Below are 467,399 nucleotides of genomic sequence, written 5' to 3'. Positions count from 1 at the left end.
TATGTGCTGAAGATACCAGCTATTGCAGCCCTGTTCTCGGAAAACCCTTTTTTCCTTGGTGCTTTCATAACCAATATATTTTTTAAAAATATTTTGATTTTGAATTGTCACTGAGGTGAAATTACAAGGTCTGTGCTCAGCAAGCATGAGAATCTTGTCTCCTAAAACTCTAACCTTAATGATAGACTTGTTCTCGGAATTGCAGAGTTTGTTGAATTTTTATCTTTTTAGGGATTGCTTTCAACATCAGGCATTTGGGGGTCCATTGTCATTAAAGTGCACATTTAATAGTTTAACAGTTCTCCTTTAAATACTGGTGGAAATTTCTAGTCAAAAATCCATTTGTTTCTGCCATTCCAGGGTTGGTTTTGTTTCGTTTGTGGTCAGTAAGTCATGTCACCTGGCCACAGCCACCGGCAAGAACAAGGATGGGGAGAGGAGTATGAGTGATGAGCATCTCAACTCTAATTTGTTGCCAAATTAAGCAGCTGGAACTGCTCTTTCTTGAGTGATGTCTTGCCTTTCTTAGCCTTGCCCTGGGAATTGGAGCCAAGGTTAATGGTGTGTGCGTGTGGTGGGGGGCTTTCTGGCGATGGGAAGTACTGTAAGTCACAGTTTCTCTAGAGTGGGACAGGGCACCTGTGCAAGTGTCTAGACCTCATCCCCCCATCTGGGAGGGGTTGGGGGCTGGGCTGGTAACTGAGAGGTGGGCATGCTTGGTGGCACTTAGAGTTTTTTCCTGGATGGTTGACATTTTGGAAGACAGAAAGTCCAGAAAGAGCAAGGCAGTCTTGCTGGTGAAAATGCAGGCCTCTCAGAGTGGCGGTGATTTGGGGCCCCTCAGCCAGAAGCCCAGTGATGTGAAGTACAGCCTTAGACGCGAGAAGCTCTCTGCTTTCTTAGTTCGCCTCCCTTTGCCCTTGTAGGCTGTCTGCCCTGGGCTGGTTCAACATCTCTCTATAATGTAGTTTAAAAGTGATCCAGGAGATGAAGGAGATTCCCAGCGCCCTGCACTGTGATCCTGGAGGCTGGACAGACCTGCTCTTGCCCAGCAATGAATGAAGAGGAGTTTTTTTGGGGGCTTGCTGGCAATTCATTTGGATGGGAAGGGGGAGGAAAAATTTGCTACACATCTTTCCAGCACTCTTGAGGCCATCCATCACCTTCTGATTACCTTGGACTCACTGTGGCTTGAGTTGTGGCAACCTCCCCAAGAGGTCTTGCATGAGGGCCCTGGCCAAGCAGGCGTGACTCTTTTGGTTCCCCAAAGGCCTCAGGAAAGGGAGAGCCCTTCTGGCGATACCAGTGTGGCATGGGTACTGGTGAACGCCACCTGGATGGGGCAGGTGCTCAGCCAAGACCTGAGGGATTGGTGCTAGACAGGAGGGAGATCTTCCCCTTGCTTCCTCTTGGCGTCCCAACTCAGGCAGATCCTGCGGGTCCCTGGCAGCCACGTGGTGCTCCAGCGCGGGGATCAGCCCGCTGCCCTTGAATGTGTCTGGCTGGAGGCAGTGAGGTGAGGGTACCCTCCCTTTATTGGCCATTCTAGGTTATTCTAGGTTAGTGCGCTGGCTATCCTGCCGGCCGCTGAAACTTTTGCGTTCTAAGAGTAGCTTTAAGACGTGCTGCAGCCGAGACTGGAGGCGCTCATTTAAAATTCCAGGCTCGCTCCCGAGGGCTCTGGGCTCCATCTTCACCTTTAACAACGGAGGGCTGGCGGCGGCTCCTCCCCGCTCCGCGACAGGTGTCGCTTCTGAGCGGGAGTTTTGGGCACAGAGAACGCAGATCTGCACCACCCCCAGGGGTCTGGATGTGTTTAAACTGGACCCAGCCTGGAGGGGCGTTTTGGAAGAGGGCACGTGGGCGGTGGGAGCCGGGTGCGAAGGGGTGAGGGAGGAGCCAGTCTGCACGGACTTTTCTGGGGGAATCAGACCCGCTGTCTCCAGAGCAGCCCTTCCTCAAGCGCGGAACACATTTTTCTTATAATCCTCTTTCGAAAGGTGATTAGAAGCGTGTTCAGACCGGAGCCGGGTGCGGGGAGGCGAGGGTCCCGGTGCGTGTGAGCGGAGTGTGGGGAGCTAGCTGCTCGCCGCCCCGAGGACCCCGCCTCCGCGCCCTTGGGGACCCCTGGGCCGAGCGCCTTCCGGGCGGGGGCGGCGGCAGGCTCTGCGTTTCCCCGCCTCCTTCTGGGCCCGGCTCGCCCGAGTCCCTGCTGCCTGCTCGGCCGTCGGGTCCCGGGGTGCGCCGGCGCCTCGACGGCTCCGCCGGCCGGAGCGCCCTGTCCCCCACCCTCCACCCGGCGGCTCAGGACTAGTCCCCCAACTTGTTCTCTGCTGTTAACTAGTCGCACTGCCGGAACGATGGGATGGGGTTGCCACAGCAACCAGACTGGACGTCACAATCCGGGCATGTGTGCCGCCCCCCCCGCCGTGCCGCCGGCGCTGCCGCCGCCACCCCCGGCCGGCTGCGGGACTCGGGCTGCGGGGCGCGGTGGGCGGAGCAGCCCGGGCGTTGCGGGGAGCAGGGCAAAGGCGGCCGAGAGGAAGGGGGTCGAGACGGAGGGGTGGAGGTTTGGGGGGGTGGGGGGGCAGGCGGCCGCCATCTTCTCGCCGAGGCCGCCTCGCCCGCCGCGCGCGCCCGTCAGGCAGCGCACGGGTTAAGGCTGGCACCGCGCCCGGCGGGAGGGGGGGCGCCCACCTCCCCTCCCCCCCGCGCCGGCTATGCGGGGCCCGCTGGGCACCGAGGAGGAGCTGCCGCGGCTGTTTGCGGACGAGATGGAGAACGAGGACGAGATGTCAGGTGAGCGGGGCGCCGGCTGCGTGCCGGGCCGGGGCGGCGGGGGGCGCGGGGACCGGCGGGACCCCGGGGCCGGACCGCGCGAGCGGCACTGGCAGCGTTCGGGAGGGGGCGCCCGGGCTGCGCTGCCGCCCTCCTGGCGCCGCGCAGCCAAGGGCGCGGGGTAGGCGAGCGCCAGGGCGCGGCACGCCGGCGGCCAAAGGCGGGGTGCGATCGGGGCCACCCTGGCCGCGGCGCGGGCCAGGCGCGGGCGGAGGACCGCGGGGGGGCCTGCGCTGGGCGCCCCGGGCGGGGAGGGGGCGCGGCGCCGCCGGGGTCAGCCCTCGTGCCCTTGAAGGGGGCGGGAATCGCGCTCGGCTTCTGGCGCCGCGCACCCCGCGCTGTGGCCCTACCGCCGGGCGCCTTTGGCCTTCCGGGGGCAGGCGGGACCCGGCCCCCGGTCCCTGGCCCATCTCGGCTCCAGGGCGTGCTGGGTGGGGCCCGGAGCAGGGCGAGGACGGGCCGTGCTTGGGGACCCGGCGAGGGCCCTGGCTGGGGCGGTTTCTCTTGGGCCCACGAGGGCTACAGGCCGGGGTGCGCGGGCTCGGACTCCCGCTCCCCTTCCCCGGCCGCTGAGTGCTGTGACCGCCGCTCCCAAGCACTTTGCCTGGGCCGCCGGCGTCGTGCTGGCACACCCTAGCGCCCGCCGCCGTCTCCAGCCTGAGACGGACCAAGGTAGTGGCGTTCCCAGCCTACTCCGCTTTGGCTATCGGTCTGAGCCCAGGGCCACCGCCCTTGCCCTTGCCATCCCTCTCAGAATTCAGCGTAAACAGGGCTTGTGTGTCAGGGGTAACCTTGCAGGATCATCCTTTAGTTAATTGCTCACCATTTGTTTGGGACGTTTCCCTTCCTGGCACAGCTGGGCAGGGCCTCACCCTGTCAACCAGCCTCCCTCCCTCCTTCTGGGGGACTGTGTTACTTCTCAGCTTCCCTGCACCAAATCTGTGGGCCCTCCTGGGCTCCTTAGAGACTTGTGGGAGATCCAGGGGCCCTCCCTGGCCCAGAAGTGTGCTGTCTGGTCTCAGGAGTGCCTTCCACAGGGGGGAGAATATTCCACAAATTGGCATCCCAACTCTTGTGTGCAGGAGGTGAGAAGGAGAGGACCCAGTGGGCAGCAGCTCCCCAGGCTGCTGGGTCTTCCCAGCTAGGGGATTCCCTCCAGGAGGCCAGGCCCAGGAGGGCCTCCTCCCCGCCACCCTTCAACTTGGTTGCTTGCTTTAAGGCTGTGATGGCCGCCCTGCAGGAGCCTGGCCTCACCCCATTTTTCAGACACCCTGCTTTTCAACTTTGCAAAGCTCCTGCTGGGGTGAGGGGAGTGGGGCTGAGGCGGCCCCACGTGGGTGGGGTTGCTTGGACAATAGTTGACTCTTACATATCCAGATCCAGGGAATCAGGCCCATTTCCCTGGAAGGGAACACAGAGGCCCAGCACAGGCATGGAAACCCGTGGCTATTTTCCACCCAGGAGGCTGGCTCCTCCCTAAGCCGTTCACTGCTTCCTCAGCAGGTGGTTTCCAGTGGTACTCTGGGCACGGCCCCTTTGTGGCACGATAGGGGCACTGGACATGCCTTCACAGGCTTATTCCAGAACTTCACCGGCCCCCTGATGGGGTCTCCTGTCCCTCTTTCCCACATACTCTGGCTCTCCCTAGTGGTGTCAGGGTGTGGAGCGTGGGGAGGGGAGGAGGCCAGGGAAAGTACCCCCAGGCTGATGGGCCCCCAACTCACCCTGTTTGGGCCAGAGGGCTTGGGTCTTGGTCAAAGTCACCTGCTCACCACCCATTCTCCCTCTCCCTCCTGCTTGTGCCCATTGCTCCGGGGCAGGGCAGGGTAGGGGTGAGGTTGTCCCCAGGGCCTCTAGGAATGCCCCCAAAGCCCTGCAGAGGAGGGCCATGCTCCGGCCACTCTGGCCTAGGGATTGCAGCCCCATCCTCAGCAAGACCAGATGCTCCACCTCCAGAGTGTGATCTGAGCCTTCTCAAGCTCCCAGCTCCTCTCCATGTGCCTGGTCCAAGCCACCGTCCCCTTCTGCTGGTCCACTCCAGAGGCTCCCAGCCAGTCCTCAATGACCAGCCTCCACTCAGCAGCCAGGTCACCTTTGTAAATCAGACCCAGACCCCCATGGCTTTGATTGACTGCAGAGCTCCTGCTCTGTCCCGCCCTCATCATCCCCACTCCCCCTTGTTCACCTACTGCAGCCACACTGGCCTCCTTGCTGCTTCTAGAACCCCCCAAAGCATCCTGCCGTTGAGCACTGGCTGTGACCTCTGCTGACCTGCTCTTTCCTCCGCTCACAGCTGCCTCCTTCCTGTGGTTTAGGTCCCAGCTCAAATGTCACCAAGGGGAGGCCCTCCTTGACCTCCTGGCTCAAGGGTGGCCCCACCCCTGTCGCCCTCAGACCCATCTTAATGCTGTATTTTCCTGGCAGCCTTTCCTATTACCTGGAATATTACCATCAGCCTACTTCTGTGTCGATGGGCTCCCCCTCGAGTGTACTCCCTTGGTCACCTGCCGTGCCTGGCACATGGTACCGTGGGTGCTCAGGAGATGGTTGTGGTCTCAGTGTCTGAGGGCTAGGAGTCTCTAGGTCACCACTGGCCCCCAGACACGATGACAGCCTCAGCCCAGGCCTTGTGTCTCTCCTGAAGTGCTAGCCAGCTGGCCCCCTAGCTCTCCATTGCAGCCGCTCTGCAGCCCTCGGCCTGTGTTCGAGGCTGTGACCCGACTGGACCTAGAGCCAGCAGGTTCCAAACCATCACAGTTTGCGGGCGGAGGAGCTAGTGTTTGGGAACTGTCGTGCTCATTTTTAAATCTGCAGCAGATTGCACTCGTTACTTGTCAAATCGACTTTCTTTTCACTCTGCCCCGTCTCCCACCTCCTCCTCAGCAATATTCTTGTTTCTCACACGGGGGCTTTGCTGGACCAGCTTTCTGGCATTGAGGCAGGTGGGCGAGCCTGCTTCAAGGAGGAGGGCAGAGTGGGGGCCTGCCTCTCCAGCTCAGGGGCTGGCAGCTGCCAAATTCTCTCAGCGGTTTGGAGGGCCAGGCAAAGTGAGCGCTCAAGGGTCAGATGGATCCAGCTCTGCTGCCTGTTACTACCTGACCTTGGGCAAGCTACCCAGCCCCTATGCCTCAATGTCCCCACTTGTGGAATGGGGCTCTAGCACTAGCTACCTCATAGAGGGTTATTATGAGGACAGGTGAGACGGTGCATGTGGAACTTGTAGGTCACAGTGCCCAGCACATAATAGGTGCCCAATAAACTGTGACTGTTACAATTAGCACCACCCAAGGCGGGCAGTTGATCTGCCTTCCCCAAGGAAATGCTTCTGAGACTTGCACCTTCATCCAGTAAGCTGGAGGGCGTGGGGGCTTGGGCCAGAGGAGGGCTGGGAGTGTGAAACCCACGGAGGGAGGGAGGGAGGGGCTCGGCACCCTGGGCCTTTTTCTCAGAAGTTCCTCAGTCACATGCATCCAGAGGGGTGGGTTTCCCGGAGCTGGTGAGCCCCGCTTCTCTCCTGGCCAGGTAGTGTGACCACTCTGGCCCCAGAGACACTTGATTGGCCCATGCTCCCCAAGCCCGCAGGCCTGCCCCCAGCCGTGTGAGCATCTTAGGCTTCCTTGGGCCCAGGGGCCAGGAGGGAGTGATAGCCATGATTCCTAAAGGTCCATGCCTTCTTAGCTTGCCCCCCACCTTGGGGAAATGTGGGTTTTGGGGGGGGTCCCAAGAAGCCTGATCATATTTAATACTCTTTGCTAGGAGGAGAGAGGCAAAGGGATCAGCACAATTTGCCCAGTGGCTTGACCTGTGGGATATTCACCTCACTCCAAATTGGTCAGAGACTAAGATTCATCTATCATTTCATCAGTTCACTCAATCACCCACCCACCTCTTAATCTACCCACCTGTGTATCCACCCTCCCATCCAAACATCTACCCATCCAGCCATAAAACCAACCAACTAAACATCCACTCACCACCCACTATCCATCCATCCAACCCACTCACCATCCATCCATCCATCCATCCATCCATCCATCCATCCTATCTACTCTCCATCCATCTCCCCGTCCTTCATCCATCCATCTATCCATCCATCCTACCCACTCTCCATTCTCCATCCATCCGTCTATCTGTCTGTCCATCCATCCGACTCACTCTCTATCCATTCACCCATCTTTCGTCCATCCATCTATCCATCCATGCTACTCACTCTCCGTCCATCCACCCATCTTTCATCCATCCATCTATCCATCCATCCTACACTCTCCATTCTCCATCCATCCATCTATCCATCCTACTCACTCTCCATCCATCCGCCCATCCTTCATCCATCCGTCCTACCCAATGTCCATTCACCATCCATCCATCCTACCCACTCTCCATTCTCCATCCATCCATCCATCCATTCATCTATCCATCTATCCATTCTACTCACTCTCCATCCATCCACACATCCCTCATCCATCCATCTATCCATCCTACCCACTCTCCATCCATCCATCTACCCATCCTTCATCCATCCATCCATCCTACCCCTTCTCCATTCTCCATCCATCCGTCTATCTATCCATCCATCCATCCATCCATTCATTCCTCTATCCATCCTACTCACTCTCCATCCATCCACGCATCCCTCATCCATCCATCCATCCTGCCCACTCTCCATCCATCCATCCACCCATCCTTCATCCATCCATCCGTCCTACCCACTCTCCATTCACCATCCATTCATCCTTCTCACTCTCCATCCTCCATCCATCCATCCATCCATCCATCTAACCCACTCTCCATTCATCCATCCATCCCATTCTCCATCCATCCATTCATCCATCCCTCCCACTCTCCAGCCAGCTATCCATCCATCCATCCATCCATCCATCCATCCGCCCACCCATCCATGCACACACTTAACATTGATTTCTTGAGTATCTTCTCTGAGTCAGGTACTGAACACAGTACATGCTGTCTAACTTTCTAGGGCTTTTGCAGGTAAAACTTTTGAGACTTTCTACTTTATTTCTTTGGCTCTGTCCTTATTTCCCTCTCCCTATCTCTTTCTCGCACTCTATCCCCTTGTCTGTCCCTCTGTTTGTCTGTCTCTGAGTCTGTCAGTCTGTCTTCCCTGAGTCCTTGCCTCTGCTTCTCTCTCTGTCTGGCTGACCCTCTTTTGTCCTATCTCTCCCTGGCCCTTTGGGTGTGTCTCCCCATCCCCTCCCTCCTTTGCCTCTCTGCCCTCCTCCTCCTTGCAGTGCTCTGTGCCTGCATGAGGGCCTCCCCCTGCCTGCGCTGGGCCCCCATCCTCCCGCCTCCTCTCTCCTCCTCCCTTTCCTCGGCCCCAGTCCCTTAAGGGAAAAGCCTCACCTGTCCGCCCTCCCGCCCACCCAGAGTGCTCAGGACTGACTCTTTCTTTGATGAGACGCCAGTGAGATGATGTCTGGATTTTGTTAAATGTCCTAAATAAATTATTAATCCTCTCTTGCGCGGGAGTACTGCAGCAGAAGGCCTGTGGCGTGGGGGGTGCTCCAAGGACTGATGGGAACCTTAGGCTTGGCGCCCCCTCTTTGGCCAGCCCTAGGGTGGCCCTGAGAACCCCTGGCCCAGCAGTGCCTAAACCAGAGACCCCCTCACCCTCTCCTTTACTACCCACTGTCCTAACCCTCATGGGGTCTCCCTGGGCGCCACCTGCTGTCGCCGAGCACCTCTTGGGCATCATGTCAGCACTTTTCACTCCTACTTTCAAATTCTCCATCACCCTGTGAGAAAGGAAGGATTAGGCCTGTTTTAAGGATAACGAAGTGGGCTCAGTGGGGTGACCCCGCCGGGAAGGGGTGGTGGTTTGAAGCATGCGCTCTTCTGTTCCTCCCTCCTCCTGCTTCCAGGTGGTCTTGTTCCCTGCTTGGTGCTGGGTTGGGGTGGGGAACAGAAGGAGCCCCCCTCCCCAGGCCTAGCCTGCCACCGAGCTGGCAGATTTGCAGACCCTAAGGATGGAGCACTTGTCTCGGCTCCTGGCTTGGTCCCCCCAATCCTTGGCCCCCCCAAATCAGATGAGCTAACTTTTCTTTCCACAATCATATGCTCGTCTGATCACCTTGTGTTTGCAGGGCTCCTGGGTGGGCTGCTTACTTGCCCAGGCCCCTCTGAGCTAGGCTCCCTAGCTGCCCTTCCCCAGAGGAGGGGGCAGGAGCTGGGCAGAGCATTACCTGTGGGGTGAGCATGGGGGCTTGTGGTGGACTGGCCCTGACCCCCCTGAGGGATCCCATGTGACCTTCTAGACCAGGGCCCGGCCTGAGTCACCTTGGTGTCCCCAGGCCACTCCCCGAGCTTGGCTCACAGGCTATGTTGTTTAAATGCTTGATAATATGGGGTAAGTCCGAATCTGGGAGGGTCGGATGCCTGGAGGGAGGTGCTGGGCGGGGACCACACATGGTGGTGGGAGCGGCCTGTCTGGTTTCTGTCCTGGCTCTACTACCTGCCAGCTGTGAACTGAGATGTGGGCAAATGATGAGATCCTCCGAGCCTCAGTTTCCTCATCTGCAAATGGGGTAATAATAGTAGGTCTCCCAGGGTTGCTGTGTAGAGTAGATGAATTAATATAAACATATGCTACCTACTTTGAGCCCGGCACAGGTGGTATATAGGAACTTGCGCTATTATAACATGTTACCCTGAGAAGGGCCCACCCAGCTTGTCTGGGTTGCAGTCTGCAGTGCAGCCTGGGGGTCCACAGGGCAGAGCTGGAGCGTTTGCAGGGGGCTGGTGAGGGGCTGGGCATGAGCTTAGGGAGGAGCAGCAGAAAGTACCTCTCTCTGCCCCTCCGTCCATACCCGTCTGCCTTCTGTCTCCATCTCTGACGCAGCCTCCCTAGGCCTGCTCGGACCTGGGAGCTCAGAAGGTAGGAGAGATAACAAGGCTAATGGGTCCTAATTATAGCCTGGCTTGGATCGATGGAGCCTCGGCCCTGGAGGGGCAGGGCTGGTGCAGGAGGGTACTGCTAGGCAGGCCAGAGGGCTGTGGAGCAGCCAGGAGGGGCTGGGAGCTGGCAGGACGAGGAGTCCTGAGGCCACTCCTCCCAGGGACCTTCACCCCAGGGTGGGCCTGATCCCACCTTACCACTGGCTGTGCCCTGAGGAGTGGGCCAGTAGGGGCACAGGACACAGGGCTGGGGGCTGCAGGAGGGGCTGATGGGCACCAGGAAGGGTTACTTGGATGTGACTCCCTAGGTCTGGTTTCAGAAAGCTCAGGGCCTGTTGCAGAAGAAGGAGGAGGGGGCTGGGGCTAGGGTGGGAAGCATGGGGGCTTTGGGGGGCAGGGTCACAGAACAGCAGCCCTGGAGTGTCCTCAGGGCCACCAGAAGCCGTGAGGGGAGAGGAAGGGCCTGTCAAGAGATGGGGTGGGTAGTGCGGGGTCCCCTTCCTCGGGTACCAGCCCCGGAACCTTCCTGGAGGAGGGATTTAATCAGGCAGATGGTCCTGGGCTGTGAGGTCTTCCGGGAATGGAGGAGGGGGTCTGTCCATGGGCAGAGGGTCTGGGGCTTTATCCTCCAAGGCTCGTTCTGGGCATAGATTAGGGCCAGAGTGTGGCCGCCCCCCCGCCCTCCTCCTGGCTCCCCAGACAGGGCGGGGCGCAGCCCATGGCAGATCACAGGCTTCCTTCCAGAACCTCCCACAGCCACCTGTGCATCCCCTTGTCTGTTCTGCTGGTCTGTCGGTCAGTCAGTGACCTTGTGCTGGTCTGGCCTTCCCAGGCTGGGGGACCACCCTGCTGAGGGGACAGGGGATGCGGGGGAAGTTGTAGGAGGCAGGAGGGAGAGGCCCCCTCATGATTGCGTCAGCCCGAGCCCGTTACATAACTGGTGCCGGGCATTGCCAGGGTGTGGGGGTGGCTCTGCCCAGGCGGTCTCCCTGCGGCACTGGGGGAGGCGGAGGTGGGTGGGGGAGTGGGCAGGCGTGGATGGGTGTCTGATCCCCAGCCCTGCTCCCTGCCAGCCCCATCACTGCCCCCCAGACCCCTTCACTCCAGGACGACTCTGGGGGTCCCCGTGCATGCAACTGGCCTGAAAAATCCCTGCCCCTCCCACGTCAGGGCTCGGAGGGACAGGACGGGGTCAGCTTGAACAGCCTCAGCCTGGTTCCACTTGAGGCCTGCCCACATTAAACCCAAATTTGGGCCCACCCCTCACAGCCTGCCCCCTGTGTGCTGTAGCCCTGGCTAAGGCCACTGCTGTGCCCTCCATGTGGTCTTGTCCTCAGCAGTGCCCCTCTCTGCCAGTCCGGACCACGGAGCTCACTCCCCGGGGACGGCCAGCGCTCAGGCCACTTCTGCTATGACAACTCCCCATCCTGCCTGGAGGCAGCCTTTCTCCATGTCTGGGCTTGCCTGGCAGGATGGAGAGGGGGCTGGGAGTTGGGCAGGCCCTGCCTCCTGCCCCCGTGTACTCCTGGGGGGCTTTACAAGTCAGGGTGGGCACTTGCTCCCTGGGTGGGGAGGCCACAGGCCTCTGGCCTCTCTGGAGGGGGACCCCGGTGCCCTGACCGTGGTACAGCCCCCACCTTCCCCTGGTAGGGCGTGATACGCGTAGGAACTAGCTGTGGGCTGTGGGGTGGAAGGGGCATCCACTGGGCCTCCAGAGTCACCAGCTCCTTTGAGCTGCACCTAGAGTGTGGCGATGGGAGTCACGAGACCCGGGGGGGGTCCTGCCCCCTTCCGCCTGGGAACTCGAGGAGGCAGGGGTCCCAGGCCAAGGGTGGACCCATGTGGAGGACAGGGGGCCAGATGTTGGTGTGTCCTGGGTGTGCACACACATGTCTGAGCATCTGTGGTGTGTGGGTCTGACACGTTCAACAACCACGATGTTTTAGGGTAAAAGACGTCCTGGTTGGGGGTGGAGGGCCCTGTTTCTTTAAACTTGATGCAGCGGGGACGCTCTGCCCCTTTCCTGCGTGGCCCTGGGACTTCTTGCCCTCCCCAGGGTCTCCCCGGGGGGTACCCTGCAGTGGGTCTCACTCGAGGCAGTGGTCAGGCTGAGTGAGACCCTGGTGATGTGTCCCTTCCCGCCCCGATGGCTCTTCTCTTTGCCCCACCTGGTGCACGTGGGGTGGTGATGGGGATGGGGTAGGATAAGCTGGCTATGGGCATCGGGGCCCTCGGCTGGTGTGGGCCCCTTTTGTAGACTCTTTGGAGGTTTGGCTGGTTCCTTCTGGAAGCTTCCTTTGCCCTGGGCGGACAGATGTATCTCTACTCTGGGTGGTTTGTTCTTTTTTTTTTTTTTTTTTAAACATTTTATTTATTCATTTTTTTCCCCCCAAAGCCCCAGTAGATAGCCGTATGTCATAGGTTCACATCCTTCCAGTTGCTGTACGTGGGACTCGGCCTCTGGTTGGACGGAGAAGTGGTGCCTTGGGGCGTGCCCGGGATCCGAACCCGGGCCGCCAGCATCAGAGCGCACGCACTTAACCGCTAAGCCACGGAGCCGGCCCCTGGGTGGTTTGTTCTTGCAGCGTCTTCTTGCTGCCATTTGCCCCCCAGAGGACCCTCCCCACTCTCCCCTCCGTGGCCCACGTCTGGTCCCCAGGAACTTGGAGCTCACTGCCCTTTTTCACCCCCGATTTCCCAGTGGCGTTAGACACCATGTCCCCAAGGCCTGGGCCACGTGTCGAGCCCTCTCCTCCTTGGGAGGTGGCATGAAGCTCGCAGCCAGCTGCTGCTTCAGCGATATTCCACCTCACACACCCACCCTGCCTGCTGCCCTCTCAGCCTTTTAAATTCGTGAAGGAGCGAGGGAGTTCAGGAATGGTGGGCAGCTTCTTGAAAACCCACGTGTGGTGGATGCAGTGTCTCTGTAGAATTTCACATCTTCTTGGTGCCCAGCTGGAGTGTGTTTGGCATCCTGCTGTGCGTGTGTGTCTGGGTGACTCGGGGAGCGTACCTGTGTGGGTGCGTGTGCAAGATCAGGGCGGGAGAGGTGGTGTGGTCTTCAATTTCCCATTAAGGGGGGTCCTGGCATCCTCCGTGTTGGTCTGTCTTCCAAATCCACGGGTCCTTGCTGAGAGGCTCCACGTGGTCCTGGGGTGATGTGACTTGCGTGTCCCCGTCATCCTGCATTCACGAGCCATCTCCTGGCCACACCGTGGGCCTCCAGAGGACAGAGATGGGCCCTGACCCCTCCCTGGGGCCAGCTGGAGATGGCTTTGTGATCCCATGGGGCTGCTTTCTCCCTGGGAAGCCATGTCAACAAGGCCTCTTAGCTAGTCGCTCACTTTTGCTCAGCACGTTCAGTTTCCCGAGCACTGTCATGTCAGGGTCGGTGGTTACTGTCCCATTTTACAGGTGAGGGAAGGAAAGGTCCAGAGAAGTGAGGTGACAGGACACAGCCTACCAGAGCTGGGATTCCAGTCCTGTGTTTTTCCACTCACTGGGTTTGGGTGGGAGGTGGCTTTGAGGGGTTGGGAAAAGGCTGGGGCAGGGGAGCTGGATGGAGGGAGAAGGAGTTGGGGGTGGGAGGGTGGGACTGGGGAGGGTGGGGTAGGCATGAGTTGGCACCCTTGGGTGGCAGAGGAGCTGGCTGTCCCTACGGGCCCCACCTCCCACTCTATGTCCCTGGGGTCTCCCCGAGGGAAGCGGCAGAGTAACCCCCTCCCCCTTCTGATTCCTCCAGAAGAAGAAGATGGTGGCCTTGAAGCCTTTGACGACTTTTTCCCTGAGGAGCCTGTGAGCCTTCCCAAGAAGAAGAAATCCAGGAAGCTCAAGGAGAACAGGTCCAAAGGGAAGAGGAAGAAGAAAGAGGTGCGTGTGGGAGGGTGGGGCCACGAGGAGGTCTTGGCTGCCCCCTGGGCCTCCGGAGAAGGACCTCGGCTCCCGGACCTGCGAGGGTGGGTGTCCTGAGAGCTGGGTTTGAGTGAGAAACACCAAAACCAGTGCTCAGTGCTGAGCAGTGTGCATAGACCTTTCCAAGATGGATCTGAAACGTCCTGTGAGTGTCCGAGGATCGTTTATCCTTTCTCCTGTCGTGGCCATCCTGGCCATGACAACTTGGGGTCCCCAGTGCTCGAGTCCCTTCACTGAAGGGCCCATGGTCCCGCCTGCCCTGGGTGCCCACTGCCTCTGTTGCTCTGGCGGTGCCGTCTGCTGCTCGCCCTGTCCACTTCAGGGCAGGCCTCTGTCCTGGTTTGCTGCTTCCAGTCTGTTGAAGTGGAATCCTGATGAAGACGATAAAAGTGGGAGAGGAGTAGGGAGGTCCCGGTGAGGGCCAGGGTCACCTATCAGTCACTGTGAGCTCTGTGACCTCATTTCCAGAATGCTTCCACGGGGACTCACTTGATCCTCAAGGTCAACCTTGGGAATAGGTGGGATAGGGATGATGATCACCTTCGGCAGACGGGGAAACTGAGGCTGACTTGCAGCTTAAAGCCCTTTCCCCCTGGAAGGGGGAGGGACGATAACAGGATGGTGTGGCAGCTCCCATCTGCTCACCATGTCGCTGCCCACCTCTTTTTGGGCATCATCCCCGATCCTCCAGGTGGCCCCGTGGGGAAGGAGGTGGTGTGCGCCCTGCTTTACAGGCAAGGGAGTGGAGGCTCAGAGATGAACTTGCCCAGGGTCACAGTGACAGCTAAGGTCTGGACCCGGGGCTGCTGCTCCATCCAGCAACCCCCCTGGCCTGGTCGCCCCAGCCCACCTGCCCTGAGGGGAAGTGATGTCAGCTCTCCCGCCTTCTTGCCTCCCCTGCCCAGAGGGGGACCCGCCGGGCTTAACCTTGCAGGGGAGCTGGTGGGGGATGTTTTAGCACCCTTGGTGGCCCTGGGGCAGAGCTGGGCCCAAGATCCAGACTCAGAGTGAGGTGGGGAGGGGAGAGCACATCCCAGGCTGAGGGTACAAGTATTGGCCAGAGTGTTTTGGGTGCGGCCAGTGAGTAATTCAAGGCTAGGGGGGCCTCAGAGGCCCCTGTGGGCCTCTGGCTTGTCCTGGAGTGAGAAGGGGTTGTTGGAAGGCTTTGCGCAGGAGGTCTGTGGTGTGCCAGCTCTGGCAGGCTCCCTGAGGGTGCTGCAGCGGCAGGATCGAGGAGACCTCTGAGGATGGAGGGCCTGTGATGGCGGGCGGGTGAGAAGGGGCGATTCCTTCCTGAGAATCTGCCTCCGAAGCCACTGCCTGACCCCTCTGAGACTCACTTCTGTGTCTGCAGTAAGGGGGCGCCATCACCTGTCCACGTCCCTGCTTGTTTTGGGGGCGAATCAGATGTGGACCAACAGGGCACTTTTCTGTGAGAGGTGCCACGGGGAAGGCCAGAGGCACTTGGGGGCATCCACGGTGCCATTCTGGATGTGTCTGGAGGGCAGGGCCTGCCCTGGACTGTGTCCCAGGTCACTGTGGTGGTCTGTCTGGGTTCTGGCCTGTTGGGAGCTCAGGGAGGCAGGGAGGTGGCAGCCCCGGCTCCTTCTGGCTGGAACCGTCCCAGGTGCATCCTGCCTCTGTGTCTTTGGTGAGGTTGGGGTCAGCTTTTCTCACCTGAACTCTCCCCTGTGCTGCTGTCCTGGCTCCTGCCCTGCCTCTCCCCTGTAGTTCTCCCTTTCCTGGGAAGGGCTTCCGGAGGGACACGTCTGACCACGCTCCACAGCTGCCCTGTCCAGGCTCCAAGGCCTCAAAGCCCCCTCCCGTGGTTTGGCCAAAGCCGCCTCCCAAGCCCTGTCGCTGCCTACTTTGCGCTGCACCAGGCCCTTCCTCTCCCCCAGTGTGTGGGGCTGCCCTTTCTTCTCCTGGAGGGACCCTGAGCCTCCAAGCTCAGTGCTGCCCCTGCCCGGCACCACCTTCCATCCCTACTGCCCCTCAGCTCTGTCCTCACTGTCTGGGCTCCTGGCATCGTTATCTGTTCCCTCCCAGGATGCCCCACCCCTTACCACGGGGCGGCGTGTGGGCATACGGGCTCTGAGACTCTTCCGAGGGGTTGGGAAGGGATGAAGCTCCTTGTCCCCATTATCCAGATGGCCAAGTGGAGGCAGGAGACAGGAAGGGAGCAGCTCAGGGGGGCGATGCTGTGGACCAGCTCCTCCATGGGGAGGGGTCTCTGAATTTCCTGCTGCGCCCCCCCCCCCACTGATAACCTCACCATCCTTGTTCCTTGTGTGTGGCAGAGGATAGATGGTTCTGAAGCTGGCAGGACCTTAGGGTGCAGGGGCCAACTTCCTGGTTGAGGCTGTGAAGTGTCATTTTGCTGCGGCCACAGCCCTCCCCCCAGACGAGAGGCTCTGTGGGCGTGGGGTGGAGGTGGATTTTAGGGTCCTGAGGCCTAGTAGCCAAGGCGGTAGCTCCCTGCACATGCCCACCCGGCTCCTCAGTGTTTTTCTCTCTTGGGAACTGGGCAGGAGGCCCAGTGCCATCAGGTCCTTGGTCTCAGGCCTTTAGGCTGGGTCTGCCCAGTTCCCAGATGCAGATGAAGGACCACCAGGGGTGCCATAGGGGTCTGTGGGTACCCCTCTTCCTCTCCTTCCTGCCCCAGGCAGGGCTGGCTTTTCTCTCACCCTCCTGGGCACAGGGTACAGCAGGACCCTGCCCCTGCCCAGGCCAGGAAGGAGGCTGGAGATGGGCAGTGTGTGGACAGTGGTGAGGTGGGGGCTGGGGTAGGGGAGTTGAGCAGTAGGGAGGTAGGCCAGGTGGCCTCCAAGGCCTGAGGGCTGGTGCTTGCCTCCCCCAGGCCCAGCGCCGGGGTCACTCAGGTCTCCTCCCTCCCTCCATCCTCTGGACCTACCTGGACACATGTTCTTCTTGTCTGTGCCTCTCTCTCTGGCTCCTGTTGGCCTGTCTGCCTCTCACTGTTTTGGCCTGAGATTGGCCTTTCTCCCTTACCTGTCTCTTGCTCTCTCCTCTTCTGTCTCCCTTGCCCCCTCTCTAGCTTCTCTCCATTTCTTCTTTCCCCCTCCAGCCTCATTTCCCTCCCTCCCTCCATCTCTCTCTCTCTCTCTTCCTTCTCTTCCATTCTCTCCACTCTCCCTCCCCTCACTTCCTTACCCTCTATCCTTCCTTTCTCTACCAAGGTGCAGTTCAGGTTCTCGAAAAGGGTGGAGGGCCGGGTGGACTCCAGGCCTGCAGATGACCGGGCAGTGCCAGACAGGCCCCCAAGGTGACCCTTGGGCCCTTGCTGTCCCCTCCCCTGAATTCCTGAGAGCTTGGCTTGGCCAGTTGTCAGATCTCAGAGGGTCTGGAGCATGCTGCAGCCAGAGAGCAGGATCCCGGCTCCCATGTGCCTCCCGCCCGCCTACAAGCTGGGGGCCTCAAGACGCAAGGCGGGGAATTTCACCCCTTTGCTCCTCTCCATCTCCAACCAGGTGGCCCCACGATCAGGTGGTGGGCGGAGGCAGCGGAAGCGCGGGCGGTGGAATACATGCAGCAGTTTTTTTGGTGGGGGGGACAGGCAGCAAGTCGTGGATTCTGATTTACATAAAATAACCGGGCTGCGGCCAGAACCTGAGCATATGTAGATGAAGCTCCTTGTCAGACCCAGCGCAGGAGGCAGAAATGATTTCAACCTGTACTGCAGCGGTTACCATAGCAACCAATTATTCAGTGCTAAATTATAACTGTTTATAACACTCGTGAATGAGAAGGCTCATATTTCATTCTTTCTTTTTCCCTCTCAATCTTGAAGGACCCCAAATTGAGAATGACCAACTCTCCAAGTCCTTCTTTTCGAGTGTAAATGCCTCCTTTTTTGTGCTGAGTGCTGGTCGTAGAGAGAAGGGAGAGGGAGATGGGAGGCCTTGATGGAGAGACGTCTGCAGAGCTGGGGAGGAGGAAGAGTGGGCAGGGACTGCCCACTTGGGGTCCCCAGGGCGTGCACTGGGCGCATGCCTGGGGCTCAGGGCAGAGACCCCTCCTACCTCCCCCCACTGCTTGCACACACAACCTGGGCGTGGCGTTTAGGGCAGCTTTGCAGCTGGATGCTGTTGGGGACTCCAAGTCCACTAAGAGTCTTATTAACAGCAGGCGCATCTCCTATAGCCACGCCCGGGGCTGCCACAGCCCAGAGGACAGCGTCAAGGTCAAAGCCCCGACTGGCTGTCGTCCCAACTGGCTGTCGTCCCCACGGTGTGGCTCAGGGCTGAGGTTGGTTCAGGGCTCCATTAGGGCATTCTTGCTCCGTGCCTGTGTCTCCTCTCGTGAACGTGGCTTGGCCCAACCCCGCTCCATAAGTTTCAAGATACTGAGCGGCTGGTCTACTCCTGGTTCCCAGGTTATTCCCTCTCTCCTTGCCACTGGCTGACAATGCGTCCCTCCAGGTCCTGCTGATGGGTCACTTCTCTTCGAGTTGTTTTCAGAACTATCGCTGCTCTTCCCCTCTCTCCCTTCTCTGCAAGGAAAGATTTTTTTTTTGGAAAAATAAAAGGAGACCCGGGTCTAGAAGTGTGCAAACAGCCAGATGCAGAGATATTCTGTAGGTACAGACTCCAGCTCCCTCTGGGCCCTGCATTCGCAGCTGTGCTGGCCACTCCTGGCCTCTCCTGCGCTTGGGAAGTGGCTGTGCCTGCTTCCCATCAGATGCTCAGGTCAACTCTCCCTCAGATGTGGCCACAACAGCCCCTTCTGCCTGCATCACATTGCCGTTCTGTACTGTAATTGTCGCCCAGCTATAGCACCTTCTCTGCAGTTGGCTGTAGCCCAGTCCTGAATTGCAGAAACCAGGAGGATGAGGCTGATGTGTCTTCAGTTTGTTGTCTTGCCTGCATCTTTGGCTTCCAGGCAGAGTTGGGGTCGTCATGGGTATTGGGTCTCTCCTATTTCAAAATGTTTAAGGCTGTCTCTGACACGATCTCCTTTGTTCCTCTTACCACTCTTTGTGGCATCTCCATTTCACAGATGAGGAAGTTGAGGTCAGGGTGCCACAGTGACTTGCCCAGTTCCCAGGCTAGCAAGGGGCAGAGCTCCGAGGCATTCTCTGTCCTGTGGCCTCCCCGGGGAGCCCTGGGACCCACCGCCAGACCACTCGGGTATCAGCTGGGTATCAGCTGTGGGTCCTCCTGCCTCATCTCAGGTCTGGTTTGTGGGGTCCGCCCCAGGGCAGCTGAGGGCCAGCCCCTCACCCCTCCCTTGGGCGGTGCCACAGCCTCTGTCCGTGGTGCTGAAGTCCATGGCAGCCTCCTTCTCCCATCCTTACCTTTACTGGGGTGAGGGCTGGGGTAGAGCTTGTCTCTCAGGTCTTTTGAAGGGTGGTCTCTCGAAGCTGGCAGAACTCTACACCCTCGGGAGGAAATGGACGTCCCTGGCTGACCTCCATTTCCCCAAAGGACTGAGGCAGAGCTGTGAGCTGTGGCCCCAGGGCCCCACCTCACCACCAGCCCTGGGAGCGTGAGCACCCACAAGGCTGTCCTGCCCCAGGCAGGCTCTGGCAGGAGCCAAGACTGGCTCTGCCCCTGGGGCCAGCATGGCGGAGTCAGTATTCCGGAAAACCCGGTTCCGGAAAGGTGCAGAGGCCCTGCTGTCTGCCAACCACCAGCCAGCACACTGACTCAGCGGCTTAATGAGCATAAAAGGTTTGGGAGCTGGCGGGAGAGAGAGAGCTGAGCTTCCAGGAGAGTCAGGTAGTGCAGGGAGCCTGTGGGGGGGTCCTTTCCCAGCTGTATCTCAGGGAGATCCTCCCTCCTGGGAAAAGACCCTCAACTACTGCATGGCCGGAAAGGGCAGAGATCAGGCTTGGCCCTCCCAAGATTCTCCAGACAGACCCGCTGCCCTTGCTGACCCCCCTCCCTTCTCCTGCCAGCTCTCTTCCCTTCCCCCTCCCTCGTCTCTGCCTTCCCCCTCCCTCCCCACCTCCTCTTATGCCTCTCTCCCCCATTGCTGTTTCCTGAGCTCATTTTCCATCTTTCCAGTTCTCTCTTCATCTCTTCCATGCCTCTCTTTGCTCACCTTGAAAACAGTAAATAGCCAGCACGAAGATGACAAGCCTGTACTGTAATTGGAGCATCAGTACCCAGCCTCTCCTCGAAGACCCAGGCCCGGAGGAGGCTGGGAAGGGCTTTGCCAGTCCACTTGCATCTGAGAGGCTGAGAGTAAACAGCTTTCTCTGAGGGGCAGTGCCTTTCTGGTGGGGATGCTCTGGCTGTAAACGCCCTTATCTCCATATAAATGGGCCATTTTCTGCCTGTACAGACGGAAACTAAATCAAGGAAGCCAAGCTTAAGAGCTGCCTAAATTACCTTGTCTCATGTTGAGACGCAGTGGCCAGGGTGGGGGTGGTGGGGAAGGTGGGCTTGTGCCATAGTAGCTTCTGGAGAGCCCATAGGCAGATACAACTGGGATGTGCGTTCTATGTTAATTATAGGTTTCACTCTACAAGCACAATTCCAGAGGATGCACACGTGAGCAGAGAGGTTAGGTACCGGGAGGGGAGTGCTTGCTCCCACCCCGCCTGGGACTTTTCCCAGGCACTTTGTTTTCTGGCTTTCTGGGCATCTCCTCTGCTACGAGCTCTTGGGTCTGAGCACCATCATGCAACACTCCTTAAAATCCCGAAGTCCATAGAAACCTGATTCTGATTGAAGCAGGGCCTGAGCCTCACCCCGGGGCAGTCCAAGCAGGCTGCGGGAGCTTGTCTGGGGGGGAAGCCTGACTTCATGAGAGGCCTTGCCTTACCTGCACACTCTGCCATCTGCCCGTCATTGGGGATGAGACCTTTGACCCCTGGCGGTTTGGAGCAGCCTTTCTGGCTGGGCTTCGGTGCTGAGCTGTGAGCAATGGGACACTGAATGATCCAGAAAGCGTGGGCCCACTGACTTTGCCCGGAGGCTGCTCTCAGGGCAGGGCTGCTGCCCAGGACTCTGGACTTGCTTGGGGCCTCTGTTGCCCTCACTATTTCCCTTTCTCTTCCAGGGGAGCAATGATGAACTGTCGGAAAATGAAGAGGATCTGGAAGAGAAATCAGAGAGTGAGGGCAGTGATTACTCCCCTAATAAAAAGAAGAAGAAAAAACTCAAGGACAAGAAGGAGAAAAAAGCCAAGCGGAAAAAGAAGGATGATGAGGAGGATGATAATGATGACGGAGGCCTGAAGGTAACCGCTGGGGGCCGGCTGGAGGGCCTGGGCTCTGAGAGGCCACACCTGCCGGGACTGGCTGGGCCTCGTGCCGTCAGATCTCTGCCTTCCGGACTGGGAGCCCGAGTGAAAAGCCTGAGCATCCTTTCCCCCTGGGGGCTGTCGGGAGCAGATGGGTCTGTGGGTTTGAGCGTGTGCAAGTGGAGAAATACTGTAGCCACAGGTCTCGAAGGCGTATCTGAAATAATGAGGGGTGATGTTCAGGAGTTTGGGGAGGAAGTCGCGGAGCCTCTTGCTGACGTGTTGTTCACTCTTCTGCCCGTTGGAGTGCGCAGCTATTTCTGAGGAGAGTGACGGTCTGAGCTTAAGTTTTGTGTCAGGAGCCTCTTGCCTGGAGCACTTTGGGAAAATAAACCCAATGGAGCCTTTGCCAAAAAGAAGCGGCTGGACAGCTCTGCTTATGGTGGAGAGGGAACTTTGTCACTCAGCGTGCATTCTGAAATCCTGCCCCTGTGGGCGAGTGTCCCCATGGGCAGGAATCTGGGGAGCTGTAGCGACAGGCCTGCAGCACCCCCCGGGGAAAAGCGTCTTCCCCGTGAATGTGGAGAATGATGTGAACTGAGCCCAGGCCCCTGAGTCTCAGGGGCCGCACTGTGGGGGCTCCTTGGGGAGGGGACGGGGCCGAGGGTAGGCCGGCGGGCGGACTCCGGGCCCAGGTCTAGGGCAGCGGGCAGAGGACAACGAGTCATCAGGAGCGCCTGCTTCCTTTGTTCTTTCACCCCAGCGCCCAGGCTCAGTTTGGGCCCACTGGGGATTTAAAGATAAGTGCTCTGCAAATATTAGTACAGTGGCTGTTGGGTGAGGCAGAAATGGTGACTGTCAGCAACTGAAGTTAGGAAGCGCTGGGGGTGTCCCGACACCCAGAGGGATTTCATTAGTCGGCAGGTGTGTTGTGAGTCATCTGTGACTGATAATAGCTGAGGGGCTGACAGCTTTGAAAGATGAACTTACGGGAGCGACTCAGACTTATCCTGTAACAGTGTCATCTGCTCACTCACATACCGCCCTGCTTCCCAAGGGGCCGGGGGGGCGGGGGTGAAGCCCTGATGTGTCTCCAGGAATGGCTGTGTGTCATGGGGGCAGGTCGGCCACGGGAGGGGGTCCAACATGGAAGCACCTCTGAACTGTCACAGAGAACAGGAGGAGGCTGGGAAGAGGGTTCCAGAGCTGCTCCGTTGTGTTGAGCAGGCAGGCCTGGTTCTCAGCCCCCGGGGCCCTTGGGGCCGAGGAAGGCTGTTTGTACGACCTGGTGGCCTTCCACTGCAGGAGCGGACAGCCCAGCTCTGAGGGGCTTAGGCAGTAAAGGGGTTTGTTGGATCAGGGCCCCCAGAGTTGACAGGCAAGGAGGCTTCCAGCTTGTGGGACCCAGTGGTGTCATCTAGGGCCCTGTTTCTTTGCATCTCTCACCCTGCCTCTGCGGGGTCTGCTCCAGCCTCAGGCCAGGCACCCTCATGGCTGAGAATGGGTGTAGCGGCAGCTCAGGGCTTCCTGGCCACCCGGTGCCCCATCCAGCAGGAGGGAGAGCAGGCCTGTGTCCCAGCTGTCCACGCAGGAGACCCAGTGGTCCCCCTGACGGGACTGGCTTAACTCACATGCCCACCGGGACCAATGACTGTGGCCTGGGAGTGCCATGTGCTGATTGGCTGAGTGGATCAGTGGGTGGGGCTGGGGCAGCTCAAGGCTGTCTGGAACAGGTGGGAGATCAGGGTGAGGGCCCTGTTCCAAGCACCTGTGCTAATTCGTTCCCTCCCATGAGGCAGGTGCTATAACCCTGTTTTGCAGATGGGGAAACCAAGGCACAGAGAAATGAAGTAGCTTGTCCACCTCTCACCGCCAGTATATGGCAGAGCCAGGATTAGAATTGGCATCTGTCTGGCTCCAGAGCCCAAACTCATAGCCAGCACCGCCCCCCCATCCCAGCCAGCCCCAGTCTGCCCGTGATCTAACACTGGGCTGGCTGTCTTGGGAAGTCACACTCCTCCTCAGTGCCCCATCTGGAAAGTGCCGCAGTAGCCGAGGGACCCTCTCAAGGCTCTGCCCCCAGCTGGGCAATTGTCCTGTCCCCTGCCCTTGCCAGGGCTCACCTTCCTGGCCCCAGAACCCAGCAGTGGCCAGTCCTTTCATGAGGTCCATGTGTGACTGTACTGGTGGGCATCCTTGGGTGGCCCCATTTCTTCCCAACATGGCTTAGGCAGCCCCTTGGCCCTGCTGCCTCCCCTGGGACGTCTGCCCTTCTAGAGCCCATCTTCAGGCTGCTCTTTTGTCCCGCTGCCCAGATTCCTGGAACAGATTCCTCCCAGGGACTGAGTCCTGTTATTATTCCTGCCCTGGGCATGCACATGGCCTCCCCTCCAACCCCCTACATTAAACCCCCAGCCACTTGGTCCTGCACCCCCTCATGAACTGGCATCTGAGCCACTCCCACTGACCAAGGGGCCTGCGGGCTGGGCCGCCTTAGGATGTTTTCCGTGGTGGGTGAGAACTGCTCTTTTAAGTTGCAGACACAACCTATTCCCCCCTCCACCACCCCATTCTGAGGCCTCCTGGATGGGGGCCCCGGGGTGAGGGGGCAGGTTAGAAGGACCCCCACCTCTGATTCCTTCTCTGTCCTGTGTGTCCGTAGGAGCCTAAGTCCTCTGGGCAGCTCATGGCCGAGTGGGGCCTGGACGACGTGGACTACCTGTTCTCGGAGGCCGACTACCACACGCTGACCAACTACAAGGCCTTCAGCCAATTTCTCAGGTGGGTGTGGGGCCGGCTGCATGACTGGGCGTCCATAGGGACTGCCTTTGAGGCCTGCACTCCCCCAGGTGGCATCAGGTCGGGGGGGTCAGAGGGACAGATCCCCGGGCTTGTGGGGTGGGGTGGGGCTGTCAGGCTAACAGTGACCCTGGACAGAGCTGGCAGGAGGGGGCAGGACCCCCTTCATTATAACAGATGAACACAGATTTAATTGATGGTGATCCCAGTCAATCCAAGGGGCCTTAAGCCCCCATGGCCTCTCTCAGCTCTGGAAGAAATGAGACCAGACCCCCAGTGGCCCGCTGCAGGCCCCTCTCTCTGGCCCCTCAAGTCTTGCAGGGTCGGGAAACCCAATTAGAAGATCACTAGTCCCGTAAACGGGAAAGCAGGAGCGTTTGGGGGTGGACTGCTGTCTCAAGCTTTGTCCTCTCCCCTGCTCCCCCTTTCTGCCCAGTTTTCTCAACCTGGAACATGGGGCTGGTGCCACATATCCCAGGTGTGGGAGAAGAAGAGTGGGTCCTGCTGGGGGTCACGTGGGAGGGGGTCTTATCCCCTCCGAGCGCTGCCCTCACCCTCCCACCTTACCCCCTGATGCAGGCCGCTCATCGCCAAGAAGAACCCAAAGATCCCCATGTCCAAAATGATGACTGTCCTGGGCGCCAAGTGGCGGGAGTTCAGCGCCAACAACCCCTTCAAGGGCAGCTCGGCAGCGGCAGCCGCGGCGGCAGTGGCTGCAGCCGTGGAGACAGTCACCATTGCCCCTCCGCTGGCCATCAGCCCCCAGCAGGCACCCCAGCCTGTGCCCATCCGCAAGGCCAAGACCAAGGAGGGCAAGGGTAAGGCTGCGGGTGGGCAGGCCCCAGCCCTGGAGCCTGGGGCAGCTGGGGCAGCTGGAGTGGTCTTTATCAAGGACCCAGTGCCTCATTTGACCTTGGACCCACTCGCCCTTTCTCAGCTGTAATGCAGCATCTTCGTAGCTTCTGTCCTGTCTCCCTTTCGGGGCTGGTGGAGAAGCAGAGACAGTGTGCTCAGAGCTTTGGGACTTTTGTGCCTGGCCCCCTCTGACTTGGGCATGGAAAGAGGGAAAGCAGAGGCCCAGGCTCCTGGGAACCCGGGGGCTCTTGAGTTTGAGGCTGTGCCATTCCCAGGGAGAAGGGGTCCCAAGGTTAGCTCATTGATCCCTCGTGTCTGAGCACCCACTGTGTGCGGGGCCCTTCCCCAGGTGCTTGGGGTAACAGATGTGCGTGGGCGTGGTCCTGGCTGGCTTCCTGGGGAGGCCTGGAAGGAGGTCCAGATACTAAATCAAACTCAGTGGTGGCGTGTCTGGGTGTCTGGGTGGGGAGAACAGGGACGGTAGAGGCTCTCTGGGACTTGAAGTCCTGGGGGAGGGAGCTCCCCTGGGTAGAGGGTTTCTGGCCCCTTAGGGGTAGGGACGTTGGTCTCCCAGGGCTCTCAATGGTGTGTTTGCTCACAGCTCAGCCTTCCTGGGTGCCCTCATTTGGCTTTGATGGGGGGGCCGAGGGGGCTCTGGGGACTCCTTTTTTCAGCCCCAAGGAGCTTTGGTTTCTGGGATGATATGCTCCTTTGCCAGGTCCCTGCGGGGCCTGGTGGGCAGAGTGACGTGGTATTTAGAGCTGACTCCTGCTTTCCTGCCTCGCTGTCCTCCACCCTGGGCCCTGCCCAGCCTGCCTCGCTTTCTCATTTCCTCCTGGGCTCCAGCCGCTGAGCTAATCGATTCCCTGGGCTGCCTATTCAGAGCCTGAAAAATTGAAATAGATTTTCCGTGGTGCTGCCGAGGGTACAGCTGGGCTCGCAGCTCATCTCCCTGCACGTGGTACAGCTGGAGGAGGGCCTGGGGCAAGGCCACCTGCCTCCAGGCCCCCATCTTCCTTGCTGGGCCCAGTGGGAGAGGCTGCTGGGGAGTCATTACTCTCCAGGTGGTTAATTGTCCTGTGGCCAGCTCCACAAAAATGGCCTCAACCCTGCTGGCCAGCCAGAAGACAGCATTTCCAGGGGGTGAGTGGTATAGGTCAGGCGGCCTTGTGGTGCCAGCAATGCCTGGGTCAGGGATATAGGGATAATCCGGAGGCTGGCAGCCAGGGAAAGGGCTTCCTGCCCTAGCACGTCCCTCCGGGGCCTAGGTAGGGGCCACAGGTGGGTGGGTGTGCCCTCAGTGGCCCTGCTGGCTGTGGGGGCCCATTGCCCATTGGGGACAGCTCCTTTCTGGGGAGAGGGGACAGGACGGGGTTGTTCCAAGGTGGCCGGCGTTTGCACTGTTGGTGGAAGACAGGCAGTGTGGTGGCCAGAGCAGAGCCTGGGTCAGGGAGGTTCTCTGGCTCCCCCTTCACCTGCTGTGTAACTTTAAGCAAGAACTCAACCTCCCTGAGCCTCAGTCTTCTCATCTGAAAAGGGCAATGATGGTGGAAATGGTCCTTTCCTTGTCGAGTTACTGTGAGGGCAGAGGGAACTCCTGGCTGAACGGGAGCGAGCTGGGGCTGGGTTGGTTATCCCACGTTCCTTTTCAGGGCCGGGAGTGAGGAAGAAGATCAAAGGCTCCAAGGAGACGAAGAAGAAGGGCAAAGGGAAAAAGGTGGCTGGGCTCAAGTTCCGCTTTGGAGGGGTTGGCCCCAAGAGGAAGAGAGCAGGCTCCTCGGTGAGTGTGAGTGTGCGTGTGTAAGTGTGTGTGAGCGTGAGCATGTGTATGAGTGTGAGCATGAGTGTGTGAGTGTGTGTGAGAGAGGTGGACTAGAAAGTGTGTGTGTGAGGGTAGACTGGAGTGTTTGTGAGTGTGAATGTGTGTGTAAGAGACAGCGGGACAGCACATACTTGTGAGTGTGTGTGGACATGTGAGCAGCCTTGGGATGCATTTGCAGGTGTGTGCGTGTGTGTTGAGTGTGCATGCCATGCAAAGGTTGGGGTAACTGTGGAAAGCAGGGCCGTCAGTTCTTTCTCCTGAGTGGGTTGGGGGCAGGTCCTGTACCCCCTCCCCCACTCTCTCTTCCCATTCTACAGGCAGGCCTGCTGGGCCTCAGTGTCCCTACCTGACTGGGGAGGGGTTCAGACTGGATCCTTCCAAGGGCCCCTGTAGCTTGGACTCTGGTGAGAGCTCTCTCGCCCCACTCTGCTAGGCTGGGGGCTCAGTCCGGGCTCCTATCGCCCTTAGCAGCCGCTTCATCTGGGCAGCCCACGGGAGAGTCAGCTGGCCCTACGAGTTCTGGTGGGGCCTGGCTGCCCAGGTCTGCTGGGAGGTGGCCCCCAGGAAGGTGGCATGCAGGCAGGATCAGGCTGGGCTGGAGCCCTGCCCCTCTCTTGCCCTTCCTGAGCCAGCTCTGGCACCAGGTTCAGACTGACCCTAAGTCCGTGTCTGGGCCTTTGGTCCTTGCCTTCTCCATGGAGTGGGGGTGGCATTCACACATACCCCCACCCCCACAGAGCAACTGTTTCCCTCACCTTGCCCCAGCCCTGCAGAGGGGCACAGATGGAAGCCATTTCTCTGTCTCTTGGTAGAAGCAAGTGACAGGGCTCAAGTTTAGCTGCTCTGGAGGGGAGCATGGAGCAGCAGGTGTGGCCCGGCCTGGAGCTGGTGGTCTGGCTTAGCTCAGCAAATATTTCTTGAGCGCATACTAATGTGCTAGGCCCTCTGCTCAGCCATGGTGGGCCCTGCTCCAGAGGCGCTCATGGTCTGGAAGGGGGCTGGGCAGGTACACTGGGAGAGAGCCAATGACAGGCAGATGGGACAGACCTGACACACAGGCTGTGCAACAGGTCCAGTTAAGGAGAGATCTGGGACGCCTCCTTGGGGGAGGTGTCCTTAGGGCTGCTCCTTGAGGGATGTGTAGGAGTTTTTGGCAGGGTGGAGGGCAGGGCTCGGGGAAAGGTATGGAGGTGGAAAATGTGGGAAGCGTCTGAGGGCAGGGAGAGCAGGGCTTGGGGAGGGTGGTAGGACATCAGGCTGGACCAGTGTGCTGGGCCTTTGGGATTTCTAGCTGGGTGAGGAGATAAGATGAGACAGAGAGCAGAGTGCCTCCATGCCTCTGGATCCTCGGAGGTGCCCTGCCCCATCCCACCATCTACCCAGGCCAATGAAGCTCTCAGGACAAACCCCCAGGGCAGGCCCTGGGCTCACAGAGCTCTCCCCAACCCCTGCAGAGCGAGGAGGATGAGCGGGAGGAATCGGACTTCGACAGCGCCAGCATCCACAGCTCCTCTGTGCGCTCAGAGTGTTCCGCAGCCCTGGGGAAGAAGAGCAAGAGGAGGCGCAAGAGGAAGAGGAGTAGGACCTCCTGTCCAGGGTTCCCATGGCCGCCGCGCCATGGTGGACGTGGGGGGTGGTGCAGAGCCCCCCTTGGGAAGTGGGGGAGGGCATCCTCATGCCTCAGCCTCTCCTGGCCTCAGCCAGGCAGTTCCCCTGTTTTTCCTCAACCACCCTGGTCTCTGTGGTCAGGAGAGGGGGTCTTGTCCCAGTGAGGCTAAATTAGGGAGCTATGGTGTGAGCGATCCCAGGGCATTTGCACTGGCAGAGGGGGGTACCAGGGAAGGAAGTGCTTCTTGACCTCATCCACCATCCACCATTCAGCCATCCACCCCTCTACCCATCCTCCCTCTCTCCCTCCCTCCTTCTCTTTCTCCCTCCCTTCCCTTTATGCACACATCCGTTCATCTTTCTATCTGGCCCCCCACCTCCTACCCTCCCTCCCTCCCTTCCTCCCTTTTATCCATCATCTATCCATCTTTTCACCCTTTTAGTCCTTCAGCCATCCCCCCAACATTGCTTCACCCCATCTGTCCATACACCATCCATTCATCCAGCATCTGTTAAGCACCTCCTATGTGCCAGTCCTGCTTGGGGTGGAGATTGGTTGGGCATTGGGAGTGGGGACGAGGCCCTCCATGACCCCTCTGCCCCCTTCCCAGTTGACGATGGTGATGGCTATGAGACCGACCACCAGGACTACTGTGAGGTGTGCCAGCAGGGTGGCGAGATCATCCTGTGCGACACTTGCCCACGGGCCTACCACCTCGTCTGCCTCGACCCAGAGCTAGAGAAGGCTCCCGAGGGCAAGTGGAGCTGTCCCCACTGTGTAAGCCCTTGGCAGAGGCCCTGGGGTGGGGTGCCGCCTGTGCCTGGCGCCTGGGACCCCTGTGCTGGTCATCTCGGGGCAGAACGTGGGGAGGTGACGAGTGGGAGGGAGTCGCACTTGGTGGAGGGGGTCCCCGCCCTGGGTGCCTCCACTTGGACTCCCCCCTCCAGGAGAAGGAGGGGATCCAGTGGGAGCCGAAGGACGACGACGACGAGGAGGAGGAGGGCGGCTGTGAGGAGGAGGAGGACGACCACATGGAGTTCTGCCGCGTGTGCAAGGACGGCGGCGAGCTGCTCTGCTGCGACGCCTGCCCCTCCTCCTACCACCTGCACTGCCTCAACCCGCCGCTGCCCGAGATCCCAAACGGTGAATGGCTCTGCCCGCGCTGTACTGTGAGTGTTACGCCTGACCGCGCCGAACGCCCCGCCCCGCCGGCCAGGCCCCGCCCACCGCGGCCAGGCCCCTCCCTCCTTGGCGAGGCCCTGTCCATGAAGGCCCCGCCTCTGCCCTCCAGTCCCCACTCGTTACCCCGCCCTACCCACCAAGGCCCCACCCCCAGCAGGTCCTGCTCACTAACGCCCCGCCTCCGCCAGCCCAGGCCACGCCTTACCACGAAGTCCCGCCCCTGCCGCACCAGGTCCCACCCACTAAGGCCCCGCCTACCAAGGCCCCCCCCCCCCACTCCCGTGGCCGGGTACAGGCCCCGCCTCGCTGACCACTGGCTCAGCCCCCCAGCCCCCGCCCACGGCCTCACCCTGGCACACTCTGCTTCTCAGTCTCCCTAAAACTCAGGTGCAGTTTTCTTACCGAAAATCTGAGTGGCTTTGAAAAGAGAGATCACCCTCCACAGCCACTGTTACTGGGCGTCTCTTTAATACCCACTGAGTTTCCAAGTGCCAAGTGTTCTGTTGGTCCCATGTTTAGATGAGAAAACTGAGGGAGGTAGAGGGACTTGCCTGAGGCCACACAAGGGCAGAACTGACAACTCAGACCCACCCTGGCCCTGACTCCTGTCCCTGGGCTGGGGGTGGTGAGAGGATAGGAGGCCCCTGGGGCTGAAGCCTCAGGTTCCGCAGGGAGAGGAGAGCACCCCCCACCTGCGCCCCCAGTCACCATAGGCATTTGAAGGCTCGCATGCTCTGAGTTGTCCCCCAGGCCCGCCCCCAGTGCTGGATACCCCTGTGGCCAGCCCTGGGTTACCCCGTGTGCATCTGGGCTTCTGGTGTGTGTGCGCATGTGGGTAATGTGTGCAGACCCATACTGCCCGTCCCCTGCGTGCACAGCATCACTGGCTTCCGAGAATAGGGTGGCTGTTGTGGAGTCACTGTGATGCCGTCTGACTTGGGGAGCAGTGCAACCTGTTGGAGGGAGCCTGGTGACAGCCTGCTGTCACTGGAGCCTCAGGGTCGGGCCCTGACCTTGGGGATCCTCCTCTGTCTACAGTGTCCCCCACTGAAGGGCAAAGTCCAGCGGATCCTACATTGGAGGTGGACAGAGCCCCCAGCCCCCTTCATGGTGGGGCTACCAGGGCCTGACGTGGAACCTGGCGTCCCCCCACCCAAGCCCCTGGAGGGCATCCCAGAGAGAGAGTTCTTTGTCAAGTGGGCTGGGCTGTCCTACTGGCACTGCTCCTGGGTGAAGGAGCTGCAGGTGAGGCTCCTGGCAGGTGTGGCCGTGCTAAGGCTCAGGGCCTGAACACGCCGGCCAGCTCCCTGAGCGAGGGCCAATTTTGGGGGTTGGAGGCAGGGAGGCTGAAGGTGAGGGTGTCCTGCCCGGGACCCAGGCTGGGGCGGGGAGCCCAGGGGGGTCCCCGTCCAGCTCCCTCCCGTAACCTCTGACGTCTCCGCGAGCAGCTGGAGCTGTACCACACAGTGATGTACCGCAACTACCAGAGGAAGAACGACATGGACGAGCCGCCACCCTTTGACTATGGCTCTGGCGACGAGGACAGCAAGAGTGAGAAGAGGAAGAACAAGGACCCCCTCTATGCCAAGATGGAGGAGCGCTTCTACCGCTACGGCATCAAGCCGGAGTGGATGATGGTCCACCGCATCCTGAACCACAGGTGTTTGCCTTGGGCGCACCCTGAACCTCGCTGGAGGTGGGCGCCCGCAGGTCTGGGACACGATGGCTCCTCCTGGGGCAGGAGAAGGAGGCCGAGGGCCCTCATTGTCCAGCTGGAGAGGTTGTCATATGAGCACGGGCACACGCAGGCACACATGTTCGCACTCACATGTGCACACATGTCATACTCATGGTGGGAGAACAGTTCCAAAGTCATACACATAAAGGGGCAACTTGACGAACAGCCTGTGAAACTTGCACGGGGTGGGACCCTCAGTGGATGGTGACCCTGTACTCCTGAGTTTCTGCCGAAGTTAGTGCTTGATAACCTGTAGGAGGGTCCCGGGGACCAAGGTGGGCCTGAGGTGTGGGGGTGTGTACACACTTGCTCCTCCTTTATAATAACAGCTAACACCACTGAGCACTGTCTATCCCAAGATGTGGGCATTTTATTTCCACCTCCGTTCTATGGATGCAAGAGCAGGCACAGCAAAGTCAAGTCACTTGCCCAAAGTCACACAGCCAAGAGGCAGTGAAGCTGGGATTTGAACCCAGTGCTTTCTGATGGTAGGACTTGCTCTCTTGGCTACTATTCCAAACCCCAGTGCCCCTGAGACAACTCTGTTGAGCAATCCGGAAATTCCCCAGGTGGCAGTGATCAGGGGCTGCAGAAGGCCAGACGAAGAGCCAATGCAGGAGGCCCGTGGGCGCCGCGAGTTTGGCTTTTGTTTGGTGGGCGGTGGGAGCTCTTGCTGGTTCTTGAGGTCAGGTGCTTGAGAACTGGCAGTGGCCGACAGGTGGTGCAGGGTGGGGCTCTAGGTGCCTGCCGCATGGTGGCAGGCGCGGAGCCTCACAATTGCCACCCTGTCTCGTCTCACGGGCTCTGCCCTCGAGGGACTCAGGATCCAGCAGACCACAGGTGTCCTGAGAGGCAGCAGTTGGGCAGAGCAGTGCCCAGATTCCACTCCTGGCTTCCCACTTCTGGGCTCTGTGCCACTGTGTTTCTTGTGTAAAACGGGATGATGCAAGTAGCCCGCAGGGCAGTTGTGAGGGCTAGAGGTGCCAGTGCCTGCTGGTGCAGCCTGAATAGGAGAGGGTCTGGAGAAGTTGAAAAAACTGCCCCCCTTGACTATTAAACACCCCCTCTTCCCATCCCCAGCTCTCACTGAGAACAACCATGAAAAAGAGGGTCACTTTCTACGGGGACCCCAAACCCCCATTTTTGACCCACAATTTTTTTTACCTTTATTAAATTGCATGTTAAAAACATAAATGGCAATTTTTCTCCCTGCCTCCAAAAGTGGGGCAGGTGAATCTCCCCCCAATTTATTATCTGAAATCTGAGTAACAACCAATTATTTATTGAAAAAAATTCCATCAATTTCCATGGGGACTGGGAATTGGCCTTTCTCTTACTGGTCCCCAGGCAAGCTGCAGCCACAGCCATTCTGGGAGCCACAGCTGGCCGGCCCTGCAGCGCTCCCTGGGCTTGGCTGCTGAGGCATCTCGGGTTGGGTGGGAGACCCCAAGGACCCTCCCAGGGGCCGGATTCAAGCTGAAGGGCCAGGTGCTTCTCTGGAGCACCCCCTCTGTACTGCCAGGCCTGGTCGTCAGGGCCCTGTATCCCGGGGAGTCTTCAGAAGAGGCCATCCTGCCTGCAGCAACCGTGTCCTTGTCTACTTTGTGGAGATGGGCCCCAGACCGGGATGGGCCCCCCTCTCATTCTTTGGAGTTTTTAAGTTAGAAAACAAACTTCACTCCTACGGTCAGGGGAGAGAACTGCCCAACTCAGAAATTCAGAATTCCGGTGTCCAGACCCCACGCCCAGATGGGATTCATTGCTGCAACGGAGGATGATGGAAAGGACTCTAGCTCTGTGCTCCTCTGTTGACATGGCCTCTCTGCCTCTCCCTCCTTCCCTCTCACGAGCTGTGTGGCCTTGGGCAAGCCACCTCACCTCTCTGGAGTCGTGCCCTGGTGCCGCCCTCCTGGCCAGGATCCCGGGGGACCATGGGAGGGAGGGGTTCTGCATCCTGCGAGGTGCCCTTCACGGACTCTCGCTGCGGCCACTGCCCGAGTGACCCACCCTCCCCCCCACACTCTTACCATGTTGCAGCTTCGACAAAAAGGGGGACGTGCACTACCTGATCAAGTGGAAAGACCTGCCCTATGACCAGTGCACCTGGGAGATCGATGACATCGACATCCCCTACTATGACAACCTGAAGCAGGCCTACTGGGGCCACAGGTGGGCCACGGCAATCGGACGCTGGGCTGGGCCCCTCCCTGGGCTCTCGCCTCCTGCCGGCCTGAGCTGCGTTCACCCGCACCCCATGCTCTTTCCCAGGGAGCTGATGCTGGGAGAGGACGCCAGGCTGCCCAAGAGGCTGGTCAAGAAGGGCAAGAAGCTGAAGGACGATAAACAGGAGAGGCCGCCGGACACACCCATCGTGGACGTGAGTGGGGAAGGGGCTGCCGGGGCCGCCACCCCAGGCTTGGCCACGCCTGAAGAGGGCACGTTCTCCAGAGGTCTCTACCTTAGGCCCTCCCGGTCTGTGCACACAGAGCCATGCCCGTGCAGGAGGGGGCACACCAGGGACCCTGTGGTTCAGTCCACTCATGCCAGGTCCCCGATGGGACAAGGGTGACAAGACACAACCCCTCCCTGCAGGGAGAGCTCACACCCTGGGGTCTAGGTCCCCCAGCCTCATACAGAGTGGCGGTTCCTGCAGACCGAGGCCTTGGCTTCCTGGGCAATTTGAAATGTGGGTGCACAAACTGGGGGGCAAATAGTCTCTACCAGACTCATGAATCTACATTACTTTCCATGAGCTAATTCTAAGCATTTAAATCAAAAAGCATCTCTAATTTCAGAATCACAATAGCTGACGTGCTAATTACACACCATTCTGATCTATTCAGGGGGAGGAGACCCACAAGTTGCCCTGGGGAGCTCTGAGCTCTTGGGGAATGGAAAATTGACTGTTACTCATTTAGCAACCCTGTCTGGGGAGTCTGCCAGCACCTGACCCTGGGCTGGCCCTGAGGGGACAAGCGCCCTGGTCCCCTGTTTCAAGAAGTGACCATCTCCCAGGGGCCCATGGCGAGTACATACAGAACATAGGGTTCGCCCTGGGACTGTGGGATACCAGGGAAGGCAACTGGGTCTGCCTTCGGGAGGACTTCATGGGGGAGGTGGCCTTGAGCTGCAGGATAAGAGAGGCAAGGAGGGCGATATTCTGGATCAAGCAGATGAAGCATCCCAGGCACGCATGGAACAAATGTTGACTAGGTGGCCACCATGTCTCAGGCACTGTTGGGGACTTGGAGGAAGCAGTGGTGAACAGGACCAGTGTGGTGACCACAACCTGGGCTCAAAGTCAGAGAAGGCAACAATGAGGAAACTGCCCTGATAGGAGAAGTACAGGGCTGTCACAGGAGAACATGGTGGGGACACCTAAGCCAGGCTGGGAGTCAGGGAGGGCTTCCTGGAGGAAGAGGCATTCCAGCCAAGATCAGAAGGATGATTGAGTTAGTAGGGATGAGAGGAGTGGAAAGAGTATTCCAGGCAGAAGGAATTGTGTGTGCAAAGGCCTGGGGGGTGGGCTCTGGTGGCCTAGGATTCAGGGTATGTCTGAACCTCTGCCTCCTCTGCAGCCCACAGTCAAGTTTGACAAGCAGCCGTGGTACATCGACTCCACGGGTGGCACGCTGCACCCATACCAGCTGGAGGGCCTCAACTGGCTGCGCTTCTCCTGGGCCCAGGGCACAGACACCATCCTGGCTGACGAGATGGGTCTGGGCAAGACAGTGCAGACCATCGTCTTCCTCTACTCCCTGTACAAGGAGGTGCGTGGGCCGGGGCGGGCGGCCGGGGAGGGGTGGCTGGTGCCGGCCATGGGCAGGCGGCCTCACCGCATCCGTCTCCCTCCCCAGGGGCATTCCAAGGGGCCCTACCTGGTCAGCGCGCCCCTGTCCACCATCATCAACTGGGAGCGTGAGTTCGAGATGTGGGCGCCCGACTTCTACGTGGTCACCTACACGGGGGACAAGGAGAGCCGCTCCGTGATCCGGGAGAACGAGTTTTCCTTTGAGGACAACGCCATTCGGAGTGGGAAGAAGGTGTTCCGCATGAAAGTGAGCACCCCTCACCCCCAGGGAGGACTCTGGAGAGGCAGCTCGTCTGTCCTGGGGGCCACAAGGGCCCTGCAGTCTGTCCGGGGTCCCCCTGCTCTGGCTCCCAGGGGGGCCAGTGGCTGGCAAAGAGCTTTTCCTGAGGCAGAGTTACCAGCTGTATTGGTGTCCTGGGGCTGCCATAACAAAGTACCACAAACTGGGGGACTTAAGACAACAGAAACTTACTCCGTCGCCATTCTAGGGGCCAGAAGTCTGAAATCAAGTTTCGGCAGGGTCATGCGCCCTCTGAAGGCTCTAGGGGAGGATCCTTCCTTTCCTCTTCCAGGTTCTGGTGGCTGCACGCAATCCTGGGCATCCTGTGGCTTACAGCTGCATCACCCCAGTCTCTGCCTCTGTCATCACATGACCATCTCCCCTTTGTGTCTGTGTCATCTTATAAAGACACCACTCATTGGATCTGGGGCCCACCGTACTCCACTATGACCTCATCTTAACTAATTACACCTGCAAAGACTATCTCCAAAAAAGGTCACATTCTGAAGTTCAGGGTGGACATGAATTCTGGGGGGACACCATTCAATCCTGTACACCAGCTGTGTGACCTCTGGCAAGTCACTTAGCTTCTCTGTGCCTCAGATTCTGCAAAATGGAGATAACAGACCCACCCCCCAGAGCTGTGGAGGCCTGAAGGAGTGAGTGAGCACTAGGCAAGGCCTCTCCGACTCCCTTGTGCCTGTGGGGCAGCAGCGGTCTTGCTGAAGGGCAGGCTGTGATCCGGCAGCTCTGGGGTGGGGCCTGAGACTGCATTTATGACAAAGTCACGGGTGACGCAGACACCTCTGGTCCCTGGACCGCGCTTTGAGAAGCACTCAGGACGGCCTGGCACGTGGGAGGCCTCAGTAAATCATAGCGCTCATATTAGCTGCAGGACTAGGGGCTGGTGGCTGGCGGCTGGCAGATCATCGCCAGGCTCTCCAGAGTTTCTGACCTGGGCTTTCTCCATCGTCGGAACAGTCGTGGGCCCAGGAGACGCTCTGTAACTGTTGAATGAGGGAATGATTCAGTGATCCCAGAGGTGACTCTGCAGACCAATGAGTCACACAGAGAACTTCACCTGAGCCCACGTTGGGATCCTGTGAGGGCTGGGCGCTCTGCAGACTCAGCTCTTCTATTTTATTTTTTAAAACTGTGGTAAAATACACATAAACATAAGATTTACCATCTTACCCATCCCTAAGTGTACAGTTCAGGGGCATTGAGTACATTCACATTGTTGTGCGACCATCACCACCATCCATCTTCATCTTGCAGAACTGGAACTCTGTCCCCATTAAACACTAACTCCCCATTCTCCTCCCCCCACAGCCCCTCGCAACCTCCGTTCTACTCTCAGTCTCTATGAATTTGACCCCTCTCAGTACCTCGTAGAAGTGGGATCAGACAGCATTTGTCCTTTTGTGTCTGGCTTATTTCACTCAGCATAACGTCCTATCCGTGTTGTAGCTTGTATTAGGATTTCCTTCCTTCTTAAGGCTGAATAATATTCCATTGTATGAATAGACCACGTTTCGTTTATCCATTCATCTGTCCATGGACACTTGGGTTGTTTCCACCTTTCGGCTATTGTGAATAATGCTACTGTGAACGTGGGTGTGCAAATATTCGTTCAGGTCCTTTCTTTCCTTTCTTTTGGGTCTATACCTAGAAGTGGAATTGCTGGATCATATGGTAATTCTATGTGTAATTTCTTGAAGAACAGACTTAGCTCTTGTAATTCTCACAGTAAGACAGTATTTACACCTTTTTACAGGTGAGGAGGCTGAGGCTGGGGGAGGTTAATTAACTTGACCCAAGTCTAGCTCAAAAGGGCAGGGCCAGGTGCAAACCCAGGTGCCACCTGTAGGCAAAGCCTGTGCCACAAGGCTCCCCTCTGTCCCTGTCTGATCCCTCCCTACAGGGACTTGGGTGTCTGGGAGAGCCAGGCTTGGTTTGGCCAGGAGGGGCTACAGTATTTGTGAGGCTCAGTGCAGAATGAACATGCAGGACGCAGCTTTTTCCTTTCTTCTCTTGACCTGCCATGGTGTTTTTTATTTGCTATTTAAGGGGCCGGCCCCGTGGCTTAGCGGTTGGGTGCGCGCGCTCCGCTGCTGGCGGCCCGGGTTCGGATCCCGGGCGCGCACCAACGCACCGCTTCTCCGGCCATGCTGAGGCCGCGTCCCACATACAGCAACTGGAAGGATGTGCAGCTATGACATACAACTGTCTGCTGGGGCTCTGGGGGAAAAAAAATAAATAAATAAAATCTATTTGCTATTTAATGTTGTGTTCTCTCAGCACAGGGACACTCACGGAGTGACTGACCCAGCCCCATGTCCATGTCCAGGCTGCTGCTGGGGGTGGAAGGCAGCAGTGTTCCCTGGGTAGGAGCAGGGGAGCAGGGGCTGAGAACCTGCCCTGAGGGTGCCAAGGCTCCAAGCCCCCGGCACACACTCCATTGCTCTATAGGCCTCTTGCAAAGCACAAATTCAACAATGAAGTTACTCAGAATTTCAAGTCGGCGACTGCAGAGCATTAAACCCCAAGCCCAGGTCACCCTTCTCTGTTCGAATTCTGGCTCTGCCATTTGTGGGCCACAGGGACCTGGGGACAGTTATCCAGCCTGAGACCCCATGAGCTGTCACTGGGGACAATGACAATGTAGCTTGAATGGTTTGTGAGGGTAAGAGGAGAGTACAAGTGAGGAACTAGGCCCAGGGCTTCCCCATGCAGCCCCGTCCACAGATGGCAGCTCCTGCTGTCACGAGCAATACTGACCGCAGCAGTTTTGTTCTCAGCACCACCTCTCCTGGGGGACTGTGCTCTGGGCCTCAGCTGCCCCCCTGTGCTCGGTGGCCAGTGTCTTCCCTTCCAACCCAGGGGCTCCCTGGAGCCTCTGGGGGTTCCTGTCCACGCCCCCTTGTCTCTGGACACCTCGACTCCCTTGCCTCCCAGCTCTCCTCCCAAACGCTCCTCTTTCCTTCCAGAAAGAAGTGCAGATCAAATTCCACGTGCTGCTCACCTCCTACGAGCTCATCACCATCGACCAGGCCATCCTGGGCTCCATCGAGTGGGCCTGCCTCGTGGTGGACGAGGCCCACCGGCTCAAGAACAACCAGTCCAAGGTAGACGGCGTCAGCCACTGGCTCCTGGGACCACCCTGGGTAGGCCAGCCCCTTATGCCCTCTGACGGGCCCCCTGTCCTCCCTGAAGTTCTTTAGGGTCTTGAACAGCTACAAGATCGATTATAAGCTGCTGCTGACGGGGACCCCCCTTCAGAACAACCTGGAGGAACTGTTCCATCTCCTCAACTTCCTGACTCCAGAGAGGTTCAAGTGAGTCAGCAGGTCTGGCCGGGGAGGCAGGCAGTACGGCAGCCAGGGAAGTGTCAGTGTCCAGTGCTGGCTCCGGGTCGGCTCTCGGTGTCCTCGTCAGAAAGATGGGAGCATTAGCAGTGTCCGCCTCAAATGACCTGCACTGGAGGGGGCCTGGTGCCCTCTACATGCCGAGCGCTTGTAAATATCAGCTGCTGCTAATATTGTGATTTTCCCCCGGCTCTGCCCCTCGGGGGTCCTCCTGTGCTCCTGCTCCTGCCCCCATGTCCCCGGCTCGGTCCTTTCCCTCCTCAAAGACCTAAGTGACCATGTGGGCAACGGTGATGGGAGGTGGAAGGCCAGGGATGGTGGTGGTGGAGATGGGGGTGAGGCTGGAGCCCTGGCCAATGAAAGGCCTGGGGTCTCCTTCCCCAGCCTCCTTGTCTTCCCCTACCCCCATTTTCCTGCTAAGAATGGGGGGTTCACGGTGGAGAGTGCTGATTTTGGAATCAGGAGATGTAGGTTGGAGGACAGGCTGGGTCGTATACCTTGGGCACCCATCAGCCTCAGTTTCCTTATCTGTAAAATGGGTAAGAGTTCTAGAGAGTTCATGTCTAGGATGGCTTTGAGGATAAGAAGGTATCCTGTGTGGCTGAGAGAGCTGTGATGTGTGGGGTGACACAGGCTTAGACGGAGACTGAAAGGACACCCAGGGTGGGACCGGGGCTCCCTGGCCCGCCAGCCTGCCCTGTGATCCTCTGGCAAGTGGCAGGGGGCTGGCTGGCTTGCTCCCCCACCGCAATCCTGACTCCGTCTGCAGAGGGCTGTGGCCTGCTCTGGCCCCCTGCTCTTGGGTCTCATCCCAGCTCTTTCTTGCAGCAACCTAGAGGGCTTCCTGGAGGAGTTTGCCGACATCTCCAAAGAGGACCAGATCAAGAAGCTGCATGACCTGCTGGGGCCGCACATGCTGAGGCGGCTCAAGGCTGACGTCTTCAAGAACATGCCAGCCAAGACCGAGCTGATCGTCCGCGTGGAGCTGAGCCAGATGCAGAAGTGAGTGGAGGCTCAGCCCCCCAGAGCAGCCTGCCCCATCTCTCCTGGGCTTGTCTCCTCAGCCAGCCCTCCCTAAAGGGCCCCAGCCTAGCCTTCCTGGGCCACATCCCGGGCTGGGCGGGAAAGCTCTCCAGCCTCGCCGAGGCCTTGACTCACCTTTTGCACACGCTTCCTTCTTGGGGCCTCTTCTCTGATTTCAGTGCCCAGGGTCTGGGGCTGCCTTAATTCTCACAATGCCCCCCAGGAACTTGCTGGGCAACTCCAGGCCTGCAGCGTCACCGCTTGGGCTCCCCTTGTCTCTCTGTAAATGGGTGCTTGGCTACCAGCCCCCAGCCTCCCTGCAGAGCAGAGAGCGCCCTCTCGGAGGCTGGTGTGGCCCACGTGTATCCAGCCCACCTTTCCTCGGCGCCCCGTTGCAGGAAGTACTACAAGTTCATCCTCACGCGGAACTTCGAGGCGCTGAACTCCAAGGGGGGCGGGAACCAGGTGTCGCTGCTCAACATCATGATGGACCTGAAGAAGTGTTGCAACCACCCTTACCTCTTCCCTGTGGCTGCTGTGGTAGGTACCTGTGCCTTCTGTGGGAGGCACCCTGTGGCTGCTGTGGAAGGTTCCCCGTGGCACTGTGGTGGGTGCCTGTGTTTGCCATCCTAAGTGCCTGAAATCACCTAGGTAGGTGCTGATGGCTGCCATGAAAGGTTCCCCGTGGAGCATCATGCTAAGTGTCCATGGCTGCCGTGGTGGCCCTGGCTGCTGTGGTGGGTGCTTAGGCCCTCAGCCCCGAGTCCTCCCTGGGTAGGAGGACCTGGTGGAGGTGACGTGGGTCCCCATCATGACAGAAGTTTCTGAAAACCTGCCTCCATCCATTGCTTGGACAGGCCATCTCCTTCCCTTGGCTCTTTCTTGTGACCCATAAAGTAATGGGGGGCATCGGGTCACCCCCAAGGGTCCCCCCAGGCCAGGATTCCAAGGGCTGACCTGGCTGCACTGTCACCAAGGCAGTCCAGAAGGCCGGGTTGGGGTGCCCAGGTGATTCTGATGTGCGGCCCTGGGTGAGAGACTGGATCCTGGGTCAGACACCAGCTCCAGCCCTGTGGTCTCAGGAGAGTTAATGGTCCCCTCTGAGCCTCAGTTTTTTCCTCTGTAAAATGGGGATAATATAGCATCTACCTAGAAGGGTGAGAACTAGACGAGAAAGTGCACATACAGTGCCCTCACAGAGAGCCTGGCACGTCAGTTCTCAGGAAACGTTAGCCATCGTCATTGCCGTCGCTGCTGTTCTGGTCCTAAAGTAAACCCTCCACAGTTTACCACACCACCCCCAAACAAAAAGACCAGTGCAGAGTTAGGCGTGGGAGGCCGTGCTGTGGGTGATCCAGACTCGAGGCAGACCCAGATCGCTCTCACGGCTGGCGTGGCAGAGGCCTGCTGATTGACGTTCTGCCCAGCCGGGGTTCAGGGCTGGCCTCGCCTGGGTGTGCCCCATGGTGACTACAGAGACCAGGCCAAACTCCTGCTGGGAAGGCTGGCTTAGCTTAAGACTCTCTGTTGTCTGTGTGTTCATTGATGTATCTGGTCTTGGCAGAGTGCCAGCAGCAGGAGCGGAAGGGCAGGGCTGCCAGGTCTGAGCCCTGCCTGGGAGCATGGTGCTGAGAGTGGGCACACGTGACCCGCAGGCCGGCCAGCCCTGCTGAGCCTCGCCTGACCTGGGCTGGGGTTTGGTGCTCAGCCCTTGTTGGCGCTTGTCCATCCCTGGGGGCCTCTTTGGTGCAGAGCCAGAGAGCAGAGGGCAGCCCCCAATGCCTCACCTTCTGCTGTGTCCCCAGGAGGCCCCTGTCTTGCCCAACGGCTCCTATGATGGTAGCTCTCTGGTCAGGTCTTCAGGGAAGCTGATGCTGCTGCAGAAGATGCTCAGGAAACTGCGGGACGAGGGCCACCGTGTGCTCATCTTCTCCCAGGTGAGCTGCCCCCGGTGGCTGGCCGGCTGGCCTCCCTGCCTACCCCGGCCTCAGCACCACACCCCGCAGAGGGTGTCTGCCCCTGCCACCGGAGGGCACAGCCTGCTGACACTCCCTCAGGGCCTGATGCTGTTCCCATGGGTTGCGTGTCAAGGGTCATGCCTCTGTGCCCTGGCATGATGCAGCCAAGGAAAGCGGGCTGGGTGTCAAGTGCAGGGCATGTTGGCTGTCAAGACTAGCATCTCCCCCCGACCTGCCCCTCGGCCTGCTCCTTCTGAAGCAGGGTAGAGCCTGCCCTAGCATCCAGGCTGGTACGTTAGCCGCCCCCCTCACCCCTGCAGCCTGGCTTCTCATGAAGGTGGGCCTGGGCTTGGTTCAGGAGGACCCCATTGAGGGGACAGCTCTAAGAAGCTCCCTCTCTAGCTTGATCCTGAAGTCGCACTTGCAGCATTGCTTTTCGGGTGGTCAGAGGTAGGGCTGTCCAGCCTGGGAGGTTCGTCCATCTGAGCACTCGCCACTCCTTCATCCTTTTGTTTGCATCTCATGTGTCAGGCTCTGTACTAGGCACGGGGGGCCAGTCCCTGTCCTCAAGACACTCATAGTCTAGTGTGGGAGACAAGTAAAGAGACAGTTATCTGAGCATGGGGTCAGCTCTGTGGCAGCGGTCATAGTGATGGCCTTGTAGGGTCCTGGTGCTAAAAATGCTCCCTTATGGTGGAACGAAGCCAGGCCCATTCTCAAAGCCAGAGACTAGGATGTGGCTCCTCTGTGTACAAAGGTCAACTGGAAGGAAACAGCTGCTGCCACCTGCGGCCCCTGATCCCACCCTGGGCCTGCAGCAGGCCGAGGGATGTGGGGGAAGCTGACAAGCCTGTGGCTGTGGGCTGGCCTGAGACTGGATCCACAGTCCCTTCAATACCCCTGCCAACACAACACATGACTCTGGGCTGTAGCCTCGAGGGACCAAGTAGAGGGAGCTGCACAGCTCCTAGGAATGTGCACAGAGGAAAGTGACAGAGCCAGACCCCTCCCATCCCAGGTGAGCCCACAAACCCGAATCCCAGAACTCAGGACAAAACAGAATAAGATATTCCACAAAACAGTGCGTGAAATCCAAATGAAAAGAATAATAGAAGAGCCTAGGAAAGAGATGAAATAAACGTGTTTAGGATCCTCAAAAATAATGGAGTAGTAGTACCTATAAATCAAGAAGAAAACAAACACAAGCAGGAAGAAATGAAACAAGAATAATTGGATAGGAAAACGATCTGCACGGAACTGAAATAAAACATTTCAACAGATTGGATAAACTCTTGACACTGGTGAAGAAAACACTGAGGAATGGGAACCTGGCGCTGAGGAATTCCCCCAGAGCGCAGCCTAGAGAGACAAAAATAGAAATGAGAAAGGGCGTGGAGGACACCTCAAGAGGCTCCAGCTGTCATCTAACAGGACTTGCAGAAGAAGACACAGAGAAACTGGTGAAGCAGCTGGATTCAGCGAGAGTTTGCAGACCTGGGAAAGACGTGACGTCTCAGATCTGAAGTGCACTCTGAGTACCAAGTAAGAGGAATATAAGCAGAAATAAACGAAGCCCTTGGTAGACACATCAGAGGGAAACCGCAGCACCTCAGACCTGGTAGCGACAAAGAAATGACAATCAGACAGACTGTTCTCAGACGTCTCATCAGCAACAACAGGTGGCAGGAGATGATCACAAAGTCTTCAATACACGGCGGGGAAAACGCTACTGATAGTTTTATATCCAGCTAAATTCTCTCTCAAGAATGAAGGGAAATGCAGGGTTAGGGATGCTCAGGACGACTGCCTTTTTCTTCTCGCAGGGAGGAATGAGATCAGGGAAGACATCACAGAGGAGGTGCTGAGTTCCCTGGGCAGTAATGGGGTGGGCATTCCAGGAATTTGGGATGGCTGGGGGCATGAAGGGAGCACTGGGAAGTGAAGCCCCGATGGACTGGGCACCAAGGCCTGTGAGCCTGAAGTGCCGGGGTGAGGAGCTGGGCCTTTATTCTGCGAGGGGACAGCGGGGAGGCTTGTGCTCAGAGTTGTGTCTTAGGCGGATGGCTGGAGGGCTAGTGTGGGGGATGGAGTGACTCCGGGAGTTGAGGTTGGAGGCTGTGTTCTTCTCCAGGAAGCCCGCGTCAGGTCTGCCTGGGGCCCAGCTGTCTCCCCACTCAGCAGGCTGCTCAGTCCTCCCCCAGTTGTTGTGGGGCCCCCTGCTCTACAGCAGCCCCTCAGGCATCCCATGTCCTCTGCAGATGACCAAGATGCTGGACCTTCTGGAGGATTTCCTGGAGTATGAGGGCTACAAGTATGAGCGGATTGACGGCGGCATCACCGGGGGCCTCCGGCAAGAGGCGATCGACAGATTCAACGGTACCCCCACCTCACCCAGGGGTTCTTGATGGGGACCCCATGAAAGCAGACAAGTCTGTAGGTCGTAACGGCTGCCCCTTACTTTTATTTATTTATTATTTTTTTTTAAATTTTATTTATTTATTTTTTCCCCCAAAGCCCCAGTAGATAGTTGTATGTCATAGTTGCACATCCTTCTAGTTGCTGTACGTGGGACGCGGCCTTAGCATGGCCGGAGAAGCGGTGCGTCGGTGTGCGCCCGGGATCCGAACCCGGGCCGCCAGCAGTGGAGTGCGCGCACTTAACCGCTAAGCCACAGGGCCGGCCCCTGCCCCTTACTTTTAAATGCTAAGAGGAATTCATTCCATGGAACCTCTGGGGGCCTGCTGGTGTGCTAAGGGGCCCAGCAGATAACACCTGTTTGGAACTGAGAAACAGACAAGGAGAAAGGCAGGGGGAGGAGAATATCACCTTTGTTACTATGTGAAGCTGGTGCTGAGGGTCTGGCTGGCACCTGTGGGTACTGACAGCAGACAAACTGCCAGTTAGTTACAAGCCGTGCTGGACAGAGCCCACCACGTGCTCCCTGTGGGCGGCTTCCTAGAGGACAGAGAGACGAAGGGCAGGGCCACACACGCCCAAAGTCGCCCAGACTCACCCGTCTGCTCTCTTCCTGGCCTGGGAAGGAGAGGTGAGCAGGGAGAGGCAGGAGCTCTCTCCCCTTGGCAGTGAAGGAAGCATCTGGAGCAGAGAAGTGGTTGGCTGAGCCAGTGCCCCTTCAGTGGCAGGGTTGCAGCAAGTAGCCACGAGCTCTGCTTCTCTGGGCTCGTGGCTGTTTCCCAGCTTCCACCCTCGGAGCAAGGCTGGGGGCCCGCTGCCCAAACACCCAGAACAGCAATTCCTGTCACCCACTCATGTCAGACGTGAAGCGAATGCAGAGTTTCAGGGTCGGAGAGGGCCCCAGCCACACACAGAAGCGGGAGTGGCTGAAGCATCAGGCAGATTGGGGACCTGTTTGTAGCTCTAGTGGGGGCTGGGTCAGTCCCGGGTCACTTACCGAAGGGCCCCACGGGCGTGAGAACCAGTTGGGATTATGTGGGGCGGGGCAGCCTGGGCCCTGGAGCTGTGACCCTGAGCGTTCCCTGGCCTCCGTGACAGCATCATGGGCTGGGGGAAGCCGGGAGGGCATGAAGGACCGAGCTCTCCAGGGGGCTGACCCTCATTAGGGGCTCTGCCCACATTTGCTGGCTGTTTGCAGTGTGGTCTTTGCCCCTCTGGGCTTTGAAAATGGCCGCCTTTCTCATTCTGGCTCCCTCCTGTTGGGTCAGGGTTCAGAGCACAGCTGGCGGCTAAGTGGGGCTCATGTGGGCTGCTCTGTTCCAACCCTGGGCCCCAGGCCTCCTCCGGCTTCCCTGAGGACAGGTGTGGCTGTGGTTGTCTGCGATGGAGCCACACTTCCCGCCCCCCTTCCCTCTGGTCTCCCCTCCTGCCTTCCTGTCTGCCTTCCACCTGGCCCCACCCGTACCTCTCTGGGTGTGCCCCTCACTCATCCGGCCTGGTACTCTCTTCCTCAGCCCCTGGGGCCCAGCAGTTCTGCTTCCTCCTCTCCACCCGGGCGGGTGGCCTGGGCATCAATCTGGCCACGGCAGACACGGTCATCATCTACGACTCGGACTGGAATCCACACAATGACATCCAGGTCTGTGGTCCTGACACTGGAACTCTCTCAGCAGACCCCTTACTGCCCCTGGTTCTGTGGCCTTTCCCTCCCCCTATCCTCCAGGCTGTGTGTCTCAGGGCTTCATCTCCCCCTGGGCCAGCCCCATGGGGTCTCAGCCACAAGAGGGGCCTGGGAGGTGAGTGGAGGCTCTGCCCCGCTCCTCCAGCTCCCCACTGTACAAAGGAGGAAACAGGCCCAGAGAGGGCAGGGGACTGCGGTCCGTCCCATCACCCTCAGGACCAAGGCCATGGAGGGAGGCAGGACGAAGGAGTCCTGGAACCCAGAGAGGCCAGGGAGAGAGAGGACGAGAATAGAGTGGGTGGAGAAGGCCTGTCGCAGGCTGGGGAGAGGAAGAGACAGAGGAGGGTGAGGAACGGGTGGGAGGGTTGGGGGCGCTAGGGGCTCTGGGAGCAGAGACACACTCCAAAGTCCCCTGGCCACTCCACCTGGGGCAGGGACACACACACACGTTGAACACTTACACTCTTAGGGGCACACAGACAAACTCATGTCTCATGCACAGGTGTGTACACCTGTGCACAGTCACCTGCACAGATATAATCACATCAGGGTCACGTTACGCAGGGACCTGATGCACAGAGCCTCAGACACGTCCTCATATCACACTGGGCAGCTTCTCGGCCTTGCCGCCTTCGCAAGGTGGCTGTGTGTCGCCACACGTGGTCTTGCAGTCCCATTAGCAGCTCACTCCCAGCGAGGTGCAGCCCCCGCCGCCCCATGACCACCATCTGAGCCCCTGTGCAGTTTCATTACATCCAGCACACTGGCAGCCTGCCCCTTGCACACACCCCTGCACACCTGCAGTCATGCCTAGTTCTACCTGCACAGGCACCCAGGCCCACATGAGACTACACAGTCAGGAAGCGATCCCAGCTACCCCGGTACACACACAGCTACCCCGGTACATACAATACCCGGTGCACACACATCTCCACACACAGTCACGTAGCTAGTTCCATGCAGAACATGCTCATGAGCACATGTGCACCGCCCTATGGTGCCCGGCACTGCCCCAACCCTCAGTTGAGCCCCGGGTGCTGAGCTGCAGGTTGCCCCCAGGCCTTCAGCCGCGCCCACCGCATCGGGCAGAACAAGAAGGTGATGATCTACCGCTTTGTGACGCGGGCCTCGGTGGAGGAGCGCATCACGCAGGTGGCCAAGCGCAAGATGATGCTCACCCACCTGGTGGTGCGGCCTGGCCTCGGCTCCAAGTCGGGCTCCATGACCAAGCAGGAGCTGGACGACATCCTCAAGTTTGGCACAGAGGAGCTCTTTAAGGACGACGTGGAGGGTGAGCATCAGGGCTGCCGGAGCACGGGGTGGGGGCTGCTCAAGACACACTCATCCCAGGGCCCGAGCTGCACAGGCACAGCCTGTCTCTCTGCCCCCACACCCTGTCTCCTGGCCAGGGTGGGGAGGACCCCAGGGAGTGTCTCTGGCTGCAGCCCTGCAGCCCCTCCACCTCTGCCCTACAGGCATGATGTCTCAGGGCCAGAGGCCTGTCACACCCATCCCTGACGTCCAGTCCTCCAAAGGGGGAGCCCTGGCTGCCAGCGCGAAGAAAAAGCATGGCAGCACCCCGCCAGGTAGGGGCCAACCCAGCCCAGCCCCCAGCCCCTCGTGTGCCTCCGGCGGTGCTCCTGGAGGGGAGGGGGTTCCCCACCCTGCTATACCCGGTGTGTGTTTTGTCGGGTTCCCTTGGCCACCCCTCCGGCCTCTCACTTGGGTGCCCGCGGACGACCGGGGGCGGGCAGTGGGGCTGATACAGTGCAGGTTCCACTCTCTGGTCACCACGCTCCTCCGCTGTAGCCTCTGGCGGGGATGAGGACAGATCAATGTCGGGTGTCTGTCCCAGTGGGGGCCTCTCAGCCGGACCTGGGCACCCCGTCTGTCCCCCTACTCTGCACCCTGTCTGCCTCCAGGTGACAACAAGGACGTGGAAGACAGCAGTGTGATCCACTATGACGATGCGGCCATCTCCAAGCTGCTGGACCGGAACCAGGACGCCACGGACGACACGGAGCTGCAGAACATGAACGAGTACCTGAGCTCCTTCAAGGTGGCGCAGTACGTGGTGCGCGAGGAGGACGGCGTGGTAAGCCCGCGGCCCCGCCCCGATAGGCAGGCGGGAGACCGTGCAGTGCGCAACAGCTGCGTGGCCCGGCCGCTGCCCTCGCGCACATCCTGAGCCGCGGCCTCCTTGGTGTCCCTGGCTCCAGCCCAGCTTCCCCACAGCTGCCCAGCGGACCTGCAGACGGCCTTGCCATCCCCCTGCGTAGACCCCTGTCTGGGGTCTGGCGTTCAGGCCCCTCCCAGCCCTGCCCAGTGCCCCTCCCACTCCGTGCCTACAACAGGCCCCCCAGGATCACTCCCTCTTCTGGAACACGCCTGCGCTCCCACCGGCTGCACCTTTTCTCTTCTCCACCCAGCAAACTCCATTATCCTTGAAGGGCCAGCTCCTGGGTCTCTCCCAGGTGGTCTCTTCCACTTCCTCCTTAGCTCCCACTGCCCTTCACGCAGGCCATGGTGCTAGTTATCCTTCCACGTGCCAGTTTTCCTTTTGAAACCCGGAGCCTCCTGAGGGCAGAGGTGGAGCTTATTCAGCTCTGTGCCGCAGTGCCTGGTGTAGTGCCAGGAAGTACTTGCAGAGTGAATGAATGAGTGAGTGCGTGACTCCGACAGGGATAGGAAGAGGAAGACCAGCTGGGGCTGGGGTGATCAGGGAAGACTTCCTGGAGTAGGCAGGCTTTCCAGTTCATCCTTGAGCCCCTAGAAGCTGAGGTGTGGTGGAGGCAGCATGAGGCCGCCCAGGGGGCAGAGATCCCACCTGCTGGCCCTGCCCCACCGAGCCCCCTGGTGCCTGTGTCTGCTGGTCACCTGCCCGCTGACCCTGCCCTCACTGGGCCCCTGGCGCCTGCGTCCCCAGGAGGAGGTAGAGCGAGAGATCATCAAGCAGGAGGAGAATGTGGACCCCGACTACTGGGAGAAGCTGCTCCGGCACCACTACGAGCAGCAGCAGGAGGACTTGGCGCGCAACCTGGGCAAGGGCAAGCGCGTACGCAAGCAGGTCAACTACAACGATGCCTCCCAGGAGGACCAGGGTGCGTGTCCGGGCGTGGGAGGTGCGCAGGCCCCGAGGCGGAGGGCCTGGGTGGGCAGGATTCTGGCAGGTCGCAGAGGGCGTCCCTGTGGCAGGAAGCCCCCGGGGGTGGGAGAGGAGGAGCTGTGTCTGAGTGGCCTGAGCTGGGGCGCGGTAGGAAGGGCTTCTTGGAGAAAGGGGGTTTGGGGGCAGGTTTGGGGTGTTGGGTGTTTGGGGGAACAAGATGGGCAGAGGTCTAGTGACTTCACTGCTGGTGGTGTGACTTGGGCAAGCCTCAGTTTCCCCATTTGTAAAATGTGGATGATAATGGTGTGACACCTTAGGAAATCACCTAAGGTTGTTGGGATTATTAAGTGAGCCCACAGGAAGGACACAGTGGCCATTTTCATTGTCACTGTTATTGTTGGGCTGGGATATGGGGGCTTGGTGTGGCCCTGGGTGTGGGGGCCTCGGGGTGGGCTTCTGGTTGCACAGCTCACCCTGCGCCGCTCTGCTGGGTCCCCAGAATGGCAGGACGAGCTCTCGGACAACCAGTCTGAGTATTCCATCGGCTCCGAGGATGAGGACGAGGACTTTGAGGAGAGGCCCGAAGGACAGAGTGAGTCTCGGCACTGGTGACCCTGGGCTGGGGCCAAGGCTGTGTGTCCTGCAGCTGATGGCCAGCCTGGGGTTCCCCCCAGGGGTGTCAGGACAGGCTCAAGGGCGGCTTCAGAGGTCATCCTGAAGTGTCCTACTGTCCTGGGGTGAGTTGGTGGGTGAGGTGGGGGAGTCAGGACGCCCCAGGCCCCTCTGAGAGGTTGTGGTGGGGTTGCCCCCCAGGTGGACGGCGACAATCCAGGAGGCAGCTGAAGAGTGACAGGGACAAGCCACTGCCACCTCTTCTCGCCCGTGTCGGCGGCAACATTGAGGTGGGGCCCGCCTGCACCCCTACTTTCCCAGCTCCCCTTCTCCTGATTTATCTCCTCCCCTCTCAGAATAAAGAGCTCACTCTGCTGCCCCCCCCCCGGGGTATGGAGGAGGGGCGGGAGGCAAGGGCTGGGGGCTTGCCCAGGGTCAAACGCCAAGTAGGGGTGAGGCTGGGGCTCCCCTGGGTCTGGGCTCCGCCCTCTGGTCCTGCCCCAGCTGGCGGCCCTGTCTTCTCCCAGTCCCCTCCCTGCCTCCTCCCCTCCCCTTTCCCTTCTCCCCTCCCTGAGCTCTCTGCTCCCCGACCCTGCCCCCTGCCCCATCCAGGTGCTGGGGTTCAACGCCCGACAGCGGAAGGCCTTTCTCAATGCCATCATGCGCTGGGGCATGCCCCCCCAGGATGCCTTCAACTCCCACTGGCTGGTGCGGGACCTTCGAGGGAAGAGCGAGAAGGAATTTAGGTAAAGGGGCTGAGGTGGTGGCCCAGGGTATGGCCGCCCACCCTGGAGTGGACAGACTTCGGCTGGGCGAGCCGGTATAACTGGCAGCATTTCTGCTCCCACCAGGCCAAGGGTGTCTAGAGAATCCACTACCGTCTGGTCTTTGGGTGGCTGGGCTCCAGGCCTGGGCAGGGCTGATTTGTGGGAATGCTGACCAGCCATCTCTGCCAGACCAGCTGGTGTTAAGGGCAGTGAGAAGCATCTGGGTTATCCAGGGCGAGGGCTGTCCTAAGCGGTCCTCTGCCAGGGGAGGCCCCCTCTGTCCTTCCCCAGGAGCCTGACCCAGCAGGCTTGGTTGGGAGGCAGGTGATGGATGATGATTCCAGCCAGGAGGTCCCCTGGGGTCCTGCCAACCCTCACAGAGGGTTTTTGCTGGCCCCCCATTCCCTGAGCCCCAGTTCCCCCCACCCCAGAGCCTATGTGTCCCTCTTCATGCGGCACCTGTGTGAGCCGGGGGCTGACGGCGCGGAGACCTTCGCGGACGGCGTGCCCCGCGAGGGCCTCTCGAGGCAGCATGTGCTCACGCGCATCGGGGTCATGTCACTAGTTAGGAAGAAGGTGGGTGAGTAAGCCTTTACTAGGCCCTTCCTGGAGGCCGCCTGCAGCCCTGGCATGCCTCTGGGGTGTCACTGGTCAGAAGGCAAGTGCCTGGCTCAGTCACACAGCTACCCAGGGTCTGAGCCAGGCCAGAGGGACTGCCTCTCTGGGTGGGGGTAGGGGGGCTGGAGGCCAGGATGGCAGGTCACAGGGCAGAGGACACACAGGGAGACTGGGGTGTGGGTGGGGCCAGGCATGGGGGTTTGCCGTCAGAAGTGCGTCTGGCTTGGCCAGCCTCAGGTGGAGGTGGCACCCGCCCCCAGCTGGACACCCCCAGTCCTCAGGCTGCCCTGAGGTCCATAGACCTGAGCTGCAACCACCTCCCTCCTTCCCCCATACTTGCCCCAGGTCCAGGAGTTTGAACATGTCAACGGGAAGTACAGCACCCCGGACTTGATCCCTGAGGGGCCCGATGGCAAGAAGCCAGGCGAGGTCATCTCCTCGGATCCTACCACGCCGGTGCCCGCCAGCCCTGCCCACCTCCCACCCGCCCCGCTGGGTCTGCCAGGTCTGGGCTCCAACAAGTGGGGGAGGGCACCTGGGTCCTGGGAGATGGCAAGGCCCCAGGAGACCCCGAGTCCTCTGCACACCCCACAAAGGACGGCCTCCCTTCCCCCTGAAGCTTCTGCTTGCGGAAGTGTCGCTCTCCTGAGGGTTTTTCTTTTTAATGACAGCTTTGAGATGTGATTCCCGTACCACAACATTCAGTCTTTAAAAGCATACTCTTCAGTGGTTTCTAATATATTCACGGGGTTGTGCAACCATCACCTCTGTCTAATTCCAGAACATTTTCATCACCCGAAAAAGAAACACATAGCAGTGTGTTTCTCCCCATTCCTTCTCCCCCACCCCGCCCCCAGCCCCTGCCAACCACTAATCTACTTTCTGTCTCTATGGATCTGCCTGTTCTGGACATTTCATGTAAATGAAATCATACAATATGTGTCCTTTTGTGTTTGGCTTCTTTCACTCAGTGTAATGTTTTCAGGGTTCGTCCATGTTGTAGTGTGTGTCAGTGCTTCATTCCTTTTTATGGCTGGATAATATTCCATTGTATGGATCCACCACATTTTGTTTATCTGTTCATCAGCTGATGGATTTTGGGTTGTTTCTTCTTCCTGGCTATTGTGAATAATGCTGCTTTGAACATTTGTGTTCAAGTTTTTATGTGGACATATGTTTTCGTTTCTGTTGGGTATGAGCTAGGAATGGAATTGCTGGTTCGGATGGTGTAATATTTTGAGGAGCTGCCCAACTCTTTTTTACAGGGACTACACCATTTTACATCCTCCCTAGCAGTGAATGAGGGGTCCAGTTTTCCCACATCCTCGCCAACGCTTGCTATCTGACTCTTTAGTTAAAGCCATCCTAGTGGGTGTGAAGTGGTGTCTCATTGTGGTTTTTATTTGCATTTCCCTGCTGGCTGACCACGTTGAGAATCTTTTCATGTGCTTCTGGGCCATTTGTGTATCTTCTTTGGAACAATTTCTTTTCAGATCCTTTGCCCATCTTTCATTGAGTTGTTTGTCTCCCATTGTCTTTGATCCATGTGTTTATTTGGACAAAGCATCTTCTCTCAGTTGACCCTCTCAGGTCTGGGGCAGACCTACCTCTTCCCAGGTGACAGGTGAGGCCCTGAGAGGCTCGGTGCCTCCGAGGACGTCCTGCTTCCAGGCATGAGTGTGCCCTCTGGAGGTGGACACGCCTGGGTTTCTTTCCTGGCCCTGAGTGACCTTGGGCAAGTCATTTACCCCCGTGAGCCCTGTTTTCTTGTCCACAAGGTGGGATGGAATAGTGCCCACCTCCTGGGGCTACTCAGAGCACATGAGTCACCAGCACTTTGCAGTGTGTCAGGAACTGACTTAGCATGGAGGAAGCACACAGCCAGTTGGTCATCCTAAGAGCCAGGACCACACCCAGACGTCCTGGCTCCCAGTCCGGGCCTCCCCGCACCTCATGTTTCTGCTTCCAGATGGGAGGCTGCGCTCTGGGCAGCCCCCCTGTCCTGTCAGCCCCTGGCCTGGGCTCTCTGGCTCATGTGGGGTCCTGTCCTTCTGGAGGTTCCTGACCCAGATGGAGCCTCCTGAAGGCCAGACCCTACCTCTCCTCTCTGGCACGCCACTGCCTGCCTTTTCCCCCTCCTCGCCCAAGCCCGCCAGTCTCACCTCCTTTCCTTGATCTTTCAGACAAAATGGAAGGCCAGCTGGGCTACATGGATGAAAAGGAGCCAGGGGTGCAGAAGCCAAAGAAGCCTCCAGAAATCCCGGTATGGAAGATGCTGGTGTCTGGGCCCCTGCTGGGTGTGGGGTGGAGGTTGGGTCTGGGGGCCTTCTCAGGCCTTGCCCAGGCAGCTGGAACCCAGGCCTCCTGGCTCCAAGTTGAAGCCTCTGGGTCTGGGGGAGCAGGTTGGGAGCAAGCGATGGGAGCCAGGAGAGTGCGTTCCCAACCCAGTGCCCGTTCTCCGCCCTCCATGCTGTTGAGGACCCAGGCCCTGCAGCTCCCCTAATCTGCCCTCCCTAGACCCTGGCAACTGCCCTGGACAGAGTGGAGGGTGAGGACAAGCACGAGAGCTCAGATGGCAAGGAGAGAGCCCGAGAGGAGCGACTGGAGGAGACAGAGAAGGATCAGCCCTCCCCAGAGCAGCTGCCCAAAGGTGTGGCTTCCCTCCATCACCCACCCCAACGTGGTCTCTGGTCTCAGCAGCCCTGGGTCAGAGAAGGGCAGGCAGACTGTACTCTGCTGTTGCTCCCTGACTGAGTGGTGGCCTGTGCCTTGCTCTGTCCTAGTGTGATAGGCCCCAGGGTGAGGGGAGAGCTAGGGGCTCAGGTCTCTACACATGGGCTCTAACTTTCCCTACCACACGCAGTCTGGAGGTTATTAGGCTGTTTTTCTTATTAGTGATTTCTAACTCAATTGCATTGTGGTCTGAGTACATGCATCTGTATGGTATTGTTTCTATATCATGTCCTTGAAACCCGTTGTCTGGATTAATATGGTCTGATTTTGTAACTGCCCATGTATGCTTGAAAAGAAGATCTTTTCTCTAATCACTGGGTGTAAGGTTCTAAATATACGCATTAGATTGTTAGTTGATTCTTGTTAATTGTTGTTAAAATTTTTTACATCATTACTCATTTTTGGTTTGCTTTGATCAATCAAGTCTGAGATTGTGTTTAAATCTCTCACTATGACTGTGGATTTGTCTCTTTCTCCTTATAAGGCCAGATTTTGCTTCATATTGTTTGAGGCTGGGTTGTTAGGTGCATATTGGTTCAAGTTTTTTATGATTTTCTAGTAAGTTTTATATAATGACCCACTTATCCCTCCTGATACTTTTTGCTTTAAAGTTTATTTAGGCTGATTAGAATCAATCTTACTTTTGTTTAGTATATTTTCACTATATATTCAGTATATCTTTTTCTATCCCTTTAAAAAATGTATATATTTAAAACAACTTTATTGTGATATAATTCACCTATCATACATTTAATGTGTATCATTCAATGGTTTTTAGTATATTTAGTATATTTAGTATATTTAGTATATATAGAGTTGTACAACCTTAATTTTAGAACATTTCATCATTCCAAAAAGAAACTGTGTACTGATTAGCAGTTACTCTCCATTCCCTCCTCCCCTTAACCCCCAGCAATCACTAACCCACTGTCTGTTCCTATGGATTTGCCTGTTCTGGACATTTCATGTAAATGGAATCATAAAGTATATGCCCTTTTGTGTCTGGCTTCTTTCCTTTAGCATAATGTTTCCAAGGTTTATCCATGTTGTATCGTGTGTTGGAACTCTGTTCCTTTTTATGGCTGAGGAACATTCTGTGGTGTGGATAGAACACATTTTGTTTATCCGTTCATCAGTTGATGGATATTTGGATTGTTTCTAGTTCTGGGCTATTGTGAATAATGCTGCTATGAACATTTGTGTTCAAGTTTTTGTGTGGACATAGGTTTCAGTTCTCTTCGGGGATATACCCAGGAGTGGAATTGTTGGATCGTATGGTAACTCTATGTTTAATAGTTTGAGGAACTACCAGATTGTTTTCTACAGCAGCTGCACCATTTTACATTCTCAACAGGAATGTGTGAGGGTTCCAATTTCTCCACATCCTTGTCAACACTTGTTATTATCTGTCCTTTGGTTGTGCCATCCTAGTGGGTGAGAAGTGGTATCTCAAGTGGTTTTATTTATTTATTTATTTTTTGTGAGGAAGATCAGCCCTGAGCTAACATCCATGCCAATCCTCCTCTTTTTGCTGAGGAAGACCGGCTCTGAGCTAACATCTATTGCTAATCCTCCTCCTTTTTTTTTCCCTTTTTCTCCCCAAAGCCCCAGTAGATAGTTGTATGTCATAGTTGCACATCCTTCTAGTTGCTGTATGTGGGACACCGCCTCAGCATGGCCGGAGAAGTGGTGCGTCTTTGCGCGCCCGGGATCTGAACCTGGGCCGCCAGTAGCGGAGCGTGAACACTTAACCGCTAAGCCACAGGGCCAGCCCTCAAGTGGTTTTAGTTTGTATTTCTCTTCTGCATAAAGATGTTGAGAATCTTTTCCTGTGCTTATTGGCCTTTTGTATATCTTTGCTGGAGAAATATCTATTCAAATCCTTTATGCATTTTTTATTTGGGTTATTTGTCTTTTTACTCTTCGGTTGTATGATTCCGTTATAGATACATATGCCTTATCAGATATGTGATTTAGCAAGTATTTTCTTTCATTCCTTTACTTTTAATCTATCTGTGTAATGATGTTTCAGGTATATCTCTTGTAAACAGTGTATAGTAGGAATTTGTTGTTTTAAATCTAATCATAGAATCTCTATGCTTTAGCTGGCAAGTTTACTCTCTTTACATTTATTGTAGTAGCTAGGTATTTGGATGAATTTCTACTCTCTTATTTTGTGCTTTAGAGTACCCTTGCTTTTTCTTCTTTTTTCTCCTTTCCTGCCATCTTTTGGATTGATCAAATTTTCTTTATATTTCGCTTTTCCCCCTCAACTCCTCTGAAAAGTTTATAGTCAATGCTATTGTGTACTTTTAAATTTGTAACATGTATCCCTCCTGAATACTGTAAGGGCTGTAGACAACTTTAGCTCTAACCCACTCCCCTTCTGTCTTCCATGTGCTGTTGCCCAGTGTTTTAATTCTCCAAATTTGTTATTGTGCTTATTTCTAGATCTTTAATCTTTATTTAGATCTTCCCACATTCTTAGCAGTTTTGTGTTTGCTTATTTGTTGGTCATTGCTCTGTTCAATGTCCTTCTTCCTAAAGTACACCCTGTAATGGTGCTTTCAGGAAATTTCTGTGGATGGCAAACTCTCTCATTGTGTTACTTTTCCTTTACTCTTGAATAATAGTTAGCAAAATTCGAGGTGGGATAGGAGTTTTCACTCAGCACTTGGAAGATGTTATTCCTTTTGTATTCTCGCTTCCATTGTGCTGCTGAGAAAGATTGCTCTCAGGGTGATTGTTGCTTCTTTGTAGGAAATCTGCCTTTTCTATCTTTTCTAACATTGAAAGACCACTTTTAAGATATTCTGTTTGTTTTTAGTCATGTGCAGTTTCACTACAATGACATTTTTATTTATCCTGCTTGCAACCGACTGTGATTCTTAAAGCTGAGTATTATGTCTTACATCGATTATGGGCAAATTCTCAGTCATTCCCTCTTTGAATATTGTCTTTGCCCCCATTATATTTATTTTCTACTGGTATTCCTATTACTCATCGATTCATTCATTCATCCAACAAATATATGTTGAAGGCCTGCTGTGTGTTAGGTGCTGTCCTAGGCATTGGGGACACAAGCAGTGAACCAAAAGAGCAAAGTCTTCCATAGAATTTGTACTCTAGTGGGGGAAACAGGCGATCAGCAATAAACAGAAGTACGTCTTGTTCAACAACAGACACCAAATGCGATGAAGTAAGGAAAGCAGGGTGCAAGGTTAGCAAAAGACGGGGGCTGACGTGTCTTTCACCTCTTAATTCTTGCTCGTTTCCAGGCTTTTTTAATTGTCCTCAGCTCTAGCTTCAGTCTCTGCTTTCTTTCTATAGCTGTTTTTAACCTACCCATTTGCATTATTTTGTATGTCTGCAAAACAAATTATTATAAATTTAGCTGCATAAAACAGAACCCGTTGATTAGCTCACAGTTCTGTGGGTCAGAGTCTGGTGTGGTGTGGCTGGGTTCTCTGCTGAGGATCTTGCAAGACTGAAATCAAGGCATTGGCTGGGCCAAGTTCTCGTCTGGAGGCTCGGGGGAAGAATCTGCTTCCAAGCTCATTCTTGATGGCTGACTTCAGCTCCTTGGGGTTGGGGGAGTGAGATTCCTTTTACTTGTTGGCTGTCAACCGGGAGCCGTTCTCAGCAGCTAGAAGCCACCCAGGTTCCTTGCCACAGGGCCCACTCCGTCTTCAAGCCAGCAATGGTGCACCGGATCCCCCCTGTGCCTCACATCTCTGACGTCCTCTTCTGTGACCAGTCCGAGAAAACTCTGCTTTTAAAGGATGTGATGAGGTCAGGCCCACCCTGATAATCCCCCTCATTTAAGGTCACCTGTGTCTCTTCACGTGACCTGCTCACGGGAGTAGAATCCGTCACATCGACAGTCCCGACGAGGACTATACAAGGCTTGTACTCCAGGGCCAAGAAGTCTTGGAGACATCTTAAAAATATGCAGTGAAAATGTTTAAAATGTTAATGATTGTCTATTTCATTTCTAGAAGTTTTATCTGGCTCTTTCTAAATTTTTCTTTTTTTGGACTCATCTTTTCCTGTGGGTTCTCTTCCTTCTTTTCTCTCTCTCTGGCAGATGAATAGTTGTTTCTAAGTTTTGTTTGGGGGCATCTTCATCAGGGATTGTTTGATCCCTAGGAATCCCATGTCACCTGGGTAGCAGGAATGTCACCCCTCTATTTCCAGAAGCGCAGAGCCCAGTGGCTGAGACTGCGCCTTGAGGAGTTTGCGGGGAGGGCTGCTGCTGGGATGGGGGTGAGAGGGAAGGGGTAAGCTGATGAGTGGGTTGGGGGAGGTCTCTGCCCCCCGCCTGCCTCCCCAGAGGAGCTGTCCTCAGTGGCACCTGTTGGACTCCTAAAATGATAGAATTCTGTGTGTGGCTGAAACACAGTTGGAAAGCCACCAGCCCAGAGTCCCCTCTGTCCTTCCTGGGCTCCTCCCAACTCCTGAACACCCTTTGTCTTGCAGAAGAAGTGCTTCCTGAGAAGGAGAAAATTCTGGACAAGCTGGAGCTAAGCTTGATTCATAGCAGAGGGGACGGCAGCGATTTCAGGCCAGGTTTGGGGCTCTTGTGTGTGCTCTGTCCTGTGTCCCTTGGTCTCTTGCAGGTGCCACCTGGACCCTGTTGGGTCTCCTGCAGCCTCCTAGGCACCATCCCCTGGGCCCTAGGCCCCGACTGGACCTGGTGGGTGGGAGCCTGGACTCCCAGCCCCTCACAGCACTGTGGCTTTCCCCACTCCCCACCTCACCCCCTGACCTCTCCTGTGGCCCCAGCCAATGCCAGGAGGAAGGAGAGCTGGTCATAGAGCTTGGCCTGGAGCACTTGGGGCTCAGCTGGAAGCTTTGTGTACCTCCAGGTGCTGGAATGTTCTGGAACAGTCATTCTCAGATCAGACCCCTAAGACAGTACTGCTGTCCTTGAACATAAGCTGCACTTTTTGTAGTACTCTCCCGCTGTCCCCAGGTGGTCCTGACTGGGTAGGGGAGGGGCACTTGGGCTTGGAGCCAGCCCTCCCTGCTCAGGATGGAGAGAGGGGGCTGCTGGTTCGTGTGTCTAAGATCCCTCTCGGCAGGGAGCCCCCGAGGACTGGGGGATGTGTTTCCTGCTTGCCTTGGGGTCCCCAGCACTAGGCAGAGAGAGGCCCCTGGGCAGTAGGTTTTGGATGGATGAATGAATGTGGGTCTGTCCTGCCACAGATGACACCAAAGCTGAGGAGAAGGAGCCCATCGAAACACAGCAAAATGGTGACAAAGAAGATGATGAGGAGGGGAAGAAGGAGGAGAAGAATGGGAAGTTCAAGTTCATGTTCAACATTGCAGATGGGGGCTTCACAGGTATTGAGGTGGGGCGGGGGCAGAGGGCTGTGGCAGTTTGTGTCACAGGCTTCCTGACTGTATAGGTCCCAGGAATCTGGGCTGATGGTTATTTTATACTGAAGTGTGAATGGTTGATATAAGTCCGTTGTATAACCTGTATTAGAACACTAGAACACTGAACCTCCAGGGGTGGGGAGATGGTAGGTAGTGAGGGAGAGGCTTTCCTAGGCCTACCTCTGTGTGAGGGACTAGGGGGGCACCTCTCATTCTGCTCCCCTTGGCTGGCTTCTCAGAGCTGCACACACTGTGGCAGAATGAGGAACGTGCCGCTGTGTCCTCGGGGAAAATCTACGACATCTGGCACCGGCGCCATGACTACTGGCTGCTGGCGGGCATCGTGACGTATCCTTGGCTAGGCCAAGCTGGGCAGGACTCAGGCCTGTTCCTCTGTGGACCTCAGGGAGGGACGTGGGGTGTGCGGGGTGAAGAGTCAGGAGCCAGCACTCCTGACCAGGCACCGAGGACCCTCCCCTGGTTATGATGACAATGATGATGACAACGATGAGGACCATAGCGGTAGCTTGTCCCTTTACACTCAATGCTCGCATCCTCCTCACAGCAACCTTCCAAAAGGGGCACTAATATGATCCCCATTATACAAAGGAGGAAACGGGTGCTCAGAGAGGCCAAGTGACTTGCCCAGGGACACACAGCTAATAAATCACAGCCCGTCCATCTGACTCCACAACAAATGCTCCTAACTCCTACACAATACGGAGCTCCGCTCCTCCCAGTAATGACACCTGAAAGGTGCTTCACCGTTTACAGAGGGCTTTCATTCATTCATTCTTTATTGATCACCTCCCATGTGCCAGGCATGGAGGATGCAGCCGTGAACAAAACGGCCCCAAATTCCTGTCCACCTGGAGCTGACATCCTACTGGGGGTAGACGGTGAGCGCCATGAGTTAGCGAAGCCTGAGGTTCAACGGAACATGATAAAGCAGGCAAGGGGCGTTGGGGGCTTTGGGGTGGGGGTTACATTTTCCAGTGAGATGGTCAGAGAGGGTCGCATTTGAGCACAGACCTCCCAGAGGCAAGGAGAGGGCCACACAGCTGCCTGGGGAGAGCCCCCAGCAAACCAGCCTTCATGACAGCCTTGAGTGGGGCTGGTTATTATAACAGGTGGAGTGCTGTAGACTGGAGTTGGCAGACCTTTCCTGTAAGGGACCAGAGAGTGAATATTTCAGGCTTTGCAGAGTGACTGCCCCACGCTGCCACTCCAGCAAAAATAGCCACAGGCAATGTGTAAACCAATGAGCATGGCCGTGTCCCAGTAAAACTTTCTTTACAGAAATAGGCCGTGGGCTGGATTTGGCCTGCGGGCCATAGTTTACTGACACCTGTGGTGAAGGTTAAGGTGTTTGGCCCTGGCCTGCCTGGGTTCAGATCCTGACTCTGCCCCTCACTAACTGTGGGTCCTCGGGCGAGGCGACTTTATTGTGAGTCCTTGTTCCCTCTGGAGACTCGGGGGGAGGATCCTTCCACGCTCCTTCCAGCCTCTGGTGGTGGCCGTCAGTTCTTGGCATTCCTGGCTTGCAGCCGCTGCATCCCTCCAGTCTCTGCCTCCTTTGTCACGTCACCTTCTTCCCTGGGTGTCTGTGTTCAAATTTCCTCTTCTTACAAGTCATTGGAATAGTGCCCACCCTAACCCAGCATGACCGCTTCTTAACTCAGCTATATCTGAAAAGACCCTATTTCCAAACAAGGTCACAGTCACAGGTACCGGGTTAGGACTTGAATGTTTCTCCTGCCACGGTTGTTGGGATGAAGGAGTTAACATGGTGAAGGCTCAGTGTCATGTCTGGGTCCCTGAGGGCACCTGTCAGTATCTGCTGATTGTCACGTCATGGTCAACGTGCTTATCTTGCAGCCAAGGTTAATGACTTGCCCAAGAGCACACAGCCAGGACTCTGAACCCCGGGCTGGTCCCCCCACCCCCTGCCCATGGCCAGGTTTGCCCTTAACAGTGCCCCACCCAGGCACGGCTATGCCCGCTGGCAGGACATCCAGAACGACCCCAGATACATGATCCTCAACGAGCCCTTCAAGTCTGAGATCCACAAGGGCAACTACCTGGAGATGAAGAACAAGTTCCTGGCGCGCAGGTTCAAGGTCAGTCCTCGGCAGGGCCAGAGGCAGTGGGGGAGGGGGCTGCAAGAGAGGCAGGTTACACAAGGGCCTGGGGTAAAGGAATTAGTGAGCAGCGACCCCCTCCTCATGTATCTGGACTTGAGCCCGGCTGTCCATGAAGGGGAGTCCTTTAGTCAGTCAAATAACAGGGTGCTGGGTCCTTGCTCTGGGCCAGGCCCCATTGGGTGAGTGTCCCTGCCCTGGGTGATGGGTGCAGAGAACCCAGCTGGGTGAAGGCCCCAGGGGTTGCCGAGATCAGGTGAGGTTGGCCTGCTGGGTGGGAATGTGTCCTCCCTCCCTCCTTTCTGCCAAAGCCCTGGCCTGGGGGGTTGCTGATGGAGGAGGGGGCCGGCCAACACTCAGTCCCCCCGCCCCCCAGCTGCTGGAGCAGGCACTGGTCATCGAGGAGCAGCTCCGGAGGGCTGCATACCTCAACATGACCCAGGACCCTAACCACCCAGCCATGGCCCTCAACGCCCGCCTGGCCGAGGTGGAGTGCCTTGCTGAGAGCCACCAGCACCTGTCCAAGGAGTCCCTGGCCGGGAACAAGCCTGCCAATGCCGTCCTGCACAAGGGTGAGCCAGCCCCTCCCGGCAGGCCGGCCCACCTCTTTCCTCCTGCCCCGTGGGTCCTTGGCCGTTGATGAGGACGCTGAGGGGGGCAGGGGCTGGGGACAGAATGTCAGCCCAGAGGGCATACCTCCTGGCCAGGATGGGACAGTCCGTTGTCCAGTCCTTCAAGCCCTGACAATATGCTTTAAATACGTGATGTCTTTAATTCTCATAATATCTATCAGTGGTGAGGTTTATTATCCCATTTTAAAGATGGGGACATCGAAGCTCAGGGAGGTGAAGTAATTGCCCAAGAGCTCCTAGATTCAGACTTTTGACCCTTGTGCTCCAAATCAGGAAGCTTCCAGGCCGGTTGGGGGGACTGGGATGTGCCAAGCCCAAGCTCACGTGAGAGTGCCTGGACTCGCTGGCCCCTGCTCTGTCGGGGAGATGTTTCCTGAGGCAGCTCTGCCTGTGAGCCCTCACCCTGTCCCCAGCGGTGGCCCAAGGCTGCAGGCCTCTCTGGGAGCCAGGAGGCTGGCTGAGGGCCTGGAGGGCTGCCCCATGTTGGGTCAGTTTCTGGCTCTCATCTCTGCAGCCCTCGGGCCCCGGGGACAAGCTCTTTGGAAAACCCGGCTCTTCTCCCAGTTGGCATCTCTCGGCTTTGCGGGCCTTGGTGGGGGCGGGGGCGGGGGGGGGAGCGCCCCGGGGAGGGGAGCGCCCCCTGGAGTCCACTGTCCTGGGAGTGTGGTAACACACCCTTACAAACAAGCACCAGCCTGGGCTGCCTGCAGCTCAGCCTCTCCCCTCCCCTACCTCCTTCCCGCAGTCCTCAACCAGCTGGAGGAGCTGCTGAGTGACATGAAGGCGGATGTGACGCGCCTGCCCTCCATGCTGTCCCGCATACCCCCGGTGGCCGCCCGCCTCCAGATGTCGGAGCGCAGCATCCTGAGCCGCCTGACCAACCGAGCCGGTGACCCCACCATCCAGCAGGTCAGGTTCGGCCACGCCCTGGGCCCAAGTCCCCCTCATGCACGTCCTGGGCGCCCCGGGTTGGGGCTTGGGTTGGGGGTGCGGGACTGCGAGCTTTAAACCTGAGTCCTTGCCTCCAGGGCGCTTTCGGCTCCTCCCAGATGTACAACAACAACTTTGGGCCCAACTTCCGGGGCCCTGGACCGGGAGGGATTGTCAACTACAACCAGATGCCCCTGGGGCCCTATGTGACCGGTAGGTGCCCGTCTGCTTCCGGGCAGCATGCGCAGGGTGCCTGCGGGCCCCGCCTGCCCACCGCCACCCCAGGCAAGCCGAGGTTGTCTCTCTCTTGGACAGATATCTAGCCGTCCCCGCGACTATTCTCCGTTGCAGCGCTCATTTCCACCTGAGGTAAGGCCGCTCCTGGGTGCTCTGCTGTGTCCCCCTCGGCCTGGCAAGTGAGGCCTGGCCAGAACCAGGCCTGGTCCATGCGCTGGATTCACACTCCTGAGCCTTGGGCCCTTCACTGCCTCCTGGCCCTCCCAGGGTCTCACCCACTTGCCTGGAGACCCTCTGGCCTGCCCGCCTCTGCCCTGGGAACGTCTCGGTCTGGTGTGTCTGCCCAGGCTTCCAAACACTTCCCTGGGAGGCTGGGAAGGTGGAACACAAAGGGCGTGCTCCTGTGTGTAATGTGTGTGTCTGTGTGCACACATGTGACAATGTGCACCCGTGTCCATGGCAGTGAGTCAGGGACCATTGCCCCCAGTCTCCACCGTTCTGCCTCCACTCCCTGCTGGATGGTGGGCGCCCCAGGGCATCACCTCCCCTCTCACCACCCCCACCCTGCCAGGACCAGGAGGGCGGCTTGGGGTTGAGGGGGGCCTGTCACTGGCTGGAGAGGGGAGCTTATTCCTGGGAAACCACCAGTTCATCCTGGCCTCCTCCACCCTGGTGTCAGCCCCCACCAAGCCAGCACTCTGGGTGTGCCGCACCCTGGCCCGCCGCCTGAGGCTGGGTGGTCTCAGCTGGGGAGCCCCCGCGGACTGTCATTGGCTGTGACAGGTGGCGGGTGCTCCTCCCCCGGTAGAGACCTGGCTGCCCAACCTCGTGACCTGTGTGTGATCTGCCTCTTGCAGCCACGCCTGCCGGGCCACCTGCTCGACTCCCACAGGAGAGAAAAGCTACCGCATTTTTAGGAGCCATGCCACCTCGGGACAGAAAGGGAAACTGAGTAATGCTGTCACATGGGGGACAAGGCCCTGCTCGGCTGGGCCAGAGCCCAGATGTGCCACCGCATCATAACACAAGTGTTCCACACAGCATCACACCCACACTACACCGGGACGTGTCCCTTGGTCACCTTTGCCAGAACGACTTCTTAGAAGAGATTCCATTTATTTGTACATCTTTTGCACTTTCCTACTGAAGACTTGAACGCGTTTGTCTTGATAAAAATTGAGTGACGTATGGAGGAGTCTGACCTGCAGCACTTATATCTCTGTCGACGGGCTCTAGACCGAAGGGAAGCTGTTGGAGGCCCTGCTGCTGCCCCGCGGACTTGGCCCAGCTGGGGAGGAACAGTGTCTGCCTTCAGTGTGCCCCTGCCCACTCTGTCCTGTCTGCACTGCCCTTGCTCCAGGGTCCCCCAGTGTCAGGGGGACTGGGGAGTGGCTACCTGGCCCGAGGGTAGAGACCCAGCTGATGCCCAGGTCAGGGGAGGGCGTTTATTCCACTCCCTTCCTGCCAGGGTGGGAGACAGCCAGGTGTGTGCTATCTCCATGGGCGAGGGGGCTCTGTCAGCAGGTGTCTATCCCTGACCCAGCATGTCTCCCAGGCCCTGGACTCTGTCATCACCACTAGAGGGCCTGTGCCCCCGCCCTGCATGGCAGGCCACAGCGTGTGCTCCCGCGACGGAGGGGAAGGGCCTGCGTGTGTTGCTGTAGGGGCTGTCGGAGCCTTTGTCTTGGGCCACTGTGGGGAGGGGCTTGCCGTCTGCCAGAGTGAGGTTGGCATCCCCGTAGGGAGGTCCTGGTGGCACTGAGGGTGGCCCAGGAGCCCCTGCCCTGCCCTGTGCCATGGGAGGCCCTCACACCCACCTGCAGATATTCACTCCCTGTGTGGTCTCGTGGCTGCATATGTGGAGAAACCAGGCCACTCCCTGGGGCCTGGACTCATCCCTGTCCGCCTGTCCCCGGAGAAGCCTCGATCCAGGCACTGGCTACATGAGCTGGCCTTGCTGTGTTCTCAGATGGCTTGGGGAAAGCCCCACTTGGAGGCAGGGGACTGGACCGGATGGCGTCTCCAGCCCTCCTGGCCAGAGCTTCCCGGGCTTCCTGCCTTGTTTCCTGCCAGGGACGCCCGTCACGATCCCGACACCCCCACTCAGCTGGTGGTACCTGTGATGGCCCCATTTGGGTGGGGAGGGGGAGTGGGCCAGGCCTGGGCCTGTCTGTCTCATGCTCTCTCTGGCCTGAGCTCAGGCTGGAAGGGATATCTAAGCCTTGAGCAGGGGGCATCCTGGGGAGGCGCCCTGGGTACGAAATCCTGTCTGAGGGAGAGACGAGCTGGGCTGGGGCAGGGGGTGGGGGTACCAGGAGGGCTCAGCGCAGCTCCCTGGCCAGGGCTGGGGCCGGGATTTGGGGGCATGTCTTGGGGACACTTGGCGATTGACCAGTCCTTACAAAGCCTTGATGTCCTCATCTGTAAATGGCTCTCTGAACCCTGGAGGGCTGGACCCCCAAGGCCCTTCCATCTTGGCGTCTGCACGCTCCAGTCTTGATCAAAATCTCCGAGGCCGACCCCATCCTGGTGTTGCGGGTGGGCAGAGTGGGGAGCATCCTGGGATGGCGCACAGGTTTCCAGGACATGCGTGCAGCAGCGGCAGACCCCGCCTTCCAGGGAGGGCGTGGTCATTGCAGTCCACTGTGGTTCGTCCAGTGCCACTTGCACATGCGTGTTGTGTTCTCCGGTCAGTGCCTCCGTGCAAAGTCTCCTGGCTCAGGCCATGAGCGAGGTGACCACCACGAGCTCCCCCTGCTGCCCAGGGCCCTGTGATGCTCCCCTCCCAGACAGGCTGCCAGCCCTGTGGCTGGCCTCATTGGAACAGTGGTGGCTTTCCCTGGCCACAGAGGACAGGTCCTGAGTGTCAGGCTGGGAGGTACATGGTGGCAGGGCAGGGGTCTGCATCACCACTGCCCTGCTCCAAGGGCTGGTGGTCCCTCCCTCTGTCCTTCTGTCTCTGCCTCCCTTCCAGGCCTCACCAGTCTCTCCTTCCTCCTCAGGCCAGAGCTGGGCACCCCTGGGTGACCTGGGCCTGGCACTGCCTGGTCCAGGAAGGGCCCAGCTCTCCACGATCAGCACCCGGGAGGCCCGGGAGGGAGGCTGCAGACAGTTGGCGAGTGGATTTCTGGCTGACTGGTTTTGGAGAGGAAAAAGAATCTTAATGTTTTCTTTTGGTTTATCAGTTTTCTCCTACCAAAAGTGGTGGTGAGGGAGTGGGGCGTCCACCGTCTCTGGCATCTTCAGGCTGGGTTTGGTTTCTGCTGCTGGCTGAACGAGGGTGGCGTGTGCAAGCGGAATCCCCAGGTGCCAGCCAGCGTTTTTGTTTCCAGCCACCTTGTTATTTAAACCAGTGCCATGTAGCTTTCTGTTGAACCACCGTTGGGCCACGGTCTCACAAAGCATTGCCTGCTGGGCTCCCAGATGACAAGGGGAGTTTGGGTTGGACTCACTGTGTCTGGAGGGCCCCCCTTGCACATGCCTGCCACGGAAACATGTCCTGAGACCCCGTGTGAGGAAACCCACCCTGCAAGCCACCTGCAGAAGCTCCTTTGTTTTCTGCAAATTGTGACCAAGGCCCTGCTGATGCCCACAGCTGGTGCAGGCGCCTGCCCTCCTGCCTGTCGGGGGTCCCTTCCAGGGTCCTCTGGGAGTTCCCCAGCCCAGGTCGGGGGCTGGCTGAGTCTTGCTCCCGTGTCACCTGTAGCCCTTGCTCCCAAGTGTCCTGTTCCAGGGCTCTTGAGCACCTGAGGGGCCCTGTAGAGGGTGGGCTGGGGGACAGGGACACCTCCACAGTGTGCCAGGAGCACAGTGGCCACGGAAGGGCCTGGCTCGGGAGGCGGGGGCTGAGCTCTTGGCCTGGCCACGGCCTAGGGTCCCCCACCGACACACACACCTGTGGCTCTCCTGTGCCCACCACAGTCTCCATTGAGGAAGCTGGCTCCCGCTCCATTTTATATTTCTGGAAGTTTACAGGTTGTGGTGCATCAGCCCAAAGTCATTGGCGTTGTGTTTTTGGATTTTTTTCTTAGTTTTCAGATTTTTTTTTAAACAAAGTATTTTTTTAGGTGCGATAACCCAGAAAGGGCCTGTTGGGTGTGTGTGTGTCCTGAACCCGACATCGAGATGGGAGCTTGAGCCTCCCCCGCCACAGCTCCTCTGTGCTCACGCCTGGAGATGAAGGGAGGGTCCCGCTCCCCATGCGCCAGAGTGCGGGAGTGTCGGGGAGTGAACCCCCGCCACCAAAGCTGGTATCTGGCCCAGCCAAGAGGGGGCCAGGCCCTTGCCCCGGCTACAGCCCCAGGCCAGCCAGGGGGTGGGGGTTGCTTTGGGCAAGTTGGAGGGTCCTGGCCCAGGGCTGGAACTTGGAAAGCTGAGCCCCCCCTGTAAGTGGTGACCTGTCCGTCCTCAGGAGGACGTGTGGGAGGCTCACTCGACAGACTTAGCGGGCACAATTCCCTTTACTTTGTACTGTGTGTATGTCTTGGTTTTCTGTGTTTTAATAAATCCTTTGGGAAAGGATTGAATCACTGTTTTCCTGAGATTCTCATTGGTGTAGGAAGCGGGTGAGGGCTGGGGGCAGGGGAGGGATGTAGGAGTGATGGAGTGTCACCCGAAGCTGTCTCTCACCTGAGAAGACACGGCCCCATGAGGCTGCAGGGCTCGCTGTGGAGGGGCACCCCAAGAAACGGTGTGCAGGGGTGGTGCCTGCCCATCCCACTTGCACCCCTAAACACACACCCCATTGCATCAGAGAAACGCCAGGCTCCCAGTGACAGCCTGCAGGCCTCCTCGGACCCCGATGTCTCTGTCCCGAGAGGGCATAACAGCCTCCCAACAGCCAGAGAATGGGTGTGTTGGGCGGGGGGGGGGGGGGGGGGGCACCTCCATTGCTGAATCACTTGGGAGAAAGGGGGGGGTCTCAGTTCCCAATCTCTGCTTATCCCCAGGGCCCACGTCTCCCAGCCTACCCTTGGCCCCAGGCTCAGTGTTTGGGGGCCCATCTCCCCTCCCCACTGTCCCTGGACCAGCCCTGACCCGGAGCGCCGTATATCCTGGAAATGAAAGGAGCAGGAGGCCTCAGACCCCGATGGGCTTGGGTTTTATTATGTCATTCCATAAATATGGTGGCTGTGTCTCGGCTGAGTGTCGTTTGGAAGCACGAGGCATGTGGCATCTCTGCCTACGTAGGGAAGCAGTTAGCTGAGGAACCACGGTCATTAAAAAAAAAGGGAAGGAAAAAAAGCACATTATTTACATGACTGGAAGAGAACAGGAGATGGAGCAAGCCCCTCTGTCATTCCTCCAGACCTCGGAATTGACCACAGATTTGGGGTGAGAAATGGTGGGGGCTCTACGTGTCACTAACAAGGAAGATTGAGCCGCCCCTGCCTCCAGACGGGGCCTGCTTCCTGTGTGGGCATTCCTGGAGGGGCCCTCACAGGGCAAATTCTGCTTCAAGGAGAGGGCGAGAGGCTGACTGGCAGGCGGCAGGGGCTTCCCTCAACCAGGTAGGGTGAGGGCTGGCCCGGTCCCAAACCCGTGCCAAGGTCTAGGACCCCCTCAGTGCCTGGCCCTGCCGGGCTCTTCCGTTTCCAGGCTCTGACTGCCCTTGGGCTTCCAGCCAAGCCCCCCTCCCCTACTCCAGGCCCTTCCTAAGTCGGGGGACCCTCCCCCAGGAAACAGAGCCCTGTCCTCCCTGCAAGTGAGTGTGAAAAAATAGGACACCTCAGAACCAGGCTGTGGACAGTGCCCCAGAGCCGGGCAGCTGCTTGGGTCCTGGCTCTGGGCATTTTGGCCTTGGCCAAGCTCAACCCTGGGGGCCCTTGTTTCTCCCTGTTTGGCAAATGTCTGGCCACCAGGGGCTTGGCTTTCCCAGGTGTGGCTCATGCCCCGCTGGAGGCCCTGGTCCCTCTTCCAACAGTAGGTGGGCTGGGGGGCAGCAGTATGGAGGGGCCCAGCCACTGTTCCCAGTGAGATGTGGGTGATCTGGCCCCTCAGCACAGCCAGCCACTGGGACTGGCTGAGGGGGCCATGAAACCCCCAGCGCAGGGCTATGTCCTTGGAGCAGAACACGGCTCTCTGTGACAGTGGGGAGTGGCTGCAGGCCAGGGACCTCTGCTGGCACAGGTGTTGACCCCTCCCCACACCTACAGGGCGAAGCTTGTAGGAGACTTGGTGAAGACTCCCAAGGGCCTGGTCTACGAGGAAGGGGAATGTTCTAGACTCCAGGGTCAGCACAAAGGTCGGGAGTGGAGGAAGTCTCTCCCTCTCCACCTCCGCCCTGGCCTCTGTGGCTGTCTTTAGATCCCATTTCCCAGGCCTCAGCCCAGCCGGACTGGACGCAGGCCCTTTGAGAATGAGCAAGGCAGGGGGGCAGGGAGGGGCCTCTCGGAACAGCAGCTTCCATGAAGGGCAAAGCAGGATGGGGGAGCGTGAGGGTGGGGGGTGTGCCCAGGTGGGGGCAGGAGGCACACAGCGTCCCCTACCGAGTGAGCTGGCACATCTGTAGAGCCTGGCTCCTGCCCCCATGTAGCCAGCAAAGGCTGGGGTACCCACCAGGACCACCGAGGCTGGGGATCCCCCCCCAGCCCCAGGCTGGGGCTGCAAAAGGGCCAACAGTTGTGCCTGTCATGCCCTTTCTCCCTGTCCCCAATCTGCTCCAGGCTGGGGTGGCGCATGGAAAGGAATGACCAACCCCAGCATCCTCACCTCTCACAGGCTGTGTGGAAGGGGATCCCCGGGTGGCACTGCAGCCTGTCTGTCCGGGTCACAAGCTCTGAGCACCTAGACACTTAGCACCCCAAGACGAACACCTCGCTTCCAACGGATCCGGGGCCTCGAAGGGGCACCTCTCCAGGGAGAGGCTCCCAGGGTCTTTTCCTATATTGAGGGGGCTGCTGCTGGGTGTTCAGGCCCCCAGCCCCTGGGCACGCAGCATGGAAATCCCCAGGGACCCGACCCTCCTTCAGTGAAAGGGTCTCAGCATGTTCCCTCTGCAGACCCCAAGGCCACCACCCTGGGGCAGAGCAGAGGCAGGCCGCCCCATGTGTGGTCAGCAGCCACAGTCCAGCTAAGCATGCACGACCTCAGGGCCTTCTGGGGCAAGGACAGGGGTAATAGACTGGGAACCCAGCAGGGAGGGCAGGCAAGGCCCTGGAGGGACCTGGGCTGGAGCCTGCTCCCCCAGGCCCCCTCCCAAGTGCTCCGGGCCTCCCTGCGATGGGGCTCATCAATTGTGTGCAGGGAGGAAGAGGGCGATGAGCTGGAAATCAGACCTCCAAACTTTTTGTGTGTCCCAAACTGCAGAGCCAATCCCCCTGGATCCCTGCCCCTGCCAGCAAGGGAGGAGGTAGGTGTCAAGGGACAGAACGGAAGGCCCCTCAGAGACCCACTGGGGTGGGTGGTGGTGGAGAAGGGGGTTGGGGAAGAATCTGAGGTCAGCCCCAGTGGAAGGAACCCAGAGCCCTTGGCAAGAGGGAAACCCCCAGTGGGGAGAGCCAGGGCCCTGGCAGAGGGGGACACAGGAAGAGCCAGATCCGGTGTCCTCTTTCCCTCCCCCAACACCAGGTGGGGGTTCTTGGCAGAGGAGAGGCCAGCCCTGCCTGCCCACAGGACCCAACCGGGTCTTGGCCTGGCCTGGACTTGAGGAGTCTCTGAGAAGGGCCATGGCTGGGAGAACACGTGGTGGTTTCTTCTTGGAGGATGAGCAGAGGCGGTGGGCTTGGGTGGGACTGACCGAATGTCCTTCCTAATCAATGCCGTCTCCCTGGCACGATCTGACATCGGTCTTGCGAAGCAGCAGACGGAGTCTTGCAGCGACTTAAGAGATCTTTTCCCGATGACGTCTTGGTGCGTTGTTTTCTTTTTGATGCGAACCACACTCTTGACTTGGATTCAGAACAGCTTAAGCGAGCGAACAGAGACTAGGAGGGAAACGGAAACTGTCCGGGCAAGTGGCCGGGGCTTCTTAGGATCTGTAGTCCTTTTTGCTGTAGGGTTTATTGCCCAAAATACTATCGATCTCGTGGATAATGGAAGACGACAGTTTTGGAAGGACCTGTGTGCGAAGACAAGAGGTAATCAGATTTCCACCAAGACTGGCCTGGCCTGGCCCGCAGAAGAGGTGGGGTGACATTAGTCCAGTCATCTGCTGGCCCAGACCCATCCTGCCCTCATCACAACAGGCTCCAACTGAAGCAGATGGGGGCCATGCTGCTTTTGTATTCCAGAGGTTTGGGGCAGAGAGGAAGCCTGCCCTGGTCTATATGCTCCCTCTCAAACTCCAGAGTGTTCTAGAACCTTCTGGAAGGACGACAACGGCATAAAATGCAGATTTCAGGGCTAGAACGCCTGATTTCCAGACCCCAAACTGCTCCTCCCAGCCCCAACAGCAACGCCACCTTCCGGGTTACAAAAACCCAGGGCTGTCTTTGACTCTGCTCTCCCTCACCTTCATCCAGTTTGTCAGCCAGTCATGGTCCCCACTTTTCAAAATCCAGGATCTACCCACTTCTCTCATCTCTGAACCACCGCCACCCCTCCCACTCAGGACTGTTGTCCCCTCTCAGCAGATCCCTGCTTCCCTTTCTGCTCCCCAAAGTCTGCTCCCTACAAAGTCTTCCCTCCACTCAGCAGTGGGAGCGAGAAGGATCCTTCTAAAACCTAAGTGGGATCATGGGTCTCCTCTGCTCCGCATCTCGAGACCGCTCCCATCTCACTCACAATAATCACCCAAGTCCTTAGAGCAGGGTGGGATCTGCCCCCTCCTGCCCCCACCCCCTCCGTTCTGGGCCCACCGGCCTCACTGCTCTTCTGGGCTCGAGCCCACCTTGTCCCCCAAGTGTGTGCACAGCCCATGCCTCACCCTTCAAGCCTGTGCTCACTCTCTCAACAAGCTCCCCTGACAACCCCTTCAACCTGGGTCCACAACCCGCCTCCCTCTGCCCTCACACCCCTGACCTTGCTCTAGTTTTTCCCATAGTGCTTATCACCCTCCAACACATATTCTAATTCCCTTATTTCTCAGGTTTAGTGTTCACTATCTGTTCCGGCTAGAAAGCAAGCTCGTCAAGAGCAGGGCTCTCTGGCGGCTCCCTGACTTAGCCTGGCGCCTGGAACAGCGCCCGCACACAGGCGGTGCTCCACAAATACACACGGCACTAATGACTGATGGGGACCCGAGCTTGGCCCCAGGCCCCCACTCACCTGTATAGCTCCAATGTTCTCCATCAGCTGGTCCACGCTGGAAGCGCCCAGGAGCACGGAGCTGACCCCCTCATTCCTCAGGCACCAGGCTGGGGCAGCAAAACCACAGATGAGGGAGACCAGCCACTGCAGGGGCCCCTTCCGGTTCTGCCCTGCCCTTGACTGGGCCAGGCAGACCCAGCCTCCTGGTCATGGGGCCTGGCAAGCCCAGCACTCAGCAGTGCTGGGTGGGGGCTTTGCCCAAGGGGGGCCGGAGGGGTGCTGGGGGAGGCCTGGCACTGACTGTCCTCGGGGGAGAGGAGGCCCAAGGGCTCAGGGGCCCCCATCCTCTCCCCATGAATGTGGGAGCCCCATTAGCCACAGCTGGCTGATGGAGGGGGTGGCTCAGGCACTCAAGGACACCTCCCCAGGGACACGGGTCCCAACCCTGCCCCCCATGTTACCTATGGCCAGCTGGGGGAGGGTGCAGCCCAGGCGCTCGGCGATGGCCTGCAACTCCTTCAGCTTGGCCTGCTGGCGCCGGCCCTCCTCACTCAGGATCTTGTCCTTCAGCCACTGGTAGCCCTGGTTGTGGGGGAGAACACAGCCCACAGGTGAGGAGGGTCACCCGGGCCTCTGTAGGCAGATGGCTGATGGTTTGTACCAGGGCAGCATCCCCTCCACCCTCCGACTAACCACATCCCGCTGAGGGCCAGATCTGGGCAGTTGGAAGCATGGGCCCTGTCGCATCTAAAGCCCCCAGCCTGTGGGGGAGCTGAGACTGGTCCTCTGAGCCCGGACAGGGAGGTGGACATACTGACCTTCCTTTCTCCCAGGAGGCCAGTGGCCTGGGGAGTTGTGCTGCCTGCCACCTTTGGCCCAGAGGACCCCTCCCCCCAGCTCTGGGGGGGTGCCGGCTCACCTGCCCCGATCCCCATGGCAGGGAATGCAGTGCCTCCCGGGGTGCTCCCTGACCTTGCTGTGGGTTGGGGAGGTATGGGTGGGGCAGGCCGTCCTACTCTTGAACCCGGGGCTGGGGTTCCAGTGCTGGATCTGCCCTGGCCTGGGCAGGCCTTTCTCTGCCTGCTGCTCATCCTCCAAACCCTGCAGTCTGGAGCCCCTCCTGAGTCCCCACTTCAGAGGGGTGTGTGCATGAGGGGGACTTGTCCCAGAGGGTCACCTCTGAGTGACAAGTGAAGAAGCTCTACAGCCCCCAGCCCAGCCCAGAGGTCTCAGTGATGGCCAGAGAGAACGGAGGTGTCTATGGGGGGGGACATCCCAAATGCCGCATGTGGACCCAGCCTAGGTTGTGAATGTTGAACTGAGGTGGGCGGCAGAAGCGGGGAGGGGAGTGAAGGGGCCTCTTCACCTACGACAGTCCCTGGGATGGGTAGCCCTTCCAGACATGGGGGCAGGCCAGCAGGGGCTCCAAGTTCCCATGCTCCGGAACTGAGTTCCCCCACCCCCATCCCGGCCGACACTGGCCCAGGGAAGCCCTGCCCAGCACCAAGGTGGTCTGCCCCACGGCCCCACCTCTCCAAAATGCTTGCCCCTGCCCGTCCCCTCCCCCAGCCCAGCTGCTCCTTCACCTTCAAGGAGGCTCTCGAGTAGGGTGGGATGCCACCATCATACTTTCCGGAAACGATGCCACAGGCCAAAGGGGACCAGGTCATGGCGCCCACTCCTGGGAGAGGAAAGCCAGGTGAGGTCAAGCCCAGGGCCCCGAGGGGAGTAGGGGGTGCCGCAGGGGAGAGGTGGTGGAGCAAAGGAGAGGCAGGGAGGATGGGGCAGGGAGACGAGGGAAAGGGCAGGGCCAGGGAGGGTGGGGCAGGGCAGAGGGCGGGTCCTGGGAGAGGGGGCGGGTCCTGGGAGAGGGGCGGGGCAGCCCACCTATCTTGTGGAAGAGCTCGGGCAGCTGCACCTCCACCTTCTCGCGCTGGAACATGTGGTACTCGGCCTGCTCGCAGATGGGCGGGATCAGGTTGAACTGCCGGGCCACAGAGTAGGCCTCCTGTGGATGCAAAAAGGGCCACGGATGGTCCCTGCCGGTCAGCGGGTCTGGGGGGCGGCCTGGGCAGCAGGGAGAAGACACCCAGGCACCCCCTGGGAAATGGCTGGCCCCCCCACCCCCCCCCTTCCGACCCAGCTTTCCTTGGGAGCCTGTTAGACCCCGGTGGGCCAGGAAAAGGGGGGGCTCATTGGACCCCAAGGCTGAAGGGATCTGGGGAAAGCCCAACACAGTAGTGAGACTTGGCTTCTGGCACTTTCTGGCCGGATGGCCTTGGGCAAAGGGCTCACCCCCTGTGCCTCAGTTTCCCCATCTGCTGTGAGGGTCAAATGACCAACAGAGTTTGCAGCCCTCACGACAGTGCCCAGCACATGGGGGCACTCAGTGCCTGCCCGCGGTGCTGTTATTGTTTTTATCATGATCATCACTCCAGGGCCCTGGACCCGGGATTACAGCAGCGGAAGAAAACGCCAGGTCAGGAGGGAGAGTGGCCGGCATCAGCCCATTCCTGGACTGGGAGCTCAAGGCCTCGACTCCTCCGCAGACTCTCCCTCCACTCCCACACATGGGCATGAGCCAGGGCTGATGTCTCCAGACAGACTCCCGGGGAAGTCTGTCTGCCGGCTGAGAGGCCCTTTCCCCCTTAGCTTGAGCCTCAGCTCTCGCATCTGTGAAATGGGGGTAAGACACTGACACCTCAGTGAGCACACGGCTGGCTCTAGGCAGCTTCAGAAAAACGCCAGATGCTTATTAATGCCACAAATGCTGATTAATACCAGGGGCTGTAAAGCTATGTTTAACTTGAAATGAAAATCCTGCTCAATTTCTTTGATGAAGCAGAAATCTGAGACTCACTAGAGGAGAAACCCCCTCCCAGGGATACTGGGATGCAGAGAATTCTGGGAGGCAGCACACGGGAAGGCTGAGGCTGTGACAGGGCCTGGAGGCAGGGGTGGTGGGTCCCCCTGAGAGCCAGTCCTGGGAAGACGCAGCCCCAGGCCTCTGCCCTCCAACCCCCTGCCCCTGAGGAGCACAGGGCCACCCTGCTGACCCTTCTGGGATACCCCAGAAATATCAGGAAACATCTTCTACCCTCAGCCTCTGATGGCTCCCACGGAGGGAAGTGACAATGAAGGGGATGCTTTCCTGAAAGTGCAGGTGAAGGGGAAACATGGATTATGAGACGGAAGCCCGGGGTCCCAACAGCCGGCCCACATTCTGAGGCAGCCCCAGCACTGAGCTGCACAGCCTGGGCACTGATCTCCGCACAAGCTGTGTGACGTTGGGGCTGTTACTTAACCTCTCTGTGCCTCAGTTTCCACGTCTGAAAACCAGGATGACAGCAGCACTTCCCTCATAGAGCATTGTGAGGATTAAATGAGAGTGAGTCCACATGAAGCCTCCAAATCTAACGGTGCCTGGAACATCACGAGAGCTCAGCACGAGTGGTGGGGACTGTTAGCGCTGCTGACGCGGGCTGAGCTCCAGGACCTGTTCTCTCATATGATCCTCAGAACAGCCTTGAGACGAAGCTCATACCAGCAGTCTTGTCCTTCAGGTGGGGAAACTGAGGCTCAGAGGGGTTAAGCCATTGGTCTTAACACAGATGAATCCCACACAGGGCTGGGATTCAAGCCAAAGACCCCTGTCTGCAAGACAACCACCGCACCTCACCATCCTGTCCCTCCTCAGTCCCCAGTTATCTGTGCGATGGGACCAATGGCAGTGAACCTGCCAGAGGCCGGGGATCTTCAGGCACAGAGTGGGCAGGGAACCCAGGCCTGGGGACGCGCATACACCGAGAGGTCACCGTACCATGATCTCCATGGAGCTCCAGCGCGATGTGCCCCAGTACATGGCCATCCCTTGGTTGATGACGTGGGTCATGGCGCGCACGGTCTCTGTCACGAGAGAAGGGGAAACCGCAGGTGGGAGGGCGGCTGGGGACACGGGGCCCAGCCTGGGGACACTCTGCAAAGACAGGCAGGGCGCTGGGAGGAGGGGAGGGTGCTGCAAAGACATCTTGCAAGCAGTGTACTTCCTGGCTCTGACGTGGGGTGGAAGGGGTTTTCTGGGATGACAGAAAACAGTGAACCGCAATCCGAGAGGCTGGTCTTGAAAACAGTTTCCCCAAAGAGTGACAGGTCTTATAGAATCTTGAAAAATGGATTATGGATGGACTATGACTTTTTATGGCAGATTAGCGGAATGAGGGAAAGGTGAGATCAAAGAATGTGATGCTAGACTCTAGAATGGCGGGATTCTCTAGTCTGCGGAAGAATCGGGGACCCTGAGTCCTCAGGAAGCACCAGATAACAGGTTAAGGTTATAGTCAGATCGGCAGAAGGCAACAGGAAGTAAACACAATTTTTGTCTGTTTCTTGTCTCCTCAGTGGAGCTACTCCAGATTCTCCTCGGGATCTAGAGAACTGAATGGGGAGGTAATGATGGCATCTGTCGGGACAAAGGGCAGGGCGGGGGCTGCAGGAGGAGCTCCCCTCAGGTCCAGGAGAGCCAGAAGTAGACACAGAAAGCCCCGCTTGGATGCCCGGCTTCTCAAACCAGCCCAGCATCAGACAAGGGACTGTCCCCCACCTCCACGGTAGATTCTTCCTAGTGTTCAGAAAAGCTTTTGAGAAATAAAAATCTGCCCGTTATAGTTCCCCCTAGGCTGTTTCAGCCCCATGGGGATGTTGTGGTTTTTCAAAAACAGAACTTGGCCTCAAATGTTCTGATTTCAAATGTCTCTTAGCTTCAGGGGGTGAAGGGCTACTGCAGCTGATTTCTCACAGGTCCCATACAGTGCTTGCAAGTTCGGCTGCCAGAGGCCGTGTAGGAAGCAGAGTGAAAGAACAAGTGTTTCTAAAAACACAGCATCACATTGACCCTTGAAAGTCCCCATCTCTCCCGGAGCGGCTTGCTCCTCGTTTGCCGCCGAGATGGGGAGCTGAGGTCCTTGAAGATGCCCGGGGTGGGGAATGGGGGCCAGGCAGGAAGGAAGGAGAATGCTGGGTTTGTTCTGAAAGCTCCACTTTGGAATGGCACAGGCCCAGGGCACCTTCTCTCGCAGAGAGTGGCACCTCTATTTTAGGGTGTCACTTCCCACTCGGCCTGGATCCCAGGGTGTCCCTTTGGCTGAGGTCTCTTCTTTCAGTAGAAAGCTAAGGTAGCTGGGGCTTCTGGGTGGTCTCAGCAGGTTTGCCCAGCATCCCTGAAAAACCACCCCTCAGCTGCCACGCCTGCAGGCCAAGCCCTGCCCTCTCCTTCCTTCCAAGGTCAGGGCCTGGGCCTCTCTCTGCCCATCCAAGGGAGGAGGGCTGGGAGGGAAGCCTGAACCCCCCTGGGACCACCAACGGGCTGCCAGCTTTAACTGCCAACACGGTCCATGTGAAGGAGAACGGCGCCTGGATGGAAGGCTCGAGGGTCCCAGGAAGATATCTGCCCACATCCAAACCCCTAACCCAGGCTCCCGGCCTGGCTGTCCTTGTCAGGTGTTTTAGAAACACTCTTGGGGGCACCCGTGACCATGCAGCATAACTGCCCGATTCTTTTCAGCCAAGGCTTAGGGCCGCATGCCGGAGAGAGGGAAGCAGAGAACACCCCCGTTCGTTCTCCAGCCCGGCTCCCTCACACTCCCTCGCACACGGCTCTCTCCTGACGAGGGCAACTGCACAGTGCACCGCGAGGCCCCTTCCATGCAGAGAGGGGAGTCCACCAGGTGCCTGGGGGACAAGGCCGACGGGGCAGGGGCTGAGAGCCTGCGGCAGGCCTGAGAGGGAAGGGGTCCTGCGCAAAGGCTCCGGGGTTCCCCGAGGGTCCCAGGCAGTGGCAGGCTGGGCGTGGAGCCCACATGCAGGAGCACAGCACTCTGCGCTTCTGCCCAAGCCTGAGGTCCGTGGTCCCAGAAACAGGGATAATTAGGGACAACTGTCCTTCATTTCAATATTTAATGTGGCTGAACAGAGGCAGGGGGACCGAATCCTTCCAACTGCTGCCAAAACCCACGGCATCTCCTGCCGCATCACAAATAATGCATGGGAGGGGTCAGGTGGCAGTGCCAGTTGGCAGGCAGGAGCCCTTCCATGGTGGAACCCGCCCAGTTCCCAGGGAGACCAAGGCCTGCCCTCACTGTGGGGTCCTGGGGGCCCTTAGCTTAGGGGTGGGCTGAGACCAAGCAGGGCCAGAGGCTGCCCCGGGCCTTGGAGTTCCCCCTGCTCGTGTGGTTTTCCATAAGGAGGAATGATTCCATTTGGATGGAGAGGTAGGGCCGCACGGCAAGGGGTGAGAGTGGCAGGTGGCCCAGCCCGCCCAGGGGACATGAGCACCACACACAGCCAGGGTGCTCACAGAGGAGCCAGGCGCTGCGAGGGGACCGCTTGCCGCTGGGGTTTTTTGCTTCTGGTTGAGGCAGGAGTTTAATAAATGTGAACTATGGAGAAAATGAGACTTGCTGGGGCCACATGTCCTGGGGTCCCTGATGTGTTCACTCCTGCGGGAACTCCATCTCCCCAGCCCTCTCCCAGACCACCCAGGGTCAGGGTTTCAGGCGCTGATCACAGCACCCCCACATCAAGACGGGGTCCCGGCAGACAGACGGCCGGCCACCGGGGTCGCAGCAATGCAAGGCGGGCGGGGGGCATGCGCAGAAGGATGGGAGGAATGAAATGACAGCGTGGACTGGGTGGCGGGGCACACAGCTTTGCTTCTCCTTCCCTGGCAAGATGTTTTCATAGGGCACTTATTTTTCCTTTACGCATTTTATGGAGAAGTTTGTCATCGAGGGGAAAGAATTGTGTAAATAAAAACACTGTCTCATAAAATGCAGCGTGGACACAGAAGTCAATAGTCGGGCCCAGGGTACTGTGTACCTTCTATGATGAATGTCCTTGACTTGGAGGAACTAAATGGGTCCCCTGGTGATAAAAGAAAGATTTAAAGAGACCAGAGTTTATAGCTGCGGGAACACTGAGAGGCGTGGTATGACAAAGGGCACGAGGAGGGAGGCAGAGAGCACTTCTCACAGAATACACATTTTGTTGAAAAAAAACCACCACACACACACACACACACACACACACACACACACACACACACACATGTGTGTGCACGGTACATATATAAACAAATGAAGAAAAAATAACTTGAACACAACTTAATTTTCCAAGTCCCTGAAGCAGCAAAGCACAAATGAGAAGATGCCTGAGCAGGAAGTCAGGGGAGATGGGAGGGGCCGAGGTCGCAGGAGTCAAAAGAATAAGTAAGCACCAAAGACACCAAAACCGCTTTTCAAAGCACGGCCCGGTTTCTCTCCCCTAAGTAACAGCTTGTCCCCCAGAGCAAAAGACCTCAAACCTCCGGGCAGAACCTGACCGAGAAGAACACAGCAGTTGCAAAGAGTCGTCACACTGTGACTTCATTTAGCTACAAAATGTTAGCAGCTGAGAGGAGAGAACATTCCACACAGTTCTAAGCCCAGGATGGGACCTGGAAGTGGGTGCGCATCAGGCGTGGACCCAGAGCAAGGACCGGCCTCAGCCTGGAGGTGCCAGGGCACACCTGGCGGGGGGGCGCGGATAACAATCAGGCTGAGCTCCGGCCGCCCCTGCCTGGGGAGTCTTGGCCCTCCCCTCCCACTGGCCTGGCCTCCTCTGACTGCTGGCCTGGGTGCCCAGCAGGGCCCTGTGGTGCGGCCATTACAGCCACAGGTTCAGAACCTTCCACGTTCCTCAGGAAGCACGCCACGCCCACCGGTCGGTGCTTCTGGAGAGAACCTACCTTCCATGGGCGTGTTGGGGTCCGGGCGGTTGGCAAACACCACGTCCACGTAGTCCAACTGCAGCCGCTCCAGGGAGGCCTTCAGACCTGGGGGGGAATTGGGAGGGTCGGTCATCATCTTCACAGAGCCTCACCCGTGTGCGGCTCAGGGAGCAAGGGACGAAAGAGACGAGGCCCCCGGCACCGGGAGCTGCTGGATGGCGGGGGGACACGTATGGGCAAGTACCACCCGAGACGAGAAACGCCACAACAGAAGTGGGGGCACACCACAAAAGGGGTGGGGGTGGGGTCCACAGGCCAAATGTCCGGAGAGTGAATGAAGGGGGGACCTTCCTGGACTTCCGGTGGCTGTGTGGTGACCAGGAGCGTAGGTTAGCAGACTCAGAGGGAGAGTGGCACCTGTGTCTATCGCACCAAAGGCCAACGGCCCCTGATATGTGCAGATGGTGACCTGGTACTTAGCAACAGGTCAGAACAGGGCTGCGGGGTGGACGTGCTGGGGCTGCGGAGGCCAGGGGCGGGCAGCAAGGCCTCCTAATCAACTGATGTTTAATGGAGCGAGTGTATTCTCTTGATGAAAATGAACAGGGATAGAAAAGCATGAAGACAGAAAAATACAGGGTAATCGAGGCATCCTGGCCGACCCCTCTCTGCGCTCCCGTGTGCTGAGCCCCAGGGAGGCTGTGCCCCACATGCACCCTCGCCTGGGTCCTTCCCAGTTCCCAGTACCCCTGAGGGGGGGGGGTGCTCTCACTGCGCCCATTTTACAGATGCTGCCACAGAGGCTCGGGGAAGTGACGTCCTTTGCTCAAGGTCACCAGTCAGCACGAGGCTCAGCCTGGATTGAAAGCCAGGCCTGTCCGTGTCCTCCCTGGAGACAACACTGCCCATCCGAGGGTGACATGGCCCCACCTGCCCGTACCACTGCCCCCTCTCTTGAGCATGAAGGGAACACCCTGTGTGAGCCTGGGTGGAAGGAGAGGGTCAGACCAGAGCACCGGTGTCCCCAGGACTTGTGTCCTGTGCAGGATCACTGGTGGGGTGGGGACACTGCACTTTCTTCAATTCTGCATCCAGGGGAGGATCTGGGGGTTTAGGGGAGCCGTGTGGAGCCAGAGCCCCCTCACCTTCTATTATGTGCTTCCTGGAAAGGCCCCTCTCGGTCTCCGCTCTGAAAAACAGGCCGACAGCATGCATGATGTGGCAAGCAGTTTTGGGGAAAATGTTTATGATGCAATGTTAGGCGAAAAAGTAGGTCAGCTCCTGCCCTGTGCGTCTGATTCCACTTTGGGGATAAAACCACGAGGCTACAAGCATCCGCTCATGTAGGCCGGGGGAAGGCCTGGGCTGCTTCCCTGGCTGTCCTGGGGGAAGTGTGGCGGCAGTGGGGGATGGAGGCTTCGGTTTTTCAATCTGCCCTTCTGTTCGGCCTTTTTGGGTTTGTTTTTAATTAAGAATGAGTCATATTTATAATTCTTATGGAGCCGATTTCGTCCAGCCCCAGAGAGAATGTGGGGCCAGACCCCTGGAGACTGGCAGGGTGGTCTGTGGCCTAGGGAAGGTGGAACGGTTAGGACAGTTCACAAATATTCTGTGTTTTCCAGAATTTTTAGGATGTTACTTTTGTAATCAGAAAATATAACAAACCCATGAAAGTGAAAATAAAATTTAAACAAGGTTTGAGTACAAAACAAACTCAGCCGAAGCCGCTTCTCTGGAACTTGACGTCCCTCAGTAGGGAGGGTCACCATCCAGGGCAGCTGGGGAAAGGATGCTTTGGGCACCAGGAGAGAGGACACTGCACTGGTCTGGGCTCCTGACTGCTGGGAGGCCCCGGGCCAAGGCTGGCCTGTCCAGGACAGACCCCGTGTACCCTCTGTTTCTCTAGGATGACTGCCTGCCTCCCTGCCCTCAGGAGCCTCCCAAATTGGGGGTCTCCACAGAACATGGGGCTGCAGTCACCTGACCTGAACCCCCCGCGCCGGGAGCAGCGCCCGTGGCACCTACTTTCCTCCCCAGAAGATCTTGGTGGTGATGACGAGGCTGGACCGTCTGCGAAAAGAAGAGAAGGAGGGGTTGTTGCTGGGAGTGGCCCCTGGGGGTCCCCCCATGTTCAGCTCTCACACAGGGGTCTTAACACCCTTCTTATCTGGGAGTGGGGGGCGAGAAATGGGGCGCTTCTGTATCGTCTGATGTTTGCAGTGGGCTGAGCCCGGGGTCCTGCAGCTCCTCATGGAGCCAGAAGACAATCCAAGGAGGCAAGTAACCAACTAACTAACCACATGGATGCATCTAACTAACAGTGTGACTATAAGTTGGGCCGTGGGGGCCAGAGATGGAGTCCAGTGTGACCAGAGCCCAGAGGAGGAGGTGCATTTGCGAGATGGGGTACATGGGAGAGGGGCACGTGGGAGGGGTGATGCGGCTCAGGGGACAGGAAGGCCACCCGCCCCAGTGGATTTTGTCCGGGGCGGAAGTGGGTGGAGGAAGCTGTGAGAGCAGACTCTGAGGAGGTCAAATTTCGGGGCTCTGGTGAGGATGGAAGGACGCAAGGGCGCCTAGCAGTCTGGCTCTTCCCCTGCAGGCCCTGTTTCAGAAAAGCTGTGTGTGGGATGGCCTTCGGGGGGAGGCTAGGGGGCCCACCGAGGGAGGGAAGGTTGGGGCGGGGCAGGACCCTGGCTGTGAGGGGCCCAGAGGGGCAGGTACAGTGATGCTGACGGGAGTTTGGGCTTGGGCGGCTGAGAGCCCCAGGGAAGGGGAATGGATTCCAGTCTCCTGCTTTAAATCCACACCAGGCAAATGCTGACCCCCGTGACTTTGTCATGGAGGGACGAGCAGGGATAATGATGGCCCCTCCTGGCCACATTTGACCTTGACCCTTCCCAAGGGAGGGGGTGACAATGTCCCCCATGGCTGTGCATTCCTCCTCAGCCCCGGAGGTGGGGGTGGGGGAGGGCTGCTCCTCAAAGCCAGAAGCGGGAAGGGTGACCTAATGCGTACCTCTCTCCCCTGGTATTCACCAAAGACGTAATCGGGGGACTCGCTAATACATGCCATTTCCTTGAATTACGGAGCGAGGAGGAATTTACTTTGGGATGAATTAGAGCCAAGAAGAAGCACCTTTGGTGGGGCCAGAGGAGGGGTGTCAGTCATCACGGGGGGGTTGGGGTGGGAGATTCTGAGTGCACTCGCTGGGGGAAGGGAGGGGGGTGCCCAGCTTTATAACTGCTTCTGACCTTCCTGAAAATGAAGGCCCTCGGGCCACAAGGGGCACAGAGAGCAGGCAGGCACTCAGCCCAGCCTGCCCCAAGGAGGGAGGGAGCTCTGCCTGACAAGGGACATCAGGCTCCTGACCTGCCTCCTGGGGGGCTGGCCCAGAGGGACATGGAGGGGTGTGGGGAAGATCACAGTAAGAGCTGCCACTTCCCAGGTGCGTGGACGTCCAGCCGGGATGGGCAGGTGTGTTACAGACTTGGGGCTGTCTGACCCTCAGCACAGCCCTGCCAAGGAGGTTGGACAGCGATCCCCTTCCAGGCGGGGACACTGAGCTCCAGAGAGGGGAGACACCGGGCGAGTCCTATGCACGGGGCAAAGCAGGTGCAATTCCAGCTCCCCTCCTGCAGCAGCATCCGTGGCCGCACCCGCGCCATCCGGGAAGTTCTCACGTCCACCTCTTTTTGTCCAAACCCAAGTCAGCTTTGCAACCCAGGCCCCTGGCCCTCTGAATCCCGCCATCAGTGGACAGACAAGCTGGGTCAGAGGCGGAGGGGGCAGAGTTAGGGAGGCCAGGGCCTCCGCTAGACTTCCCTCTCAAGCAGAGTCGCCTCCTGTCTTTGAGAACTGAATGTGGCACCCACTTGGCAACTCTGTGGAAGCGTCCCCACCTCACCACAGCCCAGTGCCCGGCTCCTCAGGGGCGGCTACCCACAGTGTGAGCGCTCGCTCCCCTGGAGGAAGCACGGGCTGCCTCCATTCTGAGACACTCTCCCCACTGAGAAGAATTCTGGGACTTCCAGGCCCTAGAAAGTCTGGCTGGCTGTGCAAGGGCCGATGAAGCCAACCTTGGGTCCTCCATTGGTAAACAGGAGGGAACGGCGATGGGACCCGAGCCAACGCTCGCCCCCGGTGGCCTGCCCACCCCACTCAGGACCCCAGAGCACATCTGCCTCTCACAGAGCCCTCTTCCCTAAGTGTGCCCAGGGAACGGACCACAGAGAGAGCAGAGTAATTACCTCCAGCCCTTCTTCTTGATGATGTTTCCTAACACGACTTCAGCCCTGCAAGAGACCGAGACATGGGGATTTCACTACAGCATAACAGAAACATCAACCCTGCCCCACCGTGACAGTCGGCCACCGGGTCCCTCTGTGAAAATGCCACTGGGGCCAGAGAGCCAGGCTATTGACGCCCACCTTGGCTCGGACAGCTCACTCCAGAGAGAAGAGAGCCTGGGAGTGGCTGTGCTATTTCCCTGTGAAGGTGGCCCTTGTCCCCTGCAGGCGCTTGTCCGAGCAGCAGTGGCTCCAGTGCTCGCAGAGGAGGAAGGAGCCAACGTCTTTCTTGGCAAGGCCCGCAGTGTCCCGTTTCCCTGGTCTGCTGGAAATTCACCAGGGAAAATGCTTGGCAACGTACGTGGGCGAAGTTTCCAGAAAAGTATGTTTTTTAAAAGGTAAATTATTCATCAACTACGTCCTCTGTTTTCAGAGACAATCAATATGTATTCAGGGCCAGGGGCTAAATTTCCAGCAGAGTATGTATGTGCGTGCGTGTGTACATGCGTGTGGGTGTGTGTGACCCTCTTGTTTCTTGCTTTTGAACAATAGAGAGACAGATGCCATGCTGACCGCTGTCTGTTCTGTTTGGCGTCACTGTGGGCCCTGCACCAAACTCGGGCCAGCTGGGGTCACAGGCGGGGCTGCTCCTGCCTTGCTTGGCACTACAGTGCTGGATTAACTTTTAAGAACTTTCTGCTTGTAGCAAAATGTTTCTGAGCAAAAACAACAGACGGAGAACGATCCATACCCAGCGCTACATTCCAATTATAAAAGCGCCTGAGTAATCCACTCAGAAATAATGGGCACTAATTTGCAAGCTGTTTAGCATACATTCTGAATGCTCTTCATTTATGGTCAAGATGCACAGAAATTCACTCAGCCCTGGGCCCCTTCCTTTCATTTCTTGGTCCCTCATTTGTGGGAGAAAGGGTCAGGAAAGGAGGAAGAGAGAAAAGCAAGCATTGGTGCTGGGGTTGTAGGAGCTGTAGACGGTTAACCAAAGCCTGTTGCTTGTGGTTGTGAATTCTCGAGGCTGTGAATTTGGTAAGGCTGGCATCTGTCCAGAGGGACAGAGAAATCCTGCGGCTGACAAATTAGTGTCAGCATGAGAGGCAGGGGGACTTAGCGAGCTACGTGCTTGGCACTCTGAGCAGCGAGAGGGACAGCGCCCGGCTACCACCCGCTGGAGCTGCTTCACAGCCCTTGCCCAGAGCCACTTCTCCTTGCCTGTCCCTTGGCACACAGTGTCCATCTTCCCAATGAGGGCGGCTGCTGGCACTGAGGCATTGCTAGGGAGTGAGTAGACAGGTTCAGCTCTGGACTGGACAGGGAAGGAGCCACAGAGGCCAGCGGAGGAGTGGAGGGCAGGATGAGGGCAGCGGGCTCCAGGGACAACAGCCACAACCCCTGGGGAGCCGCTACCTGAGTTCTTGGCTTTCGGCAAGTGGCTTCTGAGAGGCCGCGAGGCAGGACCCAGTGTTCTTGCCCTACATGCCAGCCCTGGGTGTCCAGTTAATAAGGGGGAAGGGACAACAGTGACACAGAGTGTGGCTGCTGTGAAACACAGTGTGCCAGGCCCGCACACAGGGACTGGGCCATCTGAAGCTGGAGGAAGGTGCACGGAGCTGCCTCCTGCACGCCCTTGTGGGCCGCAAAACCAAGGCAGGCGCAGGGCCAGGGAACAGGCTGGGTGCTCCGGACGGGGGACGTCTGTGGGCTTGGCATCTGCCTCGGGCTTTTCCACCTCCGACCCTTCGGCTTAGCTCATCTGTCTGGAAAGAATTTCATTTTGATGGGAAGGTGCTGCCAGTTTGGAGAGGTTGGGAGGGGGCTGCGGCATTGTGGCGGCAGAGGGCTGCTGGAGGAGATCTGGGGGTCCTAGTGGAGGCCCCTGGGGCTGTCAGCTCCTCAGACCCTGGGTCGGGCCTTGAGCAAAGGTCCAGCTAGGTTCCTTGACTCTCTGGGCCCCATCCCAGGCTGCAGGTAATGACCCAGAGCCGTGTGAGACAGGTGCTGGCCCCGCAGCCACGGTGCTCAGCAGGCCAGGCTGAAGCCGGTCCAGCTGATGGGAACTTGGCTTGCCCCAGGCCGGAGGGGGCCAGAGGGAGGACGAACAGAGAGCCAACAGATGACTTCACAAACAAAAGCTGACTTTTGGAAACCCGATGCAGGAGAGTGGATGATTTGATTACAGCCAGTCTTTAAAATTGAAGCCAGCAGCCTTGGCTGAAGAGGGCTTTTACATAATTGAGTAGGAAAGTTCACTGCCAAGATGGGAAGTGCTTCCTACAGCGCTGGCTCGGCTGCCAGGCTCTGCTCTCCCCAGCTCCAAGAGGCCCTGTCTTCCCTGCAGCCCTAATTGCACATTAAGATGCAAAAATGTCAGGTGTGTAGGGCTGGCCACAGGTCATAGGCACGTCAGAAGAGCCCCGGACGACAGCTTAATCACAGCTCTCGCCCAGCACAGCATCTTTGGCACCTCAGGGACTGAGGTCACCTTGGTGCTTGGACACACAGGGAGTTTAGCAAGTGACCAGTGTCCAAGTGGTCTGTGATTCTGGCCCCATGAAAGCAATGCCTTCTAAAGCCACTTGGAGTTTAGAAAAGTGGGCAGAGTGGGAGGCACCTTTGAGAACCCTCTTGGGAACAAGAGCCCAGGAGGACCAGGAGCTCCGGCTCTTCCCAGGGACGCCGTGGCCTGCACCACTTTTCCCATGAGAAAAGACACGTACTTGCCAGCTGCGTAGACTTCTGCAGTATCGAAGAGGTTGATGCCATTGTCGTAGGCCAAGGTCATTAGCTGCTCTGCCATCTGAAACGAGAAAACCGGGCCTGCTCGTAAGTGGCACTGTCGCAGGACAGACATGGAGGCAGTTCTCGGTAACGGACCCATAGAGAAGAAAGAGGACAAAATGAATGAAGAAACAGCCTATGGACCGTGAATTTCTTGCGAGCAGGGATCCCACCTGTTGGGTCATCACGGGGCTTAGCACCTGTACTGGGTTTCACAGTGTCCCCCCAAATTCATGTCCACCCAGAACCTCAGAATGTGACTTTATTTGGAAATGGGGTCTTTGCAGATGTAATTACTTAAGATGAGGTCAGACTACACTAGGGTGGGCCCCAAATCCAATACGAGTGGTGTCCTTATAACACTGGACACAGACACACACAGGGAAGAGCCATGCAAAGCTGGAGGCAGAGATTGGGGTGATGTGTCTACAATCCAAGGAATGCCGAGGATTGCCCGCAAGCAGCAGAGCTGGGAAAGAGGGATGGAACGGACACTCCGAGAGCCTTGGAGGGAGCGTGGCCCTGCCGACACCTTGATTTTGGATTTCTGGCCTCCAGAACTGTGAGAGAATAAACTTCTGTTGTTTTAAGTCACTCAGTTTGGGGGACTTCGTTATGGCAGCCCCGGGAAACGAACACAGCCGGCACCAGGAGCGCGATGGATCTTGGCAGAATAAATATTGTTTTAAAGCTATGGGTAGACCACGTCCTGTGACACCGTGTCCCGCGGGATCCGAACCCTTCCCAGCAGTGGCAGGAGGATGGTTTTATTATTGTCTGCAGATGGAGAAAGCGCATCTTCAACCAGCACTCCGGCCTTGGCCGTTTGGACCAGGCCTTGCAGGCAGGGGTTGATGAATGGTGCCCAACTGGTAGCGGGGGTGAGGATCAGGAGCAGGGGAAGCCTGCCTGCCATCGACAGTCCCTGCCAAGATGCAGTAGAGAAGAAGTCCCCGAACTCTGCTGGCCTCTGGACAGTGCAGGTGTCCCTCTGAGCGTCACAGATGCAAACTCCCCCACCCCTACTTCTCGAAACTCAGAGCACCAAGCCTCCCTCCCCAGCTAGCCCAGGGTAGGTGATTAATACTTGACAACCCTCAAAAACTGTAGGACGGAAAGCCATCCAGGTGCGGCTTCTCGGAGCTTCTCCTCATACCAAACTCAGAAACCTCACCGGCCAGGCAGGTATGGAGAGTGAGGCTGGTGGCCAGGAGGGATCAGTGGGGTGGAGGGAGCTTGGTCGTTGTCTGTGGGAAGGTGGCTGGGTGCGACCAGAGCCCTTGATTTTTCAAGAGAAGCCAGAAACCCAGGATATTTGGCAGGGGGTAAAATCTGATTTTCAAGTGTTGGCAATGAACCCCAAAGATTTCAGATACTGAGCAGGCGAAAGCTAACCCCATTAGTCAGCTGCTGTCCTCTGAGTCAGAAAGCCCAGGTAAGGTAAGGCCATTGGTGGAGTTTTCTGGATCCATCTGCAGGGCTGATTGGCTCCTTTCCTCCCTCCTGTAGCTCAAGTGTAACAATGTATCAGGTGCCTCCATGCGCCCCTCTCTGAGCCGCCTCCTCCTCTCATGCCTCTCTCCCCACCTCAGGGCTCTTCTTCCTCTCCGGTGCTCCAGGCACACAAGGCTCCTCCCCAGGTTCACCCTAGTCTGCAGCCTGACTTCTCTTGGATGTGTCCACCATGCCGCCTGTGCTCTGCCTAGGAGTGCGCCGTGTGCAGGGCCCCCGCGAGGTAAGACAGATGATTTCAGGGTGCATGCTGCCTCCTGAGGAGGGTCCTGAGCTGAGGCGACTCAGGACCACGGCTTTTATCTTCACATTTCAGACACGCATATTTCTTATACCCCATCTTTCCTACATGCAGGGTAGTGCACCTTCTGCACTGTGCCTTTCACTCACAGTACATCCTGGAAATCAATCCACATCAGTTCATGGAGATCTCCTTCATTTTTTCGCCTTTTTTTTTTAATTTACTTTAAAAAAATTAAAAATTGTGGTAAAATATACATAACATAAAATTTACCATTTTAACCATTTTTAAGCGTGCAGTTCAGTGGCATCAAGTACATTCACTTTGTTGTGCAACCATCACCACTATCTATCTCCAGAATTTTTTCATGTCCCCAAACTCAAACTCTGTCCCCATTAAACACTATCTCCCCTCCCCAACCCCTGGCACCCAGCATTCTACTTTCTCTCTCTATGAATGTGACTCCTCTAAGTACCTCACCTGAGTGGAATCATACAGTATTTGTCCTTCTGTAATAGGCTTACTTATTTCTCTTAGCACGATGCTCTCAAGGTGCATCCATGCTGTAGCATGCGACAGGATTTACAGGGCTGTGCTTTGAAGGTGGTTAGGAGTTTGTCAGGCCGGCAGTGGGAGACTGGGTGGAGGAGGGGGCATTGCAGGCAGAGGGGCTGGTGTGTGCCGAGAAGGGCAGCCTGCGTACCCGCTGCACCTGTGGTCTTGCCCATCCTGCGCTTAGGTCAAACACCTGGGCGTCCTCCTTCACTCATCTGTCTCTCACTCCAGCATCCAAACCGTCAGCCGAGGCTGTCAGCTCCCCCTTGCAAACTAATCCAGAATCTGACAGCTCCTGCCCATCTCCACCGTGCCCACCTGGTTGAAGCCGGAGCATCCCTCAGCTGGGTTTTTACAGTAGCCCCCTAACTCCGCCTCTGTCCATGCCCCTGACACCCTGGCTAGCAAAGTGTGGTCCATGGACCAGCAGCATCAGCATCAGAAATGCAGAATCCCAGGCTCCACTCCAGACTGGCCACATTAGAATCTGCATTTTAAGCAGATCCCCAAGAGGGATTCATGCACACATCACAATTTGAGAAGCACCCCACAGACTGGCATCCTCGGTGCAGTAGCCAGTTAAGTCAGATCAAATTTCCTCTTTGCTAAAATCCTCCAGTGGCTTCTATGCCACAGATGGCCAAAGCCAAAGTCCCCATCAGACCCGCGGCCTCACCTCTGACCCCATCTCTTAACATCCCCCACCTCCGCCGTGGCCTTATGCAGGCCAGGCACACACTCCTGCCCCTGTGGGCTGGAATGCTCTTTCTTCGGATCCCCATGTGGCTCACTCTCTCACTTCCACCTTCCCAGTCGTCTTGCATAAACCGGGAGCCTGCACCCCAGTCCTCCTTTCTCTGTGGTTGATAAATAATGGCTCCCCAAAGATATCAGGTCCCCGGAACCTGTGAATATTACTTTAGGCAGAGAAAGGGTCTTTGCAGATGTGATTAAATTAAGGGTCTCGAGATGGGGAGATTATCCTGGATGATCTAGGTGGGCCCTAAATGCCATCACAGGTGTCCTTGTAAGAGGGAGGCAGAGGGAAATGTGACCCAGAGAAGGGAATGTGACCAGAGAGGCAGAGGCTGGAGTGAGGGTACCACAGGCTGAGGACTGCAGCAGCCACCCGAAGCAGAGGAGGCGAGGAAGAACCCTGCCCTAGAGCCCCCACTGGGACTGTGGCCCTGCTGACACCTGGATTTCGGCCCAGTGATACTGATTTTGGACTTCTCACTCCAGAACTGTGAGAGAAGAAAGAAATTTCTGTTGTTCTGAAACCACGCAGTTGGTGAAAGTTCGTCACAGAGGCCCCAGGAAACCAACACACCCTCTGCCATCCCATGTTTACCCCTCAGGGATGAACTGTCTGTCTGTCTCCCTCCCAGGAGGAGCGCAGCCCCGGGGCAGGGACTTGGCATTCGCAGGTGCTCAGCAGGCATGAGTTGGACGGAGACCGTCCTCCAGGGGCTCCGTGGCCCCCAGACCGGCCCCTCCTCCACCTCCTCACTACCCCGGCTACTCCTCACTCTGTTCTGCCCACCCCAGGGAGAACTCCTCCTCCCGTTCGCTGATGAAGATCAAAGGCCTCATGGTCTGGACTATAGAGCGTGACCGCCACGAGCAGGCAGCTCTACAGCCTGGCCGACCCGCGAGGCTCACCAAGCAGGGAGGCCAGCCGGCTCTGACACGAAGACACCCATCCTCATTTCCCCTGCCCCTTAGCGGAAGGAAAGACATAAACTTGATCCTACTTACACCCAGGACAGCCCGTGGATGACCAGAGACAGAAAGAGGATGAGGGAATCTGGGAATTTCCAGGATTGTGCTTTCTTATTTTTCAACTGCTATGATTTTGGTGTAATTCTTCTTCCAGGTTTTTCTATGTGAATATATGCTTTTTCCCCACAAAACTGCAACTCGGACGTACAGACCCTCTATCTGCTGTGTTTTCCATGTGCTCTCTCATGGGCCTGTCGCCATGTCATGCTTCAGAATGTGACTTCTAAAGACTTCTGCTCTGTGGGCGCATCCTACTTTATGGAACAGAGCCTCTATTTGGTGACTCCGGTTATTTCCAATGTCCTAGTCCCAGAAAGTGGAGGCAGAAGGAACCTCAGGAGACACGTGGGTCACCTCCCTGTCACCCCCATCTGGGGATGGGGAATCCCTCCTGCCCCAGCATGTTTCCCCAGAGCTGAGAGGCGGCCGCAGGCTCTGAGGTGAGACCTCAGGTGGGCTCCCCCTTCCCCACTCTCCAGGTGTGACCTCCAGCAGCTGCTCAGTCTCTGGGGCTCCACTTCCTTGAAATGGAGATGACGACACCTCCCTCCCTGGGTTGATGGAGAAGCAAGTGCCATAATAAATGTAAAGTTCTTAGCCACTATTCTTATTAAATTTTATTGCCGAGGCTGCTTTGAACACAGGCTCTGAGGGGCAGTTTTCTACAGCAGCCGTGGGAGGTCAGAGAAAGGGCACCGAACTAGAACTTGGAAACCTGACTCTGACCAGGGCAGCTCCGAAACTTGGCCACGGGATCCGAGGTTTACTAACACTGTCCATCAGCTGGCCACACTCTGACGGCCCGTGAAGGCCTCCCTCCCTGAGACGACAGCCCTGAAGATACCTGCAGACAGCTGATGCGACCCCATAGCATGGGGGCGGCAGACCTTCCCTGTAAAGGGCTGGAGAGTAAATAGTTTAGGCTTTGCGGGCCAGATGGTCTCTGTGGCAACTACTCAACCCTGCCCTTGTCATGTGAAAGCAGCCACAGACAACAGGCAAATGAATGGGCCTGGCTGCCTGCCAATAAAACTTTATTTACAAAAACAGGATTCATAAAGACAGAGAGTAGATTAGAGGTCACCCGGGGCTGAGGAATTATTGCTTAATGGGTACAGAGTCTCTGTTCGGGGTGATGAAAAATTCTGGAAATAGACAATGGTGATAGTCGCACAGCAAAATGAATATACTTAATGCCACTGAACTGTACACTTAAAAATGGTTCACATGGTAAATTTTTTATGCATATTTTAACCACAATAAAAAGAGATGGAAATGGCAAATTTTATGTTTCATATACTTAACAAAAAAGAAAAGAAAATAGTCCAGGGGCCAGATTTGGCCTGTGGGCCATCATTTGCTGACATGTTTGGAGTCCTGCCCTGGAACGCCCCTTTGCCAAAGTCATCCACCAGTTTGTCGATTCCGTATCTCCTGGCTTCTGGGCCTGGTGTCTCGCACACAAGAGGTAACTCTAAAAACAGGACTGTTTCTGGATTCCTGGGCAAGCAAAGTGCCTTCCTTCACAGGGGCTTAGCAAGGAACATGGTGTTCCAGACGGGCACCCATCTGGAATGCCCAGTGGGCCCGTGGCCGCCCTGGGTTTGTGCAGAACACGCGGTCCTGTTGGAGCACAGGATGGTCCTCGATTCCTTGTGGCTGTCTAGCCCTCTGGCTCAGACCGAGCAGGCAGCCAGCTAAAGAATAAAACCCAGGCATTCTTCATCTGAACCGTGGCAAGGTGGGCCCCTCATACTTGACGTATTGATTTTTTTGGACACTAACTGTAGGATTTAATACGAAAATTCTGCTTGCTCCTCTGCTCAATCATTTTTGCCTGCCAGGATCTTTTGGAACCCTGAATCTGTCATCTATTGTATCCGATATCCTCCCAGCTTTGTGTCATCTGGAAACGACTTCCAATATCTTCATACATGTCACTACGTCCCTGATGGAGACACAGCAGAGGCTGGAGCCAGCTGGGGCTGCACCACATCATTAATCAATACTCTTTGGGTGTGATTAACCTGTTGGTGAAAAAGTCACCTAATTGGATGGTTACCATCCGGTCACTTCTCTATATCTTTCCCACAAGGATATCACACGCATATAGCTGATGCTGTTTGGAAGTGAAGTCACACCCTTCCAGAGAATTCTTTCATCTACTAAGTTAGTAACCACCTCGAAAGGGAAATAAGGTGAGTCAGACACAACTTATTCAGGGTGAACCACGTGGGCCCCGGGGCTCTATTTTAAGTTCTCAGCATCAACCTGGTGGCCACAGGTCAAACCATCTCCTGCGCCTTATAAACTCCTGACTTCACCCTGAGATAGCCCAGACTCAGAACCTCAAAGCGAGGGCTAAGAGTTCTAGTACTTGCTACTGTCATAAAAGAAAAAGGAACAAAAACACAAATGAAATGCATTTGGATTTTGATGGCAGCAAAGCTTTTCCTATGAAAACTAACTGAGCAATCACAGCTAGCAAGGTTTCAAATGAACTCATTAATTTTTAAACGCAACCTTCGCAACAGTAAGTAGGGCGGCTGTGAAGACAGCTTCTCGTGCTGATGTCCAGGGCTCTCTGTGCAAATGCCACTATTCTCATTTCCAAGATATCCACTCACTGCCCAGAAGTGCACACCAGCCTGGGAACGCATCCACCCCTCCAGGACAGATCCGGAGACGCTGGCCGTGCTGCGTCCCAGTTGTGAAGAGAGAAGCCGGAGCAAGTCCATTGGATAACACAGTTAACGGCAAGGTGCAGTGAGGGGCTGGAAAATGCAAATCTAGTCAGTCTTGAGCCTGCAGCAGAATTCGCAAAATCTGCATTCTGAATGACCTCAACAGATATTTCCTGAAGTTTTAAGTTCAGGTGGGAATACTCTGTAGGAGCGGCTGAGATTTGTATCAGGCTGTATAATTTGGAAAATGCAAGGAGCCTGAATTTTCCTGGCTAACTGCAGATGAGGAACCTGAGTTTCTGGGACTTTAGGGGACTTGCTGAAGCCCCAAGGTGCCCAGCTGCCAAGTGCCTTCCCTCCTTCCCACAGGCTGGGAGAAACAGAAAGACGGGAGCCGCAGCGGCTGCCTGAGCACAGGCTCACTCCTGCATTTAGTAGACTTTACTGCGAGGGCAGCCCTGGTTGGGGCCTCGGGGGGCCGAGGGAGCCCTGTCTTACCTCATCGGTGATCTGGCCTCCGAAGGTCACCCATGTTCCTGAAAGGAGACACATAGGCTCAAGTCGGAGAAACTCCCCAACTCTCCCCCTGGGGTGCTGGGACCTCCGGCTACCATGCCACTCTGCTCTGCAGTGAGCATGTCCTCAGCATGTGTGGACACCTGGCCTTCAGGGCAAGTCTCCCTCTCCTGGGGCCACCAAACCGAGGGGACAGTAAGTGCCCAGAGCAGGCAGCTGGCTGCAGGCCTTCGAAATGCTCGTTGGTGCTGGAGGTGATGCAGCTCGTCTTCCAAGGACACACCGCAGGGAGAGGGATGAGGGACGGCTCCCTGAAGATGGACGAGGTCTGACAGCCACGTGCTCACTCTTGCTGGGCAGTGTGTGTGTGTGTGTCTGTGTGTGTGTGTGTGTGTCGGGGGGAGGTATCGTGTGCACCGTGGAGGCGGAGGGACACCATGATTTGGGAACGGAGCTCACATTTTGGGAAAGAGGAAAAAGGACAAAATGTGACTGCCTTTCAGGAGGGATTCTGCCACGTAACAAAAGAGGCTGTCTGCCCGGCTCACCCAGGGTCAGGGTGCTTCTCCGATTTTTTGGTGTGGGGCAGGGGGCTATGTGCGCAAAGGGCCCCTGGTTCTTGCCCCGCCTCCCCTGCTAAGTCTGTATCTCTGTCCTCCTCCTTCTCTTAGAACCCCACTCCTTGTGGTTGCCATGGCAACCAAGCCCTGCCTGCCCACCATCCTGGCTCAGGGTGCAGCCCCCTCTGAGAAGTAGTTCCCTTCAGCCCTCGCCCAGCCCTCCTACAGCCCCTGCTTCCTTGGGTGGCGCTGGACCAAGGGACCCCCACACTCACCGAGCCCCAGGCAGGAGACCCGCAGGCCCGACTTGCCCAGGTTCCTGAAAAACAAGCATGGTGTGAGTTCTCAGTGGCCAGGGCAGGACCCGTCAGCCAGGCTCAGGCCCCCCACTGTTACCCATGCCAGCCCCTGAACCCCCCACCCCAGCCAATGCATCTTTTGAGGCTCTGAAGGCAAAGGGGACCTTTGGAGAGAGGCCTGCTGCTCCCCCGACCGGTGATAAAGGGCCATCTGCCCGCCTCCACCCCCCCACCCCCGCCGCCCACACACACACACAGCAGGGCACGGCCACGTTGCTGGGACAGGCCATACTGGGGACCACGCAGGCCTGGAGAGCCACTCCAGAGAGAGAATGATGGAATGGACGCCACCGTGTTTCATGGGCTGGAGCAAGATTCGCTGAGGCCTTGCTTGGGGTACCGGCCACGGGGCATCCTCTCATAAGAAGCTTCTCTTTCCATTTCTTCAGAGTGTCATGTTTGCAGTTTTGGGTATCTTTACTCCCTCTCTCTGAGGAGCAGAGCAGGAGAAGCTATTTCCACATCACCTGGGCCTCATGGCCCTCAGATCTGTCTCTCTGTGGTAGGAATGTGGGGGAGACGAGAGCTCCATTGTGGGGTGCCGGTTCCTGCACCAGGACGAGCCCCAGCCTCTGTTGTGAGCCGCAGCCAGGGCCACTCGGGAGGGCGAGATCCAGACACCCTGGCAGCGCACGCCCTGATCAGGCTCAGCAGCCACAGCTGCACGGGCTGCCCAGGGCTCCATCACGGGCCCATGAAGGTGCCTGCCGGATGCGGCGCATCCCAGGGTCCACGTGGATGGGCCGAGGGCTGTCATTAACACTCTTTGGAGGACATGGAGGGTGGCAGTGCCTTACTGGCACGCCCATCTGTCCTGGCACAGGCCGGCTGGGAGTCTGCGGGGCAGCAGCAGGTCAGGTAGTCCTCAAGCATCCTGTCACCGAGCCCCCGACAGCTCTGTGGGGCAGGCGCCTTCCTTTTCCTGATATTCCCATTTTACCGAAGAGCACACTGGGTCTGCCCAGGCGCCAAGGAGCTGGGATCCACCCAGGCAGGTGGCTCCGAGAGCACGCTCCCCACCACCCCCCACCCCATTTACGGGTGACACAGGATGTGATCTGCCCAGATGGTGAAGCTGACAAGTGCAGGGTGGGTGTCCTGGCCGAAGTTGGGGCCCTGACTCATCTGGGGTCGGACTCCACTTCCCTTATGGGATCCTGGTTGATGGGCTGCTCCTCTGGGGACCAGCCCGGGGTGCGACACACTTCTCTGCTGTGGGAAGTCAGAGAGCTTCGAGAGAGACAGTGCGTAAACCCCAGCCTCCTTCCCCAAGGACCCCCCTGCATTTCCCTGGGGCTGCCCCTCTTCTAACTTCAGTGGACGCTGTGTCCTTAGTTTCTCTACCCACCTGGCCCCCTGGGAAGGTAGCGTGGGGCCTGAGCCTGACCCACTCCCCTCTGACGCAGGCCCACTCTGACCCTCTGCAGCCTTGGTTTCCCTGGTTATAAGACCCCTGGATGCTGCCCGCGTCACAGGCGGTCTTTGGCAGGGGAAGTGGATATAATAGACTTGTAAGCAGTTTGAAAACAGTTTAATGTGTCTAATTTAAGGTAGTTCTAACCTGCCCGGCTTTCTTTTCAAATTTCCAATTAAAACCAGTCCAGCTGCTGGCCCACTGCTCCCACAGGGAGTGTTGGGATAGCTCCCTGAGTGAGGACACGACAGCAGCTGGCTTCTCTGCTGGGGAGGGGAGCGGATCGGGCAGAGGGTCTGAAGCCAGAGCTCAAATCCTGCTTTGACCTTCCTGGCTGTACGCCCCGGGCATGTCACGGAACGGTCTGCTTGATGCCTCAGTGTGCCCACCTGTAGAAGGGGCTCGCGATGCTGCCTCTCTCACGGGGGTCACCATGGTGATGAAATAAGATAACACATGTGCCCGGGGCACAGGGTCACAGGACACTGATTCTGCTTGTGCCTCGTTTCTGAGACAGCACAGAATACGGACAGTGGCCTTTCTCCTCATCCGAAAAACAACAGTGGACAAATCCAGTAGGCTTTAATATGACTGTGCTAGAAAGGGAACAGAGGAAGGTTCCGCTTGTTTTTCCCCTACAAATCAGTGAAATAATCTGATAACGCCCTCAGCATTGCTTGCATGTTCCAACCCAGAGAAACCTGGGTTTGTGCCTGCTGGAAAGAAAGGCACAACCAGGTCACCTCCGGACTCTGCGTCAGGCCAGGGCTATCTAGTGGTCAGGTCATTTTTCCCACGCTGGCTAGAAAGTACCTGCGATAAGAAATCAAACACTACTTAGAACCAGTCTGGTAATGCCGCAAAAAGGACCAAAGGTTCTCATCAGTGGTTCTTAACTGTTTTGGGGTCACAGACCCCTTTGAGAAATTGACTAAGGCCACGGAGCCCTTCCTTGGAAATGTGCATGGACGCAAAAACGCTTGGAACCTCGTCTTCAATGTTTGGGCGTTTGCAGAGCCTCAGGCCCCCTGGGTGCCTGGTCTGGATGAATCCAGGTGCCAGGAGGGGGGCTGAGCCTCTGCCTCTGCACAACCACCCCACTGAGTGTCCGTAGGGAGCAATTTCCTGGCCAGGCTCTGTCGAAGGCCCGGTTTTAGGTGGGTCTCCTGAAACTTCCCTTTTATTAGCATGGAGCCAAATGCCGGACGTGCTGTGTGTTCAGGGGGACAAACGGCTTTAGCAACAGACAGAGGACACGGAACACCAGGCTGAGCCCACCCCTGTCTGCAGCTGAAGAGGGGCCACCCCCTGCCCACCAGAAGGGGCTCCGAGTCTCCTCCCTTGCCAGGGCAGGGACCCGGGGCGTCTGTCTCTCCAGCTGCTTCTCCACCCACCGCCCACAGGAATACTTTAACAAAACTAGGACACCGTGCGATGCTGCAATCATCCCGCTCAAGTTGTTTCTGTGTTAAAATGATGGTATTAGTTCTGCCATCCGCTGCCAGCCTGGGGAGAAGGAACAAGAAGGGACAGGGTATCTCCAGGCTAAAAGCTTTATAAATACGGCTGCTCCGTGGGGGTGGAGACAACAACAAATTATAGCCTCGTCTGGACAGGGGCTGGCAACACGCTCAAAACTTTTAAGATGTGAAAATTGTTTCCTACAGACTTTTCTCCCCTAATTAAAACTTGACATAATGATAAAAGAGTTGGCTAAATCTCTAAAGCCAAATAACGTTTGTCTTCATTAATTTGCCTCATATCTCTCCTGTGGTCTGGAAACACGCTAACAAGGACTCACGGACTTAACCCTTGCCAGAGGAAAGCACGGATGCCCTTCACGCAGCCACTGGAGGCTCTGCCCCTTTAAACACTGCACCTCACACTCTGGGCAATTACAGATCCTTTGAAAAATAGCAGTTCAGAGCCTTTGACTTCAGCCATCTGGGCAGAGGACAAACATTTGATCAGGCGATGGAAAGCAACACGGCCTTGATGAGCTGCTTTGACGAATAAGAGGGCCAGGCCATTTTCCCGTCAGCTGTCGCTCTGTAGGGGGTTCTCTGTTCACAGGGCTGCCCCGCTCCCAGCCTCCCTAAGGTCAGGCCTGGGCTTCCCGGTCTTCATCTTACCACTGCAGACGGCAGCGCAGGGCCCCAGGGGTGCTTGTTGGTGTAACTCAGGGGTAAGAAGTCCAGGCCCTGGGGCCAGATCCCCGGGACTGAATGCTGGCTCCTGCCCTTACTCATGGGACTTGGTGTCGCCCCTCCCCCGCACCGAGCACCAGTTAGGCTCTCTGGCAAGAATGTGGCACGTTGGTGCGGCTCACACACCTTTGGTTCCCTTAACACCAACGATGATGGGTGTGGCTGGAGGCCTCCTCCTGGCCCTGGGGCACGCCACAGTGGACGGCCAGCTTTCTAAGGAGGTGGTCGGAGTGGGGTGCGGATCTGGATCAGGCCCTCTGCAGCCCACCTGCACCCCGGCTGTGGCCCTGGGACAGTCATTGTGGAGCAACCCCATGAGGCAGGTACCCCGTGGGGCAGGTGCCCCCTGAGGCTGGAACCCATGGGGCAGGTACCCATAGGGCAGGATGGTAGAGGTGCTCAGCAAGGGTGCCCAATGGTTTGGATTCTGGCTTCCATTTCAGCCGCTATGAAACCACACATCCTACTGGGGTATGACCCCACCTTCCTCCCCCAACACCGCCAAGAGAAGCTGGCCAGGCTCTGCCGCGTGGAAGGATAGACGGTCCCAGTTAGGAAGAGCTGGAGCTGGGATCTGAACCCAGGCCCTCAGACTGCAAACCCCCAGCCCATGGAGCACCTCCCTCTACTGCCCGTCTCGCCCCCTCTGCCTCCAGCATGTGCCACACAGGGGCCCACACATGTACACGCACAGATGCACACATGCACACACACAGATGCAAACACACATATGCACACACAGTGATCTTGAGCACTCAGGCTCTTGGAGACCTACTCCATGGATCTTAGGGTCCTGGGAGGGAAATCACGTTAGCAGCCACACTTTCCATTTACATAGGGCTTTATATTTTTAGAAATGGTCTCACTTGAATTAACTCCTTTGATGATCCTAGGATTGACTTAAAAGTTGCAGAGGGTAACAGGTATCTAAACTAAAAAATACACATTCTGTTTACTCCTAGCTTTTGATCCCCACTTAACAAAAGATACAAACCACCAGAACTTCTAGAATAGAGAATTCCATTCTGGATTGTCCTCACTGAGTTTAGAACAAAAACCTTTTACCGCAGAGGTTCATTACAGGATATCGAATGTCCCCCAAGGACCCAGGGAAGGAAGGGACACAGGTGCAGATGCAGAAGGACTCAGAGTTAGTCCAGAATTCCGCTCAAGGAGGCACGGGACTTATGACATGGTTATTTCCCATGAGGTCCAACTTTCGGGCATGGTTCTGGGGAGGTTAAGCTATATGTCTCAGTTGTTAGGATCCATTCTCTCAATACTTCTTGAGTTGGCAGCAACACCCGCTAGAAACCCAGACATTCTGCTCAAATATGACTAGAATCGGCCATGGCTTTTTCTAAGGCTGGTGGCTCATGTGACTCTTTGAGTCATTGAAAGCAGAGTTGTACCTGGCTCCTGTTTTGGACACACTTTCCTGTGAAACCTGGGAACCAGAGATGAACTCAGCTTTTGCAGTTTATGCAGATCATTTGTTGTAAGGACTCCCCTTTCCCCAAGCACACCGTTCTCAAAGCGCTAAGGGCTCAGGGTGCAGAGAGACTCACAGGGAGTAAGAAAGGCCAGACCCCCAGCAGGGTGCCCCCAGGGGGCCCTTTGCACAAAGCCAGGGCCCTCCTTCTCCTCCTGGGCGTATCCACCAAGCAGCCAGGCAAGGCCCTGGGTGGGGCAAGGGAGGGATGCAAGGAACAGCAGGAGGGGCCCTGCCCCCGGACACTGGCGCTTTGCACCCTCTCCATGTACAAGTCATGGCGAGGGAACCCGGAGCCAGGTAGGGGACTGACCCCAAGCAGAGGGACACACGACAGCCTGGGCTGAGCCATCAGCAGCAAACGCCAGATGCTGCTCTGTGCCCTGCAGAGCGTTAATTCTGCCCGTAGAGGAAGCCAGGCCTGGGGTCTGGCTCAGGTCAGAGAGGGAAGAAGAATTCCATCACAAGGTTCATCTGATAGTTCCTGACTATCAGACCAACGTTTGTCATGATGGCCTCACTGCAAAGACATGAGACCACCCGGGACATCTTCCGGAGTCCCGTGTGCCCAGGGGCAGGGCGGCGGGCCTGTGGCCAGTGCCCGGGGGTCCCCAGGAAGAGGAAGCATCACACACAGTGCAACATGGGGGGCTTGGCTATTGTATCCCACCCCCCATCCCTATAAAGGAAAGAAACAAGCAGAAGGAAGGGAAAGGGGTCCTCATGCACCATCTCCCCCTGCAACCGTGAAGAAAAGTGGGGTTGATCCCGAGCTTCAATTTTATTTCTCCCCCAGTCTACCCACTGAGCACTAGAAAGAGCCCCGCCTGGCCTCTCAGCATGCTGGCTGCCCAAGGCTGACAAGGGATTTGCGGATTTTATCGGCTATCCCAGATGGGGGTGGCGGGGAGGGCAGCCCCCCGCCCTGCACCGCGTACCTATATTTCATCCCTGGCTGCTTCATGCTGGCGTTGCCGGCGCTCGGGAGGCTCTGCACCGACAGCTGTCCCAGGCTCCGGGCCACCATGGCCACGGCGCGGAAGCGGCTGCGGGTGCCCAGGCTGGGGCTGCTGGCCGCCGGCCGGCCCAGCCGCTCATCGGGGCCCCGGCCCTTGAGGCCATGCTCTGAGCACACGAAGGACACCTGCATGCTGAGGCCAGGTACTCAGCTCCCGGCTGCGGGCCCCGTCCTTGCGGGCTCCGAAGTCATCTGTCCCCTAGAAGCCCTCCTCTGCCTGGGACAAGACTTTAACCAGAAGGCGGAGGAGATTTGAAGCATTCCTTCAGGAGGGAGGACTTCTGAAGGCAAGGACGTAGAGAAAGCCTGTGCAGCCTCCGAGGGCAGAGACTCAAAGTTCCAGAAACGTGTTAGAAAAGACCTTATCAGAGAGAACTTGGATGTCGAGTAGGGGGGTTGCCATCGTCTCTCCCTGCTCACATTTTTCTCGTCTCTTTGGGTCCTTCTTCTGCCACCACCCTGGTCTGGCTCTGGCTGCCTGAGTCTCCAGCCCCGCAGTGTCCGGTAGGGCTGGGCTGCGAGTTACTCCTGACAGATGAGTGACATCGCCGTCCTCTGACGGGAGACGGGAGAAGGGAGGGCGCCTTCCAGGGCGGCAGCCTGCGGGCTGAGCAGGCTGCTGTGACTGCTCTCCTGGGGCAGCGGCCTGGGGTCTCGGGGAGCAGCTGCTTCTCCAGGCTTCCCCGGGTCTCTCGGAGGGAGCCTGGCATCCAGCTCCTGGCTCTGCACACCAGGGACTGTTGGGGCTCCCAGCAAGTCAATTAGGTGACTGGTGAGAGGCACAGGAGGCATCTGGGGATTAATTATTAACGAAGCAGGATGCACAAGCCGCCTGCCCTGGCCGAGCCCTGGGAGGTTGGCACTGGCTGCTCCAGGCTGACAGCCGCCGGGCCAGGACGGGGACGAGGCTGGCCGGGTGGATGGCTGAGCTGTGGGCAGCTGGCTCCGAGAGGGGCAATGCCGGCTCTAGCCCGCTTTATCTGCTCGTGGTTCTTGCCCTGGAAAGGGGCTTCCCCCGGGACGTGGCACAAGGAGAAGCCAAATCACCAGAAATGTGGAGGAGAAAAGACCACTCTGTCTAGGTGATAACGACACAGGCAACCCAAGGAAAGAAACCAGGGGGTCAAGGGACCAGAGACCAGGGAAGTTCTAGCACTCCAGCACTCTGCACAGTATGTAGCTCAGCTGACGCTTTTAAATACTTCTGGAATAAATGAGTGAATGAACGAATGAATGAGTAAAGTCCCCCACCCTGCCCCAACCCCATCCTCCTTTCCCATACTCATGGGCTCAGGATGAACTGGGAACAAGGCTCTCCTGGAACAAAGCTCATGGGGTTTCCTGAAACCCAGAGAGATGCCCCCGTGGGCAGGGGGGCTGGCTTTACCCTCTGACCCTGAGCATTCCACTCTCGCCCTGCAGGATGGGCCGTGGCCAAGGCTGCCTTTTGGATCCTTTCTTCCCTGTGGGAGGGGCTGAGAAAGAGCACTGAATGGGAGGCAGGTGGGTCTAGCTCTGACTCTGCTGCAAATTCACTCTGTGATCACAGGTGGGTGTCCTGCCCTCTCTGGGCCTCCACTGACAAAATGAGGTGCATGGCCTGAGAAGCCACTTTGTTCCTCCCAGCTCAGCCCCAAAGGAACCTTCCACACCTGCTGGCTGTCCACCCTGTGCTCTCACAGGACCCAGAGAAGAATCCACCCAGAGATGTTCACGACAGATGGTGGCTGAACTTGCTCTCAGCCCTGGCCCTGGCTTTTTGACACAGAAGTCAAGAATAAAACCTTGTCTTGGTCCTGGTTGCCCTGCTCCTGAGTGTTCTCAGTCTCCACAAATGCACAGTAAGATCGTGTCTGCAAAACATTCATGCCCGGAAAACGCTCACGCCAGGGTCGGGTCCTCGGTACGTGCTCACAACTGGTACCTACTCCCATAAAATCTCTTTCAGCATAAAATAATGGCTTTCTGGTGGTGGGAGTCAGATAGGCCTATGTGTGAGATTCTCCTCCCACCCCCTGCTGGGAAGTGGACCCCTTTCATCCTCCCCAAGGGTACAGGCCTGATATGGCAGCAGGAGCCACCCCCTGAGGGTAGGACCCGGACCTGGGGACAGAGGGTTTGGGAGGGCCGAGCTGGTGCCTTTGCCAAGGGGGCCCTGGAAGGTCACAGATGCCACCTACAGAGGCCAGCGGGGGCCCCTCAGGACCCACAGGCCAGCTCTGCCTTCCTCTTCTACCTGCCCACAGAGGCCATAGGGCCTGGCTGGCCTGAGTCCCTGCACTCAGGGAAGGCTGGGGCACTCCCTGAGTCCCTCGGGTAAGGGGTGATGGGAAGGTGAAGGGCAGCCTGCAGTGCTGACCCCATGTGCCAGCTGAGCCCCTCCACGAGCTGGACCCTGGCACTAGAAGACGACAAGCCATGGCCTTCTGGAAGCCCATGGGCCTGCCACAGAGGCCACAGATGGCAGAGACTCTGCCTCTGGCCTCCCAGGGCTCATAGAGCTCATAGTCTGGGGCAGGGTTGCTCAACACCTGACCAAGATGCCAGGGGAGCTTGCTACAAATGCAGATTCCCGGGCCCCACCCAGACCTACTAAATCAGCAGCTCTGGGGCTGGGCCTGGGAAGCTGTGTTTTTATCAGGAGCTTCGAGTGGTGCTATGTACCTGGCCTAGGGGATATAGAAATCCCCTACCCCAATCTTCCTTATGCATTTCTCTGTGCTCTGGCAAACTGCCAGATCCCACAAGGGCTGGCATCTTACTATTCCTCAGGGTTGGCTCTTAACCGGATAGTGTGCTTTAAGCAGCACCGAGTTAACTGAGATCCACAAAGACTTAGTCACCACAGTGACTTAGTCACTAAGTCACCACCCAACCCAGCAATTCCACTCCTAGGTATGTGCCCAGAGAGCTGAAAACAAACGCCCGCACAAAAACTTGAGCACAAATCTCCACAGCAGCATTATTCATGATAGCCAAAAAGTGGAAACAACCCAAGTGTCCATCAAGTGAAGAACGGATAAACAAAATGTGGTGGATCCATAAAATAGAATGTTCTTCAGCCATACAAAGGAATGAAGCACTGACACATGGTACAACATGGATGAACCTTGAAAACACTATGCTGAGTGAGAGAAACCAGTCACAAAATTATGAAGGAAACCAGTCACATAGTGTATGATTCCATTTATAAGAAATGTCCAGGATAGGCAAAACCATAGAGCCAGAACGTAGATTAGCGTTTGCCAGGGGCTAGGGGGAGTGGGGATTGGAACGTGATAGCTGATGTGGGTATGGGGTTTCTTTTTGGGGTGATGAAAATTCTAAAATTCATTGAGGGGATTTTTGCACAACTCTATGAATATACTAAAACCATTGAATTGTATACTTTACAGGGGTGTATGGTATATGAATTGTATCTCAATAAAGCTATTACCAAAAAAAAAAAAGTCACCTGCCTCAAAAGCCTCCGGGCCTTCACTCTTGCTGTTCCCTATGGGAGTGCCCTTCCCGTTCTCTGCCTGTGAACTCCTTGTCACCCTCTGGTGTCAGCTCAGATAGTACACACGGTGTGAAGCCAGCCTCCAAGCACCAGTAACCTCTCCCCCCACCAAGGGCCCCCAACCACTCTCCCCAGAGATACCAGGGGGCTGGCCCCAACTGCTGGTTCCCCTCGCAGAAGCACCCCTCCCAGACAACAGCAGGAGTCAAGCCCTCTCTCCCTCAGGACTCCAGCGCAAGGCCCTGATAGAATCCCAGCCCTCGCTCCATCCCACAGTAACGTGTGTGGGCACGATGGGAATGGACATGTGACCTCAGAGCTCTCCAAAAGAGAATCCAGGACAAACATGTGCTGTACCAGCCGAGAACGGCCAAGCGGAGAAGGTAGGCAGTGGGTTTTTAAAGGCTGGCCAGAGGCTGTAACTTTCCATTTGCCCAAAAGAGGGGTCACGACCCATAATATTCTCAGAAAGTCTCAAGAATTAGACAAGAGTGGGGAGCTAGCTGAAAGCTTAGAACCTTGATCTGAACTTGCCACAGTTAAATGTCACCGCAAAAGGGTCTCTCCTCTCAAGCGTCTTTAGGCGGAGAAGACGGTGAATCCCGGACCGCGTTGGTCGACTTGAAATGGGCTTCAGGCAGAAACATCGAGCGTGGATGGTTGATTTTGATCCACGGAAATTTTTGGGTTCTTTTTCTGCCTCTCTAGTACTTGCTGTTGTTAAAATGAAGCAGCCAGTTCCTGCCTCAGCCACCGCAATTAAGTGCTCTGCTCTGTGTCCACGGAATGCCACTAAAGAGAGCCTCCTGGAACAGAAACTTCCGGTGCAGCCGCCCGGGATCTACCCCAAACCACACCTGCCCCAGAAGGGCTTGAGGAGATGGGAAAGCTGGGACCCAGCCAGATCCTTCCCCCAAGATGGCGATAGGCTCACAGTGGGAGGGGACGGACACCCTCCCTGCACAGAAGGAGGCCTGTGGAGGCCTCGAGGCCTGAAGTAGAAGTCTTAAAGGTGGCTTTTAAAAGCACAGACTGCAGCAGCAACTCAAGAGTGAGGATGGACAGCTGTGTGCCTCCCCTGTAGTTGTAAGGCCGCCCCCACTGTACTGAACAGAGCCTGGTTTGCACCCAAACGTGACTCCCTGCCCAAGGTGGGGGCGGCTACAGGAGATTTGGGGGCCGCCTCAGTGGAGCAGTGGGATGCGAGGAAGTTTCTAAGAGCAAAGGGTAGCAGAGGGGTGGCCTTCCTTGAGGAGGTGTCATCTGGTAGGTAAGAGCGGAAGACCCCCTGGGGGCCGAGTGCTGTGGCTGTAGCTTCCTCCAGGAGCTCATACCCCAGTTATGTCCAGTGCACACACCCTAAAAGGGGAAAATGTCGAATCCGCTTCGAATAGGCCCCTTTAACTTCTTAGTTGCTGCCATGGACCACGAGATTGTGGCCAGCCCCAAGTAGGCGCTTCTCCGGCCTTTTCTCTCTTCATCCTCAGAAGCACCTCTGAGGTGTAATAATACCAACAACAACGGCCACAGGGCTAACACATGGTGCTCGCCAAGCAAGCCTCTGCACCGAGCGCTTTGTGAGCAGCTCACTGAACTCCCACAACCATCCAGGTGGGCCCTGTGATGGCCCCGTCCACACTCGGGGAAACTGAGGCACAGAGAGGCCAGTAAGGAAGGCTAACGCTGGGTCCACCCTCACGGTACAGAGGCGGTGTGGGGGTGGGAGGTGAGCAACAGCTGGGCTGCCCCTCCCGCTGCAGAGCTCCTGTTCCCAGACCCTCAGATTAAGGGACGAGGGCAGGGGGCAGTCGCCGGGCACTGCTTGGTGCTGTCTGCAGATCTGATTGAGGTGGGCGAACCCCTGCCTTTCCAGGGGGACAATGGAGAACCAATCTTCCAGGGTCCCCATCCCTGCCCAATCAGAAGAGCCTCTTGGGGCGGATTCCCCCACATCGCCAGGCAGGGGCGTGGGGATCCGTACCACTGACAGGTATGCCCCCTGGTTGCCGTGGCCAGGCCAACATGGGAAACGCTGAGCTGCATCGTGAATAGGTTACAGAGCTCTCCACCAGCGGACGTCAGGACGGCTGCAGCTCCCCCTGTTCCCCTCAGAGCGGCCTGCCAGGGGAGGTGGGGGCTGCTATGTCCCTTTAAGGCAGGGCAGCAGGGCTGGAGAGGTCCGGGACCTGCAGAGGGATGGCTGTCTCCAGGCCTGGGACCACCGCCGGGCCCCAGCATGGCAGCCGCCGCCAGCAGAAGCAGTCTGGCATGAACAGAGGCCACGGGCAGCTGACACTGTGGTCCTGGTCAGGCCCTCCACGGAGACCCACGAGAGACCCACGTCTGCTGGCTGGCTTCCTCCCAGCCCCTGCTTGTGGCCTGGCAGCTCTTCCAGAATGACTGGCTGGTCTCACCAGCTCCCTGCTTTAATCCCTTCCCTTTCTCCACATCTGCTTGTGGTCCACATGGGCGTGAGCTGCATCTCCAAGAGCAACTGTGCACACTTGTGAGATTCCCAGCCTGGTGTTTCTCTCCCACCAGGAGCAAGTCTGGAGTTTAGAATTATGTCATGATCTTATTTAGTCCTCAGGACAATTTTGTGAGGAATGACTATAGTCGCCACTTTCCAGATGGGGACACTGAGACATGGAGAGAGCAGGTGACTTGTCCAAGGTCACACAGGTACCGGCGGGGAGCCAGGATTCCTCACAAAACACTCATTGAAGTCCCCGCAGGCTCAAGGAGCTGAGTCAGCCCTTGGGACCTGTTGTGGGTTGAAATGTGCCCCCCAAATATCTGCTGAAGTCCTAACTCCTGGTGTCCTTATTTGGAAATAGGGTCTTTGTAGAAGTAATCAAGTTAAGATGAGGTGGTGATGGATTAGGGTGGGCCCTAAATCCAACGACTGTTGTCCTTATCAGGAGAGACAGATTTGGAGACAGACAGACACACACAGAGGGAAAACAGCCCTGTGATGACAGAGGCAGAGACTGGAGTGGTGCAGCCTCAAGCCAAGGAACACCACAGATGGCCTGCAGCCACCAGAAGCTAGAAGAGGCAAAGAGGGACCCTCCCCTAGAGCTCTCAGAGGGAGAACGTCCTTGCCGACACTTCGATTTTGGACTCCAGAACTGTGAGAGAATAAATTTCTGTTGTTTTAAGCCACCGTTTGTGATACTTTGTTATGGCAGCCCCAGGAAATGATACAGGAACTTTCTCAAGGTGCACCTGTCCCCACTTAGCCTCCTAGACTGTCCACCCACCGTCCCTCTCCAGCCTCCGCTCCTGCCCACAGTGTCCTCCTTCCCATCTGTCCTTTAAGACATACCTGGATTCTCAGCTCTTCCAGGAAGCCTTCCCTGACTGGCCTAGCTGGAAATGATCTCCTGTAGATAACCAAGCAACTAGGTAGAGTCTGTTCAATGAACTTCACTACACATCAAATACCGTCTGGTGATCTTCCTGGCTCATGGTGAGAAATCGCAAGCAGGCAGGACTCCTGGCCCTGCCAGGGGCTCACGACCGAGGCTCCCCACCCAGGGCTCCCTGCCCTCCTCGTCTGTGCTGCATTAGGGGCTCAGCTGCAGCTCTCAGGCCTGTTGTCACGAAAGCAGCAGGAAGGAAACACATTTTACAGGGGAATATTCTGGAAAGTGGGTTAAGACCAAGACCACTCAACACGATCCAGCTAATACTTCAGAGGCTTGGAATGTTCTAGTGCTGGGAACACACAAAGGCCCTGCTCTCAGTGGGGTGCAGATGGGCAAAGACAAGGTAAGAGAGATAGTGGGAGGTATGAGGACGACCAGAGGACAGGACAGTGGGCTTGAGAGTGACTCATTAAGCATTTCTTTACACTAGGTGGTGGGAAAGTCTCTTTGGGGACTAAGATGTGAATGACAGGAGGGAGCCAGCCATGTCAAAATCTGGAGGATGTGCCTTCTAGGCAGAGGGAAGAGAATGTGCAAGGATGGAATGAACTCGTATGTTCGAGATACAGAAGGGAGGAGCATTCTGAGTGGGAGGGAGACAGGTCCAAGCTGAAATCAGGGGCAGGTATGGGCCATGCAGGGCCTTGTGGGGAGTTTGGGTTCCTTCCTGGTGCCATGGGGGAGCAGAGGAGGAACACAGCTGAGCCAAGGCCCGGTGTCCAGCTGGCACGGTGCGGGCCCAGGCCACAGCTGCTGCCCTGTCTCAGGCCATGTCTCTGGACCCTCCATCACTACAGCCAGGTGGACACGGGAAGGAGGAGCTTACATGGGGATCGTGCAGATTTAAAAATTCAGTGCATTTGTTTTAAACAGCAAGAGTTGAGGACAGTTAAAAACAAATGGGAGAAGCTGAAAAGAAAGCTTTTTCCCCAGCTGCAGGCTCAGTTCAGCCGATAACACGTCCGGCCAGTGGCGTGGGTGTCTTTGCTCCACCGAGCATCACCTATCTGGAGGCATCACCTTTTTCATATTACTATTTAAGACCAAGTTTAACTGAGTCCTGGCCCAGATGCTGATGGGGATGTTAACTGCGGAACAGCATTTATCTGGAATCTTTAATAACTGGTGGCGTTAGTTAGGGAGGCCCTGTTTCCAGACAACCAACCCCCCCTGGATGCAGCAAGATGAAATCCACCAGATAAAGAAAGGCCCGCAGGTGTGACAACCTCTGGCCCATCAAATGCGAAAGGTGCCACCAGTGGTTTTCTTGTTTCTCCCACCCAGTTTTCCCAGGGTATTTCGGCCCCAGTTAGTTCTGCATGTTTCAGATGCCACACAGACCTTTTCCTGGGGTGTCAGGCACATAAGAGATTCGTCCCCATCCCCTCCACCCACCCCCTGCCAGCTGTGCTAGTGTCTTGGGGCTGCCATAACAAAGTACCACAAACGGAGGGGCTTCAAACAACAGAAATCGATTCTCTCACAGTCTGGAGGCCAGAAGTCTGAAAGCTGAGTGACAGCAGGGCCACACTCTCTCCGAAGGCTCTAGGGGGGATCTTTCCTGCCTCTTCCAGCTTCTGGTGACTGTAGGCAGTCCTTGGCTTGTGGCCATATCCATCCAATCTCTGCCTGCACTGTCACATGGCCTCTCCCTGAGTGTCTTCACATGGCCTTCTTATAAGGACACCAGTCACTGGGTTTACGGCCCACCCCATTCCAGTAGGACCTCATCTTAACTAATGACATCTGTAATGACCCCATTTCTAAATAAAGTTTCGGGTGGAGATGAAATTTTGGGGCACACGATTCACCCTGGTGCACCCTCTATCACAAATCATATTCAACGGAGGGAGCTGGGGTCTTCCTAGGGGGAGGACAAACTCTGGCCACCCCGCCTCATCCCTACAGCTCTCCGCCGTCCTCACTTAGGCCAGGCCACTCAGGCCTTCTCTCTCCAAAAGTACGCCTGTCTCCCTGGCCCAGAAGGGTCTGCCGCATATCTTCAAATGTCCCCTTTCAGATGGCTGGGGTCTCTGGCCCAAGTCGTCCCCGGCTCCCCTTACTCCCTTAGGTGTCCACTTGCTTTCTCTCTGCCTCCCCCGTTGAGGAAGCGATATCCAGGATGGGGACGCTGTCTGTCTTGTCCATGTGGCATCTGGCACACCTGTTCCCTGGAGCCAGGTAGATCCTCAATAAACACTTGTTGAATTAATCAAAAGTATCAATGACTTGCCAAAAAAAAGAAAAAATGCAGAGTCTCATCTCCCTTTTGAGAAATTTCCATCAGAATTAGGAGCTCGTTGGGGCCAAACTAGCTTCCCTTACAGCTGGAGTTAGAATACAAAGCCTTAAGGATTCTGCCATCTAATGGACTCACAGCAGAAGTGTTTTGTTGCTTTAAATGACAACCACATGTTCAAACAATCAGCCGAAGGCCCAAACACATTGTCCATAGGAGAAATGTTAAAGCCACAGGCTGGTCACTCTACTCTCCAGAGAACAGCCGATAACCCCAGGGGCCTGTTAGATGGAAGCTAAAGATTTCAAGTCGCCAGATGAAATACAGGACATCCAATTAAATCTGAACTTCAGACAAACAACGAAAAATGTTTTAGTATATGTGGGACATACTTATACTAAAAAAATAAACTCACTGTTCATTTGAAATTCAGATTTAACTGGGCATCCTGTATTTTATTTGCGGAGAGGGTGTTCTCTGGCCAACTGGCTCTGGCAAGGGCTTGTCCCTGGGAGGCGCAGGAATAAAGCTGCATATATGCAATTTATAACGGAAAATGCAAGCTCCAGGGCTCTCTGGCTGCTTTCTGAGGCTCCCAGAGGAGAAAGTAGGCAGGCCGGAGTACTGTCCCAGACGTTGATTTCAACAATGAGCAAGCTAAAGAGAATGTCCTTCTGAGGTTCCCAGGAAATTAAGCCCCACATGCCTGTCCCCTGGAGAACACAGGGTCATTTAATCCACAGCCTTCACCATCACAGTTACAGGCGGAGCTGCAGCAAGCAATTCAGAGGCCACCTGTTGAAACCACTTCCCACGAGGACAGCTCAATTTAAGGATGGAAAGGAGGGGACCATGTCTTTGCCCCCACAACCCAACCCGGGTTTCTGGCGCCAGGTAGGGTTTGTCATTAGAGATGACGAATTGAGGTATTTTCCCTAATTCATGTTTAGTTAACTCCTAACAATTAATTTGTCTCAGCAACGTTGCAAGAAGACAAATGAAATAGCACGTTTACCCCTGCTGCAAAGTTTTTTCAAGAAACCACATTCTTTTCCCACGGAGAATATACCAAACTTAACGGTGCTTTTCTTTGGAGGATAGGACTGTGCAAACTTTCATTTTCTTCCTTTATACATTTCTATATGCTTGGCATTTTTAAACACAAAATATTGACCCTGACATACGGTAAAGTTGTTTTCATGTTTCCTGGGCTTCTCTCTCTTGCAGCACCTGCCTCGGGCCTCCTGCCACGTCCAGCGTACTTCCCGCCCCAGCCCCAGCCCAGCCCTTACCGGTACTTCATGCCCGTGCGCCGGGCGGTGCAGCCATCCAGGGAGAGGCCGTGCATGCGGAGGAAGCTCTCCATGTTCCTGGCCTGGGCGGCCGCCCGCACCTCCCGCAGCCGCTGCAGCTCTAGTGTGTCGGTCTGGCGGACGGGGTGCAGGGCCCAATCAGAGTGACACCTGCTGCTCACGCTCCTCAGGCTCTCGCTGTACGTCATGGACAACATGGTACCGCCTGGCCTGGGAGCCACCACTGTCCAGACGGGAAACGCCGGGTGGCGACGGGTTAGAGAGCGTGCTGCTGCCCCCAGGGCCCGGGCTGGATGCTGGCCCCAGGGCAGCGGTGGCTGCAGAGACACATCCTCCAACTAGAGCAGCCACCAAGGGGTCTTGATGCCCAGGGACGAGGCCAGGCCCCTGGATGTAAATACTTCTTGGCATGAGATTCTCAGTCCTCAAAGCTGGCCGGGAGCTCTGGCTAAGCCGCCCTCTCCCCCCGACACCCGTGAGTCAAGCACAGGCGAAGCCACATTCCAGGCGGGAGAGCTCAAAAGTGCTCCAAATGAACACAGGGGCACAGGGAGCATGCAGAGAGCAGAGCCCCCACAGCCGAAGACCCGACATCACGGTGCTCTCTGGAGGCGTTCCCAGAGTAAAACCCGTGAAGGGCTGTCCCCGGGAAGCAGCACACCTGTCACTGAAGCAGACTCCAGTGTGATTAGGCCGGGGGTGCCTCAGCCCACATGCCAGGGGGCCCTGCCCCAGGAAGACCCTGCTCATTTGTTCCAAGCCTTGTAAAGGGAAGTGCTATCCATACACATTCTCTGCTTGTAGAAAGCGCCATTGCACAGCAGAGTTCTCAGGGCGCCACGCTCCGTGATAACTATGTCACAATCCACGAAGTTTTGCAATAGAAACACTGAGCAGGATGCATTTAAGGAGAGGGGTAAAGAAGGGGGAATAGGCTTAGTATGGATGAGGAAATTTCAAAGCTTAAATGTTAAGCACCATTGCTAAATAGTCATCCTAAACAATGTCTGCACGCTCTTGGAAACTAAAGACAACATACATGTCCATTGATGGGGAAACTGGTTACGTAAATGACAGTCCAGCCACATCATGGAAATCTGTGCTGCCATCGAGAGAGGTGTCTCTACACAGACTGATATTCAATGAGTCCTAAAAGACAGTGGGAAAAAGGCCAGGGGAAGAAGTGTGTGCATGGGACGCTACCATTTACTGTGTGTGAATTCATGTGCATAAATGAGTGCATCAACGAAGGGTGGCATCATGACTGGCATCTACATCCTGCAGCATCTTTGACCGGGCAACAAAGACACGGCCCCAAGGGGCAGAGGTGGCCTACAATCCAGGGACTCCTCCTGCACCTGACCACAGCCCTCCACCCTGGCGCAGCTGCCTGCACGGTAGCCCCAGCATAGTCACTGACGACAGAGGTGAGATGGAGTTACCCTTCCCGCAGGGTCAGCTGCAGAGCGGGGTCCCGGAGCCCAGCCCTGGGAGTTGGAGGAACCAGCACTGTCCCGACCTCTGCTCCGAGGGAGAACAAATCCGATTATCCCTGGGAAGGGCTGGAGGGGCTGTCCCGGGAGCAGAGGCAGCTGCAGAGGCTGTGGCTCGGTCCCTGAGTGTGGAGGTGGTGGAGCCGCCTGGGCTAGCCACACTCCATATCCCCTTTCCTGCTGCGGTTTTTGTCCACGGCACGTGTCATCATCTAACGTGCTGGAGTCTCCTCTAATCATCTTGTTTGTTGCATCTGATCCCCCTGAAGGTCAGGTCCAGGCAGGGGGCACTCTTCTGTCTGCTTTTGTTGCCGCCTGCTCAGTGCCCGCAACACTAACTGGGCATTTCCCTGCCAGTGCCCGGCAGCACCTGGGGGGGCTGGGTTGGCTCCCTGACTCAGGCACAGCTCTCCGCAAGCTGCCTTCTCCTGGGGGGTGGGGGGCCCCTCGGCCAGGACTCGCATTCACTGTGGCTCAGGTCCAAGGGAAGGGGCCTGCAGGGCCCAGGACTTCTGGCGTCCCCCAGAGGTTTGGACTAAGGTCTCTGATGGACACTAAAGCAGGCAGGGATGTCCCTGGTGTAAAAATCCCCCCTTTCTGGGAGAATCACTCTGGGGGCAGTAGAAGGGCACGGGGCTCCAGGGTGGGGGTTTGTCTCAGGAAATGGTGCCACGGAAGCCCACAGACAGCAGCTCCCTCCCTCCCACCCCCTCTCCAAGTGCACACAGGGCAGCATCAGGCAGCTGCTTCAGAGGCCGCTGGCCGTGTGGTGGGGTGAAAGCAGACCAATCCTGGCTTCCGGGGGGTCCATGTTCAGAGAGAAGACCAGCTATGCAGCCTGCAGCTGCAGGAGCTCACCCAAAAAGCAGGACCCACCTCAGATGAGCATTCCTAGCCAGGCCCAGCCAGGCCGAGATCAATAACCATTAGCTTTCAAGTCATCACCCACCAAAAGCAACCCTGGTCTGGTCTGGCTCTGGAAATCTAGCCAAGGCCCTGGGGCTGGGATGACAGTGTGGCTAAGCAGCCAGGTTTCGGGCAGGGGCACCCACTCAGGGCTACCTAGTCAGACATCTCGACCACTCCAAGCCTCAGTCTCCACGTCTGTGAAGTGGGACAAGCGGAGGCCTATTGCATAGGCTGCCTCGGGCTGCAGAGGACCAGCTGGACATCTGGGCAGGGGATGGTGTTGCAGCGGGAGCTTGCTGCACGCGGGGAGGTGGCCACCAACAACAAGGCGTGGCATGTGACACCAGTAATGATAGCTGGTGTCGGGACAAAAATACACAAGACAGGGTGGCAGGGGGGATGGGGCCTCCCGAGAGGGTACACATGAGCATGGGCCTGAGTGCTACGAGGAAGCTGTGCGGATACCAAATATCACTAGAAAATGTTGAATAGGATGAAACGTCTCACGGAGAGCACACGTTCCTAATGAGACGGGTGCAGGACAGGTGCGGCCAGGATCTGGAGGGCCCCTCTCTGTGGGGCTGGGCCTCCTCTGCTGTGACCCTTCCTCGGGAGGGCCTGCGGGTGGGGCGGGGCCACCTGCAGCATGGAGGGAGCCCAGAGCCTCCTGCTGCGAGGGTCCTGTGGAGCCAGGGCAGGTTCCAGCCAGGAGATCTGTGGGAGAAGTGGGGCGTGGGCACAGCAAAAGAGGGGCTGGGAGATGTTCCTCCTGCTAAGGTCCTCAAGGGAGGCAAGACCCCCCAGAGCAGGAAGGACACAGAAGGCACAGTGGGACTTGACGGTCACCAGTGCCACCGGTGGGAGAGGACAGAAGCCAGCTCCCCGGACTTCCTCACACTGGGGCCTATTCCCGCTGCCTCTCAAGGCAACTCGAGCAGGGCTGGGTCCTTGGATGAAGGGTCCCCAGGAGGACACTGCCGGCAGAAGGGAGGGCAAGCCCACGCTTGGGGCTTCTGCCTCGGCCCTCTGGCTTCTCAGAGCTTAAAGCACAGTGACACTGACCTCTCGCTGCTCCTCCTCACCATCCTGCCGCCCATCCCCAGCTCAAGGAAAATCAGCCCCCTCCTCAATAGCCATTGCTAATTACGCGGCGCCTACTGCTTCTGTAGCCTGCCTTTTGCAAATCTATTCTTGCAGACTGGTGGGCTCGGGGGAATTCACGTGAATGAACACCATGACATGGAAACACGAAACAAAGACATTAACCTCATTAAGTCAGTGGAAATCACGACCTCTCTGAAGAGCCTTCCACCTGGCGCTGCTGAACTGTGGTCTGTTTACTGACAGCCACCAAAGCATGAGACGCGAGGTGTGGAAGGAATCCTGAACATCTCTTTTAAACGGCGACATCTGCCTCAATGTCAGAGAAACCAGCCAGAGTTCCTGAAAGCGGGAATGCGAGGGGAAGCGGCATCATTCCAAGCGAGGCTCTACAATGCACGGCATCGCGTCAGGGCAGAAACGAAACGATTTTTGCTGGAGAGCAATCAGCAAACCAAGGCCTGAACAAGCAGCCCCGCTCTCCCAGGCCGTGTTTCCAGACAGACCTTTCAGACAGCCACAAACCTCCCTGCTGTCACTCCCGGGAAACTCGAAAATGCTGAATCCTAACGGTGAGCCCAACAAGGTAGGAGCGGTTTGCCCAGGTCTCCCCCAGACGGGGACAGCCAGTCGGCGCTCGCTCGGTGGGGCTGGGGGGCAAGCATGCTCAAGCGGCAGACACCCACCCTCCTGCCTCCAGCGGTCATCTCACGGGGACCTGGGGCTGGCTTTGTTTGAGGTTTTCCCCTTTGAAAAAATAGAGGGGGTCTAATTTCAGATCAGCCTAACGCATCCCCAAATACCGGCCCTCTGTTATTCCGTTCCTAGGACACTTGTCCCCAAGCAGCATCCCCTGAAGAAGGTGGCTGCCACTTGCACTCCTGGAGCTGACGGGGCCACTCACCTGCCTTCTGGGCGTCTGCTCGTTAAAAAGGACACCGTCTGGTTTATTAGGGTCCACCACACGCTCTGAGGACCTGGCGCAGCAGCTGTTTCATTAGGGAGTGTCACTGCAGAACGTCAGAGGCAATTGGTGAGTGAGGAGAGTCCCACAAGGGTCGAGTTTGGAGGCAGCGAGTCCATTAGTCCTATTAGGGTGTTTTCATCTCAGTGAAAGAGGCTGAATTATTCACGAGTGTCTCTTCCCCTAAAAGCCCGGGAACTGCAGTTCCGTGGTGCAGCCTGGCAAGGCCACTCCCGGCATGCGGGGCTGGGAGGGGGCCACTGGCTGGGGTCCTGCGATTCCCCAGGGCACACCCGCCCTGCTTCCACTGCTCTGAGTGCCGGAGACACGGACCACAGGTGGAGAGAGGCAGGCTGCGCTTTTTGTTGCTTGAGGACGGGACCTGGCTTGCAGCTTCCGCCGCACCACATTCCTAACTGTGTCTGCAGGGGGGAGCCGGGTCCCCACGGCATGTGACCACCACCCACAGTGAACGGGCTGGGGTCTGGCGAGACCTCCCCTTAGTACACGTGGATGGACACCCCCCCCTTCCACCGGGACGTGCCCTAGATCGGTATACCCTATACTGCCAGTACCATAAATGGCCGGAAGTTTCTAGAAGTCTGCTATTTGGACCCTAGGCTGCCACTTCCTCCAGGCAGGGGCACAGTGACCTTTCTTCACAGCACACGTCCTGACTTGGGGTTTGGGAAATGCTTTGAGGCTGCGCTCTAGGGTGAGGCTATGCTGAGCCCCTGTTCCAGGGTCACGACCCTGGTGGCACTTTGGGTCACCCCAGGATGCCAAACAAGTCTCACCCTGACATTATCTTCTGGCTAAAAGAGAGCGCCAGTGCACGTGGGATTCTGGAAGGAGGCTGAACTGTTTACCCCATGATAAACCTGCAAACAGGGTGGCTGCCACCCTGGGGGGAATCACTGCCTCAGACCCGCAGCAGAAGGTCAATGAACTGGGAGGGCAGGAGGGGACACAGAATTGGAGGCAGCGGCAGTGGGTGATTATCCCGTCGCTCCCCTCTGTCAAAGCAACGTCCCTCTCAGTGCCTGCCCATCAGTCACCAAGCCCCGTGGATGTGGCCTCGGACACCCTGACTCTCCTTCACTCTCTTCCTGTGGTTCCTGTGGTTCCGTCCCTCTCCATCTTTCCTGGTCTCCCACATCCAGCCTCTCCACCCTGCATCTTACTCCCTGCTACCCAGCTTCCTTCCTACAGCAGAGCTCTGATCCCTGCCCTGCTCCAACACCATCGATGGCTCCCCAGTGCCCATGAATGCAGTCCAAGCTCTTCTGCTTGACATTCAAAGCCTTTCCCCATCACACCGCCCTCTTCCTCTACAGTTTGACCTCTCGTCACATTCCATCCCATCCGTGACGGCCCAGTCGGAACTGCCAATTCCTGTTCTCTGTGCACCCCTCCAAGGTGTGGCTCAGGCTGTTGCATCTACTGGAGTGTTCTTCCCGGTCTCTGTGCTGAATCCTGCTGAGCTTTCAAGGTCTGGCTCAAAGCCCCATGCTGGCTTCTCCACAAAGCCTTCCCCGACTCCCAGCTGGCTGTGACCACTCCCTCCTTCAAACCCCAACAGCTCAATGGATTCCTCCCACAACAGGTTTTGCCTTCTAGATTTTATCAGAGTTATTCGGGTTCTGGGGTAGATTGCATCACTGTTGCTGATCCTTTATCCCGCTCTGTATCACATGACTGTGGTTCCCCTCACGGTGGGAGGAGGATATGTTCCTGCCCTTGACACTGCGCTTGGTCACGAGAATTGCTTAGGCCTGAAGAATAAGCAGAAGTGACAGTGTGCTGGTTCACCACTGTGGGTGGTGCCTTCAGAGACATTACGTGTTTTTGCTTTTCCTCTGGCACTTCTGCCTTGAAAAGAATGTGTCTGGGAAGGCCCCGGGATAAGAAGGACAGGGAGACGGTCAACACCTGGACCCAACCTGCAGCTCAGAGACAAACTCAGCTGAGCCCAGCCTAGATGAACTCACTCTAGTCAACCCACAGACATAGAAGAAATGAATGCTCATTGTTGTATGCCACTGTGTTTTGGGGTTGTTTGTTATGCAGCATTCTGTGTGAGAGCTGACAGATACAGGGTCTTACCTCCCTTCCCAGTCTGTGAGCTGCTTGAGGGCAGGGTGCACGCTGTGAACATTTACCGTGTTAGAGGAGGGGGTGCCACACTGTTGACTGACTTAAACAACCATCCAATAGCCATGTCAGTGCCTTGGTGATGAGGCTGTCCCATGCACAGTGGCACCGAGTTCGCTGAACAAAGATCCCACCCCCTTAGAGGTCATCATCACAGGCCTCACAAGAGACACTCAAGTGTCTGTGTGAAGAAGCCACACTAGAGATGCAAAGGGCAGGACGGCCAGAGCTGGTGGCATCAAAAGTGGAGCTGAGAGGCTGAGAGGGAAGTCTGCAGATCTGGGATTCAGTTCTCCAACAGAGCGCGCCCTGGGGCAAGCAGGCCTCATGCAACAAGACGCTCATCTAGAGGGTGCCCAGAGGGGCGGATACCAGGTTGGATCCATGGGTTCCAACGGCCAGCGAGGGGTGTGGAACACTGTTTCATTTCAACTTGGCCATATCCAACAAATTCCTTGGCACCTTCTGCGGGCGAGGCCCTTTCCACCGGCCTGTCAGTGCCTGGGATTTTCCCTCCTGCTTGTCTCCACTCACTCCTTTCCGTCCGGAAGTGAGGCAGGCCCGGGATCTCTGAGGACACAGGTCAAGTGCACGTGTGGTCAAATCCTTCTGGGACGAATGTCACACATTCATTCTGACATATTAGGCCATACACCCATACATGATGATAAACATTTCATCCAATAACAGCACTTGCAAGCCTAGGTTCAGACCTAACTATTTCAGGCAAAATCTTTTCTAGCAAAAATTTCAGTAGAATCAAAGATTTGGGTATCTCTTTAGAGCTCACTAGAAGGAGCGACACCTCACAGGAGGCACTGAAGCAGTGACAAAATTAGCCTGAGGACCCAGGCCCACAGTCACATTCAGAGATGCCGAGGAAGGAAATACCGGATGGAAACTGAGTGCCCCCCCAACCCCCACTGCCCGAGATTCCCAGTGCATCGGCAATTACTGCCCACGGCTGTCACCAGTGGGTGTGCATGACCCTGGGGAGCAGGTTCTGGACAGAGACCTCCCAGGCCTGAACACCAAGACACACAAGACACACCAGGGCCCTGCCCCCCAGAGCCACACTGAGTCCCCCACACAGTCCTGAGGCTGGCAGAGCTGGCCCACGGGTTCTAGAACCCTGACATTTTCCCGACAGGAGGAAAATGTCAATTAAAGTAAATTCCTAGAGTTAGAGACTTTCCAAGAAGCATGTGTCTTTGTGGTGCATCCCCAACTTTACAGGTCGGGAAGCGGTCGCTCAGACGAAGGAATGGACTGGCCCAGAGGATTTTGCCGCAAGCCCGGGTCTCTTGACGCCACGTCCCTCTGGGGCACAGCCTCCTGCCTGTGAACACTGGTGTGCCGATTCGCCAACAGGGAAACGCATCAGAAAGATGTCAGAGAGTCTGCCCTGATCCAGGTCACATTGCAGCTGCGCACCCCCGCAAAGGCGCTGGCCTCTGATTACTCCGAGAGCTCTGCAGGCTACAAATCAGCCCAAATCCAAGGAAAGGAGGAGAAGGGTTAGGCTCGTCACACCGACTTTTACACTGATAACCTAAGAAGCACAAACCGGCAACAACAGGCAAGCACCTCGTTGCTGCCTGAGAGTGAGGTTTTAAGGCAGATCTGGTGAGAGCTAAGCAGGTATAAGAAGTCCATTTCTCAAAGGAAAGCAAATTCTCGAAGATTAGCACACACACTGAACCGACTTCACATCTTCATCGGGACAGTATGGAATGCCGTGTGGGTGGGCACCAATCTTACTGGGGGACTTTTACATCCGAGAAGTCACCAGCACACCCGACCTGGATGGGCATGGCCCTCCCACCCACTCCCCTGCCTTCAGCTTGCGGGTTTTAGGGAAAACAGAGGGCTTGTTACCTGTAAAACTGCAGCTGTCTTTTGGGACTCCCGTACCGAGTACTGCGGACAGCAGTGGAGGAGAGAGAAACAGGAGAGGGAGAGAAGAGAGAGAGGCCACAACTGACATTAACCACAGGCAGGTGCCAGCCAGGGAAGCATCAGCAACACCTGCAGCCCCGGCCCCACCCCTCTGTTCCGTGCTGTTGGCAGGATGCGCGTTGGGTACCAAGCGCTCGGCGGCAGCGCCACCCAGTGGCACTCGGAGGCAGAGGCCCGCTGTATTCAGACACTTGGGGTTCCTTCTGTGCCTGGCCTCATTCCCTCACGGAGCCGGGATATGAAGACAAGAGGTAACGGGGTGGGGTGGTGGGGTGGGATGGACAGTCTGTTTGGGTTTTAATGAAATACGCTTTAGAACAACAGTTGAAAACCCTCAAACCTTCTTGGTGCCCGTCACCCCACATGCTGGCAACTCTGCATGTGACCATGGGGTTCTTTTTAGGACTTTGGTGAAGGAGGGACACCCCATTGCCCTGTGGGTTCCATGGACACTCGCTCTGACTCAGGCGCTAACAATTATCTAGGAAGGTCCGATTAATCACGGACTGACGGGCCCCGGGGTTCTGCCTGGGCCCTCATCTTTTGTGACAGTGACTGCCATCTGGGTTCTATGCTCTGTCCATGGAGCCAGCAGCTCACACCCAGCGCCTTTCCGCCTGCCCTCCCTGTGGTTCAACCTGTACTATTTTCCAAACAGGAAGATCCAGAGCTGGATTTGGAAGTGGCTGTCAGAAGTAGGAGGTCAGGGCCGGCCCCGTGGCTTAGCAGTTAAGTGCGCGCGCTCCGCTACTGGCAGCCCGGGTTCGGATCCCGGGCACACACCGACGCACCGCTTCTCTGGCCGTACTGAGGCCGCGTCCCACATACAGCAACTAGAAGGATGTGCAACTATGACATACAGCTATCTACTGGGGCTTTGGGGAGAAAAAGAAAAAGGAGGAGGATTGGCAATAGATGTGAGCTCAGGGCTGACGTTCCTCACAAAAAAATAAATAAATAAATAAAAAAAGAAGTAGGAGGTCAAGGGTGCCCCTGAGCACCTGGCCGCCCCCACCCTCCCTGGGCATTTGAAAATGGGCAGACATGGTTCCCACAGGCTTGCAAGGCTTTGAGACTCACTCAGGGCGTTGGGGGAGCTGGTGAGACACAGGGGGCCACACGAGCCTTGATGTGTAAGACGAGAGAAAGGGAAGCCGGGAAGGGCCCCCAGCTCACTCTCGGGCCTCTGTCACCTCCAGTGGAATATTTCAGAGGAGTCAGGAACAAGGCGGAGTCTTGTCCTGGCTCCATCCCACCCGGAAAATCTTGGGCTTTTCTTTCCCACTTTGGTTTTGAAAGCTTCGGTTCCTTTCCTTAGAGAAAACGCTCGCCCATGTGCACCTCAGAGCCCTGTGGGCCTCGCTCGGTCCTTCCCTCTGGGTCAAGGGGAGGAGACTGACCTGGGCTGACCCTGGGAGGGGCCTGGGGGGTGGGGCGGGGGGGTCACCTGTAGATCATGCCGGGGGAGCCGGTCTGCCGCAGGGAGAGCCGAGCTGGGGAGCCCGTAGTCGATTCCGGATACATGGAGCCGGCCTCACTGGTCCCGACCTGTTCTCTTCACGGAGGGAAGATTCTGGAGGAAAAGCCAAGTGGGAGGGGAGGTGGTTAAAAAAGACCAACCGGGTCTCGATCATGAAGGCCCAGTTCATCGGGCATCTGTATGTCCCCCATCAGACAGACAGACCCCGGAGGCTCAGATGAGGCCGACGATCGGGTCCAATGACTCTGCAAAGGATTTCTACTGCATCTCTCCACTTCCCACCCCAAGGCTTTGTGGGGGTCCTTCCGCCCCGTGACTGTTTTTCTGAGGCTCTGGGAGCACTTTCCTATTGCCCAAACTATGCATAAACAGTGGTCCCAGAGGGAATCTGTGGACTTGGAACTCTGGACTGTCTTCCCCACCCCAGGAAGTGGCACCACTGCCACCCAGGGTCACCCTCGATGCCTCACCTTCCCTGACCCTTGACTCCAGCCCACTGCAGCTTGCTAGTACCACTGCTCAGCTTTAAGGAAGGCAGCTTGTCAGATGCCTCAATGAGCCCCAGCACCTGGGACTCATGCCCTTGTGTACCCCCTCCCCTTGAGTGTGCGCTGGACCTAGGGACTTGCTCCTAAGCAACAGAACATGGCACAAGTGACACAACGTCACTTCCGTGATTAGGCAACACAAATCATGCCTTCAGTCTTGCTAGCAGGCTCTCTCCCTCGCTGGCTCTGATGAAGCAAGCTACCATGCTGGAGAGGCCCATGTGGCAAGGAACTGAGGCCCTCAGTCCAACAGCCCACAAAGAATGAATCCTTCAAATCATGGGAGCTTAGAAGAGGATCCTTCCCCAGTCAAGCCTTCAAATGAGACCCCAGCCCTGGCCAAGACCTTGACTGCAGGCTTGTGAGGCTCTGAAGCAGAGGACCCAGGTAAGCCGTGCCTGCACTCCTGACCCACAGAAACTGAGATAAGAGAAGTTGTTTTAAGCCTCTTAGTTTGTGGTAATATTTTATGCAGCAACAGATAATGACTGTGATAGCCAACATCCCTCCATTCACTTCTCCCGCTGCTACCCGTGGGCTGAGCTGCTGTCACCTTTCACCTGAACCACGGGATCAGCCTCCTAACTGCTCCCCCTGCTTCCACCCTCAGGCCTGCACCCCGTGCTCCACCAGCAGCCAGAGGCATCTATGTCGAAAGCAAATTAGGTCGTCACCCCTCTCTTCCCCTTCCCCAGCCATGGCTCCCAGGCCCTGGTGCTCTGCCTCCTGACTCTCTCTCCACCTGCAGCCTCTTACCCTCCCCCCTTTACTCACGGACCCCAGCCACCTAGGCCTTCTCAACAGGCCAAGTGCATGCCCTCTGCAGGGCCTCTGCACTGACCATTCCTTCTGCCTGGAACGCCCTTACCACAGGCCTTCTCATTGTTGGGCCTCTCCATCAAGCCTGTCCCTGACCCTCATGCTCAGGGCTTCCCTCCCAGCTCCCAGCCTGCTGTCCTGTGTAGAGAGGCTGTGTAGGCGACACCAGCCGACCTTCCTGCCGTCTGTCCCTGGGTTCTGCTCCCTCTCTAGAGTACCAGCTCCCCCAGGGCAGGGATTTTGTCGGTCTCACTCACTGCTACATCCTCTGTGCCTAGAGCAGGGCCTGGCACTCGGCAAGGGTTAACACACGGCTTCTGAAAGAGTGACGGTCCCCTGATCCAAAATCATGTGGTCCTGCACCGACGGGCAAAGGGAGGGTCTGGGCTCAAAATACAGCCCTACCTGAGACGGGGCCCTGAAACTGGAGGGTAAGCATGCTCCTCAGCCGAGTGCCCACCTGGAGGGCTTGGTTCATGTGACTTGCAGTGACCTCCCGTCACCGTCACTGGGACGTGGGCTTCCTCTGGACATTCCCCACCCCCTGGCACTGGCACCTTCGTGGTGCAGGATTAGGTGCCGCTCATAACTGAGGTCTCTGAGCGAGCGGTGTGAGCATGTGTGTGTGAACACACTGGAAGAATGGGGAGAGAAAACACAGGTCAGAGTCACCACCGTGACAACCTCAGAGATGATGGAGATGGTGGGGTCAGTGATGGTCCCCAGAGTTCTATCCTAAAAGAACCTCATTCAGAGTGGAATGACGAAAAAAATAAAGATGCACTTAAATCCTTAAAAGAAACACAGCGGATGCTGGGCTGATGCTGAATCCATGTCTTTTGGCCCATAGGTGACTCCTCGTGAGCTGTGAAGACGTAATCTGGGCAAACCTCTCCAGGGGCCCCTCTGTGCTCCTTTCACCCCAGACCTTGGCCACCCGGCCCTGTCCACCCACGGCCCGGCAGGCCAGCTCTGAGCGGCCACTGAAGGCCTCTGGATCACCTTTTCCTTTACTCTGGGTTCCATCAGTGTCCCTGTCACCAGACGTACCAGCCTGATTCCCACCTGCCCAGATCTACACAATAACTTCTTAGAGCCCCGAGCCGCTGAGGGACGCTGCACTTTTGGGCCACCACACGCCCAGATCTAACCTGTCGGGAAAGCAGTTGGTTATGCGGCTCTGGGGGAATCGAGTCCCTGCAGCTTTGGGGCTGAGGGAGCCTCAACGGTGGCCTCTCCTTTCAGCCCATTAGCTGCTCTTGGCGTTTGCCTCAGGGCATGAAATCCCATTGGCTCACTAAGTTGTTAACCTTCAGTAAGAGTGTAGTAGATTCACCAGCCCATGGAACGTTTGACGAGGCCCTACTGTGCGCAGGTGCTGGAGGCCACCTGTAAGACACCAGAGAGCCCCTGCCTTGAGGCACGCTGGGGTGAGTGAGGGACACGAACAAGAAACCACAGCCACAGAGCTGAGGGTGCACCGAGCGCCAGGCACTGCGTGCTGGGAGCAGAGCTGTCCCCAGGGCCTGTCTAAATGGTCCAGCGGCCTTGGGGGAGGCGGGGTCCAGGATGTCCTCACACAGGTTAAGGGGATGGGGGCCAGGCAGCCAAGAGCAGGCTGGGATGCCCATGCCCTTCCCTGGAGGGTGTGGCCCACCCGACACCTTGCCATCTCCTCTCTGGCTCTCCCTGGATCCAGCTGCCTAGAGGTGGTGCCTAGCCCCCAGCTCAGGCACTGGGGGTGTTTAACTTCCAGAATTCCAGAATCACAGACTCAATCTGCATTTGAAATGGTGTGGGGACCAAGAGTCTCTGATTCCATAGATGTGGGGTGGGCCCAAGAATCTGCATTTCTTACTAGTCCCCAGGTGACCCCATGTTGCTAGTCCAGGGACCACACTTTGAGGACCGCTGGCCTAGGGCATAGGGCCTGGACTAGGAGTTGGCAAACTATGGCCAGTGGGCCGAATCTGGCCTGCCATCTATTTTTGTAAGCAAGGCTTTATTGAAACACCTCCACACGTTTGTGCTACAAGGGCAGGGTGAGCAGTTGCAATAGAGACCTCCTGGCCTGAGAGGCCTAAAATATTTACCACCTGGCCCTTTACAGAAGAAGTCTGCTGACCCCTGTTCTGGGCCATTCTTTCCCTTCCTCTCCAAGATGACAAATTCCTGCCCCTTTCTCCTGAAGTCCCCACACCTCCTCTCCCACGTCTCGCTCAGCTCTTGATTTCGCTGCTTCCTGTTTCAGGCTGCTCCTTCTCAGTCTCCTCGGCTGTGTCCTGCTCATCTCTGATCTCTCACTTCCGTAGCTGCTCACACTCGGGCCTTGAATCTCCTTTCTTTTCCATCCACACAAAGTTTCTCAGATTTCTGCCAGTCTTCCAGCTCTGAACTCTGTCACTACACTGCAGACCCCCACAATTATATCTCCAGCCCCCATCCTTCCCCCGAACCCCAGACTCATTTCTTCAACTGCCCATTCGGCATCTCTGAGGATGTGGAACAAGCACCTTGGATTCACTGATCCTCCCACTCCCCCAGCCTTGTTCTTCCCACAGCCATTCCCATCACTGGACCATCTTCAGAAACATCCAGAATCCCAAATTTCTCACAGTGATCTCCACCACCTCCTCCCTGGTCTGGGCCACCACCTTCTCTCTTGTAGGTCCCCACAACAGCTTTCTGACAGGTCTCCCAGCTTCCACCTTTACCCCTTATGGTCTACTTTACAGGGGCCAGAGTGAACCTTCTAGAACATAGATCATGTCGTTACTTTACTGGAACCTCCCAATTTTCCCATTCAATCCAGAGCAAAGCCTGAATCTCAGCAACAACCTCGGGGCCCCGCCTTGCCTGCCCCATGATCTCTCTGACCACATCTCCTGCCATCCCCCTCGCTCACTCCGCCCCAGCCGCACTGGCTCCTTGGGATCCCATGACCCCAGCAGACACTCAACCTCAGGGCTTTGGTCCCTGCCCTTCCTTCCACCTGAAGCTCTCTGAATCCAGAGATCCATCTGAGGGCCCCCTCTCCGACCTTTGCCTCTTTATACAAAGGTCACCGTCTCTCTGAGCCTTCTCTGGACACTTTATCTTAAATTGCAACCCTGTCTCCTCCACACTCCCCTAGTCCCTTCCACGCATCATTTTTCTCCCTGGCACTTGTCACCTCTAACATACCTCCTGCTTCACCCACTGCCCCATTTAGGATCCATGTCTCCCTCCCCACCAAGACACCAGCTCCATGAATGCAGGCAGTTTTGTCTGTTGTGTTCACAGCTGTGCCTGACACACAGCAGGCACTCAAATATTTGTTGAATGAATGAATGAATGAATGAATGAATGACTTTGTGACTTAGCCTGCTGGAGGCCCACCGAGAGAAAGCACAAAGGGAGCGGCTGGGTGGTCTGCGTTAACTCCAAGTAGAATACCCGCGGTGACGGGAGGGCCTGGGGATGCTGCCTGCAGGTGGGACAAGGGCAGTCTACTCTGGAGGGTGCAGTGCCTGCTCTGTCCAGCGGGGATGCTCAGGGCAGCTACAGGTGCAGGGACAACCAGTGCCACTGGCTACACTTACGGAGGTGTCCCTGGGGAGGCTACCTGTCCCACTCTGCACCCCTACCTAGCCTGGACTCCGGAAGGTCAGGTTCCCTCTGAGCCAGCGGCCAGCTCTCCAGCCCACAGCCACAGAAGGGCACTGGTTACACTCTGATGCCCACTTCACAAGGAATTGTAGGCCTCACTCCTCCTGGAGGGGCCGGCACCTTTGCTACCCCACAGGGGAGGGAGGGGATCTGTAAGGTTTCCCCACGATCCCTGCTTTGCATTCAGGACACAGTCACAGGGGCAGAGCCGACCTGCCCAGAGCCCACCTCCTCACTCTGCAGCTGCCACCGTCCAATCAGGAGCCACTGCATCCACCCAGCGGCCAATCCCTGAGGAGCCGACATCCTAGTGAAGATGCGGTGAATCCCAGGCCTTGCTGGGCTCTGCATCAGGGAGGGAGGCAGGCAGAGCTCGGGAGAAAGGCTTCAGAAACCATCTGGCAACACACCAGGCTCAGGAGGGGAGGGGGCGCCTGGCAGCTGAGAGGGCGCTGGCTCGGGATGCAGGCTGGGAATCCGCAGTCTGGATGCCTCCATCTCCCACACGTCCACCTGGTCTGTGTGTGACCTTGAGCAAACCACCCCAATTTATACTTGGAGAAACTGAAGCATGAAGCCCTCACAGAGGTCTGACCACACTTTCTCACAGGAGCAAAGAGAAGTAAGACATGAAAATGCTTTGAGCCCAGGAGGAAAGATGCTGAGCAAATCCTAGCTCTCACCCTTCACAGGTGTGCTGACAGCGACGACAGGGGGCCTAAAAGGTCAGGAGGCTCCACGTATGGGCGCTTTCTTCTCCCCAACTTATTTGGAAAACTTTCACACATCAGAAAAGTTGTAAAAAATCAGAATAGCAACAAACTCCTATATACCCTTCATCCTCTTCACCAGTTGTCTGCATTTTACCTCATTTGCCCGCATTCCCTTTCCTCTCTCTCCTTCTCCTCTCCCCCACTACATAAAAACACAGACATTTTTCTGAACCATTTGGTAGTTGTGATCTCGTGTGCTTCACTCCTGAAGACGGCAGTAAACATCCTCTGAGAATAAGAACTTTGTCTTACGTGACCACAATACCTGATCATACCCAAGGTCATCAATTCAATACCACCTGACACAGAGCCCATATTAAAATGTTCCCAATTATTCCAAAAATATCTTACAGCTTTTTAAAAGACCCAGGATCCACTCAACGTCCACAAATGGCCTTGGGTATTTCCCTCTGTCTCTCCTAATCTAGCACCCACAAGACCTCCCTATTTTTTCACGTTTGTCTTTCATGACACTGATTCTTTTCTTAAAAGCTCAGGCCATTTGTCTTGCAGACTGTCCCACATTTTGGATTTGTCTGATTGCTGCCTCACCGTTAGCCTGGACTAAACCTTTTTAAGAGGTGGGTCTTTCTCACGCATCCAACCAGGGGGCACATGTGTTTGCCCAGTGAAGCGAGGTTTGGTCACTTGGCTAAGGCGGCTTCTGCCTGGCCCGGCGCATTCTCTCCTTCCTAATTAACCAGTAATTGTGGGGCGGGTTCTCTGAGGCTGTGCGAGTATCCAGTTCCCCCGCGACACCTCACCGTGAATATTTTCTCAACTTCAGTTTTTCCAGAAGGGTCCATGTGCTGCCAGTCAGGGCTCTGAGTGCAGAGGAGGTGAGAGGGCAGGACGCCGAATTTAACCAGGAAGAAAACAGAAAAACGGATTCCTGGAGGTCCTAAGCTGTCCTCAAAGCCGCAGCCCCAGCGAGGCCTCGCTGTGTCGACTCTCTCAGGGATTGACTGAAGGCCCCGTGGGCCCCTCCAGGTAACCCTGGGGCCTGGGATTGGCCGTGAGACTCTGAGTTGGCAGTCTTCTGGAAAAGTGGACCCATGACATGATTTTAAACACGGACAAGTATGTTTATACACACAGAGGGAAAGCACCAGAATAAACCAGGTATACTGCAAAAAGTCCTGGGTCACAGTGGACCAAGGTGAGGCACCCGTGACCAGACACATGAGCACTCTCTCTCTTTGAGCTTCAGTTTCCTCATCTGCAAAATGGGGGCCTGGACTACATGATCCTCAAGTTCTCTGTTGGAGCTAAGGATAAATGACTGTACTATGCCTGGGGCAAATGTGTCCGGGGTGTGCGAGTTGGAGCTGCGAGGGGCTCTCCCTCTCTCACCCTCTCTTCCTCCCTCCTTCTCTTTCTGATCCCTTCAGATTCAGCATTCAAGACGGAATCCATAGCCTCTCAGAGTTGACCAGAGCTCCTTGCATGAGATGGGAAGAATTCAGTGCACCCAGGAGAGAGAAGAAAATGAACATGCAGCTTAAACTGAGAAACTACAAAGAAAGGTCAGACTCAAGCCCATGAGTGCAGGACAGGGACACAAAATAATAGAAGACACTTTCTGATTGAGCCTGGTTGGGAACCACCTGTGCTGGTTACCCAGATGTTCTGGTTGACTGAGCTGGCATCTGATTTGCATAGAGGAAGGGTAAGAGAGTACAGGAGATCGAACCATCAGGCCCCATTCCTCACTTCTCCCAGTATACATGTCCTCTGCTGGGTGACTTTGCCACCTCCCCCCAACACACACACATATGCGCACACATACACACATGCACATGCACAGACACTTTGGCCAACGGAGAGTGAGCAGGATGACGATGCACCAGCTCCAGCCTTGGCCATAGAAGACTTTCCCTGGAGCCTCTGCCATTGTCATGGAAGAACCTGCCCCAGACCACCCCTCTGGTCTAAAGAGGCTGGGCTGCACATGCCAGAGCCACCAGGTCTAGACCAGGCATTGCCAGTGGCCCTGCAGCGTGGAGCCAGCTGACCATGAATGTGTCATAAATGGCCTGCCACTGGGACTATTTTACAGAAGATGGGTGGAGTTTTAACTTTAGCAGTCCTGGGAGAACATTCTGCTGTGCTTCCATCGTCAGGGCCATCCTAATTAAATTCTAACTCTGGTGGGTGGCCGGGAGCTACCTCCAGCTACTGGAAAGAAGGCCATGTTTGTCTCCCCACTGTAGATTCTGGAGCACAAGAAAACCTGGGCAGTGGAAACCTTTATTCAGTGAGATTTCTTCATCTGAACTTAGTATTTTTTTTTTTGTGAGGAGGACTAGCCCTGAGCTAACATCTGATGCCAATCCTCCCCTTTTTTCTTGAGGAAGACTAGCCTTGGGCTAACATCCGTGCCCATCTTCCTCTACTTTATATGGGACGCCGCCACAGCATGGCTTGACAAGCGGTGCGTTGGTGCGCGCTCGGGATCCGAACCTGTGAACCTCGGGCCGCAGCAGTGGAGCGCGCGCACTTAACCGCTGCGCCACTGGGCGGCCCCTGAAGTTAGTATTTTGAGCACTGAAGAGGGTAACTGTTTCTAAATTGAAATCTTGCCAGAGCCTGTCGCACATTTCTATCTTCTTCTAGGGCTGGGTTGATGACATAACTCCACCCTCCTTGGGTGACCCCAGGAGACCACTCCAGGTGTTGGAGAGGAGGCGAGGCCCAGTCGAGGTGCAGACCTGGCCCTCGGTTTGAGTCCTAACTCCCCCATTTCTTGGCGGATGACCTTGGGCAAATCTCTCAACCTTCCCAAGTGTCAGTTTCTTCATTGTGAAACAGGATGATAACAGGAGTCGGGGGAGGATCTGAGGTGCTAACAGGTGAGGGTGCGCAGTGACGGCCACAGGAGCTGGGATCTGCCTGTGCCTGGCCCTGGCGGAGGGGAGGTGCTGGCCCAAGGCCTGGGGGTGCTTCTGGGAAAGCTGCTGATCACAGCTCCTTCCTGGACATTTGCACCACGTGCAAAAGGCAAATGAAGTCGCTCTGGCACAGATGCGTCCTCAGGCTTCCTATAGCATCTCTGCTTTCCCCTTGCTGCTTCTCTCTTTTGCTCTCAGAAGGCTTCTCATCTTTTCCATTTTTCCAGAAAAAAGGCTAATCTCTTACGGATGTGACTAGCCATGCACAGACATGATTCAGTGTCATGGGGGGACCTGTGCTTCTTAGGCCTTCTGTGGCTGCATCCCAATTCTGGATCATCTAGAAGCTCAAAGGTTCCAGAAGGCTTGTTCCTAGATAGCTGAGGTCTTAAGAATAATAACATCAGATGAGTTATCTTTTGCCACATGACAAGGGGTAGCAGCTTAAGACAATAAACATGTCTCACTTGGTTTTGGAGAGTCAGGAATCTGGGATTGACTTGGCTGGGTGGTTCTGGCTCAGGGTCTCTCCTGAGGGTGAGTCAGGATATTGGTTGGGGCTGCAGTCTCATCTGAAGGCTCAACCGCAGACAGAGGTCCTTAGATGTCTTGTGCACATGGCTGTGGGCAGGGGCCTCAGTTTCTCACCACCTGGATGTCTCACACCAAGGCAGCTGGCTTCCCCGGAGTGAGGCATCGAGAGAGAGAAGCTGTGATGTCTTTTGTGACAGAGGCTCAGAGGTTTTGTTCTATTGGTTGCAAAGACCAACCCTAATACTACGAGGGAGGGCGTGAGGACCAGGGACAGGGCCATTGCAGGCCATCGTGGGGGTCACTACTGCAGCACTGCTGATGGACTATTCCCCACATTTACTCTGTCCCTGTATCCCCCTGAGACCATGAAATGTCGGCTCTGCCAGGACAGGGAGCTTTGTCTCTTCTGTTGACCGACATGTCCCAAAGCAGCGCCAGGCACACAGTAGATGCTCATTGAACATGGACTGAGGGGGAGCAGAGGAGCGACTCCTGATGCCTGGGTGTGACAACGTTGGGGCACTCTTCCTGGAAGCCTCAGGGCTCAGGGCTGAGACTCAAACTCCTGCTTCCTAAATTGATGTTACTTTGTATGCTGCTTCTTGAACCCTGGAAATCCCTCCTGCCACAGCCCTGAAGTGCTGCTATGACTACACGGCCCCAAACCACCACCTTTTATGGGGCCACAGACTATAGGGGCCACGGCGGCGACCGCGCGTCTCACGAAGAGACAGGAAGAGGTGTAACTGCTCGAAACCACACAGATCCGGAAGGGCCCTTGCGTAACACACCCTTCCTCTCCCTCCCAGAAGCCAGGCGCCCCGAGATGGGAGCCCACTCCTCTCCTACAAGCAGGACTGGTGGTGAAGAGCAAGTGCTACTGACCACGGCGGCTGCTGACTGAGTGCTCTTGGGGTATCCCCTCTGCCTATGGGGTCGTCTTGGGGAGCAAGCAGAGAGGTCCAGTGCTGGAAGGGGTCTGGAGTTCAATAACCCAGTTCCCAAACAGCCCCATCCAGATCTTGCTCAGATTCAGATGGGGTGGGAAGAGAACGGTGCATACGTTACTAGGGGTTGGGGGTCAGGGCCAGGGCCCCCTGCACTTTGCCACAGAGAAACCTGTTCTCCTCCAAGCTCCCGAGGCTTAAGCGGGGGGAGCTGGGTGGCATGGTGACCCGCCAACCCGACACTAAGCAGTGTGGACTTCACGTGGTTAGACAACAGCACAAGCATCTGGACCAAGCCACGGAGCCCAAGGGCCAGACTACTGGACAGAGTGTCTGTTCATACATCTAATTAGTGCCCCAGTAAGAATTTCTTGAAAAGATCACAGGCTAAAAATTTCAATCTTTTCAAAGCAACATTCAAATTTCTGTTCCCTGATTACAAACAACAAGTCAACCCAGCACAGAGCCCAGGTCTAGACTGTTGCAGGGACAGTCCCCATTCATATCTAATTAATGCCACAATTAAAAAAAAAAAATAGCCAAAAAATTCCAACTTTCCCAAAGCAACGTTGAAATGCCTTTCCACTTACACAGCCCACCCATACCCACACCCATTCCCCATGCACCTGTGGGCTGGGTGCCTTCCAAGTGAAGTAGAAGCATCGCTGTGGCTCCCGGCTACGTCAGTCTGTGCACAGTGATGGCAGGAGGTCTGCTGGGTGAGTGGCCACAGGCCTCCAGTCTTGGGAACAGCTGCCCTCCCTCCCTGAGAGGGAACGGAGGCTCGGACCATGGGGGTGAGGGACCTTATCTCCCCGTGGCTCCTGCAGCTCCATCCCGATCCCAGCAACCACAGGGGGAAGCGTGTAGGGCCCTCACCTAGTGCTGGGTGGAGGTGGCCTCCGTGCTTTACAGACCGCGTGAGCTGCAGCGAGTCAGGGCAAGACGCAGGGAACGGAAGTCCAGGGGTGCTCCAGAATCTCCACAGCCATTCCTGAGTGCTCAGGCCACAGGCCTCCCTTCAGTCATTCATTCAGCAAATGCGGGGGAGCCCTCCTGTCCCAGCCGGGAAGCTCACAGCCTCCTCCCCGTCTAGCCACCCTAGCCTCCCACCGTGACCACACCCTGCCCCAATATCCTGCTTGGGCGCAGAAGTGGAGAGGAGAGCAAGGGGGGTAGGGAGAAGACGCTCACCAAGAAGTGCTGACGGCTTTTCCTGGCAGGGAGGAAGCCCCTTAGGCACCAGGAGCTCCCTGCCCACCCCTGCCCTCCTGCCCCTCATGGTGACCACAGGCCGCCCTTCCAGGAAACAACTGCAGGGTGGGGAAGGGCTTCAAGAGGTCCTCCAGCCACCGGCCCCCTTGCCCTGCACTCAGCCCTGCAGGAGAGAGGAGGGGTGGGGACCCATTCGCTTTGTTTTTAAGGCAAGGACCCTCACTTCTTCTGCCTGCGAAACTACTCTCCACTCACACGTGGGAAATCCCAGGCCAGGGTCTCCCGGAGTCAGCAGAAGGGCAGGAATCTCCCCAGGAGCCTGCAGGCACCCCCCACCCCACAGAGGCAGCCCCACGGCACTCTTGATCTCCAGGCGCCTCCAGTCTCACTGCCCCAGGGATGAAAGCACTAGCCAGCAGCCCCGGCTGGCAGAGCTGTGTTGCTGTCAGTCACCTCCTCTGGGTGCCAGGCCACTACGCTCCCCCCGCCTCGCCCGAGCAGTCACTGGGCACGCAGGGAAGACGCTATAGCCGCTCTGCTGGGCCACTGTGACAGGCGGCCACGCGGGCTCTGCCTGGGTCTGGCAGGGCGTCTGCAGGGGCAGCTCCCACCCCGGCTGCAGCCAGTCCTGTGGGGGCATGGGGCCCAGGCCCAATCAACCCTGGACGTCAGGGAACACCCAGGCCCTTGTGCCTGCCACTCAAGCACAAAACCCGTCCTGGGAAACAGGGTCTCTGAAACACCCCAGTACCTGCTCCTGGATCAGAACGGCCGGAAACAAAACCATTTTCATGTGCATGAGGTGGAAGGCGAAGTCACCCGACTGCTCACAGCAAGCACTGAGGACCAGGGCCGACCAGGAAGTTGGTGGCAGCAAGTGCGACGCAGAGTGGAGGATGCCTGGCGAGCCAGGGCCCCTGCGGGTGCTGGGTGTGGCCTCCAGGCTCAGAAGCGCCCCGGGGCGCAGACACCTCCAACCTTCCTGGAAGTGCATCAGCTGTGCAGGGCAGGGGCAGACCCCCCCAGGCAGGCTGCGAGCCCTTCTCAGGGACGGAGGGGGACAGATGTGCAGCCACAGCTAGTCCCGGTGATGCTGAAGACTTCCTGCCTATTGGCGCCAGCTCTGTGCCAGGGCTGGGCTACATGCCTTTCACCCGTGTCCCCTCATCTGGTCGTCCCCACAGCCCTGGGAGGGGTACTGCTGCCCTCTCCACTCGACAGATGATGACCACTGAGGGTCAGAGAGGTCAGGTCCATGGCTAGGATTCACACCCAGGGCTGGCTGACTCCAAAGCTGTGCTCTGCTAAGATCTCCCCACCCAGACAGTGAACCTGGGGCAGGGCTCTGCCTCACTCATGTCCCACCCCCAGTCCCAGGGGATGTGCACTGTGTCAGGACACAGCAGATGCAAGAAGACGACGTGGAGGGTGGGGTGGCCCCAGAGGACAGGGGAGGAGGGATCCCCCTCCATGGGAGGTTTTCTCCGCCCTCCCCCCCATAGCCTCTCCCTGCTCCGCCCTTCCTTCCTGGGGAGGTCTCCCACCTGGGAGAGTGAGGCAAAGGGAGGACTTAGAGAGAACATTCCGTCTCTGTCTGTGCCGGCCATGTGTGCTGGACTGAGTCTCCAGCCTGGTTCCGGGGAGTGGAGTGGGCCCGGGGCTCTGAAGCCTCGGGCGGGGAGTCAGCCAGCCCAGCTCCTGTGCATCAGATGGGAAGTGCCACTGGGTCCCAGCGAGATTGAGATGCAGGAAAGAAAAGGGAGAAGTAACAGTTTGGGTGCTCAGTAAGTATCTCATGACTGAGTGACGAAAGCAGAGGCGTCAGAGGTGAGCGGGATGGAGAAGAGAGGAGGAGGAGGAAGGAGAGCAAATGGGAAAATGGAAAACAAAGAGAAACCAGGAGGGAGATTGGGGGCGGATCCCATGGCTGAGCCCCTCTGGGTCTCAACCCAGCCCTCCCACCCTTAACCCCCACAGGCAAGAGCACTTTTACAGACGAGGACACCGAGGCCCACAGATCCTAAACACTACCCAAGGCCACTTGGCCCATCCATGGCAGAGCTGGGACAGGACCCAGGTGTGTCTGGCTCCAGACTGGGGCTCTTTCCTCCATCCACACAGCGACCTCCCCCTGCCCTGGGGCCCCCTCAGGCCTGACTCAGGAGAGCACCCTCCACCACCCACCAGGACAGACTCTGGGTCCATGGAACGCAGACTTCATTCACTGCTATCCCAGATCTCTGAGCAGCAAGTAAAAGTCGAACATTTCAAATGAATTCGTGCAACCTCACCAGCTGCTCTGCAGTGTGTTAGCCACAGCGAACCAGACTTCAGATCTCAGACCGCAGCTCCACTCCTGGCCCCTAAAAGTAAATCGTATTTCTTCAAGTATTTGCCAACTCCTTTTTAAAAAGTTACTTTGGATCAGGAAGGTAGAGGACTATTAAATGCTCGGTGGTGAGGTTAGAAATACTTCATCTAGTCAATGAGCAGCCCCCCTCTGCATCGACGCGTCTGGGCCACAGAATGAAGCTGGATCAATAAACACGGCAGAGCGAGTTGCTGACTGATCATGCCACCCATGAGCCCCAATCTTGAGTTATCCTCCAGCAAGCGTGGCCCGGGATGTGGTCTATCAGCAGAGTCCTGGTAGGGGGGGCTTCCAGGAAAGTTTTTTTTTTCCTGAGGGAAAGGGACAGACTCCCTGGTCTGTTCTTCCTCATGGAGGAGGCTGCCTCCCAAGTTCTGCTGCCATTCTCAGCAGAAGTGATGCTGGGGGATGGGGGTGCATCTAAGGCCAGATCAGGGGGGCAGGAGGTGGCAACACTAAGGCCTGTGTGGGGTGACCTGTGCAGCAAGTAGTCTTGTACTGGCCCCCAACTCAACCACAGAACAAGGTGGTGTCCAGGCTGGTCTTGGGACCACCAAAAATATCTTCCTGCTAAGTGCGTACCTCACAGTGGTTCTAGGTATTTCCACAACTTAAGGAGCAAGTAATAATAAATCTGCCTCAGTCTAACTCACATTCCTCTGGGCCAGGACTCGGGGTCGGGGGCGGCACATCTTCCAAGTGTAGCAAGAGAACTGGGTTCATGCGTCCTCAACTCTCCCAGTGTGAGGAGCACTGAGGCGGGGTCCAGGGCTCTGCAGACACATGATTCCCCGTGAGTGGGTCTCGCACGTCTCCACCCAGAGGAAACTCTGAGCAGACCATTCCCCTGGGGACAACTGAAATGATGACCAAGGTCCTTTTTATGTTGATTTGAAATCGCCTTCTTTGTAACTTCTACCCGCTGGCCTACTTCCGCTCTCTGGAGACAGATGCATCTGGCCTCTCTGTCGTGCGGCGTTCCTTCGAGCAGTTGAGGATATCTGGCATCGCTCACCCGCCCCATCGAGAGTAGACGATGTCGCTTCTTTCAATGATTCCACATGAGGTTCCCGACTTAATTAATAAATATCTTTTAGGCCAATGTCACGCAACATGCTTCACACGGCCATCTCACGGAACCCTACAAAACCTTAAAGGCCAGCCGGGTGACTGCGTCCATTGTGCTGACCAGGACGCTGAGGCCGAGGTCAGCCGGCTGGTAAGTGGCAGAGCAGGGATTTGCTGCTCGAGGGTCTGACTCCAAGGTCTGGGCCCTTAGTGAGCAACCCCTCGGTACAGCCTCTCTCTGAACATCAACTCCCGGTTACCTCCTTTACAGGTGCTGCAATTTGCTGAAATCTTTGGGAAAACGACAGAGGCACCCAGAACCGAGAGCAGTATCTCAGGTCGTGGGCAGCAGCGAGTGAAGCGGGGTGGCCTCCCTCCTTGCTCTGGGACAGGGGTCAGCAAACGGCTGCAGCCCGCAGGCCCAATCTGCCCTGTGCCTGTGTTTGCGTGGCCCAGAGCAAAGAGTGGTTTTCATGTTTTTAAGTGGTTGGAAGAAAAACAAAAGAATATTTCATGGTACATGAAAGTTATATAAAATTCAAATTTGAGTGTCTGTAAATAAAGTTTTATTGGCACAGAGCCACATTCACTTGTTGTCTTGGTCTGCTCGGGCCACAGATGGGGGCTTCAACCAGAGACATGTATTTCTCACAATTCTGGAGGCTGCAAGTCCAAGATCGAGGTCCAGCAGATTTGGTGTCTGGTGAGAGCCCTCTTCCTGACTTGCAGACGGCCGCCTTCTCGCTGTGTGCTCACATGGTGGACAGGTTTCTTCCTCTTCTTACAAGGGCACCAATCTCATCCTGGGGGCCCCACCCTCATGACCTCATCTAAGCCTAATCACCTCCCAAAGGTCCCCCCTCCCAAATACCATCCCACTGGGGGGTAGGGCTTCAGCATGTGAATTTTGGGGACACAAATATTCAGTCTGTAACACTTATTTATGAATCGTCCACGACCACTGTCATGCGACACAGCAGAGCTGAGGAGCTGTGATGGAGACTGCACCGCAACCCTCACACATTGACTCTCTGGTCCTCTGTGGAAAAGGCTTGCCGAGCTCTGCTCAAGGACAGCGCTCCCTCCACTCCCATGCCCCACAGAAGGCCACCCTCACTCCTGGAGCAACATGGGCCTCAGACACCGAGCCGCCCCTGATCTGCTTCTGCTGTGCACACACCCTTCAGAGCCACATCCTCCGCTCCTGGACCCCGTCTCTGCCCCCGGTCCCCCTTGTGCCCACACGTGTTTTCTGCGTCTTTACCTCTCTCCGTGTGGTGCTCCACTAAGTGTGCTCACCTGCACGAAGGGCTCAGCGCTGGCCTCCGAGCACGCTCTTGGTCTCTGTTACTTTGTTGTCTCTTGAGTTTGGGCGTATCTTAGGTGGTTTGCTGACTTTCAAGCCAACCCCGGGATTCTGCTGAGAGTTTTCATCTTCTGAGATCACAGCCTCCTCTCTGGGGACTGGACACACTAATCCACTTTAATATCTGATACCCAGAAGGCAGACCCACTCGGTGGCGGTGTGATTTGTAGCAAGGTGCCCACCCCAGTGGGAAGCATCACTATGGGGGTAGGAAACGCGGGAGGTGCACTTGCAGGGGCCACGTGTCATAGTCAGGCGGGATTTACCGTTAGTGTGTGCTGAGCAACTCCACTGCGCCTACAGTCCCTGCCCCAGCCACGTCATGTGGGAGGTCTCCCAGAGCCTTCATAGAAATGAAAACCTTCACGGTTGAAAAGCTCCCTGCGTTTTGTTTCTGGGAGACACGTCCCCAGTGACATGTTATGCAAATTTTCCAAGTGTTCAAGATAGGCCACGTATAAACACCTCATTGAACTCAGGACTAGGCTCTGTGGTCTACTGAAAGGATCCCCTCCCTGCAAGGTGCTGTGGCCCCAGGGGGGCAGACGTGTTGCCACTGCCTGAGGTTTGAAATGGCTCCACCCTGACTCATGGAAGGTGGGGGTAATGGGGGGGATGATGTTGACGGGGACGTCACGGAGAAAGAAACTCCCACGAGGGAGGTCCCTCCCTGCCCTGTGCGGTCCCACCTGCTCCTCTCCCTCAGACGTCTGGGGAGCAGAGCAGGGAGGGTGGCCAGAAGGTGGGCGCAGGGGACCCCAGCTGGCCCCCGGGAGTCTGTGGAAGGCCCCCTGGCTCCAAGAGCTGCAGTTCTCCACAGGTGGCAGGTGGTGCCAGGGGCCTGTATCTCCCTTTCATGGAGAGTCTGAGGCTTGTCATGTCACTGAAATGTCGCTTCTCAAAAGATGTTCCCTGCATAAGAGAAACCTAATTACTGCAGAATCTCTTTTTTTAAAAAAACATTTCTAAATCCCCAAATCAGCATCAGCACACTAAACACCCCACCAAAGAAAAAGCCCATCATGAGTGTTGTCTTTAGGTGGAGAGGATACTTCCCTAGGATGCTTGAGCATACGATGAAAAACATCGATGGCAGTGGACGGCAAACATGCAGGAAAAGGCCAGTGAGTCAACATTTTAGGCTTTGTGGGCCAGTGGGTCTCTGTCACAACTCTGCATCTCTGCCATGTGAAAGCAGCCAGAGACAGTATGTGAATGAAAGGGTGTGGCTGTGTTGCAATAAAACTTTATTTACAAAAACAGGTGGTGGGCCGGATTTGGCCCTTGGGCCATAGTTTGCAGACTTCTGATCTACGACATTAAAAAAAACATGACATCCACCGTAATGAAATTGAGACAGAAGTGCAAATCCTTGTGAAGTCCACAGCACTCGAAGCTCCGCTCTGTAGGGAGCTGGGACTATGTCCTTTTGTGGGGACATTCTGTGTCAGGAGGGGCCCTCAAGGTCAAAGATGACCCCCACGCTGCCTGCTGGCCGAGCCCCTGACCCCATTGTGTCCCCCGAGTCATCATCCTGCTTTTGCTTTGCCAGTAATTCTGGTGTCTCGTCTGATCGCAGGCCTGATTAATCTATTCCGGAGTAAACATGTAAAGCCATCCTCCCAGCCGCTCCCCGCGATGCTGCTCGCCGGGGACAGCTGGCCGCGGGACGCAGGCTACTGCCTCTGATGCCGTACTATTTTTGGTTTCTCTTTTTGCCTCATTTATTTTTGATTTGAGTTTCTCATACAGACTGTATGTTCTTTCTTGCTCCTGCACTGAAATGAGATAAGCGTAATATTTTTAAACCCTGCTTGCGTTGCCTCGTGATTATGGCAGGTGAGCCAACACACCTGGAGAGCGCCGTCCAGGGTGGGGTCACTGCCCTCTTGCTCCCACCGTCACGCTTCGTGAACACAGCAAGACATGGATGCCACGCCTCACTCTCCTGGAAGCAGGTGACTGGTCCCGTCCTGGGAAAACGGCTGGCCTTCAGGGTCCTGCACTGAGGCTGGACTTTGAATGGCTGGGGGTCCAGGGATATTGAGTGCCCTCCGAGTGGAGTGGGTGGAAGAGGCGCCAGACGCACACCTGAGCAGCAGCCCTGGTCTGCATCACTGCGAGCGGACTAGTCAAAGCTGCTGAAGACTGAGTGCCGTGTGTGTGAGGCACTGGGGTAAGGGCTTTCACGTGCATTCATTCACTTAATCCTCCCCCAAGCCCTGGGAGGTTGGTACTATTTATAATTGACCACAGATGGCAGCGGAGGAAACGGAGGTCCAGAGTGGTTAAGCTGGCCTGCCCACGGTCACCTGGTAAGCGGTAGTCCTGGAGTCCATCCTCCAAACTACAGCCCTGTGCTGCCACCAGCAGAGAAGGGGCAACAAAGCCCTCCTCCTAGGAGGAGTGAGCTCGTCTCTGATCCTTTCAAGGATCTCTCAGTGGCGGGGTGAGAACGACTCGGGGGAGGGTGTAGGCAGGAGCAGGGGGTCTCATTAGGAGACCATGCAACGATCCAGGTGCGAGCTGGGAAGGCCTGGGCCAGGGTGGAGGAGGAGGTGACAGTGGCTGGTGGGAGTTGAGTCGGGAGGTTGAGACCAAACGGTTGGTTGGCGGTAGATGTTGGTGTTAGAGGAAGACGGGGTGCACGGTAACCCCCAGGTTTCTGGAGAAGAGTTGCCAGTTCCCGAGATGGGGAATCGGTGGGTACAGCAGGTTGGGGGAGTCCTGGAGCTGGGTGGTGGCTACGTCTGGCCCGAGGTGCTTGTTGGACATCCAGGTGGGAGGCTGGTGGCGTCCTCTCCCAGGCTCCTTGTCAGGCCCTGGCTGGAGCCATTTCCTCTTTCCTGCTGCAGGGTCTTTGTAGGTGCGGTCCCTCTGTTCTTCCTTTGTGTCTCTGTTCAAATGTCACCTCTCCAGAAAAGCAGTCCTGGAGAGCTCTACCCAAAGTGTCCCATCATATCACGTCAGCACATGCGTTTCCTGCGAAGCGCCCACCTCCACCTGTAGCTACTGTTCATATGGCTGTCCCCTAACCAGACGGTGAGCCCCAGAAGGTGCAGCTGGGTCTGTTGTGTTCCCTGTGGAACTGCTTGTGCCCGGGACAGGGCCTTTGCTGAATGCATGAAGGTATGTCTCGCCTGCTCTGGACAGGTCGTGCTTTCCTTCTAGTTACCACACTCCAGCAGAGCCAAGCAGAGCAGTGGAAGGCGGAGTGAGGTTGTTCCAGTTGCCCTTCTGAGGGAGAGAAAGCTCGTTCTGCAGCCTCAGCAGCCTCCTCCAAGGGGTGTGATGGTGGGAGAATGCAGCCCGCGTAGGCCCAGGTCAAGATCTCAGGCTAGGGCCAGCCCCGTATCTCAGGGGTTAAGTGCACACACTCCACTACTGGCGGCCCGGGTTCGGATCCCGGGCTCGCACCGACGCACTGCTTCTCCGGCCATGCTGAGGCCGCGTCCCACATACAGCAATTAGAAGGATGTGCAACTATGACATACAACTATCTACTGGGGCTTTGGGGGAAAAAAAGGAGGAGGATTGGCAATAGATGTTAGCTCAGAGCCGGTCTTCCTCAGCAAAAAGAGGAGGGTTAGCATGGATGTTAGCTCAGGGCTGATCTTCCTCACAAAAAAAAAAAAAAAGATCTCAGGCTATGGCTCGACTCGACAGTCTCCGCAGTGTCCAGTGTCCCCCACCAGGAAGATTCCCTGTTCGTGAAGCATGCACAGAGCCAGGCATCTCACGGGCACACGTGCACGGGTGTATAGACATATGCATACGCACACACAGACACACACACATACCACCTCCACCAGCCCCACCTCTAACACCACCTCTACCTGCACCACCTCCACCCCCATCATGTCATCTCCACAACCTCTACCTCTATCACATCTACCCCCATCACCTCTACCTCTACCACCTCCTCTATCACCTCTACCACCTCCACCTCTACCGTCTCTACCCCCATCACCTCTACCTCTACCACCTCCACCTCCTCCACCACCTCCACCTCTATCACCTCTACTCCATCACCTCTACCTCCACCTCCTCTATCACCTCCACCTCTATTACCTCCACCACCTCCACCTCCTCTATCACCTCCACCTCCTCTACCACCTGCACCAGCTCCACTTCTACCACCTCTACCTCCATTACCTCCACTTCTTCCTCCTCTATCACCTCCACCACCTCCACTCCAGGCTGGCTCCTCTTTCTGCCAAGCACTCCTGCTTTGTAATCTTCCCCCTCTGAGCGACCCTCCAGGGCAATTCTTCTGCCCCTCTCTGAGCTTCAGTTCTCATTTCCATACCCATGAGCCCCACAGCTCCACCTTCAGCCCACCCCCCTGGCCTGAGCTCCACGTTCAGACTCTTGGCTGTCTGTTGGCTCTGTCCACATGGGTATCCCTGGAACATTCCCTCTGTTGCCCATCTCCACTGCTCACCTCGGGTCATCCACCTGTCACCAGAGTCCCATTCCTATTTCTCAGCTGCATATCTATCAGGTCATGCCGTTCTCTAAAGCCCTCGGTGGCCTCCCAGGGCCTTCAGCATCAGGTCTAAGCACCTCGGCTTGGCATGCTGGACCATTCACAGCCAGCCCTGTCTACCTTTCCAGCTTTCTCTCTCCTCTCTGGCCCTCCTGCACAGCTGGCCTCGGCCACAGCTGCCTGCCTCTTTTCCCTCACGCTCCGGTGCCCATGGCAGCCCCCACTCTTGCTCCTGCTGTTCCCTCGGGGGGCTGCGGCATCTTCCCATCTGCTGGGGATTTCACCAGCCTTAGGGTTCAATGCAGAGGCCACTTCCCAGGCCTGGACGGGTCACCCCACACTGTTTTCAGTAGTTACCCTGGGGGTGGGCAACAGCGGGGAGGGAATGGCACTTCCCATTTCTAACACTTCTACCACGTGCACCTTCCATACCACCTGCCAAGTCACACAACTCTAAGAAGCAAAGAGCTGGGGCAGGCCTGCCCAACTACAAAGCCAACACTTAATGCAACCTCATGCCATTTGTCCTGGACTCCCATGATGATCTCTGGAGAAGAATGCTCCCTCCAGCTTTCTGGGTTAAATCTTCAACATTTGAACGCCAGCCCAGCCCCTGGGCACCCTCATCTCCAATAAGCCCCCAGCTTAAATCCAACTAGGGGCTATATGGGGTGATGCCTGACCCAGGCTTCCCCATCTCTTATATTCACCTGAGCAGGGGCAGGAGGGACTCCTCAACTCACCCTTGATAACATGAATAACCCTCCACCGGGCATTCCACCTGTGACCCAGGGCATGGGGATGACTGAGGGGAGGGGCAGGCAGCACACTCCCAAATGCCCAGGAAACAAGCCAGGGCTCATCCCGGATCTGCTAAGGCAGGGAATTTCAAAGTCTGTGCACCCGTGTCACAGTCGAGATGATTTGTGAATCTAATATCTATCTACTTATTTTTCCAGTTACCTTTAAATTATGACAAGTAATGATGAAAAAAGTTTAACTGACTAGAAGAAAAATGCAAACTCAGAAACAGGACTGGCAGTGTGCACATACGACCCAAATCCTAGGAGGAAAGGCCAATGGCTGAAGTGCAGGAATACCTGTCAGAGACAGAGACAGAGACAGAGAGATGGAGAGACAGAGACAGAGAGGTGGAGAGACAGAAAGAAAGAGAACTGAGCGCGAGAGCGCTCCCTAGTCACCCGCGGGCCTCATAACCTCATCCCCAGAAATCTCAGGAGCAGGTGTGCAGATTCCACAGCAGAGGCCCAGGGCAAAAGTGAATTCCAGGTCATCACGAATTCTTCCTTTAAAACTAATTTTACATCCCCTTTTATGAAAGTGTCCGAGTTCCCCCTCTTACAGGAAGTTTATCAACAGAATCTAGGGAGAGATTAGACGTGCAGGACAGCTCGTTCCAGGCCAGCCCCGGCGAGAAGCTCATGGTGGGGTCTAGAAAGGGGACACATCTGAAGGTGTGTGTGTATGCACACACACACACCCATACATACACATGCACGCACACACAAGGGCTCACAGTGTGCCACCCACTCATGCACCCAGATTGACGCTGGGGAAAGGCCTTTCCTCGCACAGGCTGGCCACCCCATCCCAGACCAGGCAGGCGGGCGGTGCGGAGCTTCCCCATGAGTGGACAGAATCACAAACCTCATGGCTGGCCAGCCATCCTAGGCAGTTCCAGGCCGCCCCCTGGGCAGCCTCCTGGTGCTCTGAGAAGCAGATGCTCCACAGGGCAGGTGGAGACCAAGGGCCCAGGATCCCCACAGGGAGTGTGGGGGGACCAGAAGGACCTGAGAACTGCACAATGCCATCTGGGTGACCGTGGGACTTGTGTCGACGAGAAGTGACTATCCAGCCAAAGCACATTTCAAACACAGACACAGAGAGCATGTCCCACACCTCTGGGGGAAGGCAGAGGGGGCTGGGCCTGTGTCCACCCTCCCTAGGATGAAATGCACCTCCGTGTGGGGTCCAGTCATGCCGATTTCCTGCCTCGACAGCTCTCACTGCATCCACTCCCAGAGCAACGGGCAGGGCTGCTCAGTACTTCCCTCTGGGGACCCACGATCAAGGCCACAGGCATCTCCCCACCGGGCAGCCCAGGACCTGAGCTCCCCCCATAAACCAGCCCCTCTGAGGTGGCTTGGGGGGAGATGAGGGTCACACATAGCAAGAGATCATGGGACGGAGGGGTGGGACAGGGCTCTCAGGGCAGCTGTGCGTGGGGCCTCACCCACTCCCCGCCCCAGCTTTTTTTTCACCATCCATTGCTGGGCTTTTCACACCAAGAGCATCTCTCTCCCACTCTGGTGTCAGACCAGCAGACCTTGTCCTTCAGAGAGGAGAGGTTCTTAAAGATAATGAACAGCGGAACAAGGGTGGTCTGTCCCTGGTGCTGGCCGTCCATGGGAGCACACAGGCCACCCGCAGGGGGACAGGGGCTTCCTGCTGTGGGGCACCCAGCTCAGTGGACGGAACTAAGCTCACTGTCTGCCTGGAGGGCATCTCCCTTGTGAAACCTAAGCCCTGCCTTTCACATCAAGTACAAAACAACCTGAGGGCCTTAATGGCCTACCTCCAGGATCCCCTCCTCACCAGTACCAGTGAGGAGGGGATCCTGGGTGAGGCAGTGGCTCCGGGACCCCCCCCACTCACCAGCTCCCTCGGGGGCGCCCATGCAATCCCAGAAGACTCCAGGCAGCACCTGCAGGCCACACTGAGCCGAGGACACCCTGCGGCCACCACAGCTGCAGCATCTCCAGCCCCGCCTGGCTGGAGCATCAGAGACGGAACCTCCGCATCCACCTCTGAGCGGGATAATCAATGAGCCGAGGGACTGCGGGAGGGGGGAGGGCTGAGGACACGCTGCGTGCCCCACCCTTGCAATGGTTAAGAGTGACAGCGATAGACACAGTGTCTGTGGCAAGGGCCCGGTTTCCCCTGCTCCTTTACGGACATCCACAATAAGAGGGGAAAGAAATACTGTGTCTCCTCTCATAGCCAGACTGAAATCTTCTAAACTGAGCCACGGTTGGAAAAAACCACAGGGTTCGGGGGATGGGGAGAAGACAAGGAACCCTGGATGGTGATTACCGTGATGGTTACTGTGTTCAAAGCCTGACTCAGCAGTCGGCATGGCTGACACAGGAGGGAGCAGAGGTGGCCCCAGCTCTCAGTGGATGGATGGAGCCCCAGCTCTCAGAGGATGGATGCAGCCCCTCCAAGCTGCTTCCCTCGCTTCCCTTCCCAGGCAGAGGGGTGGGTTTTAACCGCTTGTATCCCAGGACGGGAGAAGGAGGGAGGCCAGCATCCTGTTTCCCAGATGCGCAATCTCAGAGACACTCTCTCCACACGAGGTGGCCACGTTCACGTCCTCTTGTGCCACCTAGCAGTCCCTGGACACTCAGCCCTCCCCAGGTGTGGTCAGGGTCTCTTCCTCTATGGAGCCCTGGATGAACCCACACCCTGGGGGGACTCCTCCTACAGTGACTTGGGGATCGGTGGGTGCTTCCATCTTGCCCACTGATAACGCGTTTCTGTGGCAACATTGGAGGGACCGGTCGTGGGCTGTGGGGATGGGAGCTGCCTATTCCTGGCCAGCCCCGTGCAGGGACACTCTGGCCATCGTGTCCAGCCAGGCGCCCTGCCCTGTGCTCAGCACAGTGCCTGGCACAGCATAAGGCTGGCCGTCCACGGCTGATCCCCAGAACCCCACACTGGTTTCACACACGGTGGGTGCTAGAGCCCTGGACAGAAGCTCTTACCCTTGGACTTGAGGTCCCGGGTTTCAGTAGCGACCCTGGGAAGAAGTTGGGGGGACAGACCCTGGTTCCATCTGCAGAGGGGAACTGGAAGCCTGAGAAGGATGCTTGCCAGGCAGCAGGTCCGATGGATCTGCCTCTTGGACCTGACGACTCCCCAATTTTCTAGGGAGGCACCCAGAATGGAGCCCCTGAGATGCCCATCCCTGGGGCCCCCTAAAGTCGGTAGCACAAATCCACCTCTCCCAAGGGGAAGCACAGGCTGGCATCCTGAAAACGGGGTTTACCTGAGTGGCCCCCATCTGCCCTCAGGGGGACACGCTGTCCTGTCTCACCTGCTTGCCTTGTCACCCTCGGGTAAGCTCCAGTAAGAGGTGGACCCGGGCTTCCTGTGGCCTCCCCAGGACGCAGAGCCCACCACTGAACCAGGAGCGGGGCTCTGCCGTCCGAGTACGTAGCAGGTGTGGCCAGGGGAGACCCCACACTCCATCCCTCTCCTTCTCACGGGGTAAGCCCAAAGCCTGCTCCGGGTGTGACCGCTGGCTTTCTGATGAGGTGATCCCACCCACCCCAGCTCCACGGCACATCTGGTGCTCCACATGCCCGCACTCTCACCCCTTGGCCAGTAACACCTGATGTGTAATCCCGCCGAGGGAAAGAGAATCAGCAGACTACAAAGAAAGCCACAGAACCTTCTGGAGAAGGCCCTGGGGTTGGGGGTGGGAATCAGTGGCAGAAACCCACTGTAGTGGGTTGAATTGTGTCCTCCCTAAAAGATACATCAAAGTTCTAATCCCTGGTACCTGGAATATGACCTTATGTGGCAAACGGGTCTCTGCAGATGTAATTAAGGTAAGGATCCTGCGGTGAGGTCATCCTGATTAGGGTGGGCCCTAATCCAATGACAGGTATCCTTATCAGAAGAGCAGAGGACACACACAGACACAGAAAAGAAGGTGATGTGACCATGGAAGCAGAGAGAAGAACAATGCTACTACACGTCCAGGAGCACCAAGGACTGCTGGCAGCCACCAGGAGCTGGAGAGAGGCCTGGAACAGACTCACCCTCAGAGCCTCCAAAGGGAACCAGCCCTGCGGACACTTTGATCTTGGACTTCTAGCCTCCAGAACGGTGAGAATAAATATGGCGATTCTGAGCCACCCCAATTGTGCTAATTTGTTTCAGCAGCCCTAGGAAACTAACATACCCACCCAACCTTTTAAACCCTCTAACCTTAGCCTTAGGGTTGTATGGCAAGCAGTGAAACGGCCTTCTCTTTGCTGGGGCCTGGACCCCTGCAGCCCCAGCCCTGGCTGAAGGGGGAGGGGGAGTTTGCACTGAAATTTCTGAGCTCTCCCTGCACCAGCATCTGTGAATAGGCTCCCGGGGCTCTCCCTGCTCTTCCGGGGATGGTAAGAATAAATAACAAATGGTTTCAAAGAGGATTACGGTCCTTGCACCACGTGACAGAGGCATGGGAAGATTAATATCTTGCCCCTGCAGCACTACACCAGCAATTTGAAAGCCAGCTTTACTCCACCTCACTCATTAAAGGCTCTGCTGAATTAAAAGATATGCAAAAGAAAGCCATCAGGCCCTGTGCCTTTGCAACCGTATAATTAACAGAAAAAATAAGTTTTTAAATGAAAACACTCATTGCTGGTAAGGTTGGGATGAAGCTACTCCACTGAGATGCTGCTGATTCTGGGGCATTAAGTACGGTCTGCTGGGAAGGTAACTGGGTAATACAGGTCCATAGACTGGGATCCAGAAATCCTGCTTATATAAATGTATTCAACCATTCAAGAGAGTAAATAAACGCAGACGCACAATAAGACTACAGTATTATGGTGAACAGTGAAAAGACGCTAAATCCCTAAGGAAATAATATTTAATTTTAACTCATGGAAAAACAATAGGATATAATGTGGTCACTCATGGTGACCGCCCCTCTGGGAAAGCGCTCGTGCTGTAATGTCGAGTAGGGACAGCAGAGAGCACCCACGTCTCTGCTGGCAGAAGGGGAGGCGTACAGGTGAGTGGGGAGGGGTCTCTCCTCCCGACCACACTGCCCCTGCCTCAGACTCAATGACCTCCTTCTGGTGGGGAGGGCCTGTGTGTGTGAGGCAGGGAAAGAGAAACTCCAGGGGTAGCACGAGGAATCCCACCGGAGGCTCTGTCAGCTCTGTTTGTAGCAAAAGGAGCTGGAGCAGGACGGCCAGCTGGGAGCTGGGCTGTGCCTTCATGGGGTTCCCTTTCCTAGGCATCTTGGTAGCCCTGGCCCAGAAGCAAGGCCAAGGGTGAGCGTCCCCCATTAATGAGGTGGTCTGGGGCGTAGGGTCATATCCTAGCTCTGTCCTCTGGTAGCAGTCTGACCCAAGGTAAGGCATGGCACCTGTTCTCACCCGTGAAGCACAGATTATCATAGTACCTACTCCTGGGGTGGCTGGAGGATTAAGAGAAAATGCACACAAAGCTTACGCAGGGGCCTGACAAAAAGCACATCCACAACAAATGGCAGCTGCTGATACAAATAATGACAGTGACAGAGATCATCATCATCATCACCATCACCATCATCACTGTCGTCATCATCACCACAATCATCATCATCACCACCACCTCTGTCATCATCGTCACCTTCATCACCATCATGACCATCGTCATCACCATCATTATCACCATGGTCGTCACCATCATGACCACGACCACGACCACGATCATCATCTTCCAGCATCAAGTGAAGTGCCCACTCCTTCCTGCAGTGGGGCAAAGGCTTTCAGCTGTCCAGCCTTACCCCTGGGACCACTCAATCTGGATGCCCCGGGCCGGTTTCTGCAGTCAGAAGGAATTATCTCCCAATAATTAAGTGGCTCTGTCGTAAAAACATGAGCAGCATCCTGGCTGCTGGGCACTAGACGTGCAGCCTGTCTGGAGAGGCTGAGGGGCTGCAGGATGGAGCCCATCCTTCCAGATGCCAGGGAGCTGGGAGCCTGTGGCCATCAGCCCACAATGCCAGCCCCGGGACCACAGCTGCCTCGGCACCTGGCTTCGTCTCAGCTGCGGGCTGCGTCCCCTGCTGCCATTTGTGGCCAGGCGCCAGGCCCCAGAGGCCAGGGCTGCTCTGCCCTCCCTGGGGCATTGTCTGTTGGTCAGGGTGTGGCAGGATTGTGCCCCGGGTGGGTAAGACACTTTGGAGAGGGTTTGCCAGTGGGGTGGCCAGCTTGAGGGAGATGAAATCATGGAGCCTGTGGTGGGGATGGCCTTTCCTTGCCCCGGTGAGCCCACAGCTTCAGCTTTAGGACCCAAAGCTCATGAGGGACGGGTGCACTACACCTCAGCTCCTCCAGCGGGGCCTCCAGAGGTTCTGAGGGGAGATGAGTGGGAACTCAGGAGGGGAGGGAGATAGCAGTGCTGGCCGAGGGCAGCGCCAGGGCCAGTGGTATGACTTCATTCCCTGAGTCAAGCCCCATGAGAACTCATGGACTCATTGGCATTGTGGCATTTACCTCTCTCCATAGCGTTGAGCCCTGGACATCAATGCCCCGAGGGAGCTGGGGGCGAGGTCAGCCGTCGGACACTTGCAGTGGGCTGGCCTCAAAGGACTGTGGGCACTCTGGAGTCTGTGAAGTCAGCCTGGGTCAGGCAAGCACACTTCTGTCCTGATGGGGGGGTGACACCCTTTGCTTTTCATGGGGGTCCTGCCCCTTGCACGGACAAAATTCACCAAAATGTATGGAGAAATGAGGGCCTCCCCAAAGGACCCCCCACAGGTTGTCTGGCTAGGAAAGGGGGAGGCCTAGGTTGGGGGATGCAGGAGCACCCCCACAAGAGGGTGGACCCCTCGGAAGGTGGGTCTGGTGCACAGAACAGGGAGGATTTGGCACCAGCTCTGGTTTCTGCCCAGGGGGTTCAGTTTTCTGATCATCCCGAATCAGGCGGCAGCCACCCAGTGTGGGTTCCAGGGTCCCACACCCCTTCCCAGCTCTGCAGAAGGCGGCTCCCACTGGGTAGATGGCCCTACATGTGCCATTTCCTACCCGGATCTGCCGTCCAGAAAAGCCCATCGTTTCTGACGGTTGCTGAGAACATGCTCCTGCCATGTGCCTGCCTGATGGCTGAACCAGGGGTACACTGTGATGGGACAGACACGCCCTGCACTCACGAGGCACAACGTCTAAAAAGGGCTGGATGTTGGTAGCAATGACCACTGTGCAGTGAGGACTGATCTTCAGGGTGCTGCTAGGGGGCTCGGGGGGCGAATACAGGCAAACAGTGAGAGCCGCACGGTGACCCCGCCCTGCCAACATGTATGATTCCTCCCTGAGCCTCAGTTTCCCTCTCCCTAAAAAGAGGAGGCTGGACTACATAGCGTCAAACAGTGATGAGGCTGAAGAGGCCTTCCTGAGGCCTCCTGGCTGGAGGAGGACCCAGCCCCACAATGCTGAATGAAAGAAAGCCCCACAGTGGTTCAAGTGCCCACCTGCTCCAGGGCTGCTTTAGAGACCAGGGATTCAGCGTGAGCCTGAGACAGGTGCCCTCTTGTCCCCTCGAGGGGCTGGAGGAAGGGTCTCCTGGTGCATGACCCCTTTGCTTGCAGAGTGCTGGGTGAGTGCCCAGGCTGCACCTGCCGTCCCTGCTCCTGCCGCTCACACAGGCTGCTACCCAGTGACCCACATGGGTGCACCGTGGGGCCCAGCCAGGCCCTTGGCACCCATACAGCCCAGCAGGTGGCGGGGCACCTCCAGCAGTTCCCCATGGTTGCCACAGATACCGGGCTGTGGGAGAGTGGGAGAAATCCTCTCCTCCGCATTCCTCCCCATGGCACCCTGGTGGGCTTTGCCAGAACCTTCCAGCCATGGATGACTCAGGGAGCCAGGGCCCAGCTGGGCATACAGGCTCCATGTGTGTGTGTTTGGGGGGCGGCTGGTGGCAATCATGGCCACTGCAGCAACTCAGGGCTCCCTGAGGGAACCATGGGCTCAAGACAGGGCTGGGGGCCCCCTGGGACCTGGTCAGCTTCCCTCCCTCCATGCTGGATGGACGACCCAGCTCAGTCCCCCAGAGGAGGCAGGAGGCATCTTCTAAAGATGAGGAGCCCCCCAGATCCTTCCTTGCCCAGCCTAGTGCCCCTCTCCTTGCAGTCCCCCTAACACCCCACGCTGCCTCTGGACCTTTCGTATGTGGCTCTCCCAGCCCAGAAGGTCGCCCTGTCCTTTCTCCCTCTGACGTCCAATGCAGCCCCACCTGGTTTCAGGCCGGGCTCCAGCTTCGCCTCCTCCTTTCCTGACCACATAGGATGGAGGCTGCCCAGTCGTGCCCACTGGGCTTGCAGACACTTCTGCTGTGGCCTGAGTGGCACCTCTGTGTGCTGGACACTACATCTCCTCCCCTGGGCCCTGAGGTCAGCATCCTTGTCTGCACCCCTACTTCTTGGGTCAGTGAAGGAATGAGTGACATCCGAGCACAGGGCTCACTTGCACAAAGCCAGGGTCGGGAGCGCGGTGTCCCCTGCCTGCATCTGCAGTCCTTCGACTCGCAACACTGGGCCCAGGACGGCCAACGTGTCTCATGTGACCAGGTCCTTTTGTTAGGACGGTAGGTCCACATCTCACAGGAGGAGGAGCTGCCCCTTGTGCCCTCAGGGGCTTCCCCAAACCCGTCTTTCAGGATGAAGAGAAAGCACGGGGAGGCAGTGGCCCCGGTGCCTCTGTGGTGTCCTGGCCAGGGCAGCTGGTGTCCCCAGACACCCCAGCTCCCTTTTCAGCGGGCAGGTGCAAACCGGGAGGTGTCCGCTGCTCCTGGGAAGTCAAAGTGCACCTATGTCCCTGCGGAAAGGTGGTGATTTTTGTTGGGATTTGCAATTCCTGTTCTGGGCATTGTGTGTCCTTTGCAGGAGCAAAGAGACAGAGATGGCTCCGGGCCTCCTGTCCCTGACACCTGAACTCCTCCTGGCCTGCCTGACTAAAAATACCTTCTCCTCATTGAGGGGGAAAGGCAATACCCCCGGGGGGTGTTGGGAGGGGCACTGGGGGGAGCAGGGAGGAAGCTGCTGAGACGGGGGAGGAGACACCACAGGATGAATCCCAAGTGACAGGGCCACTCCTCTGCAGAGCTCTGCTTCCTCCACACCACACCGGACAGTCAGCATCCCCACCAACTCGCACTCCAAGGGGCTGGGACACTGCACACAACAGCACCTCACCACACACGTCAGGAACAAAGCATGACTTGAGATTCAAAGCTGGCAAAAGCGTAGCAGGTCATTCTGGTAGAACGTGGGCTTCATATAGTCCAGATAATTGAAGAAAGCCCAGTGAAGCCCTTCCCATAAGAGCTTCCAACCATCAAAGCATGTTTCCTTGTGTGCCGCTTTATGAAGTAGAAGTGGGAAGTTCACCCATAAACTGAAAGAGTTGGGAAGTGTTTCTCAAAGTACAGCCTCGGAATCCCGGGACCAGTGGCTTGAAAAGTAGGGCTTCCTGAGCTGCACCAGGACTCCTGGGGGCTGTTTTCAGGTACCACTCCCTGCAGTCCTGGTGTGTGCCCCATGGCTCAGGACTGCTCGGCACATCTGGGGCTGGTGAAGCCCCCCATTCTTACACTCTCTGCAGCCACACTATATGCAGAGCCATAGCAAAGCTGGAAGGATGAGCCCTGACCCTGTAGTACACAGGTATCCCCAGAAATGCCCCCATTAGGGCAGGAAACAGAATCACGAACCAAGGAAACCGTCTACAGAAGGACAGACACACACGGATGCTGCCCATGGACTCAGTTAACCAGAAAAGTGACTTTCTTCCCTCCAACCTGCTGACCCCCTGAGCGCACAGCTCCTCTCTCGCCTTCCTTTCTCTCACCATCAGACTGCTCCAGAACCATTTAGACAGAAGAGTGCAGAGGTGAAGAGAGCAGGCTTTGGCACCAAACAGCCCGGGTTCAGATCCTGGCTCCTCCTTAGACTCTGTGACCTGAGGACAGTCACCTTACCTTCCAGCGCCTGTTTCTGCACCAGTAAATGGGGACAATGGCAGCTACTTGCCTGTGGACAGTGAGGAGCTGACACAGAACAGGGCAAAGACACGGCCCATGCACCTGTTACTGGGAGGGTGGCTCCACTGCCTCGCCACTCCTGGGAGCCCGGCTTTGCCTCCCCTCTCAGCAGAGACTGGCCCCCGCAGAGGGGGCCCACCTGATGCAGTAGACACCAGTCCCCCATCCTCTATTTCCCTCTCCTCCCGGGCTCTGGGATGATCCAGGGTTTCTCCTGTCTGTCTTGACCTTCATCTTCCCTCTCGAATCCTGCACTCATGGCTGTTCCCTGGTTCTGTCTTCTGTCCCTTTCATTCTTGGTAGTAGCGCCTGGGTGACCCTAGTCTGCTGTCAGGGCTGTGACTTGGGGGCGGCTGGGAATCACCTCTCATTTGAACCCAGGCCTATCCTCTCAACGCCTATAGGCACAACACGGACCTTGGACCCAACGAAGCAGGCTCAGCATGGTGCTTCCCAGCTCAGCCCGTGTGGACCCAGCCAGAAAGGCGGGGGTCCTGAACTCTCCTCTTACCTCCCACAATCTGTCGCTGTCCAGCTCCCCAGCAGATTGGCCTTGATGCCCTCCTTTCTATTTGTTCTATTCACTGCTCAAGACACATTTATGGCGTCCCACTCTGTGCGAGATGCTGGGGCTACAGCAAACAAAACAGACAACGGTCTCTGCTCTCAGGACACGCATGCTGTGTCCCCTGCTATCGCCCGCCAGGCCTCGCCCTGTGCCATGGACATGTTCCGCTTCCTCCATCTCTGTGCAGACACATCACTGCCCTGCTCCAAAGCCCCCAAGGGTCTGAAGTCTGGTCCCCCAGACACCTGTTCCTGCCCACCCTCACCAACTCCCATATCTACATTCCGCCTGTCCTCCTCCTGGGTCTCAGCAACTGTCTGGTCCTCCCTCTAGGGCCTTGCCCGTGCAGGTCCCTCTCCCAGATGGTCCTTTCCCAGCTTTGCTATCACAACCTGGCCTTCTTTCAAGGTCTGGGTCAAATGTCACGCCCATCTCTCCTCCATCAGCAGAGACTTCTCTGCCCATTCCTGGCGTGTGGTTACTGCATCCCTTGTCTGGCTCCCGGCCCCTAGAGGTAGAGGTGGGTGGGTCTTGCTCACTGTTGGCCCTTCAGATGTCTGCTGCAAAGGCCTTTACTCACCATCGGTATTTGTAGGCTTTAAACAATGTTTAAATTCTAATTTATTTTTTAATGCATGGATTCATCAGAATCTCCTTGTCCACACATTCTAGTTATTTCTGACCCTTCTCTATCTAGAAGGGGTGGGAAGGGCATAGTTTCCAGAGAGGCCCTGCCACCACAGAGGGTTCAGGATGGCAAGGCTCCCAGGCAGAATTCTAGATCCTTCTGTCATGGGTGGCAGTTGACAGCTTGTGGACATCAGAGTCGCAGTTCACTCTGAAAGATCATAAAGCTGCTGAGGGGTGGAACGTGAAAACATGTCGTGGTGAAGGGGGGTAGGTGGGTGTGCTCAGAGTGTGACTCTGCAGCCCCTCAGTGCCCACGGGCCACTAGACAGGCGGGCAGGTGAGCAGATGGGCGCCTGGCAGGCTCCGCTGGCCCTGCAGGAGGCTGAGGTAAGGGAGGACAGAGCAAGGTGTGTCCCCCCATCACAGGGAGGCTCTTCTTTGCAGACTGATGGCAATAGGTCCTCCTCCCCCACCACCCAAAAGCAGTTGGCTGGGCTCTCGCAGGCTGTTCCCTAGGAGCAGACGGCCCCTTCTAAGAAGCCCCAACCGGGCTCATGAAGTGACTCAGAAGAGCACCTGAGTCACTCTGCTCGAGCTGTCCTGAGAGCCACCTGGGCTCTAGGCGAGGGTTTGGGCTCAGTCTGTGACTGGAAGTAGAGGAGGGTAGCTGACATCACCGAGTGCCCGCGGTGTACTAAGCACTCCTCACATCGCCTTATTTCACCAATCCAGAAAAAAGGAGACCCAAGAATGGAGCCAAGTGGCTGAGAGCGCGAGAACGGGCCAGGACTGGTGACTGAGGGTCCTGTGGACAAGAACCGCCTGTCTATGGGACCCAAGAAGTCACTCACTTACTGGGGAAAGCAGCCCAATGAGGAACGGGACCTGGTGCAGGTATGAGAAGGAGAAACATATGCTGGGCTTTCAGCTGTTGAGTCAGACGAGGGATCTCAACCATTCAGCAGCCAGGGCTCAAGAGCAAGATCGAGTTAGTGGGGAAAACCCCTAACGGGGCTCAAGATCACGGTGGGGAAAACTCTCTTAGCTGGGTCTGCGCTACGGCGTGAAGCCGAGGGAGCTGGTCCCTGTCCCCTCTCGCTCTTTCCCTTTCCCAGTCCTATTTTATGTGTACCCTGCATGGCATTCAGACAGTCAGTTCTGCAAGTGTCTGTGCGCTGGAGTGAGAGAGAAGACAGCTCTCTGCAAGGAGGAAGTTCAAGGAAGGCGGGTGCCAGGGATGCAGGCAAGACAGGAGTTGGAGGGGGTTGGCTCTGCGAGGAGGGACACACAACCCTGCATGCAGGCACGGCACACACTCCAGGGGTTAACCATGTGGTCATTCGGTGGAGCAGAGAGTGGGCTCTGAGACCCCATCCTGCAGGGATGGGTTAGAAAGCTGGGTGTGAGGGCACAGGGCACCTTAAGCTGGGGGGCGGTTGGGCCCACAATAGCCAAATCCACAGTATACAGGGCAGGGAAGGCTGGCCCTCAGCTGAGCCCCATGGGATGTGGCAAAGGATAAGACCCAGCAGGGAGACTCTTGTCTTGCCAAGGCCAGGCCTAAGGGAAAGCCTCGAGCCACGCCCACAGTGACAGGATGAGCAGGTGGGTGACATTCCCACCCCGCCCAGGGCTTGCTCTCTCCCTGGAGGCCTGATTCCCTTTTTCTCCTCAGCATTGGCTGAGCCAAGGACCACATCTCTTCACAGAGTCGCCCCAAAGAAAGGGGGGCACGCAGTGAAAGGAGGACTCAGCATGCCAGGCTTCCCATTCATGAAAAGGGCAGGTTTCCATGTCCCTCGGGAGCTGGGATTGAACCTTGACCCTCCTGTGAGTCTCAGGAGACCCACCCGTGGGGGGTAAGGCATTTGCTGGAGGTTGGTGGGACCAGGAGGGGGCACTGGCCTCAGGGTCCTGGCAGAGCAGGAACAGAATCAAAGTTTCCTCACGAGATGGGAGGCCAGGTCAGTCTCACCACCACTTCGTGCCTCAGTTTCCCCATCCAGGCTAACCAGCCGACCTCAAAGGGTTATTTACATGGACCCAGAGCGTAGCCAGGTCGAAAGTGCAGCTCCAATGTGGGCAGAGCCTCTTCTCTCCTTTCATCTCACCCAGCCGCTGGGCCCCGGCCTCCCCTCTAACTACTTGCCATCCCTTTGACGACATCTTTGGAACCACAGCAGCCTCGCTCTGGGGGCCTGCCAGGCTGGGCAGGACGGCATCACCGAGAATTCTCTGTGGTTGGTGGCACCTCCTACTCCCAACACTCCCCAGTGACTCAGACACACCCCAGGGCATGGTTTCCTCCAAGCAGGTCACCAATAGCACCAAAGCGGCCTTCCCAAAGGGTGACCAAAGCTGGTGGTCGGGCACATCTATGGGGTGTTGGCTTCCTCCAACTGGGAGAGCCAAAAAAGTGACCTGCGCTCAAATTGGTGGGAAGTGAGGGGTCTACCCTGGCTCTGCCCCTGCCTCTGAGTGACCTTGAAGTCTCCACCTCTGGGCTTCCATTTACTCCTCTGAGGTGAAAGGTGGCCATGACCCTCGCAGCTCTAGGGTGCTTTGCCTCTATGAGGCAGAACCTCCTAGGTGCTGAGAGAGGGGACGGAGGCAGGCGTGGGGTCTTGGGCCCTGGACGCCTTCACAGACGGTCCCTCCTGAATGCTACCGACAGCTGCCACTGTTCTGTTCCATTATTCAGGGCCTCCTGGGAACTGCTCTGGCTTTGGGACCTTTGGTGACATGAAGGTCACTGAGAATTTAGTCAAGGACTAGACACACGCTACTTCCAGCTGGAGTCCCTGGAAACGAAACATGTTCCCCAGGGTTCTAACAGCAGAGGAGGCCTTCCTTCACCACACGCTGTGCTGCCCAGTTGCCAGGGGCCCGGCACTGACATAGGAAAGTCTAGAGGAGGTCCCTCCCTCCAGCCCCTACAGGAAACTGGCAAATCGAGACTCTGTGCCACGCACTTCCTCCTGAATCACTTGGGGTTTAGAAGATGAATCATTTGGGGGTTTAGAAGATCACTGACAAAGGAAAGGAAAGAAAGCAGCCCTGCGATGTGAAGCCTCTCCAGCTGCCCCACCCACAGGGCTCGCTGCCCCTCTGACCCCAGTGCCCATGGCCAGAGACCCTCATTAGGCAAGAAGTGTTGTGCTGTCTTGGCACACCTCCTGTGTGCAATCACTTTTGTACCCACTTCTTTCCCATCCAGGCTCCACATCCACACCCAAAAGGATTTGGAGCACAAGACCCAGGTTTCACACTTTTCATGACCCTCCTTCCCCGCCATGGCCTGGCTCAGTCCCTGGGCGCTGACCAGTGCCCACAGTGTCTGTCGACTGGCAGAGCAGAGACACAAGGAACAGGACCTCGTTTTTTTTTGTTTGTTTGTTTTTGTTTTTTGGTGAGGAAGATTTGACCTGAGCTAACATCTGCTGCCAATCCTCCTCTTTTTGCTGAGGAAGATTGGCCCTGGGATAACATCCATGCCCATCTTCCTCTACTTTATATGTGGGATGCCTATCACAGCACGGCTTGAGAAGCAGTGCGTAGGTCCGCGCCCCGGATCCGAACCAGCAAACCCCAGGCCATGGAAGCAGAGTGCACAAACCGAACCACTACGCCCCTGGGCCGGCCCCCTGGACCTCGGTTTTGTACAGGAAGCCTCCAGCAGGCTGCTCTGGAGGGAGGAATACGCTGCAGCCCAAACACTGTCAGTGCCATCGAGGCAGGGTGTGGACTTGGTGAGAGTTCCCGACGGATGGGAGCTGGGGAGCCAGTGCCCTCTTGGGCCCCACACTGCGGGAGCACAGGGGCAGGAGCCCAGGAACTGCACATGAGCCTGGGGTTTGCAGGTGGACGCGTTTGCCAAGCAAGAACCAGGAGGGTAGTTGAGACTCTCCATGCACACGTCCCCAAACCCTGCAACACTGAATGCGGCTACATTAGCAGAGTGGGAGCTTGCTCTTGGCACTGGAAGGGAGCTGGTGTTTTTGAGGGGGAGGATAAATTGCAGAGAAAGAAAAAATCCTGAAACAACAGACAGTGGGACAGCTGTGGCCTGAACTTGGTGTTCTTGCTCCTCAGATGTGGACGTATTAATTTCCATAAATGCTAATAGCTCATTTCCCCAAGAGCTATTACTTATGTCATCTCCCCTTGGATGTGGTTCAATACAGGACAGACGAATGAGAGGGAGGAAAAGGTAGCCCCCACTGGCGGGTCCCCTGATCCCCACCCCTGTGCCCACCGGGCAGCTCAGGTCTGTTTCCTAAGGTGGCCTCGCTAACCACAGGGTCAAGACCCCCTGCCTTCAGCCCCACAGCCAGGTCCCTATCACGCCAGGAAGAAAAGAAAGTTACCAACCCCAAAAATGCTGAATCACAAAGTGAGGCTGAGCAGGAAAGTGGGGGTGGGGTGGGGAGGGAGATGGTGGCCAGGGAGGAAGGTAGGAAAGGGTGCCAAGGGGCTTCCCACCTGGAAACTCTAGGCAAAGCACAGCCCCCAGAGGAGTCCCCAGGACAAATGCCAGGAGGAGCAGAGCCAGGGTGTGCCTGGGTGGGAGGGTGGGAAGGTGGGCAGGTACACTGGCTGCTGCTACTGCAGCAAGGAGCGGTGCAGCTGCTGGGTCTCTGCGTCCTGCGGGAGCAGCAGCAGGTAGGGAAGTGGGGAGCGAAGAGAAGCTGAAGATGGGGTATGGGCAGGTAGGGGTGTAGGTAGCCAGAGGAACTGGTGCAGGAAGGGAGTAGTACCAAGGTCCTGCGGAGCAGGGCAAGGTGGAGAGAGTGCCCACGGGGAGAGAGCGGAGGGACTAGGAGCAGAACGGGTGGGAGGGTGGGGACAGGGACCAAGAAAGAGAGGCAGGATGAGCCTGCAGGAGGAAAGATGGGGAGGACCACCACCCGGAGCGCTCCATGGGGCTGCGCAGAGGTCGGGACAGGGGATGGGGAGCGGGATGGGGGCAGGGGGAGGCGAGGCTGCACCGGGAGGGGGCAGAGATGGGGAAGCGACGCATACGGGACCAGGGGAGGGATGAAGTTTGGGGCAGGGATGGGAGCTGAAAGGTCGGGCGGGATGGCAGATAGGGCAGGTTAGGGAGGGCGAGATGGGGGAAGGGAGACGATGGAGAAGGAGGTGAGCCGGCTGGAGAGAAGGTGAGGACGGAGGCGGGCGCGGGGACGCGCTGGGGAAGAGGAGATGGAGAATCAGCGCGGGCCTCGCGGGTGCCCGCCGCCGCTCTTCTGGCGCACCGCCGCAGACAGCGCAGCCCGCGGGGGTCTCCCGCTGCACTCACCTGGGGGCTCCAGCTCCGGATCCCGTGTCCCGCTCCGGATCTTCCTTCCCGCCCGGCCCCTGCGACTTTAGCGCCCCCGAATCGCGCTCGCTCGGCCAGGTTCCGCCCGCTGCATCTTCACCTCGTGGGACGCCCGGGGCCACGCCTCTTGCAGGTTCTCATTGGTTGGTATTCACGCCAGTCACATTCCTCTTGGGTGAGGGATCGCCGGCCATGCAAATCAGGACGGGCCCGCCGCCACGCCGATTGGCTGGAGCTGCCGGAGCGGAGCCCCTCGACTTGGGCTCTGATTGGTCCCCGGCCCTGCCGACGACAATGACGCGGGGCGGGTTCTCGGCCCGAGCGCGCGGCGCGCAGCCTGCCGAGGCTCCTCCCGTGGGTGGCAGCGGACGGGCGCCTCTTGGCCGGTCCTCGGATCGAGAGGCCTGCGGCTCCCGCGGGCCCTGGCCAGTCGCCGGGGCTCTGGGTCCGTCGTGGGGGCACTTCCTCGAAAGCGTGGGCTTCGTCGCCCGGGCGCGTCTCCTAGGTAACGCTGCCCGCGGCGGGCGATACCATGTTGGCGGCGCCGCGGGGGAGGCTGGCCGCCGCCTCGAGGAGCGGGGGGCCGCGGAGCCGGCCGGGGCCTCGGCCCGGGGTAGTCATGCTCCGTGCCTCTCTCCGCGGGGACCCGGTGCCGGCGTGGCGCGGCGGCCGGGCGGGGCGCGGGCCTGTGCCCGCCTGAGTCGCACCCGCACCCCCGTCCTGGCAGTTGGTGTGGCCCGGGCCGCCGGGTTCCGTTGGGCGTCGGGGACTCCTGGGGGCCCAACCTCCGCCCTCTGCCCCTTGACCCTGCGCCCCTCTGCAGCCCGCCAGCTTAAGGAGAACGCGGTGCGGACGGCTTGGGCTTTGCCGAAACCCTGGCGTTGGCTTTCCCTGACGCGGCGTCCCCGCTATCCTTGCAGGGGACCCCTGCTGGGTGTCTGTCCCCGGCTGTGTGTCTGTCCGCTGCTCGCTCATCCCAGCGCTGCTGCCCAGTGGAGATCTTGAGACTCCCCGACCCTCACAGGAGGCTCTGCCCCGCTGCTTGGAGCGGGGCTCAGGCCGCCCCTGGAGCGGCTCCTGCCTTCACTCTCTGCTGCCCAGCCTGCTGACTGGCTCCAAGCTCGCCACCTGGGCCCTTCCTGCGGCCTGAATGCTTGCTCTCCTGCCCGCGCCTTCACAGACTCAGAGGTCCCACCTTTGCACATCTCTTCAGTGCCTATGGCGGTGTGTCGTTTTTGCTGAAGTCACCAAGAAGTCTAACTTCACACTTGTGTAGTTGGAAAAGGAGTATTTTAGATGACTGCAGATAGTGGGCCGGGTTCTAACCCAGGTCTCCATCACAGCTCACCGCACCCTCCACTCCTCTCTGTCGTTTTGTTTTTGTGGGTCACAACCGTGTATTTTTGTGTGCTAATTTGTATCCGGTCATTCTGCCTCCCTCCAGATACATTCCATGAGGGCAAGGAGCCTGTCCGCTGTATTCAAAGGTTTTCCAGGGCCTGGCACGTGGTAGGTATGCAGAATATTCCTTGAATAAGGGAATTCCAGGTAGAGCTTAATTAGACTTCCACTTACTCCTGAAACAGCTCCCCAGAGCCTTTGGGTCTCAGGCATTCCAGATCTTGTTCACTTCTGGGGGAAGCTTCCCTGTGCCTGACAGTCCTCTGGGCTCCTGCCCCTCCCTTCCCCTGGCCAACCCTTGTTTGTGAGGCTTCAGCCCAGCTCACCTCTTCAGCCCCCTGGTCCCCACTCTTCCCAGCTCTGCCCTGTTTCGCCCGAGGAATAACATGGATTCGGCTTGTTGCCTCCGTGCTGCTCACCGTCGCCCCCTTGTCTTTCTCCCCACTGGATTCTTAGATTCTTGAAGACAGCGTTTGGCAGTCTTCTTCACCATTGTGCATTGGGGCACAGAGCAGGTGCTTGGTGAATGTTTGTTGACTGGGTCTGCAGCAGCAAAGACCTCAAGGAGACTTCACTGCCCTCTCATTTTGTAGATGGGAAACAGGCACAGGGAGGGCAAGAGACTTTCCGCAAGGCAGAGAGGAGAGCGAGGATTAGCCGGGTCCTTGGCCAGGGCTCTCACTTGACCCTCTGGGGCCTCCTCTCCCTTGGCTTCTCCTGGCCTTGGTGGGACACGGGGGCAGGTGTGGTTGTAGTGGCTTTGAGGGAGTCGCGACTGGCTGTGTGACTTTGGACTGGCCGCTTACCCTCTCTGAGTCTCACTTCCCTCATCTTAAGATGAGGATAATAATGGTACTTACCTTACAGAGTAGTTGGAATAATAAATATGAAAATGCGAGTGCCTGGTTCACAACAGGGGCTCAATAAAAGCCGGTAGATTTTCTTCGTGTTTTTCCCCCTGGAGAGTCAGTCCATTGTACTCTTTTCTTGGGCTCAAAGCATGGAACCCTCCCAATTTTCTCTTTTGTTCATCTAGCCCCAATCTGCCCTTCCTCCACAGCATTCTTAATTCCTGCACAGCATAATTTACTGATTTACTTAATCATTGAAAAGATTTCCATTGAGGACTTAGTCCTGACCTCATGGAGCTCACAGTCTCGCAGGAGGACAGTAACCGCAACCGCGTGCCCGATGGGGTGTGGTGACTCTTCTGTGACAGGATCCCACATGGGGAGCAACTGGTGGGGGATGGGGTTGCTTACCCTGAGGAGGTGGCATTTGATCTGACTCCTGAAGGACAGAGGAGTAGGAATTATCCAGGAGTGTGTGCCTGTGCCCAGAGAGGAAGAGAGGCTGTGGTGTCTGGGAGGCACTGAGGCAAGGGCAGAGTGGAGGTGGAGAGGAGGGAGGGCCGGGGGGAAGGGAAGAGCTCTGTGTCACAGCGCCTGGGGGCTCCCACCCCTGGAGCCCGTCTCAGGTGTCACCTCTTCCTCCATTGCCGACTTGGACCTTTGCTGCCTTCACCCGCCCAGATCAGTGCTTTGATTTTGGATGGCGGTACGTTTCAGAATAGATCCTTTCTTCCCAGTGTGTGTCCTACTGGGGCAGCAGGGGCTCCCCCCGTTGATGTGTTACCCTGGTGGGGTGGACTGGAACGTGAATGTCCTTCAGCACCCTCTACTGGCCAAGTGTGGTATTGAGTCCTGCAGTCAGCCAGGGAAGGAGAAGGAGGTACTGGGGCAGGAATCGGGCAAGTGAGCCAAGTCTGGAGCGACCCACAAAGGAGGCGCAGTCCTGGGGCTGGGGAAATGCCGCCCGGGGCAGAATGCATGGTGGGCACGGCTCCTTCCAGGGGACATCTCGGCGCAGGCGTTGCCACTGCTCCCGAGGCAGGGAGGACTTCCTCTGTAGAGATGCCATCTCAGTCTGTTATGGCACTCGCTTTGTATGAATAAATGTCCCAATTTTATAATGAAAATCAATAGGAAAACAACATTTCCCTGAAAAAAATGCTTGGGAGTCAACTTACTGAAACTTCCATTTGATTTTGTGAATATTTATTGAGTTCTGATGGTGAGCCACAGGTAGTAAGGACATGGGGAAATAGACTCCCCTCTGTGAGCAACTGGCCAGTGAGTAGATCAGTATGGGACAGGTGGCAAGTGCCATGACCAAGGGAAGCACAGGGGCCACCTGGGCCCAGGGGCTGGACCCCTGGGAGGCGCCCAGAAGCTCTCCTGGGCCGGTAGCTCTCCGGCTGGGTGTTGGTCAGGCCTCTTCTGCTTACAGGTTGTGGACATCTGTATGAGTTCCTGTGGCTTCTGTAACAAATTACCACAAACTGGGTGACTTAAAACAACACAAGTTTATTGACTTCTGGTTCTGGTAGCCAGAAGTCTGAAGTCAGTCTCAGCAGGCTGGCTTCAAGGTGTGGGTGGGGCTGGTTCCTCTGGAGGCTCCAGGGGAGAACCCGTTCCCTTGCCTTTTCCAGCTTCTAGAGGCCACCTGCTTCCTTGGCTCATGTCCCCTTCTTCCATCTTCACATCTCTGCGTCCTTGGTTACCTGGCCTTTTCTCTGACCCCTCCTGCCCCTCTCTTGAAGGACCCTTGTGGCTACATCAGGCCCACCTGGGTAATCCAGGATACTCTCCTCCCCTCAAGATCCTTAACACTAGTCCCATCTGCAGATGACACAAGTGAGATGTTGAGTTTGACACCCTGCCAGTGAACTTTTCATACTCTGTTACGACGTTAAAATCTTTTGGTCTGTCTTGCATTTTGGGTGGATCTTTTACTCATGCAGGATTTTGTATCATTATGCATTGTTCACTTGGAAAATTCTGGTTGTGAGTTATGCACATCTTCCACATGTTGACACATGTAATCATACAATTGCAAAAGATCACTTTTGCTGCCATCACTACCCGTCTCATCAAAAAAGTCGTTAAGGAGTATGAAGCTGTCAGGCTCACTCATGGTGGAGAATACAGATTTCCCCAATTCTAATTTTTGCCCAAAAGCTCGATTTTTATTACTGTATTTCCTTGAAGTGACAGGCTCATTTCGTTCATGTTGGAGAAAATATTGGCTGAGTACAAGTCCGAATAACTATGGTTTGTCTCTCAGCCATTCTTTTTAGTAAGAAGGGTGTTGTCGAATGGAAGGGCAGCTGGTTCAGCTCACAGCCCAGACGGTCACACCAGGCTCACCAGAGTGACCATTGTGCATTTTGCAGCAGGTGTTTATATGTGTTTCGTGTTTCACCACAGAATACTGAAAGTGCATACACTCAAGGGTCGAGATGTAATAAAATTGAGTTTTCACAGCTTCATCAAGGACATTCTTTTTTTTTAAGTTTTGTTTTGTAGTTTTTTTTCCAAATGGACAGAGGAAATACTGTAATATGAGGATTCATTTTAAAGGGTTTATTTATTTATTATTTTTTGAGGACGATTGGCCCTGTGCTAACATCTGTTGCCAGTCTTCCTCTTTTTTCTTTTTTTCTCCCCAAAGCCCCAGTACATAGTTGTGTATCATAGTTGTAGAGTCATAGCTCTTCTGTGTAGGGCGCTGCCTCAGCATGGCTTGATGAGCGGTGGTAGGTCCGTGCCCAGGATCTGAACCAGCGAACCCCAGGCCGCCGCAGTGGAGCACGTGCACTTAACCACTGTGCCACCGGGCCGGTCCCCAAGGACATTCTTAAGTGAAGCTGATGTATTTTTTACTGCGAGTGGTGCAGAGCATGGGAGGACCCGTACAGTGTGGTGCCTGGGTCCGGGGCATGCTGAGGCCCCAGCAGCTTTGCCCACCATTGCCTTTTCCCCATCAGCGCAAATGCCAACACAGAGAAAGAGACGAGTGACATCTGGATATGGTGAATGTAGCTTTGACCTCGTGGAGCCCTTGACAACCCTGGGGAACTTCTGGGTCTGGGACCACGTTTAGAGACCTGCTGCCTTAGGAGACCAGACCTGCTGCTCTTCCTCCTCACGGCTCGTTTTAATGTGCAGAGTTCAGCTTCGTGTCAAAGCTGAGATCTTAAGATTCTGCGGCAGCTGAAAAGAGTCTGGAGAAGGTTCAGATCCCTGTCCGGCTGGAAGGCAGATGACATCCTTAGTGAGCCAGGGCACCAGGAACCTGTAGCACTCCAAACCTGTCCCAAACAGGCTTAGGCAACAAGGGACTGTTCACGTTGCTGAGTGGTCCTGGGGTGACTGTGTTAGGGTCCCCATGAGCCAGAGCTCTAACGACGACCCCCGGACCCTTTGTCTTGCTCTTGTTTTTGCGCTGCCTGCTTTTTTATGTGTGTCTCAAGGTAGCTGCTCCCATGGTGGCCCCTGGTGGCTTCAGGCTGATGACCTCTCTGCTCCAAGGGCTGCAGAAAAGAGTATTTCCCTCTCTCAACAGAACCAGCAGAACCTCTGAGTTTTTATTTCATTTTCTCTGATTGGGTCATGCTCCCCAGTCTCTTGTAAGACAGCCCTAGTCCCCAAGGCCTAGTGCCCTTGTGCAGTGCACAACTTCCACAACTGTACAAAGTGGCCCTTCATGTGTCATCCCTAAACCAGTCACTGAGGCCAGGATAGTCACACCCTGGTTGGTTCATGAGAGGAGGGGCAGAAGTTCTTTGGAGCGAGGTGGGCATGTTTACCAGGGGGAAGGCAGCATGGGCGCCAGTCTACTGCACTGGGGTTTGGAGGGTGGGATTGCAGAGTGTGGGTTTTGGGAATGGTGGTTTCCCTGGGATTCAGTGGGAGGTAGGAAACTTTCAGAATTGCTCTGAGCACTGTGGCCCTTATAACTTTCTTATTTATTTGAACACAAATGGTGCAGGTAGTCCTGGAGGCCCAGGTGACCCTCAGACCGGCAGCATGGATGACTGGCACAGGACTTTTGACCAAAGTCTGCTGGTCCCTCCCCACCCACAGAGAGCACGCCAGCCATTAAGGGAGTCGACGGCGTTCCAGTGTGTCCTCAAGTGGCTTCAGGGGCCGCTGATGAAGCAGGTAAAGAAATTTGCTATTTGTTGTCAAATGCACGTCGTTACTGCTCTCAGCTGAGATGCTATTGATTTTCACTTGTTTGAGTCTCACCAGTGTACCCATTACCTTGGGCCTTGGCAGGAGGCAAAGGGGCCTGTCAGCAAAGAGAATACGTGATTCAGCAACTCGGTCAGCACTTCTGACCCTGGGTAAAGGTTTCTTTCTGCCCACAGTGGAGCAATTTAAAAACCCAAGTGATCCGATTTCCTGGGTTATTTCTGAGCCAGGTTGTTTGTAAGAGGTAGCTTGTGCGTGGCTCAGCACAGCCTGCTCTCAGCCTGCTGGTGAGAACTGCAGAGGCGGAGCCCTCCTCCTGGCAGAAGCCTGTGCTTGGATGGACCACAGCCGTTTGCACGCTCAGGCCCTGGCCGTGTGGCTCTGCATCCGTCTGTGCCCTGCAGGCCACGGGATCCTGCTGGAGAAGCTGGTGCTTCTGTGCTGCCACAGAACGCCCACGTGCCGGGAGTGTCCTCGTGAGGCCTGGTGGCCTGTGGGGATGCACAGGCAGGACCCAGGCCTGCTGGTGTGGACACGTGGCTTCTTGCAGGGTTTGGCTTGCCAAGGCTGTCCTCTGCTGCAACTGCTAGAGCGACTCTGCATGTAGTCAGTTGTGGGAGTGCTGGGTCCGTGAATACCTCACCCTTACTGAATCACCCCCTCCTGCGTGGCTCAGTTCCGTGCCTTTGACAGAGCCCCTGCTGTGTGTTTGCCTCTGAGTTAGGTCCTGTGGTGGCTGCTGCTCTCACAACTTCACTTCTTAGCACTTTCCTTGTGTTAATTCACTTCATCCTCACAGCAGCCTTATGAAGCAGGTACGATCATGGCCCCCATTTTACAGAAGAGGAAACAGCCCGGGAAAAGTGAAGTGGGTTCCCTGGGGTGACCCAGCTCTAGCCGGCCAGCTGGGTTTCCAGCCTAGGTCAACCAGCTCCAGCGGCCCTGCCTCAGGAGCTCACAAGATAGTGGACAGCAGTTTCCTCTTTCCTAGACTTTTACAGAGGAAATTTTGTATATTTTCCCATTTTATTTTGTTTATTTACTTTTGAAAAGGTAATTTCCATAGTTCAAAATTCACAAAGGTATGCAAGCAAAGTGTATCATTCCACGGGGTCCCCAAGGCACTCAGTGTCCCACCCTAGACACAGCCAATATTACCTTTTTTTGTACAACTTTCCAGAAATTCTAAGCAAATACAACAAATAAGTATACTTGTATTTCTTACTTAAAAAAATAGTCTTTTTTTTTTTTTAATTTTTAAACAGTTTTATTTATTTATTTATTTATTTTTTTGTGAGGAAGATCAGCCCTGAGCTAACATCCATGCTAATCCTCCTCTTTTTGCTGAGGAAGACCGGCTCTGAGCTAACATCTATTGCCAGTCCTCCTCCGTTTTTTCCCCCCAAAGCCCCACTAGATAGTTGTATGTCATAGTTGCACATCCTTCTAGTTGCTGTACATGGGACGTGGCCTCAGCATGGCCGGACAAGCGGTGCGTCGGTGCGCGCCCGGGATCCGAACCCGGGCCACCAGCAGCAGAGCGCGCACAGTTAACCACTAAGCCATGGGGCCGACCCAAAAAATATTCTTAACAATAAGTTTTATAGATTGTTCACGTCATTACATGAAGAATTTTTTTTTTTTTTTTGGTGAGGAAGATTTGCTCTGAGCTAACATCTGTTGCCAATATTCCTTTTTTTTTGCTTGAAGAAGATTAGCCCTAAGCTAACATCTGTGCCAGCCTTCCTCTATTTTGTATGTGGGTCACCACCACAGCATGGCTTGACGAGTGGTGTAGGTCTGTGCCCAAGATCCAAACCTGTGAACCCAGGCCACCGAAGCAGAGTATGCTGGATTCAACTACTACACCACAGGGCCGGCCCCATTCTTATTGTTTCTTAAGACAGCATAGTATTTCTTTGTATGGATGAACTATCATTTATTTACCCAGGCCCTTATTGGTGAACACTGAGACATTTTCCTATAATTTGCTGTTACAGCCACTGCTACAATGAATAACTTCATTTACATCATTTTTTTTCTATGTACACATATGTCTGTAGAATCATTCCTGCAAGTGGAATTCCTGATCTAAAGTCATATGTTAAAAGTTATCATTTAAGACCCAATTATAGGTTGTTTATAAAAAAGCACACTTTAAACTCTATGTCTTCAAACTGTATGTATGAAAGTAAAAGGATGGAAAAAAGATGTGCCACATAAATACCAAGCATAGGAAAGCTTTGTGGCTATCCTGATATCAGACAAAGTAGAGTTCAAGGTGAGGGGTGTTATCAGAGATGAAGGGACCTTTCATAATGGTGAGGGTAATCAAGAAGACACGACAGGCCTAGCTGTGTGTGCACCTGTGTCGGGGCCCAAGACCACCCCCAGGTTTGATGACTCGGTGGGTGGCTCAGCATGACTCAGCATGTAGTCATCTTCACAGGAAAGATTTATTCCAGCGAAAAGATACACAGCAAGATCAGCCAAGGGAAAAGGCATATGGGGGGATGTCTGGGGGAAATGGGTGCAGCTTCCAAAGGCCCTCTGCTGGTGGAGTCCCACAGGACGCACTTGGTTCCCCCAGCAAGGAGCTGTGACCACACGTGTGAAATGCTGCCAACCAAGGATTCGTATTTGAGACTTAGTGCCCAGGGGCTCTCAAAAAACTCAGGGTTTTTTGGGGACTGGTCACATAGGCACCCTTTGCCTAACATGTACGAAAATTCCAGAGTCTTGAAAGCAGGTGTTCCACATAAACCACTTTGTACAAACACTGTGGGCACAGTGAGCCATTCTTATCAGTTAGGGTGGTGGGAACCCTTGGGAAATCTAAGTTCCCAGACTCCATTCGAGGGCCAGCCTGTCAGCCAGCCTCTCAGAGCAGAACAGTCAGGCCTGCTGTGATAGCTCCTTTGTGCACAGCACCTGGTAACATGGCTTCCAGATACATGCAGCAGAATTGTGTAGAACTAGAGGGAACTACATTCAGATTTACCATCATAATTGGAAACTTTTAATTCTCCTCTCTCAATAATTGATAGAACAAATAGACCAGGAAAATAAGGATTTGGAAGATCTGAACAATACTGTCAACCACCTTGACCTGTCACCTCTAATATACTACACCCAACAAATAGAATACACATTCTTCTCAAGTGCATGTGGAGCGTTCACCGAGATGGACTGTGTGCTGGGCTGTAGAAATAAGTCTCAGTCAATTTAAAAGTTTTGAAATTATAAAGAATATGTTCACTGACTAATATGTTATTAAGTTAGAAATCAATAACAATAAGATACCTAGAAAACCCTCAAATAGTAGGAAATTAAACAGCACACTGCTTACTAACCCATGGGTCAAAGAAGAATTCATAGAGAAATTAGAAAATAATTTGAATAGAGTAATGGAAGAACATATCAAAATTTGTGGGATGCAGCTACCGTAGTCCTTTGAGGGAAACTTATAGCATTGTATGCCTGTATTAGAAAGATCAGCGACTTCTGCTTCCTCCTGAAGAATCTAGATAAAAAGAACAGATTAAACTTAAAGAAAATAGAAGAAGGAAATAGTAAATACATGGGCAGAAATCAGTAAAGGGCAAATAATAGAGAAAATCAGCAAAACCAGAAGTTGGTTCTTTGAAAAGATTAATAATATTGATAAACCCCTGGTAAGACTGATCATGAGAAAAGAGAGAGAGAATACAGATTACCAATATTAGGAAGGAAAGAAGGAGCATCTCTACATATCCTACAGACATTAAAAAGATAATCAAGGGACATTATGAATAGCTTATGTGCCAGTAAATTTGATAACTTAGATGAAATGGACAAACTTCTTGAAAAGCACTACTTATCAAAAGTGACACTAGAAGAAATAGAAAATTTAAATAGCTGTGTATTTATTAAAGAAAATGAATTTATAGTTAAAAAGCTTCTTTTGAAGAAGACTCCGGACTTAGATGACTTCACTGTTGAATTTTATTAAAGGAAGAAATAATACCAATTCTAGACAAAATATTTCAGATGATAGAAGAGGAGGGAATGCTTCCTGACTGTTTTGTTTGAGGTCACCATAACTCTGATATCCAAACCAGGTACAGACTGATATCTCTCTTGAATATTAACACAAAAATCCTGAAAATATTAGGACATCAAATCCAGCAATATACATAAAGGATAGTATATCATGATCAGGTGGAGTTTATCGCAGGAATGCAAAGTTGGTTTTACATACAAAAATCAGTCAGGGGCCGGCCCGGTGGCGTGGCGTAGCGGTTAAGTTTGCGTGTTCCGCTGTGGCGGCCCAGGGTTCGCAGGTTCACATCCTGGGTGAGGACCTACTCACTGCTCATCAAGCCATGCTGAGGTGGCGTCCCATGTAGAAGAGCTATGATACAGCTATGATACACTATGTACTGGGGCTTTGGGGAGAAAAAAGAAAAAGAGGAAGATTGGTAACAGATGTAGTGCAGGGCCAATCTTCCTCAAAAAGAAACAAAAACAAAAATCAGTCAAAAGGTAACGTTTAAAAGATTAGGTAGGAGATGTTAAAAAAAAGTTTAATTTAGATAGTTGCACAAGTTTGTACAATTTTATTTTGAGAATTGACAGCTTTAGATGATGGCAAGCTTCCCTGTGAAAGGTGTTGGCTAAAGATATAACAGGCTTATTTTGAACTCAAGGCACTTTATTAATAATTTTAATTAAAATTATTAATTAAATTTAATTTAAAATTTAACATTTTAAAATGTTTTAAAAATTTAACGTTTAAAATTAATTTTTAAAACATTTAATGTTTTAATTTAACATTTAATTTAAAATTAAACTGTTTTTCGTACTGTTCCATTTCCCTTTTTTGTTTAGTTTCATTTTACCGTGAACGTTGATTGCATTTCTTTTCTTTGGGATGGCTATTTCAAATCAATTTGATGTTTATTGGGCACCCGTTATATGTTTGAAACTGCAGGGGACACAAAGGTGACTGCCCTGTATTCTGTCATCGTGGAGCTCTCAGTCCGGTTGGGGGAGATGGATCTAGAAACTTAGCCTGAGTAGAACTGGGTACAAAGTAGCAAGGGGAGCGGAGGGATGGCTAGGGTCTGGAGTTCTGGGAAGATGTCCAAGCCAGCAAGAGAGATTTGGGAGTTACCAGGTCCTGGCTGGTGATTACCTCCCTGAGAGGAGAGTGTGTTGAGGAGGGGTGGGGGACGGGGCCGATGATGGAGCCCTGGGCGGGTCCAGCAGTGAGGGGAGGCCTAGGACAAGGCCCCCTGGGCAAGGAGCACACACTGAGTGCCTGCATGTGCAAGGTCTTGTCCAGGCCCTAGGGATAGGGCAGGGAAGAGAATATTGTAGGCTCTTGTCCTCCTGGAACTGCGTTCTAGTTGGGGCGACAGACACCAGCATGTACAGCATGTATGTGTACAGCAGACAGCTGGGTGAGTGCTCTGGGGAAATAGCAGGGTCAGAGGGTGGGGGTCTGGGTGGCAGTGGTCAGGGAAGGTGTCACTGTTAGGGGCCGGGGAGCTGTGGCCTGACGGAAGTGAGGGAGGGAGCAGCACGCATAAGGGGCCCCAGAGAGGCAATGCGGCCGGGGTGGACAGGAGGACCAGGGAAAGGGGTGATGGGCAGAGAGGCAGCATCGCTGCTAAGAGGGGCTCTGGAGACGAGTGAGCGGGAGTGAGTGGGGATGATTGAAGCTGGGCTTGGATGCCTCCCCTAGGCCTGCCTGTCATCTTCCCCACCTCCACACTTGACACCTCGTTTCTCCAGCTGCTCCAGGCAGAAACCATGCTGTTGTCGAGGATGTGGGACTCATGCTGCCAGACCCCTAGAGGCCTGGGTGAATCGGGGCAGCCAGTTTCCCCATCCTTCCTGCTGCTCTTTCCCTCACCCTCCACGTCCAGCCCATCTCCTGGGTTGCTCAGCCTTTCCCTCATATACCCCCCGAGTGTGCCCCCCTCATCCTCAAATACCCCCCGAGTGTGCCCCCTCTCATCCTCAAATACCCCCCGAGTGTGCCCCCTCTCATCCTCAAATACCCCCCGAGTGTGCCCCCTCTCATCCTCAAATACCCCCCGAGTGTGCCCCCTCTCATCCTCAAATACCCCCCGAGTGTGCCCCCTCTCATCCTCACATACCCCCCGAGTGTGCCCTCTCTCATCCTCACATACCCCCCGAGTGTGCCCCCTGCTCATCCTCAAATACCCCCCGAGTGTGCCCCCTCTCATCCTCAAATACCCCCCGAGTGTGCCCCCTCTCATCCTCAAATACCCCCCGAGTGTGCCCCCTCTCATCCTCACATACCCCCCGAGTGTGCCCTCTCTCATCCTCACATACCCCCCGAGTGTGCCCCCTGCTCATCCTCAAATACCCCCCGAGTGTGCCCCCTCTCATCCTCAAATACCCCCCGAGTGTGCCCCCTCTCATCCTCAAATACCCCCCGAGTGTGCCCCCTCTCATCCTCAAATACCCCCCGAGTGTGCCCTCTCTCATCCTCAAATACCCCCCGAGTGTGCCCCCTCTCATCCTCAAATACCCCCCAAGTGTGCCCCCTCTCATCCTCAAATACCCCCCGAGTGTGCCCCCTCTCATCACCACCTGCACCGCCTGGTCGTCTCTCGCCGGGGCGGTGGCGGCAGCCTCCTGAGAGGCCCTGCCACTCCTGCCTCACCTTCCAGTCTCCGTGTGGTAGCTGGAGTGATTTCCTATTTTCTCTCTTTTCAGCTTTGTAGCAGTATCATTGACAAAACTGTAAGATGTTATACAACGTGCTGATTTGCTCTACGTGTACCTTGTGAAAGGGTCCCCCCATCGAGTTAACACAGCCGTCACCTTACACGAGTGGTTTTCTTAGAGTCCTGCATCAGGTCGTGTCACTTCTGCCCAGACTCGTTCCCTGGCTTCCCATCCTGCTCTGCGAGGCCTGTGTGAGCTGCTTCTGCGTGTCTCGGCTCCTGCTCCTTCCTCTCTGCCCTCACGCAGTTGCTACAGTTGTACGGGCGTTCTTGTTTAAAAAGTACCTCGGGGGGCCAGCCCCGCGGCTTAGCGGTTAAGTGCTCGTGCTTTGCTACTGGTGGCCTGGGTTCGGATCCCGGGCGCGCACCAACTCACCGCTTGTCCGGCCATGCTGAGGTGACGTCCCACATACAGCAACTAGAAGGATGTGCAACTATGACATAGAACTGTCTACTGGGGCTTTGGGGAGAAAAAGGGAAAGAAAAGGAGGAGGATTGGCAATAGATGTTAGCTCAGGGCCAGTCTTCCTCAGCAAAAAGAGGAGGATTAGCATGGATGTTAGCTCAGGGCTGATCTTCCTCACACAAAACAAAAAAGTACCTGGGATTTTGTTTTAATCTGGGTATGGTAAGGCCAAGAGCAGGAGACGATTGCCATTGGAAAGACAGTTTGTTACCCGTGGTTCCCAAGAGGAGAGGCACGCCCTGCCAACGCAGGGCCACGTGGGGAAGTGGCAGGGGCGGTCAGGAGCAGAGGGGTGAGGGGAGAGCGTGGACAGAGCCTTTGTAGTAGTTTTCACAGGAGGGAATGGGTGAGGCAGGGCAAGCATTTAGCACTGGCCAGTTGGAGCAATTTCAGCGGCCTCCGGGGTGTAGGGACTGCCCCTACTTGCCTGGTTCTGGCCCTGGGTGATTTGGACAGGGGAATATCGCCTCCGGGTAAGAGCCAGATAGAGGGGCTGGTGGAGGTCTGGGCTCTGGATCGGTTGAATATCAAGATGTTCTGGAAGGCAGGTCACTTACCGTCTCTAGGCATTAGCTGGCCCAGGGGGGACAGTCTCCCCATCAGTGAGGCCCCAAATGCCAGAGCACTCCAAACACAGAAAGTGGCAGACATTAGTGAGTGCAGGTAAATATGGTTGGACACTTTCTCGCTGTCCTGAGCACCCAGCTCTGTCCCGCCCTGGCCTCTGATTTGCGGCTCTTTCCGCCTGCTTCACTCTCCCAGGTGTGCTCCTGGTTCCTGCCCTCCCTTAGTGCTCAGCTCAGACGTCACTTTCCCTGGCTGTCCTATGAAAATAGCAGACCCTGTGTCCCCCCTCACCTGGTTTTATTTTTCATATGAGTCCAAAGGATAGAGATTTTGTCTGTTTTGTTCCCTGTGGTATCTCTAGTGCCTGGAACATTGCCTGACACAGAGTGGGTACACATAATAGATGCTTAATTAATGTTTATTAAATGGATGCATGAAAGGAAAACAGAGAACCCCTGGTCCCGTGGACAGACGGTCAGAGCTGTGCCGTTGCCAGCTGCACCAGTGACAGAAGCACTGAAGGCCAAGGCAGAACCTCACTGCAGGTGCTGCGGCTCCAGGGAAAAGATGTCTGTATATTCTTGTTGCTTTGTCCGTATTTGTAGGCAGGACTTCTTAGTCCTCAGAGATCTGCTTTTCCTTTGCTAATACTACCCCAAAATAATTCTAGCAAGTTGGGGATTTAGAGTTTGTGGTTATATCAGGAAGGACTCAGTTGGTTGTAAATGATTAAAAAAAACCCCATGCAAAATAGCTTAAGCTAGAGGTAATTTATTAACTCACATAACAGACAAAGCCGTAGTTAGCATAAGCTTCAGGTGTGGCTTGATCCAGAGTCTCATGTGCTGTCACCTGGATTTGGTCTCTCTTGGCTTCACATGGTGTCAGGTGCATCTGTCTCCACAGCCCGGACCTCTTGTGTCTCATTGGCTCTGGGTGAGTCTTAAGCCCATGTCTGTGCCCAGGGACTTTGGTGCTCTGATTGGCCCGGGGAGGGCTGTGTACTTTAACTCACTCATAACCCCACCAGGACCACTGGCCATGGGAGAGAGGTAGTTTTCTGAAAGGAAATTGATATATAAACCAGAGGGTGGATGCCAAATGGGCCAATTCTGCCAGGATGGTCTGTCAGCACCTGTGGGATGGCTTGTGATGCTGAGACCCTTCGGGCCGGTCTCCTTCTGTCTCCCAGGGAGTGCTGGAGCTGCTGTCAGAGGTGGGATGCCATCTGCGCGTGTCTCTCTTTGATGTCACTTACCGACACTTCTTCGGGAGGACATGGAGGAGCATGGTGAGGCCCGCCGACCAGCTCTCCAGGCAGCCGTCCAGGATCGTCTTCAATGAGGTGGGCCGGGATGGCAGGTGGGGTGCTCTCTGGTGGAGAGCGTGTGTGGGGGCCCCTGGGGCGTGCAGGGTATACTCTGACCTGGGGACATGACCAGTGCATCTCAGACCCTAGAAACACCACTGAGCAGCAGATCCAGTCATCGCAAAGCTTCTCAGCGGTGGGGCAGCCTATTTCCAAAGAGAATCTTACATGGAAGCCAGATGTCCTCAGCAGATGAGAGTGCGCTGTTCTAGTCGAAGCGGTGGGGGGAGGGGGCACGGAGGGGTCTTGTCACCTTCAAGGAACCTTGGGTTCTTGGAACAAAGTTAGGAAGTTATTGATCTCCTCCGATCCCCTGCTTTTCCTCCCCCTCCTTTTTCTCCTGCCTCTTCTTCCTTCTTTTTAGTTTCTTTCTTGTTTTTTAAGATGAGCAAATTGAGACTTAGAAGGAGGGTGACTTGCCCAGGTCGAGGGGGCAGAGCCTGGACTCCCCCCATGCCTGCTGTCTGGAGACTGGGCAGTTGGCGTCGGCCTTGGTTATAACGTGATTTTGCCTGCGTAGCTCTGTGTCTGGCCGCCCTGTGGATAGGTGATTTCCGTTTTTGTTCAGTGCACCAAACTCACAAACGTTTATTCGGTGCCTGCTGCCTACCAGCCATTGTCCTAGGCACCAGGGTGATGATGGTGGACGAGACAGGCGTGGTACTCACGTTACAGAACTTACAGTCTCTTGGGGGTGATGCACAAAAGCAGGTAACCAAGTAACTGCAGATGTGGTAAGTTCTCGGCAGGAGCCCAGTAGATGCTGTCTTGGAGAAGAACAGGGAGGCCTGCTGGGGAGAAGGAGGGCCTCTCTGCAGAGCTGACATTTAAGCCGTGAAGGGCAGGGCAACAGTGCCCAGGTGTGAGGCAGTGAAGGCAGCAGGGGTTAGGGGAGGGGCTGGCACAGCAGAGGGTGGCTGGATGAGCTGGCTGAGCAGGGCCTTCTTGGGGATACTGGGGTTTTACTCCAAGAGCGGGAGGTGTTGTAGAGGTCACTTGCGTGGCTGCTGCTTCACTGCTGAGTTGGAGTGGCAGCTTCCGAAGGCAGCGGGTCTGGTGATTGGACTCCTGCAGGTGAGGGTCACAGGTATGCAGAGGGTCCATGCTGTGTTGATTTGATCTTTCGCGTGGTACAGAGTCAGGCCCAAGGAAGCCCAGTATCGTGACAGTTAGTACGGTGAATAATGAAGGTGGTGGTGGTGATCGTAGCGGTCCTTGGAGATGTCACCGTACGTAACCACAGCCCGAGGTGCCCCTTTCCTGCAGGGGACTGCCCTGGCTGCAGTCTCAAAGCCGCCGGGGCCTGGCTGAGCACGTACGTGCTGCTCGCTGCATTTGGCCATCGCCCAGAGTCGGGGCTGTGTCTTGGCGTGGATTGATTCTGACTGGTGCCCTTACTTAACACGGTAGTAGAGGGAGATAATGCCCTCAGAGGTCAGGAAGATTAAATAAAGCCTTGGTAAAATGTGTGTCATGGGAACTAAAAATGTCTCTGATTTGAAGGTTGTCAAACAGCTTGTGCAAATGTCTCTTAAAGGTCTCTCTGGCCGGCTGTGTCAGAGAGAAAAGGTTTCGTGTTGTAGATCAGATGTGCGGCCTGGGGCAGCCCCTTACAGTGCTGTTTCAGCACAGGCCATAAAGCACCTCACGCCTTCGATGGGGCAGGAAATGGTTCGTCAGGAGCGTCTGTGGCCCTCTTGTTGCTGATGCCCAGGCTCAGCACACCCTCTTCTGCGGCCTTTTGGGGCCGGGCTGTTTGGACCTCCTTCTTGTGTGTACAGTCAGGCCTAAGGAAGCCAGTATCGTGACGAAGGAGGTGGTGACAGAGCCGTCCTCTACTGTGCAGTTACCACGGGCCAGGCATTGATTCTGAAGCACATTTATGTTATTTTGTCCTGCCATCCTCCTCTGGACATCAGTATTATTATGTCCCCTCCGTACAGAATAATCCAGCGGGTCACGAGGCCTTGAGTGCGGGTGCAACTTGGGCCTGGTGAGGCTGGCTCACAGCCTGCGCTCTGACCACAGTGCTTGTTCTCTGAACTTTTTTTAACCCCAGGTGTCAGAGGGACCCTGCAGTGTCCACTTGGAAGAGTGTCGAGGGATGGGATTATGCTCTGAAATCAACACAGGAATGCTTTGCAGAGGTTCTGAGATGAGTTCCCTCCTCCGTGTCCTTCCTCTTGGTTTAGCTTTCAGAGTGGCTGGGACCTGTCCTTGTGGTAGGGGCTCTCAGGGCCCCAGCAGGCCACGGGCTCCGGGTCACAGGCAGGGGGCTGCCATCTACCCTGATACACTCCATTGCAGTGATCCCTGCAGAATAGAGGTTGTGCTGTAAGAAACAGCCTTGAGAACTGATGCGCCTCCTTCTGGACTTGTCCAGGGCTTAGTATTCGTATCCCCAGAGGGCTTCTGTTGCCATGCAAGTTGAGTGACTCTTCAGCTGTCGCTGCGTCCTGGAAGCTGTGTGTCAGGGCCCTCTTGGCTCACAGTTCAGGGCTGAGTTAGGAAAACGAGACTTGGTCGTGTATTCCGAGTCTGTAGGAGCCGAGCGCTGCTCCAGCTGAGCCTCAGCCACCCTCACCATTGTCTTCTGCTGAGCTGGGCATGGGGATGGGGGATAGTGGGTTAGTGAGGACCACAGGCCTTACAGTTTCTGGAAAAGTCTGTACCCTTCAGTATTAGAGTTACTAAAGTGGAGAATGCAGCGAGGTTGGTGTGGGGTGAACAGTGTTTTTGGTTGGGAGGCGATGCCACAGAATTGCTCAAGGAAGCTGCTGTTCTCCAGCTGCTATGCCCATGGTGAGCAGCAGAGGCCAGTGATGCCCCAGGAATGAATTCTGTCTTGATGAGCCGTTCAGCAGCATCCTCCATGCCCAGCGCTTTTGTCTTATTTTCTTGACATTCAGACTACAGAAAAATAGGTTTTGTTCCCGTTTAGTTACTAAGGAGAATTCCCCTTTGCCATGTGTGCCTGTGTGCGCATGTGCGTACGTGCATTATGCGTGTATGTGCAGCCATGCAGTCAAAATGTGAGCATGCCCATGGTGGCCTCGATCAACAGGAGGGTCTGGTTATGTGGTTGCATCATGCTGATTGCTCTGCCTCCACATCTATGGAAATAGAGATAAATACAATTTGCGCTTTTTAAATTTTTTTTTTTTTTTTTTGTGAGGAATATCAGCCTTGAGCTAACATCCATGCTAACCCTCCTCTTTTTGCTGAGAAAGACTGGCTCTGAGCTAACATCTATTGCCAATCCTCCTCCTTTTTTTCCCTTTTTCTCCCCAAAGCCCCAGTAGATAGTTGTATGTCATAGCTGCACATCCTTCTAGTTGCTGTATGTGGGACGCGGCCTCAGCATGGCCGGACAAGCGGTGCGTTGGTGCGTGCCCGGGATCCGAACCCGGGCCGCCAGTAGCAGAGTGCGCGCACTTAACCGCTAAGCCACGGGGCCGGCCCCAATTTGCCCTTTTTAGAGGTGATTCTGAAATTTGGTGAAGATTCTTTTCCGATTTTACTAATTGCCTGTGTTTTTCTGGTTTTACTGATCAGCAGTGGCTTGGGGGTGATTGGATTTGAGGTCGCAAGCTGCGAGTAGCAGGGGACTGTATTTGGAGCCAGTGTGGCTGTCCAGACTAAACATGGATTAACGGATCAACCTGGTGTGCTCTGGGTTTTTATTGAGTTGTCGGTGTAATATGTAGCCTAGAAGGATGATACTATATCATTTCTTTGCAAACAATGTCCTGAAAAAAGACTTTGAAAAAAGGAGTCTTGCGTTGAGCCTGAGCTGGGTGTTTTTTCTGTAAATGATGAATTCCTCGCCCCGGGCTCGGATTCCCCTCTCCGTCTCAGCCTCGGGGGCTCTGCCTGGCAGAGCCAGGTGACCAGCGCTCAGACCTCTCTCAGCTCAGAGCTCAGAATGCTGTGCTCTCCTTCGAGGCCTTCCCCTGTGGAGAGGAATTGCTCTTCATTTCCACTGAGGTGGCTAATAATTCACTCAGAGTCTCAAAAGTATCTTTTAGAAAACAGTCTGGGAGGCCAAAGTACTGTGCAGTTTCTACATTTTCTTTTTGTGATGAGCATAATTCTCGCTTAAATTCTTTCCTTAACTAACCACGCTCAGCCTTTCAGTGGCAGGCTCAGTTTCCTCCTTTATTTATTTTATGAGAGTGACTGGGCAGGAATCCTGGTGGTTCTCCACAGACAGCAGAGACCCAGACCAGGGGATCGTTCCTCCCAGAGCTCCCCTAAGCCCCAGATGTTGCTTAGGTACAGTCACGTGTGGCTTGACGATGGGGATATGTTCTGAGAAGTGCGTCCTTAGGTGATTTCATTGTTGTGTGAACATCATAGAGTGCACGAACCCAGGTGCTATATAGCCCACTACACACCTGGGCTGTATGGTACTAATCTTACGGGACCGCCGTCGTATATGCGGTCCATTGTAGACCAGAACGTCTTTGTGCGGCATGTGACTGTAATAGGTGAATCAGCTGCCCTCCGAGAGGTGGAGATAACTGGGTTGCTTCCACTTCCTGTAACCAACACCATGAGAAACCGATTCTCGAATGTTCTTATTCATCTGAGTAATGACACCGATGTAATTTCCCCTTTAAAAGTGGGTGCTGTCAAGGAACATCAGTGTAATCCCAGTGAAGCTCCTGGAAGCCCTTCCGAACGACTTGACTGATCACTCACCCTCTCGCGGCAGAGCCATGCTGCCTATTCCACGATCTTTGTGCTGCCCTACATGTCAGGAATCGCGGTAAAAACATGAAACCAGCTTCGTTTCCAGGAGAGCTGTTTCTACAGAAAGTCTCTCTGGCCTCAGCTGTGTCCCTCCGAGGAGGGCTTCTTTCCTCTCTGGCTCAACAGAAGCCACTCCCGGGGACTCTGAGCCAGAAATGGGGGGATGGCAGAAATGTTTCTAGAAGGAGAAATAACATCTCTCCATGATGTCTCCAGAGTTGGGATTTAGTTGTGTGGTGGCTCAACTGCCTACCGTGTAGGGACAGGAGAAAGCTTTACGTTTGTCACCTTACGTTGCTGTGTGTTCACAGCAGTAGACTGTGGGAGGTTTTCTCTTCATATTGTAACTGGACTGGCTTACTTTCCTAAGTAAGTCAAGGAATTGTTCTTTAGGCTGGAGCGAGATTGGCTTTGGCCGTGGGTGTAGGATTTGATGTAGGATGGAATGGGCTAAAGTCCTGCTCTGGCACTTATTCCTGTGGGATTTTAGGCCGGTTAAACCAATTCCCTCATCTGTGCAGGAGGGATAACAGTATGCATCTCATAAGGGTCATGGGAGTAGTAAATCATGTTTTTCACAAATGGGCACCCAGTAAGCAGTAGGTATTCATTCAACAAACGTTGGTTGGGCATCTGCTATGTGCCAGGCTCTGTGTAGGAGCTGGAAACTCCCAGATGGATAAGATAGTGTGAACCATTTCAGCCAAGGTCGAAGTTCATGTTGCCACTCTAGCTCAGAGTTTCTTTCTTTTTTTTTTTTTTTTTTGTGAGGAAGATCAGCCCTGAGCTAACATCCGTGCTAATCCTCCTCTTTTTGCTGAGGAAGACCGGCTCTGAGCTAACATCTATTGCCAATCCGCCTCCTTTTTTCCCCCCAAAGCCCCAGTAGATAGTTGTATGTCATGGTTGCACATCCTTCTAGTTGCTGTATGTGGGATGCAGCCTCAGCATGGCCGGAGAAGCGGTGCGTCGGTGCGCGCCCGGGATCCGAACCCAGGCCGCCAGTAGCGGAGCGCGCGCACCCAACCGCTAAGCCACGGGGCCGGCCCTCAGAGTTTCTTAACCTTGGCACCACTGACATTTTGGGCTGGATAACTCTCTTGGGGGGGGGCTGTCTCCATTGTTGTGTTATTTTGCTTTGGATAACGGTGGGCTCCACCCCAGATGAGTGGCAGCTTCTGACTTTGGAATTAGAGGTTTTGCATTTCCCAGATGAGAGTGTTGCTCAACAGAGTCCACAGGACTTGGAGCAGTCAGAATCACGAGGGGTGGCATGCAGGAAACCGTTCTGAGCCTCCAGAGGGAGGTTGAGCTGGCAGGTAGAAGCGTGGGAAGTATTTGTGAATTATTTGCCTTCCTGAAGATATTGTATCTTTGTGAGGTACTAGTTTAATTCCTGCTCCTCTCTTCCCTGGCATTGTCACCCAGCCTTGTCTTCTGCTTGGGCCTGAAGAGCAGCGTGTCACGGGGGCAGGTTGAGTGGCAGTGTGGTTGGGAACGCATGGCTGCAGCCTCTCCATAAAGGCACATCATCAGAGGCCCAATTTCGATTCTGTCGTGGGTGAAAAATGGAAACTTGGCCCCGAGGCCAAATGGTGTCTGTGTTTTTGAAGATGAAGGCATTAAGACAGGAGCATTGCCGTGATTTATTAATCTGTTTACCCTCTCAGGGAGGAGACTTGTCAAATGTAGATGAGTGAGCTGTGATGAGGGGTGAATGAGAGCCCCCTCTTCCGTCTCAAGCTGCCTTCTCAAACTTTCCGTCGTGCAGTTTCCGTGGAGGCAGAGGACTTTCCTCTCACAGCGTACTGCGTGGTGTTAATTAAACGTCCTTAGACTGAAGGGCTTCTCTGCAGGTTGGGCTCAGCCAGAAATCGCGACAGTACTCAGCTGAGCAAGTCTGAGTGCTGTGAGGCGGGCATGGCACCCAGGTAGCCGGGGAGCCAGACTGCTCAACTTTATCCTCCTGGGGACGTTCCGCCAGGTGACTGGAGGGAGGCTCAGGCTGCGGAGTTGCCTTGTGTTCCACCCCTGGGGGGCTTTACTTCCATAGAACCTCCTAGCTGGTGGTCCTGAGCAGGGTTGCATTTTGTACCTGCCTAATCTAGCCCTCGCCTGTGAACTTGGAGCTTCTTGAGGGCTGGATCGTGTTCTTAGAAATTCTTTAGCGTGGCGCTCTTCCCACACTTGGGGGTCAGTAGTGATTCTGGAAAAGAGCTTCCGTCCCTAGCCATCAGTAGTAATATGCTAACACCCATTGGACCTCGGGTCGCCTCTTGGTTTGCTGCACTTCCAGTGGCCAAACCTCCCGATCAGAGGTGGAGGCTCTTTGGAGACAAACACTGGTGGGCTCTGCTGTTGTTTTGGTCTCAAAATAATTGTTTTTGGTGGTAAACGGAAGGGAGAGGCAACAGCCATAAATCTGTACTTGGGATAAAGCTGGTGCTACCACCGTCAGGCAGAGGAATCTCAAGGTGACCTCTAAGCTTCCGGGTTATTGTTGCTTCACATCAGAGTTTCAACTGTTTGTTTCACTGCCAAAAAGAAAAGCAGGGAGTGTTCATAACACCACTATACACAGGTATAGATATAAAAGGTGAGAATGACAAACTCAACTTTACAGCATGGCTTTTAAAAGCAGTTCTTGAGTCTTGGAAACAGGAACATAATTCTCTCTTGGTCCAACCACCTGTCAGCTGTAAGTGGTCATTATTTCATCATTTTGCAATAAAAGATAATAGAATAACGATTTATATCTCATGGCTGATGTTTTAATGTGTCTCTCTCTTATCCTGGGTTGACAGTCTGTGATCACAGTAAACGTTTTCTCCGTGACACCATGGTAATGACTCGTTAATGGGGGGTTACTCCCAAGTTTAAATCATGATGCAGCAGCCCAGCTGGGCCCTGCCTTCCCTCTCTCTACCTGGGGGGGGGTCTTTGTGCTCAGCTGGTGACTTACACCCTTGCTTTGTCCTCAGTGTGGACGCTGGGTTCTGGGGGCCACCCTGAGTCCAGAGCCACAGCTCAGTGCTCCCCCGAGCTCCTGGGGACATTTGTCCCCTGTTGATTCCCAAACCCAGTCAGCACCTCTGTTTTTGTCTTCTGTGTCTATGACGTTTATTTTAAATAAAAGCAACTGACCTGGATCTCCTGACCAGAAGAACAGCAATAGAAGGAGGGTGCGTTCACTGTCTCAGCCGTGCCGGGGTGGGTTTCTCACCTCTGTTGGCTTTCTCGTGCCCCTCCCCCGGTGGGAGCCTGAGGGCTGCCACCTGCACGTTAGGGAATGGAAAAGTTGCTAGTGGAAAACTTTGTAAGAGCACTTTGAAAATCATCTACTTGGTTTAGGTCCCAAAAAATCTTGTAATAAAATGATCTCAAGGTGATTTTTGTCATAAAAGGACATTAGTTGGGTTCTGAACTGGGGATAATTCCATAGCACCTCAAGAAATCTAGGGATCCTGCTTAGTTTAAAAATTAGTTCAGGGGCTGGCCCCGTGGCTTAGCGGTTAAGTGCGCGCGCTCCACTACTGGCGGCCCGGGTTCAGATCCCGGGCACGCACCGACGCACCGCTTGTCCGGCCATGCTGAGGCTGTGTCCCACATACGGCAACTAGAAGGATGTGCAACTATGACATACAACTATCTACTGGGGCTTTTGGGCGGGGGGGGGGGGAAGCAGGAGGATTGGCAATAGATGTTAGCTCAGAGCCGGTCTTCCTCAGCAAAAAGAGGAGGATTAGCATGGATGTTAGCTCAGGGCTGATCTTCCTCACCAAAAAAAAAAAGAAAAAATTAGTTCAGATGCAACTTCATAGTTGTTCCACATAAAACAGTGATTAAAGTCAATATAGGCAAGTTGTGGTTGAGGTTTTGTACAGTGAGTCTGATGGGAAATGGCTCAGCAGATGTGTGTGCTGGCAGCGGACTCGCTGTGTCTTTGGGCTTGTTTAACGGTAGTCCTGCCTGCAGTGGGGTCGGGGCACAGCCATTTCAGCCTCTTTGTTCTCTAGAGGGTCTGCTGACTGTTGGCATTTTATGTGGATGGAAAGTTCTGGAGCAGAAGCAAATAGTCTGATGTCCTGGATGTTGGGTGCTCTGGGATGAAAAGCCGTGACTCCCGCTCTTGACTCTGGGGGAGTTATTTTATGGCACCTGTTCTCTTCTCTGGGGCCCCGGGAGGGACGCGGTCTTCCACCCAGAGCGTTTGTGGTGTGTATATGATGATGGTCGAGGGGGTGAACGGGGAGTGCAACTGGTCCTTTTCTGTTTCCTTCTCTGCAGGTGGTAAATGTTCAGTCTGTCATCTAGCTTCTGGTTTTTGTTTTGCAGCCCTTGTATTTTCATACGTCCTTAAACCACCCTAATATCGTGGCTGTGGTAGAAGTGGTCGCTGAAGGCAGGAAACGGGACGGGACCCTCCAAGCTTTGTCATGTGGGTTTGGAATTCTTCGAATCTTCGGCAACAAACCAGAATCTCCTACCTCTGCCACCCAGGACAAACGGTATCGGCCTTGTTTTCTCCATCCCTGGGATTTCCCAGTGTTTTATGTGGTGATTTAACTGCTCATCATTTGGCCGTGATAGAAAGCTTTAAACTTGTCAACTTCTGTTGTTGTGTGTTCATAACAGCGTACCACGGGAGGTTTTTTGCTTTGGGGTAACGGGGTTTGCCATTCCTAAGTAAGCCAAGGAATTATTCTTTAGGCCAGATGGGACTGCCTTTGGCTGTGGGTGTAGGATTTGATCTAAGATGGACATTAAGTCCTGCTCTGTCACTTATTTCTGTGGGATTTCAGGCCCACAGAACTCTTGACTCCAGATTCCCTCATCTGTGCAGGAAGGATAACAATACACATCTCATAAGGGTCATGGGAGTATTAAATCATGTTTTTCACAGACAGGCACCCAGTACGCAGTATGTATTCATTCCACAAATGTTGGTTATGCGTCTGCTGTGTGCCAGGCTCTGTGTGTGGGCTAGACACACCCAGATGGGTAAGATAGTGTGAACCATTTCAGCCAAGGTCGAAGTTCATGTTGTCACTCTAGCTCAGGGTTTCTCAACCTTGGCACCACTGCCATTTTGGGTAGGATAAGTCTTTGCTGTGGGGACGTCCTGTGCACTGCAGGGTGTGTAGCAGCATCCCTGGCCTCCCCCAACTAGATGCCAGAAACACCCCCCCAGTACCCCTAGATGTGACCACCAAAAATGTATCCGGATATCACTCAATGTCCCCTGGGGGGCAAAATCATCCCAGGTTGGGAACCACTGCCCTAGATGTACAACCATGGGAATTACTCAAGCATTGTGTTTCTTGGGCTGTTTCAGAGCATTGTGAATTTCCCTGGCGTTGTCTTTGAGCGCCTGGGTTCTTGCGCTGCGTTGGGGCAGCTGTGTGGATACCGGGAATGCTTGGCCCAGAGCACTGAGGATGTGGGGCTGGCGCGATCTTCAGCTTCTCTGGTTTCTGCAGAGGGTGCGATCGGGTGGCATTTAGAAAGCTCCAGCGGGTGTGGGGGTGGTTGGGGGCCCTACCTGCTTTCCTCTTGAGAAGTGTAGCTGACATTTAGTGACCAAATGGGAGATGCAAATGGTTGACGGGCATTTCACGGGTCTTGTTTTGCAGGTTGAGACTGTATCATGGGACCCCCAGAGCCCTCCTGCACCCGCGGCTCCAGGACCCCATAGAACGTAAGAGATGAGGCCTGGCCTGGCCTAAGACATTGCTGGCTGCAAAAGTCCTACTGTCCTCAGTAGCTTGTTCATTTTAGAACTTGGCCGAGTATTAAACCGTTATTAGCTTAGCTAATTTATGTAATAGATTTGGGCAAAATGTATCATGGGCTAGTATTTTTGACATAATTTAAAGAACTGAAACACACTAGGCTGGAAGGAGGGCATTGCTTTGTGAGGGTGCCCACGAGGGAGGTGTGGCCCCATGGGAGCCACCTGCTGGGAGGGCGGTTGCCCTGCTTGCCTCTGGGATGGCAGCTTTGCCTACCAGATGAAGTAACTGCTGTCTGCCGCTGGCTACCGGCTATCACAGGAAACCTTTGTGAAGTCCGTTGGTCTTTTCCAATATGCAAGGCCTTCCAGCCATCCCTAGCTGAAGAGGAAGGGTCCGCAGGGACACCTGCCACGCTGTGGAGATGCTGGGCTCCCGTGTTCCACGAGGCCCAGCAGCTGAGGGGCCTGCCTTGGAGTAGAACGGGGAGCTTCATGCTGTGCCTCTGGGACTGCCCCTCCTGAGTAGCCAGGAGGGACGTGCGTCCACCCTGGCTGCGGCCGTGTGGAGGATGGACAGGAAGGGCACGCAGTGGAAGTGGGGAGTGGGCTGACGGGCCATTTCGGAGGCCCGGGGTGGAGATCTGCACTGACTGGGGGTGGAAGTGTGGATGGGGGTCAGGTTGGAGGTGGACCTGTTTGAGAGGGTGACTTTCTGTTTCTCTGAGATGTTGCCTGGCTTCTGTGACAGGAATTTTGTATATGCCACATAGCCTGTGTTAAAAAGTCAAACCAACTCCATCCCCCCACTCCCCAGTGAATTTTGGTAAGGGAACAATTAGTTAAAAACTTAATTTTATTGATGAAGATTGGCTTTTAGGTAATTTCTCAATGAATTTAATCATTAATTTGCTGGCATTTTCTCTCCCTAAGTGTCCTTAGAATCAGGACCTTTTAAACCACGTACACAGCCACCCTGTTTGCTGCGTGCCCGTGGCTCTCGGGTGCTGTTGGAGTGTGTGGGAGTATGAACTATGAAAGGAGGCCCGAGGAGGAACCAGCCACGGGGCCGAATGCTTGCCTTCTCAATCGGCATTTCCAAAAATTTATGGGGGTTTTTCTTGAATGGGTAATACATTCACGTGACTCAGAATTCAAACAGTATGAGGAAGTATAAAAAGGTTCAGGGTGAGGTCTTCCCCGCCCAGCCACTTAGCTCCCTCACTGCACTGCAGGTGACCTCCCCCTGAGTCTTGGGGACCCGTCCAGGCCTCTCGATGGATACCAGCAAACGCACGCGGCCCAGTTCCGATTTTCACCCGCCTTTTCCTCGCCTCAGACTTTGCTTTTTTCCCTTAACGATTTATCTTGGAGAACGTTCATATCAGTCCACAGAAGCTCCTTCGCTCTGTTTATGGCCGAGTGGTATCTCGTTGCGTTGTGTTCTGTGATTGAATCAACCCCACAAGTGGACACTCGGCAGTTCTGTAGGAACAGAGGTTGGAAGCATTGCTGTGTTGGACGTCTGCCCTTTTGCAAGTGTGCAGGCAAATCTGGAGGATAAATTCCCAGAAATGGAATTGCTTGGTCCCAGAGTCTGTGCAGTCACAGTTTTGTAATATTTCTCCCGTTTGCCCTCCACAGAGGTTGTACCAATTTGCTCTCCAACCAGCCACATGGGAAAATGTCTTTTCGGGCACTTTAAATTTTAAAGTAAGCAGATCCCATGTGTTTAGTGGTTAGGTATTAAAAATATGGTTTTCATTAATTTCTTTTTCTGATGAATGCAGTAGATCACATTAGCTCTTTTCTTAAGAAATCACATGGCATGCCTCAGGCGGTGGTGAGGCCCCTGTCAGTGGAGGAAATCAAGCCCAAGCAAGATGGACCATTTGGTGGGAATGTGTAGAGGGCATGTGTGTGGTCCCTCTCAACCCCAAGGCCCTGTGGGTCTGGGGTAGTCTGCTTCCTGCACCCCAGTTCCTGTTGATGCTGTCCCCTCCACCTTCCCTGGTGCTCTGTATCTGAGCTCTTCCTAGTCATCGCGTTCTCCAGGACCTTCCCTTCTCCTGCTTCCCCAAGTGCTTTATCCGAGCCTTTCTTGGAGTTAAGATCCCATTTTCCTGTGTGTTATAGATATTGGTGTGTTTGTGTCTTAGTCGTCACCCCAGAAGAATGGCCCCTCCTTGAGGACAGGGCTCTGTCTCAGAGGCCACTGGCCCCCAGTGGCTAGTCCTGCTGCTTTGTGGGGCTTGATGGATGCAAGTGCTGAGACTGAAAGGGAGGCAGGCCTCTGGTCCAGAGTGCCTTCCAGCCTCCCTCTGGTTATGGGGACCAAGCAATACCTGGACTTCGCTCTGGGGGAAGAGGTGAGCAGGAGAGATTTTGTTTTGTTGCATTAAAAACAAGTATCTCTTTCATTGCAGTTTTATCAGCGATAGTTTTTAAGGATCGATTCTTTTTCACTTTTTGGCTGAACTAACAGAGCAATTCCCCAGTCTCCCTAGAAAAGTACATTTCCTGTTTGTGGTGTTTCTTTCTAAGATGCTCAGTTTATTGGCTGGTTTGACGGAAAGTGCCTTGGGTTTCAGCTCTCACATAAGGTGTTTTCTCCCCCAGAAAACAAACACATGACCCTCATTGAGAGCTGCAGCCTGCAGTACACCCTGAAGCCACACCCGCTCCTGGAGCCTGTGTTCCACCTCCTTCCCGAGAACCTGCTGGTGTCTGGTCTGCAGCAGATACCCGGCCTCCTTCCAGCTCATGGAGAAACGGGTAAGGGCTGCTCTGTCTGTACTTGGTGAGTCTGTGTTAGTTCACAGTCAGACCTTACAGGAATTGGGCTCTATGGGGTGAGTGCCGGCCAGGTGTGGCCAGGCACCCTCAGCAAACAACCTGGTGGTGGGAGGAGGAGGAGGGGGAGGAGGATGGAGCGGGGAAGAGGAGGAGGAGGGCAATGTGATCTCTGTAGTCCCTTCTTGAACAGTGTCTCACGTCCCTCAGGTCACTTCCATCTTCTTTCCTCGGGAAATGCTCTCACAAGACAAATAGCTCATATCTTTATGACCATGGCCAGGAAAACCACTGTCGCTAGCTCTCCCCCTTACTGTACCACCACGTCAGTGGCTTGATTATTATTATTTTTTATTGTGGTAAAGTAGACATAACATAAAACTTACCATCATAAGCATCTTTAAGTGTGCAGTCCGGTGGCATTAAATACATTCACATTGTTGTGTGACCATCACCACCATCCATCTCCAGAACTTTTTTCATCATCCCCAACTGAAACTCTGTCCCCATTAAACATTAACCCCCCCATTTCCCTGTGCCTCCACCCCCTGGCAACCTCCTTTCTCTCTCTGTCTCTATGAACATGACTATTCTAGGGACCTCACAGAAGTGGAATCATACAGCATTTGCCCTTTTGTGACTGGCTTATTTCAGACAGCATAATGTCCTCAAGGTTCATCCGTATTGTAGCATGTGTCAGAATTTCCTCCCTTTTTAAGGCTGAAGAATATTCCATTGCATAGGTAGAGCACGTTTTATTTATCCATTCACCTGTCGATGGCCACTTGGGTTGTTCGCCTTTTGACAGTTGTGAATAAAGCTGCTGTGAACATGGGTGTGCAGTGGCTTGATTATTTTTGAAGACTGAAATTCATGTGAAATGCGCAGGGCTCTGTCTTGGTGTATTTTAGAAGTTGATTCTCCAGCCCCTTCACAGCTGAGATCACCACGGGGTGCGCTCTGCTCTAGGGTCCTGTTGACGGGCCTCGTGACTTGGGCCTTATGCTCTTTCTGGGCACTTTTGAAGGCCTTTTGTCTGGCTGTCTGAGGAATCCAGGAGAAGGCACCTCACCAGCCCTTCCCCGCCTGACACTGCTGGAACCTCTTGAGGGCTGGCTCCTTGCTCTGTTCCAGGAAGAGCAGGATTCGGCATTGGGTGTGAGCAGCTGAGATGTGCTGAGTGTTTAGCTGAGAAACGCTCAGCTGCAGTGCGGGGAGTGTTCATATTCAGTAATGATGTCTGTGCTGGGTGTAGACGTGGTTTTCTGAGTGCTTGTATTTCTGGAACGGGCCTGTGGTGACCATCACCACCATGAGGTCACTGTTTCTCCAGCGTCCCAGAGAAGAGATGTTGATATACGGGAAATGATAAATTCACTATGAACAGGAGCAAGTGTCAGGAGGGGGTCCCAGCCTGGGGTCACCGAGCTTTAAACCTCCCCACAGCCCCTATAGGAAGTCTTATTACCCTCTACAATTTGCCTGCGTTCTCCTGAGATGGGGGAGGGGTTAGAGTCACAAGGAGGCAGAGAGAAGGCCTCGCGGTCATGCTGTTGGGGTTGAGTGAGGAGAACATGAAAAGCTGTGTGTGGCTCTGAGACCTCGGCTGTGGCCTGTCCCCTTGGCCTCGCTCCGTTGGTCAGGGAGGCCCTGTAAGCCCCGCGTGAGATGTGCTGATCTTAAGAACCTAGTGCACACCTGCGTTAAAGTCAGCTTATGTAACTCTTTCTGGCCTGGGACTCTGGGTATTTAGGCAAGGTGTTCTTGGGGCCTGAGGTGTGTCCAGCCATCACTTTGTGACTTGCCAGTGGGTGTCAGTAGAACTGCAGATAAAACACTAAAATACTGCAGGTTCAGGTGGACCTGCTTCTGTGTCGTTACTGGAATGGTGACAGAGATGGTCAGGTGCCCACACGGCCCCCGTGTTTGGTCTTAGTATCTCAGGTCAGACTGGGGGATCAAAGGGGCCACGTTACAGAGTGGAGTTTTGAAGTAAAGCGGCATGATTCCAGCTCCTTATTCTTCAAGTTCATGTTTTCAGAAGAGATCTGAGCCCCTCTGGCCTCCTGTTTGCCCTCCTGGTGTTGAGTGGCCAGTCACCGAGGCACTTAACTGATACAGGTGGTGCCTGTAAAATTGCAAAAATAAACAACAGTTTATGTTGTTGTTTAAAAACTAATGACCAGGGACTCTGGAGCAGAACCCAAACGCCCTCTGGCTGGCGGGAGGGAGCGCTGACGTCACACAGGCAGGAGCCTCACTCGCTCTTCTGGGGGAGAAAGTTCCGGAACACAGCTTCTCATCAGGTCCCCTGGTGACCATCTGAGCAAAGAAACCCATTTTGCTCAGCCTTCCACTTATGTGCGGGATGCCACGTTGAAAATAAAACTCGCAGCCTTGCAGGCCCCAAGCCTGCTTTCTGACAGTGGTTATTATCTCTGTTATAAATTCTGGCCAGGATCTTCTGGGCTTTTGTGACTCACTCTGGAAAAATGATTTTTTTGCTGGATAATGTTTTATAGCCCTGAAAGGGCCAAGGCAGGGACAGTACTGGCTTTGGTGGTGGAATCCATTTGTCTGATTTGCAGAGGATTTGGTTTTATTTTGATGCTGTATTGGGACTTGGATATTTGTTCATTTGTAAGACGCCACAGTGTAGGAGGATCGAGTTGTTTTTAATTGAAATTTTTATTGAGGTCATTGTAGATTCATGTGGGTTTTAGTAAATCACACAGAGAGATCCCATGTCCCTTTGCCCACTTTCCCCCAGACTGTAGTTCAACATCATAGCCGGGACACTGACAGTGACACAACCCACCGATCTTGCTCACGTCTCCCCAGTTGATGCATACTCGGTTGTGTGAGGCCTGAATTTTAAGAGTAATTTTCAACCTGGGAATGACTAGAAGTGGCAGTTCTTAATTCTGGTCGTTCTGGCAGCTCTTTGTCACTCCCCAGAAGAAAGGCAGACGTTTTTCTTTGAGCAGCTTTTTAGAAGGAAGCTCTTAGAATTGTTCCACTGTTGCAAATGCTGCCGATTCCGTAATATCTTTTCCTTGCAACTAGGGATCCATCTAACGTCCCTCTCGCATGTCTTCTGTTCTTTATTCAGTTCCCACCTTTTCAGTAGCTTCCATTTGACTGGCATGGACAGCGAGCAGCTGTATCAACATCTGGGTAATTCACGTCCTGCGGCTCCCAAAAGCTGCTTCTTGCGGGGAGAGGGGTCCCCACACCCTGGCTTAGAGTGAGCCTCCACTGCTGGGACTCCTTGGCCTGCTCTCATGGCTGAAGGTCTGAGTGCCAATCAGATGCCCTGTCCTCGTGCTGCTGCCTCTGTGACTGTGCCAGTCTTGGGAGAATGCTCGGGTCGCTCAGCCTGCCGTGGAGGGAGTGTAGAGCTTTGCATAAAGTAGCTGAATGTGGTGGAAGCTTAGTCATAAATAGAAGGCGGAAGCCCATTTTCTAGACCTGGACTCTGAGGCCACAGGCTGGCGCCAGGACTGAATGGAGTCTGGAGTGAGGCTTCCTGGTGGGGTACTCAGGGAGGGGCAGGGAGACCAGGGTCTGCGTCTCGACAGTGCATTTAGGCTCTGCAGGAAAGCGGAGAGTCTCGTGCACTTGAGAACGCTCCCCTGGACCAGGCCGACACCCACAGAAGCATCTGAAGCAGACAAAGAACTTGACCACAGCCTCCTGGTAGGGGCTCATAGGAGTGAGCTGTGAATTGGCAGAGTTCTGGGAGTGGGCAGGGCCTTGGGGAGACCTGGGTGAAAGCTCGGGCTTTCTTATTGGAGTTCACAGGCTGCCGTTACTGAGGTGGCTTGGGTGGCCGTGGTGCTTCAGGGTGAGTCCCGGCAACTATGTGCTGTGGGTGACAGTGGTGTGCGCCCGGCAGAGGCAGAGGAAGGCCAGCCGGCTGGGTTGCAGCAGCTACAGGAAGTCTGGCTAGCGGGGGTGGCAGGTGGCATCCAGAGCACTGTGCTGGGCAGTCCCGGAGCCGGGCAGCGGGCGGTCAGTGCAGGCGGCTGGGGTCGTGGAGCTGCACTGGCATGAGCAGTGCTTTGGCAGCATCAGTGGGCTTGCCGGCCACCAGCTGCTGAGTGCCGGATACTCATGGCTGTAAATCACCTCTCCTATCCTGTTCCTCCAGGCTCATCGTCCTCTGCTTCCTGAGATCTGAGCCTCCCTCCCCATGTATCTTGGGTGTTGGTGTGCCAGGCTCTGTGCTGGGTGCCGGGCTGTCATGAGGCCAGCTCACTCAGCTCCAGCCCCTGCTCCCTCATCTGTTGTACTCGAGGTTGGCAGAGCCGTCTGGAGAACCAACTTGCTTGAACTGTGCGCCTACTGGTCTGCCACCCAGGGGCCTCCTCTAGGTTGGTGTTTCCCGGGGCGTGGTCCTCGGGCTGCCTGCATGGGAATCACTTGAGGTGCTTGTTAAAAATGCTGCTTCATCCAGCCCCGACCTGCCGATGCTGCATTTTAACAAACAGCATACCAGGTCTCCGTGAGGCCTCCACAGCCCGAAGCCTGAGGGTCTTATGTGGCTGTGGGATTCTTCCCAGGCTGTGCAGAGTCTCGCCCGCCCTCCCCGCCCTCCCTGAGTCCAGGAGCTCGTCTTCTAGATTGCCATCTGCTGCGGCGAGGGAGTGACAGGGAAGAGAGCCGGGCTCCCCACTATCCATGTGAGCTACTGGACAGGCTGCTGCAGCTTCCACTCTGTCTTTCATGCGCCCTTTTTATACGATGCCATAGACAGCTTAAAATGACAAATTAATCGTTATTCAATAAATTCAGTAGAAACTAGAAGTTCTCCCTTCCAGTCTCACTCCCCAGAGAAGACCACTGCTAGTAGCTTGGGGTATACTTTTTATGTATTAATTTATTCATTGATTCATTTGTTTGTTCATTGGTTTTTTCACTTGTTGATTCATTGGACAGATTTTTATTGAGTAGATGCTGTGTACAGCAGGCCCCTGAGCTCTGAGTAGATGGTTAGTGATCTTTCTTGGATGAATTTAAGGAAGGGCAGACCTCAAGTCTGACCACAGTCATCAAAGGCAGTGGAGGTATTATAGAATAAACGTGAATTGGCTCAAACTCATTTCCATTCCTGCCAAAATCATTCCTAAATTTAGTTTTCATTCTATTGCCACTGTTCCAATGTTCTCTTTGTTTTGTGAGGTGCATTCTGGTGAATTAAATATCCTTGGCAGGAGAGCTATGTCCCCGGGAGGCTGTGGTCTGGGGACTCTTTTAGGACCTAGTGGGGAACTCCTTGGGCATCTGGAAGGCGTTTCCAAGCGCTTCCCTAAAGGATGTCACTAGGAAGGGGTTCTTGCTTGTTGAAAGGGCCGGTAATCCCGGCCCTTTGCATTGCATTCGTGGGAGTTCCAGAAGAAAATAGATCATTGTGAAGTAGGATTTGTTTTTCCATAGGAGCAGTGCTATTCTTGGGAATTGCATTTCCACCCAAAGAATTGTCAACAGACAAATGAAAGCTTGACCTGGTTACAGAGCGTGAGGGTCGAGTCCTCCACCACTGGAGGTCAGCTCTGCGGAGGCAGCGCATCTGTCTTAGCCGCTGCTGTTGGTTGGTTGAATGAATGAATGACAGACAGTTTCAGGCGGTGAAACTACACTCTGTGGGTGATGCTGGAATGTTTGGGGGAAGAGGCCCTGAGGCCGGCTGGTGGAGGCTGACAGACCTTGGTGAGTGCCGGCTCCAGTCCTGGCCATGGTGTCCACCACTGGAGGTCAGCTCTGCGGAGGCAGCGCATCTGTCTTAGCCGCTGCTGTTGGTTGGTTGAATGAATGAATGACAGACAGTTTCAGGCGGTGAAACTACACTCTGTGGGTGATGCTGGAATGTTTGGGGGAAGAGGCCCTGAGGCCGGCTGGTGGAGGCTGACAGACCTTGGTGAGTGCCGGCTCCAGTCCTGGCCATGGTGTGAGCCAGGGCGAGTTTCCGAACCTCTCTGAGCCTCTGTTGTTGCTGTTTCCTCTGTAAAGTGGGCCCATTGTCAGGACCTGCCTGTGGAGATGAGTTTGGGCAGCAGTGAGACGAGTGGGTAGAGCCCTAGCTCCGGGAACTTAGGAAGTGCTCAGCAGGCGTGAGCATAGAGTGCTGCCTTGACCTGAGCTGGGACCCACTGGGCTGTGCTGCTTCTACAGTAGAGTATCCTGGAGCTCTGGTCTGTCTTCCATTTGCTCTCTCTCCAGTCTCGGCTTCCAGAAGGTCGTAGGGCGGGTTCCTGGCTGAGCCAGGCTTGGAACTCAGGTGCTCTGCTCCAGAGCCCACGCCTCTCACAAGACATGGCCTGGAGAAGGCTGGCTAGATGACACCCAGCCCTGCCCTGCCTCCCGGCCATTCAGGATCTGGAAGGTTCTACCCACTGCAGATGTGGCTCCTCAGTCTGGTCATGCTGGTAGAAGTGCGTCTTTCTTCTTCATCCAACTTCTGTGCATGGGACTCGCTTGCTCACCTCTTTGTGGGACTAGGGTCGCAACTCTTTTTGTGGCTGATAGTGGCTCTGGGCCCCAGGGCCACCTTGTCACATGGTGGCCATGCAGAGCCTGCTTCTTGCCCAGCCTGGGCCACTTCTAGAAGCATTGGGAGGCCACATTCCAGACACCCGGGACTCTGCTTCCTCTGCTGAGTCGTTGTCCTCGAGCTGTGGCACCAAAAGGGTCCTTCCCTAAGGGAGATCAGTCTGGGAAATGGCCTTTGTCCACCACTGATTTGGTTTATTTTCTTTACACAGCATGTAATGGGGGTGTGTGAGGGTGATCGGGTCACTACTGGGATTGGCTGTGGCAGTAGTACAGCGGCTGGTCTGTCTGTCCATCTGTCTCCACCTCCTCACTGTTTCTGTAAAGGCCAGCATCACCCAGCATGACTCAGTTCTGCTCCAGCTCACTGCTCTCAGTGCATCCTCTCTGCTCGTTACCAGTGGATCCTGTATTTGCGAACCTGCCCACTCCCTAATCAATACCCACAGTGCTTTCTTGGGCATTCGTGGATGTGCGCTTAGCAGCTTAAATATTTGAGTCTCTCACACGCACGTTCCCAGATGCGGCTGAGCACGCTGATGCTGCCTTCTCGTCTCAGCCCTCGTGTAGTGATGCCGAGATGCCGGCAGGATGCAGTGGGAGCAGCCATGTGGACAGGCTTGAGTCTCAACTCTGGCACCTCTTAGTGGGGCAGCAAGTCACTTAACACTCTGCACCCTATTTCTTCTTTTGTAAAATAAAGAGAGTAGAGTCTACCAGGATGAGCTGTGTTGAGATTTAAGATTATAATCCATGTGAGGTATGTATCTATATGTGCACCTTTTCCCTAGGAGCAGTGTATCAGTATTTGCTGCTTCAATGTCGATGGCCACTTTATAGCACATAACATGGATGGTATTAACTCGGTCCCCACAGCAGCATCCTGGGCTGAGTGCAGTCACCTCTCTTTCACAGCTGAGGAAACTGAGATCTAGAAACTGGGCAAAAGGACCTGACCCAGAGCCACTGGCAGGGTTGGGGTTCCCATCCAGTCCCCTGGCTCTAGAGCCCATGTGACCACTCCCTGTACCCTCCCTTGTTTGAGGCTGAGGGTGGTGAAAATGTACTCCGCTGTCCCCCTGCAGGTGTTATTCTTGGCCCAGAAAAATGTAGGCCCAGCTGTCAGGCGCTGCCCTCTCCCTGCCTGCGGGCCCTGCTTTGGTGACTGTCCACTGGGCAAGTCATGGGCACAGCAGTGCTGACGAGGCTGTCCCCTCACCCCACAGCCCAGCCTGTCATTCTCCACCAGATCTCGGACGTGGCCTCGAGGCTGTTGTGGGCCTGTGGTGGCCAGTAGCTGGCCTGTCCTGTTTGCTGCTGCTGCCGTCAGTTTTAACCTTCGTTAAGGTTAAAACTGCTGTCTGTGCTGAGGCCGCTCTCTCCTCGGTTTTCTTTCGTCTCCTTTCCCCATGCCACCATCTCCTCGGACTTTTGCGTTCACGCCGAGCAGCCTGGCCTTTGTGCTGTGTGCAGCTGCTGAGCACGTGGCTGTTCTTCTAGCTGTGACCTCCAGGGTGATGGGCAAAGGCATCGATTCTGGCTTTTCCTTCTCTTTTCATTGCAGCCTACAGAAAGGAGGCTGGCTGGTTTGTCTTCTCATTGTCACTGGTGCTTTTTGAACATTGGAATGGTTTCTGACTTCGGGGCCACGCAGACCCTCCGAGGGGTCCGCCGACCAGCTGCCTGGGGGCAGCTCCTGGGAGAGGGCAGGTTGTGGCAGGCAGGCCGAGAAGTTTTCCCTGTATGTCTCTTTAGAAAACAAGGCTTAACATTAGGGGAAAGATGAGCACTGTTTGAAGATCCAGTGTTCTCATCGCACTTCGGGAAGGTGGCCGCTGGGGTGGTGTCTGGGGTCGCAGTGCCTTAGCTGCCCTGCGCAGGATTGTCAGGGGAAGGGGTGCTGGACGCAGCCAGTCCACTCTTCCCTGTGCCAGTGGGTGGCGGCCCCAGGGGCAGGTCTCTGCCCAGAGACGAGGTGGAGGGTCCCTGGGAGTCCCGGCTCCCTGGGGTGAGCAATGCCTCCCCAGGTCGGGGGGCAGGGTGAGATGGTCCCGATGGTGTCTAGGCTGGGAGGGGGGGGCTTTCCGAGTGTGGGGTGGGGGTCTCACCAGGAGCACAGGGAGCTTGTGGGCCGCTGCAACCTCCCTGTGGGGGGAGCAGCGGGGGCCCCTTACCTGGAGCCACATAGAGACTTAGGCCACCTGACTTGAACAGCTATTTGGCCAACAGTTTAATTGTGATCAGGAGCAGAGAGATTGTTTGGTAATCAGTGAAGGAGCCTCTCTGTGCTTTAAAGCAGCATGCATGTGCCAGTGACGCGGTCATGTGTCTCAGAGGCGCAGACAAAGGCACCGGCCGTGCGCTGAAAATGTCGAATTGCTGGTAGCGGAGCGCCCATGTTTGCCCTTTGTTGTGGACCTGTGAATGACTCTGGAGAGTGCAGTTACATCTGCTTAGTGGGAAATAGGGACTCTGCAAAATAGAGAGATCACAAGCTGCCTGTACCTGTCCCCTCCCTCAGCCTCCCTCTGCGTCATCTGCTCTGTCTCCTCTGCACTTGCTTCCTGCTCTGCTTCGTGGCTGGCATTCTCGTTGCTCACGTGGGTGCTGCCCAGCGTGGGAACAGTCACGGGACCTCACTCTTTCCTCCTCAGCTCTCCGTTTAGCTCCCTGAGGGGCCTTGTGGCCTTCCAGCCTCTGCTGCCAGGACCCCGCAGTCTGAGGTCCCGGCCCTGCCGCTGCTCGGACCGCGTGGTGGAAGGGCACTGGCTTTGCCCTCCCTCCCCTCCCGGGCTCCTTTCCTCTTTCTCTGACGGAGGTTCTCAGTTCAGGAGGTGCTTCAGACACTTGCTGGACCATTTCGTGAAAGATGGGGCTTTATATATTTCTGCCCTTAAAAAATGATAAAATAGACATAACATAAAATTTACCACTTTAACCATTTTTAAGTGTGCAGTTCAATGGCATTAAGTATATTCAGTTGTTGCGCAACTGTCACCACCATCCGTCTCCAGAACTTTTTTCATCTTGTAAAACTGAAACTCTATACCCGTTAAACACTGACTGCCCCCAGCCCCTAGCACCCACCATTCTACTTTCTATCTCTGAATTTGACTACTTTAAGTACCTCGTATCATACCAATGTAAATAAATACCTCATAAAATACATACAGTATTATTGTCCTTTTGTGACTGGCTTGTTTCACATAATATCCTCAAGGTTCATCCATGTGTCAGGATTTCCTTCCTTTTTCAGGCTGAATAATGTTCCATTCTATGTTTAGACCACATTTTGCTTATCCATTCATCTGCTGATGGACACTTGAGTTGTTTCCAGCTTTTGGTGATTGTGAATAATGCTACTTGCACTTTTTTGTGTGTGTGTTTGAGGAAGATAAGCCCTGAGCTAACATCCGTGCTAATCCTCCTCTTTTTGCTGAGGAAGACCGGCTCTGAGCTAACATCTATTGCCAATCCTCTTCCTTTTTTTTCCCCAAAGCCCCAGTAGATAGTTGTATGTCATAGCTGCACAGCCTTCTAGTTGCTGTATGTGGGACGCGGCCTCAGCATGGCCGGAGAAGCGGTGCGTCGGTGCGCGCCCGGGATCCGAACCCGGGCCGCCAGTAGCGGAGTGTGCACTTAACCGCTAAGCCACGGGGCCGGCCCCCTGCCCTTTTAATTGATTCTGATTTATCAACTGGCCTGCTTTAAACACTTTTTTTTAATCATGAAAGGAATACATAAACTTTCTCAGAAACATAAAACCTAACTCATATTCGTTATGGGGAAGATGTAGAAAACCACAAAGAAGGAAATAAAATAATCTATGATCGCTGCCTGCAGATACACATGTATGTAAGTAAACGCATATATTTGGCCAATAAAATTGGCCTCAAATGGACTAATAGACAGTTTGTATGTTGTTCTTTTTACTTACAATGTCATGATTATTTTTCTATCATTAGATAATCTTTGACAATATGACTTTTGTTCTCATTTTATATGGATGAACAACAGTTTACTTAACATTCCCCCATTATTGAACATTTAGTTATTCCTTATTTTTCTCTGTTATAAATAATGTTCCAATGAGTATTCTTGCTTTGTTTCTATCTTTGATTATTTTTGCTGCATAGGTTCAAAAATGGAATTCCTGGGGCAGAAGGTGGATATGGATATTTTTAAGGCTCTGATGCATTGAAGGCAAAGACAAAATTGCCTTTCAGCTGTTCTGACTTATAACCTTCCAGCGGGATAGTAGAACGGACCTGGTTCTCCCCTCTTGCAGCTGAGAGTTTTCAGGTACCTGCTCAGTGCTGGGCACTGGGCTAGATGCCAGGAGCCACTGTCCCCTTCTGTCCTCACAGAGCTCACAGTCAGGGGCGCTTCTTGATCAGGACAGGGACTTTTCTGTTGTGGTGCCAGCTCAGATTGTGTTTTTGCTTGTTGCGTTAATGTGCTCATGAGTATTCCTGCATGTTTCCAAATGGTTCAAGGTAAATGTGATAAAATGAGAACTGGCATAGTTGGCTGTGCTCTTGCTAGAGAGGATGTAAGTGAAAAGGGGAAGCCAAGTGGGGGGAACAGCTGTTGCTCTGCATTCTGTAATCTGTGTTCTTTGGATTGCTAAATTATAAAATTTGTTCCTGGAGGAGATATGGGTAGAATTTGGACTGCAAATGAAATTTGCATTTGTTTAATCAGTTTAGTGGTTTGCTTGAACTGAGGTGGGTTCTAATTTAGTGTTCTGAGTGGTGTGCCCGTGCTTTCTTCTCTGCCTGGAGGTCCCGTCACCCACAGCCTGGGACCTCGGGTAGGGGAGAGCCCTCTGAATGGCTCTCCGCAGAGAGCCATTTCCAAGGATGATCTATGTGAGTCCTCTCATTTTTTCTGCCTGGAGGTCCCATCACCCACAGCCTGGGACCTCGGGTAGGGGAGAGCCCTCTGGATGGCTCTCTGCAGAGAGCCATTTCCAAGGATGATCTATGTGAGTCCTCTCATTGTTTCAGGTGACGCCCTCCGAAAGCCTCGCCTTCAGAAGTCTGTCACCTGGTACTTGGACGATTTATTCTTCACGCTGTATCCTTCCCTTGAGAAATTTGAGGAAGAGCTTCTAGAACTCCTTATCAGCGATCACTTCCAGGAGGTACTGTCTCGTGTCACAGAACTTAATCTGAACAGTGGAGATGCAAACTTCAGAGCAGAGTTCGGAAAGCTGTGGCCTCTGATGCCGCGCAGGTGGCAGTCCAGCCCCTGGTGACGTGGTCCTGTCTTTTCCCCCTTTCTGTGGCTAAACTCTTTCTGTCCCTGGTCTAATAGTTAAAGTAGATCTTAGAGGACCCAGCACCAGGCCATTTCTGCTGAAAGCCAAGCCCCTGCAGAACCCCCAGCCCATTGTCTTAACTTTGAGGGTATTGAAGGTGCTGTTATCCTGAGACATTAATTAACGTTAATTTTGATATATCTTAAAACAGCCCTCGTTTAAAAGAAAATTAAATCACCAAATGAGCATGGGGAAACTCTTAAAAGAACCTTCATTTACCAAGGACGTTTTGAGGATATTTGGCTTATTCCAGGGAGATGACTAGAAATCTCAATCATTTTATCCCATCAAAGCAGTTTTCTGTGACAGGCGCTCCCTCCAACAGTGTCAAGTTCTGCCTGCCTGGGTGAACACGGTCCTGTAAAATCCTCAGCTGAAAGCCTGTATGTGGGGTACTGCACGTTGGCAGTTGTGATGTCACCTTGTCCCCACCTTGCTGTCGTGGGCAGCACCTTGTCCCTCCCATGGGACTTTGAACACGTAGCTCGCTTTCCTGTAGGTTCTTTGTCCAGGTCCGTGTGTGATTCCTCTCAGGCTTCAGGTCTCAGAGCAGACCTCACTGTCTCGACAGGCCACCCTGACCGTGCCGAGGGGCAGCGTCCCCCTTCCTCCACACCAGGCTCTCCCCGCACATCACTGGCTCGTTGCTCTGGGTGCTTGGCCCTTTCTGAGAGCACCTGGTTTCCTTACCTGTTTACTGCTTTGTTGTCGGTCCCTCTGTGGAGTGTTTGCACCAGGTGGACAGGGACTTGGTTTGGTTCACCACTGCACCTGATGTGCGTAAAGTGGTGCTGGCACATAGTAGGTCTTAATATTTATTTGTTGTGAGAACGAGTGATTCAGTCAGTTGGTGCCCATCCTAGTAGTCTGTGACGTTAACAGAGTATTAATCACACACACACGTATATGAATGAGATGGACTTTTTTTTTTGCTCTCTACGCATTCTTGAAAATGTAGTTCCACATAATGTTGTCTCATCTGAGCTAGAAACACAAAGCTGAGAAGAGGATTGAAGTAGCAACAAACATGTTCTTGGTGTAGTTCCTGCTGTTTTCTTACTGCTTGAAGTGGATCGTATGAGGGTAGAGATGCTTTAAGAGTATCATTGTTGAATTTTCTATAGTCCCATAAAAATCACTTTATTAGGTATTTTTACTACCTTTATATTTTTGTTCCTCTCCAAGTGGCAGATGCTCAGTTATCGCCATCGTTGTATTTTTGTTACCCAAAGACTAATAGGCTGAATTTAGGTCCGTTCAGCTTGATTAATGGGCAACAAAGAAAACTGGAAAATTTAGGGATCACTTTGCAATGATCACATAATTTAATAAACAATAGCCTGGAGGAAAATCTTTGCCCGTTTGTTAGAATGCTTTGTCCATTTTTTGTTAAGATGAAATACTTTAATATCCAGTGATCACTTTGGGGCAGATTCCATTTTTATTAGTTTATGACTTACTGCCTAAATATGCTCCCTCTTCCCGCTGCCCCTTCCACCCCAAGTCTCAAGTGTCTGAGTATGGAGAGAGGGCAAAGCCTTGAAATTTGACGTGCTCTGCCTCAGGCGCCTCTGTCATCACCTGCCCTGGACTCGGGCACATGGGCTCCTGTACCGTGGGGCCCCGGGTCCCGTTGGAGGAGTGGAGGTCGCTGGTTGCTAGTTTGCTGAGTCTTGAGAGTCATAGCTCAGCCTTGGAGACCCAGAGCGATTCAGGCGTCTGAGGGGTGTATTGGAGTGCATTGCTCTGAGAAGATCATGCTGTGTGGGAAAGCCCCAAACTACCTAGAAAATGCCCTCGATCGGCCAATTCTGACCGGATTCTTTATCTGTCATTTGCCTGGACTCATTTTCCCCAGGTACCTTCTGATCTGGAAACGTCTGAAACCTCTGTGACAGTTCCTTCTCTGCTCCTCTCCACTGGGGGCTTTTCTGGTGTGCTCCCTTTTCCCCTCTGCACAGGGACTTTCTCTGTCTGACGTGTGCTCTCCCTAGGAGGGCAGCCCGCTGGACGACAGCGCCCTGGAGATCCTGGAGCGGCGCCTGTGCGTGGGTGTGCACAATGGTCTGGGCTTCGTGCAGAGGCCCCAGGTGGTGGTGCTGCTGCCCGAGATGGAGGTGGCTGTGACACGCTCTGCCAGTTTCAGCAGGAAAGTTGAGTCTTCTTCGAAGGCCAGGTATTTTCCCCAGGGTCCGAGTCCTGGCCCCTGTGGAACGAGGAGGTGTGAGTGGGCACTTAATCAGGGATCAAAGTGAAATGAAGTTGTTTTGCCCATGAGGTGTGCACTCAGCCACCTAGGGTTCTTCCCTGGTGCCTCTGTGTCCTCTTGCTAAGTTGTCACATTAGAAGCAGACATCCGCTTGGAAAAAGCCCAATTTTGTGCTGTGACAATTTTGGAGTTAGCATTACGGACACTTCCAGCTATGGTTGCTAAGGGTCTGTGGAGACCCTGTTGCACCTTCCTCCAGATGTGCCCTGTGATCAGTTTCTCGTATGGTGGAGAACCGGAGGGCAGTAAGTCCTGCCACTCTGCTCAGTCCTGTGCTTCCCAAATCAGAATCAGACATCTGCGAGGCATGCCACATGCAAAACTGGGCAGAGGCCAGTCCTTGAGGAGGAGCATCTCTGGAGACCTGGCTGTCATTCCATCCTCCTGCACTAAGCTCTGGCAATGTGGAAAAAGTGTTGATTGTGGCACCTAAAAAAAAAACTCTGGTGTGGGGAATTACTTTGGAGGCCAGATGCACAGAAGAGTTCAGTGGCGTTGCTGGGGGGACTCGCCACACTAGCAGCGCCCAGCGCCCAGTGCCTGAGCGGACGGTGGAGGTGGGCGCAGGGCAGGGGAAGCCACTACCTGATGTGCCTCTGCTTTGTGTTCTTGACCCAGCTCTGGAAACCAGGCTCTAGTTTTGAGAAGCCGCCTCTGCCTCCCCGAGATGGTCCATCACCCTGCATTCGCCATCGTCTTTCAGCTGGAGTATGTGTTTAACAGTCCTTCAGGAGTGGACGGCAACGTAAGAACCATCGTGTCGTTTCAGATTCTACCTGGCCATAGGCTCCATGCGCTAAGAATAAATATCGTTGCCATTTTTCCATTAAAAGCAGTGTAATCATTATTAGCAATGTGGAAAACAAGCATGGAATATGACTCTAGCAAACACTTCTTTTTTTTTTTTTTTTTTTTTGGTGAGGGAAATCAGCCCTGAGCTAACATCCGTGCTAATCCTCCTCTTTTTGCTGAGGAAGACCAGCTCTGAGCTAACATCTATTGCCAGTCCTCCTCCTTTTTTTTTTTCTTCCTCAAAGCCCCAGTAGATAGTTGTATGTTGTAGTTGCACATCCTTCTAGTTGCTGTATGTGGGACGTGGCCTCAGCATGGCTGGAGAATCGGTGCGTCGGTGCGTGCCCGGGATCCGAACCCGGGCTGCCAGTAGTGGAGCGCATGCACTTAACCGCTAAGCCACCGGGCCGGCCCTAGCAAACACTTCTTAGTGATAGCTTCGTTATAATCATTTTCCATCTTTATGGTGGTAGTACATTCTGTTGGCTGATGGTAATAAATAGTTCAGTAGGCATGCATCATAATAGCATTAATTCATAATTATCAAATCGATAATTATTTTGAAAAATGAGGCCATTTAATGTATTTTTCATATGATATTAAGTGTAGTAAAGCTTGAATCTGCACAAGTGGTGAGTGTTTTCTCATAGTGAGTGTATGTGCCTGTATCATAACTAAGAGTAAGAATTTATAGGGTTCAGTTGCAAAAAATAGAATATGTAGACATCATTTACATCTATGTAGATTCTTTGGAAAACCCAAATCATGGTATTCCTGAGATTCAGTTTTCTGTTTGAAAAAGCAAATATCAATTTAAGAAGTCAATTAAAAATGTTAAAAAGACCAAAAAGACACCTTCCCTGATGGTCCAGTCTGCCAGTGTTACTGTGCAGCCGACCAAGAGCAGGACTGAGAACAGTCTTGTGGGGAGCCGCAGGAAGGGGCACGGGGTGTCGCGGCACAGGTGCTGTTTTATTTTCTGATCCACTCAGCAGTGAACTGACCTTTCCGATGTCTGTGTCGTTCAGGGTCCTAATCAGGAGAACAGATCTAGAGGCAGGCGTTCTGATTAGAGCTGAACGCATGGTCACAGGCATTTAAATGAAGCTGTTGTTCCCAGCTCTGCTTTTCTTCATGTGTCACCAGAAATTTCAGCCACAATGCACCTGTGTGCGAATATGCCTGGCTGTGGGAGGCAGGCTCTCTGGGCGTGGGTGTGGGACTTCACCAAGGGGGAAGGGACTTCTGGGCTGGAAACTGATCCTGAGGGAGAAGTTCACGGGCATAGGTGCGGCATCCCCGTGCTGTCGTCCAGTGGTTGGGGAAGACATGGAGGGAGCCAGCGAAGGAGCGGTGCGGGCCTGGCACCTCCGTGGGGGCTCCACTCGCTCTCCATTCCTCGTTTACATTTAGATAATGTCCCTCGAGAAAGTTAATTATAATTTGCTTTCGATTATAAAGTCTATATGCTGAAACTGATATGTCTTACGTGACACTTTCTTATTATTTTTTAACTCTTCGTCACAATGCTTAACCAGGGGCAGGTGGTTTGACATGCACTACTGCCTCATGGAGCTTTTGGAACGTGGCTGTGTAATAGCACATCAATTCTTTTTGATGTGGAGGTTTATCTTAACACGGAATATTGGATTCCATTTTACTGTCATCAAGTGTACTGTCTTCAGTGTAATCTGGAAAGGAAATGTTCCCATGTATGAAATGATTTTCCACACAAATTACTTGCTGTGTGGAACAATGAAAATGGGTTAAGTGTTCATTGGGTGAAACCTGAATCAAGCATTCGCATCACGAACAGATTTAGATGTTGGAGGAGAAAACAACAATGATGGTGCCGGTGTGGGCTCTTGTGCCTCCCCCAGGAGTGTCTGTGTGGCAGTGGGGACGCGACCCACTGGGGCCTCCTGCAAGGTCAGGGCTTGGCCTTGGGAGGGACAGGTCACACCCTGCGTGCTCCTGTTCCCTATGCAGTCATTATGGAGTGTCATTCTGCAGTTTCAGTCAGCTTGCCAATTTCTTTCTCCTTTTTCTTTCATTTCTTAAAAACGTAATATGATGGAAATTTCAAGCATAAACAAAAGCAGACCGGGTACTAAAATATACCCCATGTATCTTCAGCATTTATCAACTTTGTGGACAATCTTTGTCTATACTCTCTACCTCAACACATTTTGACTTATTTTGAAGCAAATTCCAGTCATAATTGCATCTGTTTTGATTACTGTAAACATTTTGGCATGTACATTCTTTTTTTTAAAACCTTTTTATTAATGAAAATTTCAAATATAAAAGTAGAGAGAAGCGTGAGATAACCCACTGCACCTATCGGCAGCCTCGAAAGTTGTCAGCTCATGGCCAGTCTTGTCTGGGCTCCTCCTCCCCTGTCCCCATTCCTCCCGGGTTACTTGAGAGCAGATCCTAGAGATCAAGTCACTTCACCTGTGAGTCGTTCAGTGTGCATCTCCAAAGGACGGGGGCTTAAAGACATCCCTGTAATACCATCCTGACACCCAGAACACTAAGATAAATTTCTCAATATCATCAAATGTCTAGTTAGCCTGGGTGTACATTTCTTAAGTATTTTACTTAGTCAGAAATACATAAGCCAAAAAAGTGTATTTTTCTTTGGAAGATGATTCCTGAACGAAGTTTTCCTACACGAGCTGGGGCAGCTGCTGTGTTTCCTCGGCAGTGCTGTCTTTGAGACCGTGACCTATTTTCAAGATGGCCTTGCTGCCTTCTTGACATCTGTGTTTCTTCATTCCTAACGCTTGAAGAAGCAAAACAGGCCAGGCTTCTGGTGGTGGCGTAACTTTGCTTGTGTTTCGACCAGGAGCTGAAAGCCTCGATCTCCTGAGGCCCTTTGTGAAACTCTTCATCTGTAAGTGGTTATTCGGATCAGAGAGAGGTATCTGGGCTTACTGTGTCCAGTTTATACCCAGTCACCTGAGTCTGAGTGAATTTTTTTGGCTCTGAGTATTTCATAGTCATTAAAAACAAACCAGAAAAAAAGTTTTGAGAAGACACACCCCTCGTTGGTGATGCGTTGTGAAATGTGTGCATCTTTTGGTTACCCGGAACAACTAGAGCCTTCGTAGTTTGTCTTTGGGTTAGCTATGAAGAGCCAAAGGAAGTGGGTCTTCCCGTCTAGACCACTTCCTTTCCAGAAAATTGAGTACATGGGGACAGTATACCCACACTAGATGGCCTGTCTTGAAATGCTGTAAGCTGTGCAAATGTGGGCTCCATAAATGTTTGCTGATTGAATGAAGTCGATAGAGCAGACTCTCTAGAACATAGGAGAGGGACATGGAATGAAGACAGCTGTGAAAGTTGCCAGACCCAGTGTCAGAGTAAGTGCAGATCCCCATGGGGCTGCCAGGGGTCAAAACAGTGTTTTTTCTGGGAGTCACTTAGCAAAATAACCCTCTTCAAAATATCTAGAAGGTAGAGACTAAGTAATGTATTACTTATGTATTTGCTAGTATTCTTTGAACAGAACAAGTTCATATAACAAAGATTTGAATGCTTACCATGTACAAGGTCCTGGTCCAGGTGCCCAGGACACATCAGAGCTGGGTATTTTGGATATTCTGTATTTGAAACTTAAGTATCATGCCTTGATTTATTCTAAAAATTACATAAATTTAAACTTCCTAGAACTTGGAAATATAGATATCTTGAGATGCTTTCAGGAGATCTTTCAAAATAACCCTGATTTGTCCCCCGGAGCGAGGAGTGTGTCCCCATCAAGTCCCCATGCAGTCATGCGCATAATGCAGCCATGCCTCCATCTGCTGCAGCTTGAGGCTTTGCCGTCAGAGTCTCCCCAAAGCAGGCAGGGCCTGCGAGTCTCAGACTGTCTGCAGAGGTGGATGGGAGCAGTTTAAACTGGGAGGTTGCTAGAGAAGAGAGAATCTGGTGCTGAATCTTCTGTTTTGTCCTGAATGTTGGGTTTTCCTTGTGGTTTTAAGAGAGACACTGACTCACTCACTTTTTAAAAGTTGTTTTTTTCATTTGTCTTTTAAAAATATATCTATATTTTTATAGAGGAGAAATTCACATAACCTAAAATGATTTTGAAGTGTATAATTCAGTGGCATTCTTACTTTTTTTTTTAACCTCTTTTTTCCCGTGGTAAAATATACATAACATAAAATTTGCCATCTTAACCTTTTTTTTTTTTTTCAATGAGGAAGATTCGCCCTGAGCTAACATCCGCTGCCAATCTTCCTCTTTTTTTTTTTGGTGAGGATAATCAGCCCAGAGCTAATATCCGTTGCCGCTCCTCCTCTTTTTGTTGAGGAAGATTAGCCCTGAGCTAACATCCATGCTCATCTTCCTCGATTTTGTATATGGGATGCTGCCACAGCATGGCTAGATGAGCAGTGTGTAGGTCCGCACCTGGGATCCAAATCTGTGAACCCCGGGCTGCCGAAGCGGAGCACGCGAACTTAACCACTATGCCACTGGGCCAGCCCCAATCTTCCTCTTTTTTTGCTTGAGGAAGATTAGCCTTGAGCTAACATCTGTGCCAGTCTTCCTCTATTTTGTATCTGGGTCGCTGCCTCAGCATGGCTGAGGAATGGTATAGGTCCGTGCCCAGGATCTGAACCCGCAAACCCTGGGCTGCCAAAGTGGAGCATGCCAAACTTAACCACTATGCCGTGGGGCTGGCCCCCATCTTAACCATTTTTAAGTGTACAGTTCAGTAGTATTAAGTACATTCACATTGTTGTGCAACCCTCGCCACCAATCCATCCGCATAACTCTTTTCATCTTGTAAAGCTGAAACTCTGTGCCCATTAAGCAATAACTCCCCATTCTCCCCTCCTGCAGCCCCTGGCTTTCTGTCTTTGTGATTTTGACTACTCTAAGTACCTCACGTAAGTGGGATCAGATGTTATTTGTCCTTTGTGACTGGCTTTGTTCACTTAGAATAGTGTCCTCAAGGTTCATCTATGTTGTGGCATATTGGAGAATTTCCTTCCTTCTTAAGGCTGAATAATATTCCCTGTATGAATATATCACATTTTGCTTATCCATTCATCAGTTGATGGACTTGGGTTGCTTCCATGTTTTAGCCGTTGTGAATAATGCTGATATGAACATGGGTGTACAAATATCTCTTTGAGACCCTGCTTTAAATTCTTTTGGATATATACCCAGAAGTGGAATTGTTGGATAGTATGGTAGCTCTATTTTTAATTTTTTAAGGAACGCCTGTACTGTTTTCCACAGTGGCTGTACCATTTTACATTCTCCCCAACAGTGCACAAGGTTTCTAATTCTCCACATCTTCTCCAGCACTCATCGTTTTCTGTTTTTTTGATCATAGCCATTATTTGTATTTCCCTAATGATTAGTGATGTTGAGCATCTTTTCATGTGCTTGTTGGCCATCCCAATATCTTCTTTGGAGAAATGCCTATTCAAGTCCTTTGCATGTTTTTGAATCAGGTTGTTTGTTTTTTGTTGTTGAGTTTTAGGAGTTCTCTATATATTCTAGATATTAATCCTTTATCAGATACATGATTTGCAAATATTTTCTCCCATTCTGTGGGTTGCCATTTTACTCTGTTGATAGTATCTTTTGATGTAAAGAATTTAAAAATTTTCATAAAGTCCAATTTTTTCTTTTGTTACCTGTGCCTTTGGTGTCATATCCAAGAACTCATTGCCAAATCCAATGTCATGAAGCTTCTGTCCTATGTTATTTTCTAAGAGTTTTATTGTTTTAGCCTTACATTTAGGTCCTTGATCCCTTTTGAGTTAATTGTGTATGGTGATAGGGAAAGGTCCAACTTCATTCTTTTGTATGTGGATATCCAGTTTTCCCAGCACCATTTGTTGAAAAGACTATCATTTCCCCATTGAATGGTCTTGGCACTCTTGTCAAAAATCATTTGACTATATATGCGAGGATTTATTGCTGGGCTCTCTATTTTATTCCATTGGTCCATATGTCTGTCTTTATGCCAATCACTATGCTGGCCCCTATTTGTGTCGTCTTTAATTTCTTTCAGCAATGTCTGTAGTTTTCATTGTATTAGTGCTTCACTTCCTTGGTTAAGTTAATTCTTCCAATATTATGTTAAATAGAAGTGGTGAAAACGTGCATCCTTGCGTTCTTCCTTATCTGAGAGGAAAAGCTTTCAGTCTTTCATTGAGTGTAACGTTTGCTGTGGATTTTTCATATATGGCTTTTATTATATTGAGGTACTTTGCTTCTATTCCTAGTTTGTTGAGTGTTTTCTTTGTGTGTGTGTGTGTGTGAGGAGGATCGGCCCTGAGCTAACATCTGCCAATCCTCCTCTCTTTTTGCTGAGGAAGACTGGCCCTGGGCTAACATCCATGCCCATCTTCCTCTACTTTATATGGGATGCTGCCACAGCATGGCTTGACCAGCGGTGCATTGGTGCACGCCCGGGATCCGAACCTGCGAACCCCGGGCCGCCACAGTGGAGCACGTGCACTTAAGTGCTTGTGCCACTGGGCTGGCCCCTGTTGAGTGTTTTTATCATGAAAGGATGTTGAATTTTGTCAAATGCTTTTTCTGCATCAATTGAGATGATTGTGTGTTTTTTTTCCTTCATTTTGTTGATGTGGTATATTACATTGATCAATTTTCATATATCGAACCTAGTATTCCAGGAATAAATTCCTCTTGGTCATAGTGTATAACCCTTTTACTATGCTTCTGAATTCCATTTGCTAGGACAGTCATACGTCGCTTAATGATGGGGATACTTTCTGAGAAATGTGCCGTTAGGTGATTTTGGTTGTTGTGCAAACATCATAGAATGTACTTATACAAACCTAGATGGTATAGTCTACTACACACCTAGGCTATATGGTACTAATCTTATAGGACCACTGTTGTATATATGGTCCATTGTTGACTACAATGTCGTTATGCAGTACATAACTATTTTGTTGAGGATTTTTGCATCAGTGTTCATAAGGGATATTGATCTGTAGTTTTCTTTCCTTGCAGTGTCTTTGGCTTTGGTATCAGAGTTATACTAGCCTCATAGAATAAGTTAGCAAGTGTTCCCTCCTCTTCGTTTTTTGCGAAAAGTTTTAGAAGGATTGGTATTAGTTCTTTAAATGTTTGGTAGAATTCACCTGTGAAACCATCAGGTCCAAGGCTTTTTTTTGTTGGGAGATTTTTGATTACTCTTTCAATCTCCTTACCAGTTCTAGATCTGATCAGATTTCTATTTCTTTGTGATTTAGTTTTGGTAGGTTTTGTGTTTCTAGGAATTTGTCCATTTCATCTAGGTTATCCAATTTGTTGGTGAACAGTTGTCCATAGTATGCTCTTATAATCCTTTTTATTTCTGTAGAATCAGTGGTAATGTCCTCACTCTCATTTCTGTTTTTAGTAATTTGAGTCTTCTCACTTTTTTCTGTCTAGCTAAAGATTTGTCAATGTTGTTGATCTTTTTAAAGAACCAACTTTTGGTTTCATTGATTTTTCTCTATTGTTTTTCTGTTCTCTAGTTTATCTCTGCTCTAATCTTTATTATTTGCTAGCTTTGGGTTTAGTTCTTCTTTTTTTAGTTCCTTAAGTTGTAACATTAGGTTGTTGATTTGAGATCTTTTTAATGTAAGTATTTATAGCTATAAATTTCCTTAGTACCACTTTTGCTGCATCCTATAAGTTTTAAAATTACCACCCCTAATTATTTTGGTGCTCAAATTGTCCCAGATTTGGCCAGAGTTCCTTCAGGCTGTGTCCTTGTGACAGCCTGCATCATGTTTGCTGTTTGAGCATTTTCTTACTTTCTGGCATAAGAAGATGCTCCAGGCTCATCTTGCATCTTCCCTGTTCTGGCTCTGGAATCAGCCGTGTCTGTGAGGAGCCATGGTTTTCCACCCCTGCCTTTTTCAAAATAAACTCTTTATTTTAGATTTACAGGAAAACTGTGAAAATAGTACAGAGAGATCCCATATACCCAACCCAGTTTTCCCTATAGTTATCATCATTAGTATGGTGCATTTGTCATGACTAATGAACCAGTATTGATAGATTATTACTAACTGAAGTCCACACTTTATTTGAATTTCCTCACCCAGCATCCTTTTCTGTACCAGGACCCCATCCACGATGTCACATTACTTTTAGTCCTCATGTCTCCTTAGGCTCCTCTGGAGTATGACAGTTTCTCAAACTTTCCTCACTTTTGATGAGCCCTGGTTCTTTTTCAAGGAGAATGTGTTAGAATCTGGATCTGGGCACTAGGTCAGTCTTTGTTTCTAAGGTCTCTCAGTGGACAGAGCTAGGAAGTTTACATGTGGAAACACATGCACATATGTGCACACACATTCATGCATGTACTTACATGTACACACATCCATGGCTCAGGAATTGAGTTCTCGCTGACCCTTCAATTCCAGTCTGTCCCTGCAGGGCTCTCCAGGCCCCTTCCACAGAGGGAACCTTGGCTCCATCCCAGCACCGTCAGCACAGCTGCTCGTGTGCTCAGTCCTAGGACGCATCTAAAATAAGGTTAGAATTGCTTGGTCCATACCGCTACAAAAACAGACCTACCAGAAGGAGATCAGGATCTGTTAGCAGCCAGGACTGAGAGGAGCAGTCAGGTAGACTTCTCCTGTCTCTTGGCTCTGCCCCTTGGTGTGGTCTTGCCATTCATTGAAGCTACAGTGGGGCCTCTTGTTGCTGTTGGCTTTCAGTTTTGTGGTTATTTCCCCTTCCCATCCTTATTGATTTAGTTTTATTTTTTTAATATATAGAGCACTAATATGCTTTTAAAAGTCAAAATTCTACCAAAAGGTGATCTGAGAAAAACGTCCCACCTTCTGTGTTCCTTCATGGTCCCACCCCTCGGGGGGAGCCAGTGCCGTTACGCCTGGTCCGTCCTCCCTGCGTTGGTTTTTGTGGATATTAACAAGCGTGTGTGTTTTTTAGTTCCCTTTAACGCACAGAGGGTAGCGACTATCTACGTGCAGTTTTGCACTTTACTTTTTCTCGTGTTAACAGTATATCTTGGCGGTAGTACCTGGCTGTCCCCAGAGCGCTTCCTCACCCCTTTCTCCAGCTGCAGGCACTCCGTCGTGTCCCACAGTTTATTCACCCAGTTTCCTGTGTTTGGATGTTTAGATGGTTCCCAGTATTTCTCAGCTGTAAACGATGTTGAGATGAATGATCTTGGGCGTGTGCACTTTTGTAGGAGTTCAGAGGAAGTTGCTGGTCTGTGCCGCCTGGGTGGGCCTCGGCCCACCCCCGGCGTGTGCTCGCAGCCCCTCTGTGGTCGGCGGCGTTCAGGCCGAGATGAGGATCACATGAGCCGGTGCGCACAGTGGACATGCCTGCACCGTGCAAACGCGGGACACACCTGTGCCCACCCAGGGCCCAGGGCCGCCTTCTCCCTATGCCCCCTGCTCCCTCCTTCATCTGTAATATAGTTCCTAAGTTTCTCTCTCTCTCTCTTTCTTTTGGCTTCTTCCTTCTGCTGTGATTTGAGTGATATTGGGAACATTTGGAGATGTTTTGTCATAACAGGTTGTCTTTTTTCCATTTGCGTTCAGCCAAGTGCCCCAGTGTGCTCGCCCCCATCAAGAGTCTGTCCCTTGGGCCTTGTCTCTGGAGGTGTCTTCAGGGGCAGAGGACCTCCCTCTGCCCAGTAGGTGTCACTCTCCCCTCCGTGGTGCGTTTCCGGGCTTTGGGGCTCAGTGCCCAGAGTCAGTGTGGAGGGGGCTCTGGCGGCCGGCATGGGGCTCCAGGCGGGAGGAAAAGATCTCACTGAAAATTCAAAGAAAATCAACCTCATGAAATAACGTGAAGTTTTTACCTGCTTCTGAGTGACTTTTGAGTTGGTCTGAGGACAGAAGCTGAGGGGACTCCGGAACAAATTGCCACGAACTGTGCGGCTTAAAATAATAGACATTTATTTTCTCGCAGTTCTGGAGGCCACAGATCCACAATCGGTTCTGCTGGGCCAAAATCGAGGTGTTGGCAGGGCCGTGCTCCCTCCGGAGGCCCTAGGGGATGATCCTTCCTGCCTCTTCCAGCGTTTGGTGGCTGCCGGTGCTCCTTGGCTTGTGGCTGCATTGCTCCAACCTCTGCCTCCGTCGTCACATGGCCTTCCCTCTGTGTGTCTCCCTCTGTCTCTCTGTCTCAATCTCTCTCTGTCCTGCTCTTTTTTTTGCTGAGGAAGATTTGCCCTGAGCTAATACTTATTGCTAATCTTCCTCTATTTTGTATGTGAGCCGCCACCACAGCGTGGCCGCTGACGAGTGGTGTAGGTCTGCGCCCAGGAACCTGGGCTGCTGAAGTGGAATGCGCCAAACTTAACCACTAGGCCACGGGCCCAGCCCCTGTCCTGCTCTTATCAGGACGCTTGTCCTTGACTTTCGGGCCCACCTGGGGAATTAGAGCTCCTCATTTCATGATGCTTAATTACCTCTGCACGGAGTAAGATCACAGTCCCACAGTCCAGGGATCAGGATGTGGACATGTCTTTTTGGGGCCACCATTCCGCCCACCACAGGGACCTGGGTTGTGTGTTCCCCAGGGTCACGTGTCTGTTGTCTGTTTGCTCTTTGCCTCGTGAATGACAGTGTGGCACTTCTGTTCCACGACACACCTGACTCGTAATCCAGGTGTATTCCTGTGGCTTTCTGTATATTGTTTGCTATTATAATTAAAAGTCTAAATGGGAACAATTCAGTGTATTTTTTTTTTTTTTTTTTCCAGTTTGTGAAATCAAACCTGGTTTGGCAGGAAAAGACATTGTAAAGTAACAGATCTGATCTCACCCACTAAAATTCACTGGTAGGAGGAGCTCTGTCATGATGACAGTCAGTAGTTGCCCTTGCTGTGCCCATGTGCTCCGTGTACCTGACCTTCCCCTTCAAGCGCCGGGGGAGGGGGGCGGTGAGGGTGGGGTGTGGAGTAGGGGGTTAGGGAGGTTCTAGCCTGCAGGTATCACCCTGGCCCAGTTGGGAGAGAATGCAAGCTAATAAATGGCAATTGAATTGCCACCAGGCGCTAATTGTCCCACTGAAGTCTTTGTGCAGGAGTGATCAATAAGTCACTAACCGTCTCTTGTTAGAGCTGTTAAAAACAAAAGTGAGGAAAATGGATATTTGTGTAACTGACAGATACTTCACAAGGAAGACAGCTGTATTGATTGAGAATGAAAAAACCAAAAGGAACTGTGAAATTGGAAAATTAGCTATTGGAATCACCTAATTTAAAAAATTAAACCAGAAGGAGTTGCACAAATAGTATGAGAATGTGGTTTTGTATTTTTGTCCTGTAATAAACTTCTAGGTTTTATTGGTGATGACTGTTTACAAAAGTAGCTTAGATATTATTGAATCCTTCTTGTTTTTTTAGTGGCCGGTTTTCCTAATACATTTGTAATAATTTTATTTTTAAAAAGTGATGGCTTTTTAACCAACTTTTCATTGATATACTGTAGTTGCTCAGCACCAGTTTACACTGTCGTCCGGCGAGTTGGATGGGGAAAGGCAGACTTCGTCTGTGCTTTCACAGACATTGAAACTGTGGCACAGAGTCACATGCTTAGGCTTCTTACTTTGCTGATTCTTTTTACTTCCAGGATGTGGTTTTTTTCTCACTGAGTTGTCAGGGACCTGAATCCCTGCTCATCCCCGTGACCCAGCAGAACGTGGTGGGAGCCTACCCCGTGATCTGAAATTTGGCTCCAGTAAAGGATCAGACCAGGCCTTGCTGAAGTGGGTGGTTTGAGGTCTGGTCACAACGGGGCCTTGGGGAAGAGAGATGAATTCAAAACCAGACGCTGATGTTGGATGTTTTTTATCCCCTCATGGATATAAAGGTTTTTTATTATTTTTTTATTTTTTTTAAAGATTTTATTTATTTATTTATTTTCCCCCCAAAGCCCCAGTAAATAGTTGTATATCATAGCTGCACATTCTTCTAGTTGCTGTGTGTGGGACGCGGCCTCAGCATGGCCAGAGAAGCGGTGCGTCGGTGCGTACCCAGGACCCGAACCCGGGCCGCCAGCAGCGGAGCGCGCGCACTTAACGGCTAAGCCACGGGGCCGACCCCCATGGATATAAAGGTTACAATAGGGTGGGATATCATATGGCAAGAAACAGGCTGGAAAGACTGACTTGGATGAAACGCATGCAATTCCTTTTCTTATTGGGACCTGATCACACATACGCTCAGCTGTGGTTTAACCCAGTCGGCCATCCTGCCATCTGCGCCAGAGTCCAGCCAGAGTCCTTCTGTATGCGTGTGTGGAGACTTGCCTTGGACCCAAGAGCAGTCAAGTCCTCGCCGTGACAATGGCGTAGGAGCTCACCCAGTCCAGGCAAATAGGCGGGGTCCATCGGGAGCCCCAGGTGCACTGCTGGAGCCATGCCTCCTCGGTGGCTCCCGTCGCAGCTCGAGCAGCAGTCCCCCTGGCTTCCGCTCTCCTTGGGGAGGGTGCTCTTCACCACCACGGGCAGGGCCTGGGCTTCCGTTCCTCTCCAGGAGCAGGAGGCCCCTCCTTGCAGGCCGTCCACCCTCCCTGTGGCCACGGCTGCCTGTGTTAGTGCACTCAGCCAGTGGTCAAGAGGGACGGAGGGCCCTTGGCTCCCTTAGCTGCCCAGAGACAGAGGAGCCACCTGATTGTTTTGCTTTCCTCATCCTGGAGGGGTGCAGATGGCTCTCTGTCACCCATGCAGAGATCTTAGGAAGTGAAGTGCTGTGCTCATGTTCCATGTCACCACCTACTGCCTTCTCCTCCCACGTCACCACCTAGGGGTCTTGGGGCGGGGGAGCATGGCTGCTGTCCTTGAGTCTGGACCATCTCAATCTGACTCTGCTTAGTGCAGCTGGGCTCTGGGGGTGAAAAATGCTCTTCCCAGGTGCCCAGTCTGACCTGGAGTCACCAAGTGCCCCCTGGGTCCTGTGGCCCGAGAACTGGCCTTCCTGGGGTCCTGCTGTGCTCCTCTACCAAGGAGCCTGCAGAGTCTGCCAGTCGGGGCCTCAGTCAGAGCCAGTGTCTCTGAGTCGCCTTCTCAGGGGGCCAAATCCCAGTCTCAGAGACCAGCTGAGCAGGGTCGTAGTACCTGACCAAGGCCTGGAGTTGGGCTTCATTCTTGCTTCTTTTTGAACGAAGCATGAAGGAGTTCCTTTAAAACACTGCTGTGTCAAGCCCTGAAACCAGATTTGTGAAATGACTTTCTTTAAATGTGATGCTAATCCTAGACTGTCCTTGGTGTCCTCCTTCCTTTCGTTTGGCCAGTGGCAGAGAAGGTGAAAGAAGGAGCAGCACATAACTTGACCCGACTGGTTTCCCAGTTACACATCAAGTCACATGCATAAAATACACCATTAGGAGCTGACGCTGCTGGAGAAACTGTGTGCTAATGACCCTCAAGTGAATACCTGCCTGCATTCTTTGTTGTTTCACAAAGATGCTTATCACTAACACAAAGGGTTGTTCCTGGTGTTTTCCTAATGGATTTGGGTAGATGTTGGCAAGGTGCTGAGTGTTTACAAACCTGCAGAAGGATCCTTATGGGATCAGGAGCCGTGAGACAGTGTTGGTCTTTAAGAGGGAAGCCGTATGGGGGGGGGTCTTAGGCGAGTGGGGTGTCAGAATGGGAGGCTGGCTTCCCTGCGCTCTCTGCCGCCTGTGTGATGCTGTGTTCTGCCTATGCCTCGGTTCCTGCTTTTGTGAAATGGAACTGGTGATCCCCTGCCTTGCTACACTGCTCTCTATTTAAAGTTTATCATGAAAGCACCATTGATGTCCCCCACCCAGCTGGGTTTTGTGATAACTCATGCACCCATGTGCTTTGTTTGCATTCTAGGCAGCGTCCGTCACCTCTTTGTCCAACTTGGCGTGTATGCACATGGTTCGCTGGGCTGTTTGGAACCCCGCGCTGGAAGCCAGCTCTGGGAAGGTGATGTTACCTCTGCAGGGTGGCATCCAGCCCAACCCTTCACACTGCCTGGTCTATAAGGTACCCCCAGCCACCATGAGCTCCGAAGAGGTAAATTGTTACACACTTCGTAAGTATATACGATTCTTTTCCTATGAGCTTCTAGCAAGTTCATACATTTTCAAAACCGGAAGTTGACAAATGTTTGCAGATGTATCGTGAGCAGAGTTTTTACATGTCATGAATGTGCCCTTAAAAACTAAGTGTCATTGCTGAGTCACAGTCGGCTGTGCACTCACTGGGGCCTGTCTTTAGCATGGGTCTCATAGCATCCCTGTTCACATGTCAGGGTCTCGGGGTAACCTGCAGGGCCTTTGACTCTTATTTGTACACACTTTACAATAAGATCCACTTCTGTGCTGTACGAGGCTTTTTTTGTGTGTGTGTGAGAGGAAGATCAGCCCTGAGCTAACATCCGATGCCAGTCCTCCTCTTTTTGCTGAGGAGGATTGGCCCTGTGCTAACATCCATGCCCATCTGCCTCCACTTTATATGGGTCGCCGCCACAGCATGGCTTGTCAAGCGGTTCGTTGGTACACACCGGGATCTGAACCTGCAAACCCTCGGGCTGCCGAAGTGGAGCGCGCGCACTTAACCGCGACGCCTCTAGGCCGGCCCCCTGTACGAGGCTTTTTAAAAAGGACTGTTGAAATGTTTGGTGCATTGGAGGATGGGCCTTGTGTGGCACTAGTTCTGTGGTGGGGGCCAGGTGGTCGGTGTCAAGCCCCGGCTTGTCTTTGTGACTTGTCTCTCATGCCGCTGGACCTCGGCTCTCTCCAGCTGTGTACGGAGGGTGGGACTGCAGCAGGATTTTTAAAAATCCATTTTTGAAGTGAAGCTTTCTCTGAACCCCAATGCAGAAAGCAAATAAGAGAGGGGCAGGGCCAACCGAAGTGTGTGTGTGAGGGTCTCATCCCCTGGCCTCCCCTGGCCCGTTGGTGGGCTTGCAGGATGCGTAGTTGTTACCCAGGTGCCACTGACACCGTGTGAAACCACTGCTCTGGCTGACGTCCGAAGCCCTTCCTGACACTAATGTGTCGGGGCAGGGTCTCTGTCTGGGTGCATTGTTTGGTTCTTCTGCTTCCATTGCTGCAATATGCCCAGCCTGTGTCAGCAGTGCAAATAGGAACCTTTTAGGACTCAACTGTCCCATTTTTCTTAGGTAAGGGGACCATACCTGTCGTTTCAGTATGTCATCTGTGTGCTGACTCCAGCAACAAACATTATTTTCAGTGTTGTTATTTATGATTTGGATAATGCTTTGGGGACCTAAATAAGGGAACAGCTGATTGTGCAGCTTTTCCTATTATAAGGAATGTCTCTCATTATGGGCCCACATTTTGCTGTATTCCCACATGGTCTAGTTTGAGCCCTTATTATAAAATTGCCATTAGAAATCCTGAAGCCATTGCCCTTCTCTCTTTCTCATTCACTGTCTTCTCTCTCTCTCTCTCTCTCTGTACGTACGAATATAAATAAATATTCATTCTATTAAGTGTTAGCCTTCTTATGCCACTACATTTCCTTTACTTTTTAAGTGTGTAAGCTATATTGGGGCATAAGTGTTTTGAAGGTTTGACTATATTAAGAGCACAAATATATCAAATACCACCATTTTTTACAAGGAATATCACTTCTAATCAGAGTTTCTCAACTTCAGCACTGTTGAAATTTTGGGCGAGACAATTCTTTGCTGTGGGGCTGTCCTGGGCCTTGGAGGATTGTCAGCACCAGCCCTGGCCTCTCCCCACTAGATGCCAGTAGCATCCTCCCAATCGTGACAGCCCAGAATGTCTGCAGACATTGCCTAATGTCTCCTGGGGGCAAAATTGCCCCTAGTTGAGGACCTAAACAGATGTAATTAACTAAAATAATGAACTACAACTGGTCACAAACTTGATTCATTCTCCTGCATTCTAAAGCGCTCCTGTGCTTCTTCCTGTGTTTCTTATCTTATAAAATAGTGCAGCATCTATCAAGTGAGACAGCTCAGAGACCTAGGTATCTGTTCTCTGCCCCCATACCAGTCAATTCTTTATCTTATTCATTCATTCAGTGGATTTTTATTGAGCATGTGTATATACTCTAGGAAAATATCCCTGATCCTATGGAACTTACAGTGGAGTAGAAGTGGCAGATATTAATCAACTAAAAATATAAATATTATAAACATCCCATAATTTTCGGCTAAGTAAATTTTGGGGTTTATTTTATGATTATTTCCATGTCATTTACTGTGAAGGTAAGTAGTATGTTATGATTATGTTTTCTTTCCTAAACAACTCCTATATTTTTCTCTTGAGCAAATAATAGTGTTTTTAAAAGAAGTTTATATCTCCAGAGGCAGCCACTTTCAACTCTTAGCTGTGACTTATGCTATTTACTTAGTTTTGTAAATATTATGCTTCTACTGCTATTTCTTAGTTTATAAATTTTAGACATCATATATTGACTTCCAGTAATGACAGATGAGAACTTTAGGTCTTTCATACAGTCCTGTACTTCTTAAAAAAAAAACACTGTATCCTCTCACTGCTTGGCCTAGGATTCAGGTAGTGTTGCCAGAGATGAGCTACACACCAGGACCTGGCTGTGCGATTGTGAAGGGAGCCCCAGGGAACTGGAAAGTACTAGGGAGGTCGTGGAGAGGGAGGAGCCTAGAAAGCAGCCCTGTAAAGTGGTTTAAGGAATGCTGGGTTAACCCCCAAGCTGCACATGCCTGAATCTGACCCTGAACAGCAGAGCAAAGACTTGGAGAACTGAACTGTGGGTGGACCTCCATCCAGTCCAGGGGTGCCCACTGGGTGGATCACATGGAGGAGAGATCCAGAAAGCACTGCACAGGCTTTGAGACAGAACTGACATTGAAACCACAACCCACTGGGGGCTGGTCAGAAACTGCAGCCTGAGCCAAACTGGGTTGATTCCTGACTAAACAGAAATATCAATATTCTCTATTGGATTTAAATGAGACTCTGTCTTGGGTAATACTCGAAATGTTCTTGATACAATCTAAACTTAATTGACATTCAGAGAACCAGGCACATCTCAACTTGCAGGGAGAAGATGTTCAACAGATAGCAGCACTGAGATGACACGAATGTTGGAATTGTCAGACGAAGGCTTTAAAGTGGGCATTGTAAAACACTCCAGTAAATACAAGGGGACACTTGAAACAAATGGAAAGAAAGTCTTAGCAAAGAGATAGAAGATTGAAAAGAAGCAAATGGAGATTTTAGGACTGAAAAATAAAATAACGAAAATAAAAATTCACAAGATAGGCTCAATAGCAGAATGGAGATGACAGAAGAAAGAGTCAGTGAACCCAAAGATAAATCAATAGAATTTATCCAGCCTGAACCAGAAAGAGAAAAATGATTGGAAGACAGTGGATGAAGCTTCAGGGACCTGTGGGCCAGTACCGCAAAGGCTAGCACTTGTGTCATCAGAGTCTCAGTAGAGGAGAAAGGGTACAGTGCAGTTAAAATACATGAAGGAATAATGACTGAAAACTTCCCAAATTTGGCAAAGACATAAACCTACAGATTGAAGAGGTTCAGTGAACGCCAGAGACAAATGCAAAGAAATCCACACCCAGACACATCATCATCAAACTGCTGAAAAATGAAGACAAAGTCTTGAAAATGGCTGTAGAAAAATGCTGCGTTACTTATAGAGAAACAGTAATTCGAGTGTTTGTGGGTTCCTCAGCAGAAATCGTAAAGGCCAGAAGGAAATGAAACAACATTTTAAAAGATAACAGAAAGGCCCTAGAACTCAGACTTCTGTCTCCAGCAAAAGTCATGCAGGAATGAAGGTGAAATTAAGACATTCTCAGATGAACTAAAACTAAGAGAATTCATTGGCAGTAGATATGCTCTAAAAGAATTACTAAAGGAATGTCTTCAGAGAGAGGAGAAATGATACCAGATGGAAACTTGGTGTATCAGAAATGAAGAAAGAGCAATAGAAATGATAAATATGATACAGTATTCTCCTCTTGAGCTCTCTAAAATATGTTAGATGGTTGAAGCAGAAATTATGACAGATAGGATTTTTAAGCTATGTAGATATAATAGGTAAGACAGTAATGATATAAAGAGGGAGGGTAAAGAGGCTTACACGGTGTCAGGGTTACTCCATTCCACTTGAAGGGATCACACGTCAATTCTGAGTAGACTGCGAAGAGTTAAATACGGACATTGTAAATGCAGAGCAATCGCTAAAAATGAGGTACCAAGAGACAGTAAAGAACCTAATAGATAGATAAAATGGAATGTTTCAAAAGAAGGCAAGAAAGGGAAATGAATGAAAAACAGAAGGAACAAATGATAAAATGGTAGTCCTGAGTCCAAAGACACCAGTAGTTACATAAAATGTAGAGAGTCTCAACACACCAATTTAAAGACGGAAATTGTCAGGTTGCATAAAAAATCAAGGTCCAACGATATAATATAATGATGCAGGTAGGTTAAAAGCAAAAGAATGGACAAACATTCCATCAAACACTAATCAAAAGAAAACTGGAGTGGCTGTATTCATTCCTACCAGACAGGTAGACTCTGGAGCAAAGGAAATTTCCAGGAATTAAGAGCGATATTATATATGAAAAAAGAGTCAATTCGCTGAGAAGACATACAATCCTAAAAGTGTATGCATGTGACATAGATAAAGTTTCAAAATACATAAAGCAAAAACTAATAGAACTGAGGGGCCGGCCCTGTGGCGTAGCGGTTAAGTGCGCACACTCTGCTGCAGGCCGCCTGGGTTTGGATCCCGGGCGCGCACCAATGCATCGCTTGTCAGGTCATGCTATGGTGGTGTCCCATATAAAGTGGAGGAAGATGGGCACGGATGTTAGCCCAGGGCCAGTCTTCCTCAGCAAAAAAAAAAGAGGAGGACTGGCATGGATGTTAGCTTAGGGCTGATCTTCCTCTCACATACACACACACACACACACACACAAAAAAAACTAATAGAACTGAAAGGAGAAATAGACAAATTCATAGTTGGAGACTTCAACACTCCTCTCAGAGTAAACTATAGAACACAAAGGTGGAAAGTCACCAAGGATATAGAAGAACTGAACATCCTCATCAGCCGTCTGGATCTAAATGACATTCATCGAACACTCCTCCCAACAACAGCAGAATACACACTCAAATGCATGTGGAGCATTCACCAAGATAGACCACATCCTGGATCATAAAACAAACTTTAATAATTTTTTTAAAAATTGAAATTACGCAAGGTATAGTCTGTGGTCATAATGGAATTAAACTAGAATTCGACAACAAAGATAACAAAAAATTACAAATACTTGGAAATTAAATAATACATTTCTAAATAATCTGTGAGTCAAAGAGGCAGCCTCAAGAAACAAATAGAAGGTATTTTGAACTGAACATACAACGTATCAATATTTGTAGGATGCAGCTGCAGCACCCTACATAGAAATTTATCACATTAGGTGCTAATGTTAGGACAGAAAAAAGGTCTCAAATCAATAATCTAATCTTCCACCTGTAGAAACTAGAAAAAGAAGAGCAAAATAAACCCAAAGCAAGCAGAAGGAAGTCAATAATAAAGATAAGAGCAGAAAACAATGAAATTGAAAACAAAAACAATAGAGAAAACCAATGAAACCAAAAACCGATTCTTTGAAAAGCTCAATAAAATTGAGAAACCTCTAGGAAAAATGAAGAAGAAGAAAGAGAGGGCACACATATTACTAGTATTAGGAATGAAAGAAGGGATGTCACTACAGACCACACAGGTATTAAAAGGCATTATGGGAATACTGTGAACAACTCTATGCTCATAAATTTGACAATTTAGATGAAATGGATCAATTCATCCTAAACAACAAACCATCAAAACTCACCCAAGATGAAGTAGATAACCTGAGTAGTATAGTTCTATAACTATTATAGAAATTGAATTCATAGTTAAAAACTTTTGAAAAAGAAATATCCAGGGCAATTCACTGTGAATTCTACTGAACATTTAAAGAAGAAATAATACCAATTTTATACAATCTCTTCCAGAAAATAGAAGAGATGGGAACAATTCCCAATTCATGTTGTGAGGCCTGTATTACCCTGATATCAAAACCAGAAAAAGACAGTACAAGGAAAGAAAACTGTGGACACATATCCCTCAAGAACACAGATGTAAAATATTCAACAAAATGTTAGCAAATTGAATCCGACGATATGGAAAAAAAATAATACACCATGACCAAGTAGGGGTTTATCCTAGGAATACGAGGCTATTTTCCTTTTGAAAATCAAGAAATATAATTCATAATAGTAATAGCCTAACGAAGGAAAACTGTATGATGCAGAAATTGATGCAGAAAAGCATTTGACAGAATTCAACATCCATTTATGATAAAGACTCTGAGCAAAGTAGGAATAGAAGAGAACTTCCTCAGTCTGATCAAGGTCATCTACAAAAACCCTTTAGTTAACATTAGACTTAATGGTGAAGGATTGGATGCTTTCCCCCTAAGATCAGCAACAAGTGAAGGATGTCTACTTATAGCGTTCAAACTCTTATTGGACATTGTGCTGGAAGTCCTAGCCAGTGCAGTAAGGCAAGAAAACAAAATAAAAGACGTACAGATTGGAAAGGAAGAAACAAAACTGCCCTTATTTGCAGACAACATGATTGTCTATGTAGAAAATCCCAAGGGATCTGTAAAACTAGAATGAGTAAGTTTATCAAGGTTGCAGGATACAACAGGAGGTCAAGATAGAAAATTCAAACAACAAGTGTTGGAGAGGATGTGGAGAGAAGGAAACTCTCATACACTGCTGGTGGGAGTGCAAACTGGTGCAGCCGCTATGGAAAATAGTATGGAGATTCCTCAAAAAATTAAAAATAGAACTGCCATACGATCCAGCTATTCCGTGGCTGGGTGTTTATCCAAAGACCATGAAAACACAAATGTGTAAAGATACATGGACCTCTGTGTTCATTGCAGCATTATTCACAGTAGCCAAGACTTAGAAGCAACCTAAGCGCCCATCAAGGGATGAATGGATAAAGATGATGTGGTATTTGTACATAATGGAATACTACTCAGCCATAAGAAATGATGAAATCCAGCTATTTGTGACAACATGGATGAACTTTGAGGGTATTAATTTAAGTGAAATAAATCAGAGGGAGAAATTCAAATACTGTAGGATCTCACTCATAAGTAGAAGATAAAAACAACAAAAAACAAACACAGAGACAGAGATTGGATTGGCGGTTACCAGAGGGGAAGGGGGGAGGCAGGAGGGCGAAAGGGATGATTAGGCACCTGTGTGGGGATGGATTGTAATTTAGTCTTTGGGTGGTGAACATGATGTAATGTATGCAGAAATAGAAGTATAAAGATGTACACTTGAAATTTATATAATGTTATAAACCAATGTTACCACAATAAAAAAAATTCAATCATATTTCTATTCAATCATACTTCTGTATACTAGCAATGAAAGTTGGAAAGCAAAACTTAAAAAAACCGTATTTATTTACAAAGCCCTCCCCTCAATGAAATAAATCTAACAAAATATGTACAGGATCTGTATGCTGAAAACTATAAAACGTTACTTTTGCTGCATGTCATTATTCTCATTGTGGTTACTCTTAGGTGAAATCAAAGAAGAACTAAATAAATGGAGAGACATAACGTCTTTATGGATTGGAAGCCTCAACATATAAAGATATATTTTCTCCCCTAATTGATCTATAGATAATGCAATTTCCATCAAAATCCTAGCAGGATTTTTTTTTTTTTTTGAGGAAGATTGGCCCTGAGCTAACGTCTGATGCCAATCCTCCTCTTTTTGCTGAGGAAGACTGGCCGTGGGCTAACATCCGTGCCCATCTTCCTCCACTTTATGTGGGATGCCACCACAGCATGGCTTGCCAAGCAGTGCGTTGGTGCGCGCCCGGGATCCGAACCGGTGAACCCCAGGCCACCGCAGCAGAGCGTGCGCACTTAACTGCTTGCGCCACCGGGCCCGCCCCAAGATTTTTTTTTTGTAGATGTAGACAAGCTGATTCTAAAATTTGTACAGAAAGGCAAAAGAATTAGAAGAGTCAAAACAATTTTGAAAAGAAGAATAAAGTTGGAGGAATCATAATACACAATTTTAAGACTTACAATAAAGCTACGACAATCAGTATAAAGTGCTGTTGGTGAAGGAACCGGAACGTAGATGGATGGGTGGAATACAGAGTCCAGAGGTGAATCACAGTTTGGCAGTTTCCTATAAAATTAAATAGACACTTACTATAGGACTCAGCAACCCTGTCCTTAAAGAAATGAAACTTATGTTCACACAGGAATATGTACACCAGTGTTTGTAGCAGCTCTATGTATAATCACCCAAGTTGGAAACAGCCCAAATGTTCTTAAATGGGTGAATGGATAGATAAACCGTGGTTTATCAAACAATAGAATACTACTCAGCAATAAAAAGGAACAAATTGATACATACAATGACTTGGAGGAATCTCATCAGTATTGTGTGGAGTGAAAGCAGCCAGTCTCAAAAGTTGTATACCATATGGTTCCATTTACGTGACATTGATCAAAAGACCAGACTGCAGTGATGGAGAGCAGCTCAGTAATTTTGGGGCGTAGGCGGGGGCAGGACTGGATACAAAGGGGCAGCACCGGGGAGTGTTTGGATGATGGAGCTGTTCTGTACCCGTTCTGTACCCTTGTGGGGGTTACAAGTATTAAAACTCATAGAACTATACTCCAAACTTCAAAAAGTCAATTTTACATGTGTTAATTAAAAAACATCCAAACTGGAGAAAAGTTGTGATTGCTACTTGTGTAAGGGTCATTCTGTGATAATGTGGCCTTCTGGGATTTTAATGCCACAGCCAATTGTTTTCTGCTCAGAAATTGATTATAATCTAAGAACACGTGACTTCAGAGATCCTTGATTTTACCTAGTCTCTTAGGGCTGGGCGAATTGTTCCTGGTTGAACTATTCTAACTAAAGGATGCTGATGCAGGGAGCGTGGCCGTCATTGCTTGTGTTGTGGTCCACCGTAGGTGAGGCAGGTGGAGTCGGGGACAATCCAATTCCAGTACTCGCTAAGCCCTGAAGGACACCGGGACACACCCACAGGGCACGTCAGCGGCCCCAAGGCAGAGCAGCAGCCCTCCAGGAAGCCACCCACGTCCCCTTCAAGTAAGTGTTTGCAGAGAGCTGACTTTTCAGGCACACAGCATGACTTCCATCTGTTCCCAAGGAAAAGGACTTTATCCAGTACAATAACATTTATCAGATAATTGCCACAGATTGCTTTAATTTGAATCACTTGGTTGAGTTTTTGCTTAATTTGGAGGTGTAGAATTGGACAGTGATGAAGTGTGGCCCAGCATTTGTCAGCTGTGCTTCAGCCATGAATCAGCTCAGTTACTTGCAGCCCCCTGACTCAGGGCCTACAGAAGGTCTATTGGTGACACCTAAAAGGGCACTTCATGTGGGTGTCCTGCAGACACGGGGCTCGAGAATTAGAAGTTGGCTGATAGCCATGCACTGCCAGCTCTGTTTTGTACTGTTAATGTAGCTGTGAGTTTGTTGTTTTTACCAAGTGCTTTCTGCTCCCTTGAAGCACTGTTGTAGAGGGGAGTCTGTGATCTCAGTATGCAGCTTTCAGAAAGGGAGCCAGGGCTACCAGCAAAGTGACGTCCTTCCCGTGGCTGATGATTTATCTGCATGCGTGTGTGTGGCTACGGAGCGATGGAGGCTATCGGCTTCGTGTTTGGCTGCCCCAGCACCTTCTGCCGTGGCCAGTACCTTGTGTTCAGGGCCTCTTAGTTTATGCCTAAGGACCACCAAGCTGGTGTCCTGACTGAGAATTCCACCTGTGGTGAAAAGAGGAGCCAAAGTTAGGAGGGAGTGTCGGAGAAGTTCACACTGAGTGAGCATTGAGCACTTGGCTCTTCTAGAGAGCTCCCCTGCTGAAAGAATGTTCTAGATCACAAGTGGTTAGTCTCTTAGAAAGTTAGAAAGGTAGGGAGTGAACAAATGTGCAGGCCGGTAGAGGGGAGCTTAGTATTCATCCATCCCCGATGGCTCTTCTCTCTCAGGTGCTGCTCAGGTCTCCAGGGAGGACCCCCAGTGTCTCTTGGCTGCAGTCCTGGTGCTGCTGCAAAGGTGTGAGTTAGCCTGTCACTTGCAGTGATTTTTATGAGTTGAGATTGTAGTTTATGGAAACTGGTCTTGTTGCATTGAATTTTACAGTTGGTGGAAGCAGCACGTTTATTTCTTTGGCCTAGAACTCGATGTGCTGGCCTCCATCTCCATGGTCTTCCAGGATTTTCTGAGATATCTGAAAATACTCAGGTACCAGAACTTAATAGCAGATTGCTTTGGGACAAACCGCATCATTAAGTATTTTCCTTCTTTTCTACAGGGCAGTACATTTGATGGTTTTCATTGTTTTGTTCTTTCAAGTTTTGAATATTGTGCTTACCAGATTGCTCTCGGGATTGCTGTTTACCACCAGTGTGTACATTAATAATTACATCTTATGTAAGTGGTTCTGAAATATACAGTACCACTTGTTCTTGAGAAATGGCCAAAATATCTGCTAGAATCCCTCGCAGTGGTGGGTGGTAGGCATGTATTTTCTGTCAGAGTCGATTTAGAATAAATTTCCAGTTTTATTTGATAAAGTTGAATGCATTGAAGGCACAGAATATATATTTTAAAAATACCAAACAAAGGGTTAAATTTATTTCCAACCCATTCCCTGTTTTAAATCTAGTATCTTTCCTTCTTTGACATATATACATTTTATTTTTTAATTTTTATTTTTTTTGTGAGGAAGATCAGCCCTGAGCTAACATCTGTTGCCAATCCTCCTCTCTCTTTCTCTCTCTCTCTCTCTTTTTTTTTTTTTTGCTGAGGAAGATTGGCCCTGGGCTAGCATCTGTGCCCATCTTCCTCTACTTTATATGGGACGCCGCCACAGCGTGGCTTGACAAGCGGTGCGTCGGTGCGTGCCAGGGATCTGAACCTGCGAACCCAGGGCCACAGAAGCAGAGCATGCACACTTAACCGCTGCGCCGCCGGACTGGCCCCAGACATATGTACATTTTAAAAATAAAACAAATACCAACCTGTAAGAAACGTAGATATGAAAGAAAGATAGTATCATAGATTATAAAAATAGGTATATTTTGTGATTAAAAATAAACATGATGACTGTGGATTTTGATTAAGTTACTTGAAAGGACAGTAGTGAAATGTAATAAACATGGTATACCTGTGTCGGTAGAAATGTGAGAATAGATCATTTCCTTAGAGAACGAACCCGTACAGTTAGTGTTAAGGGAAAAATAGAATTACCTTTCCTGGAAAGGAATTTTCAAGAGTTTGATTTATGACATAGTTATGGCACTGGAGCAAGCAGCGAATTCTGTTTGAAGCCGTTCTGATCAAATTGGTTATAAACGGTGATGAGATGACCTACCGTTGGCTTCTCTCGGCCGGGATCAGCGGTGCACGCGGGCTGTGGGCTGTGGTTTTGGTCTCTTAGTTGCCATTTTCATGAGGGGATTTGTGGAGATTTAAAACCTAGTCTGCCGCTGCCTCCATTTCCCAGAATTGTCCTTCAACTGATTTTTTGCTTGGGGTTCATTGAGCTTCTTGGCTCTCTGGTTTTATAGTTTTCATCCCAGTTGGAAAAATTTTGATCATTATTTCTTCAAATAATTTCTTCTGTCTTCTGTCTCCTCTCCTTCAGGGCCCCCAATTACACATATGTCACTTGTCCCTCAGCTCACTGGTTCATTCACTATTATTCTAGTCTTTTCTCTCTGTGTTCCATTTTAGATAGTTTCTATTGCTGTGTCTTTACTTATCTTTCTTTCTGCAACGTTTGGTCTGCCATTAATCCCATCCTGTGTATTTTTTACCTCTGATATCGTAGTTTTCATCTCCAGAAGTTCTATTTGGGTCTCTTTTATATCTTCCATGTCTTGACTTAATGTGTTCAATGTTTCCTCTAGCTTTTTGAACATATGAAATACAGTTACCACTATTTTAATAACCTTGTTTGCTAGTTCTAATATCTCTGTCAGTTCTGGATCAGTTTTGATTGATTGATTTTTGTCCTAATTTGGGTTATATTTTCCTGCTTCTCTGCATGCATAGTAATTTTTGATTGGATCCAGATGTTTTGAATTTTCCCTTACTGGATGTTGAATATTTTTGTATTTGATAAATACTTTTGAGCTTAGGAAACAGTTTGATCCTTTTGGGTCTTGCCCTTAAGATATGTTAGGTGGGACCAGATCAGCCTTTAGTCTAGGGCTAATTATTCCCCACTAGGTGACAAGACCCCTTTGAGTACCCTCCCCGACATCCCCTGAATTATGATGTTTACCAGTCTGGCCTATGGAATGGGCCTGTTTCTGGCCCTGTCTGAGCACTGGCTGCTGTTCAGGTGGTTCTTTCCCCAGCCTTGGGTAGTTCCCTAGAGGGACCCTCTGTAAGTGACTGGAGCTCTCTCTGTGCAGCTCATCCTGCCTGGCACTCGGCCCTGTGAACTCCAGCTTGCTTGGTCTGTGTGGACTATCAGCTCTGTCTTCTCAGACCAGGGGTCCACCGTGCTCTGCCTGGGTTTCCCCTCCCTGCATCTCAACCGGCAGACCGGCTAAATGCTGTAAGCCCGGGCAATCGGAGGGCTCACCTCTTTTGTTTCCCGTTCCTCAGGACCATTCTCCTTTGTTGCCTGAATTCCAGTGTCTTGAAAACTATTGTTTTATATATTTTGTCAGTTTTTTAAAAATTTGTTTCAGATGGGAGGGTAGGTCTGGTCAGTGTTACTCCATCCTGGCCAGAAGTAGAAGTCTTTGACAGCTGTTAATGGTTCTAGGCTATTGGAATCATCCACCCCATCACCCCCAGGGCTGAGTCCAGTGGTTTTGAAAGTTTTCCCAGGTGCTTTGTGCTGCCTGTGGTTCACTAACCATGCCACTGTTTCATAACTTAGAGTCTTGGCTCATGCTCTCTGCCTGGAATGTATCTCCCTTGGGTGCTGCATTTATTTTCTTTTAAGGTATATTCTTTTTTTTAATTAAAAAATGACATAGTCAAGAATAGCCAAGTCAATTTTGAAGAACAAAAGAAGCTTCACTTTTCTTGATTTGCAGACTTACCATAAATTTATAGCAACTAGAACAGTATGGCATTGGTGCAGAGATAGACAGATAACAGGAAAAAATAAAAAATGTGATGTATGACAAATTAGAGATAAGGAGTGTATTAGTTTCCTATTATTGTTATAACCAATTACCCTAAGTTTAGTGGCTTAAAACAGCATAAACTTACCGTCATACAGTTCTGGAGGTCAGAAGTTCAACACGGGTCTCACAGGCTAAAATCAAGGTGTGGGCAGGGCTAGCGCCTTCTGGAGGCTTTGGGGGAGAATATGTTTGCTCGCCTTTCCCAGCTCCTAGAGGCCACCTGCATCCTTGGGCCCCTTCCTCCATCTTCCAAAGCAGCAGTGTAGCATTTTCAAATCTCTCTGACTGATCCTCCTGCCTCCCTGTCACTTATAAGGACTGTTGTGATTGTGTTGGGCCCACCCAGATCACCCAGGATGCTCTCCCCATCTCAGGGTTAGCTGATTAGCAACCCTTAGTTCTCTTAGTGTAATAACATGTTTACAGGTTCTGGGGATTAGGAGGTAGACATTTTTGGGGTGGGGAGCATTATTCTGCTGACTACGGGAGTAAGGATGGACCAGTCAATGAACAGTGCTAGAGTGGCTGTCTGTGTGGAAAATATAAAATCAGATCCTAATTTCATATCATGTACAAAAATAAATTCTAGATGGATTACAAAAAGAAACTTTAGAAATGTTATAAAATATTAGAATTAGAAGATTACAAAGAAGAAAGATTATAGAAAGAGCTGCTCCAAATCAGTAAGAAATACTAAACAACAGGAAAGAAAAGTGGGCAAAGGATATGAAGAGGGAACTCACAGAAAAACCAGGATAACCAGTGAATATGGAAAAGTGCTGCGTTTCACTAGTAATCAGAGAAATGTAAAATAAAATGAGAAATCATTTCTTCCTCCCCAGTTGGAAAAATCTAGCTGTCTCATAGCATGAAGGTTAACGAGCACATGGGAAAAGAGGGATCCTCACCACGCACGGAGGAGTGCGGTGTGGACACCAGCTCTGAAGAGCAATTTTGTAACATTTCGTTCATATCCTACAACTCAGAGCTGCCGTTTCTTGACTCCTGTTGCAGAGAACAGCTAGTTCATGTGTGCAAGGGGACCTGGACAAGGATGTTCATGACAACACTGCTGTTAGTAGTTAAAGTGCTCCCCAATTGGGGAATGGACAAATAAGCTGAATTGTTTGGAAACAGGACACTGTGTAGCAGTTAAAATGAATGAAATAGATCTTTGCATGTCATTGTGGAATCTTCACGCCAGTATGTTGAGTGGAAACAGCAGGTTCTGAAAGGACATGTCCAACATGGTAGCATGTAAGTAACTTACACACAACTGTATGTATTGTTTAGGAATGCATACTTGCTAATTGAATGATCTTAGACCAGTTACTTAATGTCTCTGTCCCTCAGTTTCCTCAGCTGTAAAATGGGATGGATTAAAGACCTATATATGAAAAACAAAACTTGAGAAATCTTAGAAAAATAAATCAGAGAATATTTTTGCGACTGTAGGGATAGGAAGGCTTTCTTAAACAAGATAGACAAAACGTAAACCAAAAAGAGAAGATTGAGAAGCATGATTATGTTAAAATATAAAACTTTTAGTGTGAGAGAAGACCCCATAAACAGAGTTAAAAGACAAACGTCAGACTGAAAGATATTGGCAATACACATAACCATTAAAACTTCATTGAAAGAATTAAAAGGATTAGAAAGAAGAAAGATGGTAGAAAGAGCTGCTCCAGATCAATAAGAAGTAGATCAACAACAGAAAAGAAAAATGGATGAAGGATATCAGAGGTTGCAGAGAGGATTAAACAAGTAAAGATTCGTCAGGGTGCTCAGGACTGCCTGGCACGGAGCAAATGCTCAACGGTTGCTCTTGGTGGTTGTTAACGTTGTCTCTATTGTACCACTGTTGCTGTCATCCCTCTGGGTGGCAGCATCGGTGGGCAGTGGCCCATGTTCATACCCCTTTCACCACTGGCCCAATTAAACACAGACCCCAAGTCCTACTGGAAACAAGGCGACCACCAGGGCAGGGGCAAATGCAGCACGTCTCCGTGGAGATTCTTTTGACCCCAACGTCCTTGATGGGTACAAACCAGTGCCTGTGACGCTGTCCAGGGAAGTGGGTCCTCACCGGGTCCAGAAAGCTCAGTGTTGGCTCTGCTTCTCCCGTTTTATATTAGCCATTCTGGAAGAGCTTAGGGGAGTGTTTACTCAGGTAGGGTTTGCTCAGTGGACCTCCTTCCCCGCTCCCTCCCTCACCCATTCAGTACATCCTCGCTGGGAGTCTGTGATGTGCCAGGGACTTTTTAGGCCCCTGTTCTTGTGGAGCTTATATTTTAAAGAGAGACAATAAACAAACTGCCACATATTTTAGGTAGCACGTACCGAAGGATACCTAAGGATAACTTACCACTCTGGTGCGGGATGTTGATAGTAGGGGAAGCTATACCTATGTGGGGTAGGGAGTATATGGGAATTCTCTGTACTTTCTGCTCAATATTGCTGTGAACATAAAACTACTCTAAAGATAAAGTCTATTGGGAAAAAAAAGAATAAGATATAGAAATAGAGAATAACTTGTGGGGAACTTTACGATTATGCCTGTCTTGATTCGATTAACTTGTGTTCAGGACTTCTGTTTCTGTTTTGACAATTGAGGTTCATCTGTGGTGCAGGTGTGGCTGCAGGTTCACCTGCAGAGGTCAGCAGACTGGAAGGCCAGAGAGGAAACATCTCAGGCTTTGGGGGCCAGATGACCCCTGTGGCACGGCAGCTCCTCGTCTTCTGCTGGTGTGTAGTGAAAGCCGTAGATGATATGTGGGTGAAAGAGTATGGCTGTGTTCCAGTAAGACTTTCTTTGCACACACAGGTTGTGGGCTGAATTTGACCAGTCGGCCATAGTTTGCAGATCCCTGATCGATAGCTTTCTTTTTTGTTGTGTCTGTATCACGTTTTGGTATTAGGCATATGCTAGTTTTGTAAAATGAGTGTTTAGTCAGGGTTCTCTAGAGAAACAGAACCAGTGGGTTATACATATAGGAAGATATTTATTTAAGAAATTGGCTCATGCAGTTACGGAGTCTGAGAAGTCCCACGATGTACCGTCTGCGAGTTGGAGACCCAGGAGAGCTAGTGGTGTAGTTCAGTCTGAGTCCAAAGCCTGAGAACCAGGGGAGCCAATGGCATAGATTGCAGTCTGGGTCTAAAGGTCTGACAACCAGGAGCACCGCGGGCAGGAGAAGATGGTTGTTCCCGGCTCAGCAGTCCGCAGGAAGGGCCTAATTCTTTGTTCCTTCGCCTTTTTGTTCTATTTATGCCCTCAGCAGATTGGACGATGCCCACAGATTGGATGATGCCCACTCACACTGGGGGGCAAACACTGTGCTGAGTCCACCAAGTCAAATGCTAATTTCATCTGGAAACACCCTCACGGACACACCCAGGAGAATGGTTGGCCAAGTATCTGGACACCATGGGATCCATCCATTTAAGCTGACACATAAAATAAACCATCACAATGAGTTAGGAAGCTTTCCATCTCTTTCTGTGCTTTAAAATAATTTCAACAAAAAAATAGTTTCAACCTATGAAACCATCAGGAATTTGGTGCCTTTTGAAGGGATTTTTTTGACAACCATTTAAATTTCTGTTTGTGGTTATCGATCTATTTAGGTTTTCCATCTAATTTTGTGTTAACTTTTGGGATACATAGTCTCTAGAGAAATGGTCAGTTTCATTAAGTTTACAAAAATATTGCAGTAAAATTGTATCTAATTTAAAAATTCTGATTTATATCTGTGATTAGATTCCCTTTGTCATTCCTAGTATTTTAGTGGGTCTCTCCTTTTCTTGGTCAGGCTTATCAAAAGTTTCTATATTTCGTTATTCTCTTCAAAGAATTAGCTATTGATTTTCCTTATTGGTTCTCTTGTTCTTGAAGTTTCTAATTATATCTTTAATTTTATATGCTTTTATCTTTATTAATTCCATCCTCTTTTTTCAAGTTTTTTTTTAAAGTTGAATGCTTTAGCATATTTTCCATTTATCTGCTTAATAATAAAAACATTTAAGGTTCTGCAAATTTCTTCCAAGTACAGGTTGGACCCTGTTTCATAGGTTTTGACCTGTAGTGTTTTTAAATTGTTGATTTCAATTTCTATTTTCCTTTATTACCACAATAAAAAAATTTATTAAACTTTTCTTATCCTTTCATATGGAAACTTCTGCTCATCTTTAAAGCCCAGCTCAAGTGTCTCATCCCTGGCAGAACTTTCTCTTCTGTATCTCACAGCCCTTTGTAGATACCGCTGTTTATTTTGTAATATTGTTTGTGTTCTGCGTTTCTTCCTTCCCTTACTGTTGGAGTGTATCAGTTGTGTTTGCTATGGTAACAGATAATTCCCAAATCTCACTGGTTTAAAACAAAAAGGCTCATTTCCTACTCCTGCTATGCGTCCATTGTGGGTTGGTGGTAGCTCTGCTCATCGTGGTCACAGAGGGCAGTTGTCATGTTGAGTATTGCTGGCCGCTGCGCCGGAAAGAAAATGAGGCCTCTGGAGGATCTCGTTCCACCAGTTAAATGCTCTGGCCCAGAAATGACTCGTGACTTCTCCCGACTCATTGACTAGAACTAGCCGCGTGGCCCCACCCAATTGCGGGGGCTGGCAAATGCCCTGATTTGCGCCTCGGAAGGTGAAGAGGTGCAGATTTTTGGTGTGGATGTTTGTTCAGTACTGAAGACTATCACAGGAGCGTCTCAGAAGTGGGGCTGTGTTTACTCATCTTTCTGTTGCCCAGCAGAGTCCTGGCCCCTAGTAAGGCATTCAACACGTGTTTGTAGAGTAAATGAATTAATCAGGACTCGCACGTACGAGAGATACTCAACTCAGAGTAGGTTAAACAAGAGAGGGAATCTGTTGGCTCATGTGACAGAAGAGTCCTGGTGTGAGCATGGCTGTATCATAGGACTCAAGTCATGTCCTGAAAACTCGGTGTGTCTGTCTGTCTCGCTCCCATACCCTGCCCCTCACCCTCAAGGTCTCTCAGTGTTGGCTTCCTTCCAGGTGGGATTTCTTCACGTGGTGGCCCCAGGAGCTCTGTGGGTATTCTTGGGCTGAGGAATCCCAGCAGAAAGAAGTTTTTTATTCAGTTTTTCCAGTGAAACCTGAGATGGAGCCTCCTCACTGTGTTGCGCCACCTGCCTTTACCCCGTGTGACTGCGAGGGGGGTGGGTTGGGGCAGTGGGCCCTGGACCACACACCCTCTCTTTTTTTTTTCCCTCACATCCGTTCTTTTTTTTTTTTTTTTTGTGAGGAGATCAGCCCTGTGCTAACATCCGCCAATCCTCCTCTTTTTTTGCTGAGGAAGACGGCCCTGGGCTAACATCCGTGCCCATCTTCCTCCACTTTATATGGGACGCCGCCACAGCATGGCCTACCAAGCAGTGCGTCGGTGTGCGCCCGGGATCCGAACCAGCGAACCCCGGGCCGCCGCAGCGGAGCGCGCGCACCCAACCGCTTGCGCCACCGGGCCGGCCCCTCTTTTTTTTTTTTTTTTTTTTTTTAATTGATGTTTTAATAGTTTTTTTAACATTGTCAAATTTTGGGTTGTACATTTTTGTTTGTCCATCACCATATATATGACTCCCTTCACCCCTTGTGCCCACCCCCCACCCCCACTGCCCTGGTAACCACAGTCCAGTTTTCTCTGTCCATGTGTTGGTTTATATTCCACATATGAGTGAGATCATACAGTGTTTGTCTTTCTCCTTCTGGCTTACTTTACTTAACATAATATCCTCCAGGCCCATCCATGTTGTTGCAAATAGGACGATTTTGTCTTTTTTTATGGCTGAGTAGTATTCCATTGTATATATATACCACATTTTCCTAATCCAGTTGTCAGTCGAGGGACACTTAGGTTGCTTCCACTTCTTGGCTATGGTGAATAATGCTGCAATGAACATAGGGGTGCATAAGCCTCTTTGGATTGTTGATTTCAGGTTCATTGGATAGATTCCCAGTAGTGGGATGGCTGGGTCATAGGGCATCTCTATTTTTAATTCTTTGAGGAATCTCCATACCGTTTTCCATAGAGGCTGCACCAGTTTGCATTCCCACCAGCTGTGTATGAGGGTTCCTGTTTCTCCACATCCTCTCCAACACTTGTTGTTTTTTGTCTTGGTGATTATAGCCATTCTAACGGGCGTGAGGTGGTATCTTAGTGTTGTTTTGATTTGCATTTCCCTGATGATTAGTGATGTTGAACATCTTTTCATGTGCCTATTGGCCATCTGTGTATCTTCTTTGGAGAAGTGTCTGTTCATTTCCTCTGCCCATTTTTTGATCGGGTTGTTTGTTTTTTTGTTGTTCATTTGTGTGAGTTCTTTATATATTATGGAGATCAACCCCTTGTCAGATGTATGTTTTGCAAATATTCTCTGCCAGCTGGTGGGTTGTCTGTTCATCTTGATTCTGGTTTTGTTTGTCTTATAGAAGCTCTCTAATCTGATAAAGTCCCACTTGTTTATTTTTTCTTTAGTTTCCCTAGTATGGGTAGGCATGTCATCCAAAAAGATTTCTTTATGACCAATGTCAAATAGTGTGTTGCCTATGTTTTCTTCTATGAGTTTTATAGTTTCAGGCCTCACCTTCAGGTCTTTGATCCATTTTGAGTTAATTTTTGTGAACGGCGATAGCAGATGGTCCACTTTCATTCTTTTGCGTGTGGCTGTCCAGTTTTCCCAACACCATTTATTGAAGAGACTTTCCTTTCTCCATTGCATGTTCTTAGCTCCTTTGTCGAAAATTAGCTGTCCGTGTATGCCACACACCCTCTCTTGATGTAGGGGGTGGGCTGGCCTGCCCTGACTACACGGGTAAGGGCTGGGAGGGTGATTCCCCAAAGGGAGCCATCAGTGCTGCTTTCGGAAGAGAGTGTGGATTCGGGGTGGGCAGAACCGGCAGACAGACGTGGTTGCCCCACAGCTTGAGGGCCTGCTCCCCTGATTCCGAGTCCTTGGTCTTGGTTGCGCTCTGCTGCTTCTACTGCGTGGTGGCATCCCAGCTTTGACCAGCTTTTCCTGCATTTCTCAATCTTCGAATGAGGAGATAGTAGTAGTTCCTGCCACTCCTCCTGTTGTGTGAGGATGAAGACCAGTGAGAACCGGCCTGTCCTCTGGAAGCCCACCGTCTTGACCTTTAGACAGGCAGCTGGGCACAGAACAGTGCCTGTAGGAGGCCAGACGTGCTTGGGCTCCAAGGAGCGTTGTGGAGGTTCAGGGGACCAGGGCCCTCCCGGGGAGGGCTTCCCCACAGGGGCAGCTCACTTTGGGCTCGAGATGGATCCTGTCACCCGCTGGGACAAGCCTCTTTCTGGATGACTGGGCCCAGGGTATAATTTTCCCACGTAGGGCGCACTGAGCCTGGATTTGACTTCTTCAGATGCAGAGCTGTTGGGTACACACACTCAGTTCTTCACCAGAAGATTTATCGTTACACCCTTGGCAGACAGGAGCACATACCTTGGTTGCTGGAAGGATCAGGAATTGGACTCCAGTGCAGATGTGTGGGAGCAGCATCGTCTGTTTTTCAGCTGCTGTTTGGGGACCAGCTGATCTGCATGGATGGAAGCTGATTTCATTTGGTTTATTTAATTTGGATTTATTGCTGCATTTGTGTCACATTAATATGATCGCCTTCATCCCAGGTTTAATGCATTTGAAGACATTGCCTCCCAAGACCCAATGTAAGAGACTTAAATATCTACAAGTCTTTAACTTATGATGCAAACTTTTCCAACTTCAGTATTTTACCACCTTATATGGTTCCTTTGGAAATCCTAATGATATGCGGCTGTCACTTTAAGTGAAGTGCTTAGGCTTTCCCTCATGAATAATCCTTTTATTTCTTCTGTGAAATTTCCAGAGAGCACAGGTCCATTCATCGCCCTCCATGGAAGAGTGCGAGTGAGCCGCTAGAGGGCACTCAGGCTCTGTTTCTGTAACTTGGAATTGCCCTGACCTGGATTTTGCTTTTGAATGTTCTGGTGGTGTCAGAATTTCGGTGTGTTTGCTTAATAGATTTAAAAACAGCCATGTAGAAGGGGTCGTTGAAAATATGTAACTATGGTGTTTCCCAGAATATTTTGAGTTACATTCTGGACGTGGTTGTGACCTTTTGTGCTGTCGACACTGTCGGAATGTTCTCTCCCACAGGCAGCCCCCTAGCCATGAGTCGTGTCATCCAGGAAATTGTGCAGCAGTGGGGAGAGTGTAAAGCTGTTGAGTAGGAACGGAAGTTAGCGTGCAGGTTGTAGAGGAATCTAGGGCGCTTTCTGCTGGAGAAGGTCAGTGAGGGGTTCAGAGCAAAGCACCGACGAGGGAGATGATGCTTCTGAGACCGGCCCGTGAAGGTGACCCCAGTGTCACCGTGCTCCCCACTCCTCTTGGGCCTGGTTAGCCGAGATGGGGTACCTGCGCCCTGAATTCCTTCTGCACGGAGACCCGAGCCCGCTCATCATCGAGCTGTCCCTTGATCTCTTCCTGGATTTTGCTCATTTCTCCCATTGCTGTGGTCCAAGTCTTAGGAAAAATGACTTTTTAGCTCCAAATAATTAGGAATAGGGGCCTTTCAGATGGGTTTGCCTTATGAATTCAGTGTCTAGAGTACCATTAAATACTGATTACTCCTTTATTTTCAAGGTCTGATGAGGAAAGCTGTTTTTCATGACCTGTTTTTTTTTTTTTTTAATTTTACTTATTTATTTTTCCTCCAAAGCCCCAGTGGATAGTTGTATGTCATAGCTATGCATCCTTCTAGTTGCTGTATGTGGGACGCGGCCCCAGCATGGCCAGAGAAGCGGTGCTTCATGACCTGTTTTTGAATCACAGCAGCTGCATCTTTAGCGGTGATGACCCCTTCCTTCCCCCTGCCTTTTGGGGCCAGTTGTTCGTCCCGGTCCCGTCATATTGGCAGACGCCCCCCCCCCCCCGCCCCCGCCCCAGACGAAGGCCTGGCCCCTTCCCTGCCTTGGCCTGAGCTGCTGCAAGTTGCTAAGCAACAGACACCTCTCCCAGCAAATAACTGACCCTTCAGTGAAACACAGGCAGGTCTGTTCCCTGGGCAGCATTGTCCTCCATGCACGCTCCTCATCGGGCCCAGCCTGCTGACTCTTTCTTCGGTCTCCCCCCAGAACGCACAGCTGTGTTCAGACAAAAGCATTCTCAGGAAGACAGCGTGCATTTGGGGATAAAGGGCTTTAACACTGCCTCCTATGCAGGCCCGCTCCTGGTCAGTGATGGGCAGGAAAGTGGTCATGCTGCGGGGAGCCCACCAGTTTTTCCAGAGAGGACATTGGCGAGGCCTCTGCTCTCTCCAGCCTGGAGGATGTCTCCCTGACATCCTCTTTGTGATTGTTCATTTACCTGTGTGCTTGTTTTTACATCCTTCTGTGACTCTAGCCCATATGACTCTCCAGAAGTGCTGTCTGAAGTGTGTGGACCTGAAAAGTCGTCCCTCTTTTCCTAGAATGTGGAATGTGGAATGTGCTTCAGATTTGCATAATTCTGGACTTCCCCCTCCAGACAGAATGCAGAGAAAGCCGAGGACTCAGGTGTTTGTGTGACCCGGTGGGACGCGGGCAGCCCAGGTTTTGAGCAGACTGCAAGCCCCTGCCTTGCCTTTTAGTCAAGTATAGGGTGTTTGGGCTTCTGGAAGCTGCCCTGACAGAAGAGAGGCCTGGACAATTGAGCCTTTGCTAACAGCGATTTTCGGTGAGTGGAGACTGATTGAGGAATAACAAAGTGTCAGGGGAAAATGAATCTTCAGACAGGTGGCACACCGGCTGCAGCTGGAAAGGTAGGTTTCTCCTTTGTCTCAGGCAATCAGTGTGGATCCTGGCTGCCTTGCACTTAGCAGTGGCGGCGTGGGAAACCACTGATTTAGTCCGTTCCTGCTGTTCTCTGTTGATGGCGCCGAGGCTGAGGTGTCCCGGGCACAGCTTCCTGGGCCCCGTGGCCCATGAGCACTGGGCAGAGCTGCCCTCTCTGAGTTTCTGTGATCTTCTCCTAACGTCCAGGTTATTTACCTCAAACCAGAGCCCTGTGATGGCTCGGCCAGACGCTGACGTTCCTCCCAGCGCAGAGCCCAGCCTTCCCAGCCGGGGTACAGCAGAGGGGCAGAAGCACCCGGGGTCAACAGCTGCCCACTGTGGAAATCTCATTTTTCAGTGCTGTGCTGACTGGTGTCATTGGTTCCCCAGGAGCGTTTCCGGTTCTGGCAGGGACATAAGGACATGCCTTATAGTGATCATTAAATTAAAATTTATTTTTAATCCCTCGGGTAATATACAAATACATGCTTACTCACATATTTAATGGGGGAAGTTACAGCCCTTCACTGTTCCATACTGTCCCACGAATTTCCATGAATTTTCCTACATGCCTACATCCATATGTAGTTTGCTTTCTTTCTTTTTTTCCTTTAACATAGAGAGGATTACATTATGCAAATTGTTTTTCTACTCTGTAACTCGTTGTGGCGACCTTCCCTGTCAGGCCCCTGGTTGACCTCCCCCTCTAACCGCTTCCGTGGTCTGCACGTGGGCTTGTGGGATTTGCTCGGGTGCTTCTGTGCTCGGGCATGTGGGTCATGGCGGTTTGCTGTTGTCAGCAGGGCTGCTGCAGACACTCTTGTGCTCGCCACAGGTAGCATTGCACGCGTGTCCTCTGCACACATGCGTGTTGCCCGGACAGCGCTCGGCTTGGTCGTGCTCTGTGGCGGAAGTTGGGCTTCCCAGTCAGACACCTTGTTGGCTGTTGGGAGACTCCTGGAGGACTTGAGGTGGATGCTCTCCCGAGGCTGCGATGCTCTCTGAGTGCGACCATTCGATGGTATCTTTGAGAAGCAACTTAACCAACAGTCACCACAGGGAACATTAAAGGAAAAAAGTGTTGAAGCTGATTTGTTTTGTGGTTTTGGTATACTTTCTCTCTGCCCTGCCTCACTGGGGTGTATGGACTCAGGCCCTCTTGGCCCTGGGATCACCAGTGGGCGTCTTTTTAATCCACTGCCAGAGCCTTTCTTGTGCCGTTTTGTTCTCTAGGAAGATAAGATTGCATAAATCACGATGTAAAGAACCACCTTAAACAACACCCCGCAAGCGCCCAGCGTTGAGAGCGTGGGGGCGTGAGAGTGCACGTGAGGAGGTTTACTGTGCGTTGAAGTTGAACTCGCTGCAGCGCTCAGATTTCCCTCACTGGAGGACACGGAGGGGCCGCTCCTAAGTGCCAGGCTTCTCTTAGCAGAGGATAATGGAACCATTTCCTGCAGTTTTTACCTCGTTACCAGAATCAGCCTGTGCAGTTTTCGGAGCCTGCGTTCAGGGTGGAACAAAGGAGAACTCAGCTTGCGGTTCTTGTGTTCCGCCTTTGAGACTGTTTCGGGGGAGGGGTGGGGAGCGGGTTGCTGCGCAGAGCTCTGAAATTGTCTGTGGAGAGGCTCGAGGTTTCAAGGACAGCTGGCCCTGGCAGAATCCTCATCTGCATTTGGCTTCTAGTGACATTCCATTTTTCCTGGGAAGCAATGCTTGCTCGATGATTTGCTGACTCCCTCTGAAGTGAGCTCGTTTCAGGAACCAAAGGCTCAAAGTCTCGAGTGTTCTGGAGTTCTTGGCTTGTTAGAAAGGAGCCGGGGCACGGGTGGGAGGTGGGGGTGCTGGGGAGTGGCTGGAACACGAGCCGTGCTGCTGACCCCCTGAGGGGGGAGCTCCCTCTGCCTCTGCCCCCCATTGCTCGTCAGCCTCGGCCCTCAGCCTGGGGGGAGCCTGCGGCGCCTTCTCCAGTGGGTTCTGGAGCAGCTGGAGGGGACTTTGGTGGCGTGTCCGCCCTGGTGGGTACAGCAGGGCCAGGTTTAGGGTGGTGCTTTGTGTTGGGTTCCTCCTTGGCAGACAAAGTGTTTGTTGCTGTTATTTTCATTTTATTGCGATTGAGAGCAGCACAGGAGTTGCTGGGCATTCTCTATACAGAGTGCACAGCGTCTAAAATCATGGACCCCGTGCTTCGGGTGGCTGGTCGGTAGGAACTGCGTGCCCGCCCCGTGCCGGCCCTGCACTGTGTGCTTTGCGGATTCGGGGCCGCAGGGGAGCATGAGCAGCTCGTTGGCTTGACGCACATTGGTGCCTGCTGTTCCAGGGCTCAGAGGTGGCTGTGTGGGGACTTCAGCAGAGGCCACAGAGGAGGAGGGAGGGAAAGCCAGAGGCGGGCGGTCACGCACACATGAGGGTGACACGAGGCAGGACTCAGCTTCTGGGGAAGGGCCTCGGTTTCTCAGGGTCTGGGCTGTCCTGAAGTCCAACAGTGGGTGGTGTCCGTGCACAGTGGAGAGAGTCCAGTCTTCATGAAGGGGGTGGTGACGAGCAAGCCAGGGCATGGCCCCAACGGCTGGAGATGGGCCGTGGTCCTCAGGGAATCTGGATGAGTCGTACCCGGGCCTTCGGGTGGGTGGAGGGGGCCCTGTCCGGATGGGCTTGGGGCCAGGCCGGGGCAGCCCCTACTGTAGACTGGAGGGAGTGACGTTGGTGGGTAAAGGCAGAAGGAGAGCAGTCATTGTGAAATGATCCTGAGACGACAGATGGCCCCGATGCTCAGGCACAGTGTGGTGAGGTCTAGGAGACTCGGTCGAGAGATGGCGGGGCTCCTGTGCAGGAGTGCAGGGCCCAGGAAGCCCTGGGGGCTGCTCGGCCTTGAGGTTTCCGTCTGGCCTGGGGCTGGGGGCCAGAAGCAGCACAGGCAAACACCAGCCTGCCCCTCCCTGAGCCGCCCTGTGGGGACAGTGCTTGGCAGGTAGAGACGGGATGAGGCTGCTCGCACCGCAGACGGGCACCTCGGACCCTGTGAGAACCTGCCTGGCATCCCCAAGGTCACAGGATGCCCTTGGCCCCTCATTCAGGGGCCCTGTGAAGGACTGGCCTCGACTCCTCCTGGTACTGACATGCCCACACTAGACTGAGTAGGACTCGGAGGACAGGTGGTGCTTCTCGGGCGTCAGCGGGCTGTGAGTGATGGAGAACCGGAGTGACGGAGTGTGTGTGAGCCCGGCTGGCGGCATCTGCTGCTGGCGTCTGTTTAGAAGTTTCTGATTTAACAAAACAGCAAGTCGGCCCCGGCCAGGGAAGCACTAGCCCATGCAGACCTCAGAGCCTGGCTCTTTGAAGGCAGGACGTGTGAGCAGATGAAAAGATGGGAAAGCAACGGGTAAGCACATTAGAGAACTTGACGTGTCTGACAACTGTCGCATCTCATTAAGCCCACACTTAGTGAGACCGCACCCTCAGAAAGAACGAGGCTGTTCGAGGTGAGGGGGAGCTGGGCGACAGCAGATCGAGCTCAGGTTCGTTCTCTTCTGCAGTGACCTGCGGGGAGCTGCCTGTGATCTGTCTCGTGCACGCCCCGCGTCTTTTACAAACCACTGAGCGTCTGGACGGTACAGTTGCTGCCACCCAGCTCTTAGCGGCAGCACCACTTACAGCCCAGGGAGAAACGTGTCAGGCCCTGACGGAGACGGGCGTGGCATGCCCTGGGCCCCGCGGAGGCTGACGGCCCCCTCCCCTGTCCCCATGTGCTTCCTCCCAGGCCCGCCAGCACTACGGCCCCAGGGGCTTGCCGCCCCCCAGGATTCGCCTGTGGGACCAGGGGTAAGTCCAGGCCCAAGAGGCCTGTTTCAAAATTCCAAAGTCAATTATTTAAAGCTCCAGGTGTGGGAAGGTTCCCTTTGCATCTTTAAAAACAGTCGATGTCTTGTTTGCTTTCTTGGGGCTGGTGAGCTGGAAGGGGGAGGGGCTGCTGGCTGCGGTGGCTAGGTGTCCTCAGTCTCCCTCTTGCCCATCAGGGTGGCGGCCTCCAGTTTGCCATTGAAGGCATGTTTCAACACTTTAAAAATGACGTATTTTCCCTGGCAATTATGCTGAATGGTTGAGAATCTTTCAGGACTGAACAGCCCTTGTTTTTTTCTGAGACGCTGAGGTGTGATCTTCACTCCTCCTCTTCCCACGGTTTCTGCCAGAAGAAGGTGCCTGGCTGTCACCAGCACTCAGGGCAGTGCCAGCCTGGAGGCCAAGCAGCTGGTGCTGGTGGAGACAAGGCCGCAGCCAACAGAGGCCTGGCATGATGATGGCCGCCAGAGAGCAGACATTTCCTCCATGTGTGAGGATTTCCTGTGTGGAAGGAAGGGTTCTGGCTTGCTTGGCCGTTGGCCGGCCAGCGCTACCACTGCCCCTCTGGAATCCTGTGCTCTCCTGTGGCTCTGGACTGGCTCTGGCCATGTGATTTAGAACGAGGTCAGAGTTGGCTTGTCCTCCTGATGAAGTTGTCTGCCAGCATCACCCTGGAAATTGACTTTCTAGAAAAGTTGATTAAATCAGTTTCAAAGGCTGTCTCCAGGAAGTGGCTTTAACGTGTACCAGGCAGCTTGAAACTGGATCGGATCAGAAGTGAATGTTGTGTTCGCCTGAAGACATGTGTTTGGGGACAGCCTCCCAGGCTTCCCTGCTGGCCTGCCTCAGCATTTTCCCTTCAGCAGTTTCCACGTTACCCCTAAGTGGTCAGGGACCACAGGACAGCGCTTCCCACTTCCAGGGGCAGGAACGGCTCACGACAGCTTATGGGGTCCGAGGGGAGCGGAACAGACCCTAAAGATCTTCTCTGCCCCTGAAGATGCTGCCGGGATCCCCCATTGCTCCATGCACCCCCCATCCGTTCTTTCGGCATCTCTTTGTGTATTGAATCCTTCTCTGTACCAGCGCCTCCCTTGGGCCAGCTGTCATTGTGGACAGCAGATGTCCCACTTATAACGTGTACCTTATAAACAGAGCCCAGGGTTTGAGAGACGGGTCTTCAGTAGAGCGTGGGCCCTCCATCCCTCCATCCGTCTTTTATCGCAGCATTCATTTCCCAAGTACTTGTAACATTTATAGAAGGCTTACCCTGTGCTATGCCCTTTCTGTAAATTCTCTTTTACTTCTCACAGTAGTCCTGTGAATTAGGTACTATTATTATCCCCATTTTACAAGTGAGGAGGCTGAGGCAAGAAAAGGTTAGGCGACTTGCCCTGGTCATGTGATATGCAGTGGCGGAGGCGGAGTCCCTCCCAGCTCTGTCTCCAGAGCCGTGTTAGCTGCCCTTATGTTACTGCCTGAACAGGAAGGTCCATGTCAGAGGAACATGGGTTGGAATTGGAAGGGGTCTTGGAGATGTTCAGTCCAGGGATGGAGGCGAAACCCAGAGAGGTTCAACCACCAGTCTGCCTGCAGCCCACGAGTGGCAGAGAACCTGGCTTCCCTGGCCCTTTCCCCCTTTCCACTTCCTTTTCCTTGTAATGATATTTTCATTGAAATATTTAGGACCTGGGAGAGATCACGGAATCACATCTCGATAACTAGAATAAAGGAAATTAGACAGGTGTTGGGCTCCAGAGCAGCCGCTGAGCAGACCTCACTGCCTTCCATGGCTGCATCTAGAGGCCTCCTTCCTTCTGATGGTTTTGTGCCAGCATTGGTGGGTGGGGCTTCGTGAAATTATTGGGCTGCATTTTATCGTCTTACCCAAGCTTTCTTCCCTTCAGCTGTCGCTTTCCCAGCTGGTGGCTTCTCCACAGTCCCTGGCTCAGCACCGCTCAGCCACACGCTCTTCGCAGCGACCCGGCCCTGAGCCCTCCCTGGCCCAGGCGGTAAGTGCGCCCACCCCACTTCCTGCTTGCCTTCTGCAGGAGAAGGGCTCCAAACGCCTGACTTCTGTTGAAGTCTCTGGTCCTTGGTTAGGTGGCTGAGAGCTTCACGGGCTCTCTGCGATTCAGGCAGGGGACCAGGGCGGGGCGGACACTGCTTGCTTCCGTGCTTCAGGTGTCTGCCACCATTCTGTCTTGGTGACCAAGGCACATTTGGTCTGGGGGCTCTTCTTGCCATGGTGCTTGATTTAGGCTTTTGCTCCCCCCAAGAAGACAAAGTTAAGCCCCCATAGGTGTCTGCGTGTGGAAGGAAAAGGTGAGTTTTGCCGGAGATATAAATAGAGGCTGCTCCAGGCTGCTGCTCCCCGGGACCCTCGTTGCTGTCGGCGGCTGAAGGAGTTAGAGAAGCCCGCTGTCCTGGATTCCAGCAGAGCAAAGGGGCTAAAACAGGCCTGTGTTCCCACCCACCTCAGGGAGTTCAGAGTGCAGTTTCAAAAGCTGGCTGCTTCACCTGCAGACTGCGTCTCCAGTCTCTCACTGGAAGTCCGTTGAGGAAAAAGAGCCCCATTTAATTACTTATTTGAAAACACTCACAGTACCATGAAATGCCTTATTCTAAAATATATCTGGGGCTCTTGTATGTATGAAGAACCTGCATCTCTGTTATTGCTGGAACCTGAGACGTGTTGGAGTTGCCTCTGGTTATGTGGCATTCCTTTTAAGCTGAAATAGAAAGCTTGGGAAGCCAGCTTGAAAGCGAGCCTTCTGGATCTCAGACAAGCTCTTCATTTAGACACACGTCTTCTGCTTTGGAGGGAAGTGAAGGCAGAACACAAGTGGATGACTACAATAGCCAGGGGCAGTGTCTTGCAGTGTTGAAGGAGGTTCCATCGTTCTGTTCTGTAAACGTGATTTTGATGTTAATTTACCTCTGAGGCATCAGATGTCTCCCATGGTACTGACCTGTTCAAAAAATCGGTGATGCCTTCCTCGTTGCTTTTCAACTCACATAAAATACAGGATGCCCAGGTAAATTTGAATTTCAGATAAACAGTAACTTCTTAGTGTCAGTCTCAAATATTGCACAGGACATACTTATTCTAAAATTATTCACTGTTTACCTGAAATTAAAATGCAGTTGAGCCACCTGTATTTTTATTTGCTAAAGCTAGCAACCTGACAGAGGCAGTTCCTTGCTGGATCCCCACATCTGAGCATCCTTGGTTGTTATAGGGTGGGATCCTTGTTGGCCTCACCTGGGCCTTGTTTGGTTCAGCAGGAGGTCCCCTTGGAGGGCAGGATCTCTCACCTGGAAGCTGACCTGAGCCAGACGTCCTCGGTCCTGGGAATGTCCATTGCTGACCAGTTGCGGGAGCTGCCTTTCACACCCGTGCATGCCCCGGTCGTCGTGGGGGCCCAGACCCGGAGGTGAGGGATGGCTGGGAGGGACTTGGGCAGGTGCTGTGCCATCAAGACCTTTTGACTCTCTGAACAACAGGCTTCCCCGGGGAGCTGGGTATACAGGTGCTGCTCTCTGCTGGCCCCCTCCTCCAGGCTGGCTGAGGAGGTCTTTCTGTTTCAGCTCTGGGAGTAAGCCCTCGCGAGCCTCGATGGCGCTCCTGCAGTCCTCCGGCTTTCCTGAGATTCTGGATGCCAATAAGCAACCAGCTGAGGCTGTAAATCCTACAGATCCCGTGAAATTCAACCCTCAAAAGGAAGAATCAGATTGTCTCCAAAGCAATGAAATAGTGCTGCAGTTTCTTGCCTTCAGCAGGTAAATTCTTGACTGTTCTGTCCGTTACCCTTTACTGGCTTTTACATTTCTTGCATTGAAGAAAAACTCAGTGTAGTTCTGACCTGGCAGAACTCTCTATGTCCAGGTCTTATTATATTAAAGAATTCTTTCTGTTTTTCTTTTAGTTTGGCTAGGACCCACCCACAGCCATTTCTAAATGCTGTAACCCCTGCTTTGCTCGGTCTTCTGTGGTCCTTGGTTAAAGTGTGGACAGCGTGTTGGCCAGTTCTTGGGTATTCATGTAGCTCTGAGAGCAGGGTTCTCCAGCCAAGGCTGAAGTGGGTTGACGTCCAGTGTAAGATCACGTAGAGCTGTTGGTGTGGGCGAAGGAGGCAGCCTCTCACTGTGGCGCCCACGTGACTGCCCACGTGAGTGCGTGCATGATGAAAGCCTGGGTTCTCTGCTGTGGACACTGGATTAATTCAGAGCTGTTGTTGGTTGGATTCAGAGTGTCCCAGGACCGCCGGGGAACGCCGTGGCCAAGGACCGTGTACTTCACCTTACAGTTCTATCGCTTCCCACCCACGGCAACGCCGCGGCTGCAGCTGGTCAGGCTGGACGGGGCCGGGAGGACCAGCTCAGGCTGCCTGTCGCACATCCTCGTTCTGATCAATAAAGACGGCTCCTTGGCTGCTGGTGAGCACTCGTGCATGTGCAGACGTGAGAAGTCAGTGCTAAGCTTTGTTTGTAAATTTTATTATTAAAAACAATGTTGTACAATGAAAAACTTCAAACGTGCAGAATTTGAGAGAATAGTACAATGAATCAGTGCTCTTGCCACTCAGCTCCAACAGGTATCAACCACATGCCCACCCAGACCCTCCCCAAACCAGGGCTGTTTTGAAGCAAATCCCAGAAATTACATAATTTGATCTATAAATTTTTCCTTATGTATATCTAAAAACTAAGGGGTCTTTTTTGAAAAATGTGAACTCAATATTGTTATCCCACCTCAAAATTAATTCCTTAATGTCATCAAATATCTAGCCAGTGTTAAAATTTTCACAGTAATTTCATAAAATATTTTAATAGTTTGTTCAAATCAGGATCTAAGTAAGGTCCATACATTGGAACAGTGTGACTCTCAAGTCTCTTTCTCTCTGTTGTTGCCACCACCGTCCCCGTCTCTTCATTTTAATTCGTGTGTTGAAGGAGCCACATCGTTTGCCCATGGAGCTTCCCAGAGGCTGCACTTTGGCTTGCGTACCAGTGGTGACGTTCAAGGTGCTCCTCTCTCCCCTGTTTTCCTGTAGATTGGGAGTTAGGTCTAGATGCACGGTCAGATGCACGCTTTGTGTTTTGGGCAAGAATTCTCTATGCTGGTGGTGCACACACCGTCTCTGCAGCACCATAACATCTGGTTGCTTCTTTTCTGGCTGCGTCCATGGCCATCAGGACTGTTGCTTGCAGCCTGATTATTTCATTTGAGGTTGCATGGTGGCGACATTTTACTTCTAGAACACCTGCTGGAATGCTTCCATAAAGAGAAACTTCCCTACATCAACTATTGGTTACCTTGAGGTGTAGTTCATATAGGAAAGGCAGAATAATGCTTGATTCTTCCCATTTATGTACTGATTTTCAGAATAGTGAGCATCCTTCAAGGGTGAGGCCAATGATTTTTTTTCTGGTGTCATAAGCTAAGATATTTAAATGACAGTGAATCAAAACAGACCAAATATGTTGTTATTTTTATTGATGGTCAATTGTCCCATCTTTGGCCAGTCACACAGCTTGTAAGGCACAGAGCTGGGATCTGAACCACTGCTGCTTTCCCGAGTAGAAAGTAACAGGTGGAAATAGATGTATTAAAATACGAAGCAAACGAAAGTAGTTTAACAGCATTAACATCAGACGAGACAAAAAGTGAGTGTGGAGCTGGGGATAAAGAGGCCTGTTGAGTGATAATCAAGAGGATAATTCACTAGGACAAAAAACAGTTCCGACTCTGTGAACTTCCAACACACATAGCCTCAAAATACAGAGGAAAAACCGAGGGACTTTATAAGGAGAAATTGACAAACCTACAGTCAGGAGATTTTGACACACCTCTTTCAGTAAGTTCTTAGATCAAGCAGAAAAAAATTAATGATATTATAATATATAATTTGAAAACGTGATCTTATAAAACTTATGCAACCGATTTAGAGAACGTGCGTTATTTTCAAGCATACTTTGAAACCTATAAAAACTGATCATTCATAGATATGTGTACATAGAGAGGCCACCAAGCAGGTATCACCATACACCAAGAGATCTATGTCAAATCTAATTTTATGGCATTCCCTGACCTAACACCACCAGGTCAGAAATCAATCACTCCCTCTCCCCAAAAAGCTCCAAACTTGTGTTTTTTTTTAATTTTGAAACATACTTTTAATTATTCTATAGGTTAGTGAAGAAATCAAAATAGAAATGACTATTTAAAACTGAATGACAGGGCTGGCCTAGTGGCATAGTGGTTAAGTTCGTGCGTTCCACCTCAGTGGCCCGGGGTTCGCCGGTTCGTGATCCCCGGTATGGACCTACACACTGCTTGTCAAGCCATGCTGTGGCGGCGTTCCACATATAAAGTAGAGGAAGATGAGAATGTATGTTAGCCCAGGGCCAATCTTCTTCAGCAAAAAGAGGAGGATTGGCAACAGGTATTAGCTCAGGGCTAATCTTCCTCACCGAAAAAACAAAAATACAAAAAAACTGAATGACAAAATAATATTGCATATCAAAACTAATGAGATGCAAATAAATGGTAATTACAGGAAATTTACAGCTTTAAATGCTTATATTAGGAAAGAAGAAAGTATCAAAATTTTAAGATGCTGATCTAATTGTTCAACTCAAGAAATATGGTGGAAAAAAACAGAACAAATCCAATAAAAGTAGAAGGAAAGAAATTTAAAAATGAACATTAATGCTTAGAAAACAAAGAAACAATTGACAGGGTCAGCCAAATTGTGGGCACGAGGGGTCGCAGGTACACAGGTAATGCTCCTTTCCCTTGCCCAAGGTCAGGGTCAGTCGAGAGAGTCGGAGCTGTCTCGGGAATGTGGTTAGTCCGAGAGCCAGATGTGCTTGCTGGCGCTCAGCTCTGATTGGGTGGACTTTGCTGCAGGCAGAGGTGGGGTTGGACGGCAGCAGCCAGCCTCGGACCCTGGGGTCCGAGCTGCTGCCCCCTACTCACCCGTGGACCCGAGCATCCTCTCGTCCTGCGGCGGGCAAATCTGAAAAGAAGAGAGAGGGGAAGTGGGAGCAGCTCAGGCCCTGTTCCTTCCCCGAACCCCTCCAGCTGATGAGCTGCTCTGCCCTGGGGAGGAGTGTGCTAGGCAGGGGCAGGCACAGGAGGTCCCTCTGCATGGAAGCACATGGCCGGGAAGGGCGTTCTCCTGCAGTGTCCCGGGTGTTCTCTCCACTCACTAGGCCTAATCATTGAGTTTATGGGCAGCCCGAGGTGTGACTAGATTACACTAGGGTAGTTTCCCAACCTTCCTGGGGCCACTTCTCCCAAATCAACTGCCTTTCCTTTGCGGATCGTCCCAGGACCATTGGTGGACAGTTGAGCTTATGTTCCCAGAAGGCTTTGGAATGGATCGGAATAATGTGCTGATTTAGCACCCATTGCTGAAAACTCATTCCCTGTTCTATTTCCCATTCTAAATTCTATCCAGTCACTTTACGCAGTGTAGCTCATCAGAGGTTCTGTAATGAGATTAAATGATAGCGTTAATTCAATAAAAAAGGCCAACCACTTAGAGATGCTCCTGATTTGAATACAAACCCCTTTCCATTATGAATTTCCCAGAGAGAAATTAGTCCAAAAATTAAATTTCCTTGCAATTTGAAGTCCAAAGAAATTAAACTCCAAAATCAAATTTTCTTGTCATTATGAATTAGAATTCAAAGTCCACAATTCTTAAGTTGAAATCCAAAAAAAAAAAAGGTTCTTTTCAATTTCTTACGCAGCTGAGTCTCAGCCAAACGAACTCTGCCGGGGCAGATCTGGGCTTCCTTCAGCAGCTAAAGCTTGGGGATCCTCCCTGGATGAGAAAGCTTGGGGGTCCCCCCTGGATGAGCAAGGTTGGGGGTCCTGCCTGGATGAGCAAGCTTGGGGGTCCTCCCTGGATGAGCACGCTGCGGGTCCTCCCTGGATGGGCATGGTTCCTCAAGGCCTCAGAAGTTGCATCAGTTTGGCACCGAGTCTGTCATGAGCCTCACTCGAGATGTATTTTCTTTTGTTGTTGATATATAACATGCATACAACAAAGTGTACAGTTCCATTATTTTTTTTAAATTAATGGATTTTATCTTTTAGAGCAGTTTTAGATTTATAGAGAAATTGAGCTTATAGTACAGAGTTCTCATACACTCCCTGCCCCCACAGTCTCCCTGTTGTTGATGTCTTGTGTTAGTGTGGTGCTTTGTTAGAATCGAGGAACCAATGTTGATGCGTTGTTATTAACTGAAGCTTGTCGTTTACATTAAGGTTTACTCTTGGTGTTGTACATTCTGTAGATTTTGACAAATGCACATCATATATCCACCGTTACACTGTCACACAGAATAATTTCACTGCCCTAAATATCCCCTGTGCTGCACCTGTTCATCTCTCCCTCCCCCAGCCCCTGTCTACCACTGATCTTTTTACTGGCTCCATAGTTTTGCCTTTTCTGGGATGTCATACAGTTGGAATTGTATGGTATATAATAGCTCTTTCAGACTAGCTTCTTTCACTTAGAAATGTGCATTTAAGTTTCCTCCATGTCTTTTTGTGGCTTGATAGCTCATTTCTTTTTAGAGCTGAATAATACTCCATTGTCTGGATGGACCAGTTTGTTGAGCCGTTCACCTACTGAAGGACATCTTGGTTGCTTCCAGGTTTTGGCAATTATGAATAAAGCTGTTATAAACATTTTTGTTCAGGATTTTGTGTAGACGTAAATTTTCAACTCCTTTGGGTAAATAGCTAGAAGCACAGTTCCTGGATCATATGGTCAGAGTGTGTTTAATTTTGTAAGAAACTGCCCAGTTGTCTTCCTAAATGGCTGCACCATTTTGTGTTCCTGCCAGCAATGAGGGAGAGTTCCTGCTGCTCCACATCCTCGCCAGCATTTGCTGTTGGCAGTGTTTTGGATTTTAGCTATTCTAATACATATATAATGATATCTCGTTGTTATTTTAATTTGCAATTCCCAAATGACATATGATGTGGAGCATCTTCTCATATGCTTATTTGCCATCTATATATCTTTTTTGGTGAACTGTCTTTATATCTTTGGCCCATTTTTAAGTTGGGTTGTTTGTTTTCTTATTGTTGTATTTTACAAGTTCTTTGTATATTTTGGATAGAAGTCCATTATCAGATATGTGTTTTGCAAATGTTTTCTCCAAGTCTGTGGCTTGTTTTTTTCATTCTCTTAGTTTCTTTCGAGGGCAGAAGTTTTCAATTTTAATGAAGTCCAGCTTATCAGTTATTTCTTTCATGGATCATGTCTCTGGTGTTGTATCTAAAAAGTCATCACCAAACCCAAGATCACCTAGATTTTGTCCTGTGTTATCTTCTAGGAGTGCTATAGTTTTGTCTTTTACATTTAGGTCTATGACTCATTTTGAGTTAATTTTTATAAAAGGTGTAATTTTTACAGAATGAACGCATGTGTAACTACCACCCAACCCAGAGAGGGATGTAGAACATTACACAGCGGCCTCCCTCGTCCCTCACCTCCCCTCCAGTCATTAACCTCCCCCAAGGGTAACTGCTCTTCTGAATTTTATCACTATAGATCAGTTTTGCCTGTGTTTTTTTTTTTTTTAACTTAAATGGGATCATATTGCATGTATGCTTTTGAATCTGACTTCTTCTGCTTAACATTTTGTCTGTGAGATTCATCCCTGTTGCTGTCTATAGCAGTAGTTTGTCCTTTGTCTTGGCTGTATAGAAATCCATTGTCTGAGTATTCCACAGTATTTATCCATTCTGCTGTTCATAGGCCTTTGAATAGTTTCCATCTTTGGGATCTTTTGAATAATGCTGCTGTGAACATTCTTTGGCACATCTGTGCATGCGTTTGTGTTGGGTCTGTGCCTACGAGTGAAATTGTGGGGTCGTAGGGTAGCACGTGTTTAGCTCTAATAAATTTGCCAAGCGGTTTTCCCTAATGCCTGTGCCAGTTTACACATCCACTAGAGGAGATTTGGTCCAGTGGGAGAAACTGCAGCCTCCTGAGTGAAGCTTCCAGAACCCATGGTCTGTGGGCCCAGTGGCTGCCTCTGCCCCAGGCTCCTCAGTTATTCGATGTTGCAAGTTGTAGGTAGAATTTCTTTTTGTTACCGCTTTTCTTCAGCAGTGGGATGTGCCTCTGGAGTTTCCTCTCTTACTCCTGTCCCTGCGCCTTTCAGGCAGGTTTGGCCGAGTCTGTGGTGGTTGTGTCTGCTTGTGTGTGTGCTGTCCTTCTCCACTGTATGCGCAATGCGTTCCTTCCTTCTTATTTCCTTTGCTTTCTGGCCTGGAATTTTGTTTTTCTAACATGTTCTCTCACTGCTCTTGTCTAGTGGGGTCTTCCTTAGTGTGAGAGCTGGAGCCATTGAGTTCTGGGTCAGCCGAGAGCATCCTTGTTCTAGAGAGCTCTCGTCCGTCTATCGTCCGGGGTTGTCCCAGCCAAGAGGTGTCCTCCCCGCAGACCAACGCCCTTTTCCAAGACTCCTAGTCTTGTGTCCCCGCCTATAGAGATTGTGTTGAGTGCATTGGAAGTACTGGCTTTAACTAGTTGTTTATCTTTTTTTTTTGTCTGAATCATTTGAACATAAGTTGCAGGCGTGGTAACACTACTTCTAAATATAGCAAAGTGCATTACTTAAAGACAAGGACGCCCTTTTATGCACATACAAGTCTACTCTCATACTTAAGATAGTCAGAATTTACTGTTTCCCCCGTATGTGTATTATAGCTATTTATTTTTGCTTTGATACCCAGTCCAGGTCCATGCGTTGTATTGGTAATTATCTCTTTAATGTCTTCTCATCTAGAATAGTCTCGTGCATTCTTTTTCCAGTGACAGTGACTTTGAAGAGATCATGTGGGTGGTCTGGTGGAATGTCCCGTGTTTTGTGTGTGTTTGATGTTTCCTCACGTCGTCGTTGGCCTTGTTCCTCTCCAGTAGTTCTTGTACCCCGGGGGTTCAGGCTGCAGGCTCGGTCTGATGCTGGATTTGGCGTGAACACTTCATTGTCAGTGCCACGTGCTTCACATGGCGCCCATCGGGAGTTGGAAGGTCCAGGGTGTCGCATTGTGGGGTGCTCGTCTGATCACTTGGTTAAGGCATCTGCCCCAGACGTCTCCAGTGGAAAGACAGGGGCGTCTTCCCCTTTGTTCTCAGCACAGAGTTCTTAGAGCCGTTCTTTGGCTTCATGTGAATATCTGACCCCAACAACCTTTCACCTACTCTTTTAACCTCCTTGGCTGAGCTTTGCCTGGATCAATTATTTAATTAGAGTTTTCAAAATAGTAATTTCTCTAATTCTGTCATTTGGTCTCCTTTTATTAGCCAACATTCTTCTATAAAAAAAGACCTTGCCCTTATCAACCGGGGGTGAACTACATATCTGCTCTCCAAAAAAGACAGGACAGATGTTTAATACTTTCCCTTTAATTTCCAATTTTCAGACTAAGAAGCTGTTGTAGTAGTTCCTCCAATGGTGAGAATCGAGGTTTGATATGTGTGGGTTTTTCGTTTTGTTTTGTCTTTTGAGTATTGCTCTGATCTCTTGGATCTTTATTTATTTGTTGTGTTATATTCATTATTACTACTTTTTGTGTGTGTGCATGTGAGGAAGATTAGCTCTGAGCTAACATTTGTTGCCAATCCTCCTCTTTTTGCTGAGGAAGATTGGCCCTGGGCTAACATCCGTGCTCATCATCCTCCACTTCATATGGGACGCCACCACAGCATGGTTTGATAAGTGGTTGCGTAGGTCTGTGCCCGGGATCCGAACCTGTGAATCTCAGGCCACCGAAGCAGAGTGCGTGCACTTAATCGCTACGCCCCTGGGCTGGCCCCAATATTATTACTATTTTTTGATGGTCAAATTCCCCCATGTTTGGCCAGTGTGACCTGTGAGTCTGTTGACATGCTCTGACTGGTCCTTGGGCATGGCCTTGCTTCTAGAACGGCACAGAGTCCCCGGCTCACCTGGTACTTTCTTGGCCTCAGCCCTGGATCAGCTGTTTCTCCTCAGAGCCTGGCCCCCAAGTGAGGAGTCTTCTTAGAGATCAAGATCTGGGGTTCTTCTGCTTCTAGGCCTTTCAGTGGACAGCGCGAGGGAATGTATATTTAAAATGTGAGTTCATGTTAATGTTTCTAATTCAAATTTAGAGTTTTTTCCTTAAAATATTTTGTTTGTATCTCTTTCCTCTTACACTGAAAACCGTGGTTCCTGATAATATATTTACTTATTTACTTTCCCTTACAATTTACATAACGTACTTTCAAAATTGTGCTGCTGATGTTAATACCACACACGTGTTGATGTAAGGTCAGCTTTCTCTGCGTTCTTCTGGTCTTGGGCTGTGTCCACTGGGGGCAGGGCGTTAGTTTAGCTTGACCAAAGCCCTTGAGAGCGTCCTTCTCTCTGTGGAGTCATGTTACCAATTTGATATTTGGTCAGGTTCATTTGTTTCAATTTGTTTTCAATTCTGTGTTTGCTTTCTTTCCTTTTTGATTTAGTTTTTTTGTGTTTACATGGCTCAAAATATAAAACTGTAGTCAAATGTGCGCTCCAGGCTCCCTTAGACCCTCCTTCCCTCTAGAGCATCACCAGAACCTCAGCCCCACAGAGGTAGCCAGGCTTTTGGTTTCTGGCTTCTCCTTCTAGTATTTTTGTCTGTTTTGTTTTTTAAAATAAGCAAATATATTTTTTAAAATTTTTCCTTCTTTTCTTATTCAATAGGTAGCACACCAAACACACTCTTTTCGCCTTGCTTTTCTCAGCTGACATTGTATCCTGAGATCCCCCCACGTGGAAGCCCCCTGCATGGTTTTCTGCAGCTACGTCGCACTGCCCTGGGTGCGTGCTCTGCAGGGTTATTCGACCCGCCTCCTGCTGGGGGACGTTTGGGTCGCTTCCAGGGTTTCACCGTGTCAGATAACGCAGCAGTTAGTAACCTTGTGTTTCTGTGTACGGAGGTGTGTGTTTAGGGCATGTTGCTAGGAGTGGGATTATGGGATCCAGGCTTCAGTGGTGTTGATAGAGAGTGCCACCTGCCCTGTGTTCCCCTGTGACCTTTCCCTGTTCTGCTGGCAACTCACGAGGCTGCCTGTGTGCTCAGGGCCTCACCTACAAAATGGGTTGTTAAACTTTGGGAGTTTTCCAATCTGGCTGATGTGAGATGGATCTTACTGAAGTTTTAATTTGCATTCCTTTTATAATGAGTGAAGTTGAGCATCTTTTATATTTGTCTTTATTTGTCTGCAAACTTCTGTTCGTATCTTTTTCCATTTTTCTATCAGATTTTTAGTCCGTTTTGTCCTCTGTTGGGGGAACTCTATTTATGAGAGAGATTAACTGTTGCCTGTGGTGTAAATTGCAAATATGTTTTTCTTCTTTGTCATTTGTCTTTTTGCTTTGCTTGTGGTGGGTTTTGCTTTTATGTAGTCTAATGAGTCAGTCTTTTCTGTGTTTGCTTCTAGATTCTTTTTTTTTTTTTTTTTTTGGTGAGGAAAATTAGCCCTGAGCTAACACCTGTTGCCAATCCTCCTCTTTTTCGCTGAGCAAGATTGGCCCTGGACTAACATCCATGCCCATCTTCCTCCACTTTATGTGGGACGCCTGCCACAGTGTGGCTTGATAAGTGGTGCGTAGGCCAGGCCCAGGATCCGAACCCGCGAAACCCGGGCTGCCAGAAGCGGAGTGTGCAAACTTACCCACTACGCCACTGGGCCGGCCCCACTTCTAGATTCTTGAGTTACCTAGATAAGGCTTTCTCCTCTCCTGGCTCATAAAGAGAGTAATGCATGTTTTCTTCTCGGACTTCATTTTTTATGTTAGATTTCTGATCTATTTGTAGTTTACCCTGCTGTGTGATGGGAGGGGTAGATCCAGTTTTATCTTTTTTCAAATGTCTATCCAGTTGACCAAGTGCCACTTATTAAAAAGTCCATCTTTTTCCTCAGTGACTGGAGAGCCACCCTTATCATATACCAACGTTTTTTTAATACTTGGGTTTATTTTGGGATTTTCTGTTTTGTTCCATATAGAGAAGAGGTTGGCACACTGATTTCTGTTAAGGACTAGATAGTGAATATTTTAGACTTTCTGGGTCACATATCATCTCTGTGGGGTCTTTTTTTCTTTTCTTTACAACCATTTGAAAATATAAAAGCCATTCTGAGCTCACAGCTAGATTGGCCTGTGGGCTGTAGTTTACCAGACTCTTCATCAGACAGTCTGTCCATGCACAGCTGTCACGCTGTTTGATCAGAGGCCTTATGTTGTTCTGGTTTCCTCCTTGCAAGGTTCTCCTGGACATTCTTGCTTGTTTAGTTTTCCACATGAACTTGTTAGGTTCTTTATTGGGGTTCTGGTGAGTTCAAAGATTAATGTGGGGAGGATTGCCCTTGTAGGATGAGAGCTGTCCTGCCCCGGAACAGCGATGACTTTCCATTTGCTCATTTCTGCTTCCATGTCTTTCTTTTTGCCTCATATAAGTTTTGCTGTTTTCTAATCAATTAAATTTTGCCTTTATCTTTATTATTACCTTCCTCTGGCTTTCTTTTTGGTTTTCTTTATTGTTATAGTAATTTGTTTGAATTGCTTAATTTGTTTATTTTAATTCTTTTGTTTTTATGGATATAAATTATTCAAGGCTATGAATTTTCCTTTGATTACTGCTTTATGATTTGGTGATTCTGATAAGTAGTATTTTCAAGAAAATCTGTTTTGATTGTGGTTTCCCTTTGACATAGAATTATTTAAGGGTAAGTTATAAATTTGTTTTAAAAAATTGTTTCTAATTTCTAGTTTGTGGCATTGTGATCAGAGAATATTGTTTGCATTATTTCTACTTTATGGAGCATATTTAGGTTTTCTTTGTGGTGTAATATACAGTCAATTTTTATTAATATTCCAATACACTTGAGAAGATGTATTTATTATTGGGGTACAGTGTTCTATGTATATGCATACACTCTATCTTATGGATTAGCTGGTCTGGTCTTCTATATCCTTACTTAATTTTATTGTCTACATGACCTGCCTTGAAAGGAAAGTAGTCAGTCAATCTCTACTATTATTGTTTTCATCGATTTCTCCTTGCATCCCTAGATTTCTGCTTTATTATTTGGCCCATAGATTTTCCTTTTTTGTGTGTGTGTGTGAGAAAGATCAGCCCTGAGCTAACATCCATGCCAATCCTCCTGTTTTTGCTGAGGAAGACCAGCTCTGAGCTAACATCTATTGCCAATCCTCCTCCTTTTTTTTCCCCAAAGCCCCAGTAGATAGTTGTATGTCATAGTTGCACATCCTTCTAGTTGCTGTATGTGGGACGCGGCCTCAGCATGGCCAGAGAAGTGGTGCATCCGTGCACGCCTAGCATCTGAACCCGGGCCTCCAGTAGCGGAGCGCGCGCACTTAACCGCTAAGCCACGGGGCCAGCCCAGTGCATAGATTTTCATAGCTACTACACATTCATCATGAATTGTAGAATTACAATGAGTTACAATGAATTACAGCGTCTGTCATCTGAGGGAGTTGTGGGTGCTTCACAGAGCAGGTGTTTGTGAGTCATGATGGAGACGTGGAGATTGAGACGAGGGGCGGGGAAGGACCATCTAGCCAGAGGAAGAGCAGCCATCAGACTGGGACGTGGGAGTGGGGCTGCACCGAGGCGCAGTAAGGACCCAGCTGGGCTGGGGCACGGTGTTTGTGAAGGGGCCAGGGAGGTAAGCTGGGGAGCCTGAGTGGACCCTGAGGGGTACCACTGTCCCCGGGAGTCTGTCTTGGTTGAGTCAGTGGTCAGCACCATTGCAGACTTTTGAGTGGGATGGAGATGCCGCAGGGTTCCCTTTGTGGGTGCTTTGGCAGTGCTATGGGATGGACTGTGGGGAGCTTGGACCTCAGGGAAGACCACTGAGGAGCTGCTTGTCTGAGCCTGCAGTGGGGAAGAGCTGGGAGGCTCCAGCATGAGAGGCCTGCGACTGTGCCCATACCATGATGGCCCCCACACTGTGAATGTCTTCTCCAGAGCATTCCGCCTACTGGCACTCTGGCTGAATGTGGGTTAATGGTCATATTGAAAGGACCTGGCAGCTGATGGGCTGTAGTGATCATGGAGCAGGAGGAGCCAGCCCAGCCGAGGCGTTGGAGGCAGTTGGAGACTATGCAAGGAGGAGCTGGCTGGAGGAGAGGAAGCAGGGTGCAGTTGGGACGTGCTGCATTTGGGCACAAGTAGAACTCTGGGTGGAGAGCCCAGTGGTGGTGGATCTGTGTGTCTGGGAGACGTTGGAGGTGGAGTGTGGACAGCGCCCAGGGAAGGGTATCTGTAGGTGTCTTTCGGGACGTTGGCCCACAGAGTTCAGATCTATTCTGCCTCTTTGAGCCAGAAGTCTGAGCATTGTGGAGACAAGTGCTCGGGCTGCTCCTTCCCCTGCAGCCCAGGGGGACCTGGAGGTGGGAGCTGCGCCGTTAGTGCCGCGAGCCTGGGCTTTGGCATTTACAGGTCTTTGTTTCAATCCCCACTGCGCCTCTGAGGAGCCGGCCGCGGGGCTCCCGTCTCTGAGTGGGTGTTGTGACACTGACCAGATGCCACAGGCCACTTAGTTCTAGAGCTAGCCTTGGGGGGGGGCCGGGGGCAGGGGGTATTCTTGGCCTCCCCTGGCCCTGTGACTTGGTCTGATCACTTGAGATGTGACGCTGGGGACTGGCCTGCCACTGCATGATGTCATTGCCAGCCCCCCTCGGCCTTGTCCTGATGCTGTACGGCTCCTCCACCCTGTGAGGGGCCCCCGAAGCTCCTGCTGTGGCTGGAGCCAGGCCTGCCTAGCTGGTCCTCCCTCTATTTTCCCCGGGCCCACTGGGGCCCTCCTCCCCTTCAGCCCCCGGAGCTGTGTCCCCGTCCCAGCCTATTTCACTCCTTCCACTGAAAGTGCTGTCCTAGTCTTGAGGAGAGCAGAGGGGACATTACTGTGTGGGCACCTGTGGGGCTGTGGTGGCTGGAGGTGGGGTGGGGATCTCAGCCTGGCCCGGGGCCTCACGGGTGCTGAGTAAACCTTCACCCCTCCCTCCCCAGAGTTTGCGTTCTCCTCGGGGGCATCGTAAATACTGTCATGTTCCTGATAGAAAGGGGCGAGATGCTGTTTTGAATGTGCTCCCCAGCACGGCTGTTCCTGCACTTTAACTGATGGTGATTTCAGTGGCACCTTTGTCAATTTAGAATTAGTGATGATGCCACTTGGAGAAGATGACGGCAGGGGCTGCAGTCCGGTTCCGTCTCTTAGTAATAAGCCTGGTACCCAGGAGCTAGCCCTCCAGAGGGCCTGGGTCCCCGCGGGGCTGCTGCCGCGGGGCATAAGGTAGGGCTCTGGGTCTCCCAGGCGGTGTGCTGGGCTTGATCTCAGCTCAAGCCCTGCGCGCGCGTGCGCGTATGTGTGTGTGCGTGTGACCGTCCCAGTGCCGACAGCAGATGTGGACTGCATTTCTCCCTAAATCCTGTGCGCCCAGAATGGGAGTCCCTGCCAGCCTGTCAGGGTGTTTGTTCTCGTCCGGTGTGGACTATGTCATGGGGACTTGGCAACAACCATAAATCTTATTTTGGGAGGAGTTTATTGTATGTATTGGAAAGAAACCTAGTCTTCTGAATACGATGCTCTCTTTTGTTAATTTGGATACTTTATGATGTTTTTGATTAATGTGTTTATTAAACTGTAGCTATGATGGAAGCAGAAATTAGTAAACATGATCAGAGCAGAAATATCTTCAAGGTGTAAAGATGATAAATGACTCCAATAACTTTCAGACTCATCTGGGGCCTCTTTGAACAGGGTCTCCAGGCTTCCAGCTGAAGTACCTGGTGGATCCCGGATTCCTGAAACCCGGAGAGCAGCGCTGGTTCACCCGCTACCTGGCTGGGCAGACCCTGCAGATCGATGTCTGGGACGGAGACTCCTTGCTCCTCGTCGGGTCTGCGGCCGTGCAGATGAAGGTAGTGGGCCTCCTGCAGGCCGAGCGCAGATAGGGTGGAGCGCCACTCCTGAGCGCATCTGTCCGCTCAGTAGTGTCGGTCATCATCCAGCGCTGGACTGTGGTCCAGCTTCTGTGTTCACTAATTAAAAACAATGCTGAGTTCTCGCCTTCCCAAAAGGAGAAGATTTTCACAGAGTCTAAATTCTGTAATGCAAGTTACATTTGGTTCTCAGTTCCTCCTACAAACCTACCTACCAGGTAATGCCACCTTTGGCTCCTTCGACATGAGGATGTAGGTTCCCTGAGAGCAGCTCCAGGTCAACCTGTTGCCCAGGGCCTGGCCCATCAGAGGCACGGCTTCAGTGTGGAAGGGAGGGGCGAGGGATGGGGTGTGAAAATGTTACCTGATGCCTGTTGTCAGTTAATGAATTGTGCTTTTCTAGTTCTAGTTAGTGTTAGAATCTAATTCTTTCTGATTGTGCTTTCTATTCTCCTCGTATTAAAACCCAAATCCGTGCATTGATTCCATATTCTTCCCTGGGTTCTCCCCAAGCCTTCTCTGTCGCGTGCCTGGGACCCCAGAGAGTCAGTGCAGACAGAGTTCACGTGGCAGCTCCCGGGCCGAGGCCTGGGGCCACTTCCACTTGTTGCCTGATGTCCGAGAGTGTCCCTCCCAGCCCTGGGGTGGAGGTGGGAGAGGAGACAGCACGTAACTGCAGCCCCTGGATCTCTCTGACATTCATCCACTCTTCTTTAATCCCACATAGCTGTTTTCCTTCTGATTCCAGCCACGGGCCTCCGCTCGGTGCCCCCGCCTGAGCCCTGCCCCTGCGGCATCTGGATGGTCGCTGAGACCTGCAGATCCAGTCCTGTCGCTCTTGCTCCTCAGGGCCCCCTCACTGTGATGAGCTCATGGCTTCTGTGCTGCAGCGGCCAGGCTGCATGCACGGCTCCCCCGACACCGTGCTCCTCTTCCTCTGGGGCCCTGCGTGCACGTAGAGCACTGGGGTGGGGTCCACGCAAGGTCAGGACTCAGCAGGTGTCGGCTGATGTCCTCCTTCCTCATCCTGGTCCCTCAGTCCCCAGGTGGCTCATGGTGCAGCGTCATCATGGCCATTGCTTGTCTATCTCCTATACTTGCTGGTGATGTCCTAAAGGGTGAGATGGAATGGTCGCTAACCTGTCTCCGCTATAGTCCTAAGCTGCAGTGGACACTGCATGGCTGAGAATGAATGAAGAGAGAAAGGGAGAGAGGGATGAGGTGAATGGACAAAGGGACGGGGGGAGTGAGGGATGCCGTGGCAGTGCTGCGACACTGGAGGGGCAGAGAGGAGCCCCAGCTGTGGAGCCTCCGGGACCCGCAGTGACTCCCGCTTCATCCCCAGCTGAGCCCTCGTGTCTGTTGTGTGCTGTTACACCTGGAGATGGAGTTATTTGATCTCATCCTTCACCAGGCGCCCCTTAAATGTTGTTATGTTTATTGACACAGAGTTGGATGACTTAAAATTCAATTTTACTTTTTAAAAATAAAAAAGTCCTTAACTTCAAAATTTGTATAGAAAAGATGGAAAATTTAGCTAAGAAAAGATGATCCCCTGTAACTGCAGACCCCCAGGTGGTTAAGGCGCTGTGTTAGCCATTGATGGACTCCTCTCCGCAGACGTGGGTGCGTTGTAACTCGTCACCCCTTCCTTGTGGTCGGCTGTGTCAGTGCTTCTTCCCTGTTAGAAATGGTGTGGTGACGTCGACGTCCGTTTGCCCGTGTCTTGAGCTCGTTTCCTGAGGATGACGGCAGTGCCGGCCTTATTAGGGCAGCAGTGACAGCTGCCACGGATGACTGAGTGCTCCTTCGCTTTGTTGAACGTGTCCTCAGCCCAGTCCTTGTGTCCAGCTGAGAAACCGGGGTCCCGGGGTCCCAGGGTCCCGCGGACCATAGCAGAGCCATGCTTTTAGCCCGGCTCTGACTCGGATGCTTGTGCTCTTTACTGTCACACTCTGCCCGAATGAGAACTTCCCAGAAGCAGTGTCCCTGAGTCAGAGGTGTGCAAATGTGGGGTCCTCAGGTGCGTGGAGCTGTGGGGCGTGCAGCCCCCGGAGGTTTGGCAAGGCCGCTCTTCCTGGGAGACGACCAGGGCACCTGCTGCCTTCCCATTCTCTTGCCTTTATGGGGGTTTTAGCTTTTAAAGAAATCTTTGCAGTCTCACAGGTGAGAAGCAATATCTTGTTTCTACTGGTATCTCTTTGCTTCCCAGCACAGCCGGGCATCACTTCTTACATCGATTGGCCCTTCTCCAGAGGGGTCTTCCCATAGTCCAGCCACTGAGGCTCCTGAGCCAGGGCCACGTATGTGGCTGTGGGCATTGTGGACAAGCACTACTCTGCTAGCAGAGTCTGAAGCTACTGGAAGCCTCTGGGCCCAGAGGGAGGGAGCAGATCGAGGCGTCTCCACTTCGAGATTGGGCGCTTTTGCTGCGGTAGGAGAAGGGCAGGAATTCCCAGAGCTGAGACCTTACTCTGGCCTCAGGCTTCCGTGTATGTGGCAAGTGCTAGTTGAGAGGTCAGGCGGCCTTCCCAAGGCCTCACTGGGAGAGGGGCCCAGCTGGGCCCGGAGCCAGCCTGTGGTTTCATCTCCCCCCCAGGGAGCCTCACTGGCCCTTGGGTTCAGGCAGAGGACTGAGGAGTTGAACTTGATCAGCAGTTGAACCCGGAGCCAGCCCGTGGTTTCATCTCCCCCCCAGGGGGCCTCACTGGCCCTTGGGTTCAGGCAGAGGACTGAGGGGTTGAACTTGATCCAGCCGTGGTCAGGAAGGTCCTGATACCGCCCCACATCTGCTCTCGCCCGGCTCTGACCAGCCTGGGCCTGGCATGGAGATCCTTGCAATTTGGCTCCAGCTATTCCTCGGTGCCTCCTCTGACCCCTGGCCCGTCTTTCAGCCATACTGAAGCCCAGCGCTCTCAGCCGGGAGTGGGGGCTCTGTACTCTGCACCCTGGGCCTGGTTTGCCCCCAGCCTTCCCTGCATGTAGGTGCATCTTCATTCTGAAAGGTCCAGTTCAGACCTCCCTTGGCGCTACCACTGTCCCGGAGATGGGGTTTGCTGAGTGTCATTGCCTTGCTCTGTTGCTCTGTTCCTGTCATTCTCCACACAGAGGGGGCTCCACGAGGGTGTCTGCCAGGCCCATTTGTGCCTCCCTGGTGTTCGCTCAGTGGGTGAATCGAGTTGCACTTTATTAAAGAATCTGTGGAAAAGACCTGATATCAAGGACTCAGGTTTTCAGAAGAAGGTGGACTCTGCCCCAGCTGCTCTCCGACTGGTGCCTTTCTCCTCCGCAGCATCTCCTCCGCCAAGGGCGGCCGGCCGTGCAGGTCTCCCATGAGCTCGAGGTCGTGGCGACTGAGTATGAACAGGACGCGGTGGTGGTGAGTGGCGATGTGACCGGCTTCGGCAGCGTCAAGCCCATTGGCGTCCACACGGTGGTGAAGGGCCAGCTGTACCTGACCTTGGCCAATGTGGGTAAGAGTCCCCTTAGCTTTGCCTGGCTTCGTGCCATTTCCCGGGCGGCTGCTTGCCGTCCCAGTTGGAGCGTGAGCTGCCTCATGGCAGCAGCCACACTGGGCGTCATACACTCAGTGGGAATTCAGGAAACTCTTGTTAGCTTGACCATTGAGTCTCTCACTGACCACTGAGCCTGCCCTTGACCACCGAGAGTATCCTTGACTACTATGTCTGTTCCTGACCAGTGAGCCTGTCCTGGCACCGGTAGTTTGGTTCCTGATTTCTCATCAGGATTTGGATCATTCGCGTCTCGGTCTTGCCTGCATTTTGTTTCTCGGTGCCGCCCACGGGCGTCTCTGTGACGAGCCTCCAATAGACAGTTGGTTCCAGGGGAGATCATCTGGAGTGTCAGCCCACGGAACGGCCTCATCTCGGAGATGAGAAGAGAGAAGTGTCCCGACCTACTGCACAGCTTGGGAATAGGGGCCAGAGAAACGCACTTCTTCCGAGCCCAGTGCGTTGACCTCGCATCAGTGGTGTCCGAGAGTTGCTCATCTGAAAGACCGAGCAAGGCCCTGAGTCTCCTCCTTCCGTGTGCCGGCTGGGCAGGCATTTTGGGCTGGTGTGGCTGGAATGGTCCTTCCTGGACTTCTGGAGGCTCAATCGAGGCCCCTAATGGGAGAGGGCATAGTAGGCTGTGCCTGCCTCAGGGCAGAGGGCCAATGACAGGCCCAGTCAGTCTCCCTTGAGGGGACTGTGGAAGGATTGGAGGTTTTCTGGGCAAAATCAAAAGCAGGTCAAAACCAAGCTGCCTGAAGTTTCTGGAGCCGTGTCTGTCTGGATGGGACTCAAACCTCTCTGTTGTTTTCTTGGGGAATTTTCTGTTCCTCAAAACCCAGCCTGATTTTAAAGCCTCGAGCCCCGTGGGCCACATGCGCCTGTGCCGACAGCATGGAGCAGGCAGAGCTGGGGCAGCAGCAGGACTGAGCGCACAGCTCATTAAGTTGGGTTTGAGGTTTCTGCCTGCTTATTACAAATGTAGGATCCAAGGCAGCCTGGAAAATACACAGTATAGAAACAGCAAAACTCAATTAGGGTCTGGAGAAATAAATGAGCCACGTGTGAGAAGCAGACATTATCCAGAAGCTCATACGACCGAGGGAGTTGCAAGAAACATCCTGCTTCCGAGACTGTGTTGGTTATTTTTATATTTAATTCACCAGCCCACAAATGTGCAGTGACTCCAGGTTTTAAAATCTTATCTTCAGAAGAAAGATTAGCTCCATTATATGTTATCTTAAATTGTCATTTTCATACTTTGCCTGCAAGAGAGAGATAAGCTCATGGGAAGGGAGTCTGAGATCCCAGCTTGAGAGGCCTGGCACAGACGTGGGAGGGGAGAGATTAACAGAGGACAAATGCCCCACGCAGTGCGCTTGTGTCAGTGCAGCTGCGTTTTGGTTTCCTCTATAAATTTTGCATTTTTTGGGGGAAAAAAGTATTGTGGCTTTTATTTCTTTGTAAAACTGGTTGTTATGCACTGAGCAGCAGGCGCAGGCCAGCAGATTGGCTGATGGCTGTGTGAGCCTTCAGGGTGACAGAAGCAGGGTCAATGCCAGCATCACGATGCCCGGCTTGGTCTTGCCTGGACAGCCCTCCGTGCCTCCTGCATTCACAGTGGTGTGTTCAAGTGTGAGGCCACGGAACGAGGCACCTGCTGCCGACGCCCAGGTCTCCCATGAATCTTTCTTTGGGAGAGGGTGGTCCTCGTGCTTGGTGGCTTCTCAGTTTGGACAAGCTCTTTGACGCTCTCCACAGCCTCTTTTGCAGCTGTCTCTCAGTTATCTTTCATCATATAGAGATCACAAGAGCTGTCTCCATCTCTTTTACACCAGCGTCCCGGCTGTGCAGTATGACCGCGTTCAGCTGGCAGCTCCGTGGTCACTTGTATCTGCAGCCCTCCCAAGGGGCCACCCGGGGGAGGCAGGGGTGACCCTGACTCCTGGCTCCACAGTCAGGTACCTGTGTTCTCAGGGTTGAGGAGAACAGTGGGGTGTGGACTTGGACAGAAGACGTTGCTTTGGGGTCAGATGGTGGTGACCATCAGTGCAGAGAGTGGGATAGCTGTATGGCTGTCAGGAGCCCTGTGCATTTGCAGGGACTTGCCACTCCCATTGCAGCTGTGACCTTCTGTCCCACTGAAGGGGAGGAGAACCTGCAGCAGTCTCAGGTCACACACTGTGCTCTGAGGAAATGCAGCGTCTTCGCCTCTGCACAGTCCTTGAGTGATTGTGCAAGTGTAAGTTCAGCTTATCTCGTTCGTTGTCCCATCCTCTAAACAAACCAACGCTCTGAGTACAAATACAGTAGGAGAAGGTGGTAATGAAGCCCAGGGATGGCCCTGGTCTGTTGGGAGGTGACCACGTGGTCCTGCGGGTCCCACAGGCTCCTGAGAGCCTGCACTCTGAGGATGCTGGCTGCCCGCCCGTGTCCAGACCCGATGCTGACCCTGCAACAGTTTCTTTGGTGTCTGTGTATTTCTCAGATCGGAGCGACCACTAGGCTTAAATAGGTCAGCACTCATTTCATTTAGATGTGGGTGGACCGAAGGCCTCCTCACCTGCAGTTCAGGGAACCACGAGCCACTGGATTAAGGTGGTAGAGAAAGCTGTGGAAGATTCCTGCCTTCTCTCAGGTGTGGCATGCTCCTTTCTGCCCCACAGGGAGCAGAGGTAGCAGTGCCTAGTGCCGGGTAACTGGTGGCACAGGTCCTCAGGACAGGACGGAGAGCTTGCCAAGACCCGTCAGTCATCACACTGCCGCCCCTGCTGTGGGAAGAAATGGCGGAGCGATTCGGGAGCCAGGACCATCTCAGCTTGGGGTGGGGGCGCTTCGTCCCTCTCTCACGGGGAAGTCAGGGAGGTGGGAGGAGAGCTGGGTCAGCGGAGGTCAGTGCCGCGAGCTCTGGCTCTGGCGCTGGCTGTCTGGGCCCTGGGGCAGGCTGCTGCCCCCTCCCTGCCCAGCCAGGCTCTCTGTCCCTGCCCCATCTGCATGTCCGCTTGTCTGTCTCCCGGGGCTCTGGGGGCTCCTCGAGGACACTGGCCGGCCCTTCCTTGTGATGTTCACCCTAGCGGTGCCCCCACGACTCAGCACGGTGCGGGGAAGATTCAGGAGTGGATCAGTAAGCAGGAGAGCCCGAGAGCCCAGCCTGCCTTGGGGTTCTGTTCTTCTTGGACTCCAGGGATGGCAGGCCCTGAGCTTCTCCATGAGCAGGGCTGTTGACAGCAGCTGTTTTCCTGAGGGACGAGGATGGCGATCCTATGACAGTGAGCTGCTGTCAGGAGTCAAAAATAGATCCCTTGGAGACACGGAGAATGCGTGTTTGGAAAAGACTTGTCAGCCTCGGTTTGCCGGGGAAGGTGGAAGATCCCTCAAAGAGGGTGGGAGCAGCTGTGGGTGGATGACGAGCGGAGCACGGCGGAGGGTTTCTGGTGGTTCTCAACGGAGCAAAGACCGAGGACAGTTGTGACTGCAGGTGCCGTTCTCAAGAAGCAGGGCCAGAGGGGAATGGGAGTGGTAGCGTAGGTGTCCGCGAGGAGACCTGAGCCTGAAGGTGGGAGCGTCGTGGCCGGCGCTGGAGCGAGGCGGCGAGGGGAAGCAGGGCCTCCTGCGGTGGAGTGCAGGCCTTCTGCACATGGGAGCCGCCCAGGCTGCCGTCCACTGCACATCACAAAACCGACATTGAGGTGACATGCAAGGAGCAGCAGGAGGAGAGGGTGTGACGCTGGACGTGGGCTGGCACTGAGCTGCCCAGGAAGAGGCCCGGGGCTGGGGGTTTTGTCGCTGGCCTCAGCAGCAAGAGGAGGTGAGGAGCTTACTGGCCAGGGTGGAGGAGGCAGCCCTGCTGTCTGGCGTCCAGCAGTAACGGTGTGAGTGCTGGCAGGCAGAACCTGGCCTCCAGAGCCCGTTTCTCAGCTGAGGCTTGACCCCAGGCTTCACACGCCCGAGCTGAGGAAGCTGCCCCAGGGAGGGCTCCGATGAGCGGCAGGGAGCTGCCCCAGGGAGGGCTCCGATGAGCGGCCCGCCCCTGCTGTGGTGCAGTGACTTCCCTGAGGGAGGACGGGGAAGACAGCTGACACGGAGCGTTTGCCAGGGCTGCTTTCTGAGCCGTGAGCGGGATGGCAGGCAGATGACCCAGAGAGGATCCCAGCGCAGGAAGGCTGGCAGGAAGGCCACCGTGAGCTTATTCCCCGAGAACACTCCAGACGACCGGGAAGTTGAAAACGGTGGGAATGGGAGTTCTCGACGGGGAGGCCTCCCCACTGCGGTATCTCCAGCCTTTAGACCAACGTCAGGCAACTCACTCCTTGATTCGTCCAGAGGTGATTTCAGTTGTCTGTCATTTCTGGATCCAGGCTTTCCTACCCCCAGATCAGGGCCTTTGTCCTCGCCAGTCTTTTGGGGGATGGTCTGCTGTTGCACTGACATCTTTGGGGTCTCTAGCTGCAGTTCCCAGGGCTCTAGAGGTTGTGGCCCCCGTTTGGAGCAGCACAGAGACCACCTGGCCTCCCCTGGAAGGTCGGGCATTCCCTTTCCAACCTCAGCTGAGAGCCAGTCACGACAGAGACGTTTCTGTCAGGCAGGAGACAAAACTCCACCTTTGTCCCCGAGAAGAGAAGACGAGGCTCAGACCTGCAGGCAGGGGGCGTGCTGACGCGCCCAGCACGGAGCTGGCCCTTGAAAACAGCAGCCTCCTGCAGGCGCGAAGCTTGTTGTGAGGCTAAGAGCAACAGGTAGACCTGAAGAGAGGCCGAGGCGGGCTGAGCTGAGCAGGGAAGTCACCCTGTCCTCCTGGGGGCAGAGCAGAGGTGGGGAGGGTGGGGTCGCAGAGAGGTAGGAAACAGGTACCCAGAGGGGGTTCCGCTTCTCACAGCTCCCAGAAAGATTGCCAGGGCGACCCATGCCTGCGGGTGTTCAACACCATCTTGCTGGAATCAGGGCAGTCAGCAGCACCAGCATTTTGTGTTTGGAACTTGGGTGGTTCACCTCGGGGTGCAGCTTCATTAGCTGTACACCGCCTCACCCCAAGGTGGAAGTCACGTCCATGCAGGGAGGTGGCAGGATTCTGTCCTCCGGGGAGAAGCCCTTCTACGGGGAAACACTTCTCATCCCCTGGGACTCTCCGAGGTTGGCAAGTTCAGCCAGAGGGAAGTGTGACGCTGTGCTCTGCTTCTGGGCATGTGTCCCTCCCTCCAAAGCAGCGTTGCTCTCTCCAAAGACTTTTTTATGAAGACAACTCCAGAAGATTCTAGTTTGTGGAGGCTCTTTTACCTTAGAGCGTATTTGGAGTCAGACGTTTGCAGAAGTGCACAAAGGCCTCCCTTGAACAGCGTGATATTCAAAAGGCTGACGTTAGAGTTTGTGAATCATCCCACATTGCAGGGCTGCTCGGGGCCGATCCAGAGATCAAGAAGTAAGAGTCCGCGAGCGCACGCTGAGCGTCCCGAGCTTTCATTTTTAATTCATCGTGGGAAAGCAGAGACTGCTGCTCAGATGGAAGAGAATAGGAACCTAGAGAGGGAAGCGTTTGGAAGAAAACACGCTCCTCCTGTCCTCTCGCAATTGCAAAACAAATTCAGAACCAAGAGTGGACTTTGGGGATGTTAGCAGGTCAGGGGGTGTGGATGGGCCGTTTGAAAGCCGGAACTCCCTATGGGGGATGTTGACATATTTCATCAGGCTCTATGTTGGTATTAATATTTTTTGCCTGGTGTTTTTAACTTAGGTCACTTGTGTGAACAGAGAGTGAGAAATTCCAGCTCGCTGCCACCTTCCAGGTCCCGGGTCATCTCCAGTGATGGAGCCAGCTGTTTCGAGGGAGGCAGCCTCCTTACGCGTGGGGGCCCGAGACGTGAGTGGAGAGAGTGTTGGACCCGCGGGCAGGTGGGTGGTGCATGGGTGCGAATGGCGTGGGGGTGGGGTGGAACAAGGGGCAGAAGGCTGCGTGTACGTGCGTGAGTGTGCATGAGTGACTGTGGGTGCACATGTACACGTGTGAGGCTGCGTGTGTGTACATGTGTGAGTGTGCATGAGTGAGTGTGTGCGTACATGTACACGTGTGAACCTGTGTGGTGGTGTCCCTGCCCCTGTGGATCTGGGGGCAGAGTGGTGGCTATCAGTGTCCAGCTCAGTGCTCTGCCTCGGTGGACCTGCAGGCCATGTTGATTGTCCGCATTCATCAAACGCAGCTCTCTCTCGACTGGGCTCTGTGAAGCCGCCTGTGTTACTTTGTAGAGAAATTATGATCCCGAGAGTAGTATTTGTTTTTGGTTAGCTGCTCGTCTGCAAGGGAAGAGGAAATGAAGACAAGGTCAGGATGAACATAGACTGACTTATAAACACTAATTTGAAACTCCCCACGTTGGGAAGAGGAAGAATAAGCCAGTTACGAAGCTTGGGGAGTAAAGACCTGTGCTTGGTGGAAATATTTTTCACAGCAGGGAAGTTGTGAAGTTTTTTGTCCCCTTAAAATGACCCACAGACCTGAATATAAGATACTTGTTGGAATGAAGAGTGGGAGGTGCCCTTTAAGTAGCATCCCCCAAATGCTGCAGATCATCCGCGTGAATCCCAGACTGTCTTGAGCTTCCCGGGCCGATGGTCTTCTGACGTTGTTGGCCTTGAACCCTTGCTCCAGGAGGGCCTCCCAGAGCTGTGTCTGGGGAGGACTGGGGGGCCTCTGGTTCCATGTTGGGAGGCCTCCAGGATCCCGTGAGTCCCCTGAAGCAGCAGCCAACACTTTGTAGGTCCTCGTACATTCTCCCGGGGAGAGGGGGCACTGTAGGTTCAGATGCTCAGAGGGGTCAGTGATCCATGACCCGGGCAGGCGGAGAGTCTGTTCTGGGCCAACTTCCTCATTTTAATGTTGAAGAATCTGAGGCAAAGAGAGGTCAGGCGACTTGGCTGGTTATGTGGTTAAGGGTGGTGAACTTGGACTAGAATCTGGATTTCCTGCTTTGGGGCCACTGCTTCTCCATCCCCAGCTGGTCTGTCTGACCACTAAGAGAATGGATGGAGAGCTGGCTCCGTGGAGTGAGGAGTTCCCACACTCCAGGAACAGAGGCTGAGAATATTTGGAAAACCCCCGGCTCCAGGCCCAGCAGGCCAGGGGCTCTGCCAGGTGGCGCAGGGAGTTGTAACCTGTGAGGGTTTGTAGAGAGAATTGAGAGGCCCTGGAGTCATTGCTTCTCCAGTCTCTATTTTGATCAAAACCAGAGGCCAGGGGTGCTCCCTCAGAAAGCCCACGTCTATACCACTGGGCAAGGTTCTGGAAATAGGAAGTTGTCCTAGGGACACGAGGAATGCTCTTGGGGCCATAAGACATCTAAGCCAACGCATGGCATCTGGAAAACAATTAAATGGCTTTAAAATAGCTTGGTGGTGAGGAACCTGGAAATATCACTTGTTTACTGGTGATGGAGGAATGGTGGGCGAGTAGGGGAGAAAATTGCTTTCCCTCCCTCTGCACGGAGACTTTAGTAGGAGGCTGGAGACACGTGATGACAGGGAGAGGGCCCAGGGTGGTGTTTATTTCCCGTGGGTTCTGATGGTCCTGGGAGTCAGGAAGGGCCCCGGTGCTAAGTTGGGGTGCACCCTCTCCTGCTGTCTGTGCCGGGTTGAGTGACTGTCTTGGAATCTCACGTGTCAGCTTGCAATGTGGCGTGTGCCATATGTAGCTTTGTCACCAGTACAGCCACTGACGGAAAAAAGAAAATGCAGCTCTTCTACCTGCCCATGTCTGGCTTGTTTCGGCTTCTGTTTGTCTGCTACTCGGCTTTTGTGTGTGTCCAGGGTTTGAGTAGAGCCACCCATAGGAGTCGGTGCCCTGGGGGCCAGGCCGTCCAGAAACAGCAGGGCACAGAGTGGAGGGCATGAGCTTGGCAGCCAGGTGTGGTCTGACCAGCTGGGGGGCATCGTGCCAGGGGGCTCAAGTCCTCAGAGCCCCGGATTCCTGATCTGAGCTCAGGGCTCATGTCATTCCACCCTGGGGGGCTTTGAGGACCCGACGGCACAGTGTGCCTGAGAGCTCAGAGTGGTGCTGGGCGTTGGGAGGTGCTTGCTGGAGGGGCTGCCTGTGTGCAGGGGCCGGAGGTCCTGGGTGAGGGTGTCAGCGGACCCTTGAGAATTCTGAGAGCGTGAGCTTCTAGAACACTGACCTTTTTCTCCCCTAGAAAATTGCCTAGTGGCGTATTAGTAAATTTGTATCCAGGGACCAAGATCAGAATTCCCTTGATTTGAGAGGCTCGTAAAAGGAGGGACGCAGTGGAGACCAGGTTATGTAATGACCATCTTCATCACCATCTTAGAACATGTAGAAAAGAATGGCATGCTCTGAGCTCCCTCGCTGGATAAAGTGGTTCTGGGAGGTCGTCGCCGTGTCTGCTAACGAACGTAGACTCTACCCTTTACCCTCTGGCTCCCTCTTTGAACCTTCCAGCAGTGAAAAACGTGGTCCAAGCACAGAAGCTGGCTGATGTGGACGGCGCGCTGGCCGCCCTGCTGTTCACCCACACGCAGCAGGGGCACGAGGGGCCCCGGGGCGCTGGCCGCGAGGGGGATGCTGTCCGCAGGCGCAAGCTGGAGCGGATGAAGTCCGTGCGCCTGCAGGAGTCCGGAGCAGAGCTCGGCGGCCGCGGGACCAGTGTGGCGGTGAGGGCCCTGTCCGGGGCGCGCTTTCCTGGGGGCGTCTCTGTGGGACCAGGAGTCGCTGGGAACAAAGCCACCGTGTGCTCTGTCTCTCCTCTGCTTTCCTCCTGCGCGGTTCTCTCTTCCTCCCAAATCCTACCTGCGGAACGTAAGAGAACTGGACTTCTCAGCCACCAAGGGGAGTTTTCAAGTCCTAATTATCTGGGGATCTTTTGATAAAAGCCGACTCTTAGGCTCCACCCATGGAGAGTCTGTCTCTAGTCAGTTTGGGGGGTCCTTGGAGCCTCGGTTTTTTGTTTTTTTTTTTTTAATTTAAGTCTACTATTTCTTTATTGACTTTTTGTCTGGATGATCTATCCATTGTTGTAAGTGGGGTGTTAAGATCCCCTACTATTATTGTGTTGTTGTTAATGTCTCCTTTTAGGTTTGTTAATAGTTGCTTTATGTACATTGGTGCTCCTGTGTTGGGTGCATATATATTTATAAGTGATATGTCTTCTTGATGGAGTGTCCCTTTTATCATTATATATTTCCCTTCTTTGTCTCTCCTAACCTGTTTTATCTTGAAGTCTACTTTGTCTGATATGAGTATGGCAACACCTGCTTTCTTTTGTTTGCCATTAGCTTGGAGTATTGTCTTCCATCCTTTCACTCTGAGCCTGTGCTTGTCTTTAGTGCTAAGATGTGTTTCCTGAAGGCAGCATATTGTTGGATCTTGCTTTTTAATCCATCCTGCCACTCTGTATCTTTTGATTGGAGAGTTCAATCCATTTACATTTAGGGTAATTATTGATATATAAGGGCTTAATGTTGCTGTTTTGTCACTTATTTTCTGGTTCTTTTGCATTTCCTTTGTTTCTTGTCCCATTTGTTTTGGACTGCCAATTCAGTTTGGTTGTTCTGTCTTATGACTCTTCTAGTTTTCTCTTTGTTTATCATATGTGGTTTTGTTTTGATTATTTGTTTAGTGGTTACCTTGAGGTTTGGGCAAAAAATCTTGTGTATGAGATAGTCCATTATCTGATGGCCTCCTATTTCCTTATACTAAGTCAATTCAATCACTTTCCTCTTCCCCTTCTAAGTTGTTCTTGTTATACCTTATTCTATCTTGTGTTGTGGCTGTGTGTTTACAGTGATGAGGTTAAATTTATTTTTGGTGAGTTTCTTCCTTTGATCTTTGAATTTAGTATTTAAGTGGTTGTTAATCTATTCCGGTAAAGATCTACTATTTTTCTGAGTTTGTCTACCTACTTTTCTCCTTGCTCCAAGCTTTGTGTTCCCTTTCTCTTCTTTTTTCAGGCCTGAGGGCCTTGTTGAGTATTTCTTGTAGTGGGGGTCTCGTGGCCATGAACTCCCTTAGCTTTCGTTTATCTGGGAGAGTTACTATTTCTCCATCATATTTGAAGGATATTTTTGCTGGATAGAGTATTCTTGGCTGAAAGTTTTTGTCTTTCAGTATTTTGAATATATCATTCCAGTCTCTTCTAGCCTGTAAAGTTTCTGTTGAGAAATCCGCTGAGAGCCTGGTGGGAGTTCCTTTGTACGTTATTTTTTGTTTTTGCCTAGCTGCCCTTAATATTGTTTCTTTGTCGTTGACCCTGGCTAGCCTTACCACTAGGTGTCGTGGTGAAGGCCTTTGTCTGTTAATATATATAGGTGTCCTGTTGGCTTCGCTTACTCGTATTTCCTGCTCCTTCCCCACATTTGGGAAATTCTCAGCCATTATTTCCTTGAATAGGCTCTCTGTTCCTCTTTCCCTCTCTTCTCCCTCAGGAATACCTATAATTCTTATGTTACATTTTCTAATAGAGTCAGATATTTCTTGGAGTCTTTCTTCATTTCTTTTTAGTCTTAGTTCTCTCTCCTCTTCCATCTGGAGTATATCTGTATTCCTATCCTCTAAAGTGCTAATTCTTTCCTCCATATTGTCAGCTCTGTTCTTTAAAGATTCCAGATTCTCCTTTATCTCCTCCATTGTGTTCTTCATCTCCATCAGCACTGATTGGTTTTTCTTTATGATTTCAATCTCTTTTGTGAAGAAACTCCTAATCTCATTGAATTGTTTGTGTTGTCTCGTATTTCGTTGAGTGTTTTTATGATAGCTATTTTGAAATCTCTGTCATTTAGTTTATGGATTTCTGTGTCTTCGGGGTTGATTTCTGGGTGCTTGTCATTTTGTTTCTGCTCTGGTGATTTCATATGTTTTTGTATTGTGGTTCCTGTGTTGGTTTTGTTTTTCCTCATCCTGGAAATCTCTGGTTGCAATTTCCACCTGCCGCCACTGTCTGGTGGTAAAGGGCTGTGTAGTCTAAGCCCCCTGCGCTCTGCCCCCATTTTCTGCTGCGATCTGCAGTTTTGTTTTTTGTTTTTTGTTTTTTTCCCGTTGCGATCCACGGGTCCGGTCGTTTGATCAGGTCTGCCGCGGATCACTTGGTCTGGTCTGTCACAGATCTCTTGGTCTGGTCTGCCGCGGATCGCTAGGTCTGGTCTGGTCGGTTGAGCTGCAGGGTCCGGTTTGCGGGGAGCGGGGAGCTCTCTTTTGCCCTCTGGGTCCCTGATGTGGGAGGCTTCTCGTTTGCCCCTCTTTATCCGCTCTCTGGGGTGCTCAGATGTTGATGGTAGCCCTGTGGCTCTTCTGAGTCCTCTCTCCCCACTTCCTCCGGGGGCCAGCACGTTCCGCTCTCAGATGTGTGGCAGTGTGGATCTTTCCGCTCTAGCTTTTCACTGTCTGGGATTCCGTTGTTGGTCTGTGACTGTTCCTTTTGTTGTATCTTGTCGGGGGAAGAGTTCACGGGAAAGCTCACTCCGCCATGATGCTGACGTCACTCCCTTTTTTTTTTTAAAGTTCTCTTTTATTTATTTATTTTTTTTTTGGTGAGAAAGATCAGCCCTGAGCTAACATCCATGCTAATCCTCCTCTTTTTGCTGAGGAAGACCGGCTCTGAGCTAATATCTATTGCCAATCCTCCTCCTTTTTTTCCCTAAAGCCCCAGTGGATAGTTGTACGTCATAGTTGTACATCCTTCTAGTTGCTGTGTGTGGGACGCGGCCTCAGCATGGTTGGACAAGCGGTGCGTTGGTGTGCACGCGGGATCCGAACCCGGGCCGCCAGTAGGGGAGCGCGCGCACTTAACTGCTAAGCCACGGGGCCGGCCCGGAGCCTCGGTTTTCACGATAGCTCTGCAGGGGATCTGATCGCTCCCCAGGTTTGAGGAGCAGAGCTGTGAATGACTTCTACATCATGGGGTGTCAGAGTAATCATTCTGACCAGAAAAATTCCTATTTTGACTAAAAATCTAAATAAGACCCTATAATATTTTGCAACTGAGAAATGGGAGGAGAGAATGGTTGTACCTTATGAGTTTACAGAATAAAGAAGGAAGGGGCCTTGAGAAAGATCTTCTGAGATTACCCTTATGTTAAGGCAGGTGGCTGTCTGGATAGATGACGTCCCTTCTCCAGGGGCAAAGCCTGTGCTAACGGCCAAGTAAACGTAGTCAGCAGTCCCCGCTCCCCGACCCTCCATACCCGGTGTGGCACACCGTGGGGAAGGGCTCCTGCCCTCAGGGGGTGGAGTGTAGGGAGGGAGAAAGAAAGAAGTTAACAAACAAAAGACTGTTCAGACCAACGGGGCCAGGATCAGAGCCAGTGAGAGGACACAAGTGAGGAGGCGGTTCAGGGCCCAGACTGAGCCAGCAGGACAAGCTGGACACTGGGCAGAGTGGGGCAGTCTGTGGCTGTGACAACGGACTGAAGAGGGGCCAGCAGCTGGGGCTGAGGTATGATGGGCCTTCTCCCTGGGGCTTGGTGCACCCACGGCTGCTTCCTCCTCCCTCTCAGCAGTGTGCAGCCTCTGAGGGCGGGGCCCCTGCACGCTTTCAGCTCAAGCAGCCGCACCTGAGGACACCCCTTGTCCCTGCCTCAGAGTGGTGGCCTGGCACACGGCTTGTCCTCAAGAAGGACAGCTGCCAGCGTTGTTGTTAGTCTTGTTATTATGGTTAGTTTGCTAGTTTTTTCCTATTTGATGTGCTCTGATAGAGGAATCGGCAGCTCAGAACCCTCATTTTGAACACAGCAGTGCATTTGGAAGAATTGGATTTCTAAATACACAAAAACTTTCCACTAAATTCTAATGATTTCTTGGGTTCGTAGCCCCGGAGAATTTTGTGGTGAAAGTAACTTGATTTATCAAATATGAGGTAGTTTCTATCCCTTCTAGAGCTTTCACAACCTTTTGAAGAGGGGATGAGAATTCTGTGAAGTCAGACAGTCCTTTGGAAGAGAGTTGAAAGCAGAACAGCTCTTAGAGCTGAGGGCTGATCCCTGGCCTGGTCCTTCGTGCACGTGAACAGTTGGTGGATCGTGGTGAAGTCTCAGGCCTGGGGCTGTGCCTTGGGAGGCAGAGAATAACTTGGTGTGCAGCTTTCTTTTTCCATCAGCGATAGACTCGAGGAGGCTGAGCGTCTTGGACATCCTGGGGAAGGTGGTGTGGTAAGGGGCCAGGAGCACAGGGTGTGGGGCCAGATGCCTGCATTCGAATCCCCCCTGTGCCTTGGGACAGTCACAGGCTTCCTCAAGAGGGTCACTTGGCTTAATCTGCATCCAGTGCCCAGGACAGTGGCTTGTCCTAGTGACTGCTGTCGGTCAGCATTGGCCACTATGCATGGGTGAGGCCCCAGGCGACAGGAAGGCCTTGGTCTGAGCACCTTCTCTGTGGGCCTGGGCCTGGGAAGAAGGGCTGTCAGGTTATCTCCCTATGCAGGAGGAGGAGCAAGGGGGGCGGTGTTTGGGGCTGCAAGTGACGGAAAGCCTGCACACGCTGGTCTGTGCAGCAACCAGGTTCCCAGGGCTCTCAGCCTGGATTCCGGCCCACCCAGTCTGCATTTGAGCAGATGTCCCAACGCTCCGAACCTGGCACTGATTGGGTGACCATTCAGTCTGGCCACAGTAACAGGACAGTCTCAGCTACTGCATCTGTAGCTCAGGCAGTATCACCAGGGATCAGCCCCCCACCCCTCCTCTCCTCTCTGCCCTCTGCATACTCCCTACAGTGACATCCCAGCAGCTCCAGGATCACCCCTCCCGGTAGCAGATTGGTGGCACTAGTCCCTTGTTTCATGTTGTCATCCCATGCCAGGTGCCACAGAAGAAAGAGCTTTACTTTCCAGAAATTCCAGCAAGTGGCTGATGGGTCTCACTGCTCTGAATGGGTAGCATGCCCATCCTTGAACCGGGTACCGGGGCCTGCAGTGGGATTGGCTGCCTGTTGGGGTCTGAGGGGTCCAGTAAGTGCCATCAGCCTTGTCTGCCTGGGTTCTGGATTGATTAGGAAATAAGACAGGAATAAGACAGGAATGGCAGAGAGACACCAAAATGTCGTCTCTGTTTTACTGATGACTAGTTACGGCAAAGCTGACACTGGAGAATTGGCTTGGATCTGTAGGCAAGGTGTTCCTGACACTGAGCCTGAGTTACTGACAGTCACCCAGTCCGGGTAATGCCAGACAGTGCAAGCACCTCCACCAGCGGGGTGCTTCCTACTAACCCTACCGCCTGGCCAAGAGCAGTGTGAGCACCTGATGGTGTCTTCAGGCGGGTGGATCCCAAAAGGAAGAGGAGAGGGAGGGCAGGGCTATGCCTACCTGGTTCATGCTCCAGAACTTTCTATCAGAGAAGTCGCCCCATCTCCTATGGGGTGGGCTGGATTGGAGTGGAGGGAGGCCAGGGTGTCAGACTCACACCTTCCTCTGTGGTGTGGAAGGAGATGAGACAGGGCAAGGGGTTGTCCTTCTCATGACCCCCAGGGTTATGCCGTCTCTACTCGTTGCTTTTAACCGTCTGGTCTACAGTAAACCCCAGGGTGGCTGTCGCCATGCCCTGCCCCTGGCAGTCAGTCTGACGGGCCAGTCTTGGGCCCATCTTCACATGGCCTCTGCCCTAGAGCCCGCAGTGGATCGTCCTGGAGCCGCTGTGCTGGTGGGCAGTACAGATTCTGTCCCCTCAGCTTGGGGGTGGGTCAGGGCCATGCACGGTCTCAATGCAAGGTTGAAAAGCCACTCTTGGATCTGTTTCTCATCTTAAATTATGTCTGGCCGTGTCCAGCGCAGCCTGTCAGAGGTTCCACTCCAGGAGGCTCTAATCCTAAAATGCCCACCTAGGGAGGCCTCTAATGGGAACACAGCCACCCTCCCGTTTTCAGATTCCCGGGGAGAAATTACAGGCTCAGCTTCAGTCCCTTGCTAGGGAAAGGCCATGGTTTGGGGCATTGGAAAGTCAATATCCAAAGGGATTTAAGTCAGAAATCATGTTGGGTCCTTGCCTTTTGAGTTCAAGTCCAAAGCCATTCAGTCGGCCCCTGCTTTCTGATGTCTGGGCCTCCTCAGTGTGTGAAGGTCCTCAGCGCTGGGCTTGGTGGACTCCCCTGCATGGTGGTGGCTCCTTCTAGGTTTTAGATCTTGCAAAGTAGCCTCCAATGGGCCTCACTTTTTAGTATAAGGCACACAAGGAAAGTAAGCCAAGCTCCAGCCTCTGGAACATGTCCAGGTGGCCGAGCTCATTGAATCTCAGGGACCTGAAGAAGAGGTGGACAAAGGGCCCGTGGCGGAGCCCACCGAGGCAGCCTACCAGTGGTCTGGACCTGGCCAGCTTGAGATCGGTCAGGGCCGACCCGTCCCCTCCTGGGACTCTGCTTGCAGACAGGACTTCTGCTGCCACCGTGGGGACCTGGCTGGTGAGCTGGTCATCTGTCTTAGTTTTGAGGCTATTCTTTCCTCTTGTATTTGAAACCTCTGCTGTCAATTCCCCACTGTGCCCAGGTACCAGCCTTCCAGTTGTGGGGAGAGTTGGTGTAGTTGGTGGTTATAGTCTCTTGGGAGCATGCAAGGCAGACCCTGCCTTCCATGGGGTAGATCACCTGTGGGGCAGAGAGAAGCCAGGAGTGCTCAGTAGTCATCCGTGGTGGGGGACAGGCATGCCCCATGCTCTGTCTGCTGGAGGTAGTCCAGTTCCACCCAACCCATGACTCGAGGAAGCGGGTGGTGGTGATTCCAGAAGAAATTTGGTATTTGGGGCGGTGGGGGAAGGTGGCTAGAAAACAGCCCTCAAGAAGGAGAGGGTGCCCCAGGACTGTGGCTTTGGTTCAGCCCCTTGTGTCCCGCAGGCTCAGCAGAGTGTCCGTGCACAGCACACACGCGACCTGCGGGTCATCGCCGCATACCGGGAGCGCATGAAGGCTGAGAGCATCACCAGCGCGCTGAGCCTGGCCATCACCACACAGCACACAATCTACGCCACGCTGGGCGCTGCCGAGTTCTTCGAGTTTGCTCTTAAGAACCCCCACAACACGCCACACACAGTGACCATCGAGATAGACAACCCTGAGCTCAGGTGGGAGCATGAGGCAGCCTCTCCTCGGCCCCCTAGCTGGGTCAGGTGGGGTGACTCTGACCTCTGCCTGAAAGCTAAGCTGATTTTGTCCCTCGTGGGTCCTGTTGATTCCAGCTTTCGCCCACTGTCCTGTGTGGACAGCCAGCTCTGAGTGGGTGGGGGCCATCTCCTGACAAAGGACTTAGCAGGAAGAACCTTTTGCCTCAGCACTGTGTCTCCCTTGCCCCCCAGCCTCATCCTGGACAGTCGGGAGTGGAGATACTTCAAAGACGCCGCCGACCTGCACACGCCAGTGGAGGAGGACATGTTCCACCTGCAGGGCGGCCTCGCCCCCCAGCTCTTCCTGCGCCCCAGGGAGACCGCCCACATCCCCTTCAAATACCAGACCTTTTCTGTGGGTCAGCCGGCCTCCGTGCAGGTGGGGAAGGTCGTCTTCCAATGCCAAAGGCGCTTGTCGTCAGGCACACGAGGAAATCCCATTTAGCTAAGTGCGGGTGGGAAATTGAAAGCCCTCCTGTGCTGTGTAGATGCTTAGCCTGTGGGCCGTCACCTGCTCCCCTTGTTCTCCCACGCGCCCTGGCACCTGCGCTGTGCTGTGCGCGGCAGCCCAGACACTTCACTTTTCCTCCATACGGGGCCTCGGGAAAGGCTAGACTGTCTCCTGAACTCTCTTTTGCTAAAGTAAAAGAGCCTTTATTAAACCTCAGAAGAGCTAATGGGTTGAAACTTCGTAGTGTTTTATACTCTCCAGTTAATGCTGCTCGCCCACTTCTTCCTGTGGCGTTTGCTTCTCCGCATGAATGCAGACTGAGATGCCGTGTAAGGGATGTGAGTCGTACGTGTGTGTGCAGCTGTGTGATGGAGGAGGGCGCAGGGTGTGTGTGTCATTTATTCCACTGACCTTCTGCACAATAACGATCATCACTTACATGGGCTTGAGGAAGTCCTAGAGGCTCACAGATTTCCACGCTTATCTTTGGATGCACTTTTGGGACAAGAGGTCGTGAGGATGTGGTGAAGACGTCAGGCCTTTGGCTTCAGGCAGAGCTGGGTTACCATGTCGGTCCGCCCTCACAGCTCATGGCGATGAGGCTGGTTAATAACCATAGCCGCCTTGAGGGTTCCTGTGAGAGTAGTTGAGACACAGGAGCCCAGGCCCAGGGTGGCAGCTATTCCTACAGGAAGAAAGAAGTACCTGTCCCCGAGGACTCCGTCTCGTGACCCGCTGTGCTGATTTGTTTCTCACAGGCCTCTGCTGAGCTGAGATCTGAGAAGGCCACGGGTGCTGGATTGCCCTTGAACTCCAGCATGATGCCCACTAAACACGCCAAGGTAAGGGGTCAGAAGATGACAGACGTCTGGTCCGGGATGTTCCCAAGGTCTTGTGGTGTGAGCCGTGTTCTCTGAGCAGACCTAGTGAAGCGTTCATGAGCTCCTCTGTGCCTGGGCCACTGGGGCCTGGGCCTCTGCCCTTCCCTGGGCCTCCTGGAGGGGAGGGCTTGGGGCTGGTCTAGGGCGACTGGGGGCGGGGCCCATGGAGGTGGACTTTTCATGTCCTAACAGGGCAGTGACAGCTTCAGCCAGACACTGGTATGGCCACTGGGTGGGTGTCTGGCATGGAAACATCTCCCCAGCAGCTTGCCACTGTGCAGTCCTTGGGCGCTCTGGGTGCGAAGCCAGCGGCCCTGGTGCCTGCTGCAGCTGTCACAGCATGAAGCCACCACTCTCAGAGTTAGCCTGGCTCTTCCGACCCTGATCCATGGCATTCCTGTGTCGTGTACAATTAGTGTGATGTGTGGGGGTTACTTCTGGGAAGTAAGACTTAATCCTCATTAACGCGCCTAGGGGACAGCACGTTTGTGAGGTGCACTGATCAACAGCCTGCCTGCCATAGGCTGGCCTTAGGAGGAGCTTGGGACACTGTCGTTTGATAGGAATTTCTGAAGCTTTTATTTTTGTAGACAAATGCTATTTGTAGTTAAGTTGAAAGTAAAAACAAAAACAGAAAGACCTTTGCCCCCCGCCCTCTACTCTGAGAACAGATTTCAGTGCAGTCCGGACAAGGATCTGGCTCCTGACTGCAGCCCTGTGTTCCCAAGTCTCACGGGGTGGCAGCCCTGTGCCCATGGCCCCAATCACCAGTGAAAATTTGCTTTGTTTTATTTAAACATGGAGCTACAGCTTTGCCGTTGTCTAAGGAACATGTCAGCTCCTTATTTAGGGCTATAGATGAAATCTGAGAGGCTAATACATTTTTCCTTACACAACTTTGGAGTTTTAAGGCCAATCCCAGAAATCTTATGAGTTTACCCATGATTGCTTCAGTGTGTATCTCTAACAGATAAGGACTTTCTTTAACCTAGCCACGTGCTAATGTCACTGCCCCCAGATAAGCAACAAATCCCCAGCATCACCTAACGTCCGGTCCGTGCTCACTCATCTTTTCACAGTTGGTTTGTTGGAGTCAGGGCCCGCTGTCCTCTGTCCCTGGAGTCACTGTGCGTGGGCTTGCTGCGCTGTCACCCGCAGAGGCCACGGGGACTGGTCGTCCACTGTGGCAAGATGTGTCCACCTAAGGGGTCGTTGCCCTCACTGCTCATTCCGTCAGGGAGGAGAGTGGTGCAGTTCAGCTTTGCTCGTTCTTCCTGGGCGTATTAGCTGCGATTCTTCTGTGAACAAGAGCTCTCCCCATCAGCAGTGGGTTACCCTGAAATATACCTTATACCGGAAAGTCAGGATAGTGTAGGAGTTTTTTCTCTTCATCAATATTTAAAATAATGAGTCATGGCCTAGCGACCTCCAAAGATGGTCGGTGTTGTGGAGTCTCATTGTGAACTTGCGGTTTTGTATTTGTTCTCTCTCTCCTCCATGGTGGGTGTTGGATGATATAACTGCCCCTTTCTCTCCGGCCCCTGCCATCCCTTTCCAGTTAGCTCCTGTGCCTTTTTTTTTTAACTTTTTATTTTGAAATCATCTCAAACGTAGAGAAAAGTTACAGGAATAGCGCGAGAACTCCCGTGTATTATCTCCCCAGATCTCCCCACTGTTGGTGTCTTATGTTTGCCTCGTCACTCTCTCTCTCTCTCTTTCTCCATGTTTTTATCTGACAATTTGAGAACAAGTTATCGACATAATGCCCCATTACTCCGTGAAACTTAGAGCTTGTGTATCCTGAAAATCAGCACACTCTCTTCCGTAACCACAGTAGAACCACGAAAATCAGGACATGGACACTGATAGGTCTCATCAAAGATCCCATTTGCACCTCACCAGATATCCCAGATTGGATCGCTGACCCGCCCACGTTCACACGGTGTGTTTGGTGTGCCTGTCTCTGTGGTCTCCTTAGTCTGGGACACCCTCAGGCTTTCTCTGCCTTTCATGGCCTTGGTCTTTTGAAGTGTACAGGCCAGTTGTCTTGCAAAATGTCCCTCAGTTTGGGTTTGTCTGAGTTTGCCCGTGATTGGGTTCAGGTTATGCCTTTAGGGCAGGAAGAGTGCAGAAGTTTTGCTGTGTTCTTCTCAGAACCTTTGTCAGGAGGGACACGATGTTGATTTGTTCTATTACCGGTGATATTAACTCTCTTATTTAGTTAAGATGGTGTCTGCCAGGCTTCTTCACTATAAAATTAATTAAGAAGTATTTTATAGCTGAAAATTAGAAAGTAGTGAATCAGTATTTTGTCAGGAGATACTCTGAGATGATGTCAAGATCCTGTTCCCCATCAAACTCTTGCTCGCTGGTTTTAGCATCCACTGGTGGTTCTTGCTGGAATGAGTTATTAGCATGATGGTTGCCTATTGGCGATTTTCACATTTCATCATTCCTTCTGCATGTGTTAGTTGGCATGCTAAGTAAGGTAGAGCTTTGCCTTCATCTCCTTCATTTATTTTTTGTACCCTTATGGACCGTAAATTCCCGTTTTATTCAACGGGTTTTAATTTTTTACTGTCATTATTTGCCTTGCTGCTCATATTATCCCTGACCCCCCAGTGGCAGCCACTTCAGGATGGCTCCTGTGTCCTTTTGACATGTCCCTGTGGTTCTTTGAGCACTTCCTTACTGCCTGGCAGACAAGATGTTCCAGAGTCATCCTGTGCTTTCCTTGCTCATTTCTGGACTCTGCTATATCTCAGGTTCCTTTTAGTGGAGAATGGTATTTAGAAACCAAGGTCTGGTACTGGGCGTGCTCATTACCACTGGGGGCTCACTGCTTCTGGTCCCTCTTAGCAGAGAGCGCTCAAGAGTGTGTGTCTGTGTACAGGATCTGTGCACAGACTCCTGCCCCTTTCCATATATGTTGAAGACCATGAATTCACATCCGTGCTTCCAGTACCAGTGTGGCCTCACAGGGTTTGTTCTAGTTGCCCTTTGCCACGTTTGTAGTTGCTGTTTCTTCAAGTGAGAGAGTGGCTCCCGTTATCTTCAGTCTCTTTACCTATTGCTCAGTTCCCCTGTGGGTAACCAACTACTGATGGCACTGGTCAAATCCCTTTGCCCTGGGTGGTTACCTCACCAGCTTGATACACTGCTAGATTTGCTTGTTTCAGTTTGTTTTCCATATATAGAGACCCTTTGTTTTTCTTTTTGATTTTAGTTTTTTAACTAACTAAAAACATTTACATGAGTCCAAATCAAACTGTAAAATTAGATAACTATTCAGAAAGATCCTGCTTACTTTGCTGCCCCCACTTCTGTCGTGTGTGTGTGTGTACGTGCGTGTGTGTGCCGGGCATGAATGTGGTCCTGAGACCACGTGCTCATCCTCATTCACTCTCAGGTCAGAGCCCTCCACGTGTGGATGTCCATCGCTTATCTGACCAGTCCCCTACCGACGGACTTTGGAGTTGTTTCTCGCCTTGTGCTGTTACAAATAGTGCGGCAGTGAATAGCCTTATATCCATACAATTTTGCTAAATCCCTTTCCTAAGGGGCTGGCTCATTTTGCACTGATTGACCATTTTTAAAGCTTTTACTAGCTTGTATAAATGTTGTCAACTCTTTTAGACCTTCTAAGTGTCATAAAAACTGCAGAGAATATGAAAGTTCGGTCTGAGGCTTTCAATTATGTTTGCAGATTTTCCAAAGGCAGGATTGCTGCCTTAGCTATCTCCGTGGGTGTTGCTAGTGTGCTGCTCTGAGTTTTAGAAAAAGGTTCAACCTAGTGGGTTTTCCCAGGTCACAGGTTCTGTGGGTCTGACATGCAGATGACTTTCCTGGGTCCTCACGTCCTGCGGCCCACTCAGCTTCCTGGACCCTTGGCTGCAGGGAACAAGCAGCCAAATGGCCGCCCTCATGGCTTGCCTTCAGGCGGGGGACTGATAGTGCCAATACAGGAAGCGTGACGTGGGCGGTGGTCGTGCTGTGGTGAAAAATAAAGCAGAGGAGGCGAGGGCAGTGGGCAGTCATCAGGAGTTTGGACAGTTGCGTCTGTGATGCTCTTTTTTCTTTAATCCGATGACTCATTTCAAGTTGGTGCGCTGTAGAGAAAGAAAGTGTGTTTTGTAACTGCGGTGGGCTGGATGCAGCCTGTCCTTCCTCCGGCTCCCGCTGAGTAGCCCCTGGAAGACGGCTGATCAGGCGGGCCTAGGAGACAGGAACCACACAGCTTCTTTCACAGAGAGAACTTGCAGGACGCATTGTTAACTAGGTGTAACGTTAACCCGATCACTGGAAGAGTGAAACCAGAACTTTAAGGTTTCAAGGAGGTAGAGAGGGCAGGAAGCAGCTACCTGCCATTCCTAGCCCCAGGAACAAAGGGACGAAGCTGGAAATAATGACTCAGAGCTCAGAGGAGAGGCCGTGGGCCTGAGACTCAGACCTCTGAGGAGGGCCGCTGGCTGCCAGGACAGGGTCCTCCTGGGGGCCAAGGCTGGGTCTGCAGTGTTGAAAAGCACAAACTGGATCTAGGTCCTGCTGCGGGAGGAACTGCGGCTGCTGGGACAAGGCCGGGCTGCCGGGTGAGGCTGACAGGAGGGCAGCAGACAGGCAGGAGGGTCCCCCGTCATCCCCGAGCCTGGCTGTCCCCCGAGGTCAGAGCTTCTAGGAGCGGCCAGTGGAGCAGTAACGTGCTCTGCAGGGGCCCCGGCCTGAGAGCAGAGCGGGGTGGGCGTGGGGCAGAGAGACCCTGCTCATAACGGGCACAACGGCTAAATAAACGGTCATTTTAGAGTTGAAGTCTCGGCAGAGCGGTGGAATTCTGACTGACAAGTGTCGGAGCACAGATGGTGGGAACGGGGCTGTGGTTGAGGCAGCCTCTCTCCCAGCCGGAACACGAGGTCAAGTGAGCGCACAGCAGGTGTGGAAACAGACCCGCACTGTGACAGCTTCCAGAGGAAGCTCCAAAAGGGCAAAACCAAACACTGCATTGCTCAAAGATGCAAAAGTGGGAAGACGGCAAAGAGAAGCCTGGGACGGTGACCGTGGAGTTGAGGAGGGCGACTTCCTCAGGTGGGGCCGGCGGGGCTGGGGACACAGAGTGGGCCGGCATGGACAGCGTGCCCCTTCCAGATGGGGACGTGGGTTCGTGGGTGGCTGTCTTAACTTGTGACTTAAACATATTTCTACATATGTATTCTTTTATGTATGTACATCTAAAAGATTTCACAGTAAAACTCACCAAAGTAGAAGAACGCCCCTCCTATGGGGGCGTTTCATCTTTCGGGGGAAGGTTCGTCTGGTGACCGAAGTTTTGCATCGAGTTGGGAAGGTTGTCTGGTTTTGGGTGTCAGGCTGTGTGTCTCCCCTCATTCCTAGGCCTCGAGGGCTCACTGGGCTAGACTGACTCTTGGAATAAATGTCCTCATTCTATCACTTACCCAAACTAGGACCTCTTTTGGACAAATAAGTTTTTTAGTAACTTACTTTTTTTAGAAAAATGAAGTTTCTATTTCTAGCCCTTTTGGTTTAGGCACAGCCTCCTTTTGCTGCGGGAATCAGAGAGCTCATGCTAGTGTGCTCCGTTACCACCCAGGAGGACCTGGTGAGGTTAATGTCCAGATCCATCTGGAGTGACTTCCCAGCAGGCACACGGCAGGCTGTTAGAAGGTGGAACCGTGGCTGAAGTAGCGTTTGACTGTGGGGCTGGAAACCTTCTTCCCTGGCGTTCTCAGCCCGCGCCTTACGTATAAGAACTAGCAGCAGCAGCAGCCACGAGTGGGAACATGAGTGAGAGGAAACGTCCGCGTGTGGACCCTGTGCTGGGTGTCGTCTCCTCGGTGTGGGCACCTGCTGCTGCAGGCTGTCCCGGCTCCTGACGATGCCTGTGCTTCCCACTCATGGCGGGAGTGGACCCCGTGGAGAGCCCGTCCCTGTCTGCAGAGAGGCGCCACACATGCAGCTGCCACGAGCCCGTGTGCCGGTGCTGACCCAGCGCCGTGTGCCCTCTCTGCAGGTCTTGTTCCAGGCCAGTGGCGGCAAGCCCCTCGCCGTGCTCCGCCTGACGGTGGAGCCCCGGCCCCCCGTGGTGGACCAGGTCTTCCGCTTCTGCCACCCGGAGCTCACCTTCCTGAAGAAGGCCATCCGCCTGCCGCCCGGGCACACGCTTCCAGGCAGGTCCCGCCTGACCCCGAGGCTGGCGGGTGCAGCAGCGGGAAAAAGGCTGTTCCCTGAGGGTGACAGGTGGCATCGTTACCTTGTCCCGTGATGCTCTTCCTCCAACAACCTGTGGCTCGTCTGCAAATTCTCCCTCCTGCCTTTATCATTTGAAATGGCAACCTTCTCACCTCCTCTGGGAGGACAGGTGTGCCCGTGGCCGGGTCATCACCCTCCTCACGTCCACAGCCCTGGGGGTGAGGCCCGGGGACACTCGCTTCCTCCACCTGCTGATTCACGTATCGTGTCTGGGGCCCTTTGGAACAAAACGCAGTCTTTTCGTCCGGCGCCTTGCTCCGTAGCGCTCTCATCACTCCCTCTGTGTGAATCCTGAGGGGCGGCTCAGAGCAGAGGCGCCGGTGTCCGTGCGGCGTGGGCGGGCAGGGCGGCTGCGCCTCCCCGGTGGGTGTTTGTTGAGCTCCCATGACGGCCCAGGGCTGTCGGGAAAGACGTTTGTTTTGCTTTTTCCCCACTTCAGGCACACCCGTGGGAATGCCTGGCGAGGACCGCCCGGTCCACGTCCGATGTAGCGACCCGAACGTCATTTGTGAGACCCAGAATGTGGTAGGTTCTCTTTAGCCCCGTCTCAGGCACGTCATTCCCAACAAGGCCCCCCCCATCAACCGCTGGTCTCCTGCAGCCTCTTCACTGTGGGTTTCCAGTTAAGAGGATTTTTTCCAAGGTGCTAAAGGGCTGTTTTGACATCCTTACGAGAGCTTTGTGAATGAGTTTTCATTTTTTCTGCTAGCAGATCAGTTCCTTGATTATCTGAATTAAGATTAAAAAAATGGCATGAAGCAAAGTGAATAAAGTGAGTGGTAATTAAGGCACTTATTAGTTGCCATTGTGTAAAGAATAACGGCCATAATTGTATTATGACTGGTTAGGAAACTGGAGAGAATCTCCTGCAGACTATAATGATTGAACTCAATATAAAATTAAGAAGTTAATGATTTTCTCTTTTATAGGGGAAAAAAACTGTGAATGCTGACTAGTACAGAAAATTAAAAATGTGTTGAGGGGAAGGGGGCCTGGTTCACACCTACTTTCGCTTCTGTGGGCTTAGGGGGCCGGGGTCCAAGTGGGGACGGTGGGCATTCGTGTGACGCACCCCACTGTCTGGCAGGGCCCCGGGGAGCCTCGGGACGTGTTCCTGAAGGTCGCCAGCGGTCCAAGCCCGGAGAGCAAAGACTTCTTCGTCACCATTTACACGTAAGTACATGAGCCCCCGCGGTCTGGGGAGGTGGGAGAGGAGGAGGGAAGTGGGCTGGGGACTGCTGGGAGCACTGAAGGTGGGCCACGCCTGGTTCTTTCTAAACTTGGTGGGGGGGGACGTTGTCAGGCCTTTCGCTCTGTGAGGCAAGATTCTAGGGCCTTGCACAGGGGGCTCTCTGCTCAAGCAGCACCACCAGCCTGAGGGACACACTTGAGCCCACAGGGAGAGAAACTTGAGGCAGGTTCTGCCCCGAGACAGTGCCCAGGACCGACCAGACGCCCTTGTCATCAAGTCTGAGAGCAGCCAAGCAGAGGCCCCTCCCAGGGGAGATGGAAATGGTGGTCTTATCCTCTGATGGTGAAGACTCACTAAACCGCCCCTTTCCTTCTCTCACCTGGCTGAAATGACACTTGTCCCTTGACCTTCCCTCATATCGTATCTCCCAGCCCTTTGAACCCTTGAAAACTGGCACATTTCGTACAGCCCTTTGAGATCAGGGCAGGGGGTCACCTGCATTCAGTGTCCGTCCCTGGCTGTGTGGGCGTGGCAGAGTGGAGTCCTCACAACGAGCCCGTGGGCAAGCACCACTGAGCCTGTTGTATGGCGCAGAGCCGGCGTCCGACGGCACCGGGCGGCTCACACGGGCTCCTGCGCTCAGGCCTGTGCCACCTCCAAGCCCACCTTCTCTCCCACCTTGTGCAGCCCGCGGGCTTTGCCTCCGGGGTTTCAGCTTCCCAGTGCAGTCACAGCCATGCCTAAGGGGTAGCCCCGCCCAAGAGCCTTCCCCTTAGGAGGGAAGGTGGCTGCAGGGTGACAGCAGCTGTGCCTCAGGCCCGTCTCCTTGGCACCCCGTCCTCCTGGCTCCTCACCCTCCGGCAGCCTTCTCAGCCTCTTCCTGGCTTCTCTCTCACGAGTTGGTGCTGCCGTCTTCACTGACGCCGCAAATGGCTTCCGTCCTGTGCAGGGATCGCTGGCTGGCGACACCCGTCCAGATCTGGCAGGTCCACCTCCATTCCCTGCAGCGCGTGGATGTCTCCTGTGTCACAGGCCACCGGACCCGCCTGTCGCTTGTCCTTAGGGGGACACAGACGGTCAGGAATGTGAGAGCTTTCACCTCGCACCCCCAGGAGCTGACGGTATGGCCTTCTGGGGGCTGTCGGGTCGCTTAGATGTTCTCTGGCCTCTCTCCATCCTCACCCACCCTGGGGACGGGACTGGATGGGACGAGGTAGGACGGTGGGAATTGGGCTGCATCTCAGTGGTTGGTCCCGAGGACAGGCTCACAGCACTTCAAGACCAAAACACTCTTTGGCAGAGTCTTCATTCAAGTTGCCTTTGTTAGATATGCCATCGTGGGATGAGTGACATATAAACCCTGCAGGCCAATTTCAGAATTATTGGAAGGTAAATATTAGTAGTGACTCTGGAATTAATGCCGTTACGATTAGACACCTGGATAATGAGGGCAGTGCAGACTCACGGCCAGCGGGCCCCTGCTCAGAGCCGGAGCCTGTTCTACTCCCTCTGCTGAGGCAGCTCTGGCACTTAGGGGATCGTCACCACCTGGGGGGACTTCCCCAACACAGATGGTGACAGACTGTAACACGCTGTGGCACTGGCACCGGTGCTGAGGTTGGGTCTGGCTTCAGATCTGGCATTTTCACTTGGGCCCCTTCTGACCTCTTGCAGGCCATGTGGCCCCCCTAGAACAGGTAGTCAACCCTGAACAACTGGGGTCCCTTGGGATTCTCTGGGTCCACAGGGCTGCATGTGCCCAGGAAACCCCTTGTGTGCACCTCGTGAGAGGCCGCATCTGACCTGCTTCTTCCTCTTGTTCTTGAAGACGGACCCCAAAGGGGTCTTCGTGCTGTCGCCTCACGGGGTACAGGACCTGCATGTGAGCGTGAGGCCCTGCAGAGCGGGCAGCCGGTTCGTCCACCTCAACCTGGTCGACGTGGATTACCACCAGCTGGTGGCCTCGTGGCTCATCTGCCTCTCCTGCCGCCCACCTCTCATTTCTAAGGTTTGGAGGGGTGATGTGCGTGGGCCGCGTGGTACCGGTGGTGTGTCACCTGATTGTCACCTGGTCCCGTGACCCAGGCCTGCCCAGATTCAGGCAGACATTTCCTCCTCCCGTCCTTTCTGGCCCGGGGTTGGGGTGGGGGTTGCCCCTGTACTATGAGGCCCCCTCAGTTGGGAGCTCAGAGGGTTCGTCTGTCGTCTTTGTGGAGACGTCCAGCATCTGGGGGCCCCACGTGCAGAGCAGGCTTAGGAAAGGCCTGGAGAAGGAGCCCACGGCCGACTCCTGCCCTCCCTCCCTCCCCCCACAGGCCTTCGAGATCACCCTGGCTGCAGGGGAAGGGAAGGGTGCTAACAAGAGGATCACCTACACCAACCCCTACCCCTCCACCAGGACCTACCACCTGCACAGCGACCACCCCGAACTGCTGCAGTTCAAGGAGGACTCCTTCCAGGTGGGGCAGTGCTGGGGGGCCTGGGCACCAGGGCAGGGCCCTGAGGCGTGTGGCTGAAGGTAGCGGGGTCAGCACGCATTTAGCAGCAATTCCGATTAATCACGGCAGCCATCAAAAAGTCCTGGGAGGTGGAGAGCGCGTTCTCTGTTCTGGGTGAGATCCTCGGCACAGCGAGGGGACACCCTCTGCTGGGCTCCTCTGCCGTCGTCTCCGAGACCCCCACTTCTGAAAGGTGCTGTTGCGGGGGCGGCTGGTAACCGACCTTCCTTGCCGATTCTCGATAGTTTTACCCAGAACTGTCCCGAAAGTTTGCCCTTTATCTTTTGTGGAAGTTTTAGGGAAAGTACAGCAGACCACAGGCTGTAGTTAGTGGAGCGTTTCTTCAGTGGTGAGGCGTCTCCTGAGAACGTGGGAGAGCAGGGTGTCGGGTGTCACGGTAACATGGGAAATGGAGTTCTGATCGTAAGTGTGCTGGAGTCTGCGAGCCTCGGAGGGCTGCCCGGGCTCCCGTCACCCCAGCACTGGAGGCCGGAGCCTCAGGCTTAAAATTCTCTGTGAGGCATGTGACCTGCTGTGCTGGAGAAAATACATGTTTGTGTGCATGGAAGTTTCTGGAAGAGAGATGAGCTGTCTAGGGGGGTGCTAGGATTTTGATGCTTGTTTCCAGGTTGGGGGAAGAGAGACCTACACAATCGGCCTGCGGTTTGTGCCTAGTCAGAGAGCTGGAGAGGAAGAGATTCTGATTTACATCAACGACCACGAAGACAAAAATGAAGAGACGTTCTGTGTGAAGGTCATCTACCAGTAAAGGAGCGGCCTGGGACCGGCGCGGCATCCCGCTGCTGCTCAGGGGCAGGCCGCTGTCACGCTGTCTCGGAACTCAGAACTCACCTGCTCGCAGTCTGTAGACCCTCCTCCCCTCAGATGACCAGCCTGGTGACCCATGAACTTGGCCAAGGGAGGAAGGGGTTGCCGTGCCCCCTGAGTCCAGTTGGGCTGTTGCCAGCACCCACCGTGTAGCGAGCCTGAGCGAGTCCTCGGGCGAGAACGTGAGCCGCGGGGTACACGAGCCCGTTTCTCTGTGTTACACATAGAGACTGTCACTGTCTATGACATTTTGATTTGCTTTTAGCAAAATGTATTTTATGAATCATCTTAAATGATAAAATTATGTTTTCTTACTGGATTTTGTACAAACATATTATTTGCTATATTTTGTACTGGTGGTATTTCATATCTTTTTAAAATTGTGTGTGAAACACTATAAACTTTTACATGTTTTATCTGTGACAATTTTCTTGAGTGTTTTCTGTTATCTTCATCATTGTCAGAGGTTTTCTGTCTGTAGCATAAGCCTGATTTTCCCTTGAGGACAACGTGGCTGAGGGACAGTCAGGTGGCCTCTGGCCTCTGGGAGTCTGCTCAGGCCTGACCTGGGGGAGGGGCGACTCTGACCTTTGCATCTGTTGTCACATCTCCTTCTCTGATTCTACCCCCACCCCGCCCAGGATCCCGTGATGACACTGGGTCCACCTGGAAAATCCAGGCTAACCGCTCCGTCTCAAGATCCTTCACTTAACCCGGTCTGCCGAGTCCGCTTTCCCACGGAAGGTCACAGGTTCCAGGCCTTAGGACAGGGACGCCTGAGGAGGCATTATTCTGCCCGCCACAGCCCCATTGGCCAGACCCTAGTCACGTGGCTGCACCCGGCTCCTAGGGGTCTGGGAAATGTCCTCCTTTCTTCTGGCGGTTGTGTGTCCGGGTGACTTGGGGGGTGGTGCCGCTGAGCAGGCTTTGGGGGACAAGCAGCAGTCTTGGCCACGACGTTGCTGGTGGAGATGGTGGGAAGCAGGCCGACTGAAAGCTCACCGGGATCCTTGATGGATTATAGCCGAGGGGCCAGAGCACCCTGAGGGCTTGTAACCAAAACCTTTACTTTCAGTCTGCTGGAAACATTGATGAAAAGAGACAGAGGGAGCCGGAGCCTGGGCGGCCGGCGAGCCAGGCTGTTCCCTATTCGGGGGTGAGGAGAAGGCAGCGGCAGAGTGGGAGTCGGCTGGCCTAATGTGCAGACGAGACGCCACACTTGCGTGGAAAGAAGCCTTGGGGGGTGGGTCTCTCCGACACGTGAACCAGGGAGGGCTTCCCACTGTTGGGAGCAGTCCCCAGCGTGGATGTGCTCACAACAGTGGGCCGGCTTTGTAGAGACGGGTGTGGAGGCAGCCCAGCGGTCAGACACACTGGGTGAGGAGCGGCACGTCGGTGGCCCCTAGGACCTTGTTCAGGCCCCAGCCCCGTCAGTGGAGTCAGCTCCCCACGCCCTTGGGATGGGGCCTCCACTGTGTCACGGGTCTGCCGGCTGCGCCAGGGGTGTGCACCGAAAGAGCACTGCGGAGGGTGGGTTCTGGGGGAAATGAATGACTTCAGGCGTATTTATGAGTCTGCAGTGTGATGATGAACCCGAGTTCCTGGTCGTCTGTTGTTGTTTGGGTGCTTCACGCTGTGTTTTCTTAACGGGCGGCCTCTGAGTCCTGCACACCTGCTGCAGGGCGAGGGCCCAGCCTCGGCAGGCACAGCTTGTCCACACCCCGTGCCGGTCCAAGCGCAAGCACTGTGATCCTGGAGTGAGGCGTCCAGGCCTCGGTCAGCAGCGTCGGCTGCCCTGCTCCGCGTGACGAAGGCGTGGCTGTAGTTTGCAGGGTCTTGCCACACAATACCACCTCTGGGCAGCCTGTCCCTTCCTGTCCTGTTTTGCTCTCACCCAGGTCCTGCCGTACCCCGCTGCAGTGGGGGAGGGAAAGCCTGCTTAGGCAGCGCGGGCTCGTTAGTCTTCCGCTGTTTCTGCAAGGCTGCGCCGCTGTAATTAAGGACCTTGAGACTCGCAGCTGCCCGTGACAGTAATGAGAGTTGTGCTCCAGGTCTTCTCCTAATAGATGGCTTTAATGTTTATGGAGATGATTATGAAGTCGTGATGTTCCGTTTCTCTCCTGCTCTCTTGCTGGGGAGGGTGTTTGGGACCATTTTCGTCTCCTCTTGCAGAAAACCTCAGCCAGGTGCATCGTGCTGTGGGATCCACGGCTGCCCAGTCATGAGGGCCGTGTGGGACGAGTGAGGGAGGACTCGGGCTGCGGGAGAATCAGGTGAGAGGAACAGGCGGCGTCTGGGGAGTCCCTTTCCCGGGGCCTGCCAGGCTGCAGGTCAGCAGGAGGCCTGGGCCCAGAGCCTGTGCTGACAGAAACAGCCCCCAGCCCTGCGATTCCAGGACCGCACGCTGACCTCAGAGCCACTCGGAGCCAGTTGTCCCATGGCCACTTGGGGATATGGTGGGCGGGAGGAGAGAATGTCTGAGGACAGACACAGTGGGGTGACGGTGAAGGGTGGCCTCCGTGGGGATGGCCCATGCCATAGGTGACAGTAGCAGGCTGGCTTCTCAAGATGGAGGGAAGGGAGATGGTCTTTGTGTTGTGCCCCTGAAGGGTCTTCACAACCCACAAGATGTGGGCGCGTTGCAGGGCTCTTGGTAGAGCTTACCCCTCCCTCGAGACCCCTCACTCCTGCCGTTTACCGTGTGAGCCACCGTCTGGCCCGTGTGACCTCCCGGCACAAGGTCAGGATTTTGGGTCTGTCTTTCCGGGGTCTCGGGTGGAGGACCGTGGCCCCGCCTCCCTGCTTCCCACGGGCTGGTTTCACAGTCTGGGGCCAGCTGAGCCGAGAACACTCCTCAGACCTTGCTCTGAGCTCTCAGGCCTGAGGTGCTGTCCAGCCCTAGACAGAGAGATCCTCTTGGACTGGCAACACTTTGAAAAGTCACTCGTGCAGCTCGGGCGCCTTTTACAGGAAGGCGTTCTGGAACCTAGTTGCTGTCCTGGCTGAGAGGAGGTGGGAGGAGGAGCAAGTGGGGAGGGAAGGCACGCGTGGGGGGAGGCACGGGACCCTTTCGTCTTCATCGCCTCCTGCTTCTAGCTGCTCCCAAGAGCTAGCATAAAAAAGGGGCTGCCGCTTTTGCTAGGGAGGCACATCCACCGGAGTCCACTTTGTCCACGCACAATGGTGGGCCACAGGAGCTTTCTTGCCCCTCGTCTAGTCTGTAAGCAAGACTGGAATGGGGGCCATTTGGGGCCTTCTGCTGGGTGCCCAGGAAATGGGGCTCTAAAGAGCTGTCCTGCTGTCCTGACAGTGCTCCCTCGAAGCGTACTTTAGCACCACGCCAACGTCCCCAGCCAGCTGGGTGCAAGTCTCTGCACAGCTCCCGGGTGGGTGTGCTGTTCCCCACCGTGCACAGGAGGGAACGGCAGAGCCAAATGAAGCTGGTGCTGCCTGGTCAGAGGTGGAGGTGGTGGTGCCCCTCCTGGGCGTGCCCGGTCTGGCTGTGGACGGCAAGTTCGCTGGAGCCTGGGGAGGTTGGGCACACGAGGAAGCAGTGGCCTGGCCTTTGGCAAGAGAGATGCGATCAGCCAGAGAAACTGCACTCATTCACTCATTCATCACTCCCTCATTCATTCATTCATCCATCCGACCTTCTGAGTGCTCCTCTGTGCCGGGCCCTGTGTGGGAGGTGGGGACATCATGGTGTCATGAGACAGACACAGTCCCTGCCCCAGGAACTGACCTTCTGGTGGAGCCCGGCCAGTGAAAATGGGCCTGTTGTATAGGTTGGGCAGCGATAAAGCCTGCGAGGAGGAGAAGCAGGGTACGGGCATGAAGGAGGGGTGCTACTTAGAAATGGGGTGGGAGGAGTGGAGGGATGAGGGGCCAGAGCAAGGTCGGGGCCTCGTGGGCTGGAAGGAGGAGTCTGGACTTGATTCTTGCGGTGATGAGGGTCTGGGGTGGACAGGCGCCCTGCCCAGGACCAGGACCAGGGGCCGAATTAGTGACCCGCCCCTCCCCAGCGCCCTGGCCCTGTGCACATCTGAGGCCACATGCTGCCCTCAGGAACGAGCAGCCCACGGCGGTGGGGAGCGAAGCTGAGTTTGGCTGGCAGGCGGCATCCACGCTTTGCTGAGTCAGAAAAGCAGGTTTCCTCTTCTCTGCCCTTCTTCCCTCCCTCCTCCCAGTCCCCCTCCCCGAGTGGGCTGTGGCCGTCTGGTGACTGGGGCACAGAGCCCTCTCCGGGGCACAGGTCAGGATCTGAAGGCCCTCTGGAGAGTGAGAATCGGGCACAAGATGGGGGCTTGTGCTTTTCAAAACTTAATGCCGTCCTGAGCGGTTCCCTCCTCCTCCCTTTCTTTTTTTATAATTTTATTTATTTATTTTTTTCCCCCAAAGCCCCAGTAGATAGTTGTGTGTCATAGTTGCACGTCCTTCTAGTTGCTGTATGTGGGACGCGGCCTCAGCACGGCGGGAGAAGCGGTGCGTCGGTGTGCGCCCGGGATCCGAACCCAGGCCGCCAGCAGCGGAGCACGTGCACTTAACTGCTAAGTCACGGGGCCGGCCCTCTCCCTTTCTTTTTCTCTTTTCTCTCAAGGAATAGAGGTTTCTTTTATGATAAAGTTTCAACGTTAAAGAAAAGCCAGCACCATGGCTGCGATCGGCATCTTGGGGCTCCTCTCTTGGGGCCCAAACCCCAGGGCAGGTTCCCGTGCTCTCTGGGCTGAAGGAGACGGGCCTTCTCCCCTCCTTTATGAACCCAGACTATTCTGAGCCGATGCCTAGACCTGGACTAGCGTTTTAATTTTACTTCTGACTTCTGGTTGCCATGCTTGGTCCAGCTGGCATCTGCAGCGGGCACCCTGATTTACATGAGAAAGCCGGCCCGCGCCTCGGATCTCCGATAAGGCTGCGAGCTGCTGCTTTCTCCCCGCACACAAAGACGCGCCATCTTTCAGAGGGAACGTTATCATTTCCATCAAGGGCATTTTTTCGTAGTATTATTTTATTTCTTCCCTCCTGCTCCTCCCTCCTCCCACTCCTGTTGAAAGCTACTTTTAACTAAATGGAGTCAAATGAAAGCCAGATTAGCTGTGTTGCTTTTCTCATGTCTGATAATGATTTAATGCTATGTTTGTGTCTATTTAGAAATAAATTAAGGTGCCTTTTAAAATTGTTGCCTCAGGTTCTAAGAGGTTGGGGAAAACAGCCATTACGTTTCATTAACAACCCTGTTTCTCCCCGTGTGCAGGCCGAGGTGTGTGCAATCCTGACCCCAGCAATCAAAACGTCGCAGTTTCTGTTTTTGTGCAATCCTGACCCCAGCAATCTAAACGTCGCAGTTTCTGTTTTCAGGATGTGTGCTGGGACCTTTATGGGGAGAGGGAGAAAGCGGAGAGGGAGGGAGGGGAACAGCCAGGGGCCTGCCTTGAGGAGTAGTTCTCGTGGGTCCGTGTAAGGCGTGGCCCGAGCATGGCGGGATCCCCCGGGTCCTGCGCAGGACTCTGCCCTTGAGTCTGGTGGACGGGCAGTGAATCCGGAGGCCCTTCCTGCCGGTGAAGGAACGGGGCTGGAGCTCCACATACAGTCAAATCCTTGTTAGTTAGGACACATTTGCTGGCAATGCTACGTGGGCCCCTCTGGCTCTCCTGACCCCAAAGCAAAGCCACATCCGTGCTGGTCCCTGGGGGGCTGTGCAGAGCCAGAGGAGCCCTCTCTGCATGTTGGGAGGCCCACCTCAGGCTGGCTGGCCGGCCATGTTGCACTGGGCTGCTCCTCATCTCTCTGAGCCTGTTAGGGAGGACTGGAGAGCCAGGTGCAAGTGGACTGAGAAACAGTCACCCTACCTGTAGTGGGTGGAATCGTGTCCCCCCCAAATTCGTGTCCCCACTCGGAACCTCAGGATGTGACCTTATTTGGGAATAGGGTCTTTGCAGATGTGATTCAGGAAGGATCAAGATGGTAATCACGTTGGATTAGAGTGGTCCCTAAATCCACCGAGAGTGTCCTTATAGGAGATAGAGAGGGACACACAGGGAAGATGGTCATGTGAGGGTGGAGGCCGAGGCTGGAGTGATGCCTCTGCTACCCAAGGAACACCAAGGATGCTGGCAGCCACCAGAATCCAGGAGAGAAGCCTGGGACCGATTCTGCCCCCGAGCCTCCAGAAGGAATCAACCCTGCCCGCACCTGGAGCTTGGACTTCTGGCCTCCAGGACTGTGGGAGGATCAATCTCTGTTGCTTTAAGCCACCGCAGTTGTATCAATTTGTTATGGCAGCCCCGGGAAACTAACAGAAGGAGTTTGGGGACCCACACAGCCCAGGGTCTTAAATACTCACGTAACCAGCAAATCAAGATTTCTAGCCTTGGGGAGGGAGGGCCCGGTATAAAGCTAAGGAATGACGCGTTGCAGGGTGGACCTCTGGTCGTGTGGAGGGGCCCCAGGATGGCCGTCCTCGCCGCAGAGGTGTCCTCTCCCTGCCGCAGAGGGGCTGCGTGGAGCAGCAGCGCAGGCTTCGCTGGCCTGTCATCTCTGTCTGTCAGCCGTCCCGGATTGATCTGTAACTCAAGGTTCTAAAGATAAACTTCATTGCAAGAATTCAACCTTGAAATAACCGCACACCGAAGTGATGTGTTCCTCTACGGGAGGCAGAGTCACCACGGCGAGGGCTCTAGTGACATTTACGGAAAAAGAATAGAGGAGCCTCCTTGCATGTGAAAGTTCAGATGTGCAGGGAGATGAGGCCGGGGGATCAGAAGACCCCAGGTTCAAAGAATGGGCATGAGGCCTTGTGGGAAGGGGCGAGGTCTCCAAGGCTGTGCAAAGGCCCTGGGCTGCAGGCTCAGTCTGTGCCTTCCATCTCTCCCTCCTGGGCCACCGCCTCCTGGCTCCTCTCCTTGCTTTCACCCTGGCCCTCTAGTGCAATGCCAATGGCAGCCAGTGTGACCACTACAAAACACAAACCTGATCCTGTCACCTCCCTGTGTACACCCTTCAGTGGGTAGGATAAAGGCAGGACTCCTGGTTAGGGTTAGTTAGGCCCCTTTCACTCATCCCTTGCTCTGGCAGTGGGTGTGAGCAGGACTCTGGAGCCAGACCCCACAGGCAGCTGATTGCTTCTCATACCTTCTGGGGAATCTCAGTCTTCGGGTATGGCTGGATATAGGTGCTCAAATGCTGTTCCTCAGATATGTCCAGCAGGCTCCCTTTCAGGGCCTTTGCACGTGTTGTCCCCGCTACCTGGAATGCTCTTCCCCAGACACCCACGCGGCTCACTCCCTGGCTTCAGTCGTGTCTGTGCTCAGATGCCCCCTTCCCACCTTCCCTGCTCACCCCACCTAAGATGGCCCTCCCTGCCTGTAGCTCTTCACGGGCCTCTTCCCTCTAGTCTCATCTCCATCTGTTTGTCTATCTCCCCCATCCCCCTCATGCGTAAGCTCCCTGAGAGCAGGATTTGTCCTCGTTCCCTGCTGGGTCTCCTGCACCCAGAGCAGGTGCCTGACGCGTAGTGGGGCTCGGGGAATATTTGTGGGAGAGCTGGACGTTGTCAAATAAACGTCAGCCAGCTCAGTACCTTCCCTGCCGGAAGTCCTGAGGCCTCCTGCTGCTGTCCCAGTAACCCAGACAACCGTCCATAAATCCCCTCCCCATCTGCAGCCTCCCCTCCCCCACCCCCACCCCCGCCCCCCAATGTCTCCTCAGCTGCGCTGCCTGTGCCTTCTCTTCTCTCTGCCCAGGGTCTCCCCGCGTGGCCAGCTCTGCTCATCCCTGTGCTTCTGTCCCCTGGAGAGGCCTCGCCCAGCGCCCTGTCTAAGGGAGAAATTTCCCCCGTGGTCGGTCACAAACGGCCACAGTCCTCCACAGCTTCTTCCACGGAGGAGGGGTCTGGGCTGACCTGGTGACTGTCTTTGGTTGCTGGATTGTGGTGGATGTGGTGCGTTGGCCCCTCTGGGCTGGAGCCATTCTGATTGCTGCTCTGCTCTGGGACCTCAAGGCCGCCATGGGGACAAGCCCACAGGACCCTACTGGAGGATAAGAGGCCATGGGGAGAGGTCCAGCTGTCCCAGCCGTCCCCCGGCCATCCCACATCAGACAGCCCCCGGCTGATTACAGACACACAAGTGACCCGGCCAAGGTGGCCAAGTCCAGCCTAGACCAAAAGACCTGCCTGGCTGAGCCCAGCCCGCTGCCAGCCTGCGGGATCATGAGCTAAAGATGGGGCCGCTGTTGGAAGCCACTAAGGTTTGGGGTAGTTTATGGGACAGCAAAGCTGGCTGTAGGCCACCCTCACATTCCTCCACCTCTGCCTTTTGTTTTTCCAGTAACAGTTTGTATTTATTTGTTTATCTGCTTATTTACCTGTCTCTCCCACTAGAATAGCAGATTCCTGAGGACACAGTCTCTTTCCCCCACTGAATCCTACAATACCGTCTAAACAAATAGTAATAATTAAGAGTTAGCATTAATTACTTACCGTTGATGGGGCTCTGTTCTAAGTGTGTTATGTGGTTAAATCTTTTCATTCCTGGGGTTAAATCTTTTCATTCCATCCACCTGTTTATTAATGTGTTTAATAGGTATTAAGTTGAGTGGATAAATGAGTGAGTGAAGTGCCCCTCCCTTCTGGAAGGTTCTGCTGCCTTTTCTGTGGGCCGCGGCTGTGTTCCTCAGCTCCTGACACGCCCGCCTGCCGTCTGGAGCACCCCTGCTCTTTCCTCCTCAGACCACCCAGCTCCCGCCCTCAGATTCAGCTGATAACCTTGCCACTTTCTTCACAGAACAAGGAGCAGCAACCAAGCGGGAACCTTCCTTGGTCCAGCCGTGGATCTGTGACCCAGCTGCCCCGAGCCCGCTCCCACCTCGCCTCCCCTGACAGAGGACCAGGTGTCCCGGCTGCCACTGGGGCCCAATTCCCAACCCTCCAGCCTCCTGAGGGCCTCCCTCCTGCAGTTCCTGTCCCTTCCTGCGTTCCCTTCTGGAACATTCTGCTACAGTCATTCTCTATCACCCGTCTTGACAAGAAGAGCCATTCCTTTCTCTGTTCTGCCCTCTGGCTACTACCTTCTCTGCCCCGCTGTACAGAAATCTCGCCAGTCGTCTGTGGCCAGCGTCTGAGAGCCCCCACTCCACTATGTTCTCTTCTGCTCCATGGAGACCTCGCTTTTCAACTTTACTGATGGCCCAACGAAGCCGGATCCATGGGACTGGGCATGGGGTGGATGGCCGAGCTGGCGGCCACCTGCGGGAACGTCCTGTACGAACCAGCAATGGACAAGGAGCCTCGAGGCTCTGCCCACCTGGCCTCGGAGCTCTTACCAGGGCCCACTCGCTGCCCCCATCCCCCCCGAGACCCCGTCACTGCGTCCCCGTGGAACCAGGCCTCGGGGCCCAGGAGGGAGCCCACCGCACATTCTCCTTGCGTCCTGCACCTGAGTGGCCCTGCAAGCCCCTGGGGGTTCCGCCCGTCTGTCCGGGCCGGGCCGGTGGCCCTGATGTGCTTGGCCTTCTCCTGAGCGTGAGGAGGTGCTGGGGCTCCACAGCCTCCTCTGACACTCACTGGCGTCTGGATGCAGGTGGGCCAGGCCGGGCTTGGGGGTGGGGGCAGCTTGAAGCCCCCTCACTCCCTCTCGAGAGCTCCAAGCCAATGTAACATCCACCCTCTGGGACCTGTGGCTCGTCCCTCTCTAAGCAGAGTCAGGACATATCCCTGAATCAGGTCTCGGAAAAGATGCTCATGCCTGCTCGCCCCGGTCTGGGTGGCACCTGCTGCCTGTTGCCCCCGCTGTCCCCATGGCCCCTGTATACAGCAGGCTCCCTGGAGACTGGAGGGGCAGCCCGTGCCCTGCTGGTCTGAAAGGTCCTCAGCGTAGAGCAGGGAGGGAGACCCTGGCTGCTACGTGTTCCCCACAAGACCTGGCCAACCTCTCTGACTTCAGTTTCCTTGTCAACAAGCCCTGGTGAGCCCTTTACAGACGTAAGCGGTGTTGTCTTCATCCCTGGGCAGGTCTCCATCCCCGAGCGCCCGTCACTCACCAGCTGGGTGACCTGGGTGTGCTCTTCACCTGTCTGAGCCTTGACTTTCTCACCTGTAAGGTGGGACAACAGCACTGCCACCTCCGAGAGGTGGTGCTGAGAGGATCAAGGAGAATACATGTCAGGTGTTCGGGGCTGTGCCTGGTGTGAGAGTGCTCAATGGACAGTGTCCACTAATTACCCCCAACCTCCTGCGTGGCCGGGACCCCCAGGGCCACTTACTGAGATCTGGCTGCCCCCTGGGGGCTGAGGAGAAAAGACAGGAGTTTCCCACAGTTCCTGAGACTGGGGGGCCTTCTCCTCATGGTGCTGAGCGTGGGTGGTTTCCCCTTTACGTGTCACTCTCAGTGGCCCCTGGGCTCCGCAGAAAGCCACCCTGAGCCTGGGACCTTTTCTGTCATTTCCGTGATCCAGTCCCAGGCCCCCACTCCACATCTGGCCATGTCTCTGCTCGTGGAGGACAGCTTGGCTGCTGAGAAGTGCCCGTGACGTGGGGCATTCGGCACTGGATCTGTGACACCTGGGCAGTTGCATTTAATGAGACCCAGAGGGAGACAGTGGTTCCCCCAAAGTGATCACTGGTTAAGATGGAACTTCCAGCACCATCAGGCCAGTTATGGCTAATTTTATGTGTCAACTTGGCTAGGCCATGTGCCCAGTTGTTTGGTCAAGCAGTGGTCTGGATGTAGCTGTGAGGGTCTGTTAAAGATGAGATTAATATTTAGATCAGTGGACTTTGAGTAAAGAGATTACCCTCCATAATGTGGGTGGGCCTCACACAGTCAGTTGAAGGCCTCAAGAGAAAAGGCTCAGGTCCCCTGGGAAGAAGGAATTCTGCCTCCAGAGGGCCTTTGGACTTGAGCTGCAGCATCAGCTCTCCCGTGGGTCTCCCGCCTGCCGGCCTGCCCTGCAGGGTACGGACTGGCCACCCCCACAACTGTGTGAGCCAATCCCTTGAAATAAGCCTCTCTCTCTCTCTGCACATCCTGTTGGTACTGTTTCTCTGGAGAGCCCTGGTTGATAAGCAGTCTGTGTGGGTGATCAGGTTAGAGCAGAGGCGGCCCTGGGAGGGCCACACACCTGGACCAGCTGTAGGCTGCGGTGCACAGAGGACTGGTACCTGCCCTGCCCCGACGGAGAGCTGCGTCGTACACAGTGGCCATCAAGGACCTGCTTCTTGGCATCTGGAGGAGGGAGAGGATGGGTGGGCAGAAGCAGTACCAGCAGGTGGCAGGTGTGGGTGCTGCCAAGCAAGAGAAGAGGGACATGTGTCCCTGTGACAATTGCCGAGAAATGGGCTGGAGATGGGGCCCAGCTGGTCAGCCAGCCACCCAGAATATAAGCCGCGCTTCCTAGGCTCCTCTTCTCCGCCTGGAGCCCAGGAGGCAGGAGTCACCTGGGACCAGGAGGCGGAGGGCCTGAACGGCAGAGCAGAGGAGCTGGTCCCTGACACCGTGGGCTGCCCTGACCACACCCTGCTGCATTGTGTTTGGTCCTCTAGTACCCTGGGGCTGGGCAGGGGAGGCCTCGAGGCTGGGTGGCTTGTCCACGATCACTGCGACAGAAGATGTTTGGCCCCAAGTCAGGTGGACCCCACCATCCATCTCATGCGCTCCACATACAGTGCCTTCCCCTGGGGGGATAAAGGGAGAGGCCTCCAGGCGCCTGCTGGCCGCTCCCTGAAGCCATCAGGAGCCCCTCCAGGGTCCTGCGTGGCCGGCTTTGAAGAGGCATGTGAATGCAGGGTGAGTTCCCGGTTGTCGCCCGCAATCACCTGTTGTGACAGGAAGCTGGGAAAACAGAGACAAAACAGATGAAGGTTTGGAAACAGACACTGCTGGAAACAGTTTATTTCTAGAAGCAGCCTGGCCTGGAAGAGATCTGAAGTTGGGGCCCCGAGGCAGGCCTGGGCCAGACTCCAGTCCCGGGGAGCAGCTGCGTCCCCAGGAACCTCTCCCTGACCCTTCCGGGCCCCTGGGGCCTGGCCTTCAGCCTGACAGCTGGTCCTTGGGCTGGGTGGCCACTGTTGCAGTTGCTATAGCCAGGCCATCCCAGCCGGGGGCCTCCAGGGGGGAGATGGAAGGCCGGCTTTAGGGTGGTGGGGGGTGGGTGTGAGGATGGGATGGCCCTCTCAGTGCCCACAAATCTCCCTGGGAATGTGGCCTTGCAGGCCAGCAAGTGGCCCTACCAGGAGGCTGTGTCAGTGGGTTCATTCATTCATTCAACAGCTGGTCTCAGGGATCTCTGACATGCTGGGTGATGTCTGTGCATTCCAGACACACTGTTCCATCTCCGTATCCTTAGAACACAGCCGGTTCACCACTCCTCAGTTACACTCCCTGAGGTCAGTGTGCTGACGGAGGTGAGCCCCTGGGCTGTTCCCTGGGCGGAAGGTGGCCCTGGTCTGCGTGGAGGTTAGGTGGTGCCCAGGGACAGATGCTCAGAAGTGACCGCCTTGGGCAGGGACAGGAAGGGGCTGGTAGGAGCCACTCACTGCCCTTCCTTCCTGTACCCACAGAGCCTGCTGTAGGCATGGGGAGATCCTGCCCCGAGGGGAGCAATGTCACTGCTCTTTCTGGCGTCTGGAGCTGATGAATGGGCCCCCCCGGGGCCCGCGCTGGGTGCCTCACTGTTGCTTTGCTTGAATGGAAAGTGACAACCAGTATTTCTGAAATGAATGCTGTAAAGACTGCAATGTATCAAGGCCCTACACGGGGTTATTAAACTAGATGAACTGGATAATTTTCCTAGAATAATAACATTTCTTAAGGATTATGGATGAGCCCTGGTCTTCCCTTAGTTGCCATCAGCCAGCGATGTCCACGGGTGGATCAGCGGCACCACCAAAGGCTGCAGACCTAATTAGGTTTCTGTGAGGACGTGAATGCTGATGCAGGGATCAGAGTTAGACTGACAGCTCCAGAGTCATGTGGAGATTAAATGGGATTGTAAACTGTAATTTCCAGGCACTCGCTCATAGATGGAATTAAGATATCTCAGGCACGACAGCTAAGGAAGTGGCATATGACCAGGGCTATGATGGCGGGTGACCTGGCAAAGATTTGTCCTACTGGGTCTTTGGATTGCTCAGCTTGGACAGGGAGGCTGGCTTTGGTCAGGGGCCACCCCACAGAGGGTTCTGGTATCCTGGGTGGGACTCTGCTTAGCTGTCTACAGCGTTCAGGGGCTGGAGTTCAGGGAAGGTGCTGCGGAGGGCCCTGCCCTCTGACCCCAGTGGCCCTTTCCAGGAGGGAGGAGCTGAGCTGGGTCCTCAGCATCTGCAGGAGGCGTTAGCTAGCAGGAGGCGGGGCGACTTCCTGGGCCCCATCCTTTGAACATGCGTACCTGGCCCAGGAGATGGGAACAGCTCCATCTCTCCTAAGCCCAGGGGTTGCAACCCAGGGCAGGGAGGGGCTGAACCACCAGCCTGTTCGTGGCCTCTGAGTGCTGTGGTTCTCGAGATCCACTGTGTTCAGGGAGAAAGCATGCAATCATATCAGGCCCAGGCTGGGTGCATAATGGTGGTGGGACATTTCCTTCCCCCTCGGACGGCTTTATGGGCAGGTGAGGGTGCAGTCACATGGGGCCCCAGGCTCAGCGGGGCTCCACACTTGGTGTAATTCTCTGCCGTTGCTGTCTTGAATTCTTAATAATTTTTCAACAAGGGGCCCAGTGTTTTCATTTTGCACGGGGCTTGCAAACTATGTAGCTGGGCTTGTTTCCCACTTTTCTGGGGTGGGGTGGGGATTCCCCAGAGAGGTGGCGAGAACTGCTGACTGGAGAGTGTGGGAGGAGCCTGGGCCTGTGCAGCTCAGCCTGGTCCCACTGCCCTCTCTCTGGGACTTGCCAGCCTGCAGTGAGCCCACGCTCTGGTCTGCACGCCCTACCTGTGACAGGTAGGCAATTCTACCCGAGTCTGAGGGGAGTGTTAGGAAGCCATTGTTTCCACACCCCTAAGCCATTGTCTGTGAACTCACCCTCATCAGTAGAAACCTGACATTGTCTCCAACAGCATGACGTTCCCTTTTTCTCCATTGGTTCAAAGCTTAGTGGGCATAAAGGGTGTATTAGGCAGCTTCATGCTATAGTAATGCTGCAAAATGAACATCCCCAAAGCTCAGTGGCTTACAACAACATATTTCTTTTTTGCTCACCATTTGCCACAGTGTGGCTCTGCTTCAGGTCAGGGTCAAGGTCAGCTTGGCTCCATGTGAATCTCATTCTGGGCCCAGCGGCCTCCCAGGGCCTCTTTTCAAGGACGGCAGAAGCACAGAAGGCAAGTCCAACCACCAGACACATTTGGGAGCTCAGCTCACATCACACCTGCTCACATTACCTTGGCCAAAGCAAGCCCGTGGCCAAGCCCGCCGTTGCTGGGTGGACTGTGTGCTCGGCTGGCCCCCCTGGGAGGCGCTGCAAAGCCGCATGGCAAAGGATGCTGGGGGGAGGGGGGCTGCTCCAGGGAGGGAGGCAAGAGTGTCAACAATAACCCACGGACCACAGGGGTCTCGTGTGTTGACCCCTCAAGCCCCAACATGAGATTGGGTTTCTAGAATGTTTTAGAAAGATCCCTGAACGTGAGGCCAGCTAACCAGTGAACTAACTTTGGAAGACGCAGCTTGGGGGGAGCTGCTGGTGGGGCAGGGTTTTGAGAAGTCCGGCCATGGGGTCTTTGGTTTGGACAATGTGGCCCGCGACCCTGGTCTTGGCCAGGGCCACTCCAGGGAAAGTTCCAGTGTCCCCAAGGGTGCTCTGTGCTGGGGGCTGAGGGAACAGAGTAAGACGGTGCTCACGGGCGGTGGGCGAAACAAGCGCCCTCAGCACGGAGCTGTGATGCTCAAGGTGAGCATGGGGCTGTGGGAGCCCAGAGCAGGGGCTGCTCGCCCCCCGCCCAGCGATGGGGCGGGCAGGGGTCTGCCCAGAGGAGAAAGCCTGTGCTGAGCTTTAAGGGGCGAGAATCATGGGTGAGAAAGAGCATTCCAGGCAGGGGGGCCAGGTGAGCTGATGCGGTCACCCAGCGTTCCTTGGGACACCGTGTGAGGCTCCAGGGATCTCAGGGGAGAAAACAGCAGGGGCCCTGCCCTCCCTCAGGGGCCTCACCATCCTGCACAGCCATCCCTGGGAAGCTGGCTGTGTCCTGGGCCAGGGAGGGGTGGAGCTCCGGGAGCTGGGGGCCCAGGGCATGGGGCAGTGTGCAAGGACCCCCACTCCACAGCCTGCAGGGAGGGGCCTCGAGCCTGGCGCAGGTGAAGGAGTTCCTCTGGGGGCTGAGTTGCCCCGAGTCTGGGCACTGAGGTTTGTTACCTGGGGGGCAGGAGGGTCCCCCAGCTTCCCCTGCACTTTGACTTCCAGGGAAAGTTTAGGCCGGCTTAACAGGCGATGAAGGCCTTTGCTGCGTTCAGCCTGGAGTGAGATGCACACAGCGGTAAGGGGACAGCTTTAATTAAAGAGGCCCTCTCTTCACAAATACATATGCCGGTTAATGAGCAGCGGGCAAGGAGGCTGGACTTACAGCCGCTGCAGCCAGGAATCTCTGTGTACAGGGAGGAGGCGGAGCCACTCTCCGTGAAGTGCGTCTTCCCTTAGCAATCCCCCCTCCAAACGGGGTCCTGGGGCCAGAGGAGCTCACTGCGGACTCCTAACGTCTGGTCAGACGGGCCATTTTCTGGTCTGGCCCTGAGGTGCCCACGTCAAGGAGCCAGCTCTCAGCCCTGAGTCCCTTGTGGCGGGGCCCCCATCTGATACGAAGTGACTGAAGGAGTGAGCAGGTACTGGAAAGAACCAACTTCACCTCATCGGGTGCTGCCTGTGGTCAGTCACTCCTGCCCCCTCCCTTAGCCAAACAGCAGGGAGCTCTTGCATCCGGGGACCCCACAGTCCTGCCTCACGTGGTGGGCAGTGAACACTGGTCTGGTTGAATTCACCAATGCCAGGGCTGAGGAGGGCCCTATCCAGGCAGAAAGCCCCCCTCTGCTGGCATTTCAGCCCGGACCCCCTTGCTGCCAGGCCCAGCACAGCCTTGCCCCAAGCTGCCCCGAGGCACAGGGACCATGACCCTGAGGTCTAGTGATGCCTCTGTATGGGAGGGTCCGCCTGTTCCTGCCAGGGGCCATCTCGCTTTGCCTCCAGGACCCCATGCAAGCCCATTAGTCTGTTCTCACTATATTAGCTCTGACTAAACAATGGACTTCTGCCAGATCTCCACAGATGCAGGTTGAGTGGAATCATGTTTAGGAGCAACCTTGATCCATCAACAGATAAACAAATGTGGCCAGATGTACAGTGGAGTATTATTCAGCCATAAAAAAGAAACAAAGCACATGCTACAACGTGGATGACTCTTGAAAACATGATGCTGAGTGATAGAAGGCAGACAAAAAAGGACACATATTGTGTGATTCCTTGTATATGAAATGTGCAGAATAGGCAAATCCATAGAGACAGAAAATGGATTAGTGGTTGCCTGGAATTGGGGGCAGAGTGGGGAGGGACTGCTGATGGGTACAAAGTTCCTTTGTGGGGGGGTGAAATATTCCGGAATTAGATAAAGCTAATGGTTTCACAACATTCTGAATGTATTAAAACCACTAAATTGTACACTTTAAAAGGGGGAATTTTATGTCTGTGATTATATCTCAATTAAAAAAAAAAGAGCCACCCTGCAGTGGGGGGTGGGGAGGGAACCCCACTGGCCCAGGGGGAAGGCCTGGTTGTTCTCCAGAAAGAGAGAGACCAGGACATGGGCTGGAGCCCAGTGGACGCTGGCCTCAGCTAAGCAGCTCAGTTCTCACCAATGTTCACATCTCTCTTCCCCGCTCTTGGTTTTCACAGCAGCCCTGGGAGCGAGGGGGCTCTCTGCCCCTGACGCCCAGGGAGGGACTGTTTCCTGGGCACGTGGGCAGTAAGCACAGTCAGGTGACCTGTGCAGCTCCATCCCACTGCCCTTGGATGTGGGAGCAGGAGGGAGCAGAATTCTAATTCTTTCAAGGTTCTGCTCAGTGTCACCTCCTCCAGGACACTCTCCAGGATTCCTCCATTTGGAGTCATCGACCATCTTCTGGGCTCCTGTGGAGCATGGAATTTCTTTACTGGGGTCTCCTGCCTCCTCCCCTAGGAGTCTGTCCTCCTTGACGACCGAGGGCTCCTTGAGGCAGAGCATAGAGTGGGGAGGGACCTTGGAGGACACGAGGATCAGATCCTCCACAAATCCATCTTCCAGATGAAGAGCCAGAAGGCCAAGCGACTTCTCCAAGGTCACACAGGGAGGCAGCCCTGGGCTGGGAGGTGTTTAGCTGATGCGTGTGTGTGCGTGCATGTACGTATGAAGGTGTGTGCATGTGTGCGTGCATGCGAGCTTTGTATTAAGTATTTCACTCACAGAATGCTGGAGCAGAGGAGCTGGTTTTGCAATATTATAATACTCATTAGGGCTTCACCTGAAGGGCAGGTGGGCAGCGTGCTGGGAAAAGTGATGGGCCGAGCTCTAAGAGAGGCAGGTTCCAGCTGTGCCTTGTCTCCAATGTCCTGTATGACCTTGAGTGACGGCATTCACGTCAAGCTGGTGTAGAATGAGGCCTGTGTCAGGCGGGAGGGACCCAGTGCTAATTCAGCCCTCAGCCTCAAGGGCTCCTGAGATTTCACGAGACCCTCAACGCTGCAGGCTGAGCTGTCCGAGCTGTTACCGGAGGTTTGGGGTGAGGCCGTCCCTGGGTCTCAGTCGAGAGGCCACTTTGTGGTTCCCTTAGAGCTTTGGGGTCTGAACACCCTAACTAGTCCTGGCTGGGAGTCCCCCTATGAATCCAGGGACCAGCCAGCTTGACTGGGGGAACGCAGGTCTCCCATCGGCACCGACCTGGAAGGAGTGAGGGTGGTCTTGATTCTGCTCAGGCTGGCGGATGAAGTTGTCCCTAGCAATGACACCACGCTTGTGTCACCTCCTGCTTACTGCTTGCCTGTCTTATTATTCTCCCATTTCCTCCACATCAGGGGACAATTGGATTCTGGTGATGGCCAAATGAATTCGCAGAGAGGATGTCCACACCCCTCTCCGCAGGATGGGCGGGAGGGGAGAGTCTGCTGGGCTCCCCCAGGCTGGAGCTGCCCCCACGGGCTGTCTGCCCCCAAAGCCTCTGTCCAGGGATACAGTGCCGAGTGTCTCAGCCAATGCTCAGGGCCCCCGATAAACGTCGCCCTGGCCGTGCCTAGCTCGGCCGCCCAGCGTCCGTCTCCTCTCCCTAGAGGGCTGGAGGGTGCACTGAGGCACATTAGCGGCTCAGACTTAATAAAATACCATGATGTGTTTGATTCCTGCTTGCGTCTGAAGATAATTCTTCTAATTTTATTTTTATGGCTCTAAGTCGAGCTCAGCTCATGGAAATTATAAATCATAGCTTCACCCTCTGCTTCCCAGCCACCTGGCGTTAACCGGACAGACAGCACCATCCTGGTCCTGGCTCAACGAATTTACATTTTAGTAGCCAGCGATTAAGCACGGTAACTAGGCAAGCCTGAGGTCAGGCACTGAGGGGCTCCTGTGTGGGTCATTCTTGGGTGAGAAGTTTCACCCCCTGAACTGGTAACTTTTGGATTTCATGGGTCAATAAAAGAAAGCATACTAAAAAATCAGAGAATCAATTTAGAATTGCTAACGTTTTCTTTGCCAAGTGAGGGCATTAAAAGAATTCCTTCTAAACCTGAACTACTAGTGTCACCATCATTTTATAAAATAAAGAACATTTAAGCCCTCAAACTTAGGAAGGACACAATCCGGAATAAAGGACCATCTTGTAAATGGAATATATTAATGGGAACAGAAAACTGCTCTATGCGCCCTACCGGCCCCGGGTTTAGTGTGGCTGCTGTAACAGAATACCACAGATGGGGGCGGGGCGGGGGGCGTTATAAACAACAGACATGTATTTCTCACAGCTCTGGAGGCTGGAAGTCCAAGATAGAGGTGCCGGCAGATTCAGCGTCTGGTGCGAGTCCTCTCCCTGTGGCCTCACATGGCAGGATGGGTGAGGGAGCTCTCTGGGGTCTCTTTCATAAGGGCACTCATCCCATTCGTGGAGGCTCTGCTCCCATGACCCAATCACCTCCCAAAGGCCCCACCTCCTAACACCACCACATTGGGGGTTAGGTTTCAACATATGACTTTGGGGGAACACATTCAGTCAATAGCACCCCCATTTCTTGGAGGGCTGGTGGATACCTCACCAGTGGTGGGCCTTGTTGCTTCACCCAGGCTAGGGGACCCCCTGCCCTAAGCCTCCACCAAGTAGTTTGGTGGGCAGTTCCTAGAAGGTGCTGGAAAGGGGGAGGTGGGGTGTAGGCGGAGGTGAGGCTGGGCCAGGGGTCCAGGGCATTCCCGCTCCAGCTTGGCAGGCAGCCGCCTCTGAGCTACCACTTCCCTGGCAAGGCCCTCACCCCTTTCCTGTTGCCCCTGTGTCCACGAAGCCCCAGGCAGCCTCAATTCTGATGCTGGTGGGCAGGACGGGGAGGGAGGAGGGGACTGCGAGGCGTTGGGTCCCCCAGGACTTCTGCAAGGGTGGGGAGAACAGAGCTGCCTCCTCCAGTTCAGAAAGCTAACTGATTTTCTGTGGTTTTAGCCTGTTTCCTGTGCTGGTGCTGGGAAGTGGTGGGGCCAGACTTATCTTTCTGGGCCCCAAGCAGGCTGCAACCCGCAGAAAAAGGAAACATCAGAGGAGGCTCAAAGAGGAATCGCACTCCCCTGGGCCAAGTCTCAGCTGGGGTGGTGAGTGGGCTTGAAGCCCTGCTTTCACTAAAAACAGCACCTGAACGGGCTGGCGCCACGTGTGCCCGCCTGATCTCACGGCAACAATGGGCCTTATCAACATTGCATCCTCTCAGAACTCTCCCCCGCCTCAGAGGAAGGAGAAGGGTGGTTAGAGATTCTGTCCTGAGCAGGTGGAGGGAGAGAGCAAGACAGATCCCTCTGGAAAGGTTTAACAGGAGAAGACTTCGCAACACACCCTGGGGCTGCCGCTGCGTCTGGAGCCTTAGAGGGTTTATGCAAACCAGAGGAGGACCTCAGGAGCCAGCAGGCAGAAGACGCCCTGGTCCCCAAAGTCAGCTGAGGCTTTGCTTAAAAACATGTTGGGAGGAGCTGCAGAACAGGGAGCAAAGGGTGAGCTGGAGCTGAAATGAGTGCTGGGGATACTGAGTTGACGGAGGGGCGCTGGCAGTTATGGGGTTCATTTATAGGGCTAGCGGGGAGCAGCCCCCCAGAAGGGGGAGGAAGCCTCCACTGGGTGAGACTCAGGGACCCAGGAGCCCAGGTAGTGACTGGCGTGTGGCTCTTTCTTTCTTGGCTCCCCTTCTCATTTCCCCAGTCACAGCCAGAGCCGAGGGCAGAACTGACGTCCTCAGCTGCTCCCCGAAGCCTGGAGTCAGCCCCTGCGCCGGAGAGGGAGCTGAGGGTCTGGGACACAGTGCGAGGGTTCCAGGGCACAGCAGTGCCAGGCTGCTTTCCACAGCTGTGAATCCTGCCTCCCTCCCCGGGGAATTCTGTCACCGTGGAAACCCTCCCAGCTCCTTTTGGCGAAGGCTCCTGCATCTCTCTCAGTGGCATTTTCCAGATGTCCAGGTGATTCCTGTGGCTGGATGACATCTCCGTCTCTCCTCTTCTGAGCTCTCCTCCATCAGGCCGGCCAGCTGTCCCGCCATAGCCCCCGAGTCCTGGGGCCACTGGGTTTCTGAGAAGGCACGGAGCAGACGTGCTCCCTGCCCTCGTGGGGAATCATGACTAGACAGTTCCTGAGGACTTTCCACGCACCAGATGCCAGGTGTTTGCTGTCGCAACATCATGCCAGCGTGTGGGTGTTGTCTGCTCTGGAATCTGTCCTTTCCGGGAGCACTCCACTCCTCCACGTGTTCCCCAGGGTGACCATTCCCTTCATTCACTGAGTGAGTGATATCTGAATCTGTCCTCTGTGTCAGGTGCCGCTCTAGGCACTGGGCCTAGGGGGCGCAGCAGACAAGAGGTTGTGCCCCAACTGGGCTTCGTCTCAGTGATTGCCATGTGCTCCCAGGCTCTGCATGCCCAGCCCATCACGGTGAGCCCATAGCCCAAAGCCCGAGATGCTGCTTTATGATGCCCATGCAAGGTGGGACTCGGGGCTGGGCCAGCTGCAGAAGAGTGAACTGCTGGGAAAGGGTAGGAGGGAGCAGGAAACTGCTTCTAAACTTGGGGCTTTCGGAGCAAAGTTTCAGCTTGGTGTGCCTTCAGACATTCCTCCTTCCCTTGGGTTTGGTAAAAAAAAAAAAAAATTATTCAATGACACTTGTTAAAGAGAGTAAGACAGATTTTATTCAAGGGGGGCCATCGTGACAGGTGGAGGGACCACTGCAGAGGGGTTTGCAGCAGGAGCGAGATCGGGCTCAACTCTGAGTACAAGGAAAGGCGGGAATTTACAGCCGAGGAGCAGGTGGGGCAGTGGATGGAAGTTACTAAGAGGAAATATCAGGAGTGAGGGGGGTTCTGGGTAACCCGACATAGCAGGATTCTTGCTAAAATTGGACAACGCAGTTATGAGCCCAGAAGTCCACAAGTCGAGGCCTGGTTGAAAAGAGCTCAGAGGAGCCTGCAGAGTTTGGTCAAGGAGAGAATCTTTGTCAGGTTAACAAAATGGTCATTGTCCAGAGCTGTTCTTTGTACCTGGAGGTGACTGAGGCCACTCCCCCATCACTGTCTGGATGTGGACTTGGGGTACGGTGTGGGAACACCCCTCCTCTCCCAACCCGTCCCAGCTGTCTGTTTCTGGAGGGTCCAGCTAGGGTCACGGGTAGAGTCTGTGATTTGGGATAAAAGCAGGTGTGACTGACTCATTACGACATCGCCCCACAAGTGGCAGCGGCCCAGGCAGGAGGCAGGGGGCAGGGTTGGGGTGCTGCCCAGGGCTCCTGTTTTCAGCACTGCTATTTCTGACCCTCAGCAACAGGGGTACCCGCCCAGGACACCACTACCTGGAATTTAGGGAATGAGTGAGGTCCCCGCGGGTGGGAGAGGCCATGATGTCTCCGGAGTGTAGGACAATGGTGGCCCTGCCTTGGGGCCAGTTTCCCATCTGGGCTCAGACACTGTGGCTTCTCCTCATTCCAGGAAAGTGTGCACTGAGAGACTGGGAGAGCGACCGTTGACGCCTCCCAAGGGAAGATCGAGTAGCCACTGAGGTCTCAGGGTGCCTGTGGAGTAACAATGGACCACCGGGTATCCAGAGGCCCTCCAAGCACATCCTGTAGAGTAATTCAGCCGGGGCTGTGAGTCCCAGCCCAGTGGACATCCTGCAGGGATGGCTGGCCAGGGGACCATGTTCAGACCGTGCCCCTGGGATTCCAATCGAGAAATCAGAGTGATGAGGATTGCTCATATTAAAAAGTAAGGGTGTGGGGGTGGGAGCCTAGGCACTCATTCATTCAGCAAGTCCATCGAGTGCCCACTGTGTGCTGTTGAGCATGAATGGACTGTGGGTCTGGGTCTGGTCTGGGTTCCAGCTTTGGGGAGAATTGAAACCAGTTCAACATTGGTCCGCTTTGTTGGGCTCTGGAAGCAGCCGTGAGCAGTGCCAAGTGTCACACAAGACGAGTCTTGTCTCATGGAGGCATGCCCCAATTTGGGGGCTCTTGGTGGCCCACCTGGAGGATGCTGTCAGCAGATCAGGGGGCACTGCAGCGCGCTGCCCTTTCTACCCTGGCCGTGTCAGCACCCTGAAAAATTGATGCTACCTGCCCGATTCCCCCGACACTGACGGGGTGTCAACAATTCAGTTCAGTTCCTGGAGCTGAACTCTCACATTTAAGGGCTCAGTCCCACAAGACTGTCCCCACTTCAGGTGCCAGTCACAGGCGTCAGGCCATCTGTAATTCTGGCCAAACGGCTATAAATTGGGGGTTCCCATGACCCCTCCTCAGGTTGGATAATTTGCTAGAGCAGCTCACAGAAACCAGGGACAAAGACAGCACGTATTTTTGTGTTATCCCACAGAGCCTGTCTGGCAGAGTGAGAGCAAGTGGAAGAACAGGGGGCTCCAAGCTGAGGACCGCTGGGGCGGAGGACGTGACCTTTCAGGCTCCCGCGTAGCCCTGCAGCGCACTGGGGAAGGCTCTCTCTTAGTCAGGGCTGTGGTTCCCGAGGCAGGGCCCACTGGTTGGGGCTGAGTGCCTGTTTAAGTGTGGGTCTCCGTGGAGCCGGAGGGAGGATTTCCCAGCTGGCAGCTGATGGTGGCACTGTTGGCTCACGCCAGGCACTGAGCCAGCCAGCTTTGCAGCCTCCCCGGCCAGGGCTAGCCAGGGAGGGGTGGGGGTGGGGAGTGGGTGGGTGGCAAGCCCTCTCTCTTCCAGGCCCCACCACGGGTTTCCTGGCCCGAGTCCGCTGATGAGTTTTGTTGAGGTCCCTCGCCTTCCTCAGTGGTGGGGGAGACGGTGGCTGGACAGTGGACAGTGGCAGGCCTGGAGACCACGAGTGGGAAGGGATGGAGCAGTCCCACCAGCTTGGCCTAGGGAGCCAGCAGCCTCCGCTTTGTGCATCCCGGTACACAGGGCCTGGACGGCTTCTCTTCAGACTTGGAGTCCTGCTTCTGCTGGCTTCCTGGGGACAGCTCAGGACCTCTCTGTAGCTGGGGAGGGGATCTGCAGCCGGCCGCTGATGGATGGGGAGGGCAGCCGGTGGGGTCAGCAGCCATGGTCTGGCTGTTGGCCTGGCCTGGGTGGTCCGAGTCTCACCTCCATTGCCCCTCCCTGAGACGATACCTGCAGTTGGCAGGGAAAGCTCTGTCCTAGGGCTGTCCTGCCTTTTGCCGGGCTAACCTTCCTGGGGACCCAGGGGACCCCTCTGCCTTCCCTATAAGATGGGCCAGACGGGGCGCTCTGCTGGCTGCATGCCTGACATCCTTCCAGACTTCTCACCTACTCTGGGAACTTTTTGTAAGTTGACAGGAATTCAACAAATAGGGATGGAAGCCCTCCTGTGGCCCAGCACCATGTTGGCACTCAGCTTCTTTTGGAGAGAATCTCTACCCTGGACTCTGAGGCTGGGTGATTAACGCCTCACTGCAAGCCAGGAGGTGGGCTTGGGCCTGTGCACTGATGCAGGCTGGTGACCTTGGATGAGTGGCTTTTCCTTTCCAGGCCTCAGTCTGGTCATCTGGGAAATGGGAGAGTTGAACAAGATTCAGTTCTTTTCTTCCCTGGTGATGGCAGAGGTTCCCTTCAGCACTGGGTTTGGTCTTCTGTTCCCCTTGTTGAGTTCCTGATTTTACTAGTCCCCTGGGCCTCCTGCCTTAAAAATCCCCCAACTCTTCCTGGTCATCTTGGCCTAAAAGCTCTTCCCTTTCCTTGGGACTCTGTCTCCTTCCCTGCTTCATCACCACCCTTATCTTCACCATCATCATTGTCACCATCACCAACACCACCACAATCATCACCATCACTATCAGCATCACCACCACCACCATCATCATCACCATTACCACCACCATCATCATCATCACCACCACCATCATCATCACAATTACCACCACCACCATCATCACCATCACCACCACCATCACTATCACCACCATCATCATCATCACCACCACTATCATCATCACCACCACCATCATCATCATCACCACCACCATCATCATCACCATCACCATCACTGTCACTATCACCACCATAACCATCACTACCACCACCATCATCATCACCACCACCATCATCACCATCACCATCACTATCACTATCACCACCATCATGACCATCATTATCATCACCACCACCACCACCACCATCATCACCAACACCAACACCATCACCATCTTCATTCCAACCTCTGGGCTTGCTCAGTGGTTAAAGACTCAGGTTCTGGAATCAGACTTTCTTGGTTTCATTTCTGGCTCTGCCATTTGCTAACTTGTTGGTCTGAGGCAGACCCTGCCTCCCCTCACTTTATTCTGCTGTAAAATGGGGCTGATTTCAGGGATCAGAGGAGGCGATATATGTCGAGTACTTAGTACAGGGCTGGGCCCATAATGACAGTTCATTCTTCTTATGAAAATAATCCTCAAAAACCTGAGGGGACACGGTGGCTTATGGATGTTGAGGCGCTTGCCCTGGACATATAGCCATTATGCATTGGAGCCGGGGTTGGATCTCAGACCTATCAGCCTCCAAAGCCATGCTTGTCACCATGGAGCTTGTCACTCTTCTCTCAGGACCTGCTGCTCTGGGTGCTGCAGGCAGACACCCTCACATCTCTGCCTTGAAGCCTCATGTCTTGAAACAGCAGAGATGCTCTGAGGGGAGAGAGGGCCACTAAATTTCTCTGGGATGAGCTGGCTCAATGGAAAGTGTGTGGATGGCTTGTTCTGGAGGCAGTGATGGGGCTGGTGGGAGAGACAGGAAAACAAGCAGTGGACCTTTTCCCCTTCCCTCTTCCACCCTGTTCTCATTCGCCTACTGGAGATGGGACAGGTCAGGAGAGAATGTACTATCCTGTTTCTAGCCACTGTCACTTTACCTGTTGGTTCCATTTCCAAGGGAAGCAGATGAAGTCATCAGTAGCAACAGATCCCTGGAACTCAAGATTTGAAGGAGAACTCAGAGATGCTTAATGCTTTTGGGGGATCAGGATGTCTTTGAGAATGATGAAAGCTATGGCAGCCAGCCTCTGATTTGGCCTTCTGATAGTCCTGTCCTTGTGTGGTCCCCTCTCACACTGAATAGGGCCAACCTGTGTAAACATAGGCTATTGCAGAAATGATGGAGTGTGACTTCTGAGGCCAGGTCAGAAAAGTCATTCCAGCTCTGCCTTGCACTCTCACGGATCACCTGCTCTGGGAGAAGCCAGCTGCCACACTGCGAGGACACTCAAGCAGCCCTACACTCAGGCAGATCCATGTGGTGCAAAGCCAGGCCTCCTGCCCAAAATCAGTGAGGATGGAGGCCTCCTGCTAACAGCCATGTGAGTGCGCCATCTTGGAACAGGGTCCTCCAGCCCCAGGCAAGCCTTCAGATGACTGCAGCCCCCGCTGACAGCTTGACTGCAGCCTCATGAGGGATTCTGAGCCAGAACCACCCAGCTAAGCCACTCCCAGATTCTTGACCCCCAGAAACTGTGAGATAACAAATGTTTCTAGCTGTTAAATTTGGATGATTTGTTATACATAATACATGTGGAACTCCTGTCCCAGAAACAATTACACCCATTTTTGCAAACACTTCCTGGACATTCAAGGAGCTTCTGACATCTAGGAAAGTCAGGTTAAAACTTTCTGCTCTGCTTGCAACCCCTCCAGGCATGGAAGCAGACATTGAGGCCAGGGGCTGCCTCACAGCGTGCCGTCGGGGCTCCAAGGGTGAGTTCCCAGAAGGACCACACGCTTGGTCCCACACATTTCAGTTACTCAGGAAGCTGGTGAAATGCACAGCTAAAATGTAATGCGGTGCTGAATGGTTTAAACCTCACTGGGGAAGCCCCACTTTGGTATTTGCTGGATGGGCTGGAGTAGAGGAAATAAACCTTTTCATCTCTTCTGAACAAAACATTTGGAGCTTGAAGAATCTCAAGTCACATTCATTATCAGCAAGATGAGAATAACATCATGGCCACCAATACAACCTGTCCCCCCAGCCGTTACCTCCACCACCATCATCACCACCATCACTGCCGCCACTGCCACCATATGACTACCACCCCGGCCACCACCACCACCACAATCACTCCCACCATCACCACCTCTCCAGCCACTACCCCTACTGTTACCACCCACCACACCTGTCACCTAACCCTAACCATTGCCATGTCACTATCACCCCCACTTCCACAGCCACCCTCTATCAGATAGGATTTCTCTGATCTTCAAATGGCGTAAAAGTCCTTTGTGACCAACTAAAGGTGATAATGATCATTTTTGTAATAAAGGGAGTCCCACTTGGGAACATGAATGCTTTTCACAAAGACAAATAGGAGTGACTCCTCACAGCACAAAATAATTTGCTGAAGGATGTCTTTAAGCAGCCCGACATATGCATTTCCACCACAATTGCTCTTACCCGAGGGCTGACTTGCGGCAACTCCTGAGAAGCGAGGCACACCTCAGCCTCTGACATCAAGTGTGGAGCAGCCCCCTCCTGGCCTGGGCTGCCCTGTGCCAGGTGCTTTTCCTGGGCTGTCCCGCTCCAGCTCATGACGAGGAGGGAACGGATGAAGGGTGGGGAAGGGAAGCCCAAACGGAGGGCCTCCTACCAGCAGGTCAAGAAGCTCATCTTGGCCTGGGAAGGACGAGGTGATTTCCTCTTCCTCCTGCTGGGGACCACGGTGCCCATGTGTAGCTTTTATTTAATGCCATTTTAACAGCTGAGCAGGCTCTGCGGGTTCATTTCAAGCAGCTGAACGCTGTGGAGTTGTCAGGTCTTGTAAACACTGGAGCGTTTTCTCTAAAGGGCTGGGACTCCGCGCTGAGGGGAGCTGGGGTGTGCACTGCCCTGCAGAGTCCCAGCCCTGCTCCCAGCCACCCAGGCTGGCTGCTGCTTTGGGATTCTTGCCCTGCCCTCATCGCTCTGTCCCTGCTTCACAGAGTTCTGGCTTCCTGTAGTCCTTTCCGCAGGAGCGCTGCTCCACCACAGCCAGCCTGGGCACGCCTGCTATTCGCCTGGGCTGGCATCGGGTCCTCTTCTTTTGGTAGCAACCACTCTCTGTTTTCTCTTTTTGTGGAGGAGAGCCCTTCCTCTACTCTCAGTCCGTATGAGTCTTGTGGACTGGACACTCCCTCCCTGCTCCATGACTCTGCTGGAGGAGTAGGCATGGCACCCAGGCTGAGCCACTCAGAGTTTTCCTTTGGACTCTGATCTGCCTTGTGAATCTGACATCCCAAGAACATGTGGCTCAAGGACTCAAAGATTTCTTTTTTAGGGGCTGGCCCGGTGGCCTAGTAGTTAAGTCCACGCAGTCCACTTCGGCGGCCTGGGGTTCGCCAGTTTGGATCCTGGGCGCCGACCTACTCACTGTTCATCAAGCCATGCTGAGGCGGCGTCCCACATAGAAGAACTAGAAGGACCTACAACTAGGATATACAACTATGTACGGGGGCTTTGGGGAGAAAAAAAAAAAGGAGATTGGCAACAGATGTTAGCTCAAGGCCAATCTTCCTCAAAAAAAAAAAAAAAGATTTCTTTTTTAAAGCTACAATGTGTGTGTCTGTTTTTAGCTGATGACTTACCATTGAAATATTTGTAGAGACCCCAAAGAAACAGATCCTGAGTAGCGAAGTGGTACAATGATCTAAATCCATTTCTATACCTTCCTTTCTCGTGACCCTAATCTGTGATGATCCCCCAGTTTAACTCAACCCTTCAATTCTAAGCAGTAAATTAGCGTAGAAAGATCCCGGCAGATCCGTCAGGTCCCCTCGCAGAGAAGAGATTTTACTGCAGGAGTTTTGCAGAAAGGAGTTTATTGCAGGGTATTCAATGGCTTCTTGAACTATTGGGAGGGCTGAAGGCGCAAACTCCAGTCTGGGCTTTGAGGTATGACTAGGAAGTTTTTGTTGAACTGGGAACCCCCTACTACAACTGCAGGCTTCAGCACCACAGAGGTCTCTGCTCTGAGCCACACCAGCAGAGTGCATGCGGCACTCCCCCCACCCTTCCCTAGAACTCAGGTCCTCGCTCCTGCCTTGCAGGAATGCATCCCATTGGCGGTAGAACTTAACCACCCCTGGAGCCTGGGCTGCAAGGGAGTCTGGGAGACGTAGTTTTACCCACCAGCCTCTGCAGAGCAGGATGATCCCAGAAAGAGGCGGGAGCAGACACCAGCGGACCAGGGCACAGGCCTCTCCTGGTCCACCCTCTGAAGTCAATATCCTCCACCCGACTCCTTCCTGAACTTCAACTCCTAAACAATACCATCGGCAACCAGCTGCTCCTGTGCGATGCAGTGCAACCATCCCTCATAAAAACCCAACTGTCCTCATCCTTCTCTGCAAGGAGGCCCCAAATCTCACCACTCACCACGACCCAAATTCTAAAATCAGCCACCTACCATCTTGGTGTAGAGTGGGAGGGCACAGGGAGGAGAAGAGGGGAATCCAGATGCACTCCTCCTTTGTGCAACCGGCCTGGGCACTTCGTTGGTGTCGTAACTTCTTCCTTCTCCTGCTTATTCCATGCTCTTTTGTCCTCAGTTAGCTCCTCAGCGGGGTTGGGTTCTGAACCTGGACGACTGACTCCCGGCTTTCTCCCTGTTGGGTCTGAGCGCTTGGTGGTCCTACCTGTAGGGGTTACTGCAGACTTCATTAACTCTGTCACAAGATGCTGCAGTAACAGGAAGCAGCCCCCAAATCGTGTGGGATCTAGAACACTCCCTGCACCCCACTGAGGTGAGCAGCCCTATTTCTCCTTGATATTCAGGATCGATTACCCCAGCCAACATTTTCTCTGTTGATCCAGGGGCACAATTAGCCCCAAATGCCCACGTGGTACTTTCACTTCGTTAAATTCATTGCTGTGTCTCTGGTTACATCTTCCCATGGGCACTGAGACCTCTCAACCAGCAGAGGCTAAGGTTGTAGAGATGGGAAGCAAGAATTAAAAATTTTGCAATTAGGGGCTGCCCCGGTGGCGTAGTGGTTGAGTTCACGCACTCCACTTCGGCGGCCCGGGGTTCGCCCGTTTGGATCCTGGGGGCAGACCTATGCACTGCTCATCAAGCCATGCTGTGGTGGCGTCCCATATAAAGTGGAGGAAGATGGGCACAGATGTTAGCTCAGGGCCACTCTTCCTCAGCAAAAAGAGGATTGGCTATGGATGTTAGCTCAGAGCCGATCTTCCTCACACACAAAAATTTGCGATTAGTCATTGAGTGCCTACATCCCTCGTTTCTCTGACCCGGGAGCTCTGCCTATGGGAGAAAGAGCGTTGCATGATGTTTGCTGGTTGAGAGTACACACCACACCAGACAAGACAGCACTCAACCTCACACGTCATTGGCGTCTGTGTGGCACTATAACTGAGTCTTTATAAAAAAGTCTTTCTACCACGCTCCGCTATTCTGGAATGCCAACTGCTTCTGGGTGATAGATGCAGGGCAAGACCAGTGAATTCCACGTGTCACACTGTTACCTCCCTTCTTTGTCTGTGAAATGAGTTCCTTTGCCAGGAGCAACGCTGTGTGAGATGCATGGAAGGCAGTCAGCAATTCCATAGATTGGCAGAGGCATGGTACAGGGCGACCCAATCTGCATTCTGGATAAACGTCTGTTCCAGTGAGGCTAACTGGTTTACCAGACTTTTATGGACAGGGCCTAGTTCTCCCAGGACGTGTGCTCCTATGGGGCTCTGCTGATATCTCTGCTGCACTTGGGGAGGGTGGTAGCCAGAGCTGCCCTGGGAGGGGAGAGCAGGTCTCGAGCCCCTGCCGTCATTTCCGTCCCTGCCTCCACGTCTCTGTGTCCATGAGCCCACTGAGCATGCACGGGGGTGGCTGGGGAAAGAGGCCCACTGACATCCTCAGAATGGGTCAGCTTGTCCATCTATCTGGTTAACCAGAGCCTCCTCTGCAGTGGGGGCCAGATATCCCACCACTCTGGGCTCATTCTGAGAGGCCCGGACCCCAGCCCCTCCAACCTTATTCTTCCAGAGCCGTAACCACTGGGCCAAACCTTTAGACTTCCTCACACTTGCTGTGCATATGTGCTCTCATTTCCCCTTCCAGGACCCAGTGGAAAATCAGCTGTGCCCTGGGGTTCTGCCCTCTGGGAAGACTTCCCTTTTCCACTCTACTTCCAGGCCTCCCCAAGCTGGGGCTGTGGAGTGCGGCATCTGCTTTTGGTTGGTGCCAGCACGTCGTGCAGAGTCCGCAAACCAGCCTTGACTTCCTTCTTCCTCAGCCAGCTGGTCGCAGGGAGACCCTGGGACGGTAGGTGTGGATGGATGGAGAGTTGGAGTAGGTGCACTGGAGCATGATGCAATTTCTCGCGTTTTCAGGACCTCCTGGACCTGGTCTCTTGTATACACCTTAGGTGGGGGCTGCAGCTTGGCATGGCCCTGGTGGGGGGGCTGGTAGACTGGATCCCATCCAGTTAAGGTCCCTTGGTGCTCCTTAGGGATCCATGACTAGAAGTACAGTCTCTGTTAGATCTAATAGGACTGCCAAACTGTGTCTCTAAATGAAATCATTGTTTGTTGAAGAGGCTATGGCTTTGCTTCAAAACCCAAGGGATGGGCACTGTGATTCTCCCCACAGTCTCCGCATCTGCCACAGACACCTTGAGCCCCGCTGGATCTCAAGGACAAGGGCCAAGACGCAAAGCCCCTTGTGCTGCAGCCCAGACTAGCCATAGAGCCTCCTGCTCTGGGCCCTACTCAGAGGAGGCAGAATGAGGGGTTCCTTGCTCGATGCCTGGGAGCCTGTGCCTCTGCTTTAGTGATGAGTTGCAAGGTGTAGCAACCTTTTTTTTTCACCTTTGGAGGGGATATCTGAGCTTACCCCAGGTCAGGTCTCTGAATTTTCAGGAGGTTTGTCTCCCACCTTCTGGCACTCCTGGGTCTTAACAAGGTTTCAGAGCGTCTGCTCAAGACTTCTTGCTCCAAGATCCTGTCGCCATGGGGTCATCAATGCGGTGGACAAGCATGATGTCCTGTGGGACACTGAGGTGCTGAAAGCCCCGATGGATGGAACTAGGACTCCGAGACAGAGAGCTGAGGTAGCTCCAGGTATGACAGTGGGATTGTATGGCTGCTTTTGTTGGGGTTAAGAAAAGCATACGTAAACATGACAGAGGATAAGAAGCACTTGCCAGATCAATAGCCAAATATCAGGTGCTCCAGCAAGGAGATCACACCTGGGACAGCACCTTCGATCGGAGCCATCACTTGCAAGTTTGTGATGATCCCTGTCTTCTGCGTGGGTCCGGCAGGTGAGCTTAATGGGGGTGTGGGAAGACTCTCCCAAGTCTCTGATGGGGACCCTGGACCTGAGTCTCTCCCAGGGAGGCAGGGTTGCTTTCACTTGCTATTTTGGTAGGAAAGGGTAGTTCCAGAGACTTCCCCTTGCCCCTTCCCTCCATAACAGCCCTCACCGCACGGGCTGGGGCCAGTGTAGGATGGCGTCAGTCTCAGAGCTTGTGTCTCCCCACCATGCGTTTAGGAAGTGCAGAAATAACCAGCGCGATTCGCGAGCCCCCTGGGTTCACCGTGAGCCAACTCAGGCTCAAGCTCCAACACGATCTGCCCCCCAGAGGTTTGTTGTTTGCTGTAAGCGCGGGATAAAGGGTTTCATTACTTTCACCGTGTTAAGTGTGTCAGTGACATTTTTTTTTTGCAGGGGGGCCCATACTGCCTGGTTTTGAATCCTAGTCTGTCTCCTGTGGAGGTGTGACCTTGGGCAAGTTACTCCTTTTCTGTGCCTAGTTTTTCATCTGTAAAATTGGCATAATTATATTACACACTTTATGGGGCTTTTATGAGCATTAAAGTAGATAACATTTATAAAGCCCCAGCACATTGCCTGGTAGAGAGTATGCATTTAATAAATGTTGATTTTTGTTTATTATAATTATTATCATTAACATATCTGTCCTACAAACCATGGTCTACATCAATATGTTGCTTAAAACAAAATTCTCATACAGATACATGGTGAGAATATGATAAAGTTCAATTTAATTCATTAATGAATGAATTAATGAACCAGTAGGAAGTCAAAAGTAGCTAATTTGAAGAGCAGGTCTGGAGCAGGGATTTATAAGATGGTTGGGAAATTCAAGCTGAAATGAGCTCGCTAAGTCAGATTCAAAACTGGTTAATAGCCTACAGGACAGTAAAAGGATAACCTTTGGGGCTCTCTTCTCCACTGGGCTATCAAACCACTACTCCTGGCCAGTTTCTACAGGTTAAAACCCCTCACCTCACAGTGCTGCCGAATGTCTGGGCTCCCAGCCATTGTGCACTGTCAAAGAAACAGAGCTACGCTCCCCAGAGAATCCGATGCTCCAGCAGACTTAGAAAATGCTCTAGCAGGATATCAGCAAAGCCGGCAGTCATCATATTTCCTTTCCCCAAGTTTGGGATACATTTTTATTATTAGCGTGCATATACAAAGCTCTTACTCATCAGAAGGATATAGAAGAAAAAACCCCATAAGACGACTGGGTGATTTTGCTGCCTTCAAAAGGAGCCTGTGCCCGGGGGCTTCTGGATTTGTGTTCACCTGGGAGACGGGGGAGGTGCTACTGGCAGCCATGCTTCTGTGTGGGTGGGTGTCCTATGAAGGTCACCCCTGGGCAGAGTTAGTACCCTCTGGTTCTGATGAACCCCTAGTTATGATGGATCAGGGAGCAAGGATGTGAGAGCTGCTGGTTCTGGCCATCCTGCTGGTGAAAGAAAATCTTGGCAGATGATGGAGGTATGTTCCACTTTCTTCTTCCCTGGTCAATTTTCCAACCAAGCCGAACCAGTTCATGGCACCCCAAGGCCACCCAAACATGTTTTGGATAATTTGGACATGTTTAACTGAGACATACACAGAAGCCTGTAACGCAGGGCTGGTCACACAGGGTAAAAAGCTGGTAAATGGAGCTATTAGGACAATGTGTTGGTTAAGGAGCCCGGACCCCTGCCTTCTGCTTTGGCCCAGCCCCCTCCTGCCTACAAAGCCCGGAGGGAGAGGCTTGAAGGAGGCAAAGGCAAGCAGAGCAATGCTTTGTTAGCTGCTGCAGCTCTGTTCTGGCTCCCCTGCTGGTGTCCAGCCAGCTGAGCTGACAGTGTAGACAGCTCCCTCTTCTCCCCAACCCCACAGACCTGAGTCTCAGACCTTGCCTCTCGGGTGGGATGAAAGGCCACATCTGCCGGTGTCAGTGGGAGAGAAAGCTGGGGTCATACCTGAGGAATATTTATACCCATGGATCCCCAGAAGTAAAAGGCATCCGGGCAGAGGAGGCTCCCTGGGTGTCCAGGCTTCTGATCAATCAGATCTGCTCTCCTCATCCCAGGGTGAAGGGCGGGGGAACAGGAGGGGACGCAGCCTGGCCCAAACCCCAGTCATTTCTTACCTTCTCCACAGTTTTGGCCTTATCCTCTTAATGCTTGTACCGTGTTGTCATTATTATTCATTAAATGGACTTGGCTTTTTAGCTAAATACATTTATTTCAAAAGGGAAATGTATGTATATCATTGTCCTGAATGAAACACCAGAATCCACTCTTCAAAAATAGACAGTAACTGTAAAAAGAAACTTAATGAAGAGAATACAATGCTTTCACCTGTGGCAAATATCAGCTCTTACCTGAGAGCAGCTTTTGTTTTGGTCTGTTTTTCTGTCTTTCCCCTCTCCTCTCCTCCCCTTCCTCCTCCCCCTCCTCTCCCTCTGTCTCCGCACCCCCCCCTGCCCTGCCCCTCCCCATCCTCCTTCCCCTTCTCCTCCTCCTTTTCTTTCTCGCCTTAAGAAGAGAGATCAGCTTGGGTAGGGAGATGTTGGATACAGATTTATACCGAGCTGAGGCATAGTTCCCCCATCCCCAAATCTTTTCTGGGCCTTCGACGTCGCACACTTTGGGGAACTTTCCCCAGACCCACTGCACAGCCAGGAGGGCATTTCTTAAGTTCCTCCTTTCTCCCTCTCCTTTTCCCTACCCCCTCACACCATGTGAGGGTGGCCTGATTTTAGCTTGGCTGGGAGCTGCTGTTTCCTCTCCATCAGGCTCTCCAGGGAGTGGGATGACTTTGGGGTGCTCTGACACGCCCCTCTCTCACCACCGCCTCATTGGCCTCCTTTGGAATGGTCCTGCTTTTATGGTGATTTCCCCTCAGGCGTTTAGAGATAAGCTCACAACCTTCCCTGTCTCTCTCTCCCTTTCCTGTTCACCGTGGACATTTTGGAACATTTTTAGGTAAAAGCAAACCAACTTTATAGCCCTCATTTTCCAGGCTAGAAACTTGGTTTCCAATGGACATTTGCAACCTGTGGAGATAATTCTCCTCAACAACAGAAGCCACCAGCGACGGCGCCCCTGTCGTGTGCTAGACTCTGAACTGAGAGCTCTACGTGCCTTGTGCTGGTCACTCACCTCAGTAACCCATGGGGGAGGTGTCACCTCCGGTTATGGATGGGAAACTGAGATTCGGGAAGTTTAAGGACCTCTGCCAAGGGAGCACGTCTTGTAATTATTAGAGCTGTAGGTTGAAATCCAGGACTTTCTAATTCCCAAAGCCTGTTTTCTTTCTACAACAATGGTGGATTCTCAAACTTTGTTGAGCCCCATACACACCGGTAGAGTGTGTTAATATCCAGCTACCCTGGCCCATTTCTAGTCGTTAGGGACTCGGCTCAGGTATCTGCACTGTAACAAGTTGCACAGACACTCCGATGCCCGTCGAGGAGTGCTGGCCGGTGAACCCCGCCCTGCTTCCCTGCTCCCGGAACACAGTGGCTGCTCTTCGCGGCCACCTGGTCTCCTGGTTAGCTTTCTGAGAAGTTAAACGTGTTCCTGATATGGCTGATGTCTAAGTGAAATTTAAATTGGAACAAAAATAATATCTAAATGAACCAATTCTCCCCCTCTTGATAATGTCTAGAAAATGTCTAGAAAATAAGCTAATAAAATTTTGTCCATAGAATGTACTGTTGTCAATATTCATAGAGCCAAGTCGCACACATTTTACACATCTCCGTTGGTGTTTTGAATGATGACCCTGCAGTCATCAAAGAAAGACTGAACTGTGTTCAGAAGACTTTGCTTACTAAAGCCAGAGGAAGATTAAGTGCACTAAAAAAATAAAAAAATAAAAAAAAAAAAAAGAAGAAGCGGGGCCGGCCCCGTGGCTTAGCGGTTAAGTGCGCGCGCTCCGCTACTGGTGGCCCGGGTTCGGATCCCGGGCGCGCACGGACGCACCGCTTCTCCGGCCATGCTGAGGCTGCGTCCCACATACAGCAACTAGAAGGATGTGCAGCTATGACATACAACTATCTACTGGGGCTTGGGGGGAAAAAAAGGAGGAGGATGGGCAATAGATGTTAGCTCAGAGCCGGTCTTCCTCAGCAAAAAAGAGGAGGATTAGCATGGATGTTAGCTCAGGGCTGATCTTCCTCACAAAAAAAAAAAAAAGAAGAAGAAAAGAAAAAGAGAAAGAAAAAGAAAGAAAACCTTAAAAAGACAATGTTTGAACAAAAAGAATTTTCTATTTAATCCTCTTTGGCGGCGGTGCTGGACCTGCTTAGACGATCATTAATTCCATTTCCTCTCCCTGTGCACACAGGGAGTCTACCTTTCCCAGCTGCCCGTGTGGTTAGGTCAGGGTCACATGGCTGGGTTCAAGCCAACGGGATGAGGTTAGGAGTGGTGTGCGCCACTTTCAGGTCTGGCCGTGGCTGTCCATGCTTGCCCTTCACCTCCTGGGCAACCTGAGGCCAGTATCAAGAGGACATTATCACAAGATAGAAGGATCCTGGGGTTCTGAGTCATTGCATGGAGGAGACCCAAAAATGGCCATCTTGCCTATGAAATGAGAGGGATATAAACTGCTATTATGTGAACACTGAGATGTGGGTGTGGTTTGCTAGAGCAGCCAGTGCTAATTGCCCTAATATGTCCACTTAGCCAGAGAATTATTAACCAAAGAATATTCCTTTCCAATAATCACTGTTAATCAAGATTGAGAAGCTGTGGGCACTGCTGTCTTTATTCACATAATTAATATTTATTTAGCACTTACTAGGTCAGGCCCCGTGGTAAATGCTTTCTTACGTCATTTTATTTAATCTTCGTGACAACTTGAGGAGAAGTGGGCATTAATATCTCCATTTTATAGACGAGGAAATGAGGGCTCAGCAAAGTTCACACAGGCAGTGAGAGCCGGGGCTGGAGTTTGAACACAGGTCTGTCTCATTCCAGGCGGTCTTCCCATCATCATGCTAGATACATCTATCCTTTTAATCTGGACAGATCACGGAGGGATGTTGGAGGAAAGAATGGTGTGTACCATTGGTTGATCCGGCAGGTGCCTGTGCAGAGGCAAGAGAAAAGATGAGCTGTTTGATCAAAGGGCTCTAGGGAAAGCAGGTTGAACAATTTTTTGATGTGGCATCTGCTTTGGTGACCTAAATTGTCACCACATTATCTCAATTGATGAAGAGCATACAGCCCCACTTGTGGGCAAGACCATTCCGAAATCTGAGTCTTCTCTCAGCCAATCTCACATTTGATTTTTACCAATGAAGACTTTAGCTCATTTTTAAAGCCTCTCTCCTTCTCGGCTTCCTTTTCATCTTATTTCACGTTTGGAGTCAATGAAGCAGAATTTCAGGTCTTCAGTTGATCCAATGGATACACCATACCACCTCAATCTAAAAACGGCTTCTGAGGGCATTTCCAGTTGAGTGACCTCATTTTCAGGTGTGGGGTTTGTCTATTCAGACCCCTGGGGCTGAGAGTCTAGGCTTATGTTGGGTAAGGTGTCTTCTCCTAGTTGTCCACAATTGATTTCTTTTTTCAGATTATCTTGACTTAAAAGTTTTAATTTCCCAAACTCAGATCCCCAAACAGTGTTCTCATCCCCTTTGATCCAACAGAGCCAAATGGAGTCAGAATTCCCTCCTGTGGAATGTTCCAGTCACGGCGATCCCACTAGTTCTCTTGAGGCTCTTTCCTTATTGAGATGGGTGTTGAGCAACTCTGCAAATCTGGGAGAAGACGGATGCATTCAGAAGTTGTCTAGGAGCATCAGAGCTCTGGCAGAGGCCTCCCTTCTGCTCTGCTTGTGAGAGATTTCCAACTTGTGAGGATTGCAGAGTGCACCTGCGGCCCCCGGAAGGGAGCCTTGCTTTTTGGAAAGTGGTGATAGCTCTGCCATGGCCAACTGCACTGTTTCTGAGCCCCAGGCCAGCTGTGCTGTTGTCCGGGCATCCTGCTGGAGGCCAGTACCAGTGGCTGGCCACCTGGTCCCTGACACCTTTAAGGAGTATTTATGGAGTCAGTGACTGGGAAGGAGGTGGATTCTTCCTTCCTTACCAGGCTGGACACGCTGTGGCTCTAATTCTCTAGACTCCTAAGTGACCCCTGTCCCTGCTGGGCAAGAGCCCACCTTATTTATCTTAAATCAGTCTACTATCCAGAGGGAGGAAATGCTTTGCAAATTGGTACAATCAGAAAGGAGACATCATCTCTTGAAGTCCTCTTCAGGCAGAACTGTGTGGTGGGCATGTGGGAGGGGCGAACCTTCACACTTGGCTGGTGCTTCACATTCTAGAGGGGAAAGGCTAGAGTCTGCACAAGCATCTGCACCTTAGAGCGTTTGAGAGTGCGTGAATAGTGTGTGTGCAAGTGTGTATAGGTGTCTGAGAGTATGCATATGTGTGAGTGTGCATGGGTGTGTGAGTGTGTGGTTGTGAGAGAGTGTGTATGAGTGTGTAAGAATGTGTATGGGTGTGAGAGTATTTGGGTGTGTATTTGTATGTGTGTAAGAGTAAGAAACACCACCTTTCCAAATGGGCATATGAGAGTGTGCATGAGTCTGTGAGAGGGTGCCTATGGGTATGTGAGAGTGTATGTGTGTGAGTGTGTACATATGTGTGTGAGTATGTGTATGGGTGTGTGAGAAGCATGGGTAAACCACAGAGAGGAGCCATCACAGAAAGTAGCTGGAGGACTGGGACTGGGTTCTAGAAGGAGAGGGTCAAGGGTAGGGCTTTGGTCAGCCTGCGGGGAAAGCTGAGAGATGACTGAGGGGTGATCCCTCTACCTGTTCCGGTGTGATTCTCCCAGCAGCCCGGTGTGATTCTCCCAGCAGCCCCGTGAGTGGGCCAGGGAAATAAATGGAGGCTCAGAGAGGTCAAGCAACCTGCCCAAGGCCACAGGGCTTTTAAGTGGAGGATGTCAATTGAAAGAGGCTTTGTGCTGGAGACTTGGCAGGATCTCTATGGGTCAAGGGCAATGGAAGCAACACTGGCTTAAGTTAAGGTGGGAGAGACCCCGGGAAGCACTCTTTGACGTAAGATGCTTCCTCCAAAGCACTGTCCCCAGAGCGCTGAGAAAAGAGGGAGGCGGCCCCTCCTGGTGGATGAGTGAGCCCCCCCACCCTCCCCACCCCAAACCTGCACTGCAGGGGGGAGGTCTCCCCAGTCGTCCTTTAGAGTCTAGAACTCTCTCTCAGTCCTGGGTCACAGCATAGTTTTGTAAAAAAAAAATCCATGCTTAGCGCAAAACAGAGGGATCTCCTGTTCCCTGGATTTAGGATTTTCTTCTTCTTTGAGATTATAATGAAATTTTTAATGATGCATCTTGTGGCTCGGGCACGTATGAAAAATGGAGGGAAACCTATGGGTGAATAATTTATGTAAACCTCCCTACATGTAATTTTAATTGCCTTCGGATGCTCACCTTTGATTTTGCTCCCTTCTGAGACGGTGCCTGCTTCTCAGGTTACACACGTGAGATTCAGAGTCAGCAGCATCTTGAACAACTGCAGCCATTTTCAGAGGGCCTTGGAGAGTTTACAGAGCGCACTCAGCGATCTTTCTCGAGCGGCTCCACCTACGGAGGTGGAGTCCTGGATTTGACTTCTCATTCTGCTACTTGCTGAGTGCCTTGGGCAAGTCCCTGAAATGGGAAAAAAAACTCTGGGTGTGTTACCTCCCGGAGCTGTCAAGAAAACAGAGGAAGAGGGAGTCGTGGGGGAGGTGCTGGCACTTGACCTTTTCCTTCTGGCCCTTTCGTCCCCAGGCCCACACGGCGCACGGAGTAGGCATCTGATCCACAGGCCTCGTTCGTCTGTTCAACCCGTCTTCAGCGACTGCTCCTACGTGCCAGGCATTGTTCTAAGTGCTTGGGACACATCGTGAGCAAAAACGATGAAGATTTACATGACGCAGCAGTGACTGACATACTAGATTAGAAGGTGAATTTGCTATGGAAAAAAGTCAAGTGCTTGGGTGGGGGTGGGGCAGAGGGCTGTGGAAAATAGGGTGGCCACGCGTGGGCTGCGGGAGAAGATGGCATTTGAGCAAATACTTGAAAGTGATGAGGGAATCGGTTGCAGGTATCTGGGGAAAAACATTCCAGGCAGAGAGCAGCTGTTGCAGTGGGCCCAGGTGGGAGCCTGTCTGCTGTGCTCGGGGGACAGACAGGAGGCAGCTGGAGTGAGATCAGAGGGCAGATCACTCGGGCCTGTGGGGCAGCACGAGTGAGGATGTTTGTTTTACTCTGGGTGAGATGGGAACACACTGATGGACGTTGTTAAGTTAAGGATTCACGGCGGGGGGGCCAGGGCAGAAGCTGGGACCAGGTAGGAGGCCACTGCGGGAGGACGGAGTAGAGATGGGGGAAGAGTGGAGTCCCGCTCCGTCTTGAGGGCGGGGCCAGCAGGATCGGCAGGCAGATCGAGTGTCAGGCGCATGAGAAAGAGGGGAACTGAGGGTGACCCCAGTGGGGGGATGGAGCTGCCATCAGCTGAGACGGAGAGGGCTAAGGTAGAGCAGGTGTGGGCAGAAGACGTTCCCCTAGGAGAGAGAGTTTCCCATGTTTCATGTCATTTAAGCTCATATTCCCAAGTCATACACAAGGAGGCAGGGCACAGAGAACCCAAGCAGCGAGCCTGAGGTTGCAAAGCTGGGGTGGAGCTGAAAATTAAAGGCAGGTGGCCCACACTCTCGGCCACTTCCTTCGCCCGCTTCCACCGAATGAAGGCATGAAACCACGTGCCTGCTCGGCGGGGCGTGCTGACCGTGCCAGGAGAGTCTGTGTGGGGAGGAGCGGTCAGCTCAGATGGGCACCCGACACTCCCTGCGTGGGAGGGGCTGGGAGGGCGTCAGGAGCCGGAAGCCTCGGGTCAATGATTTTAGATCCAGACTTAAGGTCTAGACAATTTGTACTTCGTGCAACATGCACTGAGCACCTACTGTGTGCCAGGCCACTGCTGCATGGTGGTGATACATCAATAACCCGTCATCTTCAGAACACAGCGCTTAGCAAGATGTGGATAAAGTTGCTTGCTGCTTCTTTACGCCCGGTTTTCCCAATCACCTTGAGAGACGTCCTTGATGCTAGACCGGGCCCGGAAGCAAATTTGTATTCATCTTCAGCTGACTGCAGTATGTACACTATGTCGGTGTGTAAGACTGTGTATGTGTGCATTTGAATATGTGTATTTCTGCCTATTCTGTGTCTGCGTGTTTGTGTCTCAGTGTGTGGGTGGATGTGTCTGTGTGTGCCTCTGTGTGCACCTGTGTTTGTGTCTGTGCATCTCTGTGTTTGTACGTGCGTGTGCCTGTGTGTTTGTGTCTCATGGTGGGTGGGATGTGTCTCTGCGTGTGTACGTGTGTATGTGGCTGTGTATGTGTGAGGTGTGTGTCTACATTTGTGTCTATGTCTTTGTGAGTGCTGTGGGTGTGCTGTGTGTACACATGCTCCCTTTCACTGATGTGAGGGGCCCTATCCTTGTGGTTATTCCTGGGGGGCAGCTCCTCACCCCTCACCATCTCCCTCAGTGCCTTCTGTCTCTACTCTTTACAGGTTTTCTATCTTACTCCTTATCCCTCCTCTAGAAACTTCCAGCTCAGCTTTGCACTTGAGTCCGTAGACCCCGTCACCATCGCCCTGCCTCTCTTCACATCTACTTGAGGCCATTCTTAGCCTCACTCTTTTCGAGGATTGTCTTTTCTGCGGAGGCCACGTGCGTGTTCTGAATAGCAGGAGGGTCGACAGCGGGTCTGCAGGTCTCTAGCAGCTTGGTCCTTCTTCGCTCTGTAATTGCCCATTTTAAGTGGATTCAGCTGGGAAGAAACCTAACAGGTAGAAACATCTCTCTATTTGTCCTTTCTGATAATACAGGAGCCACTGAATTAATTATGCCAACGCTCGTTTTATTAAGTATGGCATTCGTTTTGATTTAAGAATATTTTTATGTCTCTAAGTGCTTTTAAGGAAGGTTACGGCAAGAAAAAGTCTATTCATCTCTGCAGTATATTTGGTTGCTTTTCATAAATTGTCTAGATTGCATTTTAAGGGAGTGGAAATTGAATCTAGTCCTTTTTTTTAAATTGCTGAAGCCAATTATCTGCTAAAATGTTTAATTATGAGAGAAGCACTCAGATGCACAGCCGAGTAGAGCCTTCCTGAAGCAGCTTTTCAGCCCAGTTCTGCCTGATTTTTCCTTATTTTCCTCCAGTTGTATTCTCCAAAGAACCAGCTTCCTTCCCAACCTCCTGTTTAGACCTGTGCCATTTCTAAGGTCAGTGGGGGCGTCTGTGCTGCTCTGTTACTGGGACGCTAGTGGGGGATCAGCCTGAGTATTGACTTTCCTCCCTCCAGGGGCTCTCTGGCCCCAGGAAGACGCCTGGGTAGAGGGTTGAGGAACGATCTTTAGAGAGATGCTCACTGGTATCTCGAATCTTCTTCATTGTTTCAGTTCTTACTTCTAGCTGTCAAGGTCATGAGGCAAAGCTTAGGGAGGTCGAATCGCAGGATGAACTGGAAAAACTTTATTGATAAGTCCTTGTTCAGTGTCAGGAGATACAAAGCTGATCTCTTACCGGAAGGTAAGTCCCTGGTGAGTGGTGACCTGGCTACACAATCACGATCTTTCTAAAACCGGAGACATCATAGACTTCCCACTTGTTTGACACTCCCACCCATTTCTCAGCACTTTTACTACTAACTGAAAGCAGGCGTTAGCAAGTTGCAGCCCACAGACCAAATCTTCCTGCAGTCATAAGTAAAGTTTTATTGAAACACAGCCACGCCCATTCATTTACATATTGTCTTTGGCTGCTTTTGGGCTACAATAGTGGAGCTGAGAAGTTTCGAGGGAGACTATATGGTCTGCAAAGCTGAAATATTTACATCGGGTCGTTTAAGAAAATGTTTGTTGACTTCTAGTCTAAAGCTTTGAATATGAAAAAATGTCTAATTCAGATTTAACTTACTCCTTCGCTCTCTCTTTTTTTTTTTTTCTGGAAGAAAATGGGCAGATAGGTTAAAATTGTCTCCCTTTAGGAAAATGGTGGATGGCCAATCCAGTGCTCTGTCCATGGTACTGGACACGCTTGACTCTCACTCTTTAAAAGCATTGTTTGTCACCAGAGAGAAAAAACGATTTCTAGGTGGGTGGACGCACTACTTATGTTCATTGTCCCTCCAGCCTTCTTGGAGGGAATAGGCGGAGGTGGCTCTTGTTGAGGGAGGATCCACGTGTCTTTGCTGTTTAATGAAGAGAAATGGCTGTGCGAGTGTTTGCATAGCCAGAGGATGTTGTATTACTGATGAAAGGAGGTTCCAATCCTGGCACATCTATGAATTACATTTACTGTAAGTGCCTGAAGGTCAATTAAAAGTATGTTTACGCTTTCGCTGTGGCACTGTGACAGCGAGGTATAATATTTAGACAGCGCGGCAGCATTTATGTTCCAAATGTGGACGTAAACTCTTGTTTTACTCTGGAACTGAAATCGATAATGAAATGGAGCAGCCTTATGTCAAATCAATTCTGAAAGGCTCTTGGAGTCAATCCAAATTGAAGAAAGAGAGATGAAGGTAGTCAAAATATTTAGGCCAGCTAATTTTGCTAAGTTTGGGAGAGGGTGTAGCTCATGAAAAATAAGGGTAGTTTTCGGTTTTTTTCAATAATTTTGGTCTCTTAAAGTTGACCACTTTAAGAATCAACTCCAGAGGGATATCTGGAATGGGGTATTATCAGAGTCTGCTTATTTTGATATTCCTCCTGCAAAGTCCCAACCTGCCAAAACTTAAAAAGGCAACTTGAAAGCTTACCAATGTTGATTTTTTTGTTGAGATATACAAAAGTTTGGTTGCCTAGCCTCAGAATTGAAAAAAAATCTATACAGAGCAACATCTGATACTTCCCTTCCTAATTTGTTTAAATTATTGCTGTATTCCTGGGGGAACATTGTGACTCGGTGCTATTCAACCTCTTTCGCACCTAGAATCATTCAATTGACTACTATGCTAAGGTCAGATGGAAAGCCATGTTGATGCTGGTAAGGTGGTCCCATTTGAAGGAATGAAATGCTGTGGGCGAGGTCGTGTGTCGAGGGACAAAAAGAGATCTCAGTGAGGGTGAGGTCTGCAGGGTCCTCTGCTGGAAACAGGATGAGTTTTCTGAGCAGTCTTAGCATTTACCCAATAATCTGCCCCCAGGGAGATATGGCTTTTCCAATAATGTGATAACCTTGTAAGTACTGGGTGAAATAGAAATAAAGTGGGAATATTCTAAACAACTACTTTATTGCTGAGGTATGTAAAAAAGTCTTCATTTTTTTTGTGAACAAAAGAAACTACAGACACTAGTCATCTTGCATTTTTACCACTGTTTAAAAATACCCTCTGGAACCATTTGTAGCTTGAGTTCCAAAGTACATAGAGCAGGTTGATATGTCTACATTTGGATGAATCTACAAGGAGCAGGTGCTGTGGGAAGTTCCATTCTGCATGCAAAACCCTTTGGGAAAGAATCACTTTTGAGTGAACCAAAGAAAGGACAGATGATGAATGAGTGGAAGAATGGACAGATGGATAGGTGGATAGAAGGGGAAGGATGTATGGGTGGATGGATGGATGGCTGGTTAGATGTATGCATGCATGAATAGATGGATGGATGGATAGATGATGGATTGAATAATACATGAATGGATCGATGGATGGACAGAAGGAATGACTACTTTTGTGGACTATAGTAACACCCCCACGCTCTGGCAAAGAACCTGGAAGTCCCTGACTCTTGCCCCTTCCATTATTTCTTTTTTTCTCTGGGAAACAGCTTGCTGGGGTAGGGGAGACTCAGATGTTAAGCATCTTGATAAGCACTGACCTCTGTCTGAGGGGAGAAATCATGTTCTCTCTCTCTGCTCACCAGAGGCTCCAGTAGAGAATGGAGGCTTCTGAATGAGGCTTGCTCAGCTTCTCTTAAATTGTTCATGGCTGAACCGACAAGCTTGATATTTTCAGGAGTATCATGGGATGCCAGCTGATATCTAGATACAGATCACTGATGGGAGTGGTTCGCTGGGGAGGGGCCAGAGGCTTGGGCGGCATTTGCGTGTGGCAGGCGAGAGAGAATGGGAAATGTTAAGATGTTTTTGGGGAGGAGAGGTTTTAGGCCATTACCCTAATTATTCCTGGAATCATTCCTAGGTTCCTTGGCAAGGAGATGCGTGTGTGTGTGTGTGTGTGTGTGTGTGTGTGTGTGTGAGAATTCATGGTGGTTGGGGCCAGAGGAAGGGTGGGTGCTCAGACATCAGGGGCTCATTAGATACAATGGGTATTTTCTTCTGGTGAGGCTTGGTTCTGGCTGAGTGGGATCTGGGGCAGTCTTCCTGGATCCTGGGGAACAGATGGGCCCCTAACCCACAGAGACAGAGAGGTGGTGACCCCTAGATTGAGGACGGCATGAGACTTCTGGGTCATGGAGCTGAGAACTGAAGGGTATACATCCTAATAACAGTGATACAGGATCTTGAAATCTGTTTTTGAGAAGATGTTTTCAGAGGTTGAAAGAAACACAGCTCACCTTTCTTGGGGACTGGAAACAATAAGAACAATTCATTTGTGAGGTATTATTTAATTTCAGTTGCCTTCCCTCCAGCCTGTGAGGTTCATGGGAAAGACACCACTGTCCCCACTGCATATGAATAACGAGATGGCTACAGTGATGACAGCAATGATGATTATGACCATGATGACAATGATGATAACAATGATGTTGGTGATCAGGATGATGGGCCTGGCTCATGTCCTCTAAATCCAGGACATTCCAAAAGAGTCTGGTCTGATCACCCCACTTCCAGCACCCCAGCTCATCTGAGTGCAGTGAGAATGGGTGGTGTTGGGATGGGCTGACCCTGCTGCAGTGGCACATGGGGCCAGACCACAGAAGTCCTGGAGACCTCCTAAGGGATCCGACTTTATTGTGGAGGCGGCAGAGTCACAGAAGAGCTTCAGCAGATGACGGCTGTGGTCAGACCTGGAAAAGTCAGGCTCGCTGGGGCCAGGCTCTGGGCCTTGGTTTCCTGTGGTGGTTGTAACAAGTTACCACCAGCTGGGGGGCTTAAAACAGCAGTTTATTCTGTCACAGCTCTGGAAGACAGAAGTCCAAGATCAAAGTATTGCAGGACCGTGCTGCCTCCAGAGGCTCTAGGGGAGAATCCTTCCTGCCTCTTCCAGCTTCTGGTGGCTGCCAGCAATCCTTGTGGCTGCATCATGCCAATCTTTGCCTCTGTCTCCACGTGGTGTTCCACTTTTCTCCCTGGGTCTCTCCTCTGTGTGTCTCTTATAAGGAGACTTGTAGGTTATTTAGAGTCCACCCGGATAATCCAGAAGGAAATCGTCTTAAGATCCTTAACTTCAAGTCAAGGGGTTAACTCAACTCACATCTGCCAAGACCCTTTTTTCAAATCAGTAGCATTCACAGGTTCTGGGGGTTAGGAAGTGGACACATCTTTTTGGGGGCCACCACTCAACTCACTACACTCTCCCATCCCCTTCCTTGGCCTGAATACCAGGAGTATGAATTTTTTCCAGGGTTTGCTTGGATGTACAGGGAGGCCAGCCAAAAGGCAGAGGAGAGAGGTGTTGGATTTTTTCCCCTGCCCTGGGTGGGGAGGGATTATTTTTCAAATAATGGGTGTTACTAGCACACAGACCTTACTAATCAAGGCTGTGCCACCACCAGCCTCTCAGGATCATGACTTTCCCTCCAGGCCCCTCACTAATCAGTCTCCACTGGCTCATAAGTCCCCTGGATGCATTGAATGTCTTCTGTTTTAAAACGTTCCCATCTCGTTAAGCCTTCTGTCCAGCACAGGCTGTAATTATTTCTAGAAACTCAATGTCAGTATCAATTAGCACATCCCCAGATATGGAGGAGGGCGAGCATGTCCCTCGTGCCCCGGCGCCTCTTGGAAATGCTTTACGGTTGTAGCTCTGGGAGGGGCTGTGAAGGGGGATTCCAGGCCCCCCGAGATCCATTGCCATGTCTTGCAGGAGTGAGGGGTCTTTCCAAAGTCAGGATTCCTGGCTGGAGAGGGGTCAGGAAGGAGAGCTGGGCTTCGATCTCACTACTCCGGAGACAGTGGGAGGGGACCGTGAGCTCTCACACGGGTACATTTCTAGGCACTTGAGAAAGCCTCATTTCTAACAGAGGTTGAGTCAGAGGTGACCGACCATCAGCCCAGGAGGGCTGAAGTCAGAGGGCAGGTGGGCTGATCGCAGGGTGCTCCCCTCCACTCTTAGGAGGGGGCACCCCAGCAAGCAGCCCCCAGTTAATCTCTTTCCAGGCATTCCAGTGCAAGAGAACAAGCTTCATGCCTCAGGCCTCTTAGTAGTCCACTGGACCCCGCCCTGGTGCCTGGGGACTGCATTAACCTGTCTGGAAATGGCTGCGTCTTGGGGGCTGGGTCCATAGGCTTCTGTCTGACGGAGCCTCTGGGCTGCCCCAGGTGCCCTTCCATACCTGGTCTGCTGGTACAGATCTAGGGTTTTGACAAGTGCATCCTTTCAGCCCCCAGGCAAACTTGGCTGCCCCAGCAACCCATCCTCACATGATGTCCTTGGGCAGAGGACTGTGCACCCCTGTCTGCTGGGGCCGTCTGGGTTTATGCCCGCTGTCCTCTTCTGTTTAGCATTCGTCGTTCCCCATCGATTCTTTCTTTCTTCCTTCTTTCCTTTCTTTCTATAAAATTCACGTAATGTAAAATTAACCATTTTAAGGTGAACAATTCAGTGGTGTTTGATACATTCACAATGTTGTGCAACCATCGCTTCTACCTAGTTCCAAAGCAATTCATCCCCCAAAAAGGAAACCCTGTACCCATTAAGCAGTCGCTCCCTGCTACTCCCTACCCACCTCTCTCCAGCTCCTAGTAACCACTGATCTGCTTTCTGACTCTATGGATTTACCAGTTCTGGATATTTCATGTAAATAAATATGTGGTCTTTTGTGTCTGGCTTCTTTAACTCAGCATAATGTTTTCAAGCTTCATCCATGTTGTCGTGTGCGTCAGTGCTTCATTCCTTTTCACGACTGAGTAATGTTCCATTGGGCGCATGTTCCACGTTTGTTTATCCAGTCATCTGTTGACGGACGTTTGGGTTGTTTCAACCTTTTGGTGACTGTGGACGGTGCTGCTGTGGACGTGGTGCACAAGCGTCTGTGTGAGTCCCTGTTTTCCCCTCTTTGATTCTTGAGTTCCTGTTTGATAAATTATGTGATCACTGACCCTCGGACAATCCCTAAGTCCTGGTTCTTCTCTCAGGCTTGCTGAATTGTGCTCTTTCGTTTAGAAGCTGAGCAGGATCAACCGACACCCCTGGGGATGTTTGCGATTGGCGTTAGCAGACTCACGGAGATACCGTTGTCACTTGTCCGGGGGACCGCCGTCCCCGCCTGGCTCAGAATTGTGAGCTCAAGGCGAGCTTCTCTGAGGGTTGTCGGGGCCCCTGGAGGCTGGGTATCTGTGGTTTGGGACTCTGGAAACTCAGGATCTCATATGACGTGAAGTGACACAGCCAGCAGAAGGTCCTTGTTTCCATGGCTTCCAGCTGCTCCTGGCCATGGCCACCAGGGCCACCCTGCCACAGGGAGAGGAGAGGCCTCTCCCACCATGTGGCCTGGAGTGGCCCAGTCTGACCCTGGGTATTTGCAGAGAGACCCGGATCTCTAAGGCTCTAGGGAACGAGGGGCTTATACCCAGGGCCAACCCTGCGCCTGCGTGGTCCTGTTTGCTGAAGGCCAGTCCTGGTTCTGTGCAGCCAGGAAAGGAGCACCGGGCAGGGCTCAGCAGAGCCCCTCGAGATGCGCTGGCTCTCTGTCCACTGACAGTGCCCAAAGCAGGTTCTGTCTGTTCTGCGCTTGCGACTCTCTGACCCCATCCTGGCTCCCATCTCCCCAGGCCATTGTGTCCCGCAGGAGAAGGCCCAGCCTGGGAGGCCGTCTTCAGCCTCCTCCTCCTGGTCACCTGTGCTCCCAGGGGGCTTTCCGAAGCCTGTGGATTGGGTTTTACCCGCTGATTGGCAGGGAAAGGGAAACCTTCCTGTTTCTACCACAGTATCCCTGCTAATTGCAGCACAGGAGTGCATCCGCTGGGGGAAGCCGAGCTTTTCTATGAAAGTCGAGCCCCGGCCCGTCACTGGCGTCTCAGGCAGGACAGGAGGACCTGTGTCCAGGGGGAGAGCCTGGGGAACCATCCCCCCAGGTCAGGTCCCAGTTAGAGGCAGCTGTTAGGAAATGGAAGCACGTGAGCTGACTCTTCAGGCCTGTTCTAATCGTGCCTTTCTGGGCCTGAAATGCAGCTTCAATTAGCCAGATTGCCGTTTTTCGAGTGCCGCTCTCCTAATCCTCCTGAGAGCCCGGCTGCTGTGTCGCGTGTCTCACCTGCGTTCATCCCCAGCATCCCCTCCCTGGGTCTCCAGACAGCTCTGCCGGGGCCATGTCTAATTTACTGAATTGTTAGAGGCTCTCTCCCCAGCACGTCCCTTTCCAGACTTCACCGGGCTGAGCCCACCTTTGCTTGTGTTGAGTCGGTCCCACACGCTGCACGGTGTTCCTGACGGAGCGTTGGGACCCCCGCCTTGCCCAGGTAAAGGGGATGCTGTAGCTCTGCAGAGCTCCCCACCCACCCCTCCACCAGCCAGCGTGTGACCCCGGGGCCTCGGCAAGGGGAGTGATGGGTTCACATGGGTCCCCCGATGAGAAGGAGGAAGTGGGTCACCCCACTCCCCTGGCACCTGGGCCCCCAGCTACCCCAATGTCTCTGCCCCCAGGGGTCTTGGTACCAGCTTGGGAGGGTGTGAGTGTGCTGGGCAGCTGCTGCGACAGAAGTCCAAAGCCTCTGGCCCTACGGTGCCTGAGCTATCGTGGAGACCCCCATCTACGAGTTGGGAAGGTTAAGGGTCCTTCTGAGGCCACGCAGCTGCAGAGGGGTGCAGGGAGCTTGCCCGGCACCCAGCTCTGGGCCCTGTTCACTCCATCACACTGCTGGCAGCTGCCAATGAAACCAATGGATGGGAGTAAAAGAGCTGGGCAAAATCTCAGCCGCAAATGTAGTGGGAATGAAACTGCTTCTCGGTCTCGGGGACAAGGAGCCAATGGCATCCTTGCACACCTTCCATTTCTCCCATTTTTCTACGAGAGCCGTCATGTGCCTGATTGCTTTGGATGGAGCCTGCTGACTGCCTGGGACAGCCTTGAACCCTTCCTGGGGTGGGATGGAGTGACGGGTGGGGTGAGGGATGGGGAACTTAAATCAAAACTCTAGAATCGGGGCTGGCCCTGTAGCCTAGTGGTTAAGTTTGGTGTGCTCTGCTTTGGTGGCCCAGGTGGCGTGGATCTACACCACTCATCAGCCATGATGTGGTGGCGACCCACATACAAAATAGAGGAAGATTGGCACAGATGTTAGCTTAGGGTGAATCTTCCTCAGCAAAAAAGTAAAAAACAAAAAAATCCCCCTAGAATCCCCCTGGAGACTGGTGAGCGCTGGACCCTCTCTGACCAGGGCCACCTCACCTGTTCTTCTTGTCTCAGGAGGTGTGGGCGGGTACCCTCTCCTGCCCAGGGGGCTGGGTGCTCCTCTCCACTGGAGGTCACAAAGCGGGAGTTGGTGCCTTTCTGCTCCGTGGACAGCTCTCCAAGGACTGTGTGTCCGCCCCCTTGTCACCCCACACTGTCTTCACCGCAGCAGGATTGGCAAAGTTGATCAAATGAGCCGACTCCATGAACCGCACTGCAGGTCCCACTTATTCCCCCTCGCCTCTGGCTGAGCTTCAGGCAGACGCCTGTCTTTTGTTTCATTTCATTTCTCCATTAAAAAAAATCCCGATCTTCATGGATTTTATTTTCTTGACTTGAGAAAACCAACCTTTTCTCCAAAGGAAGCAAAGGGATTCTGGATTCTTTTGCTGCAGTCTCGACCAGGGAGCCCGGGGGTGCGGCTGAGCTTTCAAAGTCAGGTGTGTGGGCTCCCCTGGGAGAGAGTGGAGGAAGCAGCTTCCCGATCCCCTGGGAAATTCAGATTCCACTGGGCTGGGTGGGGCCTGGGGATCTGCATGTTTAGCAAATGCCCTGGGAAATTCTGACGCAGATGGTTCCAGGCTGCACTGGGGGAGAAATGGGCCTAGAGGCTAGACCAAGTGGAGGCAAGGCTTAAGTTTAGCTAAAACTCTGATTTATAGCAAACCTCTGTGGCTCGGCAGGTAACAGCGTGGATCTTTGAGGGAGTCATGCTATGTCCCCTAGTCTCTGCGTTAATCAGTTACCTCCCAGGCCTGCCTAGGGACACATGCCTCCTTGGAAAGCTTCTCTGAGTCTCTCTGCATCAAGACTCTCCTCCCTTCTTCGCCCGTCCATTTGTCCATCTGCTCATTTGCTCTTAACCATTTTTTCGAGCGTCTGCAATGTGCTGGTCTCCAGGAATAGAAGGATGCTTGAAAAACAGACGCTATCTTGGAGGGGCAGCCCAGGACAGGAGCCAGGCCTGGTTCAGCTGGCTGAGTCAAGCAGGCAGAGGGGGCATGGCACCCACAGGAGGGGGCGTCAGAAAAGGTCCCATGGGGGGACAGGTGGCTGAGTCCCCACTGCAGTGGGTCCTTATTATCTTTGCACGCATGCAGTCTTGACTTTCCAACAAGGCAGTGGGCTCACCCAGGGCGTGGACCACCTTGGCGGGGACGAGGGTTTGGAACCCTGGTGGCCTGCGGCACAGTTGGGTTGACTTCGTTGGGCACAAGTCTTGGATGCCCGCAGTGATATTAACCTGCGCTGGACGGTGTGCCGGCTTTGAGGACCAGCCTGGCCCTGGGAGTGCGGGGGCCTCCTCTTTGGTTGCTACTGCCAGGCCGGCCTGACACAGGCAGGGAGTTCTGGCTCCTCCCACCACTTCTGGCCCTGGATGGGAGCCCTGGCCTCCAGGCGTGGAATTTGATGTCCTGAGCAGAATGCTGGGGAATCAGAGACCTGGGCGCCTACCTCTGACCAATGGGAAACTGACAACCTGGGCAGATAAACTCCTCCTCCCTCCTCCTTCCCACAGAATAACCCAGAGCACAGTTTCTGCTCCAAGCCTGGCCAGAGAAATGCACGTGCCAGGGTCACGTTTGTGCCACGGGACAGGCCGGTCTCTGTGGCTCGTTGGGAAGCAGCAGGCGGCCCCGTAGGGCATCACTCTGCCTTGCTTCTTACGGCCTTTGTCCCTCTTCTCTCCCCACTGTGGCTGACTTGGGTTGGTACCACCCAGATCAAGCGCAGCCCTTTAATCCTTGCCTCAGGCTCGATTTGCTGGAAAAAAATCCTTGCTAAGACCGATTATTTTTGCCTGGCTTGGGGTGGAGGGGCTTTGCATTGTTCCAGCCTCTCCTGGTGTCTGCTGATATAAAACATCACTCTTTGGCTCACACCAGTGCTCAAGGCTCCATGGAGAATAAGCAACCATCTGTCCATCTCTGTCTTTCTGCTGCTGGTGGTCAGGACCCCGGAGAGTTCTGGCTGATGCATCAGCAGGAGAGAGGGCTGTATTCTCTCTGACCCGCTGAAGAGGAGAGGAGCTGTTTGTGTGTGCATGTGTGTACGTGTGTGCACGCATGTGTGTACATGTATGTGTGTGAATGTGTTCATGTGCATGTGTGCATATGCATGTGTGATGTGCATGTATGAAGTACTGTATGTATGCATGTACATGCGCCTATGCAGCGCAATGCATACATGTGTATACCTGCAGAGCACACGTTCACACACGTATGTGTGCACACATGCCCATGCACACATGTATTGTGCATGTATAAGCACACATGCAATACATGTATGTGTGCATGTGTGTGTTGTATATGTGTACGTACGTGTGTGCGAGTGTGCAAGTACAGATGGGCTATCTTCAAGGGGGACGCTGGAGGGGACACTTGCACCCCAGGCATCGTTTAGGAGCCTGGCCTCATGTTGGGACCGGGAGCAGCACCAGCCCGGGCCCTCACCCTGGGCATCACTCTGTGCGGGTGGGACGCCTCCTCTGCCTGGACGGCCACCTACTTGCTTGCTCTCGCCCCTGCTCTGCTCACTTGCCTCCCCATGATGTATCCTTTTACACAGTTCTGATGACTCTCTCCTCCCACTTAGCTTTAATTAGCTTCCATAAAACATCTCCTGCTGTGAGCCCTGGTTCAGTAATTACTGTAGCTTTCAGGTTCAAAGAAATCGGAATCTTTCCCTTTAGTGATTTCACAGAACGTTTCACACTCTAAGGGCTAAGTGCCCTCCAGATTCCTCAGGTTTCTCCAAAGAAACTCCGAGAGGCATTGTTTTTGACTGGAAAAGGCCGGTTTCCTCTTATTTCTCTCTCCAACGCCTTTTCAGATGCCGCACGGGGCCCCTGGCCTCCGGTGTGTGAGACAAAAATCTCAGCAGCCTGTTCCCAAAGCCTGCGGCATAAAACCCAGGGAGACAAGCTGCCAGAAACTTCCACTCTGCTCCTGCTGGCCTGGGGAGAGAGAAAGTGTTGCTCTCCATATCATTAAGAGTATTTCCTTTCTTTCCTCTAACACCTGCTCTAAATACTCGTGTTAGGGTGCTGACGATAGAACTCCCGAAACGGGAAGGTGTGAAGCCGCCCTCCTTGGGGCGAAATGGCCTGGCTCGTTCCTGCCGGTGTGTGCCTCTCAGATCCCTCCAGCTCTGGCCATCTCCGTGCCCACCCCATCCACTCTACACTGCTGCCGCCGCAGGAACAGCTTCCTGCAGGTCCCTCTGCTTCTGCTCTCCCCCCTCCAACCAGTTCTCCACAACTTTTGAAAATGCAAGTTGGAAAAATTAAGATCTCATCTCTCACCAACTTTGTAGTTTAAAATACAGTATTGTTGACTGTATATATTCACGATGCCCTGAATTAGATCTCCAGAACTGATTTAGCTAGTAGTTGCAAGTTTGTACCCTTAAACAACAAATGATAATTATGTGGCATGATAGAGGGGTTAGCTACTGCTGGGGTGGTAATCACACTGCAATATATCAATGTATCAAACCAGAGCGTTGTACCCTTAAACATATACAATGTTATATGTCAATTATATCTCAATAACAATGAATAATTTTTTTAAAAATAAATTAAAAAAATGTAAGTGGGAGCATGACACTGCTCTGCTTTAACACTGGCCAATGCTTTAAACAATGGTTTCCCATTGTTCTTGAGAGGAGAGTCAAGCTCCTTCTCTGGCTCTGTTCCCACCCCGGCCCAGTGTCCCCAGTACTTTGGGAAGGCGGGGCTCCTCTCCTCCTCCCAGGATACCAAGCATACCCTCCGAGGGGCCTGGCACTGCCTTCCCGTCGGGGGAGCCTCGTTAGTGCAGCACCCCTGCCGCTCTGCTCCTCCTGCCCTGGGGCTGGCTTTGCCCTTGGCGGGGAGCTGAGTCTGTTTGATTTTGGAACCCCTGCCCCAGGCCTTTTCCTTCAGCTCTGCCTGTATGGTAGCGAAGGTGACAGTCCCTCTTCTTTCCTGCCTGCTGCTTGATCTTGTTTTCAGTTGGCTCAGAACTCAGCCAAGGGAAGGGGTGGTCATTTCTTGGCCCCTCTTGAGCCCCAACAATTCCCCGGTGCATGCTGTCTCCCTGCCTGGGTCCCTCCTGCTCTAACCACCACAATCTAAATTCCAAGTCCCTCTCATTATTTTCCTCTTGTAACACTGTGTTTGTTTTCTTCAGGGCAATCATTGCGATTTGTAACAATAACCCGTATTCGGGTGTATTTGTATAACAACCGTCTCTCACCAGGCCATACCCTCTGTGAGAACAAGCCAGCGTCTGTCTTGCACCCCCCCGACCCCGTCGGCAGCCCCCAGCGGCCGCCAGGAAGCTCAGAGTCCAGGGAGAGGTGGACCAGCAAACATCTGCTCAAGGCACCTTCCACTGCTCTGAAGGGGTGCCCGGTCAGAGTGGCGGTACAGAGGAGGAGGGACGTGTCAGGAAACAGCCTGGTCACCATCTCTGGGCTCCAGCTGCCTCATCTACAAAGGGGATCCCACCAGAGAAGAATCGACTCACAGGGCTTTGCTGATCAACACGGTCAATATGCTTTGAGAACCCTTCCATCATTTTTCTGATGGCCGTTACTGTGAACGTGTTGGTACCAAGTGTTAGATGCAAAGATTAGAAAAAGCCTGGCTGAGGTGTCCTCTTTGACCCCACAGAGGCAAGGATAAGAAGAAGGATCCTACAAGGGCATCCATTTATCAAAGCTGTGTAGGAGGGGTAGAGGCCTCAGGGGGGCTTCCTACTGGCTGGAACATTCTGTACTGGGTTGCTGTTCCCTTGACCCTCGCTTGGCTCCTTCTAATCCCTACTGCAGGAGAGGAGTCTGCTGTTGTCCTTGGGATCCCACAGGGGGCCCAGAGATGGATGAGTGAGTGAACCCCAGTGGAAGGCAGAGTCAGCTGGACTAACGGGGCAGGACTCTCCCGCACGCCCCCCACCCAGCCCCACAGTTATGGCAGGTTTGGGCAATTGAAGCTGGATTTTGTTCTGCGGTGTACGTGGGCCCAGTTCTCGCTGTCTTGTACTGAAGGGAACAGTGGTGGTATGGGAGGGAGGGAGGGCAGTCTGGGGTCCTCCTGACTCTTCCTTTCCCTCTGAGAGCAGGAGGGGGAGGCTGGGAGACAGGGGGAGCTCCTTCTGCACAGCAGAGCCAGGAGTAGAGCCAGATACGAGGATTTTCTATTATTTGCTTACTCATAGACTGTCTGCCCCTGTCTTAGACCACCAGCCCCAAGAGGGCAGGCCCTGGCCTGTCTGCTTCCGCGGAGCCTAGAATCAGCATGTCACAGGGCTCGGTAAGTACTTGTTGGATGGTTGAATGAGAGCACAGGCTTAGATTTTGAGTGAAAGTTCAAGACCCCAGCTCTCATGAGATTTGCTGACCTCACTCCTCCTGGATGGTCCCCGCGTGGACCCCCAGGCAGTCCCCATTGCCTACCCCCCAGACCCCTCCAAAGTGCCCTTTGCAAATGCCCCCTCCTGCTTCCTGCCTCTTCTCTCCTGACTTATTCCGACTCTTGTGCACAACTACTGCAAGTGTGTGCAGTGAAGGACTAACAGCCGGGTCTGGGTTGTCCACACCCTGCACATTCCAAAGGTCTGGCCCTTGCCTGGCTCCTGGAGGTCACCTCTAAGCCCCTGGAGTATCCTGCCCGACAGGAGTACTTTGTTTACCTGAGGCCTTGGGTCACACAGACAGTCTAACAATATGATTTGTGGTTGGGGCTTTGAGCCACACGGTATGAATTTGACCTCTGCAGGGGCTGGAGACTGAAGGTCAGCCACACAGGCAGTCAGCCATGCCTACGTGACCCACCCCCAATAAAAAACGCTGGACGCCAAGGCTTGGTTGAACTTCCCTGGTAGGCAACACTTTGTCCATGTCGTCCCTCATCATTTCTGGGAGAATGGCGGCTGTCCGCGTGCTTCCACTGGGAAAGGACAGCTGGAGGTGGGGCCTGGTCTCTCCTGGACTCTGCCCCATGGCTGCTCACTTGGCTGGTTTTTGTCCATGTCTCTTCGTTGTAACAAACCACAAGCATGAGTATCGTGACTTTTCTGAGTTCTGTGAGTCCTTCTAGCAAATCATTGAACCTGAGGGTGGTCTCGGGGACCCCCAAGCGCACTGTGCCTCTAGAGAGTGTTCGATTTCCTGTAACTGTAAATTTGTATGTGATTCCAATTTTTTTTCTTTGCTGAGGGAGATTCGCCCTGAGCTAACATCTGCTGCCAATCATCCTCTATTTTGTATGTGGGTCACCACCATAGCATGGCTACTGATAGATGAGTGGTGTAGGTCCACACCTGGGAACCGAACCTGGGCTGCCAAAGTGAAGCGTGCCAAACTTAATCACTAGGCCACCAGGGCTGGCTCGTAATTCCAAATTTATACCAAAGTTGCAAGAACCGTACAAGGAATTCTTGTATTCTCTATCCAAATTCAACCATTGTTCACATTTTGCCCAATTTGCTTTATCATTCTCTTTCTCAATAAATATGTTCAAATTTCTTCAACCGTCCCAATCGTGTCCGTTATTCCCGTTGTTTCTCATCGTCCAGGATCTAATCCGGGGTCATGCACTGCATGTAGTTAACACCTTGCTTTATCGCCTTCCATCTGGAATACTTCCTCAGCTGGTCTCTGGGAACTTTGATATTTTGAAAGATAACAGGCCAGTTATTTCACAATGTGAAATAACTTAATTTGCGTTTTCTCTTATTTCCTCACGTTTAGACTCAGGTTATGCCTCCCAGGCAGACAGACTCCTGCGGTGATGTTGTGTCCTTCTCAGTCCATTGTGTCAGGAGCACAGGGGGTCTTGGTGCTGGGCTATGAACGTTGACTGCTTGGTTCGGGTGGTGTCCACCAGGTTTCTTTACTGCCTGTAAGGTGCTCTTTTCCCTTTATAGTTGCTAGGTATTTGTGAGGAGACACTGTGAGACGAGGTAAGTGTTACACTCCCAGACAAACCTTCACATCCCCTAGTTTCGCCTGGGTGGATGACTTCCTAATCCCAGCATTCTTTCCACATTTACCAGCAGGCATTCTACTGTTAGGAAGAGCTCTCTCCTCTCTCCCATTAATTTATTAAAGTTATCATATTAGTATTTATTAAATTCGTTTATTCCATCTATTACATTTTATTTATCAAATTGAGTGATTTATATGTGTATGGACTTGCAGTTTCCTATTTTTCAATGGGCAATAATCCATTACTATCATTATTTGTTTTTCTGCTCAAATTGTCCCAGATTTGGCTCAGGGAACTGGCTGCTGGTCCTTTGACGGTCCTGCATCCTTCTTTGAGCACTTCCTCCCTCCAGGTTCACCTTGCATGCATCTTCTCTCCAGGCGTCCAGGTCAGACTTTCTCCTTTGGGTTCTCAGAAGCTGATCATGCTTTGGGGGCCCTGGGGCCTTGGTGCAGGATCCTCGTGGCCTGAAGTGGACGTCTCCCAAACGGTCTGTGTTTGTGGAATGGAGACTGATGGTTCCATCTTTTGGAGACGTATGTATTTCCTATTTTCAGGCTTGGAGTATGATTAGGTCAAAAACCAATGCCCCTCTGATGAAGATGCCTAGTGAAACGGGCAAGGTGTGCAAACATACTTGTTGGCCACAGCACATCCACGTGCGACTTCGCCCTTCTTCACAGGAGGGGAGCTGGACGTGGAGGTGTCTTCCAGCCTTTTCAAATACGTGCCTGCAATGTTTCCAAATGGTAGGCTCTGAACATGGGTTCCCCCTTGTCTTCTCTTTTGGCTCGAGGGCAGGGGCTCTTGTTAAGTTCTCTGCAGCCTCCAGAGAGCCCTGCAGAGTCTCCTGTAGAAGAAGCCAGCAAATACTTGCTAATCCTTTTCAACCTGCACTCGTGTATGTGTGTGCACTTGTGTGTGAATGCATGAGTGCCTTTGTGTTGTGATGCCTGTGTGCATGCACATGCTCGTGCACACATACATACAAACGTGTGCACACATGCATGTGTGCGAATGTGGGTATGTATATACACAAGTGAGCATGCATGCACGTGTGTGCATGCATGTGTGGGTGCGTGAGTGTGGTGTGTGCATGTGCGTGCATACATGTGAGCATATAGGCATGTGTGTGTATGCATGTGTGCCTGAGTATGGGTGTGTGTTTATGTGAGTGTCTGTGTAGGAGGTTGCATGAAGGAATCACTGAACAGTTGGCAGGAGGGAGCATGTCCAGGCCACTCTGAAGAACTCTCTGGCTGCTCCCCACCCCCTGCAGGAGCCGTGATCTATTAGGGTTTCTGCTTAGGGAGAGGACCAAGAACAAGCACAGACGTGTTTGAGAGGGCGACTCTGGGAGAAGAGAATGTGTTGTAAGTGATGTAAACATTCACACTAGGCTCAGAGAAACTGGCCATTGCCCACCTGCCATTCCCTCCATCTGAGAGTGAGTCTCCCATCCCTAGGGGCATTCAAGCACAGGAGCCCCCCCCGCAGGTAGGTTGGATGGGCTGACCTCTGGGGTTCCCTCCTACTCTGAGGGGGAATGGCTCCCTCAGACACAGTGCAACCCTGGGAGGAAAGGCGCCTGGCCAAGTTCACCTTCATACCCCCAGGCCCCTTTAGCACTCTAGTCCCCACCCGGAGGGCCGGAGGAAAGACTCTGATGCTACTTTTCACTAAAGTGTAAATGACTGATTGGGCCTAAACTGTGTCTCCTTTCAAGGTTGCATTTTCCTTTTTTTTTTTTTTAACACTTGCTGAGTCATTTCATTGAACGTGCCAGCCTCAATGTCAGATACTTTTTATGACTGCTCATTAAATTTTTACAACATCCTTGGGTGTGTGTGTGTGTGTATGCATCCTATCCTTCTTTTATAGGCAAGACCAGTGAGGCTCAGAGAAGTCAGTGATTTCTTCTGAATTTGCTGCATCAGAGAAAGACTCCAGCCTAAATTCCACACCAGCCCCACCTGGGACTAAAGAGCAAGGTGTCATTGCCTCTTGCTCTCAGATTCCAGGCCAAGACTGTCAGCCATGGTGAACTGGCAGTACTCGATCCTCTCATCCTCCCTTCTTCCCTCCTGCCTTTTCCTGGAAGAGGTGTTCCTGGAACATTCCTCTCACACGCCCACCCCAGGGCCTTTGCATCTGCTGTTCTCACTGCTGGGGACATTCTTCACCCAGTGTCAGCATGGCTCCCTCCTGCCCCTCCTAGAGGTACCTGTGGTCTCCTCCATCAGGCCTTCCTGACTGCCATACTTAAAACCGTCTTCCTCTGGTCCTTCGTTGCTCACGTATACTGCCCAACATCCATTCATTTAATTATTATTTTCTGCCTCCCCCAACTAGAACACCAGCTTTCTGAAGGCAGGTGTTTTGACTGCTTGCTTCATGGCCAGACTGGATTCTGGCCCCAGACACGTGAAAGGAACTGGGCCAGCAGTGGGGTCCAGCGAGGGCTGCTTAGATTTGACTCTTAGATTTGGGCTCCTAGGAGCATGTGGGGCGTTGTCCGCTGGCCTCCCTGGCACATACCCTGGGCTACCACACGGCCTGCCCCAGAGCAGGGGGCCTCTGACTCACACCTGCTCACCGGTGTTACCACCACCTCACCGCTCAGACCTTTCCAAGGGCTCACAGCGCTGCTCCAGGCAGCTGCTCCAAGGGTGGTTGCCGAGCTGTCACCGGTTTGGAGAAGATAAGCACAGAAATTGCGAGTAAGCGTTTAGAAAGCTTTGTGGCAATTTTCAGGGTAATTTCATGTCTGTTGAATCTAATAAAAAAATTTGGGCTTATATTTTGTATCTTTTCTCATCTCATTTTTAAAGTCATTCATTTTTACCGTATTTTACAAAAGTACTGGTTCGTGACAAATTGGAAATAAAATATGTGTCCTCCACAGAGAGTTGATAAGCCTGCTTTAGAGGACAATCCTGTTGACAGCGGACAACTGTTAGGGAAAGTCTGTGGCCCTACACAGTGGCCTAAACAGACTGCCAAGGGGAACGGGGGCAACAGGGACGAGTCAGAGGAGACACAGGTCACCAGCGACGGCTGCAGGGGCCGGTCCTTCAGAGCCTGCGGAAAGATGAAGGGAGGGTGTGAGTGCCAGGCTTCCAGGATCTGCAAGGCTGTCCTGAGTGGGGCCGACCAAATCTACGTCTCTCCCATTGATAGGATTAGAATTTTGTCTCCAGCAGTTACTTAGAAATATTCACTGAATGAGAGTGTGAATTAATGAGTAATGATCCATTCATCCATCTTCCATCCATCTATCCTCCATCCATCCATCCATCCATCCATCCATCCATCCATCCATCCTCTAGCCATCCATCCATCTACCCATCCACCAATCTCTCCATCCATCCTATCACCCTCTCATGCGTCCTCCATCCGTCGCATATTAAGCACCTATTATGCCAATGGTTAGAACAAGCACCTCCGTTCTAGGTGTTAAAGACAACAACGGACAAAGCAAACCAGTCCCTACCCTCATGGAGCTGACACTCTAGTAGGGGAGGAAGATAACCCAGCAAGTAAGCAAGTACGACAAGTCCACATGGTGCTGAGTGTTAGGAAGAGAAAGAATAATGGGTGGGAGGATTGACTTTGGGCTGAGGGACTGGAGAAGCCTAGCCAAGGAGTTGACGTTCAAGCTGAGACCGAAAGCTTGAGAAGGAGCCACCACTGAGGGTGTCTGGGGAAGGGCATGTTGGTGGAAGAGGCAGAGGGGTTCATCCGGGAAGCTGGGAGAAGGTGTCAGCACGTTGGCAGAACAACTTGAAGCTGGAGAACCAGGCAAGGCCGGACTGGGCCAGGCCTTGTACATCACGGTAAGTGCCGGGGGTGTACTCTGGGTGTGAAGGGAAGCCCTGGGGGGATTAAGCCAAAGCAGAGCATGATCTGACCCACATGGAGATACACTTGTCTTTGAATGGGAAAATTGTTCTAATAGTGGAGTGAGCTCCCCACCCCGGGGTTATTTAAGTAGGACCCGACGAACATCTGCCAGGCACACTGTATTCCTGAAAGGAGCGGGGGTCTTTCTGAGGACACTCCCACTGCTGAGACTCTGGGACTGCAAAGCCAGCCATGGTCACAAAGCTAGGGTCCTGCAGGCTGTGCAGGTAAAGTGGGTGAGTGACGCCGGCCAGGTGTGAGGGCCAACGTGGCATCGTGGGGGCCGAGGGGACGGGCAAAGCCTGATAGTGTCCCTGCAGGAGGGTAGGCCTGTGTCACCAAATCTCCAGCTTCTCAGGAGAACCCAGAGGCTGGGATTTTCTATATAATCTCCTGATTTTTAAATGTGGCCTCAAATGAAAACCACACAAGCTACCCATTGGGTGGGCCAAACAACCTTTGTCTCTGGGCTGGGTCTGGGCTGCAGATGTGTGTTTGCAAGCCCTGCAAACACCACGGGGGTGGGGACAGCCATTGAGAAGTGTGTCCAGCACTCTGGTCTGTGCTGCTGGTGTTGGCACCCGGGGTGCAGGGAGGTGCCCAGCTCGGCCCTCCTGCAGCTCACCATCTGGAGAGCGCTGTCCCTCACACTCTGGCAGGGTTCTGCAAAAGGAGGTTCGGCTGACACTCCCACAGGCTTCTTTCTGCTCGCCCCGGTGCCTCGTGCTCTGTTTCGTCGTTGGCAATGAGACGAAACCGCGCGGTGCCTTCCCGCACGATCCTGAGGCTATTATGTGAGAGACACTGAAAACTGTTCTGGAAATGCCCCAGGACACAGAGAGGGAGATGTCCCTCAGGGCCCCTCTGCTCTTACCGGCTCACGGCTGGGGCCCCACAGCACCGTGGGAAGAGGCGCTGCGTGGAAGCAGGTGGGGGAGAGGGAAGGGGGAAGGAAAGACCTTAGTGTACATTGTGTATCCTTCTTTCCTATTTAATGAGATAATACACGCTCATCGTAGAATATTTAGGAAGCACAGGGAAGCCAGAGGAAGGAACCCACCCAGAATCTCACCACTCTTAGGAAATGCTGGGTGACACTTGGGGCCATCCTTTTTTTTTTTTTTTTTTTTTTGTGAGGAAGATCAGCCCTGAGCTAACATCCATGCTAATCCTCCTCCTTTTGCTGAGGAAGACCGGCTCTGAGCTAACATCTATTGCCAGTCCTCCTCCTTTTTTCTCCCCAAAGCCCCGGTAGATAGTTGTATGTCATAGTTGCACGTCCTTCTAGTTGCTGGATGTAGGACGCGGCCTCAGCATGGCCGGAGAAGCGGTGTGTGGGTGCGCGCCCGGGATCCGAGCCCAGGCCGCCAGCAGCGGAGCGCGCGCACTTAACCGCTAAGCCACGGGGCCGGCCCCATCCTATCTTTTCTGAGGGAGCATGTGGTGGTTTTCAACCCTTGCTGCAGATGCTGTGACAATCCTACAATGAGGCCGGGTCACCGCCCTGCCCCTGTCTGGGCAGGTCCCTGCATGGTGAGTATGGTGAAAGTGACCCTTTGACCTCTTGGGGGAGGTCACAAAAGGCCACACGCTACCCCTCTCATTCACCCAACACCGGCCCTTGGAGCCTTGAGCCACCGTGTAAGAAGCCTGACTACCTGAGGCCGCCACGCTGGAAGTCCATCGTAGGGGTTCTGGTTGGCCGTCCGGCTGGGCTTGTCCTTCAGTCACCCCAGCCCTGGTGCCGGGACGCCATCTTGGATGGATCCTCCAGCCCCAGTTCCACCTGACCCATTAGCACCATCCCAGCCGAGGCCCCCGACCTCCAGGGACAGGGAGGAGTGACCCCGCTGTGCCCTCTCGGAAGGCCTGGCCCACAGAGTCCATCAGCAGAATCAAGTGGCAGCGGGTTTTGGAGGGGATTGTTATGCAGCAGCCGAGAACCGGAACACGGCCATTAGGACCGTTGGGGACAGTCTTCTGTACCTTGCTTTTTCCCCTTAATATTTCATGAGCGTCTTTTCATGTCATTAAATGTTTTTCTACAACATCGACTTTAATGGCTCTGTAATATCCTGTAGTATGCATGTACTATAATTTGTTTGGCCAAACCTGTAGGCTGGAACTGGGTTGTAACTAATCTCCCATCAGCCCTGTCTCCCTCCCACCCCCTGTGCCGACTCTCACCCACTTGGTTGGGCTCCAGCACCCCACATCAGCTGCTCCAAGCCCCCGTCCCGTTCTCACACTGCTGGGGCTCCAACACCCCACACTGGGTTGCAACCAGGGCAGCCCGCCATGGGCACCCGCCTCCTCCTGCTCGAGCTCAGTGGCCGTGGCCCCTCCTCCCCTCCAGCCCCTGCAGATGCCTGCCTGGCTTGGCCCTGACTGATGGCTTTGGGACTAGATGAGAGGATGAGGAAAAGGAAGGTTACAGCACTCCTTGAACCCACGTATGATGCGAAAAATGTTATTCTAGGCCACACATATTTATTTGCTTAATACTAGAAGAATCCTTTCTCTCTGTCTTGTAAGTGTAGCTATGTGACCTCCGGAGAGTAACCACTGACTCTATTGTTCTCCAAGGAGATAGATAAGCATATGCAGCACCTGCGTTGGGAAGCCAGGCCTCCAGGAGTGTTGGCCACACCTGTGTGAATTCCTTTGCCTCTCTCTACAATGATTTCATCGGGTGACCTCCATAAGCCCAGTGACTGAGGTTCTTTCAGGGTAACTCATCTTCCCCAGATAATGCTTTGTGGTTCACAATAAAGCAGTAGAGAAACCCCCCATAACTGTAATTGGAGGACCAGAATCTAAGGCTCTGCCCTTGTTTCCAGCAGATACAGGATTTGAGGGGCTCGAGAGCCTCGGCTTATATCACGTGAGCCAAAAGTCCTGTTTCTAAACTCATCCACGTGGCAGAGGGGCTGGTGTCTTTTTTTTCAGATTTACTGAGACATAATTGACATCTACCGTTGTGTAAGGTTAAGGTATACTGTTACCACCGTAGCGTTAGCTACCACCTCCATCCCGTCACATAGTTACCATTTCTTTATCTGTGGTGAGAACACTTAAGATCTACTCTTTTAGCAACATTCAAATATATAACACAGTATTGTCAGCTACAATCACCACGCTCTGCAGTAGAGCCCCAGAATGTGTTAATCGTATAACAGGAAATTTGTACACTTTGACCAATACATATCTCCCCATTTCCCCACCCCCTAACCCCCGGTCACCACCACTCTCTGTTTCTCTGAGTTTGGCTTATTTAGATTCCACATATAAGTAATATCACACAGGATTTGTCTTTCTCTGACTGATCTCACCTAGCATAGTGCCCTCAAGATCCATCCATGTTTTCACAAATGGCAGGATTTGCTCATTTCTCATGGCTGAATAATATGCCACTGTATATGCATAAACTACATTTTTATCCATTCATCCATTGACAGACACTTAGGTTGTTTCCAAATCTCAGCTGTTGTGAATAATGCTGCAATGAACATGGAAGTGCAGATCTCTCTACAAGATCCTGAGTTCAGTTCCTTTGGATAAATACCCAGAAGTGGCATTTCTGGATCACATTGTAGTTCTATGTTTAAGTTCTTACTGTTTTCCACGGTGGCTGTGGCTGGTGTCTTGAATTCACTATCAAGAGTTCTTGCTATGTGGTTGCTGGCAGAGCTGGACACGTCCCCAGCCCCAGGCCTGGCACCTGGCAGGAACAGCATAACATCACGGCCAAGGGTGTCAGTTGACCAGAATTCAAATTGTAATTTGGCCACTTACTAGCTGTGTGACCTTGAGCAAGTTACTCAACCTCTCTGAGTTGCCCTTTCCTTATCCATAGGTGGGGATAAATGCAGAACACACCACATCATAGGTTGATTGAGAATTGAATAGGATTACGTACGTAAACATCTTAGCATGGTGCCTGGCACATAATAAATGCCTGATGCTTATTCCGGATCACGTCAGATAAAGTGGGCCCCAGGAGAAGCAGCTCCAATGCCCACAGCTCCGACAGTATGACTGATTTTCGGGCCAGCTCTCCTAGTTGTGACCACTGTGATTTCCTCTGTCCACAGTGTTTTAACATGCCTCACATAGCACATTGCTCCTGAATAATGTTCTATGGCTAAAAAATAAAGTAATAGAATGTATTTGAGAGCCTTTGTAAAGACCAGAATACGAGGTGACCCTCTCTCTTGTTTTTCTATTCTAACGGCTTCACTGAAGGCTAATTGGCAATAACCGGGTAGTATTCGCCCTCCAACTTGGTTCTTTTTTATCAAAGCTGTTTGGGCCAATCTAGGTGCTTTGCATTTCCGTGTGAATTTTGGAACCAGCTTGTCAGTTTGTGCACAAACCCTGCTGGGATTTTGATTGGGACCCTGTTGAGTCCATAGATCAGTTGTGACTCCCTCTTTTCTGAGATTCTTTTTGGGGAATAAAAAAACAAACTTGTGTGACACACGGGCCTGTCTGGGATTTGAGATCTCAGGGTCTCGTGACTCAGTTTACCTGCCTGGCTCCTTGTGATGCTTCCCAAGGCCCTCTCAAGTAGCAGTCATGAATGAAAATAGACACAGCTAGCATGTGGCAGACAGTGCCCTTAGCATTCTAGTTATCTTGTCCACGTAACTGTCAACAAGTCTGCCTACCCCGTTTCTAGATGAAGATACAGAGGTGCCAAGGCTGTGTAAGCCCCCGAGTCCAGGGGTGGGGGAACAGCTCTCGACGCTGCACCACGCTGCCTGTCCATGCTCACAGCAACATTTTGGTTCCACCGTGCCCAGCAAACTCTCAATATGACGCAAGTCCATCTTCCAGCCTGGGGATGAAAAGGTGACAGACAGACAAATAAAAACAACTGCATTTACATAGATTCTGAGGAAAGAGCATGAAGAGCGGGTCTTTAGCAAGAAAATAAGGGTGATTAAATGTAGAGACCACAGACCCAGCAGCTCCACTGCTAGGTGTGTACCCAGGAGCAATGAGAACACGTGTCTGCACAAAACGTGTGTCCCTGTGCTCACAGCAGTGCTATGCACGGTCGCCAGGAGGCAGAAACAACTCAGAAGTCCATCAATAGACGAATGGATCAACAAAGTGTGGTCCCTCCACGCAGTGGAATGTTATCGTCCACAGGAAGGAAGGAAGCACTGACACAGGCTACAACGCGGACAAACTCGAGAACGTTGTGCTGAGTGCAAGAAGCCAGACACAAGCGTCACGCAGTGTGTGATTCCATGTCTGTGAAATGTCCAGAACAGGCGAATCCGTAGGGTCAGAAGGTAGATTAGCAGCTGCCAGGGGCTGGGGAAGGAGGTAATAGGGGGTGACGGGTAAGGGGTACAGGGTTTCTTTTTGGGGTGATGAAAATGTTCTAAATTGACTGTGATGATGATTACACATATCCGTGAATATACTAAAAAACCTCATTTTAAAAGAATGAATTTTATGCTATGTGAATTTTATCTCAATAAAGCTGCTAAAAAAAGACAAGGAATACCAAAGATCCTTCCATGGTGAAACAAAGTTTGCCTTAGGTGTTTTCCAAGCATTTTCCCGGCTCCCACCGCCCACCTTTGCAAAGTGACTTCACAGCATCCTGGCTGCCTGGGTCCTCCTCCATGGCAATGTCCCTGCCCCTTCATGTCCCTCTGACACTCGGCTCCAGGCTGCACCCTCCCTGCCAGTTCCCAGTCGCCACTGACCCACCCTCTGTCCATCTCCCTGGGCCTCGCTGTGACATCTAAGATGCCGCTTGGCCTGCAATACACTCATTCATGTCCATGGATGCAATTCCCCAGGGCGTGGACTTTTCTCCTTCCTTCTGCATCCCTCAGTGTCTGGAAGAGTGCCTGGTGCACAATAATTGCTCAATAAACATTTTCAAATGAATGAATAAATGTATTATTTTGTCTAGAAGTGTTATCAGTTAAATAGGAGGCTGCTGGAAACCTGGGGCCTTAATGCCAAAAAAAAAGAATTAAAAAAAAATTGAGGTGAAATTTACATAACACAAAATTAGCTTTTTGAAGTATATAATTCAGTGGCATTTACTACTTTCACCGTGTTGTGCAACCATCAGCACTAAGACATGTCCATCACCCCAAAGGAGACCCAGCGCCTATTAGCAGTCACTCCCCATTCCCGGCCACTAGCCCCTGGCAACCACCGAGCCTATGGATTTGCCTGTTCTGCACATTCATAGGTATGGAGTCATACAATATGCGACTGTTTGTGTCTGGCTTCTTTCACTCAGTACAATGCTTTCAAGGTTCATCCATGTTGCAGCATGATCAGAATTTCGTTCCTTTTCCTGGCTGAATAATATTCCACTGTATGGCTGTGCCGCATTTTGTTCGTGCATTCCTGAGTCTATAGACACTTGGGTTGTTTTGAGGAATGAATTTCTAATGTACAAATGTCTAGCACTGGATGGGCCTTCCGAACTGCCCATTTCCCATGACGTTCCCTCCTGCCTCAGTTTACCCTCCGCTCACCCGAGGCCTCAGCGGCAGGTCATGGCTGGGTTTAGATGCTCCAGATCCTGAGTTCTAGCGTCGTCGTGCCTCTGTGTGAAAATGGGAGGGGAGGTGCTGGTGGCTTTGGTAGTAACAAGCCAGAGGTGTTGATCGGTACTTGGGGCTGTTTCGGCTTGGTCTCCACCTCACCCTCATTAAATCAGAAAATGTACCAAAGACAGAGGTGAACCTGGCAGGCGGGGACTGGGGGGCGGGGCTCTCGGGAGGCACCCATCCTGCTGCGCGTGATCTCTTGCTCCCGGAGGCCAAGCCCCTGATTCTCCTCCCAGGCCGCAGCGGTCCCGCTTGCGGCCCTCCCGAAGGCCGGTACCAGGAGCAGTCAGTCCATGCGGCCGAGTCCTTCCTGCTGATGCCTGGAGTTGTGACTGATGGGAAATCTCTGCAAAGACCACCCAATCCGGCTCTTCAGGTTCAAGGACACGGGAGTGGGAAGAGCACGGCGGATGTAGGAACGGAAATCCCGGCTGTTCCCAGACCCTTCTCCACTCCTGGGCCTCCCAGGAGCCCAGACAGCCCATGTGTGGCCCGAGCGGCCTATGAGCCAAGCCCCACCCAGCCCCTGCTGTCCCAGGCTCTGCTCTCAGCCTCCTGCTCACAGCCTCCTCCTCCGTGAAGCCAGCCTCAACCCCTCCCTTCTCAGGAATGACCGACTCCAGGCTGAACTGCGACTGCAGGCTCGAGCGCATTACAACCCGCACCTCACCACGGCTGTTCCACTCACACGTTCGATGTCTGTGGAAAGCCCCGGTTACCGTCACATGTTGTCACGCGCAGAGGTCTGGACTGGTGACCAGCAGCACTCGGTGCCCAGAGAGAACAGAGTGGGCAGGCCCTGACTGCAGTGGGGACTACTGGGCCCCTTCCCTTACTGTGCCTCCTGCCCCAACACCGTCCTCACCCAGGGAGCAGCCCCTGCCCCAGCCTCCTCTGAGAGGCATGAGGGTCACACACAGTGGGGCTGAGAGTGCAGTTTACAAACGGAAGGAGCGGCACCTGCCTAGGACTCGCTATAAGATCTGTGGGTGGTGGCCACAAACAGGAATTTCTATTTGCATTTTCCTTGGGAAAAAAGGAAGGGAAGAGAAGGGTCTTACCTAAGGTCGTGAGGACTTCAGGGCCTCCTCAAGGCTCGGTGATTAAGTCACTTTCATGACAAAGGTGAAGGGATTTTAAAGATGCAATTAAGGTCCCAAGTCAGTTGACTTTGAGTTTATCCTGGGTGGGCCCGACCTAATCAGGTGAGTCCTTGAAAGGGACTGGGCCCTTCCTGAGGTCGTACATTCTCCTCCTGGCCTCGAAGAAGCAAACTGCCATGTGTCAGAAGGCCAGGCGTCTAGGGGCTGAGGGTGGCCTGTAGGAGCTAAAAGTGGCAGGGACCTCAGTCCTACCAGCACTAGAACTAGATTCTGCCAACAACCTGAATGGGGTTGGAGGAGGACCCCAGGCTCCGGATGAGAATGCAGCCATCCAACACCTTGATTTCAGCCTCTGGGACCCTGAGTGGGGGATCAAGCTTTTCCGCGCCCAGAATCCGACCCACAGGTGCCGTGAGTAACAAACGTCAGTTGTTTTAAGCCACTAAGTTTGTGCTCATTTGTTATGCAGCAGTAGAAATCTATATGGTGACATAGTTCTGCTGTCTCATTGAGAAGGTAAAGTAGCCATACTCAGCTGAGGATTTACTTATTTCTTTTTGGGATGATTCTCAGTTTAGGTTTTAAATAATTTCTTCTCTCTGCTTTTTTGTTGTCGTCGTTGAGTCTTATTCTTAAAGGATGGAAGCCCATGTCCCGAGTCCCAGCTCCGGGCTCTTCTGGGCTGCCTGGTCCCTCCTCCTCTCACGTGTGGATCTCATAGCTTCAAAGACTTCTGACGTGTTTGGAGGGAGCCGAAGATCAAACACCCATTAACGTCTATTCTGGAAGGTTCATTAGCAGACTTGTGAATTCAGGTTCTATCTGACTGTCGGTTGGCTGGCAAAGTTGGCCACTTACTTGTTTTAAATAAATGTTTTTCCATTAACGCCATTAACATTGATGATTAAGTAAAAATTTGTTTGAAATTACTCTAAGCATGTTTGAAATTCACGCGCTTTGCATATGGAAACTGAGGATGGGGCTCACGGGACGTTTCCTGTGGGTTCGGCCTTGATAGTCCACCGGCTCCGCCCCACGGTAGTGTGAGGGCTCCACAGACCTAGGATGGAGAGCCCTCGTGCGGCTCGAGCACCGGCACGTCTCAGGGACACAGGGCAGGGAGGCAGCAGCCTGCACTGGGGCCAGGACTGGCAGCCTCCGTCTCTCTTTTCTCTCTTTCTTTCTGTCTCTCTTCTTCGTTCTCCCCATCTCTGTGGCCCAGGTTTCGCCGCCGTCCACGTGGCGGCCCATGGAACCTGAGCTTGCGGGCTACAGGTTAGCCACTGGACAGGCACTTCTCTTCTTGGCTGCAACTCAACATTCCCAGAAGACAAGATCTGATCACTTACGTCGGATCAGGTGTGTGCTCCTGGTCCAGTCAACCACACTCAGGGGAGGGACCAGGTGGAAGAAGCGAGCTGCCCAGGTGACCATTCTGGATCGGGGGCACCTCCCAGAGGAGGTGGTGATCGCTGCCTTGTGGGCAACAGTATCTATGGGACAACATTTTCGAGATCTCCAGCCACAGCTGACTGTCCAACCCAAGGTGCTGAGGGTTGGAGGGTCCTTCATGGTCAGCTCGCCAACTATTCATGGTCTGGACTGTCCTCTACTGGGTCCTACCTCTACTTGAAGCCCTCCAGTCTGCACACCTTCAGCGCCAATTGGCAATTTGAGACATTGAAGCTGCGTGTGATGTTCAACCACCCTCGAAGGTCCATGCTGTAGCCATCCGGGGATCTGCATCAGTGGGTCTGCTTGGACCAAGTTCATTAAAGCTCGGGTTCATGTGAAAATGTGTCCTTCTCGTGGGCGGTCTTTAAAGGTAAAAGCTTCCTCCCTGGAGAGCCTGACTGTTGGCGCAGAAACCAGCCTTCGCTCTGACCTGGTTTCTTTTCTCCTGGTGGTTGGTGAGAATGGGCTCGCCCCCACCCAGAGGGAAAATCTTGCCCATCCGGAAAAGTCCCAGAGGTGTGACGCAGTGTATTTACATGGTGAGGACATGCCGTGAGGTGCCGCTGGCCTCGCTTAATGGATTGTTTTAAGAGTAAAGCTGTCAACGATCAGATATGAAATCTTTCTATAGCCTGAGCAACTCTATTAAGCACCTTCAATCACAGCCAGTCCGAGGGACTTCTAAATGAAACAACGACTCAACGGAAAGCACGTTCGACAAGTTGCCAAAAGTAAGAAATCAGCCATGGTATGGGAAATGACAAAGACCTCAAACAGACGTTGTCAGGATATAATAAAGTCAAGATGCATGACGTTGGAAGTGAAACTTGGGTGCCTGCCCCTGTTCCCATCTGGTTTGGGGAGTGAGAGGGTTGGGCCATCCATCTCTCTTTCTGCCTCCTGTAGACGGAGCATGAAGAATGGCCAGGCAGGCAATGAGTAAACATCACATCCTTCACGTCCTGGAGCACAGGCCCCATTCACTCTGACGGAGACCCAGATGAAGACAGATTACCTGGCGGGGCAGAGACAGGTGAACTTCGACATACCTTTCATTCCTAGCACGGTCCCAGATGTTTCTGGGATAAACGGCAAGAAACGTTCATGGCTCGAGTAGCGGACTTTTTATTAGCAGTGGAATGTTCGAGCCTTGTTCATCCACTGCAGTGCCGTCCTGCTGGTGGAGGACGCCCCAGGCTCTCGGTGCTCTTCCCTGGGTATCAGCCTCTCTCCCATCCCAGGCATCCCTGTACTCGGCCAGGCGCCCGTGTGCACAGTGAGGGGCTACGGGTTTTCTGGCCCATTTCCCCTCTCTGAGCTTCAAGTCGCTCTGGGGCAGAAAGCATATTTCATCTCAGCCCGAGTGCCCAGCAGAGCACCTGGCAAGTGATAGGTCCTTAAGAAATGGTTGTTTAATGAAGGAGTGAGCAGCAGGGCTGAAAGGGAGGCAGTGCAGGGGGGACAGTGAGGGGCGCCGTGTCTAGGCTCTGAAATGCATCTTTCTTTTGCATGTGGTTCTATGGTCTGAATGTTTGTGTCCCCCCAAATTTATGTGTTGAACTCTTACCCCTCTAGGGTGATGGTATTAAGAGATGGGGTCTCTGGGAGGTGACTAGGTCATAAGGGCGGAGCCCTCATGAATGGGATTAGTGCCCTTATAGAAGGGACCCCAGAGAGTCCCTCTCCCCTTCCACCAGGTGAGGACGCAGTGAGAAGCTGGCAGTCTGCAACCCGGATGAGAGTTCTCAGCAGAACCCCACTGTGCTGGCACTCTTGGACTTCCAGCCTCTAGAACTGTGAGAAATACATTTCTGTGGTTTATAAGCCCCCCAGTCTATGGTATTTTATTATGGCAGCCTGAACAGACTAAGACAGTGGCAAAATATACATAACATCAAATTTACCATTTTAACCATTTTTAAGTGTGCGGTTCTGTGGCATTAAGTATATTCATATTATTGTGCAAACATCACCACCATCCATCTCCAGAACTTTTTCATCTTCCCCAACTGAAACTCTGTCCCCACTAGACACTAAGTCTCCATCCCCCCGTCCCCCAGCCCCTGGCACCTCCTATTCTACTTTCTGCCTCTACAGATTTGACTCCTCTAGGGGCCTCATGTGAGTGGAGTCACACAGGATCTGTCCTTCTGTGACTGGCTTATTTCACTTAGCATAACGTCCTCAAGGTTGTTCCTCACTGTAGCGTGTGCCAGAATCTCCTTCTCTTTAAGGCTGAGTAACAGTCCCCTGTGGGTTGCGCTGCATCCACTGAACTGTGTGAATGGGCCGTGACGGTGGGAGGTGACCTGAGCAGACGGCAGTGCCTGCTTTGTAGCTGGGCTCTCCTGGGTTTGCGTTCTGGCTCATCCCCTTAAAGGGGAAACCTCGGCGATCTCAGAGCCCCGAGAAATGGGGCAGAGGCATGCCCACCGCACAGGGCCACTGTGAGAACCCCACAGCAGTGCACGTGCGGCACTAAGGAGCTGTATTTCCTAAGAGTGGGGGGAGTGCTGGATTGCGGCCAGTCTGGACTTGGTCGATTTGGAGTGGAGGCAACAGAGAGCTAACCAAGAGGGAAGGAGGGACTGGCCCTCATCTTCCCGGCTGCAGACCTGACTTCCAGTCCCAAGAAGGAACCTTTGGTGTTTGTCCCCCTGGACCCCTGGCTTCCCCAGCAGCAGCTGCCTGGATTGGCTCCCGGGGCCCCCATCTCCTGCCCACGTGCCCGGTCTGCCGGTTCTTCCTCAGCGGCCAGACGTAGCAGCTCTCAGGGACAGGGTGTTTGGGCTAAATTAAAACCAGTGACCTGCAAATTAAGGGCCCCAGATCCCATTTCCCGCTCCACGGCCGCCTACCCTCATTCTCTTCTCTCCCTTTCAGGTTGGCGCCTGTCAACAGCTGTTGGCCGCTTGGTTATGAGTCTGTCAGATGGCTGGAAACCAGGATCCCTTCTCAGCAGACTGAATTTGTCTTCACATTTGTGAAAGTTATTTTTTTTTTTAAAGTAACTGCCCGTTTTACCCCCATTCTTCTTCTTTGTGTTGTGAATGTTCTTATTTAAAGTGAAACCAGGGAGCTATTGTCAGCCCAGGGATGGATCAAGAGACCATACAAATGTGTCACAATGTGCCATGACAAATCTAGGCTATTTTTCTGTACAGATATTTTGCAGGCCTGGGTTTAAAGTCAAAGCAAGCTTCAAAGTGTGAAATGTTCAAAGTGTTTTCACGGTCTCTGACACAAGGCAGTGCATCCCTCGGATCCAGCCGGTGGCCTTGTGGCTGGTGATGGAGGCTGGCGTGCAAAGGGGCCCTTGCGGAGTCGGTCTGCTTCCTTGGGGAGTGTGTGGGCCTCTTACAGTGCAGCCCCGGGAATTGGAGTCCAGGCCAGCCTGCTCTGTGGCCCAGGACTTGGAGTGGCTGGGCCCCAGGAGGGCTCTGTGGCGTGTCTCTGTATGACCTTGAGCAATGCCCTTCCCTCTTTGGTCCCTGTCTGAAACGGGAGGGCTGGACTTCACGAGTGCCAGGATCCTGCCGGCTCCCCTCTCCTCTGAGTGGAGCATGACATATTCCTCTTGTTCAATTCGGTGGGGAGAGAATGTGGGGGTCGGACCCCCTTTCCTTCTGTTCTGGAACACAGAGAGCTGATAGTTCATGGCCGGTGTCTCTGCTGTGGCTTCCTTCCCACCCTCTTGGGAATTCTTTCCCCGGGGAGTTGAGCTAAATGTTTACTGGGAAAAGCTTGCTGAATGGTCACTCCTCGGGGAGTGGGTTTGGAAGTCCAACGGTTTTGGAAAACAGGGTTGTGGCTTGAACCTGAGGGTGGGCTCAGCAGATGGGGGAGGGGCTGAGGTCCCCAGGGAGGGGCATCTTTTCTGGGCTGGCGTACAGTCGCATGGGGGAAATGAACCTTGTGTGTCACAGGCTGTCCTTCCTCTGGAGGCCGCTGTGCTGTTCTTCCTGGGCTGGTGGGTGGCGGCTGGTGAACTGAAGGCCTCAGCAAGGCCTTTGCCGGCTGTGCGGGGGAAATGTCAGAGTCACCTCCCGTCCTGCCGGCACATGCAGCCCCACTTTGCCTCCTTGGTCCTCCTGTTCTTTTGTTTCTCCCCAACGCTGCTGGCCAGACCCCGTGCCAGGCCTGGGGGCTGGGAGTATCCTGATGCTAGAGACACAGCTGTGCCCACAAGAGGCCAGAGGTGGCCCCTGTGTGAACCAGAAATTGTGACACTTGGAGCTAAGGGCTTCTAGAGCGGGGCCATGGTGTTAACCATTTCCACAAACTTCCATCAGGCCCCTGTAAGGTTTCCAGAGCTCAGAGCTTCAATTTAACCAACACGCGCTGAGCAGACTCAAGGCCCTGGGGCAGACGAGCTCGCCCCTCATGCTTCCTGCCCTTGGTGACACCTGCTCTTCCTTTGTTGGCTCTCGTGGTCGACGGGGGCAGTGCTGCTCTGGGGGGCTGCTCAGGGGAGCATGCTGTGAGGCACGCAGCCATGCCGTGAGCCCCAGTCTCCCACCCAGATCTGCAGCATGCTTCCTTCTACCAGGAAAAATCGGGCTTCCCACAAGGACATCCTCTCAGGAGGATGGAACCACGTGTCCTGGGCCCTGGCCTGGGCCTGTGGAGGGATTTGGGTCTTCTGGTTGTCTGTACTACTGTAGGGATCCCAGCCTGGGGGGCTACATGCTGAGTCTGGCCCACAGAGAGTTTTTAAATATATATATATATTTTGGGCCATTCTGTGTTTTAAAAAATTTAAATGATTTGCCAGCATTTAAAAATTAAATCAAAGTATATATTTCTTTTGAAAAACAGAAAGGTCTGGCCACGCTAGATCAATATTCCCTATGGTCCTAATCACATAGATCTGAGGAACAGCTACCCGCTTTAAACTGGACACTTGCTCCAGTTTGCCACAATCACTACCGCTCCCTATAGCTTCCCCAATGCCGAGCCCGTGTGTCTATTGCTGTTTATCATCTAACTTTTGGCCAGTCACGTACGTTGCCTGGCCAGGCCCACTGGCGTTTGAGCTTCAAGCCTCTGTGATGGGGTCTGGGTTAGGTCAAGTCACCCTGGAGTCTGATGGTCTGGGTTTGGAGTCTATTCTGCTGACAGTGGCCATGGGGCCACAGACAAGTCACTTGACCTTTTAGAATCTCAGGTCTTCATCTGTACAATGGACTAAATGCTTTCAACCTCAGAGAATTGTTGGGAGGACTGAACGAGATAAATATTCATGAAAAGAGTTTAATCTACCGCCTTTCAAATGGTAATAATAATATTATTATGTATTATAATTATAATATAACATAATTACACTATAATTATGTTCACATCTATAAATGATTATACTGTAATGATTTATACTATAATAATATAACATATAATAATTATATATGATTAATAGTTACAAGGTAATAACAATTTATAATAAAATAATATAATATATAATAATGTAACCTTTAATGTAATATAAGAGTTGTAATGTAATAACACCAGCCAGCATGCAGTGTGCTTCCTGGGACAGCCACTGTTCGGAGTGCGGGACACGTACCAACTCGTCTAGTCCTCACATCGGCTGCTGGGATGCAGGATCCATTAACAGCATCAGCTCCCCATTTTACAGATGATGAAACTGAGGCCCAGAGAGGTTAAGATGTTGACCGCAGCCCGCTAGAAAGTGGCAGAGCTGGGATTTGAACCCAGGCCATCTGACTCTCACTCTGTGCCCCCAGCATCTACCACGACGTCGCTTCTACTGCCGGACCCAGGTCCCTCAGCCCAGACCTCCTGGTTCTGACGTTGACTGCAGCATCTTGAACCTGGGGTTTTCTTGCAGCTTGGGTGGATCTTGGTCTTGGGTTTTCCGGACAAACCTGAGTGTGCTGGGGACGGCGGTAAGGCGGGGTAGCGTGTGGATGCAGGGGCAGCCTGCTGACACCCTGAATGACTGCGACCTTGTGGGTGAAGCCAGGGTTCTCAGTCTCCACTGGCCACCCCAGGGCTGTCCAGCCTCTGTTCCAGCAGCCCCGGATCCCTGAGAGCGTCTCAGCGATAGATGTGACAGGCCGATGCTCTGGCTGGTGGGAGCTTCCGGGGGATGCCCGGGAGCCGGGGTCCTTGGATTTCAAGCCTGCGTTTGCTCCTTCCTATCAGAGCTCCTCTTACCAGGAACAAAGCGGCAGCAGCCTGCTTGCAAGTTGGATTAATCCTGTTAAGCAATTCACAGATCTGACGCCAGACACCTTTTTGAAACCTGAGGTTACGTACTGCCAGTCGAGCGTCAGTCTCACATCGCTTGCAGTGGCTCGTCGCCCGGCAGAGCTGAAGGGCCAGCGAAGGTGGACGGCAGACAAGGCAGTTTTCGTGCAACTTCACTGGCCAGATTCACAGTCACTGCAAGCTCCTCTCCTTTCCGTGACTGATGTGCAGAAAAGAGATGGCACATGAAAGGAAGAGGTTGCCCCTCGCCTCCCAGCTGGGCTCCTTCCTCCCGAGCTCTCACAAGAGACAGCCTGACGCACTCTCGTCACTCTGCCAGGGCCAGTGTGAAGAGGGAGTCTGGGCCGAGTCACTGAGGGCCTGTGGCAGTGCGGCTCAGTGGTTAGACAGTCAGCTGGGCAGAACTGAGCCGGACCAGATCCTTCTCCCTACTTACAAGCTGGTGGCCCTGGACCAGCTCCTTGCCTCTCTCAGCCTTAGTTTCTCCGTCTGCCAAGTGGAGACTGGAGTCGAGCCGATCTCACGGGGAGATGAGCAGCTTTGGAGAGTGTCAGGCGCCCCAGCAAAAGGCATCAAGCCTCAGGGTGAGCAGCGCTTGGGGGTCCCAGCAACCCTCGGGGCAGTGGAGCAGCAATAGAAGGTGCCACGTGCATCATCTCAGAGGGGGCTGGCTCTTGAGGAGCGGGGAGTCAGGGACCCCTGGGGGACTCTCTTAGAAGAGGCCCTGGACAGAGACATGGAATTCCGGACAAACACCCCGGGGAGCACAGGAGCCCCATAGAGGTTAGAACCCTCAGAATGTGCTGGTGACCTTTTGAATGCCCACGGAGACATCGCCACACCCTTGGCCTCCACTTCCTCTTCTGGGCTCCTCAGGGCTGTGCCGAGCCGCCCTGTCTGTCCTCCAGGAAGGATGCCGGCCCAGGCAGTCCACAGCCCATCTGCCTGGCAGGCTTCCTTCACCTGGAGCGCCGGATCCTCTCTCCTCTGCACGGACAGAGCTGCAGCCCTGGGGGACACTGCAGCAGGTCCCCCAGCCCTGCTGGCTGCCTTGTTGGGCTGCCCTGGGCGGTAGGCAGTGGCCGGGGCAGGGGCTCTGGGGTCAGAGGCCTGGGCTGAATTCCGGCCTCGGTCTCCTGGCTGTGGGGCTGCGGGCTCCTTGCTTTTTTGTTTTTTTTTTCCCCCTCAGTTTTTTTTTTTTTTTGGTTTATTGTGGTAACATTGGTTTATAACATTGTATAAATTTCAGGTGTACATCATTATACTTCTATTTCTGTATGGATTACATCATGTTCTCATGTTCACCGCCCAAATACTAATTACAACCCATCACCACACACATGTGCCAAATTATCCCTTTCACCCTCCTCCCTCCTCCCTTCCCCTCTGGTATCCACCAATCCAATCTCTGTCTCTATGTGTTTGTTTGTTGTTGTTATCTACTACTTAATGAGTGAGATCCTACGGTATTTGATCTCCCTCTGACTCCTCCCTCTGACTTATTTCACTTTGCGTTATACCCTCAATGTCCATCCATGTTGTCACAAATGGCTGGATTTCATCGTTTCTTATGGCTGAGTAGTATTCCATTGTGTATATATACCACAGCTTCTTTATCCATTCGTCCCTTGATGGGCACTTAGGTTGCTTCCATGTCTTGGCTATTGTGAATAACGCTGCAATGAACACAGGGGTGCATGTATCTTTACACACTGGTGTTTTCACGTTCTTTGGATAAATACCCAGCAGTGGAATAGCTGGATCATATGGTAGTTCTATCCTTAATTTTTTGAGGAATCTCCATACTGTTTTCCATAGTGGCTGCACCAGTTTGCACTCCCACCAGCAGTGTATGAGAGTTCCCTTCTCTCCACATCCTCTCCAACACATGTTGTTTCCTGTCTTGTTAATTATAGCCATTCTGACGGGCGTCAGGTGATATCTCGTTGTAGTTTTGATTTGCATTTCCCTGATAGTTAATGATGCTGAACATCTTTTCATGTGCCTGTTGGCCATTTGTATATCTTCTTTGGAGAAATGTCTGTTCAGGTCTTTTGCCCATTTTTTAATTGGGTTGTTAGTTTTTTTCTTGTTGAGATGCATGAGTTCTTTATATATTTTTGAGATTAACCCCTCATCAGATGTATGGTTTGCAAATATCTTCTCCCAATTGTTAGGTTGTCTTTTCATTTTGTTGATGGTTTCCTTTGCTGTGTAGAAGCTTTTTAGTTTGATGTAGTCCCATTTGTTTATTTTTTCTATCGTTTCTCTTGCCCAGTCAGACATGGTGCTTGAAAATATGTTGCTAAAAACGAAGAGCGTACTGCCTATGTTTTCTTCTAGAAGTTTCATTGTATCAGGTATTACATTCAAGTCTTTAATCCATTTTGAGTTAATTTTTGTATATGGTGTAAGGTAATGGTTTATTTTCATTTTTTTGCATGTGGCTGTCCAGTTTTCCCAACACCATTTGTTGAAGAGACTTTCCTTTCTCCATTGTATGTTCTTGGCTCCTTTGTCGAAGATTAGCTGTTCATAGATGTGTGGGTTTATTTCTGGGCTTTTGATTCTATTCCATTGATCTGTGTGTCTGTTTTTGTGCCAGTACCATGTTGTTTTGGTTTCTATAGCTTTGTAGTATGTTTTGAAATCAGGGAGTGTGATACCTCCAGCTTTGTTCTTTTTTCTCAGGATTCTTTTAGCTATTTGAGGTCTTTTGTTGTTCCATATAAATTTTAGGATTCTTTGTTCTATTTCTGTCAAAACTGTTGTTGGAACTTTGATAGGGATTGCGTTGAATCTATAGATTGCTTTAGGAAGTATATACATGTTAATTATGTTAATTCTTCCAATCCAAGAACACGGAATATCTTTCAATTTCTTTGTGTCTTCTTCAATTTCTTTCAGCAATGTTTTATAGTTTTCGGTGTACAGATCTTTCACCTCTTTGGTTAAGTTTATTCCTAGGTATTTTATTCTTTTTGTTGCAATTGTAAATGGGATTGTATTCTTAATTTCTCTTTCTGCTACTTTGTTGTTAGTGCATAGAAATGCGACTGATTTTTGTACGTTGATTTTGTATCCTGCAACTTTACCGTATTTGTTTGTTACTTCTAGAAGTTTTTTGGTGGATTCTTTAGGGTTTTCTATATATAAAATCATGTCATCTGCAAATAGTGACAGTTTCACTTCTTCCTTTCCAATTTGGATCCCTTTTATTTCTTTCTCTTGCCTGATTGCTCTGGCTAGGACTTCCAGTACTATGTTAAATAGGAGTGGTGAGAGTGGGCATCCTTGTCTGGTTCCTGTTCTTCGAGGGATAGCTTTCAGTTTTTCACCATTGAGGATGATATTAGCTGTGGGTTTGTCATATATGGCCTTTATTATGTTGACGTACTTTCCTTCTATACCCATTTTATTCAGAGTTTTTATCATAAATGGATGCTGTATCTTGTCAAATGCTTTCTCTGCATCTATTGAGATGATCATGTGATTTTTATTCTTCATTTTATTAATGTGGTGTATCACGTTGATTGATTTGCGAATGTTGAACCATCCCTGCATCCCTGGAATAAATCCCACCTGATCATGGTGTATAAACTTTTTAATATATTGTTGTATGCGATTTGCTAGTATTTTGTTGAGGATTTTTGCATCATTGTTCATCAGTGATATTGGCCTGTAATTTTCTTTTTTTATGTTGTCCTTGTCTGGTTTTGGTATCAGGGTAATATCAGCTTCATAGAATGAGTTAGGGAGCTTCCCCTCCTCCTCAATTTTTTGGAAGAGTTTGAGAAGGCTAGGTATTAAGTCTTCTTTGAATGTTTGGTAGAATTCACCAGGGAAGCCGTCTGGTCCTGGACTTTTATTTTGGGGGAGGTTTTTGATTACTGTTTTGATCTCCTTACTGGTGATTGGTCTATTCAAATTCTCTATTTCTTCTCGATCCAGTTTTGGAAGGTTGTATGATTCCAAGAATTTATCCATTTCTTCCGGATTGTCATATTGGTTGGCATAGTATTCTCTTATAATCTTTTGTATTTCTGAGGTGTCCATTGTAATTTCTCCTCTTTCATTTCTGATTTTACCTATTTGAGCCTTCTCTTTTTTTTTTCCTGGTGAGTCTAGCTAAAGGTTTGTCAATGTTGTTTATCTTTTCGAAGAACCAGCTCTTGGTTTTATTACTTTTTTCTACTGTTTTTTTAGTCTCTATTTCATTTATTTCTGCTCTGATTTTTATTATTTCCCTTCTTCTACTGATTTTGGGCTTTGTTTGTTCTTTTTCCAGTTCCTTTAGGTGCATTGTTAGATTGTTTATTTGAGATTTTTCTTGTTTGTTGAGATAGGCCTGTATTGCTATAAACTTCCCTCTTAGAACCGCTTTTGCTGTATCCCATAAATTCTGACATGTTGTATTTTCATTTTCCTTTGTCTCCAGGTATTTTTTGATTTCTCCTTTGATTTCTTCATTGACCCAATCGTTGCTCAGTAGCATTTTGTTTAATCTCCACATATTTGTGGCTTTTCTGATTTTCTTCCTATAGTTGATTTCTAGTTTCATACCGTTGTGGTCAGAAAAGATGGTTGGTATTATTTCAATCTTCTTAAATTTATGGAGACTTGTTTTGTGGCCTAATATGTGATCAATCCTGGAGAATGTTCCATGTGCATTTGAAAAGAATGTGTATTCTTCAGTTTTTGGATGGAATGTTCTGTATATATCTACTAGGTCCATCTGTTCTAGTGTGTCATTTAAGGCCAATGTTTCCTTATTGATCTCCTGTTTGGATGATCTATCCGTTGGTGTAAGTGGAGTGTTAAAGTCTCCTACTATTATTGTGTTACTATTTCTCTTTTTATGTCTGTTAATAATTGCTTTACATATTTATGTGCTCCTGCATTGGGTGCATAGATATTTACAAGTGTTATGTCTTCTTGTTGGATTGTTCCCTTGATCATTATGTAGTGCCCTTGTCTCTTTTTACAGTTTTTGTTTTAAAGTCTATTTTGTCTGATCTGAGTACTGCTACCCCAGCTTTCTTTTCATTGCCATTTGCATGGAGTATCTTTTTCCATCCCTTCACTTTCAGTTTGTGAGTGTCTTTAGGTCTGAAATATGTCTCTTGTATGCAGCATATATATGGGTCTTGTTTTATTATCCAGTCAGCCACCCTATGCCTTTTAATTGGAGCATTTAGTCCATTAACGTTTAAAGTAGCTATTGATAAGTATGTATTTACTGTCATTTTTTAAACTTTTTTTTCTTGGTGTTTTAGTAGTTCTTCTCTGTTCCTTTCTTCTTCTCTTGCTCGCTTCCCTTGTGGTTTGATGGCTTTCTTTAGTACTATGTTTGGGTGCCTTTCTCTTAGTTTTTTGTGTATTTATTATAGGTTTCTGGCTTGTGATTACCATGGGGTTCATATATAGTAACCTACGTATATAGCAGTATATATTAAGTTGATAGTCTTTTTATTTGACCTCTGTCTGAAAGCTCTACTCTTTAACTCCCCTCCTCCCACGTTTTATGTTTTTGGTACCATATCTAACCTCTTTTTTGTGCGTTTGTATCCATTACTCTCTTATCATGGAAATAGATAATTTTTCCTATTTGTGGTCTTCTCTTTTCCCCTTAAATAAGTCCCCTTAGCATTTCTTGTAGTACTGGTTTCTTGGTGACAAACTCCTTTAATTTTTGCTTGTCTGGGAAAGTTTTTATCTCTCCTTCCATTTTGAATGATAACCTTGCTGGGTAGAGTATTCTTGGCTGCAGATTTTTTCCTTTTAGCACTTTAACTATATCATGCCACTCTCTTCTAGCCTGTAAGGTTTCTGCTGAGAAGTCAGCTGATAGCCTTATGGGGTTTCCTTTGTATGTAACTTGTCTTTCTCTTGCAGCTTTTAGGATTCTCTCTTTATCTTTAATTCTGGACATTTTAATTATGATGTGTCTTGGTGTGGGCCTCTTTGGGTTTATCTTGTTTGGGGCTCTCTGTGCTTCCTGTACCTGGATGTCTGTTTCCTTCCTTAGGTTAGGGAAGTTTTCAGCAATTATTTCTTCAAATAGATTCTCTGCCCCTTTGTCTCCTTCTTCTCCTTCTGGGACACCTATAACACGGATGTTAGTGCGCTTGATGTTGTCCCAGAGGTCCCTTAGACTGTCTTCACTCTTTTTAATTCTTTTTTCTTTTATCTGTTCAGCTTGGGTGATTTCTTCTAGTCTTTCGTCCAGCTCACAGATCTGTTCTTCTGTATCCTCTACTCTGCTTTTGAGTCCCTCTAGTGAATTTTTCATTTCCAGTATTGTATTCTTCATTTCTGATTGGTTCTTTTTTATATTTTCCATTTCTTTGTTGACATTCTCACTGAGTTCATCCATTCTTCTCCAAGATCAGTGAGCATCCTTAACCCTCTTTGTTTGAACTCTCTGTGGGGTAGGTTGCTCATTTCTGTTTCGCTTAGTTCCTTTTCTGGGGTTTTGTCTTGTTCCCTTACTTGGAACATATTCCTTTGCCTCCTCATTTTGCCTCTTTCCCTGTGCTTTTGTCTATGTATTAGGTAGGTCGGCTATGTCGCCTGCTCTCGGAGAGGTGACCTTATATAAGTGATGCCTTAGGAAGCCTGGCAGTGTGCTTCCCTCTCCTCTCCAGTTGCAGATGTTCCAGGAGTGACCACTGTGTGGGCTACGTGTGTCCTTCTGTTGTGGTGGGGTTGTTCTTCCCGTAGGTGCCCAGGAAGGCTGAGCTATGCCCCTGGCCTGCTGTTGTAATGCTCAGCTGCGTGTAGTTGTTGTGGGCCCTTCAGTTTCTTTATTGGGTGTGGGGTGTCCCAGCACAGTTGGCTGCAAGGTCTAATAGCACATTCCTGTTGCTGTATTTCTATTAAGTGAGTAGGTCCCCAGTGTGGCAGGTTGTTAGGCTCAGGGGCTTACAACTGCTATAAGCCTCTAGCCTTTAGGTCCCTTGTCAACTCTCTGAGGGTTGCAGCCTGGTGGGCCTGGCCTTAAGCACGGGAGCACCCAATTGTTTCAGGCTTTGGAAGGTGGGGTCAACCCCCTGTGTCACTCTTTGAGAAGCACAAGTCTTCCACAGCTGACAAGCTCCACTGCCTACAGGTCCACACACACAGCTAACACAGTCCTGCCCCGTGTGTGCGCCCTGACCTCCTGAAGTGGACCCAGTCTCTCCAAGGCGGGAGCCCCACACTCTCCACCACTGCCCCACACTCTCCATCCACTCCTTGCATACACCCTGCCCTGCAGAGGCAGACCCAGCATCCAGGCTGTGGAGAATCCAGGCAGCTCCCTTAGCAGGCCCACAAGTTGCCCAAGGGCTTGTTGTTGGGTGGGGCCAGTCCCTAGGGTGGGCTGCCTGCTCTGGCTGAGCTGGATTAAATGGGTGCTCTAGTGGGTGGGGCAGACCCTGGGCTAGCAGGCCCCAGGGAGAACTCCAATGGCATCTGCCAGCGTCTGTGTTAGCATGCCCACACCAGGCCACCACAATGGCCGCCACCAATGTCCCAATCCCTGGAGAGGTCTCACTTCTCACCGAGATGCACTGAGAGCCTATCAGGTGAGTCTCTTTTCCCCAAAGGGCTGTGCATCTTTCTTTCTGCTGATTTTAGGTTGCTTTCTAAAACAGGCGAGTTTGTGCATGGGCCCTTTAAGAGCCGGTTTTAATTTCTTTGTGAACCAGCTTTTCTGGGGGTACTCCCCAGTGTTTTAGTAGCAAGCAAAGTCAGATATTATGCCACTCCTCTTGATCGTGCTGGGTCCAAAAAATGCCCACAGTGGGGGCACTCCCGGCTCAGGGCCCCGCTCCTCCAGGGAGGCTGCATACCTGTGGGTTGCTCCCGGGCGGCCGTGAGGCGCTGCGGCTTGTGAGGGTGGCGTTTTTTCTCTCCAGAAGGGAGTTTCTCCCTCTTCTACCTCAAGTAGGATTGTCATTTGTTGCAGGAGGTCCTCATATCCAGTTTTCTGGTCTCTCTCAGGGGTAATTTTTCCAAGAGTAGTTGTAAGTTGGCTGTGTCCACGGGAGGAGGTGAGTTCAGAGTCTGCCTATGCCGCCATCTTGGCTTCTCTCTCCCGGGCTCCTTGCTTAACCTCTCGGTGTGAGGAGGTGGGGGTAGCGGTCATTCAAGGAAGGTTAAATGTGCTTGTGCATCCAGAACGCTTCCTGCAGCCAGCTCAGTGGTGTTAGTGACCTCATCATCACTCGCCTGACGGAGGCTAAGACCGTGGGTCGGAGAGTTCGAGTCTGTGCGTGTGCGTGACTGGGAAGGCGACTTCTGGGCCGAGGGAACTGTGGGGCTGTGGACCCCCAGAGCTGGTGGAGTGTCTGGTAGGGGGCCGGTGCTGTTGGCCGAGAGATCTGTGTTCCTTCTGTGATGTCCCTGCTGGGCTCAGTGTGAGGGGCCGTCCTCCTCCCTGTCCCCTGCCTCTCCCTCCAGCAGGACCCTCGGCCTTGGACCAGGTGCTCCCGGGAGCTCTCTGGCTCTTCTGTGCCCAGGCTCTGATGCTGTTTCCAGGCAGGGCTGTGCTGTCCACGGGGAGCGCCCCAAGTGTGCATTTCTGCAGGCAGTGAGAAATTCGCTCTGCCCTGGCCCCTTGACCTGGAGCCTCAGTGCAGAGCTAAGGGCCCTGGCCACCCAGCAGCCAATTCCGATGTTCAGGGAAGACAATAGAGACTGCTGTCCAGGCATGGCCAGGGCAGGGCGGGTGAGGTCATCTACCAGCTGGGGAGCAGGGGTGGCAGACGGCTGTGCTGGGCCAGGGAGCCAGGGGATAGCTTGTTGACAGAGCCCACAGTGTCAGGAGGGAGGAGGGGAGGGGAGCTCCGGCCGGGCTGATGAGGCAGGCTGGGCACTGTCCCTGACCTCTGTGGAGCTCAGTGCTGGGGGCTGCGATGGTGAGTGAGCCCCTGCCTGGGGCCCACACACAGCAGACGTTCCCCCCTCACCCTCTGTGTCATAAAAAAAAGAGCAACTAGTGTTGACTGAATATTTACTGAGTGACGCTGCAGTGGAAACCCATAACTTTCTACCTGCCCAGCATGCCTCATGTGCCCTCTGCTGGCCAATTGCAGAGCTCTGTCCTTCAGCATTGGCGAGTGGCTCAGGGGTGGGCACATGACCTAGGCAGGGCCAATCAGATTCACTCCTGGGATTTTTGCTGGAGTAATAGGGAAAGAGGTCCCTGCACCCTCCACACCCCCCCTCACCAGCCATAAGACAATAAAAGCCAGGACCTCCTGGTCTGCTAGTGGCCGTCCTGCTGCCACGTGGGGAGAGCCTGCCTGAAAATGAAGCCAACACAGAGGAATGGATAGCTGAGAGAGAGAGGGAGAGATAGAGAGCAAGAGAGGGTATGTGCCCGAGCATGGAGGCGTGCGCGCGCGCGCGCACACAGACACACACACACACACACACACACACACACACACATACGCGATGGCGTCTTTGGAACCCTCGAGGCCGGTCCCTCCCCATGGATGTCCCAATCATGGAGGCCCATGCACCCCCTTTCGGGCCCAGCCCATCTGTGTGGGGTTTCATTATTGTTCCCAGACACTGTGCTAAGTACATCATGCCCGTCATGAATTCAGATTCTCACAGCGACCATAGCGGATAGATATTCTTATTATTCCTGCTTCAGACGAGAAAAGACAAGACTGAGAGGTCACATAACCCATTGAGGGTGATCCCCATGGCTCTGGAGGCTCGGAGCTGGGATCCAAGCCCGGTGCCCCCACTTGAGAGCCCACAGCTGTGGACAAGCGTGAACCCCGCCTCCTGGGCCCCATCAAAGGCATCATATAAGTATTTGTTGAATTAAACTCCTCCTGGCTGTGGGAGTCAGGTTCAACTCCCTTTCCGTCTCTGGAATTTGTGTGTCCACACTGGATGTGCCTGATCCCTGCGCCTCCCACTCCCGGGAATTCAGGGAGGTCGAGCCCTGCTGCCGTGGTGGGCCTGGACATCCTGCAGCCAAGCCGTGGACGCTCCAGCAACACCGCATCTCCGGACATTTAAGGACTTTCCCAGAACAATCGCTCTGAGCCTCCGAGGGTCTGAAACGGGCTGGACCACCACGAGGTCGGCTCAGGCAGAACCCCTTCTGTGTGGGGCCTTTGGACAGCTTGTTCCCCTGAGAAGCGCCTTTCTTGTTTGATGGGAACAGAGATGGTCCTGTAACACCCAGGTCAACCTGTTCTTTGGGAAATTTTAAAAGAGGCCGGAGGTGTGTTCTGAAGAAAGCAAACAAGTCCGGATTCTTGTCCCCGGGTGGGAAACTCGGAGCAGCTTGGAGAAGATCAGAGGCAGCTGCATTTGCTCCTTGGCCTGGGAGACATCAAAGCCACAGCTGGCAAAGGTGATTCCATCTCCAGAAACGTCCCGGAGAAAATCGGGGTGGGGCCCGGTCAGTCAGCGGGGGGCCTTGTGGGGACTGTGGAGCCTGCTTCCTCTGCTCCCCTCCAGCCCACAGTCCCTTCCCCTCAGTCCTGCTGTGAGGCCCTGGCGGAGGGAGGCAGAGCTGGCCCGAGCTGAGACTGTGGAGAGGCAGGTGGTCGGGCAATGCCGGGAAGGAGTGGACTGCTCTCCAGTAACCAGTGCCAAGCCTTGTCTCTCGCCCGACCTCTCCTCTCACCAGGGCCTGCATAGTCCCCGAAGGCAGTCAGCTTGCTCAGTGCTGGGAACCGAAGGGAGCGCCCCCAGAACGAGCCCCCCCTCTTGGCTTCACTCTTCCGCTCATCGCCTGCCTGGGTGTGGTGAGTTAATGGCCCGAGTGTTTGTGTTCTGGGTGAGCTGGCGACTTGGGCTGAGGTTTCTAGAAGGGATCAGGATCTCTGGGCCCTCAACCCCTGTCTTAGGTGGGGTCCCCTGAAGCAGACGTTGAGACAAGGAAGTGAGTGTGAGTGACTGATGGGGAACCAGACCCCAGGAAGTGTCTCAGGGAAGGGTATGTGTGACGGGGCTGGGAAGGGGTGGGGTTGAGGCCATCGTGCTCAGTCCCCCTGGGGACTTCTGCTCCGAGGTGCAGAAGGGTACCTGGGGCCTCCAGACCTTGTGAGGTGCAGATCCTGCCCAGCAGGTTTAGGGTGGTCTGAGTTCTGCATCTAACAAACTCTCGGATGAAGCAGATGCTGGTCCACGGCCCACATGGTCTAGAATACACCTCAGAGCTCCCCCAGCTGTAAGGGGTTGACTCGTGTCCCCCAAAAGATGTGCTGAAGTCCTAACTCAGCACCTGTGAATGTGACCTTGTTTGGAGGTAGGGCCTTGCAGATGTCGTCAAGTAAAGATGAGGTCCTTCAGGGTTAGGGCAGGGTTAGGCTGGTGTCCCTAAAAGAAGAGGAGGAGACACAGAGGGAGGAGAGAAGAGGCCACGTGAGGACGGAGGCAGAGATGGAGTGATGTGGCCATGAATCGAGGGATGCCTGGAGCTACGAGAAGCTGGAAGAGGTGAGAAGCATCCTCTCCAAGAGCCTTCAGAGGAGCAGGCCCTGCCGACACCTTGATTTTTGATTTCTGGCCTCCAGAGCTGTGAAAGAATAAATTTCTATTGTTTTAAGCCCCCAGTTTGCGGGACTTTGTTATAGCAGCCCTAACAAATGAACACACCAGCCAAGGGGCAAGGGAGCTGGTCCCGGGGCATCAATGCTCTGGCACTTCAAGCCTGACCCCCGAGTGGGCGGAGGTGGCGGGGGCGGGATTGGCTACCCAGAAGTGGTCAGTGCCGAGAGGAGGCGGGTGGGCCCTGCAAACCTCTGCTCCCGTCTTGCTCTCAAGGTGACCAGGCCCTTTCCTGGAGGGGGAGGGGCTGGTCCCCGGGGAGGGCAGCTCTGAGAGCAGGGCTGGGATGGGGTTGACAGGGGGAGGTGGGCTCCCTCCCTGCGACTGTGCACATCCATGTGTTGCTCACCCCTCCATGGCTGGTGGGAAGGCTTCCCTGGGGAGGCGTGGGGCCACGCAGGGTCCTGGGAGGTGGGAGGGACTTGAACCCAAGGGCCCAGGTGGGCGTCCTGCCTGCACTCCTAACTTACATCTCCAAGGCTTACGGGATTGAGAGCTAGAGATGACGTGCATCACTGCCAGGACAGGGCGGCACAGAGGAGGGGCCCCTGAGCAGAGTGAAAGATGCAGCGGGCTCCTCCTGCCCAGAGCTGCCGCCCAGCACCTATGGGGAGATGGGCTCCAAAGGATCGGGGGACGGCCGACAGTGTTCCTCGTTTCCCAGGGACGCCTGTGTTGTCTCCTGGCTGATGGAGACTCTCTTCTTCCTCCAGCTTCCCGTTCCCCCTGCTATTTTAGCCCCAGGTTTCTGGGAGCTCTTGAGAGAGGCAGATGTATGCGAGTCGGCCCTGGGCTCTTGATTTATGCCTTAGCAAGCCTTGCCTTTACCATGATTAATATGTGATTTACGCCCTGGGTTTGTCCTGTTTCTGATCTCTTTCTGACGCATTAAATCTTCCTTAATCGAGCCTCTAACTTTATCCTTTGGAACTTATCCTCCAGAGACAGCTTCCGGTTCCCCTTGTTGGCTTCTGACCCATTTATCTGTCTTTTGAAAAAACAAAAACACGTGTGGCTGGAACTAGTCCTAGAGGCTGGCTGCCAGGAGGGGCATGGCGCGTTAAATGCCGCAGCTGTCCCCCTGCTGCGGAAGCTTCTTCTTCTGATTGAATTTACTCGTGCTGAAAGGGTCAGGCCCTCTTGTCAGAGGGTGGCGCAGCCGAGCGGGAGGGGCTTCCAGCCTGCAGATGGCTGTTTCTGGGTGGGCAATGGCCAGGTCAGGAGCCCGGGACTCGCAGGGCTGGCAGGGGCCTTGCTGAGCATCTGACGCGGCTGTTGGCCCACTTTCCTTTGGTTCTAGGCAAGTGCCTGGTTGGAAAGGTGGGCCCCTCAGATGAAGTTGATGATGAGGGCGTGCTGAACTTTGGGGAGCCGTGAGCATGTGCTGGATGCTTCGCCAAGTCCTTTCTATTCATCACATCCAGCTCTCACGACACCCCCGGGGGAGGGGGCGTGGAGGCCCGTTTTGCAGATGGGAAGAAGGAGACTGTGCAACACACCCAGGTGACTCAGCAGGTAAGGGGCAGAGCGGGGATGCCAACCTAGGAGGTCAGACCAGAGCCCTCGCTCCCCACACTGCACCCTGCTGCCCCGTACAGGGCGCTTTTGGCACTGCACCCCGGGGGTAGAAGCCAGGGATGCTGGAAACACCCCCCACTGTGTGAGATGGCCCATCACACAGCGTTCTCATCCCTAGTGTGGAGAGTGCTGAGGTGGAGAAACCCTGTGTGGAGGGACCGGCCTTGACTTTGGATGGTCTGGACTTTGGACACTGAAGGTCTCCAGTTGGCTCTGGATTTATTAACAGAATTCTGGACGTGACCAAGTATTGGATTCACCCATGGAAGGAGGGTAGACTTTATAACAAAGGAAGAATAAAAAGGGATGCGTGTCCTTATTGTAAACAGAACATGCCTGTGTTGAGGTATAGAAACGATGCAGTTCAGTCACAGAGGACCACCTCCTGTCTGATTCCACCTATAGGAAATGTCCAGAACAGGCAAATCCATAGAGACAGAAAGTAAATTAGTGGGTGCCAGAGGCTGAGGGTGGGTGTGAGGGGGTCGAGGGGCAATGGCACCCAGCAGTGGGCCCCCAGCAGGCAGGGAGGAGAGGTGTTGAGAGCTGGGAAGCAGACCACATTTGCCTTGAGCCCCACTGCCCTCTGGTTTTTCTTCTTTCTTTCTGCTCTAAGCTTTCTATCATGCAGCTTATAGTACTTTATGTTTTTAATAGGGCAGTGAAATGATGAGTGTTTTTTTCTTTTTTCTTTGTTTCCTGACTTTTGTAAAATGCACATTTATAATGCAAAGAGATGGAGCTAATAACAAGAAAATCACCACCCCACCCCTGCAAACAGAGACTAAACAGAAGCAGAGGCCGATGGAGTGTGGGTCGCAGCGAGCCAGGCAGGTGGCTCTCGGCCAGGGTAGAGGGCAGTGGGCTTTGCTGTGGGAGTGGGCACAGCGCACTATCCACTGGGGAGGGAGTCCCTGTTCTCCCCGCCCCCCCCCCGGCCTCCTCTATGGGAGGACTAAGTGAGATTTGGAGAGGCCAGCGCCCCTCAAGAACCTAGGGCGTGGCTGCCTCCTCCTCCTCCTGCCCAGTGGGCATGGCCGGCCTCAAATCTCCATTCTTGGGCTGGGAAGTGGCCCCCCGACTGGCCCGATCCTCCTGCAGGGGCCCCAAGGCCGAGACTGGGGGTGGAGAGGGAGGGAGGTCTCTGTCTGAGCCGCCTCCTCTGATGCAGCTTTCCTGCCGTTTTGTGTTTTCATCTTCATCTGGTTCAGAAGGGGTGACAGCTGGGCGAGGTCTATTTCTGCCCAGCTGCCCAGTGGTACACCTGCGCCTCTTTCTGTTGTTCCTGGGACAGTGTGAGGAAGACACTCCTTGGAGAGGAGCTGCTGGCACAGTCACCTGAGGGCAGGTAGAGTCACAGAGTCTGGCCCCCATCAGTTCCCAGATGTGAGTCGGTTCACAGACCAAGAGCCCCCATGAAGAGGAGGCCAGGTCTGCTTGAGGAGGGACCCCACTACACTGCCAAAATTTTATACTGTTAATCTTTCTCCCAGCCTTCCCCAGAGGGACGTACAGCCTTTTACCAGGGAGACTGTGCATCACGGCAAGGGAATTAGTCAGGGCTTTCGGGGACTACTGGACACTGGCTCTTAGCTGACACTGATTCCAGGAGACCCGAAATGTCACGTGGCCCTCCAGGAACAAGTTGAGGTCAGTGCTTCTGTATCAAAAAGACTCACTTTAGGTGAGGGCTGAGGAAGACCCTCCAAGGGAGGCGTTTACACTGAGATCTGACTGGCTTTCTTAGAGCCCCATCACTGGGTTTTGGAGAGAGAGCTGCGAACGAGCCCCATCCTTCAGTTCGTGGCCCTCAGGATGGGGCTGGAAATTTCTGGCAGCAAAGCCCTTTTACTCTTTCTTCCGCCTGCCCCCTGCTCTGGCCAGTGTCCATGGTCACCCCAGGGTACTTACACACTCCAAGACAAGTTTGCCCCTTTGAAAATGTACAGCAAAATGTGTGGGCCTATGTGAGGTACAGTGATTTATTGGTATAGATTTAGACTAATAATTAGAGAGGAAGAACTTATATATTTATCCAGTGTTCAATAAATAGGAAGACTCTTCAGAGCGTCCAGGCACCATCTCTTCCTGCTCAGGTCCAGAAACCTTCTCTTCCTGTTCTTTATTGTTAAATGCCCCATTCTTGGTTCATCTCATCTCTCCTGCCACGAAAAAAAGGCAGCAACACTCTTATGACTCAGAGAGCCCTGGCCCCTTGGAACCTGTTTGTCGTGAAGCAGTATAGGGAGAAAAAAAAGCCAACCAAAAAACTGTGAAACCCAACTCTGCAGTTCCCTAATACCGTGTATTTAATGCTGGTTACATCATTACTCATGACGCTGCATCATCTGTCATGTAGTCTGTGAATCCTGGCTTCCGGTGACTCGCAAAGGATGCTGTGCTTCACCGATGATGACCATAAATGCAAGTCCTACTCAGAGTACGCTGGAAAATGGGAACAAAGATGTGTTCTCTGGTCCTCACGTTACATTCACTGTTTGTGGTTTCATAGCACAGACGCAGAACAGCTTCTCTCCCTACCACATTTTCTCTTGAATCTTTAGGCCGTAACCACTGCATTCTTAGAACGAAATCTTTGTGTCAAGACTCTCCTGGCCTTTCAAACACTGACACCAGCAGGAAGGATAGGCAAGCGCCCATTTGCACAAGGAATGTCCATCTGTCATTGTCCAAAGCTCAAGACAGACCCAGGGAAACACAATGCCACCACATTGATTGGATGCACGAGAGAAGATAATTGGAGGGACCCATTGCTTTGAAGAGCAATGCCTTAAAAGTCCATGGAATGCCTGCCCCCAAACACCCACCAAGTTAGTGTCAGAGAAGGCCAAGTAGAATACTGAGACTTTCATCCTGCCAGCTAGTAATGAGGTCCCCCTTTCCTGTGGTGCCAGTGGAGACAACGTGGGGAGGCTGGACTTCTAGCCCCACCTGGAAGTATCGAATTGCCCCTTCATCTCCTCTCGGAGTGGTATTAGAGAAGGCCTAAAGAAGAGTCTCAACTTTCACCATCACCAAGTGGTAGTGAGGCCACCCCAAGTGTGGTGTCAGTGGAGACCACGTGGGGAGCTGGAACTCCCACCCCTGCTCGGCAGTAATGAGAAGCCCCCTCCCCCAATCAGGTGTAAGTGGAGGCAGACTGGGAAACCTCCATCTATTAGCAATGAACCAGAGTCCCTTTCCTACTTCCACTGCTGGACTGGCGCCAGAGAAAGCCATCTAAGACAGAGGGTTTAAATGAGATCCAGAGTCTCAATATAATACAACCATGTCCAGGTTTCAGTAAAAAAAATCACTCCTCATACCAAGAACCAGGAACATCTCAAACTGAAGGAAAAGTTACAATCAATTAATATCAACACTGAGATGGCAAAGATGTTAGAATTATCTGACAAAGATTTTAAAGCAGCCATGATAAAAATGCTTGATGAGCAATTATGAACACTCTTGAAACAAAAGTGAAAATAGAAAGTCTCACCAAAGAAATAGGAAGTCTCAGCAAAGGAATAGAAGATATAAAGAGGAACCAAATGGACATTTTAGGCCTGATAAATGTGATGACGGACATAAAAAGCTTAATGGATGGGCTAAAAAACAGAATGAGGGATGAAACAGGTGAAGTCACTACAGACCCCACAGACATCATCAACAGGACAATAAGGGAATAACCACAAACAGTTGTCTGCATATAAATTTGATAACTAAGAAAAAATGAACCACTTCCTCAAAACACACAAACTACTAAACTCACTCAAGATGAAATAAATAATTTGAATAGCTTTATAACTATTAAGGAAATTGAATTTATAATTTAAAAACACCAAACAAACAAACAAAAATATCTCCAAGCCCAGAAATTTTCACTGGAGAATTCTTCCAAATGTTTAAAGAAGAATTAATACCAATTCTACACCACGTCTTTCAGAAGATAGAAATGAGGAGAAAACTTTCCAATTCATTTTATGAAACTAGTATTACCTATTACCTAAACCAAATACAGTACAAAAAAAGAAAACTACAGACCAATTTCTTTCATGAATGTAAACTCAAAAGTCTTCACAAAATATTCACAAATAAAATTTAGCAATATAGAAAAAGAATTATACGCCATATCCAAGGAATTCTAGGAATGCAATTCTGGCTCAATATTTGAAAAAATCAGTCAGTATAACCCACCACATCAACGGGAAGAAAAATCTCATGATTATATTAATTGATGCAGAAAAAAGCATTTGACAAAATTCTATACCCATTCATGATAAAAACTCTCAGAAAAAATAGGAATAGAGGGGAATTTCCTCAACTTGATAAAAAGCATCTACGAAAGACCTACAGCTAAGCTATACTTAATGGTGAAAGACTTTCCCCATAAGATCAGGAATAAGGCAAAAGTGTCCATTCTTGCCATTCTTATTCAGCTTAATGCTGGAAGTTCTAGCCAGGGCTACAAGGCAAGAACAGGAATTAAAAGGCATATAGATTGGAAAGGAAGAAATAAATCTGTTGCTGTTTGTAGATGATATCGTTTATGTAGAATATTCCAAGAAATCTACAAAAAACCCCTCCTATAACTAGTAAATGAGTTCAGCAAGTTTGCAGGATACAAAATAAACATACAAAAATCAATTGTATTTCCATATACTAGCAATGAACACATGGACACCAAAATTAAAAATACAATACTATTTACAAGTGCTCAAAAAATGAAATAAAATATTCAGGTGTAAATCTAACAGAACATATGCAGAGCTTGTATGTTGTATACTACACAATTCTGATGAAAGAAGTCAAAGAGGATCTAAATAAATGGAGAAATATATTTTGTTCATGGATTAGAAGATTCAATGTAGTAAAGATGTCATTTCTCCCTGAATTGATATCTTAGTGGAACACAATTCCTATCAAAATCTCAGCAAGATTTTTTTATAGATATGGACAAGATTATTCTAAAATTTATTTGCAAAGGCAAAGGAACTAGAATATTAAGACAAATTTGAAAAAGAAAAATAAAATTGGAAGAATCAGTATACCCGATTTAAGACATTACATAGCCCCCAGAACCAAGATTGTGTCATGGTGGTAAAGAAAAAGACACACAGACCAATGGACCAGAACAGAGAACCCAGAAACAGACCCACAAATATGCCCGACGAATTTCTGACAAAGGCGCAAAAGCAATTCAATGGAAGAAAGATAGCTTTTCAACAAATGGTCCTGCAACAATTGGACATCCAGAGGCAAAAAATTTGAACCTTGGACCAAATGTCACGCATTATATGTAAATTAACTGAAAGTTAATCATGGACTTAAATGTAAAATATAAAACTTAGAAAAAAAATAGGAGAAAATCTTTGGGATATTGGCCAGGCAAAGAGTTCTTAGAATTGACACCAATAACATAATCCGTAAAAGGAAAAATTGACGAACTGGGCTTCATCAAAATTAAAACTTTTGCTCTGTGAAAGACCCTGTTACGAATGTGAAAAGACGAACTGTAGTGGGGAGCAAATCTTTGCAAATCACAAAGGGCAAGCATCTCAACTATACAAAGACCTCTCAAAACTCAAGTCACAAAAAACCATCCAATTAGAACATGGGCAAAAGGCATGAACAGACATTTCACCAAAGAAGACACACAGATGGCAAATAAGCACGTGAAAAGATGTGTTCCACTTGACCATCCGTTAGGGAAATGCAAACTGAAAGCATCGTGAGATGTTCCTACACATCTTCCAGAAAGGCTAAAATAAAAAAAATGTGACAATACCAAATGCTGGTGAGAATGTGGAGAAACTGGATCACTTAGACATTGCTGGAGGGAAGGTAAAACGTACCGTGTTTCTGAACAACAGTTTGGTAGTTTCTTAAAAAACTAAGCATGCAACTACCATATGTCCCAGCAATTGCACTCCTGGGCATCTATCCCAGAGAAATGAAGACTGATGTTCACACAAAAAACTTGCACACGTATGTTTATAGCAGCTTGATTTGTAACAGTCAAGAACTGGAAACAACCCAGATGTCCTTCTACCGTCTGTAGTTAAGCAATGCGTGGTCCCTCCACGCCCTGGAATGGTCCCTGGCAACACTGCAGGATGAATCTCCAGAGAACATCACCGAGAGTAGAAACCTCACGGCAGGTTCCCAAAAGGCTACATGCAGTCTGCTTCTCTTTGTGTAACACTCTTGAAATGACAAAATTATCGGAACGGAGATCAGGGTAGCCGTTGCAGGTGTGAGGGGAGGTGGGCACGAGAGTGGGTGTGGCTACAAAAGGGCAGCATGCGGGGTCTGCGTGATGGGAATATTCTGTATCTTGACCATATCAGTGTCAATACCCTGGTTTTGATATTGTCCTATGGTTTTGCAAGATGCTGCCGCTGGGAGGGGTAAAGGGCACGTATTATTTCTTACACCTGCATATGAATCTACAATGATCTGAAAATAAAAAGTTGAATTTAAAAGATATTTTGAAGGGAGTTTACATAATAACTTTATGTTCAGCGTTAGCATGTATATATAGGAATTGCCAAATAAGGATGTGTTGACCCATCAGAAAGCTCTTGGTAGGCACCTCACTGTCCATAAGTGTTAGGCGATATAAGAAGAACACTTTAATACTGTCTTTATCTGAGAGAGAATGGTGAGGGGCTGAAGGGGTGGTGAGAGTGGGCTTAATTTCACATTGGCAAATTTTTAATAAAATAAAAGCTTCAAAAGAGAAAAAAAGGCCTTGGAAGAGATAGGCCCAGCCCGCCCTTGGGCCAGCCTGACCTGTGGCATGGAGACTGCAGAAGGGTGGGTGGCAGGTGGGGGCCAGCAGTGGGGGTGCACAGCATGGAGGATGCTGGCCCAGGGTCAGAACAGACAGGCCGGAGCCGACATGCGGGCCCACACAGGGGCTCAAGCCCAAGGCCAGAGGGGCACTGTTGTTGCGCAGAGCCTCGAAGTCGTCTCATGATTGACATGAGCGAGAGTCACCTGAGAGCAGCACGTCAGCACCGTTTCGGTGGCCTGCTCTCCGCAATCCCGTGACAAATGCACCGCGCAGGCCACCAGAAGTGGAGGGCTCAGCAGGCCCCCGCCTAGAGCAGGAGCCTGGCTCTAGGCCCCCAGATGACCCCACAGCTGCGAGTCTCAGAGCTTGTGGGGGCATCTGGGTGGTCTCAGGCTCCAGGCAGAGGGGCAGAGAGCACCCCAAAGGAGACAAGTGGGGACCCATGCAGGCCCCGGAATGTTCTTGGGGTGCCTTGCCTGTCCTAGGCACTGGGGGAGGGCTTAGAAAGTTTCCAGGAAGGGGACTCCAAAGCGTGGGGCTCCCTGCCACTTGGGGCCAGGGGCCCTGTGGCCTGGGTTGCTGGGCAGTTGTGCGGTCAGCTGCAAATGCAGGAGGGAGCCCCAGCCAGAGTTTGGTTCTGATGTTGAGACTGATGATGCCACACACACACACACACACACACACACACACACACACACGCACACACACACACACACACACACACGTGCACACACACACACACACACACACACGCGCACACACACACACACACACACACACACGCCCGTACCGGGTACGGAAACTCTTACGACTCACGCAGTAGAGGTCCCTGGGAGCGCGGGGCAGGCCTCTGGGGCAGGGACAGGAGCCTGGCCTGGGCTTTCACCTTGGTTAGGGCCATGCTAAGGAGCCCCACGCGGGCAGGGGCGGGCATGGCTTGAATCTCCTGCGGGCACTGAAGGAGGCAGCGCTCAGCTTCCTTGCCAGCTTGCCCAGACGCGGGGCACAAGGGGAGAGGCGGGTGAGGCTTCAGGGCGGGGGCTTCTCTGGCATATCAGACACCAGCGTCGGGCGCTCATGACCTGGTGCTGCTGGGAGGAAGAAGACACCTCGTCTCCCCTTCTCATCGCCAGCCCCTGAGCGGGGGGTGTCCCGGCTTCCTGGCCTCTGAGGAAGGTGCCGTCGCTGGTTCTGGGTGGCCTGGGCAGCCCAGACCGTCCTGTCCCTGTGTCCCTCTCACCTGTGGGACGCAGGCACCAGCACCTCCTTCCCCTTCTCCCACAGCATCCCCCTTAGCTCCCAGCTATTCTGCACTTGGTCCTCCTTTCTGAGCTTGGGAAGCATCCCTCCGCCAAGGGCCGGTGACAGCCTGCCTCGGGAACGGGAACGGGTGCCGCAGGCAGGACTACGGGCAGGGCTGGGCCTGGGTACCACAAGGATTCTCTGGGAGAGTCCTTCCCTCTGCCGGGCACAGGCTGGACACAGGAGGCCTGGCCCTGCCCCCAGGGAGCCTGCGCCCTTCCCAGAGACGTACCACTCGGGGAAGAACGGAAGAGCGGCTTATGGCTCTGTTCCCACAAGACGGACATTGCTGGGCAGACCACCTCGGTGAGGAGGTCGAGAGTGACCGGGGGGGGGGATGAGTTAGGCCAGGAAGTCCCTCCAAACTCTGCCCCTACAGTAGCCAGAGCCGTGGTTTTAGAATCTTTCAGTGGCTCTCCTTGCACTTAAAGGAGATTCCACAAGTGCCTTCCTTCCCTGGCCCTGGGCCCCGCATCACCCTGCCTCCATCCACTGGTCTCCCCAACTATCCTCCTACAGCGGCCCCATCTCATCACACCCACTCAGGGCTGTGGACCCTCCCTGCCTCTGCTGCAATTCTACGACGTGATCTCTAGGAAACAACCACGGGTGTGTGTGGTGTTGATCACGGTGCTGTGTGTACTAATTGGGGACAGTTGGGGACCCTCTGTTTGTCCACAAGTGGGGACAACTGGTTACATGATCTTCACCCCGGGTGCCCTGCAGTTTCCCAGCATGGTGTCGTGGAAAACTGTGGCAGGAAACACGCCACCACCAGACAGTAGCTGGGGGTTCTTAGATGGCATTTGGCCAGGGGACCCAGGAGCCCTGAGGTGGATGTGTGCCCAGCGAGCAGGAGTAGACGGGCAGCGCAGGTCGGGTCTCGTTGGCTGAGCCCAAGCCAGTGACCCACCGCACTGGGTTCTCTGGAGAGCAGCCCGGAGGGCAGGGCTTGGGCTCGAGGCCACAGTAAAGCTCGTTTGCTCTCTCAAGTTCAGATCTGCCCATCGCCAGGCTACAGAGACCACAGACGAGAGGGTCACCCATGTGAGGACATAAGAGGGCAGAGCAAAGCAGTCAGGGCGAGCCCAGGCAGCCCTGGGCAGGAGGGAGTGGTGCCTGTGTGTGTGTGTATGTGTGTGTGCATGCATATGTAATGTAACACGAGAATGCGTGACTGCACGCACACACGTGTATATGCGCACCCATGCACATGTATGCACAGCACACACATGTATATGCATGTGTGCACACATGCATGTATGTGTACACGTGGATGTGTAAACACACATGTGCACATGCCTATGCACGTGCATGCATGTATACGTGCATGTCATACGTGTGCATATGTGCAGGTGTATGTGGGTTTGTTTGCGCGTGTGTGTGTCTGTGGGTATGTGTATACGTGTGTGTGTGCTCTCTTAACACCAGACCACCTTGCCCATCAGGAGATGCAGCCCCATCAGCTTCCCTTTCTTGGGGAGGAATTGGGGCGGAGGGAGGGAAGAGGAGGGGAGAGCGCTTTCTCCCCCACATATTCACGAAACATCAGGAGAAAAGACATTTTGCCAAACAGGAAGAAAAGTACGAGCCCATTTTTAGAGAGCTCATTTTAGAAAAACACAGAAATGAATGCTTAGGAAAATTACTGGAAGGATGTACAAAACATGTCAAGTGGTACATTTGCAGTTTGGGATTTTGGGTAATTTTTATTCCCTTCTTTTGGCTTGTCTGCATTTTCTAAAATTTCTACAATAAACATCTATTACTTTGTAATAACAACTGAAAAGTTATTTTAACAGTTGGCCCAGAGCTATGACAAGTGTTTAGATGAGCTGCCTTCTGTGTCGCCACTGAGAGTGCTATGTTCTCGCTTCGGCGGTGCCCAGGGACCGTGGGGGACGCGGCTGAGCCGTAGCTGAGATAATAACTGGCTTCCTCGAAGGCTTCTCGTCTCCCACCTTCACGCTGCCCGAGTGCTGGACTGTCTGTCTTTTTGGGGTGCATGGGTTTTGCTGGCCCTCACAGTGGGTCGGGTACTTGTCACAGAGCCCACTTGCAGCGGCCCCCAGTGCACAGACTCCTGCTGGTTTCAGTGCTGGCTCCAGCTCTGCAGCCTCTGGGTGTCAGGCGTGTTCCTTGTTCCTCAGGGCTGGGCTCCACAGTGGCAGTGGTGCCAGTGTCCTTGGACAAATCTCTTAGCCTTCCAGCCCCTCGGTTCTTTGTATATAGAACAGGGATAATAAATGTGTCCACTGTACAGGGCTGCTTGGAGGAATAAACGATGCCTGATGCATCTAAAGCACGTAGCACTGTGTCCTGGCACACAGTAAGCACTAAATGAGTGTTTGTTGTTGTCTGATGTCATTATTGTCTGTGCAATGGGTATGTTGGTAGGCACAATAATGGCCTCAAAGACATCCAAGTCCGAATCCCCAGAAAATGTGTTAGGCCACATGGCAAGGGGGAATTCAGTTTGCAGATGGGCTCAAGCTTGCTCACGAGCTGACCTTGACATAGAGAGTGTATCCTGGATTATCCAGATAGACCCAAGGTATTCACAGGGTCCTTACAAGTGCAAGAAGAAGGCAGAGAGTCAGAACAGAAGCACGGTCAGAGAGAGGTACTGTTGCTGGCTTTGGAGATGGAGGAAGAGGCCATGAGCCAAGGAATGCAGGCAGCTTCTGGGAGCTGGAAGAGGCAAGGGAATGTTTTCTCTCCTGGAGCCTCCAGAAGGAATACAGCCCTGCCCATGTCCTGATTTTAGCCCATAGGTCTCCATGTCAGCCTTCCGAACCACACACCCAAGAGAGAACAAATTTGTGTTAAGTTTGCAATTTGTATGGCAGCAACTGAAAACTACTACCGAGTGCTATTGGCTTTTCTCACCAAGGAAGGGCTGGGAAGATGGAGAAGTTCTCAGCTCCCTGCACCCCTCCTCAGCCTGTGGGTGGGGCAGGTCGCAGCCGTGGGTCTCCCTTATCCGCCCACGCAGGCCCCTCTCTTGCCAGCTCCAGGGGTGCGATTTTGGAAGCACGGTGTTTGACGCTTTGGAGAGGTGGGTCCTTAAGCTCCTGATGTCCGAGCAGGGTCCCCCCAGTCCTCTAACCTGATCTGTTTTCAGAGCTTCCCTCTGTTGCCCCTGGCTCCTCCTGGATGCCACCTTTCCAGGGGCTTCCTTGAGTGTGTGAAGGGGGAAGCCCACCTCCCACTCGCTCAGAGCGCAGAGCAGGCCGCACCCTGACAGCGGGGCCACGTGCTAAGGAATACCTTGAGACCTCCTTAAGCCGGTCCGTGAAGAACACTCGAGCGGGAGGCGGCTCAGGCACGCAGTTCTGATGAGTGCGTGCTCTTTAGCCGTGAAGGGGAGAGGTTTGCAGCCGCTCTAGCTCACTAAAACCTCCTCTCTTGGTGTGAAATCTCAGCTTCAGAAGTGCTGCCCGGGAAGTGGCAGGGGAGGGGAAGCCCCCTCCAGGAGCAGGGCCATGATGGAGGACCAGCGTGGGCATCACAGCCCCACCTCCGGCCTCCTCACCTGCTCTGGCTTCTGGCGGATGGGTCAGCAGGGTCAGGGGGCTCGCCTGCCATCCCCCTCATCCCCCTTACTCTGGCCTGTCTGCCAGGACCTGGATGGCTTCCTGAGCTCTGCAGAGAAGTCCCCCGAGGCCCCCTCCTCGGGCATCCCCACTTCCCCAGTGTCCCAAGCAGACCACTCCAATGATAACCCTTGGGTCCAGCACTGTTCCGAGCACATTTCCTGCAGTGGGTCTTTAGCCCTCCCGCTCTCAGTGATGTAGGCACTATTATTGCCCCTATCTTACCGATGAGAAAACCGAGGCACAGGGCAGTGACTTAATTCCCTCAAAGTCACACAGCCAAGAAAGTTGCAGAGCCAAGATTTGAGCTCAGGCAGCAGGACACCGGGGCCACACGCCGAGCCCCCTGCACAGAGGGACACCTGCCAGGGCAGGGAGGGGTTCAGAGTCTTGCTCTGCTGTTACATCCACTGGAATGAGCATTCATTTCTCTCCAAGATTTAGGGGTATGGCATTATTTTTATGTTAAAAAGTATAGATATAAGAGGAATGGAATGCAAAATGAGCCTGAACTTTAAAGCTCAAATGGGGAACTATAAGACGGTTGGGTTTGCGGTGGTGGTGGTGGCCGCCTGGGGCAGGGGTCCCTGCTGCTCTCGGAGCTTCCCTCCAGCAACGGAAAGCCCAGAATTGGGCATGAAAGCCCGCTGCGAATGTGAGGTTCTCAGCGAGGGCGGAGTGTTCTGAGCCGTGTTTCTCTCGCCCATCTACCTGCTCCCCGGCATCTCCCAGGCCCGGCTTGCGGTCTTCCAGGGCAGTTCACACGTCGGCCTGCAGTGTCCACGGGAAGGGGCAGTGTATGAACAAGCAGAGGAATGGTCCTCAAGGGTTTGCAGCTCAGTGACCAGAATCCCCACCAGGGCCACGTTCACTCTTCCAGTAAATCAGCTTTCTGACAGCCCCACACCTTCCTTTGAGGAGTGGCCAATGTGGCCGCTGGTTGACCGTCTCTGGACAGCCCCCCAGCCCCCGGTTCCAGGGGCCTGTTTAAAAAGCCGAGACATGGAGGCTGGCCGGTGCCTCAGCTCAGCATGGAGCAAGCGGTGCTCTGGGCTGTGGTCCCGTTCTGGGACAGGGCTCCATCCCCTCAAAGGTTTGTCTGCCCCTTCATCGTCCCTGAGGGCCTGTGCCCACCAGCATGTCACCCCCAAGTCAGCTGGGCTGCTTCTCAGTGGCTTGCTCACCCCCAAGCTTTTCGGGTCAGAAGCAGCATTTCTTGCTGGCTCATCTGCTTAGTCTTGCTCGGTCACGCAAGCACGGAGAACAGCCCAGGAGCCAGCGTTTGCCGATGCGTGCCATCCTGTCCCCTCTCCGGGCCTCTGCTTGTTCCCCTGTGAAATGGGGAGAGGGATCGGACCAGAGGCTCTCTTGGTCCGATTTACTTCTAAGCGGCTCCCCTGCCTCCATCCCATAGCTTCACCAAACAACTTCTCCGCCACAGGGGGCTCCAGGCAGGGGCTCCAGTAGTGGGTCAGGGCAGCTTAGGGATTAGGAGAGCACGTCAGGACGGTGTGAGCGGGGCTCGGAGCCAGAGGGGCTGAGTTTGCCTCCCGCTCGGCCATGATGAACTTAGGAAAATCATGCAATTCCTTGGCTTTGGGTTCTTGGATTGGAAAACAGGGGTAACGGTGGCTCCTACGCCCAGGGCTGTTGCGGGGTAAAATGCCGTGTTTAACCCCAGCAGAAACTTTCCGGTAACTGTTAGCGCTTCTTTTCCATCAGTCTGATTTTTAGCTTTTATCCAGCGCCTTCCTGCTTCTCTTCACCGTGTCTGGGTATCGTTCAGGGCCCTGAGTGTAGGCTGTCCTGGAGGCAGATGAGAAATGACAGCTCTGGGTACAAAGGACATGGCAGTTTGTACTCAACAGCTGCTGCTTTAGCGCCAGAAGGGTGGGGGCCTCTTTGCGGGGGCCCGATTCAGCCCCAGAGGACCCGAGACACGTAGGGCTCAGGCTGTTGAATTAGCAGACGTTTCCTGAGTGCCCTTACATTGGGCGCTGGGCTAGGGACGTCAGCATCCATTCTCTGAGTCAATCATTCTCCAGGAAACAGGCTATATTCTTCAGGGTCCCCTCCCTAACTCAACTTCTCGTGCTAAGTTGGTGCCTTAACTTCCACCCATAGCTTCTGACACCTCTGCCTGCTTCCTCTGGCCCAAGGCCATGGCACCCCTGCTTTCCCAAGTTCCTGGAATGTTGGTCCTCTCCCAGTTCTTTGGCATCACTGAGGCCGTCTGGTCTACCTACCATGTGGCCAACAGGGTCTAGAGCTTTCTTGCTTTGTACCCACTCCCACCTCCCCTGCCTCAGGGAGGGGGCTCAGGGCCCGCAGGGGAAAGGGGTCCCCTGGCCTCCACCCCACTCATGGCCTCATGCCAGCAGCAGAGGGGTCTGTGCTCAGGGCGCAGCAGCAGCTCAGGCCTGCAGGTGACAAAAAGGGGAGTTCTCATCCCTGGAATCCAGAGCACAAATAAGCGTTTCTAATCGGGATGCTTGTTCTACCCAAAAGCCTCTGTAAGTAGCTGGTTTATGGGGAAAAAAAGGGGAGTCTGCATGGAATTTGCAAATATTCATGCTCCTTCAGCTCTGAGAGCTTTCTCTCTTAATAACGGAAATGTGTTGCCATTGTTGGAGGGGCGCACGGAATCCGAGTGGCAGACGCACGGCCTGATGTAGAATAATTCTGGATAAACAGTTCTGTTGACCCCAGTAAGTGCCTGTGCTCGAAGCTTCTCAATCTCTCTCTGTTTTGAAAAATTACTTCCCAGCCTGGATGGATGCAGATGCTGTGGGAACATCTGCCTTCGGCCGTCCCCGTCCTCAGCCTCTGCTATCTTGGGGATCTCCCCTGGGGACAGGAGGCGAGGTGACATTCTCATCCTAAAGTTGCAAGTGTTATGGGTCCAGGGCTGAGCTAGATTTTCAAGATTCTTCTCATTCAACCCATCAACCCAGCTGGGCTTCTCCTCTCCAGAACGAGATCTGGGGGCAGTGGCATTTTCAGGGAACATTTGGGTCGATGGCTGGTTACTCTACTTGTCAGAGTTTCTCTTGGATTCTGCTGGCTCTGGAAACCCTAGTCGGGTCGTCTGTATGAGTTTGCAAGGGCTGCTGTAACAAAGTACCGCAGACTGGGTGGCTTACCCAGTAGAAATTTACTGTCTCAGTTCTGGAGGAATCTGAGATCAAGGTGTCCTCGACGGACAGCTCTGCAGGTTCAGTGATAACGTCCTCGCAGCCCTCAGGGCCGACTCCCAGTGGGGCGTCTGTTGTTGTGCACACTGCTCCCTCTCTGTTTGAATTGGAAGTCCTCTTATTTGGAATAACAGTGACTTGCATATTCAAGTAGCTCGACGGGGAGAATTTAATAAGACGCCAACTGAGTAAATGCCACTTGGTTTAAAAAAGTAATTTAAATTGCCGGGTGGATAAACGTTTAGGTGAGAGCCGCTTTCTTGCTGCTGCTGTCCTGGCGGGCTCCGTGTGCGCCCGTCTGCTGGGGGCTGCTCGGCCAGCGCGCCCCCACTGCCGCAGCCCAGCACTGTTTCCTCCTGTAAGTTGTGCTGCGAACGAAGCCGGAGTGCCAGGGTGCTTGGCGTCATGGTGGCTCCCGGGAGAGCCCAGTTAGGCCGCAGCACCAGGGCCAACTCTGTGACTGAAACACGAGGCTCAGGGTCAGGGCCCAGGGTCCCTGCCCGCGGTCTTCAGTGGCCCTGGGGCCCGCGGTGGACCACAGGGTCGTTTACATCTTGGACTCTGCCAGACGTCTTGCCTGGGGCAGCGTCCTGTGCTTGTCGCACTGTTTGCTGCACTCTGGGAAAGACCACGGGCCTCACCCAATTTCTGGCGGACGGCGGGCAGCGTCGAGGAGCCGAGCAGACCCCTGGGCACAAATTGGCCTCTCCTATCTGCTCCTGCCTCTCACCTCATTCCTGGCCACCTGCAAAGGTGCTGGGTGCTGGCTGAGCTGTCCCTCCTGTCTCGCTCTGGCACCTTCCCTGGCGCCCTCGCAATGGAGCCTCCTGGACCAGCACCTTCCCTCCTTGGGGTCTGGGAGGAAGCCCGCGTCTTGGTGCAGTGCCCCATGGCTGCCACCAGGGGTCAGCAGGCCCACGGCGGGCTGGAGGGTAGACACTGGTGGCCGGGAGCAGAGAGAGGCGGCGGGGGTAGGCAGCCCAGTGGAGGATGCAGGCATTGGTTGATGTCTTGGAGGTCTCTGCCCCAGCCCTCCCGCCAGCTGAGCTGTGGGCTTCAATGGCTGGGATACCGTGGGGATCAGCTACCTTGCAAGAGCTGCAGGCTCTGTGGGTCCCGGGCCCTAATGCTGGTGGCCCTCTGGAGACATGAGGCCCAGCTCAGTGTTAAGAACATGGTGCCTTTGGAATCATCCTGAGCTGGCTTTAAATCTCGTGTGGACTTGGGCCACCTCCTTAACTGCTTCCAGTCTCAGTTTCCCTGTCTGTAAAATGGGAGAAATGATGGGAGTGTTTTTGGAAGGATTCAATGAAGCAATGCGTGCAAAGTGCTGAGCACAGGCCTGGGGTGAGGCCATCACTCAACAGCTGGCGACGGGTATTATTCTGTCAATAGGGTTTTCAGAGGGGCTGTCCTTTCTGTCGCCAACTCCTCCAAGATGCTCTGTGGCTCCCGCTGGTTTTTAATGTTCCTACTCTCCTGTTGATTATTCCTGAGGTTTCAGCCAAATAAGCGCTTCCAGTGAAAGCTCTTGCCACAGCTCTGAGTTGGGTTGCCGTGGCAACGGGAGGGGGATTTTTACTTCTTCCTTGGAATAGACACACACGCGTGTGAGAGTTTTTGTGTGGGTTTCTGCCTGCGCTTCTAGCTGTTACCACAGCTCACTCCTGCAGGGCGTGGAGCTGGCAGGTGGGTGGAGAGAGGGAGGAACGTGGGGCACCGGGCACGATGCTGAGGCCCCTTCTGTATGGGCCCCCTTTCAGCCTGGGAAAGGCTCTGCCTAGGGTGCTCGGGCCAGTGTCGGGAGGAAAATGTGGATTTCCCCGGGCAAACTTGGCCTCCCGGGAATGGCCTCAGGGCCCCTGTCCAGCCAGGCTGGGAGCATCGCAGGTGTGTGTGTGTCTGTGTGTTTTTGTGTCTTTCTGTGTGTGTCTCTGCGTATGTGTGTGTGTATATGTGTTTGTGTGTGTCTCTGGGTGTGTGTCTGTGTGTATGTCTGTGTATGTGTGTTTGTGTGTGTGTGTGCCTCAAGTTGGTCACTGGAGCAGAATCTCAAAGACAGAATTCTGAGCTCATCTCTGACGGGGTTGATTGAGGTCCAGGTTGGAGCCAGAAGCAGAGTGGAGGGGCTCGCTCTGACCTTGGATTCTCTGAATTCCAGATGCACACAGCATCAGTCCTGCCCATCGCAGCATCAGTCCTGCCCATCAGCACTGGAAGTTCCTGGAATGTGGGCTTGTTGCTTCATATCTGGGGGGGCTGGGACTCTTTCAGTTCAAAGTCAAAGTAGCTTGTGTGTTATTAAATAAACAAATGAAAGACAGAGAAAAGAAAGAATGCATGTACACACACAGAGACATGTACATAAGACACAGACACACAGACATGCACTCTCACAAACACAAACGCAAGACACAGACACACACACACACGATGGCACCCAGGTCACCAGAGTCCAGGCTTGTCTAGCTCCGTGCACAGCTAGATCTGGGGCTCCAATGGGTAGATGGGGCTCTGACTTCCTCCAGTCCTCAGTTCTGCCCTGCCCTGTGGGGGCCAGGTGTCTGAGAGACAGCGTCCCCATGGTGGAACTATGGCCCACCCAGATGGCTCAGTGCACAGGAGAGAGCTTGCCCCTGGCAGTGTTGAGATAGCAGGTCTCATGGAAGGACCTGATAGGTCTTGTTGGGGTCCTGGGACAATTGTTGGGCCTGGGGACGGTGGTCCTCAGCCAGGCCCAGGTCTCTTGTTGCCTGGGGCGGGGCAGTGAAAACTGATGCATAGTGCCCAGGACCATGTGGAGAGAGGGGCGCTGCCCCAGGATGCGCGTCCATGAGTGTGGGACAGGCTGCCTTCCCAGCTGGAGTGGACACTCCTCGTTGAGGAGGGATGCTTGATTCTGTACTCTCCAGGCGTCCAGCAGAGCACAGTGCTGACAGCAGCCGTGGCCTGGGCTTTCCATGGACCCGACGACCCACCTCCACCGGCTCTGCATCTGTGGGCTTAGGGAGGTGGTGAGTGATGGGAGCTCATCTGGAGGGGCCAGCTCTGGAAGGCCCAGCAGGACCTGAGCCCCATGCAGAAACCTGGAGGTCATGTAGAAACTCCCTGGCACTTGGGATGAGCAGCTCTTGCCTGGCTGAAGAAACAGTGTCCTTGGATTCGGAAGGCGAGGAGCCAGCGAGGGGGACATGGGGGGCCTGGAGGAGAGACCCAGCCTGCCTTGGGACTGGCTTCATGAGCTGGCTGAGGAGGGTCAGGCAAGGGGTGAGGCGACCATGACCCCCAACAGCAGTCACCAAGTTGGCCTGGAAACGCCCCAGAGGAACTTATTCTTGGGTGCTGAGGGCTCTGCGGTGCTGCAGGCAGCCCGTGTGGTTGTTGTCCCCCCCTCTTGGCTGTGATTCCAAGTTTGAGGACTGCATCTCAGCCACCGCTGAGACCACATAGCTGGGCCCACTGGGGGCTCAGTAGAGGCAAGAAGCCCTGGCTGACAGCAGCCCATGGCTGGCTTCCTGCTGGGACCTTGGGTACTTGGGGTGGGCACAGCCTCTAAGGGGCCAGGGAGGGCCATCAAATCTTTCCTCGAGAGGGGACGGATGCCCCGGGGGCCTGCACTTGTGGCCAGTTTGCACCTTTCCTCCTCCTGAACATGAGCAGCCCTAAGGTCAGCTGGGTGGGGCAGCAGCTCAGGGAGAAAGGGACTCGGTCACTGCTCCTGCCCTCTCGGAATTCCTACCTCTGGGCACACCTCTTCTCTCCCAAAGATGCTGCCTCTCCTTCCCCAGGGAGGGGCTGCTATACCCTCACTTATTTCTGAGCCTCCCTGTGTGGCAGGCACCGTGCAGGGCCCCTCACTCCTGTCATCACACATCATCCTCACTGGGACCCGTGGGCAGGTGTGCTAGCACAGCTAGTCTGCAGTGAGGCGCTCAGCATAAATGTCACCCCAAGTTGCACAGGGCAGGTAGTGGAGTGGGCTCGGAAGCCAACACCACTGCACTTCCCTGCCTCTTGGGGACCTTCCTCCTCCTCCTCGGGGCCCAAACAATACCCGAGACATCAGGAAGTGGGCTGCACGGGGGCGATGCCCATGTGGCCGGAGCCTGAGGTCCAGCTGCCAGCTCAGCTGGCTCCCCGTTAGTGCCCAGAGTGGCGGGGAGGGGTCGTGGGCAGTCACAGATGGGCGTGTGCAGGGGAGTTCTGCCCACCTCGGTGGGGAGACCAAAGGGGCCGAGACCCGGGAGACGGCCTGAGGTCATGCCAAGGCATCCACGATCCAGAAGCCCCCTCCAGGCAAGAGGCAAGTGCATTCCTGTGGACAGCAGGGCTGTGGACGGCCTGGGAAATTCTTTGCTATGTGTTGAGTGGGGCTCTACTTGGCTGACACCGAGAGACGCTGTCTTCCTGATGCCCGCCCCTCCCTGCCCCCAGCGAATCCTCCCATGACCTCACCGGGCCCTGTGCAGCTCAGGGCAGCAGCTGAAGCTGCCCTGAGCGCCTGGCCAAGCCCACCCTAGCTCTCAGCCTGCACGAGGCACAGGCCCATCAAAGGAAGGGTGGGTGCTTGTCCTCAAACGAGTGAGCAGCCTGAGAGCAGGGCGCCAGTGTGGCAGGTGGCTGGTGAGGGGGCAGGTGGGGCCCACCAGCACATGCCCAGCTTTCTCCTTACCCAGGGGTGGAGGACTGTGCGTGTGTGTGCATACATGTGATCATGCACGCACGTGTGTATGAGTGTGTGTGCGCACGTGATTGTGTGTTTGTGCACGTGTATGTGTGTGTGCACCTCTGTGTGCATAAGAGCACATGTGTGTCCATGTGTAGCACATCAAGTTCAAAGGGCACATTGTGAGATGAGGGCCGGGACACAACGGCTTGGCATATTAACTGGGCTCCAGGTGGATTAGTGTGGCGTCCTGCCTTGGAAAGCGTCCTGGAAGGATCCAGGACAAGGTTCTTGCTAGGATCACAGCAGTGGTTCTCCAGGCCAGCTCTTTACGAGAATCATGGGGAACTTGTTACAAATATGCCTTTCTTGGCCCGGCCCCGCCCTCTCCTCCGTGGGGCCTAAGAAGCTGTATTGGAAAAGCATCTCCCCAGGCGGCGCTGGTGCTCCGGCATGTTGGAATTCGCGACTCAGGCCCTTGAGACGCCCGCGGCGCCGAGCTCACAGAGACCTGGACGTTCTTCCTGGTTCACCACCATCGTTTCTCTGCTTCCCGCTTATCTCGGCTTTCCTGGGTGGACCACCGGGAGAACGGATTTGAGAATGGATTTCTCAAACACCTGATAAACTTTCAGCAGTTATGGGGTTGTTGCTTGTACAAACGGGGCCAGCATGTCTTAGGTTTCCTTATCCGAGTGAGGCCTTTCACCCACCACAGTCGGTTTCAAAGACCAGTACTCATGGAATATTTTCTCTTCAATTTTGGAAGTTTACTTTAACCTTCTTCACGGTGACTGTTCAGCTTTGAAAACAATTAGTTTGGTTTTCGGAATGAACCGGGATTCAGTGAGTCGAGGGGTTTGACAAGCAGGATGGGATGTGGACTGAATACCAGACAACTTCCATCATCGCAACGAGACTTCTGTCCTCTGTGTCTGGAACGGTTCTAGCTATTTGGGGCAACTGAGAAAATAGTCATTCGCATCATTTTTGTGGTCGGTGGCCCACAGATGAGAAACCTGGTGGGGAAGCCTGTGGAAATTGCCTTCCAAGGAGTTGACCCCAGAAAATTAGAGATTTATCCAGATGTCTATATCATGGACCACTGCATCCAAAAGTCTTAGCATCTCTAGAATCTTTTTGGGTCCCCGCTGGCACCATTGCCTTCACTGTGGAGAAGTCCCAGGTCTTCTTTGCTTTGTTTTAGAGCCATCACCTCTGACCCTCCAGGAAGGCTGGTGACACGTTGGCATGTCCTTGACACATGTCTGTTCCATGTCTGGTCGATTTCCTGTTTTTGGAAAGTAACACACCCTTTGTCTTTGTAGATACAAGGAGACTTAACCGCTTAGCCTGGCCGCCTGTGGTCATCTCAGCTTTATGTCTCAGGTCTGTCCCGGGGAGGACGCTACCCCTGAGGCTGCACTCTGATGGTTAGTCCCTTCCCCTCCTGTGTCACGGGGGAGGGCAGGGAAAGATGGTCATTCTGCAGCACAAAGGCTGGCAATGCTTCTCCTCTTCCCTCAGAAACGCTTCTCCTCCTCCCTCAGAAGCACTTGAACCCCGGCCTCCCTGCCCTCCAGACCCCTCCTGCCCGTCAGCCTCCTGGTCCTCTGGGTTGTTCCTACCCATGTGGTCAAGCTTACACCCACCCTCCCCTCCTCTGCCCTCTCTCTCCTCTTGCCCTCCTTCTGAGCCCTCTGCTGGGAGGGCTCTCCAGGCCTCAGCCTCCCTTCTGCTCTGGCTCTGGCTGGAACGCTTTTCCTCTCCCTCCGCCCAGCCAGCTGCACTCTCCCTTCAAATCACGGTCCCCATCCCACTTGCTTGAGGCAGCAAAGCCCCCCAGACTCTCCGTCCTTTGTCCTCCCGCCTGTCGTGCTGGATCGTCACTACCAAATTCTCTATCTCCCCAGCAAGAATGAATCTTCCTGTCTTCACGGGATATCCCCAGCCCCTCGCACAGAGCCGGGGACAGACGAGGCACAGCATCTACTTGCTGACTGGCTCCATGGATGAACTTCCAGGAAGGCACTCCGACGGAACTTCACAGCTGCTCACCTCCTTTCCCTCCCACCCTTCGCCTCGCCTCTCTCACTTCTGTGGCACAAGCCGGCTGGTGGATGTGAGACACCCAGACTGAGGCCTGCCAGGTGGTCCATTTGTGCTGTTGTTGCTTAGAAGCCAGACAAAGGGAGTGGAGTCCTTTCTATAGCCTGCCCTTTTGCTCTCGGGCGGGAGCCAGGATACCGCTATGATAATGCAGGAGGCTCCAGGTGGCTCAACGTTTGTGCAGGTGGGCGTGGGGGTCACCCCAGAGTGCACGGGGCTTGATGGGGGGAGGGGAGTCAGTACGATTATCTCCAAGCTGGCTGGATGCTACTAGCTGTGTCCTTTCCTCCTGGGAACTCAGCTAGATGACATTTCCCAGCTTTCCTTGCAGTCAGGGCAGCCGCGTGACTGCTTTCTAGACAATGGAAAGTGGATGAGAGAGCAAGAGCCCCCCTTCCAGTCCTGGCCTGGGAGACCCTCCTGGTGGCTTTGCTCTTTTTCCATCTTTGGATGAATGGACGCTGACTGCAAGGACCTAGGAGATGGAAGGAGCCTGGGCTGGTTGGCAGAGAGCCAGCCAGGAGCACCCCCTCACCATCCCATCGTGGACTGCTGCCTAATGGAGCAAGAACTGGGATTTTTGTGAAGCCACTGAGACGTTGGGGTTGTTTGTTACAGCAGCTGGTCTGACCTGACTAATACACTTCCTAGGTCTGATTTTTCTCCTTACCGCCCCTGTCTTGTGAGCTGCTGCCCCAGTGTGTCAGGGGCCACCTTTTCTGAGTGTCCTTCCCTGATCTTACAGGACTGTCAGGTGGCAGTTCTCTTACTCCCAATATTCCCTGGATTTACCTTATAAAGAGTTGGTATTCAATGTGTTCTTGTGAAGCTGGCTGGCGGGTGGGGGGAAGGGGAGAGGAAGAGCGGAGTCGGTGGGGGAGAGAGCGAGATTGATTCTCCAGTGTCTTTTAGTCCTTCCTTGGAATTAAAGTTACAAAACAAAAATCCGAGTGTCCCAAATGCCTCAAATGTATACTTTTGGGACATAACTGGGTTTCTATTAAAAACTGGCCTTCTCTCCCAACACCATTCAGGCATTAGGAGGTTAGATCCCCTCCCCCGGGCCATCTTCCCACTTATGGGTTTTCTCTTAGTCCTGCCTTCACCCTTGCTTTTGTTATTGCTCTTTCTTTCACCTTTCGTCCATCCATCCATCCATCATCCATCCATCCATCATCCATCCATCCATCCATTCATCCAACCATCCATCCATCCATCCATCCATCCATCCATCCATCATCCATCCACCATCCATCCATCATCCATCCTTTCACCCACCCCTTCAAAAAATGTACTTTGTGCCAACTGCTGTTCAAAACATAAAAACCATTGCCATGAAAAAACAAACATCCATGCCCTAATGGAGCGTATATCTATCTATCTATCCATCATCTATCTATGCATCTATGTTATATCTGGATACGTACACATGTACGTATCTATGTGTCTATGTATATATCTACATATGTATGTATGTACGTCTCTATCTCTCTACCCATCTGTCTATCCAGCCATCCTCTGTCACACAGCTGTGCTAGAAATCAAAGCACGTGATTTGCTTTGGCCATTGAAACAGGAGCAGAAATGAGGTGTGCTGCCGCTGGGCAGAAGTTCAGAGGCAGTTCTTGTCGGCTACATTCCTCTTCCTCCACCACAGAGGCCGGCAACATTCTAGGTGTTTCCTGCTTCATCAACTTGGAGTGAAGAACACTATGATGTGCAGACCACCCTCTCCCCCAGCATAATAAGCCAACTGCTCTAGACATGTGGCCTGAGAAACAATCAAAACTTTGTTACCAGCCATTATGATTTGTTGCTGTTTTCCTCTGTGGCACACCCTGGCCCAGCCTGACTGATAGATACAAAGTGACAGATCGATTTCCAGTTGGTTCTGCCAATTTGCATCCTCATCCTCGGTGTTTGCAAGTGTCTGTCTTACTCTATCCTTACCAGCCTGGAATAGTATCTTCTAAATTTATTAAAAAATATTTGATTAATTTGAAAGGTGAAAAGGAATCTCATTTTAATTTCCATTTCTTTGATCAGTAGGGAGGTTGAACACTCATGTAATGGCCATTTGCTTTTCTTTTTTCAATAACCATTGTTCCGTGTGCCTGCTATGCGCTGGAAACAACAATGAATAAGACACAGTTTCTGAGGAGTTCTGTGTGGTCCCACCCAGAAGAAATCGGGAGCATGCTTGAGTGATAGGCGTGCAAAGTACTGGGAAGGAAGCTCTCTCATGGGATGAAATTGTGCTGCAGGAAATTCACTGCTGGGCCGGGAGCGGGTTTACAGATGGCAGAGGGGTTGGATCAGAGAGGCAGGTGGAGGGCAGGTGGAGGGCAGGCGGAGCGCAGAGGGAGCTCCGGAGGCCTGGAGGTCCCTGTAGAGGCTCCTCTTCAGCCTGCTTCCTGTCAGGTGCGGGCTAAGTCTGATTCATAGACCGTCCTGCATCTCTGTGCATTGGCGCCTCCGTTTCTGGTCTCCCACGTCTGTAGGTGGGTGGGGGAGTCCGGTGAGCGCCCCACTCCAGCTTGGCCTGTGCCCTGAGTGCCCGGCTCTGCCTTCCAACAGCTCCCCTTGAAGGCCTGGGAGCAGGCACAGGGCCCTTCATTATAGCAGCTCATTATCTCCGAGCTTATGTAAGCGCTTCGCAAGGTTCCATCTCTGGCCCAGGTCTTTAAAAGTACGCTGCTTACATAATGGTTTCCACAGCACATTTGAATTAATTTCCAACGTTAAATTTGCTTTAGAATGAAGTCAACTGGAGACCTATGGGAAGCGGGGGCTGGGCTCCAGGGAGAGGACCCCCGTCCCCTCCCCCAACCCTGCTCAGTCTGGCGGCCCCCAGGAAGGCTGCTAAGTGGCGGTAGTTTGGAAGAGGCGGCTCAGGATTCCAAATTTTCCTCCACCTTTATGCCATGATAATTTCTCAGGTAAATTGCTCTAGCCTGTGGAAAGAACCAGATCACGCAGAGGCCTTCAGCCACGAGGTTGATAGAAACGGAGGAGACTGTGCCGGCCGTGAAGGGGCAGGAGCCCGGGAGCCGTTTACTCGTTGAAGGAGACTGATGGGTGCCCGGGGCGGGGCGGTCAGGGCTGCAGCTGCTCTCCCGGGGGTCAGCTGGGTGTCAGAGAGGGTCTCCGTCCACGAGGATGGCTCCCGAGGCAGGACACCGAGCGAGAAGAGGGGAGCACGGGAATGACCGCGTGGGGCAGGGGGGACACCTGCTGCCCTCACTGCTTCCAAATCCACCAGTCTGCCTCCTCAGTGCAGGTAGCGCCTGCCCTTGACGTACCCTCAAGGGTATTACTTGTCTGAGCTGACCTAGCTGAGATCTTTCCTAGAGGCCCGGAAGGGACTCGAGAGCTGGGAGTCCTCACTGGGCCCTGGGACTTTTGTGACCAGCGTCTCACCCCTTATGATCTGCTTGGCTTACTGCAGGCCACAGAGAGCTGAACACTGGGCAGTGCATGCCCGAAGGTGCAGTGGTGTCCCCAGGGTCCTCCGTGGACAGAGCTGGCCTGGGGCCCCGCCCAGCTTATCAGAGGACTGGATGATGACAGCCTCCTGGCATTTTGCTTACAGAGACACTGACAGGTGCTGGGATGGAGTTCCTTCCCCAGTACTTGATACTTGGGCCTCCAAAGCTAAAACACTGAGTCACACTTTGCTCTGGGAACGTTCTTGATCCAATTTGACTGACTACTCACTGGTGGGTGTTTCGTCACCCAGGAGAAGCCTCCAGAAAGCCCCGACTTTGAGAAGTGGCTGGATGGTCAAAGGGCTTCTGCTCGCCATTCCAGCCGCTCCTCCTCATCCACGCTGAGACGTGAGAGCCTCTGAAGAAAAGACTGGTCAGGTCTGATGTGCTAAGATGCCCGGAGTGGGGGGCACTGGAGGAGGTGAGAACAGGGAAGCTCCAGCCCAGAGACAAGAGAAGAGAGAGAAAGAGAGACAGAGAATTGGCAAGTCCAGTGGAACCCAGAACTCAGAGCAGAGGGGAATCTGAGGATGGAAAATTCCAGGATTTGCAGAAATCTTGGGAGGGTACAAGGCATCCCACAGGCATGAGAAAGGCACAGAGATCCATTTCCACCAAAACTCAAAGGACAAGGTGGCCCTGGCCTCGCCTGGGTACCTGTGGACCCCGGAGGCTGTGGGATTCCCGCGGGCCTCGCCTGGGTACCTGTGAACCCCGGAGGCTGTGGGATTCCCGCGGGCCTCGCCTGGGTACCTGTGGACCCCGGAGGCTGCAGAGCACCCAGAGTGTCTGTGTCTGCAGGGAGGAAAGTCCACTGCCTGCCGCTCCTGGGCCCCAAGAGGAGCATGCGCACCCCAACTGGGGCTGCAGGGTGAGCCCTCGGGTTGGGGCTCAGCTGGTGGGCTGGACTGCCGGAGCAGACAAGAACCAAGGAGACTCCCCCTCCGACCAGAGGACAGGACGGGAGACTGGGAGCCAGCCACAGGTCCCTACCCCTCTGCAGGGACAGAGGCAGGAAGGAAGCCTGAGTTTTCTTTTTAAAAAATGTCTTCCTAAAACACCAAATCAAACTCATCAGAAAGCATTCCAATGAAAACACAGTCACCTGACGAACCATGTTTTCAGTAAACCAAACCTCATCCCGGGAGACACAGACTGGGGCCCTCCCATGCCCACTGTCGGCTGCTTGACGGAGGCTGGGCGAGCAGAGGTGGGGGCCTGGACATCGGGTCATTTAGACACTCTGTCAGAGGCCTGCTGGCCCCTGGGCTGTGCCTTCCTGGAGAAGGTCACACAGCTCTGCTCAGGAACATAGTTCTCCCTTTAATTATTCAGCAAGCGCGCCTTGTGGGGTCCGGGCCCCGTGAGCATGTGGGTAACATTTAACGCCAGTAGAAAAGCTTAATAAGGTTACATTAGGGCCTGAGACACCTCGGCAGGATGCGGCCCCTGCAGCTTAACAGCCCGTCTTGAGACGGCTGCTGGAGGATCCATTTATTCTGCAGCAGGTGGGCCAACAGCCCGGAGCCTCTCCTGGCCCAGAGGGGAGGTGGCCTTCAGGGGCAGAGCTTGCTGGGGCCGGGGAGGTGTCCTGGGGCCCTCAGCCCTTTGGGAGGCATGAGAGCTCGTGGCAGTGTCCTGCCTCCCCTGCTTCCTAGAAATCGGCTCTCTGCAAAATAGCTCAATTCTCTGAGCCTATTTCCTCACGGATCAGGTGTTTATTAAGAGCCTAAGTGTGCTGGGCACTTTTGAGACGTGTGTCCTTTCTACGCTGCAACAGGACAGTCCCAGGGCCAACGGTCACCTGAAGCCCTGCGCCTGGGAGCACTCAGTGATGGCGCAGGATGCCGCCCTGGCTGGTCCTTCATTCACCCGCTCACTCACTCGCTCTCCACGTCTTTCCTGGGCGCCCGCCGTGGGGAGGGGCTGGTGTGAGTAGGAGAGTCTGGCGGGTGGGCACGGCAGAAGAGTGAGCAGGTGCAGGGTGGCACTATCCCCACGCTGAGCTTTCTGGGACTCCGGGGTTTGGCTGAAGACGCTGTCTCTGTCCTCAGAGCATCTGGCCTTGACTTGCTGCTTTCCCTTCTCTCTTCCCCTGCCTCCATCTCTCCCTCCCTCTCTCTGCCCTTTCTCTAATACATTTTGAGCACCTCCTGTGTGCCAGGCGCTCTTTTAGGCACCGGGAATCCAGCAGAAAACAAAACAAACAAAGTCTCCACTGCCCTTGCTCCCAGAGGGCCTGAAGCTCGGTACAGAGGCCCCTGCAGCCAGCCCTCAGAGTCTGGGCCCCCCCCCGGGGAATGGCCAGGGTTCTGGCTCTCATAGCAGAGGTCGGGGCTCCACTTCCTGCTGCAGGACTGGGACAGCCCCCCCCCAAGTCCAGATGTTCATGGCTGTGCACACAAGAGAACAAGAGGCAGAGTGGTGAAGGGGGAGGCTTTCAGACTGGGCACACTGCTGAGCTGAGCGGGAACCCCAGCCTGCGGCTTGTCTCTTGACATTGTGACCTTGGGCACGTTCAACGACGTGGATGGTCTAAGATTTCTCCCGACTTGCAAGCTAACAAGTCAGCCTGCCACCCCTTCATGGATGCTGCCTGAAGACATGAGACCCCTGGGGCAGAGACAAAGGTGGTTGTGACTTACCGCACAGCAGGTGGCACCAGCTTTTCGGTCTCCTTGGTCCACTTTGTCCCCTAAACTCCACAGGTGTGATACCGGGTGGCCTAGGTGTGTGCAGGGGGTTTGCCTCACAGCTGAGGACTCGACTTAGAGAGCCCCATCTTTTTCAATGGCTGCAAGGAATCCTGCCTGGCCTCTGTCCTGGAGGGAGATGTTATCTTGATTACACTGTGAACAAGCTGGAGGAGACCGTCTCTCAGTCTCCCAAGGCTGCTTGCTATCTAAACACCCTTGGAAAGATAGTTTGTAAAAAAAGCTGCAGGTGCCTCTCTCCCAGACGTGCAGAAATATGAGACCCCTGGAGAACGATGTCCCAGCCGTAACTCAGCCTTGCTCAGCCTCTTCCCTCATCTGGTGAAGGGGACACAGCGGGGCCTGCCCCAGAACCAGGTGTCGTTCCAGGCCAAGTGTGGATGCCAGCCCGTTCCTCTCCATCTCCACCACTCACCACTACCCCGCCCCGTGGGAGGGAGGGGAGCTGGAGGAGGAGCACAGACTTTGCAGACTTGGGTGATTCCATCAGTTGCTTGTCATTTTGCAAATCCTCCACTTGGCATCTCTCTCCAGCCTCAGTCAGCTGGGACCCCTGCTCCTGGCCTTGCACTCATGGCCCCCCCAGGCACCCTGGCTCACATGCCCTTCTCCAGTGAGGTGTGATAGATGACTGACAGCCAGAGCGACCGCCACTCTCAGAAATGAGAAGTGCCTTTTCCGCTTTATTGTTCCTTAGTTATGTAAAGCAATCTGCATTTCTAGCTGTTAATGAAGGATTATAGATGTGTTAGAAAAACCCCCACAAAACCTCTATTCTTTGCACTTGGATTGTTAATCAAATTCCAAAGCTCCATTTTCAGGTTTTAATTAATAGCACAGGGTACTTACTTGGCGTGTTGTCCTCACATGCAGTCCCTCCCTCTGCTCCTCTTGAGGGAAGCTCTTGAAACAGGTATCTTCAAGATGGGTCCCAAGGCCCCCCCCCAGCCCCCCCTCACCGACAGGGCTTGTGGGCTCGGCGAGTCTCCTATGGAGGGTGACCGGGGCTGCTTGGCTGGTGTTGCTGCCTGGACAGAACTGGGGAGGACTTTTCCTCATCAGAGTTTATGGATTGTCGAAGGGTCACTGGGTCCCTGTTCCTGAGGCTGAGGTTGCAGGCTGGCAACTCGAGGGGTATTTGTTGGCCCTCTGATGCTCCCCTGCTGTTCAGGAGCTGCTGCCACGTGAGCTGGCTTCCTGGCTGAGGGCACAGTGCAGACAAGGGGTCTCCTTAGGCAGGGAAGTGCTTAATGTAGATTGGAGTGCATGGTGCTTTCTCTATGAAATTAGAAAGCTTCATAGAAATAACAAAGCAATAGTATTAGCTTCGGCTCATTTCAGCTCTGCAAACCTCTGCAGAACATGTACAATGTGCTAGGCTTTGCGCTGAGTGCCTGGAGCTGAAGATAAACTCATGACAAGTGGGGGTGGGTTTAGGTTCCAACATCTACATAGGTAAAAAAATGCATGTACTTGTCACCCAATGCCTGGATCTGGGCCCTTGGAAGTGCAGGCCCCAGGGATCTCCTCTCTCATTTTTCTGTGTTTTAGCTGTGCCCTCCCTGTAGAGGATGGCTGACACCAAGGTCTAGTTTGAACAGAGTCAGGGCTAGGAGGTAAGCTCATGGAGAGATGGTTCTTCATTCCCTTCCCTGCAACCCCAAGCATATATAGGTGAGTTCTTGTGAGTTAAATTTCCATATAGTGCCAACTGCTTATACAAAACAGCAAAGTGAACAACAGATCGGCGGATATTTGTTTAGTGTTTAGCCTGAAAGAGGATGCAGACTGAGATGTGTGTGGAATAGAGCCTCAGTGTCCTGTAGAGAGGGCTCAGGTAGACACAGCTGCTGGGGGTACACTGAGGAGAGGCACTGGGCTCCCAACTTGGGGCTTGGGGAATATTTCAAGATAGAGATGGCGTGCTGGTTCCCGAAGGATGCATTTCATATTTAACAGATAATAGATTTGGAGCAAGATTTAAAGAAGTAAATGTCCAGGCACATTTGGGTGCTTCTCCTACTGTAGACGACTACTGTCAGACTGTGAACTCTGTCACCAGCGCCTAGCACAACATAAGTGCTAATCAATATTTGTTGAAGGAGTGAAGGAGCATTTATTGTCTTTCTCTACTCTCTTTGGAAAAGAAGCCTTTAATTCTTCCTCTCACTAATCCACCAGCCTCCACCAGGGGCTATCTTGCCCCTAAAGGACCTGTGTCGATGTCTGGAGACATTCTGGTTGTCACAGTGGGGGTGTGTGTATGGGGGGGTAGAGATAAGAGATGCTGTGAAACCTCTGACAATGCACAGGATGATTCTCCACAATAAAGATTTATTCCACCCAAAAGGCCGCTAGTGCTAAGGTGAGAAATGGGGCACTATCAGTACTTGGGATGTGAAAGGCTTTGGCCTGGACCCCTGCAAGGGGGAGCTGACCACCTGCAGCCGGCCCTCTTCTCTGCTCACCTGGAGCCTTGTCTCTGGCAGGGAGGTTGGTATCTGGTGATGCGTGGGAGCCCCCAGCATCTCACATTCCGCTGGCTCCTGCGGCTGCCTGCACTGGTCCTTCTCCTTGCAGCCGGCCCCCTGGCGTTCCAGATGCTGATACACTGTCCGCCCCCGAGTTCTCCTGGACTCTCAGGTGTGGCCTTGCTCTTCCCGGCTCTGGGGTCCTGTGGCCTTTTAGAGCAGGAACCAGGGGCAAAACGTCTCCCCTTCTAGCCACTGCCCTCGCATGTACCACCCTCATCTCACCTTTGGGCTTCTCTGTCTCCCCCTGGGCAATGCCATCCCAGATCCTACCTGAGCTTCAAGCACCCTCTGAGGGCCCCTCTGGCAGCCCACGCTCAGCCCCCTTCCTGTTCTATGACACTGACGAGGCACGTCACAATGCTCAGCCTTTGGAGGATCTCCCCTGGGAGAGCTGCCTCCTTGACCCGCTGCAAGCTCCGTGACGGCAGAGTTCACGACCCTCACAGGGACCCGGATGCACAGCTGCTGCACTTTGCTGAGGACTTGCTCTGTGCCAGGCTCCCTGCTAAGTGCCGTGCACAAGTTATCACAACGCTCCTGTGAGATGACTCTACTGTCATTGCTGTTTTCTGGAGGACCAGGCAGAGTCTAGGAGAGGATAAGTAATTGCTCCCCATCATGGCAGAGCTGGGCTTCTGGCTGGGGGCTCTCAGACCTCAGGACCTGGCCCCCGTGCTCCCCAGGACAGCTGTGGGCACGTGGCAGTGAAGACTCCACGTTGTGGGCGGGTGATGTTGATGAAGACGGAGCTATGGGGGCGCCCACCATTGACCCGGACAGGTGGCGGCGATGAGAGAGATCCAGGAAAGCTTTGTTTGGATTTCTCAATCAGAGTCACTTCTTCTTTCTCCCCTCTCCACGTCAGGATCTGCTCTCGGGGGGCGGGTCCCTCTGTCTGCTGGAGTTGGGGTGCCTCCCTAGCCAGCTGGGGCTGAGCCATCCTCCTCCCCCTGCTGTGCTATCTCGTGTCCTGCAGACGAACCACAGATCTCGCTCTGAGTGCAGGTTGTCTCTCTGTTTATCAGGGCAGTGCAGGGCGTCTGACACGTCGCTCAGGGATTAATTAGCTCCTGCTCATCGAGAGCTTAGGGTGTGAGCTGGGCTCACTGCAGTGCCAAGTGTGGCTGAGGAGCTGCAGCGTTCAGCCCTGGGCCAGAGGAGGACAGCGCTGGGGCCAGAGGTCAGGCGGGACCCCACGGCCCGCTCGCCAGCCTGGACAGACCTCAGTGGCTGCGTGTCCCCGGGCGCCCCAGCAGAGGACGTTCATTTTGTTCGGTCCAGGAATGATTTCCCTCTGTCTGAAACGTTCCTCACGGCACAGGCGTCCCAAGGAGCCACAGAGTCAGGAGTGTGTTCCCTGCCACTGAGGCCACAGGGGTGCAAACAGCCAGCTCTAGCCTCCCCTCCGCGTGGTGCCGGGGGGGGGGGGGGGGGGGGGGGGCAGACGCGGGCTGACCCGGCGCAGGCGTGTGACGGTCTTCGGAGCTGGTTTGCTGCCCAAAGCCCTCAGAAGAACCGTACAATTTAGGGCCAGCTGGGCCCAAGGAGGTCCCCTAGTCACCCCTGTCACTGTGTAGATGAGGAGAGCAAAGCCCCAAGAGGGGACGCCGCTGCCTGGGGCCGGCAGCGGAGGGCAACTCAGGACTGGAACTGGGGGTTTGCGGTTTCCAGGGCCCCCTGTGGCCTGCGGCCCGGCTCTGGTCTGGGGGGGCATCATCCGCACCAGGGCTGGGACTCAGTGAGGTGAGGGAGGCCCCCAGAGCATAAGACGCACAGAGGAGTTCGCGAGCAGGGCGGTGACAATGCCTCACGTGCCTCGCCCTCGTCCCGAGCCTGGTCCAGGCAAAGGAGGAAACCAGTAAGCTGGCAGCCCAGGCAGCCCCAGGCACCTCCAATTCCCTCCTGCAGGGCGCGAACTGGGCCCGGTCCCGGCCCCGGGCTGGCTGCGCTGCCTCTCAAGAAGAGCTGTGAAACATGTCAAAATAAATCTCAAGGGCAAGTTGCTGTAAAGCTCCTTTAAAAACGGGAGACACGTCTTTAGTCTTGATCGCCAGGGGCAGGGGATGGTTTACATCAGTGGAATCCTGGTTGGGGCATCTGTGTCAGTTGTTAGTGACAGAAAACCCAACCACCTGCTGGAAAAGAGGCCTTCATCCAGGAGCTCAGGTGGGTCCCCCAGGCCCACGCTCTCCCTTTCTTGCTTTAGCTCTGCTGCTTCTCCATTGTCTCATCTGCTGTGCCCTCGTGGTGGCAAGATGGCTGCCACTGCTCCAGCCTCACCTTCCTCCAGGCCTCTCTTCCAGTGGACTCTGCAAAAGTTCCATTGCACCTATTGGCTCAGCTGGGATCACATGCCCATCTCTGGACCAATCACTGTGGCCAGAGAAGTGCAGTTCTCTGATTGGCCAGGTCTGAGTCACATGTCCACTTCTGGAACCAGGGTTGGAATGAACCCAACCCAAACTCAATATCTAGGAATGGGGGAGAGTGGCCAGAGAACCGTTATCAAAAGGAGGGGGAGGGAACTGGGCAGACAGAGTGTGTATGCCAGCAAATACCCAGTACAGCCACAAACCGAGAAAGACCAAAACCCACCAGACACATCCACCCCCGCTTCTGACCCTAAGTCAGTCACTGTCGCCCCCCCAATATCGGGTCCCGATCCCCACTTCCTGTCTCCCTTTAAATGCCAGTTCAGTCTAATCAAGTGGAATTGACTACGGCTAGTCTAGGCCTGAAAGTGGAATTTCCAAGTGGCATTTCATTCAGACTTAATTGTCATGATTTCCAGTGGTCTTGCAGGCATTAATTGTTTAAAGACACTTAATGAAACTTAATCAGTCCGTCCAAACACACCATGGGCCTGGAACACTTTGCCCACACCACGGTCAGATGTTTCCGGAGGCCTGCAGTGCAAGGCACAGACACGGACGGGGCCCTGGTTTGGGGGGCTTCTAGACTTGTTCCGCCTTCCAAACCCCCACAACAGGCGATTTTCCGTGACCCCCCCGCACTCCGCCCATCGCTGGGCTCCTATCTTCATGTGTCCTCTGACCCCCGGGCTGGACCCCTAACCTCCGTCTCCACTTTCCCAGGCTCAGGAGGGTGCCAGGGCTCCCCGAGAGAGAGCTAGGATTCGAGTTATGTCCACACAGCATTATACCCATGGGAGGAGGGTGGGCTCAGAGGCTGGGGGTGAGGTGGGGTGTGACCTCTCTCCGGTCACCCTGGGCTACTCAGGCCTGGCTAGATCTCAGGTCTCCTGACCCCAGGACTCTGTGCACCTCTGGCACTGCACGGGTGCCTGGACGAAATACCCCCTGCCCCACTGCTCCCACCCTGGGCTGAGCTCACCACAGTGCTGGGTGGCGGTGTTGGCATCCGGACGCCTCTGTCCCTGAGCAGCGAGGTGACTCTGGTCCAGTGATTAAACCCCTCTAAATGGTCCATCGCACGCACCCTGGGCACAGAACAGCAGCCCCTCTGGGCTCCGCAGGTAAAGGTCTGCATGCACCGGCCCAGAGCCCACAGCCCAGGTTGGCCATTATTATTGTTGTTATTAGATCTGTGACATTTACTATTTCATCCCCAACTATGGGCAGGTACCTCGCCCGTTCTGCGTGTGCAACCACGAACACAGTCTTTGCCTGTGGGGGAGACAAGTGAAGAGAAAATTATAATTCAGTGGGACGTTAGCTGTTATATCCATCTTGCTCCAAATGGGATTAAGGGAGCCATCAGGTGTGTCAAGCGCATGGATGGCGGGCGGCATGCCTAGGTGCTCCAAGAGTCCCGGGAGGGCCCCTGTCTCGTGGCAGAGGGAAGTCAGAGTGGGCTCCCTGGAGGAGGTGCTGCTGAATGTCCTGCCGGGAGAAGCTGCCTCTCTCTTGTCCCCACTGGGGGCGGAGGCCATAACTCTTTAGTGGTCTGAGCTTGCTGGAGCTCGGGGTTGTATGAGATTCTCACGGGCTCAGCTCACTCAGGACCATGCAATGCCCTCAGGCCCTGACCCTATCGTCCAGGGGACGCAGAGGCAGCCCGCCTGCTCCAGCAACCAAAGGGGTTTTTAGTGCTCAGAACGGAAGAGCTGGGTTTCCAGGCACCTTCAGCTTCTCCCAGCTCACGCTCCCGGGGCGCCACCCAGCTGTCTTTGGGGCGCAGTCATGCTCCTTCTCCAGCCCCAACAGTCTGCCAGCGGTGTCCCTCCCACCCGCTCCCTGAAGAGGCTGCGAAGCCCGAGGGTGGCGTCCAATTGTGCCCGTCCTCACCCTGAGCTAGGGGCTCCCAGGCCCACGTGCGTATTTGTTGTTCTTTTTCAAACCCACGTTGGATTTGTTTTGTGCCTCGGTGGTAGTAGCCGCTATCACGAGAGCCACCTTGGCCCCCACTGGAAGGTTCCGGAGACAAGGAAGTGGCCTCTGGTGGTGGCAGCAGCAATGGCACCAGTGGGCTCCGGTGGCGTGTTTGTCTTCCCGGTGGCCTGGCCGCTCTGCACTTTGGTTTCCAACCACACGGGAGGCTCCTCGGCGCGCCCCACGGCTTTCACATCGCCGCGACACAAAGGCGAGGCCTTGACTCTTCTGTAACTTTCCTTCCGCTCGTGTGGCTGCTCAGAGGCAGAGCCGATATTAACCAGCACGGAATTATATCTCGGCCGAGGAGGCCTGGGACAGTGTGAGCTGCCAGGGTAGTTCTGGGTGGTCCACGAGGCCATCTAAAACACAGGGGTTCAAAGGCTGGAGCCAGCGTGGTCTAGGAGAGGCTGCCCCCTCACACGGGATGGCGGCTCCTCTGGACGCGCACGTGAGGACGAGGGGCAGGACACCATGGCAGACCCCGCTCTGCGTCTCCCGTTACCAAGACAACTGTGGTGGGCACTTTCCCCCGTCTGGGCCTTCCTGTCCCCATCACAGGAACAGGCTGTGGGACTAGGTGGCTTCGAAGGTCCTGTTCAACTTTAAGTTTCTCTCTCAAACACCTCCCGCCTTCACATTTTAAGAATTTGTGTTTGAAAACATGGTTTATTACAGAGAGTGCGTGGCTTGGGTTTGGGGACTGTTTGCTTGGCAAATTCCACACTGTGGATTCGGACCAGGACATTGCAGCCTGGGGGGCTCTTGCCCCTTTAGAAGGGAGAGCCGCCTGCAGCATCGGTGGCTAGGTGCTGGGTCCTTATGGGGCTGTGTCTGTTGTCTTCGCCAGCTGTGACCTTGTTTCCGGAAGTGGGCTCTGACCGTGGCACCTGGGGCCAGCATCGTGGCATCCTTGTGGCTGTAGGAAGCCAGGGAGTGTGGAGAATGCGCTGCTGGAGTCCGAGTCTCCCCCGAGGCTGGGGCTGGGTGGTAGATAGGGGCTCCCCTGAGCTGGCCTTCCAGGGCCGGCCACAGCCGAATATGACTTTCAGTAACACCTGACTGAAAAGGAGCAGAACTGAACCAAATCTGGAGGCGCCGTTTTCACATCCTGATTGAACGACAACCCGCCCTCTGTCCTCCCCGGAGGCCAGGGAGCGGAGGCCGGGCGCCTCCCAGGGACGGCCTTTCTGCAGGAGCCGGTTTTAGAAGCGGCGTTCTCCTTTCAGCTGACCGTTCTGCTTTGAAATTGCCCCTCGCAGAACATGTTACAGCCTGGGGTTAGGGCATCACTGCATTTCATTCTTTTTCTTGGAGAAAAATAAACCTCACCAAAGGCAGAGCCCACAACCCTGAAATTCAGCCACACGGCGCGCCACTGGGCTCAGGAGAGTCCTTCCGGGCTTTTCAGAGGAAAAGTGAAGGGAGAAGGTTTGTTCTCCAGTTTCCAGGGGAGGCTGCTGCTTGCTCCGGGGAAGTCGCCCCCGTGTTTGGGGAAAGGAGGCTCAGAGATGGGGTTCACCCGTGGGAGCCCCAGGAAAGGCCTGGGCCTGGTCAGGCGGCGCTGGGGAGGCGGGTGGGGGCGGACTCTGAGCAGACCCTGGAACGCAACACATCCCTGGAGAGCAGATTTGCTCCTCTCTGATGGTTTTCATCCCCTGCTGATATTTTATGAGCAGGATGTTTACCCCTCAAGGGTTTTGAAACACAGCTTTGCCTCCCTTGGAAGTTTTAAACTTGCGTACAAAGCATGAGCCGACAGGACTCAGGCTGGTCGGGTGTTCTGTCCCTGTGGGCACTTTCAGAGCAGCCGAGCTATTAGTTCCAGAGGCACATGGTTGGATCAGGCTCCGGGCAGGGAGGGCAGGGCTTTCCAGGGCCTCTGAACAGTTGTGCTGGTTGTGCACTGCTCAAGGGCACCTGGCCTAGCCGATGAACAGGTGCTGAAATCCAGCCTGTCGGTGCTTGCCAAGTCTTGTGCCTGGCTCAGGGCTGGTCTGCCTGGAGGAAGGGGCACCTTCTTCTTCGCACAAAAGCCTCTGTAGAGGTCAGCGGTGGCCCCAGAACCTCCCCGGCTGATTTTGGAGGGTGTGTTAACCATGTCTTCTCTTTTCTATATTCTGATGTTTTGACATCTGGGGCCTCGCTGACCCAGGAGGGACTGCCCCTCCCAGGGTTAGCCAATGCCTGGAGACAGTGAACAGCTCATCCTGGAGCAAACCCTACAACCCAGAGTCGCTACCCCCACCCAAGCACCCTCTTTATCAGACTCTTACCCTTGGGCCCCTCCCCCCCGCTCCCGTCGCCCCAGGGCAGGGACCGGACAACCAGGGACTGCCCCGATGCCCCAGAGCCCGCTGAGATGACTCACACTAGCCGATTGTCCCCCTCTTTGCCCTGTTCCTCCCATGGAAACCACAATCGAGGCTCCTGCCCACATCCCCCGACCCCCACCTCCTGACCCACATCCCCCGACCCCCACCTCCTGACCAACGCCAGGGCTTCCGCGTGTGGCCCTGTGTCTCGTGCCCCCTCCTCTGGGATCTGGGAGCACAACAAACTTCTTCTTTCACGGCAGTCATTTCTGTGTCTGTGTGTCTCACCACCCGTGGTTAAAACAAATCCTGGATACCCTTAAGACACGTTGCCAGAGGGGCTCCCTGGGGAAGCACCCCCAGAGACTACCCTCTGCAGATCCATGCCCGCCAGGACCCCAGGCCAGGGTCAGCCCGAGGACAGGCCGTGTCAGGGAGTCCCGAGGATGAGCGTCACTCCGGGCAGGAGCGTTTCCCACAGGGGCTGGGGGCCAAGATGGGGGGGTGGGCAGTGAACGAGAGGACAGTGAGCAGGAGGTCCTAGTGCTTCCCAGGAGTCAGACTCAGCAGGGGGGTGACCTCGGGCCAGCCGACTAGTCTCACTGTGCCTCGGTTTCCTAGCTGTAAATCTGGGGAAAAATCTCGGTAGATCCACAGGGAGTAATCCATGAATGCACAAGGCATGGTGCTATTGGGCTGTGTGGTTGGCTGAATGATGAGCCCCCCAAAGATGTCCACATCCTAATCCCCAGAACCTGTGAAGCTTACGTTATACGGCAAAAGGGAGTTTGCAGACATGATCTTGTGATGGGAGGTAATTCTGGATTATCCAGGTGGGCTGGAAGTAATCACGAGGGTCCATATAAGAGGGATGAAGGAAGGTCAGGCAGAGAAGGCAATGTGACCGTGGAAGCAGACACTGGAGTGACCAGCCATGAGCAAGCAAATGCGGGCAGCCTCCAGAGGCTGAAAGAGGCGAGGAACAGATCCTGCCCTGGAGCCTCCAGAAGGATCCAGCACTGCCCACACCATGATCTTAGCCCCGTAAAAGCCATTTCAGACTTCTGACTTTGGAACTGTAGGAGAAAAATGTGTGCTGTTTAAGTCGCTGGGTTTGCGGTCATTTGTTACAGCGGCAATAGGAAACTAATACTGGCTGTTGTAGTTATTCTGAGAGCACGGTGCTGCACGTAAGCTCAGGCTCAGGGACCGGCAGCCCTGGGTGAGTCTTGGTCTGTGTGACCCTGGGGATATTACCTCACCTCTCTGTGCCTTGGTTCCCCTATCTGTAAAGTGGGGATGAGAATACTGCCCACCTCGTGCCATTGCTAGCGTTATGCCTGACCCTGGTGAGGGCCAGTGGAATGCTTTAGTTTAGAATGTTTCAATATAGATGCTATTCTTTACATTTAGATAGAGACCCTGAACCCTCTTCCCTGCTCAGGGCCCTGGGTCTCCACGTAGTAGGCGTTTGATAAATACTTGGAGGAAAGAATGAAGTCTCGGATCTAGTTCCTGGTCCTCACGTAACAGGTCCTCGCGTCTGAGGTCAGAGCTGGAGCTCCCAGGGTGGGTCAAGGTCAGTCTGACCCCAAGGGTTCCAAGTCCCAGGGTGGTGTGGTCTCCAGACCCACCTGGCTACCTCTGGGGGCTCGCCGGGCATGTGACCACAGGGGACAAGGCACCTGTAGGCAGCTGTGGTGTCAACGCCCGGGCTCATTACAGCTGAGATGATGGCCGTCAGAACCGAGGGCCCACTCCTCACCTGTCCTGTCTGCCTGCCCGCCTCTTGCTGGCCAGCCGCCTCCCATCTGAGACAGATCAACAAGACCGTCCCTCACGTTGACGTGGTCTTCCCGTGACATTGAGCTGTGATTTTGCTGCCATGGCCTGAGAGGGTGTGACTGGTAGCCCACCCGGAGTCAGGGAGATGAGTCAAATACGCTCTGTCAGAGGTTTCCCTGCCTGAGAAGTCCACGAGTCATCTTAGAAATGCTTTGTTGCGTTGATGTGGCACACACTCCCCAGGCCTTGAATGTCATTTCCACTTGTTTAACTGTCAAGGCGGCTGTGAGACATCACGGAGAAAGGCAGTGCATGATAAGGGCGAGGAGGGGAATCCACGGAGGGAGCGTAACAAGAGGCCAAATGTAAGGAGTGCGTCTTCAGAATCAAAACCCTTTGCACAGACACCCGGAAGCGGCAGATCACATCCCTCAGGGAGGAAGGATGGGGTGTTGGAGCATTAAGGATTAATTCAAGCCCTTAATAACAATAGAGCGATAAGCCCCGTGCGTCCAGCTTCCAAGATGCGCATCTTCTTCTTTCTCCCCCATTTGATTCCTTCGAGGTCGGACCATCACCTCCTCTGTGGAGCTGAAGAAACTGGACTCCAGGAGTAAAGTGACCGCCCAGAGTTACATGGGAGTGACCGTGGGGACATGCTTGGGTCCAGCTCAGCCTTCCTTTGTTTCACTCTGATTTTTGAAGTGTGAGAGGTACTCTCCAAGTGTGAAACTTGGAGGGGGACGCAGACAGCCAGCCCTCCTCTGGCAGTGTGGTAGGGATGAGGGGGACAGTAGGGTCTCAGACCCCAGGGGCAGACCTGGTGACCACATGGAGGTCATCACCTGACCATAAGTGTTCCATGCAGAAGGTGACAGGGTGTTCCACGGGGAAGGTAAGAGTGCCACAGAGATAGGGGCTGGGGAGGTGTGGGGGCTGCTCTGGTTTTAACTAACCTTCCTCACTCTTATTTGTGTCAAGGTATGGTCTATTGTTGGATCTCTGTCCTTTCACTCAGCCAGTTCGCTGGGTACCTGCTGTGTGCCAGGTACTGTCTTGGAGCTGGGGATGCGGCTGCAGGTGGGTGCAAGCCTGCCCTCGCTGAGCTTACCCCGTGGTCTCCCCAGAAGCCTGGTACACGGAGAAGGAGAAGGTTGGGGGCCTCAGATGGTTCTCATTTGCCAGGAAAGGCAAGGACATGGGGGCCATGGGTAGGGGAGCAGAGGAGCAGGTAGACCAGAAGGACAGACTACTGAACCTTCAGATTAGAACTCAGCCCATCACTGGAGGCTAGCACATCAGCACTAGGAGGAAGTCAGTGGCAGGCTGGGGAGGTCTGGGGGCTGCTCTGGTTTTAACTGCCCTTCCTCACCCCTCAAGGGCACAGACAGTGTGCTGCACAGCAGCTGTGCGGGTCCCTAAGCCGTGCCCGGGAGCAGTCCTTGATGTCCCCCAATTCAGAGCATATTGGCGAGCTGGTCTTGCCTGGGAGGCTGTCGTGTACTTTCCTATTTGAACAACTTCTGCTCCACCAACCTGACCTGCTGCATGACTTTGGCCTCAGTTTCCTCATCTGTGAATGAGGAAGCTGCCCTAGATGACCCCGGAAGGCTTTCCTTGCTGAGCAGAGACTCCTCCCTGGTGCCAGACACGGGCTTTAGGACCAGCTGCTCACGAGCTGTGACGCATCGCCTTTCCCCACCAAGGACAGAGAGAGATTTATCTGACGTGGGCATCCTTCTCTCCCCACTGCGTCTGGCAATAATGACGGAGCACCCAGGAGTGCCAGAGCCATTTTATTTTCATTTTATTTCTTCCTGAAGTTCAATACTTTCCAAAGCACCTCCGCGTGGTAATGCTCTTTTCTTGGCAGGAACGCATTTATTGGAGCTGTCACTCACTCCCAGCCGCTCCATCTCGCTCTGCGGCAGCCCTGACGGAGTGATACGGCTGGCTGTAATTTAAAGGCTGATAGACCAAAATTGCCCGCGCAGACCTTGCCAGTGGTGCAAGTTAAGAACAGGCTGTCTGCAAATTGGTTGCCTAGTAAGCTCGTGGCCCTAAGTGACTGAGTTTTCTCTCCTGGCCGGTTTCCCTCCAGGGCTGGCCAAGGGCCCAACTTGCCTCTTGAGATGGTCCTTGCCAGTCCGCTTGCCACGGTGAGCGGGCCTGGAGGAGTGCCCCGCCGCCTGCTGCACTGTTTCGATTGACTATGAGGGGTGGGACCCTGATGAAGAGCTCGGGGTGCGGAGTCACAACCCAGCGATGACCCAGAGCAGCTGGCAGAAGGAACACTGATTGGAGAGCCAGGTGGACCCGAGTGCGAATCCCATCCCCCTTCCCAGGAGCGAGCTTCGGGTTCCCCGTCTGTGACGGGGGCTAGCGGCACCCACGCTTCCGGGCCGGTTGTGGAAACTACAAGGGGTACAGTGCAGAACGCTGGGCTTGGGACATGGCTGGCTCTCCTGCCTGGACAGTCCCCTCCTGGGGTTGTCTCAGCTCACTCGTCCACATCTCAGGATTCTAGGTCTGAGGTGAGGGCAATGTTGGCCCCCTAAAGCGGAGGAGTTTTCCCGTGGCTCCTGGGTGCTGGGGCTGGATCCACTGGCTGTTCTGTTCCAAGTTCTGGCCTGAGCACCTTCTCTCTCCTCCACAGAGGGGTCTCCATCTCCCCCAGACATGTGCCTATTTCATCTACTTTAGACACTGGAAAACCACGTAAAAATCCACTTAAAAAAAAGAATCTGCTGAAAACCCAATACCACGGAGGAGTTAGGTCAAGACAGGTTGTCTGCAAATGACCGAGTAAGAGGCTTTCTGCTTGAAACATTCCCGGTTGTATGCAAATGAGAGTAGCCACGGTTTAAAAATACTTACGATGGTTTGTTGTTTTAAGTAGACTAAACCCTTTCCCCTGCTAATGTGTTGGTCATATTAACTTGCTAAGTATCACTTTCTTCTATTTATTTTTTCTATTTCTGAGCCCACTCCTGCAGCTGGGCGACTGCGCCTTCCCCAGGAATGACTGGGACCGAGTCGGGGTATTTGCATTCGTGGATTGTGGTTGGAAAGAGCCGGAACGCAGCCCAAACGGCCTTAAGCAAACACAAGGAATCCACTGGTTCCCTAAGTGGAACCAGGGGAAGGGTCCAGAGGAGCTGGTCCGAGGGAACTGGGGCTGAATGCTCTCAGCCGTCTGTCTCCAAGTCCCAGCTCTGCCTTCCCGCGTATTGGCTGTGCTCCTGCAGGCGTGCTGGCTTTCCAAGTCAGGAGCCAGGGCTGCACAAGGCTCCGGGCCTCCGTCACATACTTTCAGCCAAGAGAGGGACAAGGGAGGCCTCGTCCCTTATCTTGAGGGAGAAAAATCCCAGCACAGACCTCTGGCAGGGTCAGCTCACATCACGTGCCCGTCCCTCGACCAATCGATTTGGCCTGAGGGAGGAGACGGGGGTCCCAGAGACCCGGAACCCCTGTCGTTTTCATCTTCTGGAGTATTTCTCTTCAGGCTTCTCACTGAAGAGAGAAAATGGAGGCGGCTTGGACCTAGATTTCTCAGAGAACAATCCCCAGGAAGTGGCTTCATGTGACATTCGAGGAGCAGCCCAGGATCTCCCCTCGGCCGAGCTTCACTGGGGAGAGTTTCCACGGCTGTAACTGGCTTTCCCCACGTTCACAGAAACACCAGGTTTTTATTTCAGCTCCCTCCTGTCTAAGGGAGGATGATTAGTTGGTAGAGCAACATCTTAATGTTTTGGCTGGAAACCAAAGTACTTGGGGAGAGCGTTCAGCTCATCAAATACACGTGTTCCCACACATCTGCCCCTGCCCTGCTGCTCAGAAGATGAAGGGGAGAAGCAGGAGGAAGCAGAGGGGGACAAGCACAGAGGACGGAAGAGCGGAGGCCAGACTGGGGGCCAGCTGGAATCCCGCCGTCTTCACCGCCGTGGTCCTGGCTGGAGGGGTGCTTTGCGATGGTTTAGTTTTTGCCCTCCCCTGTGTGTGGGAGGAGGGCCGAGAGCCACTGCGTTTTCCAAGTTAAGCCTGGAAATCTCAGGGGGCCATGCCCAAGGCTCCCTCTCTCCCTAAAATCCCGGATGACTGGGTAAGAAGGGGAAGCAGGAGGAGACGGAGATAGATGGGAACATGGGTGGCGCCCCACCCACATCCTTGGCCTTTCTCTCCATCCCAGGAGAACCTTGGTGGGTGGGAGAGGGCTGGGTCTCTGCTTCCCTCTAATTCTTGAAGATCCCTGGGGAGGCAGGAAGCAGGGCATGGCTGGGGAGGGGTGCCCTGGATGGACAGAGTCTGCACTTGAGTGTCCCCGACTTGGAGACCCGAGGGTGGGGTGGGGTCGGGGAGACACCCTTACCCGCGTGAGTGGGAAGGGCTGAGCCCAAGGAAGCTGATCCCCCAACCTGAGCCTGTTTTACATTTCACTACACAATTGATTAATCAGGTTCTTAGGTTTTAATAAGTCAGTAGGTCCAGATGTTTCCCATTGTATGTTACAAATGTTAATTATCTCCTAATTACTTATTAGCCGAGGCTGCGCTGGCAACGAGTGCCCCAGAAGCCCAGCCAAATGAGTCCGGAGCTTCAGAAAGGAGTAGATTAATTCAGAGCGTCTTCTGGCCGCGGCGTCCACAGATTTCTCATTGCCCATAGGGTTTTTTCCAGTAGTTATTATTTTTGGAGGGAGAAACCTGGTGGCCCGTGTGCTGGGGACCAATATAGTTAAGTGTTTGGAGCCTCGGGGGCAGCCTGACGCTGACGGTGTTGGTTTATTTCACTCAGTTGCTTGGCCTGGCTGCGCCCAGGGCCTGGGAGGGTTAATGAGGTGCAGGGGCCTTGTTCTGGAATTGGAGGGCAGACTCATCTCTAGGGCCAGCTGGCTCTGTGGGTTTCCTCCTAGACTTTGTTCCTGCTGGCTCCTTCTCCTGCAGCTGCTGGGCGTCTGAGCCCCTGGACCTGGGTCAAGGCCAACTCGAGCTTCCCCAGGCCGAGCCTTTGGTGAACGTTTGCCCCCGCAGGGTGCTCAGGGTGGGAGGGTGTACCACTGCTCACTCTAATGCCTGGGTTTGCACCTTCACAGGCGGCCGTGTCCCCGGTGCTCAGTTCCATCTAATTCTGGTTAGTTAGTGGTTGGACCCTCTCGTATCAGAAGACCAGCACCTGCACCGAGGTGCCTCCTGAGGAGGATGGCATCCCTGGGGGCTGGCATCTCCTTCTTGCTGCTCCTTGCTCATCCTACCTGGCTGGCAAAGAAATCCTGCGAGAGGTCATCCTTCAGAGAGGGACTTGCCCCCATCACCTCCCTTGGGGATATGCACCCAGTCCCCTTGCAGCAAACCCCACTTCTGGCTTCCTCCTTTGACACCCCTTTGTTATTCACGAGGAATAAAAATAGACAGTGTGAAAAGTAAAACAGATGGATGTAGTCATTGATCAGGGTGGTTTGTGGCAGTTTTACAGAAAATGATGACCTATTTTTTCATGGTGTTGAGGTTGCATTGACTTCTCTGGGATCCATGAGCATGATGCATCCGTTCCTCCAGCTGCACATGCTGGACTGGTATGTGAGCACGTGTAGGCAGACGATACATTTTGCAGAATCCTTGCAGCAGCTGGTAGCTGCCCTGTGTGTTCATTCATTCATTCATCTGTTCATCTACCTACCCTCATACCCATCCATGTACTCCCATCTTTACATCCATTTATCCATCCATCCACCCACCCATCCATCCCTCCATCCATCCATCCCTCCATCCATCCATCCATCCATCCATCCTACCTGCCACCTGTCCTCCCACTCAGGAGACATGGAGTACTAGCCAGTCAGTGTATTGTGATGCTTACAATGTAAACTCCTGAAGTGCAAGGGCAATGTAGGTGAAACCTGCTGTATTAGTCTGCTAGAGGTGTCATAACAAAGTATCATAAACCAAGTGGCTTAAACAAAGGAAATTTGTTGTCTCACAGTTCTGGAGGCTAGAAGTTGAGATCGAGGTGTTGGCAGGGCCCTGCTTCCTCAGAAGGGGCTGGGGAAGGATGTCCCAGGCCCCTCTCCCGGCTGCTGGTGGCTCCTGGCTCGTGGCAGCATCACTCCAGTCTCCACGTGGCCTTCTCTCTGCGTGTGCTCTGTGTCCAAATTTCCCCCTTTTATGAGGACACCAGTTCTGTTGGATCAGGGGCCCACCTTACTTACCTCTTCTTAACTAATTATATGTGCAACTACCCCATTTCCAAGGTCTCATTCTGAGGTACCGGGGGTGAGGACTTCATATAAATTCCGGGTGGACACAACTCAACTCCTAACACCCGCTGTGTTTCGTCTTCCCAAAGAGCCATTGCAGGCCAGGGTTGAAGTGCAACCTGCGACCTGGAGATCCAGGTCCGATCACAGCTCAGGCCTTCACTCCTGGCATGGACTCTTGATCACTTCAGCCAGCAAATGCCACATTGTCACCTGCCCCCAAGTTCCATTAGGAGGCAGTTTCAGTAAACTCGATGAATCACCTCTGCTTGGTATAGAGAGCTAAGGGCAAATCCCATGCCGTGCTTTTCCCACCTGAAGCATACAGGGGAGGCAGAGCTAAGCGCATGTGGCAGAGGCGAGTGCCCACTGCATGCCAGGCTGGCAGTGTGCTTGGTGAGATGAGGTGTGTGAGAGGGTCATTGTATATACCCACCAGCCGAGATTGGGTTATGCAGCATTTAACCAAAAACTTCCCAGCAGCAATGTCTGAAACAAGATAGATATTTTATAAGTCTTTTTAGGTAACAGTGATTTGGAAGTGGGTGGCTGTAGGAAGCTGTTAGGGATCAACACTCCAGCATGTCCTCATCCTCATGGTCTAAGATGGGTGCTGGAACTCCAGCGATCCCATCCATGTCCCTTAGGGAGGCTTTCTGGAAGTTCCATACAAGGCTTTGCTCACATCTCATTGGCTAGAACTGAATCATATGACCACACGTAGTGCAAGGAGGCTGGGATACATGGTCTTTTAGCTGGGCTCATCATTGCCCAGCTAAAAATTGGATTCTGTTCCTAAAGAAGATAGCAAGAATGGATATTGGGCAGGCAATTAGGGGTCTCTGACACATCCACTAAAGGTGTCGTCTGGCCACCTCTCGGGGGTGGGGGCCTGAGTGGATTCGGCGTGCACAGTGTGGGGACGGGAGGCATGAGACAACAACACTGAGTGCCTCCGCCTTGCAGTGGGCTGTATTACAGGATTTGTTTTCAGTCACTGGGAGACTTGAGTTTGCAAGTGGTCAGCTCAGCTTCCCAGAGGTTTCCGGGGCCTGGGAGAGCTGCCTCTGACCCCAGCACTTACTGTCCGGGGTTCTTCTCCTTCAGCTGTGCAGCCTCAGTGGCGCGAATGGGGCCCGCGGGCGTGCCGCGCGCCGGGCTTGTACGGCTCAGCCTGTGGGGTCGGGGGCCTGCCCCTTGGGTAAAATCCCACATGGGCCCCATGATGTCTCTGGTCCTTCTCAGAAAAGAAAAGTTCTGTTGTCGTTTTTAGTTACAACAGTAGTCTGATTTTTCTTTAACGTGTTTAGTCCAGTAAAATACTCAAACTCTGATCTTCCTTCCCATCAGTGTCTCTGCTCCTCCAGCACAGGCCTTGCCAAGACCAGCCTGCGGCGGGGCCGGGGGGGCCGGGGGGCCGGCGGCTTTCTTTACTCTGACAGGTTCGGACCCTCACTGCCCTCGCAGTCCCAAGGCACGAGGTCCTTCTGAGGTTGGAGTGAGGAGGGAAGAGGAAGGGCACTTGGTGCTGAGAGCTCTGGGGGCTTCTTGGAGATGTCCCACTATCCGGTCCCTCCGACCGCAGCCCGTGATGGAGGCCAGCCCTCCCCTTGCTCTCCCGCGGCTCCTTGGACGGCCTCAGGGCTCCCGGCCGCCCACTCCCCACAGATGCTCCCAACCCCTTCAGGCATCCTCCTGGGAAGAATCTCTTTCAAGTGGCCCCAGGACATTACTCTTGCCACGTGGTGCCACCTGTCCCCAGGAGAAACCCAGCCAGCCCTGTCCTTGGTGGCGTGTCACCTCCCTCACAGCCGTCCTATCTTCAGCCTCTGGGGGGCAGTGCTGCCTTTGCCACAGACTCTTCTTTGGGAGCGAGTTGACTTCCTTCTGTGTCTTGCACCCTCTTGGGGACATACGTCAAACCCTCCAGGGGTCTCCTAGAAGCTCGTCTCCCTTCCTCCAGGTGAAGGGAGGCGCCCCCCGTTCCCCAGAGGGTCCCCACAGCAGACGCGCCTCTTTCCGAAGAAGCGGACTTGCCGATTTCCAGCTACCTGCTTTGCCTCCTCCGCTCCCACCCTCCGTGCCCTCAAGGTGGCTCAGTCTGAGGGCAGGGAAACCAGTTTGCGAATCATGTGCAGGTGCTCGGGCACCTGGCCGAGGACTGCGAAGGTGGCTGTTGGCATCTCGTGACCTTGGCCCTCAGCAGAAGCTGAGTCAGGAGCCCCACTGTGGCATCCTGTTATGTGCATAGGAATTGCCCCAGAGACTTGTTAAATGTGCAGATTCCTGGGGACCACCTGCAGAGACCTGGGGTCGGCAGGTCTGGCGTGGGGCCAGGGAACCTGCGTGTTTGACCAGCACGCCTGATGATGCTGACGCTGGGTCCTTCAAGGACCTTGAGGTTGTCATTAAGGATGGAATGGTGCGCGTCACCATGGCAACCCCGCCGGGTCCCTCCAGCGCCCCGACAGGCCAAGGCTTCCCTCACTGGGCCGCAGCCCCAGACACTCGGCTTAAATGGGTGTTCTATTTTTCCAGAGCCCACGGATCGAGTTAAATGCCTATAACACAGCAGTGTTATCTGACGGAGACACACATACTTTCTTGACTAGATTTCCAAGAAATTTTATGAAAGGCTGATTTTCTTTGAAAAGCCTGGCTCCTTTATGTGCTGGAATAGAATCGTCTGGAATTGATATTCACCAGGACAGTGAGAGCTCTCCCCCAGCCTCTGCTGTCCTAAGACATTCACGGTCCCTCCCCTCCCTCCTGCTCTCAATTGCCGAGGTTGAGGCTTCTTCATCTTCAAAGGCGCAGCATGAATTAGAGGAAAAGAGGTTTCCTAAACAATATTTAACCCCTTCTCAGTGCTTTGACGATCCCAGTCTCACTCGCATCGTTGCTGAGCCCTTCGTGGTGTTGGCACAGTGTTAAGACCAGCAGCGAGAATAACAGGGCCAGGGGGAGCATCCTGCGTGTTCCCATCAGCACCCCAGCACCTCCCGCCAGCCTCCCTTCCCACCCCAGCTCCCGACACCTCCTCCCTGGTCTGCCATCCTGGACTCAGCCTCTTGCACCCCTGCCGGGTCCCTGGAGGGTCTTGGACCTCTGCTTGGCCTGGGCTAACTGTGTGCCTTTTCCAAAATCAATTTGGTTTTTATCTTTCTGGTCAATCTTGGGCACCTTCTCCAGGCTCCATATGTACTGTTCTATGACAAAGCTACATCATCTGCCCGGAGGAGGGCAGGATTGTTTGGTGCCCAAAGGCTCCAGACACAGGGCCCAGGAGACTGCCCCCAGCCAGGCGGGCTTCTCAGAGGACAGGCTGCCTTTTAGGGTGGCAGCCTGTAGTAGCCAGTAGCTCTACTACTGGAATAGTATTCAGCCTTGAAAAGGGAATTCTGACACATGCTACAATATGGATGAATCTTGAAAATAATACGCTAAGTGAAATAAGCCAGTCACACAAGGAGAAATACTGCAGGATTCCAGCCGAGAGTAGTCAAATTCACAGAGACAGAAAGTGGAATGGTGGTTACCAGGGGCTGGGGGAGGAGGGATGGGTAGTTAGCATTTAATGGGGATAGAGTTTCAGTTTTGCAAGATGAAAACGTTCTGGAGATGGATGAAGGTGATGGTTGCACAACAATGTGAATGTATTTAATGCCACAGGACTGTATGCTTAAAAATGGTTAATAAGGTAGATTTTAGGGGCCAGCCTGGTGGCATAGTGGTTAAGTTCACGTGCTCTGCTTCAGTGGCCTGGGGTTTGCGGGTTTGGATCCCAGCCATGGACCTACACACTGCTAGTGAAGCCATGCTGTGGCAGCATCCCACAGACAAAATAGAGGAAGATTGGCATAGATGTTAGCTCAGGGACAATCATCCTCACCAAAAAAAAAAAAAAAAAAAAAAAAAAGGGAAAAAAAGGTAGATTTTATGTTATGTATATTCCACACAATTAAAAAATAAATTAAAAAAAATAATCCAGCTCTGTCTCCCTTTAGGAGTTGAAACAGAGGCAAGTCTCGAAGCCTCTGTTTCCTCAACCGTAAAGCAAGGATGTTAGCATAAATCAAGATTGACGGAGGGTTACTGGAGAGAATGGATGGGGTGACAATTTGTAAACTAACTCCCCATGCAAATATAAAACACCGAGAACTTGTTTGCTTCTTACTGTTGCGTTTTGAGGGTTCTTTGTATACTCTGTATACTAGTCCTCTGCAGATATGTAGTTTGCAAATATTCCCCCCACTCTGTAGCTTATCTTGTCATCCTCTTAAAGGATGTAGTGGCTTCACAGAGCAAAATTTTTTATTTTGATGAGGTCTAATTTATCAATTTTTCCATTTATGAACCGTGCTTTTGGTGTCACATCTAAGAAATCTTGGCCTAGTCCTAAATCCCAAAGATTTTCCCCTATATGTTTCCTAAAAGTTTATAGTTTCACATTTTACTTTACCTGTGATACATTTTGAGCTAATTTTTGTGTAGGAACAGTTTTTTTCTTTTCTTTTCTTTTGCTTTCTTGTTTATGGATGCCCACTTGCTTCAGCACCATTTGTTGAGCAAGTTATCCTTCCTCCATTGAATTGCTTTGCACTTTTGTCAAAAATCAATTGGGTGTATTTATGAGGGTCTATTTCTGAGTCCTCCATTCTGTTTGATCGACCTGTGTGTCTGTGCCTCTATAATGCCACACAGTCTTGATTACTGCAGCTTATATAACAAGTTTTGAAATTAGGTTGGCTGATTCCTCTTATTTTATTCTTCTTTTGCAAAAATGTTTTAGCTATTCTAATTCCTTTGCCTTTCCAAATAAATTTTAGAATAATCTTGTCTATATCTACAAAAAATCGTGCTGGGATTTTGCTAGGAATTGTGTTAACTTTGTATGTAAATTTAGGGATTTAGGGAAAAATGACATCTGTACTATGCTGAGTCTTCCAATCCATGGACACAATGTGTCTCTCCATTTACTTAGATCTTTTTTTCTTTCTTTCATCAGAATTGTGCAATTTTCAGCATACAAGTCCTGTCCATGTTTTGTTAGATTTACAACTAAGTGTTCAATTATTTTGGTGATTATATGTGGCACGATATTTTAAATTTCAGTATCCAGGTGTTCATTGCTAGAAAAAGAAAGCATTCAGTCTTATGCCATTAAATAAAATGTTAGCTGTAAGTTTTTTAGATGTTCTTTGTCAGGTTGAGGAAGTTCACCTCTATTGCCATTTTTTTTTGGAGAGTTTTATCACGAACGGGTGTAGATTTTGACACGTGCTCTTCATGCATTGGTTGACATGATTGTGTGATATTTTTCTTTAGTCTGTTAATATGGTGGATTACTTTGATTGATTCTCAAATATTTAACCAGCCTTGCATACCTGGAATAAATCGTAGTTGGTTATGGTGTATAAGTCTTTTTATATACTACTGAATTATATTTGCTAATATTTTGTTAAGGATTTTGTATCTATATTCGTGAGGGATATTGCTCTATAACTTTTCTTTTTTGAACCATCTTTATCTGGTTCTAGTGTCAGGATGATAATAGCTTCATGAAATGACTTGAGAAGTGTTTCTTCCTCTTCTATTTTCTGGAAAAGATCGTGTAGAATTGGTGTTGATTCTTTTTTTTTTTTTTGTGAGGAAGATCAGCTCTGAACTAACATCCATTGCCAATCCTCCTCCTTTTCTTTTTTTTTTTCCCCAAAGCCCCAGTAGATAGCTGTATGTCATAGTTGCACATCCTTCTAGTTGCTGTATGTGGGACGCGGCCTCAGCATGGCCAGAGAAGCAGTGCGTCGGTGCGCGCCCAGGATCCGAACCCGGGCCACCAGTAGCAGAGTGCATGCATTTAACTGCCAAGCCATGGGGCCGGCCCAGTGTTGATTTTTCTTTAAATGTGTGGTAGAATTCTCCAGTGAAATGATCTGGGCCTGGAGAAATCTTTTTTGGGAATTTTAAATGACAAATTCAGTTTCCTCAACAGTTATAGAGCTATCAAGCCCTCTATTTCATATTGAGTGAGTTGTGGTAGTTTATATTTATCAAGGACGTGGTCTGCTTAGCCAAAGTTGTCAACTTTATGTGTGTGGAGTTGTCCATAGTATTCTTTATTATTCTTTTGATACTTATAGGTTCCATAGTGACACTGCTGTTTCATGTCTTATATTGGTAAATTGTGTCTTTCATATTTTTTTCCTTCTCAGTCTTGCTAAAAGTTTGTCAATTTTAGCAAACTTTTCAAAGACCAGCTCTTTGTTTCATTGATATTCTGTATTGTATTTGTTTTCAATTTCACTAATTTCTGCTCTTATATTTATTATTTATTTCCTCCTGCTTGTTTTGGGTTTATTTTCCTCTTCTTTTCTAGGTTCTTGAGTTGGGAACCTAGATTATTGATTTGAGACTGTTTCTTCCCTAACGCATGCATTTAGTACTATACACTTCACTCTCAGCTCTGCATTAGCAGTGTTGATACATTGTATTTTCATTTGAATGTGTTTTTTGATTTTTCCTGAGATTTCCTCTTTCCCCATAGAAGTGTGCTCAGTTTCCAAGTGTTTGAGGTTTTCACATTGCCTTTCAGTGGTTCCACTGTGGTCAGAGAACATACTCTGTATGATTTCAATTATTTAAAATGTTTGAAGTTTTATGGCCCAGGATATGATCTATCTTGGTGTATTTCCCACAGGCATTTGAAAAGAATGTGTATATGTGCTTGTCAAGTGGAATGTTTTGTAAATCTCTATTAGGTCCTCTTTGTTAATGAGGTTAATGATTCTTTTATATTTTTGCTTATTTTTGTGTAGTTGTTCTATCAATTGTTGAAATAGGGATGTTGAAGTCTCCAACTGTATTTGTGGACTTGTTTATCTCCTTTCAGTTCTATAACTTTTTGCTTCACATATTTTGCAGCTCTGTTGTTTGGTGCATACACGTTTAGGATTGCTATGTCTTCTTGGTGGATTGACCCTTTTGTCATTATATAATGTCCCCCTCTGTTGCTGGTAATTTTCTATGCTCTGATGTCCACTGTATCTGATGTTAATGCAGCCACTTCTGCTTTCATTTGATTAATGTTTGCATGATACGTCTTTTCCCATCCTTTTACTTTCTGCCAATATTGTTGTATTTAAAGAGTTTCTTGTAGAAAGCATCTAGTTGAGTCATGGTTTTAAATACACTCTGCCACTCTCTGTCTTTTAATTGATACACTCAGTGTATTTATTTGTATGTTAGGTCTTAAATACCATATTTTATTTTATTTTATTTATTTTTTTTGTGAGGAAGATTGGCCCTGAGCTAACATCTGCCAATCCTCCTCTTTTTGCTGAGGAAGACTGGCCCTTGGCTAACATCCATGCCCAACTGCCTCCACTTTATACAGGATGTCACCACTGCATGGCTTGACAAGCGGTGCATTGGTGCGCACCTGGGATCTGAACTGGCGAACCCCGGGCTGCAGCAGTGGAGCGCGTGCAGTTAACTGCTTGCGCCACCAGGTTGGCCCTGCCAAATTATTTTTTGTTTTGTATTTGTTCTCTCTGTTTTTCATTTCTTGTTTTATTTTTTCTGTCTTCCACTGGGTCGCTTGAACATTTTCAGAATTCCACTTTGTTTATTTACAGTGTTTTTGAGTATATTTCTTTGTATAGATTTTTTATTGGGTGATCTAGATATTACATTATATACATGTCACTTACCATAGTCTACTGGCTTTTTCATTTCAATAGTTTCAGTGGAGCATAGAAACCTTACCTTGTTTTATGTCCCTTTACCATCCCCCATTTATAATGTAGTTGTAAATATTCCGTCTACACGCTTGTACAACCACATCACACAGTGTTGTAATTTTTGTTTCAACTATTAAACATAATTAGAAGACTCAAGGGTTGAAAAAAGCCTTGTTTTATTTACTTTTTTTTTTTTTGCTTACTGTATCTTTTCTTCCTTTCTAATGTTCCAAGGTCTCTTTTTTTATCCTTTCTCTCTGTTTAGAGAACTTCCCTTAGCCATTCTTTAGTAGGTCTGTGGGTGACAAATTCTCTTGGTTTTTCTTCATCTGGGAACATCTTGACCTCCCCTTTATTCCTAAAGGGTATTTTCATGGGCTGTAAGATTCTGGGTTGACTGTTCTTTCCTTTCAGGACATGAAACACGTTGTGCCACTTCCTTCTGGCCTCGGGTTTCTCATGGACAATCTGCTCTCATTATAGCAGGTTTTTCTGCTGTAGGTGAGTTTGTTTTTCTCTGGCTGCTTTTTCTTTGCCTTTGAGTCTCGGAAGTTTAATTATCACGTGTCCAGGCATGGATTTCTTTGGGTTTATCCTGTTTGGGATTGTGACGGTTCATTTTATGTGTCCACTTGGCTGGGTCATGATGCCCAGATGTGTGGTCAAACATTCTTCTGGATGTTTCTGTGATGGTGTCTATGGGTGAGATTAACACTGAAATCAGTGGATTTTGAGTGAAGCAGATGGCCCTCCATAAAGCATCTGGGCCTTATCCAATCAGCTGGAGGCATGACTAGAACAAAAGAGTGACCTCGCCCGAGGAAGGGGCAATTCTGCAGCAGAAGCCTTCAGACTCGAACTGCGGCATCAGCTCTTCCCCAGGTCTCTAGGCGGGTGAGGACCTACTGTGTTCCAGGCACTGCCGCAGATGCTGGGAATAGAGTGGGGAACAAGGCAGAGCCTGTCCATGCCTGCAGGGGGCCTGATGTCTAGTACAGGACAGAGACGGGAAAGAGATCAGCAAATACACAAGACAGGATCAGGAACTGGTTTGTGTCAGGATGAAAATAAACCTGGGTTGTGATGGGGAGGGACTGTGGGTGGGAGAATTGAGGTCAGTGACAAGAGTAGGCTTCCCTGAGGAGGTGACATTTAAGCTGAGGGGAAAGATGAGCACGTGGTACAAAGACTCTGGGGAATAACATTCTGGGTAGAGGGAACAGCAAGTGCAAAGGCCTTGAGGCAGGAATGAGCTTGGGGGCATTGATGAAGGAAAGGGGGGCCAGTGTGGGTGGAGCCAGGGGAGCGAGGGGGAGGAAAGGACAGGGTGAGGTCACAGAGGTCATATACCATGTGGGGGAAATTCCACTGAGTGGGAGGGGAACCCATGGAGCTTTTGAGCAGAGGAGTGTCTGTGTCTTATTTCCGTTTTATAAAGACTCTCTGGGGGCCCCATTGTGCAGGGGGTGAGATGAGGTGAGGGGTGTGGTGGATGAGGAGACCAGAGAGGTAAAGACCAGCTTTCCATGGCTTCGGACTCCTGTTGGAGGCAGTGACAGGCCCCGGAGAGAGGGGCGGGAGGCTTGGACCAGGATGGTTGCCATGGCAACAAGAGGCAGGGATGGAATGTGTTATGGAGATGGAGGGATTGGCCTGGCCAGCTCTGCTGGAGACCTCCAGGACTTTTCACATATTAAAAAATAAACTAAAATGAAACTGTAAAGCCAGACCAGGCAAACCCCTGTCTTTCTGAAGAGTGACGTGTTCCTGCCTCCGGATGGGTGACTCTCCATCGTTGCTCCTCCCCGCTACTCCCATTTCTTCCCCCCTTGGAGGGCCTCACTGTTTTACTGTCGCGAGCCTCTCTGTTGCGTGGTGTCTGCAGGGGGTGCCGGGTGGGCGCGGCTCTGCCCGCGCCGGGGGGGCTGCCTCCTTGTCAGCGCCGCTGCAGGGGTGAGGCGCCCCCAGCGGGCCCTGGCGGCGGTGCTCTCTGCGCTCAGGCCGCGGGGCCCAGCAGCGGCGGGCTGGGGGGATGGGCGGGGCGCTGTGGCTTCTGCCTCAGCCGCGCAGAGCGGGACTCGCGATTCCCCTGGGGCCCAGGTCCTGCTCGGGTCCTCCCGCGCCCTGTGTTGGAAGGAGAGGCGCCCTGTTGCGTGAGGCTCGCAGCACGGCGACGGGAAGCGAGCTGGCCTTTGTCCACCCCGACTGTGGCGAAGGAGGGGAGAAAGAACCGGGTCCACGAGGGCCTGACCCCCGCCTCTCTGTTGATCAGCCGTGGAACCTGGGCCCGTGTCTCGAATGAGTTCGCGTCTCGGTTTTTTGCCTACAACCCGAGAAGGGCGCGCGCAGGACGTTACTGTGAGATGGAGCGAGACAAGGTTCGCGAGCATCTCGCGGCAGGTGCAGCGGAGGGAGTGCCCGCTGCTGTGGCTGTAAAATTGTTTTAGACATAATTATCATATCTACAAAATAAAGGCTTATCTCTTCCAGAGCAAAAGCATTAAAAAAGTGTAACTGTTGTTGAGAGAAATCTTCCTGAAACGCAACATCGGGTGGCTCCAGCCTCAGATGGCCGCCAGGCCCCTGGTGCCCAGGGCGCTGTGGATGGAGAGGCCCCGAGGACGGGCCTGCTGGTGAGGACAAGGTCATGGCCCAGAGACCAGGCTGCTGGGCGTCTCCCCTTCTCCTGACCCCCCCAGCCCCCACCAGGTCCCTCCTGGACTGCCTGGAGTCTCTCTGCTCAGAAACGGTTGTGTGGACAAAGCCTCAGGGAATCAAGTGCGTGGGCACCTTTTCTGTTCAGCTTCAGAATTCTGCCCTGTGAATATGTGGGGGCTGCTGGGGGCTCTGTACTGCTGCCCAGGATTGTTTGTGGAAATATACATACCCATCCTCCTTGACTTATGATGGGGTAACATCCCGAGAAACCCACTGTAAGCTAAAAATATCATGAATCGAAAATGCATTTAATCCACCTAACCTACTCAATATCATAACTTAGGCTCGCCTACCTGAAACACGCTCAGAACGCTTACATTAGCCTACAGTTGGGCAAAATCATCTCACACAAAGCCTATTTTATAATAAAGTATTGAATATTTCATGTAATTGACTGAATGCTGTACTGAAAGTGAAAATCAGAATGGCTGTCTGGGCACAGAAGGGTTGTAAGTGACTGCGTGGCTGACCAGGAGCTGCGGCCCGCTGCCGCTGCCCCGCATCAGAAGAGAGTATGGGACCACATATCGCTAGGCCTGGAAAAGAGCAAAATTCAAAATTCGAAGTACGATTTCTACTGAATGTGTATCGCTTTCAAACCATCATAAAATTGAAAAATCACAATTTGAACCGTTGTAAGTTGGGGACTGTCTGTATATGTGTGTGTGTGGGATATATATATGGTAGGTGGCTGACAATAAGCTCTTTTGGTTGTAATGTAAGTGCCTGACATTAAGCTTTTCATTGCAGAGGCGTTCGTTTCAAAGACATGCATCTCGAATAAACACATTGCCAGCTACACAACCAGATAAGAGCCAAGCCCCCTGCTCCCACAAAGGTTGCCTTTAGGAAGCCCGAGGTGAGCCAGATGACTGACTGCTCGAGTCACCCTGCTTTTCTCTCCGAGCTTTAATTCCTGCTCTTATGTTTTAAATTCACCAATAAAGAGTGAACCTAAGAAACCCTAGGCACCGCACCCTCAACCCCAATAAAGGCAGAACCCCAGTTCCGTGTGTGCTCTCTTTCTACCTGCAACCTTGCTGTGTGGCCCCAGGTGTGCTGTGTACCCCCCAGGACCTGTTCTTTGAGGAACTTTGAGGAACAATAAACCATGTTCCTCAATGTTCCCTGATGGGTGTTGCTGAGGGCATCTTGCAATCATAAGAAGAACCGCGAAGACCCGTGCAGCCACAGCGCTGGCTCCTGTGGGGCTCCCTGCAGGTAGTCCAGGCCCAGGTGAGGGCCCGGGCAACCCAGCAGAGAGCATCACTATCACAGGCTGAGACCGACATAAAATGGCATATGTGTGTGTATATATATATTTAATAATTTTTTAAAGGATAGTTTGAGATTTACAGAAAAGTTGCACAGACAGTGCAGAGAGCTCCATAGCCCTCTCTCTCAGGTTCCCCTGTGTTAATACCTTACATTTGTGTGGGACATTCATTATAATTAATGGAGCAATGTTGATGTGTTATTATTGACTAAATTCCACAAGTTGTTCAGATTTCACTATTTTTTCCCTAATGCCCTTTTTCTCTTCCAGGAACCCACCCAGGACATCACGTGACATTGAGTCATCACATCTCCTTAGGCTCCTCTGGGCTGTGAGAGCGGCTCACTTTCCTTGTTTTTTGGGGACCTTGACAGTTTTGAGGAGGACTGGTCAACTATTTTGTAGGATGTCCTTCTATTGGGATTCATCTGATGTTTTTAATGGTTAGATGGGGCTGATGGTCCTTGGGAGGACGACCACAGAGGGGCAGTGTCCTCATCACATCATGTCATGGGGACCTGCTATCAACATGACTTACCACTGTTGATGTTGACCGTGGGCCCCTGGCTGAGTCTGTCATTCTCCTCCCCTGGAAAGTTACTCCCTTTCCTCTTTCCCATGCTGCACTGTCTGGAAGGAAGTCACTATGCACAGCCCACACTTAAGGGCTGGGGGGTTATGCTCCACTTCCTTGAGGGGGAAGTCTCTACATGAGCTATTTGGAATTCCTCTGTATGGGATATTTGTCTATTCTTGCCCATTTATTTATTTATTCAACCATTTGTTTATATCAGTACCACTCTTAGATTTTCTTTTCATACTTTGGGTTGTATTTATTTTGTTGCTCAAATTGTTCCTGCTTTGGCCATTGAGAGCTCTTTCCACTGGCTCCTGTGTCCCTTTGTGATAATCCCCTTATTTTGTTTTTTTGAGCACTTATTTTCTGACATTACAAGATACTGCAGGCTCATCTCGTATGTGTCCTGTCCCAGCCCTAGAATCAGCAATTTCTCTAAGGAGCCCTGGTTCCTTTTGTTGGTGAATGGTATTTAGAAACCAAGATCTGGGCACTGGGTGTGCTCATTGCTACTGGGGTATCACTGCTTCTAGGACCTCTCAGTGGACAGAGCAAGGAAATAAATGTATGTTTACTAATTAAAAGGTGTTCTGAGACCAATTTCCAGTGTGGGTGTCCCTGTACATCCAAGGAATTCTCCAGACACCAGCTGGGTGTCCTACAATTCAACTCAATTCTGACTCTATCTACATGGAGATAGCGTCAGATCCCATAGGTTAAGGGCTCAATCCCACAAGACTACCCCCTACTTTCTTCAGACACCAATCACAAGTCCAGGTTCTTACCTGTGCTTCTGACTGACTGCCTATGAATCAGAGGTTCCAACCACCCCCTCCTTGGGTTTGCTAGAGCAGCTCACATATCTCAGAGAAATATTTTACTTACAAGTTTACTGGTTTATTATAAAAGGATATAACTCAGGAAGAACCAGATGCAAGAGATGTGTATGGCAAGGTATGGGGCACATTCCATGCCCTCTCCAGGTGCACCACTCTCCCTGCATCTCCACGTGTTCACCAACCCGGAAGGTCTCTGAACCCCGTCCTTTTAGGTTTTTATGGAGGCTTCATTACATAGGCCTGATTGATTAAATCATCGGCCACTGGTGATCGATTCAACCTCCAGGCCCTCTCTCCTCCCCAGAGGTCATGGGGTAGGACTGAAAGTTCCAATCCCCTAATCACATGGTTGGTTCTTCTGGCAACCAGTCCCCATCCTTAGATGTGTTCCAAAAGTCACCTCATTAAAACACAACAAGAGACACTTTTGCTGCTCTTATCACTTAAGACATTCCAAGGGTTTTAGGAGCTTTGTGCCAGAAATGGAGACGAAGACCAAATATATATTTCTTATTATAAATCACAATATCATACTAACTCATATATATATATACACACATTATCTCTCTCTCTCTCTCTGCATCTGTATCTACATTAAGTTAAACATGAGTTCATACTGATGCCTCCGGCTCTGATCCATCACCACATGGGTCATTCTAGCCTCCTCTCCTTGAGTATCTGTAACCTTCCTCTCCACCTGTGGGAAACCTGCTCCCACCATCCTCCATCCACGTACTTGTTTATTTAATCCTAGTATATATGTATAGTGGTTTCAGAATTGTTAACCAGTACCCTGAAGGAACCAACTTTACCAAATAGAGTACAGTGCTTATGTACAATTTCTTTTGTCTTTAGTCTAACAGATTCCACTCATTTCTAGATTTACTTAGGTCAGCACCTTCCCCCTGCCCACCTCCTTCACTGAGGCTAGGTTGTATATTTGTATTACAGTTAGATTCTTTTGTCACAGTCTCCATCCCCTCCTGGGGTCCTCCAACCTCCTAATCGATTTTTTAAAAATTTACATGCATTAAGGCTCACTTTTGTGCTGTAAATTTCTATGGGTTTTGACAAATAGATACTGTCATGTATCTACCAGTATCATACAGAATTGGTTCACGGCCCTAAAATATTCCCTGTACTTCACCAATTCAACCTCTCCCTTCCCTAAACCTCTGGCAACCACTGATCTGTTTTCCATCTTTATAGTTTTGCCTTTTCCAGTATGTCATATAATTGGAATCGTCAAGTGTATAGGCTTTTCAAATTGGCTTCTTCCACCTAACGGTATGCATTTAAGATTCTTTCATGTCTTTTCACAGCTTGATAGCCCATTTCTTTTTATCACTGAATAATATTCTGTTGTCTGGATGTACCACAGTTTATCCATTCACATACTGGAGGACATCTTGGTTGCTCTCAGTTTTTGGCAATTATGAATAAAGCTGCTCTAAACATCCGTGTGCATATTTTTGCATGACAAGTTTTCAACCCAATTTGGTAAACCCCAAGAAGTGTGATTGCTGAGCACACGGTGAGAGTATGTTTAGTTTTGTAAGAATCTGCCCAACCATCTTCCAAAGTGGTGGCACCATGTTGCATTCCCACCAGCAGGGAGTGAGAGTTCCTGTGGCTCCACATCCTCGCCAGCATTTGGTGGTGTCAGTGTTCTAGATTTTGGCCATTCTGATAGGTGTGCATTGTATCTCATGGAAGCATATTTTTAAGTCCATCCTTACAGATGGAGAATGTTTGTGCATCAGTTGTGCTCAGCAATCCCTCATTGTTGAGGGACACCTTTGTGACATAGAAGGGGAGTTCTGAATCCTGTTAATGATCTTTGTTCCCTCCTGTTTGGGGTGGGTCCCTGGGACTTTGCCTTTTCCAATTCACTGCTAGAGTGAACACAACTGCCCGCATGAAAAGCACTCCATAAGAACCTGTAGCACAATTAATCAATGGGTAACTTATTGTTTATGCAGCAATTACCCAACCTGGGAACGTCATTTAGTGCAGGAAATATAGATCTTTCCCTCCCCATAAATCTGCTGGCCTCCACTGCCATGGGCATTTGTTTTTACGAATGGGTGACAAATAACCACCACTAAATTACATGAGGACTTGCTTCCTTTATTTTAAAAATATGGCTTGTGATTTCGAACCAGCAGGCGAAGTCAGCAGAATGTGAAGCAGCTCTGACTCGAAGGAAGTTCAGTGGAAACACAGTGGGATCTGGGAGAGGCCCCTGAAGGAAGCCTTTTTGTTCTTCCTTTTTTTTCCCCACATGTGCCAGTTTTTCAAGAGTGCCTGTTGATTTGATTTTTGAGATATGAAGCTTTCAACTTTTCTTGCAGCTTTTTTCAGCAGAGCAGAAAACTGGAATCTTGATTACCCACCCAAATCCCCTGTGTGTGTGTGGGGGGGGGGGAGCAGTCTTTGATAATTTTAGAAAAGATTTTGCCAAGTGTTGGGCCCAGACCTGGATATTTACATGAAAGTAACCAGGCTCCATTCAAAGACACACCCCTTGTAGGATGAGACAGATAAAGAAAACAGCACACCATTCAAAGGAACCCTCTGTGCTCAGGAAGCAGGCTGCTGGGGATGGGACAGGGGAGACAGCTGGGCTGGTTGCAGAGTAAGGGACAGGGGGAGCTGTAGAGCTCCTAGAAGACCCTGCTGGGGGTCAGCGATGGCTCAGCCTCTCCCTTCTTGCATACCAAGTCGAGCTGATGGCAAATTGCCTGTGGGGAGCTGAAGCTCACACAAGTAGGTGGCTGGACTGCAGTAGTCATAACAAGGAACCAACTGCCTTGTGGTTTATAAGGTGCTTCCAGACCTGTCTTCTCATCTGGTCCTTGTGACAACATCACAAGGAAGCACCTGGAATGCCTTGGCAGGAGCGAGCTGCAGCGAGGTCACGGGTTGCCAAGGTCACACGGCTGGGAAGTGGCAGCTGGGTCCTCAAACACAGCCTGTCTGATTAAGAAGGTTGCAATAAGAGCTTTTGCCCTTTGGCTAGTGATTCATACATTGCAAGGAGTTGCCAGCACAAGGTAGAAACTCGCAGGAGTTAACGTTCCTGAGCGGAGGGCTGTGGAGACTCACCCAGTCACAGCATTCATGCAGCCATTCAAAGTTCATTGAGTGCCTATGACTGGACAGGTGCTGCCCGGTGCTGGCAATTGCCAGGCAAAGCCCCTGTCCTCCTGGAGCTTGCTCAGTGGGGAGGTCACCGGCTAGGGGCCTCAGAAACTCAAACGTGGGTTTGGAAGCAATTACCTGTTTTTCTACGGTGTTTCTTCTCCTTTTGTACCTTAAGGAGATGTAACCACCAGCCCTCCTGAAACTGACCAAGCGAGAAACTCAAGGGAGATGTAACCACCAGCCCTCCTGAAACTGACCAAGCCTCACGCAAGAGCTACACTCATGACCTTTGCTTATTTTTAATGCAAAGATGTCTCCAGGAGGAGCTTAGGCCTCATTATGTGGAAGCATGTTCTCCAACTGAGACTGTGTGAGTGAATACCCACCTCTGCCTTTTGAATATTCCTTCCCCAACTGAAATAAAAGTTCCTGCTTCCTTTTGTTTGGGATGCCATGGCTTTGGAAATGATTCCTCGTGGCCTCCTATTTGCTGCAAATACACTTTACTTTGTGAGACAACTTCCACTGGTGTAGAGTCTTGTTTAACTCAATAGGAGGTGAGCCCACTTGGTTCGGTAAGAGGAAGGTGGGTCTGGGTGCCCGTGGGGGACCCCATCTGCTGAGCAGAGCATCCTGACTGATCCCACTGCCTCCACCCAGCTCCTCCAAGGAGCCTGGCCATGCTGCGCTGCGGCTTCTGAGGAGCCCTGAGCCCCACCCTTGGTCCTCAGGCTCGACGACTTTCTCAGCTGGTTTGAGAAGGGAGCACCAGGTGGGTCGTGGAGCCTGGCTCTGAGCGTCCTACCTGCAGCCATCACTTGCTTCGCTGGCCACAGGCATAATGTTTTTCCTCCCCCATCCCCCTTCTTTGCTCCACTCAACAAACATTTGTTGAGCACTGACTGTGTGCCAAGTTGTGTGCTGGGAAGATGTTGTGTATGGTCCTGGCCCTCAGGGGCCTTGGGTCTCTTTGCTCCGGGCAAAGTCAGTGTTGACAGTGCTGAGGTGGAGAAGCCCCCGGCTCCAGGAATGGGCACTCTTTCCAGCCCCTCTCTCCCAAGGGCTGTGGTCACAATGGGGCGAGTGGGCAGAGCTCAGGGTTTGGCTGGGCAACAAGGGCTCCCCCTGTGCAGGGGATGGAGGACGCCAAGGTGCTGTCAGAGCCCCAGACTGCCAGCTGAACCATTCATGGGCACCCAGGAGTCCACCCCTGTCTCCCGCGTCTGCTGTTCCGCTGGCTGCTGGTGAGACCCACCTGGCCCTGGGCGCTCGGGGCTCTATTAAATTGTTAATACAACCATTAGAGTGTCAGCATATTATCTCTCTGCCCGGGAGGGATCAGATGCTATTCGCAGTTCTGTCGGTTCGTCTTTATTTATCTGGCTTTCACCTTGATGGGTAACAAGTTTAGACAAAGCCCCAGCGATGGAGAGAAACAGGAACCAGGACATGGTCACACATGGTGGGGTCTCATGTGGGCACCCCCAGGCTGTCTGGGCGTCCTGCTGCGGTTAGTCCAACATCAGGAGCAAAAGCAAGGGTCAGGCTACAGCTGAGCCAAAGAGACTGAACTGTATTTGCCGGTTCCCTTATTCGTGGATCTTTCCGTCAGGGCACCTGGACAGCTCCAGGTACCAGGATCTGCTCTCGGTGCTGGATGCACGGTGGTGAGGAAGGAAGATGCTGTCCATCCTTTCTTGGGGCTGACAGTTGAGAGCAGTGGCCCTCAGACACAGGCGGTCGTGTCCCCAGGGGATGTTTGGTGATGTCTGGAATCATTTTTGGTTGTCATAACTGGGGGTGGGGAGGGACTCTCCCCGCAGCTAGCGAGTGGAGGCCAGGGATGCTGCTAAACACTGCGCAATTCTCAGGATGGTTCCCCAAACAGAAACTGAGCCAGCCCCAAATGTCTACTGAGCTACTGGAAGAAAGAACAGGGCTTCAGGTGGGACCTGCCGAGTGTGTTGTTTAAACTGACAGCCTGCGAGTGAGTCGGGGAAATTAGAGGGGAGGTGTGTGTGTGCGCGCGCGCATAAGTTCGTGCACGTTTGTGTGTTGGGAAGAGAGGGAGCAGATGAGAAGAGTGTCCTACACAGAGCGTGTGCATATGACAAAGCTGGAAGGTGGGAGGGATGGTCCTCACGTGGTGAAGTGACAGGAGCCTGGTGTGCTGGAACGTCCCGGAGTTAGAGTGGAGGAAGAAGTCAGATTGGGAGGGGCCTGCAATCTATGCTAAGATTTCAGTCTCTGCTATGCGCGTTGGGAAGCCACTAGTTTTAAACATTGTTATGACGTGCTCAGATTTTTTAAAAAATCCCCTTGACTGCCTTGTAGAGCAAGAGTTTACATTAGTTTCCTGTGGCTGCTGTAACAAAGTCCCACAGACTGGGGGGCTTAGACAACAGAAATCATTCTCTCACAGTTCTGGAGACTGGAAGTCTGAGATCGAGGTGTTGGCAGGGTTGCTTCCTTCTGAGGCCTCTCTCCTTGGTGTGTAGACAGCCGTCTATACTCTGTGTCCTCACACGGTCTTTCCCTTGTACGTCTCTCTCTATGTCCAAATTTTGCCTTTTTATAAGGCCACCATCCTACTGGATTAAGGTCCACCTTCATGACCTCACTTTAACTTGGTCACCTCTGTAAAGATCCTGCCTTCAAACACAGTGACATTCTGAGGTCCTGGGGGTGAGGACTCCATCATGCCTTTTTGGGGGCTACAACTCAACCCATAACAGGGTTGGCTGGGGAAGTGGGAGAGGCACGAGGACTGGTTGTATTGTAACAAGCCAGGTGCAGAGGGAAGGTGGCTGGGGCAGGTGGTGGTGGCAATGGAGAGGAAGAGCAGATGATCTGGGAGACGTTCGGAGTTTGAGTCAAAGAATATGGGGTTGGAGTCACCAGGGGCAGGGCCTGGGGTAATTGGGCCCAATGGGGTCAGCTTGAGTCCTGGGAAACTACCTCCGATATGATTTACCTCAATTTCTCTGTTGTTAAAATGATAGCCTAGCTGTAGTTGATGACATTTGACAAAGGGCCAGATTCACTCATTGTGACTTAACCACTTCATACAGCTGTTTTCAAACGCCTAGCTCTTAGCCCTAGGCGTACACTAAAAATTAATTTATTTGCTCTTGATAAAGTCACGCATACTCATTGTAGGACATAGGTGATTCAGAAAGTACGGAAAAGTGTAAATAATAAGACAGAACCCACCCATGATCATGTAGATGGTGACACGGAATTCCTTTGAAAGATTGTTTATTTAACCACTCTCTAGGGTTGGGTGTTTGAATTATTGTAAAACATTTCTCTGTATATTAAAATGTCAGCTTCCCCCAACCTTATCATCCTAAAAATGTTTGTCTGCTAATCGAAAGCGACCCTCCATCAGTACTATACTTCGCATTTGTTTATTCAACGCAGGTTCACATTTCTCCTGTTATTTTGCTGTCACCTTGTGTGAACGGCCCCAACCTGCCTTTGTTCTCCTCCGGTTCATTCCAGGGGTTTTGTGGATGTTCCTGTAGCCCCGTGTGAGTTCACTGTGAAGCAGGAGGGAATTCTTCCAAAGAGAGTTGATGCCAATTAAAACCAGCTCCGAGAGCATGCCCACCGACCAGGCACTTGGTGTGGCTCCAAGTGCTCGCTCTGACCGCTGTCCCCGCTGCACGTGAGAACTGGGAACTGCTGTCTTCTGGGCGCCACACCCTGTGCTCTGTCTCATTTGGTCCTTGCCTCCAGGCAAGTTCCAGGGAAGGAACTTGAGTAACTGGCCCGCATCACGTGTCAGGATCTGGCTGAGCTGGGGTCTGAGCCTCGGTGGGGTGGTTGGACCTGGAGCCCCTGATGTTCCTCTCTTGCCTGCGCTCCCCTGCCTCCCTGTGTGCGGCGGGTCCACGTCCACACAAGAGAAGGTGGAGGGATGCTCCTTGGGCCCCTTGTTTTCCGAGGGTCCCACCCCTCACGGAGGGCCTGCCTACACCCCAGGCTGGAGCCTGCACATCTCTGTCACCATGGAAGACACACAGCCTCCAGGTCTCCAGGGGGACACCTGGTCAGCCTGTGCATTCCAAGGAGCTGTCTGTCCATCTGTCTCCAGAAGGCCGATGCTCCAACACAGAGTGAAACAGTTGGTGTGCCGGGAACTCCATGCATCGTAGCCTTGAACTGCACAGCCACCGCGTGATTATTCTCGTTTTACAGATGAGGAGACAAAGCCCACGACACTAAGCAATTGCCAGTAAGGTCCGGCAGCAAGTGGCGGTGGAGGCGGGGTCTGAGCTCAGCCCCTCCTGCGCTGCTCCTCTGCGCCCTGGCAGCCTTTGGGGACCGAGGAGGCTTCAGGATCTTGCGTCAGTACTGCCAGTCACCGTTGATCACACACACGCGCGCGCACACACGTGCGCACATGCGAACGCACACCCTGACATACTCCCATAGACATACTCACATGCTCTCACACATTCACACACTCGTGTGGACCCACGCTTTATACATACACACTCGCACACTTACATCTACACACTCGTACACTCACGCACATGCACATGCTCGCTCAGGCTTACGCTTCATTCGGCTCTCTCCACCTTTTACCATGTCTCTACACACCGGGCTACACAAGGTCTTTATTGCGCACAGACATTGACTCTTTGTCATGCTCGATGCTGTTATTTCCCCCAGTCTGCTGTTTCTCTTTTTATTCTGGTTTTGTGTGCTGTCACTGTACAACTCTCTCCTTTCCTCTTAATTTTTCACTGCCTTGTTCTTGATGTGTTTCTATTGCCGGTGACTGCAGATCATTTTCAGAGGAACATGCTAACTCACACATCGCTTGGAGTGGGCCTAGCTCGCACTCCACTTGGGAGCTTGGCCGCTGGAGCCTGAAGATCCCCTCGGAGGGTCCCAGCCACGGCCCACCCAGGTGGGGGCATCGGTGAAGATGCCCCCTCCAATCACGAGGGGGTGGTAAGGATGGGGGGAGAGTGGGGCAGTGGGCGTCATGGTGCCTGGTCGGGTTTGCATTCAAAAGGGCAATCTTTCAACTGTAGCGTGATAAAAAGACATTTTCCAGGAACTATTGTTCTGGTGACTTCATGTGGCTTCAAACACAGGGAGACTCTTTCAAGGGTTTGGAAACAGTTTTCCTTGTACTGAAAAGGGTAAATTTCATGCTCTCTCTATGGATCCTTGGAGAAGCTATTCTTAGAAATATTCTAAAAAATTCTATATGCTTGGAAATGCCACAGATTGCAGAAAATTTGAGAGGGAGGGAAACTATAATTCCCCCAAACAATTGCCTTCTTCTGTGGAACAAAGATATCATTAGTTCTATTTTTAATCAGCAAATGCTATATTTCCAAATATAAATATCAAGGGGCCCTGCCAGTGCTCAGCCCACTCGAGAGGACAGCCATGGAGCCTCAGTCTTGCCTGCAGGGCCCGGCCAGGATTACAGAGGCTCAGGGGTTTCTGCATCAGGGCTGTGCACGGCCCCTCCTGCTGCAGTATCCATGAGCTAAGAAAGATAAATTACACCCCCCCCCCCAAACAGGATGGTGGAACAGGACTAGGATTGCCATAATAAAAGTCCCCATTCAGAAAGGGACAGAGTGGGGACCCACAGTCCGTGGTTCTGAAACCCCACTGGGCAAACGTTTTGAGGGCCCAACTCTACCGTCGGGTGTGGAATGTTCTTTGATTCAGCCCTGATTCTGTTCCCAGGGAGCAGCTCCCTTGGTCCTCTGCCGCCCCTGGCTCCATCCGCTGGGAGAGTTTGTTTTCCCCACGACCTTCCTGCGCCACATCAGAGGCTGGCCTGGGGGCTGTGCTCTCCTCGGGGATAGACAGCTTTCCCAGCCCTCCTCCTGCCTGTAGAAGGTCAAGGCTCCTTTGTCTCGGATGCACACAGCACTCTGTTGTCCATGCTGGGGGTCCTGGTGGCTGTAGCCCTCTCAAAAACGTCATGACTTCCCCCTCTCCAGTCCAGTTGGCTCTATGTTCCAGCAGGCACAGCCGCACTTCCTCGGGAAGCACAATTCTCATATGCTCTGTGCTTCTTTGCCTTCTCACCCCCATGCTTCTTTCTTCTCCCCAGACTTCATCACAATCCCCCCGAGATATCAGGCTGTGGTGGGAGAGCCACACGTGTAGACTCTTTTCCATGGGCTACTTAGTCCAACTGGAAGGATCTATGGGTGTCACATCCCTCGTTGGGCTGTTATCCTGAGCTACCAAATCCATTAGTTTATCTCTAGATGTGACGCACACCCCTGCCCTCCCGGGATTTGGCCCTTCAGCACATGGCTCAGTGTTAGTCAGCCTTTGGGGCTCCACGCCTTTCTCAAAATGTTTAATTTTACCACTTGGGCTCGGGAAGAAGTTGGCTCTTCCAGACCTACAAATCCCTGAATTGGGGAATTCCTTGTGTTCCATTTCATTCGTGTTTGCGAACCAGCCATTTCTCTTTTGCTCTCACCTCTTTCTTCTAACGCCTTGCCAAATTCCGACAGTGACCAGCACATGCTATTCAGTCTCCTTCCCAATCCCTTCCTCCAGAACAACAGCTTCGCTGGGTACCTGATCTACTTCTCAAGTCCCCACAGGCGACAGTGTTACCAAATAGCTTGCCATCACATAACATAGGCCACCATCTTTCCAGCCTTCGGTATCAGTTTCCTAAACTCCTGTTGCCTGATCATGAGCCCAAGCCACATATTTTGGATTTTGGCAACAGCAGCACTTACTTCTGGAACCAACGTCTGTATTAGTTAAAATGGGCTTGATTTTGTTGAGGTGAGAACCAGCCTCGAGACTTCAGTGGCTTAAACAACAAAGGTTTATTCTTACTCAAGCTCCATGTCCATGTTGGGTTGGCTGGGGGCTCTGATGCATGCTGTCCTCGCTCTGGGAAGCAGGCTGCAAAGTCTTCACCATCTGCAGCCTTCCTGGGCAACCACATCCAGTGAAGGAAGCGTGGAGGCTCACACACTTCTGCTCTCCTTCCATTGGCCAAAGCATGTCACATGACCAAACCTAACTTCAGCAAGTTACATGACCATACCTATTTCTGCTCCCATTCCATTGGCCAAAATAAGTCACATGATCATATCTAACTCCTCCTCCCATTTCATTGGCCACAGCAAGTCACATGACAATACTAACTCCAGGGAGTGTTGAGGAAACTGATTCTCTGCTCAGAAGGAGAGAACCTGGATGGTGGGAGCAGCTCTAAAGGCAGTCATGGGTTTTAAATAATAATAATGGATTCTCCTTGGTCCTCCTTCCCACCATCTAAAGACCCAGCCATATCGCAGATAATATTCCAGCTCCAGCCTCCTTCCAGAAGCCTTCTCTGGATGCGTCTAGTGGCCCAGCCTGTCCCTTACAAGCTGTCATCAACATTTCAACTCCAAAGCTGATCCCTGATGCTGTTGCAAGAACCGAGAACCAGGCTGGATGTGTTTTGTGTCCACTTTTTAACAGTGCAGGTGGCGGGATGTAAAGTGCAGAGGAGTGAGGAGTTGTGAGGCTGTGTCCCCAAGGGAGAGGGTGAGTTCTTCCAGGTGGCTTTCATAGATTTCCCCTCAGCCTCCCGCATCCCCACCCAAGAAGGGTCCTGGGGACTCATCACTGCCCCCTCTGCCTCTCTTGGAGAGTCACAGCTAACACAGTTGGTGTGGCCGGAGCTCTGAAATGCCCCACAGTCAAGGCGCCTACTGAATTTTGATCTTGTGGTCTGGTTTGGTTTGGTGTTTCCCCGTTCTATTTGATGAGACATCCTCCTTGCACCCGTCCAGGTCAGCGGAATGAACGCCGGCAGTACTGCTGTAGCAGGGCCAGAGGCTCGCCCTTCCTGGGGGAGGAAGCCTTCCCGAGTCAGCACAGTGCGCAGGCCCGGCTGCCGGGCACAGGCAGCGCTGCTCTGGCTGTTCATCAAAGCAGGCAGCTGTTTATTGTTCTGTGTGCTCCATAGATGGAGAGAGTCGTCCTTAATTGTAGTTCAGAGGTTTCATCCAAATACGTTAGTAACGGCAGCCCTGCCCCCACCCCGCCCCCTGCGGTATGTCCTCCCTGCGGGGTGCGTAATTCTCCTTGTGCTCCGCTTCCCGAATCCAGTGGACTCTTCCCTACGGCCTGGGTTCCCTCGAGTCAGCTTCTGTAGCTCGAAGGACGTGCGGGCATAGAACGCTCAGACCCCGGACTATCTGAGCAGGTGTCTCTGGTCTTTGAGATCTTTGTATCTCTATGCTGAGACGTAGCAGTTGCTCAATTCCTGCTTTTTGGAATTTAATTCACTTCTTTGAAGAGAAGGACGACGTTGCCTTTTCAGATAGCTGCTGTCTTCCCAGGAAGCGCTGGGGTGGGGGCCCTGTGTGCCAACGCTCCCCTCCCCCATCCCAGCCCCACACGATTCCCAGAGCAGCCGGCTCAGAGGAACCTCTAATCTCCTGGACAAAGGAACAAAATGACAAATGGAATCCCTTGTCTGACTCGGTCTGCAGGGCTGCTTTCGCAGACTCCCTCTCAGCTCCCGCGCTGTACGGCCGGCCCCGGGCCCCATTAATTGGCTCTCTGCAAAAGGTCACAGCCTTCTCGTCTCTGAACATTTTAAAAGGCAGTGAACACATCGGATGAGTTTTAAATAGTTTGCCCAGCGTCCTCACAGCTCCTCTGGTCAATGTACCAGGGTGTGATGTGATAAAACAGCTCAAGTACAGTTTATTAATCCATTCAGCAAATCTGTATTGTGGCTGAGCACCACACATCACGAGTGCCTGGCAGCGGGCTAATCAGGGACGTGTAAAGGTGTAAACCCGCGTCCCTGCCTTCAGGGGACATGCTGTCTGCTGGTGGGGAGACGGGGGCAGGCTCTGTGCAGGGCCCCAGGGCTGCGCAAAGGAGGGGCCATCAGTCTGTCTGCATCCGAGAGGGTGGGGAAAGGCGGCGTGGATGAGCTGAAGCGCTGTGGGGTCCCAGGAGAGGCTGTATCAGACACGTGTGAGTGTGTGTCACTCTCGACTGTTCTTCTCAAATGTGTGTGTCAGTCCCTGGGTGTCTGGGTAAAGGGCAGCTTCTAGCCCAGCAGATGTGGGGTAGGTAGAATGAGATTCTGCATTCCCAGCAGGCTCCAGGGTGTGCCCCACAGACAGGTCGTTGTGGGTATAGCAGAGCGTGGGTGGGGGGCAGTGAAAGAGAGGCAGGTTCCTATCTTCAGGGCTTTATGAGCCTCAGAGTGCCAGGTTCTCCTCTGGGCGCCTAGAATATTCTCTTTCTGTGTCTACCTGAGTCCTCATCACACTATCTATGACTCATGAGCTGTGTTTTCTCCTCCTTTAGCACATGCAGACCGGGGACGGGGCCATAGCTCCATCATCTCGGGTCCCCAGGGCCTGGCCTGAGAACACAGGAATGCTTGTCGAGTGACTGAGGACCTGCCTTCTCCTGGTCCTGCTGGAGGGGTCAGGTCTTATTCATTCAACTTTGTATCTCTGTGCCTGAAGTGTAGAGATCGCTCAATTCATGCTTTCGGGATTTACTTCTTTGTCTATGCATTTAAAACTTCTTAGCTTGCTTGCTTGCTTGCACTGGAGTCCCGTGACAGTGGGCAGGGTTGCTGTGTCCGGTTGCCCACGTTGGACACTGCAGGAGGGTGCCCTGCCGACAGGGCCAGAGCAGGAAATTGCCTTAGTGAGTAAGGGCGAGGACTCGCACTGGGGCTTACATTCTTTGGGCCTAAAGTCGCATCTTGCCACCAGCCACAGCTTCCTGCTACGTCTCTCTCCCGCAAGGGCCTCTGGCAGGTCAGGCCTGGTGCCTGATCAAAGTGAGAAGCTGGTGTTCACTCTCTAGCAGCCGGGCAGTGCCACGTGTCTCCTAGGCTTTGAAAGTGTGACGTCCGGGCTCTGATTCTCACCCCACAGCACGTAATGCACCTTTTGTTGCTTCATGCGTTAGGAAGCGTGTGTCCTGCTGGATAGGGTGGTCCCCGTACCTGGCTTCTCCCTGGGGTTTCCAGCCCGAGAGCTCCGTGCTGAGCTAAAGGATGACCAGGGGGCACATGAGGTGAGTGGGCTGCAAGTTGGAAGAGGAAAACACCTGCCCGATTCTTGGACCCAGAGTTTCGTGGCAATATTAGGTCCCGCCTAGGATCAATAACTGGGGGAAATGCATCTCCTTCCCCTTGTGAGCCTTCTGTTGAGCTGTGAGTGGGAACCTCAAGGTCGTGTCGCCCCTTCAGATCCATGAGCCTAAACAGATGGGTCCAGATTAAAATGAAAGCGCCATCCCAGTTATCTGCTTTTAAAGGAGCAGCTTCATGACACATTTACCATGTCGTCCTTGTGCAGAGTTTGTGAGCTCTTGGCTATGTCTCTTGGCAGTGGCCGCATTGGGTCTGGGCTGGGGACTCTGAGGACCCCCCAGCAGGAAGGGACGGGCAGAAGCGATGGCACAGCCACATTCATTTCATCTGGTTGGAGCCCCTGTACCAGTGTCCTTCGCCCTGCCCTCGTGGGGTTCTTGACGTGACCCACTTTGTGGAGGCATCTTCTTAACTGTCTGCACAACGAGGCATCTTCCATTTGGAGACTGACGTTGGGGCAGGAGTCTGGGTGGCCGAGACATGTGGGCCATGTTACCATTTTAACCTTCGTCCCGGGGCTCGACTTCTCAGTGTTCTGTACCAGTGTGGCTCCTTCTGCCAAGCAGGGTCACATTCTCTCCTCCTCTTCAGCATCTTTGCAAAGGAGCTTCTTGGTTGGGATGGATTCCCCGGTGGGGGCCGCCGTTCTCTGGCTGGAGGGTTAGGTGAGATTTGCTCCAAGAGCTTAAAAACTCTGACAATTTAAAATGCACACCTATGAGCACTGGGGACAGCATGGTGGCTGGAAGGATTTCAGCAGACGTGGCCCTCTTGGTCACTCCTTCTTTCTCGTAATTGCTGCTCCAGCCTCTCCGGGGCTCTTCTCTTTGTCCTTCCTTTTCCACCATGAACCAGGATGCCATCCTGGTTAAGGTCGCAGGCTCCAGAGCTCACGTGGGTTCACATCCTGGCTGTGCAGCTTACGAGCTCTGTGACTTTGGGCTGGATCCTTAGTTAGGCTGATCCTCAGTTTCCAACTCTGCGAAACGGGGCTGCTAAATGTGGCTGCTGTGAGGATTAAATGAGGACATTGGGGGGAAGTTGCCTACAGCAGCGTCTGGCCCATGGTGAGCACTCGGTGCTCTGGTTACGTCTGTGAGCCAGCGTGGCTGTCGGGGAGAGTGGGGCAGGCTGTCTGAAACTCTGGGGCTGTTCTCTAGACCTCTGAACTGATACAACTGCTTTCGCTGGTTTTAACTCAACTCAAGGTTCTCACTTCCGTGGCTTTTCATGGAGCTAATTCCTAATCCAGTGTAACAGGTAGAAGATGCTGCAGGCTGTGCAGACGAGTTAGTGAGGGCGGAACTAGAGCCAGAGGAACAGACCATGGTGCAATGGTGTGGAGCGGATGCTGTAGAATCCATGTTGACTGTGTTCATTGCGCGTGAAGGGGGAAACGGAAAGAAAGGAAAGATGGGAGAGAAGGGAGGGCAACTTCCTTCTGGATAAGGTCCGAGTTCTCCCTCCAGGGACATGTGGTCCTGGGGCTCATGAGGGGGCGAGGGGTTGGGTTTGCAAGGCTGGGGCTGGCTCTGCACAGACTGGCTAGGCCAGAATGTGAGGTGGGGGTGGGCACCTGACAGGGTCTCTCGGAAGCCCTGGGCTCTCCTTCCCACCCCACTTCCAGCCAAGGGCTGGTTTCCAGGCAGTGGAAGCTCCACGAGGCTGAGATGGGCCCCCAAGGCTGAGATGGGCCGTGCTCCCCGGCCTCCTCCCAAGGCTACAGACTCTGGAGTGGCCTCATCCATCAGTCCTCGTGGCATCCTCTGGGGCCTCTGAGCCTGGCTCTGGCCCCAAGCACCTTGGAACATGTCCAAGCCAGCCTTTCTGGGCCTCAGGGGCGCCAGAACAACCACAACCTTGAACAGAAGCTCTCCCTCCAGGAATGAAGGCTGGACTTCTACCCACTTAGAAAATTTCCTCTTTTGGCTTAAGCCTCTGCGACCTGCATTCTTGTGCACTGTCCATCCTTTCTTTGCAAGAGCTGCTGCTCTGCTGCACTGGTCCAAACATGCCCCCTGACTATTGACATGAGGCTGCTCTAATGACTGAGCTGCTCTAATAACAGAGATGGCTCCCATGATACTGACAAAGGTGCTGGTACACAGTAGGAAGAAATGGGGAGATTAACAGCACTGTCGGGAACAGTTATTGGGGGAAATAAGATGCTTCACATTTATGCCTTGACATGTTGAGCCTTCTCATTAAAGTGGTACAAAGAATTCATCCTTTGATGCCTCTTAAAATGCAAATGGAATGGGATGGGGGCCCATAGCCAATACCTTGACTGGTTATTGGCCACCCAGTGAGAATGAGTTTTGAGTTCCTTTCTCGAGAGTGTGGTTCTGCAGAACGAGGCGGAAATGGTCCTGGAGACAGGCAAAAGGTAGACGTGGGGTGGGTGGGTTAGTGATGAGTGGGTGGGGTGTGCAGAAAAGAGAGGGTGGTTGTCAGAGAAAACTCAGCCACCTAGACTCGGGGATGGCAGGTCTGGGTTGGCTGCTGGTGGTTGCTCAGAAGCCTCTGTATGGCTGTCAGGACAGAGAAGGAGCTTGTGGAGGGGCCTGGACGTGCTCCTCTCTGGGCAGGGGACAGAGGGCAGACCTGAGGACAGAGGCGGTCACTGCTACTGATTCCGGAGGCCTAATTCCCTTCTCCTCTCCAGGTGGAACTAAGCCAAGTGGCTACTTTCACTTAGCCAGCAGCATAGGGGCTGAGCAATAAATTATAGGCCATTAGTTTCTATCTAGTCGGAGAAGGACCCTCTTGGAGGCTGGAACAGCAGCTACCGCCAAGGGTTGTGCATGTGTGTGTGTGAGATGATGGTGGAGGGGTGGTGGCCAGTCGGCTCGTGAGACGAGAAGGTCAACGTGGCCGGGAAGGCAGGTGTGGGCTGAACGGACAGGAGAGGTCCCCAGGGCAGGACAAGGCCAGCGGCTTTGCCTCTCAGGGCAGCATCCACACACCGTGAGGATTCACTGCTGCTGAAGCTGGGCCCACTGAGGCTGTAATTAATTGAGACAGGACAAGATGCTTTAAAAATTTTACGATCGGTTTGCATAATGGATCTTTGTTTTAAAAAAAGAAAAGAACAAAATGCAAGCTCTCAGGCATTTTGGCAATGCTCCATCTGCAGACGCAACCTGGCAGAAGTTGGCGTTTCCGACCACGAAGCTTTTCTATGAAAAATCAGGTTTAGTCCCTTTTTTGGTCTCAGTATGAAAATAACGCAGCCTTACTGTAGAAGGTTTGGAAAATGCAGAGAGGGACAGCGACGCTTTAATATCTTGCCACGGGGAGGATCTGGCAGTGATGGATGGGCTGTTTTTTGTTTTTACCTCTGAAGTGGTCCCCTGACGATCTCTCTCGCAGCAGACCCGCTTCCGCGGAGTTCATAAATTCCTCTGGCAGCCCAGCCCACGGCCCCGTGCTCTCTGATCACGGAAGGCTAGTTGCTCCATCTCCGTCTGCTCCTGGGATGGAGGAGTACGCTGGAGGTGGGGAGCGGGGTGGGGGTCCTTGGGGGAAAGAGTGTCTCTGTCCTGGCACTGCGCTGGGGAAGGGTGATGGCGTCAGGTGACGTCATCGCAGCGGGCCTCTGCTGAGCGCTCCCTGAACTCTCAGTGCTGTGCTCAGCAAGCCACGTGCCTTTGTCATTTTAACCTTCAAAACAACTTATCACGTGGGGACAATTATTGAACCTATTGAAACTGAGGCACAGAGAGGTTAGGTGGCTTGCGCAAGGTCACACAGCTAGAGGGAGTCAGAGCAGACGTTCAACTCTGGCAGCCTGAGCAGCAGTACCACTGAAGCCAGGCAGTGTAAGTACAATGACGTAAGCTGTGGTGGGCAGCTTTTTAAGATGGCCCTCTGGGGTATATGACTTGTATAATGCCCTCCCCTTGAGTGCAGGAGGGGCTGTGAATAGGATGGGAAATCACCCCCCCCATGGTTAGGTTACATGATAGGGCAAGGTGCAGGGATTTTGCAGATGTGATTAAAACCCTTAGTCAATTCATTTAATGAACTTAAAGGGAGATCGTCCTGGGTGGGCCTGGCCTAATCAGGTGAGCCCTATAAATAAGGGGCCTAGAAGTCAGAGAGACTTGAAGCAGCAGATGCTCTTTTGCTGACCTTGAAGAAGCAAACAACCATGTTGTGGAGGGGGCCACATGGAAGGGGATGGCAGGCAGCCCCTAGGAGCTGAGGGTCTCAGTCCTATAACCACAAGGAACTGAATTCATCCAACAACCAGTGAGTTTGGAAGAGAACTGTGAGCCTCTCACATGAGGTCCCAGCCCTGTGTGTCACCTTGTTTTCCACCTGATGAGACCCTGAGTAGGGGACCCAGCTAACCTGTACCTAGACTCCTGATCCATGGAATCTACGAGCTAAGAATAAATTTATGCTGTTGTAAACTCGATAAGTTGGTGGTAACTTGTTACACAGCATAGATAACTAATGCATATGCAAATTAATGCAAACTAGAAGGCAGAGCACCTTTGCATAATTGGTGGTTAATTAGCATGGCTCCCCCCTCACCTTCACTCCAGAAGCTGCCTGTCTTGAACCAGGGCTGAGTCTATGAAGGCGGCTGTGTTTAGAACACCTTGCTTCTCCTTTGGCGGTGTCAGGCGGCCCAGACACTTGTTACTTAAGAAAAGCCAGCCGAGCCTGGCTTCCTTCCCCAGCTACCAAAGGCTCTTAAGAAGCCACAGCAGTCATAACGGTTGCATAACTTTTTTCCCTCTAGGCTTAGAGGCTTAGAAATGAAAATATTTTGTCTCTTTCGCGTGGCGGGGGAGCGTGGGGGTGTCAGCGTCTTGTGGATTCTTCAGCTGTGATACATAGCACCGTAGGCGGCCCTATTACCAGCCCCTAAAATATGCAATCGGGGGAAAATGGATAATGAGATGGGGTTGGAAGAGCGAGCTCCGCGTGACTTAGGCTGCAGCCGGGAGACGGTAAGGGAGTCATAAACATCAAAAGCAGAAGAGCAAATGTAGCAATCACGTCCTCTGAACCGACACCTAATCATCTTGCTAAGGTCTCATGCTGGGCTGCCACAGGGCATGTGTGTTGAGAATGACACTCTGCTGCTTCTGCTCCTACAAGGCACAGCTTAAAAGCCCTTCCATGTGCTCAGCGAGATCCTGCTTCACAAGGCAGAGGAAAAGGCTTGTAAGGACTCCAAGATGACGTGCTCTAAGCTGGAGGCAGCGTTGCTGTCACAGATGAGCGAGTCCCCTGAGGCCTGACGATGGGTCCACAGAGCTGGGGGCTGGCTCACCTCCCCAGACCTCAGAGCGAGACCCCAGGGCACCTGTCATCTCTTCCCCGTCATCTGCCTGATCTCCTTCCACTCATCTGTGGAGCTGCCTCCTCCGGGAAGCCTCCCTGACTGCACTCCGGGTCAGGCTCCCAGTCCAGGGTCCTGTTGACCGCAGTCTGGGTCAGGGTCCCTGTCCAGGGTCCTGTCGCCCACTGGACTTTGCTGTCAGAGCAGCCATTACAACTGTGATTGGCAACCTTCTTGATTTACCACCTGGCTTGCTTGCTGGACTCTAAGCTCCAGGAGGGCAGGGGCAGAGTCTGTGTGGCTCATTCTTGTACCCCGGTGTCCAGCCCATGCTGGATACATGGGAAGAATATTTGTAAAATCAACAAACGAGGAAGATACTGGGAAAGTGGGTGAGGGGCAGTGCAAGCCCTCTAAGGAGGGGTTGCCTTGAAGGTTGTGGGGCGCCTCCTGCCTTTCTTTTTCACCCGTATTTTAAACCAGAGGTGAGCCTGACTACCCCTGTTTTACAAAGAAGGAAGCTGAAGTCCAGAGAGGAGAATAGATTCTTCCAGTTCACACAGCAAGCTGATGGCGTGGATCTGGGTCGAGAACCGTGCAAACGGTTGTCCTGTCACATCACCGGGTCTCAGCGAAGGATCAAAGAACCGGAGGGGAACAGACCATCAGAACACCCTGAGCGCTCGCACCAAGGCACACTGACAGAGCTTTCTGTTTCGGAGGGGGGTCCATTTCCTTTCTGGAAGAAAGAAGTGTGAGGGTAACACTCAATGGGCCAGGACTGGGGTGACGGGGGTGAGGTTCCTAGGTCGCCAAATTCAAAGAGGCATTCACTCACAGGGCACTTGCCTGACCCTGAGGGTGAGCCCACCCTGCAGTGTGTGCCCTCTGGGCTTCTCTCACCTCACCCTCATCCTGGCCCTGACACTCAGTCACATGTCTTAGGGCCATGGAAGGTGATGCTGAAGGATTGCAGACTTGAGGACAAGGCCAAATATCAGCATCTCAGGAAGATCTATCCACTCAATCATCCATCCATCCATCCATCCACCATCCACCCAATTATCCATCCATCCATCGATCCATCCATTCACCATGCACCTTCCATCCAACCTTCTATTCTTCAGTCCACTTACCTACTTCAGTAAGCTTATATATTCAATGAATCCTTCATTATCTATTGATCTATCATCTATCTATTATCTATCTATCATCTATCTGTCTATTTTTCCCCTCCCCCTTCTCCTCCCTCCCCTTCTTCTTCTATTCACACACATATACTTACTGTATTTGTATATCTTATATATATAGATCATTCCCTTTTTTCTAGATATTAGGATTCACCTCTTATTACCAGACATAAACTCTCACCTCAGGGCTTTTGCACATGCTATCCCCACTTCCCAGACTTCACTTCCCTCCACTTTCAACTGTTTGTTCCTCTTTATTCTTCAGTCTCAATTCTAGTCCACGTCTCCTCCCGTGGCCGATTTTCTGGCACTGCAGCATCTATTCTCCATTCCTAAGATCACCTGGTTTGTTGGAGAATCTCTTCTTCTCTATCATGAATAGCCTTGGTGGGACAGCAGAAATTAAGATGTTCTGTTGTCACCCAGCCAAGAAGTTTGGCCAAGCCAGGCCAAATGGACTCTCCCTTTCCTCACCTTACTCCCCAGGATTTCAGTCTTGAGTAGATGGAGGAAAGCAAGGGATAACAAATGGTTGGAAGGCGTTCACTCCAGCAGCTTCACCAGGGGTGGTTTCTGCTGCCAGACACTTGGAGGACCCTGTTCCTGACCCCTTCTGAGCTCCAGCCCCTCCAACATCCCTTTAGCTGAGGGACACGGAGGTGGTCTTTCTTGTTTGCCCAAAGGCTCCTAAGAGACAGACCTCTTCAGAGAGGACTTTGATGACTCTCTTTCCTGAAGTCTGTCCCCACCACCTCAGTTTCCTCAACAGCATTGACACAACTGGAGTTTATTTATTTCTGTCTGTGTACTTGTTTGGTTTCTATTAGTGACTCCTTTGCATTTCTGTCTGTCTGTCTCTTCCCATAGACTATAAAATATAAGCTTCCAGAAGGCAGGGGCTGTGTCTGTCCGGATTGCAGTTTTCTCAGTGTCCAGCACCGTGCTGGGCACAGAGTAGGAACTCGACGTAGATTTATTTAATTATGATGGAATCTTGAAGTTGCTGTCAGGAAAGCATGTTTTTCCCAAAGTCGTCTTCTCACTTGTGGAGTCTGGGTCTGAGCACCTGACCTGCTCAGCTCCCTCATCTTCTGTCCCCCCTTCCTATTCACTTCCTGCAGTGTTTATGTGATCGTGGATTTAAAGATGCTTTAGGAGAATACAGGCCTAAAAGAGTGGAGGTGGAAGTGCTGGCTTTGGAGTCAGAGAGACCTGGGGCCCAGTGCTGTCTCTGCCCCCTTCCCATCTGTAGGACCTTGAGCCTCAATGTTCTCATCCTTAAGATGGGAAATAATAGCACTCCCATCAAAGGGTTGATGTGAGGATTGAATAAGGTAAGTGGTCAGGAGCTTAGCACAGTGTGCGCCATACGGAAAGCATTTAATAAATATCTGTTGAATAAGAATGAACTCATGAATGAAGTTTGGAAAAGTATTTGTACTTGGAAGAAAACGTTCTCCCTTAGAATTCTGATGAGCCATAATGCATTTAAAATGCATGCTGTTGTCACCATCCCATTATTACTCCTCAGTTCCTCCCTCCCTCCTCCCCACCATCCGCCCGTCTGTGCCCACCTGGCTAATCACAGGGAGCTATTTTTACATCTGACATAGTGGAAAGGGAGCAGATTAACAACCCCAGAGACATACATCACTTCTATTAATATTAAACAGGGTATTAATTTTACCAGTAACTGAAACATTAAACATGTATATCCATTAGCGGTCATTATTTTAATCCCCAGAAGCTGTCTGGTGTATTCCAGGAATAGGTCTGATCTAGTCTTCTCTACTTCCTTTTCCTAAATTCATTGGTGAATCAGGAATCACGATTTTTATTTCCCTGAGGGGAAGTGGATAATTATAAACTCACAGCTATTAAGGGAGAAAGACTGAGAAATCATCACATTCAATTCCCTTATTCGATATTACAAGCCCCTCAAGACGAGGGTTGCAGTATGCAGAGTACTTACTGACAGTGGTCTTCCTAGACTCCCTCTCTCTCCCTGATGTGCTGGCTCTGAGTACTGGCTCTTGACTGTAATTGCTAGACATCTAGATCTCAGCTGCTAATGACGCCTTGAGTGGATCCAGCTCAGCACATTTGGAATGACTATATGAAGAACTAACATTAGTTAATGATGATGGGACATGTGCTGTGGAGTGAGTGATAGGCAACCTATTAAGCAGTAAGATAGGGACACCCAACACCTGCTAAATATAGAGGATAGTGCTGATGACGCCTCCCAAGTGCTCCTCACTAGGAAGCTGGTGAAACTCTCAAGGTGAGACTGAGAGACAAGCACAGTCCTGTGGTTAAGAGCATGGCTTCTGGTGTCAGAGCATTTGAGTTCAGATCCTAACTCTATAATAGATTATCAGACATCAGGTAGCACAGGACGATGATCCCTGAGAAAGAGGAAACAAATGAGCAGAGCCAAATGATAGTCCCAACTTACTGCCTGGAGAGTTCCCAGGATGTAGCCCAGGGATGGAGAACCCAGGCTGAGCCTGGTGATATTCCTGAGTGAGGAGATGGAGCTGGGAGTCTGGGGAGACCAAGGCAGCTAAAGGATGCAGGATGGAGTACCCAGAGTACCAGAGAGGAGAACACTGCAAACAGAGGAATCTCTAGAGTCTTCAGTTAAATACTGACCAGTGCATGTATGTGAATAAACTAACCAAGTCTGGAGAAAGAACCATCTGAAAGGAACAGCAGGAACAATGCTTGAACCTCACACAGAACAGGTACATTGGGTATTCCCACTGGCAATAGTGGAAAAATCTTACACCTTCCAGGACTTTGGGTAAAGTACTCAAAAAAATATTGCCTCAGCATTATGGAAAATTAGCCCTAGGCTAAAGCTGCTCTAGTCCCACTTAAAAATGCTTAAAAGAAAGTCTTCAAAGGACCAACATCTTTCCAGTTCATTTCATCCAGAACAAAACTCAAGAATATTGATAGAGGGGCCAGCCCAGTGGCGTAGCGGGCTGCACACTCTGATTCGGTGGTCCAGAGTTTACCGGTTTGGATCCTGGGCACAGACCTACCCACCGCTCATCAAGCCATGCTGAGGTGGTGTCCCACATAGAGCAACTGGAAGGATGTAGAACTATGACATAGAACTATCTACTGGGGCTTTGGGGAGAAAAAAGGAAAAAAGGAGGAAGATTGGCAACAGGTGTTACCTCAGGGCCAATCTTCCTCAAAAAAAAAATATTGATAGAATATTCTATCCAGTATGCAATAAGGTAAAATTCACATTGTCATCCAACAAAAAATTACTAGGCTTGCAAAGAAACAGGAAACTACAATCAATAATGAGAATAAGAGTCAATCAATAGATACAGACACAGAAATGACACATATGATAGAATTAATAGCAAAGAACATTAAAACTGTTACTATAATTATATTTTTCCACATCAAGAAGGTAAAGGAAAGCTTGAGCATCTTAAGTGGAGATATGGAAGACCAAGATTGAACTTCTAGAGATGAAAAATACAATGTCTGAGATGAAAAACACACTGGATGGGATTCACAACAGATTAGACAGCATAGAAGAAAAGATGAGTAAACTTGAAGACATTGCAACAGAAACTATCATAAGTGAAACACAGAGAAAAAAATGAACAGAGAATCAGCTTCAACAGACCTAATATGTGTAATTGGAGTCCCCAAAAGAGGGTAAAAGAGGAGGAGAAGAAAATATATTTGAAGAAATTATGGGTGAAAAATTTCAAATTTGGGGGTACCTATAAACACAGAGATCCAAGAATCTCAATGAACCCCAAGCACAAGAAACTTGAAGAAAACTACATTAAGGCATATCATAATCAAATTGCTCAAAACCAATGATAAGGAGAAAAATCTTAAAAGTAGCTAGAAAGAAAAAGATACATTATGTCGAGAGGAACAAACATAAGAATGATGGCAGACTTCTAGTCAGTAATGACACCACCCAGAGGACAGTGGAGCAACATCAGTAAAGTACTTAGGGATAAAACAACTGTCAATCTAGAATTCTATACCCAGCAAAAATATCTTTCAAACATGAGAGTAAAATAAAGACTTTCAGACACACAAAAGCTTAAATAATTCATTACCAGCAGATTGTCACTACAATAAATTATAAAGGAAATCCTTCAGGCAGGATGAAAATGATACCAGATGGAAATCTGGATCTACATAAAGGAAAGAAGAGTATTTACCAAAAATTTTAAATATGTGGGTAAAAATGAAACATTGTAAAATGTCTTTTAAAGATAATTGACTGTTTAAATAAAAAACAATAACAATATAGTACAGGGTTTATAGCATATGTAGAAGCAAAATGCATGAAAACAATAACACAAAAGCCAAAGGGAGAAATGAAAGTTATTGTTTTAAGCTTCTTATACTCTATGTGAAGTGGCATAATATCATTTGGAGGTAGCCTATGATAAGTTAAAGATGTATACTCTAAACCATAAAGCAACTGCAAAAATCAAAGCCAAACCAAACAAAATAGTTAAACCTAGTAAGCCAACAAAGAAGATAAAGTGAAATAAAAGATAATTAATCCAAAAGGAGACAGAAAAGGAGGAAAATGGGAAAAATAGAAAGCAAATAGCAAGATGATACATTTAACCCAACTCTCCGACATTCTCCCAGTTGTGTGATGATTTCACAGCTTCATGCCCCAGACGACAACGGTCCCTGTCACATGGGCTCACCAGCACACGTGATGTCCACACACCAGCGAGCACTCACTACTGCTCACTGTTGTTGGCAGACAGCCTTGTCTCTGTGCTGGTCAGGTCGAGAGTTTCCTTCTCGTTGTCCCTCTCCCCCATCCCTCCTACTTGGTCCCTTTCTGTGCTTCCACACCCTGTGCCTTCTAGGTTGGGGAGGATTCGCAGCCTCTGGGTCTGCAACTATTCCAAGTCCATGAACTGAATAGTCAACAGAGTCTTTCTGTACATTTTGCTGCTGCCCATGGATCCAGGAGGATTGCTTTCTTTCCCGCAAAAAGTCTGTGGCTGGTAATAACAAGAATGTGCTCTGTCTGCCCTCTCCTCTTTTCTGATCTGCATGTTTCTCAGCTGCCCTGTATCTCTGGGAAGGCTTTGAAGGGACAACTACAAATTTTGGTAGGAAGAGGAGAAGCTGTGCATTTGGGGACCATCATTAAATATTCCAGATTTCCCAGACATGGACTCTGCCGTGTTCCTGCCTCTCTCTCTAATACCTGCCCCCTCCCTACTTGGCCATAGCAACTTGAATTTGCTCTTCAGCTATTGCAGTGCCTACTTTTGGGGAACTGTGGCTTGTTTTATAGGCCACCGATAACACAGTGCCTCCTTGTACAAAGCAGTGCTCACTATACATCTCTTGAAGGGATTTCATCCTCGTTGAGCTTGTGGGGAGACCAGTGGCAAAGTGAGTTGCTCAGGCCACACAGCTGGTCAGACTCTTAGCTGGGCCTGGG

At 52.9% G+C, this 467,399-nt stretch overlaps 3 protein-coding genes and 1 long non-coding RNA gene across 20 annotated transcripts; 3 read left to right on the top strand and 1 right to left on the bottom strand.

The window, feature by feature from the left end:
* Positions 1-2,699: 2,699 nt before the first annotated feature.
* CHD5 (chromodomain helicase DNA binding protein 5) lies at positions 2,700-63,451 on the top strand. The gene is made up of 41 exons (XM_058552758.1): positions 2,700-2,799; positions 13,493-13,620; positions 20,692-20,871; positions 23,537-23,655; positions 24,253-24,491; positions 26,181-26,308; positions 27,805-27,928; positions 28,570-28,736; positions 28,907-29,128; positions 30,180-30,386; positions 30,590-30,801; positions 32,917-33,048; positions 33,148-33,256; positions 34,458-34,649; positions 34,737-34,937; positions 37,961-38,098; positions 38,187-38,308; positions 39,167-39,340; positions 39,760-39,901; positions 41,167-41,298; positions 43,578-43,695; positions 45,249-45,373; positions 46,475-46,706; positions 46,891-47,001; positions 47,338-47,510; positions 48,342-48,516; positions 49,021-49,113; positions 49,335-49,423; positions 49,746-49,879; positions 50,332-50,476; positions 50,864-51,023; positions 52,702-52,781; positions 53,036-53,168; positions 57,731-57,820; positions 58,460-58,597; positions 58,873-58,981; positions 60,621-60,753; positions 61,151-61,346; positions 62,152-62,315; positions 62,435-62,705; positions 63,431-63,451. Exons 1-40 carry the CDS (start codon positions 2,721-2,723, stop codon positions 62,657-62,659), a joined length of 5,970 nt encoding a protein of 1,989 aa, XP_058408741.1. The 5' UTR covers positions 2,700-2,720; the 3' UTR covers positions 62,660-62,705; positions 63,431-63,451.
* Positions 63,452-67,657: 4,206 nt separating this feature from the next.
* KCNAB2 (potassium voltage-gated channel subfamily A regulatory beta subunit 2) lies at positions 67,658-159,618 on the bottom strand. Of its 7 annotated transcripts, XM_058552751.1 has the most exons (18): positions 133,621-133,768; positions 132,849-133,032; positions 132,534-132,648; positions 121,462-121,587; positions 119,934-119,975; positions 94,735-94,778; positions 93,882-93,919; positions 86,549-86,628; positions 83,775-83,819; positions 81,550-81,594; positions 80,670-80,713; positions 79,543-79,629; positions 75,583-75,668; positions 73,650-73,770; positions 73,349-73,443; positions 72,224-72,344; positions 71,781-71,869; positions 67,658-70,632 (listed from the first exon to the last, which is right to left on the bottom strand). In XM_058552751.1, exons 4-18 carry the CDS (start codon positions 121,536-121,538, stop codon positions 70,543-70,545), a joined length of 1,104 nt encoding a protein of 367 aa, XP_058408734.1. In that variant the 5' UTR covers positions 121,539-121,587; positions 132,534-132,648; positions 132,849-133,032; positions 133,621-133,768; the 3' UTR covers positions 67,658-70,542. The 7 variants fall into 7 exon arrangements, with proteins under 7 accessions (XP_058408734.1, XP_058408736.1, XP_058408735.1 ...); XM_058552753.1 differs by lacking the exon at positions 132,534-132,648; XM_058552752.1 differs by lacking the exons at positions 132,534-132,648; positions 132,849-133,032; positions 133,621-133,768 and adding an exon at positions 159,497-159,618.
* Positions 159,619-159,890: 272 nt separating this feature from the next.
* NPHP4 (nephrocystin 4) lies at positions 159,891-294,370 on the top strand. Of its 11 annotated transcripts, XM_058552749.1 has the most exons (31): positions 159,973-160,022; positions 160,438-161,030; positions 165,752-165,924; positions 174,926-175,078; positions 184,193-184,365; positions 185,491-185,555; positions 188,208-188,363; positions 199,943-200,079; positions 202,251-202,432; positions 203,144-203,270; positions 217,162-217,344; positions 226,361-226,499; positions 244,155-244,216; positions 246,142-246,246; positions 247,520-247,671; positions 247,826-248,017; positions 248,487-248,674; positions 262,066-262,226; positions 265,540-265,720; positions 271,488-271,613; positions 274,203-274,411; positions 281,568-281,794; positions 282,026-282,212; positions 283,043-283,126; positions 289,188-289,344; positions 289,866-289,951; positions 290,514-290,599; positions 291,568-291,739; positions 292,447-292,626; positions 292,934-293,077; positions 293,745-294,370. In XM_058552749.1, the coding sequence occupies exons 2-31, from the start codon at positions 160,814-160,816 to the stop codon at positions 293,883-293,885; spliced, it is 4,545 nt and encodes a 1,514-aa protein (XP_058408732.1). In that variant the 5' UTR covers positions 159,973-160,022; positions 160,438-160,813; the 3' UTR covers positions 293,886-294,370. The 11 variants fall into 11 exon arrangements, 10 of the variants coding, with proteins under 10 accessions (XP_058408731.1, XP_058408732.1, XP_058408727.1 ...); XM_058552748.1 differs by lacking the exons at positions 289,188-289,344; positions 289,866-289,951 and having other exon boundaries at positions 159,891-160,022; positions 160,962-161,030; positions 274,200-274,411; XM_058552744.1 differs by lacking the exons at positions 289,188-289,344; positions 289,866-289,951 and having other exon boundaries at positions 165,756-165,924; positions 274,200-274,411.
* A 39,128-nt stretch (positions 294,371-333,498) lies between these two features.
* Positions 333,499-348,779, top strand: LOC131412745 (uncharacterized). Its single transcript, XR_009221839.1, has 3 exons — positions 333,499-333,869; positions 334,926-335,061; positions 348,734-348,779. It is a non-coding gene; the product is annotated as an uncharacterized LOC131412745 (long non-coding RNA).
* Positions 348,780-467,399: the final 118,620 nt, after the last annotated feature.

Source organism: Diceros bicornis, chromosome 13 (assembly GCF_020826845.1).
Source record: "Diceros bicornis minor isolate mBicDic1 chromosome 13, mDicBic1.mat.cur, whole genome shotgun sequence".
NCBI classification, from domain to species: domain Eukaryota; kingdom Metazoa; phylum Chordata; class Mammalia; order Perissodactyla; family Rhinocerotidae; genus Diceros; species Diceros bicornis.
This window is presented reverse-complemented; position numbering and strand designations above follow the sequence as displayed.

What these genes read in the sequence shown, in the direction of transcription:
- CHD5 (XM_058552758.1), top strand. Translation starts at nt 2,721, where the DNA reads ATGCGGGGCCCGCTGGGCACCGAGGAGGAGCTGCCGCGGCTGTTTGCG. An exon ending in TGTCACTAGTTAGGAAGAAG is followed by an intron (nt 50,477 to 50,863) that starts GTGGGTGAGTAA and finishes TACTTGCCCCAG; the next exon opens with GTCCAGGAGTTTGAACATGT. An exon ending in CCCAGAGCAGCTGCCCAAAG is followed by an intron (nt 53,169 to 57,730) that starts GTGTGGCTTCCC and finishes TTTGTCTTGCAG; the next exon opens with AAGAAGTGCTTCCTGAGAAG.
- KCNAB2 (XM_058552757.1), bottom strand. Translation starts at nt 111,631, where the DNA reads ATGTTGTCCATGACGTACAGCGAGAGCCTGAGGAGCGTGAGCAGCAGG. An exon ending in GGTCTCCTGCCTGGGGCTCG is followed by an intron (nt 93,920 to 94,734) that starts GTGAGTGTGGGG and finishes GTCTCCTTTCAG; the next exon opens with GAACATGGGTGACCTTCGGA. An exon ending in AGAACATTGGAGCTATACAG is followed by an intron (nt 70,633 to 71,780) that starts GTGAGTGGGGGC and finishes CTTCGCACACAG; the next exon opens with GTCCTTCCAAAACTGTCGTC.
- NPHP4 (XM_058552749.1), top strand. Translation starts at nt 160,814, where the DNA reads ATGACTGCAGATAGTGGGCCGGGTTCTAACCCAGGTCTCCATCACAGC. An exon ending in ATTCGCCTGTGGGACCAGGG is followed by an intron (nt 244,217 to 246,141) that starts GTAAGTCCAGGC and finishes TCTTCCCTTCAG; the next exon opens with CTGTCGCTTTCCCAGCTGGT. An exon ending in TTTGTGAGACCCAGAATGTG is followed by an intron (nt 289,952 to 290,513) that starts GTAGGTTCTCTT and finishes ACTGTCTGGCAG; the next exon opens with GGCCCCGGGGAGCCTCGGGA.